The sequence below is a fragment of the Anabrus simplex genome, chromosome 1 (assembly GCF_040414725.1).
Source record: "Anabrus simplex isolate iqAnaSimp1 chromosome 1, ASM4041472v1, whole genome shotgun sequence".
NCBI classification, from domain to species: domain Eukaryota; kingdom Metazoa; phylum Arthropoda; class Insecta; order Orthoptera; family Tettigoniidae; genus Anabrus; species Anabrus simplex.
In genome coordinates, this window is record NC_090265.1 from 1,109,009,313 (window position 1) to 1,109,586,028 (window position 576,716).

Here is a 576,716-nt window from a genome sequence, read left to right on the forward strand (position 1 = left end):
CAAGTAATACAAATCTACTGATAGGATATGAAAGTTGTTTTAAATCTGTTTACATAAGAAATGGGCTCAAATATGGTACAAGATAATGATCTCTATGAAAGAAAAGAAAATCCAGTTGTTTCACCTTCACAACAGTCAGGCGATTGACAGGAGTAAATCCCTTTCTTTGAGGAATTTGGAAAACTCAGATCCCACTTGACCAACATAGTAAGACCCATGACTTGCCTCCAAGTGAAATATTTCTACTACTACGTCTGCAGTACCGTGTGTACCAAAATAAATTACACGGCTAAAGCACAAATTCCACAATACACAGCAAGTTTTGACCAAATATATTGATCATTTATTTTTGTTTCCGCATTGAACAGATTCTGCTTTATACAACATAAATAACATGCAGACTTGGAATGCCTTTGCTGGGACCATAAATATTTCATTAACATTGGACAAGTTTCTGCCTTGAGCAAGTTTTACTGTACTTGGGCAGCTAAACCTAGTTACAAGTGGCATGTGTATTTCATAATTTACCAGTTTAATAAGAGTTTGAATTCCTTACATTCCATTATTTCATTGCCCAGAATAATCAAATAATGTTAGCCATACAGACAAACTGTGTTCAGGAGGGTATGAACTGTATTCGATATTTGATAGACTCTTGCATGCACAGTTGTGCCTGCAAGGAACTTGTGTGTGTTTTTTGAGTGACTATCTACTTACATATACATACATATATACAAATATAGCAAAATGCAGTTAGTTGAAAATGCTTCCCAAATTAAGGTAAAGGTTGAAGTACCTCTCCTAACAAGGTGACCAATGGGTGTTTGTAGGTTAAGACTCTTCCCTTTCTTAATCCTAAATACCAGTGTATTACCAATACTGTGCCTTAACGTTGACCTCTCAAGCCTCTAGTATTTCCTTTTACGTTGTGCTGAACTGACTTGTTTTTGGTTGGAAAGAAGAAATCAGAGACTTGTATTTATTCTTTAAATCAAACCCTAATACTCCTCCCAGTAATTAAACCACTACATGTCCTCATCAACAAAATAAGTAACATAAAACTGAAAACATCATTGATCTAGAAATGTAGGTCTTATTTTATTTATCTACATTATGAAAAGATCTGTGATTACATTGACTAGCAAAAGTATAGGTTTGTTGCTTCAGTCCATCATCAGAAATGTGTCATTGATGCTTTCTGTATATACTTCATAGCAGTCAGTTTGCCAAGATATCAAAAACTGATAACACAAAGAATATTTATACTTATGGTATAGTTTTTCTTTTAAAAATATGATAGGTGAAGATCTAATGGTTTTTTAAATTTTTTTATAGTGAAGCCTTGTAATATTCAGTGTATTCAAATGTTTGAAACAGTAACTTAATTAGGAGTACCAGTTTGGAAAATATGATGACCAAAAATTTAATATTTTAGCAAATTTTGACAAAATAATACTTCTATTCTGTTGCCTATGACCATAGGAATCATGTCCCCTTAACTGTCATTCATAAAACTTTCGATATAATTAATGCTGTAGCTATGAAATTTGTATCACTTGGCCTTCAAACTTATAGAGAAATTAATGAAAAGTAACAATTCTGTTTATTTCTATGGGAATAGTTTCAGATAAGTATCCCTTTGTCAAAGACTGCTAAAAATGTCTGTATTGAGTTCATCCTGCTTTAAATAGTTATGTTGGTACATCTGCCTAGTCAATACTGGACCAAATAAATTATGTAATTTAATTCATTATACACTCAAGAATAGATAGTACATGTTTTGAGAACATATGAATTCTCTTCAGCTATACAGGTTAAAATCACATATTTATGTAAAGACATTATACGAAAAGGAAGAGGGCCCACTTAAAAGTTAAAACTGCAAGATCAAGTCAAATCAAATCAAAATCTCTTTATTTGCAAATGAGGTGTCTACCTCGGTGGCAAATGGTACACTAAAATACATTATTGTCAAGCACTAAATATTAAATTAACATGAGAATAAAATTTTCCTATAATACAATATTATATAATTTACGCTAACAACTGTACAATAACACAAATTAAAAGTTAAATCATAATGTCTTGGATCATGTTTCCAATCTTGCCATCTTCATATAAAATCTACATTGTTATTTAATAATACTGCAGTTATTGTGGTGCACTATGTGGCATCAAATGTGTCCTTCTTGTAGTGAAAACACACTTGTCCAGATCTCTTATTCTTGTCCTTAGACCTAGTAAAACAAGCCACCGTATTGTCAATACATCCCCAACTGAAGATTGGTAAGTCAAGAATTATCCTGCCAGGTTGAATAAAAACAATTGTGTTCTCTAAGAAGAATGAAAGATGATATACTGGTGTGATAGCAACAAGTAAAATAAGAATTTTTGACTTGCCAATAATATGAAGGCAGTGGAGTTAAGTATGTGCCAGACTACAACAGACAGTGGAATAATGAATCAACCGAGAAGGCAGAAGTTAAAGTGGACTTGGATTAGGAGGGGGCAGTGTATGGAGGGGAGCATAGTACTGCCTACTTGCTTTTGTTGTCATACTCCCCCAATGTTTATCACTCGTTCTCTTTTTTCTCTAACTAGAATGTCGTGTTGCCAACCTAAATAACTGGTGCTCTTTTAGCATGTGTTCATTAAGGCTATTCTCCCCCTCAAATTTTTGTGCCATGTAGATTTCCAGTTTTTCAAGTGCTTTAATTTGTTTACCTTCAATTAATGGGTGTGGTATGACCATGTCACTTTCAATATTTGTAAAATCATATTGTTTTCGTAGATGTGTTAACACGTAGCAGTGTATGTAGAGTGTCTCCTTGCATTCACGTGCTCCTTATAGCATACCGCCACACTTCTCTCTGACTGTTTTACATACTATTCGTTACAATCTTGACAAGACAATTTGTACACTCCCGCCTGACTATAAATACTATTCGTATTTACACTATTAGAATTGAACAGGATTTTATGATTATTATTATTATTATTGTCGTTTGGGCCTACTGAGGACCACAGGGCTCGTTTCGACTCCTTGTATGGAAATTCTGTTTTTTCTTCGCCCAGAAAGCTTTCATCTTCTGGCTGTGTGCTTGTTTCCTTTCCTCGGTTCACTTCGGTCGGGTAGTGCCTGTACTCCGTCTGCTGGTGAGAGACTCTGGAAAGACACCTTGAAAGGTCAACTGCCGGAATATACCCGATCCTGTATGGTTTGTTCTGAAATCCCCAGCTGTTCTAAGTCGGACTTCACTGTGGTGATCCATTTATTTTTGGATGCTTTCCCTCTGCCTGTAGTGGTAAAGATCTTGCTGGTAAGTCTGTAAGTACTCGTACGAGTCAAATGCCCATAGAAAGTCAATCGCCTCTTCCTCATGGATGTAACTATGTCTTCTTGATGGTCATAGATCTCATTGTTGTGCCTTATCCTGTAAGTACCATCCCCTTCTCTTATTGGTCCTAAAATCCTCCTTAGTATTTTCCGTTCCTTGAGCTCTAGCTTCCTAAAAGATACAGTAATATTATGTTTGTTAAACAGTTTGGCCAGACCGTATGATCGTCTATTAATACAAGTAAGTGTCCATAAAGTTTTTCTTTTCTTTCGTATCTGCTAGAAGCATTTTTGTTTTATTCAGATCTTACTCTTTATTCTATTTACATAACTCTTACAGTACCCATTTTTACTGGTAAAATGGCAGAAGAGAACCAGATTTAGGTTTGAAACACAATATTCGAGTAAGAGAAAAAAGAGAACAAGTGATAAATATAGATGAGAGTATGACGACGAAAGCAAGTAGATGGTACTGTGATTCCTTCCATACACTTCCCCCTCCCAATCCAAGTCCACTTTACTTGTACTCCACTCAGTTGATTCATTATCCCACTCTCTGTTGTAGTGTGGCACGGTACTTAACTCCATTGCCTTCATATTATTGGTGAATCAAACATTCTTATTTTCATGCACGGAGCCCCATTGCACTTTACGTGTTGCAGTCACACCAAGATATAATTTTTCATCTTCTTACAGAACACAATTGTTTTTATTCAACCTGGCAGAATCATTCTTGACTTACCAGTCTTCAGTTGGGGACGTATTGACAACACGGTGGCTTATTTTACAGCTTACTAGATCTAAGGACAAGAGATTTGGACAAGTGTGTTTTCACTACGCGTACAAGGACACATTTGATGCCACACCAAGGTAGTGCCCCACAATAACTGCAGTAATAATTTATTAAATAACAATATAGATTTTATATGAAGACGACAAGATTGGAAACATAATCCAAGACATTATGATTCAACTTTTAATTTGTGTTATTGTACATCGTACAGTTTTAACTTTTAAGTGGGCCCGTCCTCATTTTCGTATAAGGTCTTTACATAAATATGTTATTTTAACCTGTATAGCTGAAGAAATGAATTCAGATATTCTCGAAACATGCACTATCTATTCTCGAGTGAATAATGAATTAAATCTTTTACACAATTGATTTGGTACAGTATTGACTAGGCGGATGCACCAACATAACTTAGTTAATGTGACTAAATCAATACAGACCCATCACTGGCCAGTATGGTCAAGATTATAAATAATTCATCCTGCTTGGAAAAATATTGATTTTCAACCCAATAATGCCATTCAAATCCAGAAAGTGTAAGTAAACTTGTCTGGGAATTGGTCTTAAAAACAACCCAACTCATATTTAGTGCAAAACTAGGCCCCTAGAAAGCCAGTAGTAGAAAATTTAAATAAATTGTCATTTCTATCATATTTGTGTTTGTTGTTCACTAGTTTGTCAAAAAATGTACATTTTATATATTATATTTACTACTAAAGGATCTTCTTATGTTTGTATATTTAATTTTGAACTGATTTGCAAACCCCTCCATAAGTTCTTGATAGCTGCTTGTTGCTCACACCATTTTCTGGTTCTAGTTCAGGAAATCATTCTGTGATGAGCTTTACAGAAAAGTAGTGGTGTACTATTTATTACATACATCTTCATTACAGACTGTTATGCCATTCAAAATTCAGTCTACACATGAAGAAAAAAATGTAATTAGTACTGAAGGAATAACTTCCTGATTCACATCTAGTCCTACCTATAAATATCTGACTATTACAGATACTGAAAATCTGAAATGGCTGTTATAGCATATTATGACATTTAACTAGAAGTAAATTATGATTACACTGGGAAGAAATGTTTTAGCCTGAAAACCCTGGCACCTCACTGTGTACTATTCCCTCCTGCCCAAATTACACATAAGCTAAAAATAAATACATGTAAAATGAAATTCCTGCAAATATTTATTTTTGAAACGTACATTTGTGGTAGTGTCCCATAATGTGTTAGTAATTTTATCTTCTATGTTGGTGTGGCATTTTAATGATGTTATGTAATTTGTTTTATGAAATGGTTGTAAAGCTAATATAAAGAAGTGACAATTCCAACCTAAGAATGTTTCTGAATGAATATATATGGGTGCTTTAAATCACTGTTATTTAATAAATTTGAGTTTTAATTTGGGTACATTTTTTTTGTTTAAAGTATGTGTGACAGTGCACAACAAATAATATGTTTTTTGAATTTATTTGTTATAAAAATATTACACAATTCTTCAGTCCTTTGTAGAAGTTAATTTTTGTTTATTTTTGTACATGTTTGAGATGTATTCTTATGTATATTTTGTTATTACAGTTTGTATAAAATTGTATAGTTTTAATATATTTTAGTCAGTTTTCTCTAACTATTGGTGAATGATCTCTACAGAAATCTTCAAGCAATATTGTATCCATTTCTTTAGGTACTTGTTCATGTGTTGTGTGTCCAGATATTTAATTTCTTAAAATAAAACTCAGCTAATTCTGACATTAAGTTTTTTTAAATCTCACAATCCGTCTGTATTTTATTTCAGTGGTATGCAAAAACTTCGAAAGTTAGTATCAATCATCAGTCACTACTGACCTGCATTTAGGGCAGTCGCCCAGGTGGCAGATACCCTATATGTTGTTTTCCTAGCTTTTTCTTAAATGATTGCAAAGAATTTGGAAATTTATTGAACATCTCCCTTGGTAAGTTATTCCAATCCCTAACTCCCCTTCCAATAAACAAATATTTGCCCCAATTTGTCCTCTTGAATTCCAACTTTATATTGTGATCTTTCCTACTTTTAAAAACACCACTCAAACTTATTTGTCTACTGATGTCATTCCACGCCATCTCTCCACTGTCCGGCTCCATGGCTAAATGGTTAGCATGCTGGCGTTTGGTCCAGAGGGTCCCGGATTCGATTCCCGGCTGGGTCGGGGATTTCAACCTGCATTGGTTAATTCCAATGGTGCAGGGGCTGGGTGTGTGTGCCATCTTCAGCATTAGAATTCATCACAGGTAGGGCCCCATCCTCATAGATGTGCAGGTCGCCTATACGGCGTCACCTCGAAAGACCTTCACTCGGCCTCTTCGGAGGCCACATGCCATTATTATTATTATCTCTCTACTGACAGCTCAGAACATACCACTTGTGATATAGATGTTGATTCCCATAGGGAACCTGAAATATTTGTCCCGAATGAGTAAATTTATAATACCAATATAAATGGTCAGTTATTGGACAATATAAATTTTCCAGCTAACTCATTCCTGGTTGCCAGTGTTTTGCCCCAGTGTGTTAAGTTGGGTTCATCAGTTGGTAATTAGCACACCCACCAAGACGCATACCGTCTCTCATAGTGCTTTGGCACTGCCGGTGGCACCAAGTAGCCTACGCAGTGGCCTCCACAGTATGCACTAGCCACCACAATTTTAATGTATCTCTCCTACTAAACCCAAGTTATAAAGGCATGTCACCAACCATTCTGTATTTTATGATACTCTAGTAGAGTAAGTTTGAGTTTGTGAAATAGTGATTTAACGGTTCTTGAGTCAATGTTTACAAATGTAACCATTCTTCGAGATTCAGATTTGATCCTGTCATAAATCCAATTATCAAATCGAAGGGATCTTTGAATCTTTATAGACTCTTATCCTTAAAGGATATAAAACTTTTTTACCAGATCTCATTACAAAAAATTTTCAAATTTAGTTCTTAAGATTGAATTTTACCTCGTTCAAAGATGTTAAACATGCTGCTTGTTTTAAGTATTTTAGAATAACTCATTCTACCACAATTTTAATGTATATCTCCTACTAAGCCCATGTTATTAAGGCATGTCACCAAAGATTATGTATTTTATGATATTCTAATGGAGTAAGTTTAAGTTTGTGAAAAAAAAAAAATATTTTCAATAATTCTTGATTAATTGTTTACGAACATAACCATTCATTGAGATTCAGATTTGGCTGATGATGCTCTGTACGGGAGCCAAACATGTCCCACAAATAACCTGTTTATTAATGATGATATTTTAAATGTGACAACATTATAATGTATTGAACAGGTGGATTACAATAAAAACTTTGTTATTGCAAATAACAGATTTCAGTACGGATTAAAACATGAGATTAATCACTTGCAAAGAACTGCATTATGCGGACGATCTCTGTCTTCTTGCAGAATGTTTTTGGATCATGGAAATCAAACTGAATGACTTAAAAATAGAAGCTAAAGTAGTAGGCTTAAAGATTAATAAAAAAAGACTAAGGAAATGTGCATAAACCATTGTAACAATTGTAGCTTGACTCTAGATGGAATTGATATAGAAAGGGTAGAGGAATTTTGCTACTTAGGAAGCATGGTAAGCCAGGATGGAGGTGCTTTTAGAGATGTGGTGAGTCGTATAAATAAAGCCAAAGTAGCTTTTGCACAGTTACGGCAAGTATGGAGATCCCCTCACATTCATATAAAAATGAAGCTAAGGATATTCAACTCAAATGTTAATTCTCTGTTACTGTATGGAACTGAGGCCTGGAAAGTGACCAAAGACATTACCACAAGGCTACAGACTTCTATAAATTGGTGTTTGAGGTACATTATGAGAATATGGTTGCCAAAGGCCTTTGGGAGGCCACAAGTCAACGTCCCATACAGGAACAGATAATGAGAAGAAAATGGAAATGGATTGGGCACACCCTGAGAAGACCACAAGAAAGTATCACAAGGCAGGCAATTGAGTTGGAATCCACAAGGCAGTCGCAGGCAAGGCAGACCGAGGATTACCTGGAAGAGAACCATAGACAAGGAGATTGCTGGAGTTAATAAGATATGGAGGGAGGTGAACATTCGCGGCAGATAGGACAAGCTGGAGAAATTTGTGTCGAGGCCCTCTGTTCCATCTGGAATTAAAGGAATTAGTCAAGTAAGTCATCATCATACCATTGCCTACTGTCCATCTAACAACATTATCGAGGTCATTTTGTAGTTGCTCACAGTCTTACTCTGTACAGAATAACATCATCTGCAAAAAGCTTTATCTCTGATTCCACTTCATTGTGCATATAATTTATATATATATATTGTGCCATTTCACTGTTATAAGAAGTTCCGCTCGTAAGAAGGGCAAAGATGGAGTACAGGTCTCCGAGAATAATTAACGTCAAAATGTCTGACGATACCGCAAGCGAAAGCAAAGTATTTACCTTAGGCGCTAGAGAAAAGAATTTAGATCCAGAAGGCAGTGAAAAAGAACGAATGTGAAGATTGTTACTAACAATTATTATTTAAAAAAATAAGAAAACGAGATTGAATTGCTACTTATAAATCAGAGTCGAAGACGGAAAGCATCTACGTCAGAATTAAAGAAGGTATCGACAAGAGATCATTTCAGCAGAAACAAGGAGCAGATTCATTGGAAGCTGCGTCGCAGATCAAGCAAAAGATTATTAATTTCGTTCCGCGAACTTTAAGATACGTGGAAACTCAAGCATAAACTACGACAAGCTTACGTCACGACAGTCTCTGCTGACGTATTACTCGATATCACCCAAGTCAAAGAAATACAGAAGTGGGAATCCTATAATAACTCCTGGAAAGATAAAGAAGAAGAATCTGTTCGTTTCAAGTCATAGAATTATACTACCCCAAGAGTATTATTTGTCAAGTAGATCAACTCTTTCAAGGAAAGCAATCTTTTGCGTTAAGCAGATTATCACGGCTTTTCATGATGGCAATGCTAATTGATTCTGTTTATTATTCTATTCCAACTAGTCCAGAGATGAGCAAGATGTTCTAAGAAGATGATAGGCCAGACTGCCCAAATGGGTGCCGTCGGATGACGTTGCCTGCCGAGAGATGACTAAGCCCAGAGGAGAATTATGCCAGTATTTCCCATTCACCTAGGGAAGTAAAAAGAGGCGTGTCCCTATGTCCTGTCAGCTGGACATATGCCGACGACTGCAGCTGCTGAATTCGGATAAGTCTTGCTTTTAAATTAGTGTAGTAATGTTTTATGTTCATATGTAAGTGTAATATGATTTGTTAAGTTGTTCCGTGCGAAATAATGAAGTGACGAAAGTGGTGTATTGAATTAGAGCAAAGGTGGTTAGGTAATCTTCGTATATGAATGACAAACCCACAGATAGGTAGTCAATCAGTGATAAAAGCCTACGTTCGAGATGTGATCCATGTAGTGTGAAATACTGAGTTCGTTAAGGTGACAGTAAATTGTATACTATGTCAAAAGAGACTTAGGTACGCGTGTACGTTGGTTTTGACCAAAGAATGTCAAGTTAGGAACCAGCAGTAGGATATGCTTGCTAAATAGACAGATATGTTTACAATAATTTAAGGTTATGACGGAATTAAGGTCATAATGTCGTGAAATATGTCCATGAACCGTGATTAAAATAATAAATGCCACGATTAAATGGAGTGGATACGTATTTAGTAAAGGAGACGGGATATATGTTTGGAAGTATAATAATGATTATTTTAAGAGAAGTTGATATGAGATTGATAATTTAGAATGGTGGTAGTTATTAATTCTTCGCGAATATGAGCACGGTGATGTAGTAGTGGACTTAATGGTTTCAAGTTGAGTTTTTACTAAGTGGAAATGAATATGTAGCATTTATATGTACTATTTCTATTACGAGCAAGCACAAGAAAGTCCTAGTATGATCGAAGTGACACCTGTTGGTTAGCGTGCATACTTGGTAGTACCAATGAAGTCTCAGTTAGGAGGATGAACCAAACACATGCACTATGTCACAGATGTTTTCCAATTATAATCTATTCTCAAGCGAAAGGACGTGTAGTAATTTCTTAGGCAATACCCTATCACTGATGGCTGACTGTAGGTGTATAAATTGTATCTTCGCACAATGCAGATCACATTAGCTAGTATACTTCAGAAGAAACTAGTAGAGTAGTCGTTAGAATATATTGAACCATACTGTTCATGGGACAATTGTATTAATTTTAGTATTGTATATTGGAATCACACGAGGCCACCCACGAAGCCAGTGTCTTACAGTATATGTCATAAAAGAGTCCAGAAGAAGCGTTCTTGTGTGAAGTGAGCGAGAGCGTCATTATGAGAAATCTCCAGAAACTCATTAAAAGGAGTTATGTCCCAAGCCAAGCCTCTTGATGAAGATTGGGGACGCTTCCCAGATCCCGGCAAAACTTATAGTAGGAGGGAAGAAATAATTAAATTAATATCTTTGGGTACGGAAGAGTTGCATTGGATTTGAGACAAGAATTGCAACCTGTATAATTTCTGCTTTATTTTGATATGCATTAGGGCTGCATTCATAAATGCATTCGTTAATTAGAGCTCATGATGTACTTTATGCGGGAAAAACTTCGCGGGCGCGCGCATATTGCACGCGATCAAGCGGCGTGATGACGCTATACGGGATTATAAAATAAGACCGCCTGGCATATCAGGCTCAGTCTTGAACCAGAAGGCCGCTTGAACGAGTCGTCATACTGCGTGTTGGTACTGAGAACAACGCTTTGTCTTCGAGCTGCACATGCTACTAGTACTGCTAGATCTGCGAGGAAGTAAGTAATCAACTTGAATATTCAGCTGAATTTAAGATTTTACCTGTGAGAATATGCTATAGGGAGATGAGGTACTGCTTATAAGAGACTAATGAACTAGTAGCTTCATATTTCTGTGAGGTCAAGATATGACTGACGAACTGCTAGAATTAAGATTGGCTCAGGATAGGAATTCAGAAACGACATGTTGTCCGAGTGAAGGGATGAAATAACAGTGACCTAAAGTAGTGAAGAAACTGTGTACCAGGTTTAAAACTCTGAACGAGACTTGTGTGACGTGTGAGACGCGATAGTAGTGGAAACAGGCATCGAGTTTGGACAGTCTGTAATATATGAATTTATTTTCAGTTACCCCAGCATCAAGTCAGAACGAGTGTTTGACATCATCATTGCAAGGAAGCCACAACCAGGAGCTGAAGCCAACACGACAACGGGCATCGATCCAGGAACGTTGGGAGCACCTGATCAGCGCGACGTCGAAGGGGACACCTTCCAACTACAGAGGGAGCTGTACGAAGGCGCCACACAAGAAAGAATGTCTCCAAGTGGTCAACAGTATCTGATGCCAGCGCCGCAGTCTATCATGATGTGGTAAATTCAGTGGTCCACAGGGAGGGCCGCTCCGTTATGTCATCGATAACATAAGGTCAGAGCTTTCCAATTCTGTTTCAAGCATGTCATTTAAATTTAGATAGGAATATGGGGGCCGTCAGTCAACAGATTAGTTATGGTAGGAAAATTTTCCTTGTAATTAAGAGCTAGGCCTCAAGCTCGAACCCCGTACATTAGGGTAGATGATAATGTGTAGATTCCTTGTTAGCGTGTTTGTATTTTATTTCGAGTGTATTATTTTAACGTACGTGTGATTTTTTATGGGTCTGATCGAACTCCTTTGGTCATAGGAGGTTAGTCTAACAGACAGGCACTTTTTATTATATCGCATTTAGGCATTTGTTTCTGCAGACGTAGATACGGATAGTTGAGACCAGCATGGAACCCGTAATTCACCCAGCTTCACTGATAGAGCGAGCGAGTCCGAATATTTGAGAGATATGAGCCCATGAGAGGCAAAAGTAAGATTTGCGATTGATATGAGAGAGCCCAGCACAATTGAGAGTATATTGGATGTATTTGGAGATGCCTAGTATGGCCATGTGACTATCGCTTAATGATTAGTGTTTCTGTAGCACCAAGGTTGAGCCCATGAGAGGCGGAAGTAAGATTTGCGATACTGCTGGTGATATTGAGACGAGGGCAGATAGCCCAGGTGTATTTAAAAGAGGGCTTTTAGCAGCAGATTACGTGAGGTGTTTCTTTTGAAAGGCGAGATTTTTAGCCTGCCGCCCAGATGAGCTCATAAATTAGGGGGCTGACGCTAGTGAAGTGGTGGAGGGTGTAGGTCGTTGAGCTTGACGTCACAGGCTTGAGAATTGGTTTTTGCCGTCTGCAGTTTGTCAAGTGTGCGAAGGGGGGGAGGACCTTGATGTTTTGAAAGCAGGGAGAGATCTTTTTTAGGTCCTATTTGTTCTACATTAATTTTTAACACTGGCCCGTTTGAGAGAGACACTCGTGGATATTTTAGTTATGTTCTTTTTATATTGTTTGCATATGTATCTTATACGCCTTACTCGTCATGGGACTAGGGTTCGTGACCGAGTCAGGTCATTGTACTTTTTGTGGTGATATTTGTTTGCACCGGGGTTCGACGGTACGAGGCATAGTAAATTTTATGGGAGTCATTCAATAATGTGTATTTCAGCAGATATCCGTTTTTCTAGAGTTCGTTACTTACACTATTGTAACATGCTTGTTACAGCACAGCAGTTTTCGTGAAGGCAGTGAACTGGTTGTCATCGGCTCAGCGTTATTTTACCCTATCTTAATGAAAAGCTCTTTCATTTGTAAATAATTTAATTTTATGTAATAAGTCCCTATTTGTTAAACTTTGAATGCAGCGATGTTTCTGTTAGATATTTTATTTTATTTTAATTTAGCCGATTCTTACCTGATTAGTCACATATCCTCGTGTTTATCTTTTGTTGCCCCGTTATCCCCATGTTATCCCAGAGAAGAACGCTTATCCGGCTGAGTGAAGAGGAATATGTTCAGGTAAGACTATGTGCACCAGCTCACGTCTGTGAGAGTTCTTTCACTACTGTACTCTGGGTTCGAGACCGGCTTTCGCCTGGCCGGAACTTCAGGGTCCAGTAGGGCACATAGTATTTATGGCGCCGAGCAACGTGTTGGCCGAATTTTCGTAAAGGGCTAACCAGAGCGACATAGTATTTTGTCGCCAAGCAACGGTGTGGCTCTATATATCCGTAAATGAGGGCTAACCATAGCGCCATAGTATTAATGACGACGAGTAACGAATGGCCCGGTATTTCAGTAAAAGGGACCATAGCGCCATTGTCTACATTGTGAACTTGGTGTGGCTAACTGAGGACCCGATAGGGCAGTAATGAGGGTCATACAGCTTGTTTTCTTATGCCGTCAGGTGATGCTTGATATTTGTGTAAACGAGCTCACACAGCCAAGGTGTATTTTGCTGATTTTCCCCATAGAATAGGGCTATAGGTCATAGCTTGTGTCTATAAACGCAGGACCTGATATTTCGGTAAATAAAGGTCGTGCAAGGCTTGATTTCAGGCATTTGTTATGACAGCTGCATTCAATTATGTGTTGTGCAGGTATACCAAGTTTGGTCTTTGATCTGTACTGTTAGCTTTGTGATATATTAGGAGTATGTTGTTAAAACTTGTGAGGTTGAATGACTGCCAGTTCAGAGGGGTATTTCGTGATTGATTTGTCCCTTGGTCGTACTATTAGTATATGGATATTGCAGTGGATGTTGATTAGCGAGGCTGTGCTGATTTTGTGGTTACCTTGGAGTGATGGATGATATTCGTGCGGGGATTTGACCTGCAGGGTGTTGTGTTTTACAGGTGTATAATCGTATAGCTTGGATTTTTGCATGTTGTAGTTTTTGCTGTTTTTATGACATTTTGTTGGAGAATTTTGTGTTTGTGTTGTATATATTTTGTATCATAGTGTTGTGCTGACGGTTACCCTATGTTTGAATGACATGATGTTAGATTGAGGTAGCCAATTTAGGCTTTGGAAGTTCGAGAGTTTAGCAGTTAGGAACAATTTTATAAATTAGAAAGTGTAGGAAATTTATAGTAGTTGAAATTTAATCGATGACATACGGAGCGGTTTTTCCGCCGGACCTTATAACGAGTGAATCTTGAATGTCGGTAGACATGGGAGAGGTGCTGAGGCACCTGAGCGATCAGCTAAAGGAGCTATTCAATGAACAGTGTGCCAAAAGCGAGGTACAGTTTGTGGCGCTTGGTGAGCGTTTGAACGACCAAGTCAGTACAAATTTTAAAGAACAGGAAATTAGGAACTCCGATCAGATAAAAGAACTTAAAGTACACTTAACCGAGCAACTTACGGAAAAATTCGCAGAGTCCGAAGAAAAGGTTACACAAACCATGACCGAGAAACTCACGGAGAAATTCGCGAAGTGCGAAGAAAAGGTGACCGAACAATTAGTACTCACCGAAACACGGGTAGCTAACCAAATAACTGAGCTAAAGGAACAAACTAGCATTCGTTTGGAGCAATTGGCCTCTGAAAATGAAGCGACTAGGGAAACCATAGCAGAATTAGATACGAAAATAGAGAATGTACGGCTGTGCTGTGTTACCACGACCGAGAAGTTGAGTCAACAGGTTGAAGAATCGCACAGAACGGTAGAGAAGCAAATTCGGGAAGTAAAGAATAGTATCGAGGGAATAGAACAGCGTAGGGAAGAAAAAGATAAGGAGACTCAGTCCGAACTAGGAACATTTAGAGAAAAGCTGGTGGCAGTAGTAGTCCGTATGGACCATACTCAAGAAGAACTAGTCAGAATAGAAGAAAAACTAGAGGCTAGGACTCAAGAAGTGGTAGACAAATATGAAAGGACGACCGAGAAAAATAAGGCTAAAATTGCTGGACTAGAACTGGGTTTACAACAGACTAGGAAGGAAGTCAGCGCAGAGGTCCAGGGTTTGAAGAAGTGCCGAGAGCAGGAACAACGGACAACTGAGAAGCGAATACAAGGGTTAGAACATGAAATGGAGAATATGCGTGATAAGTTGGACCAATTAAAAATTGAGGAAGAAAATGGAGTAAAGAAGCGGAAGCTGAGTAGGACTCATAGCCCGATAGAACGCCAGTGTGGAGATGACAGCCTGAATGAAAGTCAGGATGAGGGACATGAGATACTAGGAGAATCATTTAGGGCTAAGCCAAGGATAGGAAATTCAACCCTATTCAGTCAGGCCAGTGTTTTCCCGGGTTATCATTGGATTAGGGCACCCGAGGAGAAACCTAAGAAATTCGAGGGAAATGGAGAGGTCACGCCCCGTTCATTCCTTAAAGAGTTAGAGACATACATGGACGAAGGCCAGATACCACCAGAGCGCAGACTACGCACGGCTGAAAAGTATCTTGGAGGGATTGCTGGAGCCTGGTTCAAGGCGTTTGGGCAATCATTTAAGAATTATGATGAGTTTAAACGGGCATTCCTGAATAAATTCTGGATTCAGGGGCATCAGTTGGCGCTTAGAATGGAGCTCTACGCTCGTAGATATGCGAATAGTACTCCCACAAGACTAAGCGAGTTCTTTATTTCCCAATATTTACGTTTGCAAGAGCTAGATCATCAGCCCGAAGAAATGGAAATCGTCACGACCATTATCAGACAGCTGCCTGTAGAGGTACAGAGGGCTCCGATCGCGGCAAATGTTACGACGGCGGTGGCAGCGGAAGAAATGCTTAGGCTCTGGGACCAGACGTCTGCACTGCATCAGCCACGTATAAGGGCCATAGAGACTGTCCATAATGTGAACGTACAGGCGGAAGAACAGATGGGAGAAAGAAGCCACAAGGAGTGTCAAAATTCCGGCACTCAAACGCCTACCCGGAGGGAACGAGATGAAGAAAATCCTAAACCCAGAGGAGATACGAACTGGCGACCTCGAAGATGGAGCACATGGCAGGAGGAACCGGACCGATGCAGAGGGCAAGAACGCCGAAGGAATTCATTTGAACAGCGGCGGAATGACCGGCCGTACTGGAGACGAGACGGTGATCGTTACAACCCCAGAAGTAACAGCCAGCGGTGGAATGGGAACCAAGCGAGATATGACAGGCCTAGGAAGAGTTCACTGCGCCCGAGACATGGTGGCAGACAAGAGGGCGCCTACCACTCAAGAGTAAGAGAATCGGCGGATATGTCAACACGCGACACATGGCAGGAAGCAATACGAACTCACAGTGCTGCCAACTCTCCTGGAGCGGCGAGCTTGGCGTACCAAGAATTTCACAACGGAGCCAGGCCGAAGAGTCTCAACCCAAATGCACCCAGCTTTGCTGAGATCGAGAGGGAGGATTAAAAAAACCAGAAATTTAGTGCAAGGAGATAGAATATTTCGCGAGGATGCCGGTTGGATGACTGTAGCTATTCATAATTGGTTTATCACTCCAGATGATCTACTAGAGGATCCTATTAAAAGTAACTTGCCCCGACCTAAAGAATTACCAGTAATTTATACGAGAATTCACGGTTTAAACGTATGCTCTCTGGCTGATACTGGAGCCACGGTCAGTGTCGTATCACAGGCCTTAGTTTCGGAAATTCAAAGCAGAGTTCGTATCCAGTCCATACCAATTTCAAAGGTCAAAATTAAGGGTATTATACCTGACAAAGTAACGTCCTGTAAGGAGCAGGTATTACTTGACATCCAGATTGGAGATTTACTGGTGTCCCATCCATGTATTGTGCTTCCTAAAATGGAATACAATCTTATATTAGGAACCGATTTCTTAAGAGAATACGAAGCTGTTATTGACATGGGTACAAACTCTATCCAGTTAAAATTAAATGGTAACCAGGAACGAATAGAGTTAAACAAGAACCAGGATTACCAAACCGGTGAACGTATTTGGACAATGGACATGCAGACGGAAGAACTTGATTCAGAAAGGTGGCTACAGGGTCACGAAGAAATTATTCCGGAGTTCGAAATTTTGGTATCCGAATTGGAAGAACAGTGAGAGAGAACAATTTTTGGATCTGTTGCCGAGTAAAATCGAAGAAGCGAAGATTAGTCCGGAAGAAAAGGGGCGGCTGCAGGAGTTATTGATGAGGCATGAGACGGTCTTTGGTTCGAGGCCTCGAAAGATCCCGAATTACCAATACAAATTATGTGTAAATACCTGGGAGCCGTTCAAACAGAGACCATATCCGATTCCAGAGAAAATGCTACCCCAGGTCCGGGAGGTAATCGAAGACATGGAGAGGAACGGGATAATCGCCAAGTCCCCGAGTCCGTTTTTAAACCCGGTATGTGCAGTGCCCAAGCCAAATGGAACTGTGCGCGTGTGCCTAGACGCCCGATCTTTGAACCAACGCCTAGTCCCCGAGTATGAGAGACCTCCAAACCTTAAAGATATTCTTAAGAAGTTCGGAGATATGGAATTCTTCAGTACGGTAGACATGACCTCAAGCTTTCACCATATCGTCTTGGATCCAAGTACAAATATGCTAACCGGATTTTTATTTGACAATCAGACGTATATTTTCCTACGTCTTCCATTTGGCCTGGCCTCAAGTTGTGCTGCTTTGATCCGGGCACTGGAATCGAACCTCAGTCCCGAGGTAAAGGAGTTTACGATTCGGTACATCGACGATATACTAATTTGCACTAAAACCCTAGAAGAACACCTGGAAAAATTGAATTTACTCTTTCAGGACCTCGAGCGATGCAATTTCAAGGTTAAGTTTGAGAAATCACACTTCTGTCAGCGCAGGGTACTGTTCCTGGGACATGTTGTCGACGGTCAAGGCATTCGGCCTAACCCAGCTAAAATTGCAGCAATACAGAATTTTCCTAGGCCAATCAAGATTAAACACGTTAGGCAGTTCTTGGGCCTAACGAACTTTTTCTCCAATCATTGTCCCGGTTACACGGATACAGTGGCGCCACTTCAAGATATGTTGAAGACCAATAATAGATGGAAATGGGGAGAAGAGCAAGAAAAAGCTTTCGTAAACACTAAAGTACTTTTATAAAATTCCGTAAAATTGGGGTACCCTAGCTTCGATAGGAAGTTCATCATACAGACGGACGCTTCTGCAGTAGGAGTCGGAGTAGTGCTTTACCAGGAAACACCCGAGAGGGAGCATAAAATATCATATTTGGCTTTCATGAGTAGAAAATTACGAGGACACGAGTTGAAATACACGACCACCGAGTTGGCGATGTTAGCCATAGTTACTGCCTTAGCACACTGGAGAAAGTATGTATACGGATTCCCAGTAGTGATTAGAACAGATCACAAAGCACTTACCTTCATTCTTAAGACGGACATGGCTAATGCACGGGTCAGTAGATGGGCACTTTACGTCCAGCAGTTCGACCTCACGGTAGAACATTGCCCAGGGAAATTGAACGTACTCGCTGACGCGTTGAGCAGAAATCCTAATCCGGAGGAACTTACAATACACTTAACTATGTTAGACCAAGAGGATCAGAATATACTGGCGAGACTTCGGAATATTCATGAGGAACAGGAAAATTACCCAGAGACCGGACGGCTGATCCAGTACTTTCGGAAAGAACTCCAACCCGGGACTCCACAGTACGCTGAAGCGGAGCGCAAAGCGGCAAATTATCACTACTTTAATAATATTTTACATAAATTCGTAGATGAGAATCACACGAAATTTAGAATTGTTGTGCCTCCTCGATTACAGATTGACTTGGTGTGGATAGCTCATCACTCGACAGGACATTCAGGAATTGATAAAGTGGTAGCAATACTGCAGGAAACTTTCGTGTGGCCTAAAATGAGGTCGATGGTACAGAAAATCCTGCGTACCTGTGACATCTGTCAGAGGGTGAAACCCAATCCGTACCTTCTGAAGCAACCGCCACGACCACTGATACCTACGGGACCACGTAAATTATATGCAATAGACTTCTTCGGTCCGTTACCCTCTGCTACTAGGGGCTTAAAGTACATCCTTGTCTGTATGGATGTGTTCAGTAAATTTGTTACATTATGCCCTATTCAGAAGGCGAATACTCGTTCGACGCTATCGCAGATCAAAAGGAAGATAATACCCATTATGGGTAAGCCTGAGAGCATCTTAAGTGATCATGGGAGCCAATTCACTGCTGCAGGGTTTAAGCGTGAACTAGAAAGACTAGGAATTAAGCATGTCTTATCCAGCATCAGACATCCGCAAGCTAACCCGAGTGAACGCGTCATGAGGGAGATATCCAAGTATTGTAGGATATACTGCCCGAGAGAACATTATAAGTGGAACACTGTAGTGCCCATTATTACAGAGTGTATTAACACAACCAGACACGAATCGACCGATATGATTCCGGCATGGATTCACAATAATGAGCTGTCTAAACGTCCTTGGGAAAATGTATTTCCTTGCCCTAGGGATCCTCAACTAGCTCGAGAGATATGTGTTAGTAACGTGGCGGAACACTTAAAAGCACAGGCTGAGAAGCGGCTGCGAAGAACAAGGAACAAGAGGTATCATAGACCCCTACAAGTGGGCGAGTTGGTGTTAGTTAAGACACCCACTGTCTCTAACCCTACGGAGAGATACTACCACAAGTTCGCTGAGCTATACACTGGACCGTATAGAATAATTCATAGTTATGAAAATAACTCATACAAGGTACAAAGCTTGGACGCTACGGTGACTAAGGTCTTTAACTCGGCAAATCTTAAGCCCTTTTTCAGCCCAGGCCAATACCAATTAGACAATCAGGAAGAAGAAGAAGAAGAAGAAGAAGAAGAGGAAGAAGAACTTGGGGAGGAAGACACCGAAGATATTGCAGGAGAGGAAGTTGTCATTCCGGAAGAAGATGAACATGACGGCGAAGAAGGACAACCAGAGGTACCCAGTGGTGAAGAAGTAGAAGAAGTAAATATGATTGCTCCAGGAAACCATCCTAAACAGCTATCTGAGCAGCGAGAAGAAAGGGAATGTCAAGGCTGCGAGAGTAACCACCGGAGATTTCTAGCTCTGCTGGATGCCTATTACCAAGTTAGGAAGGATAGCTGAAGATAGTCCCGTGCCATGAAGTTTTGAAGATTGACAGCATATATGATTGCAAGGAGAAGATGATTTCGACATTTAGGAAAATAAAATTCTTGACAAAATTTTATTTTGTCGTTCACGGGGGGCTATGAACCATACTGTTCATGGGACAATTGTATTAATTTTAGTATTGTATATTGGAATCACACGAGGCCACCCACGAAGCCAGTGTCTTACAGTATATGTCATAAAGGAGTCCAGAAGAAGCGTTCTTGTGTGAAGTGAGCGAGAGCGTCATTATGAGAAATCTCCAGAAACTCATTAAAAGGAGTTATGTCCCAAGCCAAGCCTCTTGATGAAGATTGGGGACGCTTCCCAGATCCCGGCAAAACTTATAGTAGGAGGGAAGAAATAATTAAATTAATATCTTTGGGTACGGAAGAGTTGCATTGGATTTGAGACAAGAATTGCAACCTGTATAATTTCTGCTTTATTTTGATATGCATTAGGGCTGCATTCATAAATGCATTCGTTAATTAGAGCTCATGATGTACTTTATGCGGGAAAAACTTCGCGGGCGCGCGCATATTGCACGCGATCAAGCGGCGTGATGACGCTATACGGGATTATAAAATAAGACCGCCTGGCATATCAGGCTCATTCTTGGACCAGAAGGCCGCTTGAACGAGTCGTCATACTGCGTGTTGGTACTGAGAACAACGCTTTGTCTTCGAGCTGCACATGCTACTAGTACTGCTAGATCTGCGAGGAAGTAAGTAATCAACTTGAATATTCAGCTGAATTTAAGATTTTACCTGTGAGAATATGCTATAGGGAGATGAGGTACTGCTTATAAGAGACTAATGAACTAGTAGCTTCATATTTCTGTGAGGTCAAGATATGACTGACGAACTGCTAGAATTAAGATTGGCTCAGGATAGGAATTCAGAAACGACATGTTGTCCGAGTGAAGGGATGAAATAACAGTGACCTAAAGTAGTGAAGAAACTGTGTACCAGGTTTAAAACTCTGAACGAGACTTGTGTGACGTGTGAGACGCGATAGTAGTGGAAACAGGCATCGAGTTTGGACAGTCTGTAATATATGAATTTATTTTCAGTTACCCCAGCATCAAGTCAGAACGAGTGTTTGACATCATCATTGCAAGGAAGCCACAACCAGGAGCTGAAGCCAACACGACAACGGGCATCGATCCAGGAACGTTGGGAGCACCTGATCAGCGCGACGTCGAAGGGGACACCTTCCAACTACAGAGGGAGCTGTACGAAGGCGCCACACAAGAAAGAATGTCTCCAAGTGGTCAACAGTATCTGATGCCAGCGCCGCAGTCTATCATGATGTGGTAAATTCAGTGGTCCACAGGGAGGGCCGCTCCGTTATGTCATCGATAACATAAGGTCAGAGCTTTCCAATTCTGTTTCAAGCATGTCATTTAAATTTAGATAGGAATATGGGGGCCGTCAGTCAACAGATTAGTTATGGTAGGAAAATTTTCCTTGTAATTAAGAGCTAGGCCTCAAGCTCGAACCCCGTACATTAGGGTAGATGATAATGTGTAGATTCCTTGTTAGCGTGTTTGTATTTTATTTCGAGTGTATTATTTTAACGTACGTGTGATTTTTTATGGGTCTGATCGAACTCCTTTGGTCATAGGAGGTTAGTCTAACAGACAGGCACTTTTTATTATATCGCATTTAGGCATTTGTTTCTGCAGACGTAGATACGGATAGTTGAGACCAGCATGGAACCCGTAATTCACCCAGCTTCACTGATAGAGCGAGCGAGTCCGAATATTTGAGAGATATGAGCCCATGAGAGGCAAAAGTAAGATTTGCGATTGATATGAGAGAGCCCAGCACAATTGAGAGTATATTGGATGTATTTGGAGATGCCTAGTATGGCCATGTGACTATCGCTTAATGATTAGTGTTTTTGTAGCACCAAGGTTGAGCCCATGAGAGGCGGAAGTAAGATTTGCGATACTGCTGGTGATATTGAGACGAGGGCAGATAGCCCAGGTGTATTTAAAAGAGGGCTTTTAGCAGCAGATTACGTGAGGTGTTTCTTTTGAAAGGCGAGATTTTTAGCCTGCCGCCCAGATGAGCTCATAAATTAGGGAGCTGTCGCTAGTGAAGTGGTGGATGGTGAAGGTCGTTGAGCTTGACTTCACAGGCTTGAGAATTGGTTTTTGCCATCTGCAGCTTGTCAAGTGTGCGAAGGGGGGGAGGACCTTGATGTTTTGAAAGCAGGGAGAGATCTTTTTTATGTCCTATTTGTTCTACGTTAATTTTTAACACTGGCCCATTTGAGATAGACACTCGTGGATATTTTAGTTATGTTCTTTTTATATTGTTTGCATATGTATCTTATACGCCTTACTCGTCATGGGACTAGGGTTCGTGACCGAGTCAGGTCATTGTACTTTTTGTGGTGATATTTGTTTGCACCGGGGTTCGACGGTACGAGGCATAGTAAATTTTATGGGAGTCATTCAATAATGTGTATTTCAGCAGATATCCGTTTTTCTAGAGTTCGTTACTTACACTATTGTAACATGCTTGTTACAGCACAGCAGTTTTCGTGAAGGCAGTGAACTGGTTGTCATCGGCTCAGCGTTATTTTACCCTATCTTAATGAAAAGCTCTTTCATTTGTAAATAATTTAATTTTATGTAATAAATCCCTATTTGTTAAACTTTGAATGCAGCGATGTTTCTGTTAGATATTTTATTTTATTTTAATTTAGCCGATTCTTACCTGATTAGTCACATATCCTCATGTTTATCTTTTGTTGCCCCGTTATCCCCATGTTATCCCTGAGAAGAACGCTTATTCGGCTGAGTGAAGAGGAATATGTTCAGGTAAGACTATGTGCACCAGCTCACGTCTGTGAGAGTTCTTTCACTACTGTACTCTGGGTTCGAGACCGGCTTTCGCCTGGCCGGAACTTCAGGGTCCAGTAGGGCACAATATAAAGTCGCACGTATGTTCAGATGATGAGAAGACTCAGATTTTAGAATAGTATATGGAACTTACTGGTACTTGTTGAACCATTTATTAAAATTACATTAATTTAAGAGAAGACTTATCAATATCTGCGCATAAGAGAAATAAGAAGCATGAATATTCAGAATTGTAAATCAGTTGTTTGTAGAAATATTAGGGAACTATCCTCCCAAGTTTACATTTGTAGGTATCTATGGATATGTTGTGTGAAAGATAGGAATAGTTATGTGTCAGCAGATTAATATGAGCTCCGAGTGAGAGCCAGCAATTAACTCAAAAATTTCATAGGCAACAGAGGAGAATTCCAATTCATGAGATATGGTTTTAGGCCTAAAATGCGTCCTGAATATCTTGAAACCACCCTCAATCTACACTTTAGCTTGTAAGGTATCATATTGTAAATATTTTTCTTTGCTAGGGTGCACCCAAATATTTTAATTTCCCACACAAGTTTTAATTATCCACACGTTGTAATTACCCAAACATGTTTTGATAAGTTGTTTCAGTCTATTAATTTTTGACTTTATTTTAATTTAATAATTTCTTTTAAAACCCAAAATGGTGAGTTTGACATCTTTGGACTTATAATTTTTAATTTGTTAATTACGAGCTGAATTATGGTAATGTTCAGTTAAATAATTGGTTATACGGACTTCAATAATTTGCCTATATTCCATGCTGTCCTTGATGTTTTTGAGTCAGTCAAGACTTAAGCACCTAGTGCAAGAGATTTCAATATATTCATTTTTAAAATGACTAACTCAAATAGCATTTCTTATAATGCACAGTGGGTGCCGGACGTGTCAATTACCGGTAGATTCAAGGTGAACGTCGTTTGCATGTATTTTTACCCGATAATGACATTTCTTCGATTTCTCCTTACGCCGGAAATGAGGATGCGATAACTGAAATATTGGTATGGAGAGATGTCAAGAGAGGAGGTGAAATGATTGATTATGCATTCGGGTAGAAGAAATAGAGATTTAACAAATTAAGGCCATGCTCGCCAGAAATGGATGAGATAATCAAGTGATCGTGCAGTTTCCTCTATTAGAAATTCTTTAGGGAGGATAGCATAATGTTCGACCTTTGGATTGAAACAAGTATGTAATAAATAAGACTTGTAAAACTTAAACCATTCTTTCAATGTGTATCGTAGCGTAGAGACTTAGATTTAAGTGGATGAATGCTGCAACATCTTGGTAGTGTAAGAAATTCAATAAGTAATGTATGAGAGTTGTATCTAAGTGTAATTTAAGATTTCTTTGGCTCCGTATGGCATGTATTTCTCATATTCGGAACTCATAGCCCAAATGATAGTTTATGTTAGTCATAAGGATCGTAATTAAGCTAGCCCGGATCTTATGCGTCCTCTCAGGAAGCCGGGAACCGCGCAATATATATATATATAAGAAAACATAAAGGTCCAATAATACTGCCTTGAGGAATTCCCCTCTTAATTATTACAGGGTCAAGTAAAGATTCGTCTATTTCAATTCTCCGAGTTCTCTTTTCTAGAAACATAGCCACCCATTCAGTCACTCTTTTGTCAAGTCCAACTGCACTCGTTTTTGCCAGTAGTCTCCCATGATCTACCTTTCAAATGCCTTAGATAGGTCAATCACAATGCAGTCCATTTGACCTGAATCAAGGATATCTGCTATATCTTGCTGGAATCCTACAAGTTGAGCTTCAGTGGAATAACCTTTCCTAAACCCAAACTTCCTTGTATCAACCCTCCCCCCCCCCCCCCCACTCCCCATGGCACTACAACCCTTGAAGGACAGGGTCTTGGCCTGCCAAGCGACCGCTGCTCAGCCCGAAGGCCTGCAGATTAAGAGGTGGCGTGTGGTCAGCACGACGAATCCTCTCGGCCCTTATTCTTGGCTTTGGAGACCGGGGCCGCTATCTCACCGTCAGATAGCTCCTCAATTCTAATCACATAGGCTGATTGGACCTCGAACCAGCCCTCAGGTCCAGGTAAAAATACCTGAGCTGGCTGGGAATCGAACCCGGGGCCTCCAGGTAAGAGGCAGGCATGCTACCCCTACACCACAGGGCCGGCTCCTTGTATCAAACCAGTTATTAATTTACCAAACATGTCTAATATAATCAGAAAGAATGCTTTCCCAAAGCTTACATGCAATGCATGTCAAACTGACTGGCCTGTAATTTTCAACTTTATGTTTATCACCCTTTCCTTTATACACAGGGGCTACTATAGCAACTCTCCATTCAATTGGTATAGCTCCTTTATGCAAACAATAATCAAATAAGTACTTCAGATATGGTACTATATCCCAACCCATTGTCTTTAGTATATCCACCGAAACCTTATCAATTCCAGCTGCTTTTCTAGTTTTCAACTTCTGTATCTTACTGTGAATGACATTGTTATCATAGGTAAATTTTAATACTTCCTTAGTATTAGTCACCTCCTCTATCCGGACATTATCCTTGTAACTAACAATCTTTACATACTGCTGACTGAATACTGCTGCCTTTTGAAGATCCTCGCATACACGCTCCCCTTGTTCATTAATGATTCCTGGAATGTCCTTTGAACCTGTTTCTGCCTTAAAGTACCTATACATACTCTTCCATTTTTCACAAAAATTTGTACGCCAATTATGCTTGCCATCATGTTATCCTTATCTGACTTCTTTGCTAGATTCAATTTCCTAGTAAGTTCCTTGAATTTCTCCTTACTTCCCCAGCCATTTCTAACTCTATTTCTTTCCAACCTGCACCTCCTTCTTAGTCTCTTCACTTCTCTGTTATAATATAGTGGATCTTTACCATTCCTTAACTCCTTTAAAGGTACAGACCTATTTTCACATTCCTCAACAATTGCTTTAAACCCATCCCAGAGTCTGTTTACATTTTATTTACAGTTTTCCACTAATCCTAGTTACTTTTTAAAAACTCCCTCATGCCTGTTTTATCAGCCATATGGTACTGTCTAATAGTCTTTATTTTAAGACCTTCCTTAAACTTCACCCGTGCTGCATTTACCAGATCTCACACATCCCCAACTATGTTGGTACTTACACCTCCTTGCCTTACGTTGTTGCTACTAACGTAAAACACTACCACTTTCTCCTTTCCCTTCTCTTTTTCTTGTACTTTCCACAACATCTGCCTTAACTTAATTCCTGGATAACACTCTACCCTGGTTCCCTTTCCTCCACACACTTTCCCCACATGTCTAACAATGGAATCCTCCATGACCAGTACCTCAACCCTACCCACTTCATTTGATCCCCTCCCCTCCTGGTCAGTCCTATCTTTCCTGACAGCTGCAGAAGCTACTTCCTCCTCCCTTTTCTCCATCCCATGACCCTGTTCCACCTGTCTTTTCGTATCCTCTGTTCTACATTTCCCTTTCCTACCTTTTCCTTTCCTCTTACTTCCACACTTCTCAGCAACAGTTCCCTGTTCCTCATCTTCTCTCGGTTGTTCTACCTGCAGTGACTTGTACCGATTTCTCACAGACACCTGTCCTGAATTCTGATCCTGAATGGACCCCTTAGCCTGCAGTCTCCTTCCCCTTAAAACATTAGACCACCTGTCTTCTACAATTCCCCCCTTTCCTTCCCATCCCTCTTTTACACCTGTTGTATCCTGTACATTGTTTGAGGGAGGCCTACTTTCCTTCCTGTCTTCTGAGAGAATCCTAATTATCTACCTCAAACTCTCCAACTCCTCCCTCATACTCTTTAACGCCTGGCCACACCCACAGTTCCTACACTTGCACTGCTTATCCATTCTTTACTGAATAATGAAAAGAAAAGGAAAAATAAGGTAACTTATTCTGTGCAAAATAAAAATGAAAGGAAAGAAATTTGTTTAGGATAGTTCACAAATCACACGACAATAAGGTAATTACCGTAAAATGGGCTGCTACTACTACACAACAATACTACTTAGTTGTATGATTTTTTAGTACTAATTTTTGTTTTAAGGAGTAAAACAAGTTAGTGAGTTTGAACACACTGAACACAAGGATGTTCTGAATTGCCATGACTACTCACTAATGGGATTTATGAAAACTAGACTGCCAGTTTCATTCCAATGGGTTTTCTTTTTAACAGTTTCTGTTCTACAACTGAGTACCACCTTGTTATTTATTTAATCATATGGTGATTATAACAACAAATTCATAAGTCCAGGTCCACATTTTTCAGCCACACTACAGCACTTTCTGAAAGATGAAACAGGTCACTGGGGTTTCTGGAGTAGGCATGAAAAGGGATGACATACCATCTTGTTATAATGTTGAGATAAAAGATAAGTCAATTTTAAAATTACTGAAAATTTAGCATTCTTCTTCCTGGTCTTTTCTCAATTTCCTAGGGTCGGCATTTTGTGTGGAATTTAGTTTTACATCTAGATGCCTTTCCTGACACCAAACCTGTATGTTAGGAAGTATTCACTATTGTATGTTTTTCTGGTGGTTTGTAGCATGATGTGTTGCATGTAAGTGAAGATGTACACAGAAACCTAGAATTAACTAGACAAAGTTAAAATGCCCAACCTGGCCAGGAATCAAACATGGGGTCCTCTAACCTAAAGGCCAGTGTGCCGACCATTTAGCCAAAGAACTGGATAAGCATTATAATTTTTCCAAAAATATGAACAAATTCTCCTATAGAAAAAGTATTAAAATTCATTGAAGGGAAAAGGAATTTTTTTATGTACTCAAAGCAAGGGGAACTGAAAATGTTTGGGACAGTTCACTAACAGTATCATAGTGAACAAATGAATAAACCATAAACTATTTGTGGAATCAGACATATCTGGTCCTGCATCAACAAACAGGTTGTAACAGAGTATGGGAGAATCATAAATGGACGATGTATGGAAAGTTATTTGTGCTACTATTTACAAAGCCAGACCCACGGTCTAGCGGTGGGAATTCTAGATCTGAGGTTCTAGTTTGGGGTTCATTCAGCTAATGCGAGAACAAGTAGGGAGCTATCTGACAGTGAGATTGTAGCCCTGGTCTAGAAAGCCAAGAATAATGGCTGAGAGGATTCATTGCACTGGTCATACATTGCCTCATAATCTGTAGACCTTCAGGCTGATCAGCAGTCACTCAGTAGGTCAACGCCGGTGAGGGCTGTAACACTAGAGATGCCATATGTCCTCTTTTACCCGGACATGTCCTCTTTTTAACAGCATGAAAAGTGTTAGGCCGGATTTTCGAATAACTTGACAAATGTCCTCTTTTTGGGGGGTTTAAAGAAATGAAACTTCACGCGGTATTTAGTTATCAACTTCACCACCACATTTAAATAGGCAGCAGTTTTTGTTTACAACTATTGTTTGCTTCCGTTTTTCTTCTAGCTCAACATTGTTTAGAGGTTGTATCTGTACATAAATTGAGTATAAATTGAGTTCTGAAAGTTTCATTTATTATTAGGTATTTTGCCAAAAATATAAATTATTATTTTGTTTTCCAAGTCATAATGCAAACACAGAGGGAATATTTTCACTGTGGACAAAGGACAGAAACAGGTTCACAATTGAGACTGTGAAAGGTGTAGTGTGTTTGCAGTATAACTTCAAACATTTCATTTGCATCCAGTTTCACCAATGGATACCCTTTGAACTAGCCTCCTAAGGACCAGACCTTGGTCAGATAACAAAATGGCTGGTTAAATCAACAGGCCTATCCAGGAATATTTTACTTTAATATAAGTGAAATTTAATTGTAAGCCTCCGTGGCTCAGGTGGCAGTGCACTGGCCTCTCACCACTGGGTTCCGTGGTTCAAATCCCGGTCACTCCATGTGAGATTTGTGCTGGACAAAGCGGAGGCAGGACAGGATTTTCTCTGGGAACTCCGGTTTTCCCTGTCATATTTCATTCCAGCAACACTCTCCAATATCATTTCTTTCATCTGGCGTTCATTAATCATTGCCCCAGAGCAGTGCGACAGGCTTTGCTAGCTGGCATAATTCCTATCCTTGCCACTAGATGGGGGCTTCATCATTCCATTCCTGACCCAGTCGAATGACTGAAAACAGGCTGTGATTTTCATTTTCATAAGTAAAATTTAGTTCAATTTACAGGTAGATCTCATTATACGCGATAGTTACGTTCCGCGGATTTGCCGCGCAAACCGATTTTGCGGACATCGAGAGTCATTTTATATGTAAAATATAGGGTTAGGTTTCCGTTTACTCACATATTAAGTTTAAAATAGCAGTGATTCTTAGTATTTTTTTTTACAAAAAATAACCATTATCATGTTTTTGAAATGCATTTTAATACAAAATTTATACACTTAAAAATTTAACATTGAAACACACAATCTATATATATAAAATAAGAGTTTTGTCTGTACATTGCTCAGAATTTAAAAAGGATGGTATTTCTGTATCGGTAGTGTCCATAGTAGCAAGGAAATGCACTTTTTAATTTTCCGTAATTTCTGTCTGTCTGTCTGTCTGTCTGTCTGTCTGTCTGTCTGTCTGTCTGTCTGTCTGTCTGTCTGTCTGTCTATTTGTCTGTACACGCATCACGAGAAAACGGCTCAAGAGAATTTAATAAAAATCAATATGTAAAGTCGGGAAATAAGTCACTACAGTCTAGGCCATAAATAATCTTATTCACGCTGAGAGACGTGGTAATTTAGGGGAAGGCCTAAATTGAAGAAAGAACTTTAATTCTCAAATATTTATGTTATTAGTGCTCCAATCTTAATGAAAATCGGTATGGAAAGTCGGGAAATAAGTCGCTACAATCTAGGCCATAAATAATCTTATTCACGCTGAAATAAATGATAGTTTAGGGGAAGGCCTAAACTTAAATTCTCACATTTGTATGTTATTAGTAGTCCTATCTCAATGAAAATCAGTATGCAAAATCGGGAAATAAGTCGCTACAATCTAGGTCATAAATAATTTTATTCACGCTGAGTGGAATGGTAGTTTAGGGGAAGGCCTAAAATTTAATTCTCAAATATTTGTGTTATTAATGGCCCTATCGACAAAATCTACATTACTAAAGTTACATAGTATTAAATTTCCGATCATTTGTGTCTTATACATTTTTACTGTACCGGCTATGATAACGGAGATATTCATGAATTTGGATTTTTGTTGCTAAGTCCATATCAGCGCCAAGTCACAAGAAAATGGGTAGACAGAATTTAATGAAAATCGTTATGTAAAGTTGGGGAATAAGGAACTACAGTCTACGCTATAAATAATTTTGTAAGAGCCCTAATATCACAGAGTCAAAAGAAAAGTAAATGTGAAAACCTACAATACAGAAAGCTCATAACATTGAACAACAATAACATTACAGTGACCATTGTTTGTTGTGATGTGTTTTGTGTCTTCTGTTGCCAGTCATGTCCGATAGATGGGATTACTATTGTATACCGAGAATTTTTTAAAATTTGCTTTACGTCGCACTGACACAGATAGGTATTATGGTGACGATGGGATAGGAAAGGGCTAGGAGTGGAAAGGAAGCGGCCCTGGCGTTAATTACGGTATAGCCCCAGCATTTGCCCGGTGTGAAAATGGGAAACCACTGAAAACTTTCTTCAGGGCTGTCGACAGTGGTTTTCGAACCCACTATCTCCCGGATACAAGCTCACAGCTGCGTGCCCCTAACCACACGGCCAACTCGCCCAGTCGTACTGAGTGTAACAGCCTGCCTGAATATTGGCGGGAAGTACCTGGGGAGTTAGAAAACTTTCTTCTTAAGCATGCCATTCCTGTGGTTCATACATTTTCTGATACTACTGGTACGTAACAAACTGGTTCATCATAGCATTCGAGCTATTCAATCCCTACTCTGAGGCACTGATTGGAATGAGCAGTGTGTATATTTAACAGAACAATACCAGAGGAGTGTTCTCGGCTGTCTGCGGCCTGGTGATACCAACACTGGAACTTTGAACTGTTAGATCGGCATCGTAGCACTGTTCGTTAAAAGTGAGAAGTGTGGTTTTTCATTTGAGCGAGTATTTTATATGATAACATTGCTTTTAATCGCTACATTCCTACTGACATTTTTGTAATAGCCTAAGTTAACTAACTGTAGTTAGGAAAACCACAAAGACAGTCTTTCTTAGAATCCCGTAGCGAAGCACGGGTACATCAGCTCTGCATACAATCTCTTGGCCTTAGCTTGAATAGCAGCTCCAGAAAGAGGCATGTGTTGTTGGTTGTGATGCTCAAACCAATCCATTCTTTCCATCGCTTCCGAGCGAGATTTGGTCACTCTAGTCACACATAAGTTAGTAGAAGTTTGAGCAGCTTTTCGAATTGATTCCACATTGTCACGAGTACTCTTCACAGTGGATTCACTAAGTTCCAAAGCATGCTGAATGTCAACAATACGTTCACCTTTCTCATAGCGACCCAAAACTTCTAACTTTGTTTCTAACGAATACGACTTTGGTATACCCTTCTTTCCTTTGACAACCACTCTGACTTTCCTTTTATCCAGCGTTTTAAATACGAAACCTGTCAAGTGCAACTTCACAGCTCTACCTACTGGAACTGACGATTCACGTCTCGAGAAACAAGACAAAAGATGCGCATAGAGGTTCGGCATGTATGTCTGTACCCGTCTTAAGGCATTGCAGCTTCCACGTACTGTTAACGGATGGCAGCAATAGACTTGAAACCAAAATCGCGTATATGCAAAATCGTAGATAATGAATCCGCGTATAATGGGGTTTGCCTGTATTTTACTATATTTTAAAAATATTTTGTCATATTTTGATCAAATTTTGAAATATGAGACTTATAAAGTTTGTTTAATTACAGTAATCTACAATATTAGAAATTATTTAAACATGAAAAAATAATATAAGATGTATGTATGTATGTATGTATGTATGTATGTATGTATGTTCAGTTCTCAGCCCTAAGGCTGGTTGAATCCTCAACTTGTTCGCCATCAGCTGTTATAGGCGTCACTGAAGAGGCATACTAGGAAAATGAGGAGTGAGGTAGTTTCCTGTTGCTTTCCTCACTGAGCTAGAAGTTAAAATAAGTTAAAAATGATAATATATATATATATAATAATATAGTACAGAATAACACTAGCACCATAAAACAAATTATAAAGGAGAGAAATCAGCCAAAAATCAGGTTTATATAAAACGGAAAAAATTGGTAATTTACAAGAGATTGAGGAGAAACAGAAATTGTACTGAAGGAAAGGACAGGCACTCGTCGCTGGGCTCAGAAGATACTGGCAAGAAGACAAAGCTGGAACAAGAACAAGACCTAGACACTAAAATGAAGTTGGTTGTTACCACGCAGTCCATAGAGGCTCAACTTGATGTATAAAAAAAAAAAAAAAAAAAAAAAGAGAAGAAGATGGTGCAGACAGAAAACCAGAAATCAAACACAGGAGCTGACAGACAATCTGAAATCCTGTAACACGAAAAATTGCTTTCCAGTATGCTAGGAGATTAAGGGCAAACATCTGAGGGAATTAGAGCCATTGAATGCATTAGATGGCATATAACATAGATAAGATTGTAATAAATTTTCAATCTTATTTTGATCAGCTGCTCGATTCAAATGAAATCACCAGCAGTAGTGCAGTAGCAGATGGTTCCAGTGTATGGGACCCTCACTAGGATTACTTGATTCAGGAACTGAAAAAAATCCAAAGAAAAGCGGCTTGATTTGTTCTGGGTGATTTCCGACAAATGAGTAGCATTACAAAAATGTTGCAAAGTTTGGGCTGGGAAGACTTGGGAGAAAAGAGATGAGCTGCTCGACTAAGTGGTATGTTACGTGGTATGTTCCGAGCTATCAGTGGAGAGATGGCATGGGAGGACATCAGTAGATGAATAAGTTTGAGCGGTGTCTTTAAAAGTAGGAAAGATCACAATATGAAGATAAAGTTGGAATTCGAGAGGACAAATTGGGGCAAATATTTGTTTATAGGAAGGGGAGTTAGGGATTGGAATAACTTACCCAGGGAGATGTTCAATAAATTTCCGATTTCTTTGCAATCATTTAAGAAAAGGCTAGAAAAACAGTAGATAGGGAATCTGCCACCTGGGCGACTGCCCTAAATACAGATCACTAATGATTGATTGAAAAGCAATTGTTGTTTCAATCAGTAAGATGGAGGGTACTTTTTGGTTGAAATTACAGCAAGCCATCAAGATAATGAAGAGCAACTGATCAGCAGGGATTGACGAGTTCAACGTGCACGTGATCAAGCCACTTGGACCAGCCTGTGTGCTTTAGATATGCAGAGTGATGAAAGCTGTATGGAGGAGAATGTTATACCAGATGACTGGAAGAAAGGACTTATCCCACTTTTTGGTTGGAATTACAGCAAGCCATCAAGGTAATGAAGAGCAACTGATCAGCAGGGATTGACGAGTTTAACATGCACATGATCAAGCCACTTGGACCAGTCTGTGTGGTTTAGATATGCAGACTGATGAAAGCCATATGGAGGAGAATGTTATACCAGATGACTGGAAAAAAGGACTTAACCCCTTATCCAAGAAAAGAGATAGTAAAAGGTGTATAAATTATAGAGGCATAACTTTTTTCTTACATGGTCTCAAGATCTATGAATCTGTGCTGGTAAGAGAACATCACGTGGCCTTTGGATCCTCTCCTGAGGCAAGTTTGTCCACAGTTGTTGCAGCTGTTCCTCCAGATCCTGCAGGTTGATACTGGGACAGAGTCCCCTTCTAATGTCATTCCACATGTGTTCAATGATGGAGAGGTCCAGGGATCTTGCTGGCCACAGGAGGACCTCAACATGCTCTAGGCAGTCCATAGATACACGTGCTGTGTGTGGAAATGCATTATCTTGTTGAAACACTGTCCTAGGGTACTGTGCCATAAGGGGTAGGACGTGCGGACGCAGAATGTCTATACGTATCGCTGTGCCTTCAAAGTCTGACGAAGCACTATTAGAGGTGACCTGAACGCATATCCTATGACTCTCCACACCATGATGCCAGGGATTACACCTGTGTGTCTTTCCACAATATGGGCAGAATCTTCCCTCTGCCCTCGATGCTGCCAAACCCGCACACGATGGTCATCGGAGGTTATGTAGCAGCGGGACTCATCACTGAATATGATGCGACACCAGTCGTCCTCTGTCTGTGCCTCCTGGGCAAGGCACCACTCCAAACGCAGGTGTTGGTTTTCTGGTGTCAATGGCAATTGACGCATGGGGCGGTAGGACCCCAATCCGGCGGATGAAAATCGTCAAGACACTGTTCAGGAACTCACAAGATGTTGTCGAGTCTCCAGTACATATTTTTTTTGCTAGTTGTTTTACGTCTCACCGACACAGATAGGTCTTACGGCGACGATGGGACAGGAAAGGGCTAGGAGTAGGAAGGAAGCGGCCGTGGCCTTAATTAAGGTACAGCCCCAGCATTTTCCTGGTGTGAAAATGGGAAACCATGGAAAACCATTTTCAGGGCTGCCGACAGTGGGGTTCGAACCTACTATCTCCCGAATACTGGATACTGGCTGCACTTAAGCGACTGCAGCTATCGAGCTCGATCAGTACTTATTCACGGATGGCGGTTGCCAAACTTGTGGGATCTCGCAATGCTTGGCGCACCACACGACGGTCCTCCCTCAGTATGGTGTTTCTTGGTCAACCCAAACCTGCACGACGTGATCGGCTGCCTTCATGTACCCATTGAGTCCAACATTAGGACACTGCGACATCTGAATGGCCCACATATCTGGTAATTGCGTGATACAACCAACCAGCCTCATGCAGCCCCACAATGCTGCCTCTGTCAAATGGTGTCAATTGGTAGATAGGCTGTCTAACGTGTCTGCGAGGCATCACGAGTGCTTCGTACTGTAGACTACGTAGTCCTCTTTGTCTGAGTCACAGCAGTTGACTGGTAACAACTTATCAACAACAGGATGGTGCCATCACGAATGCACTTGGGTGGGCATTCTACACATTACAGAGCCTTGTAAATCTAATCATTTGCTCACACATCAATGGTGGGTTATGCATTTATACCAAAATGGGATAATATTGGACCACTCCTTCTGGGTGTTTAACATTTTTGCCAGGCAGTGTGTATGAAGGCTTGAAGTAAGAAATGGCTTAAAAAGTGTGAACAGTGGTTACAGACATGAATTGATATTGACACATTCATTCTACATATCCTCCTACTTCCCATCCTAACTTATGGACCTACGGTCTAAGCTGCTACACTGACAAGAAGTGACAACAGCCAGATACAAGCAACAGAGATGGTGTTCCTTGGGTCATTTTTTTAATGCTATATTTTATTTTTAAGGCTGAAAAAGGCCCAATGGGGCTAAAACATCTATCTACTATATGATTTTCCTTTAAGACACATTTATGTATTGACTAAGGTGGATTAATTATATACTTTTCTTTCAGCTTGACATGTTTGCAAAATTGGTTTCATAGGAGACAGTTTGGGTTTGCAAAAGGTTATTGCAGTGAGACTTAACTTTTGGGATTCCAGCAAGATATAGCAGAAATTTAATATTCAGGTCAGATGGACTGTATCACTATCCAAGTAAGGAGGGTAGAACATGGGAGACTGCTGACAAAAATGAGGGCTATTGGACTAGACAAAAGAGTGGTTGAATGGGTGGCTAAATTTCTAGAAAATACAACTCAGAGAATTGGAGTAGGTGAAGCATTATCTGACCCTGTAATGATTAAGAAGGGGGTTCCGAAGGGTAGTATTGGACCTTTATGTTTTCTGATCTATATAAATGTAAAGAACTGGAATCAGAGATTTTTTTTTTTTTTTTTTTTGCAGGTGATGTTATACTGTACAGAGTAGTAAATAAGTTACAGAAGTGTGAGTGACTGAAAAAAGACCTCGACGCTGTTGTGAGATGGAAAGCAGAAAATGGTATGATAATAAACAGGATGAAAAATCAGGTTGTAAATTTCACCATGAAGAAAAGTCCTCTCAGTTTCAATTACTGAGTTGATGGGGTGAAAGTACTTCACAAGGATCACTGTAAAGTATTGATGTGCTTGAGCCCGACTCGAGCTGCTCGAACAGATGACATCAGAGTTCGAGCAAGTTCGAGCAAGTTCAAGCTTTGCTCGAGCTTTCGTGTGCGCCGCAACCTAGCACATTGCTGTTACTAACACCCAGCAAACTTGAGAAGGATATGTAAGAGTATTATGCTGGACAGTACCGGTTTATCATCTTTACTGTTACTTCCGTGTATTTTGTACATAATATAATTTCGACCCATACCTATATATTGGAGACAGTCAAAATTTGTGTTTGTGCGATGATTCGTTACAAGTGCCTCCATCCGAATAAACCAAATCTCTACTAAAATGTGTTGTTTGGGCCACATAAAGACAGAAAAAGGAAACCATCCACGTGTCGTAATAGTTACATATTTGAATGGTTATAAGACTAAAAATGTATATTTTATCTGCAGTTGTTGTTGACACATTTCTCGCTCGGGTGCATGACTCAATGGTAAGCGTGTTGGCCTTTGGTCACAGGGGTCCCGGGTTCGATACCTGGCAGGATCAGGATTTTAAACACCATAAGATGATGTCTTGTTTTATTTGTTCCAGATGGGCGCGAAAACTACTGGATCGATTGACTTGAATTATTGTAAAGGATACAGCTTGAAATCGCGAGTCACTTTTGATTTTCATATATATTTCATGCAATCAGACAGTAACATTGCTGCATCATAATATTTATACATGTATTTGTGTATACGATTGATGAGATGTCAATCCTTTCTTACTCAAATTCTTCTATAGGAGCAAAAAGGGTAATTCTCTCATAAGGAGTGGATTCAAACCCCCCAACGTTGAGACAGAAGGAGAACCTCGCCTGATACGCTGCACAGCTGTCTTAGCCGCCCAAAGCATGACATTGTAAGAATAATATTACCGTATTCATAATTTTGCACAGTCTAGAAAGCCAAGATTAACAGATGAGAGGATCTGTCGTGCTGACTACATGACACTTTGTAATCTGCAGACCTTCGGGCTGAGCAGCAGTCGCTTGGTAGGCCATGGCCCTTCGGGGCTGTTGCGCCATGGGGTTTGGTTTGGTTTTTCATAATGTTGTGTCAAATGTACAGTTGTTACAAGGCACACAAGTACTGTCTTGGGAGGAAATACTCCTGTTAATACGCAGAGAATATTACGGAAACGTGCTTTGTCCTCTTTCATGGCATATTATCATAACCTAAGCCTTCTAATTTTATGGGCAATCTTTATTTCCCATAAGATATATGACAATGACTGAATGTAGCACGCACCTTTGTTATCAGTATCACACACACACCTGCGTGAACGGTGCTTCACTTCATATGCTGTCTACTTATCTGCACGTTCGTGCTGTAGCCCGAGTCAGAATCTGCCTTCGGTCACGTGACTGCTCAAGCTTGCTTCGAACAGGCTCGAACCTCGGTGCGTATTGGGTCGGCTCGATCTCGCTCGAACATGGGTATCGTTTGCCCATCACTAGCTGCAGCCCGAGGCAGACTCCGCCTTCGGTCATGTGACTGCTCGAGCTTGCTTCGAACAGGCTCGGACCTTGGTGCGTATAGGGTCGACTCAATCCCACTCTCTATGCGTGTGATGGGCAAACGATACCTGTGTTCAAGCGGGATCGAGCCGACCAGATATGCGCCAAGGTTCGAGCCTGTTCGAAGCAAGCTCGAGCAGTCACATGACCAAAGGCGGATTCTGACTCGGGCTACAGCTAGTGATGGGCAAACGATACCCGTGTTCGAGCAGGATCGAGCCGACCCGATACGCACCGAGGTTTGAGCCTGTTCAAAGCAAGCTCGAGCAGTCACATGACCGAAGGCAGATTCTGACTCGGGATACAGCTAGTGATGGACAAACGATACCCGTGTTCAAGCGGGATTGAGCCGACCCGATATGCGCCGAGGTTTGAGCCTGTTTGAAGCAAGCACGAGCAGTCACGTGACCGAAGGCGGATTCTGACTCGGGCTACAGCTAGTGATGGACAGATGATACCCGTGTTCGATCGGGATTGAACCGACCCGATATGCGCCAAGATTCGAGCCTGTTCGAAGCAAGCTCGAGCAGTCACGTGACCGAAGGCGGAGTCTGACTCGGGCTACAGCTAGTGATGGGCAAACGATACCCGTGTTCAAGCAGATCCGATACGCACTGAGGTTCGAGCCTGTTCGAAGCAAGCTCGAGCAGTCACATGAACGAAGGCAGATTCTGACTCGGGCTACAGCTAGTGATGGACAAACGATACTCGTGTTCAAGCGGGATCGAGCCGACCCAATATGCGCCGAGGTTCGAGCCTGTTTGAAGCAAGCACGAGCAGTCACGTGACCGAAGGCGGATTCTGACTCGGGCTACAGCTAATGATGGACAGACGATACCCGTGTTCGAGCGGGATTGAACCGACCCAATACGCGCCAAGATTCGAGCCTGTTCGAAGCAAGCTCGAGCAGTCACGTGACCGAAGGCGGAGTCTGACTCGGGCTACAGCTAGTGATGGGCAAACGATACCCGTGTTCAAGCCGATCCGATACACGCTGAGGTTCGAGCCAGTTCGAAGCAAGCTCGAGCAGTCACATGAACGAAAGCAGATTCTGACTCGGGCTACAGCTAGTGATACTCGTGTTCAAGCGGGATCAAGCCGACCCAATACGCGCCGAGGTTAGAGCCTGTTCAAAGCAAGCTCGAGCAGTCACTTGACCGAAGGCGGATTCTGACTCGGGCTACAGCTAGTGATGGACAAACGATACCCGTGTTCGAGCGGGATCGAGCCGACCCAATACGCGCCGAGGTTCGAGCCTGTTCGAAGCAAGCTCGAGCAGTCACGTGACCGAAGGCGGATTCTGACTCGGGCTACAGCTAGTGATGGACAAACGATACCCGTGTTCGAACGGGATCGAGCCAACCCGATACGCGCCGAGGTTCAAGCCTGTTCGAAGCAAACTTGAGCAGCCACGTGACCAAAGGCGGAGTCTGCCTCGGGCTACAGCTAGTAGTGATGTGCTTGAGCCCGGCTCGAGCTGCTCTAACAGATGACGTCACAGTTCGAACAAGTTCGAGCTTTTGGACGCGTGGCGACCTAGCGGCGTGCTTGTTATCAGCCAGAAACCTCAAGAAGGCTGTGTTAGATTACTGAGCTAGTCGATACAGCCTCGTCCGGTGTTTGCTGTGCACTTCTGTATATTTTGAGCATGTAATCCCTTCAACCTGTATCTGCAATTTAGACAGAGCCAAAATCTGTGTATGTGCGACGATTCGTTGCAAATGCCTCCCCAGAATATACAGACTGCCTCCAGAACGTCATTTGTATGTAGAGTACAAAGACGACGCGTCACAACCAGTTCTTCGTACAATGTTGCGGCAACAGTATTTGTATACATGCGAGTAATTTGTACCGTTGCAGGAGTATACTTTGTTTACTACCCTCGACACTATTACATCCTGGGCAGAAGTCAGAGGCCCATCAGGGATGGTGGGCGGGGGAAATAATTTATTATTATTATTATTATTATTATTATTATTATTATTATTATTATTATTATTATTATTATTATTATTATTATTATTATTATTATTATTATTATTATTATTATTATATATAATTTGCTGGGGCCATCAAGGACCACGTTAAGTCTTGTTGCATTTGACACTGAACTTGGCCTTCTTTAGAGCCCAAATTTCCCTCATTCTTTGTGAGTGGGCCTGCTTACGCTCCTCTGTCCAAGGGGCACCGTGTCTTCTCTTCGGTTGCTCGTCTCGGTTTAGCCCATTCGACAATATTTTCTTGCAGAAGAGATCTCTGTTAAGGGCGTCTTCAGCTGAGATATGTAGCATTTGCAGGTCTTCTTTGGTATTTCTAAGCCAGGGAATTGTGGTTTTGGGGTTTGAATCAAAAAAGTGAAAGATTTCTTTAGTTAACTTTCTTCCGTCCATTCTTTTCAGATGACCATAAAATCGTGCACGTCTTTTTCTGATTGTGTCGGTAATTTTCTCTATTTTGCTGTAGACTTCCTTGTTGGATCTCTTTTGATGGATTTCATTTCTGTACTTTGATCCGAAGGCAGAACAACAAGAAAGAGAGACATACGAAACTATAATTAAGATTTTAGGAGTGCTACAAGAAGACTTATGCGCTCTGAAACATGAAAATGAAAGCTTAAAGGACAGAATAAAGAAACTGGAAGATAAAGAAGACATTGGAGAAGAAAGATCGCCGTGGACGGAAGTGACGCGTAGCCATTTTAGGCCTAATGTTAAACATATGGGAGAAACTGCATACAACTTAAAAAAAAAAAAAACTCTTTGCAGATTTCAGTTACTTCAGCAAGTTCCAGAAGAAGACACACCAAGTTTTCCAAATAATTTTAAATCCAGTGGAGGTAACCTACAGAAGAAGAAAACCAACCCAAAGTCAAGATCGCCAAAGATTCATCTCTACGCAGACAGTCAAGGGCGGGGTATGGCAGAAGGCATCAAGGATGAGCTGCAGAATCCAGAAACTGAGGTTTTAGGACTAATAAAACCAGGTGCCAAAACTGAAGACGTCCTTTCAAGTTGTGATCCTGTGTTAGAGAAGGACAATTATGTGGTAATTGTGAGTGGTACAAATAACATTGCTGCAAATGAAGGTGAGGAACTAATTATGACTCTCAGAGGTAAGATTTCCAAACTACCTGACTCAAAAGTAATTGTAGTTAATGTGCCACCTAGGTATGACCTTTTAGAGGACTCATGTGTGAACAAAGCTGTACATGATGTAAATATAAAAATCAAGAGATTATGTAAGAGTTTTAGAAATGTCTATGTAGTAGATACTTTAGGTCTTGGCAGGCAAATGTTCACTAGGCATGGGTTACATCTGAATGGTAATGGAAAAGCAAATCTCTGTAGACAAATTGCTACAATTATCAACAGAGATTTGCAAACTAATCTGTACTGAAGAAAACCCATACCACTAAACTGGCACATACAGGGAAACTTGCCAGAAAACCCAGACCCTTAAATCAAGATCTATGTACAAGGATCTGGGTTCCAGGGACGTTCTCAACTCATGAGTCAAACGTTACCCAATTGCAACAGTCAAGTTTTAGGGAGGAAGGAGGTCTGAGATTGCTCTTGGTAAACTGTCAGAGTGTAGTAAATAAACAATTAAAATTCGGTACATTGATGGAATCTTATGAGACTGATGTGGTGATAGGAGTAGAATCATGGTTGAGAGAAGGGGTGGGTAATAGAGAAGTATTTCCAGAAGGGTACACAGTCTATCGTAGAGACCGAGGAGATAAAAAGGGAGGGGGGGGTGTTTATTCTGGTGAAGGAAACTTATTGTTCACATGAATGGTTTACCGATGAAAGGGATGAAATATTAGGGATAAAATTAGTTTGTCATAATATGAAGGAGGTGGGAATTATAGGAACATACAGGCCTGGAAGAGAGGAAAGAGACATGGAAATATTTGAGAAAATAATAGATTATACTCATAAAAACAATAATAATGATATGGTAATAATTGGGGGAGATCTAAATTTGCCTGAAGTTGAATGGAATGGAGCTGCAAGTGAAGCCCATGAACAGAAACTGGCAAATAAGTTAATTTGGGAGGGAGGATTTACACAAGTAGTACAAGAACCGACTCGTCTCAATAACTTACTAGATGTATTCTTGGTTAAACCATGGGAAATTGTTGATAAAACTGAGGTAATTGAAGGAATAGGTGACCATAAGGCTGTAATAATGGATGTAGGACTGGTACAAAAAAGGCTTAATAAGAGGGTCACACAAGACAAGAAATTATACAGAAAAACTAAAGTTGATGAATTTGGGACTTACCTTAAATTACAATTCAGTTGTTGAATAAGTGAAGGGAGTAATGTGGATACACTTTGGGCTAAATTTAAAGGAATCATTTGGGAAGGAGAGAAGAGATTTGTACCTGTTAAGAAGGGTAAAATGACCTCAGACCCTGTTTATTATACAAGGGAAATAAGAAAATTTTAAAAAATGTAGAATAGTAAACAGGAAAATCAAAGAGGGTAGGGAGAATAGAGAAACTAGAAAACAGCTAATGAGGGAACTGAATAGAGTAAAAAAGGAAGCAAAAGAGAATTATATGAATGGCATTTTTCAAGAGGGTAATGACCACAAAGGGAAATGGAAAAAGCTGTATTCATATATCAGGAATCAAAAAGGAAAAGGAATCCAAATTCCTACAATGGTGGGAGAAGGGGGTGGACACTATTTAACAGATACTGAGAAAGCAAACCTCTTCAGTAAGGAATTCAGAGATTCAGTAGAAGATTGTCAGGACTTGGAAACCATAACAGAAGATAGAGAGGGAGAGACACATAGGGAAACAAGAAGCTTCTCATTCACAAATGAAGATATTTTCAGAGAAATCCAACTGCTTCAGCAAGGAAAAGCAGCAGGAAGTGATCAAATTACTGGGGAGGTATTAAAGACAATGGGGTGGTATATAGTGCCTTATTTAAAATTTCTCTTTGACTATGTCATAAATAATAGTGTAATACCAAAGGAATGGAAGGAATCTATAATAATACCAATTTATAAAGGAAAGGGTGATAAAAGGAAACCAGAGAACTACAGACCAATCAGCCTGACCAGTATAGTTTGTAAAATACTGGAGAGTTTAATAGCAAAGTATATCAGAGGGATATGTGATGATAAAAATTGGTTCATGAGGAGCCAGTATGGATTTAGAAAGAAATTTTCTTGCGAGGCACAACTGGTGGGATTTCAGCAGGACATATCAGATCAGTTGTATTCAGGAGGCCAGTTAGATTGCATAGCCATAGATCTTTCCAAAGCCTTTGATAGAGTGGAACATGGAATATTATTAAAGAAATTGGAGGGAATAGGATTGGACGTAAGGGTTATACGTTGGATAAGAACATTTCTAAATTCAAGGGTTCAGAAAGTCAAAGTAGGAAATAATATATCACAGGAAGAGAAAGTTTGGAAGGGAATTGCACATGGTAGTATAATCGGTCTGTTACTTTTCTTAATATACGCAAATGATTTAGGGAACAATATAACATCGAAAATAAGATTGTATGCAGATGACATAATTGTTTATAGGGAAATAAATAACATTGAGGATTGTTCAGAATTACAAATGGACCTTGAAAGTATCCAACAGTGGGTTGAAGAAAATAATACGAAGGTTAATGGAGGCAAATCAACTGTTACAACATTTACAAACAGGAGCTTTAAAACTGAATTTGAATATACTTTGGATGAGGTAGTTATCCCTAAAGATGGCAAGTGCAAATACTTAGGTGTGAGATTTGAAAGTAATTTGCACTGGAAGGGTCATGTTGATGACATTGTTGGGAAAGCATACAGATCGTTACATGTCATAATGAGGCTACTTAAAGGATGCAACAAAGAATTAAAAGAAAAAAGTTACTTAAGTATGGTTCGTCCATTATTGGAATATGCAAACAGTGTTTGGGATCCTCACCAAGAATACCTAATAAAAGAACTAGATGGTGTGCAGAGGAAAGCAGCAAGGTTTGTAACAGGGGATTTTAGGAGAAAGAGTAGTGTATCAGAAATGTTAAAGGAATTTGGTTGGGAACCTTTAAGTAAGAGAAGGGAGAAAACTAGACTTACAGGATTATATAGAGCCTATACAGGAGAAGCAGCATGGAGAGATATCCGTGAGAGGCTTCAGTTGGAAAATAATTATATTGGTAGAACTGACCACAAGTACAAAATTAGAAGGAATTTTAGCAGAAGCGATTGGGGTAAATTTTCATTCATTGGGAAGGGCGTGAAGGAGTGGAACAGTTTACCAGTTTTCCAAAATCTGTACAGATATTCAAGAAGAGAATAAACAACAACAGAGAAAATAAATGAAATGTTAAAGGGCATTCGACCAGTGCAGGATATTGTAAATAAAAAATGTGTGTGATTAAATTAATTCCATCCCCTGGTCTATGGAGTTGGGACAGCCCAAGTAGGGGACTGCCTGTAGGGGTGAAGTCCAGTGGGGACTTCGAGGGCCCTGGGACCGCTACGGTAGCTGTGAAGGCCCTTCAGGAACTCTGAAAAGTGGTGGCAAAAGGGGCTCTGGTTAAGACGCAGCAGGTCATTATGCTACTTAGGTTCCAAAATGGGTAAAATATAAATATGTAAATAAATTCAATGTTAATTTTAATCTTATACCAGTTGTATATTATTATTAGAAGTAATTTCACATACTGTATATGAGTTGACTATGTTTGTAAGATATTATAAGTAGAATTTTGTAAACAATATAAATTTATTAAGGATGATGTGTGTGTTTAATAGAACAAATTATTAGCGTAAATTGTATAATATTGTATTCTAGGAAAATTTTCTTCGTCTCTTGTTAATTTAAAATTTAGTGCTTGACAATAATGTATTTTAGTGTACCATTTGCCACCGAGGTAGACACCTCATTTGCAAATAAAGAGATTTTGATTTGATTTGATTTGAAGATTCCTCTCACTATTTTGCGTTCTCTTTTCTCCAGTTCTTCAAGGAGTCCTTTGTTGGCATTTAGAGACAGGGTTTCGGCTGCATATAGAACTACTGGCTTCAGAACTGTTTCATAGTGACGTATCTTGGTGTTTTGGGAAAGGCATTTTTTGTTGTAGATTGTGCGGGATGTTTGATAGGCTATTTCCAGTTTGTGTACTCGCTCCTGAAGTGCTTCTTTATCCAGTCCATTGTTCATGATGATCTCACCCAGGTATTTGAATTTGTCTACTCGGGTGATGTCCCCGTATTTTGTATGGAGTTTTGGTGGAGCCTCTTTGATGTTAGTCATTACTTCTGTTTTCTCAAACGATATCTGCAAACCAGTTTGTTCGGCAATTTCCTTTAAAATTTCAACTTGAGCTCTAGCGGTTTCTATGTCATTTGAGAGAACAGTAATATCATCGGCAAATGCTAAGCAGTCTGTTGCGATCCCCTTGGATTTGGTTCCAATTCTCAATGGACTGTAGTTGGTTTCCTGTAATCTCACCCGCCAGGTTCTGATGATCTTTTCAAGAACACAGTTGAAGAGTAACGGGGATAGCCCATCACCTTGTCGGACTCCTGTTTTGATGTCAAAGGAATGCGAGAGATATCCGTGGAACTTCACCTTGGATTTTGTATCGGTCAGAGTGGCTCTAATAATACCAGCAGTTTCAAATCAACTCCAAATTCATTTAAGATGTTTAGCAGGACATCCTGGTCAGTGGAGTCGTACGCTTTCTTAAAGTCCACAAAGACAGACACATACTGCTTGGACCTTAGTGTACAATATCTGATGATCGTTTTGAGATTTTGGATCTGTTCAGCTGTTGAGCAACCTTTTCTGAACCCTCCTTGGTATTCACCTATTTGATGTTCGACTTGTGCTTCCAAACGCTCCAGGATGGCAAGTGATAGAATTTTGTAAGTCACGGTAACAAAGATATCCCTCTGTAGTTGTTGATGTTCTTCATGCTGCCTTTTTTGTGTAATGGATGGATCAAAGCTATTTTCCAATCTTCGGGTAGGGTCTCCTTGTTCCAAATTTCTTCTGTTTGCTTTTGCAAGATATCAAGTGATTCTTCTGGGGCATATTTCCATAGTTCTGCTACTACTGAGTCTTCCCCCGGCGCTTTGTTATTTTTGAGACGGGCAATGTGGCGCTTGATTTCATCTCTGTCGGGTGGTCTGGAATCTGGGTACCTGAGTAAGGCTTCCTTGGTCTCAATGGCGCTTTGCGGTTTAGAGCAATTAAGTAAATTCTTGAAGTAATCTGCCAGAATGCTGCAATTTTCTTCACTTGACATCGCCAGTGTGCCGTCCTTTCGCTCAAACCATAGAGATGGTGGTTTATAGCCAGTGAGTTTGCGTTTGAAGGCTTTGTAGTACTCTCTGGTTTCATTCTTCCTAAAGTTTTGTTCTATCTTTTCAATGGATTTTTCGTATTTACGTTTTTCAATTCTGAACACCCTAGCTGCTTGGGCACGTTGGGTTTTGTAGGTTTCCCAATCATTTTCTGATTTCGTAGCATAGTACAGTTTCCACGCATTGAGTCTTTCTTGGAGGACTGATTCGCAGGTACCATTCCACCAGGCATGCTTTTTGCTTCTCTTGATTTCTGCAATGTCTTTGGCGGCCTCAACAAGGAGACTCTTGGCGTTGTTAAAGTCACAGTCATTTGGTCTAGCCTTCTCCTGGAACTCCTTGACCCTTTGCCGAAGTTTATCATTGTCGAAGCGTGTGATCTGTTTGGTTGTCTTCCTTGTGTTTGCAGGAATTGGTTTGAATTTGATGAGAGACATATAATAATCTGAGGCCACATTGATGCCTTTCTTTGACGTGACATTCATAATCTCAGGGCTGTTTCTCCTGGAGATTGCAACATGATCAATTTGGAACTCTCCGAGAGCTTGGACGGGAGAACGCCAAGTCATTTGCTTTCTGGGTAGATGGCGAAAGTGGGTCGACATGATTATTGATGATGATGCTTGTAGTTTAAAGGGGCCTAACATCGAGGTCATCGGCCCCTATTATTATTATTATTATTATTATTATTATTATTATTATTATTATTATTATTATTATTATTATTATTATTATTATTATTGTTTCGTATCGGCCAACTAAGGACGACATCATTTCAACTGTTTCCCTTGAGCTTTAATGTTGGTCCAGTACTCCTTCATTCGTATACGGTGTTGCTCCTTTCGTTCTTCCGTCCATGCCTATCCAGTTTTCATCTTCGGCTTTGGTAGGAAACTCTGATGTTCTTGGAGTTTTTTCTTAAGTGGGACACGCTCCTGGATATATTCAAATGAGATCCCAATCTCCTGCAGATCTTTCTGTACCTCACTGAACCATGCCCCCTTTGCCTTTTTCTCTTGAATATTATTATTATTATTACTATTATTATTGGCTAAACACTTCGAATTTCTGTTTCGTATGTTATCTGCTTATGTATATGACCGCACAGCCAGGTGGGTGATAGACTGGATGTAGAATGCCATAGCTCCAAAAACTGCCATAAGGGCAAAGATCTCAATCATACGCACAGTTCGAGTGTGAAGATGAGCTTCCAGGATGAAAGAAAAGATATAGAAGCAGCCAGGGTAACAGTAAGGTGTAATATAATATAAGAATATTAGTGAAAATAAGGCAACAATCTTACACATCATTCGTGTTTAAAAAAAAAAAACAAGGTTGTCTACCATACTCCCAGACAGTCTATTCCTTTGTTTGTTTAGTGTCAGTCCTGTCTTAAAAAATATTCTCTCTGCTGGTACAGACGAGCCACACTGAGATACCTTTTTGCCAGTAGCGCCAGACTTGGGTACCTTCCTTCATTCTTCTTCCAATAGTCCAGAGGGTTCGCGGAACGCGGCAGAAGTGCCTCGCCTATATACTTCTGAACCTCCATAATTGCATCGGAAGTTGCAGTACCGGTATGTTTGTCGTTGTGTTGCTGGACTTCACAATCGAATGGCGTCCAGAGGGACGACGTAGTAGTGGGTGCGGGACTTACACTCGTAGATGGTCGCTGATGATCTTCCAGTGGCCGACACGAGCGGTCAGTTTGGGAACTGGCGTTCTTCTTTCAAAATCATTGTGCAAAGTTTTGTGAGAAGCCCTACGTGCTCTTTCCCTTTTTCTTTGCTCTTGAACCCTACGTTCTTGAATCGTGGGTCTAATAGTGTTGCAAGTGCCATGTGCTTTACGTCCTCTACTAAAGCAAACCTAGTTTGGATCTGCTGAAGAAGATTATCTTCTAACTTTTCAACAGGGTCACAAGACTCGCTGATGTGAGATGGTGGAATTCAGTGTGTAGTGCTTTACTCATCGGAATAACCTTTGAAAGGGAAACCTGTTTTTCCGATGATATTTCGCGTGTGAGAGTATCAAACGCTGACAATAATGAGAGTACACGTGACACTATTTCCTATTCGTCTGGATTCAGACCTTCCGGTGCATGTGCAAAACAGGATAAGGTCGCAGCTCATAAAGTCGCGAAAACATTGCAAACGTGCTGTTCCATCGTGTGTCCACTTCCTGAATCAGTTTATGGCGTGACTTATCCAGCTGCTGCTGAACAGCTTCAAGTTTGTCTTTCGCCGAACAACTGGATTTGAAAAAGCCAACGATGCAGCGACACTTCTCCCTGATCCTCTCTATTTTGGGAACTGCAGACATTGCTTGCTTTACTACAAGATTCAGAGTATAAGCGAAACAGGGCAAGTGCTGAACGTTCGTAATGCTTCTGACAGCAGCCTTCATGTTCGCAGCATTGTCCGTTACGATATTCGTGACCTTGCCATTTAACTGCCATTCATTTATTGTTTCAACAAATGAGGTTGAAATTAGCGATGAAGTGTGCGCCTCTCTAAACCGTGAAGTTGTAAGTGACAAACTGCATAAGGTCCATGTACTGTCTATGAAATGGCATGTTATAGCTCAGTATGCCTCCGTGTTTGAAGATGTCCACATGTCCGCAGTTAGCGGTACGTGGTCAATGGCAGCTATCTCCGTCTCAATTTCTTTCCTTCTGCGGTCGTAAGCTTCCTCCGTCATTTGACGCAGCCTCTTCCTCGTTGGAATATTATACCGCGGATCCAATAGTTGAACAAACTCTCGAAAACCAGTATCCTCAACTATCGAGAAGGGCTGATGATCTTTCGTTATCATACCAACTAATGCTTTATCAAGTTCCCTTTGCCTCGGAGAAGTATCTGAAATAAAAAGAATATTATTAAGGTATACAGTAAATAGTACACTAGAATGTGCTTCGTCTTTTCATTCGACTTCCTTGATATTTCTTAACTGAAGTATTTTGTGGTACACTACCGGCGCAATTCAAATGATCCACTACCACATTCCAGTGGCAGTCGCTCGCCATTAGATGGTGAAAGGTTGAGTATAGCGCTGCGGTTAAATACAACCTCTGTAAGTAACGGTTAGAATAGACTCACGGTATTGTCTGCCTGCCGTAAAATTTGACTAACAGGGACAACAGGGACTCATGTGTTGTGCGTAGCGGAGTGACAAATCCTGGGCCCGAGTGGGTTTGCACGGTTCTTGCCCTGCTTTGGGGGACAGCCTCATTCCTTCTCTTTCTTGGTGCCGGACTGATTGGCTCAAACGGTTGAGACGCTGGCCTTTTGACCCCAACTTCGCAGGTTCTATCCTGGCTCAGTCCGGTGGTATTTGAAGGTGCTCAAATACGTCAGCCATGTGCCGGTAGATTTAATAGCACGCAAAAGAACTCCTGCGGGACTAACTTCCGGCACCTTAGCGTCTCCGAAAACCGTAAAAGTTGTTAGTGGGACTTGAAGCAGTAACATTATTATTCTTTCTTTGCCCTAATGTTTTTCCAGCCTGATATCCGCAGCGCTTTAAGACAAGGATGTAAGGGGTGTTTATTTCCTGTTTGGGACCATGACCATAGAAGTAAATACTTCCATTGTTCGTTTCTTTAATAATAATGTTATTGGCTTTACGACCCACTAACTACTTTTTCGGTTTTCGGCAGTTTTCTTTAATTGCCCATCTTCTTCTTCTTCTTCGTCTTAATCTGTTTACCCTCCAGGGTTGGTTTTCCCCTCTGACTCAGCGAGGAATCCCACCTCTACCTCCTCAAGGGTAGTCCTGGAGCGTCAGACATCGGGTCGGGGATAAAACTGGGGAGGAGGACCAGTACCTCGGCCAGGCGGCCTCACCTGCTATGCTAAACAGGGGCCTTGTGGGGTGATGAGAAGACTGAAGGGATATACAGGGAAGAGGGCATGAAGCGACCGTGGCCTTAAGTTAGGTACCATCCCGGCAGTTGCCTGGAGGAGAAGTGGGAAACCGCGGAAAACCACTTCGAGGATGACTGAGGTAGGAATCGAACCCACCTCTACTCAGTTGACCTCCAGAGGCTCAGTGGACCCCATTCCAGCCCTCGTACCACTTTTCAAATTTCGTGGCAGAGCCGGGAATCGAACCTGGGCCTCCGGAGGTGGCACTTAATCACACTAACCACTACACCACAGAGGCGGACTAATTGCCAATCAATGAATAAATTGATGGTTTCATAACGTCATGCTTATGCACGTAAAATCGGTGTAAACTGTATACCTCAACAGTAGAGTAACTTTGTAGACCCTGTCCAGGCGGACATTCTGAACCTTTCACCAGTCTAATGCTAGCGGCCGCCCACTGTGCTATTCATGAAAAACAAAACGGAGCCTATTAAGGATATTTTACCTGCATATGTCGACGTCGTTTTATAGGTTCTAAATTCTTACATCTTGAGTATGCTCATCATAGAGACTCTTTCATGTATTAATATTCACAGAACTGTTAATTCTAACACTGCTAATCATTACTAATTCAATTGTAAATTATTGTATTGTGTTGTATGCTAGGATATATTCTGACACGTACCCAGAACCATGTAACCAGGAATATGGTAATTAGAGATGCGATCTTTAGGTCCCAAAAAGATTAGTTTTAGGTGCCCATGTATTGTGCGAATACAAATAATAATGATAATTTAAAATACCGGTATTTAAAATAGAGCATGAAAGGCATTATATGGTGGCAATTGTGTACAATAGTTTAAATTTGGTTGAGATCAAATCACTAGAAGTGGCAAATAGCTTACAACACAACAACAAATTAACTTATGCATCATTGTCATTCTCACTACATTTCAACCATAATTTTGTGCGCAGTAAATCATTAACAACATTTCCAAACGTTGTGGTGTAAATTTATGTGTGGACAGCATTAGTTTGAATGTTTTCATCTGTCACTTTGCTTTGTTAATGACAGGCAATGATTCAGTGAGACTGAATTTTGACTAGTAATTGTTTTGTTTTATGTTTTATCATGTTTGTTACGAATATGAAATTAGCACGAATATATGCCAGATCCCTTGGTTACTTCTCTTGTAGTACACTGTGGGCCATCTTAATACCGGTACACAACGAGTCATCTTCTGAGAAATTGTTGACAGTGTTTTCTGTACAATGGATGTTCTCACTCTAATACTGAACAGCCTTGAACAGTGTAAGTAAAATAAATAGCATCGCAAAACAATGAACTATTCTTTATTGAAACAATAATCATATCACTCTCCGTCATTGTTAAAACTGGTGCTGAATTAGGGGCAGAAGCTACTTGATTTTGAAAATAGGCTACTTCCTTTACTGAAGAAATTAAATAATTCACTTTTGAGAAATTTCTAATATTTGTTCTGCTACTCAGTGTAGTGCATGTGCGAGACAAGTAACGGGGAAACGGTGAAACCCACAGAATCCTGGTGCCAAACTCGTCTCACAACACCCACACCCGCCCTCTCGCCTGCTTGGCTAGCATCTTTATCTTAGATGCCTTCTGTGAAGAGTTAATTACGGTACATAATAAATTAATAACATTACTGTTCATTTTATGAAATGTATAAGATTTAAAGCAAAAAAGGTTTTACAAGCTTAGAAAGGAAAAAATAAGTCGTAACGTCGAAATAGGTGCGTATAGACTTTATAAAATGTAATTTACCGTGATGCTAGGTGCATAATACGGATAACTGTCACAGATACCGGTAGAGGGTCTTATGGAAAACAATAGGCCTGCAGTAGGTAAAAACTTAAACATCCGATATGTAATGATAATGTTCAACGTTTCTCTTTGGGCCTAAATGTAGCTGACTTTACAGTCATGGCATATATTATTTAACTCAATGAGTATACTCTTTCATGCCACACGTATTATAATAAGTTATAAGTGTATTTCTTTTAGGCTTACGTACAGGCCCCGATTTCAAGTAGTTAGCGCCCTGGGCAAACAATATATTGTTGCCCCCCCCCCCCCCCCTACGCCCCTTTGCTCGTTTTCCTGTTCCCCTAAAATGTAATTGTTTACAAATTAAATATTACAGTTTTCAGGATTATGAGTTTTAAAACAGCACATTATGCAAATACAGTTAATTCTCATAATTAAACTTATCAAGCCAAATAAAGGTAACAGCCAAATAAGCATCTGGCTGTTTTTCTTTTTATTTAGAAAGCCGTTGGTTCAGTTTGATAGTTTGTATGTAAGTAAATAATTTTAGGAATAAGACACATTTTCTTCATAAAATTTAAATATATATATGAAATTCAGGTTTTAAAGTTAGAATAATTTAAAGTGTTTTATATAGGCTAATAAAATAATTGGAATAATTTGTGGAATGTAAAATTAATTTGAGTGTAATGAATTTAAAACGTAATTCACGCAGGACATAATTACTCGATCCGCCGGCCGCCGCCCCTCAAAAACTGGCGCCCTGGGCAAATGCCCAGTCCGCCCATTTGTAAATCGGGGCCTGCTTACGTACAAAAACAGAATTTCTAACCCCTTAAATAATTGTAACTTGTTGTAAACCACGTATACAAACAATGTTAGATAGTTAGACTCTGAATATAACAGTAGAAGAGAGGGAGGAGGGGAAGGAGAAGGTGGTAGTGTTTCACGTTGGTACCAACAACGTAAGGCAAGCTGATATAAGTAGCAACATAGTTGGAGATGTGTGGGATCTGGTAAATGCAGCACGGGTGAAGTTTAAGAAAGCGGAGATTGTTATTAGTGGAATACTGTGTAGGAGGGATACTGACTGGAGGGTGATTGGGGATTTAAATGAGACTATGGAGTGGGTATGTGGGAAACTGGGAGTGAAATTTCTGGATCCTAATGGGTGGGTAGGAGAAAGGGATCTGCGCTCGGATGGCCTTCATTTAAACCACAGTGGTATGTATAAGTTAGGAAATTTGTTTGGAAGGGTAATAGGGAGGTACATTCAGGGAAACGGGATGGCCTAGGGAGCGGTGATAAGGGAACAGGGAACTAGAAATCAAGTAGGGATGACATAAAATTGTTAGTGTTGAACTGTAGAAGTATTGTAAAGAAAGGAATAGAATTAAGTAATTTAATAGATATATATTTACCAGATATTGTAATAGGAGTTGAATCATGGCTGAGAAATGATATAATAGATGCAGAAATTTTCTCACGGTACTGGAGTGTGTATCGTAGAGATAGGATAGGAAAGGTGGGAGGGGGAGTTTTCATTCTGGTGAAAGAAGAATTTGTAAGCTATGAAAAAGTTAAAGATGAGACACATGAAATTCTAGGTGTAAGGCTCATTTCTAAAGATAATAGGCAACTTGATATATTTGGAGTGTACAGATCGGGAAAGGGTAGCACTGATGCGGATTCGGAATTATTTGATAGGATAGTCAGCTATGTGGGAAACGACATGGAAAGAAATGTGATTGTAGCGGGAGATCTGAATTTGCCAGATGTCAATTGGGAAGGAAATGCGAACGACAGGAAGCATGACCAACAAATGGCAAATAAGTTAATATGGGAAGGACAGCTGATTCAGAAAGTGATAAAACCAACCAGAGGGAAAAATATTTTGGATGTGGTGCTGATAAAACCAGATGAGCTCTATAGGGAAACTGAAGTAATAGATGGTATTAGTGATCATGAAGCTGTTTTTGTGGTAGTTAAAAATAAATGTGATGGAAAGGAAGGTCTTAAAAGTAGGACTGTTAGGCAGTACCATATGGCTGATAAAGCAGGTGTGAGGCAGTTTCTAAAAAGTAACTATGATCGGTGGAAAATGGTAAATAAAAATGTAAACAGACTCTGGGATGGGTTTAAAGAAATTGTTGAGGAATGCGAAAACAGGTTTGTACCTTTAAGGGTGGTAAGGAATGGTAAAGACCCACCTTATTATAATAGCGAAATAAAGAGACTAAGAAGGAGGTGCAGACTGGAAAGAAATAGAGTTAGAAATGGCTGTGGAAGTAAGGAGAAATTGAAGGAACTTACTAGAAAATTGAATCTAGCAAAGAAGGCAGCTAAGGATAACATGATAGCAAGCATAATTGGCAGTCATACAAATTTTAGTGAAAAATGGAAGGGTATGTATAGGTATTTTAAGGCAGAAACAGGTTCCAAGAAGGACATTCCAGGAATATTTAATGAACAAGGGGAGTGTGTATGTGAGGATCTTCAAAAGGCAGAAGTATTCAGTCAGCAGTATGTAAAGATTGTTGGTTACAAGGATAATGTTGAGATAGAGGAAGAGACTAAGGCCAAAGAAGTAATAAAATTTACGTATGATAACAATGACATTTACAATAAGATACAAAAGTTGAAAACTAGAAAAGCGGCTGGAATTGATCAGATTTCTGGGGATATACTAAAGACAATGGGTTGGGATATAGTACCATATCTGAAGTACTTATTTGATTATTGTTTGGCCGAAGGAGCTATACCAGATGAATGGAGAGTTGCTATAGTAGCCCCTGTGTATAAAGGAAAGGGTGATAGACATAAAGCTGAAAATTACAGGCCAGTAAGTTTGACATGCATTGTATGTAAGCTTTGGGAAGGCATTCTTTCTGATTATATTAGACATGTTTGTGAAATTAATAACTGGTTCGATAGAAGGCAATTCGGTTTTAGGAAAGGTTATTCCACTGAAGCTCAACTTGTAGGATTCCAGGAAGATATAGCAGATATCTTGGATTCTGGAGGTCAAATAGACTGTATCGCGATTGACATGTCTAAAGCATTTGATAGGGTGGATCATGGGAGACTACTGGCAAAAATGAGTGCAATTGGACTAGACAAAAGAGTGACTGAATGGGTTGCTATATTTCTAGAAAATAGATCTCAGAGAGTTAGAGTAGGTGAAGCTTTGTCTGACCCTGTAATAGTTGAGAGGGGAGTTCCTCAGGGCAGTGTTATCGGACCTTTATGTTTTCTTATATATATAAATGATATGAGTAAAGGAGTGGAATCGGAGGTAAGGCTTTTTGCGGATGATGTTATTCTCTATAGAGTGATAAATAAGTTACAAGATTGTGAGCAACTGCAACGTGACCTCGAAAATATTGTGAGATGGACAGCAGGCAATGGTATGTTGATAAACGGGGCTAAAAGTCAGGTTGTGAGTTTCACAAATAGGAAAAGTCCTCTCAGTTTTAATTACTGCATTGATGGGGTGAAAGTTCCTTTTGGGGATCATTGTAAGTATCTAGGTGTTAATATAAGGAAAGATCTTCACTGGGGTAATCACATAAATGGGATTGTAAATAAAGGGTACCGATCTCTGCACATGGTTATGAGGGTGTTTAGGGGTTGTAGTAAGGATGTAAAGGAGAGTGCATATAAGTCTCTGGTAAGACCCCAACTAGAGTATGGTTCCAGTGTATGGGACCCTCACCAGGATTACCTGATTCAAGAACTGGAAAAAATCCAAAGAAAAGCAGCTCGATTTGTTCTGGGTGATTTCCGACAAAAGAGTAGCGTTACAAAAATGTTGTAATGTTTGGGTTGGGAAGAATTGAGAGAAAGAAGAAGAGCTGCTCGACTAAGTGGTATGTTACATGTAATAAATATCATTTTTGGTCCGTATTGATGATATTAGCTAACAAATTTATGTAAATCATCCAAGACGATTTTGTATTGATTAGGTGGTCTAATAAATAACTTAATGTTATTATTTCAATCTAAGTGGTATGTTCCGAGCTGTCAGCGGAGAGATGGCGTGGAATGACATTAGTAAACGAATAGTTTTGAATGTCGTCTATAAAAGTAGGAAAGATCACAATATGAAGATAGAGTTGGAATTCAAGAGGACAAACTGGGGAAAATATTCATTTATAGGAAGGGGAGTTAGGGATTGGAATAACTTACCAAGGGAGATGTTCAATAAATTTCCAATTTCTTTGAAATCATTTCGGAAAAGGCTAGGAAAGCAACAGACAGGGAATCTGCCACCTGGGCGACTGCCCTAAATGCAGATCAGTATTGATTGATTGATATATCCAGTATAAGCAAAATCATTAGTCCAGCCCGTGGACCGCTATTCACACAGACGCGTAACGACTGTCATTTGTTTTCTCGCTCGCGGCCGCCTTGGAAAGGATGTTCTGCACCAGTGCTCAGTGCTGCCAACCTCTGTACTTAGGAACTATGCTTCAAATTGTATACGTTTAGGACAGGCTCTAGGCAAGACGATTGGTCTGGACGGTTAGGATTCTTGCCGTGGACAAGACCATTGGTCTGGACGGTTAGGATTCTTGCCGTGGACAAAACCATTGGTCTGGGCGGTTAGAAGCGGCGTTAGGCTCCTAGTTTCGTATACGGTTAGGATAGGATCTAGGCAAGACCATTGGTCTGGATGGTTAGGATTCTTGCCGTGGACAAGACCATTGGTCTGGACGGTTAGGATTCTTGCCGTGGACAAGACCATTGGTCTGGGCGGTTAGAAGCCGCGAAGCGGCGTTAGGCCCCTAGTTTCGTATACGGTTAGGATAGGATCTAGGCAAGACCATTGGTCTGGATGGTTAGGATTCTTGCCGTGGACAAGACCATTGGTCTGGACGGTTAGGATTCTTGCCGTGGACAAGACCATTGGTCTGGGCGGTTAGAAGCCGCGAAGCGCCGTTAGGCCCCTAGTTTCGTATACGGTTAGGATAGGATCAAGGCAAGACCATTGGTCTGGACGGTTAGGATTCTTGCCGTGGATAAGACCATTGGTCTGGACGTTTAGGATTCTTGCCGTGGACAAGACCATTGGTCTGGGCGGTTAGAAGCCGCGAAGCGCCGTTAGGCCCCTAGTTTCGTATACGGTTAGGATAGGATCAAGGCAAGACCATTGGTCTGGACGGTTAGGATTCTTGCCGTGGATAAGACCATTGGTCTGGACGGTTAGGATTCTTGCCGTGGACAAGACCATTGGTCTGGACGGTTAGAAGCCGCGAAGTGGCGTTGGGCCCCAAGTTTCGTATACGACTTGCGCTTTTATTGTGCTGCGGTTGGTAACGGATTATCATCAACATACTTGACGGGCAGGAGATCACGTGCCACTTTACATTGGCCAATAAGAATACAAGTACCTACTTCAGAAATGAGCATGGCGTGTAATAATCTTTATTAGGTTATAAAAGTAAATATACACTGACTGACAGAGCAAATGCAACACCAAGAAGGAGTGGTCAGAACTTTATGCCAATTGCAGCGTAGACTGACGTCACTGAGGTATGCTCATGATGTGAAATGCGCCGCTGTGCTGCGCACGTAGCGAACGATAAATGGGACACGGCGTTGGCGAATGACCCACTTCGTACCGTGATTTCTCAGCCGACAGTCATTGTAGAACGTGTTGTCGTGTGCCACAGGACACGTGTATAGCTAAGAATGCCAGGCCGCCGTCAACGGAGGCATTTCCAGCAGACAGACGACTTTACGGGCTGAGAAGGGCAGGTTGATCGCTTCGTCAAATCGCAGCCGATACCCATAGGGATGTGTCCACGGTGCAGCGCCTGTGGCGAAGATGGTTGGCGCAGGGACATGTGGCACGTGCGAGGGGTCCAGGCGTAGCCCGAGTGACGTCAGCACGCGAGGATCGGCGCATCCGCCGCCAAGCGGTGGCAGCCCCGCACGCCACGTCAACCGCCATTCTTCAGCATGTGCAAGACACCCTGGCTGTTCCAATATCGACCAGAACAATTTCCCGTCGATTGGTTGCAGGAGGCCTGCACTCCCGGCGTCCGCTCAGTAGACTACCATTGACTCCACAGCATAGACGTGCACGCCTGGCATGGTGCCGGGCTAGAGCGACTTGGATGAGGGAATGGCGGAACGTCGTGTTCTCCGATGAGTCACGCTTCTGTTCTGTCAGTGATAGTCACCGCAGACGAGTGTGGCGTTGGCGTGGAGAAAATTCAAATCCGGCAGTAACTGTGGAGCGCCCTACCGCTAGACAACGCGGCATCATGGTTTGGGGCGCTATTGCGTATGATTCCACGTCACCTCTAGTGCGTATTCAAGGCACGTTAAATGCCCACCGCTACGTGCAGCATGTGCTGCGGCCGGTGGCACTCCCGTACCTTCAGGGGCTGCTCAATGCTCTGTTTCAGCAGGATAATGCCCGCCCACACACTGCTCGCATCTCCCAACAGGCTCTACGAGGTGTACAGATGCTTCCGTGGCCAGCGTACTCTCCGGATCTCTCACCAATCGAACACGTGTGGGATCTCATTGGACGCCGTTTGCAAACTCTGCCCCGGCCTCGTACGGACGACCAACTGTGGCAAATGGTTGACAGAGAATGGAGAACCATCCCTCAGGACACCATCCGCACTCTTATTGACTCTGTACCTCGACGTGTTTCTGCGTGCATCGCCGCTCGCGGTGGTCCTACATCCTACTGAGTCGATGCCGTGCGCATTTTGTAACCTGCATATCGGTTTGAAATAAACATCAATTATTCGTCCGTGCCGTCTCTGTTTTTCCCCAACTTTCATCCCTTTCGAACCACTCCTTCTTGGTGTTGCATTTGCTCTGTCAGTCAGTGTACTTCTTGGGGCGGGATCGTGGGTTCCTGGACATCGCAAAGAACACACCTCTCCTCTGAGACGCTCTCCAAGTAAGATTTCACTAATTCCACTCACTTGTAACATTAAAAATTACGCCGGTCTACGGGCTGTACTAATGCCTAAGCAAAATAAATAGCATCGTAAAGCGATGAACTATTCTTTATTGAAACAATAATCATAATATATCACTCTCCTTCATCTATCAGCTGAGTACTTGGCTGAAACATGGCGGTCGGGCTGCGGCAACACTGTACATATAGTCACTGTAGCTATTGCTCTCTGGAGGAATTTATGGGTACTTAACTTATTTCAGTTTATTTACTCGAGACACCGACTGATAATTGCCACTCGATGATCTCGGTTACGTGGAATAGCGCTGGAGTGGAGTGAGTGGCATCATACTGAACTACCAACGAAAACATTCGTCAAGTATAGGCTAGGCAGTATGGCGAGTTGTAACTGTTAAAAGGTAGGGAATGTCATGTTCTTGGTGTTCGTTGACAGATTTCTTTTTGGAAACAGAAGGTGAATAATTTAGCGCTATGAGGATAACTGACGGTTTCCAAGATAGTGGTGCGATGGAGGTGTCAGAAATGTTCTTCCCGGAATTATCACCGGTCGGAGACTACTCCTGTTTCGGTGAGTATGCCAATGTGCTGTATTACAGTTGACAGTTTCCTTATATCTTGATTTCATCGTCTAAAATGATTTATAAACATGTTCATTTCCTTAATAAGCACCGGATAATACGTTGAAATATAACGGTATTTCATTATGATGAAGTAAATTCCCGGATTTGTATCTACTCCGGGTAAAAACAATCACTACAGCGGTGGTCTAGAATCAGGACGTGTTACCGTAGAACATTGTGTCATACTACTTAAAGGTAGAGAATTAGGCTCCACTTCATTTTTATATCCCTCCCTTCCTTGTAAAATATACTGGTGGTTTTGCATTGTATGCTGGTTTATGATGGTCATAATGTGGGCTGTTTTGAGACCGCTTGTTGCAGGCTGAAGATCGTTTCAATGGTGACCAGATTATAGTTTTTTTTAAATATTATTGGAAAGGTCCCGAAAGGGCACTTAGTAGGTAGTTATTTCTCACGAAGTTTCCTTACTGATACTAACATAACAATAATTATCGTTGCTGCATGTTTATTATTTTTCGAATGGAGATGTAGGCTCACTACTTTCCTACAGTATAACGAATATATTAATGAATATTTTTTGGATTACCGGTGAGTTGATCGTGCGGTTAGGGGTGCGCAGCAGTGAGCTTGCATCCGGAAGTTAGTGGGTTCGAACCCCACTGTCGGCAGCCCAGAAGATGGTTTTCTGTAGTTTCTCATTTTCACACCAGACAAATGCTGGGGCTGTACCTTAATCAAGGCCACGGCCGCTTCCTTCGCACTCCTAGGCCTTTCCTATCCCATCGTCGCTATAAGACCTGTGTCGGTGCGACGTAAAGCAAATTCTTAAATATATAGGCCTATATATTGGATTAAGTGAACAATATGCCAGAATAGTTTAGGTGGATGGTGTTGGTGGTGATTATTATTACAAGAGTACCGTAACACTAATTGAAGGAAAAAATGGAAGGGGTCCGTCACTTCGAAAAATGAAGGTATCGTTAAAAGAAAGACAAGGGCCACGAAGCAAGACTCTATAACGAGAGTCGACTAAGGTAAATAGCACAGCAAATATGAAAGTGAGGATCCTGGCACACATAAGTGGAAACAATCGTCTCTTAGGACAAGCAGGGGATACCGTGGATGTTACTCTATCGCCTCCATCCACAGAGGGAAGACTAGTCGAGAAGCTAAGACTCCGCCTTCAAAGTTGAAAATAATCTTCAGAAAATTATTAGCCTCTTCATCGAATCAAAAAAAAAGTATAGGAGATGGTATAACACGTGGGACGGATTTGACAGCAAGTGTAGTGCGTTTTACTGATATGAGGGTTAATATACATGGCAGTCTTCTGACCCTTCTTGCTGGCTTCCTACATGGCCGTTGGCAGAGTGTGGTATCCTCATGGTTACCAGTCACCTCCGGTGTCCCACAAGGCAGTACTCTTGGCCCCTTGCTGTTTTCTTTGTTTATGGACGATCTGCCGTCCGAACTCAACGAAACAGCGAATACCCTACTCTTTGCTGACGGCTGCAAGATATTTAGGGAGATCAGGAATCCAGCAGATGCAGCTATCCTACGGTCCTCACTTAATGCCCTCTCGAACTGGTGCCGTACTTGGAAACTTATCTCCAATCCACAAAAATGCAGCCACATGACTATAACACTACGTAAATCTCCTCTACCGACATCATATTACCTACTCGACAAGCCCATCACCGTAGTTACGCAACAGCTTGACCTACGTGTAATATTCGGTACAAAATTACAATTTAAGTCCCACATAGAAACATATGCAACCAAAGCTATGAAATTACTAGGGATTCTCTATCGCTTCACAGCAATTTCTGAACCCATTGCTCTTCGTCACGTCTTCTTCACGATCATTCAACCTCTTTTAAACCACTGCTCTCCGATTTGGACAACAGCCTCCCCCTGCAATACTAAGTAGTTAGACAGAGCAGTGTCCTTCTTTGCTGCAATTGTAAGGAACAGAAACCCCAAGCTCCGAAATATGTCTACGCAGCAGGTATTAATGGCAATTAATATGTCACCGCTGCACATCAGGCGACAGGTAGCTGACCTGAGTTTTCTCCACGGGATCTTAAATGGGCATTACCGCTCGGAACATCTTGTCTCACTCTTCTCTCTCCGTGTTCCTTCCCGCTCCACCAGAACCAAAGATCTTCTCCACATTCCCCACACTCAGCACTCAATACTTCAACGATCTTTCCTAATCCGCCTCCCAACACTCTTTAACAATATTAATAGGAGACAAGAGCTTGATATAGCATCAAATAAAAGCATATTCGAGAGGGGTGTAAATAGTCTCGTAAAGATAAGTTGATGTGAAGGGATTATACCGTCATCTTGACCCACGACGACTTGGCTATGAATATGGACATTTTCATGGTTTTCGATCTGGACAGTTGTTATTAGTGGGCTGTGTACCTGATCTTGTTATATTTTGTTATGTTTGTTATATTTTATTATGAAAGTTTACGTTTGTTAAATAGTCTGTTGACAGTGCAAGTGAAATTTGCTCAGTGTAGCTGTATCCTGTACTTCGTGAATAAATAAATAAATAAATAAATAAATAAATACATAAATCAATAAATAAATAAATATGTGCTCTGTTCGGAAAGTATTCAGAATTTTTTTGGAAGATTGTGTACAATTATTGATTTCTTCAGGGCACAAAGTAAAAATGTCTCAGAATATTTCAGGATACTCCGGGATGTCTGAATGTTGTTCCGCAGTAGTCGTTTAGTTTAACGTACTGGAATCTAACGAGGCGAAGTTCTTGCGTTTAAACACCCTCAAAGGGTAACGAATCAGCTTGAAATATAACTTAATATCTTGCAAACGAGAGAGAAGGAGAGAGAGATAAATTGACCAACTGCGCTGCTGTGGTCGGCATTTCCTAGATGAATATTAATTCATGAATTGTAACAACTCGTTTTCCCAAAGTATGATTTGAACCATAGATCTTACACATTAATTTGACGATGTGTTGTGCGATTGTCAATCAAACCCCGATCAAATTTTGATTGGCTTTTCTGCAATTGGGCTATACGATTGCATATTGCTCTTCCCTGCGGTGGCTGAAGGCAAAAAGTCTTACGTATTCAAACATTTCAGTGCATCTTATGAGATGCTGTTGAGTATTAATTTGTAATAGCTACTACTACCGGTACTCAATGTTTTCATTCCGTACCCTGAAGAGGTACGGGTCGCCTTGGAGAGGGTTATACTACGCCCACTCTCAGGCTAGGGGGTGTAATTCGGAGAGGGACGAGGTGGGTGCGGTCGTGGCCTATAAAATGATCTATCCTTGCATTCACCTGTATGCAGGAGAATGTAAAACCATTCTCAGGACAGCCGACGGTAGGGACCAGCACCTCCGCCTCCCGAATGTAGAGCTGCAAGGCTAGTTAAAGCCAGCCGCTGTTAAGCCGAAACCTACTCTACTCGGTGTTGTAATGGTTGTGGAGGTATGAGGTCACTGCATTCCAATTGCAATTAACGCAGTTGTATTTCCGTACAGGATCCAATTTTGTCGCAGTCGGGTGGAATGTGAGATTGTAGACAAATGGAAGAGATTTATTATTATTATTATTATTATTATTATTATTATTATTATTGAGCAGGAGTCTAAAATGATTGATGTATTTATATTTTATCTAAGTTTTTTCTTTGTAAGCCATGGTTTCTGGAAGTAATTTCTTCAACTTCCACATTTTCTTCACCAAGATATTCCCTAAAGCAGGTTCGTTCTTGTATTAGCATTGTAGATTATCCCCTACCGACCGGGTTCAGACCGATTGGGCTAGGATGTTGTCTTTTTTTGTGAAGATTGATCAATTGGATACGGTACCTTTTCTCCGGAGATGTATGTATGTTTAGTCCTCAGCCCGAAGGCTGGTTGGATCCTCAACAGTTCCGCCATCAGCTGTCATAGATGGCCTAGGCATCACTGAAGAGGTGTACTAGGGAAATGAGGAGTGAGGTAGTTTCCCGTTGCTTTCCTCACCGAGCCACAAGTTGCTATTACACATCAGTCTGCCAAGCCCACTGAAATGCATGCACCAACTGACCCTATGAGCAATATTTTCACACCATTCATAGCAGGGACTGGCTGCAGAAGGAATGGCATTACTAGCATTACTCATACCTCAGTCACTTTCATTTTGTCAAAGCTAAGGATAAAGCTGAGACAGGTCAATGAAAGTAACAAAATTGCTCTAGCCCATACCAGAAGACATAGTGCACTGTAAACACTAGGTCCTGCCAGCAAAGGCACTTCTCCGGAGATATTCGACAATAAATAGCAATTCCGTATCTTTTATTGTGAACTTCGTTTACAATGCTCCGATATTGCACAGCATCTTTTGTAATTTCTGAAATTGAATAATTTAAAACGATATTCATTAATCAATTTTCCTTATCTCTTCTCTAAGTACCCTTCAGCAGAACGTTTAAGAGATTGGGCTACTGGAGTGAAAAAAAAATGCTAATTTAAGAGGTATTTTAGCAATTTCCGTCCGTCATACGGAGGGCTGTTGCCGATGGTGAAAAAAAAAAAAAAGAAAAAAAAAGAAAAAAAACGCACATCGAAATAAACGCACAGCTAGCCAGACCTGTGTGCACCACGATGGATCTTTAGGCCCCTCTCACACGCTCCACTGTTTTCCACGCCACTCCACTAGTGTAGTGATGTGCGCGAATGACGCTTGGACTCGCGAGAATCGAGTCTGGCGAGTCCAAGCCTCGCCGAGTAACCCGTGCGAAGTACTCGAGTCTCCACTGTGACGTCACCATCCGTAACTGCGACCTGGTTGCCGAGCAGTCGGAAGAAATGCCCCATCATTAAGTACTATTACAACAGCTACGTAAATTATGACCATAACGTGAAGCACGCGAGTGTAAGACCGTAACATATTTGTTTTGAAATATCATTCGTTTAGTTTATCACACAATGACATTCTTCCTTCTCTCCTTCGTCTATATTTAGTTGGGCTCGTACATTACAGCGCCTCTGTAGTGTAACGGGTAGTGTTATTAACTCCCATCCTTGGAAGCCTGGGTTCGATTCCCGGTACCGCCAGAAATTTTAGAATGTCAGGAAGGCTGGTATGTGATTGAAATGGTACATGCAGCTCACCTGCAATGGGGGTTTTCCCGAAAGGAGCTGCACCACCTCGGGATGAGGATATGAGTTTGCATATTTGCATTATATCGCCCAGTAGGTTAGCCTTTGATAACTTGAGATACGGAGTGAAGATTAGGAACATAATTTAACTATTCATTGTAGGCTTCCTTCCCTCTTCGTTGTCTATCCCTTCCAATCTTCCCATCCCCCACCAAGGCCCCTGTTCAGCATAGCAGGTGAGGCCGCCTGGGCAAGGTACTGGTCATTCTCCCCAGTTGTATCCCCCGACCCAATGTCTCACGCTCCAGGACACTGCCTTTGAGGCGGTAGAGGTGGGATCCCTGGCTGAGTCCGAGGGAGAAACCAACCCTGGAGGGTAAACAGATTTAATCTAGCTGTATCCCTATTTCACATTAAAAATATCTTAACACAGTCGCTAGTTACGTAGATTCATCTGAACACACTGCAGACAATTGCCAGTGCGAGACGCAAAGTTCGGTAAGGGGCGCAATGTTCACACAATATGGTAGAGATCAGATATACCACACTCAGCTTTAAAAGCTTTGCGGTCAGGTATTCTTTGTATAGTCACGAGCGTACAATAATGCCCTTTATAATATAAATAGATTAGTCGAAAATGTACTTTTGTCCTGCCTGATCTCTACAATTTCACACAGTGCGCCGGTAAAATGAAATGGCGTATTATCTTTTAGTGCCGGGAGTGTCCGAGGACATGTTCGGCTCGCCAGATGCAGGTCTTTCGACTTGACACCCGTAGGCGCCCTGCGCGTCATACTGGGGATGAAATGATGAAGACAACAAACACACCCAGCCCCCGTGTCGGCAAAATTAACCAATGATGGTTAAAATTCGCGACCCTGCCGCGTATCGAACCCGCGACCCCTGTGACCAAAGGCCAGCACGCTAACCGGAGCCAGACTGTGGTTCATAAGCACCTGTGTCCACACGTTCCTTAGTTTACGTTACAATATGGTTTTGTTGGGTAGGCCTATACATTCATGTAAATACGTCATAATGTAGCCTACATGTTCGGCTGTATATATTGTTGTGCAGTAGAACAACGAATGCCCTAGTTGAACGCCCACAACGTTCTATTGATTGAAGGAATGCTCTGGGCATTTGATGAGGTATCCAAGAATAACAATTATATTGTTTCCACCTCCGGTATTTTGTCCTGCCGTATAATATCGTACTTACTTTTTCGGTAAGGTACTGTGTGTATGCCTCGGGATTAACGACTGTTTCAAAGGGCGACTGTGTACACACTGCTTTAGTGATGTCAAGTACCGCATCGCAACATCAGTTTGTACATTATATCACTGTGCATTATTGGGAAACAGACCCAATACTTGTCCTTGGCCTACCTACAATATTAAGCATCGTGTTGTTTCAATACGCGGCTCGCAGATAACGCCGCCAGCGTCCTCGGCCTCGAGTTTTACGATCCCAGACTCGAGTCTTCGCGAGTCCATTCGCAGCCCATAGCTACACTCCACTCCACCAGAGGTGTAGATAGGGGCCCGTTAACATTTACAACCTGCCTCCACACTCGTCAACTAGATCGATCTACGTGCCGCGGTCGAGCCGATCGACGCTCGATCCCCCTTATCTGTTCGGTCTATCCCAGTAGATCCGCTAGTAAACAGTACAATAGTGCCAAAAATAAAAATGCCTTTTTCAATCGAATCATTAATTTAAATTGTTTTGATTTTGGACGAAGAAGAGGAGAATAAGCCTAGTCGGAGGTTCAGGGTGCGTCAAATGCTGACAAAGCGAAAAAAAAAAAAAAAAAAAAGAAATTTTCACCTTATTTCGAGAATTAGTTGACGATGAATTAAAATTCTACCAGTTCTTCCGTATGTCGCATTATGATTTTATGCGGTTGTTGGGGTTTATTGAAGCAGGTATTCAACAGATGAATACTTCGTTCCGAGAATGTATCACGCCGGTTGAAAAACTTGCTGTTTTTTTGTGCGATAAATCATACAGTTCTTGATACGCACGCACTCAATTAATTTTTCGTCGCCCATGGTTATCGTAAAAGTTAGGAGCGGCATCCTGTTGATTCTTCGCCCACCGGGCGAGTTGGCCGTGCGGTTAGAGGCGCGCGGCTGTGAGCTTGAACCCGGGAGATAGTGGATTCGAATCCCACTGTCGGCAGCCCTGAAGATGGTTTTCCATGGTTTCCCATTTTCACACCAGGCAAATGCTGGGGCTGTACCTTAATTAAGGCCACAGTCGCTTCCTTCCAACTCCTAGGCATTTCCTACCCCATCGTCGCCATAAGACTTATCTGTGTCGGTGCGACGTAAAGCAAAATAGCAACGTAAAGCCACTAGCAAAAAAAAAAAAAAAAAAAATCCTGGAATTTCACTTACGACGGGGCTGTCTTTCCCCCACCTCGTAAATAGTTACATACAATGTCCTTTCATTCACAATTAATTCTTATAAGGAATTGCTTTGGTTGTGTTGCGACAGGTTGTGATTCATAGTACATGAAAAGATTGTGTTTTTGCTACGTAATTCATAATGCATAAGGAGGAAAAAACTGTTATTGAAGTATTGGAAGCATGTGCGCGCGAGTTTGAAGACTTTTCAACTGACGGAAGTTTTTTGTTTGGTAAATATTGTAGTGCAGCCGTAATAGCAACTAAAAGTATCCAGTTCAACATTTTCAAGCGACGAAATACAATAATAGTAAACTTGAAACAAAAACGCCAGCCTCTTGTAACTACAGATTTAGTTACATTTGGACCAACACGAAATAAATTAAATGAAGACTTGTATAGTATTTGTCTGGGAAAACATACCACTGGCTAAGCTGAGCAATAAGAACGTAGTTCTGTTGCTGGAGGGATATACGAGCAACCAGTGCCAGATGAACCAACAATTTGAAAGCATTATACTTTTGAGCTTTATAAAGTGGTGTTAGGCAAACTAAGGGAAAAGGTGGGTCTTGCTGGACGAAAATACGGAGGTGCATCAAAGATCTGTAATTAACTTCGTGTTTGGAATTATAGGAGAGAAAGAAGAGAAGGACAATAACAAAAAGGTGAATCACTCCACAGTTGCTTCATTTTTCAACGATGCACTTGTTTATTTGTGGCCATCGCGCATTCTTTACGATCATGTTGTCGTGGCCTGCATTGATGCTGCACCTTATGTGTAAAGCCATGGGAAGTCTTGGGATATACAGGGTTATTCACCTAACATGTTACACGCAAATAACTTCTAAACCATTAAAGATATCAGCATTATGTTTTCATATTCATAAATGGTACGCAGGGTCTTTTAAAATAACGTGCTACTCGGTCTCATGGGGTGATTAACAACCGAGATATTGATACTAACTCCATATTTTTAAATGGAACGGCACAAATTTATACAGCTGATTTAAAAGATCATCTGCGTTCAAGTTCAAATATGTAAGTATTTTCAAAATTGGACAATTACTTTTTGAGATATAAGTAAGAACATCATGCGCTGTTTTGCATGCCGCATCAGACGGCGTGAAGTCGGGCAAGGACATATATTGAGGCGCAAGCAGTTTCCTGGGACTGAGTTCAGCCTCAGAATGGGTACCAGGCATGTAAGCACCTCGTACACATGTGACGGGTTTGCACACAATTATAGCCTCAATTGCTATAAGAACAAGAAGTGTTCAGCTAAGATGGTGTTCGTGAGCAACATTCTTTCCAGTTTGATGTGCACACCGTTAGACATCAAGAAATTGCAGGAAAAGGGATGTCGTTCACGTCAGTACTGGAATTGTTGAAGTAGTTGAACGATCCGTAATGAATCTCACAAATCAAGTTTCCTCGAATGAATGTGGAGTGTAGTGTTAAAAACCTCCGGTCTTCTCGAACTCGAAAAAATTCTGGTGTTCTCCAAGGCAAAGAAAATATTGACGGTGCATCGATACTGGAACGCTCTTATTTCGTTAAGTCGAAGTATGCTCCAATTGTTGCATGTGAGTACAAAAACAGTTTAAGTGAAAATAGGCGCAAGTCTGTGTTTGAGAACGTATTGCACCAGTCTGTGATTACGACTTGTGAATTTCATTGAGAATCTGGGCATTTTTTGTGGTACGACATGTAATGTTTTTTAAATTATTTTGACGATGCTTCAAGTGTAACGTTAATTTTTATAATATAAATTTATTGCTAATTGATATCAGATTTATGTTTTTCAATGCATATTTCAATACTTTATGCATATTTTGACACGTTTAGAGCATATTTGTCATTTTAAAATGCATAATGATTCCAAGCCTGGTTCCCAGCTATGACTTTACTTTGCAGGAATACGGCAATCCGGGCAAATCCAACTCCCGTGGTCGCATGTTCCGTGTATGCGCTTATTTCACAAATTTCTGTCTGTGCGTTTCTCATATATTCGTTTCCGATCTCTGGTAACGAGTTTGGAATGATATAGTGACGCTGCTGTCTGAGTGCCAGGGTCAGGGATCTCGGAGGCGAACACACCAATTTTCTGTTAGTCTTCGTAGTAGTAGCAGGTGTTTTGCTGTCGTAATGCCTATGAAAATTGAACTGTTTTGGTACGGCTACGGCTACTTCACTGGACATTTCGACCCAAAGTATAATTATTCTACTACTGTTGAAATGTGCAAGAAGCGAAATTTAGTGGTATCGAGGAAAGGAATTAATTCAGTGTGAATAAAAATAGAAAGGCTAGAATGGGATTAATTTCAAAAGAAAAAAAAAATCACTTAAAACCGCGACCTACTATTCGTATCCCAGACATGATAAGGAAGGCCAAGGCCCTTCTCTCTGATAGTAAGCCAGCTAGATATAGTAATTAAAAATGCCCATGCCATTATAGACGAGGTTTTGAATGTGGAAAAACGTCATAAGAGTCGAGTTTATAAATTATTGCCTCGTCACATTTCAGAGCGTCGCAGTAACAGTAAGGAACTGTATGAAAATCACCTGACAGGAGAAAAATGTAAATTGATGGTCTCATTAGATGAGGCTTATGTTTACCTAAGTGACTGCCTGCTATTCAGTCTGTCAGTCACCGAGCTCGTTAGCTAAAGTCGCTTAAGTGCGGCCAGTGTCCAGTATTCGGGAGATAGTAGGTTCGAATCCCACTGTCGGCAGCACTGAAGATGGTTTTCCGTGGTTTCCCATTTTCACGCCAGGCGAATGCTGGGGCTGTACCTTAAGGCCACGGCCGAATCCTTCCCATTCCTAGACCTTTTCTGTCCCATCGTCGCCATAATACCTATCTGTGTCGGAGCGACGTAAAGCAAGTTGTAAAAAAAAAAAAAAAAAAAAAAAAAGTCTGTCATTCAGTCACCATTGATCTGCATTTAGGGCTATCGCCGAGGTGGCAGATTCGCCATCAGTTCTTAAATGATTTCAAAGGAGTTGGAAATTTATCAAATATCTCCCTTGATAAATTATTCCAATCCACAATTCCTATTTCTATAAACGAATATTTATCCCAATTTGCTCTTTTGAATTCCAACTTTATCGTCATTCTGTGATCTCGCCCACTTTTAAAACTTTATTTCAGCTTATTGGTCCACCAACGTCATTCAAAGCTCACTGACAGCTCGAAACATTCCACTCATTCGTGCAGCTCGTCTCCTTACTTCCATGTCTTCCCAGCCTAAAGCTTGCAACATTTTCGTAACACTATTCTTTTGTCGGAAATCACGCAGAACAAATTGTGCTTCTTTCCTTTGAATCTTTTCCATTTCTCTTATTTAGTATTCGTGGTAAGGGTCTCATACATTAGAACCATACTGTGACTGTGACTTATACGCCCTCTCCTTTACATCCTTATTACAACCCCTAAATACCCTCATAAACCATATGACGGGATCTGCAACCCTTATTTTCAATCCCGTCCATGTGATTACCCCAATTACAATTTTTCCTTATATTACTACCTAGGTACTTACATTGATCCCCGTGAGTTACTGTCATCCCATCAACACAGCAATTAACTGAGAGGACTTCACTTTGTGAAACGTACAAACTGACTTTTCACCCGTTAACCATCATACCATTGTCTGTACTCCTCATAACTTTGTCGAGGTCTTTTTTACAGTCGCTCACAATCCTGTAACTTATTTATTACTCCATACAGTACATCATCCGCCAAAACCCTTATCTGTGATTTCAGTTCCTTACTCATATAATTTATACGAGTAAGGAACTAGAATTGTTTTCCGTGTCCAAGGAGATCTCCTACGGGTGGGAGGGGGGGGGGGGGTGTTAGAATATATCCATGCACCGTATCCCTTGCCCGTCGTAAAATGCGACTAACAGGGGACCCAGGAGCTTTCATCTTGGGAGCGTGGGTTGGCTACCACCGTTCTCCTAGTTGAGTCTGACTTACGTGTATCAGGTTCTTCGCTTTCGTATTTCGTGTCCGATCGCCCTTAGTCAGTTCTTGTTTTCTTACGACCACGAGTGTATTAAGTCTGTGGGGCCTAGAGTATCTTTCATTTTTACGCCCTTCGTGGCCCTTCGCTTTCTTTTTATGATACCTTCATTCTTCGAAATGTCGGACCTCTTCCATTTTTCCTCTGATCAGTGGTGATAGAGGATGGTTACCTAGTTGTACTTCCTCTTAAAACAGTCCTCACAACCGCGTCCAAGGGGTGATTTTTTTGTGGTATAGGCCTGCAGAATGCTACGGAAGTTTCTCAAAGGGATTTATGGTCATCGCAGGGTAGTGTTACCGTGGAAAACTGACCGCCGTGGTGTTATCACACCCAGTGTTATCAGGATGAAGTTCCGACTTTAGTTTACCACATTGAGATCCCTACTGTCTATGGAAGAGACACAAACAAAGTTTGGGTGCATCAAGTTAATGCTTCCAGTTACACTTGTGATTCGACTCTTACTTTACTGGAAAGAATGAATCAGGAAGCATCGACATTTCTGTGAAATCTGCCGGGCTGAATGGCTCAGATGGTTGAGGCCGGTGGCCTTCTGACCCCAACATGGCAAGTTCGATCCTGGCTCAGTCCGGTGGTATTTGAAGGTGCTCAGATACGTCCGCTTCGTGTCAGTAGATTTTATGGCACGTAAAAGAACTCCTGTAGGGCTAAATTCCGGCACCTTGGCGTCTCCAAAAACCTTAAAAGCAGTTAGTGAGACGTAAAGCCAATAACATGGAAACAGCGGTTCGGAGAGATAGCTCAGGTAAAGGGACGACGAATAGAACCTGCTCGGTGGAGCAGACGTGACTTTTCGTAAGGTAAGAATCAAGTCACTGGATTTTTTGTTTTACTAGAGATCGGAAACAACCCTCCGTATTCTCTGCCTCATTCGATTCAAAGTTGCATCTTTCGGCGTACGAAAAATGGCGTCCAGTCACTGTCAGATAGATGACGTTATACAGATTAATTTAAGTACTGGATAGCTATTCATTCTCCGGGCCATAATGACGGAGATATTGGAAAGAATCCGTCGGGTACCATAACCAGTGAAACTAAGGAAAGAGGCGTAATAATGATTTTGTTGCTGGACAACTAGGCTTTACATCAGCAGCTACTCAAAATGTCCACCGCCATCTCCAGGCATCTCCTCGCTTGGCCCACTACACCTTGGGTTGCCTCGCGAACCTCCTCTTCTTGGATGGTAGCAATGGCTGCATGCAGGCGAGCGATAAATTCGGGCTCGTTCACAGAGATTTCCCTGTATACCAGCTCCTTAAGGTGACCCCGCTGGAAGTAGTCCAAGCTATTCAGGTCTAGGGACCTCGAGGGCCAGGATACAGACCTTCTTCGACCTATTCATCGTCGTGGACACCGGTATTGTCTATTCAGTTCCTGGTGAAACTCGTTACAATATTGGAGAGTTGCACCGTCATGCTGGAACAACATATTACGTCGTACCGCATAAGGTATGCTTTCTTGGGCGAAGGGCATAATTTCCCCATGTAACATGGGCATGTCTTCTGCCTTTCAGATGTTCAGGTAAAAGGTGTGGATCGATGAGCCCAGCCCACACGTTTTTCCTCCAGTGACCGAGCGAGTTGGCCGTGCGGTTAGAGCCGCGTAGCTGTCAGCTTGCATTCGGAGGATGTTGGGTTTGAATCCCACCGTCAGCAGCTCTGAAAATGGTTTTCCATGGTTTCTTATTTTCACACCACGCTGTCCCTTAATTAAGGCCACGCCGCTACCTTCCCAATCCTAGCCCTTTCCTTTCCTATCCTTCCGTCACCGAAAACCTTTTATGTGTTAGAGCGACGTTAAACTACTAGCAAGAAAAAGTATCCTTAAGCGAACTTATGTTTCCTTTCCCGCACAGCATACGGGTTCTCATGGGCTTATAGGTAGGTCTTGTGGAATTTAAGACACGGAACCTTGTAAATAAGGTCTCATAGGACCACAGAATTCTTGGTAATAGGTACACTTCTCTGCCGTGCACCTCTTTAGAGCCATTTACAAAACTGTGTGTGACGCGGGCGATCACCCTCCACAAGGTGCTGAACGGACAGATATCTGTATGAGTATAGAGCGTCCTCCCGGTGAATAGCATGGGCGTGACTGTGTTGCACTTGAAGTTTTTGTGCAATCTTGCGTGTGCTCTAAGCATCGTCCTTCGCGATCATTGCCTGCATCCTGTCCTCCAACTGTGGTGTTCAACGAGTACCTGGACGACCACGATCTGGAATTGGTGGGGCGCCGACAGCACTCTTTTCCGTTGTCCAGTCTTTCAAACACATTACGACTCGGATGACGACGTACAAGATATCTTACCCTGTACAATGCTTCGGCCACGTACTGACCATTATCACTCCCCTAGGATAAGATGGATTTGCATGAAAACTCCATGCAGCACATCCGCGTCCTCCTCAAACAATTCTGTGCAATCTGTGTGGACGCTTGTTTCATGCTAAGATGGGTCTGTTCAGTAATCGAAAGTACATCCACAGATAGAAATGAATTTATTGGAAGAAGATAATTACTCGGAAACGAGTTAGACGACAACGACGATGTTAGTTTTGAAACAACACAGGTGCAGGATAATGTTAGTTTTTCCTTCTCCTTATGTTATTACGTTATACTACGATGTAACGATATAACATGAAAGAGCGACGAGATTTGAGCCTGAGACATAGCATTTACATTTCGACGTTCATCCGACTGAGCTGTACGGGATTTACTTCGTACTGGTGCAGTTCAACACATTTTCAGAACCACTACAGCTAACAATAACTTAATTCTGATTATTTAATAATGCTATACAAGAGGTTTATTTTATTACTGATATTATTTTGCGATTATAGTAACAGCTGCAGCCGCAGTAGTATTTCTTAACTTGTAATCAGAGTAATGATTAAGGAATTACGAGCTTTTTGGATACAGTTAATCTTAATGCACGTCTTTAGGAAACAAATTACGGCTCTTAGTTGGAGATTATGTACTATATTTTCTTTTAAATCTTTTGAATTTACCTCTGCAAATAATATAGTAACTGACAAGACTGTAAATGTATAGGTGTATTTTATGACAGTAATAGTATTTGTAATTGTAGTAGCGGCTCTAAAATTTATATTTGTATCATTGTGAATACTTTGCCAATATTTTACGTTCTAGGTAGTGGCTAACACTCTGTAAGATAACAAACGACGCCATTTCTCCTTGATACTTTGCAGTTGACCGTTTGACATGGCTCCACAAAGTATTGAGGAACGAAATAAGGTGTAATACGGGCTGTGATTGAAGCAGCTGGACGTTTCCACGTTACAGAAAGGGCAGCTCGAAGATGGGTGCAAAATTATCGACGTTTGGGTATTTTCGCCTAAAAGCTGGGAGTGGTAGAAGGAAAATATCAACACTACAACAGGACGCCAGAGTACAGGCAGAGGTTGAAAGGAATCCCTTTCATACCGCTGCTACTTTGTTTTTTTTTCAGTTGCTTTACGTCGCACCGACACAGATACGTCTTATGGCGACGATGGGACAGGAAAGGGCTAGGAGTGGGGAGGAAGCGGCCGTGGCCTTAATTAAGGTACAGCCCCAGCATTTGCCTGGTGTGAAAATGGGAAACCACGGCTGCTACTTTGAAGGCAGTGTTCATTTTCCCGACCGAGACCAGACCATGTGAAATCGTTTAAGGGTAGCTAATTTGAGATATCGACATGCCATTCCTAGGGATGCTCTTGAGGAGGAGCGTTTATTTTTAGTTTGTATCTTGATTGGAAAAGGGTAATCTTTCCTGATGAAGCCACCATTTCTACTACAAAGGAAGGACTCGCTTTGGTATATCGTTCTTCTGGCTTCCGATTCGACTACAGATACGTCGTCATTCGAGTGCGCAAAGGTGGAGTGTCTGTACCATGTTGGGGATGTTGTGGGCGGAATGCTCGTCGTGGAGTGGACACAACCCATCGCATTCGCGGAAAACTGAACCAGCATAAATACAAACAGTTGCTGGAACGTTGTATGGCTCCTTACACTAGGTTGTTGTATCTTGATGAAACTCTTCACTTTCAGTCGGATAATCATCCAATCCCCACATCTCAATTCAATTGATTCGAGACTGGTTTGCGAGCAGACAGGATATCGAATTGATAAACTGGCCTCGTCGCTCTCCTTACTTGAACACAAGTGAGAATATGTGGGAACAAGCGAAGAAGCGTATGCAAAAAAAAAAAGGCCCATTCCCCCCCCCCCCAAGACGTCCTGATGATTTGTGGAAGCACGTCCAGGGTGCCTGGGATGCCGTTGCTGAGAACAGTCGTTATTTGAAAAGAATAAGTCAACTCCATGCCCACTGGACCGCAATATGTGATCTAGTTGAGAGGAAGTTGGACTAAATACCAGGCGGCCTGCGAGCGCCGTACTTTCCACTTATAAATGTCCCGCATGCACAAATGAGGAATGGAATGTTTACCAACTGATGTCTACTAACTGATTTTCACAGGGGCACTACTGCCAGCGGGCAGGTTACGTCAGAATACGAAGAGATAACAACCGGACGGTCGATCGCAGCATGTTACTCAGCGCTACCGTTCTAATGCACCCCTTGCATTAGTAAACCTCGTTTTCCACCGCATAGTTCTAGCCTGGTGTATGGTACAGCTGCACTATATTTGCTGTCTGCATATCGGCAATGGCTAGTGTGTTCAGCAGCAACGAATACACAATCATCATTTTAATCTGGACAACCTGGTCGGCATGCAGCCGAAGCTCTAAACAGACGTCTGCCTTCTACACACTATTTCGCCGAACGGTATTAGTTTTTATAGAGTGGAATGTCTACATGTGTATAAAATAATATTAAATTTTCTTTTCTGCATCTTTGGCGTGTTTACAAACACTTTGTGGAGTGAACATCACACTTTTATTCCACTTTAATCAGCTGGAACTAAGAATTATTTAAGAAAAGCTATTTACAAGCCTTTTTGTCTTATCTGGTAATTCTTTCCTTTATTTTCTTTAATTATTAACATAATTATTGGCGGAAATACGCACATAATAGTCTTCGTCGCGGCTAACCGATTTGTATAGCGCTACGACAAATAGTGCAGACATTGCATGTGCTGTGAGGAAGGGTATTAGGTGTAGGCCTATGTGTTGTTGTTGTTGTTTTTTGCCAAGGTCATGAACAATGAGGTATGATTCACCCGCTTGCCGTGCGCACTCTTCAGTCTGGCAGTCTCTTTAGTGTCTGTTAGTTTCTTAGTGTGTATTCAAATACTCGGTGATTTTTAATTGTATAATCAGGCCGTACTTCTATTTAATTGTACCGGGCGAGCTGGCCGTGAGGTTAAGGGACATGCAACTGTGAGCTTGCACCCGAGAGATGGTGGTTTCGAATCTCTCTGTCGGCAGCTCTGAAGTTTTCCGTTATATCCCATTGTCACCAGGCAAATGCTGGGGCTGTACGTTAATTAAGGCCACGGCTGCTTTCTTTCCACCCCTAGCCCTTTCCTGTCTCATCGTCGCCATAAGTTCTGTCTGTATCGGTGCAACGTAAAGTTAATTGTAAAAAAAAATATTCAATTTGTAATTTCAACGGGAGATAATACCAACTTTCCCTTCACTGGGCTAAATTCTTTCTTTTGTGTTAAATGTATTTAACCTGCCCCGTGGTTTGTTTGTGAGACCTGGTGAAAATGTTATTGTACAGCATTGAATCAAAATCTCAGAGAAAAAAACTATTATTACAAATAAACTACGGGGATTATTAAATTCATTTACATAATAAATGACACAAAAGAAAGAATTTAGTCCAGTGAAGTTAAAATTGGTATTATTTCCCGTTGAAAATACAATTAAATATATTTTTTTGTAAATTGGCTTTACGTCGCACCGACACAGATATGACTTACGGCGATGATGGGACAGGAAAGACCTAGGCGTGGGAAGGAAGCGGCCATGGCCTTAATTAAGGTACAGCCCAAATATTTGCCTGGTGTGTAAATGAGAAATCACGGAAAACCATCTTCAGGACTGCCGACAGCGGAATTCGAAACCACTATCTTCCGGATGCAAGCTCACAGCTGCGTGCCCCTAACCCCACGGCCAGCTTGCCCGGTACAATTACATTGAAGTACGACATGATTATACAATTAAAAGTCACTGAGTATTTGAATACTGTGCCATTTCACCGTTCTATATTTGCATCAGTAGGAACAAAAATGGAGTTCAAGCCATTAAAAGGTCAATGTGAAAGCAACTAACATCGGTACGAACCGAAATGATAATCCTTTCAACCGGTAGTCACCGAAAGAACCATACTTAGAAGGCTGTGAGAAAAGAATGACAGAAGCGGATTATTTAAACCAATTATTAAGAAAAAAGAGACTTCCATTAGAACATTCTACACTACGGCAAGTAAGACGGAGTCGAGCAAAGAAAGAAGCCAGCTTATCTGATTTTAAGATCAAATATTGACGGAGAATAAAATCCGCGGCAGCCCGCTCAACGTCAACTTCATAGATTGAATAACTGCGCGAAATTTAAAGACCAGCAAAAAAGGAGTTAGCAAGTCTGGTACAACAAATACGTCACGGCTGGACTTAGAAATTTTATATTTGTCTGATACTGCACATCGTAGACAGCAGAGTCCAACCAGCTGTCAAGTGCATTTCTAATAAGCACGGAGAAATCGCATTCGCTCGGCAAGCGAGAGAGTTTTTACAAATAGTAGCACAGTTAGAACTACTATATCGAAACTAATCGTCCCAGAGCACATTTTATTCTGATATCATAGGCATTACGAAGCGAAGTTAAATTGCAAGATGACAACATTAACTAATACATTGTATTATTCTGTTCCTAACGTACCAGAGACCACTATGATGTTGTAAAAGACCAAGGCAGAGACTACTCCGACTATGGTGGCGCTTTACGAGGTTGATGACCCAGGAGGATTGAATGTCAGCTGAGAAGACGAGATGGACCCGATTACCTAAAGCAGAACCATGGAGCGAGGCCTACCATTCCCGATGACCAACAGCGAGATGGCAAACAGGGCCCAATAAGTTAAGTCCCCTATGAGTCGTTTTTCGTAATTAGTAACCTTTATTTTTGGCTATGTGTTGATATGTTTTGTGACATTGTACGTGCGTATATAATATTGAAGTGTAATTACATGGATGTAGGTATTCATCTGATGTTACTGTCAATCCCATATATAGGCGTAATATACCAGTGAAAGCCGTTCGCAAATTTATCAATGTGGTGTGAGAGAAAGTAATAGATGTTTTTTAATCGTTATCAGTGAAGTGTTAAAGTGTAATATGAATGTCAATATACATGTGTGATGGCTTTATCGGTATAGCAAGCTAAGAGATCGTATTTAGGGAATGTTTACGACGAAATATAGTAGTACAGCTTAGTATTATGATACACGTTTCTTTGACACTATGACGGTAAGGATAATGTTTTTATATGTGAAGGTTATGGCACATATGCATCGTATTTAATGAGATGGGTGCTTGAAAGGCATTGATATGGATATTACGTGATATTTGGAATGGCAAATGGAGAATGAAGTATTAATATAAGCGGATGTTAAGTTGTGATGGTGATATTTATTTTTATTTGAGAGGTTGGTCATAGTAGTCTTCTGTGAGATGATAGTACGTGCAAATTATGCATTCTAAGATATATATTGAAATGTACTGCTTTCAATTGCTATTTTTATTCCCAGATACACAAAGTAGGTTAGGATACGATCTCAATGCCATCAATACAGTGTTGTTTGAGTATGTAGGATCATCAGATGAGCCAAGAGGCTAATAACGATGATATTTAGGCCTTCACTGAGTTATTTATGACCATTTTCAAGTACTCTCACACATGGTGACCTAATTCTTGATTTTATGTGAGTATGTTGACACATCACTGGTGGCTTAGTCATTCATGTATGGATTTTTAGATGAAGGTAGAGTCTTCTAACATGCCAGTTTTTCCACTTGTGGTATAATTTGTTAGAAATTTAATTAAATACACTTGGCAATGCTACATTCAGCCCGACACGCACTTAAATTGAATTTTAACCATGGATTAAGATAATAATTATGTGAATTAACCACATAAGCCATATGATAGTATTAATTTGAAATCAGTCACGACTTAGAGCGGACCTGAATTTGCTTATATGGAGATCAGATCTTATGAAACATGAAAAACAAAGTGAACTTTCAAGCATATTAGTTAACTGAAGTCCTCAGAAAACAGATATTGCTTTCCCATATGATTTTCTACTGTGTATGGACACAGATATTAGATTTAGCACAAAGTGATATTCGTTTCACTATTCATATTTGAGTTAAAGGTTAAATGACAGAACTTGGGTGAGGAGCGATTCAGCTCAGAGAGAAGAGATTCCAGATCTTAATGAATTATTTATTTGACTATTTTCACTGCGTTCTACATTCTGTTTTAAAACTATAATCTGAAATGATGTGTATAGTGAGTGTAATTTTCTTTTCATTTTAAACCAATTGTATGCATCTAATTCTTACAACTCTATTTAGTATGTTTTATTTGATTAATATGTTTTAATTGTTCAATTGATTCTTCGAACATTATTTATATATAGCTTAGATTTTCAACAGGTCAGGGTTAATGAATCGATAATTATGGCCTAGTTTTCAGCTGCTTATTACGAGTTTTTCCAAACCCATTTTTCTTTATCTCAACTTAACTGTAGCTATCTACGTTGTGTGAGGCATTTTCAACGAAATGTTAGGTAACATTTCCTTAATATTTGGACTGAATAGTCAATAAAAGTTGAGTAGTGAAACTCCATAATTCTTTTAATGCCTACTTAGTATAAGAACTAGATGTAAGACTGTAGTAACTCATTTGTAATTGCGATTTTCGTTGGTGACACATGCGAATTAGTTGAAATATCGTATTGACTTGATATTTGCTATTAATTTTGGCGACATGCAAGTATGGTATCCGACTGATAGCGTGTTGGAGACGTCCTTCTGCGTAGGTTGAGATTTACCATAGGCCATCGGCGTACTTTCTCAAGCGGAACCCACAACCCAGCAACATTAATCAGATAGAATCATTTATCAAGAGCTAGTCTGGATCTCATGTATCCTCACCTGGACGCGGGAACGGTGCAATACACACTAGGAAACTAACAGACACTAAAGAGACTGCCAGACTGACGAATGCGCGCGGCAAGCGGGTGTATTATACCTCAGTGTCCACGACCTTGGCAAAAATATATGTACCCCTACTACCCTTCCTCACAGCACGTGCAAAGTCTCCATTACTTGACGTAGCGCTATACAAAACGGTTACCCACGACGAACGGCATTTTGTGCGTATTTCCGCCAATACGCATGTTAATATTAAAGAACATAAAGGAAGACAACAAGGCTTGTGCAAATAGCTTTTTTCAAAAATAATTCTTAGTTCCAGCTGATAAAAGTGGAATAAAAATGTAATGTTTCCTCCAAAAAGTGGAGGAGGGGCAACTGTCCCCCCTCGCCTTCCCCCTAATCACCGCTACTGTTTGTAAATACGCCAAAGATGCAGAAAAGAAAATTTATTGACTTATTAATTTATACACGTGTAGACATTTCATTCTATAAAAGAGTTGTTTGTATGAAGCAAAAACTAATACTGTTCGGTGAAATACGTGTGTAGAAGGCAGATGTCTGTTTGGACCTTCGGCTGCATTCCAACCAGTTGTCCAGATTAAAATGATGTCTGTGTATTCGTCGCTCCTGAACACACTAGCCATTGCCGATATGCAGACAGCAAATACACTGACTTAGCAAATGTCATGGGATAGTCACCTAATAGCGTGTGGGGCCTCCTCTGGCCCTGCGAACTGCAGTGAGACACCGTGGAAGTGAGTCGACAAGTCCCTGGTAGTCCTCTGGACGCAGCTGACACCAAATCGTTTGCAGAGCGGCCGCGAATGCTGGTCTGTTCGTGGGTGCAGGATCCATGGCACGGAGCCTGCGTTCCAGGACATCCTAGATATGCTCGATAGGGTTTCATATCGGGGCTCCTGGGTGGCCATGGCAGTCGTTGGACCCGCGCTGCATGTGCCTGGAACCATTCCCGGGCGACGCGGGAGCGATGTGGCGGCGCGTTACATCTTGAAACACCGCAGAACCGCCTGGGCGCTGGAAGGCCAAAATGAGTAGAGATGGTCTCCGAGCAGCTCAGCATACCGCGAACCATTCAAAGTCTCTTCCAGAACAACTAGGGGGCCCATTCCATACCAGCAAAATGCATCCCAGACCATAACAAAGACACCAGCGCCCTGGACCATACCTTCGAGGCAGGCGGGATCCATCGCTTCGTGTGGTCTGCGCCATACACGGTGCCTCCCATCGGCATGGTGCAGTTGAAATCGTGACTCGTCCGACCATATCACGTTACGCCATTGTTCCAGTGTCCATCCCTGGTGACTGGCGACAAATGCGCGTCGTTGAGCCCGATGACGTTGGGTTAACAGTGGCACCCTTGTGCGACGCCGGCTCCCATACCCCATAGAACCCATTTTTCTACAGATTGTCCACTGGGAGACGTGTCTAGCACGGCCTGTGTTGAATTCAGCCGTGATTTGTTGCACGGTTGCCCGCCTGTCACTATTGACAATCCGTCTCAGATGTCGCCGGTCACCGTCATCTAGGATGGCTGGACGGCCGGTCGTTCGTCCGTTGTGGACGGTGACACTCACATTCAAGCATTCACGATACACCCTGGACACGGTTGATCGTGTGAAGCCGAATTCCCGCACCACTTCCGAAATCGCATTTCCCATCCGTCGGGCGCCGACCACCATACCACGTTCGAACGGTGTCAGCTCACGACGACGTTCCATGTTACACCTGTCACATACACAGCCAATGCTCACAAGGTCTCCTATACAACTGCCTCTGGCACAGGGGGCGTGTGGTGCGCAGACAACACACCTGCGCATCAGTGCTCCGCTATCCCATGACATTTGCTCAGTCAGTGTATAGTGCGGCTATACCATACTCCAGGCTAGAACTGTGTGGTGGAAAACGAGGTTTACTAATTGCATTAGACCGGTAGCGCTGAGTAATTTCCTGCGAGCGACCGTCGGGTTGTTCTCTCTTCATATTCTGACGTAACCTGCCCGCTGGCAGTTGTGCCCCTGTGAAAATCAGTTGGTAGATATCCCATTCATCATTCATGCACGCGGGACATTTATAAGTAGAAAGTACGGCGCTCGCGAATCTTCTGGTATATAATCGTGGCTTTTTCTTGTTTTTAATTGTTTGAATTTTCTACGGCAGACGCCACTAAGTTTTTTCTTTATGTCACTAAATATATTTCTGTTGAGAATGAAGTCTTTAATTCTGTATATTTGAAGCCAACATGGCATAATAAATAATGTTATAAAGTTATGGCATTATGAATTCATGAACTTAGTGTAATTACTAAAACAGTCATAAAAAGGCAGGAGCATTTATACTTTATCTCTCTAAAAAAGTAACAAGCAGTAGGTTGTGTTCGAATGTGTGACCTCATGACTGCTTGTCCAACTCCTTTACCATTAATGCCACAGTAGTAGCATGCAGAACTGGTACCGATGCATTATAACGACACCTCACGAGCAATTGAATTAGAGATATCTGACTATAATCCATCCTAGCGTACTTGAGAGATGGGATAAACACACTGAAGGGAGAAAAAACATTAGAAGGAGAGAGAGGGAAGGTAGACTACGTCTGATATTCATACCCTACAAATCAGAAATTGCACGAATTGTTTTCTCCTTAGTACTTATTATTGAACAGAAATAATAAATCAAAACCATATCATTCTCGATGGTATTAATATAAATCACGCTAGGTTTACTTAGACTTATACGTGTTAATGAAGAATCCTCTTACGGTATCTGAAAAAGGGGTGCAGTCCCGCAGGCGAAAGAGCTCTCGGGCTAATATGGTCCGTGCTACATAACATACAGCGGTGAGCAAGACAGTCCATGTCGAGATATTCAGAGTATTGTGCGTTATTCGTCTTCCCATTAAGATATTAAAGCTTGTGTTGAAGACTGTATATGTATAGGTTTTAATTCATAATATTGTTGTGTAGCGTAGTTTAGTGTAGTTGCCTTTCCCTTGTATGGGTTTTGTTTCAATTTCTGTATACATATTTAGAGTAATTATAAATCTGTGATAATCCTTATGCAAGGATGAGCCTGTGAAATCTTTCTATTAAATAAATATTAACTGATAATGACTAATGGAATTTGGGAGCCATAAATATACAAATAAATAATTCTTAAAATTTGCCGGCTGTTGAGACTCATTTTCCAGAGTCGTTGCCTTGTAACAAGGAGATCTGAATCACTGATACCTGGAAAATAATATTGGAAAAGGAGTCCATCTGGTACTTTCCCCCACCCATAAAATTAAACAGAATATATCTTAATATCACACAAATTTACTTAATCAATTAAACCAGAATATATCTTAAAATCTGAGCATAGCTCGTCGTAATACACCCTTGAACATATATATAGTAAAATAAACAGAATATTAATATGAATAATTAATGTCTCTATATTATGAAGTAACTCTCTCTCTATAGGAACTCAGTTTATCCCGAAACGCATATTATACACACGCAGTCATGACTTTTTCGAAAATGGACTCCCTTTTGCTGATAGCGTTGATATACTGTGTTTTGGAACGGCCCAACACGTTACCTGATATAGATATTCTTAACCATAGAATATTGTCCCACTCCAGCATCACTCTTCCTGGTTCCGTCAACTGAAGATCTCCAAAAACTCCCAACATGGCATGGGACCTCTTCCCTCAACTCGTACCAAACACTTCCTTCATTACCACAAGTATCACCTCTGCACACTGCAAGCTGCAACTTCCGACTACTGACGCGTGCTTGCACCACACTAGCCCAAGCCAACACAACAGCATCTTAAAATAGCCCAGTTCCGGGAATTTCTCTACCTCAGCTCCGTCAACACGTAAACATCCACTCGGAGAATCGTCACGTAGGTACACAACCAGGAGATAAACTGAGTGAACTAAACACGCTAGTCCCAAATAAATATCGAGATTATATACAATAACTAGCAAGATACCCGTGCTTCGCTACGGTATTATACTGAAATTTATAATTGAATGCTTATTGTTTCATATATAATACGCCGAAATTCGCGATCTGACTGGTTATCTGAGAGAATCCGTCAAAATTCGCGATCTGACTCGTTTTCTAATAGATTACGGCAAGTTCCCTCCCATTTTACAATCTTTCTTTCCAGCAATCGATTTCGTACTTCCCGGGCTATGTCCAGGTATTTCACCCGGTCAGTTGGGTCCCTAAATCTTTGCCATCTTTTCCTATAAGAATTTTTAATATGGATCAAATCCTTGAGGAGATCCGGCGTGGTGTCCTTTTGGGTGCCTTGGCGGTACTGAACCCGCGGCTGGACTGCATTCTTAGTCATTACCCGTCCAGGACCCGTTTCCAGCGCGGTCTGCACATTTGACGACGGTCCAGAACATTATTATTATTATTATTATTATTATTATTATTATTATTATTATTATTATTATTATTATTATTATTATTATTATTATTATTATTATTATTAGAGATGTTCTGGACCCCACAGCAAGATGCAAGACCGCTACTTCGCGGTAAATTACATCTGCTGCCACTGTCATTGTTAACAATGTGACCAGCACCATTATCGCGCGTAGCCAAGTGTGCGGGATTTCTGGTGATACGAATGACATATTCCGTGCATTAAGACCTTATTATAAAGGTGAGCAATTGGACGGTCAATCTCATTCCTGTCGTTTGTTTCAAAGGTGTTTAAATTTTTATTTATATGCCATGAGAATGTACTGTAATCTAAGGACGTTCTCCGAAGAATAAGATGGCTCTTGAAAACGAACCCAGGAAAGATAAAAAATGATCGGTTCATGATCAGAATAAGTACATCAGAAATCTACAGCCTGTTTCCAGTCATTCGACAGGGTCAGGAATGGAATGAATAAAGCCCCCATCTGGCAGCGGCAATAGGAACTGTGCCGGCTGCCGAACCCTGTCGCACTCCTCTGGAGCAATGGATAATGAATGATAAATGAAATGAAATGATATTGGGCAGTGTTGCGGGAATGAATGATGACAGGGAAAACCGGAGTATCCGGAGAAAACCCTGTCCCGCCTCCGTTTTGTCCAGCACGAATGTCTCGTGGAGTGACCGGGATTTGAACCACATAACCCAGCTGTGAGAGGCAGGCGCGCTGCCACCTGAGCAACGGAGGCTCCTTATAAGTACATTATGAACAGTAAAATCAACTATTCTCACCTCCTTTTACACCCCACCGCCGTTAAGTTTATTTACCCCCCCCCCCACAAAAATAACAGAAAGGCATGTTTCTTTATGTTTAAAGGGTATTCCAAATACCAATGTTCACGTCTGTTACCTTCAGTTTTGAGATATAAGTATCCCCATAAAAATAATTCACTTTTTTCACTTCCTTTCACACTCCTACACCCCCCCCCCCTAAAGAAAACGCGTTTTCTTTGTTTTTAAAGGAGATCCAAATACCAATTTTCACGTTTGTAACATCTTCATTTTTGAGATATCAGTAGCTTAATTAAAATAATGGCATTCAACCCATTATTCACCCTTTTACACCCCTCCTATTGGGATTTTCCGAAAACAAAAAATACATGTGTCTTTATTTTTAAAGGAGGTTTTGAATACTATTTTTTACATCTGTAAACTTTTCAAGTTTTAAGATGTAGATACACTCATTTTAAAAATTCACCCCCCTTTTCACCCCCCATATTTGGATTTTCCAAAAACGAAAATATACCTGTTTCTTTATTTTTAAAGTAGATCCCAAATACCAATTTTCAGGTCTGTAATATATTCAGTTTCTGAGATATAAGTATCCTCATTAAATGCATTCAACCCATTTTTCACCCCTTTCCACCTTTCCTATTGGGATTTTCCGAAAACAAAAAAATACGTGTTTCTTTATTTTTAATTATGATTCCAAATACCAATGTTTACATCTGTAAACTTTCAAAGTTTTGAGATATAGATACACTGATTTTAAAATTTCACCCCCCTTTTCACACTCCCATTAATTGGATTTTCCAAAAACAAAAAAATACGTGTTTCTTTATTTTCAAAAAAGATCAAAAGCACCAATTTTCAGGTCTGTAATACCTTCAGTTTCTGAGATATAAGTACCGGTATCCTGATTAAAGGCATTCAACCCCTTTTTTTACCCTTTTTCACCCCTCCTATTGGGATTTTATGAAAACAAAAAAATACGTATTTCCTTATTTTTAAAGAAGATTCTAAATACCAATTTTTACATTTGTAAACTTTTAAAGTTTTGAGATATAGATTCACTCATTTTAAATTTTCACCCCCTTTTCACCTCCTTAGCGACGGAATATCCAAAAATCGTCTCTTAGCGAGCACCTACATCTTAATATGAATGTATCCCCAAAATTTCATTTCATTATGCCCAGTAGTTTTGGCTCGGCGATGATGAATCAGTCAGTCAGTTAGTCAGTCAGTCAGGACAAGCTATTTTATATATATAGATGAGAGTTCCAAAAAGAGTTACTAAGCCGCGACGGCTAAATACACACATAATTGAAATATACACATGAATAAATAATAATAATAATAATAATAATAATAATGACAATAATAATAATAATAATATCTGACCGGGGTTTGTCAGGTTACACCTGGGCCTTCTGTAATTAGTCGCCGGAAGGGAAAAACACTGACCAGAGGCGAAAAGAAATGCGCTTTGAATGTATTTACTAAGTTTTGCAAAGACTACCCAGAACGTACTCTTGATGAAGTAACAGCTTTTAGCTGCAAGTGCTTCAGGTATTTCTAAGGCCAGCATCTATCGTGCAAGGAATGAGGTAAAAACTAGTGGAAAGGTGGTGATACCGCAAAAAATTCGGAAAGTGTAACAACTGACTGAAAAGTACGACAGAATTTCACGGAGTATGGCATTTGTAAAAAAAATCACGAATTCTTTTTCAGGTATTGAAATTCCCACATTGAACAAAATTTTATCTTTGGTGAATAGGGACGATGATTTGCCTAATTTCTATCATTCAACTCTGCATAGGCTTCTAAAAATAATGAATTTTTAGTTCCTTGCACGAAATCGCCAGTGGGCATTAATTGAGAAGGACGAAATAGTGTTGTGGAGGCGCAAGTATTTGCGGCAAATACGGAAGTTTCGTGAGGATTCTAGGCCGATTTACTATCTTGACGAGACGTGGGTAAATGCGGGTCACACTACGTCAAAAGTGTGGAAGAACCTTAATATAAAGTCCTGTAAGTAGGCGTTTCTCCAGGGATTATCGGGTAGTGTAAGAAATCCCTCGGGGAAGGGAAAGAGACTCGTTGTTCTTAACATTGGGAATGGAAATGGGTTCGTTGACGGAGGACTGCTCCTATTCGAATCAAAATCCACAAAGGATTACCATGGGGAGATGGGCGGTAATATGTTCGAGAAGTGGTTTAAAGATGTTCTGCCTAAACTTCAATCAATCAGTCAATCACTACGATCTGCCCAGGTGGCAGATTCCCTATCTGTTGTTTCCCTAGCCTTTTCTTAAATGATAGCAAAGAAATTGCAAATTTATTGAACATCTCCCTTGGTAAGTTATTCCAACCACTAACTCTCCTTCCTATTAACGAATATTTGTCCTCTTGAATTCCAACTTTATCTTCATATTGTGATCTTTCCTACTTTTAAACACACCGCTCAAACTTATTCGTCTACTAATGCCATTCCACGCCATATCTCCACTGACAGAGAACACAACATCTCGCTGAACATTTCACAGTCTTAGCGGCTTCCGCATTGACATTGGTAAAGTATACATAGTCGCAGCAGATTCGAAACAATAGGTGACAGTAGGCGGGCGACAAGGACAATAACGACGCAGGATCAGTCTGTACACGGGTCGGTTTTTCGTGCGTCGTTCTATAAGTATATGTTCATTGAGCATGGTAACTCCGCTCCCCTTGTGATGCCACTGCTATTATACCCTTAAGCATTCGATCTAAGCATCTCCATAAGAATCGATTTACTAAATAATGATGTCATTCGCTACTACTATGGTCGTCTGACAAGAAGTTACGGGGTAAGAGGAGTAAACAAGGCTGCCGCGCATGCACCTATCTCGAGTCTCAAGGCCTGACAATAAACACCTGTTCCGTCCGCAGTACTCTTGCGAATTGAAGTGCTGTTGAGAAGTTTCAAAATGTCTGTACATTTGTGCCTTAGTTACACATTTACTGGGTGTACTGCTTAATGAACAGTTTGATAATGAATATGCATTGATTCAGAGAGCTCGCATTGTCTGTCATGACTGATGTTTGTAGCTAAGAGCCTAATATCTGTTACTCGTGCCGCACCTACAACCTGCCGTGACTTCTCATCAGACGCAGATAGTACTTTTACGGTTTTTGGAGACGCCCAGATGCCAGAATTTAGTCCCGCGGAAGTTCTTTTACGTGCCAGTAAATCTACCGACATGAGGCTGACGTATTTGAGCACCTTCAAATACTACGGGACTGAGCCAGGATCGAACCTGCCAACGCCTCAACCGTCTGAGCCACTCAGTCCGACACTCTATTTACTGTTAGCTATGTTGCTTATTCTCTTTTCTATACTTAGTTTGGAATCATCGTCGGATGGTAGGTCTCCTGGTTTTTTTTTTTTGTTTTTTTTTTTTTTTAAACCCTCTACGACTGAGTTCATTGGGCTCCTTGGTAATCATCCTCTTATGTTCGCCTTCCCACGACATCCACAGTTCATTTCCACGGTTTCGTCCAGATAGACAATTGTAATGTCAGCCTTTTATATCGTCGTGCGAGAAACTGTCGCCACTCCCACCTGTTCGTTCTGGCCATCATTCTGACTACTTTTAAATACAGTAAATTACTTCTTACAAGTGAGACATCCCCAATTCAATCAGCTTTCGCTCTCGTGAAGCAAATGGGATATAGACCCTACAGACAGAGCTGTTGCTTCCTACAAGATGACATCAATCCCATATTCAATCTCACGGTTGTCTTTCCTATATGTTTATTCGAGCTCTGTGACTAAACTGTCATTCTAAGAAAGTACCTCACAACTACTTGCAATAGTTCATCTCCTTCATCATTCCTACCTGTCTATTGAAAACTTAGGCTTCTTCCGTACAAATATTACCTTACTTTCTCAAATGTTGACCTTCGTACTCGTCTCACTGCGCTGTCCTTCAGGTTCCAAGATACTCGATTGTAACTTTTTAGTACGATCTGTCATTAAAATAGGCCTAGGCTATCAGCATAAGCTGAACTGCTTTCAAGATTTCTTTCCACCTACATTCCACTGTACCATTTGAAACTTTGCTGTAAATAATCCATGAACATTTATAAACTGCAATGTTAGGATCATTAAGTCTTGACTCTTGACTAACCTCTGTTACTGAACGAATCTCCTTATGCCTGTATCATCAACTTTAGCTGCAACCTGATTGCTTATTGTTATCTACCTTCCATATTTCCTCGGCATACTTTCTTCAGCTAATCCCAGTATTTCTAGGGTCGCGGGAACTACCCAGGCTCATTTTAGTTTTAACTGGGTTATTAAGGCCTAACGCCACGTGATTTTGAGATGAAAATCTCAACTCACGATCGACTGAGAATCGAACCTTAGGCTTTAGGGTGGGAAACCAGCAGCTATGCCACCAAGCTGATCACGTCCACTCCACTCCACTCCACTCCACTCCACTCCACTCCACTCCACTCCACTCCCTCCTGTTATCCCGCAATATGATCAAAATATTTTCTTCGATGCTCTCTTATGTACCTGCTCTTGTAGCATTAATCACTTAATAAGAATGTTATGTTACTCGTAAATTTCCCGTGATGGTGGCGATTATTATTTTACAGTGAGATAATCATCCCCCTCGAGGCACAGAAGGAGGAAGAATAATAATAGTCCAACGAACTACTCTTTTACGGTTTTTGGGGACACCGAGGTTGACTTTGTCCCGTAGGAGGTCTTTTACGTGCCGGTAAATCTATCGACACGAAGCTGACGTATTTGAGTACCTTCAAATGTCACTGGACTGAGCTGGGATCGAACTCACCAACTTGAGCTCAGGAGGCCAGCGCGTCTACCGTGTGAGCCACCTCAGCCTGGGAAGGAGCAAGAGTTCTAACACTTTGAAAATGAAGGTATTGGAAAAGTGAACTGAAGAGCCATGAAAGACGAGAAAATGAAAGACTTCCTGAGACGTTCGGGACCGGAAGAAAACAGGATTTCACCAAGGAAGGTCAGATAGGGTTAGAAGATAAAAGTAAGCAGCATAGCACATAAGTGAAAGAATGCCTGATTCAGGTAGGGATCCAGCGGTCGTCACCCAATACTCCAAGTAAAGAACTGCTCGGAGGTTGTTATTTTCTCAAGAAACTTGATCGAATTTGGAATGTTAAAAATCTTTTGGACGTTTCACCTCGCAGTGGGCACTTACGTGTGATAATTTTTTCATCAGTGTTCTACAGAAGTGTTGTGTTGAAATCTCAAAATATCTTACGTATCATGTTGTGGCACTGATACAGCATCTTCAGCCACACGTGTATGATGGCGCAGAAATATGTTTACTTACCTTGTGAAGATAGTGACTTTCTCTTATTTGTAAATAACTCTATTTGTGTATATACTGTGTTGATAAGATAATTTTACAGTTAATACTGTACGTGGTATTATTCTGAGTTTTGACCATTTTCCTTAAATCATTAGGGCTACTTGAAATTAATAATGCTTCTCCCACAGTTGCATTTCTTGGTCATATTCATGTTTCTGCAGTATCCATACTGGTATGCGAAGCTGTAGTTAATGTTTTACAGCTGATGCACCAGAAAAACTAGAAATCACCATTTTTACAATTCCTGAGTGGGTTTGGATGATTGCTGTATGCATGGGAATTCGAACCTTAAGAGCTCTTCTTTTGGGCACACTGCCTGAGGTATAATTATTTGAGGGTCATACGAAGGGATCCTTGATAAATTCTGGTCATAATTAACTACTTTTGCACATAACGTCTGAAACAGAAGTCAGTCAATAAATAAATCACTACATAGCTGCATTTAGGGTTGTCGCCCAGGTGGCAAATTCCCTATCTGTTGTTTTCCTAGCCTTTTCTTAAAGGATTGCGAAAACATTTAAAACTAATGAACATCTCCCTTGGTAAGTTATTCCAATCCCTAACTTCCCTTCCTGGAGTATAAACGAATATTTGGCCCAATTTGTTCTCTTGAATTCCAACTTTATCTTCATATTGTGATCTTTCGTACTTTTAAGGACACCACTCAAACTTATTCGTCTACTAATGCCATTCCTCGCCATCTCTTCACTTACAGCTCGGAACATACCGTTTAGTCGAGTAGCTTGTCTCCTTTCTCCCAAGTCTTCCCAGCCGAAACTTTGCAACATTTTTGTAACGCTACTCTTTTGTCGGAAATCACCCAGAACAAATCGAGATGCTTTTCTTTGGATTTTTTTTTCAATTCTTGAATAAAGTAATCCTGATGAGGGTCCCACATACTGGAACCATACTCTAGTTGGGGTCTTACCAGCGACTTATATGCCCTCTCCTTAACATCCTTACTACAACCCCTAAATACCCTCATAACCATGTGCAGAGATCTCTACCGTTGATTTACAATACCATTTATGTGATTACACCAATGAAGATCTTTCCTTATATTAACACCTAGGTACTTGCAGTGATCCCCAAAAGGAACTCTCACCCCATCAACACAGTAATTAAAACTGAGAAGATTTTTCCTATTTGTTTCATTCACGTACATTAGGTAAATTATGTATTTCACTTTTAATTGAGAATATATTTCCGTCCTGGATTGCTGTGTATTCATTTAAGAAGGGGCTTAGAATTATAGTTAATCGTGAGAAAGTCAGGAAATCTTCTGAGATATCTTGGTCTGAAATTCTTTGGATCGTACAAAAACTTGCAGGAAGCCATCTCACTTCGAGATCGGGAAAACACATTTTTTAAAAATATCATTGATAACGTCACTGAACGTCTAATTCATATGCGCAATATCCGCTGGTTGAGGCGTTCTCATTTGACTTGGAATGAACTTTTATGATCGGTGCAGTGACTCTTTCTTCATTTGTTGCTCATGCTGTAAGTGAAGTCTCTCTTGATTCTTCTTTCTTTTCTTTTTCTACCACTTTTCCCACATCTGTGGGGTCGCGGGTGCGAACTGCGTCGCACAGTGGTTTTGACCTTGTCTTACGGCTGGATGCCCTTCCTGACACCAACTCTCTATGGAGGGATGTAATCACTATTGCGTGTTTCTGTGGTGGTTGGTAGTGTGGTGTGTTGTCTGAATATGAGAGGAGAGTGTTGGTACATACACAAACACCCAGTCCCCGAGCCAGATGAATTCATCAGAAGCGATTAAAATCCCCGAACCGGCCGGGAATCGAACCCGGGACCCTCTGAACCGAAGGGCAGTACGCTGACCATTCAGTTAACGAGTCGGACGAAGTCTCTCTTGATCATTTTGTGAAATTTAACTCGTGCACATCGTCTCCCTATTCAGAAGCATATGTTTTTCGCACCATCTGAAGATAAAATATCCATCATTCACCAGCAGCTAATATTGCGTACGGGAATTAGGAAGAACGACTTTTTGTTTCCCGACCTGGAATTAGAACGGGTTCCTCATTAATGAAATAGACCGCCGGGCTGAGTGGCTCAGACGGTTAAGGCGCTGGCCTTCTAACCCCAACTTGGCAGGTTCGATCCTGGCTCAGTCCGGTGGTATTTGAAGGTGCTCAAATACGACAGCCCCGTGTCGGTAGATTTACTGGCACGTTAAAGAACTCCTGCGGGACTAAATTCCGGCACCTCGGCGTCTCCGAAGACCTTAAAAAGTAGTTAGTGGGACGTAAAGCAAATAACATTATTATTATTAATGAAATAGACCCTGTGTGTTTCTTTTACAATCATATCAATGTGTAAGATTTAGGTACTTGTGTAGAGGGGTTCAATTGCCCGCTCATTTTCAGTTCTCAGTTCCTGCCTTCAGGAGATTGTAACTTTTTTCAGTTAGTGTTCGAACAAAATGGTGCATATTTGATTGGAACGATTGATCATTCTTTTAACGCGAATAGGCCAATGTTTGTAACGAACTGTTCTATGTATCTTAAATGTGCACTTAGAAAAATGATTGTTCTAATCACGCTCTTATTGTGTAATAGGGTAGAAAATGGTAACACTGAGTCAAAATTGTGACTTCTTAAATACACGCTTTAAATCTCCGTACCTAACGTTTTCAAAGTACAAAGTACACAGTCGAAAGCTTTTAGCTCACTTTTGCTACTGCGACTACACGAGCACTTGGTGATTTCTAAGTCCAGTTTGCCGGCCCTGGACAGCCAAGGAAACATGTACTTGCGAAAGCACATGATCAAATGTGCGTTACACGGTTTGGCTGGCCTTGTTATCTGGCTACCACAAAGTCAAATCTTCAGATACAGTACTAAAGGGAAAAGCAAGAGGACTGTAGGCACAGGATGTTCAAATATGTGTTATTCCGGCGCGTGGTGATTTTACTATTATAAACTATCTCCCAACCCGTTCGCCGCGTGCAGGAAGGGAATGGTGCAGTATATAGAGGCTTGCGCGGATTTACAAAATAATATCCGCATCCGCTCTGCATCCGTACTTCCTTCACCCGCATCCGCGAATAGTTATCCGCATCCGCAAAATGGTTATCCGCGGATATTTAAATATTTAACTACAATATGTTACACCTAAGATACTGAAACGGATAGATCTGTTAACATAATACAATAGGCCTGACACCTGGCACCAGAACCCCTACAGTCACAGGTACATGAGGGACTTTCTCTTGCAACAACCACCGACGTATTGACCTTTGTTTCTTACTTCTATTGAGTACAGGAGCCAGCTAGGCTTAGGTCAGATTTTCGGCTTTATGGTCTCAAGGCTCTTTATATATCACTGTTCTCCCATACCAGTGTCAAGGGTTGCCTATCCACAAGCAAATACAAGAGTATACCTGAGTGAAAATCAATAAACGTCATTATTTAGAAATGATCACCAAAATTATCCGCACTGTCATACAGTTTGTATCCTCCAAGACACTAACATCGCATCCGCGGATATCCGCATCCGTGCAGGGCTCTAGTCATCTCATGTTCTGTTTCCTGACTCCGGCCTTTGATTTTGTGCGGGCGCCTCTCTGCTAACTGACCTTGTGCACGTGTCCGATGTTCCAGTCGTTTTCAGCTGTTACCATGTGTGTGTGTGTTTTGTTATTTTCTTATTTCTGTAATTAGTCACAAATGATATTATGTCTCGTGCGTTTTCAACGGCACAGCGTGTTTTTATGTACCTGTACTATTCATATGTGTTAACTCGGTCAGCTCCTGAAATTCAAAGACGGTTTCAAGAAAGATACCTGGGTGTGGACTTTACAAGTTGTAAACAATTCCATGATCTTTATAATCATTTTGAGGATCGATGGAGTTGGCCGTGTGGTTAGGGTCGCGTAGCTGTGAGCTTGCATTCCGGGGATAGAGAGTTCGAACCCCACTGTCGTCAGCTCTGAAGGTGGACTTCCGTGCTTTCCCATTTTCACACCAGGAAAATGCTAGAACTGTTCCTTAATTAAGGCCACGGTCGCTTCCTTCCCACCCCTAGCCCTTTCCTATCCCATCATCGCCGTAAGACCTATCTGCGCCGGTGTGACGTAAGGCAAAATTGAAAAAAAAAAAAAAAAACTGGAAGCATCTAGTCTAAGAAGCCAAAAATGTCAGCGTAGGGTTCTCGCCGAAGGAAAAGTAGATGGCATTGGTAATTGTTTGGAAAATTCTAAAGAAATCACTTCGTTGCCTTGCACAAGTGGTAATTTCATATGGGTTTCTGGGTAAAAGGCCATTAAATATTACACTTTAAATCCCTATAAAATAACCGAAGTACGTTCTCTTCAACCAGGTGACCCTCTACGTAGGCGCATATTTTGTGTGTGGAATCTGGAAAATGCATACATTGAACAAATAGACCCACTTTTAATATTCTTCTCGGACGAGGCCTGATTCCACCTCCATGGTTGTGTGTGTACACAAAACAATCGTTACGAGAGTGCTATTAAACATGACGTCGTGCGTGAGGGGTGTCCCTCTGTGATGTTAAAATCGGTGTATGGTGTGCCATCAGTGATGAAAGAATCATAGGACCATTTTGTTGTTGGAAATACGGGTGATTCCGTTATTTATGTGAACACCACACTAACCCTCTCTTTCAGAGAATTAACAGACAGCGAGCGTGATTTTGCATTTTTCATCAGGACTCTGCCACTGCTCACATTTCGAATAATTCACGAGAGAAATTCACAAAGTATTTCTACTGAAAAACGTTATTGGTAGGGATTTTTAGCCTCCTCGGTTCTCCGATTTATTCGCCTGCGATTATCTTTAGGGGTAAATTTAAAAAAAAAATGCCGTGCACAAGACGAACCCACACACAGTACAAGAACTGAAACATAATGTTCTTTAGGAAATTGCCAGGATTCCCTCAACGTGAACTACAGCGGATGATGAATAATTTCCTAACGAGGTGTCAAAAATGTGTGGAGAATGAAGGTAGGCAGTTTCAACACCTCCTCTCATAATTTGGTAAGTAATGAACTTAAAATTGTTCGTGTTACTGTTATGTGGTTTATCTTCCCGCTACTGACCTTGACCCGCACGCGGAAAACTAGCGTGCGCTCATAATAAAAGCATTCCCGTCGGAGTGAAGGATATATCACACTCTCTCTACCTATATGTTGTCTTGCTTTTCTCCTTGGTACACTGTCTGCAGATGTGACTTTGTTGTAGCCAGTTTCTCTATCAAGAAGGTGAACTATGCTTGTCTGTCAGCATACACCTAGTAGCCTATATCATAGTCCAAGGAAAGATGGCCCTTACGGAATCCATTGGAGGCCCGCTGAATACCATGGTGCGGTCACGTGATAATGTGTGTGTGTGTTTGTGTGTATAAAAAAGGGCCATGGGTGTCTACGTTCGCTACAGTATAAGAAAATAAAATGGCAGAAACCAGAAGCTTTCACACCAGGTACATGTTGTGATGATTGAATACGATTTTAGACTAACTAACGTCGCTCCATTTATTTACTGCAAAGATGACAATTTAGGCGGGGAAAACAAATGGAACTCATGTTCTGTTTACGTTTATAAAGTTCCTTTTTATTTGGTGGGGGTTTTGAACTCTTGTAAACCTCTTCTCCCTCTGGTTATGGACTTTCTATACAGTAGCTCGACCCCAGATAGGCATAGTGACTTTTCTCGATCGCTCGCATTACAGGTTTCATTTCATTGTCAAATTTATCACTTCCATAAGGATCGGGAAATAGGTCATTGATCCATGAACCAACTATAAATAATAATAATAATAATAATAATAATAATAATAATAATAATAATAATAATAATAATAATAATAATAATAATGAGAAGAAGAAGAAGAAGAAGAAGTTGGAAGTTGAAAGATCGCTTTGAAGTCAGGACTTGTAATGGTTGAAGGTTCTTGACCTTGTAAATGCATAACGTGTGAACGCACAATTTCCTGCATTGCTGCCATTCTCTTTCATTACGGCAGTTACGAAATAGTCCATGTAGGATTACGACTCGCAGACTCTTCAATTGCATCAAGTGTCCAGAACTGAGGAATTTATGCTGTGAAGGACAGGTTTATCGTGCTGGCGAAAATAGTCATATCCGGCGGTTACCTGTGACACGCCTCCCATTCGCTGACGTCAGAGCATGTTGCTTGGCTAGCCGGTTAGTGTTGTGTTGTGGCGCGCGGTGGGTAGTCAGAATTCGTGGTGCAGTGCGTGCTTACAGTATGCCGGGCATCGCCCTGGCTTCCAGAGACTACGGGCCGCCGTCCCCACACTGTGTGCTGGATATTCTGGACTCGTCCTGCCCCTGGCCTGACCTCGGTGAGTTGCCTTGGTTAGAATGAACTCTGAGCACCATGAAAATTACATTTGATTGGTGGTAACTTCCGTTACGAAATAAAAAGTAATCAAGCCTTATAGGAACGTAAGCAATAGATTGAGCAGAATTCGAGTAAAGTATCGTAGGAATGAAGCAGCATTGGAACCTAGTTTTTTAGAACTTACTTCTAAATTACTAATTTAATTGACCCGTTTTCAATCTTGATGGTAACAAATGCTCGTTGACTGTGAAGGAAGATAGTCTACGATCAACTGTATTGGGTTGCGTGGCGAAAATGTGGATTATAAATAGTTTTTATCTGCTATTGGTTTTGCATAGACCAACTCAGACAGGTCTTATAGCGACGAAAATTTTTGTTTATTTTAGAATGATTTTAGATTCTAAATACTAACCGGATTCCTAATATTTTGTTCGTTTGTTGGTACGAAAGTAAAGCGTATCTTCGAAGAGTAATACAAAGTGGACAATACTTCATGAATTTGTACACCGGGCGAGTTTCTCGTGCGGTTAGGAACGCGCGGCTGTGAGCTTGTATCCAGGAGATAGTGGGTTCGAATCCCACTGTCGGCAGCTCTGAAGATGGTTTTCCGTGGTTTTCCATATTCACACCAGGCAAATGCTGGGGCTGTACCTTAATTAAGGCCACTGCAGCTCCCTTCCAACTCCTAGGCCTTTCCTATCCCATCGTCGCCTTAAGACCTATCTGTGTGGGCGCGACGTAAAGCCACTAGCAAAAGAAGAAAAAAAGGAATTTGTACAGGTATCTGCCGAATGTTATAGGAGTAATAAGAGATTAGTTGGTACTTCGAGAGTAACCCCAGAGCCTCTTATATACGCATAGAGTACACATATTTATATTCACAGAATGTTTGAGTTAACAACTGTGATGTGCTCGTTGATTTTAATATCAAACCTTTCGATATACCGTGAAATCGGTTATTGATTACACCTTTATAAAATAAAAGTGAATGTGTTCTGCGGTTAAATTGTTTAAATCTAACATAAGGCAATCGGGGATATTGATATAAGGCCATGGTTACTCTTTCCGTTTTCCGAATTTCGCTTTTGGTCCATGGATGCAATTTGTCCCTGTAGTACCCGTATTCGATCACTTGTTCCAAGGAATCTCCACATTTTCATTGTTCATTATTAGTATGGTTTTAGGTGAACAATGACATTCTATGACTTTTTAAGTCGTCATTTATATAAAAATAGATTAGTGGTATTTATGGTTTCCTTTCATTGTGCACTCTGGTTGCGATTTCTTTAGTCGTTCGTTATTTATGCTAAACAACCTTTAGAGTTGGGAACGGCAAGGAAACCTCTGTTGGTAATGTGGAGTAATAAGTAGAACATTAGTAGAACGAATGTTCTTAGCATATAACTACAGTAGAATGGGTATTTTCATCCTGTGGAATGTGTATGAAACAATGCAACCTAAAGGCAAACTAGCATACAACACAATGCAAATGTAGTCTTTATCTGTTTATATCTTTCCCCTTAAATTGTTAAAATAATCCAAAACCAAACCAAACCCCATTGCACTACAGCCCTTGAAGGGCCTTGGCCTACCAAGTGACCGCTGCTCAGCCCGAAGGCCTGCAGATTACGAGGTGTTGTATGGTCAGCACGACGAATCCCCTCGGCCGTTATTCTTGGCTTTCTAGACCGGGGCCGCTATCTCACCGTCAGATAGCTCCTCAATTCTAATCACGTAGGCTACGAGGACCTCGAACCAGCCCTCAGGTCCAGGTAAAAATCCCTGACCTGGCCGAGAATCGAACCCGGAGCCTCCGGGTAAAAGGCAAGCACGCTACCACTACATCACGGGGCCGGCGTGAAAATAATCAGGTAACCTTAATTTATTACTAATATACACACTAATGGCAATCATAGCAATGTATCACGTAGAGTAAGTGAACAGGGCTGATGGCTACTTCTTCTAAGTACCTGAAAGAAATGTAAAGTTCATTTTCAAGGAGATAAGTGTGGAAAGTTCTCCGTGACTTAGGCATTGATCTGCCTGATTACGTTCATTTCATTTCATTTATCATTTGATGCTATATCTTAACTTATTTGAGGATACTTCCTGTAGTCTATACATTAGTAGAACGTTTAGAAATACTTTAGTTCCACCAATCAAGAAACAACTGAACCGGAAGATTTGCTATATTTATCGGAATATTGGTACCGTATGCAAAGTACTTATAGCGACCGGCAAAAATAGTGAATCACTTTAATTTCGTATAAAATGTAAAATCTTAATTTATTCCACTAAAATGTGTCGGTTTACCAATAGTCATTTAAATGACCAGTGTCCTCATGAAGTGCAGTGCAAACATTAACTTTGTCTTGTTTGGCCATAAGTATAATAGTAATTGACAAAAACCAACTTCAGAACTAAAAAAACTAAAGATCAATAATTGTAAAATGTAAGAAAAATTGTTTTTGTAAGACTGAAATGAATATTGGAAAACCGATACATTTTATCGGAATACATCAAGATTTTATATCAATGAAAGTGATTGCTTTTTTTGCCGGTCAGTGTACAGGCATTGTAGAGGGGAATGTGCGACCATTGGCGGCGAATAAAATGAATTTAAGCTTGTGTGGTTTTAGTCTAAAACATGGATTTTTTATTTTTTTATTTATTTGTCTTTTAGCCCATAACAATGGATTGTTAGAACCAGATTTTCACTGTGCCACAAGTAATCAGTAAATGCTACTAGGGCAATAAACATTCTAGCATGTTTGTAGACCGAGGCACATTATGAGGAATTATGTTACTGGATGTGAAGCTTTCAGGAAATTAAAGGCATTTGTTTTGGCTATCAGGTTTCAGGAAGATTTGGTGCAGAGTTGTGGTGGTGGTTATTGTTGTCGTTGCTGTCAGTATAAGGTACTTGGAACATCGTAGTCAAATAGCGCGTGTACGTAGTGAACGTAAAATCTGTCCTAAATCTGTGCTGAGTGTCTAGTGGGAAAGTGTGTTTTTAGTGATTAATTGGAACTACTGTAGGAATGCTTAAGGAAGCAGCTGTGGGCATTATGTTTAGTATCATCCTGACATTCTCCTGGAGTTGCAGATGACCACGTTCGACATTTGATTTTACTCTACTTCTCATTTCAGTTGTGTTCCGTAGGCTGAGTGCAGTGTGTTCCATACCCTCAAGCTGGTCTTAAATCCGTAGTAAATTCAGTTTTTCTCTCACAGATTGTGTATGGACGAAACATAACGAATGTGTGCTAAGCTTCATCGAATATTAATGACCCGTGCTTTTTTTTAAAATTCTGTTCCAGATGAGTCCCTTGATATTAATTTTGACTTTGAGTTAGTGTGTACCTTTAAGAGATTAACAATCACTGTTGGAGAGTTTAACGCGATCCACAGCTGCAGTAATTCTCTGAAAATCCCGGCTTGAATTTCGCTAACCATCTCCGCATCGTCGATTCATCAGCACACTCCGTTACCCTCTCCTAAAAGTAACATATTATCCGCACACTTTTTCTGGATAGAATTGTGTACGGGGTTGAGGAGTAAGGAGGGAGCTCTCCCGGTTCCGGTGGTGCTGCCAACTGAATGAAAATGAAATTTGAATTGAATCGAGAATAACCGGGCGAGTTGGCCGTGCGCGTAGAGGCGCGCGGCTGTGAGCTTGCATCCGGGAGATAGTAGGTTCGAATCCCACTATCGGCAGCCCTGAAAATGGTTTTCCGTGGTTTCCCATTTTCACACCAGGCAAATGCTGGGGCTGTACCTTAATTAAGGCCACGGCCGCTTCCTTCCAACTCCTAGGCCTTTCCTATCCCATCGTCGCCATAAGACCTATCTGTGTCGGTGCGACGTAAAGCCCCTAGCAAAAAAAAAAAAAAAAGAATCGAGAATATATCGATCGATATGAAGTTTCTAAACAGTTATTGTCTTAATCCAACAACTGTGCCACACACACATTATATAACATTTCTCGATGTGAACCTTGTTCCTAGCATGAATTCTATTGTTTGTCTTTGCTGTGTAAACAACAACAGTACTAGTACGTAAAGTGTACGCCAGATGTCGTACAGCGATGCACAAGCGATTCATAGTTTGTGTTTCAAAGGTTGCCAGTACGAATCTCGAAGATTGCCGAGGTCGACCGATTCAGCACTAGGGTGTAAATCTATCCATAAAAAGTGTGCCGATAATACCTGTGCTGCTTTTTTTCTCGCATAATTTGTAGGAAAGCAGAATAGCACGTGGATATGCGAATTTTCCTCGTAAGTACTGAAAACTTACTATTGAACGGAGTGGCCGCGCGTGTTAACGCGTTAACGGCTGTGGAGCCAAGCTCTGCATTCGGGAGACGCGTGGCTTCGAACCCCACCGTCGGCTATCCTGAGAATGGTTTTCTGTGTTTTCCCATTTTCACTTGCAGACAAATGCCGGGAGAGTTCCTTCCACTCCTTCCTTAACCAATTTCATACACCATCATTCATTTCATCTTAATTTTGTTTTTGTTTTGCTATTGGCTGTACGTCGCACCGACACAGATAGGTCTTATGGCGACGATGGGGCAGGAAAAGGCTAGGACTGAGAAGGAAGCGGCCGTGGCCTTAATTAAGGTACAGCCCCAGCATTTGCCTGGTGTGAAAATTGGAAACCACGGAAAACCATCTCAAGGCTGCCGACAGTGGGGTTCGAACAGACTATCTCCCGAATACTGGATATTGGCCGCACTTAAGCGACTGCAACTATCGAGCTCGGTTTCATCTTATTTAGCTCCTCAACTAAGGTTGGCGCCAGGAAGGGCATCCGACCGTAAAAACAAGCCATATAAATTCATCTCACCTCATTCTCAATCCCGTATCAAGAAACGGTACTAAAGGGTAGACATAGCCTAGTTAATGAAAACTTTGTAAAAATGGTCTTTTTATTTTTTACTAGTTAAACGTATACGGCGAGATATGAAACAGCTAGGATTGGGAAGATAGCGGACTTGATGAGAAAATGGAAAATCATTCTTGGGTCTACCGTTGGCGGGGTTCGAAACCACCATCTCCCTAATTAAAATTTACAGCTATTTACGCTTGTTCGAACACACGGAGTTGTTCATTATTTCTGATATTTCAGAATTTCCAAGAAATGTGACTGATCTTAGATACAACTCCTCCTCTCTCTATTATCTTGAAACAAAAATTGGCAATTCTTTAATTTTCATTTTTAAATATGTATAAAATTCTCCTGATCCGCTCCTTAAATAAATCACATTTAAAATCAGATATCAACATCAGAAATGGTAGGTAAGAAAGTAAGAAGGGTGAGGTAGTGTCAAAACACTTGAATTTCTCAATTATTCGGGAAGTAGTGGGTTCAAACCCCACCGTCGGCAGCCCTGAAGATGGTATTCTGTGGTTTCCCATTTTCACACTTAAAGGTCACGGCCGCTTCCTTACCGCTATTAGCCCTTTTATATTCCATCGTCGTCGTAAGTCCTGTCTGTGTCGGTGCGACGTAAAGCAACTTGTAAAAAGGACAAATCACCACCACATGGATGGCCAGACGATGTTACCTAGCAGGCTGTGATGTAAGGTATGGATCAATGGTCATACAGTGTTACCTAGCAACCGTGCAGGTTACGTCTTATGGCTTGCGGTCATCTGAAATTGAGCCATTGATAGAAAGCCATGACCGAGAGAGATATTTAAGATCATTTGATTTTTGCAAAGGCAAAAACGGTTTTTTTTTGTGCGTGTGTTCGTTTTTTTATGGATATGATGTAATGAATATTCTTGGAACCGCAACTGGTTTCTTAGGAAATACAGAAACGACATAGATTCAAAGTGCATATCGTGCAGTTTTTCCTTTGAATGACTGTATACGGCATCTTTTTTAAATAAATCCTCCCTTCTGCAGTATACAGTTACCACAGCTTATATTCACAGTTGGAAAAACGTGGGATTCACGATGTTATAATTAAGCCTATAGTTAATTTGAATCTATAGAAATTCTTATAATTCTGAGTATTCTATTGTTAATTTTTTGGCCTTTTTAAATACACTTTACTTGCCGTTGCTCGTTTTCTTGAAAGTTGAAAAATCTTATCTTTGTGTTGGAATTATGTTTGCAATTAGGTACTGAGCACCATCGACTACCTTTATTTTCGTACAAATTCATTGTCAACCGTGTAGAATATTATAAATATTTACACTATAAATTCAGAATGTATACAATAAGTGTTCACGTCAAGATACATGCTATAACAGTTTACTATTTGCAGATTAAATCTCACAAGGTATAAAACATGACGTTCACTGGAAGGTAGACTCAACCGCACAAAATTTAGCCGCTAGCTAAAATCGAAGAATCTGCCACATTAGAGACCACCAATCTGGGTAAAGCTTTAAAGAACTGGTCATGAAACAGAAGCAGACATAAGCTCAGCGGGCAAAAAAATTAGTCACCTTAGTGCGCACGCGACTTTTAAACACTTGCGACCTTTTTTACATGTTAAAACACCGTAAGAGGTCCTCTTAGGCATTAATAAGTTTGACATCTTCACTTACCTTATTGTGCCCAATTATAATTTAATAAGTCGTCTCCTGTAATAGTCCAGTTTCGACAATGGTATCTTTGTCAGACACACATGGCAACATACATTCAAGATAAAATCGTCATCAAAAGTAGGCCTATACACATCATTTTTGGAACCAATAAGCAAACATTACCAACCTGAAATATAATTATTACAACGTATCAACACACAAATACACATAATCTGATATATTAATTAATCTAAGTTCATTAGAGAAAAAAATCTTAATATAGTTCAATAATTCAGAGACAGCGGTAAGACTGCATACAGGTCTCAACAAATCAGAAAATTGAGATGATGATTACGATGATGATGATGATGATATCGACAGTTGCAAATGAATAGTAAATGAAGTTCAACAAGTATCACCGTCTCGTGACCTGAAATCAGATTATCAAATCTGTTGGGCAAGTTTGTTCTTGAGGGAACTGGCTCGTGGTGATGGAATTCATTTGATAAATAAGAACAATAACATGGACATTCCATTTCATGAAGCAAAACCAATACAGTTAGAATAAGGATGATGTTAAAACATGTAAGAAATTATAGGAAACTAGATGCAAATCAACCTTTTCTTCAACGAAGTAGTCTTTAATGGCATCAAGAGCATTTTTATTTACACATATGAGCATTTTAAACCCTTAAACAACCTCCTAAGTGCACCTCAGATGGAAGGGGCAGCAAACCATATTTCAGGCGGTGTCTATAACCCTTGGGTGATGTTATGTGTAGCAAAAAACTATCTGAAAAAGAATCTCACTGTCATACCTCATACCTTTGGGATTCTTTTTCTGACACTTTTGCAACATAGTGTCAACAATATTTTTTTTTGTTTCCCAGATAGCCCTTCTTTACATTGACAGGCACCTTGTCCTGAAAGTCTCTGTTTCATCCTACCAAGTTCATTTTGCAGAACATAAACTTTAGCCCTCTGTAACTTAATCGTTTTGTTTACCCTAGCCAAGTTCCGTTTTAGGTTCCTTAATTGTTGTTTTAATTTGAACGATTCAAATTTAGAATAATCGGATTTAGGCGTGTTGGTAAACTGAATGTTGCTGATATCACAAGGGGATTCAGAATCAAGAAATGTCGAACATTTGGGGGATGTCTTTGCTAGAAGATTATCAGACGATTTTCTTTTTTGGGGCGATTTCCTTTTAGTTACAGTACTATACAAATACTTAGGAAAATTAGGAAATATATATGGAGCAGAATAGTCTTTCAATCGCCAGTTGGCTCTTGGGAGAAGTACTTCCTTTCCTATCACAAAATTTTCAAATTTAACAATTAAATCTTCTGAAAAGTGAGCATAAGAGATGTTGGACTTTTCAGTAAGTTCCCTATCCTTCCTTGGTACAGCCCTTTTCCACTTGATTAAATGTTCCTTATCTTTATCGGTTTTGAAAAACCGTCTTACCTCTTTACAGTCCCTGTAGCCTGATCTGCATCCTGGTACAAAACAGCAAGGCATTTTCACTAATCACATTAAGCTCTCAGAAACATGTAAGGGCTAAACTGCTGTTTACTTGCATTAAATAACAAGAAAATTATCACACGGAGATAACCTCAACGCACGCAAGAAACCCAATTAATGCTTAATGCTTCCTACAATAGCATTTCAGATATCAATACTATGAAGTAATAATGTAAGCACTTGTATATCAAAAGTTTGCACAGAAACCACCAAAACAGTCCAACCGATTAAAAACTTCAGATATCGCACATATACACTCGTGGAGATCATGTAGCCAAAGTCGACTGGAGCGCTGTGTAGTGGAGAATGCCAACCCGATCTGTATTCAATACATGCTATTGAGGGAGAAGAGATCACACTACTTCTTCGATTCGTTATGCCTATACAGATAATGCAGCGAACGAGTCCCGTGTCCAACCGCACGCGCACTACCTGTACGTGAGCATAAGGCAGTAGCGATCAGTGGGACATTGATGTTTCAAGCGGACAGTGTACGTCAACATGGGTAGATGTAAAGATGTGACAGAGTGGCAAAAGAGGGGCGATCGTGTTTGGTCATGCCCATGGGCAAACGGTACGTAAAGTTGCTGGATTTGTTTGTGTTTCGCAGCGGACTGTTTAACGCAGGCCTTTCCAACTCGACCACTTAGTGCTGGGGCGCACTATTGATGCACTCAGCAGCACCGTTCCCCTCCTTCTCCACCTACTCCACGCAGTACATTATATTTTACATCAAGAACAATTATGTGCAAAAAACTTTCGTAACTTTAACTCTGTTATGGATACTGTGTCAAAATGTGTAAATTTCTACAGAAAACAAGGTTTGAACCATCGGCAGTTCAAAGAATTTTTTAAAGATCTGGAGGCAGAATGTAGCGACATTCCCTTTTATTGTATTGTGCGCCAGTTAAGTTGCAATAATTGAAGAAATTGCTCTGTTCATGGAGATGAAAGGCTCTCCAAACCGACTTTGCGGAATAAACAATGGATAGTTGACCTCGCTTTCTTGGCGGTCATAATGTCTTATTTGAATGATTTAAATATTTCATTTCAAGGGAGAAACACATTGATTAGCACCATTTGTGATAGAATTAAGGCTTTCAGAATGCAGAGTTTGTTATTGAAAAGTCAGCTTGAAGCCGGATATTTTGACAATTTTACTTTATTAAAATCATTACATTTGTCTACTTACGAAAATGTTAGAGGCTATCAGACGTCGTTACAGACTTTGCACCATGAATTCAATGCCCAGTTTAAAGAAATGAATGATATGGCACGTCAACTTTAAATATTTATGACCCCATTTTCAGCGCGTCATGAAAAATCACCATCATATTTCCAAACAGGGCTGATAAAACTACAGTGCAACGCAATCCTAAAGGACAGGTACTACCACTACAACGGTGATTTAATTTCCTTTTACAAAGGTGTTCATCCACAAGAATTTCCCAGACTTCATGCACTGGCCTTAAAATTTACGACAATGTTCGGTACAACTTATGCATGCGAACAGATGTTTTGAGTTCTGAATTTAAATAAATGTAGAACTAGGACTTCTCTGTCTGATCTTGTCTTAAAGGCTGTGCTTAGAATCTCTATTGCCAAATCGATTGTACCCAATATTGGTAAATTAGTTGCCGCAAAACGATGTCACCAATCGACTTAAACGCTGAAAGTACATTAAGGCAAACGCAATGTATGTACAGAATAAATCGTTTATGTGTTCACAGAATTGTCATAAATATTGTTTTCGTAAGCTGCGCGCTGACTTGATGATCTGTGGTTCTGCCTCTGCCACTTCCCCCTCCTTCCCCCACCACCTCGCCGGGGCTACAGCACAGCGCCGGGGCTGCTGCCGGGGCCAGCCGGGGCCATGGGAGCACCTCAGTTGGAATCGTTTGGTTTAACGTGTCTACAAGCAGTGGTTTATTACACGTGGCCACGAAACACGACGTCAGAATTGCGGTCGGGAATAGATCCTGACTGAGAGGGATCGGAGACGCTTCACAGCTTGTGATTCAAAGTCGCAGGAATTGCTGTAGTCAGTGAATGAAGGTCTGTCCAAACCTGTTAGCGAGAGAACATTGCGACGGGACCTGCTTGCAATGATCGTTTGGAATCGGTCACCGTTCAAGAGGCCATTGCTGACACAAAGCTGCGCGTCGTCAATGGGCTGGAAAGCATCGAACGTCAACAGTAGCCGACTGGCGCAGCGTAATGTGGTCTGACGAATCACGTTTTGCCTGTATTCCAATGACGCACGTAGTCAAGTACACCGAAGATCAAATGAAGCATTTCATCCTGGATGTGTGCAAGGTCAGGTTCAAGCCGAAGGTGGGTCTATGATGTTTTGGGGGTGTTTTTCGTGTCATGGATTGAGCCCTCTGCTCACTGAGGTGACCACTAACAAGAACTTTCATGTTTATTTAAACATTCTGGATGATCAGGTTTTTTTTTTTTTTTTTTGCTTTACGTCGCAATGATCAGGTGTTGCTGCATGATGAGTATGCTATTGATTCTCCAATTTTTGAAGATGACAACAGCGAAGTTCATCGGGCTGGACACACATGTGACTGGTTTTATGAACACTCTTCCCACCTTATTACATCTTGATTGGCCCATTTAAAAATCTGTGGGACATGTTGGAACAGCGAGTAAAACGCAGACATCAGCATCCTCGCAATTTGGTTGAATTGTGCAATCAAATCCTCAGTGAGTGGTGTTTGGAAATTTTTATTTTTTCTCGTTAAAATGTGTGTTGGTACATATATCAAACAGTTGAATGTTAATAAATATGGTGTTTGAAGATACATTCCTAACAAGTGGCTTAACCTCGATGCGACGTACCTGCACAACCTTGTGGACTCACTTCCTAGCCGAATCCAGGCGGTTATGAAGTCCAGAGGCAGAGTAACATGGTATTAAATGATGCTTGTAATGATTTTTCCGGGGGTGACTAATTTTTTGTCCGGCGAGCTTAGTATCTGGCTTCTGGACCACCGAGATCCGGTTTCTAGATCAACGCATAACACACGAGCAACAAGTCTATTTCTAGAAGGTAAAGGAGCAGCTATCTTTCCGACAAGCCCATTAACAACATACCTCATCGCTAAGTGGAGCTTATGCTGTTTGTTCCGACAGTGGGCTGTAGTTCAATTTGTAGAGGCGTTTTGTATGAGTGGTAACGTACAAAGGTACAAGGTATAAACTGCATTGATTCCAGTCCACCCTTTTCTCACTACATTCTTTTAATCATGGCTAACTAGAACAACTTGTAAGCACAGTCACGTTTTGGAATACACTTAACAGTATTAGCAGGGAACAGTTATAGTAATTCTCTTTTTTCGTTTCCTTTCTCTGTGTAGCAGTCCGTACGATAGTATTTGATCTATTCATAGCTTAGGTAAGGTGGTAAGCTTAGAGAGAAGGCATATTATTCCTTTTTTATTTTTCTTATTATTTGCGTTTAATTATACTCATTTTTAGTTTTAGTTCATCGTTACATAAATGGCCTCGTCTTTGATTCCTCTGATTAAAGGACATTGGCAGATAACGAGAATTGCTGTATTTCAATAGATGTATCTCGATTTATCTGTACACTGGCCAGAGAAGATAGCTCGGGCTGCAAAACGGTTGGACAGTGTCGGATATAGTAGTTGACAGTCGAGGTTCGGATCCAAGTTTCTATTATTATTATTATTATTATTATTATTATTATTATTATTATTATTATTATTGGCATTATTACTAGCTATCGTACGGTGCTGCGGAGGAGGTGGCTAACTGACCCCAAGTGCCAAGTGTAATAAGAATATCTTACCGTAGATAATTGACTGCTGAGAATATTTTTACAGCAGCCAGGATATATATATTTACGTGGAATCTGAACCACACCGCGATCTCGTCTAGTAACTCGTATAAAGTACTTCGGCTTCGATTACCACTTGAAGCCTGTGAGGAATGGAAGCCATGAGACGAGCAATGTACTACTAGCTCTCGGCAGTCTGCTCCGAAGCATCAAGGGCTTGGTCCCAAAGATCATCTTGGGACCTTGGGACGGGGGCAAGCTAGTCCCCGCCTATGATGCGCTTTGTCTCAGTCCACACGTTTTCAATTGCGCTGAGATTCGGTGCGTAAGGCGGCCAGTCTGTAAGATTGATTTCGTCCTGATGTGTATAAGGGAGATTGGTCTTTTTGAAAGTTGCCGCAGTGATGGTATCATAATGTCACTCATATTATGAATGGATTGGACTGCATCTAGCCGGCCTTGTATCCCTGTGTTTTCTAAGTCCACAGGAGGACATCCATTCCCACTCCGCATACTGACAAGGACTCGCGACAACTATGGGAAGACTTCTTGATATACAGGGCTCATATCGATTACGCGATGTTCTATATAATCGTACTGGACCATCGTTCGCCGAAGGAAAACGAAGATTCGTCTGAGAAAACACTTTTCCGGTCACTATCGATATCTTCCTCGGCAAATGTTAGGCGTTGGAGCTGATGTTCGTCGGAGAGCTTCGGCTTAATGGCCGCGCTTCTACTTCGTAAGATAGCAGTGGAACGGTTTCGTCGTCGAACAGTGTCCATGGACCCAGGAAACTCAGTATTGTGCTTTAATTGCACCACACCGCATGCAGAAACGGATTCTGACGTGATGCGTTCATCAGCTAATTATTCTGGGCTGGTGTTGAAACACGCTACAATCTACTAATCTGCTACCGACATGTTACTGGAATTTCCTGTTTCGGGATACTGCTGAATCCATCCTCTAGCTGTCCTGAGGAACCCAATACGCTCATGTCCCCGGATGCCGTCTTTTAATCCTCCTATTCCTTTTCCTTTCTCCTCCAATTACATGCTGTGATGGGCTATCACTCGCTGACGAGTATGATTGTCTTCTTCTAAACTCAGTTTTTGTGATTACTTAGATGGCTGCAGAGGCCAGTCTTGAACCCGCAGATTCTACCGCATAGATGACATGTACTTAGTCTGGTGAGGGTTGGCAGTAGTAGGGCAATGTATGTTCTAAAACACCGTGTCAGCATTTTTTGTGCTGAGTCAACACCCGAGTTCTTGACCCCTGGTAAGGCCATTGAACCCAAGTACCACGTGCTCTTGTTTACAAACAAGACTACGTGCTTTGGTTTATCAACACGAGCACGTGTAAGGCGCGGATTTTGAATAAGAGAGCAAGCCTAACCTCAAAGACGCCATCTTGTAGGGGCGTAGCCTCACTCAACGTGCTGTTGTTTACCAACACGACCACACACATACAATTGTATACTTACTTTGTTACGCTGAATGGCTCGGACGGCGCTGGCTATCTCGTCGCAACAGCTGTGCACGTTCAATCCTGTTTTCAATTGTGTTGGTAGAGGGAGGAGAGAGGGACTGGAAATGTATTTTGTGCGGTAAAGAGCAAGATGGCTACACACCTTAAATTTGTTAAATGCCTCCAACCTATATACAGTATATTTGGTGTATAGAACATACATTGTCTGTTGTAAACCACCTTGTTCATAAAAATAAAATGATTTTACCCTTTTAGTCACTACTTACGACAGGCAGGGGATACCGTGAAAAAATCTCTGACCTGGCTATGAATCGAACATAGTCAAAAACAAGTATTAAACAAACGGAAATCATAAATATACTAATTACAATTGATGCGCTGATAGTATGTTGTTGGCATGCACGCAGTCAAGATTGAGCCAAATAGTTGTACATGAGAAAATACAATTATTATTTGTTTTTATTATTTTCGCCACTGCAGTGCAGTAGTTAATGGATTATCTATTATCGCCAACCCACGCACCAAAATTCAGAGTCCCTTGGACCCCGTTTAGTCGCCTCTTACGTCAGGCAGGGGACAGCGTAACGCGCTATTGGTTTTTTGGTGTTTAGAACACTGAATTTTTGATTGTAAGATTTCGAGCTTATAGATTTGAACTCTAGAGACTTTTAATTGTCTACTGTAATGTTCACATCACTTAGAGATTAAAAACTATGTGTCAGAACCGAAAAACCTCAGCGCCATAATCGTTAAGGTGTTAAGTTTGTGTAGTCTTTCGTTGGTAGAAAAAAACCTTCAGAATGTATGTCATAGATAAAAGGAGATAGTAGGTTCGAACCCACGGTCATAAAATGCCAAGCAAATGCTGGGTGCTGTATCACTCAGCTCATGAATTTACTATTATCCCCTAAGGCCTGGGAGTGGAGAAGGAAGCGGCTGTAGCGTTAATTAAGGTACAGCCCCAGCATTTGTATGGAGAACCAACATCAGGGTTGACGGGCAGGGGATATTATGAGAAATATTCTACTACTACTACTACTACTACAGGGTTGACGGGCAGTGGATATTATGAGAAATATTCTACTACTACTACTACGAAGGGATCGTTAGGAAAGACAGCTGACTGTAAAGCTGTGCATAGTGAGGAAAGCTACACACCCACCACACATTGCATTATGCCTGAACTCTCTGAAGTGAAGAGGAAAACAACGGGAAAGTACCTCACTCCTTACGGATACGGTAAAGCAGTTATAGCATCAACGATCAGAATGGGAAGCTAATCACGGAGCGAACAAACTCTGTAGATCATTGGAGACATTATTTCAAGGACGTTTGTTACGAAGAGTTACCGCACCCTCCAATTCCAGAGTAAACACCAGTCCAAGGACCCATTAAACCATTTATTAAAGATGATGGTCAAAGCGCTACGAAAGATTAAATCCGGAAAAGCAACTGGACCGGATTATATTCCTGCAGAACTTTGGAAACCAAGGTTCTGGGACCCAGCTGGCAGGTTGACGAGTTTCTTGAACACATGATCATTGAAGAGAGAAATGCAGTATACCATACGAGTGGATCTACGGTACAACAGTTCCAATCTGGAAGCAGAAAGGTAACCCTGCAGATTGTTCTGGCTACCGACCGATACGTCATTCTCACAGGATGAAGGTTTTCGAACGAGCCATCGATAAAAGAATCCGGAATATTTTCAACATTACCACCAGCCAGTTCGGACTCGTAAAAGGCTGTGGGACAACCGACGCAATTCACTCTACTCGCTTGCTTATCGAAAAGCATCGAGAGAAGTCGAAGAACGAACACCTAGCTTTTCTTGACATGGAGAAAGCATAAGATCATGTGCATCATGATCAGATCTGGTTCCTCTCCGTGAGCATGGCGTTCGTGAGAAGTTATTAGAATTGGTGAAACAACTCTACCATGGTCCTAAAAGCCGGGTACAGTCAGCTGCTCTCCTGTCAAGTTGTTTTCCCATCTCAGTAGATGCCCATCAGAGATCGGCAATTTCACCTCTGCTTATTATCATAATCATGGACGCTTTTACAAAAGACCTGCAGAAATCGGAACCATGGGTCCTCCTGTATGCCGATGATGTGTTGTTGGCCTCTGTGAGCAAGACTGAGCTCCAGGTACAATTATTGAAAGCATGGAAATCCGCCCACAAGTGTTCGGACGTCTTAGCATTAAAAAGACGGAGTATATGACGATACATCAAAATGTTATGGATACCGTCCAAATTGACAGCATCGACCTGCAGAAAATAAATTCCTTCAAATATCTTGGCTCAGCCATCACTGCCGATGGGACCCTCAGTACCGAAAAAGCCAAGCCGTCAGTAATGCGTCCAGTTGCACTATATGATGCAGTGTGTTGGCCTGCAGCAAAGGAAGTGGAACATCGACTTGCCGTTGTGGAAGCCAGAATGCTTCACTGGACATCGGGCCTGACACTCCACTACCATATGACAAATGATGGCATCCGTCGTAGATGTGCACCAATCACAGACAGCATGGAGGAAAGTCGGCTGCGGTGGTACTGGCACGTGCTTCAAGCTGACAGCACGTCTGTCGCAGGAAGAGGTTTGACCATGAAGTTGCGGGAAGACGATCTTCAGGAAGACCGAAGCAGCGATGGCTCGACGCCCTTCATAACGACCTGAAGATCGTAGGTCTACACCCTGACCAGGCATATGGTTGTGTCAAGTGGAGAAACGAAGCCAGAAAAGTTGACAAAAGCCGAGGATTGTTATGACTATTATTATTATTATTATTATTATTATTATTATTATTATTATTATTATTATTATTATTATTATTATTATTATTATTAAAAACTGGCAGATTAGATGCTTATTGCAATATGATTATTGGATTTGTAATAAAAATAGCATTCAGTTACCAGGCAGTATCCTTTAAATAATCACACTAGAGTCTTTCAGACTACTGTATTTGAATATTGGTGAGACCTATTTTGTACATCCAAACTCTCTTTAGCAATTTATTTTTTTTATTTTTGTAGGTTTTGACATGTTCTCCTTAGAATTTCAGTTGAATTCGAGTATTTCATATTTCTTTATATTTATTTGCATTTCGGGAGAAAAGGGTGTAATAGGTGAAAGTGAGCGATCATGATGGCATAATGCCCGCTTTTGGAAGATTTAGTCTCCTATGGAATAATTCACGCACTGTCACAGTCTAGTACGACTGAGCCCTATCTTGCTGAAAAGGAAGTATTTATTATCACGCTAACACCTTATTGAAGTTATATTTGTATTTGTATCTTTCGCCAGATAAAAATGCAGCATTTTGTAGCATTCTTATTGAAAAAAATAGTGCGACTATGAACAGTACATCTCCATGTTTGTAAACGAGCATTGTCCTATTAAAAATCGTACCGCGATACTGTCGCTTGAGAGGTAACACATGAGGACGCATGATGTTCGTGACGTACCGGTATGCCGTCAGAATTCCCTCGATCACTACCAGCCGTGACCTGAAGTCGTACCCGATGGCTCCCCACACCATGATGCGAGGAGTAACACCGCTGTGCCTCTCCAAAACATTGGAAGAATTGGACCTCTCCCTAGGTCGCCGCCATATTCGCAGATGGTCATCCGGGGTTGTGCAGAACCGCGATTCATCGCTGTACACATTACGACGCCATTCACCAGAAGTCCATACTTCCCGGTCACGGTACCACTCCTAACGCAGCCGTTTGTGTTGTGGTGTTAATGGCAGCCTACGCATGGGGCAGTAATTCCCTAGTCCGGCTGCTGCTAGTCTCTGACCAATCGTGTGGGATGACACAGCATGTTGCAGGGAGTCCATTACTTGTTCTCGGATGGCAGGAGCAAATGTGAAGGGGTTACGATGTGCCTGATGCACAATACGGCGATCCTCCCTTGTGGTGGTTGACAGAAACCTTGACGAGTATGCCTGCTCTCACGTTCCTATGCAGTCGTATCTGGCCATTGTCACATCCGAATGTCTCACAAATCTGGATATTTCACGATTCGACCAGCCGGCCAAATGGAGACCCCAAAATGAGTTCCATTTCAAACTCTCGTCAGGTGCTGATAACGCTGTCTCACACGAGTACGCGACATCTCCGTGTCCTCCACATTGATCACTCAACATCTGACTGACGACAGACAGACATACCCTGTTCGCAGCATTGAGTCGTTTTAAGCCCGTTGACCGATACCGGTCTTGAGCGCTGTATCATTCATAATAAAGCTATCCCATAACTGTAATTTTGCTGATGATGTGGGTTCTGACGCTGTGCGCAATACGTGATGCAATATTAATATAGAGCCTGTAAAGCGGAACATATTATAAAATAACAAACAATAGCAGCTGTAGTTCATCACCTCCGCGCACCACCCTCTTAATAAAGTCATTGAAATATTTATCTTTTATAATTTTTGTGCTTCTTCTATATAACTTTGTCACGAACGATTGCTTTCTTTACATTGTATGTGTATGTTGGGTATTCATCCCGAAGGCTGGTTGGATCCTCAACAGGTCCACCATTAGCTGTCATAGATTGCCTAGGTGTCACTGAAGAGGCGTACTCGGGAAATGAGTAGTGAGGTAGTTTCCAGTTGCTTTCCCCACTGGGCCAGAAGTTGCTATTGCATATCAGTCTGCCAAGCCCACTGAAATGCGTGCACCAACCGACCCTATGAGCGACATTTTCACACCATTAATAGCAGGGACTGCACCAACCGACCCTATGAGCGACATTTTCACACCATTAATAGCAGGGACTGGCTGCATAAGGAATGGCATTACTAACATCACCAATACCGCAGCCACTTTCATATTGTCAAAGTCAAGGATAAAACTGAGACAGGTCAATGAAAGTAACAAATTTATTCTAGCCCATACCAGAAGACATAGTGCACTGTAAACACTATATCTTTGCCAGCAAAGGCACTTCTTTACATTATCATTAGATTTTGTGCATTTTTTATTTTAAATTGTACCTAGATTATTAATTTTGTATTGTATGATATTCTTTACCAGTTTGGCAACCTCAAACGTTTCAGGAAGAATATTCTTCTCCTTCTTCCGCTTTTCCCACACCTACGGGGTCTCTCCAAATAGGGTTGGCGTCAGGAAAGGCTTCCGGCCGTAAAACAGGGCCAAATCACTATTTCGTATTTCTGTGTTGTGTTGTCTAAATATGAAAAGGAGAGTGTAGGGACAAACACAAATACCCAGTCCCCGAAACAAGAATTAATCTGACGCGATTAAAATCCCCAACACGGCCGGAAATCGAAACCGGGACCCTCTGAACCGAAAGTCTCAACGCTGACCATTCAGCTAAGGAGTCGAATAATAATAATAATAATAATAATAATAATAATAATAATAATAATATCGAAAACAAAACAGTGCTCTTCACTTTCTTGTCAGTCGCATCCTGCACTGTGAATAATATTCTGAATTTATTGGTTTTTAAATATTTAAAATATAATGGCTAATAATGGTCTTATATTTGGTAAGCAAGTGAGTCTCGTGATAAATTAAAAGGTTAAAAACACTGTGGGACAAAAATTGGGCTGCAGCCTGGACCTTATAATTTTGATGTTTTAGCACCATAGGTGTAGTGAAGTAAAACTACAGTATTTTCCAATATATTTTGACATGTGAACTTATTATGGTGGTCGTTTTATATTCAGAGCGTTGAAAACACTTGAACGTAAGGTACCGGTAGTTAGTGTTTTCCTGTCATGGAAGAATCTCATTTAATCGAAAGCTAAACTTTTCTGTTATATCAGTATTGTAGTTTAGTGCTCATTTGTTAGCTCGTTAGCTATTCCATATGGTAAACTAAATTCAGCCTTTCGAAGGAAAAATGTACTACTCGTATAGAATACGAAGAGAGTTGCCTGGAAAAAGAGAAGCGATGTTGGTAGGCGTGTTATGTTATCGTGGCGTATGGTCATTGAGTTATCGCGACGACGTGGCTTGCAGTAGAGAAGGCCGCCGCATGTTGAGCCGCGTGGCCATGCTCTTGACTATAAGTGGGCGTTGATCGGTGCGGTTGTGATCTTCCTCAGCCTTCAATAGCACGGCTCTAGCGCTCTGGTGGAAGTCTACTGTACTCACTCCACTGGTTCCGTGTGCTATGAGGCATGAGGATTAAGCGTGACGGCAAAGCCCTGATGAAATTTGTTCCATGTCGCTTTTCTCGAATTGTAACGGTTTTCCGTTACAGCCATATAATTAATATCGTTATTCACCAGACATTAGCCCCCTATGTGGATAAGCGGCAGGGTGTTTGGCACTTGGCCGGTCTAGGAAGCCAAGCTTAACGGCCGTGAGGATTCGTCGTGCTGACCACACGGCACCTCATAATCTGCAGATCTTCGGGGTGAGCAGTGGTCGCTTGGTAGGTCAATGGCCCTTCGGGGCTGTTGCGCCATGGGGTTTGTTCTTTTGTCGGCACTTGGATCCCAAGAAACCCAGTAGAGATAGTCGAATTTCTGAGGGTCGGGAAGAAGTCCATTTGACCCTGCCTGTCATACAATGTTGACATGTAAAAGGTCACATTCGGCGTTAACACCCAAAATTAATTTAAACTCGCCAGCAGGTTGCCCAATAAAATCCTGGTTTCACCGCCATATCATTGACTAAAACGGAATTACGAAATTGACATACCGGTATTGGTTGCCTAAATGGTGCCAATTAAAAAAATACATGCAAGCGGTAACCGATACTATTATTATTATTATTATTATTATTATTATTTATGCGTACTCCTTGGCTGAATGGCTAGTGTTCGACTGCGTATGATCTCAGACCTTGAAATCCGCGTCAGCTATGTCAGAACGAACATTATTGCTAAATGGCTGCAAGCAATTTCTGCAGAGTTCGGAAGTACAATTGGGAATGGCAACATCATGAAACACGCCTTAAATTTAGGAATACATACGAGGCCAGTAACCATTAGGTACAAACTTCATCTTGCTAAATTCCGGTTTTCTGATTGTATCCAAGAGATAGTGTATTTGATTACTGCAGAGGGACGAGATGTCTACGGTTACGATATGAGTTAATTGTATAATTCTGCGTGTTCAACCCACTCTCGACTACTATCGGTCATAGACAAAGGCGTAACGAATATGATATTTATCCCGCCTACAGGAAGCAAAATAGGGTCCCATCAATAACACATATCAATTGTAACTACAACAGGTACTTTAATGCAGTCAATATCCATTCAGTATGTACAAAAGACGCACTATAAGAGTACAAAACGTTTAACTTATAAATATATTTTATTTTGAAATTTATTTATTTATTTATTTATTTATTTATTTATTTATTTATTTATTTATTTATTTATTTATTTATTTATTTATTTATTTATTTATTGTAGGGATTGAAATACAACCTAAATAAATGTTTTCTACCTTTTGTATTCACATTTTAAAATACCTTACTGCACTCACATTCGATTCTAAAGAAGCTGGACCATGTAGCTTACTTTGAGATGCACCGGCATTGACGATTTCAATGATGTCCATGGATGACACATTCGATGCTGAGGAGGCTGTGTTTACAGCCTGTGTTGGGTCATAACATTTCATAAGTAGTTATGTACAAGTTTGTTTTCAAAATGATTGTTTCGAGGAAGAAACAAAAAACCTAAACCCCATGGAATCGAATGAAGGGCCCTGGTCTACCAGGCGACCGCTGCTCAGACCGAAGGCATGCAGATTACGAGGTGTAGTGTGGTCAGCACGACGAATAATCTCGGCCGTTATTCTTGGCTTTCTAGACCGGGGCCGCTGTCTTACCGTCAGACGGCTCCTTAATTCTAATCACGTAGGCTGAGTGGACCTCGAACCAGCCCTCAGGTCCAGGTAAAAATCTCTGACCTGACCGGGAATCGAACCCGGGACCTCCGGGTAAGAGGCAAGCACGCTACCCCCATACCACGGGGCCGGCTTCGAGGAAGAAACAGCAACAGTAAAACGTAGTTCTAAAAATTTGACATTTTGGTACCAATATTCACTGTTTTTAATAATAACTTGGCGTAGGTATTTGTGAAAGAGCGTGCCAATTGTGTAACGCGAGACTCAACCTAATAACAGTCATTTGCAGGCAGATGTAACTACGCGAAAATTACTTTATATAAGCACTGTAAAGCATACTATTTCGGCCCATTCCAGAAAAACACATCACGATGTTACCCTTCCCGCGAAGAGTGGCATTCTGATAACTTTATTCATTTAATTTTTCCGGGGAAGTCTGCAGGCCCCTTAAGCCCCCGGCCTGCCTGCATTGCAGACCTTGAAGGCACTAACGTTACGCCACTGGTCATAGAAGCTGAAGTTCCAAATTTTGCTTGGTAAGAGGATTCTTTAACGTACTAGATTCTACAAACACTGCTCTCTCGCATTTAAACATTCTTAAATATCAACCGACTGAGCTATGAGGCGATTGCCTCACCAGTTGTGCTATTCAGTCGGTCAGCTTGGAATACTCCCATCATACAGTACGTACGATATGCCTGTGGAGAAATAATTAACGAAAACCAAATAGTCTATTAAAGCTATATTTTCGGAGTTGTTTTAGCACATTTAAAGCATAGGTGCTCACTCTGGGCATTTTGTCGCTCGGGCGCACAGCATTGTAAAGGCCTGTTTTCACATGTAGGACTGTGCTGCGACTGTGCTTCGACCGTGCTGTGTCGTCCGCAATCGCCAAACAGTATAAACCATTCCATTTACATTGAACAGCAGTTGAGTATTTTCACATGTAGGACTGTGTCCCTACCGTGTTGGTACCGTGCTGTCATGGATCGCCAAGCAGAGCGATTACGGCCCACACAGTCGTCGCCTGGTCTCAGCACAGTACCACATGTGAAAATTAGAAACGGTCGCCCTAGTGTCGCCAAGCCGGACTTCCGTCTTATTTCGGTGGTAATCGGAAGCACTCGGTCGTACGTGATCCAGTGACCAACGAGCACAGAATAACATAGAGTGCGCAATGCACTGTCTGAGTACTGTGCTCGTTGGTTGAGATACATTGTGTGGTAGTTTGCAGTAGTAGGGTGGCGCAGTTGTCTTCCTTAAAAATAGACGAACAAGTGATAATTTTAGTTCAACAACATGAATGCCTTTATAATTCTTATTTCTCTTCTTCTTTTGTTGTAAAACAATGTACGCTGCGCAGGCAATAACTACGTCTTCTTCGTTCGGATCCATGTCTCCAACCTGTGAGCACAGATGCAATGAACAAGGACCACATGACCACAGCACAGTCGCAGCACAGTCCTACATGTGAAAAGACAGAGTAGGCGACACCGCCGTAGCACGGTCGAAGCACAGCCGAAGCACAGTCCTACATGTGAAAACAGGCCTTAAGCGGGCGGGCAGGCGATGAGCGTATGCCTTTCAGCCACAGTGACGTGATTACGTCACAGGCCGTGAAGGCTGGGTGAAGATGATCTCCCAGTCGCTCTCGATCACTGCGGCGATACCCGAGTTTGAAGTGGAGGCCGAAAATAATGAAAGAAAGAGGGCCTCGCCGAATCTGGCGGAGAAGAGCAAGTGGGAAGAACTGTTTTTCGTTTTTATTCATTTTTTATGAAATCAGGTGACCGTGCAAAATGCCTGCTGTGTGGACAGTCTGTTATATCAAAGAAGTAAAATGTAGAACGCCACTACACTTTGTGCCATGACACTAAGATTTACCATATTATGAATGTCGTGGTTAATCTATAGTGAATTTTTTTAGGCATGCTGGTCTCACCCATAGGCAATTCTGTCAATTTCTGACCTCACTGGAAACAGAATATCAGGATTTTTTTGTCATGTTAGGTGGCTGAGTAGGGGTAAGATTCTAAAGCGATTCATTTAACTAATTGAAGAGATAAGGATATTCATGGATATGAACGGAAAACCTGTCCCTGAACTTTTTGATCCTGTCTGGACCGTGGACTTAGCCTTTCTTACAGATATCACGAGCAATATGGGTGCTCTTAATACATAATTACAGGGTAGAGATGAGATGGTTATTTGATAAAGCACACTTTCACGTTCAAACTCTAACTGTGGAGAAAGCAATTTCAAGATCACAATCATGTTCCCAGTTTAAGTGATGTTCCAGCTGACATTGGCGTTGATTGTATGTATGTATGTCCAACCCTTATCCGTTTCTTTACGGGGTCAGGTATAACGTGAGATGAATCTTATTAGCTTGTTTTTACGACCGGATGCCATTCCTGACGTCAGCCTCATCAGAGGAGTTCATGAGATGAAATGAATGATATGATACACTGCATGACAAAAAGAGTTACGCACCCAGAAAGAGTGGTCCAATATTATCCCATTTCGGTATACATGCATGCCATTGATGTGTGAGTAAATGATTAGATTTACAAGGATCTGCAATGTGTAGAACGCCCACCAGAGTGCATTCGTGATGGCACCGTCCTGTTATTAAGTTGTTACCAATCAACGGCTGTGAGGCAGACAGTTTAGCAAGTACGAAGCACTCGCGATTCCTCGCAGACGCGTTAGATAGCCTATCCATCAATTGTCTACATTCGACAGAGGCCGCATTGTGGGACTGCATGAGGCTGGTTGGTCGCATCGTGTAATTGTCAGGCATGTGGGCCATTCAGATGTCAGTGTCCCGATGTTGGACTCATTGGGTACATGAGGTACACGTCGTGCAGATTCGGGTTGACCATGAAACACTGTTTCGAGGGAGGACCGTCGTATTGTGCGCCAAGCATTGCGGGATCCCATAACTTTGGCATCCGCCATCCGCGAATATGTACTGGAGACTACAACATCTTGTGAGTTCCCGCACAGTGTCTCGCCGACTCGTATCCGCTGGATTGGAATCCTACCTCCCCATGCGTCGATTGCCATTGGCACCGGAACACCAACACCTGCGTTTGGAGTGGTGCCTTGCCCGCGAGGCACGGACAGAGGACGACTGGCGTCGCATCTTGTTCAGTGATGAGTCCCGCTTCTACATAACCTCCGATGACCATCGTGTGCGGGTTTGGCGGCGTCGAGGGCAGAGGGCAGATCCTGCCCATATTGTGGAAAGACACACAGGCGTAATCCCTGGCATCACGGTGTGGGGAGCCATAGGATATGCGTTCAGGTTACGTCTAATAATGCTTCGTCAGACTTTGACGGCACAGCGATACGTCATAGACAGTCTGCGTTCACACGTCCTACCCCTTATGGCACAGCACCTGGGACAGAGTTCCAACAAGATAATGCACGTCCACACACAGCATGTATGTCTATGGACTGCCTAGAGCATGTTGAGGTCCTCCCATGGCCAGCAAGATCCCTGGACCTCTCCATCATTGAACACGTGTGCATCATTGGACATTGGAAGGGGACTCCGTCCCAGTATCAACCTGCGAGATCTGGAGGGACAGCTGCAATAACTGTGGACGAACTTGCCTCAGGAGAAGATCCAAAGGCTGTTGAACACCATTCCGAACCGCATAAGGGCATGGACTGTGGCCAGTGGGGTGCGACACGCTACTGACGTGGCGCCAAAATTCCACCTGTAACTGCCAACGGCCTTGTCTCTTTCATCCCATATTGTAATCAGTTTGATAAAGGCACATGGTTTTTCAGCGTATGAAGTTTCATTCACTTTCAATCACTCCGTCTGGGTGCTTAACTCTTTTTTATCAGGTAGTGTATATTGTAGTAGGAAAGGGGAGGGTGACACCCGGATCCGGCACATAGCTTACTCCTGTCGAATAGCACCAAGGAGTGCTCGAGGCTATACGTCTCCATCCGACGGACGAAGCACCATCAGCAGTGGCATATGCCCTCACTCCATATGAGCTCTGCGAATTTCATCCAGGCTTTTTGGCACGCATTTTGGTGGTTCCCTACCCTGCCGGCCAATATTCTGATGGTGACATTTTTTCGACCAATGGGACTCGAACCGGCTAACCACGGTATCAGACCATATAGACTCCAACGCCTTAACGATCACGGCCACCAGGTAGGCAAGCTGACATTGGTGATGATCAGCTTTCAGTCTCTCAACAGATTACTTGATGCATTTAATGAAGGTTTCATGGAATAGTTCACCTTCAATTGCTTTTATATTTGCTTCGCCATTTTCTAACTCAGCACCCTCCGACATCCAATTGAAGTCAACAGACCTTCGGTATGATGGCTTTCTCTGAGGAAAGTGGAGAGTGGCCCTTAATGTAGTTGATTGGTATTCATTTGTTCACCAAGATCGATTTCCACGTCTACACTGGTGAGCAGCTAGGCTAATGGGCATCTTTGGTTCCACGTATTTGTGCGAACAGATTGTCTCTGCCCTGAAAATATGTAAGAATAGACGCAGGTCACTCTTGTCTGTCGATCACTTAAACCTATTTCATTTAGCTGCATTCTTCTAAATATATTATCCCCGATATTCAGCGTCTTACCATGCAGAAACAAAAGATACATTAAATTTTGAATTGAAAGGTGAAATTCGGTGACTATTATACGAGAGATGGGAGGTGACAGGGAGTGCAGAAGAAGTGAAGGATAGTAAACGTTCATATAAGTATTAATTTTTGAAGTGCTGATTTTATTTTGTTTCCAGTGGACAGAGGACCACGTCGTTTTCAATTTACTTTGTAAGAAATGACTTATTTCTGTTCATTGCATATTATGCATTTTTACCGGATCCAATCAAGAGTTACAACCTCAAATAATTTTGTACTGTACGCAATGAATTACAATTTTTACTATTATATTTTAAGCGGTGCTTTAAAAACATTTCTAATATAATACGGAATTAAGGCGGAAGAGCTGTGGCTTGTGGTTGCTTGGGTTTAAATTGTCTGATAAATTCGCCAGCAATTCAATCATGCTTACCGGAAATAATCAATTAGGTTATGTTTTACTGTATATCTATTTGGTAGATGCATTTACATTATTAATACTGGCTAGTAAATATCTGTTCCGTCACTCGTGATGAAACTCACTCGCCATTTAGAGGATATTATTTTTCCGGAGATTGTGTGGAACGCAGAGGTGAAAGTAGGTGCGGGCATGAATGGGTGGATATACAACAGTCAGAATAGTAATTTAAAACTTTAAAATCTGAGTTATATATTTTTTTCGCCTTTCTTTTCTTTTAATCTTTCAAACATTACACTTGTTGAGCAAATAACAAAATCAGGTACAATATTCAGCCTTTAAGCTTGAGCAACAATTTTAGAGAGGTCTGGAATAATCAGTTAGCAATATGAGGTTGGAGCTCCCTAATTACAGAAGAATTTTACATGAGCACAACAGTTCCCTTTAAACCAACAGTCAAGGAGACAGGTCTCCCAATTTTTACTTTACATAAGTGGAAAGAGCATCTGCTCTACAATTTTACACCTTTCAGGCCTATCAGAGGCACTGCATACATCTAACAAAATTAAACAGTTATCATTGTCTTAACGGCTCAGCAGTTTAATCGCCTTACCAAGAAATGAATAAGTTTAGAAATTAACAAGGGTAACAAGTACCCATACTACATGGCCTAATTGAAAGGAAAAAGGTTAAAGCTACAGGCCTAAAATCAACATGTTAGGAGGCGAACTCTTGAACTCCCTTGAAATTCAAATTATTGCATAAAATCCTGTTTGGGCTTATGGTCCGACGTTACAGAGACTGAGCGTATACTACGGAGATGATTAGATGGAGAAAAATATTTAAGTTGCAGAAATTACAAGATAGATTTTAAAGGTTACAAAATCATAGTCACCCCAAGATCAAGTTGAGAGGGAATACAACAGGGTACCTCACTCTCTGTTCTAGATTTCGGTAAAGTTCTTTCGACTAGTTTGAAATTTACATTTAAGGTTTGAAATTTACATTTTAGAAAATAGTTACATTACTAAAGATTGGAAACCTTCCTCTCGAGCTAGCTTTGAAAGACTATCGAATTTTAAACTGAATCTGCCATTACCTTGAGCTGGTGGACCTCCCGAAGATGGACAAGGTCCCCCCCCCCTCTCCGTTACGAACACACACTTAGACTGGAGCGATCACAAAGACAGCCTGGTCCGAAAATGTGCCAGCTTTTATAGCCGAGGGGAAAGTTCCAGAAAACTCTGGGCTAAGGGCCTGACACACGACCAATTCTCATTGTATAAGCAAATAAATATCAACATTTTGTTGTCGGGTGAATAAATAAAAGTACAAAATTTCCGATTGGCCAACGCCTAAAGTTGGCGGGAAGAGATATAAGTGTTGTAAACTTTAACACACCGAAAACAAAGTATAAGCAGTTCAGTTTAGGAAACCTTAACATACAACATCTGTTGAGAAATGTTCAAACTTCTTGTACTAGTTGTTGCAAGGTTTCTATTTCGGATGGCGTTCTCCAAGCCGTTTAATTTAAATGCGCGGGGCGGGTGTACCTCCGGTACAATTATTATCATCGGACGCCTGACAAGTTTTAAATACTATTGTCAGAAAGTCAGTGAACAGGGAAAATCACAACACTGCAACACTGCAGAATCATGCATTACTGAGCGAGTTGGCCGAGTGGTTAGGGACGCACAGGTGTGAGCTTGCATTCGGGAGATAGTGGGTTCGAGCCTCATTGTCGGCAGCGCTGAAGATGGTTTTCCGTGGTTTCTCATTTTCACATTAGGGGCTTTACCTTAAAGCCACGGCTGCTTTCCTATCCCATCGTCGCCGTCAGACCTAAGTTATCTTTGTCGGTGCGACGTAAAGCGACTTTAAAAAAAATATCAAGCATTAAACTTGCTGAATCATGTAAATATATTACGTTTTGCTGAATGAATAACTGACATTTTACTTTTCTTAATGGAAATTCTGTCATTCCCACCCATGGAATTGTAAATCGTAGCTTGTACACTTAAACCCCATATCTTCCTAAACTGTAACACAAACATTGTAACGTGTCAGTTTTCTTTGAATATATAAAAATAAGAAAATAAAACTATGACTCTATCGATCGCAGTATAAATCAAACTGGATTATCTTGAAAAAGTCTGTTTTTCTTGCTCTTATAGTGTCTTTTGTTATTTTTATTTCTTAATACTGTACCCCAATCAACATTTTGCTGAGTAGTGGAGGAGTGCTTCATAGTCACAATGGAACGTCACTGCTCCACTTCCCTGCTAGTGTGTTCGCTCACTTGCTTCACTGCGAAGTATGCTTACTACGTGAGCTGCTCGCATTTACGTAAGGTCACCCCGACCCCACGGGGCTAGCCTCAACGGGCGCCCAGCTTGAGCACCTCTGTTTTAAGTAACTGTGAAATCTTGTTAGTAATGTTGTACAAATCTACAGCTTAACACATCTTTGAGTCTTGAATGTAATCGAGGGTATTCGCGGGTAATTCGCCCTATGCCCTCTGCTTAATATGCCTTCTGATTTCTTGCATGTATCCTCTGCTTTGGTTTTAAAAAATTCAATTCGCCATTCCGTCACTGAGTTTTAACTCTCCGACTACGCTCGTAATCGGGAACATAGTCGGTTCAGCTTTATGAATAACGTCATCAGTCGTCACTGTCATCACTGTCCGTTGCTTAAGTCTCCAGCTTTACGTTTATTCGTTCAAATGCTCCACGAGATGACCGATTTATACCTGAGAAATATGGGAAGATTTGGCTGCTAAACCACTGAACTGCTCCACACACCAATTCAAGAGTTTGTTCCAGGGAAATGTGATCACAAGGCACCTTAGAATGATTTTTAATAACTAGTTGGAAGTAGGTCCAGTAGAAGACTACTGTGTAAGTAAACTAAGTTCTCGAAGTAGTGCATTAAAATACGGATATCTTCGTTTTCATCTTTAAAATGCCTCTTATATAAATTCTTCTTTTATGCCGGGAAGTTTGTCGTGGCGTTCTGTAACACACTAATTTTGGACGTGGTGGTCTGGCATCCGGAATTTGTCATGTCCTGACTTGGAGTATACCCTGTCAAAATTTTAGGTCTACAGCATTGTCTAATTGTCTTTCTGCTGTTTGTGGATTCTTTGCATTTCACTCGGCTAGTCCGAGTGCGATTCTGGAAGTGCGACGTATTAATGACTGGCTTGAGAGTTTATAGTGGGGTGCGCTCGGTGTTGGGACACCACAGAGAAGAGAAGGTTAAAATGTTAAAATTCCACTTGGGTTGCTTTCCGCTTCAACTCCTTACGAATGTTGGAATGATCCTAACGTGTAAGTCACGCCCACTTGAGCTTAACCCTAGCTCGTGTTAACCACAAATATTCGCAATAGTATAGTAACTACAACCAACAGGTTATCAGAGTAACCTCACAAGCACCAAATATTCCAGGTCCATGACCAGGAGATCCCAAACACCTTACATGAAACAACGACAGGTGTATTTTAAGCCTGTAGATACCTTTGTGAAAACTACCAGGAATTTTGCCTCTCTAACGTGTACCCTCTATTTTTGCTCTATTATGTCCATTCAACAACTTTAATTGCATCTCTTTCCGGCTACATGACTGAGTGGTTAGCATGCCGGCCTTCGGTCCAAGGGGTCCCACGTTCTATTCCAGGCCGGGTCAAGGATTTTAACTTCTATTAATTAATTCGTATGGCTTGGGGCTCAGGGTGTTTGTGCCGTCTTCAGCATTAGAATTCATCTGAGGTAGGGCCCCATCCTCATAGATGCGCAGGTCACCTATACGGCGTGAACTCTAAAGACCTGCACCAGGTCTCTCCAGAGGCCACAGGCTATTCTGTTACATATTGTATCACTGGACAGAGTAATGAATCTGGTTGTAACAGAAAGTAGTATCCATTATCGAACATAAGAGGAGAAATGGCAGCCTACTTCGGTTTGAAGTAAAATGTGCCCGACACTCACCAAAGAAGTCAATTACCGTAGCGAGTAATGTTATGTATTTTCAAAGAATAAATAAATGGAAATTGGACCGCTCAGTGTCCGGTCAGTATGGTGTGAGGACATCCCAGATGAATTCGGGCAACGTTCCAAGGGTGACAAAACACCAATGAAATTTCACATAGTTTTTCACCTTTTCTATTTGCTAATTCTGACCTGTTCTGTTAAATATCTTGATACTGTTTAATTTTACTGTTTGATTGCCGTTACGCTTGATTGTTCAGGAAAAGTCATAGCAAATTAAAAAAGAAAAAGGAAAGTCATAGGAAAATAATTTTTTTTTAAATCCACTTTACAGAGAGCGCAGTTTTCCTTGCGTAATAGTTTGCAAAGTACCTCTGAACCGTTATGCTTCACAAATGTTTTTACACGTCTGTATAGAGTTTCCCCTCTTGCTGTTGAATTACATCATGTGCCGAGAGTCCAACTTTTGTTCCCATACATTCATAATTCAATGGAAACATACAACTTCTAGTGTTCACAATTGAAACTGAAGTGGCGCAGTCTTAATGCCTTCTTGCAAGTGAATATCGTGTATCTGTTATCAGCTCTTGCTTATGGAACTCTGCATCTATCAAGAATCTCTTTCACGAACGCTCAATTTTAGTATCACCATCACGCGAGAGTTGTTTCATCTTTCAATAATACACAGTATTCAATAAACTCAAAAATCATAGGCGTGTGGAGTGGGCCTCGTAGATCGTTTCGCAAGGGCGGGGTGGAGGCTAATAGAAATTTGTTAGCTTGAAGCTTTCACAGGACGCTATCGCTCTTGGGTCTTCCGCCCGCATGTGATAGGCTATAGTTCATCAACCTGTTGTTTCCAGCCTTGTTTCTGTTGATCGATAAAGGAGGAGTAACAAAAAACACGGGTCGTCGAGCATCCTCGGACTACTTATCGTTATAAGAAATTGAAGTGATGTGATTTTGCATATGGTTCGAATTTTCATAGTAGATGAATTGCTGGGCGAGACAAGCCAACTAAAGTCGTAATGTAAAATTGGAGGAGTATAGGCTGCATTTTAAAGAACGTTTTTCCGATTACCGTAAGATTTTGCTAATTATCGAATTCACTGAAAGTAGTTGAAGCGTGTATGAGGAGTATCAATTTCTACAATTAAATTAGTCCTGATACTGTATTGGCTTTTGGGCTTATGCCGTGTCAAGAAAATAAGGTGAAATTCTTAACGTTTCACAGAAAACTGCTCTGCGTCCTCAGAATAAATCTCGACTGTCCACGAGAAAGGCTTCTTAACCCTCTACTGCATACTGTTGCCATTAGGCAACAAATAACTTTTCGCCTGTGTAAATGGATAAATATTATAGACGAGGTAGTTTTACGGCACACCTTCAACACTACAGTCAATTAAACACATATCCCAGTGATGCCTTTTTTTTTTTTTTTTTTTTTTTTTTTTACATAAGACAAAACAGCCCTACAGCCAAAGGTACTCCTTCCACCCCGTCAACATCCACGCGAACCAACCACCGTTTATTTTACGTGGGCCCTCCCCATCATATTACCACAGGCTTCAGGAGTACCTCTGGCTCAACCTCAAAGACATTACCGACCTACGGTCGTGCAAGTATACTTGCGCCCTGTAATACGTACCCATGGCCAATAGGCAGTAATGTTCGGTCTTTGAATGTTAAAAGCTTAGCGTAAAATCGTGGAAAATCGTATATATATTCCAATATAGCAGTCCACATCACATACGAGAAAGGCTTCTTAAACAATGACTCTTTGAAATTTAGACGTTATAATAGAAGTGGAAATGGTACGTTCATTCGTCACCATACGGCTCCCAGGACATGGCACAACGCTAGCGTTCGAAGCGGAAGCTGACCGAACCATCAGAACCAGTCTAAGCGGTTCACATAACGTGTGTACGTAACATATGACATTGACAGGTGTATTACATAGACACAATCCTGGAATGAAACATCTGGCGTCTAAGAATGTACGAATTTGGAAAACGCAGAGACGAAATAACAATAGTGAAGGGACAGAGAAGGGAACTACCTAGGTAAATTCTTAAGGACTGCCAACCAGGTATTACTTAATTGATAGCCGGTGTCCCTGTTGAAATGGTTAGGATTTCTACGTATTTCCACAGCTTCCCGTATAATTCTGGACCTGTAGTGTCTAGTGTGGGTAAGAGCTCGTACATCTTAGAACATGACATGACCCGACGATAGAGCGTGCTCAGCTATTGTCGATTTGTCTGGTTGGTTGAGACGAATATTACGTCCATGTTCTTTGATACGGGTACCAATGGGCCGGCATGTTTGGCTGATGTATACCTTACCGCAAGTACAGGGAATTTCGTATACCCCAGGATGTAAAAGTGGGGACAATTTGTCCTTGGATTTACCCAGACAGCAATTTTAGTGGCGGTGCCAAACACTGTTTTTATATTGTGTTTGCGGAGGACCTTGGCAATTCGATCTGTGGTGTTGCGAATGTAAGGCAAGTAGGCAGTTCCTTTCACTTCTTCCTTCTGTGAGCTTTGCTTGGGCGTTTCTCTGGAATGCAGGGCTCTATGAATCTGCAAATCGCTGTAACCATTACCCTTGAACGTGACTTTGAGCGTGTCCATCTCCATACTGGCTATCATTTAAGTAATACCTGGTTGCCAGACATTAAGTATTTACGTGGGTAGTTCCCTTCCCTATCCCTTCACTATTGTTATTTCGTCTCGGTGTTTTTCAAATTCGTACGTTCTTCGTCGCCAGATGTTTCATTCCAGGATTGTGTCTATGTAATACACCTGCCAATTAGTGTTGGCTACTGAATGCATGTTCGAAGCAGTGTATCGATTCATTGAAGTGTCCGAGTGAATCGATTCACAGGAACGGCGAGCTCACGGCACACGATTCAGCTTACTCCCAGTGGACAGTGCTGAGTGGCGCACTCACAGGACACGCGGAGAGCCGAGCTTCCGCTGCAGCGAGACATACAGTGAGCCATGGCACACCGAAAGAATCGTGAACGAGCCGGCTCAGTGAGACACAAGATACACACGGCTCCTTATAGGCTCACTGCAGCGAGACATACAGTGAGCCATGCTACACTGAAAGAATCGTATGCTATAGTGAACTCTCGAGCTCAGCTCATTTGAAAATAATTCCCATTTGCATTCACTGTCCTCTTCTTACAGGGAGGTTTAAATAATAGATGGATTTATTTTGCAGTGTTAAAAAGTTAGTCACAACATAATTCTGAAGTAGCTAGTCAGTAGGTAGGCTCTTAGGTTATACTATTTATTAGTTTAATGAATCTTAGTATTATAACTTAGTTGACATTTAACAATTTACTCTAGCCTGCCCTATGACTATGAGTCATTCTCATGACCACTCAAAAGTACCTGTTTTATATTGGGAAGAACGGCTCAGTATTCTCTCAGTTCATATGTCACATCGTTGCAGAAGACTTCAATCATATGTGGACAGACGCAGTAACAGTATGTTGAATCAGAAAACCAGCGGGCTACTGTACATCTGGGGTAGCTGATACAAAATATGACGATTAAAAAAATCCTCAGCTGATAGAAAAATACATATTTTCAAAAATGACTGAGCGAGTTGTCGTGCCGTTATTATCGCGTGGCTATGCGCTTGCATTCGGGGGATGGTGGGTTCGAATCCCACCGTCGGCAGCCGTTAAGATGGTTTTCCGTAGTTTCCCAATTTTCACACCAGGAAATGCTGGGACTGTACCTTAATTCAGGTCATGGCTGCTACCTTCCTAATCCTAACCTTTCCCACCCTGCGTCGCCGGAAACCTTCGATGTATTAGAGTAACTAGCATTTTTTCTAAGAAAGGCGTTCATAGTATGAAGACCAGATGGCAGCTGGGAGCACTGAATGCTGTTGCTGTTGTCTTACCAGCACATACTACACAGATGCAGTAGGAGCGGTGACCAATGAGCCGTGAATCGGATCACTGTATCAATTCAGTAACGTGAACGGAATCAAATGAATCGAATGTCCCATCACTACTGCCAATGCCATATGTTACGTACACACGTTTTGTGAACCGCTTAGACTGGTTCTGATGGTTCGGTCAGCTTCCGCTTCGAACGCTAGCGTTGTGCCACGTCCTGGGAGCCATCTGGTGGCAAATGAACGTACCATTTCCACTTCTATTATAACGTCTAAATTCAAAGAGTCATTGTTTAAGAAGCCTTTCTCGTGGACAGTCGAGATTTCTTCTGAGGACGCAGAGCACAGTTTTCTGCGAAACGTAAAGAATTACACCTTATTTTCTTGACACGGCATAAGCCCAAAAGCCATGTCTATAAGCATTGGCCATGAAAGCATCAGTGGCAACATTAAATTAGTATTGCTCCTCGCAGCTTCTTACTCTGCGTCTTCTATTTCTTTGCTAACTGCAGCATTAATAGAAGCAGCTCTAGATTCATCCGATGAAGTTGAGTGGGTTTACAAAAGAATGGACCTTCACCTGCGGAATAACTGTAAACTATATATTCTTAAATTCATTTGTTTTCCATACGAGCAATCATACGATCCCGAGAATTCAGATCGGATTTTTTAACATCCTAATTTCCGCAGAGGTCTGTATAATATATAATAATGTCGTGTGGCTATTTCTAGCCGAGTGCAGCCCTTGTAAGGCAGACCCTCCGATGAGGGTGGGCGCCATCTGCCATGTGTAGGTAACTGCGTGTTATTGTGGTGGAGGATAGTGTTATGTGTGGTGTGCGAGTTGCAGGGATGTTGGGGACAGCACAAACACCCAGCCCCCGGGCTACTGGAATTAACCAATTAAGGTTAAAATCCCCGACCCGGCCGGGAATCGAACCCGGGACCCTCTGAACCGAAGGCCAGTACGCTGACCATTCAGCCAACTAGTCGGACGCAGAGGTCTGTTATTTTATATTACAAATTGCGAAGATGAAAAACACAAATCTTGATCTGCAATTGCGAAGTAGGCCTATTTATTATATTTTTGTTTATATGAAGTCCTAACAGTTCAGTGCATACAGTCGTCAGACTCAACGATCTCTTTCTATCGCAATTTATATCGCAAGAGCGCAAGATCTTTGGTGGATATTCATCGGACAGAGGCTTTAGCTTCCTTGGTGGGTTACTGAATCATCTCTTCAATATAATTCTCAAACTCAACGTTTCACGTACGTTTGACGGACTTAACGGCGTTAAAACCTGAGCCGATATAGTTTGTAATTTATTAGGATTTCACGATAGATAGTAATGAAAATTTTTAAGCGCCACTTTATGACAAGGCATCGCACGAATGCCTTGTCTGTGAGCAGCAAATCCACACTTCCTATGCTGAAATTGATGTCTTTCCGCACGCAAGTAAATATTGTTATCTAAAAAGCAGTTATAGGAGTTGTCTTCGACAAGAATAACGGTTCTCGTATACCTTAGCTGTTAAGACCACGAACCAGTGGAGAAGTATGGTTTCTGAAATATTAGATAACCTTCCTCTTAGATTTCCGAGTACGCTATACAGAAAAATATTGCGACATTCCATTACCTCTCAAGGCCAATCATAATTGTTAAAGGGACATTAAATATTATTTATAGCTTGATGCTGCTTGAAGGAGGCTTCTACTTAGCATGTTTGTTCAACACCCCTATTGATTGTAAGTTACGTATTAGCGACTCAATAGCTACCAGAACAATGAGACAAGCGAGACTAATCCTGTAGTTGTACTGGCCCGAAATAAGCCCAAGATACATAAGTTGCTAGTAAAACGCTGATGGTAGGACTGAAAGAGAAAAGTATATCATAGTGTGCACAAGGGCTTAGGTTTGAATACCAGGCTCTTTGTAGGATTATTACGGCAGTAATGACGGTAATCTTTCGCAGTTGGTTTGGAGTTACATTCTTCTCGGCATAATCATTTTATGTTCCACATTTTCCATCATTACATATTAGTATACTGTATACATTTCCCTATTTTTAAGAAAATTGGTCTTTCTACTCCTAAGTGAAACACATCCAAGTATTCTTAAACTCTTACTTACTATGCACTAAGCTTTATGGCCGGTTTCTGGAATGACAGTTATCTGTAGATGCGTAGTTATCAGTGACTTAACATGGTGATACGTTTAAAATGAGTTTCCGAAACAACAGTTATCGGCTTTTTCACAGTTATCTCCGCAACGACTGGTAACTGCAGCTAGTGCTGTAGTTACCTCTATGTTAGAACTGATTCCAACAAATAGCGCTATGAGGCGCCACTCCATACCGTTTCGTACAAGGTCTTGTATTAGTTTCGTAAACATTCGAAAGTGATAATGAACTGGTTATAATATATTTACAGTCATTCATTGTAGTTTTAACGTGCTTGGGTGTGCTGACTCGACAATATTTCGTTAGTACGTTTACTTCCATGTTATCACTTGGCTTTAGTCACTGATTCCACTTGTATGGTGTCATCTGGCCGAGCTGTTTAGAGGTTACAATCTCCTCGAAGCATGACTCCTCTACTGTAGATATATCTTCCAATACGGGAAATGAATCGTCAAATAAAATAGAACTGGAGTCAAACGGATTTTCATCACGCTCTAATTGATCCTTCAGTGTAGATGTAATGTTAAGATCTCTTTCGTCAGGCTTTGAATCATGAGTCCCACCAACAGTTAGTGAACACCCAATCTGAAATTATGGAGTATTTACCATTAATATTTACATTTGTACTAAATAATAAATATCATAGGTACCGGTATGCATTTATTATAAATATGCTGAATAATAAATATCGATTTTTCATTGCTTTTTTTAATGCTATTATATTCTTTAACCGGTGACGTGAGGTCTCAGACTCCTAATAAACATAAAACATCTGGACTTCTTTAATTAAAAATCTTGCAGGGAGCTGTAGTGTATGTTAACTTCTTATCTGGTTCAACACACTTCACACCCTGAGTCAGGGTTAGCTCGCTACGTTCGATTGAAATTCTCAAGTTGACTTCACGTCAGTAGTTACGTATTTTTATCAATGCATGTTGCGTGGTCAGTGTAAAAAAAATCTGCAACTGTTGCAGCGAGAACAGATGGATATCGCACCATCAGTGCAGAATTTCAGTGCCGGAATGATAGGTTCCAAAGTGTGCGGCACGTTTCATTTATGTGATTATTTTCTTTTACGTTTGTTGTGTTCTGGATCAGTGAAAAGTGATCTGTTTGGTTATTGCGGTGTATTTTTATAATTTTACTGACGACAACGATCAAGGTACCTACGTAGGTACCATGTACGAACTGTTTTTGGAACATCAGTTAAGATTAGGCAACTCCTGCGACCAACTAAGGATAGTTTGCCTAAATTACAACAACCTGGTATCTACAGAGTTCCCTGTACTTGTGGCAAGGTTTATATTGGGCAGACTTCGAGAACGGTGTGTACTCGCATCAAAGAACATACCAGATGTATCAGACTCAACCAACCTGATAAATCAGCTGTTGCTGACCATGCCCTAACACCTGGTCATGATGTCTTGTTCCAAGAAGTGGATGTTCTTGCCCGTATAAAGCAATATCGCCCAAGAATTATCAGGGAGGCGGTTGAAATACGTAAACATCCAGATAATTTCAACCGCGATACAGGTTACAACCTCAGTGAATCATGGCTACCTATAATCAGAACCATTAGAGAGTAATGCTTTGCTGCCACTATTCATTGTCTCTAGCATGGGGCTAAAATGGCGTCCCCTTTACATCTTGGGCACCATTTGTAGCTTCCTTGTTGCTTTCTCCTAGCAACCATCAATACGTCGTTTCTCTTCTCTTTTGTCTCCTGATGAAGAAAGGCAAGGTTCCTTTTGAAACGTTGAGTGTGTTTTATAATTATTTACACGGCATAAGCCCAAAAATAGAACTCATGAATAATATATACCTAATTTTTGCATCGTTAGATCGTACATATTTTCATATTATGAGAGATTATGACATGCCGAATCAGATTGATTGAGATGACTGTGTACATATTTGACAACCATTTTTCTTTGTAGAAAACTTCTGCTAGTAAAAGTAACTAGATATCACCAAAATAACCCTAAAACATTCGCGTAGAGACATCTATTGGATTGACGAGAGATACTAAACCCGACGATAACTGTACTGTTTATTACCAGGGCTTATAAATCTGGATTTAAGTTTTCGGAAACTTATTAAAGTTAAAAGCACAGTTAAAGTTACAAGCGCTTTTCGGTAACTCACAGGTAACTGTGGTGTACCAGAAACCGGCCATTAGTGTTTCAACATTTAAGCTTAATACCAAACTCATAATTTGTTCTGGATGTTTGTTGTATTAGGTGTGATTTAATAAACTTGTTGCGTCTATTGTTTTTATTCTTGGTTCGTTATGCCCAACTAAGGAGCGTGTTTGAACTTGGTTGTTATTCTTGTCTTCCCAATATCTCTTCATCCTCTCGCTGAGTTCCTTTTTACGCTGTTCAGTCCATCTCCTATGTAGTCGGGTGGACTGTACTGGAAATTTATGTTTGTGAATTAAGATTGTGAATTTTATTCTATGTTCAATGATTTCTTCATTAATGCCAATTTCATTTAGGTCTCCACTGATATCTTTTAGACAGTTATTGTGATTTTTCATTGATAAAGCTGTTTTAAATTTTATTTGTGAGCCTGTTGTTATCCATTCAATGTAAGTGGCCATAAAATTGTAATCGTCGTTTCCTGAGTGTATCTGTGATTTTTTTCTGTAACTTGATAGATTTCATGTGATTTTGTTTATGCTATAACTTCCTTTTAATCATAGCGAATACGTTATAGATGTGACCGTGGATTAAATGCGTTAACGAGAGCGAATATGGAATATCTGGAGCAAGCCACAGAATCGCTGTCAAAGACCATTCTAATTTAATATTATTTCGTTACCCGCTTGCTTTGAAGTTGGAACAACTATTTTTATGTGCTCAGAAGGAAAGTATTGACTACATTTTTTTGCCATCAAAATTATAAATAATAGAAGAAGCACTGCATCATCATCATCATCATCATCATCATCATCATCACAAATCGATGTACTCATTTCTGAGTTTCGTGATCCCACTGGTGTTGCTGGTTACATCTCTTCTGTAGCACCGGGCGAGTTGGCCGTGCGCGTAGAGGCGCGCGGTTGTGAGCTTGCATCCGGGAGATAGTAGGTTCGAATCCCACTATCGGCAGCCCTGAAGATGGTTTTCCGTGGTTTCCCATTTTCACACCAGGCAAATGCTGGGGCTGTACCTTAATTAAGGCCACGGCCGCTTCCTTCCAACTCCTAGGCCTTTCCTATCCCATCGTCGCCATAAGACCTGTCTGTATCGGTGCGACGTAAAGCCCATAGCAAAAAAAAATCTTCTGTAGCTTCGCAATGCCGGACGGTCTTCGGTTTTCCTCAGGGTACATTAGATAGATAAACCGGTGATAGTCTTCACATGTCCTATCCTACTCTAGATTTTATCCAGGTCGTCTCGCACTGTGTCCAAAGAACTGCAGTATTCTTTCATTGATACGAGACGAAAGGCGTCTTAAAATCTCCAGCTCCTGAAGATTGGACGCATTTGTTCTTCTTGCGGTCCGAGGCACTCGTAGCATTCTACGACAGCACCACATTTCAAAGGCATCGATGTTTTTTTTTCTGTCCAAAGCCTTTCGGTCCAGGTCTCACAGCTATACGAGAAGCCCTTGTATTCTCTGTTTTCTCTTAGCTTCACTTAGGGGGTTTCTTGTATTTCTAATCCGTTGCTCAAGTATATTTATTTGGTTTCTGTTGCACTGATTGTCAGTTGCTAATTTCAAACTTTCCTCGACTCCAAGAAGCAGTTTTTTTTTTAATAGCCGGGTTGAGTGGCTCAGACGGTTTGAAGCGCTCTCCTTCTTACCTTTACTTGGCAGGTTCGATCCGGTCTAGAAAGTCAATAATAACGGCGGAGAGGATTCGTCGTGCCGACCACACGATACCTCGTAACCCGCAGTTCTTCGGAATGAACAGCGGTCACTTGGTAGACCATGGCCGTCCGAGTCTGTTGCACCATAGGGTTTGGTTTTGGTTTATTAGTGTTGATAGAACAGAAACCATGTTTGTTGGTAATCACGCTACTATCACACCGATCACCGTTGGGCAGCAGCCAGTCGAACGAATGAAACAATTCACTTACATAGGGAGCGTCTTATCGCAATATGGCAGTGTAGATGTCCACTACATAATTGTCAAAGTCTCAAGAGTCTTTCGGCCCTTGCATCCCATTTGGTCCGCTTCAACGGTCGATAGAGGGCCAAAACTCATGGCTTTATACAACACTCGTCATGCCAACAGCGATTTATGCCAGCGAAGCATGGAAAAATACGCCACAGATAGCACGTACACTCAATGTATTCCACCTACGTTTGTCTACACAATATTTTAGGGGTCACTCGGAGCGACCAAGTGGAAATTTTGCGACAGAATGGCTGCGGGAAATTGCAAGATACCTGTGGCGGAACATCGAATGGGTCTACCGCATGAGCTACTCAGCTCGGCACCAGTTCACTTATCTGTACTCAGTAACAGACGACAGTACCAACCGTCAAAATGAAATCTGGCACTACAGCAATGCAACAAGTACGGAAGATGTGACAGAATAGAGCAATTACTATAAACACAAAAAAGAGACTAGGCCAGTCACTCATATTCTCCGTGTTCCTTTATGGATGTAAAACCTGGACAATAAAGATGTGGACAGAAAACAGATCGACGCGTTTTTAAATGTGGTGCTAGTGGAGGAGGCTGAGAATACCGTGGACAGCTAGGCGAACAAATGTTTCCATCCTCTATGAAGTTGGAGTAAAGACATGTCTCTCCAACATTATCAGATTCTACAGTTCTTTGGTCACATTATGGAAAGGCCTGGAGAAACTAATCGTCCAAGAGAGAGTGATTGATAAAAGGACTTGGAGACGTTGATTAGATTATGGGCGTAATTATTTTGCTAATTTGCTAATATGCTCAAATACGTCAGTCTTGTGTCGGTAGATTTACTGGCTCGTTAGATAACTCTTGCGGGACAAAATTCCGGCACTTCGGCATCTCCAAAAACGTAAAATAGTGGGGCATAATATTATTATTATTATTATTATTATTATTATTATTATTATTATTATTATTATTATTATTATTATTAATTAGCTATGGTGATTAACTGTCTGTAAGGCACGATATCGAATGGAGTGGCGCCAACTGATAAAAGCTGCAGCGAAGCCCTTGGATTACGATGCTGAGTTATCAACGGATCGACTGAAGAAATAGATTTTGATTGTTATTCACTACTTAGCAATGAAGGTAGTGTCGTCACCAAGCCGTAAGTTGCTGATTTTTCTGATGCTAAACGAGATTCCAACAACCCAATCAAATGATTTGCTGATGACATACTACACATAGTACAGTTTTACTAAGGTAAAATATTAAACCCGTCTTTTTTCTCTTTTTCTTCCCCGAAGAAAAGCGGGTCAGATATCTCCAGGCAAGACTAATCTACTTGCCACTAGCCTTATAATCAGTTGTATAAGGTTCTCGTAATAAGAGGTATTGGTTTTAGTCTTGTGTACTTGACTGACAAACCTGTGGTATTATGGTGTTTGCAGTTAACCATGTACTTGTATCTAGTCCCTTAACTTGAAATATAGTATAATCTCAGTAATGAAAGGAGGAAGTCTGGAAAATCTAGAGAAAACCAAAATTCCTTGCCTCTTCTTGGTTATATTCTTACGAGGATCCCACCTCAATTCATGCTTGGGGAAGCACTTAGTTGTAGATAGAGTTCAAAGTGTCACACAAGTCTAGTTCGCATACGCAATATTAGCAGCTAACGGAAAATCTTTGTCCTTGAGTGAATGATGGGAAGTTTACCTTTAGACGGCGCGAAAATGTTCTACTTCTGAATAGGAAGTTGATCTATAGGAGTTACATTTCTCTAAGTGGTATCATCAAGATCACAAAATGATCAAAGCAAACTTTTAATTTCGACTACGAGCAACGAATGAAGAACGCATACAGTAACTGGACTGATCTCAGAAGTTTACGCCACCTAAATAATCTAAATCATCTAAATCAAAATCGAGCTGCTTGGGTGTGCTAAATCATTGAAGACAATCAATCATATTTGTAGAACATGCAGTGTTTCTATATGCGTTCTTCAAGAATTGCGTTAGGCATCTGATCGTTCAACTAATTTAATCTAGGATGATCCAATCAGTATATATATACACAAACACACAAAATTATACTTGACAAAGAATGACCTCACTTCACTAAATAGTAGCTATTTATAAAAGTACAAGACAACACCACCAACTCAACTAAAAGGTCTACCAACACTCCAGTACTCCAACACTACTCAACAATAACAACATGTTCCCGGCGAGCCTGCTTTTATTTATCTGGTGATGAAGTTCTGCACCGGGCGAGTTGGCCGTGCGGTTAGGGGCGCGGAGCTGTAAGCTTGCATCCGGGAGATTGTGGGTTCAAACCCCACAGTCGGCAGCCCTGAAGATGGTTTTCCGTGGTTTCCCATTTTCACACCAGACGAATGCTGGGGATGGACCATAATTAAGGCAACGGCCGCTTCCTTCCCACTCCTACTAACTCTCCTATCCCATCGTCACCATAAGACCTGTCTTTGTCGGCGCGACGTAAAAAAAAAAAATAATAATATTAATTGTGATATCGTGGGGGAACGGACAGAATACGAACGTTCTAGTTTCACCTTTCAGAAAATCCCCAGACACACCAGACGAAATGCACAATACAAGGAGTGGCAGTCATATGTCGTCAGGCCGGTCGGGAGGTCTCCGGCCTGACTCACTTATCCCTTCCAGGAAATACTGGAGGAGGCTATAACAGGGCTGATAGTCGTATATATACGATTTAGTTAGTATACGTATGCGACGCCAGTGGATTTTTACATTTCCTCTTCACCCTTCGAGGGTTTAGGTTTTTTCCGCTTCCTTCTTGGGTTAATGTTGTTTTACCCTGGAAACAGCTGTCACCACCATCGGACACTACTAACCATTAGTTTTCCTCAAGCTTTTTGTTTCGAATGGAACTAATTTCAAATTTTAATTGTTCCATTTCCTCTTTAACTGTTTGATCCCTTCTTTACGGAGCGGTGGTCTTGTTTTAAACGATAATTATTAATTACTCAAGTAACTGTTCCAATATTAGACAATGCGCGTAGAGGCGCGCGGCTGTGAGCTTGCATCCGGGAGATAGTAGGTTCGAATCCCACTATCGGCAGCCCTGAAGATGGTTTTCCGTGGTTTCCCATTTTCACACCAGGCAAATGCTGGGGCTGTACCTTAAGTAAGGCCACGGCCGCTTCCTTCCAACTCCTAGGCCTTTCCTATCCCATCGTCGCCATAAGACCTATCTGTGTCGGTGCGACGTAAAGCCCCTAGCAAAAATATATATATATATTAGACAAAACAAATTGTACATTATTTGGATTATATCATGGGACAGTTCGTGAGAAATATTCGTAAAACATCTTAAGCTAGTTAATGGTGGATCAGTGGTAGTGTCGGCCTCCAGATCCGAAGATCGCGGGTTCAAACCGGGCAGAGGTAGCCGAATATTTGAAGGTCAGAAAATAGTCCACTCGACACTCCATGTCGTACGATGTCGGCAATGAAAGCGATCTCTGGTGTCGCTTTTGGTGTTAACTTTACAAAATGAATTAAAACTTAGCCACAGGTCGCCATACTGTGCCATAATAAAACGGAACGTCGAAACTGTCGTCAGGCATCTTAGATGGCATCAAATAAAATTTGCTTTCCCAGCGTAGTGGATTCCATATTATTATTATTATTATTATTATTATTATTATTATTATTATTATTATTATTATTATTATTATTATTATTATTATTATTATTATTTCTTCCCTAATTTGGCTATTAGTAATTTCAGTTGGCTGTGGTTGCCATAACGTTCTATAGAGTCAAACAAGAAGGAAGTTTGTTTGTTGTTTCCTCCTAAATGTGGTCAAGGTCTCTACATGGAGCGATTTTGAAACGTCCGCTTTTAAGCCGCTGGGTGGTTGACTGTTACAGGTATGACGGTAAATGAAATGGCGTATGGCTTTTAGTGCCGGGAGTGTCCGAGGACATGTTCGGCTCGCCAGGTGCAGGTCGTTCGATTTGACACCCGTAGGTGACCTGCGCGTCGTGATGAGGATGAAATGATGATGAAAACGACACATACACCCAGCCCCAGTGCCAGTGAAATTAACCAATGCTGGTTAAAATTCCCGACCCTGCCGGGAATCGAACCCGGGACCCCTGTGACCAAAGGCCAGCACGCTAACCATTTAGCTATGGAGCCGGACGGTATGACGGTAATAACTGTTTGAAAGTTCTTCTCTTTCCATTTAAGATATGATTTCTTCTACTGTAGCCGGGCTGAGTGTCTCAGATGGTTGAGGCGCTGGCCTTCTGACCTCCAACTTGGCAGGTTCGATCCTGGCTCAGTCCGGTGGTATTTGAAGGTGCTCAGATACGTGAGCCTTGTGTCGATAGATTTACTGGCACATAAAAGAACTACTGCAGGACTAAATTTCGGCAATTCGACGACTCCGAAAACCGTAAAAGAAGTTAGTGGAAAGTAAAGCCATTATTATTATTATTATTATTATTATTATTATTATTATTATTATTATTATTATTATTATTATCTTCCATTGTAACATTATTTTAACTAATTATTATTCAGAAATGAATTCAACTAGGGGAATAAATCATTAAAATATTTAATACTTCATCAGTCCCTTCATGCCATGAAGGAAAAATGAACCAAGTGCGATTTATTACTAGCCTTGATAACCGTATTTGAGGTTATATCTGTACCTCTTTTGGTAGCTCGAATTTCGAATTTGGTTTCTTCTAGATTTTCCAGACCTTCTCCTTTCAGTACTGAGATTGTACTTTTATTTCAAGTCAAGAGATTAGATACAAATATAATCAGTTAACTGCAAACACCACAATACCACACGTTACTCTTTCGTGAGTATATTGTACAATTGATAATAACGTTAGTGCAAAGTAGATTAGTCGTGCCTGGAGGACTCTGACCTGCTTTGCTTAGAAAAATAAGAGAAAAAGACCGGTTTAATCTTTTACCTTGGTTAATCTATACTATGTAGTATTTCATCAGAATCTCGTTTGGCATCAGAAACATTAACAACTTAAGATTTGCTGACGACACTGCCTTCATTGTTAGGTAGTGAATAAGAGCTTGACTTGCTGGCAGAAGTAATACGATCTAGATCTAAACACGGAAAAGGCCAAACTAATAATCATGTACCGGGCGAGTTGGCCGTGCGGTTTTGGGCGCGCAGCTGAAAGCTTGCATCCGGGAGATAGCGGATTCGAGCCCCACTGTCGACAGCCCTGGAGATGGTTTTTCCATTTTCACACCAAGCAAATGCTGGGGCTGTACCTTAAAGCCACGGCCGCTTCCTTCCGACTCCCTGAGTCTATCCCATCGTCCCATAAGACCTATCTGTGTCGGTGCGACATAAAGCAAATTAAAAAAAAACCCTTAAGTATGTTTTGTGCTAAAAATTATTTTAGCTTATTTGCGTCCTTTCAAACAAAATATAGGCTATTTATGTAGTATTCTGGATAGTGATAGTTTGTTGATTAGAACACGTCGGAGGTCAAGATTGTGGCAACTCACTTCACGTTAACTTTTTAAAAGGTTTGTTTATCTTGTCCTGGAATATGTCTTTACTTGATGATATGTCAAGCACGTGTGTCTTATTGCTATGGTTAAAGTGGGTTGGGAGACGGATGTGAAATGATCATTGGGTTATTGTTTGTTCAATGTAGGGAAGGGTTTTTTTTTTTAAATCGTGGGGGAGGAACACGGAAGAAGGACATTGAAACTATATATTTCAATTGGAAATATCGATTTAAAATCTCGTGAAGAAAATTCGGGTCAGCTTCCTGTTGCCTGATATACTGCTGTTACACTTTACCGCCATTAATACCCTGCTGTCTAGACTGATCTCTAAACTTGAGGTTTCTGTTCGGTACAGCGGCAGCGAAGAATGATACTTGCTCTATAATATAATTTATTGGAGAGAAAGGCTGTAGAATAGTAGTTAGAGAGGCTCCGATAATCATAAGAAGAGAATATGATGTTTCTGTGAAAGGGTTAAGCATGGTTTGTAATTTTATGACTTTTGAGTTTTAGTTTGCTATCGTATATAACACCTGTTGTGTAGTTACAATGTTTGACCTGTCGGGTAGTAAGTATAACGTCAATAATGGGGAGTCGCGTAAGGTTATAGACAAGTGGTTGTATTTTTCTTTATTGAGGTTAAGTTTCCAAGTATGGCACCAATTCGATGAGACATTCTGTGTGGACTGTTGAAGAGCTGCATCTGCTGGATTCCTGATTTTCCTATAAATATCGCACAATCAGCAACGAATAGAGCATTTGCTGTTTCATTGAGTTTTGACTGTAGATTATTCGAAAACAAGGAAAATAGCAAAGGTCCGAGAGCATTGCTTCATGGGATCTCGGAAGTGACTGGTACCATGAGGACGATGTACCCATTGTTACCACTCTGCCGACAGTTATATAAGAATTCAGTAAGAAAGAAGGCTCGGCTTTGTATATGAAATCGTTCAGAGACGTTATGGAAGTGTAGGGTATGCTCTAAAACAGAGATTGTCAACCATTGAGCAACTGTGAGCAACACCAACATATACGCGAGCATTTTGAAATCAAATATTTTCAGTAAACAAATACATTTTTAAAACATTTAACAGACTGATGAGATTCTTGAGCTTCATTGTTTCTCAGAAGTTCGGTGACACCCGGAGAGTAGGCGCTTGCCTCACCTCTATCCACGTATCCTCGACAGAGTGTGGTGGCGGCATGTCATGTGTGATGAGTTTTTGTTCCTTGTACCTTGCTCTCCACGGTCAGCTTCTCCATAGTTCCAGTCGGCTTTGGTAAGTTACCTAAGTATCTCAAATAGACCTGGCTGATCTTCATGAGCCTACTCTTGTTGTGCTCCTCTAGGACAGAAGCGCTCGTTCTGTGCTCGGTCCAGGATACTCATTGGACTCGGCGGTACACGCACATTTCCATCGCTTCAATCTTTCTGCTGTCAGCTTTATTAATTATCCACATCTCAGCCGAGTTAGCTTCGCCGTCGCATTGCGTGCCATTGTAAGGCATATCTTGATCTCATCCGAGCACCAAGACAAACAAATCTGTCCACCACCTCGAGTCCTGCTGTGTGTTTTGTAGCTTCACGTAAATAAATAATCCTGCAGATATCAGTCAGTTCATTGTGAGCGTGCTTTGTTCTTGATGTGTTTCATAAGTAAGATTCTGAACACAGACAAGCATTTGAGGGAAACATTCCGAAGTATTTGGAACTTGTTCGGTATATCTGCTCCCCAAAAGATATGAACAAACATTCAACGCTAAGGACTATCAATTCAAGTTCCGCACGGGCACCCATATTATTCTCTTCAATAATCTTGATTTTTCTGATTAAGTTCAAACTGAATTGAAAGTGGTTAGGCTGTTTACCATGTTATGAAAACTGTTCATTTTCTTCCGGAATACCGATACATACAGAACCTCCGGTGCGGTCTTGTTAGCGAGCGCATTGTAGGCTAATCGCATGGCGAGAGCACCATCAATTAAAGTGCACAACGCTTGGTTTACAGGATTGAAAGCTTTCGAAATGTTTACGTAGCAGATATCTAAATGTGAATTACCTGCAATGGCGTGAGTTGCGTAACTTAGTAACATGGCCAGGTTTGTCAAACAGGAACCTCCAGGTAGAAAAACCATGCGGGTTGATTGAGATAATAGGGCGAGGTTGCCTGGTGACGTTGGTGGACATGTTTTACGAACATAAAGCATAGTGTAGGGAGAATATAAATTGTTCGATAGAATAAGTACTCATTGAATTTGTTACCCGATTTACGTATTGGGACAATACAGTAGAGTCCCGAAAACTCGGCCTAATGCGGACCGAAGGGTTTGTGAAAATGCCGGGTTATCGGGAATGGGGTTAAAAAAGAATAACTTCGAGTGTTGCCTCAGAAAATACGGTACTGTACTTGTATGTATTGTTTGGTTGAGAATACAACAGAATAAACTACCCAAATACTCTTAAACAAAGGAAAAGTACGTACTTCATGAAGGCATAGAGCCTTTACTACATGAAAATTAATGAATACACAGAGTACAGTAATTTACCTGATAAGATAGACCTCATAAAAATACTCTATGAAAGCTGCCTCTAATGAAAATTAACTAGCCGACTTTGCAAAAACTGGCTACTTTAAAAAAAAAAAGAAATGCGTAATGTCTTGTTGTATCCCGCATTGCACTCTTCGTTTTGCTGCTTTTTCACGAAGACGACGAAGGAACAGTACGACAATTTTTGTCGCACCTTGTTCAAAATACTGAAGGGTGGTTTCGACAGTCTTTAGTCTCTCACTATGTGATATTTCAGGAGCTTGTACGGTGGCGTCCTCAACGTCTTCCTTCCGGCATTTTTTCATTAAATGTGACAGCAGCAATAACTTCTGCATCGGACATAATATCTTGCTCGGTATCATTCTGGAACCACTGTTCGACGTCATTTTCATCCGTTTCTGCACATCCAGGAACTGCGCGCGGATTTTTGTTCGCCTTGCCAGAGTGTGGCCGAGTTATCCGGACTGCCGGGTTATCGAGTGCCAAGTTTTCAGGACTCAACTGTATTTATCTGTTTCCAGGTCGCAGAAAAATAACTCGTGACGAAATGTAGGTTGTATTGGCGAATATCCTAGATCTTTTGAAATTTTAATGGATAATTCATTGCCATAATTACAAGATTTAATATTCAAGTTGATCCATAATTATTCAGTGCAAACCCATGTCTTCTATATCGAAAGTATACAACTACATCCCATAATTTTAAGAATTTGAGGCGGAAAATGTTAAATAATACGTCGTGAGGTTATAGATATGACCCGTCCTTCATTTCCTTTTCTTTAATTTTACTAGATTCACAACTCAGAGAAGCTTTGTTCAGTAAGCTCTCTGAACATGGGACGACGACCTCGATGTTTAGTCCCTTAAAACAACAGTCGTCGTCGTCGTCATATCTGTGGTGAACGTTTAATTATATATTTATTTTTTCAAGTAATGCATGTAAAATTCATCTTCCCTTGAAATTTAAACATTTTAAATTTGGTGACTATGATGACTCTGAGATTAGTGGAGTGTTCCCTTCGTAGGTCATAACCTCCTTCCTGTGCCAGCCATTAGCGGTGAGTGATACGTTATTTCCTCATTCTGTTTTATTCTTAATGATATACTTATTAGTGTCAGATGTTGTTAGTGAGTGTAGTTTTTGTGAATTTGTTTTCAATCCATATTCATTAGTTTTTCTGAGTACGGTATTATATTTTACAAAGGGTGTTTACCGCGGTCGTATTGCATCAGCTGTTCTCCCGGGCGTAGCGCGCTGGCAAGACCGACTCGAATCCTCAGACCTTAATGCCACTCTCGATCGTTCAAAGATGGCAAATCGAGTAGCCGGAATTGTTGGAAATGTGGGTTTGTTTTGGTTTGTTGTTATCGTATGTATTCGGTGTCATTTTATGAAATTTGACGATAAATGTTAGTTTCTTTGTAGAATATAAGTGTGCGAGTGTATTTATATGAGTCATTGGACATATAGGATCTGTAATTATACACAGTAATGTGTTGTTTTGATCGTGATTTTACCCATTAAAGAACATGACTGCACTAGGTGGACCAGGTTTTAGTCTAACTATGGCAATGCCTCTCATACAACTATTCTCAAGTTTCCTACGGAATAGAACATTAAGAGAGAAATGGATTAGGAATATACATCGTGATTATTTTCAAGTCCATGAGAAAACTGTAGCTAGCATACATCCTTTTGAGAATAAGTCTGAGGTTAGGGAAGCCACTTCTCTACTTCCAAACTATTCGTGTTCCTCGAAAAATATTAATTTAGATGCAATATAACTGATATTGTGTTATTCCGTCAGTGTCAGTGTGCTTCAAAATGTCGAGTGAATTAGATGCAAGTGTATTTTACAATAATCTGTGCTTTGCCTGCGGAAATGTTTGGCTGGAACAAAACTTATAAGTGTGACAGATGGAGCAATCTGTATACTGTTACACAGAAGAAAGTGACTTGAGGGATTAGCTGGGTTTGTAACGTAGGGTTTTACACTACCAACACCTTCAGATTCATGCTGTCCTTATCTGTTATCAATCAGACAGCGCCGAACTAAAGCTCGCCCATGTGGTTAAATATCAATGTTTAGTCAATAGAGTTTTTGCACTCATGTTCTTTAATGGGTAAAAACCTATTATATCTTTAGTGTCTGAACGTTTCATTACTAAGGTTACTATCATTGTGTGAAGTGCTGTCATGCCATATGTCAACATTATGTTAATTTTACCAGGGCCGTTCATTGGGTTAACATAATCATTTCGGGTGTACTTGGGCTGAGTGACTCAGACGGTTAAGGCGCTGGCCTTCTGACCCCAAGTGGGCAGATTCGATTCTGGCTCAGTCCGGTAGCATATGAAGGTGCTCAAATACGTCAGCCTTGTGTCGGTAGATTTTCTGGCACGCAAAAGAACTACTGGAGGACTAAATTTCGGCAATTCGACGACTCCGAAAACCGTAAAAAATGTAGTTAGTGGGACGTAAAGCCAATAACATTATTATTTCGGGTGTATTTCCCATTCATTGGGTGCTGAATTTAAGAAATTGTCCACCACTTCAAAACGAAGGTAACAAAATAATTATGTTTCACAGTTCTCATGAGAGCGAACAAATCGAGGAATTTTGCACCTTAATTTATTTTGAAACATTCAAAATGATGTTAGAAATATAATTTTAACAGTTTTATAATGTATTTTCATCTATCCAGCAAAGTGAAATCTAAGAGAAAACGTTATTTGACGAATTGAAATTTCTAAATAATCACCTTGTTGGTCTCTTTTCTAGTAGAACATAATATGTGATTCTAGTTGATTATATATGATGCGTACTTGTTGGCGAAGCGTTTTCATACGCGTAAAAGTGATTTTCTCTATGATGTTACACTTATCATGTTAAATCACCTCAGTTTATATAATATGTACGTGATATTTTCGTACTAGCCAATACCAGCAATCCGGCTACTTCGGCCGCCATGTTTTTTTATATTACAGTCTGAGGATTGGAGTCGGTGTTGGCGCTGGCAACAGAGGAAAGGCGATGCTCATTTGTTTTGCGAAACCCAATTTAGAAGTAAGGCCGTGCGGAGTATATATGAGCGACACCATGGTTCTGGCTTGCCTATGATTAGTACCCACTATATGAGGAACACCACGGAATGGTACGAGTTCCTGTGGTTAGTACACTTACGTGATGAACACCATGGGTTTGCGTTGCCTGTAAATGGTGCTGCAATGTGCGAAACACCATAGGTCTGAGGTACATGTGCGAATTCCATTACCTGTGAGTAGTACCTTAATGTGTGGAATACAGCGAGTCTACGCTACTTTTGATTAGTACCGCAACATGACAAATACCATGGTTCTACTCTCCTAGCGATAAGTACCATTATGAGGGGCCGATGACTTTGATTTTGACCCCTTTACACTTCAAGCATCATCGATTCAGTCCCTTGGTCAGTAATACTATTGTTTTGCGTCAGATTCTGCGAATGTGAGGCATTGCGGGTCGGATCAACTGATTGTTTTAACTTCATATCCACCCACCCACCCACCCACCCACCCACCCACCCACCCACCCATCCCATCCCATCCCATTCCATTCCATCCATCCATCCATCCATCCATCCATCCATCCATCCATCCATCCATCCATCCATCCATCCATCCATCCATCCATCCATCCATCCATCCATCCATCGTCCTCACGTTTTGAATTCTGGTCATTGGAGGATTTTGGACTTTTAATTTGTCATTACATTTCGTCTCATTTTGTGCCATTAGGGGCCGATGACCTAGATGTTCGGCCCCTTTAAACAACAAGCATCATCATCATTGTTGTATGTCCGGCGCTCCCTTCTCGCTCCGCCAGCCAGCTACACGCGCGCCAAGTGTCATTCTTCTAGCCTCGACGCGCAGCCCTCAGTGCGCGTGCCTGAACCATCGTGTGTGTACTATAAAGAGGAACTCCCAGCCTGTCCAGATGCCCACTTGCCCCGGTGTCCAGCTCCAGAATACACCCTACGTCGAGCACGGAGGCTACTCCTCTTGAAAATGTGCTTCGACCAGGTGGACTGAATTTCTGGCAGTACGAGGTCTCACCTCTGGTCACCGCTCCTTTTCCGCTGCCCATATCCAGTCATACTATTACATACCGTAATATTTCCCTAATTAATGCAAGCTCCCTTGGTTTCGCCAAGTAAGAATTCTTCCTACATCGAACTTGCTTTTATAACTCAGCAAGGAAGGATTTTCCAAAACATTTATGTCAGTACTTCTGATAGTTTTCGACTATCGACTTTTCATATATCAAGGACTATCTTTTCGAGATAGAAGTGGATGTAAATACTGTAAACTTGTATATAGTGTACAGAAGATAGACTCTTTCTCAAGATTCCTAATTCATTTTGCTTCAAGTTAAATTTCATTTTATTTGTATAAATAGTGTATTTTGCATTTGAAGCGAATAATAAAGTTGTGTTTTGTAAATCTCAACCTTGGTTACAACAATCATCATCATCAATATTGGTTCGAAAATGGAAACAGAAATATCTTCCATGCAACTCTGCTTGTCGCAACCAATGGAATTTGTCTGTGCGCGCGCCGAACGCTATTCAGCTGTCTTCTTCCTACTGCACATTACAAGAATGTGGCTAAACATGAGCGTGACTTGCCTACAGATAAGAATATCGCTTACGTGGAAATGAAATCTCATAAATATTATCGAGGCTAACGTACGAGGAAGTGTAGCTTTTTGTATAGTGTTGTTACGGTAAGTGTGAAGGGAAGATGAAACTATAGCACTGTGTAACCGAATGAGCTGTACGGGTCCGTGTAGATGTAGCATGCATTCTGGAGATCGGAGGTTCGAAACGCGCCATCGGCAGCCCTGAAGATTGTTTTTCGTATTTTCCCCATTTTTTTTTTTTTTTTTCCATCGGGAAAGTAGTGGTGCAGTTATAATGGCTACGGTTCTTTCTTCCCAGTCTTTGTCTTTTCCTGCCTCATAGTTGCCGAAAACTTATCTGAATTAGTGCGACAAGTATCCGAAGAAAAAAGAGGAGAAAAACACAACTTACTTTGTAGTGTCACTGTTATGTGTGCTTGGCAGCAAATACAATAGAATCCCTCCCGGTTGCATATGTGACAGCCTTCTGACGATGGGGACAGGTTATTCTGATATGGATGTAGATGATGTGACCTATTATTCCAGGGAAATTATCCCCAGAAAAATAAAATATATCGGTTGCCATGAATAATTGTCAAGTTGACAGTTAATGGATTCCCCCTCGTGTCAGGCTCAAGAATCAAGTCTCTTACATTATATCTTGGAAAGTGAAATCGTATTTTAAATTGTACCTCCCCGTACATTTCAAATGAATTGCTGCAATTTCGCAGCAGACGACCCACCGGAGGCCGTCGGAATAACCTTTCTTCCCGGAATCGTCCCAACATATTACAAATTATACATGTTTCATGGTACATAACATCTGATAGTAATTCACTCCCAAAATTTGAGGTTAAACAATGCCCTCGCAAAGCAAAGTCACCTCCGTACAGGCCATGAAGGCCCTTGGAGGAGTGCAAGGTAAAGGCTTCCACTATTGTTAACCGCGGCACTTGATGGGGTAGAGTGGTTAGCTCTACGCCCGGCCGCCTTTGCCTCCAGGAATTAACCTGGTACTGTAGGCTGAGTGAACCTCCGGAAGTGGAAATCTCGTTTCTTAAATTGTACGACTTCCTGACGGGGATTCGAACCCACGTCCTTCCGGGCGAACCGAGCACGCCCCTAAACAGTGTCCTCGGCAGTGTTTAATCATGGCCTGTTTAACATCGGTTTTAGACAGTGCCTAAGTGATAAATAACGTCTTTGGAATGCCATACGTAAACATTGTTTAACCGTCGCCATAAGGCTACGTCCGCACCAGAGGTTGCTTGCTTAGCGCCTAGATAGAGGATAGTCGCTTGGATGATTCGTCTAAGCAAACGAACTCCCGAGAATGAAGTGGCCGCACCGGGCGCTTAGCTTGTCTTGGCTCCTTGGATAGTCACTAAGCGTCCATCCTAGCGAACGAACGGGGCTGTTTTTCCAAGCTTCTATCCAGGTAGAAGCGTGAACTACTTGTTGTACTCAACGTAAATTTTGCGCAACTTGGGTTCACTTTATGGTTCATGGTGTGGGTTACTGTAGTCACGTCCTAGTTCGATAGTTCGTGAACCATGGGCAACGGCTGAGTGGCCTAGTAATGGTCCTGAGAGTCGGGATACCAGTTGCTATGGAATGGGAGTGGGCATCTCTGACATATTCTGAGTCATGGCCTTCCTTGTGCTCAGGCGGCTAGGGCTATACAATCCACCGGTGGTCCCTAACCCGTTAGAGGAGAGATCCTCACTTGGACTGTGTGCAAGTAGGATAGCATCCTGCTTCATGAATTTACCGAGCTCAGCACATTTTAAGTAAGCTTCGGACCTATGGGAGTACCGGAGTCACACTCCCATTTGACAGGCAAGGGACTCCTTGGAAACAACTTGGCGAATGAAATGGAATTCGATGGGGAGCTATCAATATTAATGGGGCTTATGGAAGAAAGAAGGTAGAACTGGCTGAGTCAGCATCTGGATGTACTAGGAGTAAGTGATATTCGTTTAAGGGGAGATAACGAGGAAGAGATAGATTATAACGTGTACTTGACGGGTGTTATAAAGGGAAGGGCAGAGTGTGGGGTAGGGCTGTTTATCAGGCATACCATTGCGCGCAACATAGTTTCTGTTAGGCACGTAAATGAGCGAATGATGTGGGTAGATTTGGCAGTTGGAAGTGTGTCAGTGTATTCACCATCCGAGGGTGAAAATGAGTTGACAAGTTTTATGAAGCATTGAGTGACATCGTAGTCAGGTTCAACAGCAAGAATAGGATAGTGCTAATGGGCGATTTCAATACGGGAGTTGGAAATAGAACTGAAAGATACGAAAGGGTGATTGTTACATGTGGGGAAGATATAGAAGCTAATGGGAAAGGGAAGCGTTTGCTGGACTTCTGTGTTAGTATGGGTTTAACAGTTACGAATGCATTCTTCAAGCATAAGGCTATTCACCGCTACATATGGGAGGCTAGGGGTACCAGATCCATAGTAGATTATATCTTGACCGACTTCGAATTCAGAAAATCTGTTAGGAATGTACGCGTTTTCCGGGGATTTTTCGATGGTGCAGACCACTATCTGATCTGCAGTGAACTAAATATCTCTAGGTCTAGGATAGAGAAAGTGAAATCTGTCTGCAAACGAATAAAGGTAGACAATCTCCAGGATGAGGAAATTCGACAGAAGTACATGGATATGATTAGTGAGAAGTCTCGAACAGTAGACAGTAAGCAGGTTCAGGATATAGAAAGAGAATGGGTGGCGTACACGGATGCTGTAGTAGTAATTGCAAGGAAATGCGTAGGAACAACTATGTGTAAAGATGGGAAAAAGCGAACATCTTGGTGGAATGATGAAGTGAGAGCAGCTTGTAAACGTAAAAAGAAGGCTTATCAGAAATGGCTCCAAACAATGGCCAAGGCAGACAGGGAATTGTACGTAGATGAAAGAAACAGAGCGAAACAAACAGTTGTTGAATCCAAAAAGAAGTCGTGGGAAGATTTTGATAATAACCTGGAAAGCCTAGGTCAAGCAGCGGGAAAACCTTTCTGGACAGTAATAAATAATCTTAGGAAGGGAGGGAAAAAGGAAGTGAACAGTGTTTTGGGTAATTCAGGTGAACTCAAAATAGATCCCAGGGAATCACTGGAGAGGTGGAGGGAATATTTTGAACATCTTCTCCACGTAAAAGGAAATCTTCCTGGTGGTGTTGCGAACAAGCTAGCTCATAGGGAGGAGGAAAATGATGGTGAAATTACGCTCGAGGAAGTGGAAAGGATGGCAAATAAACTCCATTGTCATAAAGCAACAGGAATAGATGAAATTAGACCTGAAATGGTGAAGTATAGTGGGAAGGCAGGGATGAAATAGCTTCATAGAGTAGTAAGATTAGCATGGAGTGTTGGTAAGGTACCTTCAGATTGGACAAAAGCAGTAATTGCACCTATCTATAAGCAAGGGAACAGGAAAGATTGCAACTATCGAGGTATCTCATTGATTAGTATACCAGGCAAAGTATTCACTAGCATCTTGGAAGGGAGGGTGCGATCAGTTGTTGAGAGGAAGTTGGATGAAAACCAGTGTGGTTTCAGACCACAGAGGGGCTGTCAGGATCAGATTTTCAGTATGCGCCAGGTAGTTGAAAAATGCTACGAGAGGAATAGGCAGTTGTGTTTATGTTTCGTAGATCTAGCGAAAGCATATGACAGGGTACCGAGGGAAAAGATGTTCGCTATACTGGGGGACTATGAATTACAGGTACATTATTAAAATCAATCAAAGGCATTTATGTTGACAATTGGGTTTCAGTGAGAATTGATGGTAGAACGAGTTCTTGGTTCAGGGTACTTACAGCAGTTAGACAAGGCTTAATCTTTCACCTTTGGTGTTCGTAGTTTACATGGATCATCTGCTGAAAGGTATACGGTGGCTGGGAGGGATTCAGTTAGGTGGAAATATAGTAAACAGTCTAGCCTATGCTGACGACTTGGTCTGAATGGCAGGTTGTGCCGAAAAGCTGCAGTCTAATATCTTGGAACTTGGAAAATAGGTGCTGAGTATGATATGGAAATTAGCCTTCCGGTATTTGGGTTGTGTGTTCTCCCAGGATGGTAATATAGTAAGTGAGATTGAATCAAGGTGTAGTAAAGTTAATGCAGTGATCTCGCAGTTCCGATCAACATTATTCTGTTGGGAGGAAGTCAGCTCCCGGACGAAACTATCTTTACATCGGTCTGTGTTCAGACCAACTTTGCTTTACGGGAGCGAAAGCTGGGTGGACTCAGGATATATTCATAAGTTAGAAGTAACAGACATGAAAGTAGCGAGAGTGATTGCTGGTATAAACAGGTGGGAACAGTGGCAGGAGGGTACTCGGAATGTGGAGGTAAAGGCTAAGTTAGGAATGAACTCGATGGATGAAGCAGTACGCATAAACCGGCTTCGGTGATGGGGTTATTCGAGGCGAATAGAGGATGATAGGTTACCTAGGAGAATAATGGACTCTGTTATAGAGGGTAAGAGAAGTAGAGGGAGATCAAGACGACGATTGTTAGACTCAGTTTCTAACGATTTAAGAGGTATAGAACAAAATGAGGGCACAGCACTACTTGCAAATAGAGGATTGTGGTGACGGTTAGTAAATTCAGAGGCTTGCAGACTGAACGCTGAAAGGCATAACGGTCTATAATGATTTATGTATGTTTGTTCACTTTTGACTTGAAAACGGACGAGTTATTTGTGTCATCAGTGTTTAAAAGGGAAGCCTTGTAGAATTAATCACATGAGCTACACAAATGCCATTGTCCTCAAAAAGCTTTGGGAAGAGATAGCGCGGGAAGCTAGCAAAGATGGTAAGTACAAATCAATAGTGTATTTATTCATATATATATATATATATATATATATATATATATATATTCATTTGTGATACCTAAAACATTTACATGTTGTGATATTGATGAAGTTTCTATCAACACCTGTTTGTTTGAAATTAAATGCGGCCATTATAGCATTTTATTGTGTTTTCAGGTAAAGTTAAAGCTCCATTTCCCTTTACTTCGTGTACCCAACAAGAAGAAGAACGCAGGCAGAATAGTTCGTACTTCAAACTAGAATTCTCAATAAGAAGTCATTTTCTTCGATAGAGATATTTCTAAGTCGTCCTTGTCTTGAGAGCAGTTAACACAGCTCCGGGCAGTGCGACGACCACATATCCCACCTAAGGTCCTATCTAAGCACCTACTCATGCAAGCCACCTCCAGTGCGGACGTAGTTTAACACCTGTCTGTGTTGGTGCGAAGTGAATCAGATTGTAAAACAAGAAAAAGCAACATTGTTTAACCGTAAACATCGTCTAAATACCGTTTCTGCAATCGGCACAATATAACCGTCTGCACAATCTTATACCCTACACAATCCGCTATTCGCGGATAGCTCTGCAGCCTTTCATTTTTTATGCGTCACTTACTCCCTAAAGTGGAATCTGTTAGTCTTCTTGATACTGTTATTTCACCGCATCCAGTCACATTTATGGACCCATTTTCGGAGTCTATTCATACGCACATTGTGATCCAACATACGTGACCTTACATTGGACGGCGGAAATGTACGACCGTTCATGAATGGTTCTGAATAAAAGGTTCGAATAATATTATGGGTTTATGGGTATGCCACGGCTGGTGTCAACGGAGATCCATGAAAATCCACTCGCGAGTGTGTAAGTTCGTTGAATACCGGTCACATGTTACATTTACCATCAGGCTCTTATCGACATCACAAGAATACGTATCTGATAACTGTTTGAGACTATCCTTATTCTTAATCTATAAATAACAACATCGAGAATTTATTTTTGTTTGGAAGGATATTCCGATTTAATTAAACCATCTTTTAATGAAACATAACTAACAAAATAATTGAAAATTTACGTGATCGGATAAGAAAGGAAATGGAGTATGACAGTCAACGCAATAGAATAAATATCTGAATGCTTTTGTTGGTTATTATGTTCTTCGCACATAAAACATTATAATGTCGTACAATTAAAGAAACATGTTGGTGATCAATTTATCGTTAAATTGATATCTCAAACAATTCATCAAATCGAACATGACAGTCTGCTGAAGGCTTAAAATATCTGATTATTAATTTAATTATTTACATTATTCGTTTTCGTCCGCCGACAAGAATAAGATAGGAAAAACATTTATTCATTTATATCTGTCATTTGTTGCCCAAAATCTTTTCCTCCGGTATTCTATTGATATATCGTAAAAATCATCACGCAAATCAGCGAAAACTTAAATAACAACTTGAGTGTTCGTCAGTAACCTGCATTCAACGTCGTGAAACCTAATAACGACATGATCATGGGCATCATCGTAAATCATCTCCCAATAAATAATGACCCAAATTGCAGAACAGTAGCAGCATATTCATAAAATCCTAAAAATTGCTGCACCTAAATAAATCAAATATCTAGCTACATAACATTATCAAAGATAATCATGATTTGGAGTTATCATAGTCCCACAGCATCTGGAATAGTCCGTAGATTTGCCTGTGAAGATTTGAAGTTCTAATAATGACTACAAGACATGCGTGCTACATCAACAACTATGATCTTCCAACCGCAATTATCTACACAAATGCTTGAAATTCGTTTCATTACCGTATCACTGGTTAAAATTCTGTCGACCATTCACACGTTTAGTATGCCAGTATCTTTTCTTTTTTTTTTTTCTTTTTTTTTTTAGCTAGTTGCTTTACGTCGCACCGACAGAGATACGTCTTATAGCGACGATGGGACTGGAAAGTGCTAGGAGTGGGAAAGAAGCGGCCGTGGCCTTAATTAAGGTACAGCCCCAGCATTTGCCTGGTGTGAAAATGGAAAACCACGGAAAACCCTTTTCAGAGCTGCCGACAGTGGGGTTCGAACCTACTATCTCCCGAATACTGAATACTGGCCGCACTTAAGCGACTGCAGCTATCCAGCTCGGTATATGCCAGTATCCTTCGGGAAATATTATTTTGGAAATACAACTATCAACCTTTAAATGCTTGTCCATTTATCAGTATCAATCAATATTTTCACATGAACACCTACTTTATTTCTCTCAACATTAACCTCATTGGGATTCTCGAAGACTACGTTACTTTGCTAGTAATGCTTATTTCCCAACGAACTGTTATACCATAATCATCGCGCATATTATCATTTCATTATATCGACGACCCTATCATTCAGTACTTCCTATCATTTCGCGTATACATCATGCTTATTCTTAATTCTTTATTCCAAACATACAAGCACATTATCATCGAAGAAGACTATCTCATTCCCAAATACGTGTGAAATTCACCATTATGTTTTCGCGGTTCAAACAAATATTTCTCTTACGAAGATTTACATGCATAACATAAGCATTATTTTATAGGAACAGTTCCAATCTCGACACATATCACTTGCATTATGATTGCTCCAATAAGAATTATCTATGCAATAACTGGCATGTTAAAAAATAATAAATTATGAAGACGGTACTCACAAAACATAATTAACAAATCCTTAGTAAAATCCCTATATAAAATGTTATAATTGCGCCCTCGAAATCAACTCGATAGTGCATGGAAAACTATGACTCTCATTACGCCATTATTTAAAAGATTAACGACACTCCACGGATGTCACGAAATATCTAGCGACGATCATATCATATCACTCAAGTTGTATCCTATGAATACGTCACATTCTAATAACGTGAAAGAAAATCTACACTACTGTAATGCATCTACGTAATAGAATAAAGGAAAGGACAATATTTTGGGTACTTATCGCGTTGACGGATTCTTGCCGACACAGCTCCATCATTTCGGCTATTGTAACATCATGGTTTAAATCATCTCAACATATTTCCAGACCCGCCAGGATTCCAACCTGACTTAGGCCTAAATTTTCACGCTGGTTGATGGCTCACAATAACAATCCTTCATATAGGTAGGCATGCTAACATATCGTTGACGAATGGGATAGCAGCACTTCACACAATGATAGTAACCTTAGTAATGAAAAGTTTAGGAACTTAAGATATAATAGGTTTTTAACCATTAAAGAATATGAGTACAAAAACTCTATGGACTCTAAACAACACCGAGCTCGATAGCTGCAGCCAGTATCCAGTGCGGCTAGTATCCAGTATTCGGGAGATAGTTCGAACCCACACTGTCGGCATCCCTGAAGATTGTTTTCCGTGGTTTCCCATTTTCACACCAGGCAAATGCTGGGGCTGTACCTTAATTAAGGCCACGGCCGCTTCCTTCCCACTCCTAGCCCTTTCCTGTCCCATCGTCGCCATAAGACATATCTGTGGTGGTGCGACGTAAAACCAATAGCAAAAAAAAAAAAAAAAAAAAAAAAAGACTCAGAACATTGACATTTAACCACGTGGACGAGCTTCAGTTCGGTGTAGTTTGCTTCATAACAGATAACCACAGCAGGAATAGGAAGGTGTTGGCACTGTAAACGCTTGCGTTACAAACTCAGCTAATCCCTCCAAGTCCCTATTTTTTCTGTGTATCAGTTTACAGATTGCTCCATCTGTCACACTTATAAGTTGTGTTATACTCCACAAGATTAAGCCAAACATTTCCGCAGGCAAGCACAGCTTGTTATAAAATACACTTGCATCTAAATCACTCGACACTTTGAAGCACATAGACACTAACCGAATATCACAATATAAATTATATTCTATCTAAATATGTTTCGAAGAACACGAATAGGTTCATCGTTTGGGATTAGAGAAAAGTCTTCCCTAACTTCAGACTTTTTCTCAAAATGATGTATGCACACTATAATTTTCTCATCTGCTTCATAATAATCACGATTTATATTCCTAATCCATTTCTCTCTTAATGTTTTATTTCGTAGAAAACTTAAGAATGGTTGTATGAGAGGCATTGCCATAGTTAGACTTAAAACTGGTTTATAACCCAATCCAAACAAACACATTCTCACATTACTGCATATAATTACAGATCCTAAGTTCCAACGGACTAATTTAAATACACTCGCACACTTATATTCTACAAAGAAACTAAAAAGTTTCGTTAACTTACATGAAATTACACCGACTACATACGATAACAACAAACCATAACAAACCCACATTTCCAACATATTCGGCTACTCGATTCGCCATCTTTGAACGATCGAGAGTAGCATTACGGTCTGAGGATTGGAGTCTGTCTTGGTAACAGCTATACAATGCATAACCAGCGCAGATGAAATCGAACTTGACATGTATCATTCAGTCCATTCCATGGCCTCTGTTTCTCATATTTCCTACTTTCCACAGAACAGCTTAAGCCTTTTCAGTGTATTCCGCACAACATTCTTGGAGTGTGACTGTTGTTTATCGTACTTTCTGAGTTTGCACTACGAAACAGAACATGTACACAGAACAAGTCGGATGATATCCATATATGTGATACATTGTAATATAACCTAGAATCAGCGCCTTTCCAGAGGAAATAGCGCTTTATTTATTAGGCTATCTTTATAATAAAAGGAAGTGTATGTCTGTGTGTTTGCGATGCCCAACCAAATCTACGGCATGCAGAGATCTGAATTTTTTTACATAGGTAGATAGAAGGAGGTCCGAATGCACCTCTAAGCCTGATTTTTCATTTTCGCTGTCGTTCATGAATTATGAAAGAAAAACCGTCGGAAAACGTGTGTTGGGATATGACAATCCAACGTGCTGTCACCAAGATTAAATGCATAGATTCACTGTCGCTAGGCAACGCATATAAGATAGGTAATAAAAGTCAAGGAGCCATTTTAAATCCATGGAGTAGGAAGCCATTTTCGGTCCCAGGCACGAAGAGCCGTATTTGGTCCGCAGTATCCGGAAGTGTTTGTGTGTATGTGCGCAATGCCCAGCCAAACCTACGGAACGCAGAGATCTGAAATTTTTAACGAAGGCGTACTTTTGGATGAATATTTATACAGCTAAAGAAAGACCTGTTTTCATTAATTATTTATATTATTTTTAATCCTTTTAATAATGTAGGTATTTATTTATTTATTTACAGATTTACTCGATATTTATTTCATTCAATAAAATGTTAGGGGATACGAGGATTTCACTATACCAGCAATAAAACCTGAACCGTATTTTCTTTCAGCTATCTCAATCATATATTTTATTCAGAGGAAACATATAATATAAAAACATACACAAGGAATAGTAAGCCAAGCGAGCTGGCCGTGCGGTTAGGGGCGCGCACCCATGAGCTTGCATTGTGGAGATATGGTTTTCAGTTCTTTCCTATCCCATCGTCACCATAAACCTATCTGTGTCGGTGCGACGTAAAACAAATTTTGTATGCCATTTTAAGTCCATGGCATAGGAAGCTATTTTCGTTCAGTCCGTGATATCCAGAATTGTCTGTGTGTATGTGTGCGGTGCCCAGCCAAATCTTCGAAAATTAGATATCTGAAATTTTTAGCACACGTGGGCACAGTATTTCACCGATCACTCATGGCTGTATCAAAGAACGATTTTTACTCCAAGAAATGAAGCTGTCATTGTCATCAGCAAACAACTTTTACGGTTTAGAAACATCTAACGCGGTTGAATAAATAAACTCGGACGAAGCTGTGGCCACATGCTAGTATCTAATATAATTTCCTGCCACGTTCCATCGTTTCATATAGCAATGCCCACTTACCGTACGGCTTTCGGAGACGTCCAAGTGCCTTTTTAAGTAGAGCAAGTAAGTTAGTTAACGTATGGTACCTTCTCTTCACAGAAGGTGGGTGACCGTTAAGGAGTTTTTTCTTTCTTTTTCGCGTACACTGAGCGAGTTCGCCGTGCGGTTACGGTCGTGTAGATGTGAGCTTGCATTTTGGAGATGGTAGGTTCGAATCCTACCGTTGGCAGTCCTTGGTTTCCTATTTTTGCACCAGGAAAATGTCGGGGCTGTCTATACCTTAATTAAGGCCACGGCGCTACCTTTCCAATCCTAGCCCCCCCATCCTTGCATCGCTGAAAATCTTTAATGTGTTAGTGCGACGTTAAACCTCTAGCAAATAATAATAATAATAATAATAATAATAATAATAATAATAATAATAATAATAATAATAATAATAATAATAATAATTTAATAATAGTTTCCCATATTTGAGTTTGCTATAGCCTATCGTGGAGAAGTATATTGATACGACAGACCGAAACACCTGATTTATTTATTTATTTATTGATTTATGCATAGACTGCAACTTTGTAAAAACATACATTTTGTGTGAAATAAACTCTTGCCGTTGCAATTTCAGTTGCTATAGCTCTGCATGCAGCGCAACTGTCCCATTCACGAGACATCTGAGTTCGTGATTATGTAACTTTTATGTAGAGATAACAGTATGAAGTAGTACAGTATATTATTCTTATTCTTTCTAGATTGATAATGTCTGAGAGATTGTTCATGGTTAGGAGACTGTTCTGCTTTCACCTCCACATAACGGTACTGTCTGATGCATTTATGCGAATAATTCCTCAGAAGACGATAGTGACTAACCTACAAGCTTGGCGTTCCTCCAATTCGCCGATAACCGGTCTCTAAGAACAGCATGTGGGTTAGCAAAACGTGTTTTCTCAGAAAGCGAGACTGAAATCTCTGGGGCAGAGGGACAGCATTTAGTATCTAGATTGTTCATTGTGAGGAAGCTCAAGCCTAACCCGAATTCACTTGCGTCCACGCAGCGAAAAAGCCCCACGACTTGAGTAACGACCTTAATAGTGAAAAACGTAATAATCCATATAATGCGGTGGTGTAATACGTGTACTGTCACACAGTATGACAATGTAGTAAAGATGCGAGATATTTTAAGAAATTAAACTTCTGAAGGAAGTCTAGATCAAGAAACTCACAATTGTTAATAACAGTAAAGATATTTTTGTTTCCGTAGTTCAAATAATGGGAGGGTAATGTATGAAGGCATTATTATGCACCGAATGCACATACAAAAACACATCTATTATTTATAACCCATAAAGTTATTTTCTAAAATAGAAGATATAAGTATTTATTTTCTATTTATTTTCAACTATCTTTTCAATCTGCTTTTCAGAACTAAAGACTTATTTTAACCGAGCCATTATCGTGAAAATTCGCTTAAAATGCAGAATCTTGATATACAGTTCAGAGAGAATGAATAACTTTGATCCTATCCAGTATTTAATGGAACGTTCAGTAAGCTAACGCGTTTCTACTCTTATTACTCGCGCAGTTACTTTTTATTTCTTCCATTGTAATAATTTAATTATTAGAATAAGACTCCGTCTGGGTTTAATACTGAACTGAATTTATTTTAACAACTAAAATGTTTCTAATTATCTAGTTTGTAATTCATGAAAATTCTTTGAATCACTCTGTGGTGTAGTGATTAGCGTGTTTAGCTGCCACCCCCGGAGGCTCGGATTCGATTCCCGGCTCTGCCACGAAATTTGAAAAGTGGTACGAGGGCTGGAACGGGGTCCACTCAGCCTCGGGAGCTCAACTGAGTACAGGTGGGTTCGATTCCCACCTCAGCCATCCTGGAAGTGGTTTTCTGTGGTTTCCCACTTCTCCTCCAGGCAAATGCTGGGATGGTACCTAACTTAAGGCCACGGCCGCTATCTTCCCTCTTTCTTGTCTATCCCTTCCAATCATCCCATCCCCCACCAAGGCCCCTGTTCAGCATAGCAGGTGAGGCCGCCTGGGCGAGGTACTGGTCATCCTCCCCAGTTGTATCCCCGACCCAATGTCTCACGCTCCAGGACACTGCCCTTCAGGCGGTAGAGGTGGGATCCCTCGCTGAGTCCGAGGGAAAAGCCAACCCTGGAGGGTAAGCAGATTAAAAAAGAAAGAAAATAAAAATAAAGATTACTAGTTCATATTAAGCGAAGGTGACATTTCCGACTTTTCAACATGATTATTGATAGATAATCATGTGTACATCGAGGAAGTTGGCCACGCGGTTTGCATCACATAGCTGTGAACTTACATTGGAGAGATGGTGGGTTTGAACCCCACTATTGGCAGTTTGTAGATGGTTTTGTTATTTCTCCCATTTTCGCACCAGGCAAATACTGGGGCTGTCGCTTCCTTCTGAATCCTAGCGTTGTACTGTTCCATCGCCGTCATAACACCTGACTGTGTCGGTGCGACGTAAAACACACAGCAAAAAAAAAAAAAAAAAAAAAAAAAAAAAAAAAAAAAAAAAGGCCTTGCATAATATGGCCATTTTTCTGAATGGTTCGTTCTCATTAGGCCTATGCACAGTAGTTTATAGTACTGGAACTTCACCTGATTAGGAGTGTTAACAGCTTGTATACAGGTGAGTGGTCCAGTGTGTTGACACAACTTGTTCTTAGGGTAATGGCCCCAGTGCCTCCTCGTCCTCGAACAGTCAATGCTCCAGTCCAAGGCCAGGATACCGGTGCCATGGCCAACACCTTCACTCTCAAGTGAGACTGTTTCTGTGCTAGGGGAATCTCTTCTCAAAATTATTGGAGTAGGTACGAAGTTCTTTGTACATTTCTATAATTTTTGCTGCACTAAAGTATAATTCTTCAGACATTGTATCATAATTCTATACTTTAAGTGATGTTAATTGTATTAAGATGACGGAAGACCGGGCGAGTTGGCCGAGCGGTTAGAGGCGCGCAGCTGTGAGCTTGCATGCGGGAGATAGTGGGTTCGAATCCCACTGTCGGCAGCCCTGAAGATGGTTTTCCATGGTTTCCCATTTTCACACCAGGCAAATGCTGGGGCTGTACCTTAACCCATTAGTGCTCCCCGGCAACTTAAGTTGCCATGCCGTATTTCATGCTCTGGTGATATATGAAAACAATTGACATCCCTGGAGTTGATCTTAACAGTAAAAATGGAGGCTCCTACAACCTCAGCAGAGAGCTTCATTGTTATTATAGACCAGATTGTTTCCTAAATGAACAGTTATTCAACTACACTACACAGCTGCCATTTGCTTGTTGTTACAGAACTTCAAACATGTAATTTTCTCATACTCAATAATTTTACTAAGTTCAACATTATTACTAGCTTAGATGAAAGTATATACAAGTGAAATGATTGATAATCAAGCACTTATGAGGAATATCTTGATGTACAGATACAATTTCATATTAGTGGCAAGTAAAGTTGCCGAGGAGCACTTGGAATACCAATGTGCCGCAGTTAGTAATATACAAGCAAGCCTATCAAAAAGGAATAGTATTTCAGTATAGTCCTTTTCCATGCGTTCATATGAGGGAGAGAGAGAGAGAGAGAGAGAGAGAGAGAGAGAGAGAGAGAGAGAGAGAGAGAGAGAGAGAGTGTGTGTGTGTGTGTGTGTGTGTGTGTGTGTGTGTGTGTGTGTGTGTGTGTGTGTGTGTGTGTGGGCGCGCGGCGATCAAACAGACAAAATTCTAGAGATGGGTAGATTTGAAGAACATGACAAGACGTACTCAGGACAGTTAGGGAATAATGACATAAAATATTACAAACTTTTAGAACACTAAATGTTTTATTTGATATGCTAACAGTGTTTAGAAGTTTAGAAAACACAATCCTTCAATCAGCCGTGCATTTTACAGGTCATCAAGAGGCTCTTATAAAAGGGGGCTAGGCCTAAATTTAGATCAAATTCTCGAGGAACTTGCTAAAGGAAATGAAGATGGAGAACTGCCTAATACAATTGTAGTTTGCCTACTCATGGAAAATGCAGCAGCTGACAGCGACGAGGACTCCGATAAGTCAGATGCAAAGTGACTGGAGACTTTGATCATCTTCCATCTCGTGTTCTACAGTCTGAAGTGTTGCTAACATACAACAATGACAGTGGTAGATCTTATTTAGAAGAGGAGGAAGAGCCACAGCCAAGCACATCATCAGCTCGTGCCAGCATTCCTCGTAAACGAGTCAGGCGACAGTTTCAATCTTTGTCATGGAAATTGCACCGAACGTCTACTTCTTTCACTATTCCTGAACTATAAACCTACCTCTGAGGACATGTTACGAGAGACAGTTACACGTCCTCTAGATGCACTTCAGCTATACCTCACTAGTACACAGAGACTAACAGGTATGCTGCTCAGCATTTAGTGCATGATTTAGGATGTACAACAAATGAAATACTTACCCTTATTGGAGTAATGCTATTCACAGGTTATCACACACTTCCATCAAAAAGACTTGACTGGAGAAATGAACCAGACGTGCACATACCTCTAGTTACCGAAGCTATACGGCGTAAGCGCTTCGAGGAAATTTTACGACACCTCCATCTTTCCAACAATGACGAAAATACAGGAGAAGATCGCATGTTCAAGGTTCGTCCAATTTTCAGTTTCTTGAATAATTCATTCAAGATTTTATGCCCCGGCAGTACTATCAGTATTGATGAAAGTATTATACCATACTATGGAAAGCATGGGTGCAAGCAATTTATTCGCGGCAAGCCGATAAGATTCGGGTACAAACTGTGGGTGGCTGCCGATCCTTCTGGTTATATATTTCACGTGGAACCTTACTGTGGTGCGTCTACTCATCTTCCAACAACAAACTTAGGCCAGGGTGGTGATGTGGTTCTAGGTTTGTTGGACTATGTAGATCCTGTGCCTGGTACTAAGGTGTACTTTGATTACCGGTACTTGTTCACCTCCGTACTTCTCCTGCAGGAGCTAACAAGGAGGAGATTAGGAGGCACTGGGACTCTCCAAGAAAACAGATGCCTTCCAAGCATGCACTTGCCAGACAAGAAAACATGGGAAAAAGAGCCCAGATTTGCAACGGCAGTATCGTCTACTAAGGACCTTTTGGTGGTAAGGTGGAATGACAACAATGTTGTAACAGTACTAACCAACTGTGACAGCACTGAACCAAAGAAAAAGTGCTACAGATATTCACGTACAGAGAAGAAAAGAATATTGGTGGATATTCCACGTCTCATCGCCCAATATAATAAACACGTGGGTGGTGTAGATATCAATGACCAGTTCGTAGTGCACCCGTCCACCTCCCGAGTCCCAGACTAGCATTTATCTCAGGGGTGTCGGTTCATTATTTAAATCATCAAATATAAATATAACGGCATAATAGAACACGGGGATGAACGGAGCAACTTAAAATTAAAATGGGGAAGGCTCGATTGTAAACTGAATTTAAGGACTCCATGATAGGACTAGGAAGTGACTATTACTTTAAAAAGGGCATCATCTAACTACAATAAAAAGATTATGAGAGTGGTTTCCTTTGAAATAATTTGCCAGAAGGAGCGGTTTATTACGCCATTTGACGTATAAAACTTTGATACACGTGGCAACAATATTTGAATTTACACACATTTTACATATATAAATCACTTGCCATACCGCAAGTGGTATCAATATCTTGCTGCGTTGCTTCTGAAATAAAATGACATTTTGGAGGTATAATTTACGGATCGATTCCATTTGAATCGAACCGTTACTCAAGGATATAGCTTCCTTCTATCGGGAGCCCGAGCATAACCCATGTTACGGTCGGCTTCCCGACTTAACTAAGATGATGTACTCCGGCTATATACATTTTTCCGAGACCGGTACTCGGACTGGGTAATGTTTCTCGTGAAGTGCGAAAACTGGATTCCACGGACAGTCCCTATCTTACGATATCCAGCTGATGCCATACCAATGAATTAGCATTTACATTTATTTACATGTGATCTGAATTGTCACCAGTTAGCCTCAGTAGACTACTGCCACAGATGAGATAACGAGAAGCGGTGGGAAAATACCGTGCCAATGACCCCCCCTCGCATCGCGAGCGAAGTAAACAAACACGCCAAGTATGCAGTCACATCGTCCCATACGGAAACCGTACAATAAAGAGGTACCAAATGACTCTAATATTATCACTCTCATTATTCAAACATACTAATAGAGGGATATTGTCGCCAAACAATTTAATCCACGATCGTCGGATATTCATGACATTATCATCCTTGAAATTATTATTATTATTATTATTATTATTATTATTATTATTCAACGGTTCCTGGCACTGTCACGTTTGATTAATATCATCATTATTATGCGGGATGCAAACACAAATGGTTATTACTGTTATTATTATTATATCCCTCTCGTGATTATTATTATTATTAATGAATAGGTGACTCAAGATATTATTATTATTATTCATGTCACTTAAGAGGTTATTATTATTAATGGACCGGTCACTTCCGCCAAAATATATACAGATATCGGTCGCAATTACAAATATTTCACTGATCAACCAACGACATCATTACAGTTATTATTATGACAATTATTATTAACTGACCGCGATGATTTAAGATCGTCCTACATTGTTATTATTATTATCGGTTGCATATTATCATTTAGATTCCCGTTTAACATCTTTATCAACGCTCAATTAATTAAGGCGGTCCAATCCTTTCTCTGCAATATTTATTATTATTATTATCACGACATCATGATTGTCCTCGCTCGTCATTACAATGAATACAATATACGACCATTTATGTGGAATCTGAACTCTCATTATCCTTAGATCCGTTGTATCTCAACGAATAGCTGTGCAGTCTATTTATTTCGTACATGCTGTCACGGGTTCGAATTCTACCCGCTGCGTAACTCAGTATTTCTCTGTGACACTGCCCGTACATTTTACACTCATATCAATATCCTAAGTGTCTCTCGTACGGAATTTATTTTCCTTTCTATCTCAATATTCCTCGATTCATTTATTTCTCACAGAATTATCAACTGACTTATTTATTCATTTCTGACATCATACGACCTTTTATTATCTGACTGCAGATTCTTTCACATTTTCTATCTCATTTTGATCTACGCTTTAGTTCATTCTCCACAAATAATCGTAACATCTTGAAATTATATTTACCAAATTTTGACAATCATGGTCTCGTAATATTAGCACTACATGTTCCGGCTAATGAATCGCAACTTTAAAACGCGACATTTATACGTAAAAAAAATTTTGGACCGTAATTTAAACCACACGTTCATTAACATGTACGGATTATTAGCACCGATCTACATTTCTATATTATTAATTGATCAAATTAAATTACCACGCACTTTAATTCCGAATTAACAACGACATCCCGTCATTACATGATTCCCAATAAACTCAACACTTGATCACATGAATTATTATTATCTCCAAATCATATTTAAAAAAAAATATCTTCTTAAAAAAAATAGTTATATTATTTATTTATTATTATTATTAATATAAAAAAGAATAATAATTTCGCCTGTTATACGGTAGTCCACTCGTAATATGTTTAACGCATAACCCCTTGTACAAACTCGATTTATTCTGGCACTAAACACTCCAGATATGATTTACGTGGAAATCATTATATTAATCGCATCTCACAAATTTAACAACTTCACTTTGAAAATATGACCATATTAATTACAACAAAACACACTTGGTATGGCGAAGCTGGATTTTCCTTCCATGTCATTACATGGCTCATTAAAATTGACAAAACATAAAAGCACCTATCGGGTCTTATTTAACTATCATAATCAAAATCAAATGTAAAGAAAATTATTGACTACAAAGAAAATATGAATGCATGCATGACTTAACGTACTACACTATATATACAAATTTACATCTCCCACAAACTGAATACATAAAAGACCCGATTATTTACATTATTATGATTTACTACTGTCCGTGCTACAAATTTAGGATGGGGTCGTTAAGCGACTCATCTTGTTACAGAAGGTAACCAAGTATAATCAAATTATTCCCATTTTTCCCATCACGATAACATTTCCCAAATATTATTTACAGTTTAGTACTCATCTTAGTTATCGGTATTCCATTACAGCTTTGCAGACGAGAGGCTCCATCCGGCCCCTCTCTGCGTTTTACTCCTCCATTCTTGATGGCGTAGTTTCACAAAAGATTTCCTGGCACATTATCATTTTACACTCGTATCTTAAATTCCACAAACCTTCACCATTTACAACGTTAACACTGTATACTTTAACTTGGATACAACAAATTTCTATCCTAGACCCAAGAATTTAATATATTTACACTATTTAATCTTCGTCCAACTACCGCACACTGGACCTGGACACGTACGACGAGGTGTCAACTATTACGCCCGTCGCGATACGCCCGATTTATACGGCATTCTTGACGTGTTCATAATATCGGTTCGATACAGCAAAGTACAGGCTACTATTCCCCTGAAAGTACTGCTCGTCACACAGTCTGTTATGCACGTACTTATGGTGATATAATTTATACTACTCTCTTGCAGTGTAATTACTTTACGTCACTGATATTCACAAATGACAAACACTGTCCTACGTTAACTATTTCCAGATTTAACATGTTGCTTGAGCGCGATCACACTTTACAAACACTGGCGGATGCTCGCGCCATTAAATGACTGTACGTCCGTAGAATTCTAAGTTAGCGGCGACCAACAGTTCAGCTCCCGATATTCAATTCACGTGTGCTGGCGACCGTCAATTCAGCTCCAACGATTCAAGACAAGTGTGCTGGCGACCGTCAATTCAGCTTCGAGTGTTCACTACAAGTGTGCTGCGTCCGTCAACTCAGCTTCCGAGGTTCACTACAAGTGTGTTGGCGAGGATCCCTTGCCCCGTATATATGGATGAAGCCTTTTTCCCGCGGATTCGTTGACGTCATACCCCTTAGGGAGGGGGTGGATTTTTAATATTGGTACTTGCACTCCGAATTGGAAGTTAAAATTTACATCAAATTAATCCACTCCGCTAGCATATCTGCTGGATAAAATATGAACTCCTGGTGATCACAGATTTAGGAGATATGGGTGGATTTCGCTCCTCACATTTCGCGCCTTCGTAAGCGTCCCTGACAACGTGGTCTTCTTTCAGCCAATGAGATTCCAGCTGTCCGGTTTCCAAGAAATCCAGCCTTCGATTTATTTAATTTGCCAATAAGTATTGATTATTTTTCCATGCGTGACATCTAATAAATTCATTACATCCATCCGCGTACTCATAATAATTTATTACTGAATACTTTTGTAGTTACGAAAATATCTCATCCCTCATTCCTTAAGATGGTATTCCTGAGTCTCCCATCAAATTTTTACTATTGGCCGGCAAGCGGTCACGTGATTTAAATCTCCACCTGCTCGAACTTAGGCTAGCGAACGTACACTCAGCCGCTGTAATTTTCCATGAGGTCACGGACTTTCCGTCCTGCCAAAAATATCCCAAGGTATTACTCATGTGGTGAATTTCCTTTGTATGACTCTCCCCCTTCCTCTTTCTGACCAAGACTTATTTGTGGACTCTGTATTTCCTTGTACGCCAACTAATGATATTCCCTGCTGTGAAGTAGCTAAAAGTTGTCGTGTTGAGCTAATCCGTCAGGCTCCAGTCTGTCGTCCTTCCTTCGCTCTGATTTTGACATAACATAAACGAAATATTTTCAAATGCACTCCTCTGTATTCCAATAAATGTACCATATTATTTTACCGATCAAATCATGACTGACTATGGGCCTAAGTCACTCGGGTTCAGTAGCTACATACCGCTACAATATTAGGATAAAGAAATGGTGGTGGCCATTCTTCGCTTGGGCCGTTGATGTTTCCTGTGTGCAAGCATGGCTTCTGTTCCGCAGATTTGGGCACGATATGGCATTGTTGGAATTTCGTCGTCAATGTGCTGTATGTCTTCTGAAGTCTTTTGGGATGCCACAGCAATCTCTAGGCATCCGACCAACATTAGAGTTCTCACCAGTGTTAGATGATGTGAGGCGAGACAGAATGGATCACATCATTGAGAAGGGAACATCCAAGTACAGGCGTTGTAGAGTATGCGGAAATCGCACAACGTATTTGTGTAGAAAGTGTGATGCACCTCTGCATCCAAACGAATGCTTCAAGGTATTCCACAAGCAGTGAATTGACAATGACATTTCCACAAATTGGAAATAAGACGTGGATTATGATTGTAAAAATTTATAGTTTCCTTCTGGCTTTGACTATGTTGAAATAAGATGTGGATTATGATTGTAAAATGTTATTGTTTCCTTGTGCCTTTTGACTATGTATGTGCTCTTCGCCACAAATTTGGAATAACATGTAAACTGTAAATATGAGTGTAATAAGTTATAGTTTCCTTCTGATTTTGACTATGTATGTGCTCCCCGGCAACTTAAGTTACCAGTCAAAAATGACTACTCGATGAATTTTTTTTTTTTTTTTTTGAAATTTCAGTTCTTACTTCTTACTAGATTCATTATAAACCAGAAACTATGAAAAATAGTTTTTAAAACATTTATCGTAATTAGGAGCACTAATAGGTTAATTAAGGCCACGGCCGCTTCCTTCCAACTCCTAGGCCTTTCCTATCCCATCGTCGCCATAAGGTCTATCTCTGTCGGTGCGACTTAAAGCCACTAGAAAAAAAAGAAGAGATGAGGGAAGAGTTGTAATGTTATACGGTTTCATGTACAATATGCATCATTATGGTTAATTTGGATAATTTCATTCTGAATTGCATATTAACAGTTCTTTGAAGTATTTTCTTGCCATATGGTGTAGAAGTGCGGTCATGAAGAATTAGTGCTTCAGAATGGTATAATTCTACACTTTCAGTGATGTTAATTGTAATGTAATTACATTGTATTGTAATGTAATGTAATAAAAAGCCATGTTAACGTAATACATATGAGATTAGTTCAACATAATCCTGTAAGTAGATAATGATCGTTCGAATTGTAAATTGAGTCTCTTGGTGCATTTGGAGCCCATAGCTATTGATCAGGAAGATCGTCATGCATTCCACGAATTCCCCCACCCGCCGCGCCGTTGCAGCCGTTCCGTTGCATCGGCAAGTTCTTTTACCTCGATCTAGAAGGCACATGGTAGTGAAGAGAAGGCAAAGGTATTATTATTATTATTATTATTATTATTATTATTATTATTATTATTATTATTACGGAATTATCGTGGTTTCCAGAGGTGTAAGAAGGTGCCGGGGTGAATGGGTGGACAGAGAAAAGGTCAGAATATAGTTTAAAACACTGAATTTTGAAATTGTATTTCTTTCCTTTTTTTCTGATTTTAAAAGTTGATAGATAATTTGAGTAAGTGACAATAATAACAGTTCAGGAGCTCGTCAGCTCGTATGACAAGGTTGGACTATAAGTCCAGATCACGTATAACAATTTACAAAGGATGAGCGTTATAGCTCTAAAGGTACACTATATATCAAAGCGCATAATTGCTCCACTCACTTACACTTTAGGATAATGAGGTCCAAAATTTACCACAGTCCGGCCTCTCAAAGGTACAAGTTTCTAATCCAACATTTACGCTAGATAACTTCGAAAACAGTGTTTGCTCTAATTTCTGCTGGACAGTCTGATCCACAATTGTCTATAAATAACTAGAATTTAAACAGGGGCAATGAGTGCCCATTTTAAATGGCCTAAATGTACAAAGAAAAAGGGTTTAAGAGAATCGGCCATAAACAAAATGCTAGGAGGCGAAACATATGCACTCCTTTTGAAATACACTTTGAAAAACACTTAAAATCCTATATGGACTTACGGCCTGAAGTAACAGAGACTAAGCCTGTACTGCATAAGGTGACTGACTAGATGGCGAAATATTAAGTTCCAAAATAGAGTTAAAAATTTAGAGTTTTAGAAAATCATAGTCACCCCCATACAAAGCTAAATGGGAATTTATAGAGGATGAACACTCTTTATTACCTAAGTTACATCTTTCCCAGCAGGGATTTGAATAGAGTCCTTAGACTTGCCTGAAAATTTACATTGAGACGGCGGTATTAAACTTTAGAAATTTACATTAAGAACAAATTTTGAAACCTTCCCCTCAAGTTAACTTTCTGGAGCTATCACAGTTTTAAAAGATGTCTGCCATTACCTTGAGGTGGTGGGCCTTCCGACGACGGGCAAGGCTGCCCACTGCCTCCACTGAGGCCTACACCGTATGCACTCTAGACTGGAGCGATGAAGAAGACACAAAGACCTAAAAGGGCCCAGCTCATACAGCAGAAGGGAAAATTCCAGAACTCTCTAGGCAGAATGCCTGTTATACACCGCCAATTTTAATTGGCTACAAAAGATTTACAAACATTTCTGATTGGTCCATAACATAAGGAAGAAGGAAGCCTTAGCAGTGCTGATATAACCTCAGCACATAAAAATAAAATAAAAATAAACACGTAAGGTTTACCAACTTAGACAATATGAAATTCCTTTAAAAAATTAATTGTCCGTCCTCCCGTCAGAGGGGGCACACACGTCGATAGTAGACACATCTGAAGATTAAAGCTCCAAACTTCAAATACACAGTTTCAGATTCATTAACCAGATGGCCTTCTAGCAGGTGCGCAGTTCAAATGAACGGAGGTGTACCTCCGGTACAATGATTATTATTACTATTATTATTATTATTATTATTATTATTATTATTATTATTATTATTATTATTATTATCCCAGATCCATCTATGGTGAGGTACAGTGTGCAGAGTATACTGTGCCTTGTGGTATGGGTAATATCAAGTTTGTTGCTTTTAGTTATGTGCCTCAGTATCATCCCTGGCTTTGATGATATGAAAGTGACTGAGGAATGAGCGAGGCTATTCACGCCATTCCCTACGCAACAAGTCCCTGTGTTGAATGATGTGAAAGTGTTGCTCAGCGGGTCGGTTAGTTTACGCATTTAGTGCACTTGGCAGACTGATACGTACAACACATTCTGGCTCGGTGAGGAAAGCAACAGGACACCACTTCAGTGACGCCTAGGCCACTTATGACAGCTGATGGCGGATCTGTTAAGCATCCAACCAGTCTTCGGGCTGAGGACTCGACATACATTATCGTAGTAGTTCTCATTAACATATGACCGTTGGCATATGTACAGTAGCTCAAAAAATGAGCGCATGGCGTTTTAGTTTCTTTTAGGTACACTTTTCTCAGAAACAATTGAACCTTTATGTTTGTAGGTATCCACAGGGTGTGTATCTATATGGGAGGTGAATTATATTTTGATAGTTAAAATTTTGATAACATATGAAATGCGAGGAACATGGAATACCTTACGCTCTTGACTGTACGAAGACGAAGAATGACCGGAATTGAAACCTAAAGTACCTCACATTCCAGTCAGGGATACCACAAGATGTACCTAACTCTTTATGAGATATACCCACCGGGCGAGTTGGCCATGTGGTCAGGGGCGCGTAGCTGTGAGCTTGCATCCAGGAAATGGTGGGTTCGAGCCCCATTGTCGAAAGCCCTGAAGATGGTTTTCCGTGGTTTCCCGTTTTCACACCAGGCAAATGCTGGGGCTGTACCTTAATTAAAGCCACGACCGCTTTGGATTCTTATGATCACAATCTTGAAATTAATCGTGTAGCAGCGAGTGCAGTTAGATGGGGCAGTACTACGCAAGACATTATGTAAGAAGAAAATTCTGAAAGTTCGAATCCTTGTATATGCGCTTTATCATCTTACCTTCTTAAAGTATGCTATTTGAAAATCAGTAAATGTAAATTATAAATTTGTTATGTAAAAATAAAGTATTCCATGTTGTTCCCCTACAAGAAATTCGATGTTTATAACATCCTGCAGTCCACTAGACTAGGAAGATTGAGCTGGGTTATATAAATCCCATTTTCAGTCACTTCCCTCCAGACAGGCAGAATAACGTACTTAAGCTCATTTAGGCTTCTTAGGGTGATGTCAAGCCAATTGACCCTCTTTCTGACCATACGTTTTCGATGGGGTTGAGATCAGGGCCGGTAGTAAACTAACCGATAACAGCAATGTTGGTTTGTTTTGTAAATTATGCTACGACTATCGCTGATGTGTGTATGAGTTGAATTGTCTTACAGTAAAGGATTATTCTCTCAGAATATCGTTGTCTCACAGACAGGACTTCAATATTGATTCAGATGTATAGTGGTTAGGCCTTGTCTGGTCGCTGTTTATTCTATATAAAGCATCCCGGGTTCTGTAGAAGACATCCAGGCCCATATGCCACTGAAACAAATTTGAGAGGAACTTTTGGAGCCTAAACTTGCACCTCTTGGCCTACGTACTCTGTATCATTATCATCATCATAATCGTCATTCGTTGTAGAAAACACCGATCCGTTGGAAAATATAGTATTTCCCTAGTTATCGATAAGGGGCTGCCAGGCCGAGGCGGTAAAGGCGTGCTCGGCTCGCCCGGAAGGACGTGGGTTCGAATCGCCGTCAGGAAGTCGAAAAATTTAAGAAACGAGATTTCCACTTCCGGAGGTTCACTCAGTCTACACCAAAAATGAGTACCAGGTCAATTCCTGGGGGCAAAGGCGGCCGGGCGTAAAGCTAACCACTCTACCCCATCAAGGGCCGAGGTTACGGATAGTGGAAGCCTTTACCTTCCACCCCCTCCAAGGGTCTTCATGGCCTGTACGGAGATTACTTTGCTTTTAGTTATCGATATTGCATTAGACAGATTCTATTCTGTAAAGTCGAAATTGTATTGGAGCGCCTCTTCTTCACGGCTGCATTTGTACGTGGTAAGTATTCTAGTGCCCCGAAAGCGTCTGCAAACCATATACAGTATATGGAAACAGGAAACGCAGTATTGGGTTTCAACTGCGCTGTATTTTTGAACGCGTTTTGCCTGTAAATATTGCTAATATATAATTTTTGACCTTAAGGTCAGTGACCCTGTTTGCACCACTACATGCTTCAAAGTGGTCCTTGACGATGTATGGGCCTGCAACTTCTCATTAAACTTAAAGACCAAAATAATGAACATCCCCTGTATTCTTGGTTATACTGTATGTTAAATATACAACTTTTACGTAAGGTTAGAATTTATTAACGCCTCTGGTTTTTGCCAAATGAGGTTGCGAACATAACACATTGTTGCAATACATGTTTAGTAGTGTTGTGCCACTAATACTCTCACCTGAGCCGGCCATTGTTGTACTCGCTATTGAAAGTATAACTGCTTTCAGTGTGCTTAAAGTAGGAATATACATTAGTCATTTATACATTCATCTTGCAGGTCAGAGAATGCAACCTGTGCCTGGCTCATGATAGTGTTTCACACTGCTTAATTTGAAGTGGAAACCATGCACTGAAAAACTTGTCACCATGTGACGTAGATCGTACCCTCCTCGCGACCGATCACGGTGTATCATTGCGTCTGTGATATAAAAGTCGTCCCAAATTTTTAATTTTTTTTAAAATTTTTCGTGCCTTTGGACACTCCAGAGTGTCCCTGAATGCCGACGTTGTGTAAGTGTAGGCGTAGTCCCTCTATGAAGAAAGTCTCTAGAATTCATACTTTAGACGGAATGGAGTTAATTTAGACAGACAGAGAGCTCTTTTCAGGAAATGTATGTTGCTTTAATTTTCTCTGGTTGCTCCATCTGTTTCTTCCGAAGGTGAGGCTACATATTTTCCGGGCCGTATGTGGCTATCGACCTGACCTTCAAATCGAAAAGCTTATGGCAGTTGCGATGGATAATGTGACTGGTAATCTAAAGTATGATTTCATGATACGTTCAGTTAGGTTTAGGCTGAAATTGTTATATTGAGTCTGAAAAGTCACCCCTAAATATTTGAAATTAGTAACTGCTTTGAGTTGATTCTTCCGTCTGTAGAAAAGGCCTTGCTTGCCTCCTGTGCTGAAAGTCATGAAGATAGTACTGAGCCATCCAAAGAAGGTAATATTTCAGGGGTGTTCCAAGTATCCGCTCCTGTGGGATTCATCCTACAAAGATCACAAGGACCGCAATGTAATCCAGCGTATCTGGCGGGATCTGTACCGACAGTCCGTGTCGGAGCTTGAGGCTAAAATAACTCAAGCTTCTTCAGAGATACTTAACTGAGGATGAAGATAACTTATTATTTTAAAAGCTTGTTATTACCGGGCGAATTGGCTGTGCAGTTAGGGTCGCGCAGCTGTGAGCTTGCATCCGGGAGATAGTGGGTTCGAACCCCACTGTCGGCAGCCCTGAAGATGGTTTTCCGTGGTTTCCCATATTCACACCAGGCAAATGTTGAGGCTGTACCGTAAGGCCACGGCCGCTTCCTTCCCACTCCTAGGCCTTTCCTGTCCCATCGTCGCCATAAGACCTATCTGTGTCGGTGCGACGTAGGCCTAAAGCAAATACCCAAAAAAAATAAAAATAAAAAAAGCTTGTTAAAAAAATTTCAAATCTCTTCCAAGAGAGAGAAGAATGCTACTAAATATTAAATTCCAAGATACGATGTACAAGGAAATCACCGGTGACTCAGTGGCTGACGGGTTAAGTCAACAACACTACTCCGCTTCGCCAAGTACAACAGCATAAACATGGAGTGCACAGACTGGCACTGGCATGCGTGATTACTAGGCACAGCTGCTGTCTTTTATTAATAGCTCACAGTGATTTGTTATTATTTTGTATCTATCTGTACTTCTGTGAAAAAAATCTTACTTTAATGTAACCACTAGCCTTTAGTCCGTAGAAATTGAATCACGGTAATTTAATTTCACTTTTGATAGTCTATCTCGAATACTCTCATGAATTTCATCAAAGTAGTATTTCGACATCCTGAAGTACTCTGAAACATTTTCATCGTGCATCAAAAGTTTCGGAAACAACGTATGGTATTCGCCGTAACTTCGTTGGTCATTATTTATTTCATGACACCAACTTCTCACTTCACACAAACTTAACTTCACTTCAACATTTTCACGAAGCAGTAACCTCCAGTCTATCCTTCCCAGTGGCATGGTGAAGACTGACAAAACGTGTGACTGATCCTGTGTGGACACGCCGTATACGACTGATACGACGCTGCCATATAAAACGCATCATGGCGTGTTGCACGCAGGGGAATGGATATTGTCTGGACGTATCCTTAGCGTCCTTAGGGGAGGGATTCATTTAAAAATAATAGAAAATAACAGACATTAGTGTGAAATCCATAGTTTTTGGAGTCTCCGAGATGAACTGTGACACTCGGTATGCCGTTTAAGTCCAAGTTCAGCAACCGTCGGCATGGGAGTTGAGAAGGGGTGAAAATGAAAATGTTCAAAATGACCGAGGTGAGTATTGAATCCATAATTCTCGGAGTCCCTAGACCGATTGGTGACAGTCCCATTGGCATGGAAAATCGTGGACATCATATATTTAGCGCGCCGCATAATTATTTTTATTATTTATTCAAAAGGATCAGCTACTTCCCAGACAATCTGGACTGCCACAAGGACAACGTTTAACGCGAAAAAAGACTCAAACTTAGCATCCTTAACATATAATAACTAAAACTACTAAATATTTCGTAAAATATCATTCGTCACAATAAATACATTCTAAAAGTAAATGTTCAAGAAAGTATCCGGGCAGCGCCAGGTGCCACAGCTAGTAGAGTAATGAAACAGTTACAAGATTATGAGTGACTGAAAAAAAAAGAAAGAAAGAAAGAAAAAACCTCGAGAATGTTATGAGATGGTATGATGGATGGTAAACGGGGTGAAAAGTCAGGTTGTGTGAGCTTCCCAGAGAGGAAAAATCTTCTCAGTTTTAATCATTGCGTTCATAGGGTGAAAGTTCATCACCGTAAGTACCTGGTTGTTAAAATAATGAAAGCTCTTCATTGGAATAATCACATAAACGAGATTGTAAATAAAGGTTACAGATCTCTTCATACGGTTATGAGGGTACATAGGAGTTGTAGTAAGGATGTGAAGGAGAGGGCATATAAGTCCACAATTATAGTATGTTACAGAGAACTACTACTTCTACTGCAATAATAATGTTGTATGTCGAGTCCTCAGTCCGAAGACTGATTGGATGCTTAACAATTCTTGCTTCGATGGCACCTTGTCAAAAAATCAATTACGCTATTTTTTTACGCTGAAAATTTAGTGCTGAATGCTACTTCCAAAATCGTGAATTGCATGTATAATTTAATCTTGATATGTTGTAATCTTTGTGGATATGGCTCAACAGCACTGAGGTACACCCTCATTGTGGGATCCTGGCCTTCGTAAGAAAGGGTAGCCAGACGTCCTTCATCTGTTACGATTCTGGAAGTGGTGTTCAGCACTCCAATTTCAGCGTAAAAAATAGCGTCATTGGTGATTTGGTTTTGCCAGAAAGGTGCAATCGAAGCTGGTATGGACCGCATTTTTTTGGAACTATATTTCCCAAACGCATCATGAGGTTGCCTTTACCTGAGAATGAATTGTAAGAAATAGACCTATCACTTAAAGAATTCAGTCAAACATTATTTTATAGTACGTAGCCGGCGGACAATGTGTTGCCAATATATACTCAGATACATAACCATTTAGCATCTAATAATAATAATAATAATAATAATAATAATAATAATCATTTCGGCACTTACCTTTCTCGATAGGACCATCCGTTTACTGGTTATTTTAGTTATTTCGCTGTTGACCACAGCCAAAACCACTATAAAGCTGAATTTTCTCGAACACCGTTAGTTAGGCCTACGAAGAAAGTGTGTATGCCGTTGCCCGCAGAAAATTTAATTTTAAGGCTGTATGTTACATTTTTGGTAAGGCCAAACCCTTACCCGTTATTTCAGTAGATGGAGGGCAAAAAATGTCCAAATTTTGGGACATACCACTGTAAAATCCCCCACTGGTTCGAAACCGTGAAATATATCAAAATCATAATATCCCTTGCGTGACTCGGGATTTCAGTTTACCAAATTTCAGCTCAGTCGGTCCAGTATTTTTCGAGCGCGCGCGCGCGTGTGTGTGTCCAATCCTTGTCTCGTTTTCTCTACGGGGTGAGATAAATCTTTGTAGCGAGTTTTTATATGACTGGATGCCCTTCCTGATGTCAGCCTTATCAGAGGAGTTAATGAGATGAAATGTATGACGTGATGTATGATAGTAGGAAGGAGGTGAATCCGCGTGCTAGTACGTAGCCTACTCCTATCCAATTGCACCAGTACGTCTGCTGAAGGTTTTACGTGTCCATCCGACGGACAAATCACATTCAACAGCGTCATATGCCCTCGCTCCATATGGTCCCTGAGGAGAGGTTTGGAATGTAATCCAGGCTTTTGGCACTCCAGTGGGACTCGAAACGGCTAACCTCGGTGTACCAGCAGCCATTCTCATAGGTCCCGGAGGACCAGTGAGGAATTTTAGCCCTTCGACCCCTTTCGGGCCTTGAGTGCTTTTTCATAACGTAGTCTTCCGTAGCATGACGGTGGTGATAGAGGCTAGATTGTAATTTCAACTCTTCACTGGCCAGGATATGACCTGGGCCCCTTGCGGGGCGGGTGTGAGGAGAGTTCGTTGAGGCTCCGTTGCCGGAGTCCCAACGTAGTCTGAAGAGGAGGGTCACCCATCCAGTTGGTGATCACTCCCGATGTTGCTTCAGTGTCTTGACGTTAATTTATTTACAGTGCTCAGGGCGAGGTAGGTTGGGATTGTGAGGGGGCAATTGGCTTGGCAGTGCAGATGTTTTGTGATGAGGAGTTGAGTTTCTTGGCGGGACATGTGGTGCTTGATATGCTTAGCTAATGATTAGCTGTCTGCTTGGTAGTGAAGGCGTGTTTAGGGTCGAGAGTAACTGGATAAGGAGCAGGTTTAACAGGGTGGAATTATCATAGCCTGGCAGGACAGTGGGCTGGGGAGTTGGTGGTACTGGGTTCGAGGGGATAGTTACTTGGTGTCTGGGTAGAAAGGTAAGGATGGTGTGAGTGTTCAGGTGTTGTGAGTGTCTGTAGTGTGCCCGAATTGCCTTCTTTAGAAAGGGACAGCCAGGGAAAGAGGCAGCGTGACTACCTTCGCAGTTCGCGCACCTCGCCTGGGCCCTCGGTACCTTGCAGTCAGTGTGGCGGTGGGGACCACCACATCTGTTGCAGCGGGTAGCCTCTGGGCACGAAGCCGCAGAGTGGTTCAGTTTAAGGCAATTGAAGCACTGGGTTATGAGTGAGGGTGGGCGGGGGTGTGTAGCTGTGTTAGGTGTTGGTGGAGGCTTGGTCTTGGGGGCAGGTTTGTTACGCCTGCTTCCTGTTTGAGTGTGTTTGGGCTGTATATCCTTGCCCAGTTGTGAGATTGAAGGGGTCTCACTTCCGGCGTCGGATGGTGTTGTCAGATGATCGGGTAGGAGTGAGATGTCTGATTGACTGTGTTTGTGATTGTTGGGTGGTGGGGTCTGTGTTGCCTGTTGGGTGGTCTGGGGTGGGGTTAGGAGGAGAGGAGTGGGGGTATCAGGTGGGAGAGAGAGGTCGGATTGAGTGGTCCTGTCCTGAGGTTGAGATGGCTCTATGCAGATGTAGTAAAACACATGGTGGCGATCCAGATAGACTTCACTCCTTAATGATCATGGCCACCAGGCGGGCTAGTTTTTGAGCCTATCCGGAACAAGCGAACAAACAAACAGCATCTCATTATTATTATTATTATTATTATTATTATTATTATTATTATTATTATTTATTTATTTATTACAATTTTGCTTGACGTTGCACCGACATAGATAGGTCTTATGGCGACGTTGGAATAGGAAAAGCCTAGGAGTGGAAATGAAGCGGCCGTGACCTTAATTAAGACACAGGCTCAGCATTTGCCTGGTGTGAAAATGGTAAACTACGGAAAACAATCTTCAAGGCTGCATTTTTATTCTTATAGCATAGATAACTATAACTCGCGGGTTACAGTATGCAGAGCTAAATACAGAAACGAAAACAATGCACTGCAGTCACAGGTGATTAAGTTCATGGTAATATATCGGGGTCATCAGCCCTATGACTGAAGGAGAAAAATAATTTGGAAAACGTGGCTCAGGTAGAAGTAATACCAGACTTCGATGGAGCCTATGGGTGGTATGCACGTCTGGCTAGTGTTAAGCTCTGTAGGAGAAATGTACTTTGATTGCCTATCTTCGCGTACTATTAGTTTTAACCTATTACTTCCTGCAGTCATCGCCGTCCAATGTTTGGAGTGCCGACATGTTGCTGAGTTAACATATTTCACAAATGAATCACCACACCGATACAATTGATGCCTTATAATACATAACTATACCTTGAGGGACATGAACCGTTATTTAAAATGGGAATACCACTCTTAATATTGTCGCTGCACTGTATTATGAAGAAGAACAGGGACTTCATGTTTCGGTTTCTTCTTTTCCTTACTGATATTCTGCTAAACAGATTACTCTGTAACTGTATCTTCCTCTGACAGACAGTGGTGAAGACGGTTTGTAATTTTATAGGACGTACAATACAGTATTCATGAGTAAACCATCTTGTCTAGAGTAGAATCATGTTGCAGCAACAACGCCAGAGGTTAGCACTTTCACAAGCACATGCAAAAGTAAGAGATTTTATGGAAACACCGAATGCTAAGAAAATGCTCATTGTTCTCAGTTCATTTTAATACGTATTAATAAGTAGTATTTTAGAGTAATTTGTAATGGTAGGAGTGATACTTTACAATATCCGGGTAAATGAAGGTATTGTGTTTCATTTCAAGTGTGAACGGTCAGTTATGGTTATTAATGTGCAGGATAATACTTGGTTCTGTTTAAATAATGTGTAACATGCCTTCAGTCATAGGGTTTATTACTCCAATCAGTAGTTTATTTATTTGTCCACACTTATATTGTCGTTTATCATTATTCGACAGTAGTACGGGCTTTATCGTCCTGTCTTGACCATATGTACTGTGTATGGCTGTGCAAATTGCTGATAGGTTTAATTGCCTTTCTTACCTAAGAACATTGTACCCATGTTAGTCACCTGGAAAAGAGATTGATACTTCGTAACACCTCTTGTGTTATATTACCACTGACATGTAAACAATTTTGTTAACATTAATAAAAGTTTGATTATAATCAATTTCCATTAATTTCAAGTACACAGGTTCTGTGACGAAACAAGTTCCTTCATACCAAAGTATGAGTGTATCGGATAAAACTGAATGGGAGTAAAATACCTCGCAAACTCACCCCAGATTTTCCTTGCATTTAATTTTAGTAACATTTTCTGTTTCAGATTATACACTTTAGTGATACCAATTGCATGTCTTTTAAATAATGTCCATTCTCATATGACTTATGTTCTGTAAAGTTCAATATTAATCGTTGGTTTTTCATTTGCTAAAGCAAAACTAATCCTCAACGGAATAAACAACTGTAATCCACGCGGGAATAAAATTTTACAGTGGCATAGTGGCAAACTGTATTTCTCAGAATTGATATATAATTTGACCTTACAGTTGTTTAACCTCTGAAAGGAACAGTAAGGCCTGGGCCACATGATTATTGAATATACTTGTGCCAAACACATGTCCTCTTCAACGGCCGTCAGGTATCTGTTGAGATCACGGGTGTCGAACCTTGTCCGCCGTAAGTGCAGTGTGCGTGGTAGAAAGACCTATGCACGCGGACGCTAGTCTCTTCTCCTCAGTCGGCTTGTACTTCTCGACCCTGCTGACTCAGGCCTGTGCACGCCTATTGATGACAGGCGCCAGTTATCTGTTTTGGTTTACACGTAATGATTGAAACATGCAGCTACTTAGGTTGTAGCATAAGGTTTGACACAGTAATTTATTAGTGTATTTGTATTTGTGTACTTTTGTATCTGTACGGTTGCTTACAGAAACACTACTTTAACCGATGCCTATTTTCCTTTCTTTTTTAGTTTGTAAAAACATGAGTTTTGCTACAGAAGCGATTTAGAAGCAGCATAGTATTCGGCGTTAATCTGGCTTCATAGGAGACTTGAACATGTAAAGCCCCTAAATAAGTAAATGCCTTGTATTTTGTATTTCATTGCTTATGGCAACGTTGAATTTATTACAAAGCATCGTGTTTTATGCAAACGTCGCGTTGAACACATTTCGTTATGTATGTTCTTATATGAAAGGAATATATACATGTATTGCACGGAGTACCATAGCTATGAACGTGTAATGTAGACCCTTCCAGGCTTGCGCTATCTGATAACGTCCTGGGTTAGCGCTCGTAACAGCTGTTCCTTAGGCACGCAGAGCTGTAGCGCTGTTTACGGAGCGGAGGCTCTGGGTGCTTTCAATCGGTGCCTTCGGAGAACCCCCGATTGAATGACAAGCGCGTCGTTTGAACTTGGTGGGGGAAAAAAATTAACGCGCATTTTTACAGGAAATTTAGAACTTATCGCTATTACCGCGCGAAACTACGCCCCTCCATTAATACTTTCATTATTTGGCGGTGTTACAGATTCCAAGCTGATAGCTACGTAACCCACACCGCGCAGCCTTTTACTGGGTGAGTTTGTTTAGTGGAACCGATTCCATAAACAATAAACTAAATAAATATTCAGAAACATAATTTTGGAACCAACAGATCTTTTGAATATATTTTCTAAGAAGCCTCGAAAGTTAGATTTTAGATTTTAAACTGAACATAATACCATTCGCTATAAAACTGTTGACCTTGATCATATTGTTCTTGTTCTGTATTTTAATGTAATATTTTGTAGTGTATCGGTACTGCAATCTGAATATCAACCTATTTCACTTGTATCAATGTCCTACCGGGTGAGTTGGCCATGCGGTTAGGGGTGCGCAGCTGTGAGCTTCTATCCAGGAGTTAGTGGGTTCGAACCCCACTGTCGGCAGCCCTGAAGATGATTTTTCGTGGTTCCCATTTTCACACCAGGCAAATGCTGGAGCTGTACCTTAATTAAGGCCTCTGCCGCTTCCTTCTTACTCCTAGGCCTTTCCTATCCCATCGTCTCCATAAGACCTATCTGTGTCGGCGCGACGTAAAGTAAATTCTAAAAAATATCAGTGTCCTTACATTGACAAGTCTTGCAGACAAGTCTTGCATACGCGCACAAAAAACACACACACACATTCATTGTGTTCTTTAATCATTTTGTAACTATAATCCTCCCCCATCGGCCGATCCTTGCTACTCTACTGTAGTAGTTATATCCTCTTGCGAATAGCTGAGTCTAGTGCTCTTAACGGAGCGGAGGTGCACTTTCACTCGGAGCTTCCGATTAAGTTGTGCCATGTTTTACAGCGCAGCACTAACAGACTTGAACTCCTCCGTTATCTTGTAACTAATCATCCTATATTTCTTGTCACGTCTTTTGCGTTTTTAACATATATCCAGAAATTAAAAGCGAATTCAAATGCAAATTGAACCTACTGTATTCTGGCACCAATGTAAGGGAATATTTCCATAATAATAATAATAATAATAATAATAATAATAATAATAATAATAATAATAATAATAATATAATTTGAATGTAATACATATTACTGTTCACTTTTTACCTATTAAACTGAAACTTTCTTTTCCATAACTACAGAAGATAGTTATATATTATACTGCGGATAGGAAGAGAGAAATAGTACAATAATGAAAATCCTCAACTTGTTTCTAGTCATTCGACCGGGTCAGGAATGGAATGAATGAAGCCCCAGTCTAGCGGCGAGGATAGGAATTGTGCCGGCTGCCGAAGCCTGTCGAACTACTCTGGGGCAGTGATAAATGATTGACAAATAAAAAATGAAATGATATTGGAGAGTGTTGCTGGAATGAAAGACGACAGGGAAAACCAGGTTTCCTGCAGAAAAACCTGTCGCCCCTCCGCCTTTTGTCCAGCACAAACCTCACATGGAGTAACCGGGATTTGAACCATGGAATCCAGCGATGAGAAGCCGGTACCTTGCCGCCTAAACTTTTATCTATGGCCACTTTTTCTGTCCTCCTGTCTTCTGTCCCTCTGTTGTCCCCTAGACGTGACTCGAACCGGCAGTCATCTAGTCTGACGTCCATTACTCCTGCAGGTACAGCTGCCTGTTCACTTCACTTCCTTTCGTCGACCTTGCAGTGCGCTGAACCTCTCGACTGTCTGCAGTTTCACGTGTTGCTGAACAAGCACAATCATTACTCGTAGCAATCTTGCACATTCCTCCAACTGTCGTACGCACCACTCAGCTGTTGCTGTTTCTCATCCATTTCCTTCAGTGATATCTAAGCTCGCCACCAGTTACCATCAGCAACTATCAGGCGCTGTCCTCGTATATACGCCTTGAGTCCTGAGTTCCTTGCTCTTCCTTCATGTAAACGCAGAATTCTCTGTTCCGTGATGGTATATTAGTCCATGTCCCTTTTCACCCACATTTTTCTCTTTTTAAGTTCTAGTGCTCCTTAAAACTTTATTTTCCGTCAGAGCCGATAGTAACTTTACTTTAATTAGCCTTTCCCCTTCACTGTCCCTACTGTGTGCACATCACATGTGTCTACTTCAGTGCAATTTCCCTTCATACGGTTTTGTATAACGTCCAACATCTTATTCACTGTATCGTGTACATTTTCAGTTTCACTCTCAGGTACGCAATAAATAAAAATATTTTCCTCCTGGTTTCCTGGTTGACCATATTTTCTTGCCACTTTACATGTCTTAACTCCTCCTCCTAAACCCTTTACTTTAGCCTTCAGTTTTTCTAACTCACCAGAATTCTGCACAACCTTCTCTGTTCCTCTATTGCACATTCTTTTATCTCCTTTTCTTTTATCGTTATACTGGTCCCGAATAAGGTTTCTAGTTTGTTCCGCCTGACACGCCTCTCTATTTTTTATTTTTATTTTCTTCATGTCTTCCAGCCAATTGATCCCAATGGTCCGCGACTAGAATTCATCTCGACACTCAATATTGGAAGTAGTATTGCCACCACCACTGCTGCTGCCGCCATCAGCAATGCCTGCAATCCCTACTGTTACCAGTTACTCTTCGCAAATGCCACCCGCTCACACCTCACACGTCCGTCCCATCGACCTATGGTCGCCCAAATGTTGTTCATTCTGTTTTTCCAGTCAATGACCAGGTCAGGTATGGAGAGAATGAAGCCCCTATCTCGCGGCGAGGATAGGAATTGTGCCGGCTGCCGAGGCCTGTCGCAGTCCTCTGAGACAATGATTAATGTCTGACAGATGAAATGAAATGACAGTAGAAAGTGTTGCTGAAATGAAAGATGATAGAAAAAACCGGAGTACCCGGAGAAAAATCTATCCCGCCTCCGCTTTGTCCACCACAAATCTCACATGGAGTGACCGGGATTTGAAACACGGAACCCAGCGGTGAGAGGCCGACGCGCTGCCGTCTGAGCCACGGAGGCTCCCCTATGTTGTTGTGTAATAATAATACCCATATTCGTCGCTCAGCACTTGCACACAATACGTCCTCTCACTTCGTTTGCTCGATTAACTGTACACTGTATTGGGTAGGTGGTCAAAATGTAATGGCTCATCAGTGTAAATAACTATATTTTATAGATAAAAATATAGTTACTGTACAATTGATCCAGAACATCAGGAAAATGTCATACGACAATTCTATTTCTCACGCATTCTAACAATTTTGTTTTACTGAACCATCGTTGGTTAGGATCGTCACAAACTAACCGTATAAACATTGCATTATTATTGCACAGTGATTGACTGAATACTGTTATTATTGCAGCGAAATACTTAATTTTCTAGTGTCCTGTATACAACACATAGTATTTCTCATTCACCGCAAAATAACAGCTGAGGGTTCTGTAGTATGTTAACAAAGCATATTTAACTAGTATGTAAGCCTCTCTTCGACAGTCGAAATTACTATGTATAAAGTAATTGGATATTCTAAATGGCCTCTTAATATATCTTGTGTATAAATGTTATTTAAGTTGATTTCTCGATTGTCATAGCCCTCCACGTTAACCTTTTTAATGTGTACTTAGTCAATATGTATTTTAAAGGTATATAGTCAATTGTATATCTTTTTGGTGTGTTCAGAACGTGTACATAGAGTCGATTGTCAACTGTAGCATCATACGTTAAATAAATAATAATGTATAAATATCACACTTTCAGGTTTTTTACGGAATTTGAATGGAATCAAAACAGTTATTGTAGTATTTCCTTACAAACCATATGAGTCCAGTTGTAGCTTGGAGTTGTACTTCGAAGTCGATGGATCTGAGCGCTCTTGAAAAAGCTATGTATAACTGTCCAAAACACCGGGGAGGTTCATCCCAACTTTAAAATTTGTCCTGGTGGCTTATTCATTGTGAAAGAGAAGACTAAGTTTAGAGGAAATTGCCTCCATTTAAGAACGAATGGTATTCCCGCATTCACAGGTGCTAAATCTGTTCTTGGAATAAAAATATTTTCTTCCTGAAGCTGAGCCCGTCTGAACTTCTAAATAAACGATATTTTTGTCCAGTTTCCGTAGATTCAATCTCGTTCCATTGCACAAACCAGCTTTATTAACTTCTGTGGATCAGTGGTAGAGTGTCGGCCTCCGGATCCCAAGATAGCGGGTTCAAACCCGGCAGAGGTAGTCGGATTTTTGAAGGACGGAAAAAGTCCATTCGACACTCCATGTCGTATGATGTCGGCATGTAAAAGATCTCTGGCGACACATTTGGTATTTACCCGACAAAATTCATTAAATCTCAGCCATAGACGCCCAAGAGAGTTTCGGTTTACTCGGTCTGCCATCTAGTGGGCCTGGAGTAAAACGGAACATCGAAATTGACGAGCAGACAGCCAGATGGCGTCAAATTGAAATGTCTACACATGGTAGCTGAGGTCTTACGATTATTATTATTATTATTATTATTATTATTATTATTATTATTATTATTATTATTATTATTATTAACTTCAATAACATCATCGTACACTGCAGTCAATGGTAATGTACGTTATTTGGTCATCTTTCAAGCTATTCAGGACCTATTGGTTGATGATGTTAACTGGTTTGTTTCTTGGGCAAAACATTGCTACTTTGGAAAACATCGTACTCTTATTTGGATGAAAAGAAAAACCAAGGGAATCTCGTAGATTTTTTTTTTTTTTTTGAAATTCGGTTTTGTTGAATCCCGATAGTGCCATTTGGCCTAGTTCTCTGCATGTACAGCAAAATGACAACCTCAGCTCGTTGAGTGAGAGGCATTTTTATCGAGAACCGAGCATACGAAATTCCATCTTAGCCGAAACATGCCTCTATCACAGGAACACCTACAACGAAGTACCAAGATCAACATTTGTTTAGATGTAATTCCTCAAACTTGCGTGTCCAACCCATACGGGGTCGGGTATGAAGTGAGATGAATCTTCGGAGCGAGTTTTTACGACCAGTTGTCCTTCCTGGCGTCATCCTCATCAGTGGAGTTAATGAGATAACATGAATGGCGAGATATATGATAGTGGGAAGGGAGAGGGCACATAACCGACACATAGCCTACTCCTGTCTAATAGCACCAAAGGTTCTGTTCGAGGCTTTACGTCTCTATCCGACAGACGAATCACCATCAACAGCGTAATATGCCGTCACTCCATATGAGTACTGCGAAAAGGTTTGGGATTTAATTCAGGCTTTTGGCACGCAATCTAGTAATTAGAAAATGCATACTGTCACCTCTCCTATCTTGCAGCCACCATTCTAATGTCTCTTTTTTATCAGCGGGACTCGAACCGGCTAACCAGTTGCTTAAACGATCATTGCCACCGTGCAGGCTTGCTAACAGAGGACACAGTGTGTTTTCATACCCCAGAATGAAAAAAAAAAAAGATTCATTCATTTCACAGAAAGATAGTATTTTTCACTAAGTAGTTCAAGTATGATCGTTATCATTGCATTGTTCTTTTAACCCATATAACTTCGCTGATAGAAACGTATTTTTCTTTAAGAAAGTACAAAAGTCGTGGCCGTGAGAGATTTATTGTATTTTTCTTGTAAAGAAGACATAATAATTTCTGCTGTTGAAACCTTCCCATTTTCACAATATCGCTGTGAATGGCAGACACAATTAGGCATTTATGTAGATTGTATGCTCTTTCTCGAAGCTTCTTACGAATATATGTTAATAATACGTATTGCAACAATATGGGATCAATGGATATCTGTGTATCTGCCATAACCGATATAGTGAACGCACTGAAAAGTTTACAGCTCTTACAACAATTCTAAGCTGAAACAAGGTAGGTACCGTATATATGAAGTACAGTGAGGGAAAACTTTTGGAATGGTGTCAGCTATAGAACACTACTAGAACTTCCAGAATAAATTCAGAATATCAAGTATCCTGTCGGGAAAATCTGGGTTGATATCGAAGTATGGAAAGAAAGAGACCTGACAGGACAGGTGAAGATTATAAGCTTGGCACAAGTAAGTGGAATCTGATAGACTCAACTCTCATGTTGAAAAAAGTCATAATTATCGTTCGAATTCTAATTCGGACTATGCTGTGTGTAACAAAGGAACTGTTTAGCTTGGACCAGACCGATGGCGATGGAACTTGGTGGAATGGTGAATTAGGGCATCATAAAATTTAAAATAAGTGCCATTTAGCCGTTCTGACTCCTTGGCTGAATGGTCAGCATTGAGGCCTTAGGTTTAGAGGGTCCCAGGTTCGATTCCCGGCAGAGTCGGGTATTTTAATCATGTTTGATGAATTCTGGCTCGGGGGCTGGGTGTTTGTCCCAACACTCTTCTTTTCATATTCACACAACACACCATACTACCAACCACCACATAAACATGCAATAGTGATTACATCCCTTCACATAGGGTTGGCATCAGGAAGGGCATCCGGCCGTAAAACAGGGCCAAATCCACATGTGGTTCACGGTTCGCACCCGCGACCTCACAGGTGTGGGAAAGGTGGTAGAAGAATAGTCATTTTGCCTTAAAATTGTATATAGGCCTATGCAGGTGACAATATTGTTACGTGCTCAAGCGACCGTCAGCCTTGTCGCAGCCCCTTCGGTATTACCTGAGAAAGGGGACGACTAAGCCAGCTCGGGGAACTTCGCAGCCCGCCCGAGGACATGCCACGGCCCTTCCTCTGTTGTTCCCTTCATCTAGTTTCTACATGCGCTTTCTGGAAGATACGTCGGGAAGGTTCGACCTCCAGCCGAACCCTGACTGTTCTAGTAGCCCAACATCGAGGTATAAATACAAGGCCCCTGCGAGTGAGCTGCTGTTGTAGTGTCGGAGAGACCAGTGTGTAGGTGCAAGCGACAGAACGAAGGATTGTACTGTGTTCGTGCAACTTTGTGGGCTGAGGATCGCCGTGAGCCAGCGAGGAAATGCGCTATCGTGATTGCGAGGATAAATGGACCTGTGTTAATGTTCGCTGTTGTGAGTATCGTCCTGCTGTTGAAATACTGTTGGGCTGTTCAGTTGTTCACTACATGGGGCTGTGTGAAGAACTGGACCATAAGTGGAATCGAACCAACGAACAGTCGTCGTGTGTTGTATAGCCAGTGTTCAAATCTGGCTGTCTACGAACGCGGAGGTGACTGTACTTTGGGAAAGTGAAAGTAAGGATTACAGACGTTCCCAGGTAGCCGCCGGCCTGGACTCCCGGGTGTGTGTACAGAAGAGAGATTTGTAAATAGACTTGTAATTAGTGTGGCCATTCATAACTAGTTAGAATTGTTTGTGTTTAAATATGTGTGTGTGCATTTATTAGGCCATCCTGAAACAAATTAGAGTGATGAAACGGAGTTTTGTATTCGTAACAGTATTTTTCCAACTCGAAAAAAGAGTACATTTATCTAAGCACCTGAAAAACTCTGAAAATTAGTTCTTGCTTGTGTATGAGATATCGTCATTGCCGGGAAAAAACCTTCTATGTGAGATTTTTGGAGAGGTACTGACCCGCAGCACATACATTATGAAGAGCGAGAATGCCTTGACAATATTCACACAATACTGCACCTTAGATGACAGAACCTTACCGGCCAAAGTCTACGCTAAAATATTTCACATAGGAGGTCCCGGCAGCGACGATATGCTACTTACCAGTTATATTTTTCTGAATATCCCCAAAGTGTCCACATTCTGGAAAGTCAGGTTAAGTCAGGGAAGTAGACAAAAAATCTGGAAAGTCAGGGAAATCCTCCCCGATGATGGATTTGAGGGGATATTTTTAAGCTCTAATCTGTTGTAACCCAGGCCATTGTAGCATTTCCTTTTCAGATATTTTTTCACAAGAAATGCGTAACAATTCTACAATTTTTGTGTGCCCTAGTGTCATTTCTTTCAACCATTTTTATGTTGTTCTTTTTTATTTCAGTTCTAGGATGCCTTCTTGAAACCCATGTCAATGGCTAACTAGCAGTGTACTTTTAACAAACTTTGGCTAGACAGTAAAGTGTTTCCTGAACTGAGTGGTTGGTTGGACATACTGGTAAATGATGTAACTTCAGCATATTGTAAAGTGTGTTGTAAATTATTGACATTTAGTAATATGGGTAAACAAGCAGTCACTTCTCATGCTAAAGGACCTACTCATATAAAATACATGAAAGCTAAGTCTTCCCAGTCAACAATGTCTTCTTTGCAAAGAATACATTCCATCCCCACTTGAAGATACAGTACACAGCCAAGAGTTAGCACTACATCCACAGCTACAAAGGAATTAGCAGTGCCAAGAACAAGTCAAAGGAGTTTAAAGACGTGCAGTGTGAATAAAAATGATATTATATCGGCTGAAGCCATATGGGTTCTCCAGGTTGTCACTAGAAAAATGTTTCTCAACTCTTGTGATGAAACCTCTGCAGCATTGAAAACAATGTTCCCAGACAGTAAAATTGCTCAAAACTTTACTATGGGTAAAACTTATGGATTAGCCCCATATTTTAAAGAAAGTTTGCAAAATTACTTAAAACAGTGCTCTGTGCTCTGACTACGTTGTTTGTTTTCATGAATCATTAGACAAATTTGTCCAAAGAGGACAAATGGACATGTGTAAGGTTCAGGAATGTAAATCTTCAAAAGTTGCAATAAGGTATTGGAATAGTGTATTTTTAGGCAGGGCAGCTGCAGATCACTTATTAGATGTGTTTACACATGGACTGTCCTTACCTTTAGGCAATATTTTGCAAATCTCAATGGATGGGCCGAATGTTAACCTCAGTTTTATTTAAACACTTGAAAATCATTTGCAAGTGCAAAACCCCGAGGCAAAATCTTTTCTTGATATAGGCCTATGCAGTTTGCATACAGTGAATTGAACCATGAAAACTGGGATCTCCAAAATTGACTGGGACCATTTTAATTTTTTTCAGATCATTGCACAATCTTTTTAAAGATAGCCCTGCTCGACATGCTAAATATACAGACATAACAACAAGCACCGCATTTCTTTACAAGTTCACTGCAATAAGAGGTTGGAAAATGGATGCTGTATTGATCAAATTCTTGAAATATATGATCACATTGACAAATCTGTGAAAGAGTACACTGACGAAAAACCTTCAGTACCTTTCAGAAGCTGGGAAGAATCCGCTATTTAAGGCAAAATTAAGTGCTTTTAGAAGTATTTTGCCAAATGTTGAACCTTTCCTCAGAAGATTTCAAATTCAGATACCTATGGTGCCTATGACTGATTTGTCTTCAAATTTGAATGTGTTGAATATAGACCTCGACTAATTGGAATTCATTATATTCACCTACATTAAACACAAATTAATTACTTTTGATCTCAAGAGTGCTTTAAATCCACATAAAATAGTAGCCTATTAGATTGCTATTAGATTTGAATTACTCTATTAATAAGTTGGTTGTACTTTGTTCCTTGCATATGATAAAATATACGTTAGTATACGTTAGGCCTGCATGTTACCTTTAAACAATTTGTTTTTATATATATAAACTGCCTATGAGTGAAATTGTTTTTCCATAAATAATTGAAAACAAGGAAGGGGAGAGAGAAGTAGGTGAGCAATGGGATTGGTGGAGGCTGGAATTTCCTTTTTTGTTCCTTGTAAAACACGCCGTTCGGCGAATTAACTTGCCGCTAAGTTTTCATGAGTCAGGGAAATTTTTCTTAGGTCAGGGTAAGTCAGGGAAACTTGAGAGAACATTTCTGTGGACACTATGATCCCACTTTTTCAAGAAGAGCCTTTGGCATTGTGCCCCCCACCCCCACCCCGCCAAATTGCGGACAATGGTAGTCAGTTTTTATTTTCATAACAAATTCCATTGTCTGTGTTGAAAGCCTGCTTTTCTCGGTTAACACTGAACACTTTCATAGTCAGCGTTGGCGTCTGGAATTGCGAAAATGAACTCGACAAACTTCTTGACTTCTTGACTTCTCTGACTACATCAGACACAGCCCGGATGTTCTTCCGTTACCCTTTTTATTGAGCAATACAGTTACATTTTTGTACAAACCAAAGCATAATTTGAATTTTTCATAAGTCATGGCAGAATTTAACAACAGTATTTCTGAGTTCCAGTTTGTCTTCAATAAATCGTGCAGACCAATTTTTCAGATGATTTATTTAGCGTATGACCAATGAATACTTTTATCAACAACAAATGCATAAATACACACAATTAAGAAACTATGAACTGAGCAAGGTTTCATGTGCTTCACAACAATGTCCAGTCCCTCAGTCTACAGCACAACCTTGCCAGTATGAAGTCATCTTCACTACCATGATAGGCCCGAATCTTGCAGTCGCTGACAATATGGTGAACGGTTTGGCGTGGAGCTCCGCAGTCACAGTGTGCACTAGGCAGCTTGTTCCATTTGTGCAGGACATCTTTCAGATTTGTCAGATAAAGGGTACACTGGGAATAGAATTTTCTGACATTTTCCTGAAACACGACCTCCCACTAGTTTGGAACGAACGTATTCACATTTCTGTCTTCTAGTTCCTGAAGTAAATTGTTATATTCTGATGCAACTTTAATTAAAGTAATGTGTTTCTCCTGAATTTTGTAAGTGTGTCATTGCATAACGTCAGCTGTGCATGAATGAATATAAACCACAGTTCATTCTCTTCCTGTTCACTCTCTTTCTGTTCAAAGTACTGAAGAATCTGCATCACTTAAAATGCCTCTCTTCATGGCAGTAAACTCCATGGCTAAATAGTTAGCGTGCTGGCCTTTGGTCACCGGGGTCCTGGGTTCGATTCCCGGCAGGGTCGGGAATTTAAACCATACTTGGTAAATTCCGCTGACACTGGGGCTGGGTGTATGTGTCGTTTTCATCATCATTTCATCCTCATCACGACGTGCATGTCGCCTACGGGTGTCAAATCAAACGACCTGCATCTGGCGAGCCTAACTTGTCCTCGGACACTCCCGGCACTAAAAGCCATACGCCATTTCATTTTCATTTTTTCTTCAAGGCATCAGGCAATCTCAGAATACGCTCCACCACTGGAAGCAGGGAGACCAGCGAGTCTGCTCATGCTGAAGCACTAGCTGATAATGAATCCCAATAAACTCACATTCTTTCAACTTGCTGATATGTAATGTATAAATGTCAAAGTGGTGATAAATCTTGTGACAGATATTGTTAATATCAGCTGGAAGTGTCTTTGCCACTGTAGATTGTAGTACATTATGAGCAATGTGTGCAGCACAACCTATTGTTAGAATCTTCATTTTGATTGTATTTTCCATTATGTAGTATACAATTTACCCTGGTCTGTATTTATTAGAGATCCAAATTGGCAGGTGCATTGTCTGAAACATAGCCGAAATATTTTTCTACCAGCACATAAGTTACGAAATTTTGAACATTTTTTTTTGCTAGTGGCTTTACGTCGCAGCGACACAGATAGGTCTTACGGCGACGATGGGATAGGAAAGGCCTAGGAGTTGTAAGGAAGCGGCCGTGGCCTTATTTAAGGTACAGCCCCAGTATTTGCCTGGTGTGAAAATGAGAAACCATGGAAAACCATCTTCAGGTCTGCCGACAGTGGGATTCGAATCCACTATCTCCCTGATGCAAGCTCACAGCCGCGCGCCTCTAACCGCACGGCCAACTCGCCCGGTTGAACATATTTTGCAACTGTTTTCTACTGTTTCATTTGGAATAATGCACGCACGCAGAAGCCTAATTTTCATGTCACCAGTAGGATTCGTATATTTAGGAAATGTCATATTTTCCCCCCGTCATTCGTATTTGTTGGAATTAAGCACGAATGTTGGACTTTCTGAGCATATTTAGGATTATTTGGTCATATTTCGGTCAATTTAGTCGTTCTAAGTCATATTTTGGATTTTGCTCGGGGAAATATACTGTATTTTGAATGTGATGTGCGATGTTGCTTGTGTAATTTTTTGTGGCATTGTGACGAATCTAGAAGCGCGGATCTCAAAGCTGAAAAGTTTCACAAGCACTACTCCACATCAGGTAGTGCCCAAATTATCTTTCTCCCCTTGCCTTTCTTAAAAATTTCAACGGAGACAGTTTTCAAGGGTTCATAGTCATATTAACAGTGATGGAGCTGGAATAAGGATACCTAAAGAAAACGCAGTGAAAGTGTTAAATGAAGAAATTGCGTTAAACAGTTCGAGAAATGCCTCTCTGTCGAAGGAAAAATCTCCTGCAAAGTGTACGAAATTAAAGTGAGTGCTCTAAAGCGTCTGGATGTCCAGCAGCATATCGACAGTACTAGATACAAAAATGCTAAGACGCGTGGGGAATGAGAGGTATGATATTTTAGTTTTTTATTTCTTTGTGTTACTCCAATTAAATATGTTGTGCCCACGGGGACTGTCGACGCATTCTTAATTCGGTTAACTAATACGGTTTTAATTGATTTGCAGAAGCAACGCTGTGGTCTCTTGTCACCACTGCAGTATTAAAATATCTTCGTTGATAATGAATTTACGATATAGTGGAATTGAGTTAAAATAACTCGCAAGGAAATTATTGTAGTGCATTAAGATTCTATAATGAATAGTATCTTTAATATAAAAGAACTAGTGGCAAAAATCATTCGTTGGAAGTACATATGCTTGGTCATATTTTTCCATTTTTGGAGTGATAACTAGTAGAGCATATTTGCCTCCATATTTGGACGATTTTTAGGCCCTAAACAACCGAACCCTATTCATCAGGCATGCTTAAAAGTTTGAACTGTCTTACCAAATCAGCAAGCATCTTCTTAGCTTTTCTGTTTTGATGTGTCACATGTTACTATAGCGAGAGTTGCTAAGTCCAGATTTTAATTTTTCTTCAAGCCAGTTTTACAGAACCTTTGTAGCAACAGTTTCTGATTTAGTTTTTGCGATAGCAGTTGGCTGACCACATACCTTTTTGAGAAAAGCACTTGTAAAATCCATACTAGGAAATGACTGTGCTGAGAAACTTCGTGATATGACCATGCAAGCTATGTGTGCCACAGTTGCAGCTCCTCAGTAGACACAACATTATGTTTCGATCGAAGAAACTTGTCCAAGATCCCAGTTTTGGAAGCGACACTGTTTTAGGTTATGCAGCGTCGTTTTTAGATACTGCTCAATGTCATGTTTCCTTATGTTTTGAATTGACAAAACCACATTGCAGGTAATGTATCTGACCTTGTAATAGTCGTCTTTCACTGCGTTATGCGCGGAAAATCACATTCAAAACGATCTTGAAATTTACATTTAATACGTTCCATTGCCACTTGTTGCACAATCCGATCGATACATTTTGCACAAATTTCGACGGCAACTAGAGAAGATAATGAAACCCGTAAAAATATCTAACGAATCTGGTCAACAGAGACCCGTGCCGACCGATACGCTGCTCTTGTAATTCCATTCACGGGTGAGGGCGGGATAAGACGACTCCTGTCAGTGTCACCAGAAAGCTCAGTATTCTTGCGAGATCACATTTCTCTCAAAAACAAATTGCACTAATGATGCTAACTTTGTGTCCAAAGAGAATGGTTGCCCAGTTATACTTACTCTCAAAACAATAACAACTACCACCACCACTTTGTGTCCAAAACAGCTAAGTGCATTTTCGGTGAAAGTATCATTAGAAGCGCTAAAATAGTACAACGTTAACACAAAATGGGAAAGTGAATAACATAAAATATATAGAAGAGCTCCTGAACGAATGTAGATGAAGGCCTACTCCTTATAGAGTACGTATATGTGTACTGAAGAAATGGTAATTTGTTGCTACGGTTTTAAATGGAACGTAGTGTAGCGAAGGCATCGAATGTAATAAAACTAGGGCTAAGGATGTAAACAGTTCTATGGGTAAATTGGTCACACAATCCGTCTATCCAGAGAGTCAACGTTGCTCAGAAACATGCATTCGGATGAAAACGGATATTTACTGAACACGTAAATGCAAACAGACTACAGTATACATTTTGAATTCACGCGTATGTGGTTACAAACGTTTATACACGGAAAACACGAGCTGGCAAAGTAACCGATAGGTACCATATCGGCTTCTCAGTCGGGTGATTGGAGTTAGATTTTCGCTGACAGCAATAATTTTTCTAGCATAAAAATTCACGTTTTCGAACATTCTAGAATTTTCTCGACTTTGCTGCAAGGACCGTAGCCAGCCACGTGATGTACAGCTAGCGTGTCCGCCTCTTCGTCGGATGCCTCGGGTTCGCTTTCCGGCCAGTCTAGGAATTTTAATTCTGTGCTGGAATGGGTTTCATCCAACCTCGCGAGAACAACTGAGGAACTGTCCCGATGCGAGAGGCAGTGGATCCAGTCAAGAAAACCAAGCATTACGGCTGAGGACGTTAGGTTGACCACTTAGAACTCCAGTAGCTGCAGACCATCTAGCTGGACAGCAGACTCGGCAGAACAAGTCTGTAATGGGCTGTTATGCCAAGGTTTTTTTTCGTAAATAATAGTACAATAAATTCCGGTTTGTTGGGGTACTTAACTGTGTATTTCATAAAGCTGTATCGTGCTCATGTACAATAATAGTCACTTCATAAATGTTCAGAATTGACACATTGAATTTCGTCTTATGTTTTTAAACTCGTATAATACCATAAATATAGATTATAACTCTGAAGGTTATAACGACAGTACTTCATTATAAATTGTGTTTTGATAGGTTTAATTATTTTATCTTTTATTATTTCACTCAAGACTGCATCCAAGGCTGAGTTATAGGTTAAGAAAACACGATATCTACACTTCACACATACGGAGTGTTTACAGTGTTTTTGTAGCACTTTCAAACATAACGGTCATCATACTGCAATAAATAGTGAAAGTGTAGTTCTTTTAACTTGAATATAATATTTTTATTTCAACCACTTCGTAATAGACAACAGGTAAAAAGCTTGTCGATGGGTATGAAAGTAAAATTACTGCGTGGCTCTATGTGCCCTTGCAGGATTCAACATTACTTGATTTTGTTTTAAGTTGCTTTACGTTGCACCGCCACAGATAGGTCTTATGGCGACGATGGCACAAGAAAGGGCTAGGAGTGGGAAGGAAGCGGGAATGCTGGGACTGTACCTTAAGGCCACAGTCGCTTCTTCTCAATCCTAGCTTCCATCCTATCCCATCGTCGGTGCGACGTAAAACAAAATAGCAACACAAAATCCTAAATTAACCTAGCGTAGCAACCTTTTCTTTTTAAAATCGCATTTTTATTTCTGTAGCAACTACAGAATTTGAAAACTTAAATAACGTTGTTAGTTGTAACGTTCTTACAGAAATATGGAAAGAAAGGGGAGCACAATAACTGGAAATGTATATAAACGTTAAAACGAAGACAGTTTTCAAACCGTGACTGAACGTGTGAAACTAACTGTAAAACCGTTTACTGTACCCTCCACCTACATTACGTGATATATTTCAAATATCATATTATCTTCTTCCCTAAGTTTGGTGTGTCTGCTTCGGATAATGGTCTGTCATTTGCGCGGTCTTATTACAATGGCCGCTCCTTCTTCCCGCACTCCTCCCTCCATCACGCTCACTTTCTCGACATCACATGAAGTGATCGGCATTCAGTGACTTACCGTCCGGACCTTTCTTATAAATAACCCCAGAGGAAAACAATCTAGTGGTGTAAGTAAGGTCAGGTGATCCAGCCGGCCATGTGACAGGACCCCCTCGTCCAGGATATGTCTTATGCAAAATGGTTCCGTATTGCCGATGACCAGTGTGGAGGAACTCCATTCTCCTGAAACCACATCCTTAACCGTGTCATAAGGGCCACATTCTCTCATAACAGCGGGAGGTATTCACGAAGAAACTGTGGATAGCGTCGTCCTGTGAGGTTTCCATCGAAGAAGTATGGTCCAATTATCTTGTCACCGACCATCCCGCACCACACATTGACGCCTCATTGTACTTGAAATCGAGATCCCCTTATCCAGTGAAGATTTTCAACGCTCCAGTAATGGAAGTTGTGACGATTAACAGCTCCGTTGTTGTGAAATCTGGATTCGTTACTAAAGAGAATGCCCGTTAAGAAATCCGCGTCAGTTTCAACTCTTTGCAATATCCATTGCGAAAATTCTATCCGTTTTTGAAAATCATCTCCGTGAAGTTCCTGGCATAGTTGTTGATGGTAGGGGTGGAATTTATGGTGGTGCAATATGCGCAGTACAGATACATGACTGATGAACAGTTCATATCCAGTGGCCCGTGAGCTTGTATGCGGGTTGTATGCAATTGCATTTTGTCTGCTTCTTCGTTATTCTCAGACGTCTCTGGAGCATCCTGAACGGGGGTAATATACATGAAATGACCACGTTGCACACATCAGTCTTTCAACACGTCGTCATGTATCTGCAGTTGGTAGCTTTCCTTCAGTAAATCTTTCTTGATACAAGCGTCTGGATTCCCGTGAATTCTGCCTTGCTTTCCCATAAAGTAGTACAATATTCACATAATCATCCCGTAAATACATAATATTTGCTTTTGCGCTAACCGTACAGTAAGTGTTTGCAATTTGCTGCAAATATTATGACATGCTCTGTTAGGTGCCCTACGAGTCGAACGTGCGCAGTTGCTTGGTTGAATGTCATAATGTTGACAATAAGTGCAGTGCGCTTTATTCGTTATAAGAAAGAAACCATGACGCAACAGCCCCGAAGAGCCTTGGCCTACCAAGCGACCACTGCTCAGCCCGAACGCTTACAGATTATGAGGTGTCGTTTGGTCAGCACGACGAATCCTCTCGGCCATTATTCTTGGCTTTCTAGACCGGGAGTTCGTTGTAGCTGTTTGCCATTTGAAAGTCGCATGTTATGATTCCTTTCTTATCTATGCTTTTCTTGTGACGGTGAGAAAATGTCTTTTGAGACTTAAGGAAGTTAAACCTTAATTACGAATGTCTTTGAGTAAATAATATAGAAATAAAATTGAAAAGTTCGTAACTAGATTCGAACTCCGAATCACTGCAAACGATCATATGCTAGCTGCGATTAGTACCATGTAGCCACTCGATGCGACAAACGGTAGGTCTCGTAACTCATTACTAATCTAGGCTATCGCTTCGAAACCGTTGTATTTTACAAGTTCTGAAGTCGAATGTACAAACAATTTTATCTTGCTGCAAACACCACAGTTTGCCAAAGAAACATGTCTCTCTTAAGCCCAGATAGTTGCAACCATTCCCTACGTCTAGAGATGTACGTATTACTTGGTTGAATGAGTCCTGCATACTGTTTAAGATGATATTCACAATGCATTTGTCCATAGTCGGTGCTTACGTGGCGATATTTATTCTTATTATAACTTGCTTAGAAGAATATCTGAGAGTTCGAAAAAGTCAAGCCTTCGTAGAGGATGCCTAGGTGAGTACGAAATGAAAATTAAAAAAGGCATGACTCAAGAAGGGTTTGAACCCTCTCTGCTCCAAGTAGCCTATCCAGGTACATGTACCATGCATAATTGCACGCAGCTACTTCCAGAACGGAAGTTAACCCCCTTTAACTCTGTATTCACGAGGGGAGCGAAAGTTCTCGCTTCGAAAAGGAAATAAAGAGGAATTTGGGAAGGGAATCACAATCCAAGGAGAGGAAATCAAAACCCTGAGATTTGCTGATGTAATTGTTATTTTATCTCAGACTGCAGAAGTTCAGGAGAAATTGCTGAATGGTATAGACAGAGTCTTGGGGAAGGAATACAAGATGAAAATAAATAAGTTCAAAACAAAAGTAATGGAGTGCAGTCGAACGAAGCCAGGCGATGCAGGAAATATTAGATTACGAAATGACGTGTTAAAGGAAGTAGATGCATATTGTTACTTTGGTAGTAAAATAAGTAACGACGGCAGAAGTAAGGAGGACATAAAATGCAGATTAGCACAAGCAAAACAAACAAAAGAAATTTGCTCACTTCGAACATTGATACAGGAATTAGAATGTTCTTTGAAGACTTTCGTCTGGAGCGTGGCATTGTATGGAAGTGAAACATGGACGATAATTAGTTCAGACTCAGAGAGAAGGAGAATAGAAGCTTTTGAAATTTGGTGTTACAGAAGAATGCTGAAGGTGTGATGGGTAGATAGAATCACGAATTCAGAGAGCCTGAATCGAATTTGTGAGAGGAGATCGGTTTGGCTAAATTTGACGAGATAGGACACAAGAAGAGAGAGAATGATAGGACACATCTTAAGACACCTAGGACTCGTATAGTTGGTTTCTGAGGGAAGTGTAGGTGGTAAGACCGGCAGGAGTAGACCAAGGTATTATGAATATGACAAACAGATTAGAGCAGATGTAAGATGCAGCAGTTACGTAGAAATGAAAAGCTTAGCACGTGATAGGGTGACGTGGAGAGCTGCATCAAACCAGTCTATGGACTGATGACTCAAACAACATCAGAAGAAGAGACACTTTTTGATAAAATACATAAAAGTGAAAAGTACAGGGTTGCTGAATAAATAATCTATATCAGTCTACAGAACAAATTTAAGAAGTCATTTTGGATTATTTGTATGCACAATACGAAGATACGTTTTAAATGTTTACTACATTTTGTCACCCACATTTTTGCTCTTTTTTGTCCCAAGTTTTTTCTATTTTTTAGATATCCCGTTATTATACCAGGTGGCTCACGGACGCCGTACTTTCTACTTATAAATGTCCCGCATGCATAAGTGATTTTAACAGGGGAACTACTGCCAGCGGGCAGGTTACGTCAGAATATGAAGAGATAAGAAACAGAGTCACACTCGCAGCATGTTACTCAGCGCTGCCGGTCGAATGCACCCCTTGCATTAGTAAACATAGTTTTCGACCGCATAGTTCTAGGCTGGTGTATGGTACAGCCGCACTATATTTACTGTCTGCATATCGGCAGTGGCTAGTGTGATCAGCAGCGGTGAATACACAGACATTATTTTAATCTGGACAATCTGGTCGGAATGCAACAGAAGCTTCAAACGGACGTACGTCTTCTACATACGTACTTCACCGAACAGTATTAGTTTTTGTTTCATACAAGCAACTCTTCCATCGAGTGGAATGTCTACACGTGCATAAATAAATTATTAGATTTCCTTTTCTACAGCTTTGACGTGTCTACAAACAGTAGCGGCGATTAGGGGGTGCGGCGAGGAGGGACAGACGCCCCTCCACTTTGTGGAGTACACATTACTTTTTCATTCCACTTTAGCCAGCTGGAACTAGGAATTATTTTAAACAGCTGTTTGTACAAACCTTGTTATCTTATCTGCTAATTCCTTCGTTTATTTTCTTTAAATATTAACATAATTATTGACGGAAATACGCACAAAATGCTGTTCGTCGCCGCTAACCAATTTGTATAGCACTACGGCAAGTAATGGAGACTTTGCATGTGCTGTGAGGAAGGGTAGGAGGGGTACATATTTTTTGCCGAGGTCGTGGCCACTGAGTTATAATTCACCCACTTGTCGCGCGCATTCATCAGTCTGGCAGTCTCTTTAATGTCTGTTAGTTTCTTAGTGATTATTCAAATACTAAATTATTTTTAATTGCATAATCATGCCGTACTTGTATGTAATTATACCGGGCGAGGTGGCCGTGGGGTTACGTGCGCGCAGCTCTGACCTTGCACTCGGGAGATTGTAGTTTCGAATCCCACTGTCAGCAGCCCTGAAGATCGTTTTCCGTGGTTTCCCATTTTCACATCAGGCAAGTGCTGGGGCTGTACCTTATTTAAGGCCACGGTCGCTTCCTTTCCACCCGTAGCCCTTTCCTGTCTCATCGTCGCCATAAATCCTATGTCGGTGCGACGTGAAGCCAATTTTTTAAAAAATATTCAGTTGTAATCGTATTTCAACAGGAGCTAATACCAACGTTCCTAAGTTATTTCTTTGTGTTATGTTATTTATTAAGTAAATGCCCCGTAGTATGTTTGTGAGACCTGGTGAAAATTTTATTATACAGCATTGAATCAAAATCTCAAAAAAAAAAAAAAATAAATAAATAAATAAATAAAAACTATTACGAATAGGCCTTATCCACGGGGCTGATTAATTACATTTACTTATAAAATAGCACAATACAAACGAAATAATTTAGTCCGGTGAATGTAAAGTTGGTATTCTCTCGCGTTGAAATTACAGTTACAATTAATATATCTGTTTTTACAATTGACTTTACGTCGCACCAACACAGATAGAACTTATGGGAAGGAAGCAACCGTGGCCTTAATTAAGGTACAGCCTCAGCGTTTGCCTGGTATGAAAATGGGATACCACGGAAAACCATCTTCAGTGCTGTCGACAATGGGATTCGAAACCACTATCTCCCGAGTGCAAGCTCACAACTGCGCGCCCGTAACCCCACAGCCAGATCGCCCTGTATAATTACATAGATGTACGGCATGATTATGCAATTAATAATCATTTAGTATTTGAATACAGCCGGGCTGAGTGGCTCAGACGGTTAAGGTGCTGGCCTTCTAACCCCAACTTGGCAGGTTCGATCCTGGATCAGTCCGGTGGTATTTGAAGGTGTTCAAATACGACAGCCTCGTGTCGGTAGATTTACCGGCACGTAAAAGAACTCCTGCGGGACTAAATTCCGGCACCTCGGCGTCTCCGAAGACCGTACAAGTAGTTAGTGGGACGTAAAGCAAATAACATTATTATTATTAGTATTTGAATACACACTAAGAAACTAACAGACAATAAAGAGACTGCCAGACTGACGAATGCGCGCGGCAAGCGGGTGAATTATAACTCGGTGGCAACGACATGGGCAAAAAATTTGTACCCCTACTACCCTTCCTCACAACATATGCAACGTCTCCACTACTTGCCGTAGCGCTATACAGTAAAGGAAAGATTTAGCATATAAGACAATAAGGCTTGTACAAATAGCTTTTTAAAAATAATTTCTAGTTCCAGCTGGCTAAAATGGTGTAAATGTCATATTTACTCTACAAAGTGCGGGTGGGAGCGACTGTCCCTCTTCACCTCACCCCCTAACCGCCGCTACTGTTTGTAGACACACCAAAGATGCAGTAAATGAAATCTAATGACTTATTTATTTATACACGTGTAGACATTCAACTCGAAAAAAGAGATGATTGCATGGAACAAAAACGAATACTGTTCGGCGAAATATGTGTGTAGAAGGCGTACGTCTGTTTGGAGCATCTGTTGCATTCCGACCATGTTGTCCAGCTTAAAAATAATGTCTATGTATTCACCGCTGCTGATCACACTAACCATTGCCGATATGCAGACAGCAAATATAGTGCGGCTGTACCTTACACCAGCCTAGAACTATGCGGTCGAAAACGATGTTTACTAATACAAGGGATGCATTCGACCGGCAGCGCTGAGTAAGATGCTGCGAGTGTGACTCTGTTTCTTATCTCTTCATATTCTGACGTAACCTGCCCGCTGGCAGTAGTTCCCCTGAAATCAGTTGGTAGACACCCCACTCATCACTTATGCATGCGGGACATTTATAAGTAGAAAGTACGGCGTCCGTGAGCCACCTGGTATAAACATTATGTGGACTATGGCATGTGTTGCACGCAAGAACATAGTCGATTTAATAAAAAAAGTCACAATCATAAGCAACAGGCTCATGACAATGCGCGTGCAGTGTGCGAACAAGAAGTACACACTGATTAATGCTCACGCCTCCACGAATATTCACACCAAGAGGGGGCACGTGAAGAAGGTTGAACAGTTTCGGACCATCCTCGAGGGGTCATGACGACAGTCCCGAGAGAAGACACAGATATTCTACTAGACGACTTCAACGCACAAATTGGCAGAGAAAAGGAACATTGAAAGACCGTAGGCAATTTCCCAGCGCATAAATTGTTCTGTTGGTACAGCTCTAAGATCATGTCATCCTCCTTGTGGAAACACTCTCGAAAACAGAAGACCTGGAGGTCACCCATACAATCAATGGGCGAATGCCAGATCGATCACGCGGTCAAACCACACCTTTTTCAGAAAGAAGTCCATGATGAGCAACTCCTTAGAGGTGCGAACGTCGACTCGGACCACTATCTAACGAGCATCAAAGTTAAGTTCAGCCCGAAGAGAATCCACCACAAGAAAACACGCATACAGAAACTCGACACGAAACGGATCCAGGAAACTAATATAAAAGAAGAATATGAAAAAAACAAAACAAAACGGAAGAACATGTGGGACCAGTACCGCACCAAGATCATGCAGAAATCCAGAAAGGTAATTCCGTTGAAGAACACGAAACACCCATGGTGGTACTCAACATGTAAGAAGCACAGGAAGACCAGAAGAGAGCCTTCCGGAAATACAACACTAGAAAATCACATGAGACTCAATTACAATTTTTCAAGACCAGAAAACAAGCTGCAAAAGTGGCAAAGAGGAGACATATGAAGGAGCAATTGTACCCCATCGAAAAAACTTCAGAGACTACAACACACGAAACTTCTATACGACATTCGTTGGAAAGATACGAGGATATACCCCACAGAATTTATGCTTCAGAAAACAAGACGTTAAACTTGCACAGTCTATAATCAGGATAATTGCAGGGAGGTAGCTCGGTACTTCTCTGAGGTACTCAACTATCCGGAACCAACATCGAGATTTCCCAAAGAGATTCTCACGTACACAAACCCAGACTCTCAACCATCTACCAAAGATGAAATTCACGGACACATCCTCAGATTCAAAAATAACTGTACTTCTGGTCTCCAGTGATTTTCTGTTCAGTCAGGGGACTATAATGATAAATGAAGGCCCCCTGTAGGTAGGGAACGCAGACGAAGAATACACCCACGGTATCTCCTGCCTGTCGTAAGAGGCAACTAAAAAGGGGCGACCAAGGGATGATGAATTTTGAACCATTAGATTACCTGTGATTAGTACCATTACGTGAGGAACACCATGGGTCGACGCAACTTGCGATTAGTGCCACTATGTGAGGAATACCAGAAGTCTACGTTACCTTTGATTAGTATCACTATATGAGGAACACCATGGTTCTACTTGACCAGTGATTAGTACGACTATGAAGGGCCGGTGACCTGGATTTTGGGCCCCTTTGGACAACAAGCATCATCTCAGAAAATAAGACATTGCGAATTGGATCCAGTGATAGTTTTAGATTCATGGTCATTTTTCATCATAATTCATTTTATGTCGATGCTTTGTGCATTCTCCTAGTAAATTAGATCACAAAAATAGGTAATTTATTCTGGAACACGTGACTGTTTGGGTTTGTTGAACTTAGAAACGTCGGAAGCGGTCAAAACCGGCGGTGTTACATCTCAAGTACTGAACAGAATTTCATCCAATTCATCTTATTTGTTATTCCTTACTGTACATATAATAACCAATAACAACAGTTGTTTTCGTTTATGTACGTGCTTAGCATAGTAGCCCTTAAATAGCAATTTATCTGTACTAACGCTTGTATTTCCGGCTCTTCCAGATGTGGACATTCCTGTTACACCCGAAGATGATTTGTTCCGACAGCTTTCAACGCACTTGGAGGTAAGTTCAGTGGGGTCTGTAACCTAATGGAATTCTTTATTTTAAAAATGTTCTTAAATCATTCTTATTTCAAATGTATTAAAATTTAAAAGTGACTGGGTGAGTTTAATGTGGAAAATCATCCCGTAATGTTATAGTTCACATAGGCTATATAGAAAACAGGTTAGCCTAGAGCAGCTTACGACTGTGGAATGGATACTTAGAATTGACGATCAGTGATGTTTTGTTTCTGCAAGTTGTCAGAAACACCTGCTAAGGATATTTGTTCTCTCACGCCTCGTCGCATATAGCAGCTGTCTGTTTTGTTGATCGAGTGAGTTGGTCGTGCGGTTAGGGTCGCGCAGCTGTGAGCTTGCATTCGGGAGATAGTGGGTTCAAACCCCACTGTCGGCGGCCTTGAAGATGGTTGTCTGTGGTTTCCCATTTCCACACCAGGCAAATGCTGGCTGGGGCTGTACCTTAATTAAGGCCATGGCCGCTTCCTTCCCACTCCTGGGCCTTTCCTGTCCCATCGTCGCCATAATATCTGTGTCGGTGCGACTTAAAGAAAATTGAAAAAATTTGTTTTGTTACAGGTATTTTTGTTAGTAAGTTCGTTTCTTTCAGTTAATACGCTTTTTTGTGTATCACTCATACAGTTGTGGAAATTCGTATACAGGCACGTGGGTTTGTCTGTGTGTGTATGTGGGCGGGGGGAAGGCAGTTTATTTAATTAATTAATTAATTAATTAATTAATTAATTTATTTAGTATTGCACGCATTTTTCCCGTACAGTTTACAATCAAAGCAATCATAGCATTTATACTTCAGAAAAACATCATAATATGGCGAAATTATTATTATTTAAATAATATAATAATCAGCTGATTCGTTGATTCCGATAACTTACCGCATTTGCAGTTCTGAGTAGGTAGTTCAAGTCACCGGTGTAATTTATACTTGTACCCTTGATCTTACAGCGGTTCCACTTTCTGTTAGCTTGTAGGAAAAAACAACGAAAATACTTTCTAATAAGGATTTAGTCTTAACTACATTTCTGTTGTTTCAGTTAACCAATTGTAGTTAGGATACGTCTAAAATCCGTTTTAGAATAATTGTAGTATAGTTACTGTATATTATTAGAGCCGGGGTGAGTGGATTATTTCGGAGAAAAGAAAGAAAGGTAGCCCTCCCTCAAACAGTGTACGGGATACGGTAGGTGTATACGAGGAATGGGAAGACAAGAAGGGAGTTGTAGAACTCAGGTGGTCCAATGTATTGATGATGATGATCAGGTGTCAAGTACAGGTGTCGGTGAGAAATCTCTGTCACTGCAGGTAGAACAGCAGAGGGAAGATGAGGAACAGGGAACTGTTGCAGAGAAGTGAGGAAGCAGGAGGAAAGGAAAAGGCAGGAGTGGGAAATGCAGAGGATAGGAAAAGAAAGGTGGTTGTGGGAGGGAGAAATGGGAGTAGGTAATAGCTTCAGTCAGTCACTACTGATCTGCATTTAGGGCAGTCGCCCGGGTGGCAGACTTCCTATCTGTTGTTTTCCTAGCTTTTTCTCAAATGAATTCAAAGAAATTGGTTATTTACTGAACATCTCCCTTGGTAAGTTATTCCAGTCCGTAACTCCCCTTCCTGTAAGCGAATATTTGCCCCAATTTGACCTCTTGAATTCCAACTTTGTGATCTTCCCTACTTTTAAAGACACCGCTCAAAATTTTTGTCTACTAATGTCGTTCCACGCCATCCCTCCACTGACAGCTCGGAACATACCGCTTAGTCGAGCAGCACGTCTCCTTTCTCCCAAGTCTTCCCAGCCCAAACGTTGCAACATTTTTGTTACGCTACTCTTTTGTTAGGTATCACCCAGAACAAATCGAGCTGATTTTCTTTGGATTTTTCCAGTTCTTGAATCAAGTAATCCTGGTGAGGGTCCCATGCACTGGAACCTTACTCTAGTTGGTGTCTTACCAGAGACGTATATGCCCTCTCCTTAACAATACCCAATGAAGATCTTGCCATATATTAACACCTATGTACTTACAGCAATCCCCATAAGGAACTTTCACCCGAACAATGCAGCAATTTAAACTGAGAGGACTTTTCCTATTAGTGAAACTTACAACATTACTTTTAAACCCGTCCATCATCATACCATTGCGTGCTGTCCATCTCACAACAGTGTCGATGTCTTTTTGCAGTGGGTCTCAATCTTATTTATTTATTTATTTATTTATTTATTTATTTATTTATTTATTTATTGGTGAAGTTAGGGCTCTTGGCCCTCTTCTACACTTATAACTTATAATAATTTTATAATCTTATCATTTATTACTTTGTACAGTGTAACATCATGCGCCAATAGCCTTGTCTGTGATTCCAGATCATTGATCATATCATTTCTATATATAAGAAAACAAAGGTTCAATAATACTGACCTGCGGGGCCACCCTCCCCCTCTTAATCATTACAGGATCAGATAACGCTTAACCTACTCTAATTCTCTGAGTTCTATTTTCTGGAAATTAAGCCACCCATTCAACCACTCGTTTTTCTAGTCCAGTGATAGTAGCTCGCGGGGACATTTTCGATAGATCGCTATAACGCTCAGGTTGGCTAACCTGGAGTTGCTCGAATGAGCTCAGACCGCACAACTGCCATTGTCAGTCAAGAATAGTACATTGTCAGCCTCATAGTTGATTGTATACGCATGAGGTTGCAAGCGTTATGTTTTTCGCGTGTATCACGGGTGGCCCAGATTGGCTGCGCAGTAGATGTTAGTTTTATCTCGTCCTGCGCGTGACGTCATCAAAGGAGCACAGTGACTGTGTAGCATACAACCGCACGTGTATCTTATTTCGTTGTTTATCGCTGTCTGCCTTGTAAAGAAAGGATTTCCAAGTAATATCTATACTTAGTTTCTTTCCGTATATTGCTATTGGTTTCTATAGTGGCCTACTGTATTTTCGTGCAGTTATTTTCTTTTCGTCAGTTGCGTGAAGAGTATAATAGTAGCTGGAATGAAATTTCTGTGTTCATAGTATAATTGTAGTGTATATATCTGCGTGGGAAATTTCTGTGTTGGTAAATCGAGTCAATTGCTTCCATTTCAGAAAGGTTTTATGACGACCATCCGTTCATTATTTGGCCTTTTTAGTGACCTCCAATATCTCAACATAAAGTACATTTTGACTGCTCGATTAAACCAAGACTGTCTGGAAAATTTATTTTCTCAGATAAGAGGACTCGGGCATTTCTATGAACATCCGCTACCAACCGAGGTGAAATTTAGATTGAGACTGTTACTTCTGGGCGCGAACTCAGAAAATATTCCGTTATCCAATAAAGCTGCAGTGATTTCAGAAACTGATAATGTGATACTGACATCTAAACTTGTAGATTTACTGCCGGATATGTCTGAAGCATTACGCATGATTGAAGGTGAGACAGAAATTCGGGACATTGCGATAGAAAATCGTGCCGTTAATGATTCACCGCAATCTACAGCGACACCTGATTGTTCAGCAGAGGGATTTCGGTACCTCGCCGGCTACATCGCCTACCGTGGAAGAAAATATGATAGGTCAATGGGAAATCCCACTGGGGAAATGCTTTCCATATCTTCTGGTACAGCCCCTGTGGGATGGATAGAAGTGTTATCTCGGGGAGGTCTACTCGTTCCACCGGAAGAATGGCTAAACCATGTAAAGAAATTTGAGTTAATTTTCACGGACGTGCTGAACTGTCACGCATACCTAATATTATACGCAAAGTGTGTCAAATAATTAGCAGTAAATTCCCCGCTGTACCACCAGAAATAGTAAAAATGTATGTTAGGACGAGAACATTTATACGCATACGACAAATGAACATTCGGGAAGGGACTGAAAATTCCATAGCAGCTCATCGGCGAAAGGCACGGCAGTAGATTTTATCTTCAAAAGCAACCACTTCATGACATCTGATCTCACAGGTAGGACTGTGTTCTAATTAAGTGTTTTTCCTGTTCTTTCTTATTTAATTTTAAAAAGTAGGAATATCTATGCAAGGTTTCGAACATGAACTTACTTCTGCTGCTGTTATAATATGTGTTAAGTTTTAAACTCGATATCTGCGGAAGTGAGTCATATATCGTGTGTTAACATGCGGTAGTTACATTACGGAAATTCTGCTGTCAACATTTAATATTACAAACATTTCGTATCTCTAAATATTTATGTTGACAGATTTGAGAGCACGTAGCCTTCCTCAAACTAAATAGAGGAACTTGGATTTGTTAATAAATTTCGAGCGTTGGTCAGTGTGCCGTCACGTTACATTTACGTCTTATTCGTAACAGAAATAATGAAACTTACTATGCTGTACTTTCTTTCAATCTTATAACAGCAGTAAACTTTGTGTCTGGTCTGCAATTAGTTCTTAGAAACTGTAATGTTTGCTGGTATTATGAGATTCCTACTGAACTGCGCGCTATGGGCTTGGCTGCTTTGCTCCTTCTGTGACGTCATTTCGTTAACCAATAGCAGCTCGTCTCGCGTTGGGCCCAACCTTTAGTAGTGTTTAAGAACCTTGGCGTGTATATCAGACATTTATTAACGTGGATAGTTTGATTTACGCATTGATACTAAGCTATCTTTGTTCTGATAATGGCGTGTTCAAGCAAAATGCAAAAACTTATCACTTTCATTCGGAACGAGAAACCGATTACTTCTTTACCCAGGTAGAGGACAAATGTGTGAGTTTACTATGTTGTGCAAGTGTATTTTCCACCGGATTCTGCTCTAAGGGAAGAAAAGGTAAGGCAGCTAAAATCCAAACTTAATGCTCAACAGTCAACTTTTTAAAAACCATTAGACAAGGATAAAGCAACAGCAGCGTCATTCAAAGTTTCAAAAATTATTGCATAGTATAGAAACCGTACGAAGATGGTGAATTAATCAAAACTGCATATTTAGAAACTTCACATTCATTATTTAATAGTTTCAAAAATAAAACTGATATAATGTCTGTTATTAGATCTGTACAGCTGTCTGTAAATGCAGTAATGAGGAGGGTTGACGTTATGAGTTCTGACGTTACTTAACAACTTAAAACTGGCTCTGATCGCTGCAGCTATTTTTCCCTACAACTTGACGAATCGACTGATATAGTTGGTACAGCTCAATTGGCCGTTTTTTGCAAGAATAGCTTTTGGTAATTTCGAAATAAGAGAGGAGATGGTAAAGATTATACCACTAACAGGACGCACTACAGGTCAGGACATATTTTTAGCAGTTAAAGATCGTATCACCTCTGAAAATATTCCTGTAAAGAAGTTGGCGGACTTAGAAACTGATAGACCTCCTGCGATGGTAGGCGGAGAGAAGGGATTAATAGCCTTGTGTCGTAAAGAGAACAGCTTTCCGAAATGTCTGTCATACCATTGTGTAATACACCAGCAGTCACTGTATGAAAATCTTTTAAGTATGAACAATGTAATGAAAACAGTCATGAAAGTAGTGAACAAAAGTAGAGCACATGCAATTCAGAGACGTTTGTTCAGAGCACTGACTGATAAATTAGTAGATTGCCAGCATGGTGATCTACTGTTTCATACGGAAGTTCGTTGGCTTAGTAGAGGCATAGCATTACAACGTTTTAAGGAGTTGCTTCCTGCCTTTCAGAATTTTTGAAAGAACGAGGCGAATCCTTCCATGAACTAGAAGACCCGATTTGTGCTTTTCTCTCCGACATCACCGAAAAAAGTATCTAACTTGTAGCTTCAAGGCAATGATACAGATATTGACGTAAGAATTTCAGATGTTGCTCATTCTCAAGAAAGTTGTAACTGTGGGGGGAAAAATCTCATCCATTACACAACTATCGATTAGCACAGCTATGGACCTGTTTAGGTTAAAGATACTACCTGTTCTAACGTATGGCCTAGAATTAGTGGGAGAATACCTCACGTACAAACAGCTGGAAGAATTGGAGCGAGTAAAGGCTAGATACCTGAAGAGAATTTTAGGAATCCCGCAGAATGCAAGATCGAGGCTAGTGTATGAGCCTACCAGGGAGACCTTCCTAATAGAGGATCTGAGATGCGAGCTCATACTTCCAGCTAGTACCAGCTTCAAACAGCTTATACAAGATCTGCATGAGAAGAAAAACAACATACCGGAGGACTTCTATGCAACACCTGCTATGCAAGACAGGACCTGGATGGAAGCTAATCATGATATGCGACACGTGACGACGAGGTTGGCGATCCATGGTTTCCACCACAAGGTGTGCTGTAACAAATTATTTCACGAACCAAAAGACGAATGTGTGTGTGAGCTGTGTTTGGAATTCTGTGATAGATACCATATTGTAAAATGCAGGAATAGACAGAAATCCATCGTAGCTTATAGCAAAGAAAAGTAATGTGTATGTAATGTAATGTAATGGTATTCTGCACGGCATGTGCGCGTTTTCAATAATAATAAAAATCTCATCCAGGGTAAATACAAACACTTTGCCTGTTTGATACAAACCCTTGAAAAGCAAGGCTCTTCAACGCCTCCTTACAGCAGCAAACAATACGTTGAAATTATTTAAGATTTGAGCAGTTAATGCAACAAACTCTTCCAAGATTTTAATCGCATCGTAATTGCTGCACAGAGTTTGTCAGATCGCCTGTTATAGAGATTGATGCTGAATAGATCTCTACTTGTGTCGCGGAGCATTTTGTTTTTCAAGAAGACAATGCTGCGGTGGAGTTGGAACTGATGGATTTTAAAAGTGGTTTATCAGTAAAATAACTTTCTTCAAGCTCTGAAAATATTTGGACTTTTGTCCCCAATTATGGCCCAGGTCGCTCTCAAATTGAAGGCCATGTTCAGCTCTACATATCTGTGTGAGGTTTCTTTTTCTAGTATGAAATGTATAAAATAACAAGTACAGAAACAAGCTGACTGATGAACTCTTGGACAACTGCATTCGAATGGCAGCCACTACCTACTCTTCCAGCATGAAAAACCATGCTAATGACAAAAAGAGGGCCATCTTTCTCATTAAATTTAATAAGTCTAATTAAAAATCTGTTCTTACGTTTGTAATGTATTACTAACTACACTTCAATTTCTTTCTTATGTACAATTCAATTTCAGTTTCTTTTTACTACATACATTTCAATTAAAATTAATTTCATATCTATTAGAAATGTGTGTTTGTAGGTAATAAACAAAGGTAAGATTTTTTAAACTTATTTCTGTCCTAGCCTTTTTTTGTTAGCTCACAGTAGGATTTAAAAACTGTACGGTAGCTCAGAAGCTTCATAAGTTCGGCGACCTCTGGTCTAATCCAGTAGCACCCATTTTCGTCAATAATCTCCCATGATCTACCCTATCAAAAGCCTTCGATAGGTCAATAGCGATACTGTCCATTTGACCTCCTGAATCTAAAATATCCCCTATATCTTGTTGGAATCCTACTAGTTGAGTTTCACTGGAACAACCTTTCCTAAATCCGAACTGCCTTTTATCAAACCAGTTGGTAATAATTTCGCAAACTTATCTAATATAATCAGAAAGAATGCTTTCCCAAAGCTTACAAACAACAAATGTCAAGCTGACTGGCCTGTAACTGTCCACTTTGTTTGTCACCCTTTCCCTTGTACGCTAGGGCTACTACAGCAACTCTCCATTCATTTGGTATAGCTCCTTCGTGCAAAAAGCAATCAAACAAATGCTTCAGATATGGTACTACATCCCAATCCATTTTAATGACAATTTTTTTATCTTATTGAAAATGTCGTTGGTATCGTAGGTAAATTTCAATACTGCGTTACCTCCTCTACCTGGAGATCCTTGTAACCAACAATATTTACATACTGCTGACTGAATTCTTCTGCCTTCTGTATATCCTTACATACACACTTCCCTTGTTCAATAAATCCCTTGAATGTCCTCTTTGGAACCTTTTTCTGCCTTAAAGTACCTATACATACCCTTCCATTTTTCGCTAAATTTTGTATGACTGCCAAATATGCTTGCCATAATTCCTTTCCTGTTTTCAATAATTCCTTAATATTATGCTTAGCTGACGTCTTTGCTAGACTCAATTTCCTAGTAAGTTCCTATTATTTCTCCTCATTTCCGCAACCACTTCCTTCCGGCCGGTACCTCCTCCTTAGCCTGTCTTATCAGCCATATGACTCTGCGACACCTATCGGAAGGATAGAGAATTGCTTGTCATTTCTTTAGATAGATAGCACCCCCAGCAATCCTATTTTCTCCCACGGCTGAGTGCGTGAGTAATCCGTTTTACAGTAACTTGCAAACTCGCCGTCAGAGTGTACCTCAAGCTGATGTACATGCGCACAAAAGGTTACTTGCAACCTGCTATATCTTGAATAAGAAAGATATATTTTAAAGGAAATGCGTTAACACACGTATTCACGTGACGATCAGTTATACTTTTAACAGAGGATCCGTTGTTGTTATTCTACTACCTCAGTAAGTCGTCGTTAAGAACGCACTGTTATGTTTCTAGCGGGATATTTGTTTACAGTAACTCACGAAGGTGCCGCGAGTGTGCGGTGATATATCTCCCCTCCTCCCACACAGCTGAGCCAGGATCGAACCTACAAAGTTTGCGACGGAAGGCCAGCGTCTCATCCGTCTGAGCCATTCAGCCTGGCAGGGTAAGGTAGGTGAAAAAGGTGATGGTATACAATTTCTAATTACTAGATTGTGTGCCCAAGAAAGCCTTGATTAAATTCCAATCCTCTCCGCAGTGCTCATATGGAGTGGGGGCATATAACGTTGTTGATGATTATTTGTCCGTCGGACGGAGACTTAAAGCCTTGAGCAGACCTCTCGACGCTATTCGACAGGAGAAGGCTATGTGCCACTACCGGGTTTTACCCTCTCCCTTCCTACTATCATACATGTCATTTATTTCATATTATTATATTCCCTGATGAGATTGACGTCAGAAAGGGGATCCGGTTATAAAAATTGATCTTGACAGATTCATCTCACCACAAACCCGACACCGTAGAGAAACTGGACAAGGAATGGACACGCGTTAGGTTATAACGTCATGCACCCTTAGCCAGTAGTCCGCATTTCAAATCACCCACGCTGTGACGTCACAGCTCTGTCAGGAGAAGGCCTGCGCGTTCTGTTAAGATAAGCATTGCTTTTGTAATCGCCCGCGCTTATTACGTCACAGCTCCGTCACTCCTCCAAGGGGAGATGGGCAAAGAGCCTGTGTGTAAGGCTAGGTTACCGTTCGTGCCCAAGGTTAGGTTAACTTACGTGTTAAGCCCACCTACAAGTCACCTCACCAGTTCGGCTCCTCCAAGGGTAGCCCGTAAATAGCCTGTCTGAGGTTGGGCTAGCGTTCCTCGTAGCGAGGTTAGGTTAACACGTCATCATGGTGTCATAACCTCAACTACCAGTCACCTAACCGATTGGACTCCTCCAAGGGGAGCCGATAAAGAGCATGTGAGGTTAGGTTAGCGTTCGCACGCAAGGTTAGGTTAACACATCATAATGACGTCTTGACCTCATCTGCAGGTCACATAACCGATTTGTGGCTCCTCCATGGGCGCCCGTTCGATTCGGCTCCTCCAAAGAGGTTTGTGACCTTTCCGACTCGGCTCCTCCAAGGGGCCGTCCGATTCGGCTCCTCCAAAGTGGCCCGTGAGGTTAGCATTGCCCTCGTTGGTAAGGGTATGACGTCATAACCTCACCTAGCGATCAAAAACACTCTAGGTTGGCCAGTGAGTTTAGCATTGCCCTCGTAGGCATGTGTATGACGTCATAACCTCACGTAGGGGTCAGAAGTATCCCAGATCATTCCCTGACCAATTAGGCCTCTCCACGCAAGGTTTTGACGTTATTCCGCGTCTTAACCACAATGGTCTGGAATCTACATAGCCTTACTAAACTAGGGGTCAGTGACCTCGTGGGAAATTGCTAACTCAGCATCCATTGTTTTAGAACATACATTGCTCATACTACCGTTTTGTTTGTAATTGTGAACCTATTTTAAAATAAGTCTTGTAAAGAGTTATATTATATTAATTAAAATATTTAAATCTCGAATACTACTTGCGATTTACCGGTACTGCTAAAATCCACCGTCTTCCAGTGGCGTATGCTGGGATTAAGACATGGGCTACCACTAGACTTAGGTTACCACTTTTCGATGGTTGGTGTAGTGAACGTCAAGCCTTCAGCGTTTTGAGCTGCAGCCAGTAGCCAACGGAGAAGCCTGCTGTGTTGTCAGTGCTTCTTGACAGGCTGCTGCCCCTGCCTCTGCTACTGTCAATGCTCAAGCCCTGATCAGTGGAGATGGTAGCCTAAGGTTTAGCAAATGAAAGTCTGGCCTTCTGGCTACATGGATAGAACGTTTGCCTTTGGTCCGATGGTCCCGGTTCAGTTTTCAGCATCAACACTCTCATACTGTTAATCCCCTGGCTCGGGGACTGGGTGTTTATGACATCTTCGCCGTTCATTTTATCACCATTAGGTCAACACCAAGCCTATACAGATTCCATGCCCCGTTATTATTATTATTATTATTATTATTATTATTTTACAGCGGTCGTACCCATCGTTCACTGGTTAATTAGCTTCCCCGGGAGATAAGTGGTGGTGTCCGACCCATGATCACGGGTTCGATTCCAACCAACAAAGGAAAACACTAAACCTGAAAGATGGTATTTCATTTTAGCAGATCTACCAATAAAAATAAAACTATATTGCTGTGTTGGTAACAGCAGCCCTGCAGTCTCTTCCTAGAAGGATGTAGAAGTAAACGGGAGTGAGGAATACCCGCACTCTCTTGTCTATATCATGAAGTCAGAAGTATGAGGTGAGGAAGTATGTACGATGAGTAACGCATGGTTGATAGTTAGCAGTGGCGATCTGACGGACCGAAGCCTAGCACAACTATCCGCCGGTCCTCGCTCCTATCCGATATCCAGCCGCAAGCCGCGTGTGGCGAGTCGACGGGACTGGGGCGAGTCTGAGCTGCAATGTCGGGTTTCCGAAGCCTTGCTCTCAGAAATATGTGCGACGTTTTTTCTCACTGCATTCAAGTTTTGTAAATGGAACAATGCTTCAGATGCTTACATTATAATGTATTTTAGACTTTCATCATTCTCAGTTGAGATTTGGGCTTCACTGATAGCCTTGGTAGCCCTCAGTATACGCCACTGGTTTATTAGCTTCCTCGGGAGATCAGTGGTGGTGTCTGACCCATGATTACGGGTTCGATTCAAACCAACAAAAGAGAACCTGAAACATTACATTTCATTTTAGCAGTTGTACCTACAACAGCAGTCTTGCAGTGCCTTCCTACAAGGATGTAGAAGGAAACGGGAGTGAAATACCAGCACTCTGTTATCTATATGATTAAGTGAGAAGTATGAGATGAGGAAGTATATACGATGAGTAACGCATTGTTGATAGTAGTGGCGATCTGACAGACCGAAGCCTAGCAAACCTATTCCCCCCCCCCCGACCCGCTCCTGTCCGATATACAGCAGCAAGCCGTTATGGGTGAGCAGAGGGGAGAAGGACGAGAGTCTGGGCTGCGATATCAGTCTCCGATGGTTAGCTCTTAGAAATACGTGCGACGTTTTTCCTCACTGCTTTCAAGTTTTGAAAGTGGAACAATGTGTCACATGCTTACATTATAATGTGCTTTAGATTTCCATCGTTCTCAATTGAGGTTTGGGCTTCACCGATAGCCTTGGTAGCCCTCAGTATACGCCACTGCCGTCTTCTCAAATCCATCTCGCGAGGTCGTGGAAAAAAGCTCTGTACACAGTATGTATCACCGCGATTTCGAAGGAGTAAACAATTATTATAAAGAAACATTAAACTAGGAACACAACTCGAGAAGGTACGGCAGTGTGATCGAATTTCCGCTTACAAATCCCCGATCTAAATGAAAAGGAAAAAAGAAAAAGGAATGATATGCGAATGTTACATCTACGCTAACGTCTACAAAAATATGGATACTCCATACGAAAAGAAACACGAGTTAAGATGTTATTAGACTACTTAATTTCATCTTCTATAGTCCAGTTAAGTGTGTAAACATACGGCACAGCTACTGCCAATTCGACGATTCGGTCCTCCTGTTAACAATCGAAACTGAAGTTCTTATGGTCTTGTAATATCGAACCCCACAAGCCATCATAATTCGACAGTGAGAACAGCAAGATCAAGCAGCTACAAATCTTGAGAATGGAATAGCCTTAAATACAAGGTCCTGTTTATTGCTCACTAGGCTCGATTTCCAGTTCATCCAAGAATTTTAATCCTGGACTTCTGGGCTGGAATGGGGTTCACTCAGCCTCGTGAGCTCAGTGGAGGATAATATGAAATTCAGGGGAGCTGTTCAAGAAAGCCAAACAATACGACTGACGAAGTCGTCACGTTGAATACTTGACTCTCCAATATCTGCATCTAGCTGGGCAGAAGTCGCCTTGATAGGCTGGGGCGTAATAGCCGAATGCCTGATTTGTCCAGCTTTTTGGCTGAATGGTCAATACCTTGGTTTTCAAGTTCGATTCCCAGCTTGATCGTGGGTTTTTAATCATAAGCGATTAATTCCCTTGGCTGAAGACTGGACGTTTGTGCTGTCCCCAACATTCCTTTAACTCACACGATCTTCCTCTACAATAACGCACAGCTTCCAGTAGAAGGTAGACGCCGCCCACCCTCATCCGAGGGTCTTGCCTTACAAGGGCTGCACGCGGCTGCAATAACCACACGAAATTATTACAGTATCTTCAGTGCATTCTCACCAAGGCAGCTCCATTTCGAATCTCGGCCAATGCATGTGGGACTTTTGAAATGAACAGTCACGTTTCTGTAGTTCAGATTTCGCATAAAACTTGAGGTCCCACGGCTGTGATCACGATATCAGCAGTCGCGTAAAAACTACAAATTTGCTGTTCTTCTTGACAGACCAAGCCTCTTAATGGCTGTACTGTATGTTTTGCGGTTTTAGTTTAGTTTCTTTTGCGAGTATATAAGCAATACGGTACAGTAGATGGGCACTGCCTTTTACTGAAATTCTGACCAGCAGAACTCGGCTAGCGATAATAAAATATATACACCGTACAGTGTATATCCCTTTTCTGTTCACCCCGAGCAGCATGAACCACTTCCGCGATGCACCCATAACCAGGATACGAATTTCAGCATTCAACACCACAAAACTAGCATGAATGTCAAATTGCATGTCGATAACTGTTAGTATAGGCTACAAGAGAAAAATTCCGACGAGTGAAGGGAACTTAACCATTTGTGCAGTACTGTATGCACAGCAATAGCAAAGTATTGCTAAATGAGCACACTATTAACTTTCCCGAACATCATACCTAATAAGAGATCTTACGTACCTGTCAAGCATAATCTATCCTTGATAGAATAGGAAGATTAACGAGAGCGTAGTCTGACCACATTTCTCGTCAGTCTTTTCGTATTTTCACCTAGATAGATTCTGAATTTAAACTGATGATAACAAAACATATCATAGGCTATTTGGATTATTGCTCTCAGGATACTTTTAGATGAACAAATGCATGCCAATTGATTTTAACTAATGAGCTCGTAAGATATTGTCAAATATTTGTCCGTAGTTGTGAAGTAACGCAGTAATCTTCTTCTGCCCGGCCTTTTCCTCAAATTATTGGACATTGGACCCATTATCTTAACTGCTAATGATTGTTTCGAGTTCGTATAGCTTGTTACATTGTGAATTATTTATTAAGAAATGCTGTATCTCAATTGCAGTGTCTTCACGTTATATTACATTTTAATAATATTGGTTGGATATAGGATTGATTTCAAAGGCTCCTGCCTTTCAGAAACACGTGGCAAAGGGAATTGATTTATATAATCCACGTGTTCACTGGTACTTATCATGGTTACTACCTCTCGATTAAAGCCGCCACATCTATAGGCTTTATCTTCAAAGGAGGAATTAGAGAGAAGAGCAAACATCTATCTGATTAAGAAAGTGGACTAACATGTTTTGTTTTGATAATTCACCTCCGATATCCCTTATCAATTTCGACAAATTGAGATAACTGCATTCCAATGTTTTTGAAAAAAAATATGCCTGTTATGGTGGGTCGTACCGTTGATCTATTTGATCCTGCCTCTTGACGATTTTTACCAGCTATAGTATAGTTTTTATGTTAGTGTTTCATACTCTCTCCAGACAGGTACTTTATTTGGATAGTTGCTTGTTTCTAGTTCTAGGTCGCCTATTCCAGTCCTCGGCCATATTATCTAAGTTGCACACTCTTCTACAGGAACTACCGTAATATATCTTACCAGACGGTTATAATTTCATGAACACAGGGGACTGGATACAATAGAGAGTTGTACAGTACGCAGTGAATTACAATTTTCACTATTATATTTTAAGATGTGCTTTAGAAATATTTCAGATATAGGCCTAGTACGGAGTTAAGGTGGATAAGCTGTGGCTTGTGGTTTCTTCGGTTTAAATTATCTGATAAAGTCACTAACAATAAAGAAGTACTGTCGAAGTACTGTAAAGAAAGAAATATAATTTAGTAATTTAATAGATGTATACTTACAAGATATTGTAATAAGAGTTAAATCATGGCTGAGAAATGATATCATGGATGCAGACATTTTCTCACGGAACTGGAGTGTTTATCGTAGAGATAGGATAGGAATGGTAGGAGGGAGAGTATTCATTCTGGCGAAATAAGAATTTGTAAGCTACGAAAAAGTTAAAAATGACAAGACATAAAATTCTAGCTGTAAGGATCATCTCTAAAGATAATAGGCAAGTTGATGTCTTTGGAGTGGACAGACCGGGAAAGGGTAGCACTGACGCTGATTCGGAATTATTTTATAAGATAATCGGCTATGCGGGAAACGTCCGGCTCCATGGCTAAATGGTTAGTTTGCTGGCCTTTGGTCACAGGGGTCCCGGGTTCGATGCCCGGAAGGGTCGAGAATTTTAACCAAAATTGGTTAATTTCGCTGGCACGGGGGCTGGGTGTATGTGTCGTCTTCATCATAATTTCATCCTCATCACGACGCGCAGGTCGCCTACGGGTGTCAAATAAAAAGACCTGCATCTGGCGAGACGAACTTGTCCCCGGACACTCCCGGCACTAAAAGTCATACGAAATTTCATTTTTATGCGGGAAACGATATGGAAAGGAACATTAATTAATGATAGGACACATCTTAAGACACCCAGGACTTGTTCAGTTGGTTTTTGAAGGAAGTGTAGGTGGTAAGAACGGTAGGGGTAGACCAAGGTATGAATATGACAAACAGATTAGAGCAGATGTAGGATGCAATAGTTATGTAGAAATGAAAAGGTTAGCACAGGATAGGGTGGCGTGGAGGGCTGCATCAAACCAGTCTATGGACTGATGACTCAACACACAAGCAGTACGAAATACTTTACAAGTAATTTCCTTTTCTTTCTCTAATGACTTTAGACATACTGTCTCAAGTTTTTCTTTTTCCCCTAATTCAGTTATTTTATTAGCACTTTTATGTCCAGCACTTTCTTTGTGGTCAAAAATCCTTTTCCTCAGAGATGTTAGCTTCTGTTTGTGATTTTCTCCATAAGACACAATTTCACAGTTTATCCACTCTTAGTCGCAAACCCACATTCTTCTGTACACCTAAACTTCCAACATTTTTGCACACTGAGCAACCTAACTTGCCGTCATGAAAATACAACCAATATTTTTTCTTTACAAAATCGTTCTTTTGTTCTACAGTCCAACAACTAGGCCACAGACTTTGAAATTCACTTTGAACTTTACTGATCGTTATGGAACTCGTCGACACATCTGTTGCTTCAAGTTTCACACGCGAGTTTGATGATACTCCAGCTTGATGGACTGACGAACTGTTTGGGCAATTTTTGCGTTTGGTGGTAGACACACAAAAATATTCTGAAATTCTTTTCATTCTCGCCTCGTGGTCGACAGATTTAGGTTATGTCTATTGCCGCGTAAGAAGTAGTACAAACTACGGCTGAGAATGCAACAAACACAGGCAATTATCTACATCAACGAACAACAGTACCCTATATTGAGGGCAATACAGATTAAACGTAACTAGAACTGGGACCAATATACAAAACAGCTACAAAGTGAGCAAAGAAAGAACAAGAACGAATACCGTATATCCATGCTGCCCGCAAACCGGAACGATTTCGATTGGTTTCGATTCTCGAAATAACAAGGAGTATGCGATATTTCCTTTTAAATTAAGAACATTTAGCGCGGGAACAGTAAAAATATTTTTAAAATTCCTTAACCTGAAAAAACATCATGTTTGAAGTCTAAATATTTTTTTAGAGATTTGTATCCACGAAGAGGTTCCGGAACGCCGTTCTGGTGCGTTCCGCCAGAAAAAAAAGCCATGCGTTTTGCTGAATGAATAACATAAATTTTTTTAATGGAATCCACGGAATTGTAAATCGTAGCTTTTACGCTTAAACCCTGTATCTTTATAAATTGTAACACAAAAAATATAACGTGTCCATTTTCTTTGAATGTATAAATGAAAGAATAAAACTGGCTGTTTATATTGTACCCTATAGGGCATAAACAACACTGCATGGTCGATCTTACCTTCTTACCTGTTATTTGATGAATGCGCCAGCCCAACTGCAGTCGGCAGGAAAAGGTCGTTTACAGGATTCTTGCGAACGAGAGTAGGGAGATAAAAAAAAAAAATGTTCTATACGTATGCTTACGAAATGAGGAACACAAACGCATTTACTAACATTTTTAGCCAAAAATGTGTATTCTTAAACCAACATTTTCTTTTCTTTTATATTACAATTGATTGCACTAATAGTGCTAAAATGGATGCCCCAAAGGCTCACATCATAAATCCAAAGATAAACATCAAAAAAATATACACTAGCTGGTTGATGTCGTGCAGGAGACGATAAGTGAACCAAAGAAACAAATGTGTCCTTACACGGAACAGCATCGTTGTACCTACAAATAGAGTATATGATGCCAGGGTGAGAAATTGTCCTGCAGAAATAAAGCCACAAAAAAAAAGGTCCCCACTCATATTTGGGAAAATGCACACAACAAAATAGTAAGTTTGAACCTACAACTACAGGCATATCCTTTCTAATCTCGCATGAAATACATATTTTATGGATATGAACCAAGGTCCATTAAAACAAACGTTATATTTACAAAATGTACTGATTAAGCTAGTTTCCTTAGTGCCCAGTTACTACCTAACACACACAATTAACAAACAAAATAAAGAAAGTAAGAGAGAAAGAAAGAATGAATGAATGAAACCGCCGTCGCATCTCTGTCTCGCCTGCGAGAAAGAATTCCTCACACCACCGTCCATTTAAAAATGGCGGCGAGGCTCCCTGCTGTGCAGGCAGGGGAAACGACCTCCAAGACTTGGCCGTGAAACGCACCCTCACAACAAACAAAAATAAAAACATAGCCTAGTTTCCAAGCGTGCAGAGCTCTGCTCTTGCTTCAACCTTTTTTCTACACATGACGAAGATCGCCACATAATGAGTGAGGAATCACATACATTTCTTTAACTGTCCAACACCCGTGACAGACCACCCTGGGTCTCGATTATACCATATGGAGTATTACACTCTGTCATACACATCAACCTCGCCGTCAACCCAATGCGACCTGTTCCTATTAACCCTCAAGTCTAGGGTTCAAACCTTTACTAGGCAGAGTATGAGGGGTCGCAAATATACGTGACATAGCCTACGGTGTAGTTTCATTACACCCACAGTCAATCAAACTCAATACAAACACGAAGCCACCGCATGCGTGCTCTACATTATGCAGACAGATTCCCTTCCCAACATAATGGTACTCTATCATTAATAACCCATAATTACAAGCAGATATCGTCAGATGCCGGGCACTAAGAAACATTGATCTAAGCTCGTAATTAAGCTTCCCTACGACTATGTGTACTGCAACACTATCATTAAAACTACCTTAATCCTTGCTTTCTATAAAAATAAAATAAAAATGTATATGCCTTACCCTAAAATATGTAAAGAAAATACCTCAATAAATGGCCTAATGGGCCGTAATCATATTCCCTACTATATTTACAAATTAATCGCCGTATTTCTGCATAACAACCCCCCGACCCTACACATATATATTAATTATAGTTCACTTATCTATCATCTTGTAGACCTCTTCCTCACCGTCCGGGTTGACTGTGAATGCTTAAGCAGTCATGGCGGCAGCGTTGTCCCAGATCGATCCCTTAGGTCCAGTCTTCCAGTGTTCCATGTTCATGACGTCTTCTTCCGCCTGGGTAGCCCGTTGGTCGTCTTCTTGGGGTCGTGGACGGCAGTTCGTAACACCAGTCTCCTGCACACCTCACCGCTCTTCACTAAAATGAAAGACTCAGTTTATTCACAGCACATCTGATCTATTTATTCCCTTTGACATGGGAATCAGTCCTGGATATCTGGAATCTCGAAACTGACTTTACTATTCCTGCCCCACTAATCTAGTCTTCTACATCTGACCGGAATAATACCAACTATCCTAGCTTATTGTTATTGGCGTTCCTTCGCCCGTCGCCAGTCCTCTCCCATCGCCTCATAATGAAAGTCTACACAGGTAGCACTCTTTGCGTCAAATACTAAAACACTCGCGGTCTCACTGCACACGTCTACATATTGTCATTTACTTAAATTGCTACCGGGAATTTTACAAATCTCGAAGCTACTGAATCAAATTATCGCCACAACACTTATTAGTCACAATCTTTGTCTTAGACAAAGGTTTCTGGCGCGAATATCAGCAGAGACGCGACGCGCACGGACAGCGATCTTATCATGGACCGAATACCTCCTTCCACCTTTCTCTGCTCTTATAGAATGCAGGAACCCACGCGACGCGCTGGGAAGTCCCGGGAAACAACTTGAGATTGGCATGTGGTCTCGAAATATTTTCTCACGGCAGTCGGCCTCCCACGTAGTTATTTATTCGATTATATATTAATAGACTTTTGATGTACCTATGGCTTCGTAAAACTCTGGCACTGATTTCCATCCTTTTACTTTCCTGTAAAACCTTCAAATATAGGAATTACGACTCAATTTCCGTAATGTGGTGAGCCTGTCTGTTCCCGCTGAAAATCTCTGTTAAGATGGCAGGTCTCTCCCCCAGACAAAATCCCATCTCTCTTTCTTTCTTCCTCACATATTCTTTCTTCGTCACACATGACCACGCCTTGCCTCGGAAATCCCCTTCAGTTCCCGCGCTTGGTATAGCATCACGCCTTTGCAGTTAGCGTCCTGCTGCGCATTATTTTATCAGCGTTAAATATCCATTCTTATAATTAACAGAATGGTACAATATCGAGCGCAGTATAAATCAAACTGTCTTGAAAAGGTCGGTTTTCGTGCGATTATAGCGTCTTTTTTTTAAGTACTGTACTCCATTTAACATTTCGCTGATTTGTGGAGGAGAGCTTCATAGTCACAATCGAACGTCACTGCTCCACTTCCCTGCAAAGTATACTCGCTCTCTCGCTTCACTGTTATATACGTGTGCTTGCTACTTAAAGCTGTGTGCATTGACGTCAGGCCAGCCCGGCCACACTGAGCTTGCCTCCAAGGGCGCCCTGCTGAGCACCTCTGGTCAAAAGCAAGGGCTCATAAACTGGGAGGGTCCATGGATGGACTTCAGGGGTCCGTGAAATTCAAATAAACCGGACAGTACGGTAATGAAGGAGCTGATTTTCTAGTTAAATTGGATTCTACAAGATAGAAGATGATTGCAGAAACTAAAGCGCCCTATTCACATACCAACATAGTTCGGCGAACTTTGTTCCTGAAGTTGGTTCGCGAACCAAGTTCTCTTCTGTTTCGCTACACACATGTTCGTCGAGCACGAAGAACTCAATGTCACACTTGTCGTGGAAATAAGCGTTTCGAAAGTTGCGGCTGCTGTTATTGTGCTTGACGAGTTGGATTGTTTTAGGAAGAATAAGAAGAAAAGGAGTGCGTGGTTTAAGGACTGGTTACAGGAGAGAGACAAGTGGTCGCATATGAATCATTAAAACATGCCACAAAAAAGATTAAGAACCCCTGGTCTAAAAGATCTGTACCTCCTCAAAAATTTCTTCAGCTTCAGGGCTGCTTACTTCAATATCGAAATATAAAGTGGACCTTTTCAGTCCCATTTCTGCTTGAATTTGGGCTGTTTTCCCTGTTTTTGTAAACAGTCTTGTCTCATTCTTTGAAGATCAATATGTTTTAACGTCAGATGTTTGTCACGCATCATAGGAAAATATCATAGAATGTCTGGCCAGGATTATCTGCTACCGTACGAGAATCTTAGAAGCGACTCAACGCCGAGCGTCTGTAGAAAACCCGACGTTTTAAAGGAGCCAACGGCTTCGAGTAGAGGAGTTCCTTTAGGTGGGTGCTGGTTCCCCAGTGGAGGAAATGCCACTGAAATCCAGAATGCTGCGTCTATTCTCCAGGTTAGGGGCGGCTGCAAAATGCGTCTGTTCTCTAGGTTGGGGGTGGCCTTACTGAAGCTTGGTTTAAAATGCTTTTGAGTTTGGTGTGTCCACCGTTATAATATTCTGTATGAAACGTCAGAGTGGATCAGGACAACCAGAAGGTGAAATGGAAGCCAGCGACACACTGCCTGATCCAGGAGCTCCCTGGATAACGGTGACGGAAATACACACTCCCGCTAGAATTACGTTGTTTTCATTATGGTGATTGCTCTTGTTTTAAGAGACAAGGTGTACCGGTAATATAATTAAAATATCTGCCTTACTGTTAGGCACTAATTGTAATATGAATAGCGTAAAATAAATAAAACAATTAATTGCCTCACGTTTGGGCGTTAATCGTAACATTAAAAAATTACATTGATCAAAATATTAATTTTTGTACCATACTGAATGTAATTATCACTTGGCGACTTACAATGAAATAACATAAATAAATAAATAAATAAATAAATAAATAAATAAATAAATAAATAAATAAATAAATAAATAAATAAATTATGATAATAATAATAATAATAATAATAATAATAATAATAATAATAATAATAATAATAATAATAATAATAATTTGTCAAAAATGCAGGTAAATGGGCTCCAGAGGTCACCGTAGGATTCCTCAATTTATAATATTAATAACAAGTGCAATAATAATAAATTGGTAGAGCATAGAACATTCCACTCAGGTCATGTCCATAGAGCTTCAAAACTGGTACTTTGCTAATTGGGCCTTACCTAACCTCCTGAAAACAAACAGGTAGGAATTGCAAATAGGTTCTTCAGTAATAATAATAATAATAATAATAATAATCGTATGGCCTCAGCTACCGTGTGCAGACATTTCAATTTGACGCCATCTGGCTGTCTGCTCGTCAATTTCGACGTTCCGTTTTACTCTAGGCCCCCACTAGATGGCAGACCGAATAAACCAAAACTCTCTTGGGCGTCTATGGCTGAGATTTAATGAATTTTGTCGGGTAAACACCAAATGTGTCACCAGAGATCTTTTACATGCCGACATCGTACGACATGGAGTGTCGAATGGACTTTTTTCCGCCCTTCAAAAATCCGACTACCTCTGCCGGGTTTGAACCCGCTATCTTGGGATCCGGAGGCCAACACTCTACCGCTGATCCACAGAGGCAGCTGGTTCTTCAGTAACTTCTCCACTAATTGAAAATAAACTATCTGTATTCTGACCTAACCATGATCTGTATATTAGCCCTTCATTAACACACAATACCTATCAGACAGCAATATACTCAATAAATATTTGCTACTGCTGGAAGACTCCCTATATAGGCTACATTCACTAATCCTGGAACAAAAACAGTGGGAAACGACGGGAAAGACTGCACCAACATTTGTAGCGAGTCCAGTGACCAGTTATTACAACGCATATGCAGTATGTTACACTGCTCTTCACTGTGTTCATGTATCAACACAAATTGCCCTCACCATCATCACATGGATTATCACTTTGATACTGTATCTCTTTTTCCACTGACACAAACACTTGGTTTTTAGAGACATTTTCGCTTACACATACACGCTGAGATATCGAAGACCAGGTTCATGTACTAGATCAATACCTTAGCACAAGAGTTGTGTAAGTATTAACAAGCAAACAACAACACTATTCCGTTTGTCTATAATCAGACGTATACTCGTTAATGTCCATAGTAAGAAGACATGGTAGTAGACAATATTCACAGAAAACTCCTCCATAGATTGTTTGCCAGAGGTAGTAATGTTCGCTGATCGTGTTTTCCCGAAGTATAAGTAGACTTCCTTCTCTCCACGTTTGTCCAGTTATGAGTGTGAGATATGCCATGCCGTGGTAACATGTGGCTTATCCTGACCATGCCCACCGTCGCCGACTTCAGGATAAGCGTGTGCCAGGCTGAACTTTCTGCATGACTCACTAAAGTTTCCCTTGGATGTTTTACCAAACCTGGAAAGAATTGTGTGTTTCCCAACTGCCCATACAAAACAAAAATACTATTATCTAACACTGATACCTTCCAGCTTTAAACATTTCTACCTTAATACACCAATATAATAATAATAATAATAATAATAATAATAATAATAATAATAATAATATGAAGTAGTAGTATTATGCTGTAATAAATCCAGTGTGAGGATGCGATATTTGCCATCGCCAAGGCAACATTGATTATCATCCATTTGGGATCGCCTAAGTGTCATACCAAACTCATCCAAACAGCTACCTTGTCCACCACAGTTTTCAAAACATTTCATTTCTCTCTCTTGTCATTTAAAGAAAATAAATTTTGACACAGAGCAAAACTTTTTTTACTGTATGGTGCACTGCGCTTGTATTATTACATATTATTTTGCTGCTGATCTATCTGGAGGGCATTTTGCATTTTTAATCATTATATTATCAACCATTGATGTTTTTCAGATACCACTTCAGGATCAGTTGATACCAGATGCTGTTCTTCCTCATTCTGGACTAGACTCATTTCCTTCACTTGAGTCCTTGCACGATGTGGATCCTATGCAATGGGGGCCCGATGCTTTTCCGAACATCATGTCACTCCCTGAGGGGGCAGGTAAGCAAAGCAAACAAAGCCAAGCCATCTTCATTCAGGCCATGCAGGCCCTTATAGGAGTTCATAACTGCAACATTCATAACTGTAACACTAAATGGGATAGTTCGGCTGCTTTTGCCTCCAAGAGTTAACCTGGTACTCATTCTTGGTGTAGGCCTCAGGGCCATCTGCCCCTCCTAAATTCTGATGGGAAATCAAATCCACGTTCTTCATTTTGAACCGAGCACACCTTTACCGTCTCGCTTGGGCAGTTGAGATGGCAGGTAGGTCTGTTTAAATCACAGAGCGAGTTGGCTGTGCCGTTAGGGGTGTGCAGCTCTGAAGCTTGCATTCGGGAGATACTGGGTTCGAATCCGCACTGTTGGCAGCCCTGAAGATGGTTTTCCATGGTTTCCCGTTTTCACACCAGACAAATGCTGGTGTTGTACCTTAATTAAGGCTATGGCCGCTACCTTTACAATCCTAGCCCTTTTCCATTCCTCCATGGCCGAAAACCTTTGATATGTTAGTGCGACATTAAACCAGAAGCAAAAATTAAACAAATATGTTTAAGTCAGGTTGCAAGATTGGAGCAGTAATAGAGAGCCATAGCTATTAAGAAAGATACAGCTACATACACAGTCGAATCACATTATTATGGCCACCTGCTAGAAATGCCATTTGCAGCGCATAGCTTGTGACGAGGGCTGGTGAAGCATGTATATAGATGTGATTGACAGGCTGTCTGTACAAATTGCACTTCCTGCTGTCATGGATCAGGGAAGTGATTTAACAGAGTTGCCAGAAGGGATGACCATCGGCTTTCGGGCAAAGGGGGGCAGCATTTCGGAAACAGTGACGTTTATGAACTGTTCACGCGCCTCTGTGGCAAAGGTTTATCATTAATGGGAAAACCGTAGGAAAAACTGCAGAGCTCCACGCGCCATTGCTGTGTGATGTGAATGTTTATTACGATGGTGCGTGAAGGCCAACAGACAGGCTACTGTGGAACAGCTCACTGTCTAAATGAACCAGGAATCATCCAGATACGTTTCAGCCATAACAGTTTAGCAGATTCCTCTGCAAATGGGGCTCCGGAGTAGATGGAGTGTGACTGCACTCATGCTAACACAGGTGTGTTGACAAAAACTACTGGAATTGGCTTGACAGTATGGTGACTGGACCGCTGCTGATTGGTGACAGGTAGCCTTCTCCGACGTCACGTTTCCAGCTGCATAGAATTGATGGATGTCAGTGTATCTGGCAAGAAACGCCGGAGAACCAACACCCTGCAACCATTATCGGACGAACACAAGGCGATGGGGGCAGTGTTATGGTCTGGGGAGTGTTCTTGTGTTATCATTTAGGTCCCATCTTCTGTGCAGAAGGCACTTGGGATCAATTTGGTTATGAATCCATCCTCGGCGGTCACGTCCACCTGTACGTGATGATTGTCCTTCCTCAGGAGGATAGGATCTTCCAGCCCAATAATGCGCCCTGCCACACAGCTAGAAGTATCCGCACATGGATGGAAGAGCATGATTAAAACTTTAAAGTTCATCCTTCGCCTCCAAACAGCCCTGATTCCAATTGAACATCTGTGGGATCACTTTGATCATCGCATTTACTCCCTGTCACCTCCGCCACGCACCCTTCAACTGTTGTGGGACACAGTGCAGACGCATTGCTCCAGCTAACCACCTAGCTGCTCTCTTATGTTTCAAAGGGTGGATACTCTGAATAATAGCAGAAGGTCATAGTAATGTGATTTGACCGTGCACGTCTAAGATGATGTGTCCTGCAATGTAGTAAAGAACTGTCAACACTTTGTAGTCTTCTGGGCAGGGCATTATCAAGCCAAAGTCTACAAAATGTACCAACCTCAGTAGAAACTCTGATACCATGTGCAGACAATTTGTGACTCTATTTAGGCTGCCTGTTACTTCCAATGTTCCATTTTACTCTACCAGATGGCAGAGTAAACTAGATCTCTTGGTGGGAGATCTAGGGCTGAGTTTCTAATTAATTTTGTTGGGAAAACACCAAGCGTACCCTTCAAAAATCTGATTATGTCTGGGGGTTTGAACCTGTGATTTTGGGATTGGTGCTAACGCACTACCATAAATCCACAAAGGGAGCAGAAGTTGAAGTAACACTGATTGTAAATCAGAGTTTCATATAAGCAGTAGTGGTACAAGTAAGTTGTCAGTCAGTAATTATTAAAAAGGCATCAGAGAAATAAAGTACCTAATCATAAAAACTGCAGTAGTAAGATTAGGTAATCAAAGAGATTTATTCCAGTACGAAGTCCCAACTTTTTATAAAAACAAAATAATGTAACTACATTTTTCACAATAGTTTGACAATTGTATTTTTACATATATCAAACTACTTTTCTACATAGTTTACAAGATATGTTTTAATGGAGCATCTTTTTTGTAGCCCCATCTTATGTAATTATTGTCCATGATGAAAAATCAGGTGCATAACTAAGAATATTTATATTTTCTTGTTTATTTCCCAAAGACACAAAGATACTGGTAATTAAGATAGTTGGGGCATAAGTCATGGCAACTATCTTTTCCCTCAAGTGTGCTGAACAGCTACAACTGTAACAATGAAGAAAAGAAATGCCAGTACATATCAGGTTTTAAAAACATGGCTTGTTAGAAAACAGTGATACAATACACACATCATTTGTGTAAACCTATTGTTCAGAGAAAATTACTTTTCTGTATCAACTGACAGTTCATAAATGTTAATTTGGTTTTGTTTATTTTCTAAAGCACTATTCCATTTATGCCCTAACGATAGAGTTGTTGGACATTTCTACAAAATCTCTGTATGTCTGAAATATCACTAATAAATAGACATGATAATCTTTCGAGACTTTCTTGAAGTTCAAACTTGATCATCACACTCTTGAACTGTTCCTTCCAGCACCTTTGTGACTCCTTCAGACTGTACAGACTCTTATGAAGTCTGCACACACATGTGGTAGAGTATCGATGCCCCTGTGATTGCTCCGTAAAGATTTCATCAGTAAGTACTCCATTCAGGAAGGCTGCTTTAAGATAAAATTATTGTAGCTCAAGATGCTCCAACACTCAGCACATTTCTAATGGTATCAAAGCATGCCACTGGACTAAAAATCTTGTCATAATCAATGCCTCATTTCTGACTGTAACCTTGAGCAACAAAGTGAGCTTTGAAACGATCTAGTTCTCCATCAGCCTAATGTTTAGCTTAACATGATAAGCCCACCTAGTAGAATATTGATTTACTACTTGGCATGCCCGGCCAAGTAGCTCAAACGGTTGTGGAGCTGGTCTTCTGACGCCACTTGGCAGGTTCGTTCCTGGCTCAGTCTGGTAGTATTTGAAGGTGCTCAAATAGCCTCATGTCGATAGATTTACTGCTACTTAAAAGAACTCATGCGGGACAAAATTCCAGCACCTCAGCATCTCTGGAAACTATCAGAAGTAGTTTGTGGGACGTAAAAACAATAAAATTAATTATTACTACCTGGCGTTAATTCATCCAAGATCCATTTTGTGACTTGATGGCCTCCTCATAGCTCATAGCTCTTTGGTTCCTCAATCTCTTGCAACATTACTTCCCGAGTCCGCCTCCGTAGCGTAACGGTTAGTGTTATTAGCTGCCGTCCTCGGGGGCCCGGGTTCGATTCCCGGTACTGCCAGGAATTTAAAAAACTGGCAGGAGGGCTGGTATGTGGTTGGAATGGTACATGCAGCTCACCTCCAATGGGGGTGTGCCTGAAAAGAGCTGCACCACCTCAGGATGAGGACACGAGTTTACTTTTACTTCCCGAAAGCCCTTCAGTAGTTTTATCTTGCTTCTGTCCCGTAGGCATGGCCCTTGTACTTCTGACAGTTTATCACTGCTGATATATAATTTTATTCAGCAAATTCAATACTTTCATCTGAACTTTGTTTAAAGGTTGCATACATTATTTCCTTTGCCGTTATACATGGATGTTGTAATCAACAATGTCTTTGAGTTGATCGCTTCTTTTCATAGAAACCAGGCTCAGTATCTAACCATCATCTTCATGCTTGAATATTACTTTATATGCGTGCTCAGAATAATCCATTTTCCTAAACCATCAGTATGTATAATCTGCATACCCTACGAAAACATCCAGCTGCCCCTTTGCAACCCATTTCTTATTTCTGTAGGAATATGAACATAACGTTCAGTACTGAAGATGCACAGCTTGTTAAGGTTTGTTGTTTTACCTGTAAAAAAATCTTAAATGGAGTCTTCATATCATCTCCACTTGGTCTGCTCCAGTGGAGAATGTACAGTAGACAGTAGTATAATAGCTTCTGCTCAAAGAAATTTAGGCCAATTTTTTGATGAAAGCATTGTATGTGTAAAGTCTCTGCAGTTCTATTTATAAATTCAGTACAGTCCTTTTGTCCAGGGCTGTACGGATTTACAACTACAAACTTGATAACATGGGGACTTTGATATGCCCTTCACATTATCATTCTTAAACTCTAGACCTCCATCAGAATGAGGAGTTTGCACTTGCAATCCATAATGATTATGGATAAGTTTTAACATCTCAGAAATCTTATCTGCAGTTTCAGATTTTTCTTTGAGAAAATACACAATGTAGAACCGCAAATAATCACAGGTGAAACATATGAAATACTTTGCTAGTCCCATCGACGGATGCTTCAGACTCTGATGAGTCTAGTGTCAGACCTAAGACAAAACGCTGGTTAATAGAGCAAACACCTGAAAAGCCATACATCTGATCTGTTTTTGACATGCTCTATTGGTAAAAAATATCTAATTCCCTCCATAGGAACTTAGAATTTTCCATTCGGAATTGCTAGGCGGGCATTAATTCCATTGTGGAGATTTATGTCCCGTATGCAGTTATCAGACTGTGCCTCATATAATGGGCTTCTGATAAGTTCACCTGCATACACCCCAGCGTCAGCGGGTAGGGTCTGACGCATCCCACTCTTGAGTCTAGTGTCAGACCTAAGACGAAACGCCTGAAAAGCCTTACATCTGATCTGTTGCTGAAGTGATACAAAACTGCTTCTGTGTTGCTTCCCCTCAGCACAAGCCTCACAGAATTCACTGTTCACAGCAACAGCAATACCATTTCAACCAGGAAATAGCTGAATGTGTCATTTATTTCAATCCCTTAACTTCTCATGCCAAACCTGTAAAGTCTGTTCCAAAGCCAGATTCACTTCGTCCATGTGTGTGGTCATGGGTTTGATAGTGTGAACCAGCATTTTGAATAACTGCATACGATGAACACCATGCACCATAATGATATGCTTTCAGACATTCATGAGAAGTGCTAGAAGACAAGAATTGAATTTTCTTATCAAAAGAGGATGTAACAGAGAACTAGTTCCTTCTGTCATCTAGAATATAAAATATATTCTCCATTCTGCTCGGTAACCACTTGCCATCAATGGCTGCCTTGAATTTCATTGTGACACTTCTGATTACATCTGTAGAGGATATGACACCAATGTACATTCTATGTGGTTCCATAAAAGCTTCAAAATATGAGAACCAGTACCTGCGATGAGTCATATGTTCTGTTGCCCCTGAATCTAGAATCGCATTCCATATTTAAATTCTCTGCAACAAAAACATTTTCATTTTTCCTGGCTATTTTCTCAGAGTGCCATATTTTGATTTGAGGCCTGGTAATTGTTTAATGTGACCTAACTCACCACATGTATAGAATTGGAAAGTATTACTTTGATCTTATCTTTGTCATCTGTTACTTCCTCTTTGGTTGCTGATATTTTCCTGTGGAACTAGCACTTTCTCTGGATGCTTGACCTTGCTGCCATTTATACTGACATTTCTTCATTCTTCAGAACCTACTGCTCATGTTGCTTTTTATTAAATGGCTACAAATTTTGAGAATGGCTTGGTTTGCCTGTTCTTCAAATACCACATGCTGTTTTATCCACATGTCACTTTTAGATTCAAAAGCAACTAGTAATGTCATTACACAACACTCCAGTGATCAAACCATGATCTGATTAGCTGTCGAGTCTGCTTTATCCCATTCTTTTAACTGCATGTCATACTTGGCTTGCTGCTCTACACTAACTCCCGCCACGTCCGGCCCCGCGGTATAGGGGGCAACGTGTCCGCCTGTCACTAGGCGGTCCTGGGTTCGATTCCCGGCCGGGTCAGGGTTTTTAAATTGTAAATGATTAATATCCCTGGCCTGGGGACTGGGTGTATGTGTGGTCCTTAACGTCCCTTTCCTCACATTCAACACTTTACACTTCTGCAATTACAAATACACGCAGGTTCACAACATATGGTGCCAAATAGATCTTTCAAGGTCGATGCCCCAAACAAATAGCATTTTTTTTTTTTTAAACCTTCTGCCACAAGCTGAGCTGGCTGTGGCAGTTCACGTGCACACACCTCATAAGCGCCGTCTATATCACATAACAAATTCTGAACTGTGAATTTCCACAGAATCCAATTTTCTGCACCTTGCAATTTTTCTATCCCGTGCAGTTCTATTGTACAGAAAAGAAAATATTTGACGAAACTTGTTAAGACTTCACCTACACTCATATTAATGCATACTCTACTTCAATCAAAGCAACCATGTATCTGCTACCATGTTGAATCAAAGAGCGATCTGCTTTGTTGAATCTGTGCCTTAATTAGCATAAACAAATTGCACGGTTACTAAAACTTAGATTTACCAAACGGGTTGGCCATGCGGTTAGGGTCACACAGCTGTGAACTTGCACTTGGAAGATAGTGTGTTCGAGCCCGACTGTCGACAGCCCTGAGGATGGTTTTCCGTGGTTTCCCATTTTCACCAGGCAAATTCTGGGGCTGTACCTTAATTAAGGCCACAGCTGTTTCCTTCCCACTCCCAGCCTTTCCCTGTCTCATTGTGTCAGTGCAACATACAGCAGATTAAAACAAAAACCCTTAGATTTATTAAAAAGAATGATGCAATATGGAGTATGAAAACAGAATGTACAATATTACATCACACATTTATACAGTGGTGCAAGAAAGAACATTGCTAGGTGATGGTTGTTACCAAAAGGGCACATTTTGTATGCATACACATAATATGGAAAAAGCATAAGGAATACATCACAGAACATGTTATAGGTAATATAAATTAAAGTTTTCTTGCTCAGCAGAATGAAACACTGACTGGCAATAAATTATATATTTTAATATTCAGTATAACATTTTAGCTAACCTAACATAAAAATGGCATGCATTACTAGTTGCTAGATGGATTCAGCCTTAAGTCTCAAACAAGTCTTCTTCAGATCAGTGAATTTCAAAAATTTTTAAGTTGTTGAGAGCTTGTCTCTGGTGATGGTGAGTATAATGTTTCAACTGTATGTACTTGTTTTCTTTCTTAAAGAACTTACTGACAATATTGCCCATCTGTAAAGTTCAGCAATTAAAGGTACATTTCTAATCTTATTGTTCAGTGAAGATTTAAGTTTTGAACAATGCATTTTCTAATGTAAGTAATGGTGATAATATTATTGGGTCTAATTGGTGTGAATGTTATATGTACAGCAGTAGGAAGAAAGATAAGATTGAATACAGTAAGCAAATTACCAAACAAGTTGGTGGTGTGGTTTGGGCCGCGTAGCTCTGCGCTTGCATTCGGGAGATGGTGGGTTCGAATCCCGCCGTCGACAACCCTGAAGATGGTTTTCCGTGGTTTCCCATTTTCACCATTTCCCATTTCCCATTTGTACCTTAATTAAGGCCATGGCCACTACCTTCCCAATCTAGCCCTTCCCCATCTTTCCATTGCTGAAAACGTTTGATGTGTTAAACCACTTGCAAAAAAAAAAAAAAAAAAAAAAAAAAAAAAGAGCAATCAAACAAACAAAAAATTGCATTTGTACATAAGCATCTGCCTAGATCTTAAGTTCATGTGATGTGACTAGATTACAAAGGGATGAGGAAGACAGTGATTGACTTCGAAAATGAGATAAACCAAATTGATCATTTTGAGGAAAGGTGTATGCAGAAGCAAACTAGATGCCATGTTACCATGTGAATTGAGAATCATGAAATAATTTAGTTTGTTCCTAAAGGCTATGGAGCTGAATGCTGTAAAACGTAAGTCTTTTATGAAAAATGTCCATAGTCTTTCACTTTTTTTTAATTTGTTGGAATCCATGTTGGAGCTGATCAAACATTGAGAGACATGTATTATTTATTCTTGCTTGTGAAACTCACTCTACTGCTACAAGTCAGATATACTGTATATTATGTAGATTGTTTCCTAATATGGAGTCAGGGATGAGGTAAAAACAAAAAGTACAGTAAGATGGTGAGATTAGGGATTAGAAAACAAGAGCCATAGTAGCTAAGAGAGAGATATGTAAAGTGTGATGGATGTTTGTTACATCCTCTTAAAATTTGTAATTATATGTTGTTTAGAGTGTGAGATCAAAGAGGAGATCAAAATGGAGCCAGATTCCCCAATGTTACCTCCATCTCCGGACACTAGCAGTTCTGATACTTGGCAGCTCACCCTGGAAGAATCACCCCCACATGAGCCCAAGGTAAGGCTACACCAACTGTGAAGTATTTATGGGTCCCTTCACGTAAATGCAATAGAGTGGACATAATTGGTACTAGGGAAAAGAAAAAGGTCCCTTGCAAATTTGTTATATTGTAGTTATTTTATAACATCAATAAACTGTATTATTGTTTAAAGGCTGGGGAAGCATATTCTTCCCACTATATTGAACACGTGTGGATGGTTTTGATATCTTACACGAATTATTCATATTGTTATGACTTCTCTCTTAAATTTGACATTGGCAGCATGTTGCCCATGTAGTACTTGAGCTGGCGTGGAGGGTACAGAAGGTATGTGATAGGCTGTTGCACACACATATATGTATTACTTGTTGCTCTCATGGGTAAAAAGGGGCAGTTTATCCAAATTTGCAAAAAGGGATGATCATCAGTGTTTGGGCAACGGTGGCAGTATTTATGCAACAGTGCAGTTTGTTAAATGACAGTTCAGCAAACCCTGTTATGTATGGGGCTCTGAAGCAAACGGATGGTTATTGGACTTTTTAATACAAAAATCCATCAGTGGGAAATGCTTCATTTTGCATAGCAGTAACAGAATCGGACCTCTGCTGATTGACAAAGGGTTACCTACTTTAATAGTCTCATTTTCTGCTTCATTGAGTGAATAGTTGTTGTCTTGTCAGATGAGAGACAGCGTAGAATGAACACCCAGCAACCGTTGCTAAAAGAAATTTTGCTGGTGACAAATGCGTTATGATTTGGATTGTCAGATGATACATAGCTTAAAACTACCACTAAGCAACTCTTGTTGGTAGAACATAAGCTGGTAGCGGATGCATTATGATCTGGGGAGTATTTTCATGGCATTCTCTGGAACACACATCCTTGTGGATGACATACTCAGGTTATGAATCCATTCTTGCAGATCACATACACTCTCAAGTAGATGATTAAGTAAACTGAATATGTGTTGTATGGATCCTCTGCATGCACATAGCAGCAGCAGCAGCAGCAGTGGGATGCACTGCAGGCAGTATGGTTCCAGCTATCTGTGACAACATTCCTACACCTTGCTGAGTTACTCCCAGCCTGTTTAACTGCAATCATTATTATACATGATGATTGCTGGATATTAGATAGTAGTTTAGTAATGCGACTTAAATGTGCATGTTACAGTGATGATCTTTTCTTTCTTATGGTGGTTGACCTTGGAGCTTTCAGTCACTTGATTCTTTGAACCAATGGACAGTCATTTATAATTGAATCTGTCATTTGTAAAGCCACATTAGTCCACATTTTTACGAAAATGAGTTATCGGTACTAAAAACAGTCTCTAGGGGTAGACGCATCATTTCCAGTATAAAGAACTACAGTCCAGTCATTATTAAGCAGTCTATAAAATCTTAAGATATTGAATTCCTTTCAAAACCAACCATGTCAGTCGTGGACTTGTGTGGTTTTAACGTGGAGCGCCATGATGCACTGCTGTATCAAGCATGTTCCCGGCGTTGTCGAAATTCAACCTATATTAATGGATTAGTGATGGCTATATTTAGTCTTGGAAAGTCACTCAAGATACCACCACTACCTCCTGATAAAGTATATATGTCACTTGTGCCCATTCATGAAAACAAGATGCAGGACATAGGGAAGATCATTCAGTACATTCCGCATCAACATGCTGATTTTTATAACAACATAATTGCAGTGGCCAATACACTCTCAAGCCATGGAGACAGACAGTAGATGATTACGTAAACTGAATGTGTTTTGCATGGCTTTGTAATTTTTTGTGTAGGAAAAGTAGGCAATTATTCACTTTTCATTAACTAAAGATGTGAGTAAACTTATGCCTTTCCATTAAACATGTGGTGTAATGGTTTGAATACTGTGAAAGAACTTCATTAAATAGGTTGTGAGAATGATAGGATTGTTTTGAATCTAAAGAAAAATAACGATATAAATTGACAGAAAACTGTAAAATAAAGTGTTTCTTCCTGCAATAACCAATATAAATTTATTGAAAACTTAATAATAATGCATTACATGATATTGTATTAGATTTATGGTGTTGTTGTTTTAGGTACTTGTTAAAACAACATGAGTCCAAGAAATTAAAACATATTTTAAGGTGACATGAAGTGCCATAACCAACATGAATTGCTTTTGTAATGAAACATATTAATTTATGGACCTTCCATCAAAATTTCACAGAGCTAACTTAAAATTCATTGGTTATAGAGAGTTATTTTTATGTTTTTCTCAAAACTTACTTTCTGTGACTCATGTGGTTTTACAAATGATCGATTCAATTGTAGTCACACTCTGTAATGCTCAGTTTTGAGACAATTTCTGCTTTTACCTTGCTCCCTTTGTTTTCCCCCATATTGTCATTTTTTTAACTACCGGTGTGTAGAAAAGAAATGTCGCATTTACATTTGACTGCTATGACTTGTGAATGCTATTTGTATTGTTAATTAGCTTCAGATGAAGACTGTCCATATATGTATTATCAGACTAGATCCAAGCAAATAACCTTTTATAGTTTACTGGGGCACCTCTTTGTATTTTAATTCTATATTTAACTTTTTCTTCATAATCCATTATGGTTAAGCTGTACCTATTTAAAGATCAGGATGAAGTATTTAACCTGTTGTTTGAATTACTATTGGGTCAGGATTAAGAAAAATGTACAGAGTTCTTCAGTGCATGACACTGTCCTTTTTGAACTCACTTGGTGAAGATGTTATGTTATTTTGTAAAGTTTCATTTCAAACAAAATTGCTTGTTGAGACTTTTCCATTCCTTTTATAATAATTATATGTGGTGTTACAGATACTGCTGGAAACCCCGCCCATCTCTCCCCCTCAGCAACAGGACAGTGTTAGCATACCGAGCTCACCTAGCTCTTCTGACTCAGGAAGTTCAGATCCTGTCATTGTGGTGTCTCCCGTCAAGATTGTTCCCATTAATAACAGTAAGATATCTCTTTGCATTGCTTATGTAACAGTAGAAATAGACAAGTTCATACTAAAAGACCAGAATATATGTAAATGATATGAGTAAAGAAACACATTTGATAAGTGGTTCAGGGAGGTCAGGAAGGATCTGAAAAAAAAATTGGACTAAATCGTGAAGACTTTATTAACAGAACTAAGTACAGACAACAGAACAATAACTTCAAGAGCTTTCGTGAAGAAGAACAGCAGATCAGCAGAAAGGAGACAGGCTGTCAGAGAGAGAATGCAGTGATACTGGGTTGCAAAGGAGGCTTTTAAATATGTGTAAATCTTGCTTATTGTGGTCTCTAATAGAGGTAAATGTCTAAAAAAATTATCACCACCATTATCTTCTTTATTTTAGATACCATGTGCAGGTATCTTGATGCGCCACCATTTAGGTTGCCTATGTGAGTATTACTATGTTACGTTTTTCTTTGTCAGATGGGAGAGAAACTGGAACTCAACTGGACGACCAATTGCTGAGTTTTCATTAATTTTACTGGGTAAACACTGAATATATCACCAGCTGACTCCGTAGTGCTATGACACTTTTCACCAAACTTGTTTGTTTTCTTCTCGTATCAATGATGATGAAATGTTACAATTATCTTCCATCATTTTATTTTTGCACATGTACCTATCACATCCTTAGTCAAGATAAACTAACCCTTCTTTTCCATCTCTTTCCCTAGCTTCAATCAATCCATCAATCCATCCCATCCCATCCCATCCCATCCCATCCCATCCCATCCCATCCCATCCCAACCAAGGCTGTTGCCCAGGTGGAAGGTTACCTATCAATTGTTTATCGAAATAGACTTTCAGCCTATTGGGTTGTGTTACGTACATGTTGTACGTATTGAAGAGATGTTAGGTACAGAATGAAAATGGCCAACCGGACACCAGTGGGATCCAAACCCACAACCTCCTGATTTCACGTCAGTTGCTCTACCAATTGAGCTATGGTGGCCTTGGTCATCTTCGTTCTTTTGGAAAGGATCTAAGCTACAGGTCTGGCTGTACTGCCATCACTCTACAGTGAAATTGGAAGGTTGTGGGTTCATATCCCACTGGTGTCCTGTTGACCAATTTTGTTCTGTACTTAACATCTCATCAACACGTCCTACATGTACGTAACGTGACCTAATAGGTTGAAAGTCGATTTCGATTACAATGCAGTCGTGAAAATTCAATATTTATCAACTGTTTACCTAGTCTTTTCTTAAATTATTTCAGAGAAGTAGGAAATTTATCAAACTTTACCCTTAGCAAATTAATCTAATTCCTCTTCATATAAATGAATATTTGTCCCAGTTTGTCCTCTTGAATTACAATTTTATCTTCATATTATGATTTTTCCTACATTTAGGAACTACATACAAGCTTATTCATCTAAAGGCATTCCACGTCATTTCTCCACTGATAGCTAAAACACACTGTTTAGTCGAGCAGCTCATCTCGTAACTCTCAGCCCACAGTTTGCAACATTTTTGTAACACCATTCCTTTGTCAGATATCACCCGGATCAAATTGTGTTGCTTCTTTTTGGGCTCTTTTCCAGTTCTTTAATCATGTAGTCCTAGCGAGAGTTCCATACACCGGAACCATATCCTTAGCTAGAGTCTTATCAGGGACTTAAATGCCCTCTCATTCACATTCTTTCAACAACACCTAAATACCCTCATAACCATAAGAAGAAAGCTTCAAACTTCTGGCTTTGTGTGATGATCAATTAATACAAAATTAAATTATTATTGGGGAAGAATAAATTTTGTGGAACCAGGCGAGTTGGCCGTGCGGTTAGGAGCACACAGCTGTGAGCTTGCATCCGGGAGATAGTGGGTTCGAACCTCACTGTCGGCAGCCCTGAAGATGGTTTTCCGTGGTTTGCCATTTTCACACCAGGCAAATGCTGGGGCTATACCTTAATTAAGGCCACGGCCGCTTCCTTCCCATTCCTAGGCCTTTCCTGTCCCATCATCACCATGAGACCTATCTGTGTCGGTGCGACGTAAAGCAACTAGCTTAATTACATTTTGCCGGGCTGAGTGGCTCAGACGGTTAAGGCGCTGGCCTTCTAACCCCAACTTGGGAGGTTCGATCCTGGCTCAGTCCGGTGGTATTTGAAGGTGCTCAAATACGACAGCCCCGTGTCGGTAGATTTACTGGCACGTTAAAGAACTCCTGCGGGACTAAATTCCGGCACCTCGGCGTCTCCGAAGACCTTAAAAAGTAGTTAGTGGGACGTAAAGCAAATAACATTATTATTATTTAATTACATTTTGTGGCTCCTGTATGAATAGCAGGAAAAAGCAAAACCATAGTGATATCAAGAGGAGAAAGACAAGGGAAAGGCACTGTGAAAATTGGTGGTAAAAGTTTTGGAATTGTGGACAGTTTTAAATACCTATATAGAGTGAATTAATGCAGATTACAAGGCTAGAAATGGAGATAAGCAAGAGAGTGCAATAGAGCAATGCATTCTATCAGAGTGTAAGAAACCTTGGCTGGAATAAGGAAGTACCAAGGAAGTGTAAAGAGAGAATGTACAAAATGTATTATTCATTCATATTGAGTTATGCACCTGAGACCCGGACAATGACTGGTAGGAATGAGCGTGCAATTCAAGGCAGTTAAGTGAAATGAAATATCTGAGTATGATAGGAAAGACAAGGAAAGACAGACTGGGAACAAAAGTTAGAAAGGAAGTCAGGAAAAAAAACAAAAAAAACAAACATGAGATGTAAGGTTTTTCAGGCGTTTGCTCTATTAACCAGCGTTTCGTCTTAGGTCTGACACTAGACTCATCAGAGTGGGATGTGTCAGACCCTACCCACTGATGCTGGGGTGTATGCAGGTGAACTTATCAGAAGCCTATATAACAGGTACTGTCTGATAACTGATAATATTTTACCATTTTCCATTCATTTTCAAGTGTTTCCTTTTTCTTGTAAAACCATATTTTAATTGCATAACCCGTTAGAGGAGAGATCCTCACTTGGACTATGTGTAAGTAGGGTAGCATCCTGCTTCATGAATTTACTGAGCTCAGAACATTTTAAGCAAGCCTTGGACCTATGGGAGTAACGGAGTCCCACTCCCATTTGACAGGCGAGGGACTCCCTGGAAACAACTTGGCGAACGAAATGGAATTCGATGGGGAGCTATCAATATTAATGGGGCTTATGGAAGAAAGAAAGTAGAACTGGCTGAGTCAGCAAAGATGCATCTTGATGTGCTAGGAGTAAGTGATTTTCGGGTAAGGGGAGATAACGAGGAAGAGAGACGACGGGTGTTGGAAAGGGAAGGGCAGAGTATGGGGTAGGGCTGTTTATCAAGAATACCATTGCACGCAACATAGTTTCTGTTAGGCACGTAAATGAGCGAATGATGTGGGTAGATTTGGCAGTTGGAGGAATTAGGACGAGAAATGTCTCAGTGTATTCACCATGTGAGGGTGCAGATGAGGATGAATTTGACAAGTTTTATGAAGCATTGAGTGACATCGTGGTCAGGGTCAACAGTGTGGGTAGAATAGTGCTAATGGGTGATTTCAATGCAAGAGTTGGGAATAGAACTACAGGATACGAAAGAGTGATTGGTAAATGTGGGGAAGATATGGAAGCTAATGGGAATGGGAAGTGTTTGCTGGACTTCTGTGCTAGTATGGGTTTAGCAGTTACGAATACATTCTTCAGGCATAAGGCTATTCACCACTACACATGGGAGGCTAGGGGTACCAGATCCATAATATACTATATCTTAACCGACTTCGAATTTAGGAAATCTGTTAGGAATGTATGAGTTTTCCAGGGATTTTTCGATGAGACAGGCCGCTATCTGATCTGTAGTGAACTGAGGATCATGAGGCCTAGGGTAGAGAAAGTGAAAACTGTCTGCAAACGAATAAGGGTAGAAAATCTCCAGGACGAGGAAATTAGACAGAAGTACATGGACATGATTAGTGAGAAGGTACCTTACCAACACTCCATGCTAATTTTACTACTCTGTGAAGCCATTTCATCCCTGCCTTCCCACTATACTTCACTATTTCAGGTCTAATTTCATCTGTTCCTGCTGCTTTATGATAATGGAGTTTATTTACCATCCTTTCCACTTCCTCAAGTGTAATTTCACCAACATCATTTTCCTCCTCCCCAGGAGCTTGGCTGTTTGCAACATCACCAGGAAGATTTCCTTTAACGTTGAGAAGATGTTCAAAATATTCCTTCCACCTCTCCAGTGATTCCCTGGGATCTATTATGAGTTCACCTGAATTACTCAAAACACTGTTCATTTCCTTGTTGAATCCAAAAAGAAGTCTTGGGAAGATTTTGGTAATTACCTGGAAAGGCTAGGTTAAGCAGTGGGGAAACCTTTCTGGACAGTAATAAAGAATCTTAGGAGTCCGATTGCACTCATCTTTTCCAGTAGTCTCCTATGATCTTTCCTGTCAAATGCCTTGGATAGGTCAATCACGACACAGTCCATTTGACCTCCCTGTTTAGCATTGTATAATATGATATTAATATGATACTAACATGAGAGGTATTTCATATTGCCAGGATTAGAGAGGGATAGCTAGCATAACCTTAAATAAGGTACAGCCTCAGCATTTGCCTGGTGAGAAAACGGAAAAATAGAAATCGTTCTTCATGGCTGTTGATGGGTGAGTTTGAACTCACTATCTCCTGAATGCGAACAACAGCTACGCAATCCACACTGCATGCCAGCTATTTCAGTACTTACTTATTAGGGCTATATATCACACTGAGATGGTTTTTCTCTGAATGTATGAAAATAATCTATTGACGTATTGTATTAATAACATAACATAAGAGCAAAAATTTCCACCTAAGACGACAAACTGTTTCTGTGAGGTAGAGCCTTACATTACAGTACATTTTTCTATAATGTGCATCTGAGTTTAAGATCCGAGTGTGAATTCAGAACAGACGTGATTGAAACAAGCTGTGAAGTAAACCAACTTTCTTGACTTGTAACAATCATTGATAGGTAGCATGTCTGTGATGTCCATTTACTGCTGGTATATATACTCCAAGGAATAGAATGTCTTTGTTTTTGCTTCAGACACAAAGGTGAACTCTGGAACCAAAATTATGATCTCATCACAACAGCCAACCAACAGCTCAAACAAGCAAATCAAGATTCAGCCAAAGCCTGATGTAGCTGTGAATACTTCTGTTCCCATCACGAAGAGAACTGAAGGTAAAATTTTTGTCTGTATTTTAGGTGTGGTTTAATTTTCTTACTCTTGGTCGTTTGATATATTGATAGCCTTTAAGATTATTTCAGTTATTCCTCAGCTTGCTGGATCTGTCTTGGCTTAACTGGGTTCTGGTTGGGAAGTAAGGCTGGATGCCCTTCCTGACACAATGTAATTTATCAGGTTAAAATACTACTCTGTGCAGTTACTGGGACTGAAATCTTGTTTGTGAGGGTGGAATGTCGGCGGAAGGTTGGCAGTTCCATGTTAATTGCAATAAATTGATTTGTGTTGAATAAAATGGTACATTACACTGTGATATCACCGATATTCATCAGGAGGTGTGATTAGTACCAGTAGTATACTATCCTCTTTTCACTCAGGTGGCCTGAGTTCGAGTCTGAGTAGATGTAGAGTTGAGCAGCTATCTGAGAAACATCTACGATAAGCTGGATAAAGTTAATCACTAATATTCATTTTTAGCCAACTGTCCAAAAATGTGTCTTGTAAGATTATGAAGACTCTCTCTCTCTCTAGGTGTGTTTTTTTTTTTTTTTTTTTCATGTTAACTTTGGAACAAACACTTTGATTACGAAGAAACAGATGATGAATGTATTGCCACCTACTAATGACTTTTGTACTTGTGATTGATGCAGTACTACAAACACCAAACAGTAATGACCATTGTTTTCCAGCAAAATAGCTAATCATATTTCTTCCATAGTTGGTGAAATATTGTTAAAGGCAGCACTTTGGGAATTTAGAGAACTACAGGTACTTAGGAAATTAATTACTAGAGATTTCTAGACTTCATATTGAAATCTGCAAGTAACCTGAGTGTTTGCAGTACGAATTGTCTAGCAGTAAACTTGCATTCAGAGTTAGAACTCTTTCATTGAGAGCCCTAAAGACGGTAATCTTTGGTTTTCCATTTTTATACCAGGCCTGCTCGTGAAATAATTCTACCTCCCGAGTCGTAGCCTTTTTGTATCCCAGTGTTGCTGGAAACCTATTTGAATTAACCCTTTAAGTGTTATGTATTTTCAGATACATAAACACCCCTGTGCTCAGATATTTTCACACCATTTCGCCTCATTCTACTTCGAGACCCTTCAATTTAACACATTCTCTCTCCTCCTGACTTAAAGGGCAAACTTCACTGGTGAGGGGTGTTTTTTTTTTTTTTTTTTTTTTAAGCATTCATCTTGATGGGTAACAATGAACATTGTTGTAAATTAGTTGAGATCGCCTTGATATAATATGGAAAATAGACAGACACAAATGAGGGGTTGTGGGGTGGTGGTGGTTGGTTTGAACAATAGCTGTGTGGACCAGAAGGGCTAACTCGACAAAGACCATGATGCCTCCAGTCCGAACCCACTTCTCCCACTCTGTGGCACAGCCTCACTTGTAACCCTGCTTTCCCAGTTAGTGTTGTGACTTGTGTGTACTCTGCTGCTGGTGTTCTCGTTGTAGTGTTGTGTGTTGATTATTTACTGTATATCTGTCACACTTGTCATAATGGCAAATGCCATTACAAGAGGAGAAGGTGGTTATTCTCATAAAAGAGACTTGAATGAAGATATTTGGAAGAAAGTAGTGACAAAACAGTGCCGTAATGATCAAGAGTATGTCTCCCGTTCCTTGAATCATGTTGTGGCTTCCCAACTACTTCGTGATCCTTATTCTTGAGGCTGCTTTGAAAAGGTTGGTCTTAATAATGTAACCTCTGTTTTTAATGATTTTTGGGCCATTGGAAACTAAGATTTAGAAAAAGCTTACCTCTTTAAACTCCTTGAGAGTGTAGATGTTAAGAGAACTAATGCAAAGGGGAGACCTAGCCGAATTGTGAGGTGGATCACGTACATTATAGGTTCCAGTGCCTTTCAAGTTTGCCATACTGCATTTTATGGAATTCACATAATTTTGGAGAAACGTATCTGTAACGTCTTGTATGAAACTACAGCAACTGACAGCGTTGAGATTAGCAAAAGAGAAAAACATCCCCCTGCCAGAAAAATTTCCCCTGCCCAAAAATTGAGCACTGCAGGGCCGTGAATCCTTGCAGGAAGTATCTTCCTGTTGGTTTTAACATCAACTCTCTTTATGATATCTTCTCTACATGGTTGCAAGAAAGACCCTGGAAATGAACTGATCTACAAACATTATTATCGCGATGCTTTCAATTCGTGCAATATTGGATTCAAACCACTTGCTAATGACACATACTTAGGCCTGGCCTGTAAAAAAAGGAGAATGAAATACAAATATAGGCAGTGGAATTGAACCAGTAATCTCTTCTGGAGAAATGTAGAATTGTAATGCAATTAAATTACCTTAAAGAGAGCATTCAGTAATTTTTATCATTAATCACCACCACCACCTCCACCTCCACCACCACCTTGGACTCGGTAGGCTGGATCATATTACGAACCAGGAAGTTCACAAGACATTCAATGTAGCACTAATCACTGATAAACTCCTTGCAGCTTGACTACGATGGAGCAGACATATACTATGCAGCAACAGTAATTAATTATCGAAAAAAGTGTCTGATCCAAATTCTGTTGGTCACTGACCATAAGGACAACCAAAGAATTATTTGCTTGGGTTGACACACTATACAAAGACATGGCCATGACGGGAGTTACTATTCAAAATGCTGCTGATTGTCATAAATGGAAACGGATTCTGCGGGAAGGCAGAATATTTTTTTATCCAATTTTTTTCTTGTACTTTATTTCTGGTTCCATATGGGGACTAAGATGAATAACGGCATGTCATCTTATTGTTGTTCGAAAGTTATCTATGCACTGTTGAAAAGTGAACAGTGGAGAGAATAATGCATAGATAGAAAAATGTAATTGTACAATCATTTGTTTCTTTTGTTAATAATCATCACATTGTCATCATTTTACAGTTCCAGTTCCCTGGGTACTGGTGGCGAGGCGAACCTCTTCCATTCTGTCTTACTGAGATAGATTCCTCCAGTGGGTTCTTGGTCTTCCCACCATCTGTTTTCATGCCACATGTCTCTCGAAGTTAACATAAGCTATCCTTGACTCCGTTCACATTAAATGCCCAAACCACCTCAATCTGTACATGCTGATTCGATCTAATATTGATGTCACAATCCCAGCTTTCTTTCCAACAGTGTCGTTCCTTAACTTGTCCAGTTTTGTTTTTTGAATTGTGGACCTCAGGAACGTCATCTCAGATGCCTGCAACCTTGATGAGTCTTTTTTATTGAGGGTGCAGGTTTCAATACCATAGGATTAATTGAGACAGCAGATGAAACACAGACATTGGCATCTCCAACCTTTACTGGAATTATAGGATCTCCTGATGACCAAGTGAACTTACTATGTTGTGGCATACCCGTATCATCTTGTGGAGCCACTTCCTCACAAAATCCAAGCAGTTAACCAACCCAGAGGTGGTGTTACCTGGTATTATGTTCTAAAGTGGGTGACTAAACTTTTGTCTTGGGTGCTTACAAATGATGAAAGAGAAGAGCCAATAAGATGAAGTAATGTCCGGCTTAGTTAGCAGATTGTCATATCATGCAACTTGTGAGTCCCAAAAGAGGGAACTTGCTGAGATTCCATATGTATATTTGCTATATAAACTTAAAAAAAGAAAAAAAAAAGTCATGGTATTGAATATTCTTCACATTTTATGTTTCATCAGACTTAAATTTTAAATATTATCAAAATATAATTCACCTCCCATATAGATACAAACTCTATGAATATCCACAAACATTATACTCAAAGGTTCAGTTGTTCCTGAGAAAAGTGTACCTGCAAGGAACTTACACTATATCATCTGCTCATTATTTTTTTTTTTTTTAGCAACTGTACAATTCTGTGCAGCAAAGCACAATAGCCCCTTTTTCCAACTCTGTCATATCCTTGCGCTAACCCGTATTGACATACTTTCTATATACAACTGATAGGTATGATCATGGAACATCACTACCATGGTCATATGTTGGTGGTGGTGGTGGTGGTGGTGCATGTGACGTCTGTTCCTAACGGGGTGACTTGACTTGACTTGAATTTTTTGTCTGGGGAGCTTATCTATTGCCCTTAAGCAACTGTTGGTTTGCAAGGTTTGATAAGTCTTTCATTTACCTACTTTTCTTAGCCCTTCCCTATCTCTAGCTGATAGAGAGATTGGTCTCTTTCTCCTACGACCGGGCGAGTTGGCTGTGCGGTTAGGGGTGCGCACCTGTGAAAATGCATCCGGGAGATAGTGGGTTCGAACCCCACTGTCGACAGCCCTGAAGATGGTTTTCCATGATTTCCCAATTTCACAGAAGGCAAATGCTGCGGCTGTACCTTAATTAAGGTAAGGCCACGGCTGCTTCCTTCCCTCTCCCAGCCCTTTCTTATCCCATCGTCACCATAAAACCTATCTGTGTTGGTGCGACGTAAAGAAAATTGTAATAACTTTCTCCTTTGAATGCTATTAAAAGGGTCTATATCCTATTGTTTTGGTTCTGAAAGCAAGAAATACCATTATCATTTGATTGCTCTTTGACAGTTTCTAACATATCATAATAATCATTTTTCAACTCCAGTTTCCCGGGTCTGATATACAAGAGCTTGCTATTTCCTCCTGTCTTCATACATCTTCTGTTTCAGAACATCTTCCCTTCTGAGATCTCTTTCCTCAACATTTGACTTTACTGTCTCTGTCTAACATTTCCTTGGCCTTCCCCTTGGTCTTTTTCCTTCGACAGTAAGGTTAAAGTTTTTTCTGGTGAGTCTTTTGCTGTTCATTCTCATGACAACATATAAAATACTGCAAATTGATTCTTATGGATGAAATATGCAGTCACTTATGTTGTTAGGGCTTTAGATAATCTTTCTGGTCCTTTTCCAATTACTTGGGGTTGACACCTTGTATGGATTTAGTTCAGTGGTGTCCAACTCGTTGGCGGCGATTCCCGGCTGGGTCGGGGATTTTAACCTTCATTGGTTAATTCCATTGGCCCGGGGGCTGGGTGTTTGTGCTGTCCCCAACATCCCTGTAACTCACACACCACACAACACTATCCTCCACCACAATAACACGCAGTTACCTACACATGGCAGATGCTGCCCACCCTCATTGGAGGGTCTACCTCACAAGGGCTGCACTCGGCTAGAAATAGCCAAACAAAATTATTATTATTATTATTATTATTATTATTATTATTATTATTATTATTATTATTATTATTATTATTAGTTCAGTGGTCAATGCATTTTAATGATAATTTATTAACACTTTTCCCCCATAATGAAATTCAAACTTTACTTCAATTATTCATGTATAGTATCTGCCTCTGTATCATCATTCTCTTCATTAGCCTTCAGCATATCTTCTTCATCATTATTCTCTCCAAGGACTTATACACCTGGGATTCAAAAAGATATTTGATCAAAAAAATCCCATTAAAATAAATAATTATTTAATGTCTGGAAAAATACTTTTACAAGTGTCAAAACAAGGTTTATTATGAAGCATCCTATACATGATTTTTTCATTAAAGTTTTCAGTATTTGCTTGATGCATCCTCTTTGTGTTCTCCAGAACCTCGCACTATTGTCCTGAGTGCTCAAGACTTTGCTGTGCTGGCGCAGCAAGTTAAGGGGCAGTGTACTAACAGTACAACTGTACGGCTGTCTCCTGCTCCACCCACTCCAGCTTCACCTCCTACAACCATGAAACAGGAGGTTGCAAAGTTACCTCTACTAAATCAGAAGTGTATACCTGGAAGGCAAGAAATGGAGGTATGTATACAGCCTTTCTTCACCTGTATGACTTGTGTCCACCTGTGTGTACTTGTTTAATTCTGTAATACAGAAATAATTTACAATACTGATGTAAAGAACATTTATAAATGCTCTTAAAATAATAACTTCATTAAATGACCTAAAAGTTAAGAAAATACAGGATAAATTAAAAAAATAAAGAATGTTTAAATAATCCTTCAGAAAATCATAGCTTAGACTCCAACTTACACAGCACTCACCTGAGTCTAAGTTGCACTGGACTACAGATGTCCTTTTCAGGTTGTTGAAAGTGTCCTGTGTTATCTGCCAACAAGTTTTTATACCTTGGAAAGCTTTGTTCTAAATCAGCCGATGTGAATGGAGCATAATTGAAGTGGGGAAGATTGTTAACTGTTAAATCTTCCTCAGTTCCATCCATAAAGTAGTTTTTACCACAAAGCATATCTGAGATTTTCTCAGAGTTTTATATCTGGTATTTCTGTCCAGCAGATATTTTTTCTGTTTAAATGCAATAGCTGTGGCAATTTTACCACTAGTGTTAACAGCAGACTCCAGCTTCTTTAGTTAGTGAAATGAAATCTACCATTGCCTAATCCGTTTTTGCCAGTAATGGGATAGTTGTCAGAAATAATGCAAAGTTTGCCTGAACAGATGCCAAACTGCCCTCCATGTTTAGTTCTGACAGCATATCTTCAGTAATCTGTATTGAAGCAACTACTTGACAGTCAAAACTTTTTTTTTATACTACCTGTTAATATAAGTATACATTTAACCATGTGCCCCAATGTATGATTGTAAGTTGCAGTGGTAACGCAATGTCTGAAACTTCCGCTTTGGAATGTGTAATTCGTGAGGGTGCTTTTAAGAAAACGTAGAAAACCTTTTAAATGTTCAGCTCAAGCTTGTCTGCATTGGGGCAATTTATTCACACTACTTTACACAAACCCACTGTTTGCCATGTGCCAGCATGTGACATATATCATTTTAGAGTGAAATTGCTCGTACCATACAGTATACAGTATATGGTGTTGTGTCACTTAAAAATAAAAAAGCCCCACATTATCATGTTTTAAGCCCTCCGGTCGAGGAAAAATCATAGATAGATAGATAGATAGATAGATACATAGATAGATAGATACATAGATAGATTGATTTCCATTTATATAGGAGCAACCTCCTGTATTTACAGGCTGCCGCTAAAAACACGGTAAAATATATCAAATTTTATCTATACAGTTCTGGGCCCATTCTTGCATTTAACCACTGTTTCATTTGACTAAAATGTACAAAATGAAACAATGCAACAACTGACAGTTGTAATATATACAGTAGAACCTCGATGCATCATTCTTGGAACTGTCGTTTTCCCGTGTTCATAATTTAATTCGGTCCCAAAAATGTTCCATATAAACCAGTGTTAAACTTCCCCGCATCTGTCATTCCTCAAACTATTTGTTTTATCACACAGATCGTCAACAAAATATTTCTCCTTGGCCACAATTTTCCCCGCATAGATCGATCGTACGTAAGAAAAATATACGCAAAAGCTTTTTTGAATTTAAAGAGACAGCTCAATACTCCAGCATAGAATAGCGACAACCTGTCACGCGAGAATGTACGAGTGATTCAGACTTGTTAATCTTGAACAAGGATCTTACAGGCTGGAGAGCTGTTCGCAAGTTATTCACGCGCAACCTCACTACAAGCCTCCTGGCGCCAACGCTTCTCCTTGACTTTCTAACCGACCCCTAGAAGTATTTTCATTTACAAGAATTAATACGGAGGCACTGTAAAACTCAAAATTTCCACCGTTTTCTGTGTTGCTATTGGCTGGCTAGGGCTGCCACTATTGTTGAAAATGAGAAAATCACGCAATTTAAAATAGTTACGGCGTGCGCCGGGTACATTTTAATTAGTCTCAGGGTTTTTAATCGTGTCGTACCTTGTGGAGTGTGTGGGGTACTAGAGCCCTGTTGACACCTTTGTTGTCCCCTGCCCAATTGTCTTGTTACAAGCCGGACCTAACCAAGCCAGACCAATAATCTTTTCACTAGCCTGGTATTGAAACCAAGTTGGCAGCCTCGAGTAGCCTTCTGTGACATTGTCCGAGATGAGCCATGTTGAATTTCTAACATCTGTGACATCGTCCGAGCCGCACCGTGTGGGATCTCTAACCTATCGTTCACAAAGGGTCTACAGAATCTACCAAATTACAGGTTTTAGCCATAATATTCACATATATCATTAATTTGCAATAAGAGAACTGACCTTAAAGGTTTTCAACTACTATAAGATGTAAAGAAAAGTGAAATGAAATGGCGTAAAAGTCACGCTTTTTATTTTCATCGCGTAGATCATGGTTGCAATATTTTGATACTGTTATGTATAAATAGTATGAGCATGTTTGCTGGTTAGCACGTGTTGGCCTTCGATTCAAGGGGTCTTGAACGGGTCGTGTATTTTAACTTCCTTGGTTAATTCCGACAGTTTGGGTGCTGTGTGTGTCCGCGCCGACTTATGCATTAGAATTCATCATAGGTAGGTCTGCATTTTCATAAGCGCGTAGATCGTCTATCATGGGACAGCTCGAAAGACCTGCACCTGGCTTCATAGGCCACATGCCATTATTGTTGTTTTATTATTATTATTATTATTATTTACATGACAAAAATGCACAAATAGAGTACCCGTATTTTATTATTTTGCTTTCCCCCTATTTTTTATGTCGCCCACATTTATCCCTTTCCTGCATCCATCCATCATAATTTTCCCACCTCTCCCTTGAAAAACGATGCATCGAGGTTTTACTTTTATTTATTTATTTATTTATTTATTTATTTATTTATTTATTTATTTATTTATTTATTTATTTATTTATTTTACATTCTGGCTTATGTTGGACCAATTTTGTCATTTATACAGAGGATTTTTTTTACTTTTCTCATAATCATCATCATCATTATCATTTTCATTTCCCCTTGTCCAGTTCATGCCAGGTCAGGGTGTTGATGGTACATCTCTACCATTGCGTCTCCTTCCACCATTCCTCTTCAGTAATTGTATTCCATTCCATTTTTCTTTTTCTTAAACTGTTCTTGACAGAGTCTATCCATCTTGCTCTGGCCCTCTTTCCTTCTATCTTGTTTTGATATCCTTTCCTCCTCCATCCTCATAACATGTCCAGACCATCTCAATTTATTCTTCTCTATCCTATCACTCAGTTTTTCTGCCCCTATTTCTTTTCTGACCTCAGCATTTCTTACTGTCTCTCTCCTTTTCTTCCCACAGGAACTTCATCTCACTGATCTGAATTTTAATCTCATCTCTTGCTGTCAGTACCAAAGTCTCTGATGCGTACGTTAATATAGGGGTATAGTACATGTTGTACATTATCTCTTTACATTTCATAGGAACTTCTCTATTCCACACCAAATTCCTTACATTCTGGTAGAATGTATTTTCAACTTCTGCCGATCTCCTTATCCAGCCTTGCATCTTGCATTATTTTACTTACCAAATATTTGAAGCATTCAACCTCAAGGATTTGTCCCCTGATGCTAATGATTCCTTTTTCTTCTCTTTTTCCTCTTGTCATTGTCACTTTTTTCTCTTCTCCAGTCTGATTTTCATACCATATTCCTCTCAATATTGTCATTTAAAGCCTCTAGTTGGATTTGCACTTCTGTATTGTTGACTCCCCAGATCACTATATCATCCACAGACAACAAGATTTTTATATCCCCTCTATACATTACCTTTGTTTCCTTTAGTGTTGATATCTCTTTTTTTTAGCTCATAATACCAGTTCAGGCAAACAAATTTTACAACAAAAACACCAGCTTCATCACACACATCTTTTATTGCGAACTGTTGCTGACAACTACAAATCACACACAGCTAGCAGTTCAAAGAATAAAAAACAAGGTAGGCAAATTGACTGAATTTATTCAAGGAATAATACACCTGAGTTATCAACACATACCCTTAATGTAGATTTCTTACAATTAACACAAGATATGTATGTATGTATGATATTGAAGATGGTTTTCTGTGGTTTCCCATTTTTACACCAGGCAAATGCTGGGGCTGTACCTTTATTAAGGCCACGGCTGCTTCCTTCCAACTCCTAGGCCTTTCCTATTTATTTTTATGAGAAAATCACAGCATTCCAACACTCCCCCCCTTTTCTAAAAAAAACAAAAAAAACTACACTTCAATCAATTATCCCTTCATTGCAATCCTATAAGCCCACAGAAACTCTTAAGCTTGTTGCTTGATAAGTTCTTTGTGAACAAGTCTGCAGCATTTCTCTCTGATGCTACATATACTGAACCTTTTTTCTACTAGTTCTCTACATACATGATACATGATGTCAGTATGTTTTGACCTTTCACTGACATTATTGTTTTTGCTTAATTTAATTGCTGCTGCATTGTCAGCAAAAACTTTACAAGGTGTATCCATAATCCTTTCCAGCCCTAGCTCTGATAGCAAATTTCATCCAAGTTACTTCTCGAGATACCTTTGCCATTGCCGTGTATTCAGCATCCATGGTAGATCTAGCAATACAACTCTGTTTCTTTCTATACCAAGACACTCCTCCCCCTGCCACTGTAGTTACATACCCACTCACTGATCTTCACTCATTATCTCTTCCCCAATCTGCATTACAGAATACTTGTACGCACTCTTCACAATTTTTAAAACATAACTTTAAATCTCTAGTACCACATAGATATCTCATGATAGGCTTCACCTCTTTCCAATCTCTAATCGTAGTTTTTTGACAATTTGGGCTAACTTTACTTACTGCAAACGCAATGTCAGGTCTAGTATTACTTGACAAATATAGCAAACTTCCTACTGCACTGCGATAGATGGTACAATCAAATTCCTGCTCATCGTTTTCAGCTGCTGTATACCTGCTTGGTAAAATAGTCTTACTCGGTTTACAGTCACTCATGGAAAAATCAGGAAGTAATTTGTCTATGTACAGACTTTGACTCAACCTAATCCCTTTTATGTCTGTTCTATTTTTATTGATAGTAAGTTTGTCGCTTTCCCTAGATCTTTAATCTCTAACTCATCTGCCAACCTGATTTTTACCATCTTATCATCCTCTTTGTTACCCATTACAATTATATCGTCAACATACAAACCAATGATACAACTCTCCTTTACATACACACATGGTTCTTTGACACATCTCCTAAAATTTAGCCTTCTTATTATAGCATCAACACAAGCATTCCAGTCTTTACTCGAATTCGGTAGTCCATAGATACTTTTCTTCAATTTACATACATAGTTTTGGACATCCTTTTCTACGAACAATTCTGGTTGTTCCATGTATACTGTACAACTAATTTCACCTGCCTCATAATGCATGACTCTGCTCTGGGATCTAACTTCCTGCTGTCTACTCTCACAGCCTGCGCCTGACATCCAAATACTTTCAGTCTGCCTATTTCTTCCTCATCCAACTTCCTATTGAACCACAGTTCATATAGTGTCTGAAAATTTATTGCTGAGGATGGGCACCTATTTCTTAAATAGACTGCAGTCGTTACCACTTCTCAAAATTCCTTTGGTAACCCAGACTGGATAAATAGACATCTAACAGTATCAGACACATCATTCTATTCTGCCTCTCTGCTAATCCATTTTGTTATGGAGTGTACGGTACAGACCTCCTGTGAGTAATACACCATTTTTGCAATTGTGCTTGAAACCTGCTACATAGTATACTCTGTACCATTGTCAGATTGTACTACATTAATTCCTACACCATGTAACTTTTCTGCCTTTGCCTAATACCTATGAAACACCACCAACACTTTTTTCACACACAGCCACATTATATCTGGAGTATTCATCAATCATAGTTACAACATATTGAGCTTTCCCAAGTGATGGTGAACAAATTTTTCCAACTACAGTAGAAGTCCGTTCTAGCGAGAATTCATAACAGCGAAAAATTTACTCGCTATAACGGATTGTCGTTATATCCGATGTTTGTATAAAAGTCGGAAAACCCTTCATGCACTTTAAAATCGGTATGAAACGGCAATCAGTTTGTTCAAAACTTGCGTTTCTGCAGATGATATCCACACTACGGCTTACTTGTTATTTTTCGTAATCCGATACTACATGAAAATGTATGTTTAATTTCATCCTGAAAAAAAAATATAGTTCCGTATTTCTCCGAATCCAAGATGAACCGCACTTTTTCCTTCAAAAATTTAAATCAGGCTCAAAAAGAAGTTTGTAAAATCGTACAGGCCTACGCATTTTAGAGTATTTTTAGACGCCGAACACTGACTTTCGTCACGCCGTATTTCATTTTTTTTTTTTTGCGGCTGCACAATTATTCTTTATTTCCGCGGGTTTAAGGACCATTAACTTAACATTGGCATCGTAATACCGAACAGAACTCGTCGAAAATTTTCCGGCAATACCTATTCCATGCGTCTTTACAATACAACGATCCATCAGGAAATTATTCTTGCTGTCTATAAAACTGTTACTTTTACGCAGCCTCAGATATAACCAGCTACCGCTACACGCACGTCTCGCTTGTCGAGTGCGACAAAATTCAACGGCTAGCGATGTATAGGCCTAATCGCGAACGTTGAAAGTCAACGAACGAGTTTATTGCGCCACGGTATGGCCAACCGCCCTTGCGTTTTCGTACACATACCTCACAATTTCATCATCGACTTCTTTAAAGCGTCGCTGTTGTGGACCACTGAATGCATTTTTTTTTACAGTACGCACTTTTTTTTTTAGCTCTTGTCTTCATGCTAACGCCAAATATTGGCTTTAGTTAGGCCTATGCCGTATTTTCTTGCGGCTGCAATATTATTCTACATTTCCGAGTGTTTAACATTAACTTAAAATTGGCATCATAATATCGACTAGAACCCGTTGAAAATTTGCCGGCAATACCTTTTCCACATATCTTTACAATGCGACTATTCATTACGAAAATATTCCTGCTGTCTATAAACCTTAATTTTACTAAGCGTCAAGTACAATAGACGCATTATGACTCTGCCACTGAGTAGCCATGGATTTTCTAAGAATTCGAAGGGTCGCATGTTTTGATGCCATTATGAAGTTTGAGAAACACACACACTGTATTCTGTACAACCGGTAGCGATGTGTAGTAAAGAAGCGGTCGTCAATGAGTTCTGTGCGCGTGTGAAAAGAAGCAGCGTGTTTACCGCGGTAGTTGCCAGAGGTATCCATTAACTTACTGTTAGGCCGCGAATGCAACAACTCTTGAGTTTTCGCATGAGATTCTGAGAAAAAAAAGGTCTTGGATTCGGAGAAATACGGTATCACTCCAGAGATCTCTGTGGCAAACACCTCACCTTTCTTCTTCAAACAGCGTCACCTAACCTAACCGTATATGTAGCCTATCATGAAAACATATTTGAAACGCATGTAGAGAAATAACCTCCTTGTGAAAAATTTACATGTAAATAGCCGTAACTAGACGCGAGAAGATACGAAATATCCTCTGAAATCAGTGATGCACTCTGTCATGTCTTGAGGTGTATGACATTCTTACGTAATTTCCGTATATAACATTAAAATTAAGATATCGTTTATTCAGTGTTTATTTTTACGAGTTAACAACTGCTATCGGCCACGTTATTTACGTATTTATTACGAAAACGCGTTATCCTCTTTCATTTCGAATTTTCTTTTGAGAACAGCAGTCGATGGGTATTACTAAACAATTCCAACATCGCCTTTGAATGTCAACAAGAGAGCTCGCAAATGCACAAAGTGAGAAAACTATACGTACCGAAGATGATCGATCGCATTTTGTTGCAAACGTTTCAGTTTTCTTATTCAAACAGCGTCACGTATAATAACTTAACCGTACTATACGTATGATGAAAACACACTTCAAGCGCCGGTAGAGAAATTATACCTTTCTCGCTATAAATTTTCATAATAGCCTTTCCGTAATTTAACCAGACGCGACAAAATACAAACTAACATATGAAATCAATTAAGCACTCTCCCATATCTCGAGGTGTATCCCATTCTTACTTAATTGCAGTATTTAGCCTCAAAATTAAGCGGTCGTTTAGTCAGCCTTAATTTTTAATGAGTTAACAACCGTTATCGGACACGTTATTCACGCATTTATTACGAAAATATGTTCTCTTTCATTTTGAAGTTTCTTTACGGAACAGCTGTCGACGGATATTACTAATCGACACAGACATCGCCTTCGAATGCCGACGAGAGAAATCGCTAGTACACATAGCGAGGAAACGATGCCGAAGGTAATCGATCGCATGCAATATCATCGCTGGGGCAGGACGAATAGAAGTACATAGTGTGACGACTTCTGCTGTTTGATATGTTCCTACACAACGCGGCGCTGGTGTAGGTAAACAGGGATCAGCTGTCCCTGAACATGTGATTTTAAATGAGATCTGATGTGACTTAATTCGAAATTTATCGTTTAAATAAATTATTTAAAACCGTCTGTTTATTATTGTTATGTTTCAGGAATGTGCATTCTCTTTACTGACCGATGACTGTGTTTATGTGCGATCTGTGTTTCGTGCAAATTAAGATTATAGTGTTCCTTGTTTTGAAAGTAATATGTGACAAATTCGCAGGAAATATTTTACATTTAGTAATGATTTAATGACATTACTTCTGAAATTGGTTCGTCAGTGTCTTAACGAATATGTCAAACGGGTATGTGTGTGTATAGAGCTATTTCATTAATTCACTACAAAATCAAACTCAGTTGCAATTATCAGCTGTAACCTTTAAAAAACACATGTTCGACTGTTCGTGTACATGCTGCGTAATATAAACACATTAAAACTCTGCAGGCACCCACATGATGTTACGTACCGATATGTCATACATATGTAATTCCTACATAACTACTTAAGTTAAATTATATATTAACATGCTCAGCACTCCACCCCATCAATCAGTTAACTGGACATCTTGGACATTTTCCGGGTATGTTTTGCGGTCGTACAAGCTTGCATTTCTTTCCGTACTTCTTTTGTTCGGAAATAAAATCGGCATCGTATGTAATGAAAAATTAATTTTGGTACTAAGTCCTGAGCATGTTCACTACAGCACCCAAGTGTATAAGAAACAGTAACTGAAGGTAAACTATCCAGGCATTTGTGATATACTTCAGCCCATATGCTTCTTGTACACTAATATTTCTCACAACAACTTCCTCTACATGAGAAAACATCAATAATAATTTACTCGATGGATAAATAAGGTAGTTGGATGCATTAAAATATTCTTCTATTGTTTTGCATAGAACCAATACATGCTGTACAGCCTATCACTTCGCTTGCATGTTTAACAATATACCCACAGAACTGATGAATGACAATAATTTTTGAACCGGTGAAAGGAGCTATTTGTTCATCTTCCCTACTTGATAATGGTGGACCGAGCTAGTTGGCCGTGCGGTTAGGGGCACGCGGCTGTGAGCTTGCATCTGATAGTGGGCTCGAATCCCACTGTCGGCAGCCCTGAAGATGGTTTTCCGTGGTTTCCCATTTTCACACCAGGCAAATGCTGGGGCTGTACCTTAATTAAGGCCACGGCCGCTTCCTTCCAACTCCTAGGCCTTTCCTATCCTATCGTTGCTATAATACCTATCTGTGTCGGTGCGACGTAAAGCAACTAGCAAAAAAACAATAATAATAATAATAATAATAATAATAATGTGGCTGATCAAAGGTAAGCGTGCTGTAATTTTTTTCCTGAGCTGTACTTGTGATTTTGGCATTCTCTTTGACAACCAGCTTTTGCTATGGCTCTAATCTGACTGAAAAATTATGTTAAGGGTACTATCACTTTAAGGCAGATGTTTACGTGGGATAGCCTTCGATCACTTTGAGAACAGAGTGGGATCTTTTGGGGGTGAAACAAAATGACGCTTATCATTCGAATGTTTATTGTAACCCGAATTACAACCCGGGACATTGCAAGTTGTAGGCATATTCACATGCGGTAGTAAATTGAAGCATATGTCAAAGTATACGTCCTACTTCTCAAATGCATAATCTTTTTCACTTTTCAGTTCATGAAAAGTTAATGCCAGCTATTTTTCACTTATACAACTGGAGAATGTATAAAACTACTGAAAAAGACCACAAACTGTTTGCACACTTCCACAGTAAGCCGACGAAAAGCGCGCGTACTTGGCCCTTTTATCGACAGCAGCGCTGCAGGTGGCGGAGAACATGTACACCGTGTCTGTTAACATATGATTCAGAGGGAGTCGTCACACTATTCATTTCTATTCGTCCTGGCTGGGGTGCATAAATATCGGCAAATACAGTAGAGACAATACACGACACTGAGCGAGATATCGAGGGACAGCTATTGGAGCTCGCTCTAGCGGATAGACCTGAACGGTTCTGATTCTGTCATAAGAGCACGTGTATTTTTGTGTGAAGTTTTTGGTGTTATTTATGCGTTTTCAGTGAGTTGACATAATTAAATAGTAGCGTGTGTCATTCCTTGATATCTCCTCTCAACATGAGGGGAAAGGTATGTGCTGTGTTTGGCTGCAGTAATTACGTAGTAGAGAAAAATGCGCGCTCGTTCTTCAGGTTCCCTCGTGACAAGAACATGTAAGTAATATTGTGTTTGCATATATATTCTTCCAGTGACAGAGATTTTTATAGTACTTCATAATCTTCTGACCTGCTCGACCCATGTTTTAACGGGCTTAAAATATAATACGCATATTTTATTGTATAGTGCAGCAGTTAACCTTCAATACTGATGTGTTGGGTGCCGCTTCCGTACCCGGTGTGCAGACTTAGGGATGATAAAAATCATATAAGAATGAAGTGCAACGATACCTTAAGTAGCAGAAAGGAGAGATCCATCCTTCATGCTTGCTAGAAACCCACCATCCCGCCCCAAAAAGTATTCTTACTTATATAGAAGAATTAAAACCGAGACTGTGTAAATGAGATGATAGCGACCATGTGCTGTGTTCCTATTGGCCGGCTAATATTCGCGAAGAGTTCCTATTCGCCGGACAAGCTTTCTAATGTCTCCGACAGAGCTCGCATCGTGTGCAAGTACAGGGCTGCCATATTCGCTAAAAGTAAGAGAACCATGAATTTTAACTCGCTGTAACCTATCTTTGCAAATCCAGACCAAGCTCTGTCATGAGAACAGTGGCCCCCTTCGGGGGCCACACTCCCTTCGAGAGGCTCTTAACTATGGCCGCGGCGCATACTGCCCGCACGGCAAGAAAAAAAATGTAATTTAGCAGCTCTAACCTATCTTTGCAAATCATGTTTGCAAATCCAGGCCAAGCTCTGTCATGAGAACAGTGGCCCCCTTCGGGGGCCACACTCCCTTCGAGAGGCTCTTAGCTATGGCCGCGGCGCATACTGCCCGCACGGCAAGAAAAAAATTTAATTTAGCAGCTCTAACCTATCTTTGCAAATCCAGGCCAAGCTTTGGTCTTGTCACTAAGAATGCGTAAGTTGGCAAGCCTCCCGAGTGTTACGTGACGTCGCCCGTGTCACGCCATGTTGGATGTCTAACCTCACTTTTGCACACCGGGTACGGAAGCTTTACCATGTGTTGTTGTAGGTGTGATCTGTGGGTTGTGAAATGTCACAGAAGCGATTTGGATAAAGTGTACAAGAAAGAAGGGACGTTACGCTTGTATAAGAATTATAAGATCTGTTCAGATCATTTCCAGGCCAGCGACTTTAAAAATCCTCGACTACACAGCCAAGGGTATGTTACATTTTTACTCTAATTGTACGTAAATATTCCTCAAAGCATCACTATCGACAACATTTTCAAACTTTTATTTCTTTTATCCCTCTTCTCAGATTAAAGCCGGGATTTTATAGATTTTCTTTCTGTTAGTAGACTTCATGTTAAGAGGAAAATTGTCCAGCTATTAAATGTTAATTCATTGCATCATATGTGTAAGGAATGTGCCGATATTTTTATTGACAAATGTCTTAATGTGATGATACATTGTTTTTAAATGAGGAAAAAAGACAAATCCAACCGTAAGATTTCAGGCAGGTATGCTAAAGCTAAAAAAGTAATGCATAAATGAAAGATCAAGCCATTTCACAGCAGTCCATTTCACACCTTGTTTATATGTCTAATTTCAGTCTTTGAATAATAACCTTTTAAATAATTTTTCATTCATTTATCCAGAATTGCTTTAGCAACTTCGAAGTTAATATCTCAATACCACTTTCTTTCTAGACGTAATTTATTTATCCATTTCCGTATATATATTTCCATTGATATTTGAATTTAGCGCGATTTGTTCAGGTCAAGTCACTAGGAGCGCCACCGTCGAATTGTCTCCCATTTTAGCAAGGCGAAATCCGTAAGTGTCGTGTATTGTCTCTACTGTATTTGATATCGGTAACGGAATCGCGCGCGCTTAACCTTCCAGCGGGCGCGTGGGCGGCAATTTGGCCGCCTTTTGGAGAAAATCGCGAGATTGTGCCCTTCATGGACAACTAGCCAGGAGGGACCGCCGGCTATTCTTTACTTACTCATTTTGACGCGAGACAGCGCTTTCGTACTTTTTCCAGTCGGCGCCGATCCGGCGCTGTTCAGTTGCTAAGTGGTGCGTGCCATTGTCGTTCGAGTTAGGCGGCCAGTCTGCCGCCATGCGCCCGATTGTCTTCGTGTTCTCTCACACCCTAAGGAAACATGTAATGAAATATATTTCGCGCGCGCGCGCGCGCGCGTGTGTGTGTGTGTGAAAAAGAGAGAGGGGAACGTTTTCTTTTGTGCATAAATGTTCAAACATATTTATATTTTGAAGTTTCCTTAGTTTTCTGTGTGATTCCCTCCTTTGTCCTATTGTTTTTCTTGAATAATATTGACGCAATTGTGTCTTATTACGCGTTTCAGGGCACGATACAATGATCCTGATTCTATTCTCCGAATTCTTGATGAATTGGAAGAAGAAACGAATGAAGGAGAAGATGTTTGGGACGATCCTAATGATATTGACTTCGAACCCGAAGTTATCGAAACGGACGTTCACAGCAGTGACTCTGAAGTTGAGATGGACAGGGCTGATGATGTAAGCGATGACGACCGTGATGACAGCACCCTACGTTTCTTCATTGGGAGAGATGGTGAGACATTATGGGCAAATAATCCCATGGGAAGAAGTACAAAAACAAAGGCCAAGAACTTGATAAAAACTTTTCCTGGTCCTAAAGGACAAGCTGGCCATTGTAAAACTGAACTAGAATGTTTTCTCACCATAATAAATTCAAACATGGTCGATGAAATTGTTAGACACACAAATACGTTTATTGACAGGGTAAAAGTGCAACATCCAGAAGGTCGAGAAAGAGATTTTAGAGAAACAACAAGATCGGAAATTTTAGCTCTTTTTGGTGCCTTGTTCTTGATAGCTGTGAAAAGAGCAAACCGCACAAACTTATCGGAATTGTTTACTACCAACGGAACCGGAATGATAATACTGCGGGCTAACTTCAGTGAACGCCGCTTTCGATTCCTGTTGAGAAGTCTTCGATTTGATGACGTGAATACTAGGACTGAACGTACGGAAAATGACAAACTAGCCGCTATTCGGGAATTTCTCAATCACTTCGTTGCAAACTGTCAAAGTGCCTATTGTCTTGGCGAGTTTGTAACTATAGATGAAATGTTAGTTGCATTTCGTGGCCGCTGTAGTTTTATACAGTATATGGCCAAAAAGCCCGCCAAATATGGCCTCAAAGTTTATGCAGTGTGCGATTCCCGAACTTTCTATACTTACAATTTGGAGGTCTACTGTGGGACGCAGAAACCAGGGCATTATGAAGTTTCAAATAAGCCTTTTGATGTAGTAAGGAGGTAGAGCGAGCCAATAAAAAATACCAACCGAAATGTGACTACTGATAATTATTTCAGTAGCTACCCCTTGGCCGAATACCTACTGGAACAAGGACTGACCTTTGTAGGCACGCTGAAGAAGAACAAACGAGAAGTTCCACCCGAGTTTGTAACTGAAAATAGACATCTAGTTCCCGGAACGTACCAGTTTGGATGCCAATACGATAAAAGCCTTGTATCAGTGGTTACAAAAAAGAAGAAAGTTGTGTTAGTTCTATCAACGATGCATGATGATCCTGAAATTGATCAGCAATCTGGGAAAACATTCCACATCATGGATTACAATGCCACCGAAGGAGGGGTGGATACAGTGGACTTGATGATTTCACGGTGCTCGACTTCCAGACAAACACAAAGGTGGCCGATGGTACTGTTTCATCGCTTCCTCGATATTGCTGGAATAAATTCATGCATTATATACAAAGCAAACAACGCAGGAAAAAACACTTCGCGGAGAGAATATACTTTCAAATTGGCGATGGCACTCATGGAGGAAAACTTGAAACACCGTGCAACGATTTGGTCTCTTCCAAAGGATTTGCATGTTTTCTTGGAACAGTACAGGGATAGTGAACCGACTGGAGGTTCAGGAAGTGTTTCAAGAACGCGATGTATTTGCTATCGTTGCGGGTCAAAAAAGAACAACCGTACTCGTCTACAGTGCCATAAATGCGAAAGATTCGTCTGCAAAAAGCATTCACAGCAAGTAGTTTCCTGTGATGCTTGCCTGAAGAACATGGAAGAGGAAGATATGGTGTAGTTGATTTCAAAGAAAGTAATTGTACTACATGACAAGTTCCTTTCATCCTTGCCGCCATTTCAATTTATTTGTTTCACTGAAGAATTGTTTTTCGCTTCTTGAAACAAGCGTAAATAACTGAACTTCATAAATGTAGACAATATTTAGCCATTTAAAAAGTTTTTCGGGCATGTAACGTTATTATGTGTCAGACAAGACTGAATTCAGTGCTTAGGAATGTTATTTTCTCTATAATGTTTAGTTCAGGAGTGCAATTAAAAGTGCTTGATTTCTTATACTTCGAAAATACTTCCTCATTTTCATTTTGTACAGTTATAAAATGCTATATTGCGCCTCAGACGACTGAATTATTTGTTTAATTTATTATTCATGCCACTGTCCTTTTATGAGGACGTTATCAACTATTTTTAATAAAGTATATTGTGTGCTTTGTGGAAATGTATGTGAAGTAATTCATTTCAGTCTCCGATGATTCACTGCATGTAAATCGAGTACTGCTTATGGGAAAAGAAAGGGCGGCCATTTAGCCGCCGCGCGCCCGCACGCGAGATCCAGGTATGCGCGCCCGCTGGAAGGTTAATCGCTCGTAATAACGGATGATATAGATGTTGATTCCCATAGGGAATCTGAAATACTTGTCCTGCATGAGCAAATTTATAATACCAATATAAATGGTCCGTTATTGGACATTATAAATTTTCCAGCTAGCTCATTCCTGGTTGCCAGCGTTTCGCCCTCGTGTGCTAGGGTGGGCTCATCAGTTGGTACCTAGCACACTTACCAATACGCTGGCTAGTGCATACCGTGGAGGCCACTGCGTAGGCTAACTGGAGCCACCGGCAGTGCCAATGCACTAAGAGACTATGTCTCATCACTAAAAATTGATGCCTGCTTGGCCATCAGATGATATAGATGTTGATTCCCATAGGGAATCTGAAATACTTGTCCTGAATGAGCAAATTTATAATACCAATATAAATGGTCCGTTATTGGACATTATAAATTTTCCAGCTAGCTCATTCCTGGTTGCCAGCGTTTCGCCCTCGTGTGCTAGGGTGGGCTCATCAGTTGGTACCTAGCACACTTACCAATACGCTGGCTAGTGCATACCGTGGAGGCCACTGCGTAGGCTAACTGGAGCCACCGGCAGTGCCAATGCACTAAGAGACTATGTCTCATCACTAAAAATTGATGCCTGCTTGGCCATCAGATGATATAGATGTTGATTCCCATAGGGAATCTGAAATACTTGTCCTGAATGAGCAAATTTATAATACCAATATAAATGGTCCGTTATTGGACATTATAAATTTTCCAGCTAGCTCATTCCTGGTTGCCAGCGTTTCGCCCTCGTGTGCTAGGGTGGGCTCATCAGTTGGTACCTAGCACACTTACCAATACGCTGGCTAGTGCATACCGTGGAGGCCACTGCGTAGGCTAACTGGAGCCACCGGCAGTGCCAATGCACTAAGAGACTATGTCTCATCACTAAAAATTGATGCCTGCTTGGCCATCAGGGAATCCTATGGGAATCAACATCTATATCATCTGATGGCCAAGCAGGCATCAATTTTTAGTGATGAGACATAGTCTCTTAGTGCATTGGCACTGCCGGTGGCTCCAGTTAGCCTACGCAGTGGCCTCCACGGTATGCACTAGCCAGCGTATTGGTAAGTGTGCTAGGTACCAACTGATGAGCCCACCCTAGCACACGAGGGCGAAACGCTGGCAACCAGGAATGAGCTAGCTGGAAAATTTATAATGTCCAATAACGGACCATTTATATTGGTATTATAAATTTGCTCATTCAGGACAAGTATTTCAGATTCCCTATGGGAATCAACATCTATATCATCTGATGGCCAAGCAGGCATCAATTTTTAGTGATGAGACATAGTCTCTTAGTGCATTGGCACTGCCGGTGCCTCCAGTTAGCCTACGCAGTGGCCTCCACGGTATGCACTAGCCAGCGTATTGGTAAGTGTGCTAGGTACCAACTGATGAGCCCACCCTAGCACACGAGGGCGAAACGCTGGCAACCAGGAATGAGCTAGCTGGAAAATTTATAATGTCCAATAACGGACCATTTATATTGGTATTATAAATTTGCTCATTCAGGACAAGTATTTCAGATTCCCTATGGGAATCAACATCTATATCATCTGATGGCCAAGCAGGCATCAATTTTTAGTGATGAGACATAGTCTCTTAGTGCATTGGCACTGCCGGTGGCTCCAGTTAGCCTACGCAGTGGCCTCCACGGTATGCACTAGCCAGCGTATTGGTAAGTGTGCTAGGTACCAACTGATGAGCCCACCCTAGCACACGAGGGCGAAACGCTGGCAACCAGGAATGAGCTAGCTGGAAAATTTATAATGTCCAATAACGGACCATTTATATTGGTATTATAAATTTGCTCATTCAGGACAAGTATTTCAGATTCCCTATGGGAATCAACATCTATATCATCTGATGGCCAAGCAGGCATCAATTTTTAGTGATGAGACATAGTCTCTTAGTGCATTGGCACTGCCGGTGGCTCCAGTTAGCCTACGCAGTGGCCTCCACGGTATGCACTAGCCAGCGTATTGGTAAGTGTGCTAGGTACCAACTGATGAGCCCACCCTAGCACACGAGGGCGAAACGCTGGCAACCAGGAATGAGCTAGCTGGAAAATTTATAATGTCCAATAACGGACCATTTATATTGGTATCGTAATAACGGATGCGCCAGTGATAGTGTTCTCACTGTAACCGAAGGACAATATACAGGTTAATGTAGGAATTTTGAAGGGACAGAAAAAGTCGTCGCCATAACGGGGTTCTCGTTATATGCCGTACTCGCTATAGCGGACTTCTACTGTACATCCGTTTGCAAAACATCAAGTGGTTTTTCTCCCTTAAGCTCACAAGATTTAGGTACTCCCTTGTTACTTAGTTTCCCCTGAGTGCATACAGAACAAGTATCAATATCTTTACTTCTTTTCAATTTTAACATAGGCAATTTAAACAAAGCTTCAGAATGTACATGCCTAGTGATGCAAATCCCAGTGTCTCTGCTGACACTGGTATGCACAGTGCCAGTGCCAAACACATCACCGTGCCAAAACACCAGTGCCGTAGCACTGTCAGTGCCACGATGACTACTTTCACTGGACTCATATAAAAATATTTATGCTTCATGTATTGACAAAAAAGGAACTACACATAGATGTACCATGATTTATATTAATGTTTACATGCAAAATACTATAAAATAACCCTCAAATAAGCTTTCCATTCACATTCAAGAACAGTTTTTCTTTTCACTTTATTCACTGACAGTCTGTTGGTCAAAATTTGACCAGCTTTCGAAAACACATGTTCCACAGGGACGGATGTTGCTACAACACAGAACTTCCGGGCAGCTAAATAGTAAAGGTTGGGATACTGAAGCTTTCTTCCCAACCACCATTTTAATGGATCTGCCTGCGTAGCTATCAAGGGGTCTTCCAGGTACAATGAAGCATATGCCTTTTTAAACATGTTATCGTCGATTTGAATGATATACAAGATTTACAAATATCACACACAGCTATGTACTGGTTTTTATCATCTGGGGTGAAATAGCTCCACAAAGGGTTCGACTTTCGTCTGTCTGCCATTGACACGGAATTCAAAACAATTGATAATATAACGAAAGAGAATAAAGCATAGCGTGGCACGGTTCGGCAGCACTTGGTTGGACGGGGTGATCAATAGGTACTGTAGAAGCGATCTGCACTGGTGCACTGTCACTGATACTGGCATGGATCTGAGAAGCACTGGCCTGTACATGCCGTGCCGTTGGCACCAGACAACGGCTATGGCGTGCACAGTCGAGGTACGAGGCGTCAAGTGGCCATACACAATAGTGCTTCGTTCGGCAACAGTGCCAGCTGCCAGTGCCCTCCATACTGTTTGATGTACTCATGGAAAAGCAGACTTGATTAACGTGTTTTCGAGCCCTTACTAACAGTATAAATAAGGAGTTGCCCTTTAAGGTCAATATTCATGTCACAAACCTTTTAATTCTTGTTAACATTTAACAGGTGTATTTTTATAGCAGTGCCACTGGCACTGGTTCATTTTAAATCGTGGCACCGTGTCTACCGTGCCGTCTCTGGCACTGGTGTCAAAGCATGGTACCAGTCCCTTTCTTACATCGATATACATGTCCATACCTCTCATGCCGCAACCCAACCTGCCCAACACATTTAAATGCTGCATTATTATTACATCCTTGATCTATCATTTGGTCACAATCACTCACAGCTACAATATTGTTTCTTCCCTCTATCTGTACTACATACATATACATCATTCCTCCTGTTTGCAATAAACAATGTTTCATTTCAATTCTTATCTATAACCACTGCCTTCTCACCTGCAAATCCTACTTTGAAACCTTTGCTGGTTAACTTACCAACAGATGTTAAATTTGCACCCAAGTTAGGCACATACAACACATATGTAAATGTAATTGTCCATCCTGTTGACATTTTTACTTTCACCTTACCTATACCTCTAATATCCAGCTTACTGTTATCTCCTATTTCTACATTCCCAGTCACATTTTTTGACATGTCTATAAATATCTCCTCTTTTGGGCACATATGATGGGACGCACATGAATCGAACAGCCAATCTCTAAATTTTCTCAGTTCCTGTAGAAACTTTCATTGTCATTGCTTTATCTACTACATGTCTGCTCTAAGCAGACATCAAAGAAAGCTGTAGTTCAACACTTGCTACCTACTGTTCCTTCGACATCCACCAAGTCGAAAGTTATGATAGGTGGACCTTTCTCTACTCCTTGATATTGATCCACCAAGTCTTCGCAGTTGCGTGCATTATGTGCATTTTTGGAAAAACACATAAACCAAGAAATATCAGATGAGTCGATTTTATATAAGAATTATTTACTACAGTGCTACAAAGAAGCATTAAATAAATTAAGGTCTGGTACTCACGGTAAGCAACATGACAGCCTTACTGTGAGTTACTGAAGATATCGAGACATGCAATAGGAACAAAACCTTATTTTACTTTATTAAACTTCAATAGTACGTTTGATACTTTAACTCCCAGATACTTCTGTACAAGCTTCAATAAAATACTAAGTTTTTCAGTTCTTATCTCACAAGCTGCCAGCAACGAGTAACAGCGGGAGATATTACTGAATGGTAGAATAAGGTATATGGGGTCTCAGAGGGTTTGGTTTTGAGCCCAACGCTACGTCTGATCAGTATTAATGACATTGGTAAAACATTAAAACTTAGTGAGTACCACCTTTACAGATACATCACCACTTTTGTCCAAGTGTCGTATGTACAGCTGAAGAAGGCCCAATTAGGTTTGAAACACGTTCTATTACTAAATGTCATATGTACTGTATTGAACTGGTGGTTTGAGCTTTTGTGATTTCTTTTTAAGAAATTTTGCCTAACTACACAGCTATTGACCAAACTAAATCGGACCTCAAACTCTGTGAGTATGCTAATAAAAAGTGTTTATTAATAAATCCTAATAAATCTCAGTCTATAATCATTGATATTCGAAGAAATTTGAATTTGCTCAAATGTAGCTATGTGCCTCCAATGACTCTAAATAATGATGTTATTCAATTCAGGGAAACCAGACTACCTTTCTTCACACTTTACATTTCTCTCATCAAGTCATCACTGCAGTACACAATCTGGATTCTCGCTTACTATACCATTACACTGCACTACTATCTTCCACCACTCTTTTGGAATTTCTACTGCTAGGTCATGGAATTCCCTCCCTCACTACATTAGGGACATGACTACTCTTAATAAATTTAAGGTGGACTGTCAAAGGGACTTCTTGATTCATCAAACTGACTTGTGGTATGGAACTGTAAAATGATGATTATGAATGATGTCATTCCCTCCTGCATGTCAGTGACTAACTTAGATGTTGTAATGAATGAGACACATAACAAGAACCTGTAATAAAATTCACAGATCCCACTACCCATTGAAACTATTTTCCCTGTGTGCCTTAAAATACAACTTGTTTGCTCCCTCATCTTACCAGTCCTCAACCACCAGACATAACCCAAACAGTAATAAGAAACTAGGCCAGGGTTTAAAATAGCTGCATTCAATTTATTTTTAACCTATGTTATGACCGTCACATAACACCTTAATACAGGAAACTGTCATGGCCGTCATATGCAAGACCAACGTAAACCCCCCTCCTCTTCTGAGTGGGGGATCTAGAATAACACTGATGGTACCCCTGCCTGTTGTAAGAGGCAAATAAAAGGGGTCACAAGGGCTCTGAACTAGGGAATGTGGGCTGGTGACCATGGGGTCCTTAGCTGAGTCCTAGCATTGCTTCTACTTACTTGTGCCAGGCTCCTCACTTTCATCTATCCTATTTGACCTTCCTTGGTCAACTCTGGTTCTTTTCTGACCTGATGGTATTAGGTATCAAGGCCTAGGAAGTCTTTCATTTTTCATGCCATTCATAGCCCTCGTCTCTCTATGGCCAATATCTTCATTTTTCGAAGTGTAAGACCCCTTCCACTTTTTCCCCTCTGATTATTATTAATGGAGAGTGGTTGCCTAGTTTTACTTCCTCTTAAAATAATCTCCAGCACCACCACCACCACCATCATAAACTGCAAACATTAACCCTTCTCCACAGAATATTCAATTCAGGGAAACCAAATTACTGTTTCTCGCACTTTATATTTCTCTCATCAAGTCATCACTACAGTACATGATCTGGATTCTCGCTTACTATACAATTACACTACACTACTATCTTCCACCACTCTTTTGGAATCTCTACTTCTAGGTCATGGAATTCCCTCCATCCCTTTAAGGTGGACTGACAAAGGGACTTCTTGATTCATCAAACTGACTTGTGGTATGACCAAGGTGTGAGTGAATGGTAAATTATTGTTGTACTTAGATTATAATTATGTATTAGAATTAATTTCAGAGCTATTATAATGATCAAATTATTATTGAATTTAGATTTAAATGATGTACTGGAAGACATAATCCTCTTTATTTAAGCCCACATAACATACACTGTGAAAATTTAGCTTCTATGGGCAAAGCAGTAGGCACCGCAAAAAGGTCTGTGATTAGCCTACAAGCAGAACAGGTGGGAAATGACGATTGACAATGGATTAAGTTACCATCCAGTTGGCGGGAATTTAGTTCAGTCCTTGCCCAGTGATAATTATGAGTGGTGCTTAGTGTAAAATGTCATTATAAGTAGAAGTCCGCTATAGCGAGTACGGTATATAACGAGAACTCCGTTATAGCGACAATTTCGTTCTGTCCCTTCATAATTCCTATATTAAACTGTGTATTGTCCTTCGGTTACAGCGAGAGCCCTATCACTGAAGCATCCGTTATTATGAGCGATTAAGCAAGCGCGATTTTTTCCGTTCCCAGTATTTATGCACCCCAGCGATTATATTGCATGCGATCGATTACCTTCGGTATCGTTTCCTCTCTATGTCCTGTAGCGAGTTCTCTCGTCGACATTCGAAGGCGATGTTGGAGTTGATTATTAATACCCATCGACTGCTGTTCCGTAAAGAAAATTCGAAATTAAAGAGAACATATTTTCGTAATAAATGCGTAAATAACGTGCCCGATAACGTTTGTTAACTCGTTAAAAGTAAAGGCTGACTAAGCGACCGCTTAATTTTAAGGCTAAATGCTGCAATTAAGTAAGAATGGGCTTCACCTCGAGGTATGGAAGGGTGCATAATAGATTTCAGAGGTTAGTTCATATTTTCTCGCGACTGTTTAAGTTACGGAAAAGCTATTATGAAAATTTATAGTGAAAAGTTTATCGTTTCTCTACTGGCGCTTGAAGTGTGTTTTCATCATATGTATAGTGCGGTATAGGTGACGCTGTTTGAATAAAAAAAATAAAAATAAAATAAAAACGTTTGCCACAAAATACGATCGATCATCTTCGGCACGGTACAGTTTTTCTCACTATGTGCATTTGCGAGCTCTCGTCGACATTCGAAGGCAATTTTGAGGTCGATTAGTAATACCAGTCGACTGTTGTTTTCTAGAAAAATCGAAATAAAAGAGGATAACGCGTTTTTGTAATAAATGCGTAAATAACGTGGCCAATAGCAGTTGTTAACTCGTTAAAAATAAAGATTGAAGTAAATGATCTCTTAATTTTAATGTTACATACGAAAATTAAGTAAGAATGTGATACACCTCAAGATATGGCAGAGTACATCATTGATTTCAGAGGACAGTTCATATCTTCTCGCGTCTAGTTAAAATTCGGAAAGGTTATTTACATGCACATTTTTAGCGAGGAGATTATAATTTCTCTACATGCGTTTCAAATATGTTTCATGATACATATACGTTTAGGTTAGGTGACGCCGTTTGAAGAAGAAAACTGAAGTGTTTGCCACAGAAACCTCTGGAGTGATACCGTATTTCTCCGAATCCAAGACGACGATTTCCCCCCCCCCCCCAGAATCTCATGCGAAACCTCAGGCGTTGTCTTGCATTCGCGGCCTAACAGTAAGTTAATGGTTACCACTAGCAACTACGGCGGTAACTACGCTGCTTCTTTTCTCCCCCACATGCGCACGCACACACAAAACTCGTTGACAATAAACGACCGCCTCTCTAATACATCGCTAGCCGCGACAATCGGACAGTGCCTGTGTGTAACGTCACTGGATCACGGGAAGTAGTGAAGAGGGAAGGACGTTCTTTTAGCCTCTGCAAAAACGTTTCTTAGCCTGCAGAATGGCATCAAAACATGGGAGCCTTCGAATTCTTAGAACGGCTGGCTACTCAGTGGCAGAGTTATAACGCGTCTATTGTACTTGACGCTTAATAAAATTAAGTTTTATAGACAGCAGGAATATTTTCGTGATGAATAGTTGCGTTGTATACGTGGAAAAGGTATCGCCGGCAAATATTCAACGGGTTCTCGTCGATATTATGATGCCAATTTTAAGTTAATGGTTATTAAACACTCGGAAATGTAGAATAATTGTGCAGCCGCAAGAAAATACGACATGGGCCTAACTAAAGCCAATATTTGGCGTTAGCATGAAGACAAAGAGCTAAAAGTAATGCGTACTGTACAAGAAAGCATTCAGAGGTCCGCAACAAGGACGCTTTAAAGAAGTCTAAGATGAAATTGTGAGGTATATGCACGAAAAACGCAAGGGCGGAATGGCCATACCGTGGCGCAATAAACTCGTTCGTTGACTTTCAACGTCCGCGATTCGGCCTATCCTATACATCGCTAGCCGGCAAGCGAGACGTGCGTGTAGCGGTATCCGGTTGTATCTGACGCTGAGTAAAAGTAACAGTTTTATAGACAGCAAGAATAATTTCCTGATGGATCGTCGTATTGTAGAGACACATGGAAAAGGTATTGCCGGCAAATTTCCAGCGGATTCTCTTCGGTATTATGCCAAGTTTAAGTTAATGGTCGTTAAACCCGCGGAAATAAAGAATAATTGTGCAGCCGCAAAAAAAGAAAAAACGGCATGACGAAAGCCAATGTTCGGCGTCTAAAAATGTGCAGGCCTCCTGTACAACAAAAGCATTCGTATGATGTTACAAAGTACTTTTTGAGCATGATTAAAGTTTTTGAAGGAAAAAAGTGGGGTGCGTCTTGTATTTGGAGAAATAAGGTACCATATTTTTTTTCAAAATGAAATTAAACGTATCGGATTTCGAAAATAACAAACAAGTAAGCCATAGTGTGGATATCATCTGGGGAACCGCAAGTTTTGAACAAACTGGTTGCCATTTCAATCCGATTTTTAATGTGTGTGCGTTTTCACCGGCTTTTATGCAAAATCAGATATAACGACAATCCGCTATAGCGAGTAAAATTTTCGCTGTTATCAATTCTCGCTATAACGGACTACTACTGTATATTGTTGGGCAACTTCATGAACAGTGCGAATAAAATGCACTTAGTCACTACCATACTGACATATCACACTTTGCATGCTCAGAATAAAGTGTTAAATAATGCTCAGTGTGGTGAGTCGTGAAGTGCAGGACATAATGCATTTTGCACACCCGAAGTCTGGCCGAAGTCAATTTAACATATAATACACAATTTGGTAACTTAATATCTGTCCACAATATGACATAACGCACTATACACGCAAAAGCATCTCGCTCTCTTCTCTTCAAATCTACTATTAACTTTCACACCATTTCTTGACTTAACGCACTTTACACACCCGCCCGCCAATTGTCTCCAGGTCCGTGCGTAAGATCACCCCTGTATATAGGTTGTTTTCATGGTTGCATTGATCATAAAAGTGGAAAAAAATATTGGCACTAACATCAATGATCTTACTACTCCAAGATATGATAAAAAATAGTTCAAACTTTAGCAAACAGACAGTGCAACAAGCTGAAAACTAAGCCAGTATGTATAAACGGAGATTTCCAGGGCCCATGCACAACTGCTGGCTGCAGTAATATGGAGATCTCCGGGGCCGGTCTTCAGTGTATTAATTTTTGTCTCCATTTAATGTGTTCAGAGAGGATGATTACCTAGTTCTACTTCCTCTTAAAATAAAAATCACCAACTCTGTCATGGCCTGAATTGCATTTACTTTGGGCTTTCCTGGTATAACTCCATTCTAATTACACTACAGTATATCTTCACCGGAAGAGCTTTTCTCACACAATTGGCAGTTGCTCATTCCCCAATTTTTAGGTTATGTGGTGTGAGTTTAATGCCTCTGTAGTTTCTACAGTTTTTCCAGTCACCTTAATTCTAGTAAAATGACAAGAAACTTTCCCAGAACACTTTTGGTATTGGGTCACTGTTCTTGATCTTGTTGAACAGAACTCTGCTGTGATTTTTATTGTTGAACAGAACTCTGCTGTAATTTTTATTTGTGAAGAGACTGGATTGCACAGTCATTAGCATATCATTAGGAAAGTTTTCAACAGAGGAAAGTGGTTTATATTGTATCATTAACAAAGTGAAACTATTCCATCTTTTAGCCAGATAAATGAGCGTTCCATTGCTTGGTTGTCCAGTAACAGCTTTAATTCACCATATCCTCTGTAACGACATACACCTGTGATGATAACAATGTGCTCTCAACCAAAGAAGAATAGAGATTTTCAGCTTCTTAAATTTTTGAGTGTTTTAAATATACACAAGTGAATGAATCTCCTTAACAAAATGTCTAGAACGATTTACTTATGAAATCTTAGAGGACTTATACCCTGGAGTACTCTTCCTCTCTGAGAATAATATTTGGTTCTTTACAGTACCTAATGTGTTTTGTGAGATATGACTTTGGTGCGAAGCAAAATAATATATTCTGCTCTAGGTATTTTCTCTCAACGTTTTATTAAATAAAATTTTTTAGGCTGCAGGAAGTTCACTGCGGTAATATTTCATTATATTTTCTGTTGGTCTCTTAGTTAAATTTGTTTTATTATACATTTTCACAGGGTTACATTTTGTACATCATAATTGTTTCTTCACATTAGCATTACTTCATATACTAAATTGATATAAAATTATAAACAAATAAAATCAACGTCTTTTATTGGTATACGTTATTTATGTAAATGCTTGTTTTATTTGTAGATGAAGGCAATGAAAAGACAGCAACGTATGATCAAGAATCGTGAGTCAGCATGTTTGTCACGTAAGAAGAAAAAGGAATATGTAACTGCATTGGAACAGCAAGTTTCAGAGTTACAACAGGAAAACATCCAGCTGAAACTGGTAAGCTATACCTTAGTTCTTCTTCTTCATTGGAGATTGGCAGTCAGGTGATTTCCACTTTAGAAGTTGCTGCATGGAGTGGTGAAATAGTACTCTTGTTGTACTAGTCCTTTAGCTCTTTTACTGTCTTAGTCAGACTACCTTGCTTTCTTCACAGTGGTTTTTTTTTTTTTTTCAAGTTTCTTTTACGTTGCACTGACACAGATAGGTCTTATAGTGACGATGGGATAGGAAAGGGCTAGGAGTGGGAAGGAAGCATCCGTGGCCTTAATTAAAGTACATCGTCGCCATAAGACCTATCTGTGTCGGTGCGACGTAAAGCCCCTAGCAAAAAAAAATAAAAAATTTAAAGTACAGCCCCAGCATTTGCTTGGTGTGAAAATGGGGAACCACGGAAACCCATCTTCAGGGCTGCCGACAATGGGGTTCGAACCCACTATTTTCCGAATACTGGATACTAGCCGCACTTAAGCGACTGCAGCTATCGAGTTCGGTCAGATTGTTCTAAAAACTAGTGCACATAACAAGAAATACAGACAGAAAATTAATTTTCTAAAATTTGAAGAAAGTTCTGTCGAATTGTCAGGAATATATATTTTCAGACTTGCTTGCCCAGTAAATTGTACTTTATTGGGGATAGGAATAAAATATACAAATTTTGGGAATTTATGGTAGTGTGTAGTCCTGTCACCACCTGTTGCCGGTAAAACAATATCAAAAATACCATTATTGTTCTTCATCACAATTGATATTTCCATCATCACTAGGTTCATTTGAACTCTCATTTTCATTAAATAAATCATTATCAGGATACAGTTCTCTTTCAGTATTATCATTTAGCAAAGAACAAGCAACACCATGTGATGAGGGAGCCATAGTATAAACCAACGGTGTAAACAAACAGCGGTTAGCGTCATTCTTTTTGTCTCTAGCTCGGCTGTGCAATATTGCACTATTGCAAAAATATATTAGTGATTCCTATGGTGTGCAACAGATGATGTTTCCATTCATTTTTGGCTACAATTGAAGCAATTAAGGTAAACCTACACTAGCCCGAGTACATATTTAGGGTGGCACCGTGCAATGGTAATGGCGAGCCCGAGTACATACTCGGGCAGACAGTGAAGAAGTTAGCTTCATCATCCAAGAAGTTGTTCTATGACTGGGTCTGTGTTTGCTTTATATCTTTCACAACCTAATGGCCGTATTTGTTGTTTCACATGTGTCTTATTCAAGTTTGTTTTTTGGTGGATAGGTGCCTCTTTCCTTCCCAGCCAACCTGTCACCTCAGAATTTCTCACTCTTTTTGTCCACAATTAACATTCGCCTGTAAATGATACGCGACATGATAATCCCTAGGAATGTACACCAGCAGCCTTATGTATTTTCATAAATCTACTATATTACAATAAATCTACAGTGGCCTTAAATTGATGAAGCTTTATTTAGAATTGACATTTAATTTGAAGATAGCAAGCTGGGTGAAATAATATTAACATATAGAAGGATATGGATCATTAATCATTATTAATGGAAAGTCTGAGGCTACACATAGATGTATTTACACACAGTCTTTTGCATTATACGGTGTATTTATTTCTACTGAGCAAGTTTGTTATGCAGTACAGATCACATAGCTCTGAGATGGTTCATTCAAATTCCACCATTGGCAGCCCCATACATGGATGTCTGCGTTTTCTCATTTTTACTCCAGGCAAATTCTAGAGCTGTGCCTTAATTAAGGCCACAGCTGTTACCTTGCCATTTGAAGCTCTTTATTGCCTAACCATTAGTCGGTTAGAGTTCAGTGGTATCAGTAGTGTAATCTTACTTGGAAGAGTTTATCATAACCTTCTGTACGTGTACATTATCCTTATATCGAAAACGGGAGTGTGTATGCGAGGATCTAAAAAAAGGCAGAAATATTCAGGCAGCGGTATGTGAAGATTGTTGGTTACAAGGATAATGTCCAGATAGAGGAGGTGACTAATACTAAAGAAGTATTAAAATTTACCTATGATAATAATGACATTTACAGTACGATGCTTTTGCTGGCAGGACCTGATGTTTGCAGTGTACTATGCCTTCTGGTACAGGCTAGAGCAATTTTGTTACGTTCATTGACCTGTCTCAGTCTTATCCTTGGCTTTGACAATATGAAAGTGACTGAGGTAAGAGTGATGCTAGTAATGCCATTCCTTATGCAGCCAGTCCTTGCTATGAATGGTGTGAAAATGTTGCTCATAGGGTCAGTTGATGCATGCATTTCAGTGGGCTTGGCAGAATGATATGTCATAGCAACTTCTGGCTCGGTGAGGAAAGCAACGGGAAACTACCTCACTCCTCATTTCCCTAGTACGCCTCTTCAGTGATACCTAGGCCGTGTATGACAGCTGATGGCAGAGCTGTCGAGGATACAACCAGCCTTAGGGCTGAGGACTATACATACATACATACATACATACATACATACATACATACATACATACACAGATATACACACACACACACACACACACACACACACACACACACACACACACACACACACACGCACACACACACACACACACACACACACAAGTTGAAAACTAGGAACGCAGCTGGAATTGATAAGGTTAGGGGGAATATACTAAAGACAATGGGTTGGGATACAGTACTACAGTAGAACCTCTATTTAACGTTTTTACAGGGACCTAATTTTTTAACCTTAATGGGGGTTTACCTTAAATCGAGGTTTCAGTAGAAAGCAAATTGTACCATCATACATTATTTACACAGTGACAACAATAAAACAACGAGATTACTACCCTATGCACTGTACTGTAGTTACGGTTTGTGCTTCATTTTGACAAATATTTGTCGGTGAATACAAAACCGCTTTGGTTTAAGGTTGTTCTTACGGGGCGAGTTGGCCGTGCGTGTAGAGGCGCGTGGCTGTGAGCTTGCATCCTGGAGATAGTGAGTTCGAATCCCACTGTCGGCAGTCCTGAAAATGGTTTTCCGTGGTTTCCCATTTTCACACCAGGCAAATGCTGGGGCTGTACCTTAATTAAGGCCACGGCCGCTTCCTTCCAACTCCTAGGCCTTTCCTATCCCATCGTCGCCATAAGACCTATCTGTGTCGGTGCGACGTAAAGCCCCTAGCAAAAAAAAGGTTGTTCTTGTAACGTTATACATGATTTTCCATAAAAGTCGAGAAAGATATCAAACCCGCACAAAATCACACCAGAATCGGTATGAAACAGCATTCGGTTTGTTTAAATATTTTCACGGATATCTTCCAAGCAGTGGCTTACTTATTAGTACGTATTTTATAATTCCAATGATTTGAACATGCATATTCAGTTTCATTCTTAAAAATTGTAATATCGTCACTCAAGAGGCTCAATTTTCTTACTTCAAACGGCGTCACCTAACCTAGGTTTACTGCGCATGTATTACAAAAACATATTTCAAGCTCTCTGTAGAATAATGGTAACATTTTTACTGTAAATTGACATGGTAACAGTCTTTCTGAAATTTAACAAGACGTGAAAGTACAAACCTAACCTCTGAAATTAATTATGCACACCACTGTATCTTGAGAAGGAGAAGTATCACATTCTTATTTTATTTCAGTACACAGTATTAAAATTATACAGTTGTTTATATTTCTAAGGAGTTAACATCTGCTTTCATTGCACTTATTGCAAAAAACATGTTCTCCCAATATTTGTTAACACCAGTCAGAGTTGTGAGAATGTGAGGAGACCCAAGACCAACTGCAATTACATCAGACCGTAACACAGAAAAAACGCGGCGGACATTGGTGGGCGATATGACAGGTTGAGGAATAATTTACGCGTGCTCATTCCTAGTTATCTAAAGGAAACGTCACAAGTCGAACGTCATAAAATGCAAGTAACTAACTCAAGATATGAATAGTTATACACCAAGAGTAACATTATTGCGTAATTCTATTGTAAATCCAATTTTAATTTCAGTGGGAGAATTACTTTATAAACGTCAGGTTGAAACAGACATACCATAAAATATTTTCACATATGCTACTCTGGATGGCAAATAAGATAAATAGGTGTCAACAAATAGCATTACTAACCTTACATTAAATACCATGCAACAACAAGATTACCCACAGCCCACTATGTAAGAAAAGCATGCAAACAAATACATTTCTCGTACAGAATGTTAATAATAATAATAATAATATAATACAACTAGAAATTATAGCAAAAAAATGGGATTACAAATTTCATTTGAAAAAACATAAATGATACCAACTTTTAAAGTTGATTTACCAGTTATTCAACTGAACAGTAATAAAGAAATTAAAATTGTTCAGAAATTCAAATATCTTTGAGAAATAATAACATTGAACACAAATGAAAAAGAAGCAATAGAACACAGAACAACTAAATTTAAACAAGCACAAAGACTTACCTGGCCAACCTATAAAAAAAAATCTTTCGATAAACGCTACACTATAATTCCATAGTTAAACCAGAGGCAACGTACGCTAGTGAAACTTTATTCAAATTAAATGTAAAATCTACAACAGACAAATTACAGAAAACTGATAGAAGAATTCTTAGAACAATTATTAATAAAAAACACCTAGTTGATGGACAGTGGAGATTGTTGCCTAACAACATTGTCTATCGTGAATGTGAATCAATAATATCTACAATGTGTAAAGGAAGAATTTCCTTTTTCTGTCACATATCAAGATTACCAGACACCAGGATATTGAAACAACTATTCGATTATTTTTTTGAAAAATAAAATCAATAATAATTGGTTCAAGAAGTTCAGGATGATTTGGAAGAATTAGGTATAACTAGGCAACAAATCAAAGACAGAAAAGAGAAGAGGATTTTGAAGAACAAAAGCAGAACTAAAAACAGTTGAATGGAAACAATATACTATATCGGACACATAAAGGGCTTCCAGGTCAGAGAGGATGAGAAAGTTCTGGGAGAAGAAAAAGAAGAAATTAACTCAAGTGTATTGATTTAAGTGCTCCAATGTGGGGGTAAAATATGTAAATAAATAACAATACAATACAGTACATGTATGTATGTAATGTATGTGTGTGTGTGTGTCACTGAAGAGACATGTTAGGGAAATGAGGAGGTGAAGTAGTTTCCCCGTTGCTTTCCTCACCGAGTCAGAAGTTGCTATTACATATCAGTCTGCCAAGCCCACTGAAATGAATGCACCAACCGACCCTATGAGCAATATTTTCACACCATTCTTAACAGGGACTGGTTGCATAAGGAACGGTGTTACTAGAATCACTCATACCTCAGTCACTTACATATTGTCAAAGCCACGGATGAGACTGAGACAGGTCAATTGTTACTTTCATAATAATAATAATAATAATAATAATAATAATAATAATAATAATAATAATAATAATGATGATGATGATGATGATGATGATGATGATGATGATAATAAACACAGAAAAATAGAGATAACTTAATCGAAATATTTCACAGGTAACTGCTGCACCATTAGTAATACTTGACATGCCAGCAATTGCATCAAATATTTCGTGAACATTTAGGATGTTAAAGGTCTTATTAGGTCTGTTTAACCAACTGTCCCTAATACACTTTAGTAAATGTACTTTATCAAACAAAGTAAATATGCACTTTGATGAATTGTACGGGCTAGGTATACATGGTTTTAAGGAACCACCACATGAAAGTTCAAACATTTTTCCATTAGTCCTATGATTCACATATTAAGCAAACAACAAGTCCTACTTCATGCGTAGATTTAAAGGTTATCAGCATTCATATTCTTCACAGGGGAAAGACTTATCACATCCTTTATATCAGAAGATAAGGAAGAGTACATGAAAACCTGCATGGTACTTGCTGGGTCTGCTTGCGAAAAGTTTTCCGCCACTCCATAAATCCTACCTGCTTTGTATGAGAACTTAAATTTACATACATCCCATCCAACATCACTGTCACTATGTTTTCATGTTCCTTAAGAAGTTTTACTTTCTCTTGCAAGAATGCTTTCCATGAAGGCCCGATGCCTGGACAGTTTGGGCCTATTTTAGTCAAAAATTTCCTCAAGTAAACAGAGTGAGGCAAAGTCATCACATTTGTGAATCTGAGGGAATGTTATGCACCAAGGAATGAAAATGAAATAGTTCCAGCCCATATTAATAATTCTGCAGAATAATGTACCTGATTTGTGTCACATAATTCCAGTTTCTCTAATGTAAATTTTATTTTATTAAGTTTGTTGGAATCACTGTCCACTTTGAGAGCATCTTTTACAAAATTTATTAACATCATTAGTCTTTCACTGATGGTAACACTAGATCCTGAAAAATTTCCAAGGTGACTTACTAATGAATCAAACTTGCTCCATCTGTTGCATTTCAAGCCTTTCTGTCCTTCACTCTCCAAAATCCATCCAAACTGTTCAGTAGGTATAGTGATGTTTCTATGGTACACTTGAACATTTAAAGAACTCGTCACCTTAAAACTCACTGGAATTGATGGCACATAATCCTCTTGTAATTTATAAAAGTGAACATATTCCTCATTTTCACTTACAAGAAATAGGATTAGGTTTTGTTTACGCACCTGTTGTAATACACTGGAAACTATCAATTTTGCACCACTGTTGAAAATTATTTTCATCTCTCAATCGTACCTCTTGCTTACGAATTTTGGGATCTTGCCGTGGCTGACTAACTTTTGTAGTCAGGTACATTGGCTGATAGGGGAAAATGTAGGATAAGCATCAGTAGTTAACTTTGGAACTTTGCGTGGCACTCGAACTGGATCACCACCTTCTATATGTATAATGTCTCCTCTAACAATGGATTTAGGATCTAAATGATTAATGCACACAACACTATTATCATTTGGTTCGAAGTTTTCCCTGAGAATGCACCCATTTTTACCTTAATGCTGGGTCTTTCAGAAATCTGAACATCGAAACTTGTACACTACCCCTATAATTGGACTTACATCCAGGCACACAGCACATATGACCCATCGTATTAAACTATACACATACTGCATACTTAACTGAAAATACAGTATAATGAAAACACTTTTAGTGAATAACACTAGAACAACAACCTAATCACCACGTAAATTGCTCAAATAAATAAGCTTTTTAAGAATAAACAGCTTCTCACAACAGTGAAAGAGGCTCCATAGCTTTTTTAAGGTTTTAAATATATAAAATTTTCGATTAATAATATTTAAATTCCACGTAATTGTTTAGCAACAACATGATTTCTACAATCAAAACAAACACATAGTAGCACGCTGATATCCACCTTATTGGACAGTTACATGTAATTAATCTCATGATAGAACCGTATTGAAGATGATATATTAAAATTATAAAATTCTTTATTTACAACCACCTATTAAATACAATACACTCATTGAATTATGAATTAATCATGAAGTGTCTTAAATAATGGGACATGTTTCATTCGGCATAGCGAACATCATCAGCTGTTAATGTACAAAGACTAGGTCAGGGCCCTGAGCTTAAAAAGGATCAAAATAGTGTCCTCATATTAAAAGAATAACAAAGAACAAAAAAGTGATAATATAACATTAGACTTAGATTGTAACAAAATATGTACAGATTAACAGCGAGAATTTGTCGTAGAATGCATTAACAATGGCAATCTGTGAAGTTAAAAACAATCATGGGGTTGTTAAAGTAAAACAATAGAAATTGTAGACATTAAAATACATACGTCAGTGCGTGAAGCATGGATTAATTATTTTTTTGCTAATAGCAGATCCCACCCCCAAAATCCAACGAAGTTTGAAGAACCTATTGAAGAATCTACCATTCTTATTACAAGAACACGAGTATCAGAAACTTATAACAATGAACCCAAAACTTCCAACTGCAAAAGCTTTGCCAAAAATCATAAAAAAGATGTACCCTTCGTACAAAGTTTCAAAATTTCTGCATAATTTTCTCAGTAAACATTTTAAGTTCAATAATACAGCTTATATGAGAAATTCTGTTGAGTTTTGTGAAAAATTATCGAAATTCAATCTTGAGCACAATCACATAATGGTATCCTATGATATTACCATTATGTATTCCAATATTCCGGTAAATAAAACTGTTAAGATTATTAAAACAAACCTTTTAAAACACAGTAACTTGAGCAAATGCAAAATAGATAATTTCATCAGTTTGTTAGAATTTGTACTTAATAACTATTTCACCTTCAGTAATAGAATATATCATGAAAAGTGCCTAGCAATGGGTGACCCGATCTCGGGCATTCTAGCTAATATTTTTATGGATGATTTGGAAAATAACAAAATAATCAGTAATATCAACGGCCTTCAATTATGGCTGAGGTATGTTGATGACACTTTTGCCATTATAGATACACAGAAAAATGATAGTCACAGCATACTAACATCCATTAATGAGCTTGACAATGATGTCAAATTCACTAAGGAAGACGATGTCAATGGTTTTCTAAACTTCTTGGATTTAAACGTTTCAAGAGAGAATAATATCATTTTTCAAATATACAGAAAGCCTTCTTGTGCCTCCATCACTATAAGAACCGATTCCTTACATCCGCAATCCCATAAACAGGCTGCATTTTTTTAGTCTTGTCTGTAGAGCATTAAAAATCCCGCTCACAACTGAAAATCGCAAAAAAACTAAATTATATTAAGGATTTGGCCAGAATTAATGGCTATAATCCCTTGATGATTAATAAAATCATCAACAGGATAAAATTAAAAACTGCAACAGAGTTGATTCCGGACAAGCCTAAAAAAACTAAATATGCTGCCTTTACCTACACGAACCCAGGCCTATTTCAAGTTACTAACCCTCTAAAGAACATTAATCACAATAAATTCTTGAACTCTGGTATCTGTGGGCTTAAATGTACCCATTGTGGGTTTTCTTATATCGGACAGATTGGACGTAGCTTTTTGACCAGATACCTTGAACATTACAATGCTTCAAAACATAAAAAGTATTCCACCATGAGTACCCATATGAAGAGACTGGTCACAGCTTTACGACAATTGAAAAAGACCTTCAAATCTTAAAATACGTCAATAAAAGTAAACTGATGACAGAGTTTGAGAACATTTACATATCCTTAGACCAGCATTTTAACGGAAATCAAAATTTAAATGATACTTCAGAAATTAAAAGTCCAATAATTGAAATAATTCCAGAACTACTCTCTCTTTTCAATATAAATAATAATAATAATAACTTTATGAGTATTTTTAATTATACAACCGCTAATAACATTTCTTCTGTAACAACAGCTACTGTTCCACCATTATTTCATGCGACACCCCCTCCACGTACATCCGACCTGCCCAAGGAATCTGTCGCCCCTCCTCCTCACATGACTCACTCCCCGCCTCTACGTATACATACGTACAACACTAGAAGCAGTAATAAAGCTACTTGCCAGTTTGCTTCATGCAGCCAACGCTAGTGGACACTCCACACTAGTCCCAGGGGGTAAGCTTCCTCTTTAAATTTTTCTTTTCTTCTTCATTTTTCCGTTACAACTTAACTTCATTCCCCCCTTTTTTCTTTCATTTCAGATTCCAAACCCCAATTTGTGCCACAATCTACTCCATTTCACTGAAGGATTGCTAGAATTCTCCCTATATTCAAGATCGTCGTTACTCTTTAATGAGTCCTTTATTTGGTGTTCTACGTTACATACAGTTTTGGTTTTATTGCTAGCGCGTGAATATTGATTAGTTTAACTTGTATTTTCTTCTGGCATCAAGATCATCTCTCCTATGGAATTCACAACTTGGAGTTTGCATCATATATCAATCTTAGTTTGTTCGTTATGTGCCTTTTGACTGGTTCAATTGGACTCGTGATATTTAATGAACTCTATTTCAACTCTTGTTTGTATGTAATTTGAAAGAACTCCATCCTCAATAATTAATCCACGCTTCACGCATTGACGTATATTTTAATGTCTACAATATCTGTTGTTTTACTTTAACAACCCCATGATTGTTTTTAACTTCACAGATTGCCATTGTTAATGCATTCTACGACAAATTCTCACTATTAATCTCTACATATTTCGTTACAATCTAAATCTAATGTTATATTATCACTTTTTTATTCTTTGTTATTCTTTTAATATGAGGACACTATTTTGATCCTTTTTAAGCTCAGGGCCCTGACCTAGTCTTTGGACATTAACGGCTGATGATGTTCGCTATGCCGAACGAAACATGTCCCATTATTTAAGACACTTACATGATTATTTCATAATTCAATGAGTGTATTGTATTGTATTGAATAGGTGGTTGTAAATAAAGAATTTTATAATTTTAATATATTGGACAGTTTCGATAGGTTGTTAAGGTCTGAGCAAGACCAACTACAGGTCTTGGTCTGAGCATCGCCCTCTACTATGACTGCGCTAATATGCCTTCTCATTCGTCTGGTCACACATCTAAATGAGTGAACAGGGCATAGTTACCAATTTAGGCGCTTGGAGCGCTGAGAAGCTGGCATTAGTCTGCTTGACGACACACGCTCGGTGATCATTACTAAGAGTGCTGGTGTAATTTCAGCCTCTGTTTATCTTATTTGGCTTGTTTTTTTTATCATGAACCATTTTAATGTTGATATACATAATATTGTTTACTGTCGTGTGCCTTAATGTAAGAGCAAAAGCAGATCGGGAAGTGGGATTTCGTTTCATGAATTTTCTTTCCACGAGTAATGTCAAAAAATTGCTAAATTTTACTTCAAGAAATAATTTCTCGCCGAATTTCAATTCAAGATCATCGAAACGTTTGCTACACCGAATAAATCCACACTTTCATGCTACGTAGGAGATATAAACTGTGAGACTGGAATAAGAAGCACCTCTTAGCAGAAAGGCAGCATGTGAATGAAACGGAGAGAGATTGTGTTTATTGGTAGTCCATTGAACAGCAAATGTTACATGACAAGAAACTAGACACCTTCCTTGAACAGGAAGACGCTTCATTCCATGTTGGGCGAATAAAAAATACTCAAGATGACTGTCATGCAATCAAAAGCAGAAATGGAATTAGCCTGGTGAATAACCTTCTCTGTTTTATAATGTCAGCTGTGAATACAAAATGAAGATTACCAGCAGCATTTGTATTCTCTCAGAGGCTTTTAGGTGCAGAGCTACATACTTTAACACTCAAAACAATAAAGGAAGTCGAAGCTTGGACTTTTTCGTGTTGTGCGCATTGTGAGTGACAAATATAAGACTAATGTTAGCGTGATGAGAAGAATGTCTTCTTCAAAAGACATTAAACCGAAGATCTGTCATCCTGTTGATAGTGAAATGCCTCTTCTTGCTTTCGACCAATTGCACATTCTGAAAAATTAAGAAATTCTTTACCCAATAAATCTATGTTTGATGGTTCCCAGGATGTACATGGTGATTTTATCAAGAAACTGTATCAGATGCAATCAAATGAAATTGTGAAACCGGTTCCTTTTTCTTACACGCAAAAACATCGAGCTGTCTAAGAAAATAAATGTGCGGCGTGCGAAAGATATTTTCGCGACTAAAGTAATAACATCGTAATCTATAATCTTCATCTCTGTATTGACGAACTACAGAATTAGAAATAGGAAAGGATTTCCACCTATCAATACTTATTTATTGCACTTTTATGCTACAGTACTGGTTTCGACCCCCTACATAGGGTCATCTTCAGCTGAACAATACATTCACATATATGTCATGAAGCTATGATGAAGATTACATTGTCTAGGGAATGCCATATGATAATACACATTTGGTCACATCCAAATGGGGCATGTCAAAACGGGAACTGGCATGTATGTCACTATGAGCGACAATACAATTGTATGTCTATAATGATATGCTTTAGATATGAAAATAGTTATAAAACACATCTCTACTTAAAACTAACTCACATATATACAAGATAAATACAATATAAATAGGAACACTTCATGCAATGAACGTTTGTGTCTTGCGTGTTGTTCAATTCATCAGTTGACTCCTGTGTTCAAGTCCTATCTACATAGTTGTACATTTGGTTGCTGTTTCTTGAGTTTAAATGATATGATTTGCTTGTAAAATTGTCATGTTGTACGTATAAAAGATTTTGTCATCATGTAGGCCTACATACATACAATGATTAAAAAGGTGCCAGAGGTATGGATAGAAGTAGGCTAAAATATGTATATTCAGCTCTGTTGTGTGTTGAATCTTCTTGCTTTATGATTAAAATCGAGTCATGTTGTCTTGTGACGTCAATAAAATTTGAGTGGCATTGGGTTCAAAGTAGTGGCTCCTTTCCCATTTGTAGCTGTTCAGTGATGTTATATTATCTGTGGAAGATAAGATTGAGCTGTGAGTGATATTTTATGTTGGAGGAATGTCTAAGGGTTGTGTGTGCTAATTTAAGTATGTACTTACTGTTATTGGTGTGGCTGAGTTGTGTTTGATATGCGAGCTTGTTGTGTACTACTTCGTGTTCTTCTTGGGCTCATACTAGCTGCTGTGAGGGGAAGGGAAGGAGGGGTAGGGAGAGTTGCTGTTGTGGGGGTAGGGGTGGTTATGTTGAGCAGGAGGCCCTTGGGGTTTATGTTCAGGATTTGCATGTCGTTTTCGATGTTTGTGAAACTGTGTTTATAGTCTTCGACATGTTGGCCTAGAAAAATGATTGTGTTTTACCGCCTTTATGTGTTCATTATATCGGGTTAGAAAGTTTCTACCGGTGCATCCGACGTAGCTTGTCTCACAGTTATTGCATTTGATACGGTATACCCCTGAGCGGTTGTATTTGTTGTTGCTGTTGATTGTCCTGACATTGTGGATTATGTTGGTACTGTTGTGTGTAGTTTTAAATGCTATTCTTAAGTTATGTTTAAAAAAAATGTTAGTTATGGGGTATATGTGTACATTATTGAAGGTGAATAGTGCATGATCTCTCTTGGATTTGTCTGCTTTTGTTAGTTTGGTTTTGGGTTGGGATTTTATTTTGTGAATGATTTTGTTGACCATTTCTTTCTTGTATCCATTGTTTTTAGCTGTCATGAATTAGTTGTAATTCTTTGTTTAAATCTTCTTTTGTTACCGGTATATTGAATGCTCTGTGTATCATGCTGTAGTAAGCTGCTCTTTTGTGTGTATTGGGGTGAACAGAATCTATTTTGATTGTATTTGAGGTATGCGTGGGTTTTCTAAATATTTTGTAAGAAAGGTGGTCTTCATGTCTGGTTATTGTTATATCCAAGTAGTTCAGAGTGTGATTGTTTTCGGTTTCCGTAGTAAATTTTATATGAGGGTCTATTGTGTTGAGTTTATCTAATATATCGGTTTCATTTGTGGACCTATTGTCTATGATGACGAAAATGTCATCAACAAATCTACACCCAAAAAATATATTGTCTATTTTACTAATTGATGTGTGCTCTAAAAGGTCTATGTAAATTTCGGCGAGTATACCAGAGGCGGGAGATCCCATCAGTAAGCCTTGTTGTTGATAAATAGTATGATTAAATTTAAAGTAGTTGTTACTAATGGCAGAATCAAGTAATTTAATGAACCCTTCTATTTCTAAAGTGCTTAGAGTGCTGTGACTTTTTAGATTGGATTCAATGATTTCTATTGTTTGTTTTGTGGGAATGTTGGGGTACATGTTTATTATGTCAAATGATGCGAGAATGTGGTATTGTTCAATCTTTAATCCTTTCGTTCTATTACAAAAATCTATTGAATTCCATACTGTTTTATTAGCTGAGAATATGTAGTGCTTTTTGAGGAATCTAGAATATTTGAAAGACCATTCACCGGGCGAGTTGGCCGTGCGCGTAGAGGCGCGCGGCTGTGAGCTTGCATCCGGGAGATAGTAGGTTCGAATCCCACTATCGGCAGCCCTGAAGATGGTTTTCCGTGGTTTCCCATTTTCACACCAGGCAAATGCTGGGGCTGTACCTTAATTAAGGCCATGGCCGCTTCCTTCCAACTCCTAGGCCTTTCCTATCCCATCGTCGCCATAAGACCTATCTGTGTCGGTGCGACGTAAAGCCCCTAGCAAAAAAAAAAAAAAAAAAAAGGACCATTCATATACAGATATGCACGATTTTCAATGCAGGTGAAGATGAAAACCTACAACCTGTTTTCCAGTCATTGACCGGGTCAGGGATGTAATGAATGAAGCAGATATAGGCTGTTGGTACGATGGGGTCGCCACTCCCAAAGTGATTTATTAATGAATGATAGATGCTATGAAATGAGAATGGAGAGTGTTGCTGGAATGAAAGATGACAGGGAAAACCGGAGTACCCGGAGAAAAACCCCCGCCTCCGCTTTGTCCTGCACAAATCTCACATGGAGTGACCGGGATTTGAACCACGGTATCCAGCGGTGAGAGGCCGACGCGCTGCCGTCTGAGCCACGGAGGCTCCTTTCAATGCAGGTATCCCTGTCAAATATATGTTATTGATCAGAAAAAATGATTCTACATGTCAGTTGATGTAGATGTTGATTCCCATAGGGAATCTGAAATATTTGTCCCGAATGAGTAAATTTATAATACTAGTATAAATGGTCCGTTATTGGACATTATTGGTATTGGTATTATACATGTCAGTAGCACAAATGTAGCAACGTTGCAGCCGGACAAGATGCTTGATTCTTTTGACAAGACCAAGGTGTTCAATGGTGCTAATCGTCTTGATTTATAAAAGAGATTAAAACAGCAGGCTGCAGTACCCATCTGATTTGCCACTATGGACTTTGAAAGTTATTCATGATTTTGTATTGAAAACACAACAGTTTGTACCTAAAAATCCTGTTGCGTTTATGAGTGACTATTTAGTGCCTGTGTTGCATGATTTTCCTCATTTCAGTTGTCCTGAAATCGGACATTCACAGTTGTTGAGTGAAGTTATTTGTGAGTGTGCTATTCCTGTATTCTTAAATAACATAGCCACATAAATAACAGAAATCTTCGAAAGATATGAACGCGAGAATGTGGAACACTTAAGCAGAAAAGTGTGTGAAATTATTTATTTTCTACAATACCGTATTAACTACCGTTAACATTACTTTGTACTGTTTTTCCAATGTGGAGGGATACGCTCTTCATTGAGTTTCTTTATTAATGTGTAAGGTGTGATTCAAATATGTTTATTGAGTGATAGGCTATATATTTAAACAGAAATATACAAAATACTTAACGTGTGCTGTAATGAACAATCTTGTTTCAATGCCAGTGAAGCAGTGCTTGGCAGTGAAACTGGGAACCAGGCTCATATCGCTCATATCACTGTATTGGGAAGGTGTATTAGCGCAGTCATAGTAGAGTCTTGATTTATCAGTTTCATTTTCCGTATTGACCGCTATCGTAAGTTATAGACTGTAACGGATCTTACATGAATTTGCACACTTTAAGATGACATTCTACATGTACTATATATTTTTAGGAGTGTTTATGTAACTGTACTTTTAATAATAGTACATTTATACGATTTTCACATCATATTGAAGAAAATCAACGTACGCAAGACGAAAACTTATTCCAACAAAATGTTTCCTATTTATTTATTATAACGGATTTTACTTGAACTGTATATTTTAAAACAACATTTTACATATTTCACATATATTTTTAAAAAAGTGTTTACATAATTGTAATTTTAATAACAGCCCATTTACATGATTTTAGGCCTAAAAAATTCACCTACACATTTTAGATTGTACATAGTCGAATTTACCCTGATGTATGCTCAATTAGAAGTAAGATATATCCTATCATTATGACTATTATTATGGACAAGGCAAATCTACTAATTTGATTTATGTGAAGGTAACGGTGTACAGCTGAGGATGACTACATGTAAAGAGTAGAAACCGGTACTGTAGATATTTGTATAAATAAATTTGTATTGATAAGGTGGAACCTTTCTCGTCATAGTAGAGGGCGATGGTCTGAGATATTGTAGTTGGTCTTGGGAGATCTCAAGTTCGCTCATGATTGACTCGCTCGCGCATAGTGAGAAACTGATATGGGAGATGATCGATTGCATTCAATATAAATGCTGAGTAGAGTGTATGGATATTGATAATGGATAAAAACTAACACACCCAAATTTGCCCGTAATAATGGATGAATCGGTAAAAGGGTTCTCATTGTAACCGACGGATATTGCACGGATTAATAGAGGAATTTTCGAAGGTTATAATAACATTGTCATTAAAATAGGGGTTCTCTTCTACTACAGCAGTCGTGGTCAGATGTGTATGTGAGTCCGAATACTCACTTTAGCCCTAAGTGGCCACGCTCTAAATTCCTCTTCTGCCTTGAATCATCCTTAGCAAGCTTATGACGTCTCTTTGATAGGTTCTTGATGTCCCAATACCAAAACGAATAGAAATAAATATTTGGGAATTTTAACAATTCCTTAACGCTAAATGCAGGTTTTGCTGTATTGTGAATTACAGTACGTTAAATCGAATATAAAATTCCATCGCTCTTATGGGATAATATTCAGGACTGGAAATTTCTTTCGTTAAATGTGGGTTTACGCTAAATCAAGGGGTTATACTGTATATCTGAAGTACTTATCTGATTATTGTTTGCATGAAGGAGCTATACCAAATGAATGGAGAGTTGCTATAGTAGCCCCTGTGTATAAAGGAAAGGGTGATGGACATAAAGCTGAAAATTACAGGCCTGTAAGTTTGACATGCATTGCATGTAAGCTTTGGGAAGGCAGTCTTTCTGATTATATTAGACATGTTTGCAAAATTAATAACTGGTTCAAAAGAAGGCAGTTTGGGTTTGGGAAAGGTTATTCTACTGAAGCTCAACTTCAGGGGTGTATTCTCCTTGAATGCAAGGCATTCATTGCATGCGTTATGATAACACAAAGAACTGTCTGATGTACGATTTTAGGTTGTTTCAAGTCAAATATTAACGATTTCATCTCTCAGTTCAAAAGTTCCACGCAGCTGTACTAGTTCCGTTGCTTGACTACGTGTGGTGCTCGTGTAGTCTCGCAGTCTATTCCACTTTAGGAAGAAAGAGACAGCAAATGGAGGAGTTAAGGATGTAAGGCATTCAATCTTAAAATTGCATTCGGTGGCAGACGTAGTTCTGAAACCCTCCGAACTATGTCGCTGCAATTGAAACTTGGTCAGAATTTGTCACCCCATACCCATACTACCCTCTGCCATCTGTTAGCAACTTGGAGAAAGTTGGCATGTTTACAGCGAACGGGACCCACAATTACCCCCCCGAGCGAGAACCCAACGTGACGAAACTGACCAATGCCACTGGGGTGACTTACCTCCAGTGCTTGAGTTGTGGCTAACTAGTGAGTTAATTCATTGTGTGTTTTGCTGATTAGTGAGTTCATTCTGTGTGTGCTGTTCCTGTGCTATTCGTCGTTTTCGGTGTTTTATTATATTTTGCGCACATGTGGTATTAACGATGGATGAGTCTAAAACGGATATAATTGTAAATCAGTTTGAAAAGCCATTTACTGGCCGTTCGTTTGATGAAAAGATTCAAATAGGTAAAGCCGGGAGACCTCTACCTTCCGTCGTAAATTTCTTCTTCTTCTTCTGCTTACCCTCCAGGGTTGGCTTTTCCCTCGGACTCAGCGAGGGATCTCAACTCTACCGCCTCAAGGGTAGTGTCCTGGAGCTTCAGACTCTGGGTTGGGGATACAACTGGGGAGGATGACCAGTACCTCGCCCAGGCTGCCTCACCTGCTATGCTGAACAGGAGCCTTGCGGGGGATGGGAAGATTGGAAGGGATAGACCAGGAAGAGGGAAGGAGGCGGCTGTGGCCTGAAGTTAGGTACCATCCCGGCATTTTCCTGGAGGAGAAGTGGGAAACCACGGAAAACCACTTCGAGAATGGCTGAGGTGGAAATCGAACCCACCTCTACTCAGTTGACTTCCCAAGGCTGAGTGGACCCCGTTCCAGCCCTTGTACCACTTTTCAAATTTCGTGGCAGAGCCGGGAATCGAACCCGGGCCTCCGGGGGTGGCAGCTAATCACACTAACCACTACACCACAGAGGCGGACCCTCGTAAGTTTAAAAACAGAAAACAAGAATTGTGTACGCACGTTCAATCCAGAAACTTACAGTAAAACTTTTTGGCTTGAGTTCACCTACATGTAATTAAGGTGAGTAGAATTGAAATTTACTTAATGCATTGTGTTAACTGCATGGTTACTAGTAGCATGCCTCAGTGGAGATTCCAGGATACGCCACTGCTCAACTTGTAGAATTCCAGCAAGATATAGCAGATATCTTGGATTCAGGAGGTCAAATGGACTGTATTGTGATTGTCTAAAGCATTTGTTAGGGTGGATCATGGGAGACTACTGGCAAAATTGAGTGCAATTGGACTAGACAAAAGGGTGAATGAATGTGTTGTTATATTTCTAGAAAATAGATCTCAGAGAATTAGAGTAGGCAAAGCTTTAATTTATCTGCTGACCCTGTAATAATTAAGAATGGAATTCCTCAATGCATTATTGGACCTTTATGTTTTCTTATACCGTATTTTCGTGAATAATCCCTGCCGCCGAATAATCCCCGCACTCTAATTTTAGGAAGGCTCATTTTGAAAAAATGAAATGAAGTAAAATTCTTTCCATCGAAAGAGTAACATAGGTATAAACAAACATTTCATATCACTCCGTGAGGTCCACGTGTTCTTTACGCAAATATGAACATGTTAATTTACGGATATAGTTGCTTTGCCCGAGATCATAAACATACATTATTGCTGCTATAAAATACCATGAAAATTAGCAAGTAGGTCTACTTACGTGACAGGTATTTCATTAATCTGAACTTGCAATAGGCTTGATCCCCTGTAGAGCAGAAGATTCATTGTCTCTTACATCACTAGAAGCTTCTCCCAAATTACAAATTCATCACACTCCACTTCTAAAACACTTCTCACACATGGTCTCTTTTTGCTCGACTCCGTGTGGGTGGGGGACACAGATGAAGAATACATCCACGGTATCCCCTGCCTGTTGTAAGAGGCAACTAAAAGGGGCGACCAAGGGATGATTGTATTAGAACCATGAAACTACTTGTGATTAGTTCCATCACGCAGGGAACACCATGGGTCGCCTTTACTTGCGAGTAGTACCACTATGTTAGGTATACAGTAGGTTTGTGATTAGTAGCAGCAGAGAGTGGTTCACTGTGGATTTCCAGTACCCGTGATTAGACCATTGTAAGAAACACCACGGGTCTGGGCATTGCCTGTGATTAGTACCACTATATGAGCGACGCCGTGGGTCTGCGTTGCCTGTGATTAGTGCCCACTGTATGAGGAACACCACGGGAATACCAGCATCCATGATTAGTACACCTAGGTGAGAAAGACCATGGGTTTACGTTGCCTGTGAGTGGCGCCAGTATGTGAGAAACACCATAGGTCTGCGTTACCTGTACGACGGACAATACTTGTGAGTAGTACCATAATATGTGGAACACTGCGAGTCTATGCTACTTTTGATTAATACCGCAACATGACAAATACCATGAAAATGAAATGGCGTATGGCTTTTAGTGCCGGGAGTGTCAGAGGACAAGTTTGGCTCGCCAGATTCAGGTCTTTTGATTTGACACCCTTACACAATTGAAATGTCAAAGAGGTTCAACCTTTTCAATACAAAACGTGTTGTATAAGAAGTTCACAACATAATATTTATTGAATAATAAGGACCGGTTTCGACGCTCACTGCGTCATCATCAGCTAACAAAGATCAACAAATAGGCAAAGTACATGTCATGAATGATCTACATTAATAACTCTTGTATGGCTGAATACAAATGGTAAACTGCTTTGTCATAAAAGCTAGGAGAAACTTGAGTAAAATATGATAATGTGATGTGACACATAAAACATAGTGGTTTGATGGGTAAAAATTATGCATAAAATTGAACTGATGCTATGAGCATGAGAGTCTGAATATGGTGATAAAACTATGTTCAGACTCTCATGCTCATAGCATCAGTTCAATTTTATGCATAATTTTTACCCATCAAACCACTATGTTTTATGTGTCACATCACATTATCATATTTTACTCAAGTTTCTCCTAGCTTTTATGACAAAGCAGTTTACCATTTGTATTCAGCCATACAAGAGTTATTAATGTAAATCATTCATGACATGTACTTTGCCTATTTGTTGATCTTTGTTAGCTGATGATGACGCAGTGAGCGTCGAAACCGGTCCTTATTATTCAATAAATATTATGTTGTGAACTTCTTATACAACACGTTTTGTATTGAAAAGGTTGAACCTCTTTGACATTTCAATTGTGAATCTCAGTTCAATACGGGAAAATGAAGTTTTTAACTTATATTGACACCCTTAGGCGACCTGCATGTCGTAATGATGATGATATGATGATGAAGACGACACATACACCCAGCCCCCATGCCAGTGAAATTAACCAATTCTGGTTAAAATTCCCGACCTTGCTGGGAATCGAACCCGGGACCCCTGTGACCAAAGGCCAGCATGCTAATCATTTAGCCATGGAGCTGGACACAAATACCATGGTTCTACTTTACTAGCGATAAGTATCATTATGAGGGGCCATTGACCTGGATTTTGGACCCCTTTATACAACAAGCATCCTTGATTCAGGATTGTGCTTTAGAAACAGTTCCTTGGTGTGGTTTATGATAGTTTCTGGGTTGGATCCACTGATTGTTTTAAATTCATATCCATCGATTCATTCATCACATTTTTTATTCTGGTCAGTGGATGATCTTTAACTTTTAAATTGTCATTACATTTCATACCATTAGGGCCGATGACCTAGATGTTAGGCACCTTTAAACAACAAGCATCATCATCATCATCTTTATCTTTTTACTCGGATAGTAACAAAACCGGCGGTAGATAATCCTTTTTGTGCAATGTAAACACTTGAAACAGACACACCGGCGAAGACGGATGTTAGTTTTGCGATACAGTAAAACCACGTTATTACGTGATTTTGAATTAACCGCCAACTTGTAATTCAGAAATGCCAACTCTTGCCGCATCAAAAAATATTCTGATACCCACTACGGCATGCAGTTAACATTGATAGATAGATAGATAAAGAATGGGTGAACCCTGCCTTCGCAGGGCTCCACACGTAGGTCTGTGAAGACCCTTTGTGTCCCTTAAACGGGTTTGCCTAGTCCAGACCTAGTGCTCCTATAAAGGATACCAGTGTCCGGATGTTGGCATTCCTGATGTCTTCCAGGCTTACGAAATGTGAGCCAAGGTATCGATGTCTAGTGCTTGCAAGAGCCTCACACTGACATAACACATGCGCGGAGGTCTCCTCCTCCCTACCGCATCTTCTACACATCGGATCCTGACTAATTTTCATGATGTGTAGGTGTCTCTGTAAGGTATTGTGGCCTGTCAACAGTCCAACTACCATTCGCATTCTGGTCCTATTCAAATTTATCAGGACCTTTTTATAACTTTGGCTAGGCCCTTTGATAAGTTCACGTGCCTGCCTTGCTATAGTTAACCTCTTCCAAATGTCTAAGTGAGACTGGTTTGTCCACTGGGATATTACCAGTTTCACGCTTCGGAGTGACATTCCCAGGAAGGGCTCTGGTCCTATAAAAGGACCTTTTGAGCCTTGTTTCGCTAGTTTGTCAGCTTCTTCATTTCCACTGATACCTGTGTGCCCAGGGACCCATAATAGGGTAACTGAGCTAAATTCACACAGCTGATCTAACATCCTTTGGCATTCCCATACCATTTTTGATGTTGTTTTAACTGCACATAGTGCTTTTAACGCTGCCTGGCTATCGCTGCAAATAGTGATACATCTTCTGTGTCCAGGCATTTTCCGTATATATACAGCACAGGCCAGTATTGCAAATACTTCGGCCTGGAAAACAGTAGCGTATTTACCCATAGGTAGGGAGAGCCTTGTCTTAGGCCCCCAGACCCCGGCGCCTGTGCCCGTCTCTGTCCGTGAGCCATCTGTGTACCATGTACAGCCCCCAGACCTAAGACGGGCCCCAGCATCCGCGGCCCACTCCTCCCTTGTGGGTATCACCACTGTGAATTTATAGTTCAAATTAAAGCTAGGCTTCATCAGGTCCCCAATCATCATTGTCATAGGGCAAGTCTGGTGAAGCCTTGTGAGAATAGAGGCATGACCTCTATTCGGATTCTTGAAGGACCATCCTCCGAGTGACCAAAGGCGGTAGGCACTCATTCCCGCTATTTCCTTAACATATAGATGTAAGGGGGGAAGACCTAGGATGGCCTCCATTGCACATAATGGTGTAGTATCCAGTGCCCCTGTTATTCCTAGACACGCAAGTCTTTGGACACTGTTTAACTTGGTGGTCACAGTTTTACTCTCCGAGCCTGGCCACCAGACTAAAGATGCATAGGTGATCGTGGGCCGTACAATAGAAATATAGAGCCACTGGACCACCTTAGGTCCTAGGCCCCAAGTCTTTCCAACGGCCCTGCGACAGGCCCACATAATCTTGCGAGCCTTATCCACCTTATGGTCTATGTGTTTCTTCCAGCTCAGTCTTGCCTCAAGGATTACCCCTAGGTACTTAACTGAGGTTGTCTTAACTAGTTTTTTCCCAAATAGGAAAGGCTCTGACAGTCCGTCTAGCCTCTTCCTTCTGGTAAATACCACGAGCTCCGTCTTGTCGGGATTAACCGACAAGTCCGTGTCGTTGCACCATCTTTCCACCCTACGTAGGGAGCTCTGTACGAGCTCTGAGACCGTACTGGGGAAATTTCCAACCGCCATCAGGCTAATGTCATCTGCATAGCCTTGGGCGTAAATTCCTCCAACATTTAACCTGGTAAGTAGTTCATCCACTACCAGACACCATAATGTTGGTGATAATACTCCTCCCTGTGGACACCCCCTGTCTATATTAGCTCTCAACATAACTGCGTTGAGGGTAAACAGAACTTGACGGCCCTGCAGCGAGGCCATAATCCATTTTATGAGCATCCTGCTCACTCCTTTTTTCTCTAGACTAAGTTCTATGGAGCCCAAAGATGTGTAGTTAAAGGCCCCTTCTATATCTAGGAATACAACCATAGCAAGTTGCTGCTGATCCAAGGCACTCTCCAGCCTAGAAACTAGCTGGTGTAGTGCCGTCTCAACCGACTTCCCTGGTTGATATGCATGCTGATGAGGATGCAGGGGACAGTCTCTTAAAACTTTCTCCCTGATATGTCTATCCACTAGTCTTTCCAAGGTCTTAAGAAGAAAAGACGTTAGACTGATGGGTCTATAATCCTTAGGTCTAGTATATGAAGACCTTCCGGGTTTAGGTATATATACTACCTTCGCCTGACGCCACAAGGAGTACACGTACCCCATAGTGAGACAGGCTCTAAAAATTCTGACCAGGTATGGTATAAGGACCTCACCCGCTTCCTGAAGAAGCGCCGGGAAGATCCCATCTATTCCTGGGCTTTTGTAAGGGGCAAAAGATTCTAATGCCCACTTCACCCTTCTGTGGGTAACAATCTCTGCGGCTTCCTTCCAGCCACTTCTATCGGGTCTGAAGGATCCGCTCGATTCTACTTCACTATTCGTGACTGCTGAACCTGGAAAGTGGGCATCAAGCAGTAGGTTCAGGGTCTCCCTCTCTGTGGATGTGTATCCGCCCGAAGGTGACTCCAGTGAGCCCAGCCTTGCCCTTCCATCCAAGGTTAGAATTTTATGAAGCCTTGCCGCTTCATGTTGACTTTCAATGGAGTCACAAAACTGTCTCCAAGATTTCCTAGAAGCCTTTTTGACTTCTGACTTATACCTTCTTTGTGATTCTTTACAAGAATCTAGGCTTTCTTGATCCTGAAGTTCCCTGTATTTATTCCAGAGCCTTCGTGTGTTTCTCCTCAGGTGTTCAAGATAACTATTCCACTTGAAACTTCCTGTTGCTCTTTTTGCCTTAACAACTGGGCAGTTTAATTCATAAGAGGTAACCAGTATTTGTGTGAGAAAGCTCACACTAAGCTCCAGCTCCTCTTTGTTCTTAATTATATTTGAGGGTCCTCCTTCCAGTCCCCTCCTCACGTCCTCCCTAAAAGACGTCCAGTTGGTTCGTCTAGGGTTTCTATAAGGTGGGATCTCGAAGGAGCCCTCTATATGAAACACAATGTGTCTATGGTCTGACAAGGAAGGTTCTAAAGAAACTTTCCAGTCTTTAAATTCCTGTATGATTCCCATGGAACCCAGGGTAAGATCTATGATCCCCTCACTCCTGTTATTGATGAAGGTAGGGGTATCACCTATGTTCATGATCTCAAGATCAGTTGTACATAGAAATTCTATGAAATGCTCTCCCCTTCGGTTTGTGTGTTTGCTTCCCCAAATGCTGTGATGAGCATTGGCGTCGCATCCTACTATAAGGTTTAGTCCTTGTTTCTTACAATATATCACCAGTCTCTTGAACTCCTCCGGCGGGGGTGGAGATTCAGAGTCTCCTGGGAAATATGCAGAACAGACAACCAGATCTCTTGGCTGTCCGCCCTCTTCATATCTCACTAGAACTGCTACAAGGTCTCTAGTAATGAAGCCTGGTATAGCCCAAGCGTTATGATCCTTAACTAGTATACATGCTCTAGGCTTTTCCTCTGCTATTCCACTGAATAGAGTGAAGCCTGCACATCTTAGTCCCATGATATGCCCCTGTCTAAGCCAGGGTTCTTGTATCAGGGCGACCGAAAACCTGCCTTTCTGGATACTTCTAATAAGTACCCTGGAGGCCGCTATACAATGTTGTATGTTTGCCTGTATGAAAGTAATCATTCCTTACTTTCATGCAATACTTTACCTTATGCGGTCTCCGGAACGTGCTGTTCCGTCTCCCGCGATGAATCTTGAGGCTTGGCTGGCCCCGGTTCCTGTCCGGGCTCCCGCTCTTCGCCCCTGCTAGTCTCAGTGTTGTCTGTGGTGGGGTTGGTCCTCTGCTTGTCACGCTTGCCCTCCACCAAGGTGAAGGTAGCAACATGCACCCCGCAGAAGATCTTCTTCCCCACCACTTTCTCCACATCTCTGGAGTCCATGCTGACCACAAGTCGGACACCTCTCTTCTCCTCCTTGTGGTCATAGACCCTCCAGCTGTTGGGATTTAAGCCATGGTTCTGGCGTGCCATTCTTCCCAAAAGGACGTTATTGTCCTTTGGTTGTCCTGGTATCCAGACCATGACTCTCTTATAGGAAAGGAGTTTATCCATGCCCACAATTGTGAGCCTGGCTCCTTCCCACGGTTGTAGACCTGTAACAAGACTAGAAAGCCATGCTACAGTCTCATCATTCTCTGCGATAATGACGGCCGCACCTCTCGACAGATAGCAATCCAGGAACTGAGGCTTAATGGGCCCCTGCTCTGGAAGCCCGTCTATCAGATCGGTGATAGCCTCCTCCACAGATTCTACCTGTTTCTCGGTTAGCTGCTGGTCAGGATATCCTACAGGTACAATGGCCATCCTGATCCCAGCTTTAGCTATCCTAGCATACTCCACCTTGGGTTTTTTGTGGGTCGGCCGATCTTCTTCTGGGGTTGCCCCCGACAGAAGTCGTTTCCCCACTGGTGTCTTGGTGGGTGGAGTCCTCTGTGCCCTAGAAGCAGAGCCCTTTTCAGGGTCCCGCCTCTTGTGCCCATTGGATCCCCCCACAGTCGTCGCTGTCATGGCAGTAGAAGGCCTCTCAGCTCCAGGAGTTTGGCCATCTTTGGCCTGCTCCCGGGCCTTTAAGGCCTTCTTATACCTCCTCTTCTCAGCGCCGGAGCGCTGTTTCTTCTTCTTCTTCTGGACTAGTAGATTGCCCACCTCTAGAGTGAGCTCTCTTACTGTCGAGGTCGTACTATCCGAGGGTATCTCCGAAGAGTCCCCATCGGTTGTTGAACTGGTGTTTCTCTCGGAGGCCCCAGAAGAGCTCTCCGGTTTATGGGTAGCTACAGTACTCATTTAGGTCCCACGAGGAGCTAGGGAAATATATGTCCGCCCAGGCAGAGCCCCGCATACCCGGGTAAGGCTACTTACTTCGAGAGGGCGCCAAGTATCTCGAAGGCTCCGTTCAGGACACATCTCCCATGTGCCATGCACCCCATCGGCACGGGTCGCGTTACACCTTAGGGTTGGGTGGTGTTTTAGCTTCCTCCTCCTTGTATACCGAATGGTTACCCAACAGGGCTCCACTCGGCATCGCAAGAAAGGAGCTACTAGTCCCCCCCACCACGAAGAGGATCTTCAATTGAAGAGGGTAACCAAGGTTAATCCCCTACAATTGTAGAAGCACACACGAGGGGGCAGTTAACATTGATTCACAGATTAAACCTTTCAAATGCCATGGAAAAATTCTATTTCTGAAATGTATCCAACAAGACGCATTTACATTATTCAAATAATGCACTTGGATAACTCGCTGGCAAACATAATCGCACGCAATGAAAGAAAGAAAAAAAAAGCACGATTCAAAGACGAGGACAAATTATGCTGGCTTCCGTGTGCAAGTGTTTAATTGTTTTGGTTTACTGTACTGTTTGCATTTTTGTATGCCGTGTACTTGCACGTAAAGTTCCCGGACTCCTTTATAACATTGTGGCTTATCGAACTTTCCTATGATGAAGGGAGGAAGTCTTTCCATTCCGTCCGCATTGTAACACAGTACAGTGACCCCATGTCCTTTAAAACCATAAGTCTGCCTGGGCTCGATAGTAGAAAATAAATAATAAACAAATGCAGTTTCATCGTCATTGACGGTATTGTTTGGTACGTACGAGTTGATTATAATTATGAGCCTCCCTTTTTCGCCTACTGTCGGTATTGCTAGTCTTTGCGGATTCTGCTTCTCAGCACACTGCCTGCTACATGATATTGTGGCGTTCCATAAAAAGCCGATTACAAAAGAATATACGATTTCGAACTTAGCAACTGTGGAACACACTATAGACACACCGAAGTAAGTAAAAGTGCAGAAAGGTACCCTTGCACATGACGTGTTCTATCGTGACGCGGATAAAATTTTAGAAATCTTAATACTCTGTAGTTTGTACAATGTAGTACATATGAGATGGTTTGGCATAACAGCAGGCTTCATAGCCTGAGCCACGCCATATAAAACAAGTCAATAATAATAATAATAATAATAATAATAATAATAATAATAATAATAATAATAATAATAATAAACATACCGTCCAAGTAAAGAAGTTGCTCAAACAACAGAAAAGCAACTTGCAGGAGGACTCTATATACTCGCAATCACATCTGGAAGTAGATACTGCTATTAAAAGCCTCAAACCTGGTAAAGCTGCTGGCTTTGACGGAATATTTCCTGAGTTTCTGATAATTAGTGGTTCAAACACAAGGCTCTGGTTGGCTAAATTCTACTCTAATATCTTATTGTCTGGACATCTGCCATATGAATTCTGGGTAAGCAAGATCATGGCAATTCTGAAACCCGGTAAACCAGAAGACCAATTCGATAGCTACCGACCAATAGCATTGCTCATTGTTTGCTATAAACTCCTTGAGAGACTTGTGTACAATAGAATTAGTTCGGCCATTAATGAAGTGATCCCAGTAGAGCAAGCTGGATTCAGGCAGCACCGAAGCTGTGTTGACCAGGTGCTAGCACTAACAACTCACTAACATTGAGGCTGGTTTTCAAAGGGATACTGAAATATATGCAGTCTTTGTAGATCTAAAGGCTGCATATGCTACTGTGTGGAGGCAAGGGTTGATGTTCAAGCTGCAACGAGTTATCCCCTGCAAAACTGTAACCACACTGATCAACAATATGCTAGCCGAAAGGCTCTTCCGTGATGTATGATGACATTAGTCGTCTTGGGAAACTAAAAAATGGCCTTCCCCAGGGATTAGTATAGGCACCTCTTCTATTCTGTCGACACATTGAAGGTGTATACAGTAAACTTGAGGACCTTAAGAAAATGCACAGTGGTGGTTTGCTTCTAAAGTCGAGCACTGTGCTCCAAGCAGATCGGTTGCTGAAGTGCAAACACTTTGGCGACATCCCCGTCAAAGTTGAAGAGCACAAAACCTTGAATCTGGTTCGTGGAGTTATTTTCCACCGTGATCTTATTCTGAACACTGACGATGACTTGATGGAAGACATGAAGCACCATGGCGTGACACACGTCCGGTGCATTACGCGCAAAGTCAACGGTGAAGACACTGGCACGGGCACGTTCATAGTCTCCTTCAAATTGTCATTGTTGCCAGAGAAAGTCAAGGTAACAACCTGTCATTGCGATGTGAGGCTGTACATCCTGCCTCCTATGCGGTGCTATCAATGCCAGAGATTCAGACACATGGTTTATCTCGTTGTTCGAATCAGTCTGTGTGTGGTACATGTGGGAAAGTAGCTCACAGCGCGGAGGAGTGCACATCTCCGTACAAGTGCACTAACTGCTCTGGTCTTCATTCTCCTTGGGATCGGAACTGTCCAACCTATCTGAGTGAGAATAAGATCCTGGATGGTCTTTCCTACTAGGAAGTGTGCCGTAAGTTTAATTCTCTGAATGCACCGGCCAAGACACTAGATTTCAGCATGATAGCATGATAGCCTCTCCCAGGTTTGTCATTTTCCATTGCAACACCTTCCCAGAAGATTGCTGCGCCCAAGGCGGCAGTTGCCCTTGTGAGCAATGCCGCAAAGAGAATGAGCTCGAAGGCGGGTCCATCCCGGCCTTCGACCGCCAAAAAGCCTGTGCCAGCTAAGAAACCTATGCCTGCACAGCAGGGGAAGAAGACGATGTCTCCTTCCTCCACAAGGTCGGCGAAAGCCACGCATAAGCCGGCGGAGGCGGCATCATCGACTAGGGCTGGGGAATCACCTCCCAGCCCGTCTAAACAAGAATCAACGGCGGGGAAGAAGAGTGTTCTTACAGGCGTTCTTCTACATCTCCTACAAATGGGGCCTCACACCCTCCACCTGGAGGGCCTGATTCTGCGCCAGCGGGTCTTCCTCCCGGTAGACATGCGCGCTCCCCTCGTAGGAAGGAACCCCACCCCCGGACTACGTCGAAGAAATTCAAGGCATGCATCACCTCCTGTGGGGAGCATTTATCTCCATCTTTGGATGAGGATGTGAGTGTAGGTTAGGTTAGGTAGCATTACGCTGCTCCTAACCGAAACCTTAGAAGTCCACATGCACAATATGGCACTGTTAAAATGGAATTGTAATGGTTATGATAGGCATCTTGCTGAGCTGCGCCAGCTCATTAGCGAATATTCGGCGAGTATAGTATGTATTCAGGAAACAAGTTTCAGACCAGGTCATCATATGGTCTTGAGAAATTTTCGTCTATATTCGACAGAACAACATTATGCTCACCGGACTTCCGGTGGCGTTGGTATTTTTATTTGTTCTGATATCTACAGCGAAGAGGTTCCATTAAGAACCCCACTGGAAGCTGTAGCTGTTCGCGTTCCGCTGCCTGTCATAGCAACAGTGTGTAATGTTTATTTTCCACCAGGCCAGCCTCTTAACATAAATGATGTCATTGATCTTATAGATCAGCTTCCACCTCCCTTCCTCTTATTGGGCTATTTTAATGTCCATCACGCACGTGGGGCTTTGACACGCCTTGCTCCCAGGGAAGAGAGCTGGAAACCTTAGTAACAGAGCTGGATTTATGTGTTTTGAACACAGGGGAACCAACTCACTTTAGTGTACGTTACGGTTCTACACGTTCTCCCTTGGTAAGTTATTCCAATCCCTAACTCCCCTTCCTATAAATGAATATTTGCCCCAGTTTGTCCTCTTGAATTCCAACTTTATCTTCATATTGTGATCTTTCCTACTTTTATAAACGCCATTCAAACTTATTCGTCTACTAATGTCATTCCACGCCAACTCTCCGCTGACAGCTCGGAACATACCACTTAGCCGAGCAGCTCTTCTTCTTTCTCTCAATTCTTCCCAACCCAAACATTGCAACATTTTTGTAACGCTACTCTTTTGTTGGAAATCACCCAGAACAAATCGAGCTGCTTTTCTATGGATTTTTTCCAAATCTTGAATCAGGTTATCCTGGTGAGGGTCCCATACACTGGAACCATACTCTAGTTGGGGTCTTACCAGAGACTTATATGCCCTCTCCTTTACATCCTTACTACAACCCCTAAACACCCTCATAACCATATGCAGAGATCTGTACCCTTTATTTACAATCCCATTTATGTGATTACCCCAATGAAGATCTTTCCTTATATTAACACCTAGATACTTACAATGATCCCCAAAAGGAACTTTCACCCCATCAACGCAGTAATTAAAACTGAGAGGACTTTTCCTATTTGTGAAACTCACAACCTGACTTTTAACCCCGTTTATCATCATACCATTGCCTGCTGTCCATCTCACAACATTTTCGAGGTCACGCTGCAGTTGCTCACAATCTTGTAACTTATTTATCACTCTATAGAGAATAACATCATCCGCAAAAAGCCTTACCTCCGATTCCACTCTTTTACTCATATCATTTATATATATAAGAAAACATAAAGGTCCGATAATACTGCCTTGAGGAATTCCCCTCTTAATTATTACAGGGTCAGATAAAGCATCACCTACCCTAATTCTCTGAGATCTATTTTCTAGAAATATAGCAACCCATTCAGTCACTCTTTTGTCTAGTCCAATTGCACTCATTTTTGCCAGTAGTCTCCCATGATCTACCCTATCAAATGCTTCAGACAGGTCAATTGCGATACAGTCCATTTGACCTCCAGAATCCAAGATATCTGCTATATCTTGCTGGAATCCTACAAGTTGAGCTTCAGTGGAATAACCTTTCCTAAAACCGAATTGCCTTCTATCGAACCAGTTATTTATTTCGCAAACATGTCTAATATAATCAGAAAGAATGCCTTCCCCAAACGTACATACAATGCATGTCAAACTTACTGGCCTGTAATTTTCAGCTTTATGTCTATCACCCTTTCCTTTATACACAGGGGCTACTATAGCAACTCTCCATTCATCTGGTATAGCTCCTCCAACCAAACAATAATCAAATAAGTACTTCAGATATGGTACTATATCCCAACCCATTGTCTTTAGTATATCCCCAGAAATCTGATCAATTCCAGCCGCTTTTCTAGTTTTCAACTTTTGTATCTTATTATAAATGTCATTGTTATCATATGTAAATTTTATTACTTCTTTGGCCTTAGTCTCCTCCTCTATCTCGACATTTTCCTTGTAACCAACAATCTTTACATACTGCTGACTGAATACTTCTGCCTTTTGGAGGTCCTCACATACACACTCCCCTTGTTCATTAGTTATTCCTGGAATGTCCTTCTTGGAACCTGTTTCTGCCTTAAAATACCTATACATACCCTTCCATTTTTCACTAAAATTTGTATGACTGCCAATTATGCTTGCCATCATGTTATCCTTAGCTGCCTTCTTTGCTAGATTCAATTTTCTAGTAAGTTCCTTCAATTTCTCCTTACTTCCACAGCCATTTCTAACTCTATTTCTTTCCAGTCTGCACCTCCTTCTTAGTCTCTTTATTTCTCTATTATAATAAGGTGGGTCTTTACCATTCCTTACCACCCTTAATGGTACAAACCTGTTTTTGCATTCCTCAACAATTTCTTTAAACCCATGCCAGAGTCTGTTTACATTTTTATTTACTGTTTTCCACCGATCATAATTACTTTTTAGAAACTGCCTCATGCCTGCTTTATCAGCCATATGGTACTGCTTAACAGTCCTACTTTTAAGACCTTCCTTTCTATCACATTTATTTTTAACTACCACAAAAACAGCTTCATGATCACTAATACCATTTATTACTTCAGTTTCTCTATAGAGCTCATCTGGTTTTATCAGCACGACATCCAGGATATTTTTCCCTCTGGTTGGTTCCATCACTTTCTGAATCAGCTGTCCTTCCCATATTAACTTATTTGCCATTTGTTGGTCATGCTTCCTGTCGTTCGCATTTCCTTCCCAATTGACATCTGGCAAATTCAGATCTCCCGCTACAATCACATTTCTTTCCATGTCGTTTCCCACATAGCTGACTATCCTATCAAATAATTCTGAATCCGCGTCAGTGCTACCCTTTCCCGATCTGTACACTCCAAATATATCAAGTTGCCTATTATCCTTAGAAATGAGCCTTACACCTAGAATTTCATGTGTCTCATCTTTAACTTTTTCGTAGCTTACAAATTCTTCTTTCACCAGAATGAACACTCCCCCTCCCACCCTTCCTATCTCTACGATACACACTACAGTGCCGTGAGAAAATTTCTGCATCCATTATATCATTTCTTAGCCATGATTCAACTCCTATTACAATATCTGGTAAATATATATCTATTAAATTACTTAATTCTATTCCTTTCCTTACAATACTTCTACAGTTCAACACTAACAATTTTATGTCATCCCTACTTGATTTCCAGTTCCCTGTTCCCTTATCACCGCTCCCTAGGCCATCCCGTTTCCCTGAATGTACCTCCCTATTACCCTTCCAAACAAATTTCCTAACTTATACGTACCACTGCGGTTTAAATGAAGGCCATCTGAGCGCAGATCCCTATCTCCTACCCACCCATTAGGATCTAGAAATTTCACTCCCAGTTTCCCACATACCCACTCCATAGTCTCATTTAAATCCCCAATCACCCTCCAGTCAGTATCCCTTCTACAGAGTATTCCACTAATAACAATCTCCACTTTCTTAAACTTCACCCGTGCTGCATTTACCAGATCCCACACATCTCCAACTATGTTGGTACTTATATCAGCTTGCCTTACGTTGTTGGTACCAACGTGAAACACTACCACCTTCTCCTTCCCCTCCTCCCTCTCTTCTACTTTCCTCAACATCTGCCTCAACCTAGTGCGATGCCCTGAAAATAATCCTGGATCTGCATACTGGCCCAAAGGAAAACATGGACCCTTCAATTTATCGGAGGCTCTTTCTGTCTGTTATTGGCCGATATCCAAGTTCAGTCGTTGTCTACACGGATGGTTCAAGGACAGAAACGAAGGTGGGCTGTGCGTTCGTTGTCGACAATGATAGGTTTCTTTTTGTTCTCCCGGAAACCTGTAGTGTGTACACAGTAGAGTTCTATGCTATCTCTGAAGCTCTGTGGTACGCACTGTCCGATGAGCGCCGACACTTTCTTGTGTGTACTGACTCCTTGAGTTCACTACAGTCTATTGATACCTGTTTCCCTCAGCACCCTCTGGTGCAGCGGATCCAGGACCTGCTGGCCGGGTGTTCGGATGCCGGCACCAGAATCACGTTTCTGTGGCTTCCAAGCTACATGGGTGTAGAGGGTAACGAGTTAGCAGATAAGGCTGCCAAGAAGGCAGTAACACTGCCCCCGTTGCCTTTCAAGGTTCCAGCAAGTGATATTCGCTCTCAGCTGAGACATCTGGTTATGTCCCATTGGGAGATGGAGTGGCAGGCCACTCCTCTTCCAAATAAGCTGAGAGCGGTTAAAGGTACTACGAAGGTATGGAGACTTCCCGTCGGGCCTCTAAGAGGGAAATAATATATAATGTTATTTGTTTTACGTCACACTAACTACTTTTTAAGGTCTTCGGAGACGCCGAGGTGCCGGAATTTAGTCCCGCAGGAGTTCTTTTACATGCCAGTAAATCTACTGACACGGGGCTGTCGTATTTGAGCACCTTCAAATACCTCCGGACTGAGCCAGGATCGAACCTGCCAAGTTGGGGTTAGAAGGCCAGCGCCTTAACCGTCTGAGCCACTCAGCCCGGCAAGAGGGAAACAGTGGTATTATGTCGTCTTCAGATCGGCCATGGTATCCTGACTCACTCCCATCTATTGAAAGGAGAACTCCCTCCGGTGTGTACTTGCGGCGATCGTCTCACCATGGTACTCATCCTTACGGAGTGTGTGGACCTGGTCGATCTGCGCCATAGTCTTAACCTCCCGAATACAATCTCCCTTATCTTGCGAAATGACGAGCAGTCAGCAGAGGGATAGTGATCTGTTTTATCGTATGTAATGATGTCCTTTGTGCTAGTGTATTTGTGTCAGTTGCACTTTTATCCCATTGATTTCATTTTAGTTTGTGTTTCATATTTTAGTGTGTTATTTTAACGTCTAATGTGAATTATATATATATATATCTGTACTACCAGGCAATGCCTTATTCCTTTGTTTCTTATACTTTCTTGTATTTCATTAGAAAATAAGATCCACTGATTGTTTTTAATCTCATACTCATTTTTCTTCATCACCATTTTTTAAAAACTCTAGTCAGTACTGTAGATACTTCGTAAAATTTTTACTATCACATATCATGTTGTCCATCTTGTTCCATTAGGGGCCGATGACCTTCGATGTTAGGCCCCTTAAAACAAGCATCATCATCATCGTCATTATTACATACTTATAAGTTAGTTTTAAGTGGAGATAGTGTTTTATAAACTAATTTTTTGACCTAAAGCATATCATTATAGACATATAAATGCATTGTCACACTTAGTGACATACATGTCAGTTCCCGTTTTGACATGCCCCATTTGGACGTATATGTGAATGTATTCTTCAGCTGAAGATGACCCTATGTAGGGGGTCGAAACCGGTACTGTAGCATAATAAGTGCAATAAATAAGTATTGATAAGGTGGAAGTCCTTTCCTATTTCTAATTGTGTAGTTCGTCAATATGGATATGAAGATCAGAGATTACCATGAGAAGTAGTTATTCAATACAAATTTGAGTAATTTAAAAAAAATTTCTATTTCTATTTTACTTAAAATGCTATGTTTGGATAAATTGGACTCTATTATTTTGACTGTTTCGTTGATGGGTATGTTGGAGTATATGTTAGTGATATAAAAGGAGATTATTTTATGATGGGGTTGCAGTTTGAACTTTTTAAATTTTTTGCAGATTTCTATCAAGTTTTTGACTGAAAAAGTATTACTAAATCTGTAATGTTTTTTTGAAACTGGTGTATAAATTTTGATGTACCTAGGTATTATAAGTGGGGCTGTTCATGCTGTTTATGATTGGTCGAATGGGGATGTTGTTCTTTTTATTCTGAGGATTGGATCTTGGTTCACGACTGTATAGGAGTTATCCGAGAAAAACTCCTCAGTTTTTTTAACGTAGCCGTCTTTATTTACAAGTACTATTGTTTCGCTTTTATCTGCCTTGGTGACAATTATGTTATTAACTTTTATTTTGGTTTTAAATCCTAGATAGGGCCTGATTGGAATCAGTTTTCATTTCTTTTATTAAATTTGAGAGTTTCTTTTTTATTTCAAATTTAACATCATACTGTGTTTCTATCGGAAGTTTCCCTATATTAAATTCTGTTTCTGGTATTGTGTTTGTTAGGTCTTCTGTTTTATCTGGGTTGGACCAATTGAACTTTGCTCCTTTGTTCAATATATTAATTTCTTGTTCAGAAAATTTAGTGTTCGATAGATTAATTGTGTTGGGGTTGTTAAATATTAATGAGATTAGTTCTTTTACTTTTTTGATTATGAGCTTATTTGACTTATTATTTGGTTCTTTTAATTGTTCTAACTTGTTTACTAGCGTATTCCTCTTCTTTTTCTAAGATGTTGACAAGTTTCTCATTAGTGTGCCGCTGGATGAAATTCCATTCTAATGGGGTTATTAAGTGAGCAACATTTAAGTGTTTCTTATACAGTTGCAATTTTAATAAGGATTTTTTCTATATAATTTATTTCATTCTTTAGCCATATCTTATTGATTTTGTGTTGGGTGTCATATGACCTTGGACCTGATGTAGTACTTCTCTGGGTTGACCTCAAAAATTATGGTATTAGACTGTATTTTTTGACATTCTTTTGAAAACCATAAATGTTTGGTAATTTTACTGACTTTGACCTTGAGATTTATATATTTATTTTGCTTTTTTGCCTGGTTGGCTAACATATTGCATAAGACCATCGCACGAACATTCTTTTGTTACAGACATATTCATCCATAACATTGCAGTAAACAGTACACCAACAACTAAGTAACAAATATTTGTGTCCCTTTTAACCATGCTTTAATAACAAACAGACCAGTAAAAATTGGCCGACTCAAATCAGTTGGGGATTTGTGAAGACTACAAGCATGACGCATACAACAGATTACAAACCTCCAATGTTCCGTTTTTTAATAATGGTGTAATTCTCATCTAATGAGAATATATTGCAAGTTTAATCTTGTAATTAATTAATCTTCATATGAACATTTATACTTTGATAAATAACTTAACACTAACAGTGTTAGAAAAAAACAGGAATTCTTAGCCAAATCTTGCAATTTAATTGGCACATTACTATGACTTGGACATCAACTTCCTGTGATTAACGTCTAGTCTATTATAGACCCACTTTAATTGTTACTTCCGTTTACTTTTTATATGGTAATTATATTTTATTGTATAACAACATTTTAATGAACAAATAATTGTTAAAACAAGGTTTAATATAATGACTCAACCTTGATATAATTGTACAAAATGGCTGAAGATGCTCAACACAACGAGCGAAACATGTCCCATTTAATGTTTGTATTGTGGTAAATGTCCTTTTAGAGCCAATAAACACTGTTATGTATTGAATAAGGTGGTCATAAAAACAATAAATTGTAAGTTCAATACGGGCAAAAACCATGAAATTGGTCTTATGCATATGTGGTATGTTCCGAGCTGTCAGCAGAGAGATGGAGTGGAATGACATTACTAGACGAATAAGTTTGAGTGGTGTCTTTAAAAGTAGGAAAGATCACAGTATGATAAAGTTCGAATTCAAGAGGACAAAATGGAGCAAATATTTGTTTATAGAAAGGGGAGTTAGGGATTGGAATAACTTACCGAGGGAGATGTTCAATAAATTTCCAATTTCTTTGCAATCATTTAAGAAAAGGCTAGGAAATCAACAGATAGGGAATCCGCCACCTGGGCAACTGCCCTAAATGCAGATCAGCAGTGATTCGATTTGATTTCCATCCGTCCGTCCGTCCATGAGGTGAGGATAAGGAAGGAAACACAATGCCATGACAGTGTGGGAAGAGGGAGCAACAGAGCAGTTATTGAGCTTTCTTCTTACCCTCCACTTGTCCCACATCAAGACTGAAGATTTGTCAAGATGGGCCCCTCATTGAGTGTTGATGCCCGCCCTCCTGATGAAACTGGGAAGCAGAAACAAGTTCGTCAGGAGCTGAGAAGAAATTGAACTAGAAGAAGTGGGATTGATGAGGAGAGATCCTACCTATTTGAAGACAGCTGTGTATGAAAATGTGGAGATTGTCCTTGCTCTTTTCCTTTTGTGTTTCCATATTTGTCCTTGTCTCCTATTTCTGTTGCTCTCTCTTCCCACACTGATCTGCCAATGTGTTCTGTGTTCGTCCTATTATGTATGTTCCTTTCTTTTCCCCCCTCCCGTCTCTCTTTCTCTCTCTCTCTCTCTCTCTCTCTCTCTCTCTCTTCATTTGACACTTGTTTGTTCCTTTCCTTACTCATCTTTATATACTGCTGACTGAATACTTCTGCCTTCTGTAAGTCCTTGCATATATACACTCCCCTTTTGGTAGTGCAATGTTAAACACTAATAAAAAATACTTTTATTTCTATGACGCTGTAGTGCCAATGTGAACATAATAAAGTTTATTTTCTTTATATTAAAGGAATTCTCAATCCAGCTTTGGTTCTTTCTCTTTCTGATATAATTTGACATTTAAGTGAATTAATTATTTGTTTTTTTAAACTAGGAAAACCAGGCTCTTCGAGAGAGACTAATGCAGCAGGAGGAAAACCTTACTTGGAAAAGGCCTGGATTATTGACCACTACACCCAAGAGGACTACAGCTGTACTCATTGTGCTTTTCATGGTCTCTCTAAACCTCACCTCCTTTGGGTAAGTCATTTTGTTTTATTCTGATGACACTGTACATAAATATATTCATAAAGTTCATTGAATCCGTGAAAATGGGTTACTAAAGCTCTCAAAGAAAGTATTATCAGCTTTCTCTACTGAATAATTCAATGATTGTTTAGATATTATTTATTGACTGAAAATATACTTGAGTAGCATTTCATCAGTGAGCAACTTACACAAGGGAGTTCTGAGAGAAGTCATTCTTCCCCACAGCTAATTTTAAAAATGGATTTGACAGAGTGATGTTTCAGTTTTGATAGATGTATTGTCCAAATTTTACTCTTGCTTTCCTTCTCATTTGATACATTTATGCTATAAATGATGTATTACAGTTGGTTAGAATTTAATGGTATTAGCAGGGTAACCTTATTTGGAAGAGTGTATTATAACCTCCTGTTCTTAGGCATTATCCTTATATCCAACTTATCTTTATATACTGTTTACTGCCGGGCTGAGTGGCTCAGACGGTTAAGGCGCTGGCCTTCTAACCCCAACTTGGCAGGTTCGATCCTGGCTCAGTCCGGTGGTATTTGAAGGTGCTCAAATACGACAGCCCCGTGTCGGTAGATTTACTGGCACGTAAAAGAACTCCTGTGGGACTAAATTCCAGCACCTCGGCATCTCCAAAGACCAAAAGTGTAGTTAGTGGGACGTAAAGCAAATAGCATTCTTCTTCTTCTTCTTCTTCTTCTTCTTCTTCTTCTTCTTCTTCTTGCGTTCCGGCCTTCTGAGGACCACGTTACAATTTCAATTGTTCCTCCTTTGTTGTTCTTTCCTTTTCTTCGAGTATTCTTTCATTGTTTCACTGTGTTTCTTTTTCCTGTCTTCAGTCCACTTTGTGCCTGTTTTCTTTTCCTTCCTCCCTTGGAATCCTTCCATTTGTAAGACTTTCTTCCTAAAAATCTTTCTTTCCAATAATTCTTCTTCTCGTATGTTGTTCCTTTCCAGGTCTTTCTTGACTTCTTGAATCCAGGTGGTAGTTGATTTCTTTTCCCAAAGGTACTTGAAGATTCGTTTAGTTAGTCTATTGTCATCCATTCTGTAAATGTGTCCAAGAAATAGCAATCTCCTTTTACTTATTGTTTCTGATATGTTTTCTACATTCTGGTAAATTTCATTGTTACTTCTTAATTTCCAAAACTCTGCAATTCTTGGAGGACCTAATATTTTCTTTATAATTCTTCTTTCTAATATTTCTAATTTGTCAAGCTTGTAGTTCAGTGCTAGACATTCACTGGCATAAAGGCATTCTGGTTTCACTACTGTGTTGTAGTGCTTTATTTTTAAGTTTTCTTGAAAAGCACTTTTTGTTGTAAGTATTCTTAGTTATACCGTACGCTCTTTCCATCTTTTGTATCCTCTCCTCTATAGCAGATTTTTCTAAACCATTTTCTTGAATTGTCTCACCCAAATATTTGGATTTCTTTACCTTTTCTATTTGACCAATATCCGTTACTAAAAACTTTGGGGCACTTTTTATATTCGTCAAAAATTTTGTTTTCTTGGCAGAGATTCTCAAGCCTGTCATGTTGGCTGTCTTTTCAAGGAGATTGACTTGCATTGCTGCATCTGTAAGGCTTTCTGAAAGTATGGCAAAGTCATCTGCAAATGCTAGGCAATTTATTGCAACACCTTTGTTCTTCTTCCCCAGCATGAGTGGCAATATTTTAGATTCTTTCAGTTTTTCATTCCAAATTCTTACAATTTTCTCCATGACACAATTGAAAAGGAGTGGAGATAGACCATCGCCCTGCCTGACACCTGTATTATTTTGAAAGGTCGAGATACTTCACCCATAAATTTTACTTTCGAGATAGTGTCTGTAAGTGTTTCACGAATTAGGTTTGCCAATTTAGTTTTAACTCCAAATTCACAGATTACTTTATCTAGGGTTTCCCTATCAACAGAGTCAAAAGTTTTTTTAAAGTCAATAAATGTTACAACTATGTCTTTGGAGTTTATTAATCTGTAATACCAATATAAATGGTCCGTTATTGGACATTATAAATTTTCCAGCTAACTCATTCCTGGTTGCCAGCGTTTCGCCCTCGTGTGCTAGGCTGGGCTCATCAGTTGGTACCTAGCACACCTACCAAGACGCATGGCTAGTGCATACCGTGGAGGTCACTGCGTAGGCTAATTGTGCCACCGGCAGTGCCAATGCACTGTGTCGAATTATAGATTTCAGGTTGAAAAATCTGTTCGGAGCAAGATCTTCCTTCTCTAAATCCACCTTGATATTCACCCAATTGACTGTCCAGTGTCGATTTTACTCTATTTAGTAGTATTGTTGAGAATATCTTGTAAGCAACTGGCAAGAGAGATATACCTCTGTAGTTGTTGACATCTTGCTTGTTACCCTTCTTGTGTAATGGGTGTATTAGAGCCACTTTCCAATCCTCTGGGATCTTTTCTGTTTCCCAAATTTCTTCAAAGATTATTTGTAGATCTTCTATAATTTTTGGTTCAGCCCATTTTAAAAGTTCAGCTGTTAAGGAGTCTTCCCCACTAGCTTTGTTATTTTTAAGATTTTTTAATGCTTCCTTTATTTCTTCCGCTGTTGTAGGTGAATGAGCTTCTAGATTTTCCTGAATTTCTGAAGATTCTAATTTATGATTTGGCTCAGGGCAGTTCAGCAGGTCTTCGAAGTGTTTTGCTAGAATCTCACAATTCTCGGCATTGTTAAGGCCAATATTACCATTTGCATCCCTGAAGCAAATGCTCCGGGATTGATAACCTTTTAGGTTATTCTTAAAGGTCTGATAGAAATTTCGGGAGTTATTTCTTACAAAATTATTCTCAATTTCTACTAGCTGCGATTTTTCAAAAGATCTTTTAACCTGCCTTATTATTCTTGTTGTTTCCTTTCTTTGTTGTTTGAATAGCTCATAGTGTTCATTCTTTCCGGAACATTTCCATTTTTTCCACTTTATCGTTCTTTCCATAAGTGCTTCCTCACATACGTTATTCCACCATACTTTCTTTTTAGTTTTAACTGATCCAAATACTTTCTTTGCTGCACTTTTAATCTGTTTAGATAATTCTGGCCATTTGCCATGCCGAGTTATTTTAATTTCTTCCTGAAAGTTTTCTATAGTTGCTTGTGTAATGTTGAGCCTATCTATGTTGTATTTCATTAACTTTCTCGGCCTTCTTTGATTCCTGCGAGGTAGAAGCTTGAGCTTAATTTTAGAGAGGTAATGATCGGAGTCAAACTCCCCACTTCTTATTACTTTAACATTCATAATTTCCTTAATACTGTTTTGAGAAATAGCTACATGGTCCAACTGAAACTCACCTAACATCGGATTTGGGGACACCCATGTTTTAGCCTTTCTTGGAAGTTTCTTAAAGAAGGTTGATATTAATTTTATGTGAAAGGATTTACAGAGATTAATTAGTTTAATTAATTTTGTTTGTTCTTTTGTGTGCCGGATATGCCCCTACTGTTTTGCTGAATTTCTTTGCCTATCTGTGCATTAAAATCACGTAGTAGAATAATAACATTTGATTTTGGAATTTTTGACATTTTGTCATCTAGAAGACTCCAGAATTCTTCAGTTTTACTTGGGTTCTTGCTATTATTTTCATTTATTGGTGCATGACAGTTAACAAATGTATACTTTTTGTTCTTGCATTTAAGTGTGAGAAGAGATAACCTTTCTGAATTAGATTTGAATTCCATAATATTATCAACTATTGCTTTATGGACATAAGAGGCGGTACCTAGTAGTAGCATTCCGTTCATAATTTTGATTGCTGGTTTTCCTTTAAAGATTCTATAATTTTTGGTTTCTGTTACATTCTCATCCATAAACCGTGTCTCTTGAGCTGCTAAGATCTGGATTTCATGTCTATCTAAGAAAATTTCCAGTTCTTTCTGTTTGCCGGTTTTTAGCAAGGAATTTAAGAGTGCCTGCAAAGAATTTCCTCTTAAATTCAAGTCTGAAAGGATTCCAAGGATGCTCCGACTCACCCTTATTGCAGATGTTGGTACTCCCCAGAACCCTAGGTCCCGATGCATTGCATAATGCAATGGTGGATTTCTCTTCCGAGCTACCACTTGGGGTAGTGCTTTCATTCAGCGGACTTTCCATTCTGCAATTGAAATTGTACATTGTACAAGGTAGGAAATTAATTCCAAGATAAGATCTGATTGTTAGTCCGAAATGATTTTTTATTTGTGCTTTACTCCACTAGGTTCTTCCGCTCTTTCCGCCGTTGGGACATTAAATTCCTCATCTGCCTTCGAGACCGTTGACCAGGTTTCACCTGTAACCCTAGGCAGAGGCCCTTACAGGGTGCTACCATCCGGAGCCAGATGGACCCAGGTTTTTTTACGAGGTTGTTACTCCTCCCCCTCCTCCTTCCCCATCACTTGCAAGATGAGGCCCCGGGCTTGGGACCGGCAATGGTGGAGTTTATTATTATTATTATTATTATTATTATTATTATTATTATTATTATTATTATTTAATAATAATAATAATAATAATAATACTGCTTACTGACTTCTGCCTTGTATAAGTCCTCACATGTACACTCTCCTTGTTCATTAATGATCCCTTAGAGGAATTTATCATGTTAATTGTGTTTGGAGTATTTATCGTAGAGACAAAATGGGGACAGTAGGAGGGGGGAGTATTAATGTTCGTGAAAGAAGAATGTGTAAGCTACGAAAAAGTTAAAGATAAGAAAGATGGGATTCTAGGTGTAAGGCTCATCTCTAAAGAATAGGCAACTTGATGTTTTTGGAGTGTACAGACCTTGAAAGTGTGATGCTGAAGCAGAATTATTTGGCAAGATAATCGGTTATGTCAGAAAAAGAACACATAAAGGAATGTCATTAGTAGTACATGATCACAATTTACCAGTGTTAACTGGAAAGTTAATGGGAATGACAGAAAGTATGACCAACAAATGGTAAATAAGTTAGTCTGGGAAGGACAGCACACACACTTTCTTCAGTATCAGTCCTATTTACAATATTTGCACAACGAAAATGGTACCATTCATCACACTTACGACACAGAATCCCATTTTTAACTACTCTTCTGCATTTGCCACAATTTTTCACTGCATCTTACACTATGGATATCACAGACTCGCACACAGTAGTCGCCATCTTGAAAAAAAAAAAGGATGAGAATGCCAGGAGAGAGAATACCAAAGAGAACATTCATGGGTAAAGAGACTGCAAAGGGGCCTAGGGGATGGTCTAGAATGAGATGGAGGAGCTCTGTTGTGGACTGTATTGCAAACAGAGGAGTCATAGCAATAAAGTACTAGAAGAGGAGTGGTGAAAAGATAGAGTAAGGGCTTTGGTACACTATCCTACCCAGAGAGAATGTGGAAAAGGGAATGGATGAAGAAGACTACCAATCACAGTATATAGATCCTTAGGATACTTGTATAAGAATTTAACAACCTTAGTTTTTATTTAATAATTTGTTTAGCAATTTTTGGTGGTGTAACGGTTCAAATCCCGTTACAAGATAATATCTGTATCATTATTATTATTATTATTATTATTATTATTATTATTATTATTATTATTATTATTTTATCTGTGAGATTACTATTATTTTGTTATAATTCTTATTCAATTCAATTTTGCAATGCTTGTCGCTTGCAGGATTGTACTTAGATGTATACATATATACGTGTGTGTAAAATAACACTCAATACATGTACAGTGAGAATTGTTATATGTCAGATGATGGATATGGCATCGTTACATTGTGCAATAATGCTGGCGATTCTGCCAAGTCATCGCCACGTCATGGCTACGTCATCGTGCTCACTTAGCACTGAGCTCTGTTCCTTTGAGTTTCTTAGGGAGCCCCAGGGGATTTCACCATTACATGCAACAGTTTGAGGCGTTGTGGGAGTATGTCATTGTTATTTCTGGAGATTACGTAGCTGTGTCAACCAACGTCTATAAAAGGTAGATACATGTTGTAGCGTCAGTCATTAGTTAAACGGAAGCTGAACAGTGAAGAAGTCTACGAGATGAAGAGGCCTCAGTCGGTCAGTCAACGAGTGTGAACGAGAGATGGAGAAGACTCAGTGAGCCATTAATCATTGGTCATTGAGAGAGTGAGGCCAAAGGTTGGTCGGTCACTTAGTTGAAGACACGGACGCAAGGGCTTACCATGGAGTCAGAGAGGGATACCACCTGCAATGAGGTAATACCATATTGACTTACAAAGAAGTCAGATGATATGGAGAAGAAGCAGTCACAAGGATGTATCACCAAGTTAGGCGTGACACATCTACAGTAAACACCAGATCAAAGGAATATGTTGTAATTACACTCAAAGTGTTGAAGGTACAGTCAAGTGAATCAGTGAGGGAAATATTTCGTATAAATTGTTAAATGTCCGGTCAAGAAGAATTCAAATTCATGTCTAGCTTTCTTTCAGTTGCAATGTCATAATTTCATATTCTCATCTGTTTTATCGCAACAAGACTCACTATTTTTTATATATTATTTAAAGAATATATTTTGTTCTATCAAACGAATTCATAGTTTTATTTCAATGACAGTAAAATATCTTAACCTCAAAATTAATGAGGAAACCGAACGCCAATCTCCTTTTCCCAGAACTTATATGGTATGTTGTCAAAAGTAAGCTTATTACCCCACACCCTAGAGATAGTCAAGAGTCTCATTCTATTATTGCTGCACTGAGTGGTAGCTGGCGCCCTTCAAATAACGTATGTGTAAGTAAGCAGGTAACAAGTAAGTGTGAGTACAAGGTCCGACGAGTGTGTATTTTATTTAATGAATGTTAATTTTCATAATTTCCATTTTAAATGCAGATATTCAGGTTTTTCAATATAAAAGCAGTTTTATATGTTTGTAAATTTAGTAACAGAGTTAGGAACACTCTTACAGTGGGTTTCATTGTTAATCACATTAAATAGACTTATTTTGCTTATCTGAGTTTGTATATAACTTAACTTATTCTCCAAATATATTTCCCTGGCACATTAGTCCACGTAGACACTGATGTATGTACATGTAGGGTCCTAGTTCAGCTGCTTTGACTAAATTTGTTTTCATCACCCTTTTGTAATGTAATCATCTAACTTAATCAGATACATGGTACTACAGTTGAACCTTGATATCTCGAACCTCCATTAATAGAATTTTCAGTATTTCGAAGTAACTTCAATTTCCCGGCCGTTTGTCCTGTTCTTCACATGTATTTCTCTTACTTGAAATTCGGTTACATGAATTTCTTGATTTCTCTAAGCAAATGTTTCCTCCTTTGAAGCAAAGAATACTCTGTAACTTGAATTAACTGTGCAATACAGCATTTGTGGTTTGTGAGGAACAGATAACTGCTCAAGCTGGTTCAACATGTAAGTGTACGGACCTATAAAACATAAGCCAGGAGCGGTTTGACGTATATCTGTATGGACTAGGCTAGCGATGATTTAGATGTAAATCTGCATGCCATCTGGTAGTTGTCAACGTGAACTTTTAGCCCGGCTCGCAGCACAGGGTATCATTCAATGCAGAGGAGTATCTTCTACCGTAATGCGGCATTGTGTTGGTATAAAAAGAATTTGTTTCATCAACGTCGATCATTGTAAACAACATGGTGGCATCCTTGCATGGTCTGCATTTATCTAATGCAGGTCTTGAACGCATATTAGGTGAAAGTAGTGATGAAAATAATCCAAGTGATAATGAAAGTGTTAGTGATGATGATTATACACAGCAGGAAATTACGTGTGATGTACATAATGATAGTAATATAAGTGAATGCTCACCCAAGTGGTCATGGATACTTGTTGATTCAAATTTTATTCAAACAAGAAAGTAATTAGTCACCTTTTTGTATGTAGATACAACATCTGCATGATATGAATTGCGTATTCACTTACGTTTAGAAGTTATAGCAATGTTTGTGACAGCATGTAAAATTGTAATATTTTTCTAAAATTTATTACCACTGTAGGGTAAAACTTGGCCAACTTTTAATACCGGCTTGAAGGGTTAACAAGTAAAGAAAGTACAGTGATGCTGGGAGCTAATATGACTGGAACCAAAAAAGTAAAATTTCTAAGGATCGGGGAATCGGCAAAGTCTTGCTGTTTCTCAGGTGTGAATTAATTACCGGTCAAGTATGAAAGCAACCCTGAAAGTTGTAGATGACAAACTCCATTTACGTATCTTAGCTACGTGGTATTGGCGAGAAGTTCCAGTGTGAAGGGAGGAAAATCCACCTTTTCGTAGACAACTGCCCTGCTCATCCCAAAGTGCTCATTCAGGAGCTAACGGCAGTGCACATGGTTTTCTTGCCACATAACTTAACATCCAAACTACAGCCCATGGACCAAGGGGTGATTAAAATCTTGAAGCATTTCCATAGGAAGAGGGCTATTCAGAGAATTCTGAGAGGATTTGAATCTGAGTAGTCGTTAACAAACGTCAATCTACTACAGTCGATAACAATGCTGAGTAAATTGTGGGCTGATGTGAAGCAGAAAACAATTGGTAAGCTGCTTCTGCAATGCATGATTTTTGAAAGGTGACTCAGGAGCTTTAGAACACTAAGAGGGGGAAGTCACTCCTATTCCTGAAGAATGGGTGGAGTATTGTTAACTGCAAAGCTGATTTTAAGGCTTACATAAATGTGAACTCTGACGTTATATTAGCCAAGCTCCTACGGATACCGTCAACACTGCTGACGATGATGACAACAACAACAATGATGATGATGATGATGATGATGATGATTACCAACAAGAAGAGTTGGAACTGCCTTCTCTTGTACCATCATCAGACCAGGTGTTAAGTGCAGTGGTTATTCTTCTATCTACATGCAGAGCCAGTCGAATGTAAATGACATTGTTTTCACAGCAATAAATGTTGTTGAAAAGTTTGTTGAAGAAAAGGAGGTTAACAGTAAAAAATAGAAGAAACTAACAGATTTTTCCAAAGTTGTTAACAGAGGTATGTTTCTTGTTTCAGTACTGTGTGTACTGTATTCTGTCTTCTAAAAAATTACTATAATAAGGGTTCTAAAGTACATATCCTTCCATTCTTCCTTAAAATTCATATGACTGTCTATTATGTTTGCCATAATTTTATCCTTAGCTAACATTTTTGCTAAATTCAACTTCCTAGCAAGTTCCTTCAATCTCTCCTTACTCCCACAACCATTCCTAACTCTATTTCTTTCTAACCTGCACCTCCCTCTTAATCACTTTATTTCTCTGGTATAATACAATGGGCTTACCATTCCTTACCACCTTCAAAAGTACATACCTGTTTTCACATTCCTTAACAATTGCTTTAAACCCATCCCACAGGCTGTCTACATTTTGATTTACAATTTTCCACTGATCGTAATTGCTTTTAAAAAATTCCCCTTTGCCTCTCTATTGTCTAATACTGTAGTCCTACTTTTACAGCCTTCTTTTCTATCACATTTATTTTTAACTATGACAAAAAACAGCTTCATAATTCTTGTACCATCTATCACTTTGGTTTCTCTATAGAGCTTATCTGATTTTATCAGCAGCACGTATAGAATAGTTTTCCCTCTAGATGATTCCATAATTTTGTGATTTAGCTGTCCTTCCAGATTAACTTATTGGTCATGCTTTCTGTCATTTGCATTCTCTTTCCAGTTAACATTTAGTAAATTGAGATTACCCATTACAATAACATTCCTTTCTCTGACGTTCCCCACATAGCTGATTATCTTATGAAATAAATCAGCATCAGTGCCAGCCTTACCAGGTCTGTACACTCCACAAATATCAAGTTGCCTATGATAAGTCTTACACCTAGAATTTCATATTTCTCTTCTTAAACTTTTTCGTAGCTTACAAATTCTTTTTTCATTTGTGTGAATACTACCCCACCCCCTTCCTATTTTTCCTAACTTGTCTGTATGATAAACACTCCAGATCCATGAGAACATTTCTGCATCCACAATATCACTTCTTAACCTTGATTCAATTCCTATTACAATGTTGGTAAATATATATCTATTAAATTACTACTTAATTCTGTTCCTCTCTTTACAGTACTACAGTTTTACACTACCAGTTTTATGTCATCCTTACTTGACTCCCTGCTTCCTATGCTGTCATCACTGCTATGTAGTCCGCCCTATTTCCCTGAATGTGCCTCTTTATAACTCTTCTATACAAACCCCGTAATCTATATGTATCTTTGCAGTTCAAGTGTAGGCCATCTGAACCTAGATCCTTATCTCCTATCCACTCATTAGGATCCACACATCTCACTCCCAATTTCCCACTTACCCACTCCATAGTCTCATTTAAATCCCCCTATCACTCTCCAGTTGGTATCCCTCCTACACAGTATCCCACTGCTGATAATCTCTGCTTCCTTAAACATCTCCCTATCATCCATTGTTCTCTGTTATGACTATTGTTGACTATTATTAATTAGTTCACAGTCTTTAGATTTTGCAGTCATAACACGAACATGTTGGCAACATGTTTTTACTGGGAAAATGTTATGTAAGACAAATTTCTTCATTAAATCACAACGGGCATGATGTTCCAACCAGACCAACAATTTTATTGATGATAAGAAAGCCCAAGACAACTGGCTTGCTCCTCAGCAAGACTGGAATAATACATATCTGGAATGAGTCAAGATTGTGTGGATGATATTCGAAGATGTTTATTGAACTCTCTATTGAAATCAGTGTGCAGATTGAAGCAGGAGACTGGCTACTCATATGGCACATGTCAGAGAGCTACAAAGGAATTGGGCTTAAGAGCATAGAGTGCATACATTGCAGGAATTAAATTGAAAGAACCAGACGCAGAGACAGTAGCTCTGAAGAATCTCGCACTGTTATTCTGTAATTCAGAATAGATTGAATACATTTGCTATTATTAGTTCAAATGACTTCAGCTAGGATTGAACACGCTATGCAGAGACTAGAAACATGACTGAGGGTGATTTGGATGCCAGCAACTTCATAGAAGGCTGTGCTAGTTTCTAATTTTAGATAAACTTTTAGTAAAAATGACTACTCTGTTCTTTACATGAGCTACAATTTAGCAGTTTGAGAAATATATTTATGCAGTAATATATCGTCTTTTAATACTAGAAAACATATTTTAATGTAGCTAGTGAAATTGAAGAGTTAATATGTGTATGTGTGTTGATAGGGGCTTGTTACCTCGTGGTCCTGGTACCACAGCACCTGCCTCGTATCCATCAGTGATGCGACAAACTTCAGGTGTAAGGCATGGACGTACCCTTCTGTGGGCAGACATGGAGCTCTCTTCAACACCCAACACTTCATCTGTTCATCCCACTTGTCCTATGTACATTAACCAGACAGAGTCTATCAGGTAAGAAAGAGTATTTCCAAATCTCATTTTATTAACAGAGGGGTCTATTTGTGTCCATGTGTGTGTTTAGTACAGGAAGTCTGTACATGTATACAGTATATAAAACGCATTGTTCGTACATTTCATTGTTAGAATAGAGACTGTCAGAGGGGGAACTGCAGTCTGTTATGGAGTCTATTATTTGTTTTTTTTTTACATAGAATGCTCTATAATACCAATATAGTGGTCCGTTATTGGACATTATAAATTTTCCAGCTAACTCATTCTTGGTTGCCTGCATTTTGCCCTTGTGTGCTAAGTTGGGCTCATCAGTTGGTACTTAGCACACCTACCAAGACGCAAGGCTAGTGCATACCGTGGAGACCACTGCATAGGCTACTTGAAGCCACCAGCAGTGCCAATGCACTATGAGAGACTATGTCTCACTTCCAAAAATTGATGCCTGCCTGGCCATCAGATGATATAGATGTTGATTCCCATAGGAAACATGAAATATTTGTCCTGAATGAGTAAATTTATAATACCAATATACTTTTTTTTTTTTTTTTTGCTAGGGGCTTTACGTCGCACCGACACAGATAGGTCTTATGGCGACGATGGGAGAGGAAAGGCCTAGGAGTTGGAAGGAAGCGGCCGTGGCCTTAATTTAGGTACAGCCCCAGCATTTGCCTGGTGTGAAAATGGGAAACCACGGAAAATCATTTTCAGGGCTGACAATAGTGGGATTCGAACCTACTATCTCCCGGATGCAAGCTCACAGCCGCGCGCCTCTACACGCACGGCCAACTCGCCCGGTAATACCAATATACTGGTCTGTTATTGGACATTATAAATTTTCCAGCTAACGCATTCTTGGTTGCCTGCGTTTTGCCCTCGTGTGCTAGCCTTGCGTCTTGGTAGGTGTGCTAAGTACCAACTGATGAGCCCAACTTAGCACACGAGGGCGAAACGCAGGCAACCAAGAATGAGTGAGATGGAAAATTTATAATGTCCAATAACGGACCATTATATTGGTATTATAAATTTACTCATTTAGGACAAATATTTCATGTTTCCTATGGGAATCAACATCTATATCATAGAATGCTCTGCCGAGTTGTTGTAGATTTGTTCAAAATTTTTCACTCAAGTTTTCCTTCGAATATCCTTGTAGGCTTGTAGTAGTACTGGTACCAAAATATATTGTTTTGTCATCTCATAGAAGGTGTGCTTTAATTTTCCAGTCTCTAGCAAGGTTTGTATGTTCACTGTTCCAAAATAGTGATGCTTTTTAGTTTGCAGATTATGTTTGGGAACAATCGATGTGGGAATTGTTCAGTCTCTTTGGCTGTCTCGGACTCATCTGTCATGCTAGTATAAGCTCCACAGAATCTGATGGCCCTGTGTCTGCCACCTGGGGTAATTCTTTTCAAGCCGGGCTGAGTGGCTCAGACGGTTAAGGCGCTGGCCTTCTGATCCCAACTTGGCAGGTTCGATCCTGGCTCAGTCCGGTGGTATTTGAAGGTGCTCAAATACGTCAGCCTCGTGTCGGTAGATTTACTGGCACGTAAAAGAACTCCTGCGGGACTAAATTCCGGCACCTCGGCGTCTCCGAAAACCGTAAAAGAGTAGTTAGTGGGACGTAAAACAAATAGCATTATTATTATTATTAATTCTTTTCAAAAGATTCCATCATACATATAGTTACTTCAGAGTATTTGGCAGGACAGATTACTGCATCTGTTGTTAGAACTGCAGTTGTGAGTTGTAGAGTTGATCCTTCCACCATATCTGTCATTGGGAAATTTCCTTTTCTGCCATTGAGACTGTTGACTGAATTTCTTTCTGCCCCATTCGATTCACAGATGCTTATTTACTGGTCCTGTATGTCTGTGGGAATGTTTCCTATCAGCCATGGAGTCTGATAGACGGATGGACTGTCAGCGGTTCTCTTCAACTGTATGTTGGAGAAGCTTATCCATGAATGAGAGAGGTTTACTGAATCAATTACATATCAGGGGATAAAAGATGGGTGTCAATGGTGTCTTGCTTTTGCTGATCACTTAGCCATCTTAACACATTCACGCCCACCATTTGAGCGGGCTATTTAAATGGCTGGCCGAGCTATTCCAGCTGTTAGTGGCACAGTAAACATATCAAATTTTCATTTTACAAAGGAAATTTAATATGTCTTCTTATTCAATAAATACACATCTCCATCATTAAATGGAGTAATAATAGTCATACATGTTTCAACTCGTTTGAGCCACCTTCAGTGAAAGAAAAAAGTTGAAGTTTTTTTTACATAATTGATGCTAAAAAATTTGTTAAAACATAATGAAGAAAAGAATGAAAACAAATGAGACATGATGGAATTAAAACGATAAGTGATTATGTGAGGTTGTGGATCTCTTAGTCTAAAATGTTCAGTGTTTTACAATTAAAAAACGAGGACAAATTCACTGTGCTAAAGTTTAAAATGAAAGTCTTGTCTTCATTGAGCCACCATCACAAATAATTAAGAGGGCAGCAAAAACTTCAGAAAGTATGTTTGAGAAGATAACAAATGCCAGGCAAAATGTATGTGACACATAATGGAAACTACCAATGAAGTTCAGATCTGTAATGGGGGAAAAAAAAAAAAAAAATAAATAAAAAAAAAAAAAAAATGAGGTTGTATGAGAAACTTGGGCAAATAAGTAAAAAATTAGTATGAAGAAAACTTTAAACTTACTTATTAAATAGTTGTCCTCTCGAACGGCCTGACCTTCTCAAATTTAACAGTCCCGTTCTCACTGATAGTGTCTATTGTTGGCTCAGCTGTATTTGCGAGAACCCTTAGACCCATTATCAATTTCAGAAATAGTCTGACTCAGTTCTCAGTTCATTCACAAATTCCTTAAATCACACTATCATTTTCAAGCCAATACATCAGTGAAAAATTCCATACAATTTTGCAATAAAATTAAGTACTTTAATTTATCCAAACACCACACACTTCATTCATTTGATATTACTAACATGTATGCTAATGTGCCCGTTAACAACACCGTACAATTAAGAACAATCTTTCCAAATTCAGTATAAGTATAGGCGAAATAGAACAATTTGAGATTCTGAAATTTACATTGAATAACAATTTCTTCACTTTCAGTAATGTCATTTACCAACAGATGGGTCTTCCCATGGGGTCACCAGCTTTAGGGATTCTTGCGGATATTTACATTGACCATTTAGAACATTCTCACATCATTGTTAAGATTAACGGCATTTAACATTGGACACACTATGTAGATGACATGTTTGTAATTTTAGACTCCCTTATTACTAACAGCAATACAGTATTTGAACTTTTCAACTCCATTGATCCACATATAAAATTCACCATAGAGTCAGAAAACAATAATGCCCTTAATTACCTGGACTTAACCATTATGCGCAACTGTAACAACACTTTATCCTGTAATATATACAGAAAAGCCACCCACACCATCAATACCACCCAACAAACTTCTCTGCATCCAGACATACATAAGAAAGCAGCTTACAGTAGCATGGTACTCAGAGCATTAATTGTTCCTTTATCTCTCAAAAAAAAAAAAAACTATTTACGATATTGCAGAATACAATGGTCTCAGTAAAACCTTCTTCAACAGAATCATCAGTAGATACAAGAGCAGACTCAAGACTAGTAGGTAGCATTTACCAAATTTCTAATATTAAAAAAAAGACACAACATTAAAAATAAATTATAAACTTCATAATTGGTTCCGTATTGAGTTGAGATTACACGTAGAGTAAATACAACAAATTATTTCCACCTTCTCAATACATATCAATCCTGCATGCAGCAAGGTGGAAATAATAAGTTTTTGTATTTACTTTACATATTAAAAATAGAGTTTAGAACCTCCCACACCAACTCCGGATGTATTTTCAATCCGCACACTGTCGACAATAACGATAATAACAATAATCATAAAAATAGGTACTTGAACTCCGGAGTTTAAAAATTAGAATGCCAATCCTGTAATTCCAGCTATGTCGGTCAAATAGGCTGTAATTTTGTCAAAAGAGGCGCCAAACATTGCAACGCTCTCAAATATAATAGTTTTTCAGCTATGAGTGAGCATCATAAAGAATCCAGTCACAAATACACAACAATAGATAAAGATTTTAAGATCTTGCATTATCAGCAAAGAGGCACCTTGCTTAACATTCTCGAGGGCATCCACATTGATATAGATCAGTTTATGAACCCCTCTTATAATTTAAAATGAAATCAATGAAAAAAGAACATTCTACTTGAAACATTCATTCCACATATTTGTCAGCACTTCTATAATAAAACCAAATCCCGCCTCCATCTCTCTGACTCAACCGTTCCTCCCTCCCCCCCTCTCCCCACCAGCCCTGCACCCCCTCCTCTTCCCCCTCTACTCCTCCCATCCTCGCAAACACAGCTGAGCCAACAATAGACAGGATCAGTGAGAAAGGGATTGTTAAATTTGAGGTCAGGCCGTTCGAGAGGACAACTATTTAATAAGTAAGTTTAAAGTTTTCTTCACACTTATTTTTTACTTATTAGCACAAGTTTCTCATACAACCTTTTTTTTTTTTTTTTTCATTACAGATTTGAGCTTCATTGGTGGTTTCCACTATGTGTCACATACATTTTATCTGGCATTTGTTATCTTCTCAAACATACTTTCTGAAGTTTTTGCTGCCCTCTTAATTATTTGTGATGGTGGCTCAATGAAGACAAGACTTTCATTTTAAACTTTAGCACAGTGAATTTGTCCTCGTTTTTTAATTGTAAAACACTGAACATTTTAGACTAAGAGATCCACAACCTCACATAATCACTTATCGTTTTAATTCCATCATGTCTCATTTGTTTTCATTCTTTTCTTCATTACGTTTTAATGCATTTTTTAGCATCAATTATGTATAAAATACTTTAATATTTTTTCACTGAAGATGGCTGAAACAAGTTGAAACATGTATGACTATTATTACTCCATCAAATGATGGAGATGTGCATGTACTGAATAGGACATATTAAATTTTCTTTGTAAAGTGAAAACCTCTATACGGAATGATTCTAATATCTTGTAACAAATTATTTTCACAATAAGTTCTAAAGTACACAAGATATGAAGACAAAATTTTGTACATTCATTTACAAAGTCCTCTGGTATCTCTGGAGGGTGTGGTAGCTTATTTCACACTTTACTGGGTGAATGGGAACACCACACTTTCCACAAAAATAGCGTGTCTCACTAATAATTTTATTTTTGAAGCACACGTTGCACCTTCTTCATTTGATGGTGGAAACTTTAAGAGAATATGCTCTTTTCTTTTCATCTAACCTAAATAGTGGATCCTTCGCCGGTGCCCTTTTTGGCAGCAAAATCGCAGGACGTGGACTTGGAGGTGATGAAATGGATGTTGCTGAGCTGTCGAGAGAGGTGTCTGCACTTGTATGTCGGGTTCACTTTTTTTCCTGGAGCAAGTTCCTAACTACTGTCTGCATGGAATTCAGGAATGTTATTGCTTTTTGAGGATTTCAGTTCTAAAAGGGCCAAAATACATTAAAAAATGAGCAGTACAGTAAATAAAAGAAAACCTTTTCTGGCCACTTTACAGTTGTCTTGATGAAAGGATAGAGTGCTACACCCTTCCACCTACCATTATTTCATTAATCTTTTACAAGAACGGGGGTTAATTGCATAAATCATGTATGGTGGTAGGAAGTATATGTTCCAGCCTGCTACTCAGGGTAAAAATATCAACTTACTCCATAAAAATCTGTTAAAATCATAGGTTCCGTTGAAGAGTGAAGATATTCGCATATCAATCATTCAACCCCCCCCCATAATCAAGCAATTAACCATGATATCAATCATATCATCTCATAGATTATTATTACTATTAGCATTTATACTATCTTATGACTACATATCATTACCTATTTTCAGAAAGAAAACACATAAATTATCCTAATTCTAGTTTATTAGCATGCTAACATGATATCACATAAAATCAAATTGAATTGAGGGCTGTAGAGAAAAGAAAATGAAGTTAGGTTACATATTTAACTGGAAAGCATAAATTATTTGTATTAACATAGTTGAAATTGGATATACTATATCCTTTCATTCATAATTTGTCATTAATACTTTGTTGAATCATTTCAGTTCATCACTTTTGCATACAAATAGTTCATGGGGTAAATAGGGTTAGATTCTTTATTTCAGGTGGAAGTAGGGATTCTTCATGTTTAGTTTGGATTTTTGTATAAACTTTTTCGAGATTCGAGATAATCAAGAAGTTTCCTGAATATGGTATCAAATTGTCATCACACTTTAAATTCTTCTTCTTTCTTCGTTATGCCCGTTTACAGAGCGCGTTGGAACTTGTTAGCTTGATGATGGTTTTCCTTTCTTCTTCTCCTCCCAAAATCTCTTCATGAACTCGCTATGCTGTTTCTTGCGTTCTTCCGTCCATTGTTTCCCTGTGGTTCTTTTAGCCTTTTCCGTGAACGAGTGCTTTGCAACTAGATTCCCAAAAGCCTTGCGATCCCTGATGACATCTTCTGTGATGTTCATTTCTTTTAAGTCCTGCTTTATTTCCTCAAACCAGCTTATTTTGACCTTCTTTGAATTAATTATACCAAGCAATCTTTTTGCATATCTAGTGTCGTCCATTCTACAGATGTGGCCATAGAATTTAAATCATCTCCTGCGTACGGTATCGGAGAACTTTTCGATTGCTTTGTACAAATCTACATTTTTCCTTTTGATCCATATACTATTTACATGAACGGGGCCATATATTTTCCTCATAATTTTTCGTTCTTGTTTTCCAATTTCATCAGTTTTAGAGTGGCCTCCTAGAGATGTGGTTTCTGAGGCATACAAGGCTTCCGGAAGAACAACAGTCTTGTAATGCCGAAGTTTTGCATTTCGTGACATCACTCTTTTATTGTAGTGGTTCCATGTTATTTGGTATGCTTTCAGGAGTTTGGTGGCTCTTTCTAAATTAGCTTTCCTGTCCAATCCGGATGATACAATGATTTCTCCTAGATATTTGAAGGAAGGGACCTGTGTGATTATTCCATAATTTGTCTGTAGTGGGGATCTTTGGATATTCTGGTGTCCATTAGCCATGATATGAGTCTTCTCATACGATATTTGGAGGCCTGTCTTTGATGCTATCTCATGCAACTTCTCTGTGGCATACCTGGTTTCTTCACTAGTCTTGGTAAAGATAGCTAGATCATCAGCAAAAGCTAAGCACTTCACGTTAATTCTTTGTCCCCGAGTACCAATGTTTATACCTTCAATTTCTTTTCCCCATTCCCTGATGACTTTGTCTAACACTAAGTTAAAAAGTATTGGGGAGAGGCCATCTCCTTGTCGAACTCCTGTATGCACTTCAAAAGGCTCTGATAGTTCACCTAGAAACTTCACTTGAGATGTTGTGTCTGTGAGAGTCTGGCGGATTAATTCTGTGGTCTTCTTGTCCACACTGAGCTCTCCTAGGATGTCTACAACAGTTTGTCTGTCGATAGAGTCATACGCCTTCTTAAAGTCTGCAAAGGTGACAAACGTGGTGGTACTGCGGCGTATCCTTAATATCGTCTTCAGACTTCAAATTTGCTCAGAACACGATCTACATTTTCTGAAGCCTGCTTGGTATTCACCAATCAAATGATCTGTTTGTTGTTCTACTCTGTTTAATAGCGCTTTAGATAGAACCTTGTATATAATTGGTAAAAGGGATATGCCTCTGTAGTTGTTGGGGTCCGCTCGATCGCCTTTCTTATGTAACGGATGGATAATGGCATTCTTCCAGTCCTTTGGAATCATCATGGTCTCCCATATTTCTGTTAAGAGCGTATGAATTCTTCTGATGAGGTCATCTCCTCCTATTTTCAACCTTTCTGCAGTTATGCCATCGTTCCCAGGGGCTTTATTATGTTTGAGCGATTTGATTATCTCTTTTATTTCTTGAGTTGTTGGGGGCTGTGAGTCTGGGTTTAGTGGAGGTTTTTCAAACTGTAGTCTTTCAATTGGTGGATCGCAGTTCAGTAGATTTTGGAAATAGTCAGCCAGTATCTTGCTGTTCTCTTTACTGTTTGTCTCTAGTGATCCGTTAGGTCGACGAAAACTTAGTGTTGGTGGTTTGTACCCTGATAAGTCCTCATGAAATGTCTTGTAGAAACTCTGAGTGTTGTTTTTCTGGAAATCCTGTTCTATCTCTGCGAGTATGTTTTTCTCGTATGCACGTTTTTCGCGGCGGATTGTTTTTGAGGTCATTTTTTTTGAGTCTTAAGGAAATTCTGCCATCTGTCGACTGTTCTATGTCTATTCCATTGATTCCATGCTTTGATTCTGTCATTGATAGTTTGATCACAGGTTGTGTTCCACCATCTGTGTTTAAGTTTTCTGGGTGGCTGTCCGAATTTCATTGCTGATGACTGTAATGTGTTGCGAATATCTGGCCATACCTTAGGATCTTGATCGTGTATGTCACGTACAAAAACGTCGGCGTTCTTCCTCAGGCAGTCCGGATCCACTCTTGGAAATCTTCTGCCTTTAGGTCTGGATCTGTTTGGTTGGAACCTAACCTTGATTTGGGTAAGGTAGTGATCTGAATCGACAACTCCCTTCCGTACTTTAACATTCTGAATCTCAAGCATATTCTTTACGGAAATAGCAATCTGGAATTCCCCTAGCAATGGGTTAGGTGATCTCCAAGTTTTCTTTTTATGTAAAGGTCTCATAAAGTGCATGGACATGATTCTCAGCATGAATGATGTACAAAAGCTTATTAGATGTTCTCCATTCTTATTAGTCCGCCGATGTGCAGGATGAAGTCCTACGATTGATCTGTATTTCTTCTCTCTGCCAACCTGTGCATTGAAGTCTCTTAATAAGATTTTAACGTGATGTTTAGGGATCTTGCTAGTAGTTTCTTCAAGCAGTTCTCAAAAGTCTTCTACTTTCTGAGGATTTTTCTTATTGTCTATGTTAATGGGGGCATGGGCATTTATCAAGGCATATGCTTTGTTGCTTGATTTCACTGTAAGCACTGAGATTCTTTCACTTGGTGATGTAAAGTAGATGACTGAATCTAAGATGGTTTTCCTTACTGCAAAGGCCATCCCAAGTATTGATAAATTCCCTTTGATATTTATGGCCAGTTTACCCTTAAATATCCTGAAGTTTTCAGAGTCAAAGTGGTTCTCATCTTGAAATCTGGTTTCTTGGATCGCTAGGATTTGAATATCAAATTTGTCCATGGCGTCAGTCAGTTCTTTAAGCTTTCCCATTTTCAGCAGGGTGTTGATGTTTATAGTACCAAGGAAGTTCCTCTTTTTGGGGCGAAGAGATTTTGAGAAGCTCCGATCCTTCTCTGAAGCATGATGTTCCCGATCCCCCAGAATCCGACGATCGGGAGAAACCGGACCAGCATCCAGGGCCTGGGGTAGTTGCATTGGTAGCGTGTGTTCCATCATGCTAGGGTTACAAGTTGAAAATACAACTAGTGGTGATCTTTTGGGAAAGATCACGAAAATACAACTCGATTATTGAGATCGAGAGGTGCCTCGAGATGTTCGTGGCTGTGGGCAGGCATTTCCTCCTAACCCAAAAGGTTATGGTTTTCCCGCCAATACTCGGGTGGCTGATTGCAGTGGTTTCCCACTGGGCGATGGGGTCGCCACAACCCTACGCCGCACACTTTAAATTCCTATATCTATAATAATATTAAAGTAAATATAGTCATATTCATTCATATATGCCAGTAGAAATCAAATATTTTGCCAGTAAGTGCCACTAATAGAATAACCAATCAGTTCAAACTATGAAAATCATGCTGTACGATTATATATTTATGTGCTACTGTAATTAAAATAAACTCTTATATCATTTACCGCTGTGCCAATACTACATTGTAATTCAATTCATCAATCTACATTCACATTGTGAAACATTTGTTCTGTAAGGCGATGTTCCTTAATATCCCTATATCTACTCCATAAAGTATGTGAGATTCCATTAACCTAGCATAAACTCTCATGTTATACTACCAGTTGACCTTTAATCACCTGGACTGTATCTCTATATTCATATGAGCATGACCTAACCTCGCTGCTTGTGTCTTATCATACAATAACTGTAACTAACACATAAATCCGTAACATCATCTTCCAACCATTGCTCACACAATGAACAATTAATATTCTTCAATACTATCATTCTTTCATAATTCTCATATATCCCTTCTCATAGACTCATCTGCATATATAAATTCTCAACTCATTTCTTCTAAACAACCTCTTTGTTACGGTTTACTAGTCCATCGACGACGTATTCTTTTTATAAACCGCGAATTCCCAATATTTAATCCATTTCTTCTTATAATACAGTCATAATGGCCGTGTCTGCCGATTTGGTCTCTTCAATATCCAGGTTTTACTCTGTAATTCACAGACTCTCTTCTTGATCTTGCCTAGTTGAACGCTAAATGATCTTTCCGAGTAGATTGGTACATAAACATCGATATTCACATTCCATATATGCTTACAATAACCTAAAATCATCTTACGAATATGGTATAACTGTTACTCAAATTGGCACACGCTTGCGGTTAACCTCTTAAAATCTAGCACTGACATTCACATACTGGCACATATAATTTAATTGTAGATAATTCTGCACTCCTACTATTATATTTCAACAACTACAAATAACTTTGAACTAGTAATTTGGAAACTTATTACTTATCTCATCTCGATTGGGTCAACTGCTGGCTCCTGCTCATTTGTTAGGCCATCTCTGAGCAATCAGCTTCGGTCTCCGTATATGTCACAGCTGGGCATCGGTCTCGGCAGTCTGGCTTGAGTCATAGCATCTCAGGTAGTCCTCCTCCACCAGTTTAAGCGTGTTTCATCATATTGCCGGTGTCCATGCAAACAGAAGACAACATTATTTGGGCAGAATACATAGCTAGATCTTCCATTATAATCTTTCTAGAAAGTATGATGGCTATTGGTATTTCTTAATACTTCGAAATTGTGCTCTAAATATATATATATTTCCAATGAAGCTTATTCTCCTTAAAAATATTGTCTGCTGAACATTGACTTATGCTTCTAAATAATATCTCTGCTGTTTTGACGGTATGCGGCCACTTATTATAATACAACTGGCCCTTTTTTCCTCAATCTTTTACTGGTTTGTAGCTTTCCTTAACTTCAATGTTTTTAAATGAAAGTGTGTGCGTGTTTTCCTCTCATCTCGGCTTATTTTACAGGCGTAAATAACTAAATTCTCCGCTCAAGTATATACACTGACTGACAGAGCAAATGCAACACCAAGAAGGAGTGGTTCGAAAGGGATGAAAGTTGGGGAAAAAACAGAGACGGCACGGACGAATAATTGATGTTTATTTCAAACCGATATGCAGGTTACACAATGCGCACGGCATCGACTCAGTAGGATGTAGGACCACCGTGAGCGGCGATGCACGCAGAAACACGTCGAGGTACAGAGTCAATAAGAGTGCGGATGGTGTCCTGAGGGATGGTTCTCCATTTGCCACAGTTGGTCGTCCGTACGAGGCTGGGGCAGAGTTTGCAAACGGCGTCCAATGAGATCCCACACGTGTTCAATTGGTGAGAGATCCGGAGAGTACGCTGGCCACGGAAGCATCTGTACACCTCGTAGAGCCTGTTGGGAGATGCGAGCAGTGTGTGGGCGGGCATTATCCTGCTGAAACAGAGCATTGGGCAGCCCCTGAAGGTACGGGAGTGCCACCGGCCGCAGCACATGCTGCACGTAGCGGTGGGCATTTAACGTGCCTTGAATACGCACTAGAGGTGACGTGGAATCATACGCAATAGCGCCCCAAACCATGATGCCGCGTTGTCTAGCGGTAGGGCGCTCCACAGTTACTGCCGGATTTGACCTTTCTCCACGCCGACGCCACACTCGTCTGCGGTGACTATCACTGACAGAACAGAAGCGTGACTCATCGGAGAACACGACGTTCCGCCATTCCCTCATCCAAGTCGCTCTAGCCCGGCACCATGCCAGGCGTGCACGTCTATGCTGTGGAGTCAATGGTAGTCTTCTGAGCGGACGTCGGGAGTGCAGGCCTCCTTCAACCAATCGACGGGAAATTGTTCTGGTCGATATTAGAACAGCCAGGGTGTCTTGCACATGCTGAAGAATGGCGGTTGACGTGGCGTGCGGGACTGCCACCGCTTGGCGGCGGATGCGCCGATCCTCGCGTGCTGACGTCACTCGGGCTGCGCCTGGACCCCTCGCACGTGCCACATGTCCCTGCGCCAACCATCTTCGCCACAGGCGCTGCACCGTGGACACATCCCTATGGGTATCGGCTGCGATTTGACGAAGCGACCAACCTGCCCTTCTCAGCCCGATCACCATACCCCTCGTAAAGTCGTCTGTCTGCTGGAAATGCCTCCGTTGACGGCGGCCTGGCATTCTTAGCTATACACGTGTCCTGTGGCACACGACAACACGTTCTACAATGACTGTCGGCTGAGAAATCATGGTACGAAGTGGGCCATTCGCCAACGCCGTGTCCCATTTATCGTTCGCTACGTGCGCAGCACAGCGGCGCATTTCACATCATGAGCATACCTCAGTGACGTCAGTCTACCCTGCAATTGGCATAAAGTTCTGACCACTCCTTCTTGGTGTTGCATTTGCTCTGTCAGTCAGTGTATTATCTCTCGGCTTTCTTCTCACATGTTGATAATAATCTTTTTGGCTCCCAGTAAAATTACTATCCTTTTAAATGCGATCTTCTCTTACAAAGTAGTTAAGAATAGAATGAATTAAATTATTTTTTAAGGACCATAGTTGTTCTATCTAAGAAACTCTTTTCTTTTTTTCACCGGTGTTTACAAGTCTCCACCTTCTAATTACGATCAACATACCACATGGATACACTTCATATATATTTGCGCTGTCTGAAGCTGCTCCGCACCATTTTATCCGCTAAATCTCCATGTTAAAGATCATCTCAACTGTAACGTAATGTTACAGTGCCAAGTACTGGTCTGCAGTATCAACACCATGCATGTGTTGATTACAGTTGGTCACAGACTCTGGTTTCAGTTGTTGTTTTTTTCAAGATTTGTTTGTTTCAACCATTTCTGCTGAGTGGATGGTAGTTACTATAGTAATAACCTTTTTGTCCCTCCAAGAAACAAGCAATACATCCTCATCCCTCCTGAAAGTCATTTTGCCCCATTTGAGAATTGCCTGGTGTTCCTTTAGATCTTTCAGTACACCCCTATTTGACCATATTGTTCCACATGCGGCAATGTTCTGTTCCTGTAATTGCTTCACGAGTCCAACGCTGTTGTAATAATTATCCATATATACTGTATACCGTTGACCAAGATAATTTTCAAGCAGCTGAAAAACTGTGCTTTATAAATTTGCACCACTTGCATCCTACATCATGAGTTTGCAGATATATCCTGTGTTAGACTAACAAACCATCCTCACTAAAATCCCAGGTTTTATTATTGTACCGGGGTTGTATATGCGGAATCTTAGGTGCTCTCTTCAGGCTAGCATTCCCTCATCCAGAGCAATTTTCTCTTTGGGGGTATAAAGCTCTGTAAATCTGCCACAAAATTTCTTTAAAATGGGTCGTATTGTATATAATCTGTCAGTCCTGTGCTGTATTCGCTGCTGTTACTAAAGTGGAAAAATAACAGGATACTTTCAAAACAATTTCATGATATGATGTTTTAAAACATAGGAGTGGAGAAAATTGGGTCTTCTGTCCAGTACATTCTGAGAAATATGTACGTGAGAGATGAGGGTAAAACCCTAATGAATGTTTCTACTCACCAGAACCCACAAGGCCTTGGACATTTTCCCTTCCAATGCATTTTTTAAATTCCGTTTCTGAACGAAGGCTAGTGCTGGCCGAGCCAGCTGCGTAGTTGGAAATTCAGCTGTGAGAAATAGATTTACAAATTACATTTTCTATTTCAATATTTAGACCTGGTTTAGCCATAAACGGGATAGCAGGGGGGCGATATAAAGGCGAGCTTTCAGGTACTGTGCTCTCTGTCACGTGTTCAGGAGAATCTTCTTCACGGTCATCACTGTTACTTTCACTTAGTTCAGGAATTAGTTCATCACCTGAGTCTTCATTGAATAGGATATCGCCAATTTCATCAACACTTATATTGTCCCTAAACACCATGGTTACGCTTCAGAACACAATTATACACACGCTTGTGCAATCACAAACCAACTAAGCAGTTAGCTCGGCCAGCACTAGCCTTCGTTCAGAAACGGAATGAAAAAATGCGTCGGAAGGGAAAATGTCGAAGGCCATGTGGTTTTGGTGAGTAGAAGCATTGATAAGGTTATTACCCTCATCTCTCTTGCACATATTTGTGACAAAAATAAACCACAGCTGCATAGGAAAAGCTACAATTCAAGGTTGTGCTTATCCAGGCTAACTCGGATACGATCCAGAGCATGGACATGCGCTATAGGCAACAACTTGGATACTGGTGTGAATGTTTTAATACAGATACAGCTGTTCAATCTGCTAAGGGAACAAGCTGAAGAAACTAGTCTCCAGATTTCCTTTGAGATAACTCGTCGACTGTAACTCGATCTGAGTATATATAACTTCCTCCTGCATAAGGTGAGCAGATCAACTCAGTTTATGGATATGTTTGCGATGACTAAACAGACTAATCTTGGCATAGAATATACGCCCACACAAATCACACTGAATGGATGCAGGAGGGCGGGGTTGTACCTGTTGGAGCTTTCTTGCTTGTCGCTTGGCCTCTTGATGTCTGCGGCGTACTCTTTCGAACAAGTTGACAACGATGGATGTAGAGTTCTGCCACAGTGAACGGTCCACAGCATGTTCTTCTCATGTCTGTATATTTATACCAGTTGTCTTCATGTTGTGTTTCAGCTGGTCCTTAAAACGCTTAAGAGGGGGCTCCATGAGGTCTACTGCCAGAGCTAAGTTCACCATAAAGAATATGGCAGGGAAGCCTGGTATCACTCATGTGGTGAACATGACCTAACCATCTCAGTTGATGAGCGATGATTATTGCCTCAATGCTATTTAGCTACGCTTTGTGGAGAACTGCTGTGTTGGTTACATAGTCCTCCCACTTCATGTTCAAGATGCATCTCATTTTTTGTTGGTGGAAGCGCTCAAGTTTTTTGATATCACAGCGGTAGTGTCCAAGTTTCACAGCCATACAGTAGCGTAGAAATGACAACAGCTTTGTACACCATGAGTTTGGTATGCAGTTTTAGGTCATTATTCATGAAGGCTCTGTGCGTTAACCATCTGAATGCTGCATGAGCAGCCCCGATTCTTTAGTCAATATCTTGTTTGCAGGTACACCTTTTAGACAAGATGCTGCCAAGACATAAAAAGTGATCAACCTGCTCCAGTGTTGTGTCTAAGATGGAGATACTGAACTCAGGGAGAGTCAATTCTGGAGCAGGTTGTGCAAGTACCACCTCGATAACCAGACTACGTCTTTGTGAGCAAAGTCTTGCCAGATTGAACAGACCTCCATCAAAATTAAACTTAATCTCTATGCCTAAGTTGTTTGCAGATGATTCATACAGCATCACAGCCATGTACAATGCAAAGAGTGTAGGTGCAAGCACACAGCCTTGCTTCAATCCATGAGTGATTGGGAACGAATCTGATACTGAGTTACCATGAAGAACCTGTTCAGACATGACATCATGAAGAGCTTGAACGAATTCACATAATGTTCAGGACATCCAAAATGTCTCAATACTTTCCACATAGCAGATCTTGCTGCTGAATCAAAGGCTTCTTTCAGATCATAGAAAACTAAATACAGAGTCTGCTGTTGCTCTGCATTTTTCCTGAAGCTGTCTAGCACAGGATCATATCTGTTGTGCCTCTAGAGGTTCAGAAACCACATTGAGACTCAGGCAAATTCTTCTCTGAGATAACTTGGAGCCGGTTTAATAGAATTCTTGCGAGAATTTTACTTACATTTGACAAAAGCGATATACCACGGTAGTTCTCACATACTGTATGCTACGATCACCTTTCTGGAAAATAGTGATGATGGTAGCATTCTTCAAGCCGTCAGGTACTTCTCGATTTTCCCAAATCAAGAGGATGAATGTGGAAAGTCTGGTCTTCAAGGGTGTTCCAGAGGGATGTTATCAGGACCAGGAGCTTTTCTTGGTTTTAGTTGATTAAGTGCTTTGGTGGGTGGAACTGCCATCCATGGTTGTTGGGGCTGCTGAGGGACATTACGAAGAAAGTCCTCAGTGACATTGGAAGTATGATTTAGAAGCACAGAGAAATGTTCCTTCCAGTGCTCTAAAATTTCTCCATTATCACTTAAAAGTGATGGAGTTGTCAACAGTCTTCAATGTCCCTAATGAAGATCGAATTGGACCATATATCTTCTTTATGCCAGCACAGAACTTTTGCAGATAACTAAGTACATGACAAACATCAAAACTTCCCTCCACTACCTAAGAAGGGAGTATGGAAGGATCAAGAGAGTTGACAGCTTCAGGTACCTCGGTGAGATTGTGCAGATGAAAACTAATGAAAGGGAAGCCAATGATAGCAGGTGAGAGAAGATGGTTGCTGCCTTTTATAGAACACACAGCCTCTACAAGAAAACAGACCATCTTAAGACAAGCTAAGCTCAGACATTACAATACAGTAATTACAATGGAGTGTCTTTGTGCTAGTGAGTGCCTCCAATTGACTGGAAAGGCTTGGGCTTAGAGTAGCGGAGGAATTTAAGAGAAAGATCCTTCGTATGATAATGGGTCCGAAGATGGTAGCTGGACATTTGAAGAGGAATCAAAGAAATGTGTCAGGAAAGTGAGCAACTGATGAAGCTCTATGGATATTTATACCGAATGTCAAATTACTGGACAGGAGACCTAATATTTCAGGTAAGTGGTTTCAGGTCAGAAAGGACTTTGGCAGGAGGACATCTCAGATCAAGTATGATACAGATTACTGATTAACAAGTTCAAGGACTCCCATGAAGAAGTGAAACGGAACAGAGGTTGGACAGAGGAAACAAGACAAGCTGCCAGAGAAAGAATGCAGTGATTGTGGGTTGCAAGAAATGCTTCTAAAAAAGTTTTAAAAATGGTTTTAATTTCAATCTTCTTAATACCTTGTCGACTTCTTCCTGCATTATTTCACTGGTGTGCAATGTTGCTGAGCAACTTGCCTCATCATTACGGACTTTGTGTGAGGGTCTCTTTTGAGAGTACACCAACTAGAAATATATAGTAATTGATTGGTTGTTTGCTTAGACATGCACCTTTTGTGCAATTATCCTTTGATAAAAATGGGACTGGGGGTAATTTGATCACCTTTGTGAAATGAAATGAAATGAAATGAAATGAAATGAAATGAAATGAAATGGCGTATGGCTTTTAGTGCTGGGAGTGTCCAAGGACAAGTTCGGCTCGCCAGATGCAAGTCTTTTGATTTGACACCGTAGGCAACCTGCGCGTTATGATGAGGATGAAATGTTGATGAAGACGACACATACACCTAGCCCCCGTGCCAGAGAAATTAACCAATGATGGTTAAATTTCTCGACCCTGCTGGGAATCGAACCAGGGACCCCTGTGACCAAAGGCCAGCACGCTAATCATTTAGCCATGGAGCCAGACACCTTTGTGATATAAGAATAACCCATGGCACATACAGCCCATGAAGGACCCTGACTTAAATAGATGACTGCTGCCCACCCAGATGGTCTGCAGATATTAGTGTGTTCACCGTGATGACATCCTCAAGTCATATTACTTGATGTTTGTGACTGGGCTCGCTGTCTCTCCTGTATCAGGCAGCTCCTCTGGTGGCTGAGTGAAGCCTATTCTAGCCCTCAGTCCACAAATAAAATCATTGGATTTGTCAGGATTCGGGGTTGACATCTTTACAAGATAACATATTTATGTATAGATTCCTTCCAATATATCTCTTGCAATTTAGCACTTGTAATCTGAAACAGAAATCCAAACTTGCAACTTATAATAAAAATGGTTGAAAGTTTATGAGTATATTCTACCTGCAGAGTGAAACTTATGCCAGTTGCATATTTATAGTAAGATAATCATTGAGACCACTCAAAGAGTTTTTAAAAATGTCAAATGTTTCAAAAATATTTTTAAGATTGGGCGAGTTGGCCATGCGGTTAGAGGCGCACGGCTGTAAGCTTTCATCCGGGAGATAGTGAGTTTGAATCCCACTGTCGGCAGCCCTGAAGATGGCTTTCCATGGTTTCCCATTTTCATACCAGGTAAATGCAGGGGCTGTACCTTAATTCAGGCCACGGCCGCTTCCTTCCAACTCCTAGGCCTTTCCTATCCCATTGTCGCCATAAGACCTACCTGTATCGGTGTGGCGTAAAGCCACTAGCAGAAAAATAATAAATAATAATAATAATAGTAATGTTATTTGTTTTACGTCCCACTAACTAATCTTTTACGTTTTTCGGAGACGCCGAGGTGCTGGAATTTAGTCCCGCAGGAGTTCTTTTACGTGCCAGTAAATCTACCGACACGAGGCTGACGTATTTGAGCACCTTCAAATACCACCGGACTGAGCCAGGATCGAACCTGCCAAGTTGGGGTCAGAAGGCCAGCGCCTTAACCGTCTGAGCCACTCAGCCCGGCAGCAGAAAAATATATAAATAAATAAAAAATTAAGAAACAGTTCAACATTTCATTAAGTGCCTTGAAACTTAAGCACGGGATGATACGGGAATCATTGTGGATATGAGTTGTTTCCATGCGATCTGTGCAAAATAACATTGCAGTATTATTGTATGCTATTATACAAAATTTGATGACAGGTTGGATAGTGAACTCCGGAGATGGATTGGTGCTGATCGTGATGCTGAGAACACAACAAGTGCTGAATTGTTAAATACCTCAGTCAGTGAGCTGTTATTGACTCCTCCAGTGTCTACACCTGTACCTCAAAAGCACAAAAAGAAGCCGAAGAGGAAGCAGTACCCGTAAGTTTTATTTTCTATATAATCGGCAGGGCTGAGATTTTTAGAAAAATATTTTTAATGTAAATACATATTTTAAACATTTTTCTATAATTACATAATTTCCTGTTATTCAGTTATTAGCATACAATATTTACATTTTTTAAATCAATATGCTAGATCTTTCAGTTTATTGCATTTCTGTTTTGTATTACTTAAACCTATCTAATCTTAATATAAACATCTGCTGTCCTAAATGCAGAGTGTATTGTATGGTATTCTATTTTCGCATATCATCATGCAGCTGTGAGTTTCTTATCTTATTGGTTGCACTCACCATAGAAGCCAGGGATTTCCTTGTCCATAGCCATATTGCACCACGTGTCTGATCTTCCTCCCAACTGCGTAAGATCAGATCAGTATCACTCACGTGTAGTTCATTTCTGGTGCTGTGAAGTGCAAGATCATAGCTTACTATAATGCCTAGAATAAAAGTAACAACAAATTATCATCTGCAGCAATGTGTTGCAGAATGTAAGGATAATTTTAGTTCAAATGGGCACATCCTGTTCCGGCAACCATGTGGAAAGCAGTAAAGGCAGAGCAGCAATCTTAAGTTACACAACACCTGGAGGCAGTAGTGGCTTTTCAGGTGCATCAGGTACAGCCCGGCTGCACTAACATGTCTCAAAACAATTGTCTGTCATTTTCTGTATCCTATATTTTCTATTTAAAACATATTCGTTTAAAACACCAAACTGCGCCTTATATGTTGTGATTATTCAACTGGTGTAGTGCTCATAGTTAATTAAGCAAGCTCCGTGGTTCGTTTCCATTATGAGTGCGCCTTGTGGTCTGTGGCCAAGAATGTAAGATCACAACTTAAACATACACTAGGGAAGCTGACCCACACTAACGTTTTTGTAGTGAACGTGCCCCACAGGCATGATTTGAGTAGAGATTCGTGTGTGAACATTGAAGTGGACAAGGTCAATACAGATATTGTTAAAATTTGTAAACATTTTCGGAATACTCAGGTTATTGAATGCAGCAGCTTTGAGAGATACTGTTATACAAAACATGGCCTCCATCTAAACAATTCAGGTAAACGAAAGATAGGAAATATTGTTCTAGATTTTATTAATCTTAAGATATATACTGTAAAACAGGCAACTCCCTTGAGTTATAATACTGACCAGGAAAACTAGTAGAAAGAGCCAGCTATACTTTAAGCTGGCTCAGTCAACTAGAAAAAGAAACTCAGGATAGTAAGGAATTTCAAGTTACCCAATTGCAACAGTCAAGTTTTAGGGAGAAAGGGGGTCTGAGATTGCTCTTGGTAAACTGTCAAAGTGTAGTAAATAAACAATTAAAATTCGGTACATTGATGGAATCTTATGAGACTGATGTGGTGATAGGAGTGGAATCGTGGTTGAAAGAAGGGGTGGGTAATAGAGAAGCATTTCCAGAAGGGTACACAGTCTATCGTAGAGACCGAGGAGATAAAAAGGGAGGGGGGGTGTTTATTCTGGTGAAGGAAACTTACTGTTCACATGAATGGTTTACCGATGAAAGGGATGAAATATTAGGGATAAAATTAGTTTGTGATAATATGAAGGAGGTGGAAATTATAGGAACATACAGGCCTGGAAGAGAGGCAAGAGACATGGAAATCTTTGAAAAAATAATAGATTATACTTGTAAAAACAATAATAATGATATGGTAATAATTGGGGGAGATCTAAATTTGCCTGAAGTTGAATGGAAAGGAGCTGCAAGTGAAGCCCATGAACAGAAACTGGCAAATAAGTTAATTTGGGAGGGAGGATTTACACAAGTAGTACAAGAACCGACTCGTCTCAATAACTTACTAGATGTATTCTTGGTTAAACCATGGGAAATTGTTGATAAAACTGAGGTAATTGAAGGAATAGGAGACCATAAGGCTGTAATAATGGATGTAGGACTCGTACCAAAAAGGCTTAATAAGAGGGTTACACAAGACAAGAAATTGTACAGAAAAACTAAAGTTGATGAATTTGGGACTTACCTTAACTCACAATTCAGTTGTTGGATAAGTGAAGGGAGTAACGTGGATACACTTTGGGCTAAATTTAAAGGAATTATTTGGGAAGGAGAGAAGAGATTTGTACCTGTTAAGAAGGGTAAAATGACCTCAGACCCTGTTTATTATACAAGGGAAATAAGAAAATTAAAAAGAAAATGTAGAATAGTAAACAGGAAAATCAAAGAGGGTAGGGAGAGTAGAGAAACTAGAAAACAGCTAATGAGGGAACTGAATAGAGTGAAAAAGGAAGCAAAAGAGAATTATATGAATGGCATACTTCAAGAGGGTAATGACCACAAAGGGAAATGGAAAAAGCTGTATTCATATATCAGGAATCAAAAAGGAAAAGGAATCCAAATTCCTACAATGGTGGGAGAAGGGGGTGAACACTATTTAACAGATACTGAGAAAGCAAACCTATTTAGTAGGGAATTTAGAGATTCAGTAGATGATTGTCAAGAGTTGGAAACCGAAACAGAAGATAGAGAGGGAGAGAGACAGAGGGAAACAAGAAGCTTCTCATTCACAAACGAAGATATTTTCAGAGAAATCCAACTGCTTCAGCAAGGAAAAGCAGCAGGGAGTGATCTAATTACTGGGGAGGTATTAAAGACAATGGGGTGGTACATAGTGCCTTATTTAAAATTTCTCTTTGACTATGTCATAAATAATAGTGTAATACCAAAGGAATGGAAGGAATCTATAATAATACCAATTTATAAAGGAAAGGGTGATAAAAGGAAACCAGAGAACTACAGACCAATCAGCCTGACCAGTATAGTTTGTAAAATTCTGGAGAGTTTAATATCGAAGTACATCAGAGGGATATGTGATGATAAAAAAATTGGTTCATGAGGAGCCAGTATGGATTTAGAAAGAAATTTTCTTGTGAGGCACAACTGGTGGGATTTCAGCAGGACATATCAGATCAGTTGGATTCAGGAGGTCAGTTAGACTGCATAGCCATAGATCTTTCCAAAGCCTTTGATAGAGTGGAACATGGAATATTATTAAAGAAATTGGAGGGAATAGGATTGGACGTAAGGGTTACACGTTGGATAAAAGCATTTCTAAATTCAAGGGTTCAGAAAGTCAAAGTAGGAAATAATGTATCTCAGGAAGAGAAAGTTTGGAAGGGAATTGCACAGGGTAGTATAATCGGTCCGTTACTTTTCTTAATATACGCAAATGATTTAGGGAACAATATAACATCAAAAATAAGATTGTATGCAGATGACATAATTGTTTATAGAGAAATAAACAACATTGAGGATTGTTCAGAATTACAAAGGGACCTTGAAAGTATCCAACAATGGGTTGAAGAAAATAATATGAAGGTTAATGGAGGCAAATCAACTGTTACAACTTTTACAAAGAGGAGCTTTAAAACTGAATTTGAATATACTTTGGATGAGGTAGTTATCCCAAAAGATGGCAAGTGCAAATACTTAGGTGTGAGATTTGAAAGTAATTTGCACTGGAAGGGTCATATTGATGACATTGTTGGGAAAGCATACAGATCATTACATGTCATAATGAGGCTACTTAAAGGATGCAACAAAGAATTAAAAGAAAAAAGTTACTTGAGTATGGTTCGTCCATTATTGGAATATGCAAACAGTGTTTGGGATCCTCACCAAGAATACCTAATAAAAGAAATAGATAGTGTGCAGAGGAAAGCAGCAAGATTTGTAACAGGGGATTTCAGGAGAAAGAGTAGTGTATCAGAAATGTTAAAGGAACTTGGGTGGGAAACTTTAAGTAAGAGAAGGGAGAAAACTAGACTTACAGGATTATATAGAGCCTATACAGGAGAAGAAGCATGGGGAGATATCCGTGAGAGGCTTCAGTTGGAAAATAATTATATCGGCAGGACTGACCACAAATATAAAATTAGAAGGAATTTTAGCAGAAGCGATTGGGGTAAATTTTCATTCATTGGGAAGGGTGTGAAGGAGTGGAACAGTTTACCAGGGGTAGTGTTTGATCCTTTTCCAAAATCTGTACAGATATTCAAGAAGAGAATAAACAGCAACAGAGAAAATAAATGAAATGTTAGAGGGCATTCGACCGTGCAGGTTATTGTATATAAAAAAATGTGAGTGAATAAATTAATTCCATCCTCTGGTCTAAGGAGTTTGGACAGCCAAAGTAGGGGACTGCCTGTAGGGGTGAAGTACAGTGGGGACTTCGAGGGCCCTGGGACCGTTACGGTAGCTGTGAAGGCCCTTCAGGAACTCTGAAAAGTGGTGGCAAAAGGGGCTCTGGTTAAGACGCAGCAGGTCGTTATGCTACTTAGGATCCAGAACGGGTAAAAAAAAAAAAAAAAGTAAATAAATAAATGCAATGTAAATATTAATGTTATACCAGTTGTATAGTATCATTTGAAGTAATTCCACATACTGTATATCAGTTGACTATATTTGTAAGTAGGACAGGATATATTATAAGTAGAATTTTGTAAACATTATAAATTTATTAAGGATGAGCTGTGTGTTTAATAGAAAACATTGTTAGCATAAATTGTATAATATTGTATTATAGGAAAAATTTTCTTCTCTTGTTAATTTAATATTTAGTGCTTGACAATAATGTATTTTAGTGTACCATTTGCCACCGAGGTAGACACCTCATTTGCAAATAAAGAGATTTTGATTTGATTTTGATTTGATTTGAGTGCAGCCCTCTCAATGCTCACAGCAGTGCAGGCTGACTTGTGACGTGTAACACAACGGTTGCCATGGCAATGCTCAAGACTGCCCTCAGTATGCATACAGCTGTATTTTGCTTGGAGCATCCCATCGAGGTACGGGGATATTCAGCTGCTTGGCACGAGCTGGGACGATATTATCTGAACACACCCGAATATGTAACCTGGCCTCTCGGCTTAAGTTGAACACATGCGAGCTCCTACACCATTGCTGCCGATGTTAGTATCTCAATCTCGCGCTAAAACACAATCAAACAAAGACAAATTTACTAGTATATTTTGTCGTGAGAGTTGTGGCTTATTTTACAACAACTGTAACAAGAAGCTATTTATAAGAATAACTTGACAAGAGGGTCCACCTTTTCTATACAATATATCAAGTAAATGATATTACATAAGTCTTGGGACTAGTTTCAGCCACTTTCTTCAGCCAAATAAATTTTACAGATTATTTGATAAACTAAAACATGTATAACAAAGACAATGTTGCAGGAATAATTATACCATTAAATTACATTTAATAACAAAATGTATGGTTATGATCTTCTTGTCATTATATGATATCTTAAAGTTAGGACCTCAGGCAAAGAAATAAGTCTGGAAATGATAGCCGGAATTAGGAATGAATAAACATACAGAAAATAAATTAAAAAAGAGAAAAATTATTTATGAGACTCACCTCTGATGTCTGATGTAGAACAATCTGGAAGAAGCAGGCAGGCCACGTAACAAAGGAATGGGCAGGGAACAAACACTGACCTGTTGTAGGAAGCAGGCAATGTAAACAAAGGAGTAACTAGGGGAGGAGGGAAGGGGAAGGGGAAGGAGGGTAGGAGGGGATGGGGAGGGAGGGGAGAAGGGGTGTCTAAGGTGGGGCTGAAGGATGTGGAAAGAAAGACTGTTGCTGAGAGGGGAATTTAAAGAGATTATAAAAGAAAGAATTCTTTTTATCTGAGATATGTTTACTAAAGATAGGAATTTAAAGGTCAAATAAAATGTTTTGATTTCTGTGAAATTTCATTTAGATTGAAGTTAGGATTTAAAACTGTTCCAAATGGATAAAACAATTTTCCATAATATTGAGCAGGGGGCCTTTTTGTATAATTTTCATGTCTTGCTTGATATTAGTGAACTTATGGTTAGGATCACCCATGTGCTGTCCCATGGCCAAACATCTGTAATATTTCAGGGAGTTAACACTAGAACGGCCAGAACGGTCATTTTGACCGTTAGCGAATTTCAACGTATTTCCACGCTCGTAATTTTTTACGCACGAGGTTGTTCTTTTGTGACTTTTAATATTTTAGGGTTATGTACCTTCACGCCAAAAATTACATCCGTAGATAATAAGGGAACACCGATATTGTCCCTTATACCTAGGAAGGCCATAAGCGGTCAACGGTCATTTTGACCGCTTCACTTCCTTGATACGGAGAGCTCTATTCTGCTCATTGCTTGCTTCCTGTGATATATTTACAAGTGGCGCTATAGGGGCGTATGATGTAACTAAATAGTATGCCTCTAGCAGTGGTTGCGAGTGGACGAGTTAGTGCCTGTCCCTTGTGTCGTATAGTGCGTAATAATGGCTCAGCGGCAAAAACTTACTCCTGTTCAATTATTAGCAGAACTTGAAAAGCTAGGAGAAGACGAATCAGGTGACGAGGATACATTATCAGATATAGACGCAATGAGTGACGATGAGGATTTTATACCTCAACAGTGTGATAATATGTCGGATAGTGATGGTGATTCGGCTGATGAAAATATGCACACATTAGACTTCGCACCTACGATAGAACTGGATGTCGAAGGTGTATTTTACAACGTACTTGATCTAGCAGCAATAAATTCATGGATAGTCTACAAGGTAGTTACGGGACAGTGAATCTCTCGACATGATTTTATTCTTGAAGTAATACAAGAACTCATTTTGTAAACACAAGATCCCGGTTGATTGAACTCCCTACACTTCAGCCTGAGCCTCAGATTCAGGTTCAATGTGCCAGTCGTAAGCGACGACAATGTCAAGTGAACTCCAATTGTAAACAGAACAAAACCTCTGACACGTGTTCTTCGTGCAACAAAGTAGTCTGTGGAAAATGTTCGTGTAAGGTAATAACTTGCATAAATTGCTTGTCAAGTGCCTAAATAGGTTTGTAAACAAATAAAAACCGTTATTTTTATCACAATTTTTCACAAAGGCATTCAATAGCAAGTCCGCCGAAATATTTCATTTTTACCTGTTATAAGTGAGAGAATATGAACAATTATTAATATTTAACAATGGACTGATCTGCGTACAATACATCTTACTGGTTAACTGTTGTTTTAAAATAAACTATTGAACATTCGCATGTTTCCCAAATCCTGGATGCTAGATATATGTCAGTAAGCGGCAGTGGTCAAAATGACCGCTTGCGGCCTTTATAGGTATGAGGAATGTTCGGCCGTTCTAGTGTTAACATGCTCTACGTATCTTGTATGGAAGCTCCTACCTGTTTGACCGACATAAGATGCGTTGCAATTATTACAATTGAGTCTATAAACACCTGACGTGGTGAACTTATTGCTATGATTAAGAGAATTGATATTGTGTAAAATATCTGTGTTTCTGTTATTTTTTAAGGCTATTTTGACGTCTTGCTTTTTAAATATGTTTATGATTTGGTAGACTTGTTTATTATTAAACGTAAAAGTAGATTAAAAACTTGTGAGGTTTTCCTTTTGTTAAGGTGGTTGAAGGTTGGTCTTTATGTTTGTTAATGATTTTCTCTATAAAGGAGCTGTTGTAGCCATTAAATTTAGCTATAGTGTGAATGGTGTTTAATTCCTTTTTAAGTTATCTTTTAGACAGTGGGATGCTAAAAGCACGGTGTACCATATTATGGTATGCTGCACATTTAAGGGCGTGCGGGTGTATGGAAACTTGATGGATTGTGTTAGCGGTTTGTGTTAGGTTTCTAAAAATCTTATAGCTCAATGAACCGGGTTGTCTAATGATCGTTAGATCTTAATAATTGAGTTTTTTATCATTCTCTGATTCTAGTGTAAACTTGATATGTGGGTCAATGTGATTCGTACCACTATATGAGCGACACCATGGTTCTGCCTTGTCTATGATTAGTACCTACTATGTGAGGAACACCATGGGATAGTGCGAGGCCCTGTGGTTAGTCCACTTATGTGAAGAACACCATAGGTTTGTGTTTCCTGTAAATAGCAACACAATGTACGAAACACCATAGGTCTGTGTTACATGTGCGCATTTCATTACCTGTGATTAGTACCATGCTGTGTGGAATACTGCGAGTCTATGCTACTTTAGATTATTAATGTTTGTTAATGATTTGGAATGGAGACAATCCAACAGAAAGTTGGCAGAAAGCAATAGTTACCACTCATCATAGAAAAGGTGACATAAAAAAAATGTGAAAATTACAGAGGAATTAGCATTGTTAACTCAGGTTATAAAATATATGCAAATATCATTAAAGATAAGTTGCATCAACATTATGAAGATAAATTGGGAAATGAACAACAAGGTTTCCGTAAAAGGCGCTCCTGCACTGATGCATATTTCACTCTGAAGATATTAATAGAAAACCGTAGAGAATTCAATTTGGAAACACACATTGCATTTGTGGACTTATAAAAGGCCTTTGACTGAGTAAACAGAAACAAATTGCTTGAAATTCTAAAACAGGATAATGTCTCCCAACAGATTATTAATAATATCTACAACATCTACAAATCCAATCTCATTTTTGTAAAATTGAACAAGAACCAGACCGAGTGGAAATCAGTAAATGGTGGTGTAAGACAAGGCTGCAAACTCTCCGCTCTAATTTTTATAATATATATGAATGCAATAATGGAAACTTGGAAACAAGGATGCCATGGATCAATATCAATAGACTCCTCAAACACCTAGACACCATATTATATGCTGATGATGTTGCATTACTGGCTATGATGGAAGATGACCTACAAAGATCAGTTTTCAATCTAAAAAATGTTTCCTCAGATTTTAATATGATTATTTCAACAGAAAAGACAAAAATAATGGCCTTCAAGGGAAGAGAACTGATTCCTAGTAAAATATGTTTAGATAATGCAACATTGGAAAGAGTAAATGTGTTCAATTATCTCAGGTACAACTTATCATACGAATCAGAATTAGATGTACCAGGAAAATTAATAAATTCACAAGAACTACAGGAATAATAAACGACGTCATGAAACCATCACTTGTTCAGAAACGTACTCGATTGCGCCTTTATAATACCCTAGCTAAACCAACACTTTGCTATGGATCTGAGGCATTGACGTTAAGATCTCAAGACTTGTCTTGAATTACAGCAATAGAAACGACATCCATGCGTGGTTTGAATTGAAAAGTTCTCGGAATGTACTAGAATTAAGTATCTTACCTCGGTGGAACTGCTTTTATTTTTCAACATAGTCTCCCTGTAGACTAACGCATTTGGTCCAGCGATGTTCCAATGCCTTGATCCCATCTAAAAAATGAGATTCCTTCAGGCCTGCAAAATACCTCTCCAATTCAGCTGTCACTTCTTCCCTTGTAGAAAATCTCCGTCCACCGAGGAAAATTTTCAGCTTGGGGAATAGATGAAAGTCTGATGGTGCCATATCAGGTGAATAAGGTGGATGTGGCAACAATTCGTACTCCAGTTCATGAAGTTTTGCCATGGCAATAACACTTGTGTGCGGCGGAGCATTGTTCTGATGAATGATGACCTTTTTCCTTGCCAAACCAGGCCTTGTTTCGCATATCTTTTCCTGTAGTTGGTCTAGGAGGTTTGCATAGTATTGCCCCGTAATTGTTTGGCCAGTAGGAAGATAATCTATCAGCAGAATGTCTTTTGCATCCCAGAAAACTGAGGCCATGACCTTTCCGGCCGAACGCACTGCCTTTGCTTTCTTTGGTGGTGGTGAATCAGCATGTTTTCACTGCTTTGACTGCTGTTTTGTCTCTGTGGTATAGTAGTGGACCCAAGTTTCATTTGTAGTCACAAACAGGCGCAAAAAATCTTGTTGGTTGCACTGAAAACGGGCCAGACTTCATTCAGACATTTCCAATCTGGTGCGTTTATTGTCCAATGTCAAGAGTTGCGGCACCCATCTTGCGGATAATATTTTCATACCCAATTCTTCAGTTAAAATATAATGTACCCATTCAGAAGACATCCCTACAGCTTCAGCAATCTCCCGCACTTTCAGTCGACGATCCTCCATGACCATTTTATGCACTTATAAATTCTGGGGTCATAACACTTTTTGGCCGTCCACTACGCGGATCATCATCCAAGCTCTCCCGACCAAATTTAAACTCGCTGGTCCACTTGGCAACAGTTGAAAATGAAGGAGCAGAGTCCCCCAGTGTGTTGTTCTGAAAGTCGGCATGAATTTCCTTTGCTTTCATAGCTTTCTTTACAAAGTATTTAATCACTGCTCGAATCTCAGTTTTTTCCATTGTCACAAATCACTACGCAGGAACAACAACAAGGAGTCGTCACTACCACACTCCTGCAGCTACAGCACTGTCGCGCCATGTGTTCACTCACAAAGGATGTGTGATTATTGCGCGGAAACCTCGTTGCTCTAGCACTGACATCTAGCGGTGATTCCGAGAACTTTTCAAACCGTCCTCGTACAGCAGGGTATACAAAATGGGACCATAAAAGGAATGAAGAACTGAAAGTACAACCGATAACTGACTACATCTACAGTTATCAGGACAGCTGGAAACGTCATATACAAAGGATGGAACCTGGCAGATTGCCATAAGAGATTCTTCGATACCAACCCAGAGGAAAAAGATCTGTAGGACGTCCGATGAAGAGATGGAGGGAAAATGCAAGACTGTAACGGGACACATGGTCCAATACTTGGAAGGAAGATGATGACGATGATGATGATAACATGACAAATACCATGGTTCTACTTTCCTAGCAATAAGTACCATTATGAGGGGCCGATGACCTGGATTTTGGACCCATTTAGACTACAAGCATCATCAATTGTATTATGCTTTTGAAGCAGTCCCTTGGTCAGTAATACTATTGTTTAACGCTAGTTTCTGGGAATGTGGGGCATTGCGGATCGGATCCACTGATTGTTTTAACTTCATATACATCCATTCATTCTTTGTCCTCATGTTTTGAATTTTGGTCAGTGGAGGATTATGGATTTTTAATTGTCCTTCCATTTTGTCTCATTTTATGCCATTAGGGGCCAATGACCTAGTTGTTAGGCCCTTTTAAACAACAAGCATCATCATCATCATCATCATCATCATCATCAAAACTTACAACAGTTTTTTATCTGCTTTTACACTTAATAATAAACAAGTCTACCAAATCACAAACATATTTAAAAAGCAAGACATCAAAATAGCCGTCAGAACTTATAACAGAAACACAGATATTTTACACAATACCAATTCTGTTAATCATAGCAATAAGTTCACCAAGTCAGGTGTTTATAGACTCAATTGTAATAATTGTAACACATTTTATGTTGGTCAAACAGGTAGGAGCTACTTAGAGCATGTTAACACCTGAAATATAACAGATTTTTGGCCATGGGACAGCACACGGATGATACTAACCATAAGTTCACTAATATCAACCAAGACATGAACATTCTCAAAGTTATACAAAAAGGTCCCCTTGCTCAATATTACGGAAAATTGCTGTATCCATCTGGAACAGTTTTTCAATCCTAACTTCAATCTAAATGAAATTTCATAGAAATCAAAACATTTTATTTGACCTTTAAATTCCTTTTAGTAATCATATCTTAGATAAAAAGAATTCTTTCTTTTATAATCTCTTTAAAGTCCCCTCTCAGCAGCAGTCATTTTTTTTTACATCCTTCAGCCCCACCTTAGACACCCCTTCTCCCTTCCCTCCCCAACCCTTCGCACCTGCCCCCTCCCCCTACCGACTCCTTCGTTTACATTGCCTGCTTCCTAGAGCAGGTCAGTGTTTGTTCCCTGCCTACTCCTTTGTTACATGGCCTGCCTGCTTCTTCCAGATTGTTCTACATCAGACATTAGAGGTGAGTCTCATAAGTAATTTTTCTCCTTTTAAATTTCTTTTCTGTATGTTTATTCATTCCTAATTCTGGCTATAATTTCCAGATTTACTTCTTTGCCTGAGGTCCTAAGTGAACTTTAAGACATCATATCATGACAAGAAGATCATGACCATAAATTTTGTTATTATATGCAATTTAATGTTACAATTATTCCTTTAACATTGTCTTTGTCTGTTATACATACGTTTTAGATCACATAGTCGTACGAAAATCTCTGGAAGTCTTTGGAGTCAGTCCATAATTTAATTTTGATGCAACAGTCAGATAGTTTTCCAAATCTAACTCTTCCTTCTTTGAGAATTTCTGGCAGCTATTGCTTGAAACTTGTCCTACCTGAACTTTAGCCACATACCTTCGTAATGTTTTGCTGTCTATTGCATACATCAGTCCAGCTTCCCAAACACTCATACCGTCTTCTATGTCACGTTTCACAGCCACTTCCATGATTTCAGGTTCCGCCTTCTTCCTCGGATCACCCTTTGGCTTCCAAATGAAAGGCATTCTATTAAGACATAAAATAATTACAATGTGTATATTTACTTACTGTTAATTATGTGGGTCAAACCACCTCGCATTTTTGGGAGCCATTTTTTAACCCATTCACTGACAAACCCATATATATACGTTATTGAACGCCATGCCTCGTCCGCCAGACCTGTACATATATGTTTTGGTGCAATGTGTACTTCACCGATCTTACAAATGTAGGCGATATAGTGTCATGCTTTGAGATTCCATGGAAATGCTCAAGGATATTCTGTACGGCAGATATACCACTCCATTTCGCTTGTTTTGAAAGCAATCTGGTATTATTCAGCTTTGTTAGAGTGGAACATCTTTCCCGCTTACGTGTACCCATCATGGCGTCTTGAAGTATACATTCATCACTTGTTGACGAAGAAATTGAGTGTTTCCTCATAGTGATTCTGGAGTGCTATATTTTGATAATGAAGATAGAGAATATCTACAGTAAGTGGCGATATTGAACTACAAGAAAGAGCGAGACAAAGTAGTAATGATGAATCTCATGTGGAATTGTCATCCCTTCCTCAGATAAATTATTTTCCCCCAAATGTTAATGATTTTGATAATACCAGTTCTTGGATCAACAGTTTTATATTTCAGTAATAGTATCACCAAGCGGAGTAGCCACACGTATTAACATACTACGGCTATGGAGCCAAGCTCTGCACTCGACAGGCGAGTTGGTTCGAACCCCACCATCAGCTTTTCTGAGATTTTTTTTTGTTTTGTTTCCATTTTGCACTCTAAGCAAATGTTGGGACAGTTCCTATTCATAAGACACAGCCAATTCCTTCCACTTCCTTACCCAGTTTCATTCACCATCATTCATTTCATATTCATTATCTTCTCAATTGAGATTTGCATTGGGAAGGGCATCCGGCCGTAAAAATATGGTGTCAAGTATAATCTCACTTCATCCCCGACCCCGTATTGGACTGCGGGGCTAAGGGGACGATGTGCATTCCCTTAACTGTATCAGTAAACATGTATCTGTGAAAGTGCTTCTTTCTTGAAAAAAAAAAAAATCTGGCCCAGATTTCATCATCAAAACTCGGCAGTGAAAAGGTTAAATATCAAGACATTAACCTATTATAATGCTGGGGAAACCAACTTGCACATGTATAAATATTAAGCTTATAAGGTGCATAATACAACAAAACAATCACTGTTTAGGAAAAAAAAAAAATGTACAGTAGTCACTTGGATTCTTAAAAATCTGAGCACGAAATAAAGAGCAGTAAGCTTCAAAACAAACAAGGAATAATTACTCTCTTCTCTTTTCAATCATTGCCTCCTATATCCTAAAACTTATATCTACTGTAGTGTCTGAATCAAAAAGAGCCCAGTAGATAGCAGTGACAAAAAGTGTGGGATATTTAAATTATGGAAGTGGGTCCGACCGACCGACCACGCTTTACTTTTTCTTATCCTCCAACAGGAGTATTCAAGGAAACACATTTCTGTTTCATTATAAAGATTGAGCTGTTTATTGCTCTATCCCCAATAGGTTTTTGGATAATCGTGTGAACTTATGACATGCAGCTTGATACTACGATTTTAACCAAGGACATTGTAATAATTTTTATGTTTAGACAAACACCTACATTGATATCCTCTTTTTACAACTTGTAAGAACAATCAGGATCCTGATTTTTCACCTTACAGGTTTGAGTTTGAGGCTGATGATGCCCTTAATATGGGCGAAACATGTCCCTTAACATTTTATAATAATATTTAATTTCTAAAAGAAGATCTCTTTGTATTGAATAGGTGGATATTTAAAAAAAAAAACACTTTTATACTTTGTATTCACAGCTATATTTCCTTGCAAAAGATAATGGAAAGGATACTGGAAAGTAGAATAAGGTTGAGGGTTGAGAATCAGATACAGGAAAATCAGTTTGGTTTCAGAAGTGGAAGGTCATTTTCATTATGAGACAACTAATGGAAAAGCATTGGGAGTACGGGAATGATATGGTGATGACATTCATTGATATTGAAAAGGCATATGACAGTGTCCCTAGGACGAAAGTTTGGGACAGTCTGGTGCAAAAAGGAATTGGACAGGGATTAATAAAAATGATCATGGCATATAAGGAATGTTGTAGTTGCGTGCAAACACAAGTTGGCAGGACAAGTTGGTTCAAAATAACTAGTGGGCTGAGACAGGGAAGTGTTCTATCACCAATCCTGTTTACAATAGTAATGGATGACATCATGAGAACAGCAAAAGCAGCATATGGAGGAAGAGAAATGAACATGATGTTATTTGCAGATGATATTGTGATTTGGGGAGAAGACGACAGGAAGGTTCAAGAACAGTTGAATGTGGTGAATGGGAAGATCGAAGAATGTGGATTGAAAATAAGTGTAGAAAAGAGTAAAACTCTTGTTATGACTAGAGGGGAGAAAGAAGGGAAAGGTCAGATTAGACTTGCAGACAAGCCCCTGGAAGTAGTGGAAACGTTTAAATACCTGGGGAGTGAATTAATGGAGAATGCTCGACTGGATGCTGAGATTAGTAAAAGGATTCAAGCTGGAAGTTGTTTCTATCATAGTGTAAGAAACATGTTGTGGGACAAAGATGTGCCAATGGAAGCAAAGGATACTATGTACAAGATGTATTACGTACCCATAACAACTTACGGAGCAGAAACTTGGACAATGACAAAGAAGGATGAGAGTCGAATACAGGCAGCCGAAATGAAATTCTTGAGGAGTATGATACAGAAGAGTAGAAGAGACAAAATAAGGAATGAGAAAATCCGGGAAGAAATTGGAGTGGAAAAAATGAATGATAGAATAGAGAAGAGCCGACTAAGATGGTTTGGGCACATAAAGCGAATGAGCGACGAAAGAATGCCAAAAAAGGTGATGGAAATGCAAACCCAAGGAAGGAGAGGCCGTGGACGACACGATTGAGATGGAAGGATACCATCCAATGCAGCATTATAGAAAGAAACCTGGACTGGGACACAGTGTTGGAGGAGGAGTGGTGGAAAGACCGAAGAAAGTGGAGAGGAACCATATTTGCCCCTACCCGGCTACAACTGGATAAAGGGAAATGATGATGATGATGATGATGATGATGATGATGATGATGATGATTTCCTTGCAACTTCTGATGTGGGAAATATCATCTTAAATAAAGCACCAGCATGATCAGCCGCACTTAATGGCACATTGTGTCATCAAAAAGGGAGTAAACAGACATTCAGCCCGAATTACTTCACTGTCAGCGTTTCCAGACTTGGCAAAAAAAAGCGTTGATTTTCTTGTTATCTTCCTTCGATTTAAACTTACATGTTTATCGCACTTCACGTGATTCTCCTTTTTTTGATTTTAGTATGCACGGAAAATCAACAGAATATGATTCTTTAAATGTCTGGAAGTACTGTTTCTTGTTGGATTTATTCATAAATCTTACAGTAGGAATATAGCGTACGAAAATGTTCGAAAACAAATATCTCAATATCTTCTGAAACATCGAAAGGAACCTGGATCACTGTATAACAAACACTCAAGGCAGTCAAAACTTTATTAAAACATTTCAAAGCACACAAAGTCTTAAATCAGTAAATTAACATGATGCCAACCTTGTGAACAAAGAATATGCACATTGTAAAAAACACACACACATGGAACTAATGTAATTAGTCCAAGGAATACAGAAAACTGCGAAGCATGAAGTTATAACACAAAAACTTGAACACTTCATTAAAATATGTCAAAACCTTAACTCATTGAGCCCGAGCCACGGAACCGTTCCATGCTTCGTCTCGGTGGACCAAACGCCGGACCACGGAACTGTTTCGTTGTCTCATTTTACTACGTAATTCAACTTTCCCTCAAGAGATGGCAGAGTGAGTTGCATTTGTTATATGTGTAGGGACTCTTTCTTTGCAATCTTATGTGCTCTTTGCTTATATATATCGATAGTGTGCTTGGTAATATTAGTTTGAAGTGGGGTATCTCTAGCTTTGAGATTCGCTTGTAAACAAGATGGCTGCTACTATAGAACTGATATTTACCGATATATAACCTCCTTTAGGAAGTAATGATGATTAGGAATGTAATTTTTTCAATGAAATTAGTAGTAATATTAGTACTAGTGTGAGCAACACTCCTGAAGAACAAATAGATGTGGAAATCGAAGAGGAATTGCAAAGAGAAGACTGTGTTACAGCTCAGCAGGCGGGCTGAGTACGGCCCCGTGATGCTAATAGAATAAAATGTTTTACGGTATTCCGTGTTCCGCAGTTTGTGGTATGAAAGCCTTTTGTTTTCATGTATATTTAAATCTTTAATGGTCTTGTAAGTAAGAAATTTCTCACGATATGAAGTGACACTATATTCCCTCCAAAATAATCCCAGCGCCAATGCAGTTTCAATCCATCAAATATGCAGGGCTCAATGGGTTAAACCGCCAAAATATTCAAGGAACGCCAACTTCGTGAACAAAGAACAACACTCATGTGGTCAAAGAATATGGGTTAAATCACAACAAGCGAACAGAGTGGAACAAGGAATTTGCGGATTAAAGCCTGTCAACTCCTAAGATTCACATGGAAGAACTGTTATCCTGGCCTTAAATTCAATTCCAATGACGACACAAACGACCCACGCAAATAATCAATTGTATGGAAGTCAGGTGATTATCAAATGTTAACGTTTCAACTTTTTGTCCGCGAAGTCGTAAAATGACACCGTCCATCTGTAAAACCGTAAAATGCTGCAATTTCTGTAAATTTTACGGATAAACCGTAAAAGTTGGCAGGTATGTACATGCCTTCTTGCTGTCACAGGATGTCAGACTGTTGCCCTGGCCCACCCGATCCCTGGACTTATCGCCAATCGAATATTCGTGGGAAATGGTGAAACGACGGGTGTGGTACCGTGACCCAATGCCAACCACCAAAAATGAACTGTGGAACCAGGTGGATGCAGCATGGATGGCTATACCCCAGGACGCCATTCGCACCTTATACGTGTCGATGCCATCACGCATGGAACAAGTTATCAGTGCCCATGGAGGACCCATTGCCTACAAGGCAACAGGACACATGCTGAACCTAGGTGACCAAAATGCTAATCATTTCTGCAGAACATACTAATGAACATGTCCTGTGAATATGAACTTCCTATCTCTACTCTTTCAAGGTGTTCTGTTTTTTTATGAACATGAGTGTATGTAGCGTGCGAGGTCGTACTTATATATAATATTTAAATCTTTTCTTATAGTGTGAAAGAATAGTATTCTCTCCAAGACTTTAAACATGGAGGAACCCATTAAGGAGTAAGGGTAATTGTTTCCACCTGTTCAGTACTACAACAGTGTGACTGTAAATCTGGATTCAATATGCACCAAAAATGAAGTTTTCGACATTAAATAAAAAGAATAGAGGAACCCTTCGTGGATTTGGTTTGTATTTTAAGAGAAACTCCATTTTTGAAATGGAAGAAGGAGGAGGATAAAAAATAAATTTTATCAAGCAGTTTTGACTTATCAGAAAATAACTGGTTCTGCTTCCAGAAAAATGCACTCATGAAATTTTGAGGTATCTTGGTATAGTAGTTATCTGTGGTTATGCGGTAGTCATTAATTGTAGAAACTCTTTTGTTGGCAGTCTTATTGTTGGAGTGAAACAGGGAGTCTGGAATCACACAGGATTTGAAAATATGCTAGGTCTTTCCATAAGCACGAAGGTTCCTCGGAGCATATAAAAAAATGCCATGGGATTTAAAGTAAAAAGAATCAGAATCAAATAGCTGACGCTTTAAGAGAAAATGCTAGTCTATACACCACAAAATTTAATCAGAATTTGAGGCTTAACAGACTTTTTATGCGATTACCAATTGACGCAGTTTTATTTCCAATCAGGAAATGGCATTTAGAGGCCATGATGAGAGCGACTACTTAAATAGAGGGAATTTCAAAGAACTGTTGAAACTCCTAGTTTCCAGCAGCTCATTAGAAATGCTTCTATAAAGAAAGTTTTTTAGCAGAGAATCAAAGATTATACAATGTGAGTTAATAGACTGCATCTATACTGTCATTAGGGATGCTGTGAAAGAAGAAATTTTAGAAACCTTTCTTTCTTTTCAGTTCAGGTCGATGATACAACTGATATCACAAAGAAATAGGAGTGTTTGATGATACTTCGGTATATTACCCACAGAGGTGTGCTAGTTGAACATTTTTTTTAAAATTTCTTTTTCTTTTACGTTAGTTCGGACTGTACGGCGATTACTTCATTCAACTTGCTGCAGACTGTTTTGAGTAAATTTTCCTACAAAACTAAATTGATTGCCCAATGTTATGACGGAGCTAGTATCATGGCAGGTCATCTAAATGGTCTTCAAACTAAGGTCAAGGAAGATCCCCCTCAAGCATTATTTTAAGCCACTAGCGCAGTAAACTCACCACACTAGTGGTTAGCAAACAAACACCGGCCGGTACTACGTATAGACCAGTGTGAAATTAACAATTAAAAAAAAAAAAATTATGAAAATCAGTCACAAGGATAGGAAAATTACATCCAACAGGTACTTACCCATCAAGGCCCATATAAAACTCCCAGAGGAAAAGGAGAAAGATTCCTAGTTTTGGTGTTGAACCACTCAGATAATGAAAGAAAACTCTTGGTTAAGTCAAAAAACTTTTAATTAAAGAATGAAATCCTAACATGAAACCAAAACGAACATTGTCCCATCTGAGAAAATAAAATAATTTAAGTAGTTTGAAAATAATGAGTGAATAACAGAAAATAACATGGTCTGAAAACCGTAGTCCTTTTCAGAAAATAGCACTGATAGAAATCATTAACTTAATAACAGAAAATTGCACAAATTGAAAACACTAAATCCATTACAAGAAATAGTACGGATTGATAACATTACTATAATAACAGAAAATTATACGGATAGAAGACTTAAGTTGTTTACAGAAGGTTTACATGGGCCCGTTTGTTAGACTTACTAAAATGAAATTAAAACTAAAGTTTTAAACCTAGGGAAAACAACTCATTTAAGGAGTTTCATTGAAATTTGTTAATAAGATGAGGCTTTGCAGGAGCATAGAACTCTAGCCCAATTATTAAATTCCGAGGGGTCAAATTATATCAACGAACTGAAATCACACAATTAAACGGAGGGGGGGGGGAGGAAAACGGGAAGAGACCAAGCAAGGAGCAGAGAAATCTTTCACATAAATCGAAAATTCATAAGTAAACTTAGGTCCCACAACCAACTTGCAAAACCCACAGGCAACAATCACAATCCCGCCCCCCAAAGGAAAATCGTTCCCATAGCAACGAAAACACACGCCCGCAAACGACCAAACATGGTACAAGGCACAACAAAGGCCAGAAACACTAAAATAAAATCAGAAATACACCCAAAGCATAAAATACCAGAAAATAGAAGAAGCATGTTCAAAAAAAAAACTAGAATTATATGCTTCTGCAGAACCTCACGTAGTGTAAAGGCCACTGAGTGCCATGACACATTTTGAATTTACATGATCAATTAAAGCTCATTAACGGGTGAAAATGATGGTTAATTCAATAAAATTTCCTTATTTTCGTAGTCTTTACATGCCTATAAATTTGATATTTTACTTGAATTAGCCACACGACCGTCCACTTTGTAATTTCCAAGAATAATTGCTTTCACAAACTTCCACCTTGAAAGAGTTAATTTCAAGATACGGATCACACAAATTTTCTTGGGTTTCATAATCACAGGATATAACTTGCCAAATGATGAAGTCACTTACTTGGGTGAAGCTGACGCCCAGCCATGATGAGCCAGATCCTCAAATACTTACAGATGAGTTTGGTTTCCCAGGTCAGAATTAATTAAAACATTTACTAATAGGACAACGCAGAAGACAAAGTAAGACGGGTTTAAAACCCATCTCTCAAGACCCTCAGCCAGGATCAATACTCCAACATGACGCCAAAATCTTGAGAGTCCAATTAACACAACTGCACGCCATGACTTCCACACACGTTCTGTTGCCCAGTCAAAATGGCGAGGTTTGCTCCTTCAGGAAGTAGCCGCGCTCCTATAGGTAGAAGAGCGGTTGGGGAGGGGCAACTTATTGTGGGTAACTAGCGGAAGATTGCAGCACTTATTAGAAGAGAAATGAAACAGTCTGCACAATACTAAAATGCGAAAATCCAATGAGGTTGCCATCAGTCCACAACAAGAAATATAATTAAGGTTCGATGAGTATCTCAAAAGCACTTAGTAGTACGATGGAAACCATACACTTAGTCATATTGAATGATTAAGATTTTCTACAGCAATATTGCCAGTTCAAAATAGGTTCTCAGGGGAGGTTTTAAAGTGCGTTACTCTGTAACAATTTGTACTTTGTTTGGCACACTGATTAAATCTAGTGGTAAAGCAAAGTATTGCCAACAGATCAGATTGCCAAATTTTTATTGCGAGTCTTGGTGATATTCTTTCATTTTTTCATTCATCAGCCAAAAGAACTTTCATCGCTGATTTAGTAATTGCAAAGCAAATACCATCTGGTGTTCATATACATTGGTCATCACATGGGAAACTTTTGAATGTGGTTGTGAGGAGTGGGAGGGGTTGAAAGAAATTTTTGAAAGACTTATGTGCGATCCTCAGTCAGACGAAAAAACCATTTGTCAATCAGAGGGGTTGTTTAATAACTTCAATAGCTTCCCCTTCACATTTTTATCAGTAGTATTCATTGACATTTTTGAGTTTGCTAATATATTATTTAACGTACTCCAAAATAAATCTCTTCTGCCTCTCAAAAATAAGCACCACACAGCAACTGATACTGGGTAAAAGGAATGAAGAAACATTTAAAACCTATTTTCATACGGCTCAGAAGAAAACCAAAATTGAACTAAAAAGACATTCTGGTTTAAAAACAGAAAGTGAAATTTTTCTTAAGTATAGAGTGCTTTATTTTCAGATACTGGATTTAGTCTCCGTATAAATTGATACAAGATTTCAAGATATGCAGAAGCTCCAATTTTGTTGCTTAGGAGATAGCTCTAAGTTTGAAGAATTTTCTAAAATCCTCCCTCACGATGCTCTAGAGAAATTAAAAATCTCTTATCCCAACATTTGACACACACAGGTTAAAAAATGAACTTCAGTATATCTATTATGATTCTACCTACAAAAATACCAGTTTGGAGGAAATAATTCTGTTGCTCAAGAAAAATGAACACAAGGACGTGTTCAAAGAAGCGTATAAATGATTTTGTTTAATACTTACCATACCGTCTATCAGCTCCTCAGTAGAAAGAAGCTTTTTGTGTCTTAAGCGGATGGAAACCTACTTAAGGAATTCAACATCCCAGGAGAAGCTGACTGCGCTGGCAAGCATATCCCTGGAGAAGTCACCGCTCAGCGACTTGATGGATACAATGCTCTTTTATGATGACATCATTGACAAGTTCAAAGGACCGAAGAATAGACTTAACATACGAGCAATAGACGTTACCGAATGTGAGTAATATTTGTTTGTTTTTTCAAAGTTAATTTTATAGTTACATTGTGCTTTTTAAAGTAAGTACATGAACATTATACAGCAAATGTTTGTAGACCATTATCTTCCCAAATGTCCGGCTCCATAGCTAAATGGTTAGCGTGCTGGCCTTTGGTCACAGGAGCACCGGGTTTGATTCCCGACAGGGTCGGGAATTTTAACCTTAATTGGTTAAATTCTCTGGCTCGGGGGCTGGGTGTGTGTGTCGTCTTCATCATCATTTCATCTTCATCACAACACGCAGGTCGCCTGCGGGTGTCAAATCAGAAGACCTACACCTGGCGAGCCGAACATGTCCTTGGGCACTCCCGGCACTAAAAGCCATATGCCATTTCATTTCATCTTCTCCAAACATCACCCTGATACCTTATTACCTCCTAGCCAGATTATCCAACTTGCCTATTCATAATGTACACGTTTACCGCACACGCGTGTGTTGGGCTGCACCAAACTTACACCCCACGAACTGCCATTGCCTGGAGGGCAAGAAACATATCTCTGCAGTTTTGTGCCTGATGAAGAAACAACCTTGAATTAGTGATGCAGTTCCAGGTTCTGCTGTAGGACCTGATACATTTTCAGTTTATTGTAAAGATTTATGTAGGGCATTTGTGCCAGCAGACATACCTCGTTCTAAGGTAAATAATCCAGTGTTAAGGAAGTTTCTCTCCAAATATTCAAACCTTGACACTCTTGAAGAATCATCGTTGAGAAAGTGTTACTAACAAACTACAACAAATGTGTTCCATGTGTGAAAATGAGAAAATATGGGTTACTGGCAGGAAAGTTGGGAATGTATTCTTTTGCTAGTTGTTTTACGTCGCACCGACACAGATAGGTCTTATGGTGATGATGGGACAGGAAAGGCCTAGAAATGGGAAGGAAGTTGCCGTGGCCTTAATTAAGGTACAGCCCAGCATTTGTCTGGTGTGAAAATGGGAAACCACGGAAAACCATTTTCAGGGCTGGAACCCACTATCTCCCGGATGCGCTCCTAACTGCATGGCCAACTCGCCCGGTAATATCATTGTTGAAGTATTAGAAAACGGTGAAGTGATTTCAAAGAAACATTTTCTGCTAACAGGCCAAGAAATTGCTGCTGCAAAACATGTGATGGTTGCAAAGTGGTCAGGTAGTGTGAAGTTTGACAATGTTTTACTGTTATTGACGGATGCTACAGCATACATGAAGAAGGCAGCAGCAGATCTCGTTAGTTATTCAAAAATGATCCATGTTACATGTATTGCACATGGTTTACACAGACTACATGAAGAAATTACAGCAGTATATCCTAATGTGGATAAATTAATTTCTAATGAGGAAAAAAGTGTTCATTAAGGCACCGAGAAGAATCCACGTATTCAAGACTAAAAATCCCAACATACCATTGCCACCTACCCCAGTAATAACACGGTGGGGAACTTGGCTCACTGCTGTCCAGTATTATGCAGAAAATTTTTATGGTTTTGCCCCTGTAGTTAGTTAATGTACTGAACAAAGATGATGCAATGCCAATTGGAATCCTTCAGGAAATGTTAAGTGACACAGTGTTAAAAAATGACTTGGCTTATATATCTGCTAATTTGTGTTTCCTTAGCAGCACAACAGACAAACTTGTAAAGGGAAGGATCCTTCTGCCAGAAGCAGTTCAGAATTTTTTTTTTTTTTGCTAGGGGCTTAACGTCGCACCGACACAGATAGGTCTTATGGCGACAATGGGATAGGAAAGGCCTAGGAGTTGGAAGGAAGTGGCCGTGGCCTTAATTAAGGTACAGCCCCAGCATTTGCCTGGTGTGAAAATGGGAAACCACGGAAAACCATTTTCAGGGCTGCCGATAGTGGGATTCGAACCTACTATCTCCCGGATGCAAGCTCACAGCCGCGCGCCTCTACACGCACGGCCAACTCGCCCGGTGGTTCAGCATTTTCATGACACCAAAAGAAAACTTAACGGTGTTAGTGGATCTACAGCACATCTACAGCACAATGTAAAAAATAAATTGACCATCGGCTGAGTGAAGAGCACAAGAATAACGAGCTCCTGCAAAGTGTGTATTAACTAGTGTCAGATCGGGACTTGCGAGTGTATCTTTAGTGTAATAGTAGTGTGCGGTACTTCACAACTACTACCAAAGTGACAATGTTCTGATTAACCAATAAACCCGAGTGATTTGAGAAATAAGGAGTGCGTAAATAACTCAGCGAAATGAGCGCCTGCGAAGAATGTGCGGTCGACTTGGGTAGGGCTCCCAAGGTACAGTGCGTGGCATGTAAAAAGTGGTACCACAAAAAGTGTACGAACAGTGTAAACAGATACACCTTCGAACAGTGTAAACAGATACACAAGGTGGCCTTAGGGAGTGGATGCTCTTTAGACAGCATTTGTGAATTATTGAAATAGTTAACTGAAGAAATGAGGCAAATGAAGGAAGACCAGAAGACTCGAGAGACAGATTTAGATAATTCCCTCGAATTGTGTCACAGGAAATTGGATGATACGGTACTTCTGATTTCCAAACAGCAAAAAGATATGGAACAGTGTTTTCAAGATATAGAAAACCTCACCCAGGAAAATAGTCTTCTGAAGGATAAAATAAAATCCTTAGAAATCCGTGTTGGGGAAGCTGAACAGTATACAAGAAGGAATACCATCGAATTACATGGGTTTCCGGATATACCGAATGAATTTGTTCTAGACACAGTAAAGAAAGTCGGGTGTGCATTGGACATAGAACTTAGAAGAAATGGCAATCCACATCACATATGAGTGTTAAGCTATTAGCCCCAGTTAAGAATTGCTGGTACATCTATTACACTGAGCATATGTTGAACATTAAAGCTTAAAATTTTCCTCACCAAACGGAAACGAAAAATAATTCATGCAGTAGAGGGTTAAGACTAAACTAGGTGAGTTAAATGTAAACATTCTCAGTAATAATTTCAATGTTATAATGCTCACTGAATCCTGGCTAGAGGCTAGTGCCTATGATAGCGAGGTCTGTTGTAATAAGTACAAAGTATACTGTGCTGAAAGGGTAAGGGGATCAATGGGGCGGGGATGTGGGGTAGTCATAGCAGTTAGAAGCGGATTACCTGTCCTCAAGGTTGAACAAACAACGGAACACTTCGAGGGGTTATTCCTGATGGTAAATATTCAGGGAAAGATCTGGTATCTAATTAACGTGTATGTACGTCCAAGCGCAAAACTAGAAGTTCATTGTGAGGTATTTAGATGGATGGAATCTCACTATGAAATAATGGATAGTAATGTAATCATTACGGGAGATTTTAACATGCCAGCAGTAATTACTGAAAACAGTGACTTAAATTTGACAAGACAAACCCAAGAACTAAAAACACTTCCTCAATTTACATGACTTGAATTCCTATAATTCCGTTTCCAATAGTAACGGTAAAACTTTGGATTTAGTACTAGTCAGTCAGACAATAACGAATGTCACCTGTAAAAAGAACACTGATCCGCTGTTACCTGAGTACTCCCATTACCCGTCCTAGAAATAGAAGTACAGATCACTCCAAACCATAGAAACTGCAAAAGGGAAGGTCAAAATACTTATAATTTAAAAAAAGGTAATTTTGAACACTTGTTTACAGGACTAAGAGATCTTGCTTGGGAAGACCTGTATGAATGCACTGATGTAGACAAAGCAACGGCCTGTCTTTATTCTAAGATGTACGCAATAGTAAATGAGACTGTTCCTAATAGCGGCTCATGGAATGTCAGGACATACCCAATTTAGTTCACGGAGAACATAAAACAAAAACTGAAAGAAAAAGAATACTACCAAAATGGAAGCATTTTTCAGAATATTACAAAAGGCAATATAAAACGTTAAGGTCCGAAACTAAGCCTACAATTAAATCCTTACATAATGATTATGTAAAAACTGTAGAGCAGGATATCACTGGTAACACCAAAACCTTTTGGAAGTGGGTGAAGAATAACAGAAAAAAAAAACAACACTAATTGCAGTTTGTGTGAATACGACTCTAAAGTACTAGAGAATGATAGGAACATTATGGAAGGGTTTGCAACATACTTGCAGTCTGTATATTCCCAAGATAGAGCTCAATGGACGAAAGACAAGTGACAATACTCACACTCCTTGACTTCAGCAGTGCTTTTGACACGATAAACATCCAGACATTGCTGATGAAGCTCAAATCGTTCTTCGGTAATGTTGCTTTAAAATTTTTCACCGCATATCTTACAGATCGTATGCAACGTGTTACAGTACAAGATACTGCTTCTCAGTAGCGACTCCGGAAGGCAGGAACCCCCCCAGGGTTCTGTTCTTGGTCCCCTTTTGTTTGTCCTCTATATAAATGATATCTCCTCTAAAATAAAGTATAATAGATATCACCTCTGTGCTGACGACCTCCAAATTTACTGCTACGTTAATATAAACGATATATCGAATGCAATAAGAGATATTAACTCCGACCTTCAATAACTCAGTGTGTACGCCAGTGAAAAATCTCTCCTCCTCAACCCCCAAAAAACTCAAACAATTATTATCGGTTCTCAGAAATTATTAAACATCATGTATAAAAATTATGCTATTCCTCCGGTGACATTAAATGCCACTGTAATCCCGTTCAGTAAGGAAGTGAAGAACCTAGGTATGATCCTGACTGAAACTCTTGACTGGTCTGCACACGTAAGAAATGCATGTAGAAAGATTATTTATTATTATTATTATTATTATTATTATTATTATTATTATTATTATTATTATTATTATTATTATTATAGTGTAATGTACATAATATTTAGCTTCTTACTCATGTACATAGATCACTTTTATTGCCATACTTATATTTCCATTTACTTTATTACTTATTGTGTTCTCTTCATGTATTGCTTATTTTTTCAGTTTGTATCTTAGTTTTTCATTATGACTTTGTCTCTTTCTCATTATCTATACGCTCCAAATTGTATTCTATTTTATTTGTTGAACTCTGCTTTCTTTCTTCATTATATGTTGTCCAAATCTGTAATTTTTAGCTTATCTTGGATTTTATGATAGAATAGTACATTTCTTTTATATATGTATTATCTGTAGATCAGTTATGTGGTTAAGTGTAAGAGAGGGCCACGAGCCCTAACTTCGCCACTGCTAAAGTCAAATAAATAAATAAATAAATAAATAAATAAATAAATAAATAAATAAATAAATAAATAAATAAATAAATAAATAAATAAATAAATAAATAGATTATAATTAATTAATTACTTAATTAATTGCAAAGGTCCCATCAGAAACTACTGGCAATATCCACATTCACAGCATTACTGTAGAGGATGTTGAACTAGCGTTAAAAAAGCTCAAGCCAAAGTCTTCCGTGGGGCCAGATCAGATACCACCGTATCTCTTATAAAACGTTGCAAAGATGTACTGAAATATCCTCTACTCTTCATTTATAACGTAATTCTCAAAACATCCGTATTTCCCACAGTATGGAAACTGTCCCGAGTATGTCCTGTGTTTAAATTGGGTAATCCAATGTTAATAAAAAACTACCGACCAATATCAATTATTTCAGCTATTGCCAAGGTTTTCGAATTTATATTATGTCATAGACTCACAGTCTATACAAGACCTTTCATATCAGAACAGCAACATGAATTTATTTCAGGACGATCCACAGTAACAAATGTCATAAATTTTACGCAATCAATATCCGCAGAACTTGATAGAGATGGCCAGATAGATGCAATATTTACCGACTTTGAAAAGCCCTTTGACAAAATTGACCACGACATACTCCTAAAAATATTAGATGTGCTTGGATTATCTTATCCACTACTGTGTCTTTTCAGCTCCTACCTAAGAGATAGAAAGCAGTATGTAATTTATCAATGAAACTCATCCAGAGAATACCCTGTAAATTCAGGAATAGTCCAGGGCTCTAATCTAGGGCCGTGGATGTTCCTGGCATTAATCAGTGACTTACCAGAACGAATAAAATTCTCTAAATCTCTCTTATACGCTGATGACTTTAAGGTATTCAAATCCATTATCACCAATAACGACTGCAAACTTCTCCAGGCTGGCTTAAAGTAATTTACTACAATGGACGACCGAAAATCAACTATATCTAAATATAGAGAAATGTGTATCGATGTCGTTCACCCAAAATAAAACGTGTATTTCCTTTAACTATAAACCAGTAAATGAGGTTAAAGACCTCGGGATATTATTAGACCTAGAAATCACCTTCACCCCACATATAAAGAAGGTAGTTGCTGAGTTATACAGGACATTAGGATTTGTGATGAGGAATGTCAAACCCTTTAAAGTCCTACAAACCTGTATACACCTGTACAGCTCTCTCGTCAGGCTCAAAGTAGAATACACAAGCATTGTATGGAATCCAGCAAACAAAATATATATTGCACAGGTTGAAAAAAATCCAAAAGAGATATTTAAAATACTTACATTAAAAAAAAAACAGTAATTATCCACACATGTAGCATACAACAAAGTTTGAAATAGAAAGCTTGGAACTGAGGAGACAAAAGGATGACATGAAGTTTTTGTACAAAACTGTAAATTCTGTTGTTGACAACCCTGACTTTTTATGCCTCTTGAGCTTCCACGTGCCCCGCTTTAATGCAGGGACAAATGTAACTTTTCATAATTAAAAAGTTAGAGCAACCGCTCACAAAAATTCCCCACTCTACAGGCTATGCAATGTCTACAACAGTGCAGTTCAGAAAAATAATTCTTTCGACTTCTGTGTACCTCTAGACCTGTTTTTCCAAAATATCACTCCATGTGGCCAAGTTGAAAGCATTTTTAACATCTAGAGTCACAAGAAGCATCAGCTTTCTAGAGTAATGATTACCCATTTGAGCTCGTTCTGCTGTCTTAACCACTTCCTTCACAGCATCTAGCGTTCAGTGACCTCTGCGAAATCCACGTTGTTGTTGAGATAGGTCGCCAGCTAATCAGACTGCTGCTAGTATTCTTGGCTGTAGTAGCTTCTCTAAACCTTTCCCGGCAGTGTCCAGCATACATAGAGGTCTGTAACCCCCAGTTTTCCCTTTACTGATCAGAACCAATCTAGCTATCTTCCAACGAAAGCTAAAAATTCCTGCTTTCAAACAATGATTATATATTCTCAAGAGCAGTTGAGGACATAATTCGACTGCCACCTTTAGTACTTCTGCTGGAATACCATCTGGTCCAGGGGCTTTTTTATTTCTAAGGGAATTAATTGCTGTTATCAATTCCTCAGTTGTAAAAGGTGGTACATTATCTAGTTCTTTCTCGGCCTCATCATCAATCCTCTCTGCATGATCAGGGAATAGTGTGTGTACTATTTCTTCCATGGTGTATGGATCCATGATAAGGCTTGATAGCATCCCAAATTTCTTCATAACGATTTTATACCCTAATCCCCATGGATTTTCATCCACTTCCTTAGATATTTCCAACCACTTGTCGGCTTTACTCTTTTTAAGTGTATTTCGCAATCTTTTCTTCATAGTCTTATACTCTACTGAGAGAGCTTCATCGTTATGTCGTGCTCTTTGTGTCCTTCGTCTGAGTCGCAGGCATTGTTTCCTCAGCTTAGCAATTTCTTCATTCCACCAATATGCTGGACGCTTGCCTGTCCGTTGTTTGATTCTGGTCATTGATGCGCCACGTGCTTGCTGAAGGAGTATCGTGGTGTGTTCCACACATTTCTTAGCAATTATGCTTCTTTTGCCTCCGTGACATGTATCCGTCATACAGTCCATTCCATTCTGTATTACTTCATGAAATTTTTCTCTATCCGTAGTGGCTATGTTCCATCTTTCTGGCTTGCGTGTGGTAATCCTTAGATGCGGAGTCTCTTGAAGTACACGAAAAGTTATATGCTGATGATCGCTTCCAGTATATTCTTCAATTACTCGCCATTCAGTTATCCTAGATGCAATGTCTTCAGAAGCAAAGGTTACATCTGGTATAGTTCCCTGACATCCTGGTCGCCGAAAGGTTGTCACATTACCAATGTTGATAACCATTAATCCCAATCTGGCAGCCATCTCCATTGTATACCTCCCTTTAGAATCTGTTTGAGGCATGTTCCATTCAACTGCTTGAGCATTAAAATCACCAGCAATAACTAGGTTAGTGTTCATCCCTTGCAGAGTATCTTCAAGCCCATCTAGTTTTATCTGGAGGGGCCGATGACCTTTGATGTTAGGCCCCTTCAAACAATAAGCATCATCATTAGTTTTATGTGGAAGTCAGAAATAGCCTCATTCGGGGTAAAATAACAGCTGACAAAAGTTACCTTCTCAACTTGGACCCAGAGAAAACCATCCCCGCATCCTTGATTTATAACTGAGTATTTTCCAAGGTCTGGTACCCATATCGCAGCTGTCTCTAAATTGTCTGAAAACCAACCTGGTTGATCTCTGTCTTGATATTGTTCACTAAGAATCAAGATGTCTGCTCCTATCTCATAGGTCATCTGCATCAATAGATCACCGGCTGTTAGACTCCTGTGTATATTGGCTTGAAGGATCTGTACCATTCACCACTGCTTTTTGGCCTTTTCTAGTGCTTCACAAAACACAATACACTTGCCTGAGCCAAGAGCATGATGTCGTTTTGACTCTTCAACGCCCATATCTGTGCAAATTATGCATCATGGATTCGTTTTGCATCCTACGGCCTTGTAATCAGCTTCCCCGCACTTAAAGCAGAGTTTACTTCTGTCCAATCCTTTACAGTTACGTACTTGATGCCCATATGACAGGCATCTAAAGCACCGAGGAACTACGGCCCACCTTCTTACTCTGCAGTATAGCCACCCTACTTTAATTTTGCCTACGTCTAACAGCTTTCGTGCCTCGCTATCTTCTATCTCCACAATGGCAAATTTTGTTCCCTGCTGTTCGGATTTGTGATTGAGACCTTCAATTCTTGATTAAGATTTTCTAATTCTTGTCTTACAGCCTCCTCCACGTCGGAAATAGTGGTGGGACTGTCCATATCCTGAATTTCCAATGTAGTTCTAGGCGTCAAAACCTTTACTTCGCCATTATATCCAAGAGCACTTTTATGTGATTTATTAAAATTTTCTCTGTTCTCCTTTTCCGTGGCCTTATGAAATTCAAGAAGAACCGCTCCAGATATAGTTTTCCTGATCAATCTAATACCAGTGCCACTGTCTTCCGGCTTCACCTTGCTGCGAATATCCTTCACTACATCAGCAAAAGTCTTGCCATTCATTGGTTTAATATGTATGGCTTCTGGGCGGCTTCTTATAGTTGAATGTTTCTGTTGCTCGTTCTTTTTGACAGTTTCAGATACTGGTACTGGTTCAGGTTGGATACCTTCATCTTCATTTGTCTTCTTCTGCCTCTGTTCCCTCTTCTTCTTCTTGGATAACGCTATTTCCCATTTATCCTGTTCTACATTTCTGTTTGTGGTGCTCTGTTCTACCTTCTCTTGAACGGGCAATTCCTTTTGCATTAATGCTCTAGTTGTTTTCCAAGCTTTTCTGTGCGTATATCCCGCATCTAGGGCTTCCTCCAATTTCTTTAAAGCTTGCTGAATTTCCATCTTCATATTTTTCTGCTGAATTGCAAGAATACTTTTCAACAGGCCCCTGGCGATTTCCAGTTGTTCTTCTTTTAACATATCCTCCATAATTTGTTGAGTGATATCAAGCCTCAAATTCGTTTTCACATTCTGCTCAATACTACTATTGCATGTATCGTGCATACACTCCTCGTCTGTGATATTGTGGCCATGTTCCATAGATGCTGGATTAAAATCTACAGAGTCACACTGGATTCCAGCTCCCGACATCGTGCCGTATAGGGAGTCCAACTGGCCGTGACTCAAGTCGCAGTGAAATATCTATTCTCTGTTATTTTCTATGGCGAAACTAGGTAACCTAAAAATGCAATTCACCGGGCGAGTTGGCCGTGCGCGTAGAGGCGCGTGGCTGTGAGCTCGCATCTGGGAGATAGTAGGTTCGAATCCCACTATCGGCAGCCCTGAAAATGGTTTTCCCTGGTTTCCCATTTTCACACCAGGTAAATGCTAGGGGCTTTACGTCGCACCGACACAGATAGGTCTTATGGCGACGATGGGATAGGAAAGGCCTAGGAGTTGGAAGGAAGCGGCCGTGGCCTTAATTAAGGTACAGCCCCAGCATTTGCCTGGTGTGAAAATGGGAAACCACGGAAAACCATCTTCAGGGCTGCCGATAGTGGGATTCGAACCTACTATCTCCCGGATGCAAGCTCACAGCCGCGCGCCTCTACGCGCACGGCCAACTCGCCCGGTACCAGGTAAATGCTGAGGCTGTACATTAATTAAGGCCATGGCCGCTTCCTTCCAACTCCTAGGCCTTTCCTAACCCATCGTCGCCATAAGACCTATCTGTGTCGGTGCGACGTAAAGCCCCTAGCAAAAAAAAAAAAAAATGCAATTTCACTAAAACACAATATCAATGTCTTGAATTTTACACCCACTACCATAGTTTATCCTATTAAATATTGAAAGCACCGGGCGAGTTGGCCGTGCGCGTAGAGGCGCGCGGCTGTGAGCTTGCATCCGGGAGATAGTAGGTTCGAATCCCACTATCGGCAGCCCTGAAAATGGTTTTCCGTGGTTTCCCATTTTCACACCAGGCAAATGCTGGGGCTGTACCTTAACTAAGGCCACGGCCGTTTCCTTCCAACTCCTAGGCCTTTCCTATCCCATCGTCGCCATAAGACCTATCTGTGTTGGCGCGACGTAAAGCCCCTAGCAAAAAAAAAATAAAATAAATATTGAAAGCAATTATATTAAATATTATTTAGTGATTACCAACGAAAGCTTCAATAATTGCATGCACAACAGACTTACTGATCTTGTCACTACCAAGACATATTATAATAATGATGATAATAATAATAATAATAATAATAATAATAATAATAATTTTGTATATTATCTCAATTTTTACAATTGTTTCTACTTGGAAATGTTGGATTTTAAAATTCTGAGTACTGTCAAGGAAGTACTACACAATACTGTACATTTTTGAAATAATGGATCATATGGAATTTGAAACTTTGGGTAAAATTTTTTATATCCCCTGTCATTGGTTGCAGTCCCCATAAAATGCCTGCACAGACAGCTCATGAGGTGGAAGTGTATGGTCTGGGACCTCATGGCTATAGTCATTCTGCACTATTTGAAGCGATCCATCGTCGAGATGACACCTTCTATGTGGTGTCCTTCTCAGGAGATCATCTACTTCTGCCTGCATTGGCACATAACAAGACCCTACGTCCCAAGATGTCTCTTGTTCTGCCAGCACTGCCCTTCAATGGTGAGTTCTCCTGTTTCATAATAAACCTGTCAGAATTAATTAGCATTCTTATGCTGAATTTGGATGTTTTTGGCTTATCGAGCTTCATAGCTGAGCATGTTTTTTATGATAAGACTGAGAAGAAGAGAATAAATGGTTTAATCCTGGCCTGAGCAACATAGGCGGCTATGCTTAGTGGGTTTTTCCACCTTAATGAGCTCTCTCTCTATTTAGTAACTGTCTAGTTCAAGCCTTCTCTCCTTGTACAGTGTGCCTCAAAAGAGAAATATACCTTTTATGAATATTAACTGTTTCCTTGCAATGACTGTTGTCAGAATTTGCTTGAGATTTATATAAATGAAATTGTATCAAGGTGTAGCAAAGCTAATGCAGTGAGCTTGCACTTGGAATCAATGTTATTTTGTAAGAGAAAAATCAGCTTTCAGTCAGTTTTATCTGTACACCAGTCTGTTTTCAGACCAACGTTCCTGTATGGGTATGAAAACTGGAGGACTCATAAGTTGGAAGTAACAGAGATGAAAGTATCAAGAATGACTGCTGATGCAAACAAATGGAAATTATGGCAGGAGGGTACTCACAATGAGGAGATAAAGGCTCAGTTAGGAACAAATTCTTCACTGGATGAAACTGTGCATACAAACTGACTTTGGTGGTGGGGCTATATGAGGCAAATAGATTACCGAGGAGAAAAATATTTTTCATCATTTAAATGGCAAAAGTTCTGCCTGCAGTATCTGCTGGGTGGATTGAGTAGCTCAGTAGTTGCTGTTGCCAGTCCCAAGCCCAGAAAAAAGAGGAGGGTTGGCTTAAAGCCGTAAAATTACAGCCAGAAAATCAACATCTTGGAGCAATAAAGGGCACGATGGTTCCACTTTATGGCGGTACCCCAACAGCATCCGTTTCATGTTAGTGGCGGCTGAATAAATATCCTCTGCAGCTAACAACTGTAATTGTAAATCAGAGCTTGCTGCACTTAAGGTTGATAACCTTTGATAGTCACATATATATGGAAAAGTCTTTTACTAAAAGAATTCCACCGTCCAACCCCTTAAGGATGGAGAAGACTACATCGGATTCGGTGGGTAGTCGCCTAAAAGAGAAGAATGAATTTGAACACTAAAATAAAAGAATAAAAAATTTACATATAACCAAACATACAAACATAGAATCAAACATAAGCATATTAACAACATTGCGACGCACAGTATAAACTTCATACTAAAAACCGGAAAGCTCAAGAACTTCACAGATGAATTAGATAGGCAAAATATTCTTGTGGTAGGGGTCCAAGAAATGAGAAATTTAACAGAAGATCCGTTTGAATCTCAAGGTTATAGAGTGTACAGTGGGAAGCCAGGCCAAAGGGTCATGAAACATTGCCCCCAATTTGATACAGGATTTATAGTGAACTTGAAAATAATAGATTCTGTAATTGATTTCAAGCCATCTCACCAAGAATTGCAATTCTAACTTTACAAATCCCAAACTAACTTTACACCATCAAAAGTGCTCATGCCCCTGTTAGTGAAAAAAAAATTCCTAACAAAAACTCTGCAAGAAGTCTATAATTTCTGGGATCTCCTTGATCAGACAATGAATAAAATAAATATGAATAACATCAAGATCCTTATAGCGGACTTTAACGCTCAATTGGGTAAGGAAAAGAAGTATCAAGATGTAGTAAGAAAGTGCACTCCTCCTAAATGGCCAAAGACTCATAGAAATTTGCAGAACCCATGGACTAATCTCCAAATCTACATACTTTAAAAAGAAAACCACACAAACTTAAAACTTGGAAACATCCTGATTGGATAAAAGCAGAATGGCAGCTAGACCACGTATATGGACAAATTCTTTCATAAGTTTTTTTTTTTTTTTTTTGCTAGGGGCTTTACGTCGCACCGACACAGATAGGTCTTATGGCGACGATGGGATAGGAAAGGCCTAGGAGTTGGAAGGAAGCGGCCGTGGCCTTAATTAAGGAACAGCCCCAGCATTTGCCTGGTGTGAAAATGGGAAACCACGGAAAACCATCTTCAGGGCTGCCGATAGTGGGATTCGAACCTACTATCTCCCGGATGCAAGCTCACAGCCGCGCGCCTCTACGCGCAATTCTTTCATAAGGAAATCTACAATGTCATAGTTCTAAGGGAAACGGACACTGGTTCAGATCATTACTTAATTAAAATCAAGATTAAATTTACTCCATTAAGAAGAAAAAGACAAAATAGAGTTGGAGGGAAAAGGATATACGACCCTCGTCAGTTAATCCAGAATGCCTACTATCGGCAAAGAACAGGAACTACAAGACTAACAGATAATTTAGATGACCTAATACCAATTCAATTAATAAGAGCTTTTCAGGTTCATCACTGTTCAAGAGCTTGTTAAATGATTTCTGTGTTTTCCTTATTGTTATGCGCTATTTTCCGTCTTTATTTTTCAACAATAATGTGGGGGGGGGTTGTATTTTTGCAATTGTTTACCAAACGCTTTGTAATAATCTCTAGAATTGGTTTTGTAGTAACATTCCAGAGATTATTAAATTTTTTTTTATATTTTCTCTTAATTCTTCTAATCGTTTGGGTTAATTCTTTTCTCACATTCTTGAGGTTCATGGCGCTTTCTTCTGTTTTGTGGGCTTGAAATTTCAACCAAGCTTGATGTCTTTCTTCATGCATTCTATCACAATCAGAGGTCCACCGGGCATGTTCTTTTCCTTGGATTTAATGGAGCTAGATCCCCTACATTCTATTTAAGAATTATTAATTGATACACATACCCTGATAAAAACTAAACCAGGAAATATAAACCCACCTACAGCAAAAGAAGTTGAAACAGTGCTTAAGGAAATGAAGAACTTACAAAGCATGTGGAGAAGACCAGGTTTTTGCAGAGATGTGGAAATATACCGGCAGTGCAACTCAGACATCCCTCCATATGATATTACAGAAGATTTGGATATCAGAAAAACATGAACAATGGACAATAGCTATAATTAATCCAGTTCATAAGAAAGGTAAAAGAAGTAATCCAGACAACTATAGAGGTATTTCCATCCTTGATTTCACGTATAAGATTTTCTCTATAATACTATATAATCGGATTAAAGAACAACTTGATCAAGAGTTAGGTGAATACCAGGGAGGGTTCAGACCTTGGAGAAGCTGCTCTGAACAAATAACTTTGAAGCTAGTCATGGCATATTACAGAAAACAAAGAAAGCCCCTTTTAATAACGTTTATACATTTCAAGAAAGCTTGTGATTCCATCCACAGACCATCATTATTAACATTTTTAAGAATTTTGGACTTCACCTAAAGCTAATCAAATTGATTGAACTTACTTTCTGTCTGTCTGTCTGTCTGTCTGTCTGTCTGTTAGGTCATCAGTCCAGAGGCTGGTTGGATCCTCAAATAGCACCACCAAAGGTTATGCGGGTATAAGGAAACCCCAAAAACCAATGGCAGCACCAAAATGAGGCGTACTAGGCAAGATGAGAAGTGAGGTAGTTTGCCATTGCTTTCCTCACTGAGTCAGAAAGTACTATTGCAGCACGACTGACCCTATGAGCAGCACCTTTCATAAAACTCAGATGCACTAGTCATACTCTGAATGTCATTACTCAGCACTAACCATACCCCAGCAACTTCCATATTGGCACTCTAACTAATACAATTTCTAAAATTAAGTTCAGAGGAAAACTTTCTGAACCATTCTTGGTAACAACTGGTTTAAGACAGGGTGACGGACTGTCATCTATTCTTTTTAACTGTGCACTAGAGTACGTTATGAGGGAATGGTACAAGAACAACTTGAAAAATATAAAAATTGGAATCCAAATGGATAACAAACATTTGAACTGTCTAAGATTTGCTGATGATCTAGCTCTTCTGGCCAATGATATTCAGGAAACAAAACAAATAAAATCTTTACAGGAAATAGCTCAAAATATTGGTTTGAAAATTTCTTTTGAAAAAAAAAAAAAAAAAAAACGAAATTATGCTAACTCAACTTCCGCTTGCAAACAAAATTAAGCTGGGAGATCAAGAAATAAAAATTGTAGAAAAATTTAAATATTTAGGTGGAATAATCACATACAACCTGAATGAGAAACCAGCATGGCAAAATAGAATAGATAAACTGGTTACAGCACAGCATGTTACCAAGATAACATATAATAAAAGGTGTCTCTCAATAGCAACCAAATTGAAACACTACAAAACAGTCACCAAGCCACAAATTACATATGCATGTGAAACATTATTTAAAACAACAAACACAGTTGTAATAGATAGAGTACTCAAGTTAGAAAGGAGAATAGTGCGAACCTGTTTAAATAAAAATTATCAAGTAAACTGAGTCTGGAGACTAGCTTCCAATGAGATTACTTGTAAAGAAATAGAACCTGTGACTAACACAATGAAAAAGAAACGAATATCATTCTTAGGGCATCTAATACGGTCACTAGAAAATTGAATCAGTAGAAAAATCATGGAAGAGTTAGGGTAAGAATAATATTAGATGGATCACAGAACTTAAAGAAGACATGAGAGAGTTGCATATTGCAATAGAAGATTTAGAATACAAAACAAATACACTCAACATATTGAAAGATAAACGCACTAGACTACAGACAAAAATCAACAAGCAGAGAATAGGAAGAATGATTCCAGAGGCAGAAAGAAAATTATGTTCAGAAAGTATGAAACGGTATTGGGCTAACAAAAAGAAGAAAAAACTCCATAAACCTGACGAAGTAGTCCTATGTTGGCTAAAAAATTAAAATAAAATGGAAGAAGTGTGCAGCGGAATGAGGCCATAGAGCTTTTTGCAAGTAAGGGATGGTGAAGGCACTTAATTCACAAAGGCTTACAGACTGAACTGTGAAAGATATACCTGTCTATAATTGAGATATACCTATGTATGTTTATTTTATTGTACTATTATTTTCTCGGTCCATTTATTCCTTTAAATGATGGGTTGTAATTGATTTGGTAGATATATATTTTAGGGTTTATGAATACAGAGTTCCATTTCATATTTTTTATGCCTTTAACACATCAGCATGAATGTGTATGAAGAAACTTGCTTTTAAAAATACCATCAGGAGGTTGAACTATCAACCGATTGAGGTCCGAATTTATTCTGAACTTGTTTGACCCCTGTGACTGAATATTGCTTAGCTTAGTTCTAATGTAAAGGATGACTGTCGTAAAGGATCAGAACGCTGGAATATTTACTGTTTTTTAATTTATTTCTTAACTTAAAAATAGGTTTAGTATGGCCAAACTGACAACTGAATACAACATTTCAGTGGCATCCAACATTTTCCTTTCTGTGGTAAGTTTTGAAACAGTCTTCTAAATGAATAGAAACAAGACACTTCTTGCACTGCAATATAAAGCTTTCTTTGTGCTCCAGTAATCATTTAGGTTAGGTTTCGTATTCTCTGACATTATGATGGGGGGCAAAATAAGCTGTCATTTCATGTACGGATACATCTTTCTAAGTATTACCACAATCCCTGCCAACCAGAAATGCATTATGTGCATATCTATTAGTTTCGTTTACGATCTCCATCCAGAAATCATCACCCCAAAATTGAATAAATACATCTAACTCTGTTCCAGATTCAAGTAGTTGTCGAAAAATCAAGGGACTGACTCTGCATTGACTCCTGAAATGAAATTTTACTGGATTATTCGGCTCGTGAATCCAGGCCCAATCACTTGAGCATACATCGCTTTCGTTTACACACTCCTGACTATCCTCACAGTTTTCACTCAAATTGTCATCAAAATTCCCTTTACTGAATTCATCGTCATTTATATCACAGTCATTTTCATTTAGAACTTTGTTCACCCACTCATAAAATTCACCAGATTCGATAGACTTTATTGCATTCAGGCCTTGGCGCAGCTATGATCGCAATATAAACAAATCACACGCGTACCGGTGCCTTAAAAGATATCCACCGAAGATGAAATACGTACGTGAAATAAGCAATAGTGGTCAAGGAACTTCCAAACACTTCAATACATGCTACAGATATCAATTATCAGCACTATCTATATTTATGAATAAGAAATTTGAGATTTAAATGCTGGACGGACAGTGCCCGTCTTTCATCATTATGGCAATTAGGAGCCGAGGACGAGCAGTGCCCGTCTTTTGTCTCCAGTTGGTTAACACTTAAAACTATTTTCAGACCTCTAGAAAATTTCTTGTATTTTCATTATGTACTGTAATTCCATGTAACTACAGCTTGTGATAGGAGCTGGAATTTTATGATATTATGAAACTTCTTTAAAAGTTCTTCATTCATTCATGCAGTGTTAGCAAGCAAATAACATATTCCTATAACTAAATAAAATCAAGTATAAGAATATAAATCATCAAAGATAAGGAGGAGGGTAGAAATTCAAGAGGACAAATTGGAGCAAACATTCATTAGAGGGAGTGGAATAATTGACCAATTCAATAAATTTCCAATTTCATTTGCAATTATTTAAGAAAAAAACTACGTAAACAGCAGATATGGAATTTGCCACCTGGGCAACTGCCTTGAATGCAGATCAATGGTGATTGATTGATACGCACACAAGATAGAACAAACTGACAGGCTACCTACTGTTGTCTTCATAGAGGGGCTCCAACTTCACCAGTCTCAATTTGTTCAAATTTATATCTGAAGAATAGTCAAGAATGATTCCTTCAAGGAACATACATTTCTCACCCCACAGTAAAACTAGGAAGTAGAAATTAATTTGTTGGCAGCTGAGAAGAAATAGATGAAGAGGTTTTGTGAAAATACAGAGTTTGTCCTTTTGCTCCCTCTGCCCACACTGTCTGTCTTTGTGTTGTTTCCTATGTGTATCCCTATCCTCCTTCTTCATAGTTTCCTGTCTTATGTGATTCATTTAATCTTGCTGAAAGGCAAAATATTGTTTTTGAGATTGCATGTATAATCATCTTTAATGTAGATTGTTACGGGCTTACCCGTAGAGCAGGAGGAGGTTAAAGAAGGTGCCGGGATGAATGGGTCTAACTACAATGTCAAGAATTGAATTAAAACTTTAACAAAGGTTATATTTCTTTATAATTTCAAACTTAACAATTTTTCACTGAAAAAACATAACAGTGAAACATCAGGTACAATGACAATTTCAAAAATTGGAAAATTCAAGATTCAGACCTTAACAATTCTGGGCTACAAGACCCTAAGTTACAAATTTACAATAGAAGGTGGTATTATTTAGTTAAGAGCAGAAATACCGTAATTCAAGAGCACTTGCTCCCAAAATACAATATCTAGCCTTCCAGAGGCACTCGTTACTCTTACAAAATTTTGGAAAAAGAGCTAACAGGCTCTCAGTTCCTCAAGCCTACTCAAGGCACATTACATGAAAATCTGACAATCTCTGGCCTCTCAAGGCACTACTTACAAATTGAAATATTATTACACAGAGGTATCTCGTACGCAACCTACAGGGCCTTTGCGAAAAAAGAACAGGATAAATAAACGGCCCAAATACAAACTGAATGGAGGCATACACTGCACTCCCAGATAATGATAAATTAAGACCTACAGGGCTCTCAGCCGATGAAACAGGGGCTATTCCCAAACTACTGAGGTGGCTCGAATGGAAATAACTTTAACACATTACGAGAAGAAAACAGTTATGAAAACATAGTCACCTCAAACCAACATGGAGGGGAGCTCGAGAGGGTAATTCACTCTCTATCCCCGATTTACAGTTAAAACGTTATGAAATCTTTACATTAGCCGAAAGAAAAGTTACATTTTAGAAAAGTATTGTTATGTAATTAAAAACTCGGACCTTCCCCTCATCTAAAGTTGTGGAGACAGCAAGAAAGAATGAATTTTATGTGGCCATTACCTTATAGATGTTCTGCTGACCGAAGAAAGAGGCGGCCCGCCTCCTGCCTTAACACACACACTTAGAAAGACGATGATTAATTGGCCAGGACACATGAAAAGCCGCAGTTTATATACCCTCAGGGAAGGTTCGAGAGAATTCAAGACTGATCTTAATTTTTATTGGTATATTCAAAATGAACAAGAAATGCGGGTTGGTTGGAAATTAATTACCAAAATTTATGATCAGTCCGATTCAAAATTGGCAGAAAGAAAAGGAAGTGTTGCCAACCCAAAAATAAATGAACATAGTCAGTTATGGACAACCTAGAAATACAAAACCTCTTTAAGTTACAAGTTCTTTCACCTTGCACCAGAGTGCATGATTATAGTTTTTTGGTAGTGTCATCTGTGGAAAAATGTCTAAACTTCTTGATGTATAGCAAACAAAACCAGGAGAAATTCAATCAGTTTAGGAAACTCCACAACAACACAGTTCCTCAGTATTTAAGTAGTGACATCTTCTGATTAAAGTTCCAACTTCATATGATATCAATTTCACCTTTTGACCGATAGAGGAGTTCATTAAGGTGCTAATTTTGAATGCGCGGCATTGAGGTGTATCTCCTGGTACATAGATAACAGAAAGGAACAATCAAGTAACAAAGCAAGAAGGTAACATGTCTTCATACATTGCTGCCTTCAAGTAGAAAGGCGCTCTGTTTATCAGTCCCAATTCTTCTACATCAATTTCTTGTTGGCAGAAAAGAAACACAGTGGGTCCGTAGAAAGTAATGGAACAAACAAGGGAAAAATCAAATCGTATACAGGTTGTATCAGTATGCAATACCCCAGCTTCTAGGGATGGTAGAAGAGACCAAAACAAATGTTTTTTGTTAAATAACCATGGGTCTGAAACAAATTATTGATGGACAAAATCAGAAACTGTATTGCAAGGGTGTAAATTAATTATGACTGTTAGTCTTCAAAACCACTAATGTTACGTATTCTACTGAACATACCATGATGTCAGAATGCAATGTCTGTGTTGTGACTATATGCAGTATGTTTTTGTTTGTTTAGAGGATTGCTATTCACCCAGTCTATTAAGTGTGTTGTTTATTATCGTGGCTGACTAATAAGATGAAGTTACTTAATATTATTTTTTTAAGATGTAGGATATGTTATAGGAAGAAAGTGTGAGTTTTAATTGTGATTTAGTTTTTGAAGAAAAAATTGAAGGGAGTTCATTTGGTAATAAGTTGTGTTGTGTAATTGTATGTAAGATTATTGGAGGTTTAGATACAGTAAAATCTTGTTAATTCGAAGTCGTTGGGACACAAAATTTGGACTTCAAATTACGTGATTTAGAATTAATCGCCAGCTCGTAATTCAGAAATGCCAACCCTTGCTTTGTCACAAAATATTCAAAGACCTGTTACTGCATGCAATTAACCTTGATTCACAGTTTAAACATTTCAAATGCCATGAAAAAAAAAAAAAAAAAAAACTATTTCCAAAATGTATTTACAAGGTGTATTTACATTATTCAAATAATGCACTTGGATAAATCACTGGCATACCTCATACAACGAAAGAAAAAAACCCACACGATTCAAAGACAAGGACAAATTATGCTGGCTCCCCTGTGGAAATGCTTTATTTCTTGGATTACTGTACTGTTTGCATTTTTTAGATGCCTTGTACTTGCATGGAAAGTGTCCGATACCCTTAACACATTGTGGCTTATCAAACTTTCCTATTATGAGGGGAGGAAGTCTCTTGCTTCTGTGTGCATTGCAGCACAGTACAATGATCCCCCACCCTTCCAACCTTTGTACGTTTTCCTGGCCGACACTTCTCTCCTTTAAAACCAAAAGTCCGTTTGGGCCCGGCATTAAAAAAAAACAATGTAGTTTCATTGGCATTGACAATATTGTTTGGTGCATACAAATTGATTATATGAGCCACACTTTTTCGCCAACTGCCAGCATCACCAGTGTTCACAGATTCAAGCCATGCAAGTCCTGCACCTATACCCAACAATCATGACATCACAGAAACAACAATCCCCATAACTTTGACTCAGGAAAGGTTGCATTGTGAAAAACAAGATGCAGGTGAATCATTTTCCGTTCTTGTGGGGAGAGGAGGAGTGGAGGGGAGGGGAGCGGAGTTCAGTTGAGTTTTCAGTATTCGTACAGAAGCTGCTAAGAAAGGAAGGGAAGGAAAAACAATACGGTTCTGGTGACTTTTAGGTAATGAATCAGGAAGAAAACGTCACTTGAACTTTGCTTTAATTTTCCCAGCAATTGTAATTTTCACACTTAAATCCCATTTTTCTCTCATTATTTTCAGCCAACTTTAACAAAATTTGTATGGTATATGTATCGAAACTATATTGAAACTTGTGTATGTAATTTTTGATTGCAGAATGTTTTCAAGTAGTAGAGATTTTTAAGTCCAAAATTTTAGAATGTAAAAATTACACAAATTAATAGGTAGTGCTTTTGAAAGAAGTATTATCTACCTAATTACAAATTTACATTGACATGTTAATTAAATTTCATGAAAGAAAATGGAATTAACAATCTAAAAAGAAAGTTTTTTTGGAAAACTATAATTTGTATAGGAATGAAATTTTTGTGATATCTCTACTTTTATGTAGGTGACATTACCACAAAGTTTTGTGAAAATCCGTGCATTAGGTAAAAATATATTTTTATCTCTGGAGTGTCGCCTTAAGATTTGAGACCAGATGATCACAAATAATGTGAAAAAGTTCATTCATGCAAAGAGAGATTCTAACTAGTGTAGATTTGTACCAGCAAGGTCCATTGTACATGCAATTCAGGCCACAAGGATTCTGATGAAAAACCACAAAGATGCTAAAAGACTTGCACATAGTTTTAATCAACCTTGAGAAGGCATTTGAAGAGTACTGATAAATCTGATTTGGGTAACATCAAGAGCTCATTGCATTCCAGAATCTTAAGTGAAATAGATCGACAATAAGTACAAGGATGTAAACACCTGTGTGAGATGTACTGCAGGTATATCAAAACCTTTTCCAGTCAAAGTTGTGGTGTTTTCAGTCTGCTCCTTTTCATCATTGTCGTGAATTTCCTGACATCGGAAATCACAGGTGCAATTCTTGAGACATTTACTGTATGCTGGTGTGACATTGTGTGGTATTGTTTCAGGAGGTATTTGAAATTTGGCAAAAAGTGCTAGAAGACAATGGACTGAGAGTGAGCCACTCAAAGAATGAACATTTTCGTTGCACTTTCAAAGATCCCATGATTCCAATGCCAGATTATTTTGCTGGACTCCCAACTGCTGCCTAAATGTGACAGTTTTTTAATACCTTGGCTCTGTAGTAGAAAAACTGAGTGGATGTAACGAATATGTAAGTCACAAGATCAGTATAGGCTTGCTGAAGTGGAAACAAAATTTGCCTGTGTTGTGCTATAAGAGGATGCCACTGATGCTTAAAGGAAAGTTCTTCATGACAGTGCTGAGGCATGACCCCTTGTTGGTGGGGGATGCAGACGAAGAATTCACCCACGGTATCCCCTGCCTGTCGTAAGAGGCAACTAAAAGGGGCGACCAAGGGATGATCAAATTAAAACCATGAAACTACTTGTGATTAGTACCACCATGCAGGGAACACCATGGGTCGCTTTTACTTGCGCGTAGTACCACTATGTTGGGTACCAAATAGGCTTTTGATTAGTAGTAGACAAGAGCGTGACGGCTTTTACAGTACCTGTGATTAGCAGCACTATAAGAGCGACACCATGGGATGAGGGAACCCATGGTTCTGGCTCGTCTATGATTAGTACCCACTATATGAGGAACACCACAGGATAGTATGAGTCCCTGTGGTTAGTGCACATATGTGATGAACACCATAGGTTTGCGTTCCATGTAAATGGTGCCGCAATGTGCGAAACACCGTAGGTCTGTAATACATGTGCGAATTTCATTACCTGTGACTAGTACCATAATGTGTGGAACACCGCGAGTCTATGCTACTCTTGATTAGTAACACAACATGACATATACCATGGTTCTACTTTCCCAGCGATAAGTACCATTGTGTGGGGCCGCTGATTTGGATTTTGGACCCCTTTCGACTACAAGTATCATCGATTCAGTATTGTGCTATAGAAGCAGTCCCTTGGTCAGTAATACTATTCTTCTATGCCAGCTTCTGTGCATGTGAGGCACTGTGGGTCGGTTCCACTGATCGTTGTAAATTCATGTCCATCCATCCATTCATTCTTTGTCCTCACATTTTGAATTGTGATCAGTGGATGTTTTTGGTCTTTTAATTTGTTATTTCATTTTGTACCATTAGGGACCAATGACCTAGATGTTAGGCCCCTTTAAACATTGATCATCATCATCATCACCAGTGCTGAGGCATGAATTGACTTATGCTTTGAAATGTGTGACATTCTATGAACACCACAAGGGTCGTCCAAATGCCACGGAGATGAAGATGCTGAGAATGTCTGTAGGAGTTTCGAAGAAATACTGTAACACACCTGAAATCAGCACATCAGAACCATGTTACATGTGAAGGAGACCGTTGCCTACGCTATAATACAAGGCCTGGAAATAGAGCCCGTAAAACGCTATAGAAGTGGTCACACTGCAATTCATTGGCGGGCCGCTAGGATCGCTACCTTGCCCCCTGTTTACCAGGTTCGTGCCTTTAAACGTGTGTATTGAGTTGGTTGTGAATGTGTGTATTCTTGTGATAATAAGCACTCGCAGGTTCAATCATGGTTTATTGCTGTGTTCCTTATTGTCATTCACGACAAATTAAAGGTAGTGGAATTTCATTTCACAAGTTTCCAGTGAATAGTGCTTTAAAAGAACAGTGGCTTGTTGCTATATCTCGCAGAGGAGACAAACCGGGATCTCTCTGGGTTCCTACAGAAAAATCGAGGGTGTGCAGTAAACACTTCAGAGAAGAAGACTATAGTATAAGTACATCTAAAAAGACACTCCTGCCTAATAAAGTCCCTTCAGGTTTTACAGAGTTCCCCAAACACAAACAAGTCACTTTAAAATGTAGGAAAGCTCCTAAGAAAAGACAGCTTGAAAAAATGGACAGTGAAAATGAGTATATAAGAAATAAGAGAAAATGTGTGGAACAATCAGATTCTCCTGTGACTGATAATACTGGAGAATCTGACCTGATAAATGTAGGCACCACAACAGTAGGTACACCGTTTTCTCCCATCCTAAAATCAACAGTACCAAAATACATTACCAGGAAATTAAGGAAGGAGATCAGAAGAAATAGAAAGCACGTGACAATTATTAAGAAGTTGCGCGTAAAAATTCGTGACTTGGAAGCAGAACTTAGTAAGGTAAAGAAGGATCCCGGAAATCTTGCAAGTCGAGTTTCTAAAATTCAGAAGGAAGCTGAGGGAGGTAATATGAAAGCAAACTTTTTGTTAGAACAACTTCAGAGCTTTGGAAAAAAGAAATGTAAATACCAGGATACAGTTAAAATTTGTGTGCTATTATCTTCAAGTGGAAATTCTAAGTTCCCATGGAGGGAATTAGATATTTTTCCACCAATAGAGCATATCAAAATCAGATCAAAAATTAGAAATATGGCTTTTCAGGCGTTTGCTCTATTAACCAGCATTTCGTCTTAGGTCTGACACTAGACTCTTCAGAGTGGGATGTGTCAGACCCTACCCACTGATGCTGGGGTGTATGCAGGTGAACTTATCAGAAGTCTTTTATGAGGCACAGTCTGATAACTGCATACGGGAGAGTCTTAGTGTCAGACCTAAGACGAAATGCTGGTTAATAGAGCAAACGCCTGAAAAGCCATATTTCTAATTTTTGATCTGATTTTGATATGCTCTATTGGTGGAAAAATATCTAATTCCCTCCATGGGAACTTAGAATTTCCATTTGGAATTGCTAGGCGGGCATAAATTCCATTGTGGAGTCTTATCTCCCGTATGCAGTTATCAGACTGTGCCTCATAAAGTTCACCTGCATACACCCCAGCATCAGTGGGTAGGGTCTGACACATCCCACTCTGAAGAGTCTAGTGTCAGACCTAAGACGAAATGCTGGTTAATAGAGCAAACGCCTGAAAAGCCATATTTCTATTATCTTCAAGGTCGCCAACTGGTTATCGGCTTCTCAGAACACTCGATATTTTTCATCTTCCTCATCCAAGAACGTTGAAATCGTATGTTGGATACTCAAAAGGAGAAACAGGCATAACTTCGCTAACTAAAGCCCGATTACTGGCAGAAAAACTGTCGTTAGTGAATGATAACGAAAAGGTTGGTTCCCTTATAATAGATGAAATGTCCATAAAGCCGAAACTTATGTATGACAGGAAATTAGATATGTTTATTGGACTGAATGACATTGACATTGACGCTCTTGGAATCGAAGATAGGTTGGCCAATAAACTACTCTACATTTTGTTCAAGGGACTCTCTACATATTACAGAATACCGGTGTCTTTCTATTTCACTTCATCCGTTACGGGCTCACAACTTGCAAAATTAACCTTGGATGCGTTAAATGCTGTTGAAGAGTGTGGTTTCAGAGTGATCAGAATTGTGACCGACAATTCTCAGGTAAATGTTTCGATGTTCGAAACATTATGTGGAGGAAGCATTACGCATGAGATACGACATCCAGCTGATAAAACTAGACCTCTGTTCCTAAGTTTCGATCCCAGTCACGTCATAAAAAATGTGCGATCCCAACATTTGTCACGAGACTTTTTGTAAACAATGCTATCGTGACCGACGATCATTTGAGAAGTCTTTTCAAACTCCAGAAATCTTCAATTATGAAGCCTGTGAGGAAACTAACCAGAAAAGTAGTTTACCCTACAAATTTGGAGAAAATGAATGTAGCAAGAGCCAAAATTGTATTTTCCCCTGAAACAATCGCTGGTTTGAAGAGTATGGAGGTGGTTTGTCCCGAGAGCATTAAAGACAGGAACAGTTTAAAAGAAACAATTTCTTTCGTGGAGCATTTTATGAAGTGGTTCGATGCCCATGATGTCTGCAACACCTCATATGGGACATATTCCAGGAATGAGAACAAACTGGCATTTTTCAGCATTGAAGATGAACGCCTCAGTTGGTTAATAAATGATTTCCTCTCATATATCAAGAACATTCAAATGCATCCAGAGAAAAAGAAAAGATTCACGAGGGAAACGTATCAGGCGTTGGTCTTGACTACCCAATCCACTGTGGCCTGCGTAAAATACCTCATAAGTATAAATTTTCATTATGTCTTGACGAGGAATCTAACAAGCGATGATATCGAACTTTTCTTTAGCCACCTACGACGCAAAGCGGGATACAATGACACAATGGACCCAAGGTCATGCCTTAACGCAATAGAAACAACACTCCATACAGGAATTATTGCGGCATCAAAACATGGCAATGTTGAGCTGAGGGATGAAAATGTACGAACCAGTTTACTACAACCAAGAATGTGCCAGATGGATGAAAGATATAGAAGGAATGAAAGTCGCGATGATGTGCAAATTCCGCAGCTTCCTGAACACGTAATGTCTATCATTACAAAACCCTTGCAAGGTAAATTACATCAGATCTGTGTGAACAATACTTTTTTATTTAAGTGTTCGCTAGTACATAAATATGATTAATTTGTTTCAGATTCAACAGCTACAATACCTGGTATTTCTCTAGCTATGGTAGCAGGATACTTAGTGCGCGTGGCAGAAGAACAAACAGACTGTGAAGGCTGTTTAGAACATATCACTTCTCCAGCTAGTGAAAGTCCAACATAGTGTCTTATTCGCTTTCAAGATCGAGGAGCCCTCAGATACCCGAAATCATCGTTTGTGGCTCTTCTGCAGCGCATGACGGAATTTGTTACCTCTGCTGTGCAGTATTTACCTCGACGACAGTTACTAAAAATGTGTACGTTTCTTCTGAAAGCCAGGTTCATCATTGAAATTAAGTGTAGAGAGTGTAAAGACGACAAACTACCTCTTTTTCTACTCCAAAAATTTCTGAGACCTCTATTAGACAACATTGCTTCGAGCCACTCAAGTAGAAGTGAGAAAGTTTTGAAACTCGATAAGAAGCCCCTGAGTAGGAAAGTTTGAAAACTGTAGACACCTACAACATTCAACTCTCTTTATTTAGGATATAATTTATTTATAGACATACACGGCCATGCGAACACAAGGGGGCAACAGCGCGATCCCAGTGGCTGAATGGTGAACTAGGCACCTGTTTTCATTAGTGCATTTCAAGGCCTTGTATTATAGCGTAGGCAACGAAGGAGACAGTCGTGGAGAAGATTCAGCGTGAGCAGGTGATGTGGTTCGAGAAGGTGAACGAAAAGGACGAAAGCTATGTAGCCAAAACAGCCCTTGACTTTCAGCTAAAAAGAAGAGGTAGGCCTAAGAACAACTCAGCCCAACAAATAAGGTAAAAACTATATGGCTTCACTGATATTGAAGTACAGGCAGCTGCCAATAACAAAGTGCAACTGCACTCTGCTAACCTTGGAGGATCTGCAGCAGCAGCTCCACAACCAGGACATCATCAGTAAAGATGACAAAGTGAAGAAGAATTGAATAATGACTTTCTTATTTATAATACAAAACATTTTAATGTATAATTCATGATATTATGATAAACAAAACATTCATGAGTAGAGGAGAGTGGAATCAGCTTATCAACAGTTTCTAGGAAACTGAAACTGTAAGCTGTTCGTGAATTTCAAGAATTTTAGTATTAGTCATGATTTTTACTAAAATGGAGAAAAGCAATTGTGTTGTATTCAAGGGCTTCCATAAAATAGTTACATAATAAATTTTGTCAAAAATTTAGTTACGAGTGAAAAAACATTAGTTATTCAAAGCTGCAAAGTATGATTGAAATAATAACATTAAGTTATTTATTAGACCACCTAATCAATACAAAATCATCTTGGATGATTTACATAGATTTGTTAGCTAATAGTGGTACATGTTTCGCCTTCCCTGAAGGCATCATCAGCCATAGTCTTAACCTTAAATTGAAAATAAGCGTCTAAATAACATGTAGTAATGAAATGAATTTTAAAATCTTGAAGAGATTTGAAGTAAAATAACATTAAAAATAACAATGATGGTTTGAAAATACAATGTGATGAGATATAATAGTGGAAGTATTGACAAAATTAACTTAGAAGGTTGCTAAAATAAGTACAATGGATAAAACAACAGATTGTTATACAACAAGTAGTAAGATTGCATAAAAGTAAAGTTGATAGTCTGGCGGTTATAATTAGACGATGGCGAAAAATCGTATATAATCAAAGTAAAGAAGAGAGAATAAAAGTCAAAGTTAGTCGAGAGATCCGGAGTTAATCATGATCTTGAAGATAAAAGACGAAAGTCGGATGCATATGGTGAAGTTGCAGAATACGTTGAGGTTATGAAGTTGGTGAATAGAAGTTGAAGAACAGTTTCAAATAGGATCACTATGGACCATCTCAAAATTTGAAGTGATGTTCAAATGTTGTAAATTGTGAGTTTGTAGATATTCTAGTTGAAAAAGCATATAAAAGTGGAATCTGTAAAGGAAGCAAGAAACGTAGAGTTAATTGTGTGAAAAGATATTTGAAAATATTGAAGTAGAATCGTGTGCACTTACCATTTGACGGTGACAAAGATAGCTTGTAACATTATGAGTTAGAAGTATTTGCATCCGTAGACTTCTTGCTACGTGTGTTATAACTGAAGGTTTGTGCTGGAGGGGGATCTGTTTGCGTTGACGTAACTATTGGAGGGGGGCTGCTATTGGTGGGAGGGAAGGAAGAGAGTGTGTTACTGCGCGTGTTGTAACGGTGTAAGGCTATTGGAGGGAGCGATGTTACGGTGGGTGTGGCTATGGGTTTATTGGTTGTATTTGAATTAGAGGTACTAGCGGCGGGGGGAAGGGAGGGGGGTATATTAGCTGTAGGGGAGGTGGGAACTCTAATTGATGTGAGGTTGAAGATTTTTAAGAATATGTTGGTGAGGGAAGTTGATTCTCGTAATAAAATAAGAATCTGTTCATACAAGGGGCTTTTTTTTATCAATAGTGTCATTTAGATTCTTATCTTTATTAAAATGTTGGTCGAGGAAAATAAATAAGTTTTCATATTCTGTCATGAGTTTGCTTTTATCGACTCTTTTTAGGATATGGAGGTCTTGTTCTATTGTGGTGAATTTATGCCCTGTGTCCCTCATGTGGTTGGCCATTGCGGAGAATTTGTTGTGTCTGAAACTAGCTACCAATTTAACTCCATTGAAACCCGTCAAACCAAAATACGCTAAATTCACGTTCACTAACCATAGCATTTATCCGATAACCAATTCATTAATGAAGCACGAAATAAAAATAGCCTACACAACAAAAAACACTAATCGTAATTTATTCTTCAATCACAACTCTATTAACATCACAGACAATAGTTACTCTGGATCAGGAATATACAGATTGAAATGCTCTACATATAATTTTTATTATGTTGGCCAAACTGGCCGTAGCTTCTCTACCAGATACGCCGAGCATTACAATGCCCAAAGACACAACAAATTCTCCGCAATGGCCAACCACATGAGGGACACAGGGCATAAATTCACCACAATAGAACAAGACCTCCATATCCTAAAAAGAGTCGATAAAAGCAAACTCATGACAGAATATGAAAACTTATTTATTTTCCTCGACCAACATTTTAATAAAGATAAGAATCTAAATGACAGTATTGATAAAAAAAAGCCCCTTGTATGAACAGATTCTTATTTTATTACGAGAATCAACTTCCCTCACTAACATATTCTTAAAAATCTTCAACCTCACATCAATTAGAGTTCCCACCTCCCCTACAGCTAATATACCCCCCTCCCTTCCCCCCGCCGCTAGTACCTCTAATTCAAATACAACCAATAAACCCATAGCCACACCCACCGTAACATCGCTCCCTCCAATAGCCTTACACCGTTACAACATGCGCAGTAATACACTCTCTTCCTTCCCTCCCACCAATAGCAGCCCCCCTCCAATAGTTACGTCAACGCAAACAGATCCCCCTCCAGCACAAACCTTCAGTTATAACACACGTAGCAAGAAGTCTACGGATGCAAATACTTCTAACTCATAATGTTACAAGCTATCTTTGTCACCGTCAAATGGTAAGTGCACACGATTCTACTTCAATATTTTCAAATATCTTTTCACACAATTAACTCTACGTTTCTTGCTTCCTTTTACAGATTCCACTTTTATATGCTTTTTCAACTAGAATATCTACAAACTCACAATTTACAACATTTGAACATCACTTCAAATTTTGAGATGGTCCATAGTGATCCTATTTGAAACTGTTCTTCAACTTCTATTCACCAACTTCATAACCTCAACGTGTTCTACAACTTCACCATATGCATCTGACTTTCGTCTTTTATCTTCAAGATCATGATTAACTCCGGATCTCTCGACTAACTTTGACTTTTATTCTCTCTTCTTTACTTTGATTATATACGATTTTTCGCCATCGTCTAATTATAACCGCCAGACTATCAACTTTACTTTTATGCAATCTTACTACTTGTTGTATAACAATCTGTTGTTTTATCCATTGTACTTATTTTAGCAACCTTCTAAGTTAATTTTGTCAATACTTCCACTATTATATCTCATCACATTGTATTTTCAAACCATCATTGTTATTTTTAATGTTATTTTACTTCAAATCTCTTCAAGATTTTAAAATTCATTTCATTACTACATGTTATTTAGACGCTTATTTTCAATTCAAGGTTAAGACTATGGCTGATGATGCCTTCAGGGAAGGCGAAACATGTACCACTATTAGCTAACAAATCTATGTAAATCATCCAAGACGATTTTGTATTGATTAGGTGGTCTAATAAATAACTTAATGTTATTATTTCAATCAAATATCATCAATACGGACCAAAAATATTTATTACATGTAATGAAGAGAAGTAGGCGGTGGTCTGTTAATGTTACGTGTTGAAAGGGCAGTGTCCAAAATTCATTACAGAATAGTAGGAAAGCATACAAAAAAAAAAAAAAAAAAAAAAGTGCTGTAATCTGGAAAATGTCCTTCCACTCAGTTGAGTACAAGAGCATTGTACCGGTATATCCAAATGGAGTGGTTTTGAATACTGTAACATGTCTTCTTTGTATGTGTCTCTATACAAATAGCAAAAAGATTTTCCTGAATGAGAGTGGAATAATATTTTCAGGCATTTTTAGGTTAGTACATGAGAGTGACAGGCCTGTTTTTGTCCTTTTGTAGAGCCTGGTTTGCCTGTTTGCACAGTGAATGTGAAAACCTCACCCTTGAAATGGAGGAAAATGTTCATAACTTCTACTGCAAGAATTATCATGGAGAGTCAGTGTTCTTAGCAGAAAATGTGGAAATAATAGAACCTCAGTGCCAGACAGTTAATGAAGCTGTCTCATATAAGTTCGCCAAAATACTAGAGGACGGTGCTCCCATAGGTAAACCTGTCTGTTGGTAGATTTTATTCTTAAAAATGAAGTAATTATTACTTAAAGAGAATTTTAATAGGCCTATGAACTCATCTATTTCACCAATGCTTAATTTACTGAATTTGGTTAAATTATTCTGTATCAAATTCATAGTGGTTTTAACAGGGATATTGGCATAAATATTGATGACATCAAATGAAAGGATCATGTGGTGTTCTGGTACCTTTATATGTTTTATTCTTTTGCAAAGTTCTATGGAGTTCTTTATTATTGTATTTGCATGGTAGTGATAATGTCTACTAAGGAAATCTTGAATAAATTGAGATAACTTGTACATCGGGCTACCCCTAAAATTGATAATAGGTCATATAGGGGTGTTAGCCTATGAATTTTTGGTAACGATTTTGCAACGGGTAACCTAGGATTCATGGCAATGAGTTTTTTCTTTTCAAATTCATAGAAAATGAAAGTACTATTATTGACTATTGATTTTAATTCTCTTTACAGATTATATAAGGGATTCTTCTTGATTATGCCAAATATGTTTTCCACGAAAAACGAATGTGTCTTACTGTATTAATATAATCGTTCCTCTCCATGATTACTATTGCATTCCCTTTATCAGATTTAGTTGGTATTAGGTCATTAACCTTTAATTTTTCTTTGAGGTTGTTAACTTTCTTATTAATGGATCAGTCTGTGTTATGATTAAATACATGTTTATGATATGACAAAAGTTTGTTTTTCATAACGTAATTTATCTCTTTCTGTTTAACTGAGGGTAATTTGTTGACTGCCATTTCTGTTTCTACTAGAGATTGCTACTCAACACAATATTTTCAGATATATAGGATTGACTAGGAGGATTAAAAATAATTTTGTACAATTTTGTAAGAAGTTCAACCGTCAATACGGATTCAACAACGAAATTCATAGTCTGTAACACTGAAGGAATGTAATGCAATTGCGTTTGTTAGTTCATTAAATATTGCATTATTTACAGCCATCTTACTGAGGATGACTCGATGCCGGGTCGAAACATGTCTATTTATGTATGAATTTTAGCCTTAATTGGACATAAAATATATATAGTATTGACTAGGAGGATTAAATATAATTTTGTACAATTTTGTAAGAAGTTCAACCGCTTAAGTGCGGCCAGTATCCAGTAATCGGGAGATAGTGGGTTTGAGCCCCACTGTCGGCAGCTCTGCAGATGGTTTTCCGTGGTTTCCCATTTTCACACCAGGAAAATGCCGGGGCTGTACCTTAATTAAGGCCACGGCCGTGTCCTTCCAATTCCTAGGCCTTTCCTATCCCATCGTCACCATAAGACATATCTATGTTGGTGCGAAGTAAAAAAAAAAGTAGTAGTTCAACCGTCAATATGGATTCAACAATGCGATTCATAGTCTGTAACATTGAAGGAATGTAATGCAATTGTGCTTGTTAGTTCATTAAATACTGCATTATTTACAGCCCTCTACAGGTTGATTTACAAGGGTTTTCATGTAATAGTCTGCACATCCATCTTACTAATGTGCAGAAATAACATGCTCAGAGCATTGTGAATTTTTTTTAAGACATTAATTCAAAAATCAAAAAGGTTTGTGTTCCATACTGGGGACACTAGGGTTAAATGTCACTGCTGTGTAAAATTATTTCCAAGCCTTGGCTGGAATAATATTTCATTTTCTTATTCTTCTGGTGTCATTTCTTCACAGTAGATTAGCGACTATTATGGAGTAATTTCTCCTATTTTGTGCTTCCTCATCAAAGTTGGTGTAGCATGGATGTCGAACCACTGTCAGATGTTCCACACCATGGATAATCTTCTCAGCCCACATCCACGTTTCCCTTCTCTGTTGCATCAGGCTCTATTTCTTATTTTGGAAGATGTGAACAAAATAGGCTGCTTTCCTGCATTTTGCAAGTGTTAAGACTTTGCATGATTTCCCAGTACAACGGAGTACCTCCTCGTTGTTGATGTGGTTCACCCATAAGGAGTCCGGCTCCATGGCTAAATGGTTAGCACGCTGGCCTTTGGTCCAGAGGTCCTGGGTTCGATTCCTGGCCAGGTTGGAGATTTTAACCTTAAATTGTTAATTCCCTTGGCTCAGGAACTGCGTGTTTGTGCTATCCCCAACATCCTTGCAACTCACACACCACACTATCCTCCACCACAATAACACGTAGTTATCTACACATGGCAGATGTTACTCACCCTCATCAGAGGGTCTGCCTTACAAGGGCTGCACCCAGCTAGAAATAGCCACACAAAATTAAATTATTACCCATGAGGTTTATCAGGAAAGGACCTTTATTTCTGCATCAAAGTTTTCTTTATTTTGATCTATTGGGGAGTTGTATGATCCAACGCCTGCGAAGGCATAAAGGGAAAAGAGAAAGAAGAAGGGGAGTTGTGTAAAAAGAGGGATCAATATAGTTCTGCTCTGTTTACCGTTCTAATCTCATCTTGTGATCAATCCTCATATACTTTCAGACCCTGATATGGTAGATGTTTTTTCCTTGATAGTCGCTTGGAAAATGTTAAATTTAATGGTATTGGAATTAATTTTTAGTTTTACTGAAGGATATTCAGTTATGGGGGACAGCTTAAATTTTTTTTTTGCTAGTTGCTTTACGTCGCACTGACACAGATAGGTCTTATGGCGACGATGGGACAGGAAGGGGCTAGGAATGGGAAGGAAGCGGCCGTGGCCTTAATTAAGGTACAGCCCCAGCATTTACCTGGTGTGAAAATGGGAAACCACGGAAAACCATCTTCAGGGCTGCCGACAGTGGGGTTCGAACCTACTATCTCCCGAATACTGGATGCTGGCCGCACTTAAGCGACTGCAGCTATCGAGCTCGGTGCTTAAATTTTAGATACTGTCTTGATTGGGTGCCTCAGGATCTCTGTGGGTTTCAAATTGAGGTTTACTGATGAGAATTATACCAGTTTTGTCAACCAGATTTCACTTCCATACTTTTTCAAGGGCCTGATAAATGGTAAGAATGACTGTTACATTAAAAAGCAAAACTAGTAAGATGAATATATTGTAGATTTTGTTTAGTTTTCTTGAATATTCTAACTAGAAAATTGATGTAGCTTCATTTCTTCTTCATGTTTTGTGCTCTTTCCAGTTTAGATTAAGGTTAACTTCATTATTTGACAGTGCCGGAGATCATGGTAGGATTGCATATGGCATTTTTTGTAACACAGAATCATTTATTTCAGAAAATATTTTATATATCACTAGAAATAACAATGTTAGATTCATTAATAAAAAAGCCACAACAATTCCACTTTTTAGTTTCTTAGTTATTGTTCCATCATTTTGTTACAGAATCTATGTCAGCTCCTCCAAACCATGTGACCATGATGCAGATCGACTGCGAAGTGACCAACACTCAATTACTCCATGTTAATGAAGGGGATATTCCAGCGCACTTACGTCAGCGCAATGGTACAGGCAACAGGTACACCAACAGTACTCAGTTTGGCCCTCAGGACAAGCGGTCTGGCCCTAATAAGCCCACTTCTTCTCAACCTCAGCCATACCGACCCTACTTCATGAAACCTAGCATTGCTACATTCAGTTCCAACAATAGACTTTACTCTAAAGCTGCTAAAAAATACCTGGAGACAAAAAGTATTCCTTAAAACGATGTTGGCAAGTTTTTTGTTCCAGGATATTGTTGGCTGTAGTGTTGTCGTTGGTGTGATGAAGATTAGTCACTTCACACAACTGCTAAATCATGGCCACAAAGTAAAAAACAGGCTTGATGAGGTCAGCAGCCATTTATGGTTGAATTGTTACAAATAGACTCAGTGTTTAAACAAATTGTTCAAAAGGCACAATTTTGTGAGTGTTACACGGTAATTCACAAAGATTTCAGTATCACTTGACCTGTCTGCTGTTATAAGCAGATTGTGTGTGTATTTGTGTTTCTCTAGGTATATTTGTACACCTTAAATATATATATATATATATATATTTTGTTGACTAGTATATGATTCCTATAAAGAAAAAGTATTACATAGAAAGTGCAAATAATTATAACTCGGGATCTGAGAACATTAAAATAATTTCCTGCTCAGAGAAACCAGGTTTAGCTGTTAGCGGTGATGTTTCTCATGTGGAACATATTGAATGAATTTTCATCAAGATGGTGTTTTAAGATAAGAATTAAACTTTGGCGGTTTTAAAGTCTGTGTAGGCAAATATCTGAAGAGAGAGAAACATTTTTCTGTTTGAAAGTATTCTTGCATTTAAAAATGAGTACAAATCAATTTGGATATCCTTTCTTTTGTATGTGAGCAGTATATTTCAACAAACTTTTGTCCAAATATCAATTTTTACATATATTCTGGAGAAGTTTAGAATTAAAAAAAGAAAAATAGCTGTAAAGCATGTGAAAGTTAAGGCTTAGTAAATGGGCAACCAGGGAGTGTTAGTTTAGACAGTCATAAACTGCGTGTTATTTTGCTGGTGGGGTGGGAAACATTTCTCCTTTTTTGTTTGCGACATTGGACATACTCCAGCCTTAATTTTATGACAACTTGAAGTGTTTTATTCTAAGAAAACTTTTTTGATACCGAAGTAATATCTTTAAATGTTGTGAACAATTTTTGGGCCAGTATGTTTTGTACAGAGAGATTGAAATTTCTTCCTGAAGTGGAAAACATAGTCTCATCAAGGCATTTCCCCATCTCTCAGCTTGTGAGAGTTGCTGGAACCCACTTGACACATTGCTGGGCATGATGAAAAGAGTTTGGGGATAGGACATTGGAATACTTCAGGGAAAATTAACTCAATACATTTTTGTGTAAATGTAGCAATGCTTGGAGGAGCACAGAAAGGATTACCTAGTAATTTTTTCAAAAGTTTGCTATGACTTTGATGAGAAGCCAAAGAAAGAGTGCAATCAATAAAGTATGAGTGGCCTACCGGCACGTTGAATGTTGCCTGACAGGTAGAACATTTGCCTTTTAATAATATGTACAGTACCGGATGTAATGTATTCCTAACACTGCGTTTATGTTTTATTCATGTACTGTAGTGGAGTTGAAAAAGACGATTGTATTAAAATGTTAATTTTAATTATTATTTCTCTCTCTTTCCCCATACAGTTAGGACACCTCTTCCAACTCCCAACCCCACTTCTCTATCTTTTGCTCATAATTCCAGTTGTAATGTGGGATGCTTTCTCATCATCACTGTCAGTTATTTAAACTGGAAAGAAGGAATCTCAGTATCTTGTGTATTTCATTATGAAACATATAACTGCAAATAATATATAACAACAAATCCCTGAACATTGCCTAGAAGCAACATCTTGGCCAAGCTCACTGTGTCATACTGGAGGCATTTTGACTGACAAGTATGCTATTGAAAGGGAAACAAAGAATAAGAAAGTCAATGAAGTCTACATCCATAGCATTTGGTACCACAGGAAGACTACAGATCATCATAACCCTTTTGGTCACTACGTTCTGTATTTATGGAAGGAAGGTTATGTAAAAGAACGTAAATTGTAAAGACTCAGCGAACCCTAGAAATGACGTGCTGAATGTGTTCCAGCAATTTTTATTGCTATACTGTATATAATGCGAAGCATTTGAAATAAAGAAAGCAAGTAGTAGTCTTCTTTTAGGACATTAAGGAGCACCGAGTAGCCGCCGTGGTTCAGGCGGCAGCGCACCGACCTCTCACCGCTGGGTTCCGTGGTTCAAATCCTGATCACTCCAAGTGAGATTTGTACTGGACAAAGTGGAGGCGGGACCAGTTTTTCTCCTGGTACTCCAGTTTTCCTGTCATTTTTCATTCCAGCAACTCTCTCCAATATCATTTCATCTGTCATTCATTAATCACTGCCCGAGAGGAGTGCAACAGGCTTCGGCAGTTGGCACAATTTCTATCCTCGCCACTAGATGGGGGCTTCATTCATTCCTGACCTGGACGAATGATTGGAAACAGGCTGTGGATTTTCATTTTCAAGTAGCATTGATTTGTGAGTATGTCACCATTTCAACTACAGTGCAATAGCCTTTGCAAGGACAAAATGACATGAGCAGGGTTGGTGTCCGTTCTTTATAGCAAATAGGCTTTCCTATCTCTTAAATTAGCATTATTTGACAAGCGCAGTGTGACCCAATGCAGCTGTTCTTTTGTCAAGGGAGTCTCATTTCCAGCTACCTTTATCACTCCTTTTTTCTTTCGTTATAATGGTTATACATAAAATCATCTTCAAGTGCCATATCTAGTCCCTCATAGGCTGGCAGTCACTCTGGAGAAAGCACCCTCTTTCTTTACCTAACCTGAAGAGTTCTTCAGTGTTGTTGATGCCAGTCCAGTCTTTGATATTGTCAAGCCATGACATCAGTGGTCTATCAGCTCCTCTCTTGCCTTATAATATCAGGTATAGTAGCCTGTACTTTCTACCTCATAGAACATGGCCTTTTCCTGATTTTGATGATGTTTGCCAGCTTTTGCTCTGTTCTAGCTCTCCTTAACGCATCAAATCTACATATAATGGAAACAAAAATAAACGAACCTTAAAGGTAGGAGTCTCCAAATTATTGGATGCTGAGGGCTACATATCAAGCTTTGAGTCTCATTAGGGGCCAGATCAAGACATTTTATCAGAAATAAAATATTCAGAACTTAATAGCAAATTTCCTCAGAAAGAAAGTTACAGGATTACCGAAGAGGTATCCAGTCTTGCCGAAAACCATGTCAGTAGAATTGACATCATAGCCTACAAAGAATCAGTGGGTGTGTTATATATAGTAGACCACACAGTTCATTTTGAAATCTTTACAGACCAGCCAGAAGACACTGATAGGGAAAAGAAGTTGATATATATAAACCTACTATACCGTGTTACAAAGTTATATTTGAATTGAAGACATTAAAGTGATAGAACTAATGGTAGGAGCTTACAAGATGTGTGAGAAAAGTAATGAGACTGATTTTATACTAGCTAAAGTTTTTGTTTTCTTCAAACAATGTTATCCCTTTCAAAGTAGTTCCCTTGGATAGCTATACACCGGTGGAGTCGTTGTTCCCACTCTTGGTAGCAGCGCTGGAAGTCTTCAACTGGTATGGCTTTTAACTGGTCGGTCATGGTCTTTTGATTGTTCTCCAGAGTTCCAAAATGATGTCCTTTTAGGACATTTCAATTTTGGGAAAAGGAAAAAGTCACAAGGACTCAAGTCAGGTGAATAGGGGGGTTGAGGAACAACAGTAATGCCTTTTTGAGGTCAAAAATTCACTGATGGAAATGGCTGTGTGACACGGGGCATTGTCATGATGAAGCATACACTTGACGACTTGCCGATAACCGTAGCAGTAGAACTGACCATCATAGCCTACAAAGAATCAGTGGATGTGGTATATGTAGTAGACCACACAGTTCGATTTAAATCTTTACAGACCAGCCAGAAGACACTGATAGGGAAAAGAAGCTGATATATAAACCTACCATACCGTGTTACAAAGTGAGTTCCATGTCTGGTCTCACATGAATCACTCTTTTCCTGAGCCTGACTGTCTGAACTCACAAGAGCCCTCACACGTTCAATGTTTTCATCTGTTTTTTAAGTTGAAGGTCTCCCTGAGCGAGATTCATCTTCAATATTGCCCCCATTTTTCCCGAGCTAAGCCCAGCCATCGAGCGAGGAATCCCAAGGTGGACCGTTCGATCGTTGGCTATCACTTTCTAGAGGCATTTAAGGGTTGTTAAGGATTGATGACCAAGCAGGATAAAAAGAAATGTTAAAACAACACTCTGACATTTATTCACATAAGCAGACAAACAAATGAAATATTCTTGATGATTTTTTTTTCTTTTAACAAAGAAACTTTCATAATATTGGATTTCTTCCTCGATTTAGAGTGACACGTGTTCATAACTCCAGCCTTACTGTGCTGTAATGAAACCAAAGAAGTAATTAGGCCACTTGCCTTCTCAAACCAAACATTTGACTGAAAGAATTAAATAAATTAACATGTGTTCACAGCTTTACCAATTTAAAGTAGTCTCAACACGTGGTTTTAAGATGTACGCAACTGAATTTGTCATTTACAGTATTTAATAATGGTCAATGACACCAACATGAACTTCAGTAGAAAATGAAAATTGTTTCCAAAATTCTCAAAATTAATTAATTATTATTCTGATTATTATTATTATTATTATTATTATTATTATTATTATTATTTTCTTATCATTCAATTAACCTGTTTCATTGTCACACGATCGTGTTCGTATTAATTTTCCACTGCATCATTTACCTAATGATCATCATTAGCATTTCAGAGTAATTATTTTTAATTAATTATTAATGACTTATTTTCACAATGTTTCAAAGTAATCATGCGGCTAACGAATTTCTACCTCTGATCTTTGCATTTCATTTCTATTCAAATTAATCTTAAAGTATTTCAGATTTTTAGAAATTTACATTACCAACGTGTGAGCTAGTTAAATAAATTTTATTTACAAATCGAGTGCCTTCATAAAGTAACGAGATGATCTTTCCTTTTAAATCTCGCTAATTAAGAAAATAAATTCCTTCCTAGTCTTCCTTGACTTAACTTAATTAAACTTTCCCTTAAGGGCATGAAATTATTTCTTAAGGCGACACACAACGATGAGTGTGATCTGCGTCACAGCAAGTGCATGACCAGATCAAAATTAAATGAAATCAACATGGCACAAGAGAAATATACACATTTACACACACACACATTCACACTAGGGAAACACGTTTTTATGTACACTATTTACATCGAATCCTGATTTGGCGAATTTATTCATGATTTTTATTGGTGGTCGGGACGCGTAATGTCTAGCAGAAATAATCCGTGCACTGAAACTCTCCTTCATTTATAGTGGCTAGTGATCGAAGTCATGGGTATCACTTGATAGAAATACATTTCACATATCAATGCAAGTTCATCTAATTCATGAAATTATAATGGAAGATTCTCGTAAAATCCATAAGCACTACCATCATGTGGGCTACAGGTTGAATTTACCGCAAGCGTGAGCCTTACTCATATTATTTTTACTTCCTACTTGTGAAATACACTCGCAACACGTGCTCCAATAATTATAATCCATCTTGCGCTCCAAATACACAAGAATAAATCAAATATCACCATTAATTCATCAATTGCACAATTATACAACAAATATCCCGCAGGATAGGCCATATTCCAGACCCTTCATGAACAGAGCACATTCCATCTCACATTTAGGAACTCTACAGTAGTTTTATGGCTCACGGGCGTTTACTTCTGTTTTACCCGATCTTTAGTCAATATTATTATTATTTAAGTGATTATTACATCTACTGATCCTCACGGAATATCGTAAAATTAGATGACTTCATCATAAAAACAACAAGTGATCTTAAAAGACACTAGGTTCGACCCTATTCACTCAAAATGTACACGCAAATTTTCCGTCCGGTAACTTTCAATATTACAAGGAAAGTGGATTTATCGTGTGGTCAGTGATTATTAAATATGAAGCTCCTTAAGCATGGGAAATCATCCAAAGACAACCTACATGTCTACTCTAATAGATTCCAAAATTTCATTCACACGTACCTAGTCTACCACGACACCTTAAGAAGTAGGAAAAATGAAATATTTCTAACTACAGCAAACTAATAGATCTAAGACTTAAGAAGAAAGACCTCTAGTTGTACAAAAGGTAAGACAGATAAATTAAATTAAAAAGGTACTCAAGTTTTTGTAGAGTTCGATTCCCGTCGACAGTCAGTTATTTCAGCATACTCCGGCCAGTCTCCTTCCAATTACCAGAGACGCCTTACATTTTTACAGCTCCATGGAGGCTCTGCAACGGATGTCCCTCGATGAAATTGCGTTGCCGGTGACTGCGGAATTCTTCATCTTGAGATGTTCAATTCTAAGACGTCTTCCGTAGATCGCTGGTCACAAGCTGTAACTGAGATGACAAAATTAAGTATTTTGCACAAGCACACGCAGAATATAAACAGCTCGTCTACACTGTCACACTTAACTTGGCTCCTAGGCGTTTTTATTCCACAGAATTCACTAATTATCAGACTAAATTCTGGTAGAACGGGCGTCGACTTGACTTGAAAATTTTCCTTCCACGTGGTCCGGTAACGTGATGTCTCACACAGCGAAGAATATATTCAGAGAGAGCTTCAGAATAAGCGCATAAAGCATTAAGAGAACGATTCACTCGAAGCAAGGCCTTTTATCTAATTAGCCAGGGAGGCGTGTTCTTCAGCGAGAACGGTAATTGGCTGATGGTCTCCTTTAATTTGCGCAGACTATTCCAGAAACAAGCTGGGTTGCGCGCGTGCGAAGGCAGTCACGTGGTTTGGCCTGACCTTGGCACAGTCTCGCCGGTAATCTCACCCCTCTGAACGACAAAAAAAAACTCGTTCTCAGCTCGCCACAACTTCCCAGATGACATGCTGCGGTTTTAAGCAGACAATAAAATTTTTGCTTTCCACTTGTTAAAATACTCGTAATATCGCCAATTTTAACGGGGACAATATGTTCTCGGCCTTTCAAAAATTATTTGTGCCCGCAGAAAACTTGTGCTCTTGATAAGCAATGTTCCCCGTAGACCTGTTTCAACTTTTCAAAAGTCACTCAGGGATTCACCAAGTTTAATACAAAACTTTACTGCACAAAGTTCCTCTAAATTCTGATGCCCTATTTCTTAAACACACAACAAAAACACAACTTCACTGATGGCGCAGTTAAAAATAATGTGTAAGCTGTACGGAGTTGTAACTTGGACTGAGAAAGTGGAAGGGATAAACAAACCAGTCTAGCACAGGCCAGTAGACACAACGTTGCCAGATCACCCGCAGTGTTTCCAGTCTCATTACTTTTCTCACACACCTCGTTCATGTTCTAGAAATGCTAACTGTTTCTTTGACAGCTTTACGAGATTCAATTTCATTGCTTAGAAATCATTGCTTTATGTTATAAATGCTGTATTTTAATGACATAATTTTGTTGATTACATCATCTTATACTGTAATCATTGTAAGCCGAAATTATACATTTCATTGTCTCTTATGCTTTGTCCATTGTGGCAACCTTCAACTGAGGGAAGTTTTTGTAAAAAAAAATAATAATAATAATAATAAAATGCATTCTATAATGTTTCCAGTGTACATTTTAAAAAGTACATTTTAGTAAGAGAGATGAAACTTTCCTTTTAAGTCTAGAATTTTGTCAAATTGAGTTTGAATAAATAAAATCTCTCTCAAATGTTTGGTCCTTCAAGTTACCTCAGTATCTTGATTTTATGAACTCAACAAAGAAAAGTTTTGCTTGCACCTGTAGTAGTCAGAAGATATAAGAAAGTTCATACAATATATTTGATCTTGGGGTACTTTTATTCTGAAAAATATCTGTAAAACTGAACAAGGCTTAACGTCTTTGAACTTGTCTTTTATGGTATAATCAGCATGCAGATCAGTGAGTTCCATTTGCATACCTGCCAACTTTCCAAATGACCTATCAGTAAAATACCCGTTTGTCAAAATATGCGGGAACCCAATGCACCAAAATGCGGTAAAACAAACAAAATTCATGTATTTTCTTCACTTTAGATAATGAGGAGTTCAACAGCATTTATATAAAACACTACATGCAACCGATGACATTATAAAGTACAAAATATTTCACCTCAGTTAAACACACAAATATCTTTACAATGCATCAATGAAATTTACTTGCACAATGTAATTTTTTTATGCACACGACTAATTAAAACTTTGAAGTAAAGAGTATGTTGCTGCACATAATAATGCACCCAAGTTATTTACACCATCACATGCACATCTTCATTCTGATTTAACAGCTAAAGTTGTGGCTTGCTTTGCTTCTTTCAGAAAGTCAACAGAATACGTGTTTAACATGCATCAGAACTTCTAGTCTTCAAAATGGAAATGGCTTCCAGAGTTCCATTGAACATCAATGACCTGAACTGTGTCATGTTCTTCTTAATCAAGCTAAAAATTTGTTCACACTCTTCATTATTAAGTGACATGGTAAGAATAGACAACATGAATCTAGAGATCCTCTCATATTTATAATGTCCATCAGCTCCACAGATATTCAACAACTGCCCATTTTGAATCATTTGTAGCTTGGTTATTTACAGCACTAAATAATTACATAAAATCAGCTTCATGGTCCGTATCGCACTTCAATAGATTCACAATTAAGTATTTATTTTCCACCTAGTCGATACAATGATTGCTTAAGGCAATTTTTAATGGTCAAAAGTGGTACATGTTTCGTATATTATCAACATCTTCAGCCACATAACACTGTTTAGATGAAAAATGTATAAAATTGACAAAGTAATGCTTTAGAGGAAGTGTCAATCTTATGTTAATTTTAAGGACACTTCCTCTAAAGCATTACTTTGTCAATTTTATACATTTTTCATCTAAACAGTGTTATGTGGCTGAAGATGTTGATAATATACGAAACATGTACCACTTTTGACCATTAAAAATTGCCTTAAGCAATCATTGTATCAACTAGGTGGAAAATAAATACTTTATTGTGAAGCACTAAATAAGTCGTCTATCTGAAGACCCGCAAACTGGCTTTGGAGTTCATTCAAAGTATCATCTCTTGTTTCATTTTCTCTTTTACACAAAATAACAGGAAACTTCTCCAAAAAGAAATTAACAGAAGAAAACTGTGCTTCTTCAATGGCATCATGTTTAGCAACCTGTGCATGTTCTAGCACTTCGTTCTTAAAAGGAAACTTGTTAACCATGTAGTCACAGGCTGCACAGAAATAGTTTCTGACTGATGAGAAAAAAAGGGATTTGTCTTCATCTTGTTGCACCTTAACCAAGTTTGAGGTTTGAATGCCAATTACCAGTTCATCATCCTTCTGATTCTGGATTTGGGTGATACTGGACGTCAAGCAATGCAGACTTTTTAACTGCACTTGGCTTGACAAACTTGGTGAGCATCTGTTTCAATAGATCCATCATTAATTCACATGGATATGTGGGGAAGCACTGTGAAATACAGTATTGATCTTGTAAAATGGCTGGATAGTTGCATGTAAAAAAGTGCAAAATGCCCTGTTTAGGTCAGAGGAAAGAAACATAAAGAGCTTTTCTTTTCAAGATGTAGTGGGATTCATGTTTCTGAGGACAGGTGAGTCATGTTTGGAAGAGCATGAGGAGGAGGAGGGAAGATTACACACACTCTTCATTTGCTTGTCATCAGATCTACTGTGTCATTTTGGAATAGTAAAAAAAGATAAATAGGCAGAAATATTTGGAGCACACTCTACCACCACATCCTTAAAAAATGAAAGAAGTGGATCACACTGATCTAATAATCTGTCTAAACTCCTGGCTAGGGATAACCATCTTGTGCACACATGCTTCAACAACTTCTTTGTTTCTTTACCATGCATACTTTGAAATTTCTGAAGACGTTTCTTTCTTTTGGCACTCTTCTCCAAGTAATAGAAAATAACAACAAGAATCTCATCAGTTCTAACTGGGAAAGTTGCAGCAGCTTTTTCAGCAGCTAATTAGATGGCAGCTGCAACCAATACCAAAAATATCCTTATGAGCTTCTTTCAAAACTGCTAGAACTCCATTTTTCTGCCCAATCATAAAAGGAGCATTGTCATAACAGAATGCAGACAATTCTTAACTGGCACTTTATTTCATTCTAACTGCGACAATAGCAGCTTTCCCATGTTGCGCCCTGTTGAATCCCCTTCCAGTGCTGGTAACGATAAAACAGTACTTGTAATACTTTCTCAAGCAGCATCATACAAAGTAACCACTATGGATACAACTTGGAATCTGTATCATTGCTTCCATCTGTCGACAAAGAGAATGGACTATTCTATAAACAAGTAATGTCCTGTGTTGTCAGGCCCCGCATGATAAGGGTGACCTGTCCGCCTGTCACCTGGCGGCCCGGGGTTCGATTCCCGGCCGGGTCAGGGGTTTTTAATTGTAAATGATTAATATCCCTGGCCTGGGGACTGGGTGTTTGTGTTGTCCTTAACATTCCTTTCCTCACATTCAACACTTTACACTTCTGCCATTTACAAAATACACACAGGTTCCTCACATATGGTGCAAGTACAGGCAAAAGATCTTTCTAGGTCGACGTCCCGAACAAATAGAATTTTTTCTAAAAAAAAAAAAAGTCCTGTGTTGCAGTATGCACAATTTTGTTTAGAACACACATTTTTGTGTGGCCACAATCATACAAATTTTTTTTGCGATTTCCAACGTAGGAAACATCTTTCTGAACAAAGCTCCTGCATGATCAGCTGCACTTAGTGGAATGTTGTGTTCCACCAAAAAAAAAAAAAAAGTTAACAAACATTCGGCCTTTATTACATCGTAAACATTATATCCAGCTTTGGCAAAAAGAAGAGTTTATTTTCTGATTCTTTCCCCCTTAGGTTTCAAATTACCAAGATGTTTAACACACTTTACCAGGTAAGTCACATCGTTTTTGCTGCCATGTGCTATGTTAATATCACCAGAGCACGCGGTACAAAACACAAATTTGTCACCTTTTCTTGATTTCAGTATACATAGGAAACTCAAAGAAGAAGTTTTCCTAAACACCTGTTGATAATGTTTTTTCATAGATTTACTCATGATTACCGATAAATGATCATAAGACAAAATAAACAATAAACACAATTCACAATACTCCACAACTACATAATCTCAGCTTCGCAATACGTGGCAATAAATATGAAGCAAATTAAGCGACAAACATAATTCACATGTTTATTTCGTAACTACAACATAACCTATGCTTTGTAATTCATGGTGAAGAACAAAAGAATCATTTTTAATACAGAACAGTAAATGTTACTGTTCCGAGGTATCTGTGGAACAGCAGAGGTGAAAGAAGGTGCGGGGGTGAACGGGCCTCAAAATACGAAATTAAAGTTAAGGTAAAATTTAACAAGGTTATATTTTCTTTTCAAAATCAAGAAATAACAAGCATGGCAGGTACAGAGTAGCAAGGCAACAAAAGTACATTTACAGTATTTACAGGATTTGGACTTCGAGCCCCGAACTCACAATTCTTGGGCAATTAGCCCGACTTTACCCCAAAACAAGTTTTAACAGAGGGGCAGAAAACCCCATTCATGCCCAGGAGCACTTGCTCCAAATTACACAGTAAAGCCTCCTCGAGGCATACAACACTCAATTTTCAGGAAAGAGCCACTCGCTCTCAAACTTTAAGCCTATCAAAGGCCACACCAAATTCCACTTTCAAGTTGTCCTCCACAGACGCGAAAACAGGGGTAAAATACCCAACCTACTGAGGCCTATTAAGTAAGGAAAGGTTAACTACGTGGCCTCTAAAATACCAACTTGAGAGGAGGCGTTCTTGCACTCCTAACACATTTGTTTAAAACCTAATCTGGCTCTAGGCCGCTAATGCAAGGGCTAATCCCATACTAAAGAGGTGACTTATAGAAGGAAACAATTTACATTACGTTAAGGAAGAAACGGTTGTGAAAAATAAGTTCACCTCAATGCAGTATGAGTGGGAGCTCGAGAGGGTTAAGCACTCTCTATCCCAATATGTAGTTAAAACAGAAGGAATTGACACCGAGTGTCTTTACATTTTTAAAGGAAAGTTACATGGAAAAGGCTTCGGACCTGCCCCGAGAGTTAAACTGCTGAGCTAGCAAGAAAAGAAGTTATTAAAAGGCCATTACCTTGTTGATGAACTGCTGCCCGAAGAAAGAGGCGCTTCCCGCCCCCTGCTACGTACTTTACACACTGAAAGATGTTACTGAAGTGGCGCGGAGACCCGAAAATCAGCAGTTTATATACTCTCGCGGAAAGTTCGAGGCGTTTCAGGAATGAAAACACCCTCCCACAAGAATTTTATTGGCTAGGGTTAAGCAACATATCCCCTTTGGGGAAGATACACCTGATTGGTCATAAATTAACTAAAGAAATTCGGGATTGGCTAAATTCAAAACAAGGGGAAAGAAAGGGTTATACAGCCAACTTAAACAATAACAGAAAGAAATTTAACAAGGAACAACCTTTTGAAATAAAAATTTCTCCAAAAAACAGTTCTTTCACTTTGCACTAGGGAGCACCATTGTAGTTCTTCAGTAGTGTCCTCTAGAAGAGAATGTTCACACTTCTTACTACAGGCAAAACAAAAATACATCGAAAACGACCCAGTTCAGAAACTTCAAAATTTCCAAGTAGTGACATCTTCTGAGAAACTTGAAAATTAACACATTAGATAAAGTTCATACTTCCTCCAGTAGGGGAGTTTCCACTGGCGCAAAGTTTGAATTAGCGACGTGGAGGTGTACCACCCGGTACAGTTACTATCAAACGAATATATGTAAAGAACAAGCATACGGTTATCCAAGAGTTGGTCTCTTTCAACACAAATCGATATCGATCGACTGGGATTCAGGATGTTGTTTATAAGTTTCATTTCCGTATTGATAGATATTACTTTACAAAAAACAATATATATATGAGTCTCCACCTTATCAATACAAATTTATTTTAGATTAAGCTGGTAAATATAGTCAAGACTAGTTTCGACCCCTAGGGGGTCATCCTCAGTTGACATGCATTAAAAATGTATTATTTACAAAAACATCACATGTAGTGGTAAAAGCTTAAATTAATTTGAACCGATCATTAATGTTGGTATGTCTGGTACATTTGGGCTATTGTATGTGTCAATTTTGAGTTTTTAGCACACAGTGTGAAGGTAGTTGATTGACTAGTGTGCATCTTCCATGAAGACACATATTATTTTTTATGCTACTACCATCCAATTTTTTTTTTTTTTTTGGGTTATACAATGTGGAATATACATACATTTGTGCAAATCAACAGTGGCAAGTTTAACAATATACATTTAAAGTTGGTTCATAAATTACACAAATTGGCTATTGATTAGTCATATGAAAATGTAGGACATTGGTTTGAACACTTTTGACTGAAATATCAATGTAACACCTTACTGGCATATATCTTAGATACTAAAATCAGTTTATAAAGCCTGTTACTCTTGATTGAGTCTTGGAATAGGGTTAAAATTTTTTAAATAAAACTATTTGCTTAGTATAGGCATTAAATAATGCTGTTAAAATGGACATATAGCTAAAACAGTGGTATATGTATGCCATATATGCCTGGTTAAAAACACATTACATTAATGTTATTGATATGTGGTGCTACATGTACATTGTTTTGGAATAAATGGGGTTGACGAATTTTTCACAACAGTCTAAATATAGTGTTCCGATAAAATGGGTCCGTAAAAATATTTATATGTAAAAACGGTTAGGTAAGTATTTGAATAATCCGCTTGCAGATCAGGTAATACTTAGTTATATATCTGGAGATATTTTAGGCAGCTACTAATGTTGGAGTTATTAGAAATCTTGAATATATTAATGGAGCATGTTTTTCCATCCGTATGTCGTGATGTTTTAAGTTGGTGACATTTGTCAGAACGTGTTGAAATTATGCGTCTTGATGCACGTTGATTTTATCATGGAAGCGTATATGTTGTAAAAACAAGGTACAGTATGTAAGGTATTGGAACCGTGCATTCTTTGTAGCTGCCTGTTGAGATCTGAGAAATCTTGAATATATTAATGGAGCGTGTTTTTCCATCCGTATGTCGTGATGTTTTAAGTTGGTGACATTTGTCAGAACGTGTTGAAATTATGCGTCTTGATGCACGTTGATTTTATCATGGAAGCGTATATGTTGTAAAAACAAGGTACAGTATGTAAGGTATTGGAACCGTGCATTCTTTGTAGCTGCCTGTTGAGATCTGATCAACATCACGACATACGGATGGAAAAACATGCTCCATTAATATATTCAAGATTTCTAATAACTCCAACATTAGTAGCTGCCTAAAATATCTCCAGATATATAACTAAGTATTACCTGATCTGCAAGCGGATTATTCAAATACTTACCTAACCGTTTTTACATATAAATATTTTTACGGACCCATTTTATCGGAACACTATATTTAGACTGTTGTGAAAAATTCGTCAACCCCATTTATTCCAAAACAATGTACATGTAGCACCACATATCAATAACATTAATGTAATGTGTTTTTAACCAGGCATATATGGCATACATATACCACTGTTTTAGCTATATGTCCATTTTAACAGCATTATTTAATGCCTATACTAAGCAAATAGTTTTATTTAAAATTTTTTAACCCTATTCCAAGACTCAATCAAGAGTAACAGGCTTTATAAACTGATTTTAGTATCTAAGATATATGCCAGTAAGGTGTTACATTGATATTTCAGTCAAAAGTGTTCAAACCAATGTCCTACATTTTCATATGACTAATCAATAGCCAATTTGTGTAATTTATGAACCAACTTTAAATGTATATTGTTAAACTTGCCACTGTTGATTTGCACAAATGTATGTATATTCCACATTGTATAACCCAAAAAAAAAAAAATTGGATGGTAGTAGCATAAAAAATAATATGTGTCTTCATGGAAGATGCACACTAGTCAATCAACTACCTTCACACTGTGTGCTAAAAACTCAAAATTGACACATACAATAGCCCAAATGTACCAGACATACCAACATTAATGATCGGTTCAAATTAATTTAAGCTTTTACCACTACATGTGATGTTTTTGTAAATAATACATTTTTAATGCATGTCAACTGAGGATGACCCCCTAGGAGTCGAAACTACTGTCTGATTTTTTATTATGGACACTCGAGTTTAGGCTTTAATTACAAACGAACCAATAGGCCTATTGAAATTCGAGTTATACCAATATTTTCCTTGTTTAATTCTACATTAGCGTATATAAGACGCATTGTTTTCGACGTTCATTAAATATTTTTTATTTGTGGTTGTAATAAATATTGCCCGGGTTTTTGGCTTCTTCTCTAGGAAGCGCTCACTTAGGAATATATACAAGGAAAACGACTTGTCTGATTCTAATGAAATTTTTATATGTTATACCCACATGTATTTGTAGTGTAATATTCAAGTTACAATTTTTTTCAACGACTCTGAAAAATGTTCTTATCATTTTTCTAAAGCAACTCTTTCTCAGCCCAGGATAAACGTACAGCAGCAAACTTGGGCTTGTTTTGAAGCACTCAGTCATGGTTATCAGAAACTACAACAACTGTAACCGTACAGTGTGGTACCGAATTTATGAAGAGTAATATTCAGAGGAAGTTTTGTGTTCGCCGGACCGTGCGATTAACAGCAGACCGGGTGGTGAAATCGGGCGCAGTGTTGCCGCGTTCAGTAGTATTCACGCGCGCAACGAACACAGCTTTTCGTTTAATTTCATTTGTTTAGTTTCAACCTTTAATTTTATTTCCTCTTATAAATTCCACTTCCCATCACCTTTTCTCATAAGGGCTTTGGACCTTCAACGGCTGGTTTAAAAATGGTTAACTTCCTAATTTAGAAATATCACACTGTACAATTTTTACAAGAGTTATTTGTATTATTATTTACATATATTTACGGTATTTAATTCTATCAATTTTCTTCGTCTGAAAAATCACTGTGTTCCGAAGAATCGGTGCTGCTGTCATTCATGTTGATTATGACTGATTCGAAATAAGGGACATTTGCAGACAGTCCATCTTTTTCCCAGTAGTGGTCTTCAATTTTCTTCGCGTGTTTAATACATTGTTTCCAGAGTTCAGGGGTCACGGTACGTAAGGCTTCTCGGCATAAAGCGTAAATTGCTTCCATACCTCTACCATTTTCTAATGTGTTAGCCATATTTGTTTTTGCTATTTTCCCTTTTACGTAAGCCCAAATGAGCTCGATTGGATTAAGATCGCAATGGGCCACTGGTAACCAAATAATCTGTACATCTGGTCGTAGTCGTTTAGGCAGTTGTTCCAGCTTCTTTACCGGCGTTTGAAACTAAGGCCTGGCAAGGAGAATCAGCTCTGATTTAGTTAATTTGTTATAATCGTCAACTCCAGGTGGTAGTGAAATATTATTTGACGTTATCCAATGTATGATTTCATGTTTCAGCCATGACATATTCGGGTTTTAAGATGAAGGATCGACCCTCGTATGATATGGAGTTTGATCTATAACGACAGCCGAACTTTGAGGCAATAAACTCAGGGCTGTCATGAACCATTCTTCATAATGAGTCGAGTTCATCTCATTCTGGTAATCACCACTACTTTTCTTGCCAATAAAACAAAGTTCTGCACCGTCAAGAAATCGTTCTTCACTTCCCATGTGTAAAATTATGACCTGGATGACGTATTTCCATCATTCTCCTTTGAAGCGGCTCCTACTCTCTTCACTGACGACAGCGATAATCCAAGACAATCTGCCACCTTCTGGTACACAGGGAACCTCTTGTCCCCTACTTTTTTCCCCTCACATTGAAAGAAAAAATAGCACTCAAAATCACTGCAAACCGGGTGAGTTGGCCATGCGGTTACAAACGCGCAACCGTGAGCTCGCATCCGGGAGATAGTGGGTTCGAACCCCACTGAGGGCAGCCCTGAAGATGGTTTTCCGTGGTTTCCCATTTTTACGCCAGGCAAATGCTGGGGCTGTACCTTAATTAAGGCCACGGCCGCTTCCTTCCCATTCATCGGCCTTTCCTCTCCCATCGTCGCCATAAGACCTATTTATGCCGGTGCGACGTAAAGCAAATAAATAAAAATCATTGCAAGTTCACCCTCTGATAACGGCGGTCTCGGAGGCATCTTGAAGTGACGTGGACAACATGCAGAACATAGGAAAACTGAAAATAACTTCCGGACAAACCAAGGTCACGGGCATTCAGTTTCACAACTGCCCGGGGCAAGTGAACTGTGTTCGTTGCGCTCGTGATTACTACTGAACGCGGCAACACTGCGCCCAATTTCACCACTCGGCCTGCTGTTAATCGCACGGTCCGGCGTGGACAAAACCTCCCTTCAATATTACTCTTCATAAATTCTGTACCACACTATACGGTTACAGTTGTTGTAGTTTCTGATAACCATGACTGCGTGCTTCAAAATAAGCCCAAGTTTGCTGCTGTACCTTTATCCTGGGCTGAGAAAGAGTTGCTTTAGAAAAATGATAAGAACTTTTTTCGAAGTGGTTGAAAAAAGTTGTAACTTGAGTATTATACTAAAAATACATGTGGTTATAACATATAAAAATTTCATTAGAATCAGACAAGTCGTTTTCCTTGTATATATTCCTAAGTGAGCGCTTCGTAGAAGAGAAGCCAAAAATCCGGGCAATATTTATTACAACCACAAATAAAAAATATTTAATGAACGTCGAAAAAAATGCGTCTTATATAAACTAATGTAGAATCAAACAACGAAAATATTGGTATAACTCGAATTTCCATAGGCCTATTGATTCGTTTGTAATTAAAGCCTAAACTCGAGTGTCCATAATAAAAAATCCGACAGTAGTCTTGACTATATTTACCAGCTTAATGTAAAATAAATTTGTATTGATAAGGTGGAGACTCATATATATATTGTTTTTTGTAAAATGGGATTCAGGATGACACACATCTCTTATTCCTAGTCAAAGACTGTAACAATCAGATGAATATAAATCAGAGCGATGTATCGAATATTTGCTGGTCACACAGCGTGTATCAGCAGCTGGCAGAAGCTTGTTCTGGTGCGAATTTTAAAAAGAGGAACTTGGTATGTAAAATCGTAAAACATTATAGTTCATCTGTAAAATCGTAAAACACACTGTGTTTCCATAAATTTTACGGACAAACCATAAAAGTTGGCAGGTATGCACTTGCAATGCTTGTTGAATATCCACAGTTTCAACAGAAAAACGGTTCTGGAAAGTCCTGACTCCTTAGAATGTGCATCAGAGTCTGAGAAACTATATGAAAACTGTTTTTGCATATCACCACACATTTTCATTGAAAACAAGAGTGAAAACTGTTAATTTTGTCCACCCTTCAGCGAATGGCAACTGAAAAGTGTGCAATAATTTCCTCTGGAATGTATTGTTAAAAATGTGTAAGTTTAAGACAGAAATCTGACATGTGCAAAGGTCAATTTAATTCATTTAAATGGAAAGCAACATCAGCTAAGAAAGCTAGTTTCAATGACCATTCCTTGTCAGACAACTTCATAGGATTTTGTTTTCTCATTAAGAAACTTAAATATTTCTGTATCTCTACTCTCAGAAAAATAGCTTGACAAAATTTTACTACAGTGCAAACACCTAACTGTTGAGTGGTATTGAAGATCAGACAGAGATTCTACCTCTGGTAGAAAAAAACTTGAACTGCTGATGTTCAAGTCCAGGAGATCTTATGAGATTCACTACAAAAGTGATGAGATTCATCACAGAGGGCATGTCCAACATTTTCCTGGAGGATACAGTGTGTCAAGAGTTTGTTAGGGCCAGTGAGATCACATGCTGCATTTTTACAACACAGGTTTTTCCTGTTATCTGTTGTAACAAATTTGAGCTATGAAAGAAGAAGGTCGTATTTTTCAGATTTTTTTATACATTCCCATGCGATATCTTCATCTGTTACACCGTCCAGGCTAATTAGTATGTGTTAGTTCTTCAGTAACTTCGAATGCTCTGCTAAAACCTCTACAAAGCAACAAAACTTAAGCCATATCAGCAAAATCTGTAAACTCGTCCAGGGCTACAACAGAAATGTCAAAGTTTTTTCTTATAACAGAATGGAAAGATTACAACCAATGTTTTCAACTTGACGTACCATTCTGAAAGGCTAATTGCTTTACACTATTTGATTCTAACAGCAAACAGTTCTTCAGTCACAATCAAAGCATACATTTTTATGAAGTCACCAGTGGTGAATGCTTACTTCCATTGGTGATTTCTCCAGGAAATCATAATTTTATTCTTGTAACTTTGTCACTTTCTTCAGCATATTTTTAAAAAATCTTTAACTGAAAACAAACCCAACATTTTAATGTTTTGAATTTAAGGTCACTCACGTTGTTCTTAGATTTGTTCGTTTTCACCGTGCTTTGTTTTGTTGTGACAATGAACATAGTACGCTTTAAGAACATATCATACACATTACTGTGCTCTCTTTCACTGTAACAAAATATTTGTCTGACCACTTAGCACAACATTCACTGTCCACTATTCTTGTTTTATTTTGAACAGACATAGTGCACATGCAGGTCTATTCATTTCACCATTCTTAACCTCAAATAAAGACACAGTGAGCAAAGCTTGTTGGATACTTTGATGAAAGTCCAGTTTTTGCCTTCTACTAGGCTCTTACTGCCTTTTCATTTGTTTGAATTTACATGTATACAATACACACATACAACAACTAGTTGCCTAGTTGGCTGGTAGAAGCACTGAAAGCGTGGGTTGGACATCTACGAACATGTTCATGAATAGCGGGAATTAAGTACCAGTAGTCGGTAATGATATTGTTTGTTGTGTGGGTGCAAAGAAAAAGTGGACAGGTGAGGTATTTGACAATTTTAATTATTTATTAGATGTTTAAATGTGTGCTTGAGATGATATATTGTTCTGTGCCTTTTTGTAAAAGCAAAAGCGAATTGGAAACCAGCCTTTCTTGTGAATGAACAAGTAATACAGATGGTTAAATATTATTTCAAGGGATAATTTCATATCAGATTTCAATTTAAGATCATTGCTAATTTATAATGTTCACTTTCTTGAAAGTGACTGTTGTACAGGGCTCAAAATAAGAAGGCTGACCTGATGCTGCTCCTAGCATAGTCCCCCTACATAAACTCCCTACTGAGATACAGATGAAAGGAATCATTCATACCGAGCAAGTGGCCACGTGACTTTGGTCACGTAGCTAACAACTTGCATTCAAACCCCACTGTCGGTAGCCCTGAAGGTGGTTTACCGTGGTTTCCCATTTTCACACCAGGCAAATGATGGGGCTGTACCATGGTCGCTTCCTTCCCACTCCTAGGCCTTTTCTATCCTATCATCACCATAAGACCTATCTGTGTTAGTGTGACGTAAAGCACATTCAAAAAGAAGAATCATTTATAAGTCGCCAATTCCTTGCATGAGAATTCTGAAGATGTCAATAATGAAGATGACCCAAGAGAGGCCACTGATTGGTAAGAGTTCAGACTACATCCCACCTTGATTACTGGAAAAGAAAGGACTAAGCTTTGTACTGTATACAATTATAGCATGCTAATATGAAAATAAAGAAGTAAGAGGGAAGTTTAAAATTAGTCAATGAAACATGTGAACAGTATAAATAGTTATTTTGATGCTTTAACTCAAGTGCATCAGAATGATACTTCTAATATCAAAGATTCAATTTTATTTAACATCGTTATGAATTTTAATGTCCGACTCTTTGGCTGAGTGATCAGCTTATTGCCCTTCGATTCAGAGGGTCCCGGGGTCGATTCCCAGTCAGGACGGGGATTTTGATCGCTTCTGATTAATTCTTCTGGCTCGGGGACTGGGTGTTTGTGTCTGTCCCAATGCTGTCCTCTTCATATTGAGATATCACACTACATTACAAAGCACCATAGAAACACGCAATAGTGATAACATCCCTCCATATAGGTTTGCGTCGGAAAGGGCATTTGGTCGTAAAACAGGAGCAAATCCATATAGTCGACACAGTTTTTACCTGTGACCTCAGAGTTGTGGGGAAAAATGGTAGTAGAAGGAGAAGAAGAAAAATAAATGAATTTTCAAAAGAAACAACGAAGGTAGTCAAAAGATATGATTAAGCAATGTGTAATTTTTCAACCTGCCTCTCACTATCACCTTGTGAATCTTTTATCTAGCATTTGCTAAGAATTGTATGCTTCCCATACCTTTTTTTTTTTTTTTTTGCTAGGGGCTTTACGTCGCACCGACACAGATAGGTCTTATGGCGACGATGGGATAGGAAAGGCCTAGGAGTTGGAAGGAAGCGGCCGTGGCCTTAATTCAGGTACAGCCCCAGCATTTGCCTGGTGGGAAGCGTGGTTTCCCATACCTAGTAACACCTTGTTTTCATGCTACATAGGAGACTTAAACTGCGAGACTATAATAGCTGCCCTTATGAAAGATTGACTCTAGGTGGAAAGTCAGCAACTACATGAAGCCAAGAGATTGTGTAGTTTAATAATAGACGAGATGTTCATCAAGCAATAGGTGTTGTATGAAAAGAAACTTGAGATCTTCTCTGGACAGAAAAATACCTCAATTCATGTTGCAAATGTAATTCAGAAGGTGGCAGTGAGACAAGAACAGACTCAGACAGTGAGTAGAAATCAAATTACTCTGGCCAATAATTTTCTCAATTTTTTAATTTCCAGACTAACTACAAAATACAGGCTACCAGCAGCATTCCTTTTCTTGAAGGAGCTTTCAGGCACAAAACTACAGATGGTACTTTAACTCTTGGTACGTTGAAGGCGAAACATAGTTTTTCTTGTTTTGTGTATTGTGAACGGCAGTCGTAAGACTAACATTATGAACGTCTTCTTCTGAAGTCCTTAAACCTAATCTCTGTCACAGTATTGATAATGAAAGGCCACTTTTGACATCTGCATAGCCTGCTGAAGAATTAAAGAAATTTTGTAATGGACAAAGTTATGTTTGATGGTAACGATTACATCAGCAGTCATTTCATCAAGAAACTGTATGAGCTGCAGTTACAAGAAATTGTAAAGCCAGTTTCCTTCTTTACATGCAAACGCACAGAACAGTACAACTTCAAAAAAATGAGCGTGAAGTGTGTAAAGGTTGAATTCACCATTGAATTAATTACAGCTCTAGAATATTTGAATAACTATCCTCACTATAGAGATGACAGGATTTTGCTAATGTGGGAGCTTCATCATTGTTTCTGGAAACTCTTAAGAAGTGGTTTGATATACATGATGCTAGTAGCAAAACATTGGATGATGAGAGACTTGAGTGGTTAGATAAAGATTTCCTTCAGTATCTTGAGCAAATGCAGACTCCCAATGATAAAGCAAAAGGCAGTTCCTCAGAAAAGAGACAAATGCAGCCATTCTTTTGTCATCTTCATCAACAGTAAGTTGGGTGAAACACCTCCTTCATTCAGGTTTCCACTTCGTACTGCCCGGATTATACACCAATGACTATCGAGATGTTTTTAGTGTTTATGGCAGATGTCTGGAAACGATATGTTGGATGCAAGAGCCATGATCTTCAGCCTTAATCATATCTTGAATATAGGAATCCTGGCAGTTTCTATTACTAGCAACATGGAGGTTCACTCTGAAACTTAAGTGATAGAAATGTTCAAGGAAAGTTTCCAGATGTGAATAAAAGCTGTGTTGATTACGTCGATGCAGATGATCGGTGGAATTTCATGTGTATTTCTATCTTAAATAGAAGACTGTCATGGGTTTAAGGTAAATCAAGAATAAAATTTGGTACGATTAGCAAAGATTATTATAATAAAAACATACCCATAACTATTTTGCTGCACACAAGACTCTGTCAGTCGCGCACTGAAATGTTACACTTCAGTCGCTATGTATCTGTCATATAGGGGTACGATGTTGCCTGAAAGTACTCAAATTTATTTCATAATTTAATATCTTAAGATATCTTGGACAGTTTATGGCATTTACTCACTTTCAGAGAGTTTGTTAAACCCCTTTCTAAATAATAAATGTATCTCGGACATACACAAATAATAAACACGACAGCATAATACATGCACAACTTAGAAATACCAGTTCACATTCATAACCACAATGAGTTTCATAGTTGAATTGTCCATTTTTGCAATAAATACACACTTTACAAGGGTTATATCAACCGTTTTATATGAAAATGCACACACACATTACTCAACCTACAATACAACAGACTTGTACAAATACACATAATAGAAGAAAATGCAGTTAGTGATATTGATCTCTTTGCATTTCTTCCTGTCATTTTCACTAGCTATTACTAACTTCGCACAAGATGTACAGATTATTTCAGCGTGTTGCAGACATAAATACTTCTGACATTTTACACATTTGTACTTCATCAACCTTATCCATTTTGACTCATTCTGACACATAGAACATTGCTTATATTTTTCCAGGTTCTGCTTTCTTGTTTACGTCCATAGAATTTTCTTCTGCTGGTTTACACAAACCCTGCATAGCTCTTCTCCTTGTCTGAAGAGGTTTGCTTACCAGTTCAGCAGATAATCTCTTCAGAAAGAGTGTGAAAGATTTTACTTCATTCTTGCTGCCCATGTAGATTACTTGAGAACTTATTCCACAGATATTGAGTATTGCATAAAAAATTACCAATGGCCATTGCCGTGAAGCACACACCATTCTTCAGTCTGTCAAAACTGATTTTGATTAATAAATTTATAAACTAACTGAAAAAAAAGTGTGGTAACTGTGTTATACTTGAAAAAGAAACAACTTAATTAAAATAGAGTAACATGTTTCATTCTTAAAAGAACATAATCTGATTTGTTCAAATCACACTCAAATATCTAAAGTTGTATAAATATTTGTTTATTTCTGCTTAAATACTTAGGAAATTGAAAAATCTGGAACTTATCTTAATGAGATTCTGCTTTGTCTCCACTCCAGCAGGTATTTGGAAAGAAAAACACTGACTGAGTTGACTAAATAATAATAATAATAATAATAATAATAATAATAATAATAATAATAATAATAATAATAATAATCGTATGGCCTCAGCTACCGTGTGCAGACATTTCAATTTGACGCCATCTGGCTGTCTGCTCGTCAATTTCGACGTTCCGTTTTACTCTAGGCCCCCACTAGGTGGCAGACCGAGTAAACCGAAACACTGAGTTGACTGAAAAGAGAAAATAAAAAATACAAAAGTGTAAGGGGCAGACATTCTATCCCCAACTCCTGATTTTGTTCCGCTGTAAAATGTCACAATTTATGGTTTTTCCTGGAGACCTGGCATCAAATGTATGGTATCATCATAATTAGAGCTGGGATTTTTATGTAGTATCAAGTGGCATAATATGTACATAAATATGTAGTAAAAAGCACCAGAATATGTAGCAAAATATGTAGAATGGGCAAAATATGTAATATCATATAATTAATGTAAACTTACCATTTTGTCAGTTGCAACACACTAAACACGCTTTATATTACATTTTGCAGCACAGTGAGCAATTAAATATTTTTCAGTGTTCTTTGGAGTCATATTATATGAATATATCACACACATATTCAATAGAAACTTATTATTTTCAACACTTAAAGCACGTTTATTCCTTAAATTTTGTAGCACAGTGATTATGTATTTTTCGATGTTCTCTGGGGTCATGGAAAGGCGTTTGTCACTTAGGATGTTCTTATATGCAGAGAAAGATCTTTTAACATCACATGATGTAACTGTGGCAAATTTTAGGAGAGGAATTTTCGCTGGAGAAATGTCCTCGGGAGGATCAACGTCATCTCCATTTAGAATTCGGCACACACTCTGAAATGTTGAATAACCAGGATTTCTCTTCAACACGTTTTGCAATTTACTCAATACACTTGCACCAGTTTCCCCATGCACAGCACTTAGTTTTTCAATAGCATCCTCTATGATGGCAATAGAATCTTGCAGTGGCAGTCCTGATGTTTCTAGACGTTTGATGGTTTCTGGAAGCCAGCAGAAGTTGCCCCTGATGTAGGTGATTGAGGAGACCACTTTGGAGTCACTAAAGGCAGTTTGTGATTCACTAATACAGCATTTTCAGGATCAAAAGAATCTACCACAGTCTTTATAGCATTTAGATGCTCGCTATAGAATTTAACTGCTTCTATCCATGTCCCCCACCTCGTTAACACTGGTTCCGGTGGCAGTGGTATCTCTGACAATTGTTGTTTGTAAGATAGCACTCGTGGAGCTTTTAGAAAAACCTTTTTTGTTGCTGAAAATTAATCTATTCACTTGTGGAAACTTAGCTCTAATATCTTCGGCAACACGTTGCAGTCCATGAGCCAAGCATGTAAAATGGAGCATATTGGGATAAAACACCTTCAAAGCAGTTGCAGCCTTAAGCATATATGCTGCAGCATCAGAATACATCACTAATACCTTTTCCTCTTTCATCTCAGTCAGCCACAGAGCTCTCGCAATAGTTGAGTGATTTGTATAGTCTAGCTCTTTACAGTAGATCAAACATGGTTTTGAGGCGCTGTCAGGTTGTAGCTTCACCACCACAAGATTTGCAATAAATCTACCCTTAGCATCTGTTGTTTCATCAACAGCAACCCATATGAAAGAATTTCCTATATGCTGTATTATGTTGTTCATTACCTCGTCGTAGCAGACTTGAAGATAATTCTTGCGTAGTGTTGATTGGTTAGGAACATGTTGCTTGCTGTATTTTTCCAGAAAAGATGTGAATTCAGGCACTTCAAGTTTATACCATGGAATATTGGCTGCAATCATTGCACTGCGTTAAGTCTTTATAAAAAGGGTTACTTGAAGGTGAAGGCTGCATCTGTGTTAAAAGGATTTGTTTCTTTTGTAGACCTAACTGTTGGTTTTTTTCTATGCAGAGCACTTCGTGCATGTTGCTCAAGCTGGGATTTCATGGAACATGCGATATGTTTGTTGCATGCTTGGCAAATCACTACTTTGCCATCAGTTGCAAAGGACTCGTCAACTGCAATCCATGATTTTAACTTTGAAGCCAGCGAGGACGCTACTGGTGCCATATTGACTCTAGAGGAAACTGATGTTCATCAACTATGTTCTTCAGCTGTTCAAAAGAAACTAAAACCTAATTGAGACATTTCAAAGGAAGACAGCTCTAACAACAGATTTGGAAATTCCTAAGTACATAACAAAGAGGTCACAGAAATGTGCTTAGAAAAATATTCCTAGAAACTCCAACATGAAAGTGGCTAGTTGTAAAGCAATTAACTCTAAAAGGGACGAAAGATTTAAGACTGGCACATGTAAAGTAACAGTTTTCCTGCAGCTAATTGGAACCTTTAGAATAACCTATTTCGCAAGGGTCTCTACCTGCACCTATCATCCTCTCAAATACCTGTCGCTCATAATTACCATAATCACCCTGTTGAGAGAACAGACAACAGCCCCACATTAAGTGTGAAACTTAAATTCAGCAATTTATTATATATGAAAACAGGAAAACGCTAAAATATGTAATTTTATGTAATATCACTAAGAATATGTAGAATACCCACAAATATAAAAAAATACGTAAAATGAAATTCAGTAATAATAACCCTAATATAGTGTTTCGTGAACATATGACTTTTCCCAGCACCTAAATAGCAAGGAACAAAATATGTAATTACATAGAAATCCCAGCTCTAATCATAATGCTAAGATGATATCAGAACCACATTCTTGTATTTCTTGGATATATAAGAAACAATAGTCACTTTTTCTCTGAAGCTAAACAAGCTTGAACCTTCTGGCCTGTTTTTAGTACATACAAATTCAGCAGGAAGTTGCTTCTCATTTTTATTCAAGGTGCCTACATACGTCAGCCTTTACTTTTGGAGCTCAAAAACCAGGCTGATGCCTGTAAACCAGTTATCCGCTGTAATATTATGCCCTGTTCCACAAATACAGTAGGTTCTACCAGCCTTCTGACTGCATCTGTTGGTTTATTGCTGATGTTATAAACACCTTTAGGTTGTTTTCCGGCATAGATCTCATACAAGTAGAGATTTATGCATCCACAATAGCATCTCTTTTTATGCTGTATATTTGGTTTAGAAGGTGGTTGTGGTGATTGCCTAAACCCATATCTTCCTCTGAAGGCTTCTAGTTTCTCATCTAGTGTGACATTTTGTCTAAGAGAGAGTTAACACTTTTTACAATTATTCACAAATTTTGTGAACAAGTCTCGAACTGTTTAAGGTGATTGATTTTCCTTCTTTCTTCCTGGCTCGTCCAGTCATCAAACCTAATGCTCCTGATTAGGAATTTGAAATTTTGTAGTGGCATAAGAAGTCTGAACTTCTTAACACCATCATCATCTGTACGCCATAATTCCTCTAGTCTCTGCTTGCTGCCTCTCAGGGCACATGCTAGATAGAATAAGCCAATAAAAGCCTTTATTTCTATCTTGTCTCTCAATTTTGCATCCCTTTCTTTGCTACAATTGGCTTGAACTTTTCCTATGTACTGATTTGTATACTGAACTACATCATCCAGCACATCTTCAGTCAGTAACAGCTCCACAAATCCAATGGCGTCTTTGCATTTCTTGCTTCACCAATGACTCCAGGTAATTTACAGTTTATTAAAATTTGTATCCACCTTATTCAATACATTAAAATGTTGTTAAGATGAAATTATAACATATATTTTATCAGAACTAGTTTCAACGCCTTTTTTGCGTCATCATCAGCTGATATACATTTTAGGAAATATTGGCAAACACATAAGTTTATCTACGTCACATAAAACAAATTTTAAAAAACATATTGATGATCTAAAATTATATTGTTTAAAAGTCCATATTATCTGAGACTTGCGAGTATTATACTTTAAGTTGATGAGGTCCGATGTAAGTTGGTTTGCTTCCTCATAAATTAACGAGGGTTTAACGAGAACAACCACTGAACACAATCTTCTTAAATAAACATTAGCTCAGTTTAACACTTCTTAAACCGTGATGTAGAACCGTATTAAAATAATTCAATAAAATCTTCAAGCCGTTGTGGGGCATAACCCAAATTTTTAAATGTGCAACCTTAGACTAGTCGTCAAATAGAGCTTATTTTATTCAATTTTGAGATAATTGTTGATTAATGTGTAATTTTATGAGACATATATCAAAAGATTTTATTTGTCACTGATCAACATAACATTGCTACATCTACAACAGTTCATATATTCACCATTTTATATGTATATCATTCCACCACATCCCCAGTCCATTCTTTCATCTTTCAACTCACTGCACAACTCTGTTTTAGGACTATGGTATATACATATGTATCTTGGCTAGGCTGATGATGGCCCTTATAGGACCGAAACTAGTACCTTGTAATAGTATATTGTAATGTTTTTATAAACATCGCATGATTGTTAAGTATTGAGAAGGTGGATTAAATTTTGTATTTATTTTATGTGTGATCTTAGTTCAATACAGAACCAACTATGAAGTTCATAACCTTGAATTTCAATGTTTGTTAATTGGCTGAAGATGACCTAATAGGGTCAAAATATGTAGCAGATTTTATATGACAAAGTTTATCACTTGATTTGAGTGTTAGTCTCTTATCGATTGAAAGGTAGATCCATAAAGAAAAATTCTTTAGGATTAAAAACCAAGAACATATATTTATATTCCGTGTTTCTATCTTTTTTATGTAGGTTTAGGATTCATATTTAGTGGGCTTATGAATGCTCGCCTGGATGCTGAGATTAGTAAGAGGATTCAAGCTGGAAGCTGTTCCTATCATAGTGTAAGAAACATGTTATGGGACAAAGATGTGCCAATGGAAGCAAAGGAAACTATGTACAAGATGTATTACGTACCCATAACAACTTACGGAGCAGAAACTTGGACAATGACAAAGAAGAATGAGAGTCGAATACAGGTAGCCGAAATGAAGTTCTTGAGGAGTATGATACAGAAGAGTAGCAGAGACAAAATAAGGAATGAGAAAATCTGGGAAGAAATTTGACTGGAAAAAATGAACGATAGAATAGAGAAGAGCCGACTAAGAGGTTTGGGCACATAAAGCAAATGAGTGATGAAAGAATGCCAAAAAAGGTGATGGAAATGCAAATGCAAGGAAGGAAAGGCTGTGGACAAGCACGATTGAGAGGGAAGGACAAAATCCAATGCAGTATTATAGAAAGAAACCTGGACTGGGACACAGTGTTGGAGGAGAAGTGGTGGAAAGACCGAAGAAAGTAGAGAGGAACCATATTTGCCCCTACCCAGCTACAGCTGGATAAAGGGAAATTATGATGATTTAGTAGGTTTGTAATTCACGTTACATTTTGCATTATTAAATACTATACCATACGCTAATAATAATAATAATAATAATAATAATAATAATAATAATAATAATAATAATCTAGTGAACCAGAGCTTCAGTCACAGCCAGCTTTATGTGGCATGCTGTCGAGTGTTGACTTGATAACCTAGATATTTATCTACCCAATGAGGAGACAAATATTGTCTACAAGAGCGTGTTGCAAGACCCACACAAATTTGCGGACCACCTCAATTTAATCACTTGTAGAACATAAATTACAATAATATAACATCTCACTAAGAGACAGAAAACATGAATGGATCAGGTTGACAATAAAAGTTAAACATTTTAAACAAGATAACACATTTTGAATGACAGACTGAAGATGGAACAGTAAGATTATCTGCTGGAGACCCTGGGAAGGAAGGAAGGAAGGAAGGAAGGAAGGAAGAAGAAGAAGCAGAGGAAGATCAATCACATGGTGATATCAGAAGAGTGACAGGACTGTAATGGATAGCAGCTGTGTGAAATGGAGAGAACTGGAAGAATGAGAAGGAGACATACGCTCAAATCAGGGAGCAACATGGCTAAGAAGAAGGGAAACAATTACTGTGCTTTAATTTTTAATAGTTTATATTACATTGTATCACACATTACTTTTCTAAAACTTAACCCTACATGGGCCAAAGCATTTTATGTCTGTATGCAGAACAAAAGTATGGAAAATGAAAACTCATCCAGAATTACTGAACACTAGCTATAAAGATGCATATGTATGTAATATTAATGACTTACCTTGAATATTGGATGTACTCCATCGCGGAAGTGCGTAGGATATTATCAGATTTTTTTTGTGGCAGCATGTTAGCACATAAAGGGCATAAGTGTCATTACCCAAATAAGTTATAAGGGCTTTAATTGGCATAATCACTAATATCAGAGAGTGTTGGAGATGATCAGTCTTTGATTCTACATCATCTAGTTGGAGGTTTTGCCTGTTGTTTCCATTTGTTTCTCTAAATTACTGTTTCCTAGTGAAGTATGTAGAACATTTTGCTATAAAAAACAGTGAAAAGTACTCCATAGCCTCGATCATCATGTCAAAATATGAAGGTAAAATTGTTCCTTGAATAATATATTGAAATGGTACTTGAAGGTCCCGGGCCAAAGTTACTCACGTTGGTCCATTTGTCAGCTGTTTCATTCTCCAGGGCACTTGAGTCGCTCTTGCACTGAGAGGATTCGCTACTTGAATTTCCACCTTCGGACTCTTCAAACGGAAACCACTTTCATCTACATCCATGAAGTCCAAAATTGAAGCAATCTCTTGCTCACAGACTCTTTTTATGAAGCATGTCGCAAAATAACTTTATAAATTGCAAAATGCCACTCACATGATAGCCTCTCAAAGCTTGTAAAAAGCTAGCAGATAGATAACGAAACTCTATTCAATGATTCCCCTTTCAGCCAGAGGTGAAAGTGTCATTTATTGTCATCTGTTGAGTTTTATCAGTACTACGTGCACCGGTAACGCTGGATCTCTGACCATTTAATATATTAAATTCCGCTCACAGGCAACCTGCTACGGGATTTAATATATTAAATTCTGCCCTCTGGTTTGTCACCTGACATCCATATTGTATAATCACTACCTGCTCGACCTAGATTGATTTCCTGGTTGTGTCATGAATTCAAGACTTAGGAAAAATCCAAAATAGAATGCTTTGATATTCTGTAACACAATTTAGTCAAGAGGTAAGAAACCCATTCTTGGTCATCTTAAAAGTGCTTTTTGTTGTTTCTTCATCCTCAATTCCAGGAAAATTCTTGGATGGTATCTAATAAATAGGCCATATTCACTCCTTTCCAATCTCGTAGCTTGTTACGTCTTCAGCCCAGAGGCTAGTTGGATCCTTAAAAAAAAGTTTATACACCAAAGGAAAAACACAAAAACTGATGATGGTGCCATAATGAGATCTAAAAGGCATGATGAGGAGTGACGAAGTTTGCCATTGCTTTGCTCACTGGGTCAGACAGTGCTGCAGCACAACCAACTCTATGAGTAGCACCTTTCATAATATCCAGATGCACTAATTGTGCTGCGAATGTCATTACTCAGCACCACCCATGCCTCAGCAGCTTCCATATTATCACAGCTAAAAATGAGACTGAGACCTTGATATAAGCTCAATTTTGTTCTGTCCTGCGCCAAGAGACAGATGAAAAGATACTGAAGTATACACATCACTTTGCTCCGTATCTCTCCCTCTCTAATCATGTACATGGCATTGAATAATAATGTAACTGGTTGTAAATCCCATTAACTTCTTTTTTCTTTTATGGTTTGCAGAGAGATGGCTATTGACTGATTTGACTATGGTGTTAAGCCCCAGTTCCACCAGAATAATTTTTGTCAGGCCGACCTTATGGTGTAGGGGCAGTGTGACTGCCTCTTGCCCGGAGACTCTGGGTTCAATTCCTGGTCCAGGCAGGGATTTTTACCTGAATTTTAAGGCTGATTCAAGGTCCACTCAGCCTACATAGTTACAACTGAGGAGCTATCTGGCAGTGAGATAGTGGCCCCAGTCTAAAAAGTCAAGGATAACTGCAGAGAGGATTCGTCATGCCCGACCCCATGACTCCTTGTAATCTGCAGACCTTCGGCCTGAGCAGCAGTTGCTTGGTAGGCCAAGGACTTTTGGAGCTGTTGCACCAAGGGGTTGGTTTAAAAAAAACAACAACTATTATGCCCATTGCAGGCCAGAATTATATGTAATGAACCATAAGTTTAAAGTTCACAGGAGGCCAAGACCAAGTAATGAGCACACAATTTTAAAGGCTGTGAGGAGAGGACAGAACAGTATCAAGTGAATTGTTTGAAATGAAACAAGCAAAATATAATATATTACTACGCTTACTAATTGGATGAGATATAGAACGGACATACATCATTTTAGCTGCGTCAGAAAGGAAGAATAGTTGCCAAGATAAACGAAATACGTAAATATTACCCATTCTAAAAAAAAAAAAGAAGATACAGCATAATACACGTCATACAATGTAGAAGAAAGGAATCATGGCGTTAAATAAGCAAAATTTGAATTAAATACATTCACCAGTTGGACTGACAAGGAGCAATATGACACGTTGAAACTTATTAAAAATAGAGCTTAGAGGACAGAAAAATAATCAAGAATCAGTTCCAAGAAGCAAAATTAAGAAATTCATAAGCCTTCAAGAACAGAATTATCATATAAAATCATAGATTAAAAAAATAAGGCAGAGATAAAATCGAAGATACACTCAATGTAGTGTTAAATATTTGGCATAAATCAGATTAACAAGGAAAATACAAGAGTTCTGAAGAGATATTTTGATTTTAAGAAGCTCAAAAATGAACTCTTACTCGTTGGAATTATTTTCTGTTAATACTAGTTCAAGCAAGATGATGACCATGACTTGCTAATTTCGAGGTGGACCGACCTGGAGATGAATATGAAACCAGCCAGCTGACCAGACCTGATGAAGGAGAGTACTCCAGCTGACCCATAGATCCAGCCATCCGAGGTGGTGGTGGTGGTGGTGATTATTGTTTTAAGAGGAAGTACAACTAGGCAACACTAATCAGAGGGGAAAAAAGGAAGGGCTCCGACACTTCGAAAAATGAAGGTATTGGCCAAAGGAAGACAAGGGCCACGAAGGGCGTGAAAATGAAAGAATCCCTAGCCCTCGCAAACCTAATGGAGTCGGGGTCGTAAAAGAACAAGAGTTGACCAAGGGAGGTCAGATAGAATAGATGAAAGTGAGGAGCCTGGCACAAGTAAGTGGAAGCAATGCCAGGACTCAGCTGAGGGCCCCGTGGTCACCAACCCACGCTCCACATTTCAGAGCCCCTGGGGCCCCTTTTAGTCGCCTCTTACGACAGGCAGGGGATACCGTGGGTGTTATTCTACTGCCCCCACCCACAGGGGCAAGCCATCCGAGGACCAGAGATGTAGCGCGGAGAGCTACAAAAATCGCATTCCCGCTGAATGACAAGCTACGTTTGCTAAATATTGGTTCTTAATTAGGGTAGATGTAATTCTCTCTTAAAATTTATAATAAGTGTGAAGTATTTAAGATAGGAAGTGACTCAGTAAAGTGCAATGTTTTAAATGATATCTTACGAAGTTAAGTTCTGACAAGATCGATATATCTCGAAGTGATTATACGTATGTTGAGTATATTATGATAGCTAATGAAATTATGATTATTTGCGAAGGAGGAGTGTAGATTTCACACAGCAGAACGAGAGTATTTGTATGCATTAGAGTTCTTAAATGGGTTTTGAAGCCGAACATGCTAATTAATGTCATTATGTAATGATATAGAAAGGAAACATAATTTATATGGATTATTCTTTGTCGAGTTACGTCACAAGATGGTATTATGTAATGCTAGAGATTAAATATTATTCTGTGTGAAGAATTATGATCCATTGAAGAGAATATACCAGCAACGAAGTTCAACACGTCGTAGGAATTCTGTTAAATATGAAGAGGTTATGATATGAAGAAAAATGATTATTATTGTTATTATTATTGAATATCCAAAGCAGTTTGGAACCCTATTTTACATAGTATACTATGGTAGTTAAAATACATTTTCAGTTTTACAATGAAAAAGAATTCATGTATCTAATCGACGGAAAATGAAGTGGATGACGTTAATAAAATATTTGTAACAGCACGGCTTCTTAAACAAATGATACAGGGGTTTTGATAATGCAATGTTGCAATAATTCAAATGAGAGTTCAAGTCATGCCTTCTTCTTTCAAATGCAGCACATTCAAACAGTAGGTGATCCACCGTTTGTGAGGATCCGCAAACACACACGTAGCCATCAGGACGAATAATTCTGAATCGATGAAAATAGTAACCAAATTTGCCATGACCAGTCAAAAATTGAGTAATATCAAAGCTTGGCACCAACATGCTACTTTGTAGGCAGTTGAAAACCTCAGGGAAGAAGCCCAATGTTGTTCCATTGATGGATTACGTGCTTCTTTATGATTTTTTTTAGCGTAGCTAGGTGACGTTTTGTCATAAGAAATTTCCAAATTAGATGTAGCTGCTGCTTTTGCCAGATCAGCTTTCTCGTTTCCAGATATTGCACAATGACTGTGAATCCAGTCAAAACAGATGTGCAGACTTTGTTGAGCTGTGGTTCTAATAGCTACAGCTATTGGATTCAGATTATATTTATTATCGCATTCAGCGCAGCTTGCGAATCACTTTATTATTATTATTATTATTATTATTATTTATTTCTTATTGTTAGATTTGCACCATTCGATCGCAGACTTGATCGTGCGAAGTTCAGCCTGGAAAATAGAGCATGTGGAAGAGAGTTTGTACTGGGATGAGAACACCTCAGAATCATTTTCAAGAATAACAAAGGCACATCCAACTCTGTCCTGTTCATCTGTACTTGGTATGCGAGATCCATCTGTGTAAATAAAGCAGTCATGGGTAATTGAACAATTTTCATAAATGAAGTTTTTGAAGAGACGTGGGTGATCAGACTGTAGAAAATGACAAGGTTGCTCTAGAGTGGTATTCAGAATGGGCATTGGTGACACTTTGTTTTTCATAAAAAAAGTGAGTTCAGCTTTTGCTATCGCCATCAGAAATAGTGGCTCAATGCCTGCAATAAGAAGAGCTGCATCAGTAGAGGTGGTGCGGTAAGCAAGGGAAATACGAAGGGCAAATCCTCTCTGAATTTTCATCAATTTATGCTGAGCCCATTTCTTCTCAGTGTCATTTGAAAAGAGGAAACACAATACAATATCAGAGGTACAAACGCTGTATCATAAATAAGTACCTCTGAATTTAGTCCCCAAGAAGGTCTGCAGGCAATAGCTAAACCTTGCATAAACTTACTGCCTTTCTGTTGTAGTTTGTTGAAATGGCCCCTGAAGGTTAACTTCTTGTCAAGTACAACTCCCAGATAAAGAATGATTTTCAATAGTGATATTTTGTCCATTCATTTTAATATTAGGTTTTCTTAGTTTCCTTCTCCTTGTAACAAGCATGGCCTTCGTTTTCTGGGGATTAAATTGTACTTTATTATCACAACCGCAAGTAAATAAAAGGTCAAGAGACAAATTTGCTCTTACTCTCAGATCCTGCACATTAGCTGCTTTAATTAAAAGAAGAGCATCATCAGCGTAGGCTACAACTTTACAACCAACAGGAAGACGTAAAGTTAGAAGGTCATCGTATAAAATGTTCCAAAAACCAGGACTACAGCTAGATCCTTGTGGGCAACCCCTTTTCAGGAACTTTGAAGAAACTGCTGATCCGACTTGAAGTTTAACTTTCCGATTTTGGAAATAATATTGTATTAATTTATATAAATTTTTGGGACAGAGCTTCCTTTTCAATTGAGTTAGAACTTTTGGCCACCAGGCATTATCGAAAGCACTGGAGATATCCAGTAATATTAGGATAGCTACTTCATACATGGAGAAAACAGTCTTAGCCCGTTCTACTACGCTAAGAACAGCATCTTATGTCTATTTTTGTGGAGTAAATCCGTACTGGAATTGACTTAAGTGATTGTTGCTATATAAGTGGTACATGACCCGATCGAATATTAATTTCTCAAAAATCTTCCCCAGAGCTGGAAGAAGGCAAATAGGCCTGAAAGATTTGGCAGTAAACATTCTTGAAATAATGCTTTTAGGGATTATTTTAATAATTGCAATTTTCCAAGATGTAGGGATTATGTTGTTGTTATAATTGATTGAATTGAGTGATATATAGAAGTGAATGGAGTTATATAAAGGAATTGGAATGTATTAGGAAGATAGTTTCATTCCAGACATAATGAAGGATGCTAAATGGTAATATTCAGATTATGGATCAAATATGAGAAGCAAGTACATTGAGTGAGTAATACTTCGAGGGAATAACGTGAAACAAGGTATGCATGGCAAACCCAAATACCTATATTAGATGGTTTCTGCTATATCAAAATACAACTGTGTTGTAAGGAAATACTTATAGCAAATATCATACAGAGGTAATGCACGAACTGAAGGATGAAATGAGTCTGTAGCTATGTAGAATAACCCCGACGTCAGAGATAATATTGAGCTATCATATTTAAAATTGAGAGGAGTCACTTAGATTAACTTGTCATAGCAAATAAGGCTTCATGCAAAGTCAAACATGTAATGAGGATTTCAACAAGACTAATTAAGAACTATTTTAGTTAGTAATGAGGTTTAGATTATTTTTATTTTTGAAAGATACTGTATGATTTTACAAATACGTAAATATAGTAAGATTAGGATGGTAGGTGCCAAGATTACAGATGGCAATAGGGATTATTAACCTCAGCATGTCATTCAACAAATACGTCAAAGAAGATGCAATACACATAAAACAATTTAGATTATGTGACTTAAAAGAAAACATTTAAAGATGAACCAAGTGTATATTAATCAGTGGTATGATTGATTTTATTTCTTTTAAATTTGATTATTAATTAATTGATGTAAATGAATAACTTAATATTTTCATATGAAATGAGAATGTGAAACGAGATGTTAGCTCATGTCAGGATTGAAATTCAACTTCACTAAGCCAGCGCTGACTTAAAGGAAATGCAGACATAATGTTAATTTATTTTATGATTTATTGGTCAGATATCTGAAAAACTTACTTTCTCTTTTCTTCATAATTCAATTAATTTAATAAACTTATTATTGATTTTTAAATATCTAAGTAAGTGATTTATAGACAGTTATCGTAGGTTAACCTAGTTTTAAGTTGATTTTTGCGATTTATCATGGTATATACGGTGATGGAAAATGTGACAGGATGGACACGTTCATTCGGAGATGAATTATTTTCACACGTGGTCAATTTTCTCTTTGATTCATGTAAAGCTGAGTTATTTCTTGAAGATTTACCCTGAGATGTTAACGAACTACTGGAGAATTTTTTTGTGTGTCGTACCTGGATGCAGGATGGGCGCACTATGGACCTAAGTACACAAAGAAAAGAAGTGGCAAATGCAATAGTGATACGACTTTTGTGTCGCTGCTGATTCATTTTATGAGCTAAGAACCTTTTTGGTCATCTGCCCTATATATTCATGTGAGTGGAAATGTCTAAACCTGTGTTTTTCTAGTGTCTATGGAAATATATGTAGTAGGCTGATGATTAGGATTGGTACCATAGAACTGAGATAGGTGACTATTCCAAGATTTGATTAGAGTGAACACAGGAAAATGCACTGGAAAACGAACATCCAGCCCAACTTCGCCACAGAAAATAAAGGCTTTATCTACTTATAAGGGAGGTGTTTCAACATGCAGAACTTTGTTTCCAAAATAAGCTTTTTAAAAAATATATATATATTTGTTCGTGGCATCTACCTCTGCAGATCTTTTGCCACTACTTTCACCATATGATAGGAACCCGCATGTAAGTGTAATTGCGGAAGTGTAGAGTGTTGTATGTGAGGAAAGGAACGTTAAGGACGACACAAACACCCAGTCCTCAGGCCAGGGATATTAACCATTACAATTAATAACCCCTGACCCGGCCGGGAATCGAACCCGGGGCCGCCAGGTGACACGCAGACGCATTGCCCCCTACACCGCGGGGACGGATTCCGAAATAAGCTAATGAGATGTCAAGGAAAACAATAATGTCGGTCATTCGATAAAATTTTTTTGTTCAGGAGTTATAATGATGCACAATGTTGTTTGATAGAGCTAGTTGAGCTTGTGACTGCAGGACTGTGTGCAACTGCATTCTGATGTGTACATGAATTAAACTCTGCACTGAGTCAACATCTAATGAATTTTCTTGAGAACAAAAAAGAATACTCAGATTTATAAATTTGATTTTGTTGTATATAAGGTAGATCTATAAAACAGCTTTAAACGCTGTTGGTATTAGGATTATCATTGACCCATCTTTCAAGGTCTGTCTCTTTTCTGATTTTCTCATTTTTGACAGGGGTTTGTGAATGTGACAGATTTTTCCCTTACTACAATAGCTTTAAATAGGCTGCATGAGGAAGTAGGATGTGTTTGGGGTTTTACGTTTGGCAAAAATAAAGGTAATAAATTGTAATAACATTACCAAAATTCTAAAATCAATTGTGATGGAATGGAAGACAAATCATTTGCAGCTATGTTGTTCTTTATTAATAGACAAGTATGAGAATAGACTTGAAATGTTTTTTATGGATACTTTAAGAATATCAATGCTTACCCCACTTCAAACCATAGGAAACTTTGAACTCATCTGAATCATTTTATAGAATGAAACACTTGGTTGCTAGTTTCTTTGTAATATATATATATATGCCGGGCTGAGTGGCTCAGACGGTTAAGGCGCTGGCCTTCTGACCCCAACTTGGCAGGTTCGATCCTGGCTCAGTCCGGTGGTATTTGAAGGTGCTCAAATACGCCAGCCTCGTGTCGGTAGATTTACTGGCACGTAAAAGAACTCCTGCGGGACTAAATTCCGGCACCTCGGCGTCTCCGAAAACCGTAAAAGAGTAGTTAGTGGGACGTAAAACAAATAACATTATTATTATCTTTGTAATATTATGTAGCTGACCAGTTGAGTGGCTGCTACTAGTAAAGCTAGTGTCACACAACTTCTGTGTAACAAGGGCATATATTCCAACTCTTCATGCTTGAAACTCCTAATCAACTTAAAATTGAAATGAGTGGCTACCACCCTCACACTCAGTGACATCCAAACAGCCCACTCACTATCTCCTCCTCACTGAAACATCTTGTTATCTGTATAGTGAAAAAGTCTGCACTCTGCTATCAGGGGAGCTCAATATTTGTGACCATTTTACCTGCCTGCTATGGACATTCACTCTTAATAATTACTACTTGTAAATTATCTGTTAGCATATTCAGTACATATTGTTATAAATTAGGTTGCAAGTGTTTTTAATTAACAAACCACATATGATTCAGAAGACTCAAGGCAAAGAGACTTTATCATATAGACATATACTGAACTGGAATGAAGTTACATGCATTATTTGGACATTTGTAAAAGATAAATGTCCCTTGCACATTACTGCTCTTACCTCTGTATAGTACCTATTTCAATAGATGTTTTGCAGTAGAGGTCCACAGTAGGCATTGTCAATTGCATTTTTACAAGTAATTGAGTACTGAACAGCACTTTCTACCAATGGACTAGGTTTTCGTGGAAGGTAGTAGGTTAAAAGAAAGCAGCACCAAACAAAAGTCCTTCAGGTTTTCACAAGAAGAATTTTTTTTAACATCCATTAGTCAATTTCTTAAAATAATTTTCTTCATGAACTTTAATGTTATTATAGCAACATGAGTAAACTTTCTAACATATTGTCCCTTTATACCCTTACCAGTGATTTCATCACTAGGTAATAAAGGATTTTTAAAATTGTTTTTGCTGAATTGCTAGTTTAAAAAAGCCTGGGACTATAAAGGGAAAAACATCCTATATTCAAATATTGAAAATAACTCAATAAAAATATTACAAATATATTTAACATTTTCAAGCAAGGTATCAAATACACCACCAAAAATATTGCCATATATACAATCACCTCAATACAAAAATGTTACAGAAACCATGTTTATAATCTGTCCAGTCTTTTCCTCATAACTTAGTGCTGGTCAATTATGGCACTTTCTTAAATATGTTGTTAAACAATTTCCACTCCAATTCTAATGAGTGAATTGCAATCCACATATCTCTGGAGTAATTTATAAATCAATGTATTCTAAATTAGGGAATCACAGAGTTTTGAATGGCTTTCAATTTGTTTGTGATCACTTTAACCCAACTGGTTCTGCTATTTGGGAAATAGAGGGTTTGAACCCTACTGTTTGCAGTTCCAAAGATTTTCTATAGCTTTGCAATTTCACAAAGTTGTTGAAAGAAATGTGGAAGTAGATATTAATGTTGGTACTAATCAGCGGGAACAATAGGAGGGTATCTGCATATTCAAGGAGATGAGTAGCTACAATTATGAAGTGTGGGGCAAGAAAGCTTGAAAAAAAGTTTTTTATATATTTCTACATTGGAAATAATTGCACAGGAGACACCACCTCATTTCTTCTTAAAAACTAAATGTTTATGCAAGCAAGGAGTCTCGTAATTTTATGTGACTGTTGATAGCATGATCATGGCCATGGGACGTCTAGTTTTATGTGGCACCAGAACCACAATGATGTGACTTTTTCATTTCAAAAACCCCACATGCTTTGGCTGAGATTCTAACCAAAGTCACTTTGGTGACAGATTTCTATCAGTAAATACTAGAATCTTCTGTATGTCAAAGAACACTGAGCAAGTTGGCTATGCAGTTTGGGTCACATAGCCTGGGACTAAAAACATCCTGTATTAAAATATTGAAAATTATTCAATAAAAATATTACAAAAATATTTAACATAACATTTTCAAGCAAGGTATATCAAATACACCATCAAAAATATTGACAAATATACAATCACAATCAAGCTATGAGCTTGCATTTGGGAGATATACTCCACACGGCTTTACTTCTAAATTGACGTTTTGACCAATTTTGGCTCTGTCTGATGGTTATGCACTGAAACATAGACATCCAACCAATCCCAAGCTGTCATTCAATCGACTTATATTGGCAGAGTGCTATCTTGAAGCCTAGTTGCCGATTTCAAATTTACATTCACCACGTGGTTAATGTATCTCGCTCTGTATGGTAATTTTTTTTTTTTTTTGCTTTACGTCGCACCGACACAGATATGTCTTATGGCGACGATGGGACGGGAAAGGCCTAGGAAGTGGAAGGAAGCGGCCGTGGCCTTAATTAAGGTACAGCCCCGGCATTTGCCTGGCGTGAAAATGGGAAACCACGGAAAACCATCTTCAGGGTTGGCGACATTGGGGCTCGAACCCACGATCTCCCGATTACTGGATACTGGCCGCACTTAAGCGACTGCAGTTATCGAGCTCGGTGTATGGTATTCAGTACAGTTCGCAATCTTTTGCATTTTTCTTCAGTAATTTGTGTTTTTCATATTAGTCTTTATCTTTCTAGTATAGTAAAGTATAGTGTAATTTACAGTTTACCATAGCATAAGTTAGTACAATACAGGTTTAATAGTTCAGTGTATAAGAATATAACTGTAGTTTTATTTACGTCCGTGTATTGGTAAGTGTACTTCGTGCGTATTTAGCATGTCTCAGTGTAATTCGGAAAAAACGAATGGCAAGAAAGTGACTTTGAGATTAGTGGAGTGTTCCATTTGTAGGCCATAAGCTCCTTCCTGTGCCAGCCATTAGCGATGAGTGATGTGTTATTTCCTCATTCATTTTTTCTTAATATATTCTCTTTTTACTGTCGGATGTTGCTAGAAAGTATTGTTTTGTGAATTTGTTTTCAATCCAGATTCATTAGCTTTTCCGAGTACGGTAGAACACTTTACGAGGGCTGTTTACTGCAGTCGTATTTCATCAGCTGTTCTCGCTGCAGTAGCGCACTGGCAACAGAAGTAAGGTGATGCTCATTTGTTTTTTGAACCGTTAATGTAGAAGTAAAGCCGTGCGGAGTATAGTAGGTTTGAACACTACTGTTTGCAGCCCTGAAGATGGTTTTCTGAGTTTCCCATTTTCACACCAGGTAAATGCTTGGGCTCTAGCCCTGTCCTCTCCTATCATTGCCATAAGACCTGTCTGTGTCAGTGTGACATAAAGAAAAACAAAAAGTCCAAGAACATGCGACATAGGGAACGAAAGAAGAGTTGACACTGTCCACAATACCTGTCTCCATAAAACATCAGTGGGACATAACAACAGCTAGGTACCTAAAGGGCACAAATTCACTATAATTTTAGTGAATAACATAACTACCAAGAGTAATTTCAAGCCTTGGAAGAATAAAGTGATCAGAAAATAGTCTTAATCACGAAAGGCCCTCCAGAACATAACAATATGAAGGGTCAGGATAAAACAACAATTAACAAAGGTTATAATAATAATAATAATAATAATAATAATAATAATAATAATATTGTGAATGTGAGTTTAATGACCCTTCAATTCCTACAGATTTTAAATGATGCCAGAGTGCTGGAATCTCACAATGAAAAATGTTCTTTAACATGCTATTAATCTGCTGATTTAGGTCTCTTGTATGTATCCATTCCTAATTCAAACCAATTTTGCACCCATGAACATATTTATATGTTGAGCACATGCTATGCAATAAGTCCAATGAAGATTGCACAAGGAAGCTGAGGAAGAGGAGCCTAATACAAATAAATGTAAACAATTTTTGACTTAGTTTGAGGTTTCATGGTCACTTATCATGACTTGTGATGGAACCCTGGGAAGATACTAAAAGTGCTAATTTTCCAAACTTGGAAGGAGATTGTGGTAAATAATGACTTGACACATGCTAGGACTCATTTTCCTAGAATATCTATATCAGAGGTGCTCACGATGGACTTTTCATCCTGCGGGCACACACCATATAAGTGAATGGGCGAGCGATCAGTGTGTGCACTTCAGCAGTAGCAATGTTGCAGTTACGTCACAGGCTGCGACAGTCAATGAAAGATGAACGTTCATTTGAGGATTTTTATTTTTTATTTCCAGTGGACAGAAATCCAAGTAAGTTTCAATGTACCTTTCACTGTAAGAAATTGGTTATTTTTGTTTTGTTTAAGTATACTGACTAGATACAATAAAGAGTTTACCGGTACCTCAAAATATTTTGTACTCTTACAAAATTAATTACAATTTTCACAATTTTAAGCGAGGTATGCTTTAGAAATATTCCTAATATAATAAGGAGTAAAGCATATAAGCTGTGGTTTCTTGCAAGAGTTTAAATGATCTGATAAACTCATCAACAATCCAATCACGTTTACCAGGAATAAATGTAATTATTTCGTTTATTTGAAGACATACTGTGTATCAACTTGTTATTGCACTTACAGTATTGATGTACTTTGATAGTAAATATCTGTGTCTTCAATGGTGATGAAACTCGCTCGCTATTTAGAGACTAGATATTAACAATGGATGTCTGATAAGTTTTAAATACTATTTTCGGAAACTCGGCGAACAAGGAAAGTCACACTGCATTACAACACTGCAAAATCAAGTATTCAACTTGTTGATGTAGGTAAACATATTGTGTTTTAACAAATAAATAACAGTAATTTTACTTTTCTTAGTGGAAATACTGTCATTCCCATCAAAGAAATTGTAAATCATAGCTTGCACGCTTCAACCCCATATATTTGTACACTAACATGAAACTTATAACCTGTCAGTTTTCTATGAATGTGTAAATATAGGAAATTAAAACCATGCCTATTAATAATGAGCACAGTATAAATCAAACTGGAAAATTTTTAAAGGTTGATTCTTCTTGCAAAGAGTGCAACAGGCTTTGGCAGCCGGCACAATTCCTATCCTTGCCGCTAGAGGGGGGCTTCATTCATTCCATTCCTGACCCGGTCGAATGACTGGAAACAGACTGTGGATTTTCATTTTCATTCTTCTTGCAATTATAGTCATTTTTTAAAATACTCTACTCCAATCAACATTTCATGGAATGGTGCAAGGAGAGCTTCATAGTCAAAATTGAACAGCACTGCTCCTGTCCTGTGCCGAGTGTGTTCACTCTCTTTCTTGACTGTGACATAAGCTTGGTACGTAAACTGCCCGGCTGCACTGAGCTAGCCTCAACAGGTGCCCAGCTGAGCAACTCTGACCTATATACATATATAAAATATTGTCTTCTAGTCTATACTGTTTGAATATTAACCTCATACTGCATTTAAGGCTGTCGTCCAGGTGGCAGATTCTCTATCGTCTACCTAATCTTTTTTTTAAATTATTTCAAAGAAAATTTATTTCTTTTCATAAATTATTCCAATCCTTAATTTCTCTTCCTATAAATAAATATTTGCCTCAATTTTCCCTTTTGAATTCCAACTTTTTCATATGGCTTTTATAATGGAGAGGGGAAAAATGACCAATACTGGGTTCCATTCATTTTTGTTACAGCATTGCAGGAAAATGGCTTGGGGGAGTTTCATAAAGCTAGGTAAGTTGAGGGTAGGGACTATTATAATCTTAGCTACTCTTTCAGTGATGGTGTGTTCAAGGGAAATGGGTTGAGAGGAAGGCCTGAAATAGAACAAAGAAAGAAAGAAGAAAAAACACTATCTCCCTATATATTAGTGTCATCAAAATTATATGTATTACTGGCTATAGTAAATGTTATTTTTCATCATATATCTCCTGTACATATTTTTTCATACAACAAGTAAGTGATTTTCCAGTCAATGACATATACTACAGCTTATATGATATAATTTGAAATGATTCTTTAAACATAAATTTTGGTTTTAGAATTGCAGGACTACATCTTCACCACCTACAATACTGACATTAAAGTGTATTAACAATCCTATACTTCCATAGTGGTTTAATGTCACACTAACACATCAAAGGATTTCGGCAACGCAAGGATGGAAAAGAGCTAGGGATGATAAAATTCCCTGGATTAAATACTACTAGCACAACTACTTAAGATGATCCTTTGGCAAAGCTGTACTACTACTGAAGACATGAGAGAAACATAGAATAGTATGATTATTACAATACACCAATATAATACAATTTATGACAACTTTCACTTGGTGAAGTTAAATATAGGAATGGATAACAAGTGACAGAGTCACGTATAGAAAGAAAGGTACTTGAATAGGAGCACATATCAGGATGTGCCTTATTAATAATGGAATAAGCTGACAAGATAAGAGTTTGAAATGAGATATTAAAAGTTTTACAATGTTTGGTACGACAGTGGTCATGTTCAACTGGAGTCCTGCTGTGAAGTATTTATGACCGGCACTATGACACTATACCTTTTATAGTGTGTTAAAAGTTTAGTGTTTGAATTGCTCGCTTGCTGTTTGTATGATTCCTTGTATGGAGGAGTGTAGTGAAAGGGGGAAGTGCGAAGCCTGACTTGCAAAAGTTAAACACAGTACCTCCTTATGCATACGTCTTGTATGTTGTTTATGATAATTTGACCGTTTGATTTAAAGTGAAAAATGGGAATGTCAATAATAAACATAGTAGGGAAGTAGATGAGTAAAAGTTAATTTTTACATCACATGGAAGCAGAAATGGGAAAGAAACCCAAGTGGTGATAAAGATAACTTGCTCAGCTCTACTACACATATCCAGTAGCTTCATCAGTATTGCACGAGGTACTTTCTTACCTTTATAGTCATTCCAAAGAGATTGTACTTATCCTGCAATATCCATCACTACTAGGAACACTCTTAAACACGTGTATTTTCAAGTGATCCTGTTGGATATCTTTTCAGTAAATGCATAGATGTACTTTCCCCCAAAGAGATTGAGGCTTATAGATGATAATTTTAAGAATCATTTGTTTTGTTAAGTAAATGGCAAATTATATGAATTGCTGAAATTCACTTACTAAAATAAAAAGGATGGGAAAAAATCATTTTGAAAGTTTAAAGCTATCATGTTTAGTCTCACCAACTGACGATAGCCAAAATGTCTTCATGCTTTAAAAAAAAATTCTTCCCTTGTAAACTTATTTTTGATCCATCAAAAAAAAAAAAAAAAAAAAAAAAAAAAAAATTGGAGCCAATGATTTCCTTAAGATTGGCATAAAACTGAACCGTAATTTTACTGATTAATTGTTGAAAAAATAATGTGTAATTGTATGAGTAAAATACAGTACTTCAAGTAACTGTAATCAAGCCCTTCTTATTTTTTTCTTGTACTTTTCCCATCTCTGAAAATAAACTCACAAAATGTGGTGGTACTAGTAAAGGAATATCAACATTTGGATCTGACCAAAACTCACCAAGCAGAAATTGAGCTGCAGGATATAATGTATGTGTAAAACAATTCTATTTTCCTTTCGAAAGAGATATCAATGAATATTTAATTTTCCCAACTGTATTGTAAGTTACTCGGAATAAATTTTCAACGTATTAGGTTGTGTTCAGTACCTATAATACATACTGAAGAGATGTTAACGTACACAACAAAAATGGCCAACCGGACACCTGTGAATAGACCATCTGACATTAAATCTGAAGGTTGTTTCGATCAATTTTAACTTTAAGGGCTCTTTTTATAACCATTTAAATTTAAAATAAAATAAAATAAAAATCAATAAGCTACAAACCCAGATTATAAATATAATATATTCGTTTCAAAACTACCTGCATAAGCAGAAATGTTTTGGGAAGAAGAAGAAGAAGGTATTTGTTTCAAAAACAAACAAAACCATTCAATGTAAATAAACAAAACCTGTACTTATATAAGTTTTTCTATTAACTTTTTTGTCCCTATAAGTTTTAGAAACCTACACTTTTTCAATGTGGGCCAACTGGAAGAATTAACTTTTAAAGATGGTGTTGACAATGACATTGTTTTGGTTGGTTACTTACACTGAATGGTTTTATTTGTTTTTGAAACAAATCTTGGATGAAGCTGTTCCAAAAAGGACTTCAGATCATTCCATACAAGATTATGAAGTTTATGTCAGACAAGCAAGAGAAAGGACAAATCGCAGAATGAAAAAGCGTTTGTTGACTCAATCCATGCGCCTCTGACAATGAACAGCTTATAAATCTCAAATACAACACGACAGATTACGAGGTAAACAATTTCATATATACTTATATACCCCACAACACTCATTCTTACAAGGTTTTTTCCTCTAAAATATCTCCCTCCTTACTAAATTTCTTCTTGTTTCAGACTCATTTCAACAGTCTAACTTCAAAGCTCTTCAACTACGGTTGTTTCAAAAGTTTCCCCCGACAAACATATTTTCAGAAAATCTTTTATATTCTCAATTTTATCTTCAAGATCAACAAGCATACACATCTCCAGCATAAAGAAGACCCCTTACGCTGATTTTAACCGTTACTTGGACATTGACTTGTTGGAAATTTTAACCCAACATGAATGAACATTTTATTTCATCATCATAATCATTACAGGTGTTTTAACTGTCGTGCCATTTTTTGTCAAATCTTTTAGCTGAAGATTTTCCATAATCGGAATGAAACATATTCTATTTTGTATACACCTAGAAATTAAGCTGGATTATGTCATGTAAACAATAAACTAGTTATAGGAAATTGACAAGTATTGGAAGGTGGGAATCTCCTTATAACTTAACCTTAGTTCTGACAATGAATCCGAATGGCAATACAGCAGAGTCTCATTAATCTGAACTAATTTGTACCGGAGTCTGTTCAGATTACGAAATTTTCGGATTAACCAGAAAATATTTTCTATTAATAATGTTATTGTTTTACGTCCCACTAACTACTTTTACGGTTTCCGGAGACACCTTGGTGCTGGGATTTTCTTCTGCAGGAGTTCTTTTATGTGCCAGAAACCTTCAAATACAACCGGACTGAGCCAGGATCGAACCTGCCAAGTTGGGGTCAGAAGGCCAGTGCCTCAACCGTCTGAGGAAAATAGTTTCTACAATACAGTACAGCACATACTGTAATTTGAAATATCCATTCTTTAGCAGTTTACTGGGCAGCAGAGGCATGGGAGGGTGTCAGTGAGCAGTTCACGAGGAAAACGTGGAAGAAATTGTGGCAGAGTCTCGCATTCATCGAGAGTCCAGTGGAAGCGTCTGCAAATGTCAAATCTCCTTGAAATTGTTCAACAACTTCCTGGGTGTGAGGAAGCCAATGAAAATGACATTAGCGAGTGGATGGAAGCTGACCGTCATCAATTACAAACAGACCAAGAAATTGTAGCTATGGTGGAGAAGTAATCTGGAGTTGATGAGGAACAGAGTGACGACGAAGAAGACCGCAATGAACAACTAGTGTCACATTCAGATGCTGCGGCCACCTTAGAACTTGTCATACGCTACATCGAGCAACACTCCGCGCTGCTACACCCACTGATGTGATGTTTATGAGATGCTGGTTTAATACTGCATCTTCGAGTAGGTTCCAATTACTACGGCAAAAGAAACGAACAGACTTTGTAAAGATAAACAACCAGTGATTGATGGTTTATGATGTGTAATTATGTTTACATTACGTTATTCTAGTAAAATATGACTAATAAAATGCAAGTAAATCTTCATTCTATAATATGCTCTTTCATTTCAATGAGGAGAAATTTTTAAAAAAATTGAATATTTCAGTTTGGATTAACCAGACTTTTGGATTAACGGTGTTTGGATTAATGGGACTGTAGTGTACTTGTCGCTACAACGATGGTCAAAGTGGTTTTAATCTGTTAGTCCACAGCGGATGAACTCTCAATGAATATGGAATTCGCAATATGCAAGAGTCGAGCAATCTGTGAGAAGCATTACTTACAGTTACACTGTCATGCTACTAGTGTCATTAGATGGGGAAATTCACAGAACACTCCTCCATAGTTCTCCAAGAAAAAGACTGAAAATTTGTTGCAATTGTTAAAGAAAACTTGTTCATCACTTTTAAATTTATATATAAAGCCAACACAATCAGAGGAGACTACAAAGAATATTATGGAATGTAAGATGCGTGACATAGGTTCTATGAATGTAGATGACAATGGTGTGCTACTTCTGGACTCTTGAATGGAGTCTGGAGACTACATGGCATGTGTTCTTTCAGACAAGATAATAGAGATCAAACGCATGCCCGGGTAAACCATGTCATTCATACAGCCATTGGACATCTATGGTTTCCGGCAATGGAAGTCTTTTATTTGAAGAATGTCAGACACAATCTTCTTACAGGATGAAGAGTTTGTCATACATGTTTGCAACATTATCTGTTTGCAGTTGTTAGTGTACAACCACCTATCATCTCTGTGCTGCTGACCCACATGATGATATACAGTAGTGTGCCTGCCAGGGCTATGCTACTTTCGATGCATTGCTTGAGTGCTCAAAATGTGTAAATATGTCAATCTTACGATGTAGCAGATGTTTCAAAGATGTGCTTCCAACACTTCTTTAAACATTAACATTACTGTGAACAGTATGAGCCCTAACAATTAACAAGAAGTTATCATCAAATTCATCTAGTAAAATACCATATAAATTCCTAATCCTTATTTGGGATTCTTATGTGATAAGTTGTATGCCAAAACCCATCCTAATACAAGCATAAATGCACCTTAATCAGTTTACTTAGACTCTTTCCCATTACATATATTTATCAATTATTGCTCCTTCTTTTACTTTTCTCTTTTCATTTGTATTTGTACATGTTATTTCATTTATCTTCTTAAGCATAATAGTTGGGAACGGTGACAAATCACAAATGACTACAAAACTTGCTAATTTTACAAAACTTCTCAAAGAGTCACCGACTTTCTCATAATGATGTAACAATAGGGAAGTACCATGCTGAATGTCTGCAAGTCAAGACTCACACTTTCCCTTACCCCTCCCACTAAACTCTTTTGCAAGAAGAGTCCTGTAATTAGTAGGTAAGCGATTCAAACACTGAACTTTTAACATGCTGTAACAGGAATGTTAGCAAAACATTATTTCACAGTGGGACTTAAGTTAAAATTGACCTCAATCATACCAAGTCTCGTAAAAATCAGTGTTGTACCTCAGACCCTCCTCTTGTAAGATACATTGGCTATTACAAACAAGTCAACCTGGATGATATTTCTAGTGCATATTCATTTTTATCTAAAAAAACTCAACACCCACTTATTGACACAGTAAATGATATGTTCAGGTTAAAAAAGCCAGTTGTTAAAGTGACAAAGTAATTAAGGAATGTAAATTCAAGACTCGAAAAAAGCCCTTTAAGGATTATTGGGAAGCAGAGACATGCTACAAAACTCTTGAATTCTAGGGAGGCAAGACTGTCTGACACCTCATCTGGACTAAAATTCTCCCTACACCCTGATGTTCAGTTTTTCAATACTATAAACTAACAAGTTAACGAGTTAAATATTCCTCTATGGAATGGTACATAAACAAGCATAACAGGAAGTCAAGAATTACTTGTAAATTGAAAGCAGAATAACATGTATTGGAGTGGAAAGTAATTGTCCAGTCGCTATTAATATCAGTCAACCCATGAATAAGAAATCAAACCATTGGCTTTATACAAGATCTGGTGTGGAAGCTCCCAGGTAACTTCTGAGATCTGTAATAGTAGAAGCTACAAGCTTGGCTCTGATGGTTTTTCGGCCCAATCTCTTATGAGCCATGTAACGATGACATCCACCAAAAGAATAGTAGTAATCTCCATCTTGCCTTCCCTTTATCCATAGTACATCTATCGGAGGTACACTAAGACATTTCTCCGGGTCCTGGTGACAAAAAAAATTAGGTTAATTTTGTAAAAACATTTATAATTATAAGACATATTTATCACTCTCAACTCATAAGTCAACACAAATGTGCTTTTAGAAACATTTTTCTGGCAGTTTTGATAATTCTGCATAAGTGTTGCTTTCATTCAGTGAGTCAAGTTTTGTGAAACCTTCCATTCATTGTAATAAACTAACAGTAAACTTTGAAAACTGAGGAAAGAGAACAATTGTCTCAAAGGTTTTCAGCCATGAGTTCAGAAACCTTATAATTTCAATGGGTCATCTGTTCATTGGTCTATATGTGACCGTCGCCAGGAAATTATACCTTAAGTAGGAAAATGTCATATTTTGTTTATTTTATATTTTGATAGTACATAACATTGCAATCACTTTCTTGAGAAGCAGAAGTCTCTTAAGTTGAAAGCTGAACATATGCCCTAACTCTGAAACTGTTAGATAGAATTTACTGAGTTTTGAGAAAACTGATTTCTAACTTTGGTATTTTGATGCAACAACATAGTTAATACTTAAATTGAGTGCCAGGTGACCCCGCTTGGGCACGTGAGAGTACTCGAATGTCTTGAACTTCATGTACCCATATGGGGTCGTATGTTTGTTCGAAATCAAGAAATGAGCAAACCCATTTGGGTGCACAGTACGTGTGTGTTTCAACAGTGTATAAAGCCGCCTCCTGCCATCCATTGGCTGTTTACTTAAGTAAGTTAAGAGATAAGAATTTCATAGTGTTCTATGTTGAAGTGAGTTCACTATTAAGTTGAAAGAAGATATATGGTGGTTCAACCTTTCAATACTATTAAAATAAGAAATGTAAGTTTTACATTCCTACTTAATTATGATTGGTACCGGTTTTGACCATCATTCTTGGTCATCATCAGCTGATCCCAATTAAGTATAAAAGACAATGCACAGGTAAATAAAATGTGAAGTTTAAATAATTCAGTCAGTTGCTGTTTGTGAAGCACTAAAACACTTTAGGGAGCACTGTGTGTTGAAATTTCAGCCGATCACAAATAAGTATAAAAGACAAACAAAATGTGAAGTTTAAATAATTCCGTTAGATATTGTTTATGAAGCACTATAACACTTCAGGGAGCACTGTGTGTTGAAATTTCAATGTTACAAAGAAATCTAGGATCAAATACGTATTTTTCAGTAGCAGTTCATGAGGCACTGTATAATTTTAGGGATCAGCACTGTGTGTTGATAGTTCCGAAAATCATGAAGAAGTCGTAGATGAAATATGTAAATGTAGTACGGAACAAGTTCTTGAAGAGTAGCAAGGCATGTGCCGATCAGCACTGTGTTTCCAAAAGTTTGAGGAAACCCGATGAAAAAATTTAAAAAGTTCAAGTATCAAGCCTTTAAATGCTGATATGAGTGAAATAGTACAATATACTGTAGTTGTATATTATTTGTCGAAAGAAATATATCTAAAATGAGCTAATATGTTAGATTCTCGAAGTTATTGAAACATATGGCATAGAAAAAACAACTGTGAAGAGAAAAAATATTAAAAAGTGCAAAATTGGAACAGTTGGGGAGCGTAATGACACAGCGTGTTATATCTTGAAGATAAGAATTGAGGTCGATCTTAGAATAGCGTAATGTGTGTCTGTCTGTTAGGTCATCAGCCCAGAGGCTGGTTGGATCCTCAAATAGCACCACCAAAGGTTATGCGGTTATAAGGAAACCGCAAAAACCAATGGCAGCACCAAAATGAGGTGTACTAGGCAAGACGAGGAGTGAGGTAGTTTGCCATTGCTTTCCTCACTGGGTCAGAAAGTGCTATTGCAGCATGATTGACCCTATGAGCAACACCTTTCATAACACTCAGATGCACTAGCCGTGCTCTGAATGTCATTACTTAGCACCACCCATACCCCAGCAGCTTCCATATTGTCACAGCCATGGATGAGACTTGGACTTTGGTGAAAGCTACACTTTATTCTGGCCTGTGCCAAGAGATGGATATAAAAGTACTGTATCCATCAAGAAATGGCAGCAGGCAATAGCGTAATGTATAAATCTGAAAATATAGTTTAATTAGGAAAGGGAAACAAAGAAGGAAGGTAAAAAGGAAAGGAAAAGTTGAAGTAGAAAAATAATGCTTAATATAAAGGAAAAATAGGGAAATAAATGAGGAGGTGTAGTGGTTTAAGGTGGATCAGTGGATGGGTTATAGGAAGTGGAAAATGTCGGTAATTAGTTAAGGTGAATAGAACAATTTTCAGTAGTGTTTAGAAGGGGGCCTTTGTTAATAACTTTAAGTATTTTTTATGTCTTTATCAATACTCGTGAAATTATGATTAGAGTCTTATATGTTTTCAGAGTATCTGATATTAAAGTTACGTCCTGTCTGTCCATTGTACGAAGAGCTACAGTTATTGCATTGGAATCTGTATACTCCAGATTTAGAAAAAACATTAGATTTATTAACTGAGTTAGAGTTGTGTCATAAATCAAGACTTCTGTTATTGGTTCTAAAAAATATTTTCATGTTGTGTTTTTTAAGAATTTTTGTGATTTTATAAGTGTTTTGAGAGAAAGTAAAGGTGGAAAATGCAGTGGGTTTGCTTTTATCTTTTGTTAATGTGGTTTTGGGGCGGTGTTTTTATTTCTTAATAAGACGGTTTATGAAAGAGTTATTAAAGCCATTTAATTTTGCAAGCTTAATTCATTATTAGGCTGTTATAGGAAGCTCGTTTATGTGCTTGTGGCTGTGTAGAATCTTGCCGAATAGAGGTTCCTGTTTGGGTTGATTTTCTGAAAATTTTGTAAGTTAAAGAAGAAGGATGTCTGGTAATAATTAAGTCAAGAAAATTAAGGGTTTCGTTGTGCTCAGATTCAAGGGTAAATTTCATGTTAGGGTAAATGCTGTTAAGAAGAAGAAGTGTGGAATCAGCACTGGGTGATTCTTCATTTAAAATAACTAAAGTGTCATCGACATATCTAGCCCAAAATAAGATGTTTGAGAAATTATTATTGTTATTCTTCTTCTTCTTCTTATTATTATTATTCTTTTTTGTATTTTCCAAGAAATCAAGATATATTTCAGCTAGGATGCATGAGGCTGGTGAGCCCATAGGTAGACCATCTTGTTGGTAAATGGTGTTACTGAAGGTGAAAAAATTAAAGGAGATTCCAAATACCAATTTTCACATCTGGAACCTTCAGTTTTTGAGATATAAGTTTCTCCATTAAGAAAATCCAATTTTTCCACTTCCTTTCACCCTCCCCCTCTTAAGGGAATTTTCTGAAAACAAAAAGTACATGTTTCTTTATTTCTAAAGGAGCTTCCAAATACCAATTATCATGACTGTATCATCTTCAGTTTTAGATACATGTATCCTCATAAAAAGAAATGAACTACTCTTTCACTCCTCTCCCCTCAAGTTGATTTGCCTCCTCCCCCCCCCCCCACCAAATGCGTGTTTCTTTACTTTTAAAGTCGATTCCACATACCAATTTTCATGTCTGTGACATCTTTAGTTTTTGAGATATAAGTATCCTCATACAAAGAATTCAACTAATTTTTCAATTCATTCACCCCGCTTAAGTGGAAGTTCGGAAGACAAAAGAATAAATGTTTCTTTACTTTGAAAGAAGATTAAAAATACAAATTTTCATATCTGTAACATCTTCAAGTTTGTAAGATATAAGTATCCTCATAAAAATAATTCAACTCCTTTTTCAGCCCACCCCCCCAACCTCACCCGTTAAGTTGATTCCCCCAGCCAAAAAAGGCGTGTTTCCTTATTTTTAAAGGAGATTCCAAATACCAATTTTCACGTTTGTAACCTTCAGTTTTTGAGATATAAGTTTCCCCATAAAAAGAATTCAATTTTTTCACTTCCTTTCACACTCTTCCCCTAAAGTGAATTTTCCGAAAACAAAGAAATATGTGTTTCTTTATTTATAAAGGAGCTTCCAAATACCAATTACCATGACTGTAACATCTTCAGTTTTTGAGATATATGTATCCTCATGAAAAGAATTCAACTTTGTTTTCATCCCCCCCACCAAGTTGATTACCCCCCCCCCTCAAATGCACATTTCTTTATTTTAAAGGAGATTCCAAATACCAATTTCCACGTTTTTAACATATTTAGATTTTTAGAAATATGTATTTTCATAAAAATAATTCAACTTTTTCAATTCTTTCAACCCCCCACCCCTGGTTAAGTGTATTTTCCGAAAACAAAAGAATATGTGTTTCTTTAATTTTAGAGGAGATTCCAAATACCAATTTTTATGTCTGCAACATCTTTAGTTTTGACATATAAGTATCTTCATACAAAGAATTCAAGTAGTTTTTCAATTCTTTCACACCACCCCCCTAGTGATTTTCCGAAAATAAAAAATACCTTTTTTATTTAAAAAATTAAAAATATCAATTTTTATGTCTGTAACGTTCAGTTTTTTCTATATACTGTAAATATGCTCATTTTAAAATTCATCCCCTTTTTCAGTTCCCCTTAAGTGGATTTTCCAAAAACAAATTTTCTATGTTTCTTTACTTTTACAGGAGATTCCAAATACTAATTTTCAAGTCTCTAATATGTTTTGTGTCTGAGAAAATTTGCACATAGTCTTTTTACATATTCACCCCGTTTGTCACTCCTGTTCACCCCCTATTCATTGGGATTTTCCAAAAGCATGAAAATACATGTTTCTTTATTTTCAAGGGAGATTCCAAATACCAACTTTTATGTCTGTAACATCTTCACTTTTTGAGATATAAGTATCCTCATAAAAGGTATTCAACCCCTTTTCCCCCTTTTTTCTCCCCCTTAATGGGATTTTCCAGAAAATAAAAGTATGTGTTTATTTTTAAAGGAGATTCTGAATACCAATTTTTACGTCTGTAAACTTGTAAGTTTTTGAGATATAGGTATTCTCATTTAAAAATTCACCTGTTTTCACACCCTTAGCAAAGAAATATCCAAAAATCCTCCCTTAGTGGGCACCTACACCCTAACAGAAATGTATCCCCAGAATCTCATTTCTTTATGTTCAGTAGTTTTGGCTTGGCGATGATGAATCAGTCAGTCAGGACATATTATTTTATATATATAGATGATATGAGCAAAGAACTGTAATCACAAATAAGGCTATTTGAGGATGATGTTCTACTGTATAGAGTAGTAAATAAGTTACAGGACTGTGAGCAACTAAAAAAAGACCTAGACATGGTTGTAAGATGGGCAGGACAATGGTATAATGGTGAACAGGATCAAAAGTCAGGTTGTCAGTTTCAGCAAAAGGAAGAGTCCTCTCAGTTTTAATTACTATGTTGACAGTGTGATAGTACGTCAGGGGCATCAATGTAAGTAGCTAGGTTTTAATATATGGAATATTCTTCTGTTTTCTTTCTTTTCTTGTTGCAGTTTTGCCTTATGCCACACTGACACAGATAGGTCTTATGGCGACGATAGGATAGGAAAGGTATAGGAGTGAGAAGAAAGGGGCTGTGGCCTTAATTAAGCATTAGCATTTGCCTGGTTGAAAATGGGAAATCACAGAAAACCCTCTTCAGGGCTACCGACAGTGGGGCTTGAACCCACTATCTCCCGGATACAAGCTCACAGCTGCACGCCCCTAACCGTACGGCCAACTTGCCTCGTGGAATAATCTTCATTGGGATAATCACACTGATGAGGTTGTAAAGAAAGGTCACAGATCTCTTCTCATGGTTACGAAGGTATTTAGGGGTTGAAGTAAGGATGTAAAGGAGAAGGCGTGTAAGTCTCTGGTAAGACCCCAATTAGAGTATGGTTCCAGTGTATGGAACCCACACTAGGACTACTTGATATGAGAACTGAAAAAATCCAAAGGAAAGCAGCACGATTTGTTCTGGGCGACTGATTTCCAACCAAGGATTAGTGTTACGAAAATGTTGCAAACATTGGGCTTGGAAGACTTGGGAGTAAAGGGATGAAATGCTTGACTAAGTTGTATATGAAGTCAAATAAATATTAAAGTTTAGTTATTCCACCTATTCAATACATAAAAAGAGATTTTAATAAAGAATTAAATCTGTAAATAAAATTATAGGGACATGTTTTGCCCCTTAATTAAGGGCATCTTCAGCCTTAATCTCAATCTGAAAGATAACTAATCAGGTACCTCATTGTAATTAAATTACATATGAATGTGAAGATGATGTTGGAAATATGCTTCAAATGGTGAGCGAAATGGTTGACAATAGTTATGATATTCTTAAAATGAAGCATTAATATAGTCTAATATACAAATAGTCGTAAATTTATACACTTTCTTGAATGTCTTTGTTTAAAAATTGGTAACAAATTGTATACTGAATTTGAACGAAAGGAGAGTTTAAAGAGAAATTGAAGTGTGTAAAATCACTTACCTCTTTATTAATGTTGAAATTGGTTGACATAAAGAAGAGTTAATTTCGTTAAAAGATGTCCTGTAAAGGGTTGAGGGTATAAGAAATCAAATTGTAGCATTAATAGTCTGGTGAAGCAAAGACTTTTTTTTGGAAAATTCTGTAATCTTCTTAAAGTATGTATAATAGAGGAAGAGTGCTATATGGCAAGTAGTTGTGTTATAAGTAGCTATAACAATATAATTCTGTGGGAACAGTTAATACTGCTAAAAGGCGTTCAGCAAAGGAATGAGAGTGTAGGAAATCAAAATAAATGGCTTGAAATTTTTTTTAACACGTAAACAGTCTGACAAAAAAAAAATTTAACAATATGCCATTTGACAACTAAATGGAATGTATTTTCTGATTTTTATCTTCATTGCAATATCTTTTATTATGTCGTAATCCTTAAACAACTGCCATATTTTAGACTCCAATATTATCACTAATATTGTCAAATAACAGTATACTACATTTTATATTGTAGTAGTTGTTTAACAATCTCAAATATATTTTATACGACATAGTTTTTAACAGCATTCATAGATTATTTCCAATCAGGTACCTGATCTATTCTAAGGTGGAAAATATGGCTGATGATGCCCACTATTGATGGGCGAAACATGTACCATCTAATATACTAATTTCATGTCAACAATTTTAATAAGGACAATGTCCTAATTAAAAAAAAAATTATATTGTATTGAATAGGTGGATGAATATTAAAACATACAAGTGTTATTAAATACAAATATTTTCAATACGGACCCAAAAATGAATTTTATCACATGCTTAGCATTTGCCGATGATATTGCTGTTCTCTCAAATGACATAGAAACCGCTAGAGCTCAAGTTGAAATTTTAAAGGAAATTGCCGAACAAACTGGTCTGCAGATATCGTTTTGAGAAAACAGAAGTAATGACTAACATCAAAGAGGCTCCACCAAAACTCCATACAAAATACGGGGACATCACCCGAGTAGACAAATTCAAATACCTGGGTGAGATCATCATGAAAAATGGTCTGGACAAAGAAGCACTTCAGTAGTGAGTATGCAAAGTGGAAATAGCCTACCAAACATCCCGCACAATCTGCAACAAAAAATGCCTTTCCCAAAACACCAAGATACGTCACTATGAAACAGTTCTGAAGCCAGTAGTTCTATATGCAGCCAAAACCCTGTCTCTAAATGCCAACAAAGGACTCCTTGAAGAACTGGAGAAAAAAGAACGCAAAATTGAGAGAGGAATCTTGGGATCAAAGTACAGAAATGGAATTCATCAAAAGAGATCCAACGAGGAAGTCTACAGCAAAATAGAGAAAATTACCGACACAATCAGAAAAGGACGTGCACGATTTTACGGTCATCTGAAAAGAATGGATGGAAGAAAGTTAACCAATGAAATCTTTCACTTTTTTTATTCAAACCTCAAAACCACAATTCCCTGGCTTAGAAATACCAAAGAAGACCTGCAAATGCTACATATCTCAGCTGAAAACGCCCTTAACAGAGATCTCTTCCGCAAGAAAATATTGACGAACGGGCTAAACTGAGACGAGCAACCAAAGAGAAGACACGGTGCCCCTTGGACAGAGGAGCGTAAGCAGGCCCACTCAAAAAGAATGAGGGAAATTTGGGCTCTAAAGAAGGCCCCAGCAAATTATATATATATAAACAAGTACTTTATGTAATTATGACAAAAGAAAGAGAAAATCTTCAAAAGATAGCTTCCTTTAGACAAGTGTTACCATGAGATACAGCCCAATAATTCCTTTAAAGATAGAATACGTACATCATACATCTTCATTATAGACTGTTATGTCTTTCAGCATTCAGTCTGCAAGCTTCTGTGAATTCATGAAATGCCACCACAATCCTCTATTTGTAACTAGTTCTGTGGTGTTGTTTAGTTCTATAACTCTTACCGGTAATTTAAAATCATTAGAAACTGAGTCTAACCATCCTTATCTTGGTCTTCCTCTAATTCTCTTACCCTCCATAACAGAATCCACTATTCTCCTCCATTCACCTCACATGAACCCAACACTGAAGCCGGTTTATGCATTCAGCTTTATCCATCAAGTTCATCCCAAACTTGTCCTTTATCTCCTCATTCTGAGTACCGTCCTGCCATTATTTCCACATGTTTGTACCAGCAATCATTCTCGCTACTTTCATGTTTGTTACAACAAAAGTTGACAACATGCTACCCAAGGTATGTAACATTATAAGGAAGTCCAAATCTTACTTGGCATTCCTTTCAGAGGAGAGATGTGTTCATTGAAATGTCTATGAGCCTACCAGCCTGCCCCAAAAAGTAAATTTACTTTTATAACCTAATAAAGAGCACTCACCATTCTCCATTGCTGAAGTAGCTACTTTCATTCCTACTGGCCAACATAAAATGGGATGCGACGTCATTCCTGTCAATGATGATAATTCAGTTACCAACCCTGGCAGAATAAAAGCACAAATAAACAGACATGCAGCTATCGCCCTAAGCCAATCTCTGTCATGAGAACAGTAGCCCCTTCAGGTCATTCCCTTCGAGAGGATTTTATCTATGGCTCTGGCGCATACTGTCCATGTGGTACGGGAAAAAAGTTTTAATTCCCCTTCGAATGAGTGCTTATCTTAGTTCCTAACTAAAGAGATTGGCAGCCTTGTGGACTGCCCAACCACGTCCATGAGAAGTACACAAACTGCGCATTCCGTGTATAGCTGAATGTGGTGAATATTGGGTAGCATGGGGTCAACTTTTAATCTTATTACTTCTAACTTATGAATAAGATATCCTGAGTTCACCCAGCTTTCACTCCCGTAAAGCAAAGTTGGTCTGAAAACAAACCGATGTAAAGATAGTTTCATCCATGAGCTGAATTCCATCTTCAAGAATACTGTTCATTGCAACTACAAGCTCACTGCATTACCTTGACTGCACCTTGATTCAATCTCACTTACTATATTACCATCCTGGGAGAACACACATTCTAAATACTTGAAATATTCTACAAGTTCCAGTTTTTTAATCCCCAATCTGACATTCATTTATCTTGTATTTCTTACCTAGTAACATCTATTTAGCCTTGGAAAGACTAATTTTCATTCTATACTCATTGCACCTGTTTTCAAGTTCTAAGATAGTAGACTGTAGGCTTTCAGCACAATCTGCCATTAAGACCAAGTCGTCAGCATACGCCAGACTGCTTACTACATTTCCACCCAACTGCATCCCTCCTCGCCACTTTATACCTTCCAGCAGATGATCCATGTAAACTATGAACAACAAAAGTGAAAGATTACAGCCTTGTGTAACCCCTATAAGTACTATACCTTGAACCAAGAACTCATTCTACCATCAGTTCTCATTGTAGCTCAATTGTCAATATAAATGCCTTTGAGTTCAATAATCTACCCTTAATCCCATAATCTCCCAGTACGCAACATCTTTTCCCTCGGTACTGTTATATGCCTTCTCTAGATGCAAAACATAACTGTCTATTCATCTTGTAGCATTTTTGAACTACCTGGCGCATACTGAAAATCGGATCCTAATAGCCCCTCTGTGGTCTGAATCCACACTGGTTTTCATCCACCTTCCTCTCAACCACTGATCCACCCACCCTTCCAAGATGCCAGTGAACACTTTGCCTGGTATACTGATCAATGGGATACCTCAATAGTTGTTGCAATCCTTCCTGTTCTCTTGCTTGTCTAATCACTTCATGCTAATCTTATTACTTTATAAAGCCATTTCATCCCTGTCTTCCTATTATAAATCACCATTTCAGGTCTAATTTTCATCTATTCCTGCTGCTTTATGACAATGAAGTTTATTTACCATTCTTTTCACTTCCCCAAGCGTAATTTAACCAGTCATCCTCCCATGAGCTTGGTTTTTCACGACATCACCAGGAAGATTTCCTTTTACATTGAGAAGATTTTAAAAATATCTTTTTCCACCTCTTCAGTGATTCTCTGGGATCTATTATGAGTTCATCTGATTTACCCAGCATACTATTCATGTCCTTTTTTTTTTTCCTCTCTTTCTGTGATTCTTTATTATTGTCCAGAAAGGTTTCCCTGCTGTGTGACCCAGCCTTTGAAGGTTATTACCAAAATCTTCCCACGGCATCTTCTTGGATTCAACAACTATTTGTTTCGCCCCATTTCTTTCATCTACGTACAATTCTGTGTCTGCATCAGTCCTTATTTGGAGTTATTTCTGATACATCATCTTTTTACGTTTACAAGCTGCTCTCACTTCATCATTCCACCAAGGTGTTAATTTCTTCCCATCTTTACACATAGTTGTTCCTAAGCATTTCCTTGCTGTTTCTACTGCAGCATCCCTGTATGCTACCTATTCTCTTTCTATATCCTGAACCTGCTTACTGTCCCATGCTTGGAATTTTTCACTAATCGTATCCAAGTACTTCTGTATAATTTCCTCGTCCTGGAGATTTTCTACCCTTATTTGTCTGCAGACAATTTCATTTTCTCTATCCTAGACCTAGAGATACTTAGTTCACTACAGATCATATAGTGGTCTATTTTATTAAAAATTTCCCGTAAAATTCACACATTCCCAACAGATTTCTTGAATTCACATTCGGTTAAGATATAGTCTATTAGAGATCTGGTGCCCCTACCCTCCCATGTGTAGCGGTTGAAGAATGTGTTTGTAACAGTTAAACCCATACGAGCACAGAAGTTCAGCAAACACTTCCCATTCCTATTATTCCATATCTTTCCCTCATTTACCAATCACCCTTTCATATCCTACAGTTGTATTTCCAACTCTTGCATTGAAATTACCCCTTATCACTATCCTATCCTTGTTGTTGACCCTGACAAGATGTCAAAAAATGCTTCATAAAACTTGTCACCTACATCCTCATCTGCACCCTCACATGGTGAATACACAGACAATTCTCATCCTAACTCTTCCAACTGCCAAATCTACCCACATCATTCACTCATTTACGTGCCTGTCTGAAATTATATTGAGTGGAATAGTATCCCGGATGAACAGCCCTACCCCACACTCTCCCTTCCCTTTTTAACACCTGTCAATTACACTTGATAATCACCTATCGCTTCTTCATTATATCACCTTACCCAAATATAATTTAGGTTACTCTTAACACACCGAGATGCATCCTCCTTGCTGACTCAGCCAGTTCTACTTTCTTTCTTCCATAAACCCCATTAATATCAATAGACCCCGATCAAATTCCACTTCACCGAGTGAGTTGGCTGTGCAGTTAGGGACGCGCAACATTCGCCAAAATGATCAACGTCAGGGGGGATGTGATATGGTTCTTTGAAGAAAATATATATCTATATATATATAAAAGAACATGCACTGACTGACTGACTGATTCATCATCGCTGAGCAAAAATGACTGGACATAAAGATACATATATCTCAAAAACTCGATATCTCGATAGATCCCGATCAAACTCCATTTCACCGAGTGAGTTGGCCGTGCAGTTAGGGATGCGCAACTATGAGCTTGCATTCGGAAGTTAGTGGGTTCAAGACCCACTGTTGGCAGCCCTTAATTAAGGCCACGGTCGCTTCCTTCCCACTCCTAGCCCTTTCCTATTCCATTCATGCTATAAAACCTATCAGTGTCGGTGCGACATAAAGCAAATTGTAAAAAATTTCATTTCATTCACCACGTTATTTTCACGGAGTCCCTCGCCTATCAAATGGGAGTGGGACTCCATTACTCCCATAGGCCCGACTCTTGCTTAAAATGTTCTGAGACCGGGCGAGTTGGCTGTGCGGTTAGGAGCGCACAGCTGTGAGCTTGCGTCCGGGAGATGGTGGGTTCGAATCCTACGGTTGGCAGCCCTGAAGATGGTTTTCCGTGGTTTCCCATTTTCACACCAGGCAAATGCTGGGGCTGTACCTTAATTAAGGCCACGGCTGCTTCGTTCCCATTCCTAGGCCTTTCCTATTCCATCGTCGCCATAAGACCTATCTGTGTCGGTGCCACGTAAAGCAAAATAGCAAATGTTCTGAGCATACTCGGTGAAAATTCTCTGAAGATGCTACCCTTACTTACACATTGTCTTAGTGAGGATCTCTCCTCCAATGGGTTAGGGATCACTGGTGGATTGTACATTCCTAGCCAACTGAGCAAAAGGAGGGCCATACCTCACAATATGTCTGAGATGCTCTCTTCCATTCCATAGCAACTGGTATCCCGACTCTCAGGACCACTAATTAGGCACTCAGCTGTTGCCCATGGTTCACAAACTAGGATGTGACTACAGTAACCCACACTACAAACCACTAAAGACAGAATAATAATAATAATAATTTAATTTTGGTTAATTAGATATAAGGAATCTGAAGGCAGCAAGCCCATGGAGAAAGCGTGCTAGTTTACTTTTCAATTAAAGCGTATGGGTGAGGGCATACAAGATTAATTGTTGAATAGCTAATGGAGGCCAAAGTGTAGTGATTTAAGGAGAATCATAAGACTACTATCACTAACGTACCACCACTTCTATTATGAGAAAGTTATTTTTAAGCAAATGCAAGCCTGGAGTATTATGAGACTTTATCGTAAGTGAGAAGCCATGGGACTTACAGTTTCACGTCGAATCTGAATCTATGGGATGTGACAATTAATTTTGAAGATCCTGCTTGCATTGACCAGGATTCGAACGACAATCATTTTGGTAAGAGGTGGTGGTGGTGGTGATTATTGTTTTAAGAGGAAGTAGGCCTACAACTAGGCAACCATCCTCTATATAACACTAATCAGAGAGAAAAAATGGAAGGGGTCCGACACTTCGAAAAATGAAGATATCGGCCAAAGGGAGACAAGGGCCACGAAGGGTTGAAGTTCATAATCAGGTCAAGTATGCACTATATTTGTTTTCGGCGCAAGATAGTGATGTTCTGTTTACTCTCTTGACTGTGATTATTGTGTTTTGAACATTAACTGAATTGCTACGATATGATACAATGTTAATTTTTTGCCTGTGTTCAATATATTAGTTGTTTTAAGATCGTCGCTAATTGGCTGATGATGACACTTGAAATGTGTTGAAACCGGTCCCAATAAACAGGTTGTAACTACTTTTTAGTTCAACTTACTACGGAGTATTGAAAGGTGGATCCTTCCCTATAATATTGTACATCTTATTTAGTAGATCTATTCTCAACATAGTGACAGCAAAATACAGGGTCGAAGAGGTATTGGGAGAAGGTGAACATCGTAGCTTGGAAACACCAAATAATGGACCGCAATTCACAGCGCTGAAAGACTTTTCCATTTAGCACAAAATCGCACAACATCGCCAAAATGATCGACAACATCAGGAGGATCTGATATGGTACTTTGAAGAAGAATATAATATATCTATATATAAAAGAAAAATAACACATCCTGACTGATTCATCATCACCGAGCAAAAATTACTGGACATAAAGAAACAAAATTTTGGGGATACGTTTATATTAGAATGCAGGTTTTCACTAAGGGAGGATTTTTGGATATTTTTTCGCCAAGTGGGTAAAAACGGGGATGAATTCACAGCGCTGAAAGACTTTTCCATTTAGCACAAAATCGCACAACATCGCCAAAATGATCGACAACATCAGGAGGATGTGATATGGTACTTTGAAGAAGAATATAATATACCTATATATAAAAGAAAAATAATCTTTAATCTTTTTCAAAAAGATAGGCCTATATTTTTTTTTCAGAAAAAAACACTTAAGGAGGGGGGGGGGGGGACTGAAAAGGGAGTTGAATTCTTTTTATTAGGATACTGATATCTCAAAAAGTGAAGATGTTACAGACGTGAAAACTGGTGTTTGGAGTCTCCTCTAAAACTAAAGAAATAGGCCTATGTATTATTTTGTTTTCAGAAAATCCACTTAAGGGCGGGGGGAGAGTGAAAATGTTTAAAAATTAGACGAATTCTTTGTATGTGGTTACTTATATTTCAAAAACTAAAGATGCTGCAAACGTGAAAATTGGTATTTGGAATCTTCTTTAAAAATCAAGAAACACACATTTTGGAAAGGCGGGGGGGGGATCTTGGTATGTTGTGAAGGAGGAGTTGAATTATTTTTATAAGGATACATATATCTCAAAAGTGAAGATATTACAGTCGTGATAACTGGTATTTGGGAGCTCCTTTATAAATAAAGAAACATCACCTTTTAGGGGGAAAATCAACTTAATGGGGAGGGGGGTTGAAAAATTAGTAGAATTATTTCTATGAGGATACTTATCTCAAAAACTGAAGACATTACAGACGTGAACATTTGTATTTGGAATGTCCTTTAAACATAAAGAAATGTGCTTTTTTGGGGGAACAGCAACATAAGGGGCGGGGGAGGGGGGAAATTGAATTTTTTTTTATGAGGATGCTTTTATATATATCTAAAACTGAAGGTTTTACAGATGTGAAAACTGGTATTTGTGGTCTTTAAAAATAAAGAAGCACATATTTTTTGTTTCTGGAAAATCCACTTGAGGTTAAAACAATTGAAAAAGAGGGTGAATTTTTAAAATGACTACCGGTATATGTACAACATATGTCAAAAACATATGTTATAGATGTGAAACGTGGTATTTGGAAAGTCCTTTAAAAATACAGGAACATGTATTTTCTTTTTTGTTTTTCGAAAAGGCACTTAACGGGAGTGAAAAGAAGTGAAAAAAGAGTTGAATTATTTCTTACGAGGACGCCTATATCTCAAAAACTGAAGATGTTACAGACATCGAAACTGGTATTTTAATCTCCTTTAAAAATAAAGAAACATCTATTTTTCTGGAAAATCCACTTAGGTGGGGGTGGGAAAACTTGGGTTGCCACATGTCCTGAAAAAGCGGGATTGTCCTGAATTTGAACATGTGTCCAGACGTCTTGACTGAATTTTTAAAAATCCCCAACTCTCCTGAATTTTGAAAATTGGAGCAAATTATTTAAAATTCTGCTCAAATGCTTTAGAAAGGGAATGTCCCATCTGCTTAAAAATCTTTAATATTATATTGAATATTATTTCATTTTGGAGTGGTCTGTAAGGTAGGTATTTTACTTAAAGTATGAATTTTTTTGTTATTTCTCTATTTGAATATTAACATTAACATCATATAACAAGTGTGTCTTTTGGTGATGGATGGGACAGTTCACATGAAAATCCACAGCCTGTTTTCAGTCATTCAATTGGGTCTGGAATGGAATGAAGACCCCCATCTAGCAGCAAGGATAGGAATTGTGCCGACTGCCGAAGCTTGTCGCACTCCACTGGGGCAAAGACTAATGAATGACAGATGAAATGAAATGATATTAGAGAGTGCTGCTGGAATGAAACATGGCAGGGAAAACTGGAGTACCCGGAGAAAAACCCTTCCTGCCTCGACTTTGTCTAGCACAAACCTCACATGGAGTGACCGGGATTTAAACCACGGAACCCAGCGGTGAGAGGCTGGCACACTGCCGCCTGCGCCACAGAGGCTCACAGTTCACAAGGATTTAACCAAATGCATTTGTTGGAACCACAGGCGCCAACATTTTGTCTTCAGCACGGGGGGGGGGGCAGGGTTGATTTTATCCAATATTTTTACTGGAGCAAAAACACAATTGTGTTCCCGTACTACTATATGTATGGGGGCAAGTGCTCCCGTGAAGTCGGCACCTATGTTTGGAACTTGTCGATGTTGGTGTCCTGAATTTTATCCTGAACCTTATGGCAACCCTAGGAAAACTGATAAAGGGGTTGAAGTATTTTTTATGGGGATACTTATATCTCAAAAACTGAAGATGTTACAGAAGTGAGAATAGGTATTTGGAATGTCCATTAAAAATAAAGGATTTTTTTTTTTTTTTTTTTTTTTTTTTTGACTTGAGAGAAGACTGTTTCTCACATGTACAGTTCCATGTCACATGGCCATCCTTGCCCCAAAAGGCAATACCACAAACGTAGTTTACAAATACTTTCTGCGGTAAATGCAACTCATTTTGTCGGCGAGTTTTTATACTTTAGGGATTTTCAGATAATGTTTTAGCACAGTACCAAGGAACGATTACTTTTATCCAATTACGAAATCCACGCGAGCGATGGCTGCCCGGTTTGCGAGTTCAATATATGCCTAGTGAGCTCTCGTTTTACCAGTTCGTTAAACATACGGGAAAATAATTGTTTGACGTTTTAACCTTAAACACTGGATACATGAACATCACCTGGACGTTATCATTCTTACCTCTAACGTTTTCATAAGACTTCGGACTTTTTCTTCATTGACCTCAGGTGGAAAAGGGCGTATCAGGACAGACATAGGTATATTGTGTATCTCTTCAATTAGTCCAGCATGAATGCTGCTGACAGCAGGTTCGTCTTTCACTTGCGATGACATTACTGAAATGAAAATAAGTAGCAGTACAAGTTTTGAACGTTTTCCTGGCATAATACGGCATCCTTCATTACACTTACGTAACTTCCTTGTCAGCAAACCGAAAGATTTGCTCGGGAGATAGAATATTTGTACTCCTCTCACGATATTGAAAACATGTATGTCGTTAATTAGGTTCATTGCTCAATCATTTCCCTGCATGAATCTAGGACGATGAGGTGACTATTTATTCCTGTCAAGGTATATGAAAATTGTGTATTAAAGCAAGTTTTACATTTATCATAATAACCTCTGGTTGCATCCGACTCGTCATGTATTTGCATACGCTAGGAGATGACATGACAGTATTATTAATAGGCCTATCACGGCTGTAATTATATAATACGTTGCCTACGATATAATACGATGAGTTTTTTAAAACCAATTGTAAGCTCTATGCTGTTTAGCTTCAGGGAGTAAACAAATAATTTACGTAATGACTACAATTGTTACGATGAGTTTTAATTAATATTTCCCGATAAACTGTTTAAAACGGATATAACAACGAAAGGACCTAGCTCTAAGGTAGATTTAACACTACTGCAAAGAGAGTGCATTACTGCACTGTGTACTCCATAGGCTGTATTTTGCAAGTGAGTGACCTAGACCTATCTTTTTGTTAACATTTTCCTTGATTGGAATCTTCTGGAAAAACGAAATGGTATGTCTGCATTACGGAGCGCTTAGAATAACAAAAGAAAATTCGTGAACCGCTGCCTGGTAGTTGGCAGCAGTTGGCAACATCTGAACCTGTGCAAACCAAACCTTTGTTCCATGTTCAATCGTGGAAGGCAAGATACCGTGCTGAATTCGTTTTAACTTGTTCGTTAAACTTTTTATTCCAGTAATCGAAGAAATGGCACACCCCAGGGCGGAAGAGGTGAGTGAGTTTATATTATTTTAGAATACTTCGCAATCAATAAAATATTGCCTACATAATAAAATAATAGATGCGTGTAGCATGTATTTGTTTAGCTTGATTTATTTAACGTCATAAGTTAAAGTTTGTATATTAAGCAAGTAACACTTTACTTCATTACTGTCATGGATAGTTTTGTTAGCATTTGATATAAGAATCTGTTTTGTACGATTTTCCTTCATTTCAACGAATGAATCGACCATTTTTCACTTTGAAGATTTAATAATTTTAACAGTGGACACTGCGGGTGCACTGCGACCACATCTCGTCGGATGCGTAGTATCTTTGCATTTCTGTATTTAACATTACACCGAGTAACTCATATTCGCAAGTGCAAAAATATTCTCTAATTTTGTGAGCTTAATTGTGTGTTATGTTCATTTCTAATTTCCACATTATATGTAGCCTATAATTTGTGCGCTCCTATGTCCTTGCTCGTAAGTATCTGCCATGTCCTTATATTTCCATACTTACATGCAACTGTCCATTACCTGTTGCAATGTTGCCCAGTATTACTTCACAATAGGTTATTACTCCAGCCTGTTAGACAGCATATTTCTAATGTTATAACTAAGTGGGAATTAATGAAATCTTGCTTGAAGTGCGTCTCAGAGGAGAGATGAGTTCATTGCGATGTCCAGGAACCCACTATCCTGCCTCAAGAAGTACATTTACTTTTATAACCTAATGGAGAGTAGCGCACATCATTTTCTATTGCTGCAATGGCTACGCGCATTGCCATTGGGTTTTACATGTGATATTGGGTGCTATTGGGTGTCGAAAATGCGTTGTTACGCCATTGTCATTAGTGATTAGAAGCACATAGCGTTGTCAACCCGCAAAGAGGAAAAAAAAAAAAGCACGGTCTTGTCCAGGCCCTAGCCTAACTAGTGCAGACCAGTGGTGTTTCTTCAGGTAATTAGAAATCTAACGCAGCTTCGCAGCTTTAACCTGGGGGCTTATGCCTCCAGACCCCCTGCTCACTGATGGTCTAGTTCCTAAGTAGAGTGGTTAGCAGCTTTGTTTCATTTGATCACGTCGTCAATGAGTCGTCTGCGAGACAGTCATACCGCACGTAGATATTGGTGATTCAAGTGGTAACCATGGTACTAATGTTGCGTGAACACCACTGAACTTTTAATAGTTTCTGAAGTAGCTACTTGCATTCATATTGGCCAATGTAAAGTGGCACGTAATCTCGTTCCCATCAATAATGTTAATCATAATTCGTTACCAAACCCAGCACAATAAAAGCGCAAGGCCAATGTAAAGTGGCACGTAATCTCGTTCCCATCAATAATGTTAATCATAATTCGTTACCAAACCCAGCACAATAAAAGCGCAAGGAAGCAATGTACAATCCTATCCTAACGTCCGCACGGCAAGAACCACTCCAGACCATTGGTCTTGTCCAAGTCCTATCCTAACGTCTGCACGGCAAGAACCAGTCCAGACTAGTCATGTTTCCACACTAAACTAGAGGCCTAGGGCCGCTTCGCGGCTTCTAACCTAGAGAATTATCCCCTTTACTTGTCCCTATATCACTGGTCTTGTCCAGGTCCTATCCTAACGTCGGCATGGCAAGAACTTCTCACCAATCGTGTAACATTAATCACCACCACCAGTTATCGAAGCTCCACTCACTCATTAGTTCCTAAGTACAGAGGTTGGCAGCACTCCACCGCTTGACACATCCTTCCTGAGAAAGCCGCGAGCGTGTAAACAAACAGTTGTTCCGCGGATGTGAAAGTCTTGTCCAACGGGCTGGAGTAATGATGAGTAGAGTAGTTACAAAGGTTAGTGACATCAACGGGGTGTCTACATTGAAATAGCAGTGGGCAGAACATGTAGTCTGAAGAAAGGATGATAGATGGACCAAGGTTGTTCTTGAATGGAGCCCAAGAGAAAGGCCACCAGATTATGGGGATAAGGGCAACCGAAATATCGCCAGAGTAAACTGGCAAAACACTGCTCACGTTGTGTGTGGAAAATACTACTAAACACTTATCTAAGTTGCAGACATCAAGAGACCACTGGCTGATTGTGATTATAACCCTGGTTCAGTCTTTGAAAGGCATTCTTAACAAGGGTGGGTGTCATCTGTTATGTACAGCTGTATGTTAGTGTGGTGGATTTAGTACTGTGTGACAGCATAAGAACCAAGTTCTCGAGCCAAAGGATTTAATCTTCACTATTAAAATTTCACGACCGTGCCGGGAATAGAGCCCAAAGCCCTAAGGCCATAACACTGACCAGCCGAACATGGAGCCAGTCTCTGAACTGTCATGAGCAAAATTTGGCATTGGGAAGTCAATGATCAGTGACATTGAGGAACAATGACAACATACGGAAGTTCATAAGCACAATGGAAGCAGTGAAAGCTTTGAACATAGCTCTTCAATGGGCTGAAGAAAACATCAAAGACAGTGGTGAAATTATGTTGCTGCGGCATGTGCAGGATGGTACATTTGACCAAAAGCTGAATTGTAGTGTTTTAAAAAAAAAATTTTGGGGGGGGTAAATAAGCAGTTTTTGGTAAGGAATCTTTTGGCATGGTTTGTCATATATGGGACTAATATGTATTGTATACCCACAGTGCTCTCCCCAGAAATTTTTGTTAGGTGGTTGGCATGAATGAGTAGCCAGGCGGGGAATACTACGTAGAAAATGAATATGATAAAATTTCAACTTATTCCCCTCAGGCTATTAACGATAATATTAGACAGGTAAACATTAACTGCAAAAATGAACCATTTTAGTGTTATCACGAAGACAACATAAGAGTAGTTTGAAATTCTAGTGTCCTACTGCTCGTTCATAATCACTCGTATGCTGTGGAGAGCCAGACGGGTTTGTTATGTCCTGCAGAATAGTGTGTTCGCATGCAATTCCACGCTAATCCAGACACCGCACGACTCTGCCGGTTTTCCCTGTCATCTTTCATTCCAGCAACACTCCCCACTATCATTTAATTCGTCTGTCAGTCGTTAATCATTGCCCCAGAGGAGTGTGACAGGCTTCGGCAGCCGGCACAATTCCTATCCTCCGTAGTACCCGGGGGAAAACCTGTCCCGCCTCTGCTTTGTCCAGCACAAATCTCACATGGAGTGACCAGAATTTGAACCACGGAACCTAGCAGCGAAAGGCCGGCACGCTGCCGCCTGAGCCACGGAGACTCCAAATTTAAATGTAAACACTTAAACTGTTTGTTTAAATGAAAAACCTTCATTATTGTCAGCATAATTCCGCGAGTTACATTGGAGTTCAGCACTGAACATGGTTTTCCATGGTTTCCCATTTTCGCACCAGGTAAATGCTGGGGTTGCATCTTGAGGCCATGGCCACTTTCTTCCCACTCGTAGCACTTTCTTATCCCATCGTAGTCATAAGACCTACCTGTATCGGTGCGACGTAAAGCAACTCAAAATATTATGTAACTAGCAGATATCTAGATTGATAGCTGGGCGGTCAGTGAAAAGGCTGGGTGGTGCGCCCATTAGAAGGGTCCTAGGGAGAACACTGTTCTAACTTACTATAGGGTACACATAAAATAGAAGTTTCTTTTTCTTCATGAATTTTGTTTTAACCCAGCATTACTCGCTAGGTCTTTACGTGCGCCGTTACTCGCTGGTGAGCGCAGCGCTCACCTTTTATGTTTAAAGGCTATAATATGTCCATATGAATATGGAGGTATTTTTAATATGTCCAGTTGAGATAGTTATTTATTTAGGAACACGGCCGAGTGGAGTGGCTATGGAGGCATGCTCAACATTCGGGAGACGCGTGAGTTCGGTCCCCACCGTTAGCTGTCCTGAGAATGGTTTTCTGTTTACGCTTCCAGGCAAATACCGGGGCAGTTTCTATTCACAGACTACAGCCGATTCCTTACACCTGTTAGCCAACTTCGTTCACCATCATTTATTTCATCTTTATTAGCTCTTCAACTGAGGTTGGCGTCAGGAAGGGCATCCGGTCGTAAAACAAGCCATGTACGTTGATATCACAGTTTGCTATAAACGAAAGTTCCTCTCCTTCCCCAGAACTTGCAGACACTCTGAAACAGAGTTATGATCACTTCCGTAAACCTCATCTGTTTCATACCATCAGTCTCGATGTTCAAGACTTTCCCTCCTTCGTTTCACACAACCACGAAAGTTATCTGATCACTGGATGCCACAATAACTTGTAAATATTGTCTAACAACACCCACAGTATAAACATTTTGCATTAAACACGAGCATAAAATAAAACCTGACTTATTACAATGAGCAATATATACGTAGCACAGTTCCTCGCTACTGAGCGCACCACTCACCAAACATACACTGTCGTGCCTAATAATGAATTGGGGGTTTTTATCTTCAAAGATAATGAAAATGACTGACACATCCCCTTCATAATAATCTGTTACAAAGGTACAGGTTTTGTAATATTCCAACAAGAAGCAATATACTGCGAAGGTGAGCGCCGCGCTCACCATGCGAGTAACCGCGGGTTAAAAATATAATAATAATTCCCAATCAGAAAAAGACGGGCACTATTTTACGGTCATCTGAAAAGAATGGACGGAAGAAAACTAAAGAAATCTTTCACTTTTTTGATTCAAACCCCATAACCACAATTCCCTGGTTTAGAAATACCTAAGAAGACCTGCAAATACTACATCTCAGCTGAAGACGCCCTTAGCAGAGATCTCTTCCGCAAGAAAATATTGACGAACGGGCTAAACTGAGACGAGCAACCGAAGATAAGACAGGGTGCCCCTTGGACAGAGGAGCGTAAGCAGGGCCACTCACAAAGAATGAGGGAAATTTGGGCTCTAAAGAAGGCCAAGTTCAGTGTCAAATGCAACAAGACTTAACGTGGTCCTTGATGGCCCCAGCGAATTATATATATATAATTGTTACAGAGATACCGTGGTGGTCAAAGGTAAAAGGAGGCGCGGGCTTGAATGGGTGGATAGTGAACGGATTAAAAAGCAATTTAAAACTTTAAAAATTAGCTATTATATTTTTTTTCAAACTTTACACTTTGCTAAGCAAATAACCAGGTACAAGGTCTAGCTTGTGAGCTTGAGTAACAATATTAGTAAAATCATATATATTATTTCGGTAGTATAGATACCTTTTGTGAAGCTCACAAGTAACCGATTGTGACAAATAAGCATTCAAAAGAAAGAGAATAGATGTTAGCAGTGACGAATTGCACTCTCATTTCATAAATATCAATAAATTTCTTTAAAAATTGAGTTTAAGAAATTGTGCGAAGTGTGCGATTTGCAAATACAGTTGCTGTAGGAAAATACGCGCCATCATTGCTCTCCAGTTCACATTTTGGCCACTGGTATGCCTGTTTTGTCATAATATGCTGTAATTATCAGTTGTGAAAAGAATCCTAGTCTGACCAAAAATTACTTCCAGAACATTAGTCAGTATAATAATGCATTTGCTTTCGTTCAAGTGGATATCATAGATGTTAAAAAGATCAAAGATTACATTAAGTGCTATGTTGCTATCTAATATTGTATTGATTTGTGTGTTCCTTAGTTTGCCAGGAGACTATTCCACCACATAATTTATGAACATGTGAGATTTCTCGCACGTGTCCCCTAGTCTAGAATAATCAGATAACAATTTAACATGACCTTGAAGCTCCCTCGTTACAAATTTAACAAGAGCACTACTGCTCCCTTCAACCAACACTCAAGGGAACAGAGTTCCAGAATTTACAATGGTAGAAAAAGAGCATCTTTGCTCCACAATATTACTCTCTAGGAGACTATTTTCCCTATATTTACAAGATCCAGGCCAATTAAGGCACCTACATACATTTAACAAAAACAATCAGTAGATACTGTCTTATTTGCTCAAGAGTCAAAATTAGATGGAAAATAGAATGAGGATAATGAACCTTAACAGTGGCAATAAGTGCCCATTCTACTTGGGCTTAGTAAAAAGAAAAGGTTGAAGTTATTGGCCGGAAATCAGTATGTTAGCAGGCGCACTCCTCTGAAATACACTTCGAAAATTTACCTAAAACCCTATTTGGGCTGATAGCCCACAGTTACAGAGGCTAAGCCTATGCTACAGAGGTGACTATATATTTTTTTCACGAGAGTTTAATCCTGATGTAAACAAATAGGCGGAGCACGTTGCATTTGCACGTGGACATCAACGTAGTTGATTGGAGAAGCAACCGTCGCACTCACTCGACTGTATGCGATCTCGAATAAAAGTAGTACGTGGCATTAATTTTATTTTATTTCAATTTATTACATTTAGAGAGTTTGGAAGAGTACGTAATCAAATTGAAATATTGTTGTCATATATACCAGTGTATATATATGTCTCTTTAAAATAAAATAGTGTTTAAATTAACGAGAAATGAAGGCGCAAGGCGTGGTGTAATACAGGAAGTCTTCTCGTAGTGGGGGAAAGTCCCAAGCTGTACAGTGTGGAGATAAGGTGTTGCATCTTGCAGCAGCAGTTGTATTCATAGTGAGAGAAATGGAGCAAGAGGTAGGACCATCGCGTGTAGTGAAGCACTAAAGAGGAAAACCGGTCATAAAGTGACCATAGGCAGTGCATTGTGAATGTGTTCAATAAACTAAGTGAACAGAATCTAGGTTTAGTCGTTTATTCAGAAGTTCAGATCTCCAAACTGTTATCGTATGCGATGCGCAGCCCTATACGTCCGAACACGAGACGTTGACGGGGTGGAGGTCGGTAGTACACGCTCAGCGAATCACAACTCTTTCTTTGGTGGAGGTGTGGACATACCATGTTTACATCAGGATTAAACTCTCGTGAAAAGACATATAGATAGAGAGAAGTTTACAAGGAAAAGATAAATTTAAAGTTTATGAAATCATAGTCACCTCAAGGCCAATTAATTTAAGGATAAGAATTTCATTATATTCCATATTGAACTGAGTTCACAATTAAATTGAAAGAAGTTATATAATGGGTCAACCTTTTCAATACAAGTAGAACTAGAAAAGCAATGTTACATTACTAGTTGATTATAAGTGGTACTGGTTACAACCAATGTTCCGGGTCATCATCAGCCAATCACTTAAAATATAAAACAATGCACAGGAAAATAAAAGGTGATGTATAAATTTTCCACTAGTTGTAGTTCATGAAGTATTATAACACTTTCGGCAGTAGCACTGCGTGTTGAAAGTTCTTAAAATCTTGAAGTTGAGGATCAGTCATATAATGAAGCCAGACGTAAGTTCTTGGAGAGCAGTAAAACATACATGCTAATGGCACTGAGTTTATAACTGTTTATGAAACTCGATGAAAAATAAAATAGCTGTAGGATCAAGTTTGTAAATGGTGCTAGGCGTGAAATCGTATAATACAGTGTAATATACTTGACAGTAGAAATGTATAGTAAGGATGATGAAATCTCGTATGTCAGATTCTTGAAGTTTGGAGATGCAGAACAGTTGACATAAAAGACAATTGTGAAAAGAAAAAAGGTTAAACATTACTTTTTTAGTCCTACTTGTATTGAAAAGATTGACCCATTATATAACTTCTTTCAATTTATTTGTGACCTCAAGACCAAGTTGAAAGGGAATACAAGAGGGTTCTCACTCTTTATTCCCTAAGTTACCTCATGTTCTTTAGACTAGTTTGATAATTTACTTTGAGGCCCGTATTCAGCGACGTCGGTAACTTTTGCTGTATCTTAGATTTCCAAAACTCGGATATGTCATTATCTTGGATAACTCTCACTTCCGTATTCACCACAGAATTTATTATTTCGGTTTACCAAATCTAAGTTTTTGTTTCAATCTGAGTTTGAACGTCATATTTTTCATACTGACGTACGGAAAACAAATGACTACGTGCTGCTGCCACTACCGAATTGTAAACAAGTTTTTGATTCCATTTGGGGTTTGCAAATAATTTGCATATATTATGTCCACTATTTGAGCAGAAACTAAGAAAGAAGACTAATACGACTTTCCAAGAGAGTGAATTGTTATTGAACTTGGCAGAAAGCATTGACAAAGGGAATAAGAAAACCAATTGTAGCCTACACATTGTACATTAATTTTAAGTTAATTTTACGGACACTTCCTCTAAAACATAGATACTTTGTCAATATATGAATGTTTCATCTAAACAGTGTTATGTGGCTGAAGGTGCTGATAATATATGAAACATGTACCACTTTTAACCAATAAGTTGCCTTAAGCAATTTAGTGTATTGACAAGGTGAAAAAGCTGTTTAAGTGCGATATGGACCATGAAGCTGATTTTATGTAATCATTGTACGTCACTCAAAAATAAGGCAGTATTCCTTAATTCTTCATTAAGTCACCCATTCGTGTATCGTACAAGATATTAGCTGTAATCGAGAATTCATTTTAGGCCTACCTATGTGTTGGGAATTCCAGGTTATGTTCGGAAGCTTTAGATAACCTAAAATGTGTCTGAAAATCAGTCGTCATAGTCCTGGAAATGTTGCACATTCTTCTATCCATCTATTACTCGTTGCTGTGTTTTTATCTTTCAATTAGATATTCCAGCCGCCTACGGGCTGCCATCTTGGAAGGCTATTATCTTAGATTTCTCATTTTACCGGTCAACCATTCTCCGGTAAAATTTTAAACCGAAATAATACCCATTATCCGAGATAATATTGTTGGTGAATACAAACTTAAATGTTATCTGGGTTTATGTAGCTTTAAACCGAGATAAAAGCTTTACTCACGTTGGTAATACGGGCCTGAGAAAATAAGTTACATTCCAAAAGAATTTGAAACCTTCCCCTCTAACTAGCTTTCAAAGATTATTACATGGTTAAACAGAGTCTGCCATTACCTCGAGTTGATGGACCTCCTGCAGATGGACGAGGCATGCCCCCTCCCCTGCCTCCTGTACTAACACACTAGACTGCTGGACTGGAGTGATCAAAGACAACAAGGCCCGAATGGTCCCAGCTTTTGTAGCAGAGAGGAAGGTTTCAGATTTCTCTGGGCCGAAGCCCAGACACATCCCCAATTTTCATTAGACAATCAAATATCAAAATTTTCTCATAGGTTACTTAAATATATGTACATAATTTCCTATTGGCTACAATTTTTAGTTGGCAGGAAGAGATAGAAGTGCTAGCAACCTTAGAAGACAAAAACCAAACTATAAACAATTCAGGTTAGGAAACCTTAACACAAAATTACTTAGAAAATTAGTTGTTCATTCTCGCCCCAGGGGGCGCACATCAGTTGATAGTAGAGCCATATGTCGATAAATGTTCAAACTTCTACCACATAGTTTGAGGTACAAGTTACAGAAACAAGTATGAAGGATGAGTTCTCCACCTAATAAATACTTTATTTTACACAGTGTCAATTATTTACATAAAAACAGTACCGGTTTCGACCCGTAAATAGGTCATCTTCAGCTGCTAGAGAACTTACTTAATAGTGACTGTACAGAATAAACACTACTAAAATTAAAATTAAGCAAGAATGCTATTAAATAAACATACCACTATTCTAAAATTACTTAATGTTAACATATATACGTATGGTACAGTTTTGGGGTTAAGGGTGTTATTTTCAAATATTACATATATTGAGGCTGGAATCTGATACAGTTCTTAGAGTTGATCAAGATCAGAAGGCCTCCTAAAAGGCACTTAATTTAAATGCACGGGGCGGGTGTAACTCCGGTACAGACCTCCACCCCCAAAAGTTCGTCTGAAGTTTTACATTTTATGCATTTTAGAAAATTTTCAGCCAAACATAAGTCTCGAAGCGTTTATGAAGTCGTAGAAGGCTGGTAAGTACTGTCCAAGTTTGACGGCAGGAGCGGCTGCCACTGCTGATGCCAGGGTGGGGTCCCCCAGACACCTAAAGTGCCCTTGGATACATCTCTCCCGCTACCTTCAGAGGCTAGCCATGGTGATGGTCGCCACAGACGAGATATTGAAGCACTGCCCCATGATGAAGTAGGCGGTTGTGGCACCGCACCTCAGCCTTGCCACTAATGATGGCGCTCAATTTTGCCGTCGTGAAGGAGACTGGAGCAGAGTGGGGTGGTACCTTACCCCGCGCCAGCATCCCTCGCTAGTTGTGATACGGCCTCAGGTGATAATTAGGGCACTGAAACAATAATTTTCTGGGCAACAGTGACTGTTTGAATGGAGAGATTTGTTTTATATTTGGTTGTACTGGTGGTGGTGGTGGTGCAGATAAGGCGGATGTCGTCGAGGATGAATGTGTGGAATGCAGGCTCAGTTTTGGAGGCAGGGGTAGGGTAATGGCAGACAGAAAACAGAAGAAAAACAAAATCTTTCTAAAGGGGAAGTATTTTTACGTAAACATAATACCATAAATGTGTTTTCACAGGGCAGAAAGCCTCGTCCTTCAACTTATGTATGAAAGTTTAAGATTCTGAGCTATTAATGCCATGACTTCTTCCTTTATTCATGGGGTCTCTTTAAAAAGTTCCTTTTAGCATCAATCTCGAAGATCTTTTGCTGCCTTGTGTTTTCCTTCATCCCCACCTAGTTATACCTGTTCCCTTCATAAAGTTGCAGTTTCTCCTTATTGGGTCTTCTTGGATGTTTCTTCTCTTCACCAGGTAGTCCCAGTGTGGAGATTCTGATTCTTCCCAGCACCTCACATTCAAAGAGTACCGTATAATCTCTAGTACCACCCACACTGTTTTTTTTTTTTTTCGAAAATATTGCTTCCAAAATTTGGTGCGTGTCTTATTTAAAATTTTGGGAAATTTATCTTTCTGAATGCGCGTAAATCGGGCATCACTGCCAGCGCGACTTGGCAACAATGCTCTCTCTGCTCTCAGTATACGCTACTTCCGTGCTGGCGTCAGTCTCACGCACATTCTCAGAGTATTAACATGAATTCCACAAAGCGTTTGCGATCTTTTACTGCGAGTGAGAAGCTGAAAGTAGTTCGGGAAGCCGAAATTATAGGAAATCGTGCCGCCGGTAGGAAATACGATATTGACGAGTCGTGTATTTGTAATTGGAGAAAGAAGAAAAATGTGCTATCAACATGTAGTGGTGATCGTACAGCTTTTCGTGGGCCGAGTGTACAATTCCCAGAAATTGAAAAAACTTCAAAAATATGTGACAGAAAGGCGGGAATTGGGATATAGTGTGTCAACCGAAATGTGTCAGCTAAAGGCATTAGAGATCGCAAAGGAACTTTCAACGGAAGGGCTTAAGGCAAGCAGAGGATGGGTTTGTAATTTTTATAAAAGAAAGGGGTTGAGCGTACGAAGGCATACCTCATTTTCACAGCGTCTTCCTGGTGCCTACGATGAGAAGTTATTGTCGTTTCAGCGTCACATAATTTGGTTGAGGAAGGAAAATGCATATGGTATTTGTTTTCCCAAATTGGCAATGCAGATCAGGCGCCAGTCTACTTTGAAATGCCAGTGGACAGGACTGTGAATGTTAAGGGTGCGGGAAGTGTCACCGTTAGAACAGGTGGTAATGAAAAACAATGGTGTATTGTGTGTATGTTGTGTATTCTCGCCGACGGAACCAAATTGCCGCCGCACATTGTTCTCAAGCAAACAATGCTTCGTAAATATCTACCCGGTGGTGTTATAGTCAGATCTCAGAACTCTGGCTGGATGGACAGTTCACTTGTGGAAGACTGGGTAAAGTGTGTCTGGCAATGTCGCCCTTGTGCATTATTGGGACAAAAGAGCTTGATTGCAACGTAATAGATGCTGTGAAGAAACATATCGAGGATGGGATAACCGTCCTAGCTGTCATTCCGGGCAGGATGACGACTATGCTACAGCCGCTGGATGTCTGCGTGAACCGTCCATCTAAAGCAGCCTTGAAACAGCTCCATACAGAATGGATGGCGGCTGATATTCACACACTGATGTTAACTGGTCGTATTCAGCACCCGGAAGTTCAGCTGCTGTATTAGTGGATTTTGACGGCATGGAATCGTAAATAATTTCGACATCACTTTTTTAAAAATTTCGTTCTTTCAAAATAAGGGCGTGGGTCTTATTCGGTGGTGGATGGTATTCAAGATTATACGGTAAGTGTTCAGCCGATTCTTCCGCATAGTTACATTTCCTACATATATCGTCTGTTAATACTCCAATTCTGTGTAGGTGCATTTTAAGATGACAGTGTCCAGTCATCAGTCGTAATACCCATTTTCTCTGCTGAGTTCCAGCAGTTCCTTAGTATGCTTCTTGTTTGGGCTCTTTTTTAGTTCTTTTGCAAGCCTGCATCCTGGAGCATTTTTCCAGTTTTCCATTTGTTTCTTTTGTACCCATTTTCCTATGTATAGTCGGGCTTGTCTATAAGAGATCCCACAAACTGGTTCTGGGCCCACAGAAGGTATTTCTGACCCTTTTCTTGCCAGTTTAACTGCTTTTTCATTTCCTTCTATGCCTGCATGCCCAGGTACCCATATTATTTTAACAACATTGTACTCTGAGAGCTTCATGACAAGTGTATGACAATTCCAAACAATTTTGGATGTAATCCGGACTGCTTCAAGTGCCTTGATGGCTGCTTGGCTATCTGTAAACAATGAAAATGTTCTGATCTCTGTAGTTCATTTTCAGGTTTTCCTCAAGGCATGCAATGATGGCTATCACTTCAGCTTGGAAAACTGTAGTGTGTGTGCCTAGACTCATTTGGATTGATCTCTCAGGTCTTTCCCTGTTGATCCCCCTTCCTGTTCCCATATCAGTCCTTGAGTCATCTGTCCACAACACAATATCTTCCCTACCAGTTTTCCCTCTGTTATTGTCCCAGTCTTCCTTTTTTGTTATCTGGGTCTCAAATGGTTTCTCAAAGATATACTTTGAAAATGTATGATCAGCCGGCATGTGTCAAACTTCCCCTGTTATTGCTCTGTTAATTTTAAAGTGTCCAAGATTGGGCCTTTGAGCCTTCCAGCATTCATTTTGCTCCAGTCTAAATGAGCTCATTCTAGCCTGTCCCTCTATAAAGTTACTTAATGGAGGGAGATCTTAGTAGGTTATTCAAGGCTTCTGTCGGCGTAGTTTTCATCGCCCCCGTTATGGCTATACATGCCATTCTCTGAAGGCTATTTATTTTGCTACTGACATTTCCTTGACTTACATTGCCGGCTTTAGACCCCATGTTGACCAGACTGCCCTCTTGCATGCATACAGTAGGATCTTAGCTTCAGTTATGTTTGTTTCTATGTGAGGATTCCAGGTTAACTTCTTGTCTAATATTACACCCAAGTGTAACACTTGTTCTTCCATATAGATTTCGTGCCCAAAGAGCTTCAGTATCCTTGTCCCCTGTAATTTCTTCCTTCTTGTGAAAGGGACCAGTGTTATCTTGCTCGGGTTGACTGAGTTTTTCTTCCCGACACCAGTTCTCCACATGGTTAAATGACCTTTGCATGAGGTCCTGGATGACGATGACGCTCATCCATCACCTTACCTCTTACCACAATAACTAGATCTGCATATCCTTGTGTATAAAATCCCTGTTCATCGAGCATGACTATGATTTTGTTCACCACAAGGTTCCACAGAAGAGGAGAAAGGACTCCTTGCGCACAACCTCGGGTGGCTCTAACCGTTAGTGTCTCTTCAAATAGAGTTGCCTTTATTTTCTCCCATCTAACATGGATCTAATCCATTTTACGACAGTCTTGCTCACCCTACTCTCTTCAACAACTTTAATCATTAACTTGTAGGTTGTATTACTGAAGGCCTCTTCTATGTCTAAAAATGCTGCCAAAGCCATTTATTTGTATTCCAGGCTTTCCTCTAGTTTGCAAACCAAATAATGGAGTGCTGCCTCAGTGGATCTGCCAGGTCAGTATGCAAACATTTTCATGTACAGTAAGGTTGAGTTCAGTCGCACAGTTTTCCGGATGTATTTATCCATTATCTTCTCCATTGCTTACAGCATGAAGGAGTATAAGCATAATGGTCTATAGGCTTTGGCTTGAGCATAATTTCCCCTTCGAGGCTTTGGTATAAATACCGCTTTAGCCTTAGACCATGATTTTGGCACGTACCCCAGAGCTAACTTGCTCTAAAAAGGTCTGTCAGGGCCTTGATGATTATCTCCTGTCCTTCCTGCAGGAGTATTGGGAGTATCTCATCTGGCCCCGAAGCCTTTATGGGCTGGAACGTGTTAATTGCCCACCTCACATGGTTAGGCTTGATCGGTTAGCACAGTTCCAATCTGCTCTTCGTGGTCTGGCCTCTTGTTTCAACCATATTTTCCCCTTCTACTTCCTCAGCCTCAGGAAAATGACAAGCTAGCAACGCCTCCAGCGTCTCTTTTCCCGTCTGAGTGTATGTTCCATCAGGTTTTTCCAGTGTTCCCACTTGATTTATATGTACCTTTTTAAGAACCTTCTGGAGCCTTGCTGCTTCAGTGTTTGATTCCACTTTCTCGCAAAACGGTCTCCGAGTTTCTTTTTGCTCTCTGTATCTCTAGGTCAGGGCCTCTCAGGGTGCATGCACCGTGCAGTGCACAGGCGCAAGGTGCAGGAGACGACTCCACTAGGTTGACCAGAGTGCAAAACCCCACTCCATTTCCCCTACACCTGTCTCAACTGTTCGGCCTGTCTTCGCCTTCTCCACCTTCCCCGCTGATCCTCCCCTCACTGCGAAATGTTTGTGCGGTGAGCGGTGACACTGTTGTATGGGACGTTACCGGTATTAAAACCCTCTTCTTTCAATTTGGTTTGAGCAGACAATTTATCTTCTCTAGCTCTTCTTTTCCTTCATTTTTGCAATGATACCAGTTATGCCTGCAACAAGGGACTGGCTGCCAGCAGTTTGAGAGCCTTCTTTAAATTACAATCAGAAATAGGCCTAGTAGCACGCAATCTAATTTTCGTACAAGTCAAAGCAGGAAAAAGTACCTTTCACATATGCATTTGGAACCAAACATAGAAATAATCTTAGCTGCTTCTCGATGCAGCTTAGGAAAATCTTCCTTAGAAAAATTCTCGTAGAATTTGAGAAAAGCCTAAAAATAGATCTTTTTGATTAACTTATCACATAATTATTGTCCCACGGATTAAGCATTTGGCTTTATCGTCACGACTGACAAAGAAATACGAAAGTTCCCGGTTCGATTGAAATGGACTTTCGGAAGTCGTTGCTTTCTTTGAAACAGGTTGCTCCATTATTGTGTTGTTGTCTTGCGCTTATCTATTTCACTGAAAAACAAGCCGTCTATCACCGAACGCTTCGTCGCTCTCAGCACACTACACCATCCGAGTCGAGTCAGAACGATGCACAGTGCACGGAGTCGCTGCGCCTCGATATGCACGCGTGAGATATTGAGCGTTTGAGAGGCCCTGCTCTAGGTAATACTCAGTGAGTTACCTATGATATATATCCCACATGCCATCTCTTGATATTTTATACAATGTTCTAACCTCTTTCTTCATTTTGGCTAGATTGTTATTCCACCACCTTACATTTTTGGCAATTTTCTTTTCTCTAAGGGGACAGTTGTCATGGTATGAGGCTAAAATGGCCTCTTCTAATTGTTCCACTGCCTCATCCAATTCCCTCTGTCCCCTTACATTCGTTTGGATCTTTAATACAGCCTGCCCTAGAACTTCTCTGTATCCATCACAGTTTGTTCTTTTAGGATCTCTGTACAATTCACTATCACACTGCCTTGCATCTATCACAGATTGGATACACTGGTGGCCTGCCAAGGATGGCTCCTCCAGCACCTTCCAATCCTTAATGAAATTTGACGTATGCATGGTGCTCAATGTGATATCTATTACCTCCCGACGATTCTTATTTATGAATGTCGGTTCATTTCCTAGGTTTAGTATTATCAAATCTGATCTAATAATAAACTCTAGTAAAGCCTCACCCCTTGCATTGCAGTTGGTACTGCCCCATGCAGTGTGACATGCATTTGCGTCAGCTCCGAGTATGAGGTGTTCACCTTTCCTCTTTGCTTTGTAAATCAATTCTTCGTCTTCCGATGGAGGCAGATCTGTTGAGTTGTATGGAAGGTACGCAGAGCGTATTGTTATTTCTCTGGGACCTCGCAATTTCCAAGATTTATCTTGGCCGCCACTAAATTCCTTGCAATGTTCCTGTAACAGAAGACATTTTGATTTTCTGCTCACAAGTAAACATGTTCTGGGCATATTCGATGTATCACACAGTAGCTCTTACCTCCAGATTCCGCCAGTCCTGTTACTCTGCCCTTAACTACCCACGGTTCTTCTATAAGAGCCATGTCAATAGCTTCGGACTTGAACTTCCTGACAAAACTGACAACCTTCATCTTGTCAAATGGAGGTGGAAACTTGGTGATGACCTTTGTAATAGTCAGCACCTTCTTGGCTTCTGCCACCTCTAAATTCTCCCTTTTTCAAGGATTGCAATTGGCAACTGTCTGTTCCAGCCAACTTTTGGTTTCTGGTTTTGCACAGATTAGTACCATCACCCCACTTTCCAGCCTTGGAGACTTGAGGAAGCCTGGAAGACATCCGTCTGACAGCGGTTTCACATGCTCTATCAGAACAGATGAGAGCTCCTTCATGTCTTCCTCCTTCAGTTTCCCATCCGGAAAGGTTTTAGGTATTATGGCTACCTTGATTGAAGTAAGTCTTTCTGAAAAGGACATGACCGTTTCTTCTTTCTGTTTCTCGGCAGGTGGTTTTGTAGCCAAACTTGATGACGTACTATCCTCCGACCTTAGCATTTTGGGCGTTGTCAGGGTCCTTGACTTCTTCTCCATCCAAGTTCCAGCCGCTGTTTTAGCTTCTTTTCTCGTTCTCTTCCTTTCCTTATAGTATGCGCTGTTGCGAGGTGGTCTGTCTATATACAATCTATTGGTTTTTGATGCAGTAATCTTCAGTTCTGTTCCTACGGATGTTCCTGATTTGCTTGTGGTAGCAGCCTGCTCTACTGGAGCTTCTGTTGCCATTTCTTCATTTGTTTTGGTGACAGCCTGTCCTATTGGGACTTCTGTCTCCATTTTTCCGTCTTAGGCTTGCTCCTGGATCTGGTCTGCTGGAGCTTCCATGGCTTCCTTTGATGTCTGAGTTTTTGAAAATGGTTCTTTTTGAGCATCTGTGTTTCAATCAGTCATAGGGTTTTTACCCCTTCTAGGGTCTTGAGCATTGTTCTCACCATCCGTGATGAGGCATACAGCCAGACATTGTCCTCCTGCAACTCAGTCTCTCCGTAGCAGAATCCATGCCCCTCAGTCGTCCATCCAACGGTCCGCCCCTGGCCCAAACCTAGCCAGGTTTGTTCCCCCTTCAGTAGGCCAACTCACGTGGTTTCCACTTGGCATTCCCATGTCTGAGTACACAGACATGAGTTTTCTCCTAGGTTGGGTTCGCCCCTTTCCCAACCCGCGGCCCGTCCAGGTAATGTAGAGCAAAGTGATGTGTTGGTTCCAGCACCCCGCAGTGAAACTTCACCTCAGTCACCAGCACCACTTCACCTGAACCACATCACCCTTGTGGAGGAACCATGGATGCCTCTCTAGCATGTGTGGGCAAGGCTTCCACTTTCAAGCCTTGGCTTGGGCTAGTAACAGTCATAATTCCTCAAGACGTTTTCTGACAATACCAGTTTTTGGTCCACGAGAGGGTATTTTATTTCCCTCAGACCCTCCAGAGTAGTCCGGAGGGCCCCCCTGTCCGCCACCTGGGACGCGCCCGATAGGGGAACAGGTAAGAAAACCCCCACAGGAATGCTATGACTTAGTGGGCGTAAAACCAGGGTTTCATACAGGTTGTACTTCTGACAAATGAACCCTAAAAATTCTTTCAGAGATGGGGTTGCTTACCAAAAGGGTGACCAGTGTTAAGAAATCCAAAATAATGCACAGTCCATGAAATCTGGGGGCAAGCTTGCCTGCAGGAATGGAACTTTTACCATGACCTGACCTCCAACTTTAAATTGGTGGGTCTCTACCTACGATCATATCTCTTTCTCATGAGAAGCCTTAAGGTTACTTTTGGCCTTCTTCCACAGGTCCCTTATATTATCGGGATCTATTGTCTCTGGCAAAATCTCATTGATGGACCATAGATTAGACACCGGCATGTTAGGTACAAACTTAAACATGAACTTGTGTGACTCGTGAACAGCTGAATTTAACACAAAGGATAACCAGTGCCGAGAAGTATTCCACCTAGAGTAGTTGTCGTGATGAAAGGCGATCAAAGATTACGGTTAACCCGCTGAGCCAGAGAAGGTTGTGGGTAATAAGCAGATGATGTGTTGTGTGAGATGGATAAGTCGAAACAGAATTTTCGGAATAAATTAGATTTGAATGCCTTAGCATTATCGGAGACTATATATTGACATGGACCAAAAGAAGCAAAAATAGTATTAAGGTAAGAAATAGTAGACTGAGCGATAGCCAGCTTAGTCTGAAATAACCATGAAGATCTGATGAAACCATCTACACAGAAGAGGATGAATTTATTCCCATTCCCCTTAGATTGAGGGAAGGGTCCGACGTAATGTCCGACGTAATCTATATAAAATCGCTCCATAGGGCGAGTTGCTTAATGAGATGACAATAGCCCTAGCTTAGTGGACAAGGTGGGCTTACTAAGCAAGCAAGATTTACAGGCTTTAACCATTTCCCTGATTTTGCCGTCGATACTCTTCCAGATGAACATTTCTCTGATTTTTTTTTTTCTGTGGTTTTTAAGGTGCCTAAATGTCCCTCTGGTAGGGATAGTGTTCACGGAACACATCAGGGAGAGGACCCTAGCTGGAATATTGGCAATCAACAGCATCAAGCACTTAAACCAGATCTCTATTGACACCGCAAGGATTTTGTTTAGGGTTAAAATAACACCTGTTACCTACGGAATACAACTCATTTGGGACTATCTTAGCAAACATGACTTAAAAGAGCTGGAGAAGGTAAAAGCGATCTACCTAAAAAGATTTCTAAGTGTATCGAAATTCACCCCATCTTGTTTAGTATATGAAATGACAAGAGAAAACTTCTTTATTGAAGATCTTCGGATTCAGATGCATCTGCCTTACACTATGAGCTACGGAGACCTCTTGGACGAACTGAAGAGGAAGAAAGAAGAAATACGGAAAGAATTCTACCCTACTGATGCGATGACGACTGCAGAGTGGACAGATAGCGGTTATGAATTCAGACATTCAATAACCTGCTTTGCTATTCACGGGTTTCATCATAAGTGCTGCTGACGTAAGATGTATCATGTACCAGATCTGCAATGTGTGTGCTTGTGTGGCAAGCGATGTGATAGCTATCATGCCTCTCATTGTCAGGAAAGAAATATGTCCTTGACTGAACTAGGTCAGGAATAATTCATGTTTAAATATCCTGTAATTACTTTTGGCCATTTGCCACATTAAACATTATTATTAAATGTCACCCTAGTGGGGTCTCATAATAGAACTTGAAGATCATGGGCACAAGAACAGCTGGAACTACAACTTTCATTTTCTGATCATGCCTTGAGGGGCAACACAGAACCCCATTCCTCAGAACATAAGGGACATGTTCCCCAGAAGAAAGGGTTTCCATAATAGGAGCCAGCACTGGATCTTCCCGTTGATATTTTTTGATGTCTCGGAATGACATAGGGGCATCAGTGAAAATAGCACGAACACAAGGAGGTATGGAAATGGAAGGAGAAGAACTTTCCTCCTGTTCAATGGATTCAATGTTACCAGAAAACATGCAGCTTAATCCGTCTGCAACTACAGTCTCAGATCCCCTAATGTGCCGCACGTCGAATTGAAAAGCCGAAATATGGATAGCCCAACGAGCGGCATGTCCTGTACGACGGGGTCTAGCTAAAACCCAACTTAAAACCTGATTGTCTGTTTCTAACTCAAACTTAACACACTCCAGATACAGGCAGAATTTCTCCACGGCAAACAGGACTGAGAGTCCTAATTCAAAGATGGAGTACTTGGTTTCTTGAGCCAATAAAGTCCTAGACTCGTAGGCAATAGGCCGCCTTCTGAGTTCAGTTTCCTGAAGAAAGACAGCAGCAATAGCAGATGAAGAGGCATCGGTTGGAACTATGAATTTAGAGAAATCTGGCATAGCTAAGACTGGGGTGTTACATAGAGCTAACTTAAGGTGTTGGAATGCAGCTTGCTGCGATGGGCCCCATTCAGACTTGACACCTTTCCTACGAAGTAGGTTTAGGTGCGCTGCCCTATTGGCAAAGTTGGAAATAAATTTCCTGTTGATATTCACCATGCCGATGAACTTCGCAATTCCTTTAACATCTTCAGTATGCTTGAAGTCACGAATAGCCTGCGTTCTAGAATGGTCTATTGAAACTCCATAGGGAGAGACAATATGCTCTAAGAAAGACATAGAAGACTTTGCAGAAGCTACCTTAGATAACTTAACTGTCAACTCAACCTTACGAAGGCGATTTAGGACTTCCTAAGATGATCCAGGTGTTCTTCAAAGGTTTCAGAAAACACCATGATATCGTTAAGGTAATGGTAGAGATATTCGAACTTGATGTCGGAGAAGACCCCATCCAGCAGTCTAGTAATAACAGCCGCACCCGTGAGGAGCCCGAAAGGCATGCGTTTGTATTCGTACAAGTTCCAATCAGTAGCGAAAGCTTTCAGATGTTTGGATTCTTCCACCAGAGGAATCTGATCATACACTTGAAACTTTTGAAACTGTGAAAAACGTGAAGATCTGGAAGGGGCACTGATTGTAATATGACTCTACGGTTTAATGCCCTGTAATCAGTGGCAGGCCTGAAACCACCTTAGGGTTTTGATATGAGAAAAATGGGTGATGAATACGCAGACTTTGAAGGTCGAATAATGCAATCCTTCAACATTTGATCTATAATCTCCTTAAGAGCCTTTATTTTAGGCGGAGATAGCCTATATGAAGGAAATCTTACCGAGACTGAATCAGTTACCCCAATCTTGTATTCAGTAAGGTCCGTGACACCTAGGGTTTCCGAAAATACATCTGGAAAGACTGACATAATCTTCGAATACTCTCAGCCGGTGCTAGTCACTTCCTTTCGCCTAAGTTGGTGGAGACAGCACCAGAAGATGAAGCAAAATTACACTTTAAAAGAGGAATTTTTAAGTTATGATTAAATTGGAATGTGCAAGACTTGCGCTGAAGATCTAGCACAAGACCAGAATGTGACATAAAGTCTCCCCCCAATATACAGGGCAAGATTAGAAATGCGGACTTTAGTAAAAATTAAGCCTAAAATTTCTAAGGGTGAAGAATTTGCCGAAACTCATTTGGTAGAAGACAAACGATAATCCTGAAATTTACAGCAAGCTTTCAATTTAGAGTACCAGTCCTCAGTAATAAGAGCTAATATTGCAGAGTCTAATAGAGCAGTGACAGGTTCATTATTTATCTCGATTTTGAGAAATGGCACAAATCCTGGGGTCTCGGAAGCAATTTTAAGGCATTCCCTTGGGCCTTCAGAAGATAAGTTAGAGGGTTTCTTCCTCAAAGGGTTCGATGCCCGACTTAATGTGGGCTGAGCCTTGTGAAGTTGAACTTGTTGACTCAGCCGACGGTGCTAGTCACTTCCTATCGCCTAAGTTGGTGGAGGCAGCACCAGAAGTAGAACAGGAAGGTGTGCTGTTAGGTGAAGTACAATTTTTGGCCAGATGGGAGAACGACCCGCACTTAAAACATCCTTGGGACGGCCCTGCTCCATTCCTATTTCCACCAGGTTTTACAGAGGGCCACTTATTGCAAGATGTTCTGCTGACCCGCATGCATGACACTTGCATGGAGGGAAGGTTTGGTGATGTGGTGGCCGAGAACTGATAGATGACGGAGGCTCCCTAGCGATTCGCAAGGTGTCAGCGTACCTCACTCCCTCTGCTGACACTGCCATCCATAGCCTCAAGTTCAGAGAAGGTTTGAGGTCAAGAAGCAAAACATAAAAGTGACCTGTAGGATGGAGAAATTCCTTCGACGATGGTTTGTACCATTTGACCTTCCGAGGTATGAAGGGCGAGCATCCTCATATAGAACTTTGTCTTGGATGAAGTCAGCCAAATTCTCGTCCAGCCTTTGGACTCGGAAATAGTACTTTTGTATTAAGGATGACATTGCTCTAGCTGGAATGAAATTGGCCAAGAGATGGGCATGGAAATCTTCTATAGAACATCTATCAGCTATTGCCTTCACAATTTTATCTGAGAGGATGCCAACAGAGTTTGGGGAAATAATTTGGAGAATTTGAGAATGAGACAGAGGAAACACCAAAGCATTATCCTGGAATTCTACGAAAAATCTTTGAAAGAAAATCAGATCATCAGTTGAATTTACCAAAATTTTGAAATGCTCTTAAGCAACATGGCTAAAGGGTGGGACAAGCTGCTAAAACCTGGTGAAATAATAGGGCATGGCATGGGAGGTTGAGGGGTTTCAACAGCTGTGTTACTACTAAAGAAAGGAGGAAGTTATTGTAGATGATCAGACACTTGTTCAGATGGGGCAGACGTTTGTCGTGTAACCACCAATTTCCTACTCTCAGCAGACTTACTAGGATCCTCTTCCGTTGTTAAGTTTACAGTTTGAATATAGTTGCTTTTTCCTACTCTCAGCAGACTTAATAGGATCCTCTTCCGTTGTTAAGTTTACAGTTTGAATATAGTTGCTTTTATCAGTAGCGGCTCCTGATAACAATTGACTAACCCTATTTGACATGTCGGAAAGGTGCTCCACTAAATTGCTGGCTTCCTTAGCATGCTAGTCTTTCAGTTTCAGAGACAATACGTCCCTAGTTCTATTGTAAAAATGGAACAATCTAGCTTGAACACACTTGAGCCTATTTGTAGAAGGGTCACTTACTTCAAAGAAACTTACAACAGACGCTAGCTCTGTGGTATTGTCAGTGATGGTGAACAGAGCCTCATCAATAATATCCTTCTCCCCAAATACTGGAATACAAATGGTAGACTAAAGATTCTGTAAGTTATGCAATATCTGTTGCAACCGTGCTGCCAGACTGGACCTTCCTAATTTAAAGTTAATAAATTAATTCCTCCTTGCGCAGATACCCTGGTGGAAGGACTTGTCGAAAATCAGCCATAGTGAGTGAAAAGCTGACAAAATTTTGAAAATTCCAGAAACGAAAAAAATGTTTATAGGGTTCGGTATCGAATTCTATGAGTAGCCGTCAAAAGGGGCTTTATCCAGACCCATTCAACCATGCTCTGCTACTTGTTAGAGATACCGTGGTGGACAGAGGTGAAAGAAGGTGCAGGCTTGAATGGGTGGATGGAGAAAAATTAAAGAGCAACAAAAAATTTAAAAATTTGCTATTATATTTCTTTTTTGGTTTTTTTGTTTCTTTTCAAACTTTACACTTCGGTAAGCAAATAACAAATAATCAGGTACAAGGTCTAGCTCGTGAGGTGGTGGTGGTGGTGATTGTTTTAAGAGGAAGTACAACTAGGCAACCATCCTCTATATAACACTAATCAGGTTGAAAAATGGAAGGGATCCGACACTTCGAAAAATGAAGATATCGGCCAAAGGAAGACAAGGGCCACAAAGGCGTGAAAATGAAAGACTCCCTAGCCCTCGCAAACCTAATAGCGTCGGGGTCGGAAAAGAACAAGAGTTGATCAAGAGAGATCGGATAGGATAGATGAAAGTGAGGAGCCTGGCACAAGTGGAAGCAATGCCAGGACTCAGCTGAGGGCCCCGTGGTCGCCAACCCACGCTCCAAAGTTCAGAGCCCCTGGGGCTCTAGCTCATGAGCTTGAGTAACATTATTAGGAAAAAAAATCTAGACAACATGAGCTTGAAGCTCTCGTGTTAAAAATTTAACAAGAGCACTACTGCTCCCTTCAACCAACACTCAAGGGGACTGAGTTCCAGAATTTACAATAGTAGAAAAAGGGAGTCTTTGCTCCACAATATTATTCTCTAGGAGACTATTTTCCTTAAATTTACAAGGTCCAGGCCTATTAAGGCACCTACCTACATTTAACAAAAACAATCAGTAGACGCTGTCTTATTTGCTCAAGAGTCAAAATTACATGGAAAATAGAATGAGGATAGTGAATTTCAACAACGGCAATGCCCATTCTACCTGGCCTTAGTAAAAAGAAAAGGTTGAAGTTATTGGCTGGAAATCAATATGTTGGGAGGCAAACACTTGCACTCCTATGAAATACACTTTGAAAATTTACCTGAAAACCCCCACAGTTACAGAGGTGACTAGATGGAGAGAAGTTTACAAGGAAAAGACAAATTTAAAGTTTATAAAATCATAGTCACCTCAAGACCAAGTTTAAGGTGAATACAAGAGGTTTCTCACTCTTTATTCCCTAATTTACCTCAAGTTCTTTAGACTGGTTTGAGAATTTACAGTGAGAAAATAAGTTACATTCTGAAAGAACTTGAAACCTTCCCCTCTACCTAGCTTTCAAAGAGTATTACATGCTTAAACAGTGCGTCATTACCTTGAGTTGATGGACCTCCCGGAGATGAACAAGGCAAGCCCTGCCTCCTGTACTAACACACACTACCGCTGGACTGGAGCGATCAAAGACAAGACCCGAAGGGTCCCAGCTTTTATGGCGGAGAGGAAGGTTCCAGATTTCTGGGCCGAAGCCCTGACACACCCCCAGATCTCATTGGACACTCAAATATAAAAATTTTCTCGTTGGTTACTTAAATAAATGTACAAAATTTCCTATTAGCTACAATTTTAAGTCGGCGGGAAGAAATAGAATTGCTAGCAACCTTAGAACACACACACAAAAAAAAACTATAAACACTTCAGGTTAGGAAACTTTAACACATAAAATTACTTTCAAAATTGTTCATCCTCGCCCCAGAGGGCGCACATAAGTTGATAGTAGAGCCATCTGTCGATAAATGTTCAAACTTCTTCTACCACATAGTTTGAGGTACAAGTTACAGATTGCCTTCTAAAAGGCGCTTAATTTAAATGCACTGGGCAGGTGTACCTCCGATACAATAATCTAAAAGATTCACTTGTACAGGTGGCCCCTTTCATTATTCTGTTTGGATTATAAAGTCCCTACTGTACCTTTCATCTTATTCATTTGTGCATACTGAAATTGTCAACTATTTTTCAAATTGACAATTTTTGCAGCAGAAGATGGATGTGGAAAAGAAATTAATGTAGTTTGTGGTATTAAAATTGGAGGGTGATTTTTATTCTTTTTGCACAATTTTGAGATTTTATTTTTTTGGATGAGTAACGTAATTCTGATATTGCAGGATCTGATGGCAAAGGTATTTATTTATTATTATTGTTTATTTATTATTATTATTATTATTATTATTATTATTATCATCATCCACTGTGAGCTGCATGAAGAGAGAAATGCCACTGCTGTTACTGGAATTAATTTTCAACTAATAAAACTGTCTGCAACTATCCGATCAAAATTTCAAGTGGTTTCCACAAGCGTTTCATTTTTTTCTACGTACTACATATTGTGAATGGGAATAGATCTATTGTTTTGTTCCAGTACCCTTGGTATAAATCTCTCTCCCAAAAATGTGTGTACCTTCTTTCAGTAATTTCAAAACTATATCAATGGTGCAATAATGAGCAGCGCACACATCAGCCATTTTGTGGTGAAATGTGAGCTTGAAGCATGCAATATAAGCCTACGTATAGGACTGCAGCATGATAACACATACTGCGAGGTGTCTTTAGTTTTGTCTTAAGCGAGATCTATTGATATCTATAGTAATATTTGTTAAAAAACTTGACTAGGTGTATGAAAAATTATGAAATAGTTGAGAATTTTAAAACGATTTCTAAAATGTCCCAATATCTATTGCGTTGGAACAAGCAGGAAGGATTGGTGAAAGAGTATTGAACCCAAAATGTTCAAGTAAGTCTTGTGTACAAGCCATGACAGAGATAATCTGTTCTTATCTAGTATCTGGAGATTTGCCCAAAAACACTTAAGAGGAGGTCATTGAGTCTGTGAAGACTGGAAATAGTGTGGCTCCACAGTATTTGCAAGAGGAGGTTCCAGCTGCCCAAAAATTTATCTAGGCCTAATCCTAAACTCAATGCATTCACTTATTTCTAACAACCACCCAACACCCTTGTGACTTATCTCTGCATGAAAGACCTGTGGCCATGGCCCGTAGCATCTGTACATTTTTATTGGCTTATATCCATGGTCCTAGATGCCCCTTTCTGTGAATCAAATACTATTATTCGAAATAGGAAATGTAATATTGCGTGCAAAAATCCAGAAAAAAGTACTTCAGATACCGTAGCTGAGACGACATGCTGAAAAATGCTCCAAAAAATCAAACATTGAAGTTATGTTTTGTACCTTTGCCATCAGATCCTGCAATATGAGAATTACGTTACTCATCCATTTACATGAAAAACTCTTGGAGCGTTTATCATTGTAGGTAGCCATGACTATCACTACATATATGAGGATTTCTGTATTAGTACTGTTATAATTCTGTTATTTCTGAATTGATATAGATTTGTTGCTGTTATGAAACTTAAGTCATCCTTGAAATATACTCTTACTGGTGTCCAGAATTTTATAGTAGTTTATTGGAAAATATGAAAATTATGGTGCTGTGAATGATTAGTGACAGTTTGTATGGTTATTATAAACAAGTCGTTTATATTATTTGAAGATAAAAATTTCCTTATACAGTGAATATTTTAAACTTATGAAATCCTATATATATACTTTATATGTATTTTATCTTTACAATGAAGAACTTGGCATATAACCTTTTTGTTATTCTGTATAACATCCAACATTAACTTTATGTGGAATACATAACCTGCCCAAATGCTAACCTCACCTTTCCAGGATGAACAAACTCGTTTTCACAGATGAGGTTCTGTTGTCCGAGTTATGGCAGTGTAACTGTTATATCAATATTATGAAGGAAATGCTGTAATTTCAGCCAGTCCATTAGCTGAGAGGTGGCAGCCCCACCAATGGTCTTACTTCCTTCAGGCTAGCAACCTGTGGGAAGGACATTTGATTGCTTGCAAAAGGAAAATATACTGGACGGATATTAAAGATGACGAACATAGCAAAGAAAACGTTAATGATAATAAGCGGAAGAAAAAGAATAGGTTTAAGTGTGTTACATGGAATGTACAAAGAATAGCACACAAAGATGATCAACTAGATGACACTCTCTCAAAAAAGGATATCTTGATTGCCTCAATCTCTGAAACCAAACGTAAACAACAAGGCTCTAAAGAAACAAGTTACCTACAAATCTATAGTGGGGTCAACAAGAGGATAGAGGCCAAGCGGGAGTCATGATCATGATACATAAAAGACTAAGATTGAGAATAGATAACTACACTTTCAGGAATGAAAGAAATATTTTGGTAACCCTAAAGCTATCCGGAGGCTGTCTGATAGTCATACGTGTTTGAGCCCCAGTCGAGGAATGATTACAGAAAAATAATTACTTTCTGTAAATTGTTATAGAAACTAACTAAATTAATAACCAAGATATGATACTTTTACTGGGAGATTTTAACGCCAGAGTTTATTTACTTACTGGGTATCTCGGATATTCGGAGTCGTGGCCCTCCTTGTGCTCGGGCGGCTGGGACTATACAATCCACCGGTGGTCCACAACCCGTTAGAGGAGAGATCCTCACTTCGACTGTATGTAAGTAGGGTAGCATCCTGCTCATGAATTTACAGAGCTCAGAACATTTTAAGCAAGTCTCAGACCTATGGGAGTAACGGAGTTCCACTCCCATTTGACAGGCGAGGGACTCCTTGGAAACAACTTGGCGAACAAAATGGAATTCGATGTGGAGCTATCAATATTAATGGGGCTTATGTATGAAAGAAAGTAGAACTGGCTGAGTCAGCAAAGAGGATGAATCTGGTTGTGCTAGGAGTAAGTGATATTTGGGTAAGGGGAGATCACGAGGAAGAGATAGGAGATTATAAAGTGGACTTGACGGGTGTTGGAAAGGGAAGGGCAGAGTATGGGGTAGGGCTGTTTATCAGGTATACCATACTACGCAACATAGTAAATGAGTGAATGATGTGGGTAGATTTGTCAGTTGGAGGAATTAGAATGAGTATTGTCTGTGTATTTACCAAGTGAGGGTGCAGATGAGGATGAAGTTGACAAGTTTTGTGAAACATTGAGTGACATCGTGGTCAGGGTCAACAGCAAGAATAGGATAGTACTGATGGGCAATTTCAATGCAGGAGTTGGAAATAGAACAGAAGGATGCGAAAGGGTGATTGGTATATGTGGGGAAGATATGGTAGCTAATGGGAATGGGAAGCGTTGTTGGACTTCTGTGCTAGTATGTGTCTAGCAGTTATGAATACATTCTTCAAGCATAAGGCTATTCACCGCTACACATGGAAGGCTAGATGTACCAGATCCATAATAGACTATATCTTAACAGACTTCAAATTTAGGAAATCTGTTAGGAATGTACCAGTTTTCTGGGGATTTTTTGATGATACAGACCACTATCTGATCTGCAGTGAACTAAGTATCTCTAGGCCTAGGGTAGAGAAAGTGAAATCTGTCTGCAAACGAATAAGTGTAGAAAATCTCCAGGAAGAGGAAATTAGACAAAAGTACATCGATATGATTAGTGGGAAGTTTCGAACAGTAGACAGTAAGCAGGGTCAGGATATAGAAAGAGAATGGGTGGCATACAGGGATGTAGTAGAAACAGCAAGGGAATGCACAGGAACAACTGTTTGTAAAGACTGGAAAAGGTGAACGTCTTGGTGGAAAGATGAAGTGAGTGCAGCATGTAAACATAAAAAGGCTTATCAGAAATGGCTCTAAACAAGGGCCAATACAGACAGGGATTTGTACGTGGATGAAAGAAACAGAGCGAAACAAATAGTTGTTTAATCCAAAAAGAAGTTGTGGGAAGATTTTGGTAATAACCTGGAAAGGCTAGGTCAAGCAGCAGGGAAACCTTTGTGGACAGTAATAAAGAATGTTAGGAAGGGAGAGAAAAAGGAAATGAACAGTGTTTTGAGTAATTCAGGTGAACTCATAATATATCCCAGGGAGTCACTGGAGAGGTGGAGAGAATATTTTGAATATCTTCTCAATGTTAAAGGAAATCTTCCAGGTGGTGTTGCGAACAACCAACCTCATAGGGAGGAGAAATTACGCTTGAGGAAGTGGAAAGGATGGTAAATAAACTCCATTGTTATAATGCAGCAGGAATAGATGAAATTAGACCTGAAATGGTGAAGTATAGTGGGAAGGCAGGGATGAAATGGCTTCATAGAGTAGTAAGATTAGCATGGAGTAGAGGTAAGGGACCTTTGTATTGGACAAAAGCAGTAATTGCACCTATCTATAAGCAAGGGAACAGTAAGGATTGCAACAACTATCAAGGTATCTCATTGATTAGTATACCAGGCAAAGTATTCACTGGCATCTTGGAAGGGAGGGTGCAGTCAGTAGTTGAGAGGAAGTTGGATGAAAACCAGTGTGGTTTCAGACCACAGAGCGGCTGTCAGGATCAGCTTTTCAATATGTGCCAGGTAATTGAAAAATGCTACGAGAGGAATAGACAGTTGTGTTTATGTTTCGTAGATCTAGAGAAAGCATATGACAGGGTGCCGAGGGATATTATGTTTGCCATACTGGAGGACTATGGAATTAAAGGTAGATTATTAAAATCGGTCAAAGGCATTTATGTTGACAATTGGGCTTCAGTGAGAATTGATGGTAGAATGAGTTCTTGGTTCAGAGTACTAACAGGGGTTAGACAAGTCTGTAATCTTTCACTTTTGCTGTTCCTAGTTTACATGGATCATCTGCTGAAAGGTATAAAATGGCAGGGAGGGATTCAGTTAGGTGGAAATGTAGTAAGCAGTCTGGCCTATGCTGATGACTTGGTCTTAATGGCAGATTGTGCCGAAAGCCTGCAGTCTAATATCTTGGAACTTGAAAAGAGGTGCAATGAGTCTGGTATGAATATTAGCCTCTCGAAGACTAAATTGATGTCAGTAGGTAAGAAATTCAACAGATTTGAATGTCAGATTGGTGATGCAAAGCTAGAACAGGTCAATAATTTCAAGTATTTAGGCTGTGTGTTCTCCCAGGATGGTAATATAGTGAGATTGAATCAAGGTGTAGTAAAGCTAATGCAGTGAGCTCGCAGTTGCGATCAACAGTGTTCTGCAAGAAGGAAGTCAGCTCCCAGATGAATCTATCTTTACATCTGTCTGTTTTCAGACCAACTTTGCTTTACGGGAGTGAAAGCTGGGTGGACTCAGGATATCTTATTCATAAGTTAGAAGTAATAGACCTGAAAGTAGCAAGTGCGATTGCTGGTACAAACAGATGGGAACAATGGCAGGAGGGCACTCGGAATGAGGAGATAAAGGCTAATTTAGGAATGAACTCAATGGATGAAGCTGTATGCATAAACCGGCTTCATTGGTGGGGTCATGTGAGGCGAATGGAGGATAGGTTACCTAGGAGAATAATGGACTCTGTTATGGAGGGTAAGAGAAGTAGAGGGAGACCAGGACGACGATGGTTAGACTCGGTTTCTAACGTTTTAAATATAAGAGGTATAGAACTAAATGAGGCCACAGCACTAGTTGCAAATAGAGGGTTGTGGCGACGTTTAGTAAATTCACAGAGGCTTGCAGACTGAACGCTGAAAGGCATAACAGTCTATAACGATAATGTATGATAATGTACTTACTTTCTGGTCGGCGCTACAGTCCATGTAGGTTCTTGGCCTCCTTTATCACCTGCCTCCATTCGTCCCGGTCCTCGGCTTTCTTTCTCCAGCATTTAACTCCCCATCTTTCTAAGGTCATCCTCAACATCATCAATCCATCTCTTCCTGGGCCTTCCTCTCCTCCTTTCTTCTGGTTTTCCTACAAAAGCACTTTTTTGACAGTACTGGTTTCTGCCATTCTCTGAACATGACCAGCCTGTCGAATTCTTCTCTGCTTAATTTTAACATCGATATCTGGCTGGCTAAACAATCCTTGCAGCTCTGCATTTGTCCTCATTCTCCATCCATCCTAATCTTTAACTGTTCCAAATACCTTTCTCAGTATCTTCCTTTCCTACCATAACAGCCACTGTTCTTCTCTAGCAGTCATCTCCCAGCATTCTGAGCTATACATCACTGTAGGTCTTAGTACTGTTGTGTGTATTTTTATTAGTATTCCTACTGGCATTCTTGTATTTGAACATATTTTGCAAAGCGTAAAAGAATTGGTTCCCGCTTGTTATCCTTTCCTGTATTTCCAGAGGTTTTATTGCCTGCAGTTATTATTGAGCCTAGATATTTGAAAGTTGTAACTCTCTGATATTCCTTCTCGTGTATTCTCACAGTGGTCCTTTCTCTTGCTCCCTTTTTCTCTCCCATCTTCATATATTTTGTTTGGTTTATATTCACATCTAGCCCTAAGTCCCGTGCTTTCTCTTCTAACATAGCATAGTTCTCTTCAAGTAAGTCCTGCTTTCTCTTCTAACATAGCATAGTTCTCTTCAAGAGCTCTTTCGTTTCGTGCAAAAATTGCCACATCAGCATATGCTATCACTTGTACTAATCTGTTCAGGATGGTTCCCCCTGGGTTGATGGGTACCTGGTGTATTACTTTTCCAGTGCTAAATTGAGTAGGAGTGTGGAGAGAACATCCCCCTGTCGCAGCCCCTTTTCAACTAAAAATGCCTCTGACAGATTCTGTTCCACTCCCACCTTGCATATTGTTGTTTTCAAGGTCATTTGTCAACCTAACCAATTTACTTGGGATTGCAAACTATCAAAATTTTATAAATTTTGCCTCTATCTAGATTGTTGTATACCTGTTTAAAATCAACATACAGCTGGTGAAGCTGCTTGTCATACTCATAAAACTTATCCAGTAATTGTCACAACATAAAAATCTGATCCAGTGTAGAGCGTTTTTTTCTAAAACCTGCTTGGTAATTCCCTAGTATCCTATCTATCCATGGTTCCAGTCTTGAGGCTAATATCTTACTGAAAACCTTATGTATTGGGCATATTATGCCCAATGTCCAATCCTTGGGCATTTCCTCCTTCACCCAAACCTCCATCAACTCATGAACAGCCTTCTCTACTCCTTCTCCCCCATATCTCAACAGTTCTGTCTCCATCCCATCTTCACCTGGGGCTTTGTTATTCTTTAATTCTTTAATTGTTGTCCTGACCTCTTCTAAATCTGGCTGCTCTATTAACTCTTCATTCAAATCTCCTTCTTCCCCATCATTGATATTTTCCTCTTCTCTATCAACCTCATTATTTCCATATCTTGTAAAAGTACTCCTGCCATCTTTTTGGAGCATTTTGCTTTTTTCACCGGTGAGGTTCTCATCCTCGTCCTTAAAGAAAACAGTTCTTGGTTGGAATCCTCTAAAGATCCTTTGTTCTCTCATAAAACTTTCGTACCTCATTTCTATCCTTCATTTCATCCAGTTCTTCAATTTCCTTTCTCTCAAAAGCTCTGTTTTTGGATCTACATATCTTATCAGCTCTTCTCCGCTTCTCTCTGTACTCTTCCACTGCTTGCCTTGTCCTCCTTTTAAGCATTCTTCATCAAACCATTTGGCTCTCTTTACTTGTTCCTTCTTCCCCAAAGTATCATCTACAAATTCACTGATAACTGTTCTCACTATCTCCCTCTTATTTTCCACTTCTCCTTTCTCCCATACTCCTTTCTTATTTCCAAAGATTCTGCTATTTTATTCTTGTATTTCCCTTGCAATTCCTCGTTTTTCAGAGTCTCTACATTATGCTTTATTGTCCTTACTTTTTCCGTCCTTGCCAAGTCTATTTTTTGTCTGTATTTTATTCTTACAAGATAATGGTCTGAATCAGCATCAGCACCTCTACAACTTGTAACATCCATGATATCTGATGCATGCTGCCTGTCTATGATAACATGATCTATTTGATTTCTTGTTACACCATCTGGTGATATCCATGTCTCCTTTGTTTTTCTGCGGGTGCCAAGTACTTTTGATTATCATCTGCTTCCCACTCGCAAAGTCAATAAGTCTCTGAAAACCATTATCATTACTGACTTTGTGCAAGCTTTCTTTCCCTACTATGTGTTTATACACTTCTTCTCTTCCAATCTTTACGTTTAGATCTCCAAGGATCATTTTCACGTCATGTCTTTGAACTTTGTTAATTTCATCCTCCAGTTTGGTGTAAAATGCATCGTTTTCCTCTTCTGCCTCTTCTGTAGGGGCATACACACAAAACATTTCAACATTGAAGAATTTTGCTCGAAGTCTCAAGGAGCACATCCTATCGTTGATTGCAGTAAAGTTGATCACACTTTGCTTTACAGACTTTTGTGTGAGGAATCCTGTGCCATTACTGCCTTCTCCACTGTACATCAGTATATGTTGACCAGACATTATCATCCCTTGCCCCTTCCATCTTAGCTCCTGCAATGCTGCTATTTTCACTCCATACTTATACAGTTCATTCCTGTCGGCAGCCCTGAAGATGGTTTTCCGTGGTTTCCCATTTTCACACCAGACAAATGCTGGGGCTGTACCTTAAGACCATGGCCGGTTCCTTCCCAGTCCTAGCCCTTTCCTGTCCCATTGTCGCCATAAGACATATCTGTGTCGGTGCGACATAAAGCCAATAGCAAAAAAAAAACAAACAAAGCATTCCTTAATAATCAACTTGCCAGGTCTCTTTAATGTCCTTATATTCCACATTGCTACTATATAATTTTTCCTTCTCTTAAGCCGTTTTTCTCACCGGGTCGTCACCAAGTTATCCGCTTTTCCTGTAGTATGTCTTAAGGAATCTGTAACATTTGTCTTTTTACGAGGTAGGGGATTTAACCCTACGCACAGCCCTTAACCTGGAGGACCAGGGTATCACTCTTAGTCTGGATCATCACCTTAGACCTGTCCGGCTTGGGTGGTCCTGCCAGGAACATGTGCTCCCGCCTGCATAGCTCTAAGGATCATTTGAACACGCAAGCCTCCAAACACCCGGTAAAATGTATTTTGCCTTCGTCAAGGTGGTGATACCTTTGGGAGGAACACTAGAGTTGGAAATCTCAAAATTTAGAACAATATAGGAACAAATGGGGAGGAAACTTGCAATAGCAACAGAAGGAAACTTACTTTGTTCTCTTCAGTCAGTTAAAAATAATGAACACCATGTTTCCATATAAACACAGTCACAAGTTCACATGGTCAGCTAGGGATCAACAACCTATTGTCATCTGCAACCAAAAGCTAGCAGAATCAATTTTATATGTTAGAGTATATCGAGGTCCTGAAATGGAAACAGATCTCTTCTTGGTAGTTTCACCAATCCGCATAAAACCAAGATGGATGAAGAAAAATACATCCTCCATGGAACAAAAAGAAACAGCTTATAAAAATGGTCTTTTAAGAGATTCAAGCATAAAATGGCTATACCAAAATAGATTTAATAATCTAATTCAAGCGAAACCACTGAGTACCAATGTAGAGAAAGATTGGTCAAATATTAGCTTAGCTTTGAAACAGGCAGCTTTTGAAAGTTTAGGAATAAAAAGAAAATGGAAGAGAAAAAAAGGCCTGAGAATCTGGGATTAAGAGAGAAAAATGGTCATATCAGAAAAAAGAGATGCTTACAAGAAATTTCTGTCAACTGGTAAAATAGAAGATATAAATACAATTATAGAGAGCTAAATGAGAAGTTAGACGAAAACATAGAGAAATTAGGGAACATTTTGTATCTACATTGGAGATAGACTTAACAAGACCACCACCACAAACTTATAAAATTCTGAAGAAATTAAACAGGGAAGTTAAGGAAGAGGTAAAACTTGAAACAATACCACCAAATGACTGGCTTAATTATTTTCAAACACGAACAAGTTCAAAAAATGAAGTGTTAACTTTGCCAATATCTAACAACAATACATTGAAATCTATAACATTAGAAGAGCTAGACCAAACTTTGAAGAAACTAAGGAATGGTAAAGCACCTGGAGAGGATGCAATACATTCTGAACTGTTAAAATATTAAAGTAAAACTTTCAAACAAAGATTCCTCAACTTTTAAAATCAAATATGGAATGGAGACAATCCACCAGAAAGCAATAGTTATCACTCTTCATAAAATAGGTGACATAAAAAACCATGAAAATGAAAGGATTTAGCATTGTTAACTTACATTATAAAATATATGCAAATATAATTAAAGATAAGTTGCAGCAACATTATGAAAATAAATTAGGGAATGAACAAGGTTTCCGTAAAAGGCGCTTCTGCACTGATGCATATTTCACTATGAAGATATTAATAGAAAAACATAGAGAATTCAATTTGGAAACACACATTGCATTTGTGGACTTTAAAAAGGCTTTTGACTGACAGAAACAAATTCCTTGATATTCTAAAACAAGACAATGTCTCTCATCAGATTATTAACAGTACATCTACAAATCCAATCTCATTTCTGTAAAATTGAACAAGAACCAGACCGAGTGGAAATCAACTTTCTGCAGGGACCACAGCGGGTTGTACCTTGAATAATTTTCATTTAGCAGCTGCCCTGTGTTCTCCAAGAAACGGCAAGTTCAGTGTTCTCAGTGGTCCCTGTGGACAGCTGTGGCCTGACAGGAAATTTTGGCTGGCAGCCTTAGTGCTATTGTGATCATAAAAATATCTGTTCGTTCCGATAGAATAGTTGAAATGGCAAAGGAAATGTTACCAGGTATGGATAGGGACTTCTGTGTGGTCCAGTCATAAAAATGTTCTGTTGGGACCAGTGGTCCGGGCAATATTCTTAATCGCACCCTAAATGTATCGAACCTTCCTCTGGTACCGCAGTGGTCCGTAGCTTAAGTAATTTCCATTTACCATTGCTCGGTGTTCTCGGCTGACTGCCGTGGCCTTTACAGGAAATTCGGACCACTCTGGCGTTCAATATGTTAAGCCCGATCGCTACCTTCCCCGCCCTATTTCTTTCCTATTCTAGCGTACCGGTACCTGTATTACTGTGACTTTAAACAACTAACAAAAAGTCTATTTTATACCTTCAGAATGATTTTACTGTTGCAATACTGTTTCGATTTATTTTAATTTTGTAAGAAATTATTCTAATTTTGACTAGCTTGTATACATTTTTTCATTGTACATGTTAACCATAGGTTTCATTAAGAGAGGTGAGGAATTATTTGATGTAAAGATACTGATAATTTTTGTGAAATTTGTTGCAGTTAAGACAAGATGTAGAGGAGTTGAAGCAGATGCTGGCCAGTGCACAGCGGCAACGAGTCAAGGACATCTTATTGATCGACATCCGCAAGCTGGAAAGTGAGATGATCGTTTTAAGAGAACAGGCAGAGCAAAAGGGTGAAACATTGACTTCGCCTGTTGCTGCTCCAGCTAAACCTCGATGTTATGATGTGAAGATCAACAATTATGGTATGAAGTTTGTTCCTTTTCTGGTGAGGAGTCGTGGTACATTAGAGAAGTATGTTTCTGTATTGACATAATTAGCCAATGCTTTCTCATATATTTATTACCTTCTTGCATTTGTGGGCATCCACCTTTGAGAGAAGTGATCTTGTATCATATTTTTACGATTTTGTCTTGGTTAATTAATGTAGTTTGTTTAGCTTGGAAATTTAGGAACTCCTTGGGAAAGACTTGTTTATCTGGGGTGGATACAGACGTGGCCAAATTATTAGACTCAACGTCAATTTTACAACTCACCAGTCCTTATTTACATAAAATTACATAATTAATCCTATACAATGATCAATACTTCGTATGCATTCCTTTGTGTTTGATAACAGACTGGAGTCTTTGAGGCATACTATTTACCAAATTTACACAGTTTGTTCTTATTTCTGGGTTGTGATGCCAGATCTCGGTAAGTCACTCGATTAAGGCTTGCTTGGTAGTGATGTTACTCTTCTTCAGTTTCATTTTAATTATAGCCCAGAGATTTTCAGTAGGGTTAAGATTTGGTAAGTTCCCCGGCTAGGGGAGAACACTGACCTCCTCCTCAGCCAAATAATTAAACACTGGCTTTGCTGTGTGACAGGGAGCTCCATCCTGCATCATGACAAATTCCCCACTTGGAAACAAGCCATTTGCTTTTGGTAGAAGTACTTCTTTCAGTACCTTAAGGTACTGATACTGATTCGTAGTTCCCTCTACAATATAAATATCTCTAGGGCACCACATTGACATTCCCCAAACCATCACACTGGTTGGGTGTTTAAAGAGAGGGAGAAACAGTTCCATACATAACAATAAAATGAACTTCCACAAATTTGCAATACGTGACATTTTACTCTAGTAATTAATCCTTCTAAATGAACTAAGTAAATAAAAGGATTTACCTTTTGCTAGTCAAATGGGGTGCAGTGTTTGAGGCCTCTACCGCCCACTTAAGGCGCTCCACAGCCATTGAAGGAATGATCATAGCTTTTTTTCGAGGCCGACAAGTTCAAAATCCTTCTCTACCGAGTGTTCTTCGCTCTGTTTTTGGTGACACATTCACTCCATACTCGTGCATCTTGAGGGAGAGTTCGTTATTAGTTGATTTCCTGTTTTGCAGGACAAGATTTTAAAGTTTTCTCACACCTATAAGTTTTTGTTTACGTCCACATTTCCCACTACGATACCATTGGTATTCTTGCCCTTTACCGCGCTGTTTTTTGATTCTGCTAACAGATTTTTGGGATATATTCAGTTTTTGTGTTATTGCTCTCTGTAAGACTCTCCTTGTAAACGAACATATGCAACTGCTATTTTCCGTGGAGAAAAATTTGCTTTTTGCACGGTATTTGAGTGTAATATTGCATATGGTGGAAGAAACGATTTAAGTAATCGTGTGAAGTGCGATAAACACTTAACTCATTGCGGACCGTGGATGGCGTAAGACGTTCAAGCTTGCTCCTATGCTGCGGGCCGTGGACGGCGTAAGACGTTTAATGTTCCGCGCGAAGCAATGCTGTTTATATTCGTCATCTATGCATTCTTACACCTTAGTCAGCGTTACTGGTTGTAGCAGGAAGTTGGTTGACCTTGTTGAGATAACCTTCGCGTTGAGTGGGCTCATGTTTATCTCAGCAGTTTTAGCTGAAAAATCTCATAACTTCCTCGCGCGTCAAGTCGGTACTTGAGATTCCAATGCAGTGCGTGTCGTCCTTACCGAGTGTAGCATAATGGCTTATAATACAAAGTTTCTTACGGAGGATTAAATAGATATTGTTCACAATGATTATTCTGGTGATGAACTTATTCCTGAAATAGATTCAGATATTGAAAGTGAGAGTGACGAGGAAATTGCGATTCCCGAATCCGATAGGCCTATAGAGAAAAGTGAAGTGCCTGATACATATCATCCTAGTTATTGTCCACAAGTTCCACCATTTACAGAGAATTCAGGTATAAACGTTAAAATAGAAAATAAGCAGGATATTTTGAGTTACGTGAGTATTTTCATGAATGACGAATTTTATCAGTATTTGTGTGAGCAGACCAATCTATACGCGAGTCAAGTGATAAGTGCGGCGCCCCGGCCTTTCATAAAGAATTCGATCATGCAATCGTGGAAACCGATTAGTCCAAAATCCTGATATAAAAATGTACTGGACCGAAGACCCTGTTATTCGTACTACGATATTTTCTAAAACAATGTTGCGAATACGCTTCCTTCATATTCTTTCATTTCTTCACTTCGATGACAGTAATCGTTATGCCGAAAATACAGATAGGTTGTATAAAATTAGACGTATTATGAAACCTGTCACACCAGATATCACACCTTAAATATTTACTAGAGGTAAGCACAAAGTATCATTTTTCTAACATTTATAGTTTAGGAGTAATTGTAAATTGTGATAAGTGCTGCACGTTAAGAGGGTCGGGCATGAAAATGGCCGGTCCAGGCATTCAAGTGTCCCGCTCAGAAGCAGGTACTCAACGTGTTAAGTTACACTAAATCAAAGGAATCTTGATTTATCAGTTTCATTTTCCATATTGACAGTTATCGTATGTTATAGACAAGAAAGTTTCCACCTTTTCAGTACAAATTTATTTATATAAAAATTTAATCTACAGTACCGGTTTCGACCTTTTTACATACGGTCATCCTCAGCTGTACACTGTTACCTTCACATAAGTCAAGTTTTATTGATTTGCCCTGTCCATTATAAAAGTCATGATATAGAGTATGTCTTATGTTCTAATTGGGCATACTTAAAGTTGAAATCTACTATATATACAATATAAAATAACTGTGGGTGAATCTTTTTAGGCCTAAAAATCGTGTAGATGAATTATTATTAAACATACAGGTACATTATCATTTTAAACATTTATATCATTTTATGCCCAATTAGAACGTAAGACATACTCTATATCGTGACTTTTATAATGGACAAGGCAAATCAATAAAACTTGACTTATGTGAAGGTAACAGTGTACAGCTGAGGATGACCGTATGTAAAAAGGTCAAAACCGGTACTGTAGATTAAATTTTTATATAAATAAATTTGCATTGAAAAGGTGGAAACTTTGTCTATAACATAAATCAAAGGAAGATAACAAAATCAACACTTTTTTTTTGCCAAGCCTGGAAATGTTGGCAGTGACGTAAGGAAGGCAGAGTGTCTGTTTACTCCCTTTTTGGTAGAACACAGTGTGCTCTTAAGTGCGGCTGATCATGCTGGTACTTTATTTTCCACATCAGAAGTTGCACGAAAACGGCATGCATTGTAAATAACATGGCAAAAATGCATCATCTGAAGTTAAGTACCTTGGGGACTCAACAGGGCAAAACATAGGTAACCTGATGTTGTCACACCTGAATTCTCATAACATAACAACTGAAAACTGTGCGGCTTTCTGCTCTGAAATTGTTCTTGGTATGATAGGACACAAAAATGGGGTTTCAACAGTTCTGAAGGAAGTCAACCCATGTATTGCCATCGTAGGTTGCATTTGCCATCTAATTAATCTAGCAGCTGAGAAAGGTGCTGGAAGATTACCACTTAAAGTGGATGAGATCCTTGTTGGTATATTTTATTTCTTAGAGAAGAGCATCAAAGGAAAAGAATGGCTTCAGAAATTTCAGAACTTGCATAATAAAGAGGCAAAGAAAATTCTGAAGCATGTATGTACTAGGTGGTTTTATTTTGGGCAGATGTTTGGATAGACTACTGAACCAGTGGAATCTGTTTCTTCGAACATTTGTCAGTGTAGGTGCTTTTCTTGTGTTTCACATTGTTTTTTGATTAGTTGTGATTTGCTCAATTGATTCACTGGCTGATGACTCGTAATGAGTGTCGAAACTATTACTGATCTTTAGAGGTCGTGGTTTATAGCATTTAAAAATCAGAGATTTAGCATTTTGATTTTCAAATTTAGCATTTTGTAGCATCTAAACTTCTCAAATTTAGCGTTTTGTAGCAAATTGGTTAAAAATAGGCATAATTTGCTAAACTGCACACACAACAGTTGGGAGTAAAATCATACTGTTTAATCACACATTGCTCGTCATGCAGTTTTGAATTCACTATGGAAAATAAGACAAACATCAACATAAGACTGCAAGAAGTATTAACGCACACACAGGAATATGCTTATTTTCAAATTTACAAACACAATTTCAAAGTGAAAAATACTATTCTGAACGTATTTATCACAGTACAACACACCTACAAGGAAGAGGAATTCCAATGATGATTAAAGTACAACATGCTAATTGCTTAAAAGGTGTCCATTTGAGACCGCTTATCAGTTACAATTATGTTGTAGTTGCTAAAAACAACTCTACATCGATACTGTTCGTAGAGGCCCAAATGGACAGAAGTGCTGCCAAGGCAAAGGAAGGACTGCAAAACATTTTTTTTCTTCAAGTCTTTGATTGCAGAGTTGGCACATCAATATAGGCCATCTGTATCGCTTACATAAAGATGTCCCGATTTGTGACTTTCGGCATGCTGTTTGATCGTCACCCATGGCTACCAGACAATAAAATAAATTACTACTGTACTTTTAAACAGAACTATTACTCAACACCAATGTCAAGAATAACCGACTATGATCAAGGGTCAGCACACAAAGAGAATGAACGTGGTGCTTGAAAGTGTATTTGCTGTTTGATAGATTGTTCCTTGCAGTGCTCTTTAGCCAGTGAAAGAAATTCCACACATTGAATGATTTAACCCTTTGGCCTACTTGTGCAAGGAAATATTCCCTTACATACAATTTATTTTTTCGTCACTTTAACATAAATTTGATTAATCACATAGGCTACATAAGAATACACAAAGCAAAGTGAGCTTTTGGCTCGTCTCAGGAAACCAATGTTTTTGTTCGTAAGTATTACTGGTTTCAAGGGAAGCAGATAAATTAGCAAGAAATGTAGAGGCATAGGCATTGGTTTCCTTAGCAACGTGATCCCAGAACTGTGGGGTTAGAAATTCATTCCCTACGTCATTTTTTCGGATTATTACCCAACCCCCTCCCCACTATAGAGTGAATTTCAAAAACTGGTTTACATGTTACAGAAAGAGGCTTATTGTCAACAAGATAATAATTCCAAGTATCATTTTACTATACTTCTCCACGGGTGAGTTGGCCGTGCGGTTAGGAGCGCGCAGCTGTGAGCTCGCATCTGGGAGATAGTGGGTTCGAACCCCACTGTCGGTAGCCCTGAAGATAGTTTTCCGCGGTTTCCTATTTTCACACTAAGGCCATGGCCACTTCCTTCCTATTCCTAGGCCTTTTCTATCCCGTCGTCGTAAGACCTATCTGTGTTGGTGCGACGTAAAGCAACTAGCAAAAAAAAAAAACTAGACTTCTCACTCGTTCTTGTTGCATTCTGGTTTTGTCACTTAGTTTCCATTGGCACTATCATCTCAGAACTGAAATCGGAATCACTTTCATCACTGTCAGTTGAAGAAGTATTTTCACTCTCCAGAGAATCATTTCCACTTTCAACATCACTATTTTCAAACCATTCACGAATAAACTCATCCATGCCGCGCTTGGATGCCGCCATGATTGTTTACAACGAGCGGCAAAATGAGGTGCTTCTTATTTTCCGTATTTCAGCTCAGAGTTACTATTTACAGAGAGAAAATAGCTTCAGGTATCATCTGACATCAATCGGGTAGGCTGCAAAACAAAGAGAATAAATCTCTCCGACCAGCTAATTGCAATAATGAACTTATAAATGTTCCATGTAGCAGGACGGAAGTGTCCGTCAAAGCATGTTACCGCTTTACGATCGCAATGGGCGCCGTAATAATTATTTCTCCTGAAATAACAACATATATCTTATTTTGAAGAAAAATGCATCGTTTTTAAAAAGATATATTTTTATTTCGTATAAAACAGAGTTTCGCATCTATTTCACATAAATTGTATAATTTTGCATTTTGAATCAATTTCGCATTTTATCGCTAATTCGAAATCGCTAAAAACCACTCGTACGGGTCATATAAGATGAAGGCACATACACTGACAAACTTTCGACATATTTCACATTTATCGCAAATGTTAAAAATCACAAACTCTATCGATCTTGTACAAATGACATATGATTTAACACAATACATTGTCATTGTATTGAAAAGGTGGATCCTTGACATTTTCAATTTACTGTAGGTTGCCAGTGTTACTGAATGCAGATGCACGTAAAGAGCACGAAGCCATGGATAACTTACAGTCCTGGTTGTGTGCATTTCGGATGAGATCTTAATGGAAGAAAGAATTGATGTGCAGTGGTCGATAGTGTGGGGGGGGGGGGGGTAAATTACCAAGTGGTGATGGGAGCCTAAAATATGATAAATTAGTTCGTTTTATTCTTGGTATTTTAACAATCCCTCACAGTAATGCTGAATGTGAGAAGATATTTAGTCAGGCGACTAAAACACAAACCCAGTTCAGGTCATCTGTTGGTGATGAAAACTTGGAGAGGTTGTTGACAGTAAAATCAAGGCTACAGGGCTACTGCTTTCAACATACCTTTGACAGAGGGTTTCTCAGACAGGCAAAATCTGCCATTGCAGCTTCTTTTAATCAACAGCAATTTTCTACTGATGGAGAAGCTTTTGTAAATCGGTAAGATGGAAGAAAGGTAGGCCTATCGTATCATGCATGTTCTTGTAAATTTTCTGGTGTTGTATATTTAGGTATCGCTGAATAAAAATACATATGAAAGTAAAAGTATTTGTGGATTTAGATTGCACTCAGTTTCCTTGGAAATATGTGTTAATTTACATGTGGACTTGATGACATGATGCCATGGAGCTTGCTAGGATAATGTATGTGGTGTGCAAGACATGTAGAATAAGCAGTTTTGACCAATTGTATCTCCTGATTCTTCGTGATTTTCACATCAAAATCTCCTGATTTTTGGTGTTGTAAAGTTGGCAGGTTTGTAAATTGTTACAGCTGTTACAACTGTTCCTTCTGTTACAGTGAGAACCCTAGGGATTGGGCCAGCTAGGAAGACAGCCAGTGAGGGGAAGTGTGCGAGCGAGAAAGCAGAGCCGTGGGAGCGAGAACGCAGAGTTCACCTTCTCGCTCGGTGTTGTGGCGATGTACAGTTAACCCAAAATATTTTTTATAACTGACATGTAACGCTCCACAGATTTTCAGTTAGTGGAATTCCCTCCCAACTGTAAATTACAGACATACCTAGCCGAAATGAATTTATTTAGAAGTGTTCACAGATGATAGATTTAAGGAATTAGAACATAATTTAACCTCGTGTTATAGTAGCTGTCAACATCTTTTTTGTGTATCAATTTGCGTAGCGTTTTAAAATTATAATTAGATGTAAAATTATACGACGCTGTAGATGTATAGTATAGAATGTTTTGGTATAACAGCAGGCTTCATAACCTGAGCCACATCATGTAAAATAAGTTGATAATAAGAAAAAGAGAAGATACATCAAGAATGAAATGCACTACAAGAAAATTGAAAAACTCTGAGATACTATGCGAAAAAGGAAGGTAATTTGTTAGTCATCTCAGAATGAACTCTAATAGATTAACCATACAAATCTTAGACGTCTTCCATAACCTCAAAACAAACCGTGCTGGTTTAAATAAACTGAAAAAGACCTAGTAGAATTAAAAATTACAGAAAATTCACTATTCGATCGAACAGCTAAAGTAATAACTAAAGATGAAAATATAAGATTTCAAGACAAATCGGCATTAAAAGCCAATCTATTATCTCGGAAGACAAGAAATGATCAGAAACAATGAAGAAATACTGGGCGCTAAGAGAACACACAGAGAAATGATTAATTCAGTGTACCCCAAAGAAGTTGAAATGAAATAATAATTATAATAATATTATATAATAATAATAATAATAATAATTATTATTATTATTATTATTATTATTATTATTATTATTATTATTATTACTTTTGCCACAAGGAGAGAAAGCAGGGTTAGACTATGATCGTTAGTTCCTAGCTCTCTTGCTCTCTTCTAAATAAGAAATGTGAGTTTATATATAATGAACGATATAATGGTTTTCAGGTACAGAAACAAAATATAATTCATAAAAGGAAACACCATAAAGGGTCTACATATGCTGGATACATGGTATGTATGTATGTAGGTTTCATCCGTGTACACTATAGGCCTATCCTCCGCCCGATACTGAGCGACAAATCTTTTGTATTTTGTCATGTTTTCCATTAGGATGCGCTTGTTAGTGTTAGTTTTTTCCAACGATATCCTAATGATCGAAGCATCCGCTTCAGACTAGTATTGGATCCTTTGAACTTTAAATCTTTCTCTAACTTTGCACAAATTTTTGAAATAGTAGGTAAACATTTTTCAACTAAATAAAATTTGTTAACAATACGTGTGGCAGCTTCGTCAAAGTCGTCCATCCAGTCCAGTAACATTCTTTGTGAGCATTCTTTTTTTGTTTGGTGTTTCAAACAGACTGTCCATAGGTTTTCCTAATTCTATCGCTTTTTGTTTTTCGCTCTTAATCCGTGCCAGAGAACTTTCTGACAATCCATTACCTGCTGCTACTCTTTGCTGCACTTGCTTGCAATCTATCACAAACTTTTCTTCCGTTGCATCCCTTCCCATAACGTCTATAACGTCCGAGATTGCTGCCAGAGTCTCACTCTTTTGCATCTTACGTTGCAGGCTACTTTTAACGCCTTCCATACTGCATCTGACAATCATCTAAATTTTTACCTGTGCATCTTATTTGTGTTTTTTGGCTGTATTTCAACGCACAGTGCTCCTTAAAGATTTTATTGGATTTTAGTGCTTCACTAGCAGAAACCAAACAGAATTATTTAAACTTTGCAATTTATTTTTCTATGCATTGTTTTAAACTTAATTGGCTGATGATGACCTTGAATACTGGTTGAAACCATTACCAATTTTAATTAAATACTAATGTAAACTTAATAGTTATTAATAAACCATTATATACTTTCTTTTAACTTAATATTGAACTCACTTCAATATGGAACAATATGAAATTCTTATCTCTTAATAATTCTTGCCTGGCGCATCCACGCTGCGGGGGTGGGCATCCTCCACATCAGTAGGCCGGTGTGAAAGGATGGGTAAGTTTAAACAGGGACCCAGCCCCACAGGATATAACGTGGGTTTTTCGGGTGAATACCTTAACGGCATCTTTGGCAGAGAAGGAGACCTTCGGAATGGCAGAGATGGCGGATGAGACAACCCATCCTCCCTGGGGATAATTAGAAGAGGACACCATGCCTTGTGGAGAAGAGGGAATTACAAAGGCTAAGGGAGTAAACCCCGAAAGAAAATCCTCTCGTGTGTTAGGCCTAGCAAGTCAACAGTTGAGTATGAATATACTGCTTTCAAACCTAAAACAAGCCTAAGATGGAAGAATAAATTAAATACCGGACATGACAGTTCTTCTCGTACTGTCCAAATTTATGATGGCCAAAAGCCTGATGCTCATCAGAGATACTGGAAGACACAAAACCATCCCAAGAAGGAGCGGCTGAAAATTGGTACACTCAAAATCCTCGCTCTCACCAACAAATATGAAGAACTTGTGGATCTTATGGAGAGGTGTAAGCTCAAGATATTGGGGTTGAGTGAGACAAAATGGAAAGGATATGGGAAGAAGTCCTTGAGAAATGGATATGTGCTCTACTGGATTGGGAACAACAATGAATCCAAAAATGGAGTTGGCTTCCTCCTTCGTAAAGATACACACACACACACACACACACACACACACACACACATAGATCTCAAATATGTGAGCAATAGAATCAGCCAGATGAGACTAAGTGTTGGTAATGCTCATCATACTCTTCTTCAAGTATATGCACCGCAGACAGGATGTACCACAGAAGAGAGAGTATTCCTTATCGAACTTGAGGAACAAATAACAGAGGAGAATACAATCATTATGGGTGATCTGAATGCCCAAGTTGGTAAAGAAAGGCTAGGCTGTGAAAACATCGTTGCCTCTGTAATTTCCACATTACCGTCGGTTGCCCTTTTGAAACAGTGGGATGATGAATCATTTATTCCAATCTTCTGGGATTTTCTTTTCCAAATCACTGATAACACACTATACAGCTAATTGAAGCCTGGTATTCCAGCTGCCTTTATCATGCCTGAGCTGAGATTGATTTCTGTGTGCGAAACAACTTTACCATACAGAACACATGGTATCAGAGGAGAGAGAGAGCTATAAAATAAAAAGATACAGCTGGCATGGAAAGCTCAAGGCTGTGATTGACTTCATCATCACTGATAGTAAAGCAAGTCAGTATGGATCTCCATGTGTTCAAAATGAAACAAAAGAAAATGCCAAAGATTAAGACATGGCTGTTGAAGGAGATGGAGAAGAAAGGAAACTATGAAGCGAGGATAACAGCCAAATTACCCAAAACTGAGAAAGGGGGAATAGAAGAATGGTCCTTATTCAAAGAAACCCTTGTAAAAGAAGCCATGGAAATTTGCATTAAAACAAGTGCCACACCAAAAGAGAAGGAAACACCTTGGTGAAATGACGGAGTGAAGACAGCAGTAAAAGATAGAAATATACTGAAAAGAAAATTAGACCTTGGAAAACAGAAAACAGATGATGGACAAAATGAATTGGAAATTGAACATCTAGCACAGGAATACTGGAAAATGAAACTGGCTGTAAAAAGACTGATTCAGGAAGAAAAGTGCTGGCATGACTTTACTACAAGGATAGACAAAGACTGTCAGGAAAGTAGGAAACTGCAAATTAGTAAACAGTAAAAGAAATTAATATAAACATCCTGGCACTGGGAACAAATTGTTAGCTTAATGCGAACAGAGGAAGGGATCAGGGATGAAATGAAGTAGTACTTCATCATGCTGTTAAATGGAGATGTGGGCAACACCACCACCACCACCACCAATGACTGTAGTGTAGATGAAGCCAAAAACAACAAATACCCATTAGCATGGCTTGAGGTAGAAACAGCACTAAGGAGCATGTGAAATGGGAAGTCTCCAGGCTTTGATGATCTCAGCTCAGACTTGATAAAAGCAGCTGGAATACCAGGCTTCAATTGGCTGTATAGTGTGTTATCAGTGATTTGGAAAAGAAAATCCCAGAAGATTGGAATAAATGATTCATCATCCCACTGTTTCAAAAGGGCAACCGATGGAAATGTGGAAATTACAGAGGAATCACGCTGTTGTCACACATACTGAAGCTGCTGGAAAAGATCATAGAAATGAGACTCTGGAAGATAGTGGAACCTTTGCTTGAGGAAGAACAACTCGCGTTCAAGAAGGGTGGAAACTGTGGATCTTATTTTTGCACTAAAAATTCTGACTGAAAAGTACTGGGAATATGGAAGAAATCTTGTGATTGCACTTGTGGACATTGAAAAAGCATATGGTGGTGTTCCTCGAAGCAAGATATGAGAATGTCGGGAAGACCTAAAGGGCCAAAGTACTTAATTGACAAAGTCAGGATGCTATTCCAGAAGTGCTACAGCTGTGTCCAGATAGGCAGTGGATGATCAAAATGGTTTGAAACCAAGAGAGGTGTCTAAGAAGGAAGTGCCCTGTCACCACTCCTGTTCGTAATAGTAATGGACAAGGTCATAAAATCTGTCAAGAAAATGGACAGTGACAAACGCCCTGGTATATGCTGATGTGCTTATATGAGGAGAGACAGAAGCTGAAGTTCAGAAGAAACTTAACGAATGGAACAATACATTCAAAAATTTTGGACTGAAGATAAGCAAAACAAAGACAGTGGTAATGACCATCAACAGGGAAGGAACAAGCTCAAATATTTCTGGAAGGAGTAAAAATCGAATCAGCTTCCCACTTCAAGTACCTCGGAAGCACAATCTCGAAAGACAACACGTTTAGGCAGGAAATACTCAGGACAAAGAAAGCATCAAACTTCTACAGTCAGGTCGGAAATCTTTCCTGGGACTGCAAAATACCACAAAAAGCAAAAACAGTCATGTACCACACTTGCTTCGTACCAGTCCTCGCGTACGGTTTAGAGACATGTACCCTACTAAACAAAGACTTTAGTAGAATCCAAGCAACTGAAATGAGGTTCATTAGAACCATGTACCAAACTACCAGAAAGGACAAGATCAGAAATGAAGTGAATAGGAAAGTAGCTGGTATTTGAGGTTCCTATTACCAGTGTCAAAGAAATGTAGACTTCAGTGTTATGGGCACATAATGAGAATGAACAGGAAAAGACCTGCCAGAAATTTTTTTGACCTTAATCTCATAGGAAGAAGACTGCAGGGAAGACCAAGAAAATGCTGGATAGAGACTGTAAGATCAGATGTAGAGGAGAGAGGACACAAATGGGAAGATGTACTGGAACAGAAGATGTATGAAGAGAGAAGGACATGGCGAGCGCTTGTACACAATACCCAGGGAACTGGAGTTGGGAAATGATGATGATGATGATGGGTTATTAAATATTTTCTGGTCATGAATTATTTGGAGGTTAAACTTGGCAATGATGTGTGACAGAATGACTGACCGTCATCTCGAATGTGACTATACCTCAATCAAATTGAGTCGAAACTGAAAGGTGCACGTTTCAGCATATGCACATGACACAATGCCTGTCCATTCCTGGATTTTAATTTTGTCTGGTAAGAGATTTCACAACATTTTCGGTATCCATAACTGGGCTATCACAACACAAATATTCACTTCACTGGTCAGCTTCACACAATTATGTTCCTAATCCATAGGTAGGATATCACACTATAAATATCTGCTACCTTTCACTATATCACTTAACACAGAACAAATTTCTCATTTCTGAATGGTATGCAAAATAAAAGTACAAACAGGCTTCCTGGCTTATTCAGCATTATCAATGAAAACTGGACAGCAAAACTTAACTTTCCTGAGGCTAACAGCTTGCTTCCTGAAGGTGTAATTTACCCAAAGTTCAGTAATTCAAGGCCATTTCCCGTTTTCGTGTAACTTTCCCCGACCTGTCTCATGTGAAGAGGCCTCTGATCTATGTTGTAAATATCACGTTTCTTTCACACGGGATGGCTAAGAACTGGTTGTGTTTTTTTTTTTTTTGCTAGTTGTTTTACGTCGCACCGACAGATAGGTCTTACGGCGACGATTAAGGATATTTTCAGGACTAGGAAAAATGTGGTCGTACTAAGCAGTAATAGTGAAAATTCGTGACTCTATGAGAGATGCCAACTATTACGATTCAATCGTAATAATTACGAATTACCCAATATAATTACGCCTTTACGAATGACGCATCACAAATTACGATTTTTTTGTTGATTTTGAAATCTAAGTGTATCCTTTTGAACACTTCATACACAAGGATCTTGAATTCTCAGAATATTATTTTTGGATTTCTCAGTAATAATTTATACCCCTTTCCTGTCCCTCGTTTAAGAATATTTCGAGTTTTCATGCGCCGAACACAGTGTGTGCTTCCAGTACTGGAAATATAGGCACCTGTGAAGTGGTATATCTTGCGGAGTTGTTGTCTTTGTTCGTCACATGATCAGACTTCCATGCAAGTATGAGAGTTCTTTTGTCTTTGTTTTGGTGGTAAAGTAGTGACAAACTCTGTTTAATTGTGAAGACTACTCGCTAGTTGCTTTACGTCGCACCGACACAGATAGGTCTTATGGCGACGATGGGACGGGTAAGGGCTAGGAGTGGGAAGGAAGCGGCCGTGGCCTTAATTAAGGTACAGCCCCAGCATTTGCCTGGTGTGAAAATGGGAAACCACGGAAAACCATTTTCAGGGCTGCCGACAGTGGGGTTCGAACCTACTATCTCCCGAATACTGGATACTGGCCGCACTTAAGCGACTGCAGCTATCGAGCTCGGTAATTGTGAAGACTGTATGCGTGACTGTTGAAATATTTATTGCGATTTTGGGTGGCCAAATTTACATATATTGCTCTTCTACGATATATGCTAATCGTGTGTTATGAAATGCGAAAAGTTTGAAATAATGAAGCGATTTCTTGTGCAGGAAATTACATTACCGTGGCTAGTGATGCAAGTAATAAATATAGTTGAAAAATTAGGGAGGTATACTCGGAAGAATGGCCCTGTTTAATGCGTTTCTCAAAATCTCATTCACACGTGTTTTGTAGTGTGTGTCGCCGCGGTGTTTCGGATGCGCATGATGAAGAAGAACAAGACTGAATTTTGTTCTAATATGAACTCTGAACTGTTAAGTGCTCTGTTAGTGCAGAGGATGCTCATGATATCAAAAGAAAAAGCATGTCACTAGTGTACGTTTACCAAACAGCAACTACAAGCTTTAAATGATATGTAAGTTAGTAAGATCACAAAAAAAAAAAATCTACGACCCCGCCCCCCACCCGCCCCGTGCCCTAACGGCTGCATTACGATTTACCTTTCTTGAAAGTTGGCATCTCTGCTCTATAAGTGAGGTAGTTATATAGATGTACTATAATTGGACGTGAATAACAAGACTTGAATCGGGACTTGCACTTGCAATATATTTTCCTTAATGCATATAAGATTTAAAAATCTGAAACCTTTGCCACAGAAGCCACTGCAGTGATATAACTCCCAATTTTTCAGAATGAAATTGAACATGTTCGTCTTGTCTTGGAATTAGAAAAATAACCAATGAGTAAGCCGTAGTATGGAAATCTGTGGAAACTCAAGTTTTGAAGAAACTGATGGCAATTTCATACCACTCATAATTTGTATGGAGTGGGGGATGTTCTCCCAACTTATGAAAAATGCGATATAACGACAATCCGTTACAGCAAATACATTTTTTGCCGTTATGAATTTTCGCTGTAGCTGACTTCTACTGTAATTTCAGTGGCACACAGATAACTGTGGAAATTCACAATATTTTCATAATTGGCTGGGAGACATTTTGCAAAGCTAGTTTACCTGTGGAAATTGAAGTTACAGTAGAACCTTGATAATTCGAAATCGGTTAATTCAAAATCTCGCCTAATTCAAAACAGCTCTCGTTCTCGGAAACATGGGGGACGGTTTTGCATGTTATTTAAACTGTTTAATTCTAAATACGGATAAATCATAATTCGAAGAACAATGTCGGTCCTGTTACCGAAATTCAGACTTTTAATTCATAACTGCCTTTACATTTAGAAAGAAAAAAAAGTACATTAGAGTAATTTAAATTCAAAATTTCTCCGCGTCATGAAAGAATGAGTCTTCCGGAATGTGCAGGGGTAACTTTGCGCACTTTCATCTACTTCTGCGTTTCTACAGTGTGCTTCATATCTGCTATGTTCGAGCGGAATCGTAATTATTTTGTATTCGGCATTAGGAACGCCACAATATCACGTGGGAAGTATGCGGAGAGGTTAGAATCCATGAACACTGGCGATGCAGACAATTGGCGAAAAAAGCGTGTCTTATAGCCTGTAATCAGTTCGTATGCACCAAACAATATTGTCAATGCCAATGAAACTGCACAGTTTGTTTGGTTAATTTTTAAAATGCTGAGGCCCAACGGACTTATGGTCTTAAAGGAGAAAATTGCCAGCCGGGAAATGTTATATGTTGCTATGCAGTGCACACGGAAGCGAGATACTTCCTTCCCCTTGTCATAGGAAATTTCGAAAAGCCACGATGTTTTAAGGGCATCGGGAATTTCTATGCCAGACCAGTACAAGGCATCTAAAAATGCAGACAGTACAGTAATACAAAAGATTAAGCATTTGCACAGGGAAGCCAGCATCATTTTTCCTCGTCTTTGAATCGTGTTTTTTCTTTTCATTGCGTGATGTTATGTTTGCCATTGTTTTATAAAAGTGCATTATTTGAATAATGTAAATGCACCTTGTTGGATAAATTTCTGAAATAGTGTTTTCTATGGAATTTGAAAAGTTTAAACTGAGAATCAAGGTGATTGAATGCATTAATGGGTCTTAGAAGTGCCTTGGCGGGAAATCGTACGAGTATAGTCACTGTACTGTTGTTGTAATGTTTGATAAGCCGCGATGTTTTAAGGGCATCGGGTAACTTTTGTGCAAGCACAAGGCAAAATGCATACAGTACAGTAATCCAATGAATAAAGCACTTGCACAGTGGAGCCAGTGTAGATCTCTCCTTGTCTTTGAATCATGTTTTCTTTCTTTTGATTTCATTGCGTGAGGTTATGTTTGACGGTGAGTTTTCCAAGTGCATTATGTGAATACTCTGAATGAACCTTCTTGGATGCATTTTGGATATAGTTATTTTCCATGCCATTTGAGAGCTTTAAACTGTGAGTCAAGTTTAATTGCATGCAGTAATGGGTCTTAGAATGTATTGTGACGCCACAAGGGTTGGCATTTCCGAAGTACTCGTTGGCGGTTAATTCGAAATCACGCAATTCGAAGTCCGATTTTTGCGTCCCAATGACTTTGAATTAACGAGGTTTTACTGTATTTCATTCAGAGCCGTTCACGACTAGCCTTATTATAACCCTTGATATTTAACTTTCTTGTTTTTGCTATAGCTTTCAACAGACACATTTAACTCATGACTGCATATCCAAGCTGTACTTTCTTCAGTTGCATATTTTCATATACTGTTTTTGATTTCTGGAAAGTTCTGCTTTATGTCCACGAAATGCACCGTTGTTGCTGCTTGTCCATTCAAGATGAGCATTATTTTCCCCCCAATTATGAACTGAACTCTTCCTCATCGTACTATCTTCCAGGCTGGTCCAAACCTCCACAGAGGTGTGCCTGAGCTGGAGTTTACATACGGTAGAGTGGCTAGTTCCTTTCTGCTCCTCTATTCTCTTATCCTGCACCAACAGCGCGTGGCAACCCATCCAAATCTTGACCACGCCCAATATTGCTTAAACAGATGCCACGTAAATAACTCGATATGTACGCAGATCGCTTCTGTTTTGGTGGGGAAAAAAGTTGCCAATTGTATGGGCCAAAAAAATACAGAACTTCAAGTTTTCTGTGAATCAGGAGCACTATACAGATCTTGATGCAAATAATACCTGCACCCCAAATTTTTAAAAAATGTGGGAATATTCGTGTATACACGGTATCTTCATGGAACACTGCTAAATTATTGATACTGCATTCTGCCAGAGCACTGTAACTGACAAGTACTTAAATGGTAGAGATCGGGCCAGCTAAGAAGACGTCTGGATGTGCATGCGCACTTCGGATGATCCAGTGTAGGGCATCCCCTCCTAACAGAGCTCCTGCTACAAGGACAGTTCAGTGCATAAGTTTACACTCAGCTGTCATGCGCTGCTTTCTAATTTGTCTTTGTGTAGTAACTGTGGCTAGTGGTGGTGTACGTTAAGCCTATCTGTGACAGTATGGAAGGCTTTAAAAGTGGCCTGCATCGTAAGGTACTAAAGTCAGACTAGTGCAATGGAAGAAAAGTTCGTGATAGATTGTAAGAAAGTGCAGGAAAAAGTGGCAGCAGCTGTTGGAGTGTCAGAAAGTTCTGTGACGCATATTATAAGTGAAAAACAAACAGCGATAGAATTAGGTAAACCTATGGATAATCTGTTTGAACACCAAACAAAAAACAAAGCAAACAAAAAATGTGCATAAAGAATGTTTCTTGACTGGACGACTTTGACGAATGTGCCGTACGTCGTATTGTTAACAATTCTTATTTAGTTGAAAGATGTTTACATACAGTTTCAAAAATTCTTGCAAAGTTAGAGTAAGTCTTTAAGTTCAAAGGATCCAATACTATTGTCAAGCGAACCTTTGATCATTAGTATATCATTGAAAAAAAATTAACACTAACAAGCACATCCTGAGCGAAAAACAGAACATAAACTACAAAAGATTTAGTTGAAAAAAAATTGCCAAGTATCGGGTGGAGGATAGGCCTATAGTTCCCTGCGCAGATATACAAAATAATATCCGCATCCGCAAAATGGTTATCCGCGGATAATTTAAATATTTAACCTGCTGGTACAGTATATTACATTGAAGGTATTGAAACGGATAGATCTGTTAACATAGTACAACAGGTATGACACCTGCCATCAGAACCCTACAGTCACAAATTTATGAGAGATATTCTCTTGCGACAACTACAGATGTATTGACCTTTATTCCTTCCTTGCATTAATTCCTGGCGGAAGCCAGTTAGGCTTAGGTCAGATTTACGGATTTATGGTCTCAAGGCTCTTTATATATCACTATTCTCCCATACCAATGTCAAAAGTCGCTTAACCACACGCATAAACAAGAATATAGCTGAGTGAAAATCAATAAACATCATTATTTAGAAATTATCAGCAAAATTACCCGCACTGCCATACAGTTTGTATCCGCCAAGACACTAACTTTGTGGATATCGGCTGATAAATCCGCCGCTATCCGCATCCGTGCAGGACTCTACCTATAGTTTAAACGGATGAAACCTATATACATACATCCCATATATCCAGCAAAGGCTGGTCTGATAATTCAATATCCGGTATATTAGCGCCCATGTTGAAAAGAAAGACTGGTTGTACATAGCTGGTGGAGAAATGGTTTCATTGAGAACTGTGTGCTAATCTGGAAATCTGGCAGCAAGATTGGCGACTACCACGATGACTTGAATAGCGACACATTTTTTAACCCTCTCGTGCACGCATTTTCAGTTTGAAGTGAAAAAAAATATTGTCTTGATTTTTTATTCATTGGAAGGTTACAAAATACAATCATGTTAATGAAGAAATAATAGTTCATTTTCTTTGAAAATTCCACGGACCTCGTATGAGGCCTATGTGCATGAAGGGAGTCCACACACACCACAACACAACTGAACTGAGGAATAATTTTCTTCGGAGATACTTTGCGCTGGATGTCAGTTTTACGTGGACATTTTACCAAACTATATTTTGCATTAAGCAGTGGCTGTTATTTCCTGCTATGGAATTCCTCAAAACACTGTGGACAAAGGCCATATTTGCAGCTAAGGCAGACATACCTGGTTTTCCTTGAACAACCGTGAAGGTGGCACTTTTATCCTTTCCCAGCTTATAGGTGGCCTTCACTTTCAACCATTTTTGGTTGCTGGTGGCATCTGTGAAGCGGGTCTTCCTTTCTTGGGTTCATGATTGCTTCCCATGTAAATGAGAGAAGTAGTTACTGAGGACTTGAATTCTAACAGATCCAGCTTCTCACAATCTGGGTTCATTCTCCAGAGGATCCAACAATTTACAGTGGTCACATTCAGTAGATAATGGAATACTCTGAAGTACTTCCTTTTGTGCCTTATGGTGTGCCGATAAAGACCTACGAGCGAGTCCATTAGATGTACGCCACCCATGTGGGAATTGTAAATGCTGATGGAATATTGTTGTGGAATTTCAATGATTGCACGCAGTTTTCGACACCATCTCTTGGCAACACCTACAGGTTCTGCTCCAGCAAATTTAGATGCTATGTGTAAAAATGAATTATCATGCCAGCAGGTTATTGTGATGTTGGACTGAGTCGTAACAGAGTACAACCCTCTTGGTTCCTTCTTCAAGGTTTTCACAGACCGCAGCTTGAGATCAGCACCACAAAGCCTGTTAGCTCTGATAGTCCTGGAAGTATAAATGCCATCTTTAAGAAGTTTCTAGAGAAGATTAATCGACGTAAACAGATTATCAAACGCCTTTGAACTTCACGTCTTCACACAGCCTAAGAACATCATCACCAACAGCTCCAAATTCAGAATGACCTTCACCATTTTGCACTTTTCCTTGATAGATCTCAAAGCTATGGATGTATCCTGAGGAACTGGTTGAGACCCAAATTTTGAAACCCCATTTTTAGGGTTTACTCTTCATACATTGTTTCAGCTTTGATCGGCCTTTGAAAGGGACCATCTTGTTACCTGATGAAAATTCTTCTGGCTGGGAAGAACATCTAAAGATGTGCTTGAAATGGTCAATCATAGGATGTAAACGTATAAGCCGATCATTGATGTCTGCTGGAATGTTCTGATTTTCAGTGAAGTGCAAATACTTCCGTATCTCGCAAAAGCGATTGTATATCATATTGTCAGGTATTACTGACAGGGCGCAGAGTATATTGTGACATTTGTTGTGAAGACTACATTTTCTATAGACGGCCCTGATTCTTCATCCATTTTGTTCTAAATGCATAGAAATGAGATATATGACACTAGCTGATGTACCCGTGCTTCGCCACGGAATTCTACATTGTATACAGAATTCTAGGTTAGGTAGTGTACACGTGAGCAAGATTATCTTAAATTGTAGAGCTCTTAACGTTACCCTAGAAATGCGACGGAGGTCACCAAACATCTTTTCTCATATGAAGACTGAGGAAATTTTCACTGTCATGGCAGACCCAATTTTTCACCATCAGCCACAAGCAGGTTGGAATGTTTTCATAATGACTTTTTACATCCTCAGAAAGACTGTCTTTAGTGGTTTTCCCAACTGAAATGAACATACAATGACGTCAAGAGGAATGGCGCGATTAAAAGCAATGCTTTCATATTACGAAATACTCATTCAAATGAAACACCACGCATTTTCTCACTTTTAACGAACAGGACTACGTTGCCTATCTAACAGTCCAAAGTTCCAGACCTGGAATGACCAAATTGCAGACAGCCGTGAACGGTGAACACTCTTCGGCTTTCTTCGGCGGGGATAGGGTCTAATAGTGGAGATTCTCAGGGCAAAAACTCTGCCCAATTACTATTCTGTTTCCTAGGAGTACCCGATGAGTCGGAAAATATCAATTCACTACACTGGCGGCGGAAAAATCTGACTTGAAGGCAAATTTTTCCTCCAAGCTAGAAGAGAAACCCCCTCTTCACTGCTAGTTTGGAATAAATTGAATGTAGAATTTAATAAAAGTGAAGGGAAAGAAGCTTTGCTTAAGAAATGGCTCTTTTCAGAGTTGAATTTTGAGTTATTTAGTGAATATTGCGGTGCTATAATTTGGAAAAGGCCTAAATTGTTATCCTAGACCAGGCCATACTACTACTACTACTACTACTACTTACTACCACTAAGTGAGGCTCTGCCTTAAGTATGCACACTGCCCATTCAAAACAGTGCGTCAAAGTAGGGATCTAATAGCTTAAATACTATGATGATCCAGTGTGTTACGTACCAGCTGTATTAGAAAATGTATGAACCAGTGGAATGGCATGCTAAAGAACGTTTCCTAACTCCCCGGCGATTTCCCGCCAATATTCAGTCAGGCTGTTATAAACCTACTCGGTACGCAGCAGTAATCCCATCTATCGGAGTTGAGAGGCAGTATAAGAGAGAACGAACACCACAATAAATAATGGTCAGTGTAATGTTATTGTTGATGTTATGCACTTTCGATATTATACGCCTTCACATTTCGTTTTCTTCCGACTCTTAAATACCACTCTGTACGGTAAAACTGAATAAAAGATAAATGATCGGAAATTGTATTCTCTATAACTTTTTTATATAGTACTTTTCGATAGGACGAATAACATTGGTATTTAAAAATACATTTTAAGCACCTTCCCCTAAACTACAATTTCATCCAGGGTGAATAAAATTGTTTATAGCTTACACTGTATTTTCTTATTCTCCGACTCTATATACCGATTTTCATTAAATTCTGTTCACCCATTTTCTCGTGGCTTGGCGTTGATATAGACTTAGCAACAAAAATACAAATTCATGAATACCTGCGTTATCATAGCCGGTACGGTAAAAATGTATAAGACATAAATGGTCGGAAATTGAATTCTCTATAACTTTGGTTATGTAGTATTTATCGATACGACAACTAATAATATAAATATTTGAGAATTACATTTAGGCCTTCCCCTAAACTACCATTTCACACAGCGTAAATAAAATTACTTATAGCTTAAATTGTAGTGGCTCATTCTCCGACTTTGCATACCAATCTTCAATGAAACATGACCACTAATAACGTAAATATTTAAAAATAGAATTTTAGGCCTTCCCCTAAACTACCATTTCTTCGGCGTGAATAAAGTTATTCATAGGCTAAATTGTAGCGACATATTCCTCGACTCTGAATACCAAATTTTATGAAGATAGGACTATTAAAAACATAAATATTTGAAAATTAAATTTTAGGCCTTCCCCTAAACTACCATTTCACTCAGCGTGAATAAAATTATTTATGGCCTAGATTGTAGCAACTTATTCCCCGACTTTGCATACCGATTTTCATTAAATTCTCTTTAGCCGTTTTCTAGTGATGCGTGTACATACATGCAGACAGAAATTACGGAAAAGAAAAAAGGGCATTTCCTGGTTACTGTGGACATGACCGATACAGAAATACCATTATTTTCAAATTCTGAGCAATGTACAGACAAAACTCTTATTTTATATATATAGATATATAGATGTGCCATGAAACATCAGTAGTCTGTCTTGGTTTGCATAAAATATTCCACCAAAACACTACAATAGGGTGTAGTTCTAATTGAGGTTATGACTGTGAACCATAACCTCTTGTACATTTAGACCTCATATGAGGCCCCTGTATTATTACACAAAATAATGGTTAATAAATTGTGTGTGCAATAAAAATACTAATACCATTGGAAAGAGCATGGCTTTTCTGCTTTTTGAAACATTTTTACTTAGCAGTTGCATATATTTGTAAAGGACGTATCAATTTCAATAATTTAGTCTCCATATGAAACACACAAATAACAAGAGCGCCACAACTGCCTACAACTTCTCAGCAGCAAGGAAGTGCTGTCATCTCATAAAGTTGTAACTAATATCACATCTCACATCAGGTCTAAAGTGAAGAACAGAGTCATAATTTTCCACAAATTCATAACAATATTAAATGAACGGCGCACTAAACGAAACATAATTTTGGGACCTCATATGAGGCTTGTGCGCACGAGAGGGTTAAGTGGGTGAAAGGTATGCACCTCGCAGTGTCATATCACAACAAGGAAGTAGATCGTGCTCCAACCTCCAGCTCACGGAAAGTGATGATGATCTCCTGGCTAGTGAATAGGAACATTCCACACTGTGAGACGGTGCACAAACACGAGTTTTAGGAGCTTATCAAATTGCACAATCCGGCATACCAAACCTACATTCCAGATGAACTCGTGGAACAGTACGGACACTCGGTCCTTCAAATGCCCCCATATCATCCTGAATTTAACAGTATTGAAATAATGTGGGCAGAAGTGAAGGGCCGCCTCTGTGTTGTAGTGGTTAGTGCGATTGGCTGCCACCCCCGGAGGCCCGGGTTCGATTCCTGGCTCTGCCACGAAATTTGAAAATTGGTAGGAGGGCTGGAACGGGGTCCACTCAGCCTCGTGAGGTCAACTGAGTAGAGGCGGGTTCTATTCCCAACTCAGTCATCCCGGAAGTGGTTTTCCATGTTTCCCCTCTTCTCCTCCAGGCAAATGCTGGGATGGTACCTAACTTAAGGCCACGGCCGCTTCCTTCCCTCTTCCTTGTCTATCCCTTCTAATCTTCCCATCCCCCCCCCCCCCCCGCAAGGCCCCTGTTCAACATAGCAGGTGAGGCCGACTGGGTGAGGTACTGGTCATCCTCCCCAGTTGTATCCTCCAACTCAGGACACTGCCCTTAAGGCGGTAGAGGTGGGATCCCTCGCTGAGTCCGAGGGTAAAACTGACCCTGGAGGGTAAACAGGTAAAGAAGTGAAGAACTGGGTAGCTTCTCGTAACTTCACCTGTACTATTGACAATGTAGAGAAACTCGCTAGACAGAAATTCGCGTCAATATCCGCCGAAGGCTGGAAGCGTAAATGTGAACAAAGAAGGTGGAGAAAGACTTCATGAGGGATGAGGAACCTCCTGAACACATAAGAGTCCTTTGTTGTTATCCAGCTGAGAGCCGATGGCACGTCATTTGGTGAGGACGACAGAAGTGATGACGGAGGACTCAGTGGAATTGAAGAACTGTAGAGGACAGTATAAAACAAGTATGTGCTCATTTTCTGAATATAGTGTCATATTATTATTTCAAGTGTTGTCCAGCTGCATGGCTAAATGGTTAGCTTGCTGGCCTTTGGTCGCAGGGGCACCGAGTTTGAATCCTGGCAGAGTCAGGAATATTAACCATCGTTGTTTAATTTCACTGGCACGGGGGCTGGGTGTACAGTATGTGTCGCCATCATTTTATCCTCACATTGACGCGCAGGTCGCCTACGGGAGTCAAATCAAAAGACCTGCACCTGGCGAGCCAAACAAGTCCTCGGACACTCGCGGCACTAAAATCCATAAGCCATTTCATTTCAAGTGTTATTTACGTTATCTTTGTATATTTAAACCTAAGAATTTCATTTTTTGTCCGTATTGAACTGAGAAGGATGATAGGAAAAACTTAAAACGGTCCACCTTTTCAATACAAAAAGTTATATTTTATTTATAACATGTATTTGTACTTGGAACTAGTTTCGACGCTGTGTTTGCGTCATCATCAGCCAAAATGGGAAACAGGCAAGCATGTAGGCATTTATGTTACACAAGGCGTTACATTAAACAATACACATCTTACAAGGAGATAAAAACAGGGACGAATATAGGAAACAAATGAATCGTTGAGAAAACAAAAGTTATACAAATTAAAAATAACCTTAACCACACATCTTGCATGCGAAAGTGTTCTTCTTGAATGATTCCTGAATGTAAAACACACGCGCACACATTTCTGAGCAGCCAGCAGGCAGGACAAAGTAAAGTGAAACCTTAAGAGTTCTTCTGAGAAGAGTTCATCATTTTTCTATGTTCCGACTAACTAATGAAGTCTCCCTTGAGTTCCTGATAAACATATACAACAGGAAATTCTCCTTCACTCTCCATGCCTGGAAGGCATCCTGGAAGGCCTTTTCCGGAATGTCTTTTAGAGCCGATGTAACATGCGCCTGGATTCTTTCAACGGTCCACCTTTTCAATACAAAACGCACGCGCACACACTTCTAAAGAGCCAGCAGGCAGGAAAAAGTAAGGTGAAACCTTGAGAGTTCTTCTGAGAAGAGTTCATCATTCTTTCTATGATCTGACTAACTAATGAAGTCTCCCTTGAGTTCCTGATAAACATACACAACAGGAAAATTAAACAATACACATCTTACAAGGAGATAAAAAACAGGGAAAGTTATACATATTAAAAATAACCTTAACCACATATCTTGTAGTGCGAAAATATTCGTCTTGAATGATTCCTGAATACAAAACACACGCACATACATTTCTGAAGAGCCAGGAGGCAGGAAAAAGTACAGTAAAGTGAAACCTTAAGAGTTCTTCTGAGAAGAGTTCATCATTTTTTCTATGTTCCGACTAACTAATGAAGTCTCCCTTGAGTTCCTGATAAACATACACAACAGGAAATTCTTCTTCACTCTCAACAATCTCAACAATTTTATTATTATTCTTCTCAGACGAACTCTTAAGGTTTCACTTTACTTTTTCCTGCCTCCTGGCTCTTCAGAAATGTATGCGCGTGTGTTTTGTATTCAGGAATCATTCAAGACGAATATTTTCGCACTACAAGATATGTGGTTAAGGTTATTTTTAATATGTATAACTTTCCCTGTTTTTTATCTCCTTGTAAGATGTGTATTGTTTAATTTTCCTGTTGTGTATGTTTATCAGGAACTCAAGGGAGACTTCATTAGTTAGTCAGATCATAGAAAGAATGATGAACTCTTCTCAGAAGAACTCTCAAGGTTTCACCTTACTTTTTCCTGCCTGCTGGCTCTTTAGAAGTGTGTGCGCGTGCGTTTTGTATTGAAAAGGTGGACCGTTGAAAGAATCCAGGCGCATGTTACATCGGCTCTAAAAGACATTCCGGAAAAGGCCTTCCAGGCATGGAGAGTGAAGGAGAATTTCCTGTTGTATATGTTTATCAGGAACTCAAGGGAGACTTCATTAGTTAGTCGGAACATAGAAAAATGATGAACTCTTCTCAGAAGAACTCTTAAGGTTTCACTTTACTTTGTCCTGCCTGCTGGCTGCTCAGAAATGTGTGCGCGTGTGTTTTACATTCAGGAATCATTCAAGAAGAACACTTTCGCACTGCAAGATGTGTGGTTAAGGTTATTTTTAATTTGTATAACTTTTGTTTTCTCAACGATTCATTTGTTTCCTATATTCGTCCCTGTTTTTATCTCCTTGTAAGATGTGTATTGTTTAATGTAACGCCTTGTGTAACATAAATGCCTACATGCTTGCCTGTTTCCCATTTTGGCTGATGATGACGCAAACACAGCGTCGAAACTAGTTCCAAGTACAAATACATGTTATAAATAAAATATAACTTTTTGTATTGAAAAGGTGGACCGTTTTAAGTTTTTCCTATCATCCAGTTATCTTTGTATTCATACGTTGTTGCCTTTTACTCAGCATATGTAGGCACTTTATGGTGTTTCTTTTTATGGATTATATTTTGTTTCTGTACCTGAGAACCATTACAGAGGTGCCAACTATTACGGATTGTCCGTAATGATTACGGATTTCACTTCGCGATTACGGCATTACGGTTGAAGGGGAAATTATTACGGAAAAGCAACCTTGTCACGATAAAAATTAATTTCTGCGAAAAAAAGGAAAGAAGTAAAAAATGTTCAATCTCTTAGAGCATTACTGGTCAACCCGCCTCGTTTCAATGCTTGTACGTTGGCTACCAAACATATTTGGCAGTTATTTGGTCGTCACTTCCTTTTGTTTCCCGCGAGCGTTGTGAAATCACGGCCAGCTAAATAGATATACGCTGCTCTCTTAGCTAGAATGACGCGGGAAAGACGTGACGTATCAAGTCGGCCGTGAGGTAGGCCCTACTCCTTGCTTTGCTGTTCTCCAGTGCGCACATTCGGTTCTGTGTTGTGTTCGTAGAAAGAATGGTATACTCGTATATTTAGCGCATTTCAATTCTAATTATCCTAGACGTTGATTCGAAAAGTAGTGATTGGTTTTGTGAAATGAAGCGGAGCAATTGTCAAATTGCATCTTCTTCTAAGAAGACAGCAGTGTTGCAGAAATATCGAGACGGTTACACAAAGGAATGGCCATGCTTGCTTGCCTCACGTGTTAGTGAAAACCACGTGTTCTGTAGTGTGTGTTCGTGTGATTTCTCTGTGGCTCACGGTGGACGAGATGATTGCAGAAGACACATAGAATCCAAGAAACATCACACATACGGCGAATCAAAATTACGAAACCAGTCTGTTTCATCGTTCTTCGTAAAAAGTAACGAAACTGCGGTGACAAATGCCGAATTATTGTTCACATCATTTCTTTTGGAGCATAATATTCCGCTATCAGTTTCAGACCACGCTGGAAATTTGTTTAGATCGATGTTCCCCGACTCAAAAATATCTCAGAAATATGGTTGTGCAAGAACTAAAACCTCTGCTTTAGTTCAATACACGGCATCTGAGGCAAAACAGGAATTAAGTGAACTTTTGCAAATAACGCCTTTTTCCTTGGCTACTGATGGTAGTACGGATTCAAATGCAGTTAAACTTTATCCTATAGTTGTCTCTTTCTTTAATGCTCAGAGAGGTCAAATATCAACTCTTCTATTGTCATTGTTAGAGAGTAGTGACAATACTGGTGAGGGAATTTTCTCTGTAATTAATAGTGAATTGTCTTCTTTAGCCATTCCATGGGAAAATTGCATTTCTTTTTCATCTGATAATGCATACACAATGATAGGGGCAAATAAAGGTGTTGCCAAATTTGTGAAGGACAGGCATTCTTCTGTTTATGTCCCGGGTTGTTCATGTCATCTCATACACATCTGTGCGCAAAAAGCATCAGCCCAATTGCCAGTCAATGTAGAGAACTTTTTGGTTCAGTTATATTACTATCTTGACAAGAGTTCTAAAAGACAAAACACGTTGAAAGTTTATCAGGCTGTTTGTGGCACAGAGGGTCACAAAATTTTGAAATATGTTAGTACCCGTTGGCTCTCGCTTCTTCAGTCTATTGATAGAGTTCTTGAGCAGTGGGAAGCTTTGACACTCATGTTTTGTAGTGAGACCCACCATAAAAGTGAGACCACCAAGCAATTTGAAACTGTGAAATCTTTCATACAAGACCCACACACAAAACTGTTTTGCTACTTTCTTCAGAGTACACTTCCTGTTTTTAACTCTGTGAATATATTTCTGCAACAAGATGCTCCAGCCATACATCTTCTTAGGAGGAAACTTACTGGTCTTTTAACTGACCTATTGGTCAGATTTGTTCAGCCATGTTCTCTTCAGTCAGAATCTACCTCCCTTTTGAGTGTTGAATTCAAGAGGAGGAAATACCAGAAAGCCAATGAGGACTTGGTAATTGGAGCAAAAGCTAGGGCATACTTGAAAGATAATGACTGTGATGAAGAGATGTTTTATAATTCTGTAAGAGAGTTTTATATGGCAGCTTGCAGTTACATTACCAGGAAATTTCCCCTTGATGATGAATTTCTTCAGCATGCCGAAGTTGTAGACATCTCTCTCAGAACGAAGGTTTCCTATTCATCTCTTGAATACTTTGTTCGACGATTCCCAACTTTGGTCAAAGAAAGTGAACATGACAAACTTGAAGAGGAATTTGCAGTTTACCAGAGTGATACTTTCCCGGAATATATTGTACATGGACCTAACATTGATGTTAATTGGGGCAAGATTGCAGAGCTTAAAAATGAAAGTGGACAGATTAAGTATAAAACCTTAAGTAATGTTGTATTTGCAGTACTAAGTGTACCTCATAGTAACTCTCCCACAGAAAGAGTTTTCAGTGTTGTTAGGAAAAATCAGACAGAATTCAGGCCCACACTAAGTACATCTACACTGGAATCGCTTATGGTTCTGAAGACGAAAATGTCATCTCAGGGGGAAGTATGTTACAAGAAAACCTACACCGAAAAGCAGCTGCTGGGTGCGAAAAAAGCTACAAAGAATTTTTTATCGCAGAACTAACAGGTAATGAGCAAATTTTATTGTGTTATATGATATACTTTAGAATAGATTGCTGTAGGGCAAACGGGGTGCTTTGGATTTAACTCGTAAAAGTTTTTGGCGGGGGGGGGGTGTGTGTGGTTAAAAATGGGATTACTGATAACCCACTTCAAAGGTTGGCACCTCTGCCATTATATCATTATAGGCTATATATATATTGTTAAATCACATTTCTTATTTTACAAGAGAGCAACAAAATCTTAGCTTTAAGGAGGTAGGGACAAATGATCATGTAGTCTAACCCTGCTTTTTTGCCTTGTAGCAAAAGTTTATTATTACTACTATTATTATTATGAATTTTATTATTATTATTATCAGTATTATTATTGACTATTTTTCATAACATGGCTCAGGTTATGAAGCCGGCTGTTATACCAAACCATATTCTACACTATATCTACAGCGTGGTAAAGTTAATTTTATATCTAATTATAATTTAAAACGATGGCTACGCAAATTGATACACGAGAAAGATTTTGACAGCTACTATAATGTCTGTCTGTTAGGTCATCAGCCCAGAGGCTGGTTGGATCCTCAAATAGCACCACCAAAGGCTATGCAGTTATAGGGAAACCGCAAAAACCAATGGCAGAGCCTAAATGAGGCGTACTAGGCAAGATGAGGGGTGAGGTAGTTTGCCATTGCTTTCCTCGCTGGGCCAGCCGGTGCTACTGCAGCACGACTGATCCTACGAGCAATACCTTTCATAACACTCAGACACTAGTTGTGCTCCAAATGTCATTACTAAGCACCACCCATACCCCAGGAGTTTCCATATTGTCACAGCCATTGATGAGACTGGGACTTTGGTGGAAGCTACACTTTGCTCTGGCCTGTGCCAACTGAAAGATACAAAAATACTGCGTCCATCAAGAAATGGCAACAGGCAAGCTACTATAATAATAAGAGGCTAAATTATGTTCTAACTCCTTAAACCTCTGTAACACTGTCCGACTCGTTGGCTGAATGATCAGCATACTGGCCTTCGGTTCAGAGGGTCCCGGGTTCGATTCCCGGCCAGGTCGGGGATTTTAACCTTAATTAGTTAATTCCAGTGGCTGGGGGTGTGTGGTGTATTCAGCATTAGAATCATCCTAGGTAGAAGGCCTTCATCTTCACAGACATGCAGGCCGCCTAATAGGCCGTCTGCGGGAGAAAGACCCACACCAGGCCTCTCTGGAGACCATACGCCATTATTATTATTATTATTATTATTATTATTATTATTATTATTATTATCTGTAACACTTCTAAATACATTCATTTCGGCTAGGTATGTCTGTCATTTACAGCTGGAAGGGAACTCCACCAACTGAAAATCTGCGTAGGGTTACATGTCGTTATAACAAATATTTCGGGTCAACTGTACGTCGCCACAGCAGCGAGCGAGAAGGGGAAGTTGGCGTTTTCACTCGCACACTTCCCCTCACCGCCTGTCTTCCTAGCTGGCCCGATCTCTATCATATTAGCATAATATAGTTTCATAGTTCCTCTAGAGTAGAATAGGATTGGAGCACTTTGTAGCATTTATTGTTTCAGTATATGTGAACTGAGAAGAGAATGATGGGAGGATGTCATATTTGTCGTTTCATTCTGTAGGACGTTTATCTTCGTGCATAGAACTTCTATGGGTGAAATTCATCTTCTAGAAGAATTAAATCATTTTTTGTATCATAACAAAAGAAATGTAGTTTAATAAACATCTTTATATACATGACTATCTTTTCACATCACAAATTTTCATCTGAAAACTTAGCTATCCGTGCTTATATTTCCTTGTTTTTGAGGTTTTTCAGTGACATGTTTGCTTATACATTCCTCAGTTTTCTAAATTTTCCATCACAGAAGTCTTGATAAAGGCAGGCTTAGCAGTTACAAAATGTGTACTTTAGGATATATACATACTAGCTTCAAAAAGTTTCTGGAATTTTCCATAATGCAGTTATACAAAATTTCCTTAAAAATAATTCCCTTCTGCTGTGACACGTCTGGCAGTGCATAAAAAGTGACTGGAAGCATTGCTGGACGCCATTTTGCAAAACCAGTCGTAGTGCTTTTGTTACATTTGCAGTGACTTAATCATTGCCCCTTCAGATGAGTTTTCAACTGCAGAAAGAGGAAGTCGGGTGGTAACAGATTTGGAGAGTATAGAGGATGCCCAAAGCAGTAATGTTGTGCCTGGCAAGGTAATTTTTTATCATTACTGATTTTGCATTGTCATGCAAAAGAAACTGGATTTTTGTGCTCATTTTTCTGTAAGTTTTGTTTTACCAGGTATAAGCCAGGTTTTTTCATTGCTGACTTCAATATCAAAACTACCTTGGGTTGCGTACGTGGAGAGAGTACATAAGTATTCTTCCGTATTACTGGAATCGGTGCATAACTTACTATATAACAAAATTCATTGCTGTTTGAGACAAGTCAAAACCGGTATTTACCAAACTTCAGCAGCAGTGTCCCTCGTCATCGTGATAAGAAGTTGTGAATGAGAATTGCTATGATTAGAGTTCTACTGAAATACCAATTGAAGTTGTAACTTAAATGCGAGAACAGCATCTTGTGTCTGCTTCTGGCTTCTAGCTCCGTGTGGTGACTCCCACGTATGACCCTCTTCCTGCTTATAATCAAAGCTTCCTCTTCCAGAAAGGGAATGATAATTGTCTTTCTCGATCTCTCGGCGTTGAAGTATATTCACTCTCAAATCTCCCACTATCTCTCTTATCACATGGTCCAATAAGGTCTTGTGTGTCTCCACTTTCCCACGCTGTCCTTCCATCATCTCATTCCATAAGAATAACTCCAAAAAGTAGAAAGTTTGTGGCCTTCCTAAGCGTTATCTAGCAAAGTTCGAAAAGTGGGAGTTAAGAAGTTCTAACTGCCTCTTCAGAATATGGTGGGGACTAGGAAAATCTGTAACTCGATGGCCTTCTTATGATGAACTAAAATTAGCATGGCACATCTCCCGTCGAATGGCCTGGGTCTACTGAAATTTACTGCAAGCTATTAATACATGTTGTCTTGTAATACGTTACTCGAGACTCGACTTGTTCAGACTTCGTTATTGCCATGATACAAAGAGATGAGGTGGTGTGAAATAGATGACTAAAAACCCTATATATACACATAATAATCTAAAAAGACCTACCTCAAATTAAATATAAACGTCTTACAAATTAATGGTATACAGTTTGATAATTTTATGTACATTATGTGATCAAAACATCACTATAGTATTAAGAATAATATAAAGTTGAAAGATGTGATACTGTATTAATTATAACCAGTGAATAATCAATAGTAAGTTTGAAATGAAGAGTTGATACTGTATTGTTGAATATTTCCAACATTTTTTTGTACCAAATAGGTTATTGGAACGTTATTTAGCGTGATTGTTTAGAATTTGCTGTAGAATCACATTTATTCAAAATTTCCACATTTTAGATTAATAATTCATGTTATCACACTTCCAATTAAGGTGACAATTGTTCACTCTAATTGGTTTGTATAAATAGTGGCTTTTAACTTAATACAAAACAGGCAATAAATCAGATCTGAAACTCCTAAACATTGTACAACAGCACTCACTAAAATTTGGAACAACTATGACTATTAATTGGCAGTACAAATAAAAGAATGAATGTTTATCTCAAATGCAGAATGTTCAGGTCTGTATAGATAGCGGTGATAATGTAGATAGTTGGATGATAAGAGTTAACTGCTGCATCTCTGGTTTACTTATTGTGTATCTATGTTCATTTGTGCTAGAGAAATTGGAAGTGGATTTTTTTTTTTTTTTTTTTTTTTTTCCCAGCCTCTGATTTCCCACCACTTTTCATTCCTTAATACTCCTGAAATCATCCACATGAATAATGTAATGCTCATTATGAATTAACCATAGTAAAGATCTGATTAATAAATAAAAGAATGAACTCTTTCCTTTCTGTCATTTTTGTAATACAGCACATTCTTCTTTCTGGAGGTGTGACACACAGGTATGACGTTCTGTCAGTTAATGGTCATAGCTGTTCCAGATTTTTGTACAATGTTTTTGGAGTTTCAGATCTTATTTATTGCCTGTCTGTTTTGTTTGTATAGCCACTTTCTTTGCAGTTGTTTGTTGAAGTTACTTATATGAATTTTGATTCATAACTTTTCTCGTGTGGCTTATGAAGTGATTTATTTATTTATTTCAGCTTGGGACCAGTCAGATAAATTTGTCAAGATATTTGTGACTTTGAAGAATGTTCAGACTTTGAATCAGTCCAATGTATTCTGCAACTTTACTAAGAGGTAAATAAGCTCATTTTGTGTGTGTATATTCATTTTTATACATATTTGGTACATCATTTCTGGTGTCTTTTGGTACCAATAGTTGCTGGAATAATAATAATAATAATAATAATAATAATAATAATAATAATAATAATAATAATAATAATAATAATAATAAATGTTATGTAGAAGAAATTAGCTTTGCTGCCAATAACCACGTGAGTTGAATACATGATATGGGATGCTAATGGCATAGCCATATTGAAACTCCAGACCCTGTGAGATCTTTGGAGTAGAGCAACATTTAGTGTGGCCACTACTTGGATGGGTAGATTATGTGCTGTTGGATAGAGGAGGATTGGAAATTAACTGGCTGAATGGTTAGTTTATTAATGCAAGGTTACATTATAAGTCAATCACAACTGGGACCGGTTTCGGCCTTTAGTCAGGGTCATCAAGTTTCATAACTACTCACTAAATGTCACCCCTCTCACTGCTTTGGTTTTGTGCATTAGATGTGTTCCCTAGACTGTCAGGCGCATGCGCACAAGTAATGCATCACATTTGGGATTTCCATGCAGCTCCTATATCCTCTTTCCCATACAGTGAGAAATTGGTATTCGACTAGTTTGTGTAGATGTGGGTGTCGGTGTCGTAGTGTTTAAGAATTTCTAATGATATATGCACACCAGCAGCACGTCACGCACGATCCAGTTTGCATCGAGCCTTATAAATATACCGTAACTATTCCCTGTTATTCCAAAATATGAACATTGTTTGACCCCAATATAACGAATATTGGATAATTAACATAATTACATAACCTGTTAGTTCCTTGTAATGTAATATTGATAATTAAAAACAGTTCCACGATAAAAGTATATGCTCACTGCCAATGCAAATAGGCCTGCAGTAGGCTTACTACGATAAATGTGTAATTATCTGATATACTCTGTAACTGGTACCAGTGCTTTTATAGACACGAATGCAGTCACAGATACAATTATGATAAGACCCAGTTGTGTTAAAGGGTATCGTAATTAATATTTGATCAAGAGGGGACAATGGAAAATTATTTGTCACAGGACGGAAATTGTCGCCTATAGCCTCAACCAAACGTATGGCAGTATGTTTTTTCAGCCTCAATCTGTCTTTGAATTAACTTTCGCTATACTTCATTAGAACATCAGGCTGATGATGATGTAATAGTGGTCGTTCTTGAATGTTGACCCTTTCTACCATTTCTTCGTCGGAAGAAAATGAGAAAGACATAGCAAAATTTAACTTGCATAATATTAGCTGCCAATATTGAAGTACTGCTCATGTGCCCACCAAGTTAACAAATAGATACTTCCTGCTCAGGGCCCTCTAAGTTAGCAGGCTATTTATTGAACCGATAGATGTATCTTACATTTGTGCACCGCCAAAACACATGTTAACCATTCGATACCACTATAGGTTTGATATCTCACGTTCCAGAAACCAGGCAGTAATGATGAGTTAGTTATTGGCATTCAGACTTTGAACGTTCACAGGCAGTTCACAGCTCTTCAAGTAGATGTCACTTTGGCTGCAAATCAAGATGATGCAAGTGATTCCAGTTGGGCACAAATATCAAGAATTTGTGGAGCCAGTGGACTTCTTAACACTTTGACTACCAGGAAGTAGCCAGAGCATTTAAACCTCCAGCCCAGTCATTTCTAAAAGTCCTCGCCTGCCAGTCCTGCCTTCTGCACAGTGGAACAAAAATATTTACTACTCCTATATTACGCTTTGAAATGTGAAAATTAGACCATACCTGGGAAGGGATTCTAATATGATTTTAACCCTCTAAGTGCTATCGTCTCGCTATGAGATGATTCGGATGCTGGCTCAAGTGCTATTGTCTCGCTGCAAAATGAAATTCTCTATCTGGTAGGCAGTGCAAGTTGATCTTTGGTTGGAGAAGGAAAGCAGTAAGCAGCGATTTTGGTAACGAAGATTTTGCTGATGATTTATCATTAGACTATTTTTCTTCTGGAAGTGAGGAAGAATATGACCCTAATTTAGATACTTGTGGGTATAGTGATGCATCATGTAGTGATGTAGACAATCCAAACGTGCTAACCCTACCAGGCACATCTAGACCTAATGACCTACCACAACAGACTCTGAGTCTCTTTACCTGTGACTTTTTTATTATTCATTGAAGTTTATATTATTATAATATAAAGCAAGATGTCCTGACCTGACTGACTGACTGACTGACTGATAATCAACACACAGCAAAACCTACTGGAGATAATTGCATGAAAATTTGAGGACATGTTCCTACCCTAGCGTAGATGCACACTAAGGAAGGATTTTTTAAAATTCCTATTTTAAAGGGGTGAAATGTAATTATTTTTCATTTAATTTCTCCATTTCTGTGAAAATATTGTACTTATATACATTCAGATATTTATTTTCATATATAATAAATACTATTTTAAAATTTCTTTTAAAAATTCTGATTTTAAAGGGGTGAAAAGGGGTGATATGTGGTTTTACATTTGTGTTCAATATCTCCGTTTTCTTTAACAATATTGTACATATATATGCATTCAGTCTTCCAAATCGTCTCAATAGTACAGCAAAAATGTTGCATTTCTTGAAATGTCAACGGAAATATATTTATTTTCAAGATTTTCCAGATGAAATACTTCGCTTGCGCGCATGAATCTTTGGCTTTTGCCAATTAAAAATGGCCGCGGCACTTTCCAACATATAAGTGTATGCGCCAATTCACTCCGCTTCCATGTATTTTAAGATGGCAATAAACCAAATCCTTAAAGAAAATAAAATACAGTTAACAGTATACAGACCTACATAAACGAATGTTTGTGAGTGAATTCATGAGAAGTTGCTTTACGCTGCGCTGATAGCGCAACGGTTAAGTCAACGGACTACAGACTGCAAGAATGCAGGTTCGAGTCTGCCTGTTGGCGGCCTTTCTTAACACAAGAATATTGTTTTTATCAAGGAGATTTATTACAGTTTTATATTTTGTTAGTGAGTTATTCAGCCGCTTACAATTAAAATGAATTGTTTCATCTGTACAACTGGTAAAACAGGCTAGGCGAAAGCAGTACCCATTCGGGGCGCGCATGCATCATTAGCAAAGCTGTTTATGGTTCGAAGATATGTCACTCATATTGACGAAGGAGAGACTGGAGGCAACTTGCATAATATTGTCGACCAGTAATGAAGTGAGTGTGATATAACTCTTGAGCAATAAGGGTTTGAACCTTGGCAGTCCTTGCTAATAACTATTCCTCAGAAGAGTACCAACATTTCATATCAGAAGATTCAGCGTACTGGTGTGTGATATTTCAAAGAGACAGCTAAATAACAGACTGCAGCGCGATAACTTCTTTTTCACGCACACAGCATAATGGCAGTAACTTATCTAAACGTTAATGGTGAAGTGTTGGAATAACTTACCAAGGAAAATATTCAATAATTTTCCAATTTCTTTGCGATCATTTTAGAAAAGGCTAGGAAAACAACAGATAGGGAATCTGCCAACTGGGCGACTGCCCTAAATGCAGATCAGTAGTGATTGTTTGATTGATTGATTGATTGATTGATTGATTGATTGATTGATTGATTGATTGAATATTGTTTCTATTGTAGGTGGCAGTGCATGTCTATTTAGATCTCTTTCTTACATTTTATATTCTACTCAGTTACGGCATAAAGAAGTTCGTGAAACTATTGTTTCGTAAGTTGTCTCCATTTTGTCCGAAAATCATCTAGGTAATAACTTTTTCTCCTCAGAAGAGTGCCGACTTTCGTGTCGGAAGCTTCAACTTATGGTGGAACATTTGAGTTGATGGCAGCAGGCAAAATATTTCCATTCCGCTTTGAAGTTTATCGTGATCTAAGTTATACTGGACATTTAGTGATGAAGCTAATACCGTAAAAAGACTGTGATTTACTGGTAATCTCTCTAACGGACATTTTGAAGTACTGTATATGAATGTCTGTGCGAAGAAACAAAAGTTGTTACAAAAGTTTCTGAAAAACGTCATACTCGATACTTAAATGCCACGAGAAAAATACAATTTAAAAAAAGCAGCAGCCACATTTTTACACAATAATCGTTCAGCACATACCATTGCTGCAAGTAAATACCAAAAGAAAAATCCCGAAGTCCATAGAGCAGCAGCGGACACGTACCAGAAGAATAATCTCAAGGTTCATAGAGCAGTGGCAGTCACGTACCAGAAGAATAACCCCGAGGTTCATAGAGCAGCGGCACTGACATACCAGAAAAATAATCCCGAGTTTCATAGAGCAGTGGCAGCTACACACCAGCAAAATAATCACAAATATCACAGGACAATTCAAATGCGATATGAGCAACATCACCCTGGGGTCCGAAAAGAAAGGCGATTGCGTCCATGTAAAATTAAGTTTCGTTCCGGGATGTCTTACGATCCTGAAATTAATTAGGAAGATAACAGCTTGATAACCACTGGTACAATGATCTATAAATGCCAGTTCTGCACTGCTCTCAAGTGGGAAAGATGAAACACCAGAAAGGTTCAGCTGCCACCACTCTAATCTCCACCTGAACCATTGTACAGTTACTAATGGGTGCCCATCTCATGGTCTTTTAAAAATCGAATTAGAAAACATAGCAGCTGTTTTCAAATGACATCTTTTGATGCTAAGCAAGTCATCCAACCTGGCTTTATGCCAACTTTCAAAGTACAAGGTCAAATTTAGCATTCCATAGGCAGTCTGTTGCCAAATGCTCATCAAGATCCTGGATTTTTGCAGATTTACTTTAATGAGACGGCTAATGAAATAAATGAAGCATTGCTTACATATTTTGATGCAGAAGAAATAGAGTATAAATCGGTCGACACGGTATTACAAACAGACGATGCTGTCTTATTCAGTAGAATTCCTAAATACTTCTAATCCTCCAGGATTCCCATCTCGCAAACTTCGTTTGAAAGTAGGAGCACCTGTAATGTTGTTACGTAACCTCAAACTACCTAAGTTGTGCATTGGCACTAGATTACGTGTGACAGGGTTAAAAAATAATAGAAGCTACTGTTATTATTACAGGGTGTTTTCCAGGAGAATTTCATTTAACAGCAAACTCGGAATACGCGTGAAACCTTTCAATTCCGGTCGAAGCCGGGACGGAAAACACATCATTTACGTTCATGTCTTACATTTCTTACGAAAGTCGAACGCATAAGGTAGGTTTGGTGGACTTCAAAAGAAAATGGGATATAATATAATAGGACATAACTCAACCATGACGCGAGCGAAGCTGCGGACATAACACTAGTATTATTATAAATCATTGTGCTTGTAATGAAATTTGGCACATTTTGTATATCTTGGAATATAATTTCATACAATGTAGTGTTTGTCACCAACCTCAAAAATTGGAATCTCTTTTTATTAGTTTTTTAAATATGACTAATCATCCATTGTACTTTTACTGGATTCTTGTAAGTAAAACATCCAACTATTATCTCATTCTCTAATTCTTCCTGAACAAATTGATATACAATATGCCATATGTAGTTACAAAATTGTATTTATTATATTGTTTATAAATGTATCTGCATGGTGCCTTAAGAATGCTCAGCACTTAAGAGTGGAGGGTTAAGATGTGATATCTGGTGTCACATGCTCCAGAGTACGGAGTTATGCCACACTTCCTGCAGTACCACCTTGTGTTACATACTTTTTTCTTCTTGAGACACTCTATATCATCTTTTCGGGTAAGGGTCAGTTTTCAGTGGCGTAAACTTGAGCAGAATATGTTCATTCACTTTTTAATCCAGACCTGATGGGGGATCTTTAGCTGGGGGCGGGGGCTGTTCTGACTTGAGTCGGGGCTGAGACTGGGACAGTGGCAGGAGGATTATGAATTTCAAGATAGTATCTGGAAACTGTCTGTAGATAGGTAATTTTTGTCTGGGTATTGGACTTCTGGAAGAGACAGAAATAATTGAAGAGGGTGCACTGTAGTAAATAGAAAACCTTTTTTGGCCATTTACAAGTTTTCTCATGAAGGGATGTAGAGCAAGGTATAGGTCAGCTGTGTCTGTTCCATGCATGTGCTGATTATAATCTGCAATGGATACTGGCTTCATTGTTTTTCTATCGAACTTTGAAGTGTCTTCAACCATTTCAGCAGAATGCATGGATGAGATCATTGTGATTATTTTCTTGTCCATCCAAGAGACAAGAAGAATTTCCCCATCATGTTTGAATGTAATTTCCTCTCTTATCAAGGATTTTTGTTGGTCCTTAAGGTCCTTTGGTGTTCTCCTGTTTTGCCTGATTGTCCCACTAACTGTAGTATTCTGTTCATGTAAGGGTTTTGCTAGAGCAACACTCTTGTAATAATTATACATGTAAACAGAATACCCTAGGCCTAAATATGGACTGAGAAATTCAAGGACAGTACTATTTAAGGCCATTCCACTTGCATCATAAATAAGCAATTTGCAAATATACCCAGTTTTTGATTCACACACCATGGATGGATTGTAAACTCGAAAACGCAACTGGCCTCTCCAAGCAAGCATGCCCTCATCTAAAGCGATCTTTCGGTCGGGACTGTACACCACTGAAAACTGATCTGAAAGTTTTTTCTAATATGGCCCTGATTTTATAGATCCTGTCTGCACTGTTTACATAGTTACTGCTATCACTAAAATGTAAAAACATCATTATACTTTCGAATCTGTTCCTGGACATTGTCTTGGAAAATACAGGCGTTGAAAACACAAGATCTTCGGTCCAGTACATTTTAATATCCGGCTTCTCTATAATTCCGGTAACTAACATCAAACCGTTAAACTGTTTCGTTTCGATCATTGACACAGGTTTCCAAGTTTGATAGATTGAATATTTAGTGAATGGACGCGGTGCACTACTGATAACCTGCTGTGCATATAAGTTAGTCTACTCACAAATATGTGCAGCAAAACTGTCACTGATAAATATATTTACAATAGACATTATACCATCAGTGTTTGGAACCTCTACATTTAGGCTTACATTTCCCAAAAACTCGGATAACGGGGGAGAATAGCTCGGAGAGGTGTCGGAGAAACACTGTCTGGTATTTCAGTATTATCGTACACTGTTGTTTCGTCCTAGTCACTTTCTTTATCTAAATCTGGGATGAGTTCATCACCAGAATCATCATTATAAATAATTTCAACAACCTCTTCAGCAGATATAAACTTACTGCTCGCCATACTGTGTTTTGCTAGTGGCATAACACAATAATACTGGAGGCAAGAGCGCGGGCTTGGAATGTGCTGGTGAAAAAAATTTGCTGGGTGATTCTAGGCGGGAATTACTGTTTTAGCATATGTTGACGGAGGTCAAAACGTTCATCTAAATACTATCTATGAAAGAATGGAGGAACTGCGATCTGTAGCACGGTTTTAAACTTCAAATTTTCGCGCGAGAATACACTGGTGAAATGTTGTCCGCCTTAAGGCGCCTACGGGAGTCAGTGTTGAGTATAACCAAATTTCTAAGAGTAATGCTCTCTGTTCTCACCATACCCCATAGCAATGCAGAATGTGAACGTGTTTTCAGCCTTGTGAAGAAAAATAGAACAGAATTCAAATCATTCATGTCCAATGAATCTCTGGAGTCTATTTCTATTTTGAAGACCAGGTGTTCTGGTCCCTGTTATGACACAACATTTTCTCAAGACTTTTTTCAGGAAGCTAAAAAGGCCTGATCTATGACTTCTAAGTCTAACTAGCATGTGATTTGCAGTGTGTATTATATATTATTTCTTGCCTATGTTACGTTAATCGAGTTTTATTGTGTAAAGCCTTTTTCAATGATTTCATATCTGCTTAATTTATCAAGGAAGTCCTGTTATGTATACTGCAAACTAATATTCACCACGCCTGCTGCTACTTAACATAGATCTCTTCTCAATTGTTACGTTAATCTACAAATCATTGGCCTATGCTGTAAGTAGATATTTCATTGAAGTATTGTTTAAAGCATGAATTATTGTATTTTGTGTCCTGGAAGTAGTATTATTTTCACCAAGCCGTGTCGAAAATCTTTTTGTTGTGCTTGAATTTTACATCTGATAGCTCTTTTCAAAAGTTGGCAGGTATGGATTGTTTTACTTGCCAATGTACGTTATGTATAATAATAATAATAATAATAATAATAATAATAACTATTTTCGGAGGCGCCAAACAAAATATACTAAGCATTAATTAAAAAACAGAGACAACGATCGTACGAAATTAAACATTATGATAATAAAACACATTACCACCACACCTATACCTTGGAACTTCTGGCACTATGCAGGCACTTGATAGCATACCTAACTTAAACAGTGCTGTCCCTCTTATCTCATTTACAGCTGTTTCAGTAAATCCTGATGTGATAAATGTGGAGAACAAGCATGAAATATACTTAAAAATAAAAGTTTGGATTTCAACAGCAGCAGTTATCCAAAGAACGCTTCCAGTCACTATGTATTATATTCAGAACAACAACTTGTAACATACACTAGTTATGAGCTGGTTGTTTGGCACGATTTCTACCAAAGCACGGCTTTATTCAGGAGTGGCTTCTGCTACACATATGCCAACTGGGAATATCAGAGATCTCCAGAAACCATTTTGGAATAGATTCTCACCGTTTGGACTCTATAGCTGGGAACGAAACTATTTTTAAAAGTTTCAAAAATGACGGGACCTCATGCTCTTGATCCATGGCTGATGAGATGGAGTGAAGATGACATAATTTGGAATGACGACATGCCGGTAGCAGGGAAATTGGTGGCACAAAATAATTATTCAAATGTAAGCAGTGATTAGGTTTACTCAAGTTAACTGTGTGGTAGGCGTACTGCTCAACCGGCAGACAAATGACTGGCCATTAAGTTCCTTTGTATCAATATTGCATAATATAATACGATACCCTTATCCCTTTTCTCTACGGGGTTGAGTGTGAAGCGAGACGAATCTTTGTAGTGAGTTTTTACGACCGTATGCCCTTCCTGACATTAACCTAATCAAAGGAATTAACGATGTGATATGAGTAGCTAAAACTGACTATATTTACTTTATATGTAGGCCTAAAAGTCGTGTTCACCATCTATTGCCTTTTTAAATTTAGAAATACTGCCTACCAGGAAAATAGCCAGTAAAACTTAAATACATTCATAAGTTTGTTAAAGAATAGTGTAGAATGTTTACATGTATAATCTATAGCTCTTTATAGCCTAGAAGCGATGTGTTCACTGCACAGAACTTGAGGTCATCACATATTGCCCCCCCCCCCCCTACTTTTTTGAGCTGTAAAAATTTTATTTTTTTAGTGATGAAGCATGGCTGCACGGAAGTGGCTGTGTAAATAATCAAAACAATCACTACTGGAGTACAGAAAATAAGTATTGGCTGCGTGTCAGTCCACTTCACGATGTAAAGGTAGGAGTTTGCTGTGCAATAAGTGCTCGCAAAATTATAGCGCCTATATTTTTCCATGAAACAATAGATGCTAAGCGATATACAGACCTCATTCTCAGGCCATTCTTTCAAGAGCTGATGAAGGAAGAAAGGAATAATGGTTACTTCATGCAAGATAATGCAACAGCACACACTGCTAATTGGTCTATGGAGGTAATATGGGAAGTTTTAAAAAATGATGCGATTAATTATCCCGTTAGATCTCCCGATTTAAATCCCTGTGATTATTACATGTGGGGGATGTTGAAGGGAAAAGTGTTTGTGAACAATCCTCACACAAGAGAACTACAACAAAACATTGCACAAGTTATTTTGAACATCACACTGGCTGAGATTTGCTGAGTGTCTGCAAACTACGAGGTGCCAGGCATGTTTGACAGCTGAGGAACAAAATTTTGAACATCCTGTATAATGCCAGGTAGGTTTTAGAGTTTTAAACTGATAGTTTCACTAGAAATGGCTTTCTATAAATGGTCGGGATACAGTGGGGAGGAAAGGTGCACATTATACAGGCTAGCGACCAAGTGTCATTGCGCCAGCTGTGCCATGCTCGGAGTGGTGCTCCTGTCAGAGGCTTGAATTTCAACTGTGCAGGTTTCTTAAACCGATCAGGCCAACCCTTTCTATTTACCCTTGTTGTTGCACAACTATGGGTGTTATGGGTTAGCAATATTTTCATCTGTTTTCCTACAGTCTGCAGCTTTGTGAAGGGAGCAGGTATATCTAGGTGGAAAAAACATGGTACCAAAAGATCTTAGAGGTCGACGCTGAGTAGGAACTAATATTTAGAGGCCCTATGAGAAAAGAAGAACTGAAAGACAATATTTATGAAGTAGGTCTGCTTGGGAAATACAGAAAATGCTGTCAACAAGGTCCTGACAGCTTGCTAAGTTAAGGGAACACAGTGTGGTTTCACAAGACCCATCAGTATTTCTCTCAACACATTTCTAATGAACGCGTGTGTGACGAGTGCTTTGGAGTGTTCAGCATGGCAGGCGGATGATAATACCCGAGCGCTCTAGAGCGTTAGGTACTGCAAAGAGTTAATCCAAAAATGTCAAATTGACATGGGGGTGTGCATTCTGTAGTTTTTTTTTTTTTAATTTTGATACACACACACACACACACACACACACACACACACACACAGAGAGGGAGAGAGCCGGCCATGCGATCAGGGGCATGCAGCTGTAAGCTTGAATTAGGAAGATAGTGGGTTCAAACCTGTCAACCTGTCGGCAGCACTGAAGACGGTTTTCCGTGATCCCCATTTTCACACTAGGAATCGTAAGATCTCAGTCTCTGTGCGATGTAAAGCAACTTAAAAAAAAAAAGACAGTTGTAGAGGCCAGTGTAGGTTGCAAGGATTTTCCTTTGCCGATATATTTCAAGTTCAGTTGCATCTAAGTATAACTGATTGCTTACTATACCATTGCAGGAAGAATGTCAACAAAAGCTGAAAATGATTCTTTCTGTTTGTAATGATGTTCCTTTCAAAGACATGCTGAATAACCTGCAAATTCAGTGTGGGTGACTAGTCTCAGCACATCACACATTTCAACCGAGGTACTTTATAGTATCAGATTTATCCATTAGTTTATTTCTTTGTTTTTCACTTCATTCCTAAAAATCATACTCGGATGGTGGGGGAATATTCTGTTGCTGTGTTGAAATTAGGAGTACTACTTGTTCACCATCTCTTTATGCTCTCAAATGTGCTCACAGACCATAGCAATGACAAATTTATAATGCCTCCTGTTCTCTTCCAGTGTGCTTCATTCTGAGAGCGATATACCGTAGAGAAATATTAGAATTTCAGGATTTATGCAAATTGTCTTAAAATATTAATGATGTACCAAAAATGCTGCATAGTTTCTTGTTAAGATTATCTGGTCATAGAAGAGTTAGGATAAATTAGACCAGGAGAAAAGCATTTGATATCTTTTAATGCAGGAGTTTATCTTCCCAATTTCAATTTCATATTGTGGTAAATCAACTGTTCTATTTGGCTTTTATAGGTCTGTCGAGTTACATGTCCAGGGATTGGATGATCGAAACTACCACCTACCTATTATGAGTCTGTTAGAAGATATTGATGTGGAGAAGAGTTACTGGAAAGTAAAAACAGGTTGGCTATTTTCTCTTACTTCTAGAGCTATTTATGCACTTGCCATGTTTTATTAAGTGTGTTACTCATTTGTTTCCTTTTTTTATCCATATAGATATGGTAGTGGTGTTCCTGATGAAGAGCAAAGTGGGTAGTCATTGGACGCATATGACTCTCCCAGAGAAAAAGGCTAAGGAGCCCAAACTACCCAAGATGGACACTGGGGACACAGATCCTTCAGCGTCGCTCATGAATATGATGAAGCAGATGTATGAGGATGGTGATGATGAAATGAAAAGGACCATTGCCAAAGCGTGGACGGAAAGCAGAGAAAAGCAAATGGCTGGCGGTGAATTCTGAGAGATTTAACTGCTGATATTCTTTGAGAAAGGAATTTCACCACGCTGTAAAATAAGGCATAAATACAGATTCTGAACAGACAGCAATAGTATAACACCTGGCATTAATTCGTTTCGAAAGGTTTCTCTCTTCATGAGTGGATGATACACTGTACAAGACTTTAAAAAATAGCTGTACATCTTATGTCGATTGAATAAAGATGCAGAAATGTTGATTTCTGTTTATCAGTCTCTTGTTCTGCTCTTCAAAATCAGGTTAAAATACATTTAGACCATTGAGATTGCTTTTGTAAGAGAGGACTTCATTATCTTCCAGTATTGAGATACAGTGAAACCTCGATTCTCCGTTTTTCGAGGGACCGTGAAAATAAAACATACAATACGGGAAAACGGAAAATCCGGGAATAAATGAAAACTATCAATTTGGCTAAACATCACAAAAATGAAATATGTATAATTATAATCGTACAAAAACTCCTAAACCAAACCAAACTACAGCCCCAGTGGGACTTTGCCTGCCAAGCGACCGCTGCTCAGCCCGAAGGCCTGCAGATTACGAGGGGCGCATCGTCAGTGCGACAAATCCTCTCGGCCGATATTCCTGGCTCTGTAGATCGGGGTCGCCATCTCACCATTAGATAGCTCCACAATTAAAGGTAATCACGTAGGCTAAGTGGACCTGGAACCAAACTTATATCCAGGTAAAATTGCCCGACCTGGTCGCAATCGAACCCGGGCCCTCTGGATGAGAGCCAGGCATGTTAGACCGCGAAACCGCATTAATTACCGGTACGCGAGTTCAAAATCTCGATACTTTATATTAAATTTTACAGGCGAATCTTCATCAGTTTCCCGTGAAAACTTCTTTCAGTTTAGCAACTTTGATTACGCTAGCCAAACTTTTCGAAAAATCTAACAACACCAAGCCAAACGACAGTCGACCACAAGTAGTTTTTAATTCTCTCATCTAATAAAATAAAGCATATTAGATACAAAAGCACCCAAAATGATGGCGAAATCTGTTCATTTCTTAATCTTTCATTGTAATTTGGTCTCCGGTATACTGTTCGTAGTCAGTTTCTGGAAATCTCGTACTGCGCAAATTAGGCCTACATCGACTTTTAAAGGTTATGTTGAACTCGAAAACATGGTTTCGAATGTAAGTATCGATTCTTAAAAGTTCTTGAATACATATTCAATTCTGCGCGTCACAAATCCAATCAAATTGGAAAGATAAAAGAAATATCAAAACTTCAGAAATTACGGTTATTCGTGACCTTGAGGTCATCTGGAAAGTGCGCTCGCTGCACATGTCAGTACGAGTTTGAAATGATACCAATCATTTAAAATGTAACGTGCGCAAATAAAACGACTGCGGTTTTTGGTATTTTACCACGAAAACGTAAAATTCCCAGTCTTACATTAGTAACAGTAATAGGCAATCCCAAGACCTCCCATGGCTTTCTTTTTTTTAATGTAAGGTGCAACATCTGTTTTCGTCTCGCTAACATAATCATGTATGATAATATAAAAAATACTAAATTTGTGTTAAGGAGCAGTTTCGATTCCTGCCTGAAATCCCACTTAGGTGTCTGCAGTGCCCTGAGCAAAGTGCTGAAAACCCCTTCGGCAGTACGATCGAAAAAATGTAAATAAAAAAAGACATCTAACCCTGGACTTAATATGGACGTTTTATAAGTGCGAACATTTGGCGAAACTCGTTCCGTCTTCACGCAGAGCTGTCGAAATGCGCCGTCTCTTCTAGCAATTGCTGTGGCCACTCTCTGCCCTATGATTTTCTGAGATTCTCTAAACAATACCACCCGAATGCGATGCTAAGATGGTCCCTTATGCAAGTTCACCGCCGATCGCCAAGATCCATAAATATGCCATAGCCGTCCTTTCGTGAGATACAGTTTATTAAAAAACGATTGATTGAGGATTTAGCGTTGATGGGACTGGAATTTCTGGACGGTTGATCCGGGAAATCGTTTCTTCGAGGAACGGATAATGCGGGACTTTTATAACGTGATTTAATTACGATGCTCTCGGGACCACGTAATTTGAACGCATATTCCGGGAAAACGTACTTTCCGGGAACGGATAATCGAGGTTCCACTGTAGTAATTTCCACTAGCATTTAGAATAATGATTTGTAACTGATAGCTCAGGCTTAGCAGTGACTGTACAAATGGTCTTTGGAGAATGCTTGAACATCAGTGAAGGGACCAGAGTGGTTATTTTAGTTGCCTTACCTTTTTTTGATTATTTTCCCCATGTACTTCTTTTATTAAATGTTTACTTAATGAGTGTGTCGGTGCATACTGTATAGTGTCCTACTTATCATTTTTAAAAAATTATTGATAAAAGGATAAGTGGCCTTTGTGTCAGTTCAGGTTTCTCTTTAACAAAGATTCCAGAAAGCAGTATCACTGTGCTGCATATGCCAAATGATACTACAGGGTTTCTATGCAACCAGCATATAGGAGCATTATTTGAAATTTTTTGAAGAAATATACAATAATTCATTAGAAGTAGGCCTTTTATAAGACAGTTTATAAAATTACTTGAAATTGAATGTACCTATTACTTGTATTATTTGCCATCGTTAATCAAAACTCTACTTTTTTTCCTATAAGGATTCTCATTGTAAAATAGCCATCAGCACAGGATTGACTGTTACAAAACCCATTTTGTTCATTTCCAGTTTTATCATCGTATTTGTACAGCTCAATTTTTATGATACTTGTAGGTGAGTTCAGCAGGCTAATACTTCTATAATTTTCTAAATCATATTTTTTCCTTTATATATCAGATTAGCCAGCTGGCTTTTGGCCAAGTCTCCACTCCAAACCATATTTAGAAATCTTAGAAACATGTACTTAAAATTCTTCACTCAAGTATTTAAGAGTTCTGAATTAATTTGGTCTTCACCAGGAGCTTTATTGTTCGTTTGAATAATTTTCAATTCTGGCAGAGTAATTCCTTCAATATTGGTATTTACAAGAAAGATTTTTTTCTGCACGCTTTCCTATCACAAAATTGCATCGGCAGTATAATTTCTTCACAGATGTGGCTGAAATTTACACTCCAATGGAAAAAGTACATGGATATTTCAATTTTAAAAATAGAAATTCATTGTTTTTATTTTCCCCCCCTGAATGTTTGCTTGTTAAGTGTGCTTAGTATTCAAATGTCGTGTGATGATGTATATGATGTACAGCAATTTTTGTTCAGCATTGATTGAAGAAGGGTCTCTATAGACCATATTCTTGCGTCCTTGCAGAGTTGTTTTGTCACTTTGCTAGAGTTCATTACCTTATTGTGAAATCGCAGAGTTATTTGACACTTTCTATTGAATTTGATACCTAGCTGATACTGTATCTGAAGAAAAGCATGCGAGTTAATGTTGTTTACGTAATGAATGTGTCGGTGCATACTGTATAGTGCCCTACTTATGGAAGCAGGAAGCCTGGAGAACAAGTGTTTACGACAAGTGTTTGTGTTGCTGAACTTGGCTCTTTGTTGGACGGTATGCAGTCGTGTGAAGTGTGACCCTCGGTAAAGAGGTAGAACATTACGTATATGTTTTAAGATTTTTTGTGTAAAGTGTATGTGCATTAATGTAAAATATACCATTAATTGTTTGTAAATTGTTCTTTGCAGATGTTTTCTTTGACATTGTTGCTTCCTGATTTAGTTCAGCCTGTGGTGACTGTTACCTGTAATACAGTGTGGCCATGTCTGTGCGGCCTCCATATTCCTCCCAACCATTCCAACAGGTGATTGTATCTTGGCAAGGTTAGGGGCAAACAAAGCAAAGAAATTATGAATAAAAAAGAAACACTCAAAAATGCCAATTTCCCCCCAGTTTAAGCAGGAGACTTGTGATTTTTGGTCCTTCCTCCCTCTCTCCTGATCAGAGACTTATCTCCTGATTTTCAGAGTAGATCTAGTATTTCTGTGTTTGAAAATCCCACGTTTTTGCTTGTTCTTTAAGTACCTGGAGAGAATTGATGTTCAGCGTGCAGTGACAGGGCAGATACAACCAGCTGGTGGTGATCTTAAATATGACAGAATATTTAGTGTAAAGAGCATAGCAGTTAAGCCTGTGAGACTATTTACAAGGACAAAAACACAGTTCAGATCAGTGCTTCCAGGAAAAAGTCTTAAAAAAGAAACTTAACCTTAAAATATGTTCAACAAGGCAAGTGCTTTTGGTATAAATTTATTTCAAAATTTCTGAAGAGGTCTAAGGCAGTTACGATGAAGAGTCAGTCAGTGTTCTAAAGCTCAAATATATGCAGTATTTTAGTATTTACAAAAATCTCATGATCTCATGATTTTTTTACTTTTGAAAGTATACTGCACACTGAATCTCAATTGTAATTTTTATTACATATTTATTACCTTACAAAACTGGAAAATTATCACTAGCATGCATAACATTCAAATTCTCTACTAGGTTGACAGCATATTGTTTACACAGATTGCATGAGCTTGTAACTGATTCTTCTGTAGTTTACATACAAATTACACACTGTACTGTAGACATAGAAATAGGTCAGCTTTTTCTTTTATTGTACATGCGTTTCTGTTGACGTCTTCAGAATATACTGTGTAATTCAATGACACAGGAGACTTCATATGGTGACTATATGGATTATCTTTAACCACATTTTGCTCTTATATGGGCTTAGTTAAGTGTGACAATAAGAAAGGAGGATCTCAAATTACTGGAGGTGGCAAATTCTCCCAGAACTGTTATAATAGAGTGCCCAGTGTTATTAACTACTTGGCATGTACACACCATTTTGAGTTACGCAGTCACAGTTAAGCAGGTACATTTGACAAAATTCTTCAATATTCCCATTGATTTACCACATGATTTTGTGTCTTTCATGTGAATATATAATTTGTCAAAATAATTCTGGTCACCTCAGTGTACCAAACACAGTAAATTACTGATGCGTGTAGAGCCCGCGCAGTTAAAAAACGGCTCTGCTTTTCTTCAGTCTGCTAGCCGGCAATCCTTCATCTCCTGTACACCTCCCTCTACACACCTTACTTGGATCAGAGGTCCGCGCGGCTGGGAGCGCAGTAGGTAGTTAATCTGAGGCAAGCTTGGCAATAACACATCTAAGGCTAATGCCACCGTTGTATGCCACACGGCGGCAGCAAATGCAGTTGCTGCAGAGCAAGGGTCTGTTCCCGAAGATCTAGTTCAGTTATGAATCTTGCAGCGAATGTTGCTTTATGCGTGTTACACTTGTATGACTGAGGTGGCGTTGACAGGAAAAAAGAAAGTGGTGGATTCATCCTATTATCAGTGAAAGGTCAACGAAGGGTAAATTTGTCCTTATTCATGAGAACCTGAAGCTTTACCCAGACATTTAGTTAATAATACCAAATGTCACTGAACCCTTTTCACAATCTATTGTCAGTTATAAGTGGCGAAATGTCGTCATTGCTGTTCATTGTAATGATATATGATCTTGTACTACGAAATAAACATGTAACTTTCCTCATCAGGAAACGAGGGGGGGGGGGGGTGGCATTTTCAATTATTGCATGGGGGCCCCCCAAGCTTCTTAGCACCGCCACTGCACGTATTGTACTTCTCCACTTCCAGAATTACACGTTCGCTGTCCAAATACTCCATATTTCGTAAATACTGTTATATACGTAATGAACTAAAATGAGGTACGCAGTAAATGCTGTCTCTTGTGGCCACTGTCAAACAGCTTATGCAGTGAAAGAAATGGGCTCTGGCCTATCCCTTCAACAGCAAGACCTTGGACTGCTTCTGGCAAGCTGCATTTACTGGCAAGTGTGGCCCATCACACTGCAACACAAGGTACACATTTTTTCTCCTGTATTTGCTGCTGACTTCCAACATCATCAACTGCTTGTGTGGCCGTAGCCTAACAGTGTGCTTTGTGTTGTGACTGAAAGCTACATGTTGCCTTGTGCGAAATAGTAGTGATAATTTGCCTCCCATCCTTTCAAAACTATACAGAAAAACTTTGTTCTGTATGATGATCATTTCATTAGTGATCCTTATATCAGACGACATTATTACTACTACTGCTATAATAATAATAATAATAATAATATGAATTAACTTTTAGTTGGGAAGTTTTCTTAGTGATAATATAGACGTCGCTTGTTTACTACAGCAAATTTTCCAAAATACGACGTTGCTAACATTCCAGACTTCTGTTGAGTATAGATTTCACGATTTTCTAGCTGCATTACCAATTGTGATGTAGGAGAATTGAATCACACTAGGTTAAAACTCTAAGCAATTTATCGCTCTTACGTGCAATATAAAAAAAGAAATGTGACTATGAGCAATCGTCTGTTCAAGCAAGAGACTTAACGTATATATGGGAGTTGTGGGGATATTCTTTGCGTTATACGGAATATAGAATGATGTTAAAATAGCGCTGATTACAGGCGTTAACGCTACTTGATTCCCTTTTGCGATCAAAATATGCAAACGCTAGACTAACCTCAACAACAGCTCACGTACTCTGGCGGCAGCTGCTTGGCGCTCTGGCTCTGGAGATAGGTGTGGCCAGGAACTCCGCTGAGAGACTCGCACTCAAGCTTCCCATTAAATGCACTCAGAGCTGTTATTTCATTGTTCAGGCTCTACTGCTATAGGTTTGCTGTTAGATACAGTTATACTTTTATTCTCAAATCAGTTTTGAGCTTAATTACAATTTACCTAATCATGAATGGATAAGTTACGACAGTTGGCTATTGGAATTGAGAAATTCAGGTCTGTACTTTAAATACCAAGAATTTTATCAATAGGCTTCCTTTGTGCCTTCAGTATACAGTAAAACCTCGTTTAGACATTTCTGCAGGGGATAAGGAGAAAGAACTTATTAAGCAAGAAATGTACTGTAGTGAAAAATATAGACCATCTACAGTTTCTAGAATATTAAAAAGGCATGAAGAAAGAAGAGAGATTAGTAATAATAATGTCTATGCATTTATTTAGCTTTGTTGGTAAATCTTTTGACTAGTTCTTGCAAATTTCAAACTTAAACAGCAATTTTCATCCCTGTTTGTGCTTAGTAATAACCTATTGTAATTGTGATATGTCTAAATGTAGCTTAAAATTAGTGTATTGTATTTATTAGAAATTAGCATGCTTATTTTATTGAGAAATATTTGTATAGAATAGTAGAAGTATCTGTGGTTGAAGAGATTCGTCCATGATTCCCGGAACATAGTAAGAAGTAGTGGGGAATTATCATGTGAAGAGATCTACTGGGCCTAAAAATTAGTAATTCGGCTTGTATAAGTGGAAACTTTAATTTCAGGGGATAAGTAGCCTAAGGGTATACAAGGATGAAGGCATTTTTAGATTGAAGACAAAGCTAGTTAACAGGCAAGATTATTTTTGTGCACTAGTCATTCTGCCTTCCTCTCATCCTGTAGTGTATTGACTAATTGTGAATGAACACAAAAATAATTCGCGTCTGGGTAATGATGGGCAACGCTATTGCTCGAGACTCGTGAGACTGATGTCACGGATCTCGACACGCTCGAGACCTCGAAGCTGATTTTCCTGTGCTGCGATCTATGTTGACATAATTTTGACACACAAATGCAGAGTGCATTATTCTATACTGACATAAATGTAATGGATACCTAATCTAATTTCATAATTTGCTGAAGATGCACATAAATACTGGTTAACATTTCAGCCCATTGTGTAATACTGCAAATTCAGTTTTTCTTTAAAAATTTATTTTCTGTCATACGGTCCGTTAAGCTGGGAACATGTGAAGAACAAAAAAGAAAACTAAAATTTTTTCATTAGATAATTGATTGCATTATTGGAGTTTAGCATACGTGAAAGATGTCCACTTAAAATGTGATATACAGTCTTACCTCATCCTGCATTACAGCAGATGACTGACATTTCGCAGATTTTCCCAGGAAAAAATAACGGTGGTTGTAGGCCAGCATATTCTTGTAGTTTGAGAAGCTCCTGTCAAATTCGACAGATGCGATGGGAGCATACTTGAAGTGCACTAATTCACTAGATGTAAGAACCTCTTTGATCCCAGTGATGCTAACATCTTCACCCGTCAACACTCGAGAGATGGAGCACAAAGCATTAAAGCCCGCATTCTTGTCAATAACATGTTCTGACATACCAGAATCACCATGAACGCATTTTATTTGGTCTGCAGCTGTTCTGACTAAATTGATAATTATTTCAAGAGCCACGCCTCTCTCCTGCAGTTGGCGAGTCAGAGGCTCGTATTGGAACACGGGTCATGTCAAAATCAAGCTGCGCGTGTATTTTTCTGCAGCCTATCTGCATTTTCTGCATTTTTTTCCAGATCTACTCAACGTCTGGCAGCTTTGGAAAAAGTGGTAGCACGACGAATTCCAGGATGTTCAACAAGATTGATCTTAAAGTCTAGAACCGTCAATGTTGTGTATGAAGACAAAGATGCTTTGTTGCAGTGCTTTCTGGACCTGGAAAAGTCGAAATCTGTAAGGACAGTTCAAGAAGCACGTGGACTCTGACACAATTTGGAGGACGAAGCGTTCTTATTTTGGCTGTCATTCTTTCACAGAATAATGCCCCATTTGGATATTTTGTACTCCCAGCTACAAGCAATATCGACTGATGCAATCAAAATAGGAAATGCTGTTGGCATTTTTACGAATACTGTTGCTTCAGTGAAGGATTCTGTCGATAAAATAGCAAATTAAGTTCCTTCAGAAATTCCACAAAGGAAAAGACGCAGAACGGTATCCTACAGGACGGCTGATGCTAAGGATGTTTGTGATCGAATCACTGAACAGTTAGGTCGTAGATTTGAGTCCGTTTCTCACTTAGAGGTTGCAAATTTATTCGATTCGATGAATTTGAACGAATATTCAAAACACTTCCCTCAAATAGGAGTTACACCGTACGTGACATGACAAGAATAGACTAATGGCTGAGCTTAGCGTTTTGTATGAAAGAACCGATTTCAGATAATTTGACGGTGCAGTTTCTTTGCTTCAACTAATCCCGATGAACAAACGGCAAGATACCTTCGCCTAAATAAAAAAAATGCTCAGGATTTTGATTACGATGTCAATGACCACTTCAGAATCGGAAAGATGCTTTTCGAGTCTTAAAAGGATTAAAACGTTCCTTCGAAATATTACGGCTGAATGCATTAGTGATGATATCAATCGAGAAAAAGCTTGTCTAAGGAATAAAGAACTTGAACCAAAAGGTGATCGACAAATTTTGCGGCAAAAATGATCTCCGTATGGAGTTCGTATTTCGCCATTGAGTAAAAACAATATTTCTCGAATGAATTGTTTATCTCGTAGACAATTGTCGAAGTATTCATCTGCTTCCAAATTAATGTTGCTTTGTTCTGTGTTATAAATTGTGAGAAAAGCTGTTAAAATTATCAATATTTATTATTATTACTGGTACTATTATTGTTGACACGTTTGAAGTGTGAGTTGTTCATGATGGCAATGTGCAGATTTAAAACAGCGTATTTAGCGTTTTGTAGCACGTAGGACGATTTTATTTCACGGGCCGCCACTGCTCCCAAGACGACACCACGCCAGATCTCTTAAAGGATTAGATCCCTATTAAAAATACTTATAGGAAAAGGTGACAAAAATACAGTCACCCAGCCGATCGGGCTGCATAAAGGGAGCAGATTGCGAATTTTGGTGGGTTACATCCTCAGGCCACAGTAGTACCTTCTATTTATCAAAGAGGCGACATATTGCTGAACTGTTCAGAGTTTGGTCGTTAGCAAAAATATTTTTCCAGGTCTGTCTACTTCCAACGTGCCCACGTGTACTTTTCTAAGACACCTCTGAATTTAATATTATTCACTTTCCAGGTGGGGATGTTCACAGAAACCAAAGCTTCACGTAAGTTTTCGATAAATCATGGAGGGTGTGACGTCACTGGGTGACGTACTTCAGAAACTTTTCGCCTGCTATTATTTTGGATTCTGCGCATATGCTTCTCTCGACCAGTATGTTGCTGAACGGTAAAAATCCTATCCCCTTCCACTGTCACTTCACATATTTTGCAGAAAAGAATTTCATCATCGGTGGAACAAATATCTTCCCCGAATTCCGGAAGTATTTGTTTGAAATGAGCAGCCCTACTTGGCTTTAATTTCGGCATTTTAATTATGTACACTGCAAACAAAAATTCGAAATCAATAACAAAAGTTATAACTCCACACATGTATGGTTACACTGAGGGCCGTTTTCCCCAAATGAGTTTAAACTAGGGTTTTTTAAATCTGGTTTAAGAGTGAGTTTAAACTAACATTCATTTTCCCCACATTGATTTAAACTTTGTATCAAGTTTAAACTTGGATCAAAGTTAAACCTTCTATGTTGTAGGTTTAAACTGCGGTGTATATTCAACCTTCTTGACATTTTATTAACGTATTTGTGATTTTTCTATTAGAAGGATTAGTTTTGACTACCAGTACTGCAGTACTTAAATATAAAACGTACTAAAATTAGAACATAGTATTAGCATGGAAGAATTTATTGGGTCTTCGGTAAATAGGAAATAATTTTGATGTGCAATTGAGGTTAAGAAGGCGCATTCCAACAAAAGTTTACAGTCTTGAAAAATCGGATATAACGGAGTTTTTTGATGGATTTATAATTCATAAGCGAACAGCAAGGATTGTTTTGTATCAAAGAAGGATTCATTTAAAAAGTAAACTGCATGCAATAATGCTATTTCGCTAGAAGCAATGATTCTGGTTGCTTTAAGATGATATGCAGCGGGCATTTTTCTCATTAACATCTGGGACCACAGGCCTTAAATTGCAGTCTCCTTATAATCTATATATATAAAATAAGAGTTTTGTCTGTACATTGCTCAGAATTTGAAAAAAAAAATGGTATTTCTGTATCGGTCATGCCCACAGTAACAAGAAAATGCACTTTTTTATTTTCCATAATTTCTGTCTGTCTGTACACGCATCACTAGAAAACGGCTAAAGAGAATTGAATGAAAATCGGTACGCAAAGTCGGGGAATACGTCGCTACAATCTAAGCCATAAATAATTTTATTCACGCTGATATAAATGGTAGTTTAGGGGAAGGCCTAATTTTTTTCAAATATTTGTTATTAGTGGTCCTATCTTAATAAAAATTGGTATGCAAAGTCGGTGAGTAAGTCGCTATAATCTAGACTATAAATAATGTTATTCCCCCGTGAGTGAAATGGTAGTTTAGGGGAAGGTCTAAAATTTAATTCTTAAATATTTACATCATTAGCGGTCATATGTCATTGATAACTGGTATACAAAGTCGAGAATAAGCCACTACAATCTAGGCTATAAATCATTTTATTCACGCTGAATGAAATGGTAGTTTAGGGGAAGGCCTAAAACTTAATTCTCGAATATTGATATTATTAGTGGTCGTATCGATAAATACTACAAAGCCAAAAGTTACATAGAATTTAATTTCCCACCATTTATGCCTTATACATTTTTACCGTACCGGCTATGATAACACAGATATTCATGAATTTGTATTTTTGTTGCTAAGTCCATATCGACGCCGGGCCACGAGAAAACGGGTTAATAGAATTTAATGAAAATCGGTATATAGAGTCGGGGAATAAGAAACTAAACTCTAAGCTATAAACAATTTTATTCACCCTGGATGAAATTGTAGTTTTGGGCAAGGCGCCTAAAATTTAATTTGTAATACCTATGTTTTGGGTCCTATCGAAAAGTACTAAGATAACAAAAGTTACAAAGAATACAATTTCCGAGCATTTATGGTTTATTCAGTTTTACCGCACGGACTATGGTCAGTGGTATTTCAGTCGGAAGAAAACTAAATATGAAGGCCTACAATATCGAAAGCGCGAACCATGTGACCTTGCCGCGGTGGGGAGGCTTGCGTGTCCCAATGATGCAGATAGCCGAGCCGCAGGTGCAACCATATCGGATGGGTATCTGTTGAGAGACCAGACTAACGAATGGTTCATCGAAAGGGGGGTAGCAGCCTTTCGGTAGTTGCAAGGGCGGCAGTCTAGATGATTGACTGATACGGCCTTGTAATAATACTCAACATGGCTTAGCTGTGTTGATACTGCTACACGGCTGAAAGCAACGGGAAACTACAGCCGTAACCACCTCCCGAGGACATGCAGCTCTCTCTGTATGAAAGATGTACTGATGATGGCTTCCTCCCGGGTAAAATATTCCGGAGGTAAACTAGTCCCCCATTCGGATCTCCGGGTGGGGACTACACGAGAGGGGGCGATCATCAGGAAGATGGATACTGACATTCTGCGAGTCGGAGCGTGGAATGTTAGAACTATGAATCGTTGTGGTAGGTTAGAGAATCTGAAAAGGGAGATGGATAGGCTAAAGTTAGATGTAGTTGGTATAAGTGAAGTACGTTGGCAGGAAGAACAGGATTTTTGGTCAGGCGACTACCGAATTATCAACACGAAATCAAACAGGGGTAATGCAGGAGTTGGTTTAATAATGAATAAAAAAATAGGGCAGCGGATAAGCTACTACGACCAGCATAGTGAAAGAATTATTGTCGCCAAGATAGACACCAAACCAATGCCCACCACAATAGTGCAGGTCTATATGCCTACTAGTTCAGCGGATGATGCAGAAATTGAAAGAATATATGAGGAGATAGAAGATTTAATACAATATGTCAAAGGTGACGAGAATCTAATTGTGATGGGAGACTGGAACGCAGTGGTAGGCCAAGGAAGAGAAGGTAGCACAGTAGGAGAATTTGGATTGGGACAAAGGAACGAAAGAGGAAGTCGGCTGGTTGAATTCTGCACTGACCATAATTTAGTCCTCGCCAATACTTGGTTCAAACACCACAAACGACGGCTGTATACGTGGACGAGACCTGGAGACACTGGAAGGTATCAAATAGACTTCATTATGATTAGGCAGAGATTCAGAAACCAGGTGTTGGATTGCAAAACTTTCCCAGGAGCAGACGTGGACTCTGACCACAACTTGTTGGTCATGAAATGCCATCTGAAGTTGAAGAAATTGAAGAAAGGAAAGAATGCAAAAAGATGGGATCTAGACAAGTTGAAAGAAAAGAGTGTGATGGATCGTTTCAAGGAACATGTTGCACAAGGACTAAATGAAAAGGCCGAAAGAAATACAGTAGAGGAAGAGTGGAGAGTCATGAAAAATGAAGTCAATAGGGCTGCTGAAGAAATGTTAGGAAGGATGAAAAGATCAACTAAGAATCAGTGGATAACTCAGGAGATACTAGACCTGATTGATGAACGACGAAAATACAAGAATGCTAGAAATGAAGAGGGCAGAAAAGAATACAGGCGATTAAAGAATCAAGTGGATAGAAAGTGCAAGGTAGCTAAGGAAGAATGGCTGAAGGAGAAGTGCAAGGATGTCGAAGGCTGTATGGTCCTGGGAAAGGTAGATGCTGCATACAGGAAAATCAAGGAAACCTTTGGAGAAAGGAAATCTAGGTGCATGAATATTAAGAGCTTAGATGGAAAGCCACTTCTAGGGAAAGAAGACAAAGCAGAAAGATGGCAGGAGCATATCCAACAGTTGTATCAAGGTAACGATGTAGATAATTTAGTTCTGGAACATGAAGAGGCTGTTGATGCTGATGAAATGGGAGACCCAATTTTGAGGTCAGAATTTGACAGAGCTGTGAGTGACCTAAATAGGAACAAGGCACCTGGAATTGATAATATTCCCTCTGAATTACTGGATGCCTTAGGAGAAACCAGCATGGTAAGGTTATTTCATTTAGTGTGCAAGATGTATGAGACAGGAGAAGTCCCATCCGATTTTCGGCAGAATGTTGTTATACCTATTCCCAAGAAAGCCGGTGCTGACAGGTGTGAAAACTACCGCACTATTAGTTTAGTATCTCATGCCTGCAAAATTTTAACACGTATTATTTACAGAAGAATGGAAAAACAAGTTGAAGCTGAGTTGGGGGAAGATCAATTTGGCTTCAGAAGAAATGTAGGAACACGTGAAGCAATCCTGACTTTACGTCTGATCTTAGAGGATCGAATCAAGAAGGACAAACCCACGTACATGGCATTCGTAGATCTAGAAAAGGCATTCGATAATGTTGATTGGACCAGGCTGTTTATGATTCTGAAGATGATAGGGATCAGATACCGAGAACGAAGAATTATCTACAACCTGTATAAAAATCAGTCTGCAGTGATAAGAATCGAGGGCTTTGAAAAAGAAGCAGCAATCCAGAAAGGAGTGAGGCAAGGCTGCAGTTTGTCCCCTCTCCTTTTCAATGTTTACATAGAACAGGCAGTAAAGGAAATCAAAGAGAAATTTGGAAAGGGAATCACAGTCCAAGGAGAGGAAATCAAAACCTTGAGATTTGCCGATGATATTGTTATTTTATCTGAGACTGCAGAAGATCTCGAGAAGTTGCTGAATGGTATGGATGAAGTCTTAGGTAAGGAGTACAAGATGAAAATAAATAAGTCCAAAACAAAAGTAATGGAGTGCAGTCGAACGAAGGCAGGTGATGTAGGAAATATTAGATTAGGAAATGAAGTCTTAAAGGAAGTAGATGAATATTGTTACTTGGGTAGTAAAATAACCAACGATGGCAGAAGTAAGGAGGACATAAAATGCAGACTAGCACAAGCAAGGAAGAGCTTTCTTAAGAAAAGAAATTTGCTCACTTCAAACATTGATATCGGAATTAGAAAGATGTTTTTGAAGACTTTTGTGTGGAGCGTGGCATTGTATGGAAGTGAAACATGGACGATAACTAGCTCAGAAAGAAAGAGAATAGAAGCTTTTGAAATGTGGTGTTATAGAAGAATGCTGAAGGTGAGATGGATAGATCGAATCACGAATGAAGAGATACTGAATCGAATTGGTGAGAGGAGAGCGATTTGGCTAAATTTGACGAGAAGAAGAGATAGAATGATAGGACACATCTTAAGACACCCAGGACTTGTTCGGTTGGTTTTTGAAGGAAGTGTAGGTGGCAAGAACGGTAGGGGTAGACCAAGGTATGAATATGACAAACAGATTAGAGCAGATGTAGGATGCAATAGTTACGTAGAAATGAAAAGGTTAGCACAGGATAGGGTGGCATGGAGAGCTGCATCAAACCAGTCTATGGACTGATGACTCAAACAACACAACATTGATCAACAATAACATTACATTGGCCATTGTTTGTTGTGATGTTATTTGTCTCTTATGCTGCTTTCGACTCCGATAGATGGTTTTACTGCTGCGTCCAGCGTATAATAGCCCTACTGAATACTAGCGGGAAATAGCTGAAGAGTTAGAAAACTTTCTTCTTTCGCATTTCATTCCTCTGGTTCATACATTTCCTGATACTGCTGGTACGTAACACACTGGTTCATCATAGTATTCCAGCTATTCGATCCCTACTCTGACGCGCTGTTTTGAATGAGCAGTGTGCATACTTAAGGCAGAGGCTGACCTGTAGTAGTAGTAGTAGTAGTAGTAGTATGACGACCTAGTCTAGAATAACAATTTAGGGCTATTACAAATTATAGCACCACAATTCACTAAATAACTCAAAATAAGGTAATAGGACCAATAGATGACAGAGGACCAGTAGATGGCACTTCCAAATGTTAAACCAATTCTTAAGCTTGTAGGGGAAGTTATAATCGATTTCAGTCAATAGTTCGATTCTGTGATTCCAGAGTGCAGCATATGAAATAAAATTAATATAGTAGTACCTTCTACATATTTCCAAAGAGGTTTTATAAAGTGCCATATGAGCAATAGATGTAAAAATTAGTGATGGGCAGTCTGAGACTAGGTCTCGAGATTTCTCGGGATTTCTCGAGACTAGCGCAGACACTATTTCTCGCGAGAAATTGAGAGATCTCGAGAGCGGTGACCCCGCGTTGTGCGGCGAGCAGCGTGTCGTAGGCCCGCAGGTACTCGGAGCTGAATGTTGAGTGTGCCGAGTATACGAATAGTCAACCACGGGCCTTCTCCAATACGTGTCAACAAGCGACTAGGGTTTTCATTTCTTTCGAGGTCTATTTTGACGCAGTATAACATAATTATAAAGTATACGCATTCTGGCATTGTATGCACTGATAGGTACACGAGTGAGTGGTTTAAGTACAGAACCTGACGGCTACTGTAGGTACACGTACCTGGATACCAGAGGCGCGAATTATTCGAACTCGAGACGAGGTAAGATGCGCTTTGCTGCTTATGTAACCACCATTACGCAGGAGTGGAATGTGTAATTAAAATGCTTCATTTTGCTCCAGTTCTTTCGACAGATAGGTGTATATCGTTATCAGACCCCACATTCAATAATATATGACCACTGCTTGTGTTTACCGATATTTTGGTGACAAAGGAAATAATTCCTTACAATGTTATGGAGTATTCGCGTCATATGTAAAGTTACCATAATTACCCAACAACAAGAGTACAACAAGCAATTCCATGGAAAGGAAATATTGCAAGAAGTACTACTAATATACCATTCTAAATCCAGCATCATCTTAACAAATTCAGTATTTAGCAATTCCATGGAAAGAAAATATTACAAGAAGTACTACCAATTTAACATTCTAAATCCAGCACCATCATAAACAAATTCAGAATTTCCAGTGCTTAACACTACCACTTAAAATGCTATAGGTTGAACTTTCTACTAGCTTAACATTACAAGTGATAATAAAGTGAAGTTAAACCATTATTACCCTACAACTATAACGACAACAACGAAAGAAAATATGGCAAGAAATACTACTAATTTAACTTTCTAAATCCAGCATCATTATACATAAATTCACACTCAACTTAAGTATTTTCCAGTACTTAACACTAAGGCTTATAATACTATAGGTTGAACTTCCTACTAGCTTAACACTACAAGTGATATTGAAGTTGAAACATAACTACCCAACAACTACAGCAAGAGTACAACAAGCAGTTCAATGGAGAGAAAATATTAGAAGAAATACTACTAGTTTAACATTCTAAATCCAGCAGAAAATCACAAATTTAGTGTCCGTCGTTTACAGCTTTTACTTTTCATTTTACACTAGTGCTAATTATCATCTTAAACGATTTGATACCGGAAGATAATCTATCAAACACTGCTGCAGGTAATTTATTCCAATCCCTTATGGTCCTGTTTACGAAGGAAGACTTGCCTACATCACTATGCTCGTTATTATTACACTACTGTAAGTGCCGGGCTGAGTGGCTCAGACGGTTGAGGCGCTGGCCTCCTGTCCCCAGCTTGGCAGGTTCGATCTTGGCTACTCCGGTGGTATTTGAAGGTGCTCAAATACGTCAGCCTCGTGTCGGTAGATTAACTGACACGTAAAAGAACTACTGCGGGACTAAATTCCGGCACCTCAGCGTCTCCGAAAACCGTAAAAGTAGTTGGTGGGACGTAAAGCCAATAACATTATTATTACTTATTATTACTACAAGTGTAAGTGATCATTGCCACCGGGATATTTCCCATTTGCGATGTATTTGTTAATAATAATAATTAGGTACTTCGGTATATGACAGCGCAGTCCGGCCCCGCGGTGTAGGGGGCAATGCGTCCGCCTGTCACCCGGTGGCCCCGGGTTCGATTCCCGGCTGGGTAAGGGTTGTTTGATTGTAAATGATTAATCTCCCTGGCCTGGGAACTGGGTGTTTGTGTCGTCCTTAACGCTCCTTTCCTCACATTCAGCACTCTATAATCCTCCATCCAATTACATGCAGGTTCATATCACATGGTGCAAGTAGGGGCAAAAAATATCTTTAGGTTGACGCTCCGAACAAATGTCATTAAAAAATGACGGTGCAATGTGTAATTATGTCTAGTTGTACGCGACAACTTGAAGACGGTGTCCGAAATGCAGCAGAAGTCGTGGATGTCAGTTATTTTGAAGAGATGCCACATCCCGCTGTGTTGTTTATTCCAAAGAAGTAAAATACGTCGGCAGAAATGCTTCTGGGATGATCCGACACTTAAAAATACATAATATAAATGAAGAGGAATAGTCACAGAACACCTCCGGCCCGGTCTGAATCACAAGAAGCTATCCTGCCGACAACGATTTTGAGGCATCCAGGTAGGTTTACATCCTAATAACAGTTATTAACAAATCATACGGGTTATTCAGCTAAGAAGTCCACCTGAAATAACTCGTGAACAGTTTAAGATACTGGCATTGTGTCTTCAGTTTCGTTAATGGTATTAAGGAGCTCATAGTTCAAGATGCAGTGCTTTCCTATGCTTTTGACAAAACGTATCGTCACACACGTTTCCATATGAGAACTGCTGATAACTATCAAGCTTACACTCGTAGTTACTGGGGCGTCGCGTCGCACAGCTCGCAGCACACGATAATCGGTCTTGAGAGCGTTGCCCATCACCCCTGCATTTCAGATTACACGTTCCACTCATGTGTAATGGGGGTTGCATACGTTTGCAAAGCACATCTTCCCCATTTCAAGTTCGAATAATGCACGCCTCTAGTATTCAAGATGGGGTACATCCTATCTACAGTTAGTCACAAATTATGCAGGGTCATTCAGCTAAGATGTCTACCTCAAATGAGCCGTGAACAGTATAAGATACTGACATTCGGTTTTCACTTTCGTTAATGGTATTAAGGGGTTCATAGTTGAACATGCAGTACTTTTCCAAGCTTTTGACAAAATGTATTGGCTCACACGTTTACAGTCGTATTGTAGTTAAGTTACTGGTGCGTCGCACAGCGTGCGCTACAGGAGAATCGGTCTCGAGATCTGCGACGTCAGTCTCGAGAGTCTCGAGCGAGAGCGTTGCCCATCACTAGTAAAAATGGCGTCTGCTTAAAGTTATTGTTAACGAGGAGGTAATAATACAGACATGTTGCTTGACAAGGTTTTGTTTTACCATGGTCATTTGATTTATTTTACCAAATATACGCTTTGGGGCGGGTATTATTCGCATATTCAGGAGTTATAACTTCGACTGAAGTATATTGTTAGTGTCATCTATTGGTCCCTAATACAGCTAGTGGACTAGTAGTTGGCAGGTATGCCATCTTCTCAACCCGTCCACAATACCTCACGGGTCTAGTAGTTGACATGACAGCCTGAATGCGTATACATCAATGTGATAGCAAATTCTGGTGAATAAAGTAGATCATTTCGATCTCTACTGGGTAAATTATATTGTAGGCAGAAAAGGGACTCTTACAGGTGATGTAATATTACAGTGTAACGTTCCAGACGTTACAGTGTAATTATGTTAATTTTATTATGTGTAATTAATTCAAGAATTTAACGTCATGATATTTATTTTGGTATGTAATTGTATAATAATTCATGTTTAATCATTTGCTCACTATCATTTCATTACTTTGTAACTACGACTTGTAAACGAGGGCTGAATATTCTAATATTCACTTAGATTCTTGCGACATTTGTTTAAAATTAACTTGCAGTAGATTTCCGCTATCTTGCAACATCACCGAGGAAGGAGGAAGGACAAATTTCGACATCAAGTTCTGGGAAAGCGAGCACGTGTTCACGCGTCCCAACGTAAGCTACCGTATTTCGACCAGAATTATTCAAACTGCTCTACGCCTATATTTTGAAAGAAGCGTCATGTTGCCATGGATAATGAGTGAATGGACCAATAGAAGAACAGTTAATATCAGAGTTAAGACCCGTCAACTCTAATATCTGGAGTGGGGAGAGACATGTCATCTGATTGGACCACGTGGAGCGACCTGTAATTAGCGCCAGAGAAGGTTATAAAAGGGCATGCTGGAGCTCTTGGCTTCATCTTAATCTTGCATCGCTTCAACTTAGATCTTGGATCTTCTACGTGACCTGCTACTTAATATTCTTCGTTTGATTCTGCAGTAGTATTCTACATTATTTACTTCATTACCACGACGTGGTACTTAGAAATTCCGAATGAGGGGTGTATAGCCACTCTCATCAGGAAGTACGTACAGCTCGGCTACAAGACCGGTTTGAACCAGTCTAAGTCAATAGGTAGTATTAATCTAGATAGAAATGGAATTTCAGAGAACATTTTCAGTAAAGTTGGAAGGATTCTTAATTGAGTATCCTCTCCAAATAACCCAAGGTGGTTCTGCTAACTATGACTTAGGGCTTATCTCCAATATACGGGATAAAGCATAATAGGGAGTGTTAGTTTTGAAGTCATCTTCCAATTAGTGGTGGGTGCAATTTGCAAGGCAGGAATGGTACTTAGCTGCAGATGAAGAGATCTCAAGGACGACCGATGATGTTCCAGCTACAAGGATGGAAGCTTCCCAAGGACCAGCAGAACACGACTAAATGGTGAGCAAGCGAGTTAAAGATATTGCAAGTTTTCGCGAAGTAGAGTCATTCAATTTTCTGTTAAATTCATTTTCTATTTTAAATTCAGTCTTCGTTAAACCGTCGTCATTTATATTAAATCTAATAAATAGTATTTTTCGAGTTCAATTTAATCAATCTGCCTTAATTAGCCTTTTGATTTTTAATTCTCCTGCTTAATGATTAGTGCACTATCACCCCACCCCTGTGATAAGAGTCC

The 576,716-nt window shown here is 39.4% G+C and overlaps 3 protein-coding genes across 5 annotated transcripts; 2 read left to right on the forward strand and 1 right to left on the reverse strand.

Moving 5' to 3' along the window:
* Positions 1 to 58,977: 58,977 nt before the first annotated feature.
* On the forward strand, positions 58,978 to 409,847 carry Atf6 (bZIP_ATF6 domain-containing protein ATf6). Of its 3 annotated transcripts, XR_010858597.2 has the most exons (14): positions 58,978 to 59,171; positions 207,803 to 207,864; positions 230,847 to 230,997; positions 239,446 to 239,570; positions 242,386 to 242,527; positions 247,644 to 247,781; positions 253,363 to 253,562; positions 279,903 to 280,043; positions 317,874 to 318,019; positions 329,219 to 329,404; positions 348,315 to 348,479; positions 381,556 to 381,776; positions 402,010 to 402,215; positions 405,557 to 405,685. XR_010858597.2 is itself a non-coding variant. In XM_067137320.2 (13 exons), the coding sequence occupies exons 1-13, from the start codon at positions 59,075 to 59,077 to the stop codon at positions 405,871 to 405,873; spliced, it is 2,091 nt and encodes a 696-aa protein (XP_066993421.2). In that variant the 5' UTR covers positions 58,978 to 59,074; the 3' UTR covers positions 405,874 to 409,847. The 3 variants fall into 3 exon arrangements, 2 of the variants coding, with proteins under 2 accessions (XP_066993421.2, XP_066993422.2); XM_067137320.2 differs by lacking the exon at positions 402,010 to 402,215 and having other exon boundaries at positions 405,557 to 409,847; XM_067137321.2 differs by lacking the exons at positions 58,978 to 59,171; positions 402,010 to 402,215 and adding an exon at positions 96,743 to 96,879 and having other exon boundaries at positions 405,557 to 409,847.
* Positions 409,848 to 445,777: 35,930 nt separating this feature from the next.
* Positions 445,778 to 474,092, reverse strand: Srx (Sulfiredoxin). Its single transcript, XM_067137323.2, has 2 exons — positions 473,278 to 474,092; positions 445,778 to 456,619 (listed from the first exon to the last, which is right to left on the reverse strand). The coding sequence occupies exons 1-2, from the start codon at positions 473,605 to 473,607 to the stop codon at positions 456,410 to 456,412; spliced, it is 540 nt and encodes a 179-aa protein (XP_066993424.2). The 5' UTR covers positions 473,608 to 474,092; the 3' UTR covers positions 445,778 to 456,409.
* Positions 474,093 to 474,183: 91 nt separating this feature from the next.
* On the forward strand, positions 474,184 to 559,763 carry LOC136858069 (calcyclin-binding protein). Its single transcript, XM_067137322.2, has 5 exons — positions 474,184 to 474,346; positions 510,613 to 510,820; positions 544,040 to 544,136; positions 555,658 to 555,767; positions 555,862 to 559,763. The coding sequence occupies exons 1-5, from the start codon at positions 474,323 to 474,325 to the stop codon at positions 556,104 to 556,106; spliced, it is 684 nt and encodes a 227-aa protein (XP_066993423.1). The 5' UTR covers positions 474,184 to 474,322; the 3' UTR covers positions 556,107 to 559,763.
* Positions 559,764 to 576,716: the final 16,953 nt, after the last annotated feature.

Excerpts from the sequence above, each read along its gene's own strand:
- Atf6 (XM_067137320.2), top strand. The coding sequence starts at position 59,075 with ATGAGGATAACTGACGGTTTCCAAGATAGTGGTGCGATGGAGGTGTCA. Across the intron at positions 207,865-230,846 it reads AGCTTTCAACGCACTTGGAG|ATACCACTTCAGGATCAGTT; the intron begins GTAAGTTCAGTG and ends GATGTTTTTCAG. Across the intron at positions 280,044-317,873 it reads AAAACATCCAGCTGAAACTG|GAAAACCAGGCTCTTCGAGA; the intron begins GTAAGCTATACC and ends TTTTTAAACTAG.
- Srx (XM_067137323.2), bottom strand. The coding sequence starts at position 473,607 with ATGAACCTAATTAACGACATACATGTTTTCAATATCGTGAGAGGAGTA. Across the intron at positions 456,620-473,277 it reads GTCTTATGAAAACGTTAGAG|GACCCGGAGAAATGTCTTAG; the intron begins GTAAGAATGATA and ends TTTTGTCACCAG.
- LOC136858069 (XM_067137322.2), top strand. The coding sequence starts at position 474,323 with ATGGCACACCCCAGGGCGGAAGAG. Across the intron at positions 544,137-555,657 it reads TTCTGCAACTTTACTAAGAG|GTCTGTCGAGTTACATGTCC; the intron begins GTAAATAAGCTC and ends TGGCTTTTATAG. Across the intron at positions 555,768-555,861 it reads TTACTGGAAAGTAAAAACAG|ATATGGTAGTGGTGTTCCTG; the intron begins GTTGGCTATTTT and ends TTATCCATATAG.